At 37.8% G+C, this 557,169-nt stretch overlaps 23 protein-coding genes, 2 long non-coding RNA genes and 1 other non-coding gene across 75 annotated transcripts; 18 read left to right on the top strand and 8 right to left on the bottom strand.

Moving 5' to 3' along the window:
• The first annotated feature begins 5,245 nt into the window (after positions 1–5,245).
• On the top strand, positions 5,246–8,166 carry LOC114134915 (parapinopsin-like). The gene is made up of 4 exons (XM_028001781.1): positions 5,246–5,576; positions 5,654–5,982; positions 6,777–7,019; positions 8,047–8,166. Exons 1-4 carry the CDS (start codon positions 5,246–5,248, stop codon positions 8,164–8,166), a joined length of 1,023 nt encoding a protein of 340 aa, XP_027857582.1.
• Positions 8,167–8,678: 512 nt separating this feature from the next.
• Positions 8,679–83,969, bottom strand: cacna1da (calcium channel, voltage-dependent, L type, alpha 1D subunit, a). Of its 15 annotated transcripts, none has more exons than XM_028002860.1 (49): positions 83,606–83,969; positions 79,447–79,885; positions 77,853–77,958; positions 62,296–62,435; positions 59,123–59,298; positions 58,441–58,593; positions 56,890–57,086; positions 55,894–55,997; positions 52,998–53,167; positions 51,662–51,736; positions 49,175–49,262; positions 49,021–49,047; positions 48,519–48,679; positions 47,263–47,488; positions 46,963–47,170; positions 46,222–46,342; positions 45,998–46,085; positions 45,863–45,893; positions 45,606–45,766; positions 45,327–45,456; positions 42,240–42,299; positions 42,102–42,161; positions 40,706–40,812; positions 39,528–39,615; positions 39,335–39,442; positions 39,108–39,160; positions 38,874–39,020; positions 38,590–38,791; positions 38,021–38,179; positions 37,749–37,859; positions 35,858–35,941; positions 28,726–28,758; positions 27,764–27,892; positions 27,616–27,681; positions 26,467–26,558; positions 26,216–26,375; positions 25,721–25,848; positions 25,543–25,639; positions 25,349–25,451; positions 24,987–25,088; positions 22,783–22,916; positions 19,930–20,046; positions 18,356–18,744; positions 16,406–16,429; positions 14,630–14,758; positions 14,316–14,455; positions 13,467–13,573; positions 13,001–13,318; positions 8,679–12,445 (listed from the first exon to the last, which is right to left on the bottom strand). In XM_028002860.1, exons 2-49 carry the CDS (start codon positions 79,737–79,739, stop codon positions 12,140–12,142), a joined length of 6,408 nt encoding a protein of 2,135 aa, XP_027858661.1. In that variant the 5' UTR covers positions 79,740–79,885; positions 83,606–83,969; the 3' UTR covers positions 8,679–12,139. The 15 variants fall into 15 exon arrangements, with proteins under 15 accessions (XP_027858661.1, XP_027858660.1, XP_027858669.1 ...); XM_028002859.1 differs by having other exon boundaries at positions 16,406–16,432; positions 83,606–83,968; XM_028002868.1 differs by lacking the exon at positions 19,930–20,046 and having other exon boundaries at positions 16,406–16,432.
• A 10,297-nt stretch (positions 83,970–94,266) lies between these two features.
• On the top strand, positions 94,267–104,149 carry LOC114135603 (transketolase-like). Its single transcript, XM_028003025.1, has 14 exons — positions 94,267–94,594; positions 95,668–95,785; positions 95,873–95,986; positions 96,097–96,194; positions 97,387–97,578; positions 97,748–97,866; positions 98,001–98,197; positions 99,320–99,484; positions 100,329–100,485; positions 100,944–101,074; positions 101,188–101,271; positions 101,381–101,474; positions 101,911–102,033; positions 102,610–104,149. The coding sequence occupies exons 1-14, from the start codon at positions 94,488–94,490 to the stop codon at positions 102,795–102,797; spliced, it is 1,887 nt and encodes a 628-aa protein (XP_027858826.1). The 5' UTR covers positions 94,267–94,487; the 3' UTR covers positions 102,798–104,149.
• Positions 104,150–107,553: 3,404 nt separating this feature from the next.
• LOC114135602 (protein bicaudal D homolog 2-like) lies at positions 107,554–119,368 on the top strand. Its single transcript, XM_028003024.1, has 8 exons — positions 107,554–107,823; positions 110,854–111,066; positions 111,985–112,137; positions 113,059–113,523; positions 114,335–115,333; positions 115,435–115,586; positions 116,802–117,033; positions 118,119–119,368. Exons 1-8 carry the CDS (start codon positions 107,584–107,586, stop codon positions 118,119–118,121), a joined length of 2,457 nt encoding a protein of 818 aa, XP_027858825.1. The 5' UTR covers positions 107,554–107,583; the 3' UTR covers positions 118,122–119,368.
• A 1,307-nt stretch (positions 119,369–120,675) lies between these two features.
• On the top strand, positions 120,676–124,728 carry card19 (caspase recruitment domain family, member 19). The gene is made up of 6 exons (XM_028003644.1): positions 120,676–120,788; positions 121,194–121,333; positions 121,830–121,986; positions 122,090–122,152; positions 122,625–122,690; positions 122,790–124,728. Exons 1-6 carry the CDS (start codon positions 120,782–120,784, stop codon positions 122,897–122,899), a joined length of 543 nt encoding a protein of 180 aa, XP_027859445.1. The 5' UTR covers positions 120,676–120,781; the 3' UTR covers positions 122,900–124,728.
• LOC114136323 (U6atac minor spliceosomal RNA) lies at positions 124,604–124,731 on the top strand. Its single transcript, XR_003593777.1, has one exon. It is a non-coding gene; the product is annotated as a U6atac minor spliceosomal RNA (small nuclear RNA).
• A 268-nt stretch (positions 124,732–124,999) lies between these two features.
• On the bottom strand, positions 125,000–133,354 carry ninj1 (ninjurin 1). Its single transcript, XM_028003646.1, has 3 exons — positions 133,043–133,354; positions 128,473–128,713; positions 125,000–126,387 (listed from the first exon to the last, which is right to left on the bottom strand). Exons 1-3 carry the CDS (start codon positions 133,097–133,099, stop codon positions 126,233–126,235), a joined length of 453 nt encoding a protein of 150 aa, XP_027859447.1. The 5' UTR covers positions 133,100–133,354; the 3' UTR covers positions 125,000–126,232.
• A 1,833-nt stretch (positions 133,355–135,187) lies between these two features.
• On the top strand, positions 135,188–171,664 carry wnk2 (WNK lysine deficient protein kinase 2). Of its 11 annotated transcripts, none has more exons than XM_028002456.1 (30): positions 135,188–136,702; positions 149,317–149,489; positions 149,751–149,971; positions 151,423–151,580; positions 153,000–153,088; positions 153,267–153,486; positions 153,653–153,905; positions 154,327–154,637; positions 156,014–156,136; positions 156,709–156,741; positions 157,982–158,092; positions 158,295–158,705; positions 158,880–159,443; positions 160,040–160,089; positions 160,173–160,335; positions 160,427–160,543; positions 160,637–160,801; positions 160,888–160,930; positions 161,039–161,200; positions 162,937–163,796; positions 163,985–164,042; positions 164,157–164,221; positions 164,969–165,215; positions 165,289–165,547; positions 165,640–165,872; positions 165,958–166,188; positions 166,330–166,428; positions 167,795–167,839; positions 167,944–168,254; positions 168,349–171,664. In XM_028002456.1, exons 1-30 carry the CDS (start codon positions 136,046–136,048, stop codon positions 168,637–168,639), a joined length of 6,723 nt encoding a protein of 2,240 aa, XP_027858257.1. In that variant the 5' UTR covers positions 135,188–136,045; the 3' UTR covers positions 168,640–171,664. The 11 variants fall into 11 exon arrangements, with proteins under 11 accessions (XP_027858257.1, XP_027858258.1, XP_027858256.1 ...); XM_028002457.1 differs by having other exon boundaries at positions 162,934–163,796; positions 166,330–166,404; XM_028002455.1 differs by having other exon boundaries at positions 162,934–163,796.
• On the bottom strand, positions 146,343–146,978 carry LOC114135310 (uncharacterized). Its single transcript, XR_003593579.1, has 2 exons — positions 146,766–146,978; positions 146,343–146,693 (listed from the first exon to the last, which is right to left on the bottom strand). It is a non-coding gene; the product is annotated as an uncharacterized LOC114135310 (long non-coding RNA).
• An 806-nt stretch (positions 171,665–172,470) lies between the features above and the next one.
• On the top strand, positions 172,471–185,906 carry LOC114135307 (inter-alpha-trypsin inhibitor heavy chain H3-like). Its single transcript, XM_028002482.1, has 20 exons — positions 172,471–172,672; positions 173,290–173,450; positions 176,676–176,780; positions 176,912–177,074; positions 177,164–177,274; positions 177,365–177,493; positions 177,739–177,855; positions 178,024–178,192; positions 178,271–178,381; positions 178,610–178,791; positions 178,888–179,067; positions 179,148–179,263; positions 179,755–180,005; positions 181,607–181,648; positions 182,368–182,409; positions 183,637–183,744; positions 184,088–184,256; positions 184,681–184,829; positions 184,974–185,058; positions 185,138–185,906. The coding sequence occupies exons 1-20, from the start codon at positions 172,601–172,603 to the stop codon at positions 185,250–185,252; spliced, it is 2,577 nt and encodes an 858-aa protein (XP_027858283.1). The 5' UTR covers positions 172,471–172,600; the 3' UTR covers positions 185,253–185,906.
• Positions 185,907–186,075: 169 nt separating this feature from the next.
• LOC114135305 (inter-alpha-trypsin inhibitor heavy chain H3-like) lies at positions 186,076–235,998 on the top strand. 6 transcript variants are annotated; one of them, XM_028002476.1, is made up of 26 exons: positions 186,098–186,279; positions 186,882–187,042; positions 188,255–188,359; positions 188,491–188,653; positions 188,743–188,853; positions 188,944–189,072; positions 189,318–189,434; positions 189,603–189,771; positions 189,850–189,960; positions 220,504–220,685; positions 220,792–220,971; positions 221,050–221,174; positions 221,920–222,086; positions 223,970–223,993; positions 224,819–224,857; positions 226,103–226,126; positions 227,026–227,049; positions 227,614–227,667; positions 228,043–228,081; positions 229,092–229,121; positions 231,098–231,565; positions 232,764–232,871; positions 233,018–233,186; positions 234,592–234,740; positions 234,925–235,021; positions 235,105–235,998. In XM_028002476.1, exons 1-26 carry the CDS (start codon positions 186,208–186,210, stop codon positions 235,208–235,210), a joined length of 3,123 nt encoding a protein of 1,040 aa, XP_027858277.1. In that variant the 5' UTR covers positions 186,098–186,207; the 3' UTR covers positions 235,211–235,998. The 6 variants fall into 6 exon arrangements, with proteins under 6 accessions (XP_027858280.1, XP_027858277.1, XP_027858279.1 ...); XM_028002478.1 differs by lacking the exons at positions 188,743–188,853; positions 188,944–189,072; positions 189,318–189,434; positions 189,603–189,771; positions 189,850–189,960 and adding exons at positions 214,847–214,951; positions 215,734–215,862; positions 215,996–216,112; positions 216,226–216,394; positions 216,601–216,711 and having other exon boundaries at positions 186,106–186,279; XM_028002475.1 differs by lacking the exons at positions 186,098–186,279; positions 186,882–187,042; positions 188,255–188,359; ... (4 more) ...; positions 189,603–189,771; positions 189,850–189,960 and adding exons at positions 198,017–198,159; positions 214,059–214,219; positions 214,364–214,468; ... (4 more) ...; positions 216,226–216,394; positions 216,601–216,711.
• A 6,159-nt stretch (positions 235,999–242,157) lies between these two features.
• On the top strand, positions 242,158–251,462 carry il17rc (interleukin 17 receptor C). Of its 2 annotated transcripts, XR_003593578.1 has the most exons (16): positions 242,158–242,288; positions 242,586–242,918; positions 243,189–243,414; positions 244,818–244,924; positions 245,017–245,107; positions 245,320–245,364; positions 245,834–245,949; positions 246,696–246,752; positions 246,848–246,908; positions 247,000–247,214; positions 247,543–247,596; positions 247,697–247,748; positions 247,883–247,978; positions 248,392–248,430; positions 248,516–250,876; positions 251,180–251,462. XR_003593578.1 is itself a non-coding variant. In XM_028002483.1 (15 exons), exons 2-15 carry the CDS (start codon positions 242,811–242,813, stop codon positions 249,073–249,075), a joined length of 1,821 nt encoding a protein of 606 aa, XP_027858284.1. In that variant the 5' UTR covers positions 242,158–242,288; positions 242,586–242,810; the 3' UTR covers positions 249,076–250,496. The 2 variants fall into 2 exon arrangements, 1 of the variants encoding a protein (XP_027858284.1); XM_028002483.1 differs by lacking the exon at positions 251,180–251,462 and having other exon boundaries at positions 247,006–247,214; positions 248,516–250,496.
• On the top strand, positions 250,731–256,588 carry creld1a (CRELD disulfide isomerase 1a). The gene is made up of 7 exons (XM_028002484.1): positions 250,731–250,838; positions 251,142–251,179; positions 252,647–252,821; positions 252,926–253,009; positions 253,606–253,701; positions 254,548–254,688; positions 254,774–256,588. The coding sequence occupies exons 3-7, from the start codon at positions 252,647–252,649 to the stop codon at positions 254,992–254,994; spliced, it is 717 nt and encodes a 238-aa protein (XP_027858285.1). The 5' UTR covers positions 250,731–250,838; positions 251,142–251,179; the 3' UTR covers positions 254,995–256,588.
• On the bottom strand, positions 255,769–307,328 carry erc2 (ELKS/RAB6-interacting/CAST family member 2). 7 transcript variants are annotated; one of them, XM_028002467.1, is made up of 22 exons: positions 307,173–307,328; positions 299,797–300,610; positions 292,480–292,503; positions 289,118–289,552; positions 288,789–288,863; positions 284,294–284,449; positions 281,976–282,143; positions 280,250–280,417; positions 277,089–277,226; positions 276,023–276,163; positions 275,663–275,803; positions 274,155–274,190; positions 271,290–271,495; positions 269,514–269,636; positions 266,978–266,989; positions 266,565–266,688; positions 265,349–265,509; positions 264,620–264,767; positions 262,221–262,847; positions 261,823–261,884; positions 261,483–261,722; positions 255,769–260,284 (listed from the first exon to the last, which is right to left on the bottom strand). In XM_028002467.1, exons 2-20 carry the CDS (start codon positions 300,466–300,468, stop codon positions 261,858–261,860), a joined length of 3,582 nt encoding a protein of 1,193 aa, XP_027858268.1. In that variant the 5' UTR covers positions 300,469–300,610; positions 307,173–307,328; the 3' UTR covers positions 255,769–260,284; positions 261,483–261,722; positions 261,823–261,857. The 7 variants fall into 7 exon arrangements, with proteins under 7 accessions (XP_027858268.1, XP_027858275.1, XP_027858270.1 ...); XM_028002474.1 differs by having other exon boundaries at positions 299,797–300,109; positions 307,173–307,327; XM_028002469.1 differs by lacking the exon at positions 274,155–274,190.
• A 7,454-nt stretch (positions 307,329–314,782) lies between these two features.
• On the bottom strand, positions 314,783–409,221 carry bsnb (bassoon (presynaptic cytomatrix protein) b). Of its 3 annotated transcripts, none has more exons than XM_028002584.1 (13): positions 408,889–409,221; positions 395,579–395,969; positions 371,840–372,655; positions 337,943–338,728; positions 329,395–335,691; positions 325,485–327,561; positions 324,273–325,123; positions 323,045–323,156; positions 321,967–322,116; positions 321,782–321,837; positions 320,111–320,228; positions 319,595–319,730; positions 314,783–317,914 (listed from the first exon to the last, which is right to left on the bottom strand). In XM_028002584.1, the coding sequence occupies exons 1-10, from the start codon at positions 409,065–409,067 to the stop codon at positions 321,797–321,799; spliced, it is 11,700 nt and encodes a 3,899-aa protein (XP_027858385.1). In that variant the 5' UTR covers positions 409,068–409,221; the 3' UTR covers positions 314,783–317,914; positions 319,595–319,730; positions 320,111–320,228; positions 321,782–321,796. The 3 variants fall into 3 exon arrangements, with proteins under 3 accessions (XP_027858385.1, XP_027858384.1, XP_027858386.1); XM_028002583.1 differs by having other exon boundaries at positions 320,115–320,228; XM_028002585.1 differs by having other exon boundaries at positions 320,115–320,228; positions 338,522–338,728.
• A 1,865-nt stretch (positions 409,222–411,086) lies between these two features.
• Positions 411,087–420,938, bottom strand: bap1 (BRCA1 associated deubiquitinase 1). Its single transcript, XM_028003720.1, has 17 exons — positions 420,743–420,938; positions 420,504–420,533; positions 420,332–420,386; positions 420,063–420,195; positions 418,881–419,000; positions 417,887–417,948; positions 417,599–417,741; positions 416,553–416,631; positions 416,330–416,453; positions 416,055–416,151; positions 415,250–415,425; positions 414,745–414,878; positions 413,568–414,031; positions 413,241–413,467; positions 412,978–413,070; positions 412,810–412,882; positions 411,087–411,860 (listed from the first exon to the last, which is right to left on the bottom strand). Exons 1-17 carry the CDS (start codon positions 420,780–420,782, stop codon positions 411,727–411,729), a joined length of 2,184 nt encoding a protein of 727 aa, XP_027859521.1. The 5' UTR covers positions 420,783–420,938; the 3' UTR covers positions 411,087–411,726.
• A 1,762-nt stretch (positions 420,939–422,700) lies between these two features.
• Positions 422,701–439,661, top strand: rad54l2 (RAD54 like 2). Of its 3 annotated transcripts, none has more exons than XM_028002577.1 (22): positions 422,701–422,845; positions 424,875–425,077; positions 425,329–425,608; positions 425,702–425,838; positions 425,927–426,067; positions 426,580–426,812; positions 426,905–427,087; positions 427,180–427,313; positions 427,396–427,592; positions 428,477–428,819; positions 428,904–429,081; positions 429,164–429,388; positions 429,483–429,601; positions 430,613–430,731; positions 430,975–431,074; positions 431,144–431,349; positions 431,461–431,636; positions 432,773–432,969; positions 433,114–433,298; positions 433,434–433,523; positions 433,603–433,695; positions 434,627–439,661. In XM_028002577.1, the coding sequence occupies exons 2-22, from the start codon at positions 424,924–424,926 to the stop codon at positions 435,589–435,591; spliced, it is 4,455 nt and encodes a 1,484-aa protein (XP_027858378.1). In that variant the 5' UTR covers positions 422,701–422,845; positions 424,875–424,923; the 3' UTR covers positions 435,592–439,661. The 3 variants fall into 3 exon arrangements, with proteins under 3 accessions (XP_027858378.1, XP_027858376.1, XP_027858377.1); XM_028002575.1 differs by having other exon boundaries at positions 434,624–435,591; XM_028002576.1 differs by lacking the exon at positions 422,701–422,845 and having other exon boundaries at positions 424,924–425,077; positions 434,624–439,661.
• Positions 439,662–440,695: 1,034 nt separating this feature from the next.
• On the bottom strand, positions 440,696–442,708 carry cyb561d2 (cytochrome b561 family, member D2). Of its 2 annotated transcripts, XM_028002582.1 has the most exons (4): positions 442,357–442,708; positions 442,224–442,261; positions 441,200–441,368; positions 440,696–441,131 (listed from the first exon to the last, which is right to left on the bottom strand). In XM_028002582.1, the coding sequence occupies exons 1-4, from the start codon at positions 442,487–442,489 to the stop codon at positions 440,884–440,886; spliced, it is 588 nt and encodes a 195-aa protein (XP_027858383.1). In that variant the 5' UTR covers positions 442,490–442,708; the 3' UTR covers positions 440,696–440,883. The 2 variants fall into 2 exon arrangements, with proteins under 2 accessions (XP_027858383.1, XP_027858381.1); XM_028002580.1 differs by having other exon boundaries at positions 440,696–441,368; positions 442,357–442,701.
• A 171-nt stretch (positions 442,709–442,879) lies between these two features.
• Positions 442,880–456,324, top strand: rassf1 (Ras association domain family member 1). 2 transcript variants are annotated; one of them, XM_028002578.1, is made up of 8 exons: positions 442,880–445,097; positions 446,864–446,934; positions 447,023–447,333; positions 447,986–448,110; positions 454,873–454,977; positions 455,321–455,609; positions 455,686–455,801; positions 455,882–456,324. In XM_028002578.1, exons 2-8 carry the CDS (start codon positions 446,927–446,929, stop codon positions 456,029–456,031), a joined length of 1,104 nt encoding a protein of 367 aa, XP_027858379.1. In that variant the 5' UTR covers positions 442,880–445,097; positions 446,864–446,926; the 3' UTR covers positions 456,032–456,324. The 2 variants fall into 2 exon arrangements, with proteins under 2 accessions (XP_027858379.1, XP_027858380.1); XM_028002579.1 differs by having other exon boundaries at positions 446,864–447,333.
• A 1,066-nt stretch (positions 456,325–457,390) lies between these two features.
• tusc2b (tumor suppressor 2, mitochondrial calcium regulator b) lies at positions 457,391–460,981 on the top strand. Its single transcript, XM_028004035.1, has 4 exons — positions 457,391–457,571; positions 459,493–459,739; positions 460,069–460,189; positions 460,502–460,981. The coding sequence occupies exons 2-4, from the start codon at positions 459,591–459,593 to the stop codon at positions 460,565–460,567; spliced, it is 336 nt and encodes a 111-aa protein (XP_027859836.1). The 5' UTR covers positions 457,391–457,571; positions 459,493–459,590; the 3' UTR covers positions 460,568–460,981.
• Positions 460,982–465,997: 5,016 nt separating this feature from the next.
• On the top strand, positions 465,998–471,458 carry hyal2b (hyaluronidase 2b). The gene is made up of 4 exons (XM_028003543.1): positions 465,998–466,167; positions 466,513–467,489; positions 469,157–469,243; positions 469,331–471,458. Exons 2-4 carry the CDS (start codon positions 466,539–466,541, stop codon positions 469,718–469,720), a joined length of 1,428 nt encoding a protein of 475 aa, XP_027859344.1. The 5' UTR covers positions 465,998–466,167; positions 466,513–466,538; the 3' UTR covers positions 469,721–471,458.
• Positions 471,459–474,245: 2,787 nt separating this feature from the next.
• abhd14a (abhydrolase domain containing 14A) lies at positions 474,246–480,421 on the top strand. Of its 2 annotated transcripts, XM_028003244.1 has the most exons (6): positions 474,246–474,332; positions 474,450–474,584; positions 476,234–476,487; positions 476,652–476,767; positions 478,187–478,422; positions 479,184–479,375. In XM_028003244.1, the coding sequence occupies exons 3-6, from the start codon at positions 476,252–476,254 to the stop codon at positions 479,373–479,375; spliced, it is 780 nt and encodes a 259-aa protein (XP_027859045.1). In that variant the 5' UTR covers positions 474,246–474,332; positions 474,450–474,584; positions 476,234–476,251. The 2 variants fall into 2 exon arrangements, with proteins under 2 accessions (XP_027859045.1, XP_027859046.1); XM_028003245.1 differs by having other exon boundaries at positions 474,297–474,584; positions 479,184–480,421.
• A 1,866-nt stretch (positions 480,422–482,287) lies between these two features.
• Positions 482,288–492,955, top strand: LOC114135714 (aminoacylase-1A). 6 transcript variants are annotated; one of them, XM_028003239.1, is made up of 16 exons: positions 482,288–482,438; positions 482,527–482,654; positions 482,783–482,925; positions 484,356–484,420; positions 484,511–484,615; positions 484,709–484,803; positions 484,999–485,075; positions 485,736–485,825; positions 486,571–486,627; positions 486,727–486,800; positions 487,076–487,125; positions 487,922–488,066; positions 488,155–488,223; positions 488,358–488,437; positions 488,980–489,133; positions 489,230–489,731. In XM_028003239.1, exons 3-16 carry the CDS (start codon positions 482,799–482,801, stop codon positions 489,392–489,394), a joined length of 1,353 nt encoding a protein of 450 aa, XP_027859040.1. In that variant the 5' UTR covers positions 482,288–482,438; positions 482,527–482,654; positions 482,783–482,798; the 3' UTR covers positions 489,395–489,731. The 6 variants fall into 6 exon arrangements, 5 of the variants coding, with proteins under 5 accessions (XP_027859040.1, XP_027859044.1, XP_027859042.1 ...); XR_003593643.1 differs by lacking the exons at positions 488,980–489,133; positions 489,230–489,731 and adding exons at positions 492,066–492,214; positions 492,600–492,955 and having other exon boundaries at positions 482,399–482,654; XM_028003240.1 differs by having other exon boundaries at positions 482,400–482,654; positions 489,073–489,133.
• Positions 492,956–496,160: 3,205 nt separating this feature from the next.
• On the top strand, positions 496,161–535,200 carry cacna2d2b (calcium channel, voltage-dependent, alpha 2/delta subunit 2b). 2 transcript variants are annotated; one of them, XM_028003334.1, is made up of 39 exons: positions 496,161–496,605; positions 506,609–506,690; positions 513,419–513,535; positions 513,874–513,933; positions 516,463–516,507; positions 517,893–518,028; positions 518,765–518,896; positions 518,999–519,056; positions 519,155–519,205; positions 519,857–519,956; positions 520,057–520,218; positions 520,335–520,445; positions 520,548–520,626; positions 523,508–523,557; positions 523,714–523,803; positions 523,901–523,966; positions 524,078–524,152; positions 524,236–524,310; positions 524,394–524,465; positions 524,587–524,658; positions 525,730–525,791; positions 525,895–525,971; positions 526,065–526,125; positions 526,199–526,296; positions 526,378–526,468; positions 526,553–526,615; positions 526,709–526,812; positions 526,908–527,006; positions 527,119–527,210; positions 527,504–527,551; positions 528,484–528,555; positions 528,682–528,834; positions 528,908–528,960; positions 529,117–529,172; positions 529,546–529,669; positions 529,783–529,892; positions 529,998–530,080; positions 530,690–530,844; positions 533,782–535,200. In XM_028003334.1, the coding sequence occupies exons 1-38, from the start codon at positions 496,373–496,375 to the stop codon at positions 530,801–530,803; spliced, it is 3,426 nt and encodes a 1,141-aa protein (XP_027859135.1). In that variant the 5' UTR covers positions 496,161–496,372; the 3' UTR covers positions 530,804–530,844; positions 533,782–535,200. The 2 variants fall into 2 exon arrangements, with proteins under 2 accessions (XP_027859135.1, XP_027859134.1); XM_028003333.1 differs by having other exon boundaries at positions 530,690–535,200.
• A 4,814-nt stretch (positions 535,201–540,014) lies between these two features.
• Positions 540,015–551,338, bottom strand: LOC114134977 (myosin heavy chain, fast skeletal muscle-like). The gene is made up of 41 exons (XM_028001882.1): positions 551,292–551,338; positions 551,079–551,127; positions 549,618–549,825; positions 549,240–549,383; positions 548,998–549,154; positions 548,881–548,908; positions 548,689–548,800; positions 548,514–548,606; positions 548,360–548,423; positions 548,174–548,272; positions 547,942–548,045; positions 547,688–547,826; positions 547,490–547,608; positions 547,217–547,366; positions 546,970–547,140; positions 546,567–546,873; positions 546,400–546,470; positions 546,236–546,323; positions 546,041–546,158; positions 545,655–545,778; positions 545,448–545,584; positions 545,104–545,359; positions 544,770–545,012; positions 544,505–544,681; positions 544,278–544,423; positions 544,110–544,200; positions 543,648–544,037; positions 543,442–543,568; positions 543,033–543,151; positions 542,740–542,936; positions 542,473–542,656; positions 542,230–542,395; positions 542,024–542,148; positions 541,553–541,861; positions 541,264–541,467; positions 541,057–541,182; positions 540,793–540,963; positions 540,594–540,698; positions 540,416–540,511; positions 540,182–540,313; positions 540,015–540,035 (listed from the first exon to the last, which is right to left on the bottom strand). The coding sequence occupies exons 3-41, from the start codon at positions 549,816–549,818 to the stop codon at positions 540,015–540,017; spliced, it is 5,811 nt and encodes a 1,936-aa protein (XP_027857683.1). The 5' UTR covers positions 549,819–549,825; positions 551,079–551,127; positions 551,292–551,338.
• A 119-nt stretch (positions 551,339–551,457) lies between these two features.
• LOC114134979 (uncharacterized) lies at positions 551,458–553,295 on the top strand. Its single transcript, XR_003593499.1, has 2 exons — positions 551,458–551,619; positions 551,811–553,295. It is a non-coding gene; the product is annotated as an uncharacterized LOC114134979 (long non-coding RNA).
• Positions 553,296–557,169: the final 3,874 nt, after the last annotated feature.

Raw genomic sequence — 557,169 nt, 5'->3', positions numbered from 1 at the left:
AAAAAAGGATTTTACAAAGGGACCTCTTTAATCTGACCAGAAGTTATACTTCATTTTACTATTTTTGGTTGAAGAAACAGCCTATGGGCTATGAATGTTTCTGAACATAAAGTTAAAACTGGGAACCATATTGGACTCATGGGAATTTACTTTAGTATAATCGTCTCTGTGGGAGATAATGAGGCTGCAGATATCTGGTGAGGGCTACAGATCTGCTGCAAAAATGGGAGAGAGAAAGAAAGAGAGAGAGAGAAAAAAGAGGTTTAAACAGTGCCGTTATCAAGGGGGGGCTGCAGAGGGACAAAGTCAAGGCAGGAAAAGTTTCAAGGGCTGTATGATACTTCTTTATATAAATATGTTGCTTGCAATTTACTTTATAATTCCCCCTTTATGAATGTCTGTCACTCAGACTTAAACCCTTCCTCAAATATTACCCATTTTCTGTGTTTACAGCAGGTCAAAAATAGAAAAGTTACAATATTTAAATGTTTTTTACATTTTGTAGGGGATTAGGCCCCCCGCCCCCCCCCAAAAAAACTAAACTATAAACATTTTTTAATAAATAAATTCTGCTGACTTAGGTATATACTATAGGTACTTTAAAACTGTAGCCTTAGACTTTTAGGGTTTTTCCAAAATCAGAATTTAATTACAAGTTTCACCAGAAAAACAAACCTAAATAAAACTCCTGAAATTGTGTTTTGGCTTTGATTTGAAAACCCAAGATTACCAGTGTCCTGTGAACTCATGCACTATATACTTTCATTACTTACAGAGTATTTCAAGCATTAATTTTTGCTAATTTTGATAACTATGGTTCACAGGAGGATAACCTAAAAAAGTTGTAGTCTGCAGAATCGTCAGGAAATCTGTTGACTTGGTGGTTGTCCATCACACATGGTACCATCCACAAGACATAACTTATAAAGAAACTGACTGTTCACAGAGTCCAAGCACATTTAGGAAAAGTTAGGTGAAAGGAAAAAGTGTATAGAGAAATTGTGGACAAGTAACAGTGACAACAGAAAACTCACTATAGTGTTTAACGTGAGTGCTTCAAGACATACAGACACAGAAAGAAACAGAACTGACTGTTTCTTTTGTATTTTTATTAAGCTTTGGTTTTATGTAAATCCTTATTTCCATATTATCCATATTTATATTTATACACAATATCTATATCTCTTGCTATAACCCCTTATAGTCCATACATACATAGTCTTGTACATCTGTAAATAAATATTTATATCTCGTAGAGCACTTCTGGATAGATGCAAACTACATCTCATTGCTTGTACTTGTGACAGTGCAATGACAATAAAGTTGAATTCTATTCTATTCTATTCTAAAAATCAACAAAAATAAACTCGCATAAAATTATGAAGCTGTGCTTAATTATTCTTTGTATAATTTAACATTTTGAAATGACCTGCTGAAATTAATAAACTTTTCAATGATAGTCAGATTTACTGGGACGCGGCTGTAGCTACAAAGAAACAACTCGTACGAGAGAAGATAAGAGCCCTTGTGAAAAGGAAAAAGGAGATTTGCATTATCAATGTGCATTACCCATGATTGGTTGAAGTCTTAATTAATCACTTGGGCCAGCCTTGTCACCCAACAGCGAGTTTTCTATGCAGATCCCAACACTGCTGCTGGCACACTGCAGTGTCGCGACTCCTCATGTATGAAAACAGTTTCAGTGCCCCATTATTCAATCATACCGGAAGACGTCCCCATCGTCCTGCACTGTAAATGCTGATTATAAGGCGATAATCACGTCGGGGCATCAGACGGGTTGATGCAGCGCCTCCTTTTCCTCCTTCCGTACACAGCCCACCGCCTTCACCCTCCACAGGAACCTTGTTTCCACTTGAGGCTTTTATTAGACTCGTAATTGCATCGTACATCAAAGTTGTGAGGGGGCCCATTGCTGCCTGGGACGTGCCGATAAGCCACCTGAATGTTGGATGACGGACAATATCATCCAGTGTCTTCTCTGACCGGCGGCCTGAGCGTCACACCGACTCCTAAAATGTTTTAATTAACCAAAAGCCATCAAATAAAAACATCTCTCAGTCACAGAACTGAGGAGGGTCTGCTGGTTTTATTGGAGCCGCTGTAGATAAGACTGATTGGACAGTCATGCTGATGTGTCCTTGAGCAAACCAAACCGATGACTCACCAGGGTTGCTTTTTGCTTTTTTTTTTTGTCTAGAGGCTTTTAATCGACACTTACTCTCAGAAATGTGGTTTCAAATTAGCTTTCTTTCAGAGCAGTTGATCAAAATCTATTTTTTTAAAGCTGAGACACCTCTAAAATTGCATCTCGGATTAACTCACTTTTCAATGTGAGCTACATACATTCATTTGTTTAATTCATCTCTCTCTCAGGTTTTACATCAGTTGAGCTTTAGATGATCTTGGATCAAATCAAAGACTTCCTGAATGCATCATTTCCAGGAAAGTATAGGTGCTGTCCATGGTGCTGAACTCAGTGATGATTTCACTGCATTAATAATTCTCAACTAAGCACAGAGTTTAGTCACATAACATAGCAGAGGCCTGCGCATCATTTCTCTGTGTTAAGGTCTTCATAGTTGGTTTTACAGCATGTCTAGATTGGCTCAAACAGACCTGTGTTCATCACCCCCTTTGTTTTTCTTGGCTTTGGGATAAACCCATAATCTTGATTAATCCAACTCCATGACAAACAGTTAAACAACAAGGTTATTTTTCCTCATTAAAAACCCAATTCTTTCACATTCTGGTAAACAACACTTTTTACAAAAGAAAAGAACTTGAACCATCCATCCATCCATCCATCCATCCATCCATCCATCCATCCATCCATCCATCCATCCATCCATCCATCCATCCATCCATCCATCCATCCATCCATCTCTCAACATTAGCTTACTATATTTCAGATATTATCATTTATTGTTTTTACAACAGTTATTGCCATATTTTAAAATTAATTTTCATTGTTCAATAATTTAGTGCCTTCAGCTGTAAATAAGACAAATGTTTACATGAAAGTCTATCATTGTTTTACACAAAGATATTCAGGGTTTCTTTTCTAAATCCCAGTCTACTTGGCTGATCTCTTTCTGCTGACAGTAAAATAATATCAGTGAAATGAATTTTACAAGTCCTATAATTAGTGTGCACACTTTGATTTGGCTGGATCAGTAGCTTTAACTATTAAGCTCAATGCTTTGGACTGACTTGTAGATCATCTTCACAAAAATGCCAATGTTAACAGATGAACATAAAAGTAATCTCATGTGAGGCCTGTTATGCTTCGCTTTATAATTAGAGGCAGTCAGTCTTGAACCATTAGCCTGTATTGAGCCCTCGCAGTTATAATCTGCATCTTGACTTGATTGAACATAAACCTCTTAGAAGGTGAAACTTCGGACACCTCTTGTTAAATCTATGGGCTTAACCTCACCTCAGTTCTTCAGCGGCTGTGGATCACTCCACACAGACCACTTCCAGCATTCAACCCACTGTGGATTACATGATCAAGTCAAATGTGTCGACGGGTGTGATGGGGACGGATCATCAGAGCTTTAAAGGCTAAATATAATACAATGCAACGTGAGTTTGGTAACTGGTTCGGTAAGGGTTAGGGTTAATAGTACGACCATGTGGATCTAAAGCAGCACACCACTTTGTGTAAACAAACCCATAACTAGTTACTTCACAGGATGTTTACTGAGGAGCAGACAGGATCAACGTAAAATAAAAAGATATACAAGGAGTACAAGACAGATCCTGGATCAATAATTTGATGTAAATCCAAGGAATTTAATCACATTTATTATCTTAATGAGAAAAATGCAGCTACTTCTGTAGAAGCATTAGATTAGGCTGCTTCTGCTTTAATGCCAGATCATCACTTTCCAGCCAGTTCCTTTATCTTTGCTCTAATACTTCAAATACAATTCACTTCCTTCACCTGTTTTATGGTTAATCTGCTGAAATCACATGGAAGTGTGTGTCTTAAAAACACTGGTGTGATTTTACAGTAACTCTTTGACTCTAATGAAATCATGTGTATGATGAATATTTAGCATTACTTCTCATTAAATATTGAAATTATGTTCAGAATTTCCAATCACAAATTTTCCTTTTAGTGGCATTTTTATTTCTGCAGTCCTGCTAGTGTTAAACCTAAACAGATGATGTGAGAACTTTATCCAAAAGTAATAAACAAAAACCCAAACCTATTAAAACACCTGGTAGGTCTAGAGCTGTTTTTTCAATTATACAGTTTCAGTTATACAGCTACCCTGTATTTATATGAATAAGAGTTTTAATTTCTATATTTGTTCAATTATTATAGAGAACAAAAACTGAGCAGTCTTTTATGCCACTATATAAATGAAACATGTTTATGATTTCAATAGATTCAGTTAATAAGTATTTTTGCCAGATCCAGTTTCTCTTTTCTTTTCTAAGCTTCATGGATTCAGATTATTTTCTGAAATAAGTTTTCAAAAATTCACTTATTTTTTTATTTATGTATAAAAAATATATTATTATTATTTTTTGATAAAGCTGATTAGAGAGCTGCAAATATGATATGACACACAAGGCCATTTTTATCCACTCATCAAAGAGGAATAACAAAGTAACATGATATTCAAGTAAAGCAGAAGTGTGTTGATCTTCATGCGTCAGGAAACGGTTACTAAAAACAGTTATAGCTGAAAATGTAAATAATAAAAGAGGCTTGATAAAGACCAAACTGTGTCTTCCACTAAACCACAAAGAAACAAACCAGATATTAAACTTGAATAAACTCAAAATGAGCCTCAATTTGCATTAATGGATAAATCTTTGAAAGTTTCATGTGGCAAAGAGGCACAAAACGTAACAAAAATGATCAGAATCAGATGGAAGAGATTATAAGTCAAATGATTTATGAGATGAGCAGAAAGTAATTTCTGCAACACAACGTGAGGTTTGCCAGAGTGCTGGCTGTATGAGTTGTTTGCTGACTTTAATCCAGCCTGGAGCATCCTGTTTAAACCTCTCTGCAATCAAGCGAAAGGCGAGGGATCAAGGATGATCATTTGAAGGAATTACTCTTTCTTAACTCCAGATCCAAGGGATTTATTCCAGCCGTCTAATCTCAGCCGTCTCATTCAGTCAGAGAGTTATTGAAGATCTGGCAACTCTGACATAAGAAGGAAACATAGAGTCGGACCCCCTTTTTTCCTGCTTTGCAGCAATGCAGCCCCCTGCGCTTTTACCAAATGCTTCGTTCTACATGGATCCACCGGAGGAGCCCCCTCTGTCACGAGCGGGCTTCATCGTACTCTCCGTCATCATGGCCTTTTTTACTATTCCTGCCATTGTGCTGAACGGTACAGTGATCATCGTGTCCCTCATGCACAAGCAGCTGAGGCAGCCGCTCAACTACGCTCTGGTGAACATGGCCGCAGCCGACTTGGGCACAGCGATGACCGGGGGGGTGCTGTCGGTGGTCAACAACGCCCAGGGGTACTTCTCTCTGGGCAGGACAGGCTGTGTGATGGAGGGCTTCACTGTGTCCTTGTGTGGTGAGTCTGAAGAGTGGAGCAGTTCAGGAACCGCTCACCTTATTTGACTGGTTTTATCAGCTTTTCTGTCTCTGCAGGCATCACATCCCTGTGCACAGTGGCTCTGATTGCAGTGGAGAGGATGTTTGTGGTGTGCAAGCCTCTGGGACAAGTAACCTTCCAAAAGAAGCATGCCATCGGAGGTATAGTCTTGTCTTGGCTCTGGTCTCTTGCCTGGAACTTGCCCCCACTCTTCGGCTGGGGCAGGTACGATCTGGAGGGTGTCGGGACGTCCTGCGCACCAGACTGGCACAACACAGACCCCAACAATGTCTCCTACCTCATTGCTTACTTTGCTGTGTGTTTTGCCTTTCCTCTCACTCTGATCCTGGTCTCATATGCAAAACTTCTCTGGACGTTACACCAGGTGAGACATTTCTCATCCCGAAAGAACAATGTGGGTATATTTGAGATTCAAAATGTTTCTTCTATGGTTAAATGCCTCTCCTGCATCAGCACTTTAGAAGCCATATACTTTGTTCTTATAAAAATGTGATGGGGAACGACTTCAGATAATCATCTTGCTCAGTTAAGAGCATAATAAACAAAGAAACACAAAGCAACGCTGGATTTTAAGACACGAGTTACAAAATGGCAAGTGAGAAAATGCATAAAATTGATGTTGCGCGAACAAAGAGATATAGTCTACAAATAAATTTAATTATACTTTGAAAAATGTAAAATTGCCTCCAATCTAGACAGTACATTTTTCTCCATTTTAACTTTTGAATGATTATCATCATTTGTTGCCCTGAAATGTTACCAATTATTAATCGTCATGATGACATGTTTACCATTTTGTGTTTTTTTCTGCAGAGTTCTGAACCTTAGTGCAATTATTAATTCAAAATTAACCTGACAATTGATGGTCTTCTCAGTCTGCTTTTATCAGTTTCTTATTTTTTTTATATTTTATACAATTTCTTGGGAAGACAACATCATGTCTCTGTGTTGAAATGAATCATTAAATTACTAACAAATGCTAACTTGTAATAATAAAAAGCAAAAACAAAGATCGCAAATATATTTGTTTTTGCTTTTTATTATTACGAGGATCATAATAAGTTTTATGGGATTTTATTAAAATACAAACAACTGTTTTCACAGTCCATGGGCCTTCTCTTGTCAGTCACTAATCATTCCTGGTATTCTGTGTTACAGGTTTCAAAGATGGCCTGTGTGGAAGGTGGAGCAGTAGCTAAAGGGGAGATGAAGGTGGCGTCCATGGTGATTCTGATGGTGCTGTCCTTCCTGGCAGCCTGGCTGCCGTACGCCGGTCTGGCCATGTTTGTAGTCTGCAGACCTGATGCAAAGATTCATCCGCTGGTGGGCACGCTGCCGGTTTACCTGGCAAAAAGCAGCACTGCGTACAATCCCATCATCTATATCTTGCTCAACAAACAGGTAACTTAAAACCACACTTTAATTATTCTAACAGTTAAATCAGGGATCGTAAATCAGCTATAAATCCTTTGCTGCTTTTGTAATAGCACATCAGCCCCATCTAGTGGTGATAAGACACATAACACAGACATCTTGCTGGAGAAATTATGCTTCAGATCTACTTTAAGTTAAAAACATGCTTAGTGTTTTTAGTGCTGCGTCATAATTCTAACGTGTAACTGTATAAACTAAACTGTTGGGGTTGTTCTACTTTGGGAAAAACTGTTACATTTTTATTTATAATATATCCTGCTGCATAAATAAATACAAAGCAAGTACGCCCACACATACTTTCTATTGGGTAAGAAAAACACCACAAAAACAGAAACAAATACTCTGTTAGCGGCTTTCCCTAGGAAATAAACATAGCTAAACATTGAAGTACGGACCCAGGAAGATAGAAAAACCCAAGAATCTGCAAACAGGATATAAGCAGCAACAGCTATGGACACACAGCTAAAGACAAACAACATGAGTGAGGATTAATTTCTTTGGGGAAGAAAAACAGAAAGCCCAGATTTAATAGTAGTCCAACCTCCATCAGTGACTTTGTCCTTCAAAGAAATTTAGGTAAATAGTTAAAGAATAAAACAAAGTTATTTTCTGTAAAGAAAAAAAAAGAAATAGCTCCCAGAAGACATATTTTTCCCTCTAAATGAAGCCAGGAAAGAAGCAGAGTAGCGGTGAACCTGGAGGGCTTTCAATACGAAAGAAAAATAATGAGCATAGTTAATGCGTCTCTTTGGTTTTCTTTAAAGAGAGGATGAATTAAATCCATATTTTTTTATTCCAGGAAAGAGACGAGGCTATGCACTGAAGCACTGGGCTTCAGAGAGAGCATTAGCTTATAGGAGCTTCATGCTGCATGTTTAAAACTGTCCTACAGTCTGAAACCATCAGGAAACTGATGTCCTTATGGATCCATTGACTTAAATGTAAGATGTTAATAACTGCGTATGTTTGTTTTTCTTGTTTGCTTGTTTTATAGTTTCGTAAGTACGCGGTTCCCTTCCTGCTTTGCGGGAAGGAGTTGGTGGAGGAAGACGAGGCGTCAGAGGCAACAACCACCGTGGAGGCCATGTCTACAAATAAAGTGGCTCCCAGTTGAAATCTTATAACCAGATTTTTTTGCGTTAAGCACATCAATAAATCAGTGTCCTGTGGTTGTCTTTATTTTTTAATCTGCAATAAAGACAAAACAATAACTGAGTCACAAATAAACGAGAGCATTAAGTCAGCATAAATTTATTTATTGATGATAGAAAACAAAATATCAAATGAAGTCAAGGCCAAAATAAAATGAAAAAAAGAAAATACAAAAAATGCATTGATACAAAATCTAGAGGATTTAAATATGTATTAAAGCATTTGCTACAGAGAGAAATGATGTTTTACTGAATAAAAACATTGAGGAAATGTCAAGACTTTCAAGTAGAGAACATTATCGTGGGTCATCCCATATGTTTGTACATATTTTACATTAGCTTCTATTTTAATACAGATTTCTGAACATTAATAATCGTTATAATAAGAATAATAATCATAACAAGATGAAGAAAAACTAACAAAAATGTTTCAATGAATATGTGTTTCTCTGTAAACTGGTATGTTTTTCTGTTGTTTTTTTTCCATACCTGTGAAACAGAGGAACAGTGCACCTTGAAAATATTTTTATACTCTTTCATTCCCAGCATTTAGAGGTGAGGTGTAAATGACAGATACAGATTCCACTAAACCATATGCACGTTCACAAAAAGTACAAAAATCGTCTCACCTTAATACACAAATCTGTTTAGAAAAAGGAGAAACAGAAAGCACTATACATTTACTTGTGCAAAGACAAACAACTATGTGCTAATATTTAAATACCATTGGTATAGACTTAACCAAATCATTTTCTTTTCTCAGGAATTCCCTGACATGAGGTAAAAGTAAGTTCTCTTTATCTTTAGTTTCAAAACAACTTTTTAAAAGTCTTTACAAAATAATGCATATCTTCAGTTCATTAGTTCTGTAATTGCTACAAATAGTACAATGTGCCTTTTATGTGCATTGGTCCTTTTAGCCACCAACAAAAAGGACTAGAACACACTTTTTTTTGTTTGAAACTCACAAACAATTCAAAGAGCCCTTTCAATGTGCACACAAAGTGGAAAACCTCAACGTTCAAGACAGCATTCAGATTGAGAGTACACCCACCGACGAATCAAGTGCTCATGAGCAACACGTCATAGGAACCTTAAACATCATCTGTGGAAAGTTCAACTCTACGTTTTGATACTTGAAAGAAACACTATTGTTTATTTAGTCTAATATGTCACGGACTTGGGAATGATAACTGATGAAACACAGAAGAAGTTGAGCTGTTATGAGGGGGAAAAAAAGCACACCCCGCAGTAAAACTCATTTAAAGTCTCCACGCTGTGCGAACAGATATGTTGACACAATGATATGTCGTCAAAGTTGCCAACGAGGTATAAACTGTATGCAAGAAACCAGGTGAGGAAAGAGAAAAGGGTACAGACGGGGTTATTGCTTTGCACCTCCCAACCTTTCTGGCACCAGTTCGCCCCCTGCTGTTCCACCGTGAACACGAGCCTCACTGGCCTGCAGCCGCAAGCCCTCACAAACCGTAGAGCCTTGAAAAAGTATTCATGCCCACTGAAGTTATTCACACTTTTGTCACATCACAACAAGAAATGTGTATTTTTTTCCAACGGTGTGTGACAGACCAACACAAAGGAGCTCATGTGAAGAGGAAGGAATTGTTTATTTCCCCTCAGTAAATAATAACACTTTGTTATAAAAAAAAATGTTTTTTGGAAGTTGTCTATGGTTTTTCAACTGAATTAGGATTATTTTGTACCGCTGAATCCAAAAATTACATCAATTTTTCTCAATCAGGTGAGGATTTTATTCTAATTTGATTTAGAGAAATCTGATCTTCTGACTAAGTTGATTCCTGTTTTTGAATTTATTAGTTCATTTTTGTTAATATTTCTCATTCAAAAAAGGTTTGAGGAGAAAAAAACCCTTTTCTAAATTAAATGTTGCAAAGTTGTATTTCTGTAAATTGAATAATAATCACTGGTAAGGGCAAGTACATGTAAATTGAAATTCTCCGTCTCATCAATCATTGATCCCAGATTCTCAGGGAACCGATCCATTTGTTAGAACAAGTCATGGATTCTGATGCATTCATGTTGCATCCATAGTTCAGAAAGTTGACCTGATCGAGCAAAACCACCATGGTCTTTGGATTCAACACATCAAAATTACCCTAAAACGGTTGAAAAACCCCAGACAATTCTTTGGCCGTTGACCAGGTAAAATTTAGCCTCTCTTGCTCTGGTGTCCCGAAAACAAATCTAGTTCAACCGATAGCCTTCAGAAGTCACCTATTAATGGTAAATAGAGTTCATCTGTGCGTAATTTAATCTCTGTATTAATTCATCTGTTACCTAAACATCTCAGATGCTTTTTATTGAACATTAGTGAAAGTCAAATTCCAGACTGAAGTTCAATTGAGATGCTATTGCGACATTGCACTGTGAATTCAATTCTAATCTAATTGCTGCAAAAGGTTTTTCAATAAAGTATTGATTCATTGGGTCTGAATACAAATGCATTTTATACATTTCAGATTTTTATGTGAAGAAAAAATAAAACCACGTCTAATTTTCCTTCCACTTCACAACTATGTACCAAGCTGTTTTGGTCTATCGCATAAAAAAAAAAAAAAAATTAAAACATGGAGGTCAATGATTGAAATGTGTCCAAATGTGAAAACATTCAAAGGGCATAAAATGTTTTTGCAAAACACGGTACATAAAGGCAGAGAAGTCCCTGTGGAGTGTGGAGTTTTACACCAAGCCCAGCATGAGCTGCACAAATATCAATTTATCCAAGTTTTAGTTCTTTCAGCAGCAAAAAAAGGCATTTCATCAGGGGCTGACAAACTAAAGTTTGATTCGAAAACCAACAGAAAAAGCAGCAATGTTTATGCATGGATGCATTTAAATTCATGTACACACGACACAAAATATCCAAACAAAAGTACTCCTCAGACAGCCGCGTCACTTCGACTGCAGAAAATGCTCCGCTTTGCAAAAACCAACATATGTTCACCCCATTTTAGGAAGTCATTTGAATATATTGTGCAGGTGTGTAACCATAGTAGAGCGTCTAAAAAATGTTTTATAGGCAAAATAAAGTGTGCATATTAGCAAAAAACAAAAGGCGTTTAAATATCATAGTACCTCATTAAAATAATGCAAGTTTCCTTTTATAGAATAACAGGAGTCACAAGGGTTCATATTGCTGATCTTTTAAATGATACATAATTACAAAATATAGAGTTATCTCTTTACAAAGTTTCTCTTGTTATATTATACAATTTACAACATATCAACTAAGAAGTATTAACCAGGCTATTCTTAAATGTTTAAAATAACCTGCCTGCTAGTGCATTTACTCCAAATGCTTTTGTTTCTTTAAACACACACAACTAAAGCTGAATGATGCTAAAAGTAGGACAGTTAATTCCTGCATAATCTGTTACGACTCGACATTTTCCATTAGCTCCAGCGACCCTTAGACAACCCGCCTCAAACAACAAACGGATCAGGCTCTGATTTTCCCCTTAAGACTACATCTCTAGATATGACTCACTATGCTTGCATTGAAAACTTGCATGATATGCCGAACCTTAATAAAGTGACTGAGGTAATGACATCATACATCTGATTGTCATCACCCGTAGAGACCCGCCCTGCAGAGCGTCTCTCTCTCTCCCTGGCGTCAGTGGCCTGGCCTCCAGCCGGCTGCAGGCTGTGTTCCCTCCAGGTGAAGATCTTCCTCAGAGAGTTTCAGTCTCTCACCTCCTCTGCTGGCAGGAGGAGATTTAAACGTTCAGGACTTCTATGGCGCTTCTTCCTCCCGTATGCCTTTTTTTCTGCTCTGTGTAAAAGGCACTACTTTTGGTCGGAGCCAACAGATGCATTTCTTTTTTAAAATTTTAATTTTTTATTTAAATGTTCTAGATTGTACCCAGTCAGATCTGCAGATCCCTCCAGCTAATGCTATAAAGTCGTAATGCAGATCATCTCATCCGCCAGGTCCTCCTCGTAAGGAGCTCTGGGTTCGGTCTCTGGCTCCTCGTCACTGTAACTGGCTCCGGTGTCCGGCAGCTCATAATCCCTGGGGGCCAGAAGGGGGAACACGTTGACCCCGTTGATGCCGGGAGCAATCCCTTCGCTCAGCAGGTGGCTGGCTGCACTCTCCATCTCGTCTATTGTCATCTCACATGCATCTGCTATCTCGTGCTTTGTGGCAGCAACAAACTTGGGATCCTTGGCGTATCTCCCGAGACCCTCTGATATCAAAACCTGCAGTGCAGAAAAGGAAGGAAATTGATTTTTTTTTGTTTTGTTTTTTTTTGCAGTCTGAATAACAAAAGGTAATGATGTCATTTTTTCACAATTCTACTAAAACTAAAGTTTGTTAAAATTGTATTAGCGTTCCTTAAACTTTCTTACTTTCAACAAAAACAAAGCAGTGGAATCACAGGCGATCACTAGTGTTGATTTATTTTTCTTTCAATTGAATCAGATTGCAAAACGAGCATCTGTGAACGTCACTTTTTAAGTTTGCCACCTACTCTCAGTTAGATTTAGGTGTGGACTTTGACTAGGCCATGCTAACACATGAATATGCATTAACTTAAACCATCTCGTAATAGATAGTGGCTATGTTAACATTACAAGTTAACTTGATCTCCAGTTAACTTGTAATGCATTTTACACATTTCCGATTATTATCTAAATTAGAAAATCGTGTAAATTTCTAATTTTTGCTGCTTTTTGTTCATCCGTCACATGAAATCCTAATAAAATACATCCACGTTTGGATTTGAAACAAGATAAAACCGGCTTGAAACTGACCGCTTCTACAAGGCTGGTGGCGCTGCCTCTCTTCTGGTGGTACTGGTGGTGGTACTCCGGGGGAACCTGCAGGTGGATGGGCGAATACGTCCTTTGGGAATACTCTGGATCGTCTGTGTACCAGGAGCTCTTGCGCACAGACACGTGGCTGCCAGAGATGCTCTCCCTGTGTGGACCGTCCACGCGGATGAGGGGGGTGTAGTATGGCGACTGGTCTTTACTGGCTGGGGTGGCGGGAGGGGTGGCCCAGGAGCGAGTGGAGCGGGTGGGGGAGAGGCAGTGGACTCTGCTGGAGTCCAGGCCTGCTACAGCCATTACCTGAACGGTGAGGAGATTAGACATTTCAGCTCTACATGCATGCAGACAGGAAGCATGGCAGCTCTGGTCCCAGACCATCTAAAGAGATTATTTCTGTCAGAATTATGACTGAAATGTAGTATTTGTCTGAAACACAGACAATAATTACCTGATGCTGCATAAGGTGCAGTGGTAGAGCAGTACGCTGATGTGGAAGCTCATCCTGGCTACTTTGTCTGCGCAAACACTCAAAGTTAAAGGAAGGCCTTCTGTGACCTGAACGAATGAAACAAAAAGTGGAATTACATAAATCATTCAAAAAAGTGGAACTTTTATTCATCCAAAAGATGTTTTATTTCCTATTTTTTCGTTTGGGAATGAAAATTTGTTGCAGACATTCTAATATCTTTCTCCACAATGCATGAAAAATTTTATTAACTAAAAGATCAAGACTTTTACTGAAGGAGCAAACAATTACATCACTGTTTAAAACAAAGTAGTTAAAATTAATGCGGAAAAGTACGCTTTTTCACAACAAGAAAACAAAATTAGGAAAATGTCTGTTTTTAAATAAACAGACATTTTAGAAATATATTCAAAATTCTTATTAAAGCAAGTTATGTATTTCAAAATTAATTATTTCAGATCTAAAAACAAACATGCAATAAAAATATTAATATTTTATGTTAGACGTGTTTTTAAAATGTTGATAAGTATTTGGTTTGATTTTATATTTTTATTAATTAGTGACATATTTCCAAATACATTTCTAAATTGAAACATACATATTTTTAATTTACTACTTATTCTAGTTAGTTATTTTCTTTCATTTGCTGTTGTTTTTATTATGTAGATCTTATTATCATAGCATTATCAAGTTGTTGTAATTAATAAGAATATATAAAGACTTTACATGAGGACTTGTTGAAGCATTTTGCTTAATATTGGACATAAATTTGTTCGGAAATCCCAACAGTGCAAACTGTAAGTTTTGTGCATCGATAGGATCATGCAGTACCTTGAGGTGTGGCAGGAAGCAGTCTTCTCTTTGGTGACCTCCGTGAGTCCCGGTAGAGAGGCTGCTCATCATCGTCATAGTAACTGTCAGGGTGATGGTAACCTTTCGGAGTTTCATACTCCGTGTCACTGGTCTGATATCTGCAGGTTTAGATGAAAATGTTTCTCCTTAGAAAGCTGCACAAACAGCAGCCAAATATCGTTGGGACATGCGATTGGATGCTTGTGAAATAAAACAGAACTTAAAACCTCAGTGACCACATTGTCGCCCTGTAATCAACACCATAATAACGAGAAAGTAAGACAAAGTTGCACCTGTCCCCTGACAACATGCTGTCCTCCTCATAAAACTCCTCTCCGCTGTAATATTCCCCAGAGAAGCGATCCTCATCAATCTCCTCTTCCCTGCGGATGATGGGGTGATGGCCGTCTCCTCTCTGGGACCTGAGGGACAAAAGGGTTTTTGTGTTCACTCTGCTTTTACAACGGCCATGCGTTGTCACGCAGACAAAAGCCATTTAGGGGACACCAAAGCCAGAGGCAACCCTTCAAAATATTTACCACATAAAATCAAGACAACAAGACATTTCAAGATGCAGAACAAGCATCTGTTGTCTTACATTACGCTCACCATTAGATGAATTAAATTGTGTTTTTATAATAGTGTATATGAAAAGTTTTAGTGATTAATAAAATTTTGCTCAAAGTTATATCAATGTGCTGTGAAATAATGGACCCTGAGCTTTGCTCAAAGTCAGTCCATCTTTTTGCTTCCTGCAGATCACAGGATCAGCCTTATGGCCAATTTACATAACTCCAAAATTTGTAACCAATATTTAAAGGAGAACGTATGTTAAGTCACAAAACAAACCGTAAATAATTATACTGATTTCTCCTTGATATGTTTTTGCGAGCAATTTACAGAATAAGGAAAGTGCAAGTACATCATTTGTTCAAATCGAAGGATTTAGATATCGGGATATATTAAAATGATCTATTCTACAAGATTAATACATTTTTAAATCTAAATCTCTGTCAGTATCTACTAAAAAAATTTAAACCATCAAATAAATGCTGTGTGAGAAAAACTATGTTAACCTGATGACCTCTAACAGCAATAACTTGAAATAGGTGTTGCCTTTATGACCTTATTGTTTCCTTACAACTCTGTATGAAACCTTTGACACAATCTTCTTTAAAGCATTACTTCAGATTATTGAGGATTATAAACATTTGTTTAATAAGTAATGACAGCGTGAACTCTCTTGTATGTTTTTGAACAATTGAGATTAAAATAAAAATAAATTCAGAACCAGAAATACAAGAACAAAATAATTTCTATCATGTTTTGACCTGAATGGTTTAAAAAAAAAGACTGCTCTTTGACAGTAAACTCAATTTGATACTATTTTGCGTTTCTGCCCATGCTCACTATTAACTCATTTTTATTAAATTGGATTCATTTTTTACTAAGCATTAATTAATCATTTATAAATCTATAGGGAGACACTGTTGCCAAAAGTTTTCTGTAACACAGCAGACGCAATTTAATAGAAGAAATTTGCTCTTTAAGAATTGTGAAATGACTTATTTTAAAATAGCTGCACTCAGCAAAATATTATTATAAAATATCAATGGTTTTGTGAACGTTCAAAGTAAAATTTAATTAGACTGAATTATGACAATATTTCAATAGACTGATCATACTTGCAAAGTAATAATAAACTGACTAATTTTAGGGAAAAAACCACATCAACAAAGCAAAAAATAAAATAAAAAAGATCTTATGTCAAACTGAAATTTATTGCTAATCTTGTTATTGCTAATATTCTTGTAATAATCTGGGAGATATTGGCGTTTAGGAATAACATGACTCATATTTCAACCCCTGATGTTTATATTAAATCATAATTTATGTCTTTGACAGAACTGCTCTATAGCTGAAGTGGATTCAGACATAAAACTGGAAATATTCACCATATTTTACGGACTTAGCAAGAGTGCAGCCGTCCATGTCAAAATGAAAGAAAAATAGCCCATTTAATGCCTTTTAGACATAAAGCTGAAACCAAGCCTAATAAAACAACATACCTAACATACGTCTCATAGTAGCGCCTTCTGTCCAAGAGAGCAGAGGGATGATTGAGAGAAAGCAGTTTAGTTAGGAAGGAGAAAGGGAGAACAAAGAGAATAGGGTGGAGGAGGAGGACAGACACACACATAAATATATATATATCTATATACTGTATGAGATATATACAGTACAGACCAAAGGTTTGGACACACTTTCTCATTGAATTCAATGAGAAAGTGTGTCCAAACCTTTGGTCTGAACTGTATATATATATATATTTTATATATATATATATATATATATATATATATATATATATATATATATATCTCATACAGTATATGGAACATATACAGCATTCTCATATGTATGTATGAAGAGGACAGAGAATGATGCTGTAGGGCAGTTCAGCTTTTTCTGTTCATTAAATAATACGTATTCTTTATGCATAAAGACAAAGTAATTAAATTGCTCTTCAACCTTATTTAGGGTTAAGAGAAACTCTTCAAATGTTACAACAGTGAAGTAAACATAATATATGAATAATATGATGTTGGTCACTTAAATTCATTCTGAAAACAAAGGCTTGTGATTCATTATTTGGTCAACAGGCTGATAAAAATATTATAACACCGACTGAGCTCTTTGCATACAGAATATGATTTTTTTAAAAAAATCTTTGTTGTAATTCCCTTTAAGACCAGAGGAAGAGCAAAAAATATAAATATATATATATTTCTGATGTACAATGAAAACATTTAGATTTTCGTAAAAAGATGAACATGAAAGAAGAGATCAGCATTTCTGCTTCCCTGATGATAATTTTGATCCACTTTATTCTAGCATCCAAAAGGCTTCAGAATGACTTAATATAAAGATGTAAATTATGAGACAATTATTATGAATGAAGTGATAATTTGTGGCACTTCTAAAGTTTTTCTAATGCCTTAATAAAACTAAGGAATCTGTCATCAACCAGAGGTCAAAACTGTGAATTAGACAGCGATAACTAAAGACATGTTGCTGTTAAAAAGCTTTGCTGCCACACTGGATAGCTTGGGTACTCAACTATCAGAGTAATTAATATTGTACATTTAGTTGCAAATTTTGACTTGTAAAGACTGCATCAAGATGACAAAAAAAAAAACAATTACTTTCTATTATTGTGACAATTTTTAGGTTTTGACTGCAGTTGGTTACTCCACAGCAGTTTTGGCCTTTTATACCCAACGTTTTCATTCATGAAAGTAAAAAAAAAAAAAATAAAGCTATTAGAAAATTTGCAATTAAATTAAATGACATGAGCCCCATAAATTTGTGAAATTCTTAATACTTTAAAAGAGAGAATTACAGTTATATGCAATTAAAAACTTAAATACAAAATGGTTTGTCCATGGATTTTTTAAAGGGAACAGATTAGGATTAATTGGATGACAAATCAGAAAGCAACTGGAATTTTCATTTCTGAGAAATGTAGTTTGGGAGGCTTTAAATAAATTGAACTGGTCATTCTTCAAATAGACATGGTCAACGTAAAACTCAGTATTTGACCAGTTTTTGGTTGACAATAGAAACCTTTTGGTTATAATTGTCAATAATTGTGCTCACTTCAAAAATAAGAACGCTATCACACAAAGGCTGATATCTTTTGTTTCTAAACACGACATCAACCATAGTAACAGCTGAAATGCCAACCTCTTATTTGAATGTTCAACTGTTTTGCATCTAGTTTTTTCTAGCAGTTTCAGAGCAAAAGACACCAAGGAAGTGTCTGAAGAAGAAAACACAACAGCAATAGGCCTGATTTCTCCTCTTATTATTTTTTGTAATTCTATCCATACTTTTATATTAAAAATTGGTGTGAACAAAGGTTGAAAAAGACAGGGACAATGATGGGAACCCAACATGGGACAAGCTGTGCATTCCATGCTGTAATTTATCTCAGGGTTAAAAATCAATATGTCTACCTTTGACCCTGGGGCGTCCGTGGCTTGTTATAGTCATAGTAGGAGGTGCGTAAACCTGGGTATCCGTTTGGAGGAGCGCGTTCGTAGTAGATATGGTGTCCTCCGTTGGGCAGACTGGACATGTTGGCGTTGTTCAAGTTGATGTTGGTGGATTTAGGAGATTTGCCGTAGGAGTTGTGGTGGCGGTGATGATGGTGGTGATGGTGATGATGGTGGTTGGGGTGAGCCATTGCATTAGCTCGAGAAAGACGCCCCACTGGCTGCTCCATGTGAGCATAATGAGGCGGGGGCTGCACCTGCAGGGGGCGCTGTGTGGTGTTGGTTTGATGGCCGTTGGCTCGCCGATGGCCGCCGTTCATTAGGTGGTTACCGAAGAGGCCGCCGTTACGCTGCAGAATAACGTCCAAAGCAAAACCACAAGAGCTTCTTACTCCCATACAACAGCTGAGAAACAGACTGACATTGTTTAGCTGGAAAACTGGTGTCATTTCAAGAGTTATGTGTGCAAAAGTAGGCTTAAAAGCTGGTTCATGACATGATATGCGAGTAAAATGACAGCACTGTTGAGATTATTACAACTGATGGAAGCAAGAACCTAGGCATGGGCCAGATTGATGTTATGATTTAGAAAATACCAGAGTTTTAGTGTATTAGTATTTTAAATAAAAAAATATATACAATTTATGACACAACTGAACTCTGTTAAAATAAATACAACTATAATTTCTGCTTAAATATATCACAAAGTACAATAGTATATTACTGTTACATCACTGCAAACTTTAGGGTAATATTACCATATTTCTTAGGTATTTTGGCTTTGATGCACATACTTATGACTAAAATAATGCAGACAGGTACTGCATAAAATCAGTGGCAGCTATTAACTGATCAAAATCTAGATTCAACCTCATGTTTAAAGACCAGAGAACGAGACAACAAGTTTGAACTCATAAATTGTTATGAACTGTTTTCACTAAGAAATGGACTTTATTTTCTTTAAACTGGAAAAAATGCAAGAGACCCTCTTGGTTAATGTCTGAGACAAAATTTGCAATTTAAGCTCAGCAACAAAACACATTTGGACATTTAAAAATGGACAACAATCTAACTGTTTATGAGTTTAAGTTATAAAGCACATATAAACACAAAAATTCTGCTATTATTAAACTAGATAAATGATCTCTGTCTCATTTGAAAGTTTAATTCAGTCTATTATATAAAATAATTAGGTTTTACATAAACATTTGTCAATTTTTATGCTTCTGTGGAAACTAACAGTAGGGAAGTAGTGGTAAATGTTTGCCATGAGTTTAGCTTTTTAAAATCGTGACATAAGTTTTTACTGAAAACTGGCCCATGCCTAGAAAAAAGTAGAAAACACATCTAAAGCAAAGGAAAACAAACATTTACAGTTTGCAAAGGCTGTTAAACTTAGATTTTAAATATTTTGTATGTACATTTGCAGCTACATGTAAACTGTGCATTATCAGTAAAACACAAACCGACACATTACCAAAAACCTAAATTTTGCACCAAACATTTCCCCCCTCATGCAGGGTTAAATCATTTACCCTATATATTTCCTCGTCTTCCTCTGGAATAAAGTCAACTAGCTCGTCATCCTGCAGGTCACATGATATCGCTCGGCGAATTTCAGGCCCAATATCATGCAGCGTGCGAAGGCCAGCCTGTAATCATGACAACAACAGGCCTAAGCGCGAAGGCCGGGACGTTCATCTTACAGCTCAACTGTACAGTCACAGTCACCACACATACTAAGCATACACACACCTAGGCTGTGCAGCACCTGACATTTACAACTCTGACAGACTGAGGTGATGACAACACAGAGACAGAGACAAGTGTTTGTTTTTTGATACGTTGAGAAATATCTTCCGAACATGTCTCAAATAGAAACAAGATTTTTCAAAAAGTTTTTGAGTGAAATTTACAGCTTTAATGTTTAGCATAAAAGAGTAATTGCGTTAGGTTTCTGACATCCACATTCTGTTTGCTGGAAATTTAGCTTCAGAACAACGTAAAGCCTTTAGTTGTTTCTCTTATGCGACTTGTGTGATTCTTTCTTACATGATCTTGAAAGGATTACAGCTAATTTTAGCTATTATGTAAATATAAAAATCTTAGACTTGTTTGCCAATGCCAAATATAACTGGCTTAGCCAAATATAACTGGCTTTAAGTCAGATTCTATGAAAGCTCAAACAGAAACACATTAATATATCTCATTCTTGAAGCAGATATGTTGGAATGGATCTTCCCTAAAACAAAACTAAACTCCGACACATTTTTAAAACCTGAAATAATTGTTGAACTAAGCTTTGATCACAGCCCTTTAGACTGTGGTTCTGATTATCTGATCAGTCACATCCAAGCAAAAGAGAAAATTTAAAATATCCCGAGTGCTGCTGTTATTATAGGAAAAGTTTCAGTAAATTTCTTGGCAGTGCTGCATATGTGCGGTGTATATCTGTATTACCTGAAGATCAAGTCCAAGGGAAGTCAAACATTTTTGAAAGGTGTAGAATATGAATTAAAATCCTTAACTGCTTTTCCTCCACCTTCATTCAACACATGAACATTTGACAAATATTCTTTAGACTTTTAAAAATTAATTCAAACTTAAAACATTTGGGAGCCACATTAATTCAGTCTGGGAAAGCAACTGGCTATTAATTCAGGTGCACTCGTTCACAGAAATATGACATATGACACTTCATTGAATTGTGGAACAAATACCTCAACAGTTGTGTAAGTTATCATCCAATGTAATGGTCCAAAGGAGAATTTCATAAAACAGTGTTTGCATGAAATACTATTACGTAAATTTTACAGATTAAAGAATATTTAAGATGCCATAAATCTGCTTTGGAAGGATTGCTGGCCTGTCAACCCGATAGCTCCACTTTACAATTCAAAATGTCAGTTTCTCTAAAGGCATCTAAGAGAAAGGTAAGAACCCCAGCTTTAAAAGTATCATTTAGAACAGTGGTTCTCAAATGGGGGTACGCGTACCCCTAGGGGTACGTGAAGGTACTGCAGGGGGTACGTGAAGCTTTTCAAAATATCTTTAAAAAATCAGTAGGCTCCTCATAATAAGTCTTGGGAAAAATTATTTTGTAAAAAAGTTCGATAAAATATAAATGTGTGTTCATGCACTGAATTTTATATTCAGTATTTAGTTTCAATATCCTTTAAAATAAAACGGACCCCCCCACCAAGTTAGTTTGACCCACGGACCCAGGGCACTCGTCAACGACCTGTCGTTATCATGATTACACTGTAACTATGAAGACGTGGCTAAAGCATAGCAGCAATGCTGCTGAAAGTACAGATAAAGTGAAAAAGAAGGCAAAACCAGAGCCGACGAAGTACATAATGTACATGGAAAAGTATGTTTTAATGGGATTTACGTCCACGATCTCTGTACCTCTTTTTTATTCCAAAAATGTTTTGCCCGTGTCAGGGGGTACTTGACTAAAAATATATTTTTAAGGGGGTACATCACTGAAAAAAGTTTGAGAACCACTGATTTAGAAGACAGCTGACAAGTTAAGCTGAAGCTGAGGATGTCACCGATGGCATTCCAGATAAATTTGTACCGATTCCTGCTGATAAGGAGGGAAAGCTTGTGATTGAAGAATCTGTGGGTTTTCCCATTAAACTGAACTAAACATTGTTTGTTAGATCACATGTAATCAAACAGCCTTGTGCAGCTTACTCCAAAAGATATGAAAAAATAAAAAAATAAAAAAATAAAGATTTTAAAATCTAGTGTCCTTCCTGACATTTAGTGGCAAAGTGAGTGTTGTAGTTCCCCAGCAGTAACTTTCCCTCCAGACCTCTCCTCTGTATGATAAAATGACTTTCCACCTGTCAATACAAAGTGATAAAGAAACTATATGGTGTGTACGTCATGTTATACACTGTGCACTACAAGATATATGGAAATACCTAAGCCATATATCAACATAGTAAATTAAAATAAATAGCCAAAGCTTTGTGAACTATATGAGAAGTGAACTGTGATGCATAGAAAACCCATGAAGTGGTGCTCGAGACAATGATACATGCTTAACATGAACATGTATGATATGTAAAGACAAAGGAGGACCAAAGGCAGAAATTAGAGACACATAAACCACAGGAACAAATTCATACTGTACACCAAGATCATGAACGCCCTGCTGGATCATAAATCATAGACATTAGCATACTTGATGATATCTGAGTGAAATGCATAAAAAGACATGCTACAGACTTGATTGAATTTTTATTACATCCATTCTCACAGTTTTTATTGATCATTTCTTATTCCACACACACACACACACACACACCCACACACACACACCCGGACACGCACACACACAGATCATTCTCTCACAGAAACACATAAGCACTCACCTGCAGGGCAATGGCTGTGTTGTTCTGGGAAGGGTGCGCAGTCACCAGGCCTTCCTCTTTACGTTTCTTGAATTTCCTAAAGTAGTCCTGTATCAGGAAGGTGGCATAGAACTTCCCCACGGTTACCTCATCATCTGAGTGAACAGACCACACAAATGCTTCCTGTGTCAGCAGGTCACGACACACAGCAGCCTGGGAGGGAGAAGGAGAGGCCTTCCTCCCCCCACGTCCTTTGAGGTTTTAGCTAAGCATGGAAGAGGCGTTCTCGGTGTGTCAGACACATTTATACTGATAGTGTATAAACTGTGGACCACCCGAAATTGCCTGACAATTATAAAATGGGGAAAAACGTTTTTGAATATGTTTTTGCATGTGAATTGCTTTTATAGGTAAATTTAACATATTAATGCATAGTATTGGTCAAAAGTCTTAAATTGGCTGTATTTTTAAGTGAATATCAGCTCAAAGGTTATTGTCTTTTCTTTTACTTTCTGCTTAACTTTGAAGTATTAATCACTCAGACAATGAAAGGCGCCTTAACTGATGGGATGAATCTGTGTTTTATCTACAATTATTAACACAGAGACACAACCTGCTTCTATTCCTTTACATCACTGATTCCGAAAGTCTGAACTCCTATAAGGACTTTATGTGTCATCAATGCAGAAGCCATTGTAAAATGTTAAGTATTACTGGATTTAGCTGTTGATCCAACAAATCTGTTGCTTTTTTACAATTTAAAACTACTTTTAGATCTTAGTTTAGTAATTACAAGCAACAAAAATGTAAAACAAAAACGGTTACACTTTGTCCTTCCTCATAGTGTAAGCTAGAATAATAACAAGTCAACTTCTTAATAAATGATACTAAAGTTTTCTCAGAGCACGTTTAAGGTCAGCCAAGTTTATGAACCATTGCAGTAGGACCTTCCTGTTTTGTCATAATGTTACCTAGACTACAGATATTTTAGTAAATGTTTACATTTTTACAAAACTAAATACAATGCTATGAATTTATTTTGAATTTATTACATTTAAAATTAGGAATATCATTAAGTAAAACCTTATTAGTTCCAAACAACCTTAAACAACTTCTCTTGTCCTCCAATTTTTAAATTTCTAAATATTTTTCAGGTACATAAGGTTGATAGAAATGGAGTTAAAAGAAATCCTTCGACGAAAAACATTTTTTCAAGAGTCTTAAAGTCAGAATAATTCTTAATCACGACCATAAAATAAGCGGGGCTAGTGCCTTGGAGGAAGTTATAAAGATAGAAGTGGTTTAAATCTTCCATCATGGAAAATCTGCAGCATTTATTATAAATACTTTTACCCAATTTGTTTAAACTATATGCTATTTTCACTAGAAGGCAACAAGGTGTTCCAACCCACTGCAAATAAATGTTCTACTTTTGCACATGCAAACATGCAGATCTACTTTGAGCATCATACATGTCGACAGATCTCTTTTCAAGATGTATGCCTAATACTAAAAAGTACTAATGTTGCATACTACGTTGAAAGCTGTGCATGGATGTTTTCTTGCATTGTTTTTTTTTTTATGTCTTTACAGAACTAAAGTGTGTGTGTGAGAGAGCGTGAGAATCATTCTGAAGCAGGGGTCTGAGTCACTTTGAACAAGCACGCTGGGGACAAAGATTGGACAGAGAGGCAACACTAGTTCCATGCCACCACCCTAAAACAGAACTGCTTCAGAATATTCTGAAGTGCTACAGAGTTTTTGGATACAGAGATATGTGAGAGGAGAATAAAGCTGTAAAAGCTCTAGCGGTGAGTAAAAGACAAGAAATTCAGACAACGGAGCGAGTCAGAGAGCAAGAGACAGAGAGAGGGGACAGAGAGTAATAGTTAGAGAAAGAAAGCATGCATTTGCACATTGGTCTACAAGGCCATGCAGCCCAAAGCCCAGCAGATAGTCAGTGGTCTCCATCAGCATCCAGGGCAGGAGGAAGGAGTGTGGACAAAATACACATATAAAAGACGAACTGCTGAGAGGACAACCAGGAGAACATGAACAGAGCAGATACAAATTGGTTTGTCTTCATCAAACACACTTTCATATGAGAACATTTAGTAATAACATGTGAACAGCATGGCTGCAAATTGTGTTTATGTTTGTGTCCCTGTCTACATGCCGTTTATTAAGTACGAGTTTATTGACAAATAAGAGTCAGTTCCACTAACCACCAGCAGGAGGCACCACTTGGTCCAGCAGCTTCATGCTAGTTCTCTTCCAGATTTTCTTGATGACGGCCCGCAGCTCTTCATTGGCCTGTTCCAGGTTACCTGAATCACAGAAAATACTGAGAAACCAGCAATCCTGCCAAAAATTACAGCTTGACAACAAACTCTGTGTCAAGATGAATTATTGGAACAATAAAGTGCCTAGCAATGTGCAAACATCTATATGATAATGTATGGAAGATAAAATAAATGCCACAAATATTTTTCAGAGGGGGTTTATAAAATATTTGAAAACCTTTCATCCTTTTTCTTTCCCTTCATAGCTATAAAGTCATATAAAATTATTCATGTGAAGTTCGTACCTTCAGTTTTTATTTTCAGAGCTGTGCGCACCAGGGCAAACAGTGTAGCATTAAACATGACCGTCCCATCACTGTTGAGAGGCATGTTCATGGCCACCAACCGCTGAAAAAGTCAAGCAGATGCAGATTTTTAACATGAAAAACTTTTTTTTTTTCTCCGTGACATTAATGAATAGGAACAGAGAAAAAGAGACCTTGCATGCTACTCTGTGAGGACACAGTTTACCAAAACCAAGAGGGGGCTGGATACGACGAAGCAAAGTCACCACATCTAGATGTTTGATCCTTCCTCTGCACGACAAGAAACAGCACTTTAACAAGTTAAAGAGCCAAAGTTTGACAGAAAGCTGATATTTGGAACAATATACATACTTTGCCTCAGGATCATACTCTGACCAAATCCTCTTAAATTCATCAAGGTGGTGAGGACCAAGAATTGACCAATCACGTGTCAAATAGTCAAAGTTGTCCATAATGACGGCCACAAACAAATTGATGATCTGCATGAATTGGACAAAGTAGTTTGAAAAGTGTATCATAACCTTTACAACATATTGTTGTCATATTTTACGGTTGTAAAAAAATCACCCAAACTGTGAATGGCTGCCATTCATGTAAAACATGACTAACTTGTACTGAAAGTTGCTCACTATGGCATCATTAAATGCTTTGTTTAAGAGTGAACACATTGCAAATAAAGTTTTAAGGCAAACCTTTGCTATTTTATGCAGAAAAAACAAAATATTCCCCCTGTGTGTTTGTGCTTGTTCAGGACAAGCACAAACACTTGCTGTGCTTGTTGCCTGCTGTCAAGAAAAGAGTAATATAACTAACTGAAATTAAACACGGTAAAGAAGATGTATGTACCAAGAAAGCACAGAGCATGTAGAAGGTAATGAAATAAATTATTGCAAATCCACTGCCACAAGTCATCTCCTCCCCGGGGTTGTAGTCAGACTCTGGGTCACACAGTTTCCCGGGCATACAGGCCAACATTATCTCCTGCCATGCCTCACCTGTGGCACACCTGGAAAGCAGGAAGACAAAACGAATGCATATTAAACATCCAGAAAGTGTAAAAACCAAAGGTATTTTTCTATAGGCTGCAGATAACACACCTAAAAAGAAGGAGCACAGCCTGGGGGAAGGTCTGGAAGTTGTTGTTTCTGTTAATTTGTGTTCCATCGACCATGGCAATCTTTCCAAAAACCTAAAAACAGAAATGTCATTGGAAATTAAGTTAGACCAACTCTTTGTCACATTGAGTCACAGTGTTTTGCAAAATTATTCATCCCTGTTAAACTTTTCCACATTTTGTCACGTTATTGTGAATGCAGACAAGAGGACAACGGTAACATATGTTTGTCATTCTATTCATAAATCTGGCCTTTATGTCGAGTCCAGATCAAATATCTGTCAGTGACTCAAACCTTTGAACAAAAATCAAAACACTAGATCTGGTGCAAAACTAACTCTGCACATCACCCTGAACACAATCTCTATGGTGAATTGGCAGTGGGAACATTTTGCTGTGATGATTTTCTTCAGAGGGCTGCACAGTGGTGCAGTAGGCAGCACTGTTGCCTTGCAGCAAGAAGGTCCTGGGTTCGATTCTCTGGAGATAGACACCACCACCCCTTCCAATCCCAAGAGGGACAAGGGTTTAAAGAAAATGGATGGATGGATGGATGGATTTTCTTCAGAAAGGACATAGCAGCTAACAGATGGCCTGGGCAACAATATGGGACAATGTTGCAAAAAACTTGTTAAAAGCAGCAAAATATTTGAGGCTTTGGTTGAGATTAACCTTCCAACAGGATGAGAAAATGCCCAGTCAGAGCAACAATTTAATGGTTTACCCAAAAGCATTTATACACTAGAATTGGATTTAAGTTTGGACTTAAATCCAATGGAGAACTTGTGGAAAGAACTAAAAACTTTTACTCTGAAATTATGTCCATCCAATATGATTTAACAATTTTGCTAAAAAGAATGGGATGGACTTCACTTTCTAAATGTGAAAAGCTGATAGACATACAGAAAAAAAGATTTATATATATATATATAAACAAAATATTATCCTAAAAAGTAGTCATTCAAGATACGCTTAACGAATGCAAGCTTCTTTTGTATGATTTTTTTAAAGTTAGTGTATCCTTTTTATGAAACATCACAATTACACACTATTTTGTGTTGGTTTGTCACATAAAATACCAACTAAACACAGTTTTCAAAGGCAAAATAAGGGAAAGATCAACTATACCAACCTGCATGCCGATGACAGCATAGATGAAAAACAACATGGCTATCAATAGAGCAACATATGGCAAAGCCTGAAAAACAGAGACTAGGTAAAACAGGAGTAATGTCAACTTTTATTTTTTTTATTTTGTTTGAATATAAACACCACCTCACCTGGAAGGACTTAATGAAAGTCCACAGCAATGTGCGGATACCCTCTCCTCTGCTGAGGAGTTTGACCAACCGCATAACTCGAAACAGGCGAAAGAAAGTGATGGAGATGCGAGCACTGTCCTCCGTGTTCTGTAGATTAAAACGTATTTTCAATAATTATGACATTAGCACTGCATTGACTGAGTCAAGAGTGCCTGACTGTGCTTTGCTGGATGAGCGGAGACCTTCAAACCAGTTACATATGGGCTAACCAAGCAGCACTGCACTTTTATACATGAAATTAACTGAAATTGGAGCAAAGCCCTGGGAGGCAGTTTCTAAAACTGTAATAAGGTTTGTAATGCAGTGCAGCTGTAGCCGATATGTCTCTGCAGGTCTGTGTTCAAAGCACGGCCATGTTCTCTGTTCCTGTACAGACCTAAAAAGGGGAGTAAGCAAGGAGGCAGGCATGCTGGAAAAAAACCTTGCCATACTTGACAGGACATATCTATTCAAGCATGGCACCCTCAGTCCAGAGTCACTGCATGCGGAGTCACAGTGGGACCAACCCGAGCGGGTCGACCGGGAGGTTCACAGGTCACAGCTGGGTGACCTGATCCCAGAGGCTCATCCATGGGTTGCTACCCGCCGCCAGAACGGAGGCAGAGACCATGAAGCCGTGTCAACAGTACAAACGTGAAGAGGCACTCCCACTCGACAAGAGACAAGTGTCACGTTTGAGTGACACCCCTTCTTCCAAATAACTCCAAACATTTAGGAATAATAACAAGCCAATGTTCTGAGGATATATGTAAACAAACTAAGGAAATAGATGCGAGAAAAGTATAGTAAAGACGATGTAAATGACAAGATAAATGAAGCTGAAATCAGCAACCGATGAAAAAGGATGAGAAGACAGAATAACAAAAGAAATGCAAATCCAAACATGGCATGGCCCTGACATGGGGGGCAAAGCATCTTACCCCCATCTCATCCACCTGAGGAGTCTCCGTTGGCTTTAAAATCAAAGACCTGTATTAATGACTTAGACAGAGCCTGCAGGTCTCACATATATTTGGTCAAACATGTTACATGTGAAGTTATTGTCACAAAACGCCAGCAAATGTCAGTTAGAAGACGGAGACAGCACAAAGTCACTACTCTTCTCATCTGACAGGACAAACATGTCTCCTGCATTATCTTGGACAAAGACAGACAAGTATTTATCTATGGAAACTCTATTTACTGGCAGGCATTATCTTAACAGTAAATAATGGAGATACTAAACACTCCACAACACAAGATGTCAGCTTAACATTATGCAGGACTTAACAATTAGACATCAGAGTGACAAACAACAATAAAAGACTTATTAACACGTACGACTGGCACACAACTTTATCACAACCCCCCAGTGTAGCGGTCACTACTCATGGGACTAAATGGATACCATGGAGAGATGTCTTTGGTGAGATTTAACAATGTTAATGGTAAGTGTCCTAACTCACATAAATGTTGTGAAATGATGATGTGATAAAAGCTGCTCTTACACACCCTGGACTTGTGTGTTTTCATTATAAACCCCTGTTGGTTTTAAATTCTGACAAATGGACTTCAGAAAAATTATCTTCCTGGACACAAAAACCATGAAATATGAGCATAGTTCATTAATGCAGGCACAAATTAAACAGCTGAACATGTGCAAGTCTGTTTGGTAACTAAATTAACATGTTAAATCTATAACTATGTAACACACTCCGGATAGTTTCAAAGTAAATATTATTCAAAGGTTAGATTTTCTTGGAATATTTTGAAATGGTTCCCTGGGCTTTAAGAAAGTATTTCAGTTTTTCTTTAGACTCTTGCTACTTTTTTTCATTTTTCATTAATGACGGCACAGAATGAGCAATGTGGACTAGAGTATGACAAAAATAAAAACTTCTCTGCAAAAATGCTACAATCAATTATTCTTTCAAAGCAGCTTCACTCTACAGCTTATGCAAAGCCACATCTACTCTTCGCAAAGGTAACAATGTTATTGTTAATGTATTTCAAAAAGACAGACTTGGTTCCCAAACATGTGAGGATCTCACCAATTGCATTCTGAAACTAGAGGAATTGTGTGACATTAACACTTTGAAATATCCTAATGATGCACATCCTTGGAAGTTGTAGTTGTTGTTATTGTCCCTAAAAGATGAAGTCTTGAGTTTCAGACTCCAACTTGAGTCACAAAACCAAACTTTCCAGACTTATGGTTTGAGACTCAAAGTCTGGAAACAATCTTTATCTCCTTTAATCAGGAGTGAAGGAAACAGATTTTTAAACTACAGACTACTGCTCATTTACTGTGAGCTTTTAACACTTTATACTAACAATCTTCTCACATTAGCTGTACTTTCACAAAAATGAGTCTGAAATTAAATTATGAAATAGATTACTTTGACTCAGTAACTTGGGTTAAAGTTTAAATTGTATTATGGTGGAATAATTTATTGGCTGAAAAAATCCCTGAAAATAGTCAAGTTCTGGGCTAAGAAGGATTTAAAAATAAAACCCTGATAGACCTTCTGCGAGCCTGTAGAATAATCAATCAAGGATGTATAAAAAGACACCCAGAAATTTGGCATTTTGGCAGCAAAATCTTAAATTATTCAAGATATCTGCACAGCACTGCATATCCTTTTACACAACAAAATTCAATATTTTTCACACAGTTTTGCACCCATTCACACACTTTTTGATTCATGAGCAAGCATTTGTAAAGGGTCAAGGTTCAAGACAACACTGATTAATCAAGTGGTGTGGATGGACTGAACGATGTTTTAAAACTGAAGAAAGCTTTATTAAATACTGAAAAGGTGATTTTTTTTTAGAATGCTCAGCACTGAAAACAAAACAAACAAAAAAAAAACTCCAGACAGATGTGGCGTCATTCCAATTCCTCAGCATAACAAACCGTCAGCATGAGTTGCAGAAATAAACGGAGATGATTTAACTAAAAATAAAAGCAACTCAGAATTAGCTCGAGGAGGTTCTTTAGGTAATCCTGGCCACAGCGTTAATGGAGCATGCGTTCTGCGTCACCACATCGCTGGGGTAGCACTGCACACGCAAAACATTCAAATGATTTAGAGCCAGTGGTGACCTCAGAGCAAAGCAGCAAACCATGCATACCAGTAGTGCCCTGAAATGAAAGAGCCACAGCAGGGCGCTCTCACAGTCCGGTGCAGAGAGATACGGGTGAGCGACACAAAGGGAAGAGAGAAAACAAGAGAGGAAGAGGTAGAGGCCAGCAACTGAGAAAAATGCTGGGACAGAAGATAAAGCAAGATACAGGTGCCTCTCAGTAAATAAAAATTAATTAAACCCATTGAAGAAGTGAAACTTGGATATAAGAAAGATTGGGAGGGATACATGTCATCACTTCACTTGCGTTAGTTTTGGTGATTATGATGGACAGCTAACAAAATTTAGTTTCTCAGAAATTTAAGTATTATGATTTGCAAAAGTATCTGCCAAAATACATCCATGCTTCCAGGAATCATAGGTTCCTCTAAAGGCAGCATTTAGCTTTTCTGATTTACTTGTTTTGGTATTTCTGATCTTGATGACATTGCATCCTCAACAGCTTCTCTGTGGTTTTAAACATCTCTGCTTGTGGAAACGTCACTTTGAAGATAAAGCAAAATGGATCCTGTGCCTCTTCACTTTTCCTCCACCCTCTGGAACCTTGATTTCTATAAAAAAGTATCATTGTCCCACGTTAAATACTGTTAACTCTGGTCAGAAGTGCTCTAACACAAAGGATGTACCAGCATCATGTCCAGGATTTGAGTATCTGTGATGGCTCAGTTCTAAATTGATCCAAAATCTGCTCCTTGAATGGGCTTTGCTTTAAGATCCTCTTAATGCCTCAGTTACCCCTGCTGTTTGTGGACCTTTTTCTACACCCAAACATTTTCCTTTCACTCAACTTTCCATTATTATGATTGAATACAGTACCCTGTAAACAACTAGGTTGCCTAGGAATTACCTTTTTGGTTCACCCTCTTTATGAAGGGGATCAATGTCTGTCTGCTAACCATCTGTCAGGAATGTGTTTGCCATCACATAACATTTTCACACATTAAAAAAATATTTTACTTTGTTGCCCACATGTGATATATTGGACAAATGAATCTATCTAACAAAGGAGTTTCTCATTTTGAACTAAATTACTGAAATAAATGGTCATTTTGATGATTTTCTAATTTATTAAAATGCACCTTCAAATAATGAAGCAGGAAAGTGAAAAGGGAGAAAAGAGGAAAAAAAGGAGACAGTTACTGTGGCAGAGTTCATGCACCTGACTGGAGTTTACACACCTGCGCTACACATGTGCTCCATTCAGAGCTTTAAGAGCTCACTACAGAGAGACAGAACAAAACACAGAAACAGTCACTCAAAGAGACACAAACACAAGATCATCAAAGAACCTCAGACTCAGCTGGTGTCGTTCATATTCAATAGGAAAATGCTAAAAAAGATGCTTCTAATTAGCCAATCCTCTAATTGTGCATTTTTATAGCAACATATGCTAAGAACCTTCATTTGATTTGATTTGTCTATTCGGTTGAAATTGAATTACTTCCAGGTCACTACATGACTTGATCCATTCCCAAAAATATCAGCTGTAAGCAAAGCCACAGTTTCTCACACAACTTTAAGGTAAGAACATTATTAATGCTTTGAAGAAAATCCCAGCTTCAGTTTAAAAAAAATAATCATTTTGTTTATGTTATCCTTAATGTTGTGCAGAATTTCTTAGTTTTATCTCCAGGGCCATTCTGTCTGGAGAAAAAAAAGTAATGGGGACAGCAAGCAAACAAACAAACCAACAAAAAGCACAAACTTCACAAGGCTCTATGGAAAACACTGACCGGAAGGGTAGGGACTGTGTGGCCGACTGTCATCTGTGAGAGGCAGATGTGGAAAGGATGGTAGTTATGAGATGACTGTCTGACCCACCAACATGCAATTAGTGAGTTCAGGCCAGAATTTTAAAAAGCTGTTTAACTCATGCCTGGAAAAAAGCTGAAAATATGGGCGATGTACAAGGCAAACACACAACACATCAGCTGCTACGATTAAATGAAACATTCAGTTAAAGACAGGCGTGCAGGTTACACAGAAATAAATGTCATGAAAGGTGTTTGAAACATGAACGCCCTTGTGAAATTCACAACAACCTCAATCCTACACACACTCACAGCTGGATTAAACACTGAACACATGTTAAACACACATGCATAACACAGAGAACCTGAAAACTCACAATGATTTGTTCTTTTAAGCAAAGTTAGTGTTCATTAACACAGTCATGCAACACTCAAAAACACTGATTGTTACTCCAGAAAAACAGCACTGCAGCTCAGACATGAGAGCACTCGGGAAGGGAAGAAGAGGGTTAAAGTCATTGAAGTCTGAAAGTGATTATTTGGGAGGGACTGCTAAATTGGTCAGGTTTTGTGTAGTATTTATTGGCAGTCGGCATCTTACCTGCAGTTGTTTCATGGATTTTATTAGGTAAAGATAAGTTCTTATCTTTACCTAAAAGATTTACGTAACACCACAAAATGACTTCCCTTTAAGTGAATGTATTTGAATAGCTTTAATACTGCCTTACTTTTTTCTCAGTCAGAAAGTCTCCACTGTTGTGCCTAATGTGCTTTTTAATCAGGGAACTTGAAGATGCTGTTTCTTATCTTCTCATGTCTATATCCTGGCAATCCCAAATATTTATTTTGCGGGTTTAAAGTGTGGAAATCCAAGGTGATTGTAAAACCATTAGGGGAAGAAAGTATATAGGAGTCCCATCAAGTATTATTTTAGCTGAATTAATAAAAACAGCATAAGTTGTTGCCAGTTCAAGCATTCACTATTTTATTGTGAGTGTTTTTTATTAGTGTAGACAGAGCTTCTGTACGCCATAAAATAAGATTAAGTAATGTTTTTGCTGAGTCATAGAATATCTGAATAGTTTTTGCATTAACTTAATAGTAGGGTTACATAAATGATTTAGCCTCCTAGGCTGAGAGGATCATAATGTGTATTATTTTTTTTGCATGTCCAAAAAACTGATTTACTAGAAAATTAAATTATGTTTGCTACATTGTCATATTTGAAGAAGCGTTTGTTATCTTAACACTCCAACACATTTTTACATGTGTACAGACTGCAAAAACAACAGAACAAAATTATAATTAGCTAGTTTTTGAGTTTAGAGATGTTGGGCACCGGCCCCACTCCAGCAGGCAGTTGTTCTGCTTTTTACAGCAAATAAAAAATAATCCCAGTTTCTCCAATATTGGACAATTCATACTGCTGTGTGTACTGCAGGTAAGATAAAGACTGCTCATAACCACTCCACATAACCTGACTCAAAAAATCTTAGCTGTTTATGATGAGCTACATCTTATAGCTTTCAAAATCATACATATTTCACTAAAAGTATGTCTTAAAGTATTGCAAGGAACAGCTTGAGTTTCAAGTGCCTTAAGCTGAAATCCCAAACACCTTACATTTAGTCTTTGCAGAAAGAAAAATATTTTTTTTGTTCCAAAAGTCATTTATGCTCTTAATATAAATTTTAAAGGTAAGTAAAATATTTTTTGTGCTCTTAAGAAAACCCTAACCATCTTTCTTTCATCCTGTCAGTATTTTAATTTTAAGCCAACTGCAAAGGGGATCAAAAGATAAAGTTGTCATCAACAACCAGCTACACACAAGCAACATTTTTTTATTTCCATACTTGCCTCTACAAGTTTCTATGGGGGGAAAAAAGTGAATAAAAACAAGAATTAGATTACCACATCAGAAACGGATCTGATTCTGAACCGAACACAGACCTGAGATCACAGAAAAATGTGAATAGTTCCTGTGACACTCCAAGGTAAACAATTATGTACATAATATATGCAGTCATGATACGTAGCCGAAGTCACAATAAAACATGTAGAGAAAACCACAGTCTATTAAGGTTAATAAATTCTATGTAAATACCACACACAATAAATACACTGTCTTGCATAAGTGTTCCTACCACTTAAACTTGTTTTTACTATTTATTATGCTACAATCACATATTTCAATGCATTTTAGAGAGACACTATGTGATAGGCCAAAACAAAACTGAGTAAAAGTGAAGTGAAATTGAAACTTTCTTGAAAATAAATTTGCATTCTTCTAAACTTATTGAAGGTTGTATGTTTAGTGTTGCTGCCCTGCTGGAAGATAAAAAAAATCTTTCCCTCTTTAGCTGCTTTTCTTCCATTACTGTCATGCATTCAGCTCAATTCATCTTCACATTAACTTTAACCAGCTTCCCTGTCTCTGTTACCATACCATGATTCTGTCACCACCATGTTTCTCTGTGGAAATGGTGTGTTCAAGATGATGCCTAGTGTCAATTTTCCAGCATACCACGCATTTGTTATGCAAATCAGAAAGTTCAAATTTATTCAAGTTCATCTGACCAAAGCACCATCTTCCTCATGTTTGCTTGTGGAAAACTACAAACTTGTTCTTCACGTTGCTTTTTTTACTATTTGGATGACTTCTGAAAGTAAATGGTTGTAGTGAAATTTTATTTAGGGCTTTTAGGGTAAAGAGGTCTGAATGCAAATGCATGGTACATTTTTGAAAACATTTATCTGTAAACAAACAAACAAACAAAAAAACAGATAACCATATATCGTTTTTCTTTCACTTTACAAATTTTCACTACTTCATTTTGGTCAAATACACAAAATTAAAACAAAATACAGTAAGGTATGTGGCTGTAATGTAACAACATCTGACAAAATTCAAGGGGCACTAATACTTTTGCAAGGCATTGTAAAAGTTTACTTGAAAGTCAAACTGAAGCTTACAAAACAGCCAATGGCGCTTTATGATAATCTAACAGTGGTGCACCTTTTAATCATTTACACAAAGTCAATGGCATTTATATGTAAATGCCTACATGAGAAGGCTATTACAACTATTTATTTAACTTAAACACATTTAAATTGACTATCTGGCTTTCTGTAAGGGTTCAGTTTAACTTTAGAGTCAGAGAAAAGTAGTACTTACGTTCACTTCAGTGATAGCAATATCGACGACGCTACCAACAACAATTAAGGCATCAAAAGTGTTCCAAGCATCAGCAAAATAGTGCTGTTGGAGGCAACATTTAAGGGTAAAAAGGGCAATGAAAGACAGTGAACAGGGGAATATGGAAGCAGTCAGACGGATGAAATCAGAGAGGAATTTGAAATAAAAATGAAATTAAAAAAAGTTGAAATGGCAGGATCAGGAGAGGAGAAAGAGAAACAGAAATAAAGCATTAGGAAGGATCAGACTGAAAACAAAAAGTGGTAGCTCTGCTGCAGAAACCTGCCAGAAGCATTGCTGAACCAGAGGAGGAAGAGGACGAAAAAGCGGCGAGGCAAACGGTAGCTGACTTTACTTACATCGATTTCACTCAGAACAATGTCTACTATGCTGCCAATGACTACCAGGGCATCAAACACGTTCCAGGCGTCCCCAAAATATCCCTGAATGATGTGTGGGTCAAGTGTAAAGTCAGCAAAAATAAACAAAAAACGTTTTAACTCTTACACAGAAATTTAAATCTACTAATACTTCTAATTTAAAACACACAGGGAGCCCCCTGCTGACATCCTCAGCTGAAGGGCCCATAATTACACCGCATTGATTTACAGGGTGTTGTTAAGCTGAAGGGAACAAAATCCACACCGAAAGTCATGCTAACAATAAAATTACAAGCAAAACTGCTGCAAAGTCAGCGATTAAAGAAAAAAGATCTGAGCACTGCAAAACACATTTTTTCTTACTAGCATCCTGTCTTTCTTTGGAACACAGAGCTGTGAATCAAGCAATGAAAACAGATAAAAAAAACATTGAACATCTCACTATCATTCAGGTTCATTATACAGTATTCAAAGTCAAATTTTAGCATAAATTAATGGGATTTTTTATTGATGATTAAAAGTCCTTATGTGCCCTCTGCTGTTACCCTTTCATAATTCAAAGGCCAAATGACTCAATGACGCTAACCAGGCTGGACAGCAGCTGTGTTGGTTAAAGTGGCGTGTTGCACTCATTGGCACCGACTTTACACATGTCTGCCAATTCAGAGGCGCATCTGCTGTAGATCAGCGATGACCCAGAACTCAATTTCTCAGTAGAAATGCAGGTCTCCAACACTGAGGTGCAACAAAAGTGCATAATTTTCAGCATGGGAGATAATCTCCGTAAAAAGTGCTGCAGTAAGCGCATTGCTGCTTCTTTTATCTCCTGCTGACTGAGCAGAGCAGAAGCAAAGAGGTGTGTACTGGCTCAGGATAAAGGATTGCTTGCTCCAAACCTAGGTACTTCCATAATTTTGGGTAAACACAACATATTAGTCATATCCTTAGTAGATTGTAGCTCTAAATTACATTTTTATTTTACCAACTTTTTTCTGACTGGGAGCAATATTAATATATTGAATTAACCCAGCCAAAGTAACAGTTGAGGGAACTAAACAGGCACGTTTTCTTGTCACCAAAGAAAAGTTATGAAAGTACCAGTGGAAATATAAAAAAATGTTCCAAAGAGAAAGATTATTTCACATAAATCTGGACAAAGAAGCTGGACCTCCATTAGCGTAGTGGATTGGGTTTAAATTTCATCAGAAGTTTGATAAAGTCTTATTTTCTTATTTATTTCTTTTCTGAAGCAGCGATCCTTTTATTTTCAATTTCTCATTTTCAGATAAACATTGCGGTTGCACAACCTCAATTTATCAGCAAAATAAATAAAGTTTCTACTTTTTCCATCTCTAATTATACAGTAGCCTTTATTTGTGTTAAAAGATAATATATTTCTCAAAATGACAGCTTAATTAATTGCATAAATAGTCAGAATCTTACTTTTATTAATTAATGATGTTTCTGTTTATTTTGTATATAGTACTCACCCTTGGTTTGAATGCGATGAGCTTGAGAACCATTTCCACAGTGAAAACAGCAGTGAAAACCATATTGAGAATGTCCATTACATAATTAAAAAGTGCTGATTGGCCATAGTGCTGAAAAAGAAAATAAATAGGAAGGGTAAAGCAAAAATAAAGTTATTTTAAAATATGAAATCATCATTTGTAAACCTAACAAATGCAATTGAGGCAAACAAAGAAATCATGTGTACTGCACTCAAAATTGGTTTGAAGTAAACGTTTTCTTGATTTCTTACCTGGACAGCCAAGCAGAGCGTGTTGAGCATGATGAGCACAAACATGATGTACTCAAAGCCAGTGGAGTTCACCACATACCAAAACTTGTACTGGTATGGGTTCTTGGGAATATATCTCCTCAGGGGACGGGCCTTCAGAGCATACTCCACACACTGACGCTGCACAGACATAAAGACATGAAAGGTGAATTTTCAAACAATCTCTGCCTCCTTGATTAAAACCTTTGGGATCGATATTAGTGAAAGGTTTATCGATATTAGTGAACAGTTAGCTAGGATTTTAATAGATAAAGAGACATAGATGATGTATGTACAGCAGAAAGCATTTCTCTAGTGGTTTTTGTCATTTTTCTGCTTTAATGATACAAGTTACATTTAGATTGTGAAACAAGAAAACTGAAACCAGATGAAAAAATGGAAATAAATTGTTTATATAACTTGATGGTCATTTAGTTAGTGCTATGTATCTTGTGTGAGAGACTCTGAGATCCAGCTCACATTGGCAAAAGACAGAGCTGGTGAGTCAGAGCCAGAGTGTACTGATAAACTGAAGTTGTAGAGATTTTTACCTGGTTCTTGTCAAGTTCACAGTTTTTATACTCCTTCTCTCCTTGTTCTTGAAATGTGACGATGACAAAACCCACAAAGATGTTCATCATAAAGAAAGCAATGATAATGATGTAGATGATGAAGAAGATGGAAATTTCCACACGGTAGTTGTAAATGGGTCCCAGATTCTCCCTGTTGGAGTCGATGGCTTTGTACAGCAACCTAAGCAGACACATGTATGTCAATCGCTTTAATAAAAACTCTGGACTCTCGACACTTTGAGAGTAAAATGTTTGAGTCTTACGCCGGCCAGCCTTCAAACGTGGAAACAGTAAAGAGGGCCATCATGGCCATAAGGACATTGTCAAAGTTGAAGTCGCTGTTGTGCCACACCCGCCTGTGGATCGTCGGCTGGTTAACATCTCCATCCTTATACAGGATGTATGTGCCTCTAGAAGAAAATGAACAATTATGTGGAGGGTGAAAATCAATATTTAGTGATAAATGAAGGTCAAGAAACAAGAAATTTGAAACTTACTTGCATTCTACTGGACTGGACTTGGCCTCATCTGTGCAGCGGTAAAATTTTCCCTATAAAGCAAAAAAATAATTGTTATGCTTATACTAATTACTATTAATTTCAAAATGATCTGTCTTCATAATGTCTTAGTCAACGTGCCACCAAGGCACTTTGTATTGCCTTGTTGCTGAAAATGTGCTATATAAATAAAATTACCTTTACCTTTATAAATGAGTTGTGCTCACCTTAAATAGCTGGACACCTATACAAGCGAACATAAACTGAAGTAGAGTGGTAACAATCATGATGTTGCCAATAGTTCTGATTGCCACAAAGACACACTGAACAACATGCTGTGGAAAAAAGAGACCAAAATATTATCAACCTGAACCAAACGTTGTTGTAGTTTTAGTGTAGAAATATGTTTTCAGTTCCTACTTTAAGGCCCTTGGCTCTATTAATGGCCCTCAGGGGTCGAAGCACTCGAAGAACTCGGAGAATCTTCACCACAGAGATGGCCGAAGACCTGAGAAAACCAAATAAATAACCATTCCTCAGTGACACCAAACGAAAAGACTGTGATATCTTATTTTAATTTAAAACCTGAAACAAATGTGACGAATTAGGGATCCAAGCCCCAATAGGCAAAAGAATGTGGCAGTTACTCTAGTTTTAATGACGTTCTTGATTTAAGATAACACCTGCATCTTAAACTCAGTTGTGACTTCAATATATGACTGATGAGGAAACTTTAAAACACTTTTTGAAGGGTTATTTTTTTTATTAAGAACTGAAGTTGCTTTTATGTACCATTTGAAAATGTATCTATTTCTCAGCTAAATCAAATGCATAATTGACAATGGTCCATTTAGGCTGAACAAAAGAGGGCACTAATAATATAAACTTGTTAATTGGTTGTTAAATCAATTCAGAGATTTTTGTGTTTGGAAATGAGAAATATCTAAACACAGAAAACACTTCTTAAAGTATTTTATTTTTATCTTCCCTTTGCTCAACACATTTTGTTGTGAGATTTTGACAACAAAATTTATACCATCTGAGTTGCTGGAATGGGTTTTGGGCAACGACTATCAGTCAACTGGGAGGAGAGACAACATTTACTGGTAAAGGCTTGCACAAGTCGGATGCTGCATTCAATTTGTCACAGAAATTGGAGTTAGAAAGGCTTTGATATCAGAGTTGAGAACGTTTGAGCTATAAATAAAAACAGATTTGTTCTTTGTTTAGTGGAAACTATTATCAGATTACAGAACAAACAAATATACTCCTCTCTATTTTGTAGATTCAAACAATAAAAGGCACATATTCACAAACAGATATTTCATAGCACAATATTTGTCAGTGGTGTATTGAGATGAAAACCATCCAAAGTGCTAATAAATGGCTAATACTGGAAAAGTTCACTATATTCTGTGTGGTTGGGAATGTTGGGTAAGCTCTAATATTCCCAGTGGGGAATTCTGAAAATCTGATTCCAGAGATCTGAGAGAATGCAGAAGAAGTACGTCAGGAGAGATGCGTGCAGGAACAGACCTGCAAAAGAGGCTTAGATCCTATCATGACTGCTTGCAGATCAAATTTTCTTTTTTACTCACTGAATGCCGAAAGAGACAAGAGAAACCCCGACCACCAAGAGATCCAGGAGGTTAAAGTAATTCCTGCAGAATGCTCCCTTATGGAGAAAAGCTCCATATGTTGTCATCTGAGGAGAGGACAGATGGTATTAGAGGCGCAAAAAAATTACAGCTTTTTATACACAAACAGTGCTACATTTCATACTGCAGAGGACTCAAACACAGCCGATATAAACAGCTTAAACAGGAATATTCTCAGCACTCAGAATCCTGCAGTCAAACACACACACACACACGCCTCCACACTCTTTTAGATCACTCTGATTTGGGGTGGCGAGCTCACAGCTGTGAAGCAGGAAGGCTAACTCTACTATCGCCACCCCCACGACCCTTAAAAACATGAATGTAGTAGTAAGTCATTTATTTCGCAATCCACTATGGAATGAGGCAATCAAACATGCATTTTGTTGCCATGAAGTCAAACCTGTAACAGCTCTATTTATAGGGATTGGAAACTAGGAATGGCCTTACTGTCACATTCATGTTGGCCGTCCTCTTAAAGCACATTCTGATATGTTCTTTAAATGCTCAGATTAAACTGGAGGCAGCTCCCAGTTGAAACTTTGCAGTTCAGCAGGCAGAGAAGAAAAAACAGCCAAAATAACTCTTCTTCAAATAATGAAAGTAAAATGCTTGTTTTCCAAGCACATATAAATGTGAAGTCCTGCAGAGAGGCCAAGACACAAGACTGCTAACTAAGAGCGCTTGAGAATATAAAGGCCAAAAGCAGTAAAGTTATCAATTGTTTATTATTTTTGCCTGAACAGCTGCAGAAGCGACTTTACATTGATATGCAGCCAGTCAGGGAAAGCAGACTGAACCATGCTCGGCAGGAACATGGTTGGTTGTGCCCCCTCTTTTATGGTAATTCTGAAGAGCAGTCAGTATGATAAGCATGGAGCTTCGTAGCTTTGACTGGAGCTGGCTTTATGCTGCTACAACACAAACCCTAACCTCAACTTCAGCCAATGCCTTTGAAAATGTCAGAACACCCCATAAAATTTTGTTGCAAGGCAAACAGAGGTTGCATCTTGTTTTCCACATTTCCACCAAAAATCATTTCAGCGATGACTGCCCCAATGATGTGACACCCAAGTGAGAATAATGTCATGTTCATGTGATGTTTCCTTCCCCCATGAGAAGCTCTTTGATTAGGATAAGTTAACAAATCTCGTGTTAATGTTAGTGTGTGCAACCAAAAAGTCCAAAATAGTAATTTGTTGCTTTTTAAAAGAGGTGCCATGAAGAATAAAAGCAAATAAGAGAAAGGAAACAAACAAGCTAGGTTGCACTGAGTGGCAGGTGACACACAAGGAGAGAATGCAGCAAGGCTCTCGTTGTCACTCTATGGGGTTACCTTCAATACGATCTCAAATGTAAACATACTAGTGAAGACATAATCTGCATAGCCTAGGACCTGGAAGGCAACGAGATGTTTGGAGTGTTATTGGAATGAGGTTAGTGACAGCACAGACAGGGGACACAGGGCATTTACCTTCAACACGATCTCAACAGTAAAGATAGCGGTGAAAGCATAGTCAAAGTAACCAAGTATCTGCAAAAAGCAATGTAGATGTTTAACAAAGACAGTCATCATGCAGCTTTATACATCATAAACAAGATGAAAGAAAGGAGTAAATATTTAAGCATTTACAAAGGAGGATTACCAGAGTTACTTCACTCAGTTAACGAAGTCAAACATAGCGACTCTATTGCATTTAAAAGGGAAAATTAAACATCCTACCTGAGAATTTAAAATCGGGACCACACTAGTGTTTTTGCTGGATTTAGCTCATAAGAGATTTTGTTTACTTTTTGAGTTTGTTTTAAAAAGTTTCTGTCAGACCACTCCTACCTTGTCAGGAATACAGTTTTATCTAAAAAGACGTTTGACAAAAATCTCAAGATAACAAAATTATCTTGAGATAAATAGATTTACAAATCTATTTTGTAAAACATCAAGTCTTCCTTATGAAATATGGGTTTTGTTTATTAAGAACCCATATTTTGTATAATCTGTGTGTACTGGGAGAAAAAGAGTAATATGTACTGTTCTATTTCATAAGAACAAAGTGAATTAGATTATGGCATGGTGCCATATATATCTTTTTTTCAATACTTTGTAATCCCCAAACCATCTAAGTCTGAAGAGCTGTGAGAGCACATTGATGGTCAAATAACACTGGCTACTGCCATGTCAGCCTCTCCAAGCATTTGACATGTTGAGGTGAGTGAATCTTTACCAGGCTACACAAAGTATCTGCACACCATAGATTCAGTAATGTCATTACTAGGTCAAAGCAATAAAATTTATACAGCACTCATGCATAGTTTGCATTTGCTACAAAGCGTTTTGATACGCTGAAACAATCCACATGCCATGTCTACTGTATCAGATGCATTAAAAGGTAATGCCTCAGAGCCCCATATTTTCAGTTCATACACCATTGAAACACATGGAATATAGAGTACAGCTATAAAAAAACAAACTTAAACTTAGTTTGCAGAAAGTTGTTTTTAGTTAGAATAAAAGAAACTTTTATGTGGATACTCTTTTCAAGTAATTAAATCCAAACAAATATGTATAAAAGTTAATCCTAAATTCCAGGATTTAAAACAGATCAGAAACTGATCTGCAAATTCTCAATAATACGAATACATTCTATTTTTATGCTTACTTATGTATCCTATATTTTCTAGATTAACTCCACTGGGAAGATTGGCTCTTTTGTGTATTTCTGATGCTTAGTGTGAAACAGTTTGTCCACATTAAATGGAACACTGTTCATGCATTTAAGACGTTTTTGTTGAAGTCCATCTAAAAAGAAAAGTTACATGACCTTTTGAAAAAAGACAATTTATCATTTTGCTAAATATTTACAACAGAATATTTGTTGTCATTTTAAAATATAGCCATTTTATTTGTACATCTTTTCAATAAAGACAAAAACACTTTTTAATATAGGGGTTGGATATCTTTTAACTTGGATATATTTTCTTGACTAAGGAGTGTCAAGAAAAATATATCCAAACAATATTACCAGTACATTTAATGTTGTTTTGTTGTGGTCAGAAATGTCACAAATCTCACATGTTTTGTAGTGATGTCTGCTACATATTTTATGCCAATAGTTTGTGAATTTATGTACTTTGTGTAAAATGCATTAAAAGCAGATGCTTTGGTAAAAACAAACTTTATGAATGAGTGGAACTTCCCATCAGGCGCTTCAGTGCAGCAACTGCAGCGGGGAACGACAGTTTGGTGGGGGGTGTAGTTTTTTTTGCTGCTGCTCATAAAGATGAGGAATCTGTTAACAGGTCAGGACCAGGAGATCTCTTTCTTCTGTCTTGTTTCTAAATCACATCTGGATTGTTTTTTGTGATCTTTGTCATTTGCACCGACACAGAAATAGGTGCAAATGAATCCACCTGGTCGACTTCGTGCTCCTGCATGTGTTTAATGCAATTTACTTTGTGAATCCAGTAAAAATTAGGCTTACAGAGAAAAACAACTACAAACATTGGAGGGGATTGCCCAGCAAATATTTAGAAACTGATCTACAAGAGAGCTTAATCTAATGTGTGAGTTCTTAAACAGAAATGTTTAAAGTTGCTTAAGATACTTGCTTTTAACATAACTCTACTCAAACAGTGCAAAAGAAGCTCCACTATTTCCCATTTTCACAGTTGTATTATCTACATAAACGTATTAATCAGAGTAATTCTGGTCCTTAAAAACAACAATCACATTTTTTCTAAAAGAATATTATTTTTTATGAAGATTTTTACAGAATAACTTATCAACTTACCACCTTTATATAAGTTTATCAGTTCTTAGGTAATTATAAGTTATCTAATTTATTTTATTTTACTGTTAATCTTTTTGTAGCACACATTTGTACGCTGCTTAACACATTTTGTGCCTTTTTCATGTGATTCTGTCCTCAAATGCAGTTCTTTTTTCTTTTAAAGCAGTATCAATATTATGAATGCTGCTACAAAAAAGGTTTCCGCCATGACCTCCTCGCTGCGTCTTCAAGGACATGATGCCAGATAAATGCCAACTTTGCTTTAATAAATTACAGTTTTCATACAAAAATATGATTTTAAGTTAAATCTAATTGTTACAAAATATGATCAGTGGTTTGTGAGAGTAATCTGTAAAACTCGACTTTTTGTCTCTCACTGGATTAATACACACAAAAGGAATCATTTCTTTCCACAAAATTCCAACATCTATTCTTTCATATATTCAGCTATTATTTATCAAAAAAAAGAACATTTGTAATTTATCACATGTTAAAACAATTCAATAATTGGAAGGTTAAAAAAAAAATTGTCAGGTAAAAAATAAAGGCTTTGGAATCTCAAGGACTCAAGTATATATTTGCTTTACACTCAGAGAGCTAAAACATGCAAAAACCAAGAGTGGGGTCATTTGACGAGACTAAGGAGAGTCAAGTGTCAAACAACATTTATTACCTGACAAGTGATTAATCCAAAGAGCTACTTCTTCCCCTGGTCTGTGCTAAATGTGTATCAGTTGTGGATATAATTTTTTGTTTAAGCTTTGCAGACTTACAATGTTGCGGGCGGAGAAGTTCCGGATCGGGTCTTCGGCAGCGAGCGACACCGAGCTGAGCATGATGAACACCAGGATGAGGTTGGTGAATATGTGGTGGTTGATGAGTTGGTGACAAAACACTCGCACCCTGGAAGAAAGAAAAATAGCTAATCACATATCAGCAAGACACTATATGAAACTTTGTGATTTAATGTGTAATGAATCTTCAATGCTGTGTAAAATATTTATTTGTTTTATAGGGTGAGCATCGGTTCACTGATGATTTAAGTGTCTTACGGGTTTGTGTTACTGAAGATGAAGAAGGCACTTCCCTCTGGGATCGGAATGATCTTTTCCTTCTTTACCAGGTCAGCGATGGCCGGCCGAGGACCTGATGGAACCTCTGGGTCTTCTTCATCTCCTCCATTGTCATCATTGTCCTCTTCTTCTTCTTCTTCCTAATAATAAAAATATATCCAAAAATGTGGACAATTGTATTACAATAAATTAGTATATTAGTTTTTGTTTGGTGGCTGAACGAAATGTGATAATACCTTTTCATCTTTGTCATCATCCTTTTTGTCCCTGTAAGTTACAGGAAAATTTTGAAGGTACTTTTTCTATACATGTGGCAATAATAATAATAAACAAAAATATGGTAGAAAGAAATAGTAAGATCAGGTCCTCACTCTTTTTTGTCTCCTTCATCTGTGTTGAGTGATTCTGCATCTGCCAGGTTGTCCACAGCGATAGCCAAGAAGACATTCAGGAGGATATCTGAGCAAAAAGGTCAGTAAAGAATAACCACCTGATTTAAAAACAAAGAAAGACTCCACAAACCACATTGTTGCAGTGCTTAAATCCAAACAGTATTAAATAGTAGCAACATGAGTGTCAGAAAGAGTCAGGATACAGTTTCCGCATATGAAGAGAATGATGAAGTAAAAACACACGACCATCCCGCTGGAGGAGGGGCCTCCGTACGCCTGGATCCCATCATACATGACAGCGTTCCAGTCTTCTCCAGTCAGGATCTAAATGCATGATAGTACTTAGTGAGATTCAAAGAGGCTGAATGCATCTGCCTGCCACACTTTTCAGATTTCTATCCTACAAATCTATCCTATGAAATTCCACCAAAAGTTTTGTATTTGTACTTCCACCAAATGTGGAAACATTAAAAAACACTGAATACTTTTGCAACCCAGTATATAGCAACATATCCACAACAAAAAAGACTGACTCCAACTTTTGGTTTCAGAAATATTTCAAACCCTGTGTGACTTGAACATAAATTCTCTTTGGTTTTCCACTGCCTGAAGCACACAGTCAATATTTGTCAGTAATAAACTTCATATAAATTCTGTAAAAAAAAAAGAAAGATGCTTTTAAATGTGCTGCACCTAAAGTCAGGAACTTAAAAGACAGGAAAATGAAGGATATGGTCCAGAATAGATGCCAAAAATCTCCATAACTTGGAGGCTGAAACATATAATTGTAATTTCATTTGAATTAAAATGCCAACATTTTGTAGTTTGATTGTTGGAAGTTGTTGTGTCTTATTTATATTTGTGTTGTTCAGGGTAATATATTAAAAAAAAGACTCTAAACAAGCTTTTCTTTGGTTAGATAAAGTCTAATCATAAAAAAATACCTGAAACACAGTGAGGAGGGCTTGAGGAAAGTTGTCAAAGGTGCTTCTCTTCGTCTGGGTTTCGTCAAAGTTGAACTTTCCACCAAACACCTGCATGCCCAGCAGGGAGAAGATGATGATGAAGAGGAAGAGGAGCAGCAGCAGGGAAGCAATTGATTTCATCGAGTTGAGCAGAGATGCCACCAGGTTACTCAGAGACTGCCAGTGCCTGCGAGGGCCGATTGAAACAAGAGATTACTCGAATAGATAAACAGCACAGTGGGGAGACACCAACAAACACGAGTAACAAAATAAACTCACCGCGTGACCTTAAAGATCCTCAGGAGACGGACACAGCGAAACACAGAAATCCCAAGAGGAGACATGATTTCCAGCTCGACCAGAATGGTTTCGGTGATTCCTCCGCACACCACAAAGCAGTCAAAGCGGTTGAACAAGGACACAAAGTAGGCCTGGAGTCCCAGACTGTACATCTTCACTAGCATTTCACATGTGAAGAGGGCCAGCAGCACCTTGTTCGCCACATCTGAAAGAAATATAAACATAATTTCAACCTTCAGAAAGACATTGTCAATTTAATTTGATGGAATTAATCAATTTGTCAGTAATTTTCATTAATCAGAAAAAATACTTGCATCTTTTCATTGAAAACTCAGTGTTACTACATAACTACAGTGTGGATTTAAACTTGCTTGATTAAAAACAGAATAAACAATCAAATGAGGAAGTTTTCAACAAAAATTAGACAATCAGTGTTTGGAGTGTAAATATATGTATATTTCTTTGTTCTCTTACGCTAACCGATATTATTTTGTATCACATGGATGTCTCTTAAACATAAAACATGCTTTGTGCGAGATAAAAAAACAAACATTAAGGACTAAGAATTAAAAGACAAAAAGATCAAATCAAAAATGTACATAAACACAATTAGACTGAGTTCAGTGTAGGCCGGTGCACAGCTGAATGTATATCCATATGACAAATGAAATATCCACATCATTGTTACTCAAGCTGTTCTATCAGGTTAACCTGATTAGCAGCGATTATCACAATCTTTTGATCTCAACCTTTCTTTCTTCCACCCTTTCATTCTTTCTCTGTAACTCTGTCATCCTTCCTCCCTCTTTTCTTTTATCTCTCTCTTTCACACCTTCATCCTTATTTTATTCATCCCTTTTATCCCTTCTTGCTAGTTTTATTTGCTCTTGTTATCACTCTTCACTATCTCTTTTCATCCCTCTCATCCCACATCTGTACAAACTTCATTCCTCCCCTATTATCTCAGTTATTTCTAATCCCTATTTATCTCATCCTCCATCCATTATAATCTTTTCATGTCTCTCTGTTTTTCATGTTTCTCATCCTCTATTATATATTTCCCATCATCTCTACTTTGTATTATTTGCTCTGTTTTGCTCTAGGTAGCACTTGGAGAAAGCATTTAGAAAACGGTCACCCAGATTATCATAAAAAATCCTCAACCCCTCCCCCCCAACAATTTGTGATGATGGTTCTTGTTAGAAGACAGACATATTTGTGCATTCAGATCGTACCCTGAACTTGTGTTAACCACATAGGCTGGTTGTAATGCTCCGATGAGATGGTGAGTGTGTTGAGGAACACCAGGATGATGACCAGCCAGTAAAAAGGTACTGACTTCACAGCCAAACGGCACTTCCTGCGGCAGAACCTGTTCCAGCGACGCCAGCGCCGACTACAAGAGGAGAGGGTATGATAAATAAAACCTTAAGATAAGAAAATACACACAATGCAGTCTTGATACTACAGCACAATCCTCAAGGGGAAAGTGTGAGTAGAATTTTGCAAGTCATACTGAACAGCAAATGAGCTAAAAACACTGAGTAAGGCTTTTCTATAAAAATACTTTAAGGTACATGCTGACCTTATGAAAGCTGCTAATTTATCATCCCCGGGAAAAAAATTCATTATGTATAAAGTAAAGCAAAAGCCGCTAACAGGCTAATAGTCACATACGATCACAACTTATACCAGAAGCTTTTTGCACTAGAAGATGCACCTGAAAGATATACTTACCTGAACTTTGACTTTGAGATTTTCTGACTGAAAGAAAAAACAAAAATTAATTTACAAAGCTGTTAGGAGTACTGAGAGATAAAAGTTGTGAAAACCCATTATGAGTTAAAGGTTTAAAGCAATGTGGACTAGCTGCAAGTTGCTCTTTACTGACCACAAAGGTCCACAGCAGGGTGTCTTTTCTTCCTCTCCGTTCTGATTCTCGGTGTTCACAGACTCTGTTTCACTGGCTGGAACGCTCGCTGCAGCATCACACAGAACAACCATTAGCAACTATAAAATCACATGCTGCTTGTTTTTTGTTTTTTTTAATTATACAAACCAAAAAGTGCAAATAGAAATAAAATGCTTAATCCACATAATTCTTAAAGTTTAAAGAAAATCTTGAAAGCGTTAAATCACTGCTGAACAGTAAATAGAAGACAGTCAGAGATCTCTGATTGTACTGCAATGCAACAAGAGCATCCATAGAAACAAAAAGGAGCAGCTGTGTTTCTGTCACCATCAGTATCATCCTGAAGGTGATGCAAGGCAGTCATGTTACAGGCAAATACACAGCTGCTATACCAGGGACAACCAATACTAAAAAAATAAATGAATACAAATAACAAGGAAGACATTGGAGAGAGTAGCTCAGAGCTCCTATAACTTGTCTTTGAAATGCTGCTACACTTGGTTTACTACAATATAAAGACAGACTGTGGCGACACTTGATGAGTCGTATGAAATGTCTCAGTTCTTAAATTCAGGTGAGGAGTGTGCTTCTGCTGAGCTTATGTGGGGAAGTTGTCTTTGATTCCTGAGCTTTCAGACAGCTTTCAGCTCTGAAAACAGTGCTGACTGCTGGAGTCATGATCTGGGTTTAGCCCCGTTTCCCATATTCAGATTTCTGCTTTTAAACTAGGGCACACGGTGTTAAGTATGTTAAGTGGCTGCTACTGTGCACAGATCTATTATCACAAAAAAACAGTCTCATTTATTGGCTGACATGTAAGGTTAAGGGAAAGGATAAGGAAGTGAAGGTGTATTCTTTAGGCTGTCCAGTAGTAAACCATGCACAGTGACAAACATACAGTAAACCAGTCTGTGCTGATTTTATAAGTAATATAGTACTATTAGTAGTAAATACACAAGAGGAAATTTTCATCTTGAAAAGTTTTGATTGTGGATCACATTGCTGAAAACTCAAAAATACAATTTTATTCCCAATCAGTGAATGCATCGTGTCAAGTTGATAACTGCCTCTACAATCTTCAGTGATATTACTAATTAAAAGGGACCTAATTTAGCTATTTTTAGTCCCAGCGAGGAGTTTAAAGGAAGTCAGAGAAAGCAGAGATGAAAGAGGGTATTTTGTTCGACATGTCAACAAGCTGTGGTTCATTCAAGCTGTGTGAGAGAAAAACTTTCACACAGCTTGAAGGCCAACATTTTGCATATTCTCAGAATAACAAAGAAGGATGCTAGTTTTGTGATGCTAATCACATTAACAGCATAACTTACTGTTAGTGAAGACTGTTTGGAAGATTGAACTCTAATTATTTTGTCAATGTTTGAAAGTATTAGCAAAACTCTTTTTTTCAGTGACAAAGTTCTATGTAAACCATAGCCACTTAAATAAAAAGGGCTACACTTTTTATTTAAGTGACTATATACAATATCTTATTGTATATAGTCTTAAATAATAGTTCTTAAAAGGGAAAGGAATCAAAATCTGTCAGAATTGGTATCACAAGGTCAAAGCTTTTCAAAAACTGGAAACTGGAATCTGTATAAAAAATTATAATGATGCATTTAAATGATCCGTGTTGTCAGTATGTAAAATGAAGAGCTGTGCTTAAGGTTAGTGTTTATACAACTGGCTTTACAGCATCAGTAGCAAAAGGTTAGAGGTTTTAAAAGTTTTATCTATCTCAAAGACATCTGGCCACACCATGTCCCCTCAAGGTAAACTGAATAAAGTACCCTAATTATCTTGATATGCTTTGGTTAATAGGAACTGCATTTCGCCTGAGCCTGCAGCATATGGTGCAAAGTAATATCAGCCACTCATCTTTTCAAAGCTTTTGGGTTTTTACTATAATCATTTAGAAAATGTAATTCCAATGTGTGCCATCTGGCTATGAGATTGGATCTTAGCAGCTTGTGTTACAGCATGTATCTGTGTATAAATATCCCATTTAAGAAAGTTAATTTTAATGCATAAAAATAAGAGTCCCATCCAAAGGGGGAAAACTATCTCTCTCCCTTTCTAAAACATAAGGTCCAGAATATAAAATATGAGTTTTCAAGCATATTCTCTGACTTTAGTATACAATAAATGCTCTTTTTTAAGAAACTAAAGAAAGTTTATTTCACCAACAGATACAAAAAAACCCAAAAGGATAAGAATAAGTATTTATATATATTGTGAGGTAGCAGATCACCAGAGATAATTTGTTTTTCACTTGCTGTGTAGGGATAACATGATATTTTCAGTAATTCAGCATTTTCCTAGGACAATCCATACCTAAAACTGTTACTAAATATCAGCACGGGTTATTTATTTACATAATGTGATAAAAACAACAGACAAATACAGATTGGACATACACAGACACACTAAGCTTGAGAACACTGGAGGGAGAACCACAGGATTTACCATGAGTGTCGGACGACTGGCTGAACCACCCAAACCTTCCTTTCTTCTTCTCGGTGAGGTCAGCCAGAGTCACCCCTTCATGTGCAATGCATGCAAGCCCCCATGCATTCAGACACAACGGCACAGCAGAGGGACATGGGGAGGGCGGGGAAGAGGGCGAGAGTGGGGTGCTATCAAAATGGGTCAGAGCAGACAAGCACCACAGGACAACAACAGTATTCAAAATATCAATATCCAACAATGACAAAAGCAGCAGGAGTCACACTGGACTGCAGACACTGAGTTGGGCAGAAGAACAACAATGGAGAGCAGTTAGTCACAGGAAGCATCTGGAAGTGACGAGGACCTGGACCAACATGCGAACATGTTAGCTATAGGGACTCATGGAGACCCGACTGACACGTGAAGCAGGATGAAGATGGATTTTTGAGCGAAAAAGGTGTGGACCATTGGCCTTTTGGGAAAATATTCAGAGTAATGCTGCATGTGAAACTTAAAAAGTAATATAGAATGAGAAACTGAGCAATGGGTGTGGCAATAGCAGTTGGAGCTCATGTATGAATATGCAAATGATTCAATAAGCTATATTTACCATTATCAAATACAAGGTGAGGCCAAAGCATGTTGTCTCTTCTACGTCATGTTTTGGAACTTAAAGAAAGAAGATCTGGATTGAGAGTTTTTCTTCTGCTAAAGTCATTTGTTAGATTTTTTCCTCTTCAATGGAATTATATATTTTGTCAAGATTTAGTCGAAGCAAACCCCCTGGTCTAAAAAAGTCCTAAGATTAGCTGAGGAAATGTAAAAGGGCCTTAAAGCAAAACTCAAAGACAACATTATTTGCTTTAGTACTATCAATTAATTTCTATATTTAGTTAACTGCTCTGGAAAATACCTAAAATATTTACAGAATATTTTTGGACACTTTTCTTAAATAATTGTGATGATTATGAAACTGAGCTGACAGCAACACACTTTTTTTAAATTCCTGAAAATATTCAGGTGTGTGTAACCTTTAATTTAACTATATATTATTGGCAAATAAATTTAAAACAATGTGATTTATTTTATTCTACCTATACTACCTGGCAGTCATTTTCTAACATCCGGAGTTCAGTTTTTTTTTTGCACATCTTGTGTTTGAAGAGCCTCGTTTGCCTGTAGGTTGTAGTGCAACGAGTTCATTTGGTCACCAGGAAATGTGCAACTCAGTAAGTGATGCCCAAAGCTTTCATGCCAACAAAAAAATGAATGCTGCTGAATATTTTCCTTAATAATCCAAGTTCAGCAATGTTGGCTGCTTGTGAGAGAGAGGAAGCAGAGGATGGTTGCTTACGGTTTCGCTTGCTCCCCTCCTCAGCCTCGTCCTCGTTGTCAGGGTCAATATCTTCAGCCTGAGTGATCCAGTCCAGGTAGCCCTTCAGGTCCTCCTCCAGCTGCTGCTTCTCACGCAGCTTCTGGAAGTCTCCTCGAGCTTTAGCTTTTTCTCTCTCCTTAGAGAACTCTCTGCAATATGGAAGCAGCAATCATAGACAAAAACAAACATACACATACAAAGATCTGCATGAGTTAATGCAAACACAAACAAAAACAAGCGTTCACAGCAAACAAGAGGGGCTCTTTCACACACAAAAGAATATCTGTGTTTTCTAGCATTAAATTATCTGATTTATTGTTTTTGTGGCATGGCTTAATATTTCAGTTTGTGTTTTTCTTTACTCTTGCCACTGGAGGGAGGTGTGCACCTTACAGAGACGGCACAGTGCTATAAATAGAGTCCAGCAGTACAGTGGCGTATCCTTGAGGCGATCGTCTTAATCATACAGAAAAGGTAAATTTCTACAGACAGATAGTTTTATGAAAACACTCACATTAAATAATAGCTTATAGGAATTATGAAATAGTGAAACTATGAAAGAAGAAAAATTCTTATACTAAGACAAATACACATTTAGGCTGCTATAATGACTAAGTTAAATATCTGACTACATTTAGGTGACTAAAGCACAAGGCACAAAGAGAAATTTCCCAACCAATGAGAAATCTGCTCAGGACGTGAAAAACGTTAGATGTAAAGTAATAGAAAACTTAAGCAAACAGATAACATCAATTTAAAACCATCTACAGGAACTTCTCGTCCACCTGGTGTGACAGCTCTGGCAACCGTAATGGATTTCTAAAATAAGAAAAATAAACTCTCCTTCCAACTGGTCAACCAGCCAGAGTTAAATCTACTGTAACACCCCGCCCGGCGCTGTAGCGACGGGAAAGCAAACCGGGGTTTGAGAGAGCTTAGGAGCGCAGAGGGAGTGAAGGGCGAGGAACAAGATTAATTTTTCTCTCAGAAGATGACTTGGGACAGGCTGAAGGCAGAAATGTTCACAATGCAGTTGTCATAGACAGGATGTAATAGTTTAGAATCAAAACAGCTGAGAAATTTACAAGCACATTACAGGTGAATAATAATATTTCTGAAATGTTTAGTAATTAGATTACTGAAATGAAATACTATAGATTTAATACATGGTTGCATTTTGACATGCTTTTTTCTGTTTATGGTGAATATTATGGCTTATAGCTAATGTAAACAGACAAAAAACACCAATAAAGGGATTTCAACATAAAACTATCACCTTCCTGAAAAATATGTCCAATGAATAGACAAGATTGTTGATAATTCTCCAGGTGAAGTCACTGACATGCTACATGAGCAGCATTAGCCACAAAGTGTCACTGCTAAAGAAGCTTACAGAGTCTATCAATGTGAAGTTCAGTGGAAGGAAAACCTGTCGTATAAAAAGTTGTCCAAATAGCAATGATAACAATAGCACTAAAAAGACTGTGAAGCAAAGCCCATGCAAACGTTTGGTGTAGATTCACCAAGTGTGTGCTGTGGCTGGACTCAGTGCTTCAAGAGTCATGATCCAAGACACGGGCAACAACTGTTGGATTCCTTTTGTGCTTTATCCAAATAAATTTAACTTACAGTTAAGTGGAATTGAAAAATGTGATGGAAAAAGGTGGAAGTTAAAACAAAGGCTGACTAAGTGTGCTTCACTGCCCAGGAAAGTAGCCTGAACAAAATCCCATAGAGAAAATATAAGATGAGATCAGGAACACCAGATCCAACCATGTTGACTTGCTGAAGGTTTCTGCAAACTGGGCTCCACTAACACAACAGCAGAGCCACAGGGGGCTTCCCTCCATGTCATGCCACATTGATCCAGTAATTCATGCAAGAAGAGCCTCAACAAAGAGTGAATTTAATAGCAGGTAAACCTTTTTGTATAAAACATGTTTTATACTGAGTTACAGAACCTGAACATTGGTTTATATTAGCTATAATCTATAATGTTCAAAATTACCTTAAGGTTCTTAAAATATATCACTATATAACTAGACCTGTCACAATAAACAATAAATCAATTAATTGTATGATAAATGAAAAGAAACTCAATAATTTTCATTTTCTTGATTTATCGTTTTTCTCTTTTCTCTCTCTTTTTACCAAAAACTGAATGATAAAAGTTTTGGTCTCAACTATCCCTTATGAAAGATAATTTTGTTTACATAGACTTCATAATTAATTTTATTTGTTGTTTCTGTTGTTTTCTTTCTTTACTTTGGATATTTTATATGTCTTCCAATTCCACTGTTTAAATGTTTATTATAATTTACAGATTATTGATCTTAGAGAATGAGTTCTTGCATTATTATGCCATTATTATTAATATATGACTTGAAAATGGTCTCAAAACAATATTGTCATTTATCGCAATAAGTCCTGGGACAATCTATCGTCCAGCAAAATTTGTTATTGTGACAGGCCTATGTATAACAAATCCATATCATATGTTTATAAGTTTCACTTTTGGGATGCACCTTTATTCTGAAGGTCAGCTATTAGATTATCATAATTTTACCATAACAATGGTAAACTGATTTATTATCCCAAACAGAGAAACATGCTTTCCACACTGCAAACCAAATCCACCGCACACGCTGTGTCTTACCCACTTAGCACACCTAACACAAGGTTTAACACGAAAAAGGAGCCCAGTATAATCAGGCTGACAAAGTAAATCCACGGCGTTTCAAATCCGATGGCATCGTTGACCTACAGGAGCCGAGAGCAGCCAGTTAACAGACACAGAAACAAAGAAAAAAACAGAGAACCTCCAGCTCACAAAAGAGCAGAAAGCCCCTGTCTTCAAAGAGAAAAAGGCTCTTACCCGCTCAACACACCCAAAACCAGGTTAAGAACGAAAAAGGAGCCGAAGATCACAAGACTGACAAAGTAAACCCATGGAAGCTCAAAGCCCATAGCATCGTTCATCTGGAAAGGCAAACATGGAAGGAGAAGAAGAGAAGAGAGAAAACAGGAAAACGGAGTAAAATCAGCGGAAAAGACAGAATCAAGCTGAAAAAGTCATCTGTCTTAAAGGAGACATACTACAAAACTCATTTTAATTATTCTAGCTTTCTTTGTTGCATTGCTTCTACAAGCAAATTTAACATAGTATCTCACTTCATTTAGGTGATAATGAACATTGTGAAAAAGCTCTAAAAACCTCCTCTTACCCTTTTTCTGTGAAAAGATGTTGCATTAATCCAGTTTTGGTATAAACTATTCTTGTTTCAGCTTTTATTTAAAGATTGGTGATCGATTCTTAATTTTTACTCATTATTATGAGCTGTATTTTAATGCTTTTACTTTATAGTTGTTACATGACAAAATGTAAAAAAAAGGTATTAAAAGCCTGAGAAAAAACAACTGTGAAGTCTAGGATTTATAGGGATGATACCTCAATTACATTGTTTTAACTGCTAGATATCTATTAGGCAACTTAAATCTGTGTATCTACCTAAGATATTTTAGACACAACCTCCAGTAATCAGTATTTCACTATCTATGACATATTAGAGTCATCGACATAAATAAATTAAAAGAAATTATTATGCAAGATTGTAAAAATCCACCATAATATGTCTCTTTCAAAACAGATCTCATAAGAAAGATAGCGCAAGATCAGTACTAATAGGTTGATGAATGTGTTGAGTCATTTAGCCAATCAATCACATGTGAGTGATAAAAGATGCCTCAGGAAATGATCATCACCTTCATCATCACACTGTCAGTCACATTACTGTGTTTGAGGATGCATCAAAGCTGAAGGCATGTGTGTCAGTCGCAGGTTATCAAAATGTGAGGCCAGAGCAGTGCTCACCCAGTAGAGCACGTCTGTCCAGCCCTCCATGGTGATGCACTGAAACACCGTCAGCATGGCAAACAGAAAGTTGTCGAAGTTGGTGATGCCCCCGTTGGGGCCGTGCCAGCCTTCTCTGCACTGTGTGCCGTTGATGGGGCATTGGCGCCCGTGCCCTGAGATCGCACAGGGAGCTGGATCATCCTCTGCTACCAAATCTGCAGAAAGACACAGTCAGTCATCTTTAGATGAAGGTAAGTCATCTTCACTTTTGATTTCTAGCCTCAGTTTACATTTAGCATTAAGAAGGCCACATGCAGACTTGAAAACACAAGCATCATTCTGGTTTACAGAAAGATATTATGTCATATTGTTACTAAGCCATGTTATTTTACTTATAAATGAATGAGTTTCTGTGTTTTCCTGTCTGGTAATCCTGTAAACAGTTCCACGTGGGAACAAGGAAAGGTTAAAAAGTTGTGCTTTTAGGACTCCAGTGAATGAGAAGCATCATTAATAAATGTACAAAACATTAAACAGTACTTAAAATTGAATACATTCTTAAAACGTTTGGTAAGCCAGCATATTGACAAATCATCCAGGAGTTTAAATGAACCAAGAACAACATCTGAGACACTGACAGCCTAATTTGACTTGATTAGGGTTTTCTTCATGATTAAACATTGAGACAGAGATTCACCAAATTTGCATCCATGAGAGACATGCAAGGTCAAAACTACAGCTAACAAAAAGAACACAAACACATGCTAGATTTCCTAAAAGAAAAAAAATATACAAAAAATAAACTTCTTAAGGATCACTCAGATATTTTGAAAGCATTCTTTCAACTTTTTTTTAAAAGGTGTGCATTAAGTCTTATTTCGTATGATCAAAAAATAACAAACAATATCAGCAGCCAAAATGGTGGTGGTAGTGTGTAGGTAAGGACTAGCTGTGTTGTTCCAGGACTAAGACAACCATGAAACTTGTTCCCTAGCAGACAACTCTGGAGAATAGTTATCAGGAGGACACCACCAAGTCCACCTCTTGATAACTTAGGTTTTGGTGTGGCGTAGTCCAGGAGCAACTCTGATTCAGGTCTTATGCAACTTTAAAGCTTATTTTTCTTGGCATTTCAGGGAATCCATATGAAAAAGCTAGTTTTTAAAGGAATTTTTTATTTAAAAGTGGCTTTTTGTATTCACTCAGGCTCATTTTGTCTGATATTAAGACTTGTTTAATTATCAAAAAAAGAGGAATGGTCAAGGAATGTTAATGAACTCCCTTACACAGAAAATTAAATACATAAAATTTTATTAAAGCAAGCTGAATTGTCACAACTACAGTCTTTTGATTACTATAACATTAAACTGGAGACAACCTGAAGCATTTCACAAATGTTTAGCAAATCCTTTAACTTTGTCACTATGACATTATGATTTACTGAAATAAATGTAGAAAGAGCCTCAACGAGGTTTTTTGGTAAGGAAAGCAGAAAAAGCTGTTCATAACGCTGCATCGACTGAAAATTGCGTTTGCTTTTATGAGTAAAAGAAAACCAAGAGGTCTCACCTGTGCCGCCTATATAGCAGGTTGCATGCATTTTACCGATGAAAAGCTCCAGGCCAATAATGGCATAGATGATGATGACAAACAAGACAAGGAGGGCGATGTGCAGCAGAGGAACCATGGCTTTAATGATGGAGTTCAACACCACCTGTAAACCTAAGCAAAAATGAAAAACAAACATATGATAAAGATATGGCCAAAACGATGAGCTCTTGTGTTCCTGTTTCTTATTGCTAAATTTTTACACACGTAGCACCAGATGGTAAAGAGTTTCAACCCTGCAGGGGATATAAGAAAAACGTTTATGCAAATCCTGATGGCTTGGGTCATACAACTGAACCTTCAGCACCCTGTGATGTTTATTAGCTAAAAATATATATTTTTAGAGCAGTGCAACACTAGTTTAAGTGTAAACTTAAACTTATTAAATGCACTAAGTGCATTTAATACAACCCATGTACCTTTATTAAAAAACATTAATCTCGTTTTGCTTTAACATACTGAGCACCTGACCCTGAAGCGTTGATGAAGATACTGAATAAATGTTTTTGGTAAAAAGTCCGCAGGATTTGAACGTTTACAATCTGGACTTGCCATGAGGATTTATTCACCTTCTGTTTTTTTCTGAATAAGGAAATTAAATTGTTTCACACAAAAATATGCAAAGTATCTGTAGAAAACTTACTGGGTACTCCTGAGACCAGCCGCAGGGGTCGCAGCACACGGAAGGCTCGAAGGGCTTTAACGTCAAATCCACCGGGTTTACCCCCGTGGCCATGTGTCGACGACGGATGGCTACTCTCTCTGTCACCTTCTCCCTTATCTTCTTTGGTCAAAAATTCCAAAACAACACTGAAGAGTCTGCAACCAAAAACAAGTTTCCTCTATCAATTTCTTTAGGACAGTAAACGCAGCATTTTTGTATTTGAGCTTTGTTCAAACACTATTTGACGAGGCCAAAAAAAACGGACACCAGATATTATGATTCATCTATAATTCAGGTCACTTCTAAAGAAATGTTAAGATGAATATTTGGCCTCCTTAGCTCCACACTAGCCATTGAAATCATGTAACTATGGCTACATTAAACGGGAGATAATTGTTCTCAAAGAACCTATTGAGAATTACATCTGGGTAATAAAACAATATAAATATTTTATAAAGAAATAAAATTATTGTATAAATAATAAAGGTAGGTTTTAATATTCAATAAGACAATAAGCTTATCAGACAGTATGCGGACCACCATTTTTACAGCATTCTTACAAGATGAAAAAGTGATGCAAACTGTAAAAATGTCTGTATAAGGATATGTATGTTTACTACAACATATTTGCACTTTTATATAGTTTTGCTAATGGGATTTGTACACCATTGTTTTCCTGGCTGAGAACTTTGTTTCTTTCAAGACAAGACAGCATGTCTAAAATAGCATCTTAGACACTGGATTGATCATTTGAGTCTATATCATAATAAATATGAAAATTATTTAGATGTATCAGTTGTGTATCTTAAAAACAGCAAAAAAGCAAAGACATTCAACATAATAACTGCTTCCTACTGAGGACTCAGAGTAGAATCAGATTTCACAATGAAGGAGGACACTTTGTTGCACTCACTTAGAGTGTAACTTAGAGATTTCTCACCTAGCCAGGAGGGGGAAATCATTTTGACTTATCACATCCAAGCGGTGGAGTTAAAACAGTGAATGAAGCTGCTGATAGGAGCTGGAAGAAGTTCTGATGGCCTTTAAGCACAGTCTGCTCCAACTTATGCTCCACTGAGTCACAGCTGCTGGACTAAACACCCGCCAGTGGGGGTTTCACAAGACATCGGCTCAAGCTCACATATTGACAACTTTCTTTTATTGATGAAACCACAGAAGAACCAAGCTCTCAGCAGTTGAAGCATCTTATATGAAGGTTTTCAAACACCTAGTTGATAAATATATTTGAGCTTTTCTAGTAACATAAAGAGTACATGATACACAAATCAATTGGTTTAACAGATAAGTTTCCTTTGTTGAAATTAAAAGGTGGGAGACTTGTTGACACAAAGACTATCAATGTTGAGTTCCACAAATCTACCCTTAAGGGAAGAATAGCAAATAGAAAAAAAAAATACAAAAAAACATAAGAAGTTCCAGTTTGCAATTTGACATAAATCATCAGGAGACAGAAAACATATGGAAGAAAGTTTTCTGATCAGATGAGATCCAAACTGTGCAGAAAGATACACTACACATCATCCTGATGATAAAACAGATGTTTTCCATCTTTCCTGTTGTAATGAAAATTTTCAGTTTCATACCCCTAAATATGTACAGCAGGATGAGGTGATCCTGCACACAGAGGCCAAATACAAACACAAAACTATATAACATTTTGTGTTTTTTGTTGACAATTACACACAGCTGTGTTTTTGTCTATCACATAGAACCCTACTTTATGTATTGAGGAGTTTGTGTTTTAAAGTTACAATATACAAGAAGGAGTATTCATATTTTTACATTATGCCTTGATCAACCTTTGTAGAAAATTCCTTTTCTTATTTTTTGTTATGACATTTAAGATTTTACCAGTGACATTTCAGCATAAACAATTTTCACTTGAAAACATTGTTGTTTCAGTGGAAAGTTCTATTCATACCATTTGAAAAAGACCATTATCTATATTCCATCAAAAACATTTATCTGCTATAAACCATGAATCATCAAATGTTAAAGATGTTTCATCTGTACACGCATGCACTAAACCCTGTCAGAAAATGGACTGCACCTCTGACATCAGATACAAGCTGGATTATCTTGGTTTGTCATTTTGGTGGTTTATAGCAGCAAGAGTCACTCTTCATAGCAGAGGCAGCCTTCGTTGCATGTGACTGGATGGCAGATCAACACCGCATGCGGCACACAGACAGAGATCTGACCCAGCTACCCATCGGACTGTGCGTATTAGAGGAGAGATACAGGCAGGAGGAAAGGAAAGAAAGAGGAGGGTGGGGGTAAAAAGCTGTGATAAAGATGATAAGACGAGAGTGTGCAGGAGACAGGAATAAGGGTGGACAGGTTTGGGGAGCTAACAGCATGAACCATTGAAACTATGATATTAACAAGGAAGATGTATTGGTTACCATCAATTTATTTTGTAATTTAAGGATCTTGTTTACTTGCTTTGGAAGCAATGCAATAATTAAGGGCCAAGGTCACATTCTGCTGTGTTGCACCAATACATGGATAAAGATTCAAGCTTTAAAGGCATGCATCTGATGTTTCCATAACAGTGTGTACAAAGTGACAATTATTTGAGCAAACTGAAACAACCATTATTTCAGTTTGGGAAATTTGTATTTCATATTTTGTGCTGGCTATTTTCAAGACTTGCTAATATTTATTTCTTTTTGTCTTTCATTTATATACATTCTAAGAAAAAATAACAATTTGTGCTTCCCTGTGCTTTAAGAAACTATACCGTGTGGTATTAATGCCAACAAGCTGCAGACACAAAACAGAGCAGGATGGTAGAGAGTGAGTGAAGGAGAGGGAAAGATGTGAGGGAGAGTTGGAGAGGAGAATAAAAATGGAGAGATGGTGAGTCACTCCAATGGTGGTAAAGCTCTGATTTATTCTCTCTGTCTTTTCTGGGTCACATACTGTGGGTGTTTGAGGGGCTCTATTAGCAGTTGGCCACTCGGAGCAGAGGCTTAAGCAACTTTAACTTCTCCTCCTGCAAATACTGTAAACTGTCAAACTGAAGCAAGGAAAAACACCCAACTAAAAATAACAAAACCCTTAGGACCTGATACATAAATAAAAGGCACAAAATGTTAAAAGCAGCAATCAATGACACAAGGACTTACCCGATAACCACAATGACAAAATCCAGCATGTTCCAGCCATTTCTCACATATGCATTCTGGTGCATCACCAAACCATAAGCGATAATCTTCAGAAAGGTCTCAATAGTGAAAATGATGAGGAAGGCATATTCAACTGTTTCCTGCAAACAAAAAGAAATAAAGAAAAAATAAAAACAAAAGTAAATGAGCTGCCAGCAGCAACCTTAAGTCATATTCATGAAAACATGATCACATTATTTAAGAAACATCTTAATTTCTTTGGTGGCCATCAAACACAGAATAGAAACAAAGACAAACACATTTGATCACAAATAAATTTAATCTTAGTATTACTATAACATAATAATAAACAAAAATACTAAAGAATAAAACGAACGCCTTGCCATTTTGCTTGGCAGGGGTTCAGTCTGAAAACTTCAAATAAATATTTTCTGGCATCAAGAAAACAGGCATTTTTTCTTTTTCAAACGGACGCTATGGACTTCTTGCATGTTATTGTTTACATCCGGAAATTTCGCGCATGCGCAAAACGCTGGAGGGCAAAAACACTTCTTTTCCATGCCACCCAGAGCCGCGCTGCCGCGGTAGAACTACAGTATTTCGTTAACTAAATGAAACCTAGAGATGTAGGTATGATTCATTCAGTCCAGTACGCCACAGCAAAGGTAAAAATAACACCGAAAACCCGTTGAAGAACAAGGCAAAGCCACTTTTCTCTCGCTCTCAATGTCGGCTAGCTACACAAACATTGGTTTTCATTGCAACTGACACACACACACAAAACAACTCTCAAAAACATTTCCCACACAAAGAACAGGACATTCAGTCCATTACAGTATTATGATTTTAGGCTTGATTTTTATTTTGTAATAATTAAATGTTACTGTGGTGGATTAGCTACCGCTGCTATTAGCTTATCTGACACGGCGGTGGTCTATTAGCTAATTTAAACACCTGCGCTAGTGATAAGTCAGAGTTAGTGTTTTGGTCGGCTATTTCTATTTTTTAACTGAACCGAAACACATCACATCTACATGTTACGATTGTCAAAGTCAAGCCAGAATAACTAAGATACTTTCCTTTCCTAGCTATTGTCTTAATTAAAACTTTTTCCTGACCTTGTTAGCTAGTTGTGATAGTGATAGTTGACAATTAGTAGCAAAGCACCGCGTCCCTTTTTCCTTTTATATGTCAGGCGAACTTTTAATATTTAGTGCGTTATAGTGATAACTTAACAACTAAAGCCAATAATGGTAGTCATTGCCAGCAGCTTTTTGCCCTCTAGCAGGCAATGACGTGACGTCATCTTGCGCGCCTGACGTCACTCTACAACGTGTCCATACTTGATAAAAAAAAGAACATAGAATAAACACCAGTAATGTTAAATTGTAGCAATGAAATATAGAGCTTTGTTATTGCATGAATCATTTAATGCAATAAAATAAAAGAGAAATAATCTACATGTTGGTGGTGGAACATTCCAGTTCTTTTAAGCTGATCAATTAATATTTCATACAGTGACAACACATAAACACACAGCGTGTGAATATCATTGTACCAGTTTGAAGTGCTGATTTTCCTCACCTTTAAAGACTACAAAAATACAAAAAAGCTTATTAATACAAGGATGTTCAAAAGTGTTAAACTAAAACATTATCTTTGTTCTGACTTTATTCAATTCTGATGCATTTCTTTCTTTTTCCACCATAGTTTCTACCCGTAATCAAGCACTACACTGAGATAACCATGGCAACAAGAGTAAAGAAATGAATGAATGAACTCCATCTGGATGAAAAGGTAACCAATTCAGTGCTTTTTCTTTGTGATTTATGTTTCCTGTGAAAGATTTAAAAAGTGAACATGATTTTTCCTCAAGTAAACCTGTAAATCAGCACAGCTGATAACTAAGACAAAAATAAAACTCCATTCTGACTGTTGTTGCAATTATATATTCAGAGAAAAATTTTACAGAGGCAAGCATTGCAACATTCATACATTTCTTAGTATTTGGCTTCTGAATAAAATAATGTACAAAAAATTTAAGTGATCCTTATTTTTTCTATGATTTTTTTCACACATTATCTATCTATAATTATATTGTCACTCTGTCTAAATGATTTTTCATAGGAGGTGTAGGAAATCTGATTCCATGCAATATGCAAGGGTGTCCTGCAACAGCAGCATAAACATGAAAACAAAGAATATTACAATTGCCTACTTAAAAAAATCTTGAGCTTCTCAAATAGGGACATTTTTTAGAGAGTTGGATTTTCAGGAGTAATCTGGACTATGAATCTGGAACGGCTGTGATTAGCTGTTGACTGCATAGAAAATGAATTGCATATAATGTGGTTTAGAAAACCCAGTGTCGTTGCTGTTTTGTTATTGTGAAGAGGTTTTCTGAACACAGCAGATTTCTTTATGTGAGGTGATTAGTGGCTGAGAAGAAAACTTTGCCTTTGTCATGTTTTTCTGATGTTATCACCGATCAGAAGTGGATTTAAGGAGGGAAACCTGAGTCCCCAAAGTCATAACAGTGAAAGTGCTCTCCATGCTGGTGTCTTCAGACAGGATGACCTTCCAACAGGATATGAGGAACACATGCATCCTAACACAGACCATGTCGGAGTGGGACTTTGGAAGTGCTGAAGGGCAGTAGGAACTGAAAGCTGTGTCTTGTATCAGCAGGAAGAACTCTTCTGTGCATGCCCCAGAAAACTTGTATGACATTTTAGTCGGTGCAGTTCTGCACAATACTGTGCTGGACAGTCATTTATAATTTCATCCTCTACAGCTGCATAGACCGGAGTTTTTATGAGGGCTGCAGGTATCTCAGATTTTGTCTATAATGTTTTATTACTCTTGTATTGTGATGTTGTCATATTAAAATCTGAGATAATTATGTATTTTTAACAACAATGTCACACATTCTGTGTATTTTTTTTTTAATGAGGACCAGTGACACTGGAAGAAGTTTTAAAAAGCCAAAATACAAAATTATAAAATGATGAAGTTGGTTATTAAAGTATAGAGTCTTTAAAAAGGAGCAAATAGCTGGGCAAAAAACACACTGAATAGGATTGGCTTGGATAATTAGGGCTTTGCAGAGGGTACAATACGCAGAGAAACATGATGTAACTTTGCTGTGCTCCTTTCTCTGCTTGTTTCAAAGGCAGAGGGAACACAGGAACATTAAGCCATCAGGTTGAGGACAACTAGATGTGAGGCTGAAGGCAATACACACACATCCAGACAAAGGTGGTGTGTGTGTTTGGCTGTGGTAGAAATTGTAGGCGTATAAACTGAAGAGGGGACTCAGCTTGTTTAGAATAGTCCTGCAACTTCTTGTAGGCCAGAGAGAGACGCTTCTCATTATTTATTCATGAGTCAGGTCTCTATACACGGCTGGTATTCAATACATGCAGTGGCAAGCAAACATGTTCCCACCCTTTGACCTTTTGGGTACCATTAAAACCACAAAGTTTCTTGAATTTTTTGGGGGTGGTTTTAGGTGATGAACCAACAAAAAGTAGTGCATAATTGTAAGAGGAAGGGAAAAAAATCAATAGATATCTAATTTTTTACAAATATAACTCTGAAAAGGCCATATTTACAAATATATTCACTCCCCATTTACTCAAATACAACAAAATAAAATCAGAATCAAACAACTGCCATAGGAGGTCACCTAATCAGAAAATATAGTCCATCTGTGTTTAATTTAATATCAGTAAAAATAATCTGTTCTAAGACCTCAACAATCTCACATGTGTGAACAAGCAGCATCATGAAGAACAAGGAGCAGGTCAATCCATCATCTGAAATGGAAAACAGCATGGCACAACTGCAAACTCACTAAAACATGGCCGTCTACAACACTGACAGCTTCAGCAAGTTGAGCATTAATCAGAGAAGCAGCCAGCGAACCCATGGTAGATCTGTGCAACAAGAAGGAGGTGCAAGAGTAGCACAAAGAAAACTATTTGGAAAAAGCAAACAATTTTGAAAAAATTCTGGTTAGATAAAACAAAAGTTGAACTCTCAGGCCTACAAACCAAACAGTAATGCAGCACGTCAACTTCATGGTGAAGCATAGTGGTGGCAGCATCATGCTTAGGGGCAGATTTTCTTTTGCCAGAACAATGAAAATGGTTCTGGAGTTGAAGGGAAGACAGAGAAGCTAAATATGAGGCAATCTATTAGAAGCTGGAAAGGAATGGGGGAAGGAAAGGTTTATTTTCCAAGTGAAACTCGTCCACTTTGCAATTAAGCTCCACTCTGTGTTGGTCTATCTAATAAAATCCAATCAAATACATTAAAGTTTGTGGATGTAGTCTGGCAAAGCTTGAAGGTTAGAAAACCTTTTGCAAGCCACTGTATGACCATCACCAACCAGTTACATTGAGTACAATCAATATGAAAATTAACCTTTAACACTGAGTAAAAAGAGGTAAAAGCCTTCATATATATTATCATATAGATAATTACCTCTTCTCCCTGAGGGAGTCCTTAACTTTGTGATCTCTACGGACACTACAAACGCAGGAGCACTGCAGGCTGTCGGGCTCGTTTTCCCAACACTTAACAGCAGATTGTGAGAAGCACTTAGCCCAGAATAACTGACATGGGCCCCTTTGTTACTGCAATAAAAGGCTGAGTTAAGCTCAGGGCTGCTGCCTCTGTGCTGGAGCATTCTTAAGCTGCAGGGAGCAGAGAGAACACAGCGATTCATGTGGGGACGGAGAGAAAGTGACACAGAGACGAGTGAACAATTTTAGAGGCAACGACGAGCACAAAGAACGGACAGTAAACTGCTGGTGTGATTTGCTGCTGGTGGTAAACAAGAAAACACACACACACACAAAACGTTACTCAGCTTTTCATATCAGCCTAAGCAATGCCATGAGAAGGCCCACGCAGGCATGTGAATTTCAAATGATGCTGCAATAAATAGTTTATTATTTTTCTCCAGCTGTAATTGAGGAGCAGGTGCTAAAATGTAACGCACTGTCAGGACAATTTTAGCTTTTAAAGCTGAAGTTAATTTATGCACATTGCCAGCTAATGGATCAGGAAGGCATGTTAAATATAATTGCAAATGATAACCATTTCCCTTCCAATTAAACAGTAATCTACTCATTAATCAGCATGTTAGGCTGTCTGAGGAGCGACAGGACACAGCAAAGAAGATGACCATACCATACGCTCGACTCTTACGTTTGTATTTTGCTGCTGTAAAAAGACTCACTGTAACACTGTATCAGCAGTAAATATGTTCACTTCACTTGCTGCCAGCCTCGTGTTTGCAAAAAAACAACTTTCATCAGGCATCGGGACGTTTTCAAGTCCCAAGACAGATAACAACAGCCAAGTTTTAAGCTAAAAAAGTAACAGGAGACTCAGAAGTCTCTCCACCAACCCCCACAGCCACAACCCCAACTGGCCTTCCTTCGCCACAGGGTGAGTACTCACATCTACAGGCGCAGCTCAGCTCATCTCACAGCTGATCAGTTCACCACATGACATATGATGCTGCTCACCCACTGAACCGTGCTCGCTCCAACATAACTTGCCATATGACTTAGCTGAGCGGACAGCAGCAACGTGAGTAGATTAGCAGTTTGGAGTGGTGTGTCTGCAGAGCTCATGAGCTACAGTTTATCTCCTCCTCACCTCAGACAGAAAATAACAGCAACAATGCATCACCTCTTCCCTAGTAAACATTATGAGACTAACTTGCCTGGTTGTTTACAAATTAACACCTTACATTTGGGAAGCAAAACAAACAAAAAGAGGGAGTGAGGTGACTGATAACAACAGCTCTCAAACATATAAAATGTACTTCATAAAAAGAAATCTGAACAACCCCATTCAACTCAAACTCAAATATTGGTCACTCAAGAAAGAGTTTAAAGTGGAACATTCAAACACTAGCTTTACTTTTATTATAAGATATTCTGCAGGTTAATTGTCAAACATTTTTGTTACCCATCATACAAACATAAAGACACAGAGGGCTGGTGTCTATTTCCAGAAGTCATTGGGTGAGAGGTGGGGTGCACACAAAGAATGGCTCATTACTGGACCTCTGTAGAGCTGAATGACTGTGGTGAGGAGATTCAGCCATTTGTTTCAGGTGTGTTAGAGCAGGGATACATCTGAATATTGCAGGATAGAAGCTCTTTAAGACTGGGCTTGGCTTCTGCTAATTTATTTGATTGTAGCCTTAGCTGTATGTTCAGTTTCAGGTCTCTAGACTTTTCTTCCAGAATTGGCCTGCATTTAGCTCCAGCCACCTTCAACTCAAGCCTTACACCCCGTCCTACAAGAAAATGACACCACCAGAACACTGTGTTAGTTTCCAACACACTGAGGACTAATAAGTTCAATATTATGGTCTCACCTGATCCGAGCAACCTCTTTTATACATCTGTTGTGTCCCCTAAATGGCTTGCAAAACTGCAACTAGGAGTTTTTACTTTTATTATAAGATATTCTACAGGTTAATTCAAGTCAACAATCTCCCCTCTCTTCCATAAAAGCTAGGATTTGTGGAGTGCAAGACTACTTGTTCTATCCACAGACTCGTCCACCTAAGCTGTGGATCTTTGCTGCTTCTCTAGAGTCAAAATGATTGTCTCTCTGAAAAATGCTCTCCTTGCCTGGCCTGAAAAGATGGACACCTTGTCTTGGCAAGGTCGTAGTTGTGTTATTCTCCTATTTTTGGATGATGACTTCAAGTAGAAAACTTTGAGGAGAAAAGTTGATTGCTGTGTTCCTCGTGTTCACGATGCACTTTGATCTCTAATGTTCTCCAACAAACCTCTCAGGCTTTCACAGAACAGCTGGATTTATACTGAGATTAAATTACACACAGCGGCACTCTATTTGCTAACAATGTGATTTCGGAGGGCAGTTTATTGCACTGGAGTCGATTCATGACTGAAATGGGAAAGAGGTCAAACTCCAGCAGTGAAAAAATAACAGTGTGGTCTGTTTGAGTTAATTTGCTTCACTTGACATCACACATCCTTCAGCATGACTGTATGTCACATTTACACACATCAAGATGTAGGTGTTGAAGCTACATATTGCGCAGCCCTGCTTTCTACCCCCACAGACTCATAATTAATGTCACTGTCACTGGAACTGGCCTCATATATTGTTTTTGAACAATTTTGGGTTAGAAAATAGCTCAAACAGCTGCAGCTGTTAGTTCTCTGAGATTACTGAAAACAAACTCCTTAAAAGGGAGGAAACAAAACCGCAGCAACCTTGAAATTATGCAGTCACATTAATCACATCAATTGATTTTTAAATTGTATAACTACATTTTGAGGCATCCCAGACAAACACAAAAATGAAAAAATAAATAGTTGATTTAAATAATGCTAGATCTATATTAGGCATGAAGAAATGAAACCTCCATTTTCATTAACTTAATGTTTGTAAGGGACGTTTGATAATTACATTAGACAGTATTGTGTGAATACATGCAATTAGAAGTTATTTAAGGACAAAAATGGCTACAGATATGATAGAAAACATAAAAGGTTAATGGAAAATATTTCACTCAGAGATATTTGCCATTATTTAAGCAAGTGATTAGATTGTGGGATGGAAAACTGTGGAAAAATCTGCCTTATCCCTTGACAGAAAAACATGTTTTCTGTGTACAAACTAGTTATCCATGAAAATCTATTTTTATGGATAACTAAAGGAGAGGGTTTACGTTGTATTATTGCGCAACGGCTGCTATAGCATGCTTGCATGTCTTCACATCTGAGCGTGTGGCGATGAGCCCAGAGTAGCGTGAGTCAAGGTAACATCATGCATGCATGATATCTGTGTGTGACCAGACGCTTCCAAGCAGCAAAAACACGGTAAACTACAAGCTACAACATAACTGAGAGTGTAGGACATATGTGGTCCAGCGAGCGGTCTGCTCAAACCGGGTGTAAATCACATAAATAAGCCTTACTGTTATCAGCTATTTCAGCAGCAAAGATGCCCCCACATGTCTTTATATTATTTTTGATCTGATCAGATATTTGCCATCTCCTTTCTCAGTCCGTTCTCCATCTCTGCTTCGCTCCTCTGTTGGTAAAGATAAGTCAGGGCCGTGCAGCCAAGCCAGCAGGGTGAGGGCAGCCAGCATTTAGTGCTTCCCACTGCTTCCTCCGGCTGCCTGAGTGTGCAGTCTGTATTCGGAGGACTGAGAGCGTGGAGTCCATGTGGTCATTTCTGAAGAAAGATTTATCAATACCGTGTGATCATTTGCTCAAATGTCTCACATGCTTCTTACCATCTGATTATAAAGATTCATATGTGTTTTCTAGCAATATGCATGTCTATTTGTGCAAATATATTGTGTATTATGTACTGTGCCGTGCCGTAACTTACAAATGCATTCATACCACTCGGGGTTTGTTCATCTTTTGTCCAACCACAACCACAAACATTAATGTATTTTACTGGGATTTTATCTACAGAGAAGGATTTTTTTCACAAATTAAAATCCGCTCCTGAGGAACTTCTTGGAAATTTTGATTATTTGACCTTAAAGATTTTGTTCGAGTATGTAGGTGTAACAGATCAGAATAATTAGTTATAATAAAAAATAAACCTCTGCCAAAGATGAATCTTTTGCAGTATCTAGCAAGTTTTATTCCTGTATCCTCTTGTATTTAGCTGCATCAGAGTTTCCATTAATTCTGACAACCTTCAATTTCCGTGTTGGAAAAAAGGATTTCCCACAGTATGATCCTTCCACTGCCATGCAACGTCATGAGGATGGTGTGATCAGTGTTGGGCATAATTAGTTTACAATGAAATAGCATTTTGCATGAGAGCAAATTTTTAACTTTGCTCTGAATTGAGAATCCAGTTTTGTTAATGCTTTCCTCACATAGACAGTTCATTGAAGAGGATGATCATGTCTTAGTAGTCCAGCGGTAGTCTCATGCTTGTTTGCTTTTTTTTAACAATGATTTGAAACATCCGTGACACGTTCAAAGCTTGAGTTATTATTTTAGAAGCCAACACTGCTGTATTCTGTCTGTTGTGTTTGTTGATCTTCACAATACTGTTTGTTCACTAATTTAGAGTAAATTCCACACAGGTGCTTTATTTAGTAGTTAGGTAACTCTAAAGGTCAATTTGTTACGCTGGATTTTATGCATCGGTATCAGAATAAAGGGGTTGAATATATATACAAACCATGCTCTTCAGATTTTTAAATGCTAAAACATACAGAAAACTGCGTATTATATTATTTTCTCTTCTCTTCCCCCAAGAAAATGCATTCAAATTTGTGACTGAATCATGAGAAAATCATGGGAAATTCTGCTAAACGTCCAGGCAGGAATATTTTTCCAAGGCTCTGCTGCTTTACATTATTATGTACAATAACACATTCTCTATATACAACTAAAACAGCACTCGCTTTCTCTTTGCTCCTACGACTGTGTTGCTCCCCCTGTCACACGCCTGCATACAGATACACTCTCAATGTTGCACACACATGCAGAAACACGCATTCAAGATAACAAGCGGGGACAGTGCTAGTGTGAGCTGCAAATGAGCAGTTACGTTAAGTGACTAAACACATTCTTCTATCATCATCTCCACAGGAGTCCCCAATCCAGACATAGCTGCTTGTGCCAGCAACTACACGCACACACACGCACGCACACAGGCAGAGCCAACTGTTTCATTCACCCCACACGTGTACATATTTACACTCTAAGGCAGTATGAAGTGCAGCCAAAACACATAAACATAAAGCACCTCTCGTATATTATATTTATTTAGTTTGCTCCATTTGCACTGACTTTTAACGATGCTATTCAAATAAATAGGACCTGCTGGACCAATTCTGCTTTAAAACCCGTAAAACAGATTTTTATGTCTTAATAGTAAACAAAGTGCAATGTAAAACATGATACAAGGCTCGGTTTTGCTTTACTTAAATAAAAAAAGACAAATAAAGAAGATTGATATAGCCTACTATAAAGCAACAGGTCCTGCAGTGGGATACACACAAGCTTTGTTAGGAGGTTTACATTTATTATTGACATTAATTCATTATTATTTTGACTGGTTTTTCAAAAGGGAGTAATTATCAGTATACAACTACAGTTCTCCTGAAAGATGAGAAGGACTAATTGTTTTTTGCTCCGATATTTAGCATTCCTTGCAACAGCATTCATGTCCCTTAAGATTTTTTCATGTGTTATCATGTTCTAACCACAAAAGCCCAAGTATTTTCTTGTTTTTTTTTATACATTAGGCCAACAGAAACTAGTGTGTGTTTGCAAATTGTATACAAAATAATAGATAGTTTTCAAATAATTTCACAAATGAAAATCTGACAAGTTTTCTTTGCAAATAAAGACAGAACTTTTTAATAGAATTTTAGCACAATTGCATATAAATTGGGAGATGGGTGAAATAAAGAGCTTTAGGTATCCTTAGTATTCTCCCACTACAGAACTCCACCATCAGTCCACAAAGTCCTACCTCCCTACCAGGGCCATTTTTGAGGTAGGATCCACCTACATTTTTCTGATTTGGTTCTAGTTCCTGTGTGACACGAGAACCAGGACAGAACCGGAAAAGAAAGCTTTTAAATATGCTGTTCATTACTGCAAACGATTACGGGAGGATCTAAAGATTGATGAGATGGTTTAATTGAATTGTTTTAAAGGACTCTTCAAGAACAAGGAGATAGAAATCTCAGACTGTAGATGTTTTATGTGATTAGTTGTACCAGAGTCAAATGTTGTAAGGTTGAAATTGTCTTATTTTTTATCTTGTTTTGCTGCTGTCAAGTCCGGGACACTCTTGAAAATTACATTTTTAATCTTGGTTAGTTTTTCTTCCAGGTTAAATGAAGGTTAAAAAAATAAATGTCTACTGTCTAAATCTGTTATTTATAGGAAGCATATTCTGTGTTATGTAGCAAAAGAGCAGACAGAATCACCAAATGGATAATAATTTATATCTCATCATTGTACTCTGTTTAAAAAGAAACTGAACCTGAGGTGTCCTCTAAACTCAGCAGCCATGGACTAGTATAAACTCTACAGATATGTGTTTTTTTTCCATCTGTGTGTGTCCTTTTGTTGCCACCCATATAGCACGACTTATGCAACAACACTTATATGAGCACCGACAGTTCCTGGTATCAGACACAGCTGGCTGTATGTTAACGTACGCAGAATGAGATGTATGAATCACATTCCCCATGAAAAGGTCATTGCTCTGCTGAGCCACCTTCAGCAGGAGACTCCCACCTGCGGTGTTGATCCTCAGATAGATAAGACAGAAATGACCTGAAAGCAAAACCAGCAGTGCTACGGATTATCCGCATGTCTCTTTACAAATCTTAGACGAGACAGTTACATGCAACATGGGTTCTTATTATCCAATGAAATGTCTAAGCAAAGAAAGAGCAGAAACAGAACAAACTGACCTTGACTGGATTGAAAATATGACTTTCTGACTTGGTGTTTGTCTCATTGCACATGTACATGCAATTCCTTGTGCTTGCTGCATCCTGTTACTCACTTGTGCCTCCTGGTGGTAGTAAGACCCCAATCTTTTGCCCTCTGTGCTTCCTGGTGAGGAAATTGCTTTCTATTTATAATGAGCTGCTGCATTTAACCAAGCCTCACTAACAAGACGGGCAGACTCAGGCTATTAAAGCCTCCATGACTATACAGCAGTATAACACTGAGGCAGCTTTGCAGCACCTCAGCACTCTGAACATAGTGGACAGTAAGTCCATCAATGAACAACACACTAAATAAAAAGCCTATACTTCCAAAACTCTAGACATCAGCTCAATGCAGGGATTTGGTGTCTGTGCGGCTAAAAACTACATGATATTTTAATGTGTTACTGGCTAAAACTCTGCATACTTTAGTAGCAGCGTAATATACGTAATTTGATCCTTGCATTGCATAGTAGGCCAACCAAAATCTATAATTCAGGTTTCATATCAGCCTTGATCCACCTATACAGCTGCAGAGTAGTGCGTAACATAATCTTCACTACAGCCGTATATGTTGACTATATTGCAAAACAAAGTCAGCACTTTCTGCTCCCGATCTCTGTATACTAGTTTTGCAGGACAACTGCGGCCAGGCTGGCACTTCTGTGCTATAAATAATTACATTGTTCTGTCTCTTCTGGAAAGAAAAATATTCCATTATTCATCCTCTGGAAGGTGATTTAGATGTGACATGACATAACTACACCTAACTTTTTAAAAAATGTACAACTATCAGAGGAAAACAGTGTAACTATGAGAAAAAACATGTCTTTTAAATAAAATGAAAGCAAAGGTTTGTCCCCATGCATCTTACTCAAAGAGATCATAAATCATTTCATATCTACTCATCAGCTTGTCCTTTCATCTTTACTTAATGCCCTTGTTTATGAAGCATTCACGCTGCATCAATGATCAGCTCTGCACCCAGTCATGCACGTAGTTTGTCAGTTAATTCATAATGAGTGCATCCATAAATCCAATCTGACACTTCTATTTAGAGTAGGACTATACCTGCTCATTAGGAAGGAGTAACAAATACAACAAATGAGAGCCGTAACAGCTTCAGAGGACAGGCGTAACAGTGGGATGATTAACAGGTGAATGCTTGGGTGAGATTAAAAACGCAGCTTGCTTACTAACACACTTTTATGAATCTACCAAGGTCCCTACAATTATTGGCACTACAACTTATACATTTTAAAAGAAAATGCTTTAATGGTGTTTATTATTTGCATTATTACTGTAGTATTATCAGTTTTGTTATTATTATTACTTAACTGACCCAAAATGTGCTTACAAACAGCTGAAACATTTAGTTCCTTTTAATCAAGATTAAAAAATCCCTGTTGAGAATTGCTTTTGATCCATAATAATTGGAACATTGACCAACATATTTGATGTGTACTGATGATTTTAATGATGGAACTTGACAAAATGTAATGTTTGTTACTGTTTTATTCATTTGTTTTTATGTCGAATGAAGATTAAATACATTTCACTTTTTTTTTTTTTTACAATTTTGTAACTCTTTATTTTCCTATTTGAAGAAGGAAAATAAAGCAAGGAGTGTGGATTAATTGTAATCTTTATCATCATTGCTTTCAAACCGTTTAGGTTCAACTTCTTTCCACCATAGAATGGACATTTGAGTCCACATGAACTACAATACACATGGAGACAACTGTTTCAGCAATGTTCGCCACACTAGCTGTGCTAATTGTTAGTATAAGATAAACAGATTTATAATCAATTCATCTGAAATAATAATAAGAAATTTGTTTTACAGTGACCTTACTCTCCCACACGGCAGCGTGAAGTCACTTCTGTTCCCAATTTAAATAACGAGAGGCTAGGAGCAAACATTTTAACGCTGTTCTTATCTTTTAAGTTTTTATTTTTGGTTGTGGACCAGCTTAAAATTGTATCAGCAGATAAAAATAGACTGTTTTTATGTGTTGTATCTAGCAAAATGATGTCTTTTGGACTGAATTCACAACTAAACTTGACAGAAATCTGACTATCATTCTGTTACAGGCAATGTCCCAGATGGACCAGTATTCCCTGATGAACCAGTGATGTGTAAACAGACACCCAGATGTCACCCTCCAGGAGGTCACAGTGAGAAGCAATACTCCTTCCTTCATTAAAGGACTTAATGGACACACTTTTAACCAGAGCTGCACCTTTTTCAACACATCACATACATGTTTACATCTTCCTCTCAGCCATTTACAGCAAACTGGTAAGCTTTGTCTAAGATTTTTATGCCTCAAAATGTATCAATCAAAAACAATCGACTGTCTGCAGACATGTTGTACACACTTCTCATTAATCATTGAACAGTGAGCTTGGTTTTGCTCTTGTAAGCACCGCAGTCTGTGCATCTGTCTGCCTTCTGGAGATCACACTTATCCTCAGCAGTGGAAGAATGCTTACAACACTACATCACCCACAATTCATCATACAGACATAAATGCACAGGGTGCACAGAGTGGTGCAATGGTGAGCAGTTGCTAAAAATAGAAAGGGAAGTAAAGAAAAAAACTTCACAGGCGGACCGTGACATGATAAAGCATCGGTTCAAAGTGTTTCTCTGGGTAGGCAAAACAAATCTGCATATTAAAGCTACATACTGAAAACACAGATTGCATGCAAGGTCCTGTTGTTGCTTATAAAGCTCCAGCTACATAACAGCACACAATATAAGACTGCAATCAAAATACCACAGAGGAAAGCAGTAACTTGCAAAAGTACTCACACCTCTTCGTCTGGCCCCTAGTTTACCACTTGACAACCAAAAACGTCAATGAATTTGAATGTTTTTGATAGGATATACCAACACAAAGTAGAACATTATTATGAAGTGGAAGGAAATTGAGAATTAGTTTTTAGACCCTCTAAACAATGACATTAGGCTCTATACTCTGACAAACATAAATTAAAATCTAGGGCATTTTATTTTCTGCAGAAGTCATCGACTTAGCAAATTGTGTCCACTTGTGTGTAATTTAAGACCAGAATAAATCCAGCTGTTCGGTGAAGGCCTAAAAGGTTTGTTTAAGGACATTAGTGAACAAACAGCATCATAAAGACCAACAGATAACAGATATGGTTGTGGAGAAGTTGAAGGCAGTTATAAAGCTGAATCAAACTGGTTTTTTGAACATCACAAAACAAACGTTCAATTCTTCATTCAAAAATGTGAAGAGTCCGACTGAACTGCAAACCTACATGGCTAAAAAATAAAACTGACAGAGAGGGCAACGAGAACACCAATGAGAGAAAACCACAGCTCATATGGGAGAATCTGAGAGGGACACTATTAGTTGTTCACTACAGAAATATTTTCTTTTAGGAATAGTGGAAAAAAGAAACCTAAAATTGAAGTTCTGATCTACATGCAAAGGGCTTCATAAGATAAAAACTGATACTACAGATCATCTTGAATACACCATCTTGAACACACCATCTCCATAGCGACACATGATGTTGGCAGCATCATGCTGGGGAGTTGCTTTCCTTCAGCAATGACAGACAAGCTGATCAGAGTTGACAGGAAACTGAATGGAGCTAAGTCCAGAAATATAATGAAAGAAAACCTGCTAATTGTTTCTAAATTCTTCATCAAACCATATTTATGTTTTATAATTGTCAAGTCTAAACCCAAATGTAAATCTATGTCACAGCTTAAAAGCTGCTCACTATACATCTGCTGATATGACTGAGCTTGAGCAATTTAGCTAAAATAATGAGTTGAAGGGGTGTGAATACTTTTGTAGACAAAACTTTTTTTAGATCAAGTACTTCTCTCCTCATCATGTCACAACAAAAAGACTAGTCATATAGCTCACAAATACTGTACCACATTTAGTCAATTTATGGAAAACATAAAACTTCAGACCAAAATGAGGTTTTTAGAACTCCCTGGATGTAAGAGCAGCTCCGTAGCAGCAGACACTAAATAAATAAACTGCTTCTAAGACAGATACAGACTACTCACCAAATCGTGGTTTGTGGAGTTGGAATCGTCTTCAGGAAAAGGGACGTAGACAGCTAAGGCCATACAGTTGGCAAAAATGGCAATTAATATAAAGATGTCAAATGGCCTGAGAGTGAAAGTTAAGGAAATCACAGAAGAAAATTACATAAAGACAATATTTTAACAACATAATAAGAAAAAAAATTTCTCCTGTACTTATATTTTGCTAATAATGTGGTTTTAATCTTGAATTGCAGTGGCTAAGTTTGATCTGTTGACTCAATAAGTGGCTTTATTTGGTTTAGAAAATTAAACTGAAATTAGTCTTAGGTCGATAATATCCTGACCCAATGTAAAATATATAAGAACAAAAGTGTATATTTAGAAATATGAGTCATCTCATATCCCCCAAAATCAAATGATTAATGATTCAGAATGTAAAAAATGGGTCTATAAGTTGGTTAAAAAAAGAAAGAAAATGATTATAGAATGTGAGTTTAAAGCTAATGCAGTGGACCAAGAATGTAGTGTCGAATTAATTTCATCCTGAGTTGAAAGCATAGTTACAATATGAAGACAGCATGTAATTTATCAAAAGGCACAATATTCACCTCAAATAGTCAGCACTAAATGTCAACGTAGCATCACATTTTCAACATAAAACCATACAGCAGATAAATGTCATTAGAAAATATACATTAAAAAAATCTGTTAAGTACTGAACAAGCCCATGTGCTTCACTGATGTACTGTATGCTTTCTATCCAGGACGAATGAGGACACCTGATACAGCTACAGCTGCGTTTGTGTTGGTTGTAAATCCCCAGGAGACATCTATGTTATCAACAAAACAAAACATAAAACTGTAGTTGGATATGTACCTCAGCCATTCACGCATGGTAATCTCCTTTGTAACATTTTATGACATTTCCTGATGAAACCATCTGTTTACTAACAAACCCTCCACAATTGTGTCGAGACGCTTTAATCTACAGGATGTTACTGCAGCAGCAGTTCTAGATTAAGGACGCAGTGACTTTCACTTTGTCTTTATGGGGGATAAAATGGTACTCTTGTTGTTTAAAGCAGTTTCCTCACCAAAATGACCTAAAACTGAAAAATACACAGCACGGGTAAAGGAAGGCCTTAATCTCTTCTTCCGTTTTGAGGTGACATTGTGACCCCAAGATGCAAGAAGCAAAAATAATAAAATTAGCTGCAACAAATTAGAGTAATTTTTTAAAATTTGGTTTTAAACATTTTTTTAGTGTAGTCTCTATATTATTTCCCTAACTTTTTTCTAACTTAGAAAAGCCACAACAATTTAATGACTGTTTTACCTCTACAAAAAAAAAAAAATAAAGCTGAGAAGTGTTTAAGCTGTTTGTATGTCATAAGGTTAATAATGTTGCAAAAACTTAAAAAAGGTCCACCAGAGAGGCTTGTGTAGATGTTAATATCTTTCTTAATCTCCAGACGCTTTCTGTTTGAGAAACTGATCACCAAAGTGGTTTAAGTGTAAGATTAGTTTTTTTCATCCTGGCAGCTCACTAATTAAACTGGGAATTTTGAGCTTCAACCTCCACCAATCATCACAAGGCCATAGTAAAGGATACTTCCACTCGACCACACTGATGCAGGCCCTGCGTAAGGGGTTGTTGAGTTTGAGGCAGAAAAGAGCCCTCGGTGGCCTGCTGTTGGCGTTGCTGCCTTGCTTCTTGCTTTTGGCATACTGCTGTCGCTTCTTCTGAGCCAACGCACCTACCGGTATGGTAGAGGATGTTGGGGCAGGTGGGGCGGGTGGGGGTGGCGCCGGGGCTGGGGCCGGAGTAGGGGCTGATGCTGGAGCCGGGGTTGAGATGGGAGGGGCTTCTGGGGCTGGTTCTGGGGCAGGCCTGTTGGCGCTCATGGTGTGGGCGTGGCTCTTTGAGGAGCATCCAGTAGCATGGATCTGCCAGGGCAGACGAAGAGGCGAGTGAAGGGCAGAGTGGTCTGACCGATGAGCTGGCTCGTCACCAGGGTGAGCGACTCTGATGCTGCTGGCATAATTTGCCTCTGAAAGAAAATAGGTGAGAGAAATTTTTGATTTTTTTGTATAACAATAGAATAAAAATATTTCCACAAGCAGCCTGTGGAAATATTTAAACTTATGTGTCAATTAACTGCAAAAGTGTGTGATCCAATCAAAACACATGACATGCAGTAATAAGCAAAAAAAATATTTCATTGATAGTGATTAAAAAAACTGAATACTCTCTGATTGTAAGTTTGTAGAACCCCTTTCAGCAGCAATAACTTGAAGCAGCAATTTTTTGTATTTGTTTTTACACAATTTTCTTAAGATCTCACCACAGTATTACACTCAGGTTCACTGGGCCAGTACAACACCTCGAATGCTTTTGTTCAGTCATTCTGCCGCTGTGTTTGGAATCATTGTCTTGCTGCATGACCCAGTTTCAGCTAAACGTTGGCTGTTGGACACATGGTCTCAAATCCAAAGACTTTCACCACTGTCCTTGACAGCTAGTGAGAAGATTGTTTGCTGGTATGCTGGGACTGATCTTCTCCAAACATGGAACTGTGCCTTAACACTAGAATGGCTGGAGTTAGGCCATTTGGACATATACCTATTCAGGCTAGAGATAGTCCAACTGGCCTGAGGATTTTATCTAGCAGGTGCTTTTGTTCAGTAAATAGGGCCATTACCTAGGCCAAGTACCCTGGTAATGGCCTCAACGCATCTCACAGTTGCACAATTGTTCCTTAGACTTCGACTTCGACTTAGACTGACTTTGTTGTCATTTTCAATGCACAGGGTGTATACAGAACGAAATTTCGTTGCATACGGCTCAGGATAATGTTTGAGGTTCCAATGTTGTGAGTAAAATAAAATACAGTATAAAATATGAATATAAATCTAAATATAAAATATAAAGTGCAGGACTGACAGTAAAATAGAAGTTATTTAGCTCTGTACATGTGCAAGGTATAAAGTGGAGACCAGTTTATAACAAAGAAAACAACCATAACATCTGAACGATAAAAAGAATGTCTTGTAGACTGGTGAGACCAAGTGAAGATTTTCTGCCTTAAGCCATGCTGCCATAATATAAGGGAAGAAGTTTTCTTCTCACAACCCCTACAAACAGGCCTTCTTTACTTGCGGTGACATTCAACATGCTAACTGAGGCCAGCATAATCTGACATGGAGCTGTTCAGTTCTTTTGTAGTTCTATCATAACTGCTAGGTTTGACCTTGGAGTGAATTTGCCGGGATGTCGAACTGTATAAAATGTAAAAATAGTGGAAATATATACATCCATCCATCCATCCATTTTCTGTTCACCCTGTGTCCCTAATGGGGTCGGGAGGGTTGCTGGTGCCTATCTCCAGCTACGTTCCGGGCGAGAGGTGGGGTTCAACCTGGACAGGTCGCCAGTCTGTCGCAGAGCAACACAGAGACATACAGGACAAACAACCATGCACACACACACACACACCTAGGGAGAATTTTTAGAGAGACCAATTAACCTAACAGTCATGTTTTTGGACTGTGGGAAGCCGGAGAACCTGGAGAGAACCCACGCATGCACAGGGAGAACATGCAAACTCCATGCAGAAAGACCCCGGCCGGGAATCGAACCCAGGACCTTCTTGCTGCAAGGCAACAGTGCTACCAACTGCGCCACTGTGCAGCCCGAAATATATACATATTTATTGATATATTTTATTTGTTTGTTTTGATTTTGCTTTAATTATTGTGTTCCCATATTTGTTCCTTTAACAACTAATGTAGGGAAAATTGAATAGTGTCTTTAAATTCTGCTTTGATCTTCTATTGTTATTCCATCCTAACAATAGAAGGATCTACATTTGATCCTATTTTTAGGTCAGAACAGATCACTTCCACCTGGCCTGAATTAACACCAACTAAAATGTTTTCAGGTCCTTTGCCTTATGAAATGAATGGTCTTGCTCCACCACATCTAATAATTATCAGCTATCCTTATAACAAGAAGAGGACAACATGGATAATCTCAGAGATTCATGCTTCTGGTGCAAAATATGTTAATATTTATCTGAGTTTCTGAAATTTAATATTCCACCTTCCCCCTCAGTTTGCTTGCTAGGCAACTTAGAAAGGGTCATCATGATTTAAAAAAATACAAATAGTCTTAGTATTAGCCGGTACAGAAACCTTTTATTGGACCATACAGCCTCTGCTTCCACATCAAATCACTCTCTCTGGGCTCCTTCGATTGGCTCCATCGCCTAGTGAGATGGTTTCATCCTGTGGAGCATTGTTGCTGGTGTTAGGTGCTGTCTGGATTTAATGCATCTCAAGGATTCCTGGGGATTCATCCACCAGGGTGGAGCAACCTTTGGTGGCTTTGGAAAGTAACTCTTTGACTTTTGCATGCAAATCTTTAAGGGGGTCTGTGCCTGTGGAGATAAGTGTTATAATTTAATATTTTTGCCTATATTGAACAAAAAGACTGAGGCACAATCAAAAGATGTCTTTGTTTAACTTTGGTCCAAAATTGTTTTACATTTATTTTATCATTTTAGCTCAATTGACAGTAAATCTACTCAACATATCAACAAAATAAAACTGGTCCAAGTTCATAGCACAACATTGGCTTTATAATACTGACCTATACAGTTAATCAGAAATATCTGATATTTTGAAAGATATGATAGTTCATCAGACACAAGTGTCAGTGCAGAAAAAAAGGTCTTGTGTTGCTGATTCAAACTGTGATGGTGAGCTAAAAAAAATTACAAAAACAGCATATGTTTAGACAAAAAATTGCAAAGGGGAACGATTGCATAATCTCACCACATGTGAAATGCATCCCTCTGTCTTTTTTAATGTAAGCGGACAAACAGAGGTTCATCTTTCAGAACTACAACCAATATGGCAGATTGGTTTTGGCTTGACTCTCTCGGTCGAGCCGTGGTGAGGGAGAAAAGCCGAAGCAGATGCTTTAATGCAGCGACAACACAAACAAATAAACAAAGCGTGTAAAAATTAAGAGCTGCCACTCTCAGGCGTCACTCGGTCACGTCAGTTGTATAAGTCCTTGAACTGCGAGCAGGCCCCGCAGAGGAAGAAACCGAAAAGGTCACATTGCAGAGATGCTCCGAGAAGAATTAATCTTCTTATTGCCAACAAAAATGCAATATGAGTGTCGGACGGCTGCAGAGCAGGGCTGCAACTGCAACATCTCTGCTTAAGCACTTACGTGTCCTTTGTGTTGCGCTTTGCACGTAGCCTTGTCAACACAGCAATGTGAGTGTGAACAATGCATTTTTGCTGTTATTTTACGAGGATTTTCATTTCAATGCTGCACCGAGATCGGTGATGGAAATGAGCACTGACATTTCCATGAGCGATTCGTGACAAACTAACCCGTCACAAAGCGTCCTTATGTTTCTCCTTGGACCCCCACCAAGGTAAGACATGGTACAAATAACCCCCACCCCCGTCTTCAAAAACCGATGTGAAATGACAGGCTGACTTCAGGGCTGAAAAACTGAGCAACGCAGCCGTCAGATGGTCCTGCAAAACAGCTGGCAACCTCGTTACAACCAGCCTCAATCAGATCCACTCAGGGCTAATAGTGCGGCCAGAGACGCATATAGCTGTTTTCTGATAAAGCGACGCATCCGCTCCTGCGAGACAAACCTGTCCTCCGACTAAACCCCAACATATGGAAACCTGCAGATAAACGCAGCCATGCTAAAGGGGCTAACTTCAGTTCAGAGCCGTACCTTTTTAATTGAAGACTTCGCAAATCCGCCGCGGTCCTCTCCGCTCGGGCTTCAAACAGGGCGAGAAATGCTTGCAAATCCTAAAATAAAATAAAATAGATCATCGGCTCCCCCCATCCGGAGCAGCAGAGACACGCACACCGAGTCTGTGCATTTAATTAGGCTCCTCCATGGTGACTGTGGAGAGCTGGAGACAGAAGTGTGCGCACCAGACTACAGAGCATCCTTGTCCGCTGACTGTTTATCGTCACGGCGCCAGTGAACAGCCGATGCGATCGTTCATCAGAGAGTGAGCTCTCCACCTCTTCCTCCTCCTCTTCCTCCTCCTACACCTTCTTACTCTCCTGGATAGGCCAGATAGAGCTACCTGCGGGTCACCCATCAGGATACAGACTGAATTTATTAAATCATCATTCCATATTTGGGAGCTTATGTTCTGGAGTACAAGAGTTGAAAACTTTTTCTAATCTCCACAGCAGTTTTGAGTCTTTTGCAGCCTCTAATGGGTTTTCTTACAGGACTTACTTAGGTCCATCTACTATCAGCAACTTTGACGAGCTTTCCCACATCATGATTCTGTGACAACCATGCTTCATCATAGGGGGCAATTTGTTCTTCCACATGTTTGCTGTGTCCTCTATATCAGTTGAGGGGAACTGGAAACAGGATGTCTAGTGTTCAGATTCCAGACCTGATTCATTGCATGTCTCTCTGGTTTTGGATGCTGTGCACCTGAATCGAATTTTTGCTCTTACTTTTTTACTTTTGGACAATTCCTATGCCTATTATACATAATCACGATAACAAAGTATTGTTTTTACAACAGGGGGGCAGCTGAAAGGGATTTCAAAAACTCAAATAATACCTGAACTACTACTCCAAATCTACGAAGGGGTAGTAGAAAGAGAAGGAGGAGGTTCAAAATATCTCCTCCATAGATCACATTAGGTAAGGGTTATATCCTAGATTCCCTGCTCTGCTTTCTGACCATACAAACGGGAGCAGTAGAAACAAATGTAGCAGTGCTTGCCAACAAGTGATGGTGTCATCCAGGGCGTGTTGCTGTGGAATATCATCTCTGCTGTCAGGAAATCAAGTTGTCAGCATCTCAAGAAAAATCCTGACACTGTCAAAGTCAGAAGCGTCTTCAGATTTGTTGTAAGACTGATTGCTACCGGAGATCCTTCTTGCCCACAGCATCAACATCTACAATAACTCTTAAAAGACACTGTGACACAATTAGATATGACAACATCTATTTTCCCTATGGGATATATTAAGTATTCTTGAATTTAATTGAACAATGGCTTTCTTCTTGCCACTCTTCCATCAGCAGAATTGAAAAGAACCAACAGCATTCAAAGCACAGACCTCACTTGCAGTGGTCATTATTCGGCAACTGGAAAGAGAGCAAAAGTTGCATCCATTTCCCAAAAGGGGAAAACCAGTGCTGAGCAAAAGGAACAAAAATTCCAGTGTCACAAAAAAAAAACATAAAATTTGCTGATCCTCAAAACTTGCAGGGAAAGTTAAACTTTTTAAAAGGTCCCATTACATCTGACAGAAAACTACTACATCATTTCAGAAAGAAAAAAGAAAAGACACATCCAACAATCAAACATGGTGGTGGTTATATATATTTTTAATTTAGTAATTTTTTAATTTGTGTTAAGTCAAAACAACAAGTCTGTTGTTTTTGTTTGGAGTATATTTCTATTGGATCCTGTTATCGTTCAGATATGTGTAAGCCTTTACCTTTTACACTGTTTTCACCATGTAATTATTAATGACTAGCAAAGTCAGTGAATATATGCCCTATCCAGGGACTGTATGTCACATGTGTACATAATGAGAAAGTAAGTCTACACCACCTCATCCTGGTGACACACCTCTCTCCTGTTACAGCTGCTGCCTTTAGCTGCATAATGTCTGACTGAAAGCTTTTTTTTTAGTATTATTTCATAATAGAAACCCCAAAATATATTGTAGACTTCTTTCTCTGAGGTTTGAATAGAAACAATGATTTATTGATTGTTTCCTGTGACATAATTCGTTAGCAACATCGGTAATAGTAAAACAGAATAACAGCAGTCCACACTGACATAGAACCACAGGCTCCTTTTGTAATGTTAAAGAAACATAAATAACATCTTGTATGTGATGCAGTCAGAGAAATATCTGACGAGAGCAGAAGCCTCAGGGAGCGCTTTTACATCTGTCATACACAAGGTTTTATGCATAAATACTACCCTTATGAAAAAGTTATGACCAAGTGATAGCCTTCACCCATAGATGACCTTTTAACAACTATTGAAAGATTTTAATTATTCTGCTGTAGTCAAAACAACAACATAGAAAAAAACAATCGCCTAGGCAAGGCTGACTAAAACCATCAACAGTTTTATTTACATTATCCATAAGAGTAACAGGATTTCAGAGTCTGGCGTTATGATGTGTCTGAGGCATCGCTGCCAGTGTTGTGGAGAGCTTACCTGTTTAATTAGAACAGCTCTGTGGGGTTTCTTCTTCACCTACATCATGTCTCACTGACAGAAAGCTGAAAACATTCCTCTCCTGATCAGTGAATGAGTGAGCAGCAGCAGGTGAAGAGAGGCTGGACGACGAGGCTGGGATGAGGTCCTCTGTATCGGCTTACCTGTCTGCCCTGGATAATGGTTTCTTCTAGAACAAACGTGCATTATTCACCAATGGATATCCTGCTCTGCATCAGTGTGCATATGTTGGTCGTAACTGCTGTATGAGTTTGCATTTTTCGGAGACATAGCTGAATTGAAAAATATAAATGACTGAAAAGGTAATTTAACTCAGTAATTAAAATTAGATTTTGAAAAAATGTTTATTTCTATTCAATTTGATAATTAAGACCAAGACTGTCATGAAAAAGTTAGTTCCTCAGAATTAGAATAGAACATGTGCCATTAAAATTAGGATTTGTAACACATGACTGTTGGTCAACTAAAACATATCTTTAATCACTATATACATCTATGTTTGCACAAATTGCTGTATCAGTTTAGAATCCGCCAGAAGCAAGGACGTTGATTTCCAAGTTAATTGTAAAATTTACTTTAATCTGAAAAGTGAACTTTGGATCACTTTAGCATCTAGACATAAATAAATGCAGGAATTAAAAATATATATGCTTAGGGAACAATTATATTTGTCTTTCAAGCATTTTTTTTTCAAGTTTTGCTTCAAAAATACAAATCAGGAGACTGTCAACCATGCATGAGGGAAACAGTGATCTTTAGTTTTCATCTCTCCTGTGAAAGCTCTGTGTAAATAATGTGTAGTCCTTCTCTGATGGGATTGTGTAAATAAATATGCTTTTTTTCAATATATGTAGTTCACAGTGAACATCTGTTGTATTTTGCACTTCACCTTTGCTCCTCATCCTTTATCCCTAAGTTTCACCCTCACCACTTTTAAATCAGATTGTGATAAATCTACAGGAGTAATTTTACATGTGCATCCTCCTAAATTGTAAAAGTATCTGCAGCAGTCTAATTCAATATATATATTGTAATTTCTTTCAATCAATATACCAATCAATCAGTTCATAGATAGCTAAATATAGCACAGTGCTTTGCACAAAACTTTCTAGTGATGAGTTGTGCACATTTTCCCCTTAAAACTGCCTTCATTCTTCACAGCATAGATTTAAAATTTGTATCCAAAATATTTCTCACAGATTTTGATCTATATTTACATGAATGCAGCATCCAGTTGCAGCAGATTTGTCCGCTGCACATCCATGATGTTAATCTCCCCTGAATTTCCTGTCCCACTACATCAACCACTTTGACATGATCTTAGCTTTAGTTTGTGATGGACTATCCTGCTTGAAATAGCCATCAGTGTGGGAATGGTCGGCAAAAATACTCAGCTGCGGCATTTAAACAATGCTTGGTTAATACTAAAATGTGTTAAAAGAATTTCACCTAGAGCATTACTCCACCAGCAGCAACTTGAGGCATTGACACAAGGAAGGACGGATCCTGCGTTCGTGCTGTTTACACCACATTCTGACCTTACCATTTGAATGTTGAAACTCATTGGACCAGCCAACATTTTCTATGTTTTTGCCTAATTTCTGTGAGCCTGTGTGAATAGTAACCTGAATGTCCTGATCTTAGTTGACAGGAGTGGGACCCAGTGTAGTGTTCAGCTGCTATAACCTATCTGCTTCAAGGCTTGGTGTGATGTGCTCTCAGACATTCCTTGTTTGTAATATATGGTCAAAAGTCACCTATCACAGGTTAAATGGTGGACTCCATTTAAGCCATAGAAGCATCTCAAGGACGATCAGTGGAAACAATATTAAGAAAACACTGTGAATACTTGAGTTAATGTGATTATTTTTGTTGTTTTCTATTTTTAATATTAAAATCATAATGGGGCATTTGTGGGTAGAATTTTAAAGAGAGGTCATTTAAAACAATTTGGAACAAGGCTGTAACAAAACTAAATGTTTAAAGAATAAAACGCTGTTAATGTTTTCAGGATGCACCACATTGGCAAGAATGTAATAATAATCTTGTTTGGTTTTCCTGTCCAGGATCCTAAGTGTATTTTTGTAAAGCTTATCAAGTAGTTTAATAGTCACCTTTGTCTGTGACAGGTATGATTTATTGGTGAGAGTGTGATTCCATTTGTGATAATTCAATTCAGTTTATTTATATTGTATCAATTCACGACAAATATAGTCTCAAAGTACGTAGAAAAATTATTTCAGTCAGTTCATCCAAGTCAAGTAAATATATATTCAAAGTAAGTTAAAGGAAATAAATCAGTCTGCATCGAGTTACTGACCTGTTGCCTGCACTATGCTATTGACTCAAGAAGCAGATGACAAGATGTACCAATCACCAGTGACTGCATACAAAAATACATGCAACGCTATCTGACCAGCAGCAGAATAGTAGCTGCTGCTGGTAAAAACAAATTTGACTAAATGAAAAATATAAAACTTTAAGAACTAAAGGTAATTAAAAAACCTATGTAAGACAGCAAAGGATCTTAAAACTTGTTCTAAAAACATGAAAGTCAATGTTCTCTTTTTGGTTTGCATCAGGAAACACACAGCTAAGTATTTAATTAATCACTGCAGAGCTTCAGGTTGCAAGGGAGACTGGTGCCTGCGACCAGCAGACAGTGGGTGAGAAGAGGGGTACACCCTGAAAAGGTCGCCAAACTATCACAAGACAACAGTCATGCATTTACATACTTAGACCTAAGAGAAATTTAGAGTGCAAGTAAACTTAGCACACACGTTCTAAGACTGTAAGAGGAAGCCAGAGCTCCCAGGCATAACTCAAGCATTCACCAAAAGAACATCCAAACTCCATGGAGAACGACCCCAGATAATGATTCTTGCTGCAAGGCAGCATTGCTATCAACTACTCCACTATGAGGTCCATTTTCAGCTTGTCTTATGAAAATGTAGGTACTCTTGCAGTCCTCAGGCTATTGGGAGTCCCATGGCATCCTCATATACTTCTTGCACATTGGGCTTTGGATTCACAGTAAAGAGAATTGGTAAAATTGGTCAGACAGCATGAGATAAATTTCCACTGTTATGTTGATGATACTCAACTATATTTTTCCAATAATACTCCAATAATCCTGATGAATCCATTCTGTTTGGAAGATTACAGGCATGTCTTGAGGACATACTAACCTGGATGACACCAAACTTTCTGCTTTTCAATTCTGACAAAACAGAAGTTCTCATCTTTGCACCAAAACGTCTAAAAAGAAACAGCTTAGTCAGTTACTTGATCTGGATGGCATTAAATTGGCTTCTGGTGAAAAAGTACCTCTGTGTTATTTTTGACCAGGATATGTCATTTAAATCCCTTATTGAACAGATTTCTTGGATTTCCTTTCTTTCTGTAATATTGCCAGAATTAGAAATATCTTGTCCAGAAGTCCAGGACTAGAAAGGGGTCCCAAAGAGAAGAAAAAATATTTCTCCCTGCCTCTGCCTCTCTCATACTCATCGTATGAATGAATGAATTGAAATAACTTTTTGTAAATTACCTTAAAATGGCATGTGTTGTAAATTGGAACAATATAGATAAACTGAATTGAACTTGATTTGATCCCCTTGTCTGGATGTGTATGTGAAACCTGGTTCATACTGCAGAACATTTGTCTGTACTGAGCCTAATCAGTGCCTCTGCATGTTTATGATAGCATTATGTACATATATATATATGTGTGTTTGCGGGGGGGGTATGTGTATGTGTGGAGCTGGTTGAAGGAGAGCAGTAGTGATGGAGCCTGAAAGCCCTGCAGCGCAGCTGTTCTCCCAGTACATCGTCAACTTCGCCGCTGTGCCCAGAACGCATGCTTCAACCCCGCTCACACAATCTTCCTTTCCTTTCTCCTTTCCCTCTTCATCTACTTCCTCTGCTCCTCTTGAAGCTCTTCATCTGAATCTCCATATTAGCTCATTTTAATCTCCTTGGCTCTCATTTCCACACTTCATCAATAGCTCCACTTTTAGGCTATGAATGCATCTCCTTCTCCAACATGTTTCACCATTTCTCTTCCGAACCCGGGCCTTACTCCTGCTATGAAAACAATCTCCGAGTACATGTGTGAACATCTGTCTGGGGCTTTGCTGACAATTAAATGGTAGGTCCTAAAAGGTTTTGGTCTTATTTCCACTGTGAGTGAGTAAGATCTGTGGGTGATAGACACCTCTCAGGAGGAAGGGCAAGCACTGTGTCATTGTGGTGGCTGTGGAGCAGTTTAAGAAAATCAACTGATAAGAGCAAAGGGGAAGAGGCTCAACCTCAAGGGAGTGACTGACATTAAAGAAATGTGTTCTATCTATCTATCTATCTATCTATCTATCTATCTATCTATCTATCTATCTATCTATCTATCTATCTATCTATCTATCTATCTATCTATCTATCTATCTATCTATCTATCTATCTATCTATCTATCTATCTATCTATCTGCTTATTACAGTATTATTTTAATAGTGATGCTTCTGCTCCTCTTTTTCAGCCAAACAGATTTAAAAATAGAAACATTCATGCTTTCTGAATGTACTTTCCCTCCAGGAAGTGTGCAGCTGTGCAAGTCAGACATTGGCCAAGCTCCATCACGTGTCATCGTCTTCCCAGGCTTCCATTGGCTGGCACCTGTGGGGCTCTGTGAAGGAAAGCTTTTCTGACAGGACCCAGGAGCCCAGAGGAGTTGCTGCAAACTGAGAGAAGGACAATGTCGGTGGAACCAGGATGGAAGCAGAGGGAGGCCCTCAAAGGAGGTCATCGCCGTCCGACAGTCAACGCAGAGATGCTGGGCAATGACCTTCCAACTGTGGGAGAGGGCAGAAATGATAATATGGCAGAGGGGGATCCGGACTAATTATTTGGAGCAGTGACGGTCATAAAGCATGTGCCACAATTGCACAGATTTCACTCACACTTTATTTTTGCAGTTGTTCTATCACAATTAGTTTTTCTTTTTATACTTAAAGTTCATAACTAAAATAAATGCGAGGAACTTTTAGTCTTTTTTTCATCAGTTCTAGTACTAGTTATCAAATCCACCAGTCATGCTTTTTCATGTCAAACATCCAGTCAATATTTACTGGGAGACAGCGCCCTCTGGTGTTTAAACCTTGGTTAACACTTGGCTTGTGAGGAACGCCAATGACTTTCTATTCAAGAAATAGTGTCTGTCTGCATTAAGCATAAATGCATCTCTAAATGTTCAGTTCCTTCCAATTTTCAAACACAACATACAATTACAGTTAGATGTTTGCATACACACGAAACAGACATAAATCTCATACCATTTTGGAATTTTAATGAAACAAACAATTTGTTGAACTTTTTAATTTATTGTGGACTTTTCACATAAACACATGGTCACAGAAGGTTATGAAAGACTACTAATTAAGCATATCCTTTCTGGAGATCTAGCTAATGTCTTCCATATATTTCTGGCTGGATATTTGACCACTCCTATAGACAGAATGATTAAGTTGATTTAAATTTATTGGCTTCATGCCACAGAAAAGGGTTTTGAGCAAGTATCATATCTATATTTTAATAGAGTAGGTAAGAGTTTTTGGGAAGCCAAACAGGAAACTTGATGTAATATTTCCAAAACCAGTTTTGATGTGTCTTCAGAATCATTGTCAAGTTACAACAATCAATCGTGTCCAAATATTAACAATTTCTCTCAAGCTGCCACCTCAGATGACAGACACTAGGTTATGATTTTTATGAACAACCCAGCAATCACCAAGGCTTTAGGCTATTATGATCAAGACTATTCTGGAGCACCAGTATTACTGTCCACAGTGAGGTGAGTTTACCATCAAAAATGATTTTCTTGCTGCCTACATTAGCCAGATGCCTTCAGGAGAAATGTGCTGTGATCTAAGGAGACAAATACCATACCAAGCTATTTGGCTACAGTGACAAGAAATGTGTTAAAACCTAATACATGCAACCTAACACGGGGCGACTGTGGCTCTTTGGTAGAGTCATCTTGCGATCGGAAGGTTGTAGGTTCGATTCCAGCTTCCTCCTTCCTCAATGTGCCTCTGGGCAAGGTACTTAACCCTAAATTGCCTACCGATCTGCATATCGATGAGTGTGACTGGGTGAATGTGACTCTAGTGTAAAGCGCTTTGAGTGGTCAAAATGACTGGAAAAGCGCTATATAAGTTCAGTCCATTTAAAAGTCAAAGTGAGGCTGTTTTGAAAACTGTATGTACTGTTAAGCAAGGAGAGAGTAATATCATCAAGTCTCTTTCACTCTCAGTGGTACTGGTTAATTGATTTATTAATTGCAGCACGCCACAATTCAGGATGCTGAGTTGTAAATAGCAAAATTATACCTCGGTTTTTCCTTCCAATGTGGTTCTAAATATTATTATAGTAAGTATAGATTTGTATTAACTTTTTCATGTGATACCTTTACATACTACCCTAGACTTCACATATTAGCACTACAGTCAGTAAAGTAACAAACACAATCATTCATTTTAAGAATAATATCCTTCTTCCTCCTTTCAGTCACAAATGAAACAGTCACAAAACTAAGTTTTGACTTGCAGCAGCCAATTACATGCAAGATTTGACAGTATTTTTTTTATTTCTTTAAAATAATTCAATTCATAAACTATTCTGAAACAATATTTCTGAAAGGAAATGTTGTGAATTTGAGTAATACATGAAACATTATCATCATATGTCTAGTTCCTGAACCACACTGTCAGTGTAGTAAAGTCAAAATGGGAAGGACCAAATGTGCCTCACTCATGATGCTTACAAAGCAGTAATTGTATAAAATAATTTATATTTTATACTTTAGGTTTTTCACATTTCAGTTTGTCTTAGATTATACATCAGATGGCATAAAAATAGAAACAGGTCAAATGTACTGACAAAGATTATCCTGTAGATGGCAGAGTAATCTTCCTACAGGCTCAAAGGGGATTATCTTGAGATGAGACCAAGCACTAAAGCACTGTTGAATAACATACAAGAGTATCTCATTATTTATTGTTATTTTTGGAACACACCCTTATTGTACAATTTAAACAAAATAATAAGTTAAGAGCCTGGATTTGGTATTTTTCTTTACCGCATGCAGAAATCACATGAGGTGATAATGTTTAACAGTATAATGTGTTGCTTGATGGATAAATATGTGTGTATTATTTGTTCATATTTTAGAATAACCCAAAGGTCAAACCTAAACCAAGACTTCAAAATTACTGTTCACTGATGCTCTCCATCTGATCTGAATGAACTTGGGCTATTTTGCAGAAGAAAAGGCAAAACTTCCCAACTGTAAACATGCAAAAATGGTACAGCCATACTCTGAAGACTTAAAGGTTGATCTGCAAATTATTGGGTCATTAGTACTAAATATATTTTATTCCTGTACAAACAACACACATTTTTTAAATTAAAAATCATAATTTTCCTTCTGCTTCACAACTATTGAAGCAATAGTAGCTAATGAAGTGGCTAATGAATATCTTTTAATGGATTTTATGTTCTTCTATTGTATAAAATTCTGATAAAATACCTTGGGATTTGAGTTTGTAACATGAAAAATGTCAAAAATTCTGAAAGGCAGGAATACTATTGCAATGCACAGATTTATCTAATCAGCTGAGCTTTATATGGGTCCCTTTTCTTTTTCTTTGTAGATTTAGCATTTAAGCACATTATTCCCTGCTGTAATAATGTGCTGTAAAAGGTCATCAATGTCTTATATCTGATATATCTTTTATATGATTAATTTATTTTGGGCACCCCTTTTTTCTTGGTCTTGTAACTTCAAATGTGCATTTTTTGAGTAACTAGTTTTTAAGCCTTAGCAACAAAAATGTGTGGCTTATTGTCAGTACAAAACAAGGTGTAATCAGATGTTGTTTTTGATGTATTAGTTGAGACAGTAATGTCACATTTGATCAAGCAGAGATGCTTAAAACACCACACCTCACCCATCACCATAACCGTCACACTGCGGCCAATAGAAAGAGTGGAATATATGGCATTATATTTTTGCAGCAACACCCATCCCACAACCCTCCACCACCACCACCCTCCCCCCTCCACCACTACCACCCTGCCCCCTCCTCTGTGTCTGAATGTCCATGGGTGTGTATGTGCATCTGTCCTTGTGCATTTTGTCTGTAAACCCTGTAGGATAAAATCCAGCCTCTGCTCTCTGCTCACCCTCTTTCTCTCTGTCCCTCTCACACATACAAACACAAGTGCTGCTCTAGCAAAGCTCAGACCTACACAAAAACACAAACTCATCATTCATTTTCCACTTTTCTGGTGCTGTGGAACTTAACATTTTGACTTCATGGAGGATTACCACAAACCTGACCAGCAGACAGTGCAGGCGCTGAGGAACATCGCCAACCGCCTCCGAATCAACTCCATTAAGGCAACGACTGCAGCTGGAAGTGGGTGAGTTCAAGCCACAAACATCGCCTGCTCTTTAAATCTGGAAAAAAGGATATCTCGATGCTTGGATTAGGACTTTTCAGCAAAAACGTGCATACCTGGGAGAAACTTAAATAAGGCTTTTCAATTTGGAAAAACAATCGACTGAGCAAATCGACGGAGCTATACCCGCACCGATGCACACACAAAGACACAAACGCACACAAAGGTTCAAAGGAACAGTGTGTTCTGGCATCGTGCTCCTTTGGTCTATTGATATAAAAAATGGTTATATTCAAAGTTTTGTTTTGTTTTTTTAATTTGTATGGCCTGTGATCTGCATCTTATATATATAAATAAATAAATAAATAAATAAATAAATAAATAAATAAATAAAATAAAATAAAAATATATATATATATATAATTAAGCCCTTACACTATTTTAAATATGTAAAATATGTAGATTTGATTTTTAAAATTCTGACAATGGAAACATGGAGTGGCTCCGTTCATGCATTACTGTGAGCATTAATGCGTGAATTACATGTCACTACAGGCTGAGTATGTTGTTTTGAATAGTCAGTGCAGTTGGTTTATTTTTTTGTGAATGTTGTTTACTTTGAAACCAACAGTCAGATTTTTTAAAATTAGCAAGTCACTTAAATATTTTGGATTTTACAGAGCTCAAAAAATTTGTTTTGTGTATTCTTTGGGATATAATGATTACCTTTCAGATTTGACATTTACACGTTTATATTCCCGTTAAAAAAAATTAAACTGCAGTTTTTAGAAAGTCAAGTTTATTTTGAGATCAATGTCTGGATTTCCAACAGTTCCTCGTCTAAGCACTGTTCATTTAAAATTCATAAAGAGATTCCCCGATTTTACATTTTTAAATTTCTGCAAAAAAAAAGACATGAACATGTGTATGTATCAGTAGGACCTTGATCCAGAACTATTGCAGTATTTGTCTAAAGAAAACAGCTTACATAGAAATGGGTAATCTTTCTATTGGCCCTGAAATTAAAAATGTAAAGGCAAAGCACTAAGCTAAATCTGTGGGATTTTATGAGTCTTATCTCTTCTGTTGTACAGCCATCCCACATCATGCTGCAGTGTAGCAGAGATCATGTCTGTCCTTTTCTTCCATACCATGAAGTACCGCCCCGAAGATCCAAGAAATTTCAACAACGACCGCTTCATCCTTTCCAAGGTGAGCTGCAGTGTTCTCAGGAATGGTCAGGAATCTGCTTCATTTTTGTGTCTTGGCATTCTAAGCTGCTGCTGTGTCTGTTCTCAGGGTCACGCTGCTCCTGCCTTATACTCCATGTGGGTTGAGACTGGTTTCCTAAAGGAGAGTGATCTGCTCAGTTTGTGCCAGGTTGACTCGACCTTGGAGGGACACCCAACTCCGGTAAACGGTCACAAACTGCACTACACCTACAGGGATAATCCTTGATTAGTACATCCAATGAATCAACAGCCTCCACCTCCTGATGACATTCATAATTCATGTGTTTTCAGAGGCAACAATTTGTTGATGTAGCCACTGGATCACTGGGGCAGGGTCTTGGCGTGGCCTGTGGAATGGCTTACACCGGGAAATACTTTGATAAGTCCAGGTAATCCATCACAAACATTTATACGGGACAACAGGGAAGAATAAAAATTTCAGGGACTATTTCAAGGTACTTCAGCGCCTTATCATGTGTTGACTGGCAACTTAATGGAAATACCCTAGACTTTTCTGTAAACTCAATAAAGATATCTTTCGACATAACTTGTCACTTCTACTTCTTATTGTCACATTTTAGTTTGTTTTACAATTGTATTGTAAAATTTTATTTATTAAATATAAACTCTCCAAAAAACAAGCTTACAAACAAACATGCCTCTGTTGAATTCACCTGTGGAATTTTTTTTGCATTTTTATCTTTAAAACTGCATTTGTGATTTTAATGTTGTTTTCCCCTTCTCTTTCTTTGCATGCTTTTTCATCAAATTCTTCCATCAAAGGTGATTACTTATCCTCTGTTTTCTAATAACAGCCTTTCAGCTCAGAACTCATGCCTCAGTTGGTGTCATTGATCCAAATGTGCACAATGAATTATTAGCAGTTTCTTTCAACTTTTTATTTATTTATTTTGTAAACTTTTGCTGTGAACATCCATGTTTCATTACCCAGCTACATTATCATGATAAATGCATATGGTCACAGAAAAATACACCACAAGGTAGTATCCTTAAATTTTGAAAGGGTGTCATATGCTAATAAAGTAAGATTTTTATACTGAAGAATTCTGTAAATAAAATTTAGGTCTTAAGGAATGCACCTTTCTAATACATTTTCATGAGGATTTCCACATTCAGTGGGTGTGTGCTGCAGCTACATATCTGCACTCACGATTCTTTTGCTCTAATAATCACAGAGCACAGCAGTCACATCTCAATTATTTTAACCACCCAAGCACATTTAACTACAGAGTCAAATTCTGATTATATCTGGTTCTCGCTTCTCTTCATGAGAAAACCATTATTTAAAAGGGGGCTTAAAACCAGATATTCATATTTTTTGTTTGTTTATATCAGCCTATCTACGTAAGCAGAAATATTTTCTCAAAAAAAAAAATTCCTTTGTCTACTTGTACAGATTCATTTTATTTTAGAAATGGGTTTGATAATAAAGCCACAGCTCAGATTTTGAACAGAAATCCAGGCTGAGTGTAAAATGTTGATCAGAGAAACAAACAGAACCAAGTTTATACCACACACAAGGATGTTGACAAAAGAGCCTCATTTTGTTATCCACCTCAGTTACCGTGTGTACTGCCTGCTGGGGGATGGTGAGATGTCGGAGGGCTCTGTCTGGGAAGCCATGTCGTTTGCCTCCTACTATCAGCTTGACAACTTGGTGGCCATCATGGATGTCAACCGCTTGGGCCAAAGTGACCCTGCACCACTGCAGCATCATGTAGAGAAATATCAGAAGCGCTGTGAGGCTTTCGGGTATAGTGTACATTGATAATTCAACATGAGTAGAAATAGTCAGAGTAGAAATAAATATGATAGTAGAATTTGTTAAAATAATCACAACACTGACATTTTCATATTATCCATAATATAAATAATGATGTGCATTATTTTATTGTGAGCCCATCTGTGTGTTTGAGTTTAGCTGGCATGCCATTATTGTGGATGGTCACAGTGTTGAAGAGCTTTGCAAGGCTTTGAGCCAACCACGTCATCAACCTACTGCAATTATTGCTAAAACCATCAAAGGCAAAGGGATTCCAGGTAATAGTTTGACCTTCCTCATCTGCAAATGGACGGCTCACTTCTTTCATAAAATACAAAACATCACGCAGTCCATTATCAGCTTCAAGGGACATAACTAAAAATGTCTGTATGTGTTTTGTATGCTGTTTCAGCTGCAGAGGATAAACTGGGCTGGCATGCCAAAGCTTTGCCTAAAGACATGGCTGAGATGGTTATGAAGGATCTGCAGAGCCGGATTATGAACACCAGCAAGCACCTTTACCCCCCAGCTCCCATAGAGGACTCCCCTCCTGTTAGCCTGAGGAACATCCGCATGCCAAGTGCACCGAACTACAAGCCTGGAGAAAAGGTTTGTCAAATTTACACAAATGCATCAATTCACCTTTATATGTCTGTTAACAAAATTCTTGCTGTTAAATCTCAAATTAATCACCACATCTCACATCAATTCCAAGATGGCACATTGTGTTTCTTAAATTGTGCCTCATGCTAACACATTAGAGCATAAATATAAAGAATTAGCATTTTAGTTATGGTTTGCTAGCTATGCTAAAGCATAACAAATTAAATACATAATGTCTGTTTAAATTTGTACCATTGTTTATATACATGTAATGTGCAAACAGGTTTGTATGTTCATACTCTTTTTTAAGGCCATTTAGCTAATCTAACAACATTTACTGCAGCTTTAATGTTTTTTAAAAATGACAGTTTGAAAACAACCTTTCTAAGCCCAAGTCAGATTTTATGCACTACTGAGTGCAATAATTTTCATTTTAGTATTATTGTATGAAAATACATTTACATAATCCAAACGTAATGCAAAGTTAATCATTTCTGAAAGGTAAAATAATAAAAAAAAGAAAAAAAGAATAGGCAGCTGTTACACATTGGAAGTTAGGAAACAATTACATTTTCTGAGTAGGATTTTTTGTGAAATACAGAAAAATGTTGCTTTATCAATTATGTAATTACATAATTTATTATAATTGTTAACAAGTTTATTAAAAATAATATTCAACAAATGCCAAAAATACCTAAGCTTCAACAGAATATCTTACGTCCTGCTGCTGTTTATGTACACCATAGCATTAGCTAGTATTTCAGAATTTTACTGCTGAAAAATTAAAAGGTCTTATTATTTGTGATATATAAAATCCTTAAGGGTGCTCTGTGTATTATCAATTGTTTATGTATTTAGACCTGTCCACAATTATCTCTTTCTGTGAGGACAAATAATTGCTGAAAATATACATTGACTAAAAGTTATTCTCAGAAACAAACTTTCTTTTAAAATGACATGTATACAAGCATTAACTTTGTGACGAAAGCCTTTTTTTAATTCAAGTTGTGACTTAAGTCCTAGTTAGGTTGAATCCAGGTGAGACCTGCAAATTAATAACTGCAACACAATATTATACTGGTGTTCTTGATCAAAACTGATGGCTGGATTATGAATTTTGTCTTACAGATTGCCACTCGCAAGGCATATGGAATGGCACTGGCCAAGTTGGGTCGCTACAACGAACGTGTTGTAGTCCTCGATGGAGACACCAATAATCTCACCTGTTCTGAGATCTTCAAGAATGAACATCCAAACCGTTTTGTTGAGTGCTACATTGCTCAGCAGAACATGGTATGATCCCCAAATGAATACATATAAAAATGTTCACTAAACCAGAGAGCTGTTCTATTTTTTGATACTTTCAGTGTTGTGTTCTTAATACGGATTATCTGGTAGAATGTTTTATGAATGCAGAAGAGATTGCATTTAGCATTTCTTTTATTGTGACTCCTAAGTGGTTTTAGCCTCCCTTCTTATGCTGAATTCGACATATTCTAATCATCCTGGTTATTAAATACCTCTCTTTTTCTTCATTTAATTCTTTCATTAAATCGTAACATAGAGACAATCAGACTGACTCTATGGCTCCAGCAGTCATCTCTAATGTAGGTCATGCGTGCATGCATGTGAGGATAAACCGTCATGACAAGTGTATTCATAAGTAAAATATTAATCAGTACAGAGGACGGAACCATCTGGCTGAATACAGGAGAAACGTTAAAATGTAATGGTTTCCAAATAGGCTCTGTGAGAATGATAATCTGACGTAATTTTATATACTATAGCTTACAATAAAACAGTAAAAATCCTGATACCATATGTTACTTTTGACAAAACATATTTATGGTGCTATGATAAGAAGAAAGAACAAAGGAAATTATTCATAAAATGAGGTATGTCACTGATTCCCCCCATATGGCAAAATAAGCTGCAGAGATTTTTGGAAAGCTACTCTCACTAACTCTAAGCTGAACTGGTCTTTGGTTCAAAGAGACTTTTGGGGGAAGGTTTTTGTGAGAAATATTGAATTCTCAGAGATGTATTTTTTTGGTCAAGTTTGTTTGACCCACATCTGTCTCCCTTGACACAGGAATATTACACCTATATACATAATAAGAAGCCTTTTTTTTTGCAGGTCAGTGTTGCCATGGGATGTGCTGCCCGCGAGAGGAACGTTGTATTTGCCAGCACCCTTGCCTCCTTTTTTACGCGTGCCTATGATCAGATTCGCATGGCAGTGATTTCAGAAAGCAACATCAACTTGTGTGGCTCCCACTGTGGTCTGTCTACTGGTTAGTAGATTGCTACTAATAATAAGCCATGTTTACCACAGTCTTCTCAGATATCCCATCACAAAATCCACTTTTATACCTTCACACTGTGTCTGGCAACTTCACAGCCTTTGGCTTCTTAGATTATGTTTTGCACTCACTGTAATAATAGTAAATTTAGGAAAAATGTTTAAAAATTTAATGAATCTCCAGTTATTATTTTTCTTCCACTCTTATGTTGTGGCTTCCTTACGGTTTCCCCCCACTGGTCTTTCAGTCCTAACTCAATCCTACCCTCTTTCTCCTTTTGTGTCTGCACTGGAAGCTGTCAGCAGGGAACCAAGTATCCCTTTGTTAGTCCAGGTACCCTGCATCCAGAATGACCTCTTTTCTCCTGCATGCAACAACTCACCAAAAAAACTAATTTGCCTTGCTGTTGGATGCATTGTATAGATTATAATAATTTTACCCTCTGACAGGAGAGGAAGGCCCCTCTCTGATGGCTCTAGAAGACATGGCTATGTTCAGGGCCCTGCCTACTGCTACAATCTTCTACCCCAGTGATGGTGTCACCACAGAAAAGGCTGTGGAACTGGCTGCGACCACAAAGGTAGGAATGGTTTCTCCATAGGAGTATTAAAACCCTTGCATAAAGCAAAACTGTCCTTTAACATGATTATTATGAAAATAATCATGTTTTTTTTTATTATTCTCTTTAATAAGGGTGTTTGCTACATTCGAACCAGTCGCCAAGACAATGCCATCATCTACAACAGCAATGAGGATTTTCATGTTGGACAGGCAAAGGTGAGTGACTATTATCTCCTATTAGCAAAAATGAACTGCTCCATAGGTAAACATAAAAAGAACATAAAACACAGCAACTTAAAATAGAAAAATAAATTGTATTTGCCAGGTGGTGTTCCAAGGCAAAGAGGATCAAGTGACTGTGGTTGCAGCTGGAGTAATTGTGCATGAAGCCATTGCAGCTGCTGAGCATCTCAAGAAAGGTACAAAACAACAAGAAATACAGTACTGAGCACAATTTTACTGAAAAGACAGAAAATATTGTTTTTTTTCATCTGGACAACCTTAAAATGTGCCTGAAATGTGAAAGTTCACCACATCAAGACTTCCCTTGTTCTTTAAGGTGGTTGTGGTCAAAAGGGCTAACAAAACTCTACTTTGAACATCTTTTCTAAGGCTAAATACTGATGGGAAATTTGAAAATAGGTTTGAATTTCAACTGATTTATTTTCCTGGGCTACAAAAAGGACTGGCCATAATTTAATAGCCATAAAAAAATGTCCATGGCCATCTTGCGTGTGAAACATTACAGAAAAAGCTACAGAATTACGTATAATCTTCAGTTTTCCATATTAGTTATACTCGTCAAATAATTGATATGCTTACGGATTGTTTTGGTCCATTAAACTCATCTTCCAGAGAGGATCTCTGTAAGAGTGATTGATCCCTTCACAATCAAACCGCTGGATATTAAAACCATCATCGACCATGCACGCGTCACCAGGGGAAGGATCCTCACTGTTGAAGACCACTATTACGAAGGTAGGTTTCAGAAATCGTTACTCACGCCACATTGCTCCTGCATTTTATATGAGCACCACCAGCCTGGTAGCCAAAAGCATCTTAGCATAATGTGGCTTTAGAGCTCTGCCATTGGTTCATGTGTTACTGTGTCGTGGTGGCATGTTTCCATTGGCTCAGTGACACACGCATGCTGTGCTGGCATTGACCTATTGGCTGACGATGCTTTGTTGTGTGCTCCTATCGGAGGGAACGTAGTGGAGTCTATGTTTTGTAAATGTTAAAGAAAGAGAGGCAGAGTGCTGTCAGGTTTCCTTAACTGAGCATGTGCCTGTGGGGCAGAGCATGACCTACATAGCACAGTCTGCTTTGCACAGCTCTTCATAGGATAAAAGCGCCGGCTTATAGTGTATACTGTACTTGATGAAGAATGTTTAGCAGCTTTAGTCACTAATACTTTGAACTGCATTTTTTATGTTCTACATCAGGTGAAATTGTTGATTTCAACTGTTTTCTCTTGGCATAAAATAATTTTATTTCTTACTGAGAGAATGTGTAGAATTTTTTTCTCCAATGGACTAAACCGTTCTTTAACAGGTGGTCTGGGGGAGGCAGTATCCTCAGCAATGGTCAACGAGTCTGGGTTTACTCTGCACCGCTTGGCTGTGTCCCACGTTCCCAGAAGTGGCAAACCTCATGAGCTCCTGAAGATCTATGGGATAGACCGCGATGCCATCGCACAGGCCATCCGAAAGATGCTCAGCAGCTCTGCTAATGCCAAGTAATTTCCTCTGTGCCCCACCCACCTTTCTAACTAATCCCCTCCAGATGGAGATAGACAGTCATGTATGTTGTGGAAGCACAGAACCCATTTTTATCATTAAACCATTCACTTAAAAAATGTACTGAAGTGTTGTGATTTTGTGCAGTTCACATTTATGTAGATGTCTGCTTTAACTTCCCTTTTGTGCGTTCATCCTAACACACAGAGATAAAATAACCTCTAACACACATCTTTACTTTTAATCTCTACCTTCTTATGGACCAATCCGGAGAGAGGATTGGTTCCAATTGTTGCCATTGGTTATTTTGCCCTTGATGGATTATCACTGTGTGAAACAAGTTGTTGTTCTATTTTTAACACATTACTAGAGATGCACCAATCTGGGTTTTGTTGTTTTGTAAAGCTTTGACTTACCAAAACCAATTTTAGTTCCTTTCTGTTGAAGAAATATCAGCAGGTTTCTTGTCATTAGTTATATTCTCAGACAGAAATGTCTCTGTAAAGCAGTTTTTAATTTTACAGACAGATGAGAATTTAGATTTTAAGTTGTCTTTCATCTTATGTTAACAATTAGCATGATTAGCATTAGCAATTGTAAACACCCATCTCTGTTTGTATTCCCAAGAGTAGATTCTTACCTGAACTCTGAGATTTTCAAAAGGCTGTCAATATTTCTCAGTTCCTCCTTTTTCACGATAGAGGTTAAAACTTTAAAAGTCTAACCTGGTCTACCTCTGCTGTAATACATCCAGATTTTTGAGATATCTAAAAGTTTGTAAATCTGCCCCTTTCCTATTTCCTTTGCCAAGTCCCCAAACGAGTTGAAATATGCAGATGACAATATTTCATTCACGAGAAGCTTGGGTAAAAAAGAATGAAATGACAAAAAGCTGGCGAAGTCTATTTGTCATTTGTAAGCAGTCACAATGAGTGCATGGCATTTGTCACTGAAAAATGAAAATTCCATTGAAAACTGCTTTTTTTAACCTTGGGGATGTCCTATGGCTTAATTTCTATAACCCTAACTGAAACAGAAAGTAACTAGTCTTCCCTCAGTAACAGCCTCTGCACCAAAGACTGCTGTTGTAGGAGCAAATTGGTAGCACTCAACCAAGCTGAATTTTGATCACCAGCTGATTTCTTGGTGCATCTCTACATGTTAGTTACACTTTCATGTGGTTTTCAGTGCCCTTTTATTTACTTTGTTTCACAAGACATAGTTGTGAATTTCTCTAATGTTTTAATACTGGGTGGGGCCCAGTTTAATGTGTTTATTGTGTCAACAGTGTCAGAAAGATGGCATGTGGGTTCTTGTTTGTAGAAGGTAGTGGGGAAAAAAAAAAAATCAAAGAAATGTGAGGAAATCATAAACCATTAAATAAGGTTTCACTTCCTTATTCTTCTTTTTCAGCACTGTTTTTAATATTGATTTTTACAGCTGTTCAGACTAACACACCTCAGGGTTTCAGGTCCATCCAGTGTTGGTACAGTGTATGACTAAGAAAAGGCTGTAGCTGCAATTTTAGTTACATCTGACTTGTGAACATGAGAAAAAGCAAAACACCTTCTTGGTTACTTGAAATTTTGTATCTCCCATACTATCATGTAATAAAGCCCTCTGCATTTGACTTTGAAAACTTGTGTTCTGTTCTGTTTATTTAGACAAGTGTCTGCATAACTTAAATAAATTCAAAATATTAAACAAATTTTTTTTATACAAAAGAAAATTACATATTGGTATCATATTAACATTTCAATACTACACATTCCTGAGGAGTATTTTATTACATCTACAAAAAAATAGAAAATAAAAATAAAGCAAAGTCCAACGTTATCATTCTTTCATGGCATCATAGAGGACTTCCTGGCATATCTCACTCTTCACAGTTTATCAGAATATGTTTGCTCTTTGGCTTTTATGATTTCAAACCCGTTTTCTGTTTCCTAAGGTTATAAACGGACGCTACCTCCAGGCTCTCTGCTGTCTCCTTTTCCTGTCCAAAAAAAAAGAAAACATGTAATGTTTCACATCAGACCACAACTAACTTTCCAATGTATTGAGACATGTTGAACCTAAATTTTGAAGAAGTAAAAGCTACAAATTCTCAAGTACATAACTGTGGCTACTTTTCAAGCCTACGTACCTCAGAAAGCTATATTTTCGTTTGGCACCTCTTAGAGCAAACATTATGATTCCACATCCATATGAAAGAGTGTAGACTAAAAATGAAAGTAGAGTGTTTAAACACATGAAACAGCATATGCCCAAGGTAGCACTCTATCAAGCATCCACCAAGTATGTGTTACCTACCGTGGTAAGAGTGAAGGTTCAAGTAGGCCACAAAAACGGCAAGACCAAATCCCCAGTACACATCTGAAAAGAGGTGAAGGGTTAAATTAGCTTTTGTACTCCAAATTAATTAACAGTTTGCCATTACTTCTGCAGCACAGGTGTTGTACAGTGGAGCAACCTAGAGGCATCTACGAAACAGGCTTTTACAGTTCAACAAATAACATCAAGGATAATAAGTTTGTTTTAAAATGGCAACCTGATTTAGGTGATAATGTACCTCTCTTGGGGGCAAAAAATAAGAGAGGCATCTGACTGTGACAAAGGCTGGATAAGGATTAATTTTTGCCAAAAATATACCTTGAGTGGGAAGATAAAGGTGGCTCAAGGTGAGAGTACTACAATAAAATAGGTTACTGAATCTAAATGTTAATTCTTTTAAGGATTAGACGTCTTTACCAATAATGCCAATTAATTTAGAAGGAGCTGTGGCTTAGTAGGATTTTATTATAATGCAAAAACCTACCTCTTTTGTCATATGGAAGCCCTTTGCAGCTTTTAGTATGGGCTGGCAGGTCTAAGAAGAAAAATATTATTAGTGACACAATCAAGCAACACACTTATGCTTGTAAACCAATGAAGAAATGGGAACTGATAAATCAAAAAGATTAAGGAATGACAGCAGCCATATTTAAAGTTATAAAATGTCAGTGTATAATAATAAAACAAGAGTTAGCTTACCCAAAGTTATACCTAAAATCTCAAATGCTATGGTGAAAAACAGACCTAGAACTGAAGGCACCAAAACTGCTGAAAATGAAAGAGAAAGAAAAACTGAAGTGCAACATTTACAGAAGTAGCTGGATAATAGAACATAAGTAATTACTTTTTAAGAGCGTGGATACAGAACATACTTACAATGAAATGGCCTATAGAGTGCCATGGCAGATCCCAGACCAAAGCAGACCGAATAAAAATGGTAATATTTGTCTGAAAATAGTAAGAATAATTAGTCAGAGTCAAAATATATTTCAAATAAAAACACAATTTGACTCAGGAAACTGTATGCCACCACTACATAGTTATTGTGATTACAAATTACTAAAGTATACGTACAGTGTTTGTAAAAGTTGTTAATAGGATTTCCTTCATTTTCCTGAAAAGATTAAGCAAAAACACAATTTACTAATAAGAAAAAAAAATACTGAGGGAGCCAAGTATAAAGCAATATAATACTAAAATGTAGATAAAAACACTGAAAGTAGCTTAGCATTAACAAGGTTAAAGATCACAGCAAATACCTTTGAGAACAGGTGTACATACCATGTAAACTCAGCTGTAGCTGGGAGAGCTCTCCAAGCAGGTATAACAACAGCAAGACAATCAACATTTATTTGACAACTTCCTGAAGCCGGTTCAACCACTCAGATATGAGTTGGCACAAAAGGAAAGTCCCTCTCCTGGTGGTTTTGCATTCACAGTTTTAATTTTTTTTTATTAAAACTGTGACCTAAGACTTTGGAGGGAAATCAAATAGTAGAGAATACGTTTTTTTGTTCATGTTTTAGTACAACTGAATACATTCTGTTGAAAAAATAAATAATATATATACATTTGTTTAGTGTAAGAGACTGTTAGGTCTAAGCCACAACCAGTCAACTTAGTCCACTTATAACTATTGCTATTATTAAGCAATGCACACAGGGCTTCACGCTCTGCTGTAGCTCCTTTACGTTTTTTAAGTCTAACAGCAGATTTATAAGCCTCAAGGCAGTCTTGAAAGGTCAAAGTTTTCTTTGCATTTCTCACCTTATGGGGGCGCTCTGCAACATTCAAAGGCACACTGTATTGTTTCTACCTTTAAACCTCCCATTAAAATGTCTCTTAAAACTTAATTATGATTACGTTCAGAGGAAATAGTAAGGCAGCTCTGAGTTGAAAGTAGATATTTTGTTTTCGACCATTAAACTGTAGATAAAAATCAACGCATTACCCGTTTCGTGGACATACATGTAGTTTCATTGCAAGACCTCTAGATGGCAGCCTTGAATTAACTTATGTTGTCAGTACGTATTCTCTGGAAGTCACGCTATGCACTCTGGTAGTTGAAGTCAACGTCCCAGCTGTACCAGACAGTCAACGTGACATTAGCATTTCCTTCAAAACTACAATTCCCTCTACAGTCACGTAGATTTGAAAGCTGTGTGGAGAGCTTTTTCCAATCGATGATCTCAACTGAAGTTTCCTCTGGCTGCCTCATGAAGAGACTGAGGAAAGTCATCGAGGATGACAAAACTATTTAATTTAAACGCATTTCGACGTCTGTGACTGGGGGGAAAAAGCAGAAGGAGCAAGACGCCATTCAAACCGCGACAATGCGGTTCAAACAAAGAGGACTGTGATTTGCGGCGTTTTTTTGTGTTTTCCCCCCCCCCGGTCCGCTAAAGCCCAAGTCAGGGCTGGGTTCCGTCACGGTCTGAATCGGCGATTCGCCAAGATGTCTATGGAGGAGCAGGACTATCCCGAGGCGGTGCTGGTGACCGAAGCTGGGCCGCAGTGGCTCCGAGTCGAGGTGGACCGTCTGACCCGCGAGCTGCGAGAGACAACTCACGAAAAGATCCAGGCGGCGGAGTACGGGCTGGCCGTCCTGGAGGAGAAGCAGCAACTCAAGCAGCGATTCGATGAGATGGAGACGGAATACGAGACGGTCCGGCAGGAGTTAGATCAGCTGAAGGAGGTAAGCTGAGGTCTAAGCCACGCAGACGGATATGTTTAAAATGCTGACAGGCTGTCAGTGGTAACCCTGACTTTTGACCGGGAGGCACGTTAACCTGGTTAATATCGCACATAGTGGTTTAAATGTCCTGCGCATGTGTTAAATATGGTTATTAGCAGGTCAGCTGGGTTAGGATCCACTAAGTGTACAATAAACAGGGTTTTTCTTATGCTAGAAAACTAGGCAAAGAAGCAACATCTTGGTCACTTGCCCACACTTGCCCTGGGTATGTGAAAACTAAAGCCCTCTAGTCAAATAAACCTCAGTAACTTAAGAGAGACAATTGTATTTGTAAAGTTTGTTGTTCTGTTGTTGGGTGAGTTCTGAAGAAAAGTCTGATGGTGGTTGAAAACACAAACATGCTGCAGACATTTCCTTTTGAGCACTCAGAAGTAAATCTTTGGTGAGATAATATCTCCTAATCAGGTTTTATCCACTTCCCCTTTCTTGTCTCAAAGGGTTGTTTAGATGGACATTTCCAGCTCATAACTACAGCAAACTTCAGTGGTTTTCCTGCATGCACAACTCACTTCAAGGTTAAACTACAATAACAGTAAACAGCAGCTTCAGATACTAAAGTAAATATCATGATAGCAACATTTTCTTTAACTAGAAAAAAATATAATATAGGACAACTGGAAGTGTTTGAAAGCTGAAATTCTGTGCAAAATATATCCCTCAATTTACACTGAAACCTGTGACTTAAAATCAATAAAAATAATTCTGGATTACATTCACTAAACTAATCTTTAGTAAATGCTCTGCCTTGACAATGAAATTAGAATAAAACTCAGATTATTGAGTTTTAAAAGTTTTGATAGCTTAAAAATAGAAGCACTTATTAGAAGCAAAGACAATTTCAACTTGCATACAAATTCAATTTAAGCTCGAATGTTAAATTCTGACAATGATATATAAATGCTACATTTTGTTTTTTAAGAAATTCAACAGTATTTTTTGTAGCATAAATAATTATTTATATTTCCTATGGCATATACAACTTATTATTGTTGAAATGACAATAATAATAATTATTGTTATCATTATTTTACAGGTTTAAATGTTCTTAAAATATAAGTCATGTTTATGAATTAAATTAAATACAAACAGTGCATGCCTTGAATTGATAGCCTACAGGAAAGTGGTGTGATAGGTAAGGCTGCACAATATTTTCATTATTATCTAAATATCACTGCACATAATATGCATATACCAATGAATTACCTGGACAACAATTAGTGTTTGCTAATTATTTGAGTGATGTACATGGAGCCTCTCTATGGCAGTGATATAATTGGTGACATTTGTTTAAATCAACATAAGCTTTAGAAGGTATAAAGGTGGTAAAGTCATTAAAATATAATTTGTCTCAGTACCAAGACAGCAAATGTTGGCCAGAAGCAATCTAAATAAAACTTTTGTTCCTGAAATGGAAATAATCAATTTTACTTTGTTTCCATTATCTGGATAGATTAGTCATTTGTGTTTGTTATAAACCCAAAGCAAGAAGACTTTAACACCTCTTATGTTTTTGTTTATATGGCATCTAAAATCTCAACTTGTGGGAAAAAATCACACCATGTTTTAAAAAGAGAAGTTCGGTTTTCCCCTCTGAGTGTTCTTGGAGCTTCTAACCATGTTATCAGTAGAGGAACTGCTCCCTGAAGGACTTCCACTTTGGCTTTTTATAGCTGTTGTACTTGCTAGTTTCTGAATGTTGCTCACTCTGAATTATTCAGTGTAATGGCTCTGTTTTACTGTCCTCCAGCTCATCCAACGTACTCAGCTTCTCCACGTTGGGAATTGCTCATTGTGTGGCGTTTTACTTGCAGTGAGAAGCTTAAATGGTTTCTAGATCTTAGTCACAGTGGTCAGAGCAATTATTATTGATACCAAATATGTTTGATACATTCTTACTAAGTAGGCTAAATATCAAGTCAAAATGAGGAACTTAGTTTTTTCTCTTCTGAGTCTCTATGAGTGACGACTTCAGAAACTCTTGTTGGGTATCTCCACATTAGGTTATTCTATTGCTCATCACGCTCTAATAATTAAGCGGCTTATTGTTGTCGTCACTGGCATCGTGTCTTATGACTCTGACTGATGATCTGGAGTCATCTCCTCAGCAGCACCAATCATGACAGCAGACCGCTGCTTGTTCCTCAAATCGCAACATGTGGCAGAGATGTGGCTTGGTGGATCTGATCAACTTTTCTGCCTTTCATAATATTTCAAAATCCTGGGAAAGCTACTCAACAGCAGACTAGACAATTTTATTGATAAACATCAACTACTTGTGAATCATCAATATGGCTTCTGAAGTAAACGACCAGTATCACATGCACTAATTGAAGGACATTACTAACTCTATAGATAAAAATAAATTTGTGGGTGTGTTCACTGATCTCAGAAAAGTATTTGATTATAAATCACAGCATTTTAATCAGTAAATTGGAACAATGTGGGATTAAACAATGTGGCACTAAATTGGTTGAAACGTTACTTAAAGAACAGAAAACAATTTGTGAAGAGTACATGTACATCATGATTTTATGCCATTTTCGAAAGATAAAACATTTTCAACGGCTTCATTTAACTCAAACACATACTTACCAGCTCATTATATTCTTTTAAATAAAGTACATTTTTAGAAATGTATTTATTTGTCCAGTTAAATCTTGCGGTTTGTTTGTTTTTTTTTGTTTGTCCTTCAAAATAATTGAGGAAATTGTACCGTTAAAAATAAAGAAGCAGAAAGCATCGAAAGAAATGTTAGATTTTATAAATATGTTGTTTGATTTCAAATTTTAAGACAATAAAACTGAAAAGGTAGTTTTGCTTTACAATGAATGTAAACACTTTAGTTTTTCACTAATATATATATTTTTTTAATGTACAACTAAATCTGCAACTTAAAACAGCTTTTTCTTTTTTTTTAATCCTCGATGAAATTGGCTTGTTTTCATGTTTCCTGTGTTGGTCTGTCTTTAGGCATTTGGACAGGCTCATTCTACCCACAGGAAGGTGGCAGCAGATGGGGAAAGCAGGGAGGAGTCGCTGATAATGGAGTCTGCCAGTAAAGAAGCTCTGTACCAGCAGAAGGTCCTGGAATTGCAGAATGATCTCCGACAGGCCAAAGCATCTCTCTCAAGTGCTCAAGCAGAAAATGATCGCCTGTCTTCCATTGCTCTCGAAATGAGAGAGGTAAACCTCTGCCTTTTTTTTTAGTGCAGTTTAAAATGGAGTGTTTCAAGCATGGGTTTTTATTAAATCTCCTTTTGTCCATATGAACATTTTCTAAACGCACTGAAGTAAAAGCAGCAATTTAAGACTCTAAGAAAGCAAAGAGACAGGCTTAAGTTTGATTTTAACTGTGTTGATTTAATTCCCCGTAAAGGTGGAATCACAATCAGCTGCTGCATCTTATTGTCCATCTCAGTAAGAGAACAAAGAGCAACTCAATACATTAAAACTTTTCAATTAGCATGTGTTGTGTTGTGTTTTAGATTAGTCATTAAATAACTTCTCAGTTCTGTCTATTTGGGTTTGCTACAGTTCGTCCTATTTTAATTTTACTGCTTCACCATTGAAGAAAATCTCTTTCCCAGAACCTTTTTTCAGCTCCTGGTTCCTGTGAGAAAAAGGTACATTGTGAATGAAAAGTTATTTCTTCCCTAAGGAATAATTACTGGAAAATATTCTGGCAATCAAAATAAAAGTAGTTTGACAGAAAATGCATGCATTTTGAGTTCACAAAATAGGATCAAAATTGTCAAGATTAATTTATTTGTATTTAAGGTAGTAATTTTCCCTAGCGAGATAGTAGTGTTTGCAACAAGAAAGGGGTCAGTTCTGAATTTGTCCAGCAGGAAAGATGATGTAATGGTCCATAGTTAGTAAAACAGAGAATGTCCTCAAAAGTCTCTTTGTAGCCCGAGCTATTAAGTGGACAGTGTCCTCCTGCTGTCTTTTCCTCTCTAAATCTTGACCTGTGCTCTGTGTTACACGCTGATCCTAATTTGACCTGGAATGAGTTTATAATTCCTGCAATAACTAAAGTACATCCAGTGTTCAGCTGCAGAAAAATAAAGTTATTCCTGTTCTGTCACCTTTCCTGTCCAGAATTCAGATGTGGCAGAGCTGCAGCGGGCTCAGCTTCGAGACGACATCAGAGAGTATAAAGTTCGAGAAGCTCGACTTCTCCAGGACTACACTGAGCTGGAGGAGGAGAACATCTCCCTGCAGAAACAAGTATCTGTGCTGCGGCAGAACCAGGTGAGATGAGCAAAGTTCCAAAAATGGACGATAGTCATGAAGTTCTTGTACGTGAATCTGATTCTTTTGCTGTGTTACGATTAAGACAGGCCCACACACATCGGCTACTACAGAAATAAAGCAGATGCCTATAGTCTTATATTGTTAAATAAACTGGTTTCATCAAATGTTACGGGGTAAAATTTATGATATAAGAAAATATGTGCAGAGTTAGACAAATTTGTTCATGACCTGGTCAAAGAGGTTAAATGTAGAGACCTTTTAACTTGAGTGAATTTGTTCAGTGAAGGAAACAAATTCTGCATTAAGAGAGAACAGTTTTAGCTGAACCACATATTGCACATTTCTTGGTATCTCTAAATACCGTGCCTGACAACAAACCCACATTTCTGCCATGCCATCTCAGTCCCTAAACATAAATCCTATTGAAAACCTGTGGAGTGAGCTGAAGAGAGGAGAGCATAAACGGACGACCTGGTGGGATTTTACAGAATAAAACGGATGGGAATCTTCAAAGATGTTTTTTCTGTTTTCTCTATCCATGTGAGATGTTGGAGCAGGGATATTTGAAAGTGTTGATTGCAGGGTGCAAACTCTTCTGATGCTAATTTTGTTCACAATCACTTTTTGCTTTGAATTTATTTCCCCCATAGATAAATGTGGAGAAATTAACATATAATGTCTTTGTTCTCACTATGAAAAAGGTTGACACACAAATAATTTGACATATAAAACAAAGTTTAGAGACATTATTTACTTGGTGTGTTTTTTCTCCTCTACATGTATTCATCTAAAAATCTTTAATGCTGCTGCTGTTTTTGGAATGCTCTGAAGTTCTTTTTGACTATCAGCACAATTACAGAAAACCCCACTCAGCAAAGTGAAATTATTGCTTTATGTATAATTTGACAATGTGTACAGGTGGAGTTTGAAGGTCTTAAGCATGAGATCCGTCGGCTGGAGGAGGACTCCCAGTGTGTCCAAAGTCAGCTGGAGGATGCTATGCGTCTGAGAGAAATCGCAGAGCGACAGCTCACAGAAGCTTTAGAAACGATAAAAACCGAGCGTGAGCAGAAGGCCACGCTACGCAAAGAGCTCTCCCACTACATGACCATTGGGGGGTCCGTGTACAGCAGCTCTTTTAATATCTCCATCGATAACCCCAAACTCCACGAGGATCCCTCCACCATCCACGAACCTGACAACGACGATCTGATCAGAGGCTTCGAGAACGGCCTGGTGAAGATGGGCGACAGCGACGAGGACAACAGAACGCTGGTGAACAAGAGAGGAGAGGCCTTCAAGCCAGCTCCTAGCTTGGTGGACGATCTGCTGAGTGAGCTCAACATCTCTGAGATACAGAAGCTGAAGCAGCAGCTTGCTCAGGTATTAGATGCTGAGATGCACTTTGAATATTATTTTATTTTCTCTGAAAGGAGTATGCTATCTAAGCCCATGTGTTTTAGCTTTATTAATCAAAAATTAATGTTGTTTAGACTAGTTCTTTATCAAATTCTTGATTCTGACAGGCTAAACATGGATTCCTATTAAATATTTTCAGCTAAACTGTTTACTGCTCCTAACAACGTGGTGGTTTGATAGTGTGAATATAGCCAGGACTTTACTTTACCATTAATTTTAAGACGTTATGAAGATGAAATCGAATTATATAGAGTTTCAGTGTCTCATTCTTTCAACACTCCTGAATTGCCACTTCTAAACTTATCAAATTATATTTAGTGCTGCACTGATCTGTGATTGTAGTTTTGCCTTAATGATGGGCAACAGAACAGTTAGATAATGTATTGAGAAACTAAGTCACAGTACAAGCAATTAATTTAATGTGGAATTTTAAACAGTAAAACAAATGGGATTTGTACAGTAATGTATTACACAGGACAGCACATCTGAATAAGTAAAGAAATTCAAATGCATGTTTGAATTGCAGATTCAGATAACATTAAGTGTAATATCTCAGACTCCGCTTGTTTCTATTTATCAACCAGAGGACAGGCATTGTCCCTAGCATAAGTTATATATTATTGAAAAAGATCTTGACTGAATTAAGTTTTTATTATGAGACTGAGCGGATTCTAACCAGTGGTTAGTAACAAACTTCATATAGGATTGATTAGGTATTTATTAAGAGAAAAAGTGACCGACGTCATTTAAGAGGTTTATTTTGTTTGTGCGTCAGGTTGAGCGGGAGAAGATGGCCCTGATGAACTCGTTGCAGGAGAACCAGAAGCAGCTGGAGCAGGCCTACGGCACGGTGTCTGAGCAGAAGGAGACCGTCAACAGGCTGACTGAAAATCTAAGTGCCATGCGGAAACTCCAGGCCAGCAAGGAGCGCCAGTCTGCCCTCGACACAGAGAAAGACAGGGACAGCCATGACGACGGAGATTATTACGAGCTGGACATCAACGGGCCGGAGATCCTGCAGTGCAAGTACACTGTGGCCGTTTCTGAAGCCGGAGAACTGAGGCAGGAGCTGAAGACGCTGAGGGCTCAGTACGAGGAGTGTCGAACCAAGTACGAAGACGAGCGAGCGCGGTTGGAGAGTGACGTCCAAGACCTCAGGTCAAAGTTGTTCTCTTTGGAGAAGATTAACCAAGCGGATAAAGTAGAGGTGTCCCGCCTGGAGAAGGAGCTCCGTTTGGCCACGGCAGCTGCAGGAGAATCCCTGGGAAGCCTCAACGTCGCCCAGGATGAGCTCATAGCTTTCAGCGAAGAGCTGGCCAATCTCTACAACCACGTGTGCATGTGCAACAATGAGACTCCCAATCGGGTCATGCTTGATTACTACAAAGATGGCAAAGCCTTGATGAGACGAGGGCAGGAAGGGAAGGAGCAGCAGACTGTTCTTCTCACCAGTGGGCTGATGGGTGAGAACGACAATGGAAAGTCAGAGTCCTGCAGCATTGTGGTGACTGCTGCAGCTCCAGAGCATCGCCCCGAACCCATGAACATCTACAACCTGGTAGCCATCATCAGGGATCAGATCCGCCACCTGCAGCAGGCGGTGGACCGGACCACAGAGCTGTCCCATCAGAGGCTCGCTAACCTGGAGCTGAGCGCCGTGGCAGACAAAGACAAAGAGGCCTGCATGGAGGAGATTCTCAAACTCAAGTCGCTTCTCAGCACCAAAAGGGAACAAATTGCCACTCTCAGAGCTGTGCTCAAGGCCAACAAGCAGGTCAGAGGAGGATTTAAAATTTGCTATTTGTCTCATATGTATTGTCTGTTACACTTTTCAGAATCGCAAGAAATTAATACTAATGTAAAACATCCATTTAGACGGCAGAAGTTGCCCTGGCCAACCTCAAGAGCAAATACGACAGTGAGAAGGCCATGGTTACCGAGACGATGATGAAGCTCCGGAATGAACTCAAGGCTCTAAAGGAGGACGCAGCTACTTTCTCCTCTCTTCGGGCCATGTTTGCTACAAGGTAAAATGTGACTTCTGTTCTGGCTTTTATTCTGAGCAAACCGAAGACAATCGTATAAGATCCTTACAACTTCTTAGCAGAAGAAAGAATAAACATACTAAAACAAATTGGACAAACTTTTACTTTTGACCATAGCGTACCTCAGACAGATAGTAATATCACTGAAAGGTAAATTAGCTAATAAGTCACTAATTCATTGCAAAAGTAAAACTGTGACATTGGTTTATTACACTCAGTAGTATTTGGCAACAATTTTCTGTAGGTCTGCTAAGGTTAATAATTGTAGGTTTTGCGTGCATGAAAACCCCAAATTCACTTTCTCATCAAATTAGAATGAAAAATGAGAGGTATATTCTGGCCTATGCAGTTTTGGGATAGACTTCTGACTTGCTAGGAAGGAAAGTTGGCCACAAAAAGATTTGGCTAAAAAAAACATGGTGTCCTGAGAGCTCTATACATCTACATTAATGTGAAATTGAGTGGAAGAAAAAACTGGGGTGGCAAAAGGTGCACAAGGAACAGCAATAACAATACCTTTGAGATGATTGTGAATCAAAGCAGGACATGAGCTACAACTGTGGCATTCGTTGTTTTAATCCACTCCTGAACCAAAAACAATGTTAAGTCTGACTTGCGCTGAAGAGAAAAAGAAAGACTTGCTTTTTTAGATTAAAGTAAATGTTGCCTTTTATTTGGAGTGTAAGAGGCACCAGAATGATCAAACTTTTTTTGTCTACAGTTCTCTTTTTATAAATGAATAAACTTTTAGATATTCTAATTTGTTAAGTGGCACAGTAACTTTCTCTATTCAACCCAAACATGAAGGAAAATTATGAGACTTGCCAACAGCATGTATATTGTCAGCATTTTAATTTTAAAAGCAGGTGCAGATGACCTGTAGTAGTTCTTATTTAGTACCTCTGTATTTCCTGATGTTGCTTTTTTCAAACGACTTAAGAAAATCTGAATCTCTGTGCTTTTTCTTTATAATTATTTTGTCTTTCTAACTATAAAGACACAAAGCATTGTGGGAGCAGGCTGATGTAATACTGACTCAGCTTGCAGGAAATCCATCCTTCCATCTGGAAAAGTTGTCTTGGGAATAAAATTACAACTTCAGCCACATTGCTCCTCCTAGTGGCAGAAATGTGTATCCATGCCATCTTCCTTTTTTCCCCTCTCCTATGTTGTTCTAAACCTCTTCTTCTCTCTCAGATGTGATGAGTATGTGACCCAGCTGGATGACATGCAGAGGCAGCTGGCTGCAGCCGAGGACGAGAAGAAGACGCTGAACTCACTGTTACGGATGGCTATTCAGCAGAAACTGGCTTTAACTCAGCGCCTCGAGGATTTGGAGTTCGACCACGAGCAGGCACGCCGCAACAGTGCTACAGCGGCGGGAGGAAAGGGTAAAGCAAAGGGCAAGGGAGCTTCCTCCAGCCACCATGTAAGTCAGATGGTAAACTGCAGAACTCACAGCAAATGAGATGTTTTTTTATATTTCTAGAGCTTAAGTTGTTATTTATTTTGCTTGACCATCTTTGTTGTAGCTAAAACTTCTAACATCAGGTTCCTAATCTTTTTCTGCAATTATAAATCATCTGTTGGGTTAGAATATTTGTCTTTTTATTAGGAGAACGTACAGCATCTACTTACAGGGTGAAGGAACAACAATTGTTTTTAAATGTACATTTATATAGTTTAGAATACTTGAAACAACTTTTAAATAAGCACATTGTTAATTTTCTGACTAACATTTAGTCAATTTCAGATGATCTCTAAAATATAATCTGCTAGAAATGTAGTATGTAACTGGAAAGGATGGTCAAACCATTGTTGACCTCATGTATTTAAAGAGGGTTAAAAACAAAATTAAAGCTGAAAATAAGAGCCAGACGTACAGTGAGATCAAGTGAGAGTAAAACACAAAACTAAAAATCACTGAAATATGTACTATAATATACCTAGCAATTTTAGGTGCTTTTGAATTACAGATAGTTTACATTGCAAACTGTGTTTAGGATGTTATATCAACAGCTGAAATGATTAGTATGGTTAGCATTACTGTGTTTTTTCTTTCACAGTAAGTATACCATGACCATAGATTTCTAAAATATTGAAATTATTTTTTCGCCCAGCATGTTCTGTAACAAATTTGTGCTCTAAAAAGAAAAAGGTTAAAGTAGAGCAACTTTCCAGTAATACATTCAGCTCAGTAACACTGTGAACAGCCGAGCTATTTTAGCTCAGGTTCTGATCCACTTCAGTTTAAATGTTCAGACTAAGTCAGGCTAAACTAAACTGTTGTCTAAATGTTTGGGTAAAAGCCTTGTAATTCCACAGAAATCATTAGTTCTACAAAATGCAGTGATGCATTTCCTAAATCTTCTTGTAAATCTTGTTTTGTAATGAAATCAGTTATTTCCTCACGTTCCTATTTGTTTGCATCAGATATCTAGAGCGTCCATTTTATTCTTAAACTTCATGTCAGCAGAAGCTTGAACGCTGATCATTTTCTCTTTTCCATTGCAGTAAACCCGTCAAGACAAGTGACCTTAAAAAAAAAAAAGTCCGTCAGTGTGACTGTTGACACACTCCAGGTTATATCTGTGCAAAGACGCGAACTCAACCACCAGTATTTGCCAAGAACATTATAGAAGAGTGCCATAACACTTAATGTAGTTTTTATCACAGTGTGAGGGAGGAAAGTGACTCGATGCGCCAGCGTCCCTTTGGATTTCATCAGTCTTCCAAGTAAATGCGCCACTGACTGCTGAACCAGAGGAAGGACAGATATGGATTCCTCGCTGATTACTTTAGTCTGTTACCACAACTGAGCACTTTTTATTACTTATTCCTCCTAACAGATTCCTTCTTTAAATTATGCTTGAATTAGTCAGTATTTTTAACTGAGATGTATGCTTTCCCACCTGCTCCCTGGTCAAACATTGAGCTCTCTGAATATATTGTAACCTAATTTATTTTTAGCAGTACAGTAGGAGATTGTTAGTCTTTGAAAACAAAACTATTTGTCCTATTGGGTCAAATTCGAACGAGAGAGACGAAGGAGTTTCACAAGCTCTGCTTTCTTTCGCCTTGATCTGGTTTGTTTTAAATCAAAGCCAGTAACGGAGCAACCAATGTGCTGACCGGGTATATGTTTTCAGGAAATAATGTTACATATTGTTATAACCCTAATGTAGGGTGATGGAGTGGAGAGTAGATTTGGTTTTGTAATCAGCTTGGCAAAATTGTGGCAAAACTTCAGCGGTGCCAATTTTTGCCAGTCCATGAGTAAACTCATAATGACTGAGGAACAATATTTTCATGCAAATTTATTTAAAGATTTATAAGTTAATAAAACATACTAGTATTCATTCAGATTTTATTCATGAAGAGGTTTTTTTAGTACTTTTTTAATACATCTTTTTGTATTTGCATTTTGGTCATACAGTATCAAGTGCAGTGCCATTGTGTGTTTTGTTTGTACAAGTGCAATTTCCAATCCTGGCTGAATAAAAAAAAGAGTTTGTGCTTTTTAAAAGTATTAATTTTTACATGTTTTATTATGACTGCAATTGTATTTATTTGTGTCTGTTCAGATAACAGGATTCATTGTTCTTTTGGTAAATGAGGGAGTTCAGATATAGCTGCCTGGTTACAAAGTAATGATGAATGAGCTCTTGTTTAAAACAAAAATGTACTAGCAAAGTTTGTTTGTTGGCTTCTGTTACTACCTCCAGTTATAGCTGGTGAAGAAATAAACCTGACTTTCACAGCTCTGAGGAGTTTTGTGTTTATTTTAGTTACTGCCTTTCCAGTTTTTAGTACTGAATATTTTCTGCCACTTTTAAAGTTTATTCGTACATTGTGGACAAGCAGCCAAGCCAAGGTATTTATGTCCTTTGAAGTTTAATCATCTATTTTCCTTTTGTTACAACCAAAAGTGTTTGTTTTATTAGTGCTTTATATTATAAACCAACAAAAAAACGCACATAATTGTCGAGGGAAATAAAAAATATTTTATTTTCCCCACAAAGAAATTTTAAGTGTGTTATGTAAATTTGCATTAAGTCCCTTCTTATTCTGCCCCGGGTGTAATTTCTTCAAAGTTATGTTTTCCATGAAAGCTACCATGTATTTAGTTATTAAAAGAAATTGAAAATTCTGCATCATTTTCTCTTCACTTTATGATTTTGTACTGCTTTGTGTTGGTATATTGCTTTCAATCCATGTTAAATGCATTCACAGTTGTTTGTAGTGTGACAAAATGTGAAGTTCAAAGGGTATGAAATCCTTCTCAAGGCATTCTATGCCAAAGGTGAGAAATGGCAGTGGCAGTATTAGGCTGTGGGATCACTTTTTTGGCAGAGAAACTGTACAGAGCCAAATTAAGGGCAATTCAAGGAAAAAAAAAACCTGACAAAGGATGGTTTGGATCAAGCTATGTTCTAATGGCCTAAATCCAGTTTAGATTTAATGGAAAAACTTTGAAAATTACTGTTCACACATACTTTTGATCCAATTGTATAATACTTGAGCCTTTTTGAATGAAATAATGTGAACACCTTTCAGACTCTAGATGAGTAAAGCTGAAAGCTGATACAGCTCTTGTCCAAAAGATGTGGTTCCACAAACAGGATGTAAAAAATGTGCACTGCAATAAAAAACACATGCATTTGTTTTCTTCCACTTGACAAATGTCTGTTTTTCCCCATCATAAAATCATTCAATTCTAGAGGCCTTATAAATTTAAACTAACCCACATTATACTACACTCCAAGTGCTAAGAACTAACCTGCTGAAGTAGTTGAGTATTTCAAATGACTTTTCGCACTTTAATTGGTTTTCTTTAAAAGTCCTAGTGATAGAATTAGATAACGAACCAAAACTTACGTACAAATATTTACCGAATAACCATCCCAAGATGAAGGAAAGTCAAGTACTGCTAAATTAAAATGTATTTAAAATTTGGGGGGGAATTATGATTAGGTTTTTCTAAAAACAAATGAATATCCGCTTAATTTGAAAACTAAATGCCTATAGAAATGTACAGAACTGTTTTCCCCCTCTGGCTGTTGTGCTGAAAATGGTCTCCCTGTTTTGGAGAACGTTGACGTTCGGTCCAGCTTTAGCGACGCGATGACGTCAGAGGGTGTGTCCAAACAGAGGACAGAGAGGGGACTCATTCTACAATGGGAGGTTTGTGCCTTTCTTTGACTAATAAAACGAAATAAAAGTTAATTTTACCCCGAATCTTCCCGTTTGCAATGTTGTACCCTGTCCGTCACGTACATATGACGGCCATTACCGCACCAGTACCATCGTTGTCTCGCTTGGTCAAAGACAGTGAAATGTCAATGTTTTGGTTTCTGAAAAGTTCTCAAAACACCCATTTGACAAAAGTGGAGCCCGAGTCTGAACTTTTTATTAATAAAGGCTTAATTCGGTAGGTTTTCAGATACCCCACGAAACTTTTACGCGCTACAAAAACGCTTTCGAAAATGGTCAAATGTAATCTCTTTTAGCTTCTTTTTTTTTCCCATTGAAAGCTAGTTTACTATCTGACAGCTGAAGGATTATTTTATTTTTCTCTGCTACTGACAGACAGTTTTCGCGAGCAGCTGTTAGAGGACACTGCCTTCCTCAGAGCTGAGCAGAGGCTGGACACAGAGCTGGTGGACAAACTCATCCTGCAGCTCAACAGAATCTACCCGCAGATCCTCACCGACAGGGAGGCCACGAGAGTAAGTCCCACTGATGCATTCACTGTCTTCATCACATCAGGCTGTTTGCTCCATGACTGAAAATGTACACAAAATCTTTAAAATAATTGGTTGTATTGCACTGGGGGACTCCAAAATGCTAATCATGTCCTCACTTCTGTGGTTTATTTGACTTCTTTATCCTGCTCACTGTGCCTGGTGACAATAAAGTTGTTTCAAACTTTTTAAAAATATTGCTCTGACTGTAGGTATGGGCATGATAAGGCCTTTAGCTACATTAAGGCAGGCATTTCATGTTCTGCTTCACTTTATGGCATGTTGTGTTTTCCATTACGAAGAAGGGAGTAAAGAAATGTGTGTCTGTGCCATGTCTAATAATATACCTCTGTAAAACTGGTAATTAGGGATTATTTTAAGACCTTCTGCAGATATTTAAAACATTTGTATGCATGACACGAGAGCCCACAAACTACAGTTTGATTATGACTGAGAAAAAGTATGTACATTTGTTTATCAGTTCAGAAATTTGGACGTACCAACAAGCGTTCGCCTGGGTGAGCTCCTGACACATCTACAGGGGAAAGGTGATGAAGCCTGCAGGGAGTTTTACAGAGCGCTCCACCTCCATGTGGAGGAGGTATACTACAGCTTGCCAACACGGCTACGCCTCAGAGGTTTGTCAAAATTTTTTTATCTTGGTCATATGTCAGTTAGTTATTTAGATGTTTCAAAAATATGTTTGAGGCATTTTAATATTTTGTTCCATCCAAATCCCAGATTCTTTGAATCCACTCGCAAGTCCACAGATCTACTCACAGAGAAACGTTCTAAACGACAGAGGTAATGTGGCACCTATGCAGGTTTTCTTTCTGTGTTTGGGTTGTTATCATTTTCAGTTTGCGTCAGCACAAGGATTCCACTTTACGAGCATTTGCTGCAGCTACATTTTATAACCTCATATTTCATCACCCAAATTATTTCTATGCCTTTTGCCTTTATGCCTTGTGACGTTATGAGGACCTAGGATTCCACATACTGATGGCTTTCAGCCTTTTTTAAAATTTTCTGAAGAAGAATTTAATGTCTGAAGTTGTTTATGTTTCTGGAAAAGTTATTTTATAGACTTATAATCAATATTTTACATATTTATAATTATTTTTTTTTACATTGCCTTTGTTTTAAGATATCAAGAAACTTCAGAGTAAAACAACTCTTAATAATGTAATAAGTGTATTATTTATATAGTATGTTATCTAACATGGAAAGAACCTGACCAAATGCTGACCTCTGTATTCCTATGTACACTTTGCAGGTCCTCTCTTTTTCCTAGGCTGTTTCGGCTTTGCTGTGGGAATAGCTTTTCTCTATTACTATGGCGGTAATTTTATTTTCAGTTAAATTGTTTAATATGACCAATTACAACATATACCTAAATGAACTGATTTGATGTTAAGGAAGTTCCTTTTTCTGCTTGTAGATGCTAAAGTGTCGGGAGGCAGCCGGGCCCTTGGAATGGCCGCCCTCGGTTTGAAGAGAAAAGCGCAAGAGGTTCTTATTTGGTACACCGAAGAGGGCATAATGAAGTAATAAGGGTCATCTCCATACTTGGTGCGTCAGAATTTCTGACACTACAAAAAAAAGCCTTGTTTTTTTCTGATTTTGTACACATTACTAACTATGCAAAGTACGTATTATTTTTGCTACTGATCTGAATGACAAGGGGAGACACATTTGACACTTAGGTCACACTTTATATATTGCTAAGTGGTGTAGGGACGAATACACTTGAGGGTAATACTGTGCAATAAAATAATGTAAATGATTTTTATACATAAATTTACCTAATTTTATGCTAATTAAAAACTATCAAGGGATGATAAATTCTTAAATAAAAGCACCAACCTCTGCGTTTTTTTGTTGGTGTTTGAGCTGATAAATGTTAGGTTATTGGTTTTAGTCTGTACTCAATGTATTTCTCTATGTAATTTACAGTCCATTGAGACCACATTTTAATATTATGTTTCGGAACAACCACAAACTATAATATATTTTATTGGAATTCTGTATGACAGACCAAAACGATATAGTTTATAATTATATTTATAATGACTTTCAACTTTTTTCTACCAATAAAAATCTAATCTTTGTCAGCTTTGCACTCATAGACATTGAAATATTTCTCTAATTCTTCTTTGTCAAGTTTCTCAAGTTGTGTGAGATGGGATAGAAGTGTAAGACTTACTATAACTTGTCAAGTTTATGTTTATGTGTCTGCTGCAAGATGAACCTCTGATGAGTGTCTTTTGCAGCCCTTAGCAAGTTTTTATCCTCAATCTCCCAGACTTTTGTTCCATCTATCATCAACTCTACCCATCTGACATGTTTTTGCTGAAGAACAGTATCCCCACTGCATAATGATTCTCCGACCACCATGTTGGTTGTGACATTTTGCATGTTGGCCAAAAACTGTTTGTCTTTGTAGGTTTGCATTGCGACAAACATTTTCAATTTTCAGATATTATAGTGCTTTGCTATATGCGCGATGTTGATTTACACCCAACTCTTCTTGGCATTTCTAACCAAGTTTACTGTGGTTGTTCACTAATGTTCTCTAACAATCCCCTGAAGCCTTCACAGGACAGCTGTATTCATAGAAATTAAATTACAGACAGGTGGGAAAGAAAGAAGTGTATGGTCGTAGCATGAAAAAGATGTGGAATAGTTCAACTGAATAGTTCAGCATGGATACCTTTGCCAGGCACCATATGTAAAAATGCTAAAATTGGCGTAAAACTTTTATGAATAACATAAAGCCAAGTAAAAACAGATGGTCACAAACCTGTTTCCGTACCGCGATTACCATCTTGTGGACATGAAGGAAACTACATTACTAAACTTGTATTAATTTTCATAGGGTCTTTAAAAATTGTTTCTCATATTCAAGCAAACAAAAATTAAAGCGTGAAAATCTAAATACCTCCAGATATTGCTAGAAGTATTTACTAAACTAATAATGTGGTAAAAGCGTGAATAGTTATCACGTGATACTCTCCGCCAATAATATCTCGCTTTCGAACGCAGTGCATCATGGGTACAGTTGTTGCTAGAAAAAAGGGTAAAAAGAAACAAATAAAAATATGAAATTTGTTGTTAATTATCTTGATTTTGATTGATTTTTTCCGTAAAGTAATACAATTTTGTAGTCTTCATATCCCTGTAAGTGGAACCGTAAGTGAAACTAACGGTGAAGGTTGGTGTGTGTATATAGTGACGGGAAACCTTAAAATTTACGTGTTGTATGAAAGGAGAGAAGGTTAGCACTCCCCTTGACAAGGATGGAATTGGCCCTTGTGGCCAGCAACACATATACGGTTAAGGCATTGCCACCTACTTCGTGGCATCTCTAACCAAATTTTTTATTCATTTGTTATCGGATAGCATTTTCTCTGCTTATTTTAAACATCTACATTCAAAAGGGTAGAACCGTGTTTCCTGTATAAAATGTGTAACTGTAGACAGGAAGTGCCCTCTTCTGATCTCCCTTGACTTTGTTTCCTCTGACAGAGCGGAAATTTGTAACTTTTCCTGTTGGCCCGCTGTGATATAGTTCTCGAGGGAAACTGTAGTAGTGTTTATAATGAAGCTCCAAACCCTTCCTGTATTATTTAAGCCTGGCTTGAGAGGTGGATTACTGCTATTGAGGCAATATTTTCCTAACCTATGGCTATGTATGGTCTTGTTGTGGGTTTTTTGTGAAATAGGTCACACTGCAAAACATTAAGGATGCAGAAATGAATTACAATCATAATATTATGTATTTACGTTTTTTTTTCTTTTTTAAGAAATTAAAGCCAATGAGATGGTCTCCAAAAACTAATGCTCGAGTGGCCTCAATTTTGACATATTTTAAAATATTTTTTTAAAAGAAAAATGCTAAATTTGATCTTGTGTATTCACTGTCTTCTTTTGTCAAGATGTGTCTACTGGAGAAATGCCTTACTTTTGCAAGTACTGTCATTTGTACAGTACTGGTTTGTTTTGTAAATAAAAACAATGGAGAGAAAATAAAACATTTCTAGTTTTATTTAAAAATATAGTACATGAGCAGTCACAGTGTATAGAAGTATTTAAAGCTTTAAAATATTCTTGTTTTTTTGTTTGTTTAAAAAAAGTAGATAAAACATTTAATCAAAGCAACCGCACAATGAAGTAAATAAACTTAAATAATTTTTTTGCACAAGTTCCCAATCAGTAAGTGCAGGATCTTGAGATTCTCTTCAAAAACTAAATAACAAATACATAACTTTATGTCTGCAATACCCATTAAAAGAGATAAAAACAGTACTTAAAAACAAATAAAAGGCAGTACATTGTATGCTCAACCAGAGGTCGGGCTCACAAGCCTCTTCCACTGTTTGGTGGGTTAGACACTGAAAAGTTTGGGAAGCACTGACCTAATGTATGGAAGACAGTCAAAAATATTGCATTTTGCATAGCACTTGAAAAAGCACATAAAGACCACATCATTATTCAAAAAATTCAAACTGTAAACTAGACATCTCTCCTTCAGTAAAGCTATGGTACTGCATGAAGCCTTCTGGACTCTTGAATAATTTTACTTTAATTTTGCTCAGGTTATACAATCCGTCAATAAAAAGCAGCAGGCATGCATACATACAACAACAGATATGAAAAATATTTTAACATGACAGGAAATGGTCACAATGACTGTGTCTTATACAGTCTTTTGCACTTGCCGTTTTTCACTAATTTGCACCAGTAACTGATGAGAAAATAAGAACTAACCACTTATTTTTGTTCAAAACACACACAGTCAGACAATAGCAGCCAATTATACAAAATGGCCATTTAACTTGTAAATAATAAAAAATCATGATGTCTTGATGAGCAACGAACACGTCAAGAAGGCGGTGAATCTCGCGAGTGGGGCTGCTGGACGCCGAAGGCTGTGATGAAGACGTTGACCACCACTATGACAAAGATGAAGGCCATGACACAGCTTTCCAAGATGTCCAGCTTGTGATGCATTCTTTCATCGTTCAGATTCCACTTAACTGCAAAAAAAAAGAAAAGCATAACATTTTGCTTATACTGAGCTGGAGAAACTACATTTTCCCACTAGGGGGCAGCACCCAGTGACCGGCATTTTCCTTTCATATCTTTGAAGTAATCATTTATGAAGGATTTGATAAACATTAACACCAGCTGATCCCTGCCAATGGGGAATAATTATCCAACTCCTCCAGAGGGAGATGACATGCCTCACTAGTCTGGGAATCCAACATGTGGATCCGTTTTAAGCAGAGGATGAGCCTGTGCTTCCACTTCCCTTTTACTGCTCCAGGTCTCCTGTGATTACATGCAGCCAATACTATACAGAACTCTTTCAAATTAGAACTAGCTCACAGTAAAGGTGACCACTTCCTGTTAAGTTTCTATAAACACTTCCTCTCCCCCAACATAGTATTTTTTTTCCTGTTAGGATAAGATAAGGAAAGAGCAGGATGGGAGGCTGTGGTGGGTTTACAACCAGCCAGAGTCACTAAAACTAAAAGCAAGGAAATTTTTGTCAATTAATTTACACCCAGGTATTTGTGACTAACAGGTTAGCAAAGTAAGATCAGTCATAACATTAAATAAAATCACCTCTGTATATACTGCTCAAAAACCTATTGTGAAAATGTTTATTTTTTTGTCACTGACTTCAGAAAGCTAAACTTAGATTATTTTATAATCATAACAAATAAAGTGAAATATGTCATTGCTTAATTTCTTGTTATTTTGATGATTATGACTTGTAGTAAATTAAAATCTAAAATTCAGTGACACACAAACTTGAAAATATTACATAAGATCAATGCTCAGGAGCATGTTTATGAGGCTGTGTACAGGAGCAGATAGCCTTACCAATTAACCAGCTAATATCAACCTGTTCTCTGATTCATACTCTAAAGAATAAAAGAGCTGAAAGCTAAATTATGTATTAAGTTCTTGAAAACAACTGCAAAGTTCAGCAGGTGTCTCTTCTGTATATTTGGTTTAGTTTATGTATTCCAGTCAAAAATAGCAATAGATAAAAATGTTTTAACTTAACTGCTGTAGCGATTAATAAATGAAATTTCAGGATTGACCAACATTTAGAATTAAGAATAATTTTTATTTCTCTTTTTCAAATAAAAGCATTTACACACTTTTTGTGGGAATAATGTTAAACATTCAACTGTGATATTTTTAGTCCTGTTTGTCATAATGTGAGAATTTCTTACTGGCTCATGCCAGGTGGTAGACTGTATTTATTTAGCTTAATTCTCAGGACATAACCACTCTGGTTATCTCTATTTGAACCTAAATTCCTTATTAAGTTGTTAATAAAAAAGCATATGTTCCAAGCAATCTTTCATTTACTGATTAAATTTATTCAAATTTTTTTAATTTGTTGTTTATTAGATTTTTTTGTGTTTAGGTTTGAGAGTAAACCTCTGTGTGTTGCTACACATTTTTTTCTGTTTGTGCCTTTTCTTTTCTTCACCTACATGATTTAGTTCATAAAACAGTTTTTGATTTTAGATGTTAACTAGGATAAATGTAAAATTCAGTTTTTAAATCAGTTCACTTCAATAGTCAAACATGATGGTGGTGGTGTGATGGCTTGGGGCTGATTTGCTTTTTTTGAACCTGGAAGATTTGCTGTAATTGATAGAAACATGAATCCTGTTCTATTAGAATATCCTAAAGGACAGAGTCTGGGCTTTAGTTTGTGACCTTAAGCTTCAGCAGACTTGGGTTGTAAAGCATGATGGTTCTCCAAATCACATAGGCATGTCACCCTCTGAATTGCTTAAAAAAACACCATGAGGTGTTGGAGTGACCTAGTTAAAGTTCAGACTTGGATTCAATTGAGACTTTAAGCATTGTGTCCTCGGAAAACTGTCTTTTTAGCTTTAATCAAGCTAACTTTGGCTGACATTAAAATGTTTGTTGAAAGGAAAAGCAAGAAATTTATAGCTTCACATACATTTTCAGAGCCATGTATGTTAACATTAATTGCCTTCTTATAAACATCTTCAATTGATAAAGAGAAATATATCTAATGACAACTTGATTAAATGGAAACAAGGCAACAAAAATCCCCAGCTTACCTATAAAGATGAGCATAACTCCCACCACTATCTGCAAGATGAGAGAGATGCTGAGGAGAGTGATGAGGGGAACGTAGAAGGTGAAGCTCGGTCCGTGCTCGAGAACGGCCTTCAGCTGCGAGGCGTTTGCCATCAGCAGGGCCACATCCAGCATGCTCTCTGCTGCGCTCTTCTTGTTGGCATAATGGTTCATGTTAAGGGGTCCGCGCCGCCTCACGATGCGGTTTTCCCGATGAAAGACCTGAAAACGAACGCAATCCCTGACATCAGATTTAGGCTTCCGTAATTCTTTTTCCATTTTATTAACAAATGATTTTCAACAGGAATACAAACTGATTAGTTATCTGTGCAGATTTCAGTTCAACCTTGCTCTAGATGAGCCCTTAATAAATGTTGGAATTTACCCTCAGTGCATTGCTAAGATAGATAGATAGATAGCATTTATTGTCATTGAACAGAATTCAACGAAATTTCCATTGCAGCTCCCGTGCAAAAGGTCAAATATATACAGTAGAAATAAGCAAACACACAATAATAATAATAACAATATATACAACTAAATTAACTGAAGGCACTCAACCATCCAAAGAAGCTAAGGTTTCACTTTTACTCCTACTTGTGTAAAATCGATTCTTAAAAAGTTACTTCATCTGGAAAAATTATGACATTATACTGGAAATTTACTTTCATCAAAAACTTTCTGATCTTCTTTTTCATGACAAAACATAACTGGCCAGAGGAAGAAGTGTGTGCAAGCACAAAGTTAGTCAACTTCTCACAACACATAGAAATGTAGGTTGTTTCTATGAAGAGCACTCCTGATAAATATAGTAAGTGTAGATGCAAACATGTGATAGTCATTGCAGTAAATCATCAATACTTTCAGTTTTGATTTTTTGAAAATTAAATCAAACTCTTTAGGGAGAAAAGAAAATTAACAAGGTTGATGAGTGTAATTGTAAAAAAAAAAAAAAAAAAATCAGAATCAAACACTTCCTGAAGTTTTGTTTGCAGTGGGAAAACTTAACAGAAGTGAAACTTCTCTTTTGCTGAAAAGCAGCATTTAGAAGGTCATGAACATGGCTCAGTAATAGGTAAAACAAAGCTATGGGAGGTCACTGAAGAGGTCATAGATGTACTTTATTTGAAAGGCTTGATACCTCAGATACGGATGAATAAGCAAGTATCAAACACTTCGTAAACACCCCTGATATTATACTGTATTTCAGTAGAGTCAGTTTTTATTTGGGTCACTGTCCTTGTTCTACCCACATTGGCAACATCCCCCTCTGAACCTCTGAGGTTCACCTCTATTCCTCTTTCTGCAACTGTAGCGTCAGGCCACAGAAGAAGAAAAAAAGATGCCTCTGTGGTAAACCAACACAGGGTGTCATGAGGGCCACAACATGCCACAAGCTATAATCACTCTTTCCTTCTCAAACGTTGCTAGTACATATGCAGGCTTTTCCACTATCAAGCACAATGTTTTTATTAATACTTTAGAGATTCTGATAGGCTTCATTAGCCCAAATATTCTAAACAGCAGTAGCATATGAAGTTGAAGTTGAAATCCTGAAGTTAATCAGGATTTCAACTTCCAGCCTGCAGACTAACCGTTACAGAGACTTCTGATTCGGTCGCAGAGTACAAACATTCATTAAGTAAACACTGGCAGTGTGACTGCTCAATGTCCTTTCAACCATAATGTTATTATTGTACTGGGGGGACGCCACGTGTGTTTCAGGACCCACAGTGAGAGTCCAAACCTAGCAGTAGAGAACATAAGCAAATGATAATTGCTATTCATATCTAGGCTGACTTCTGTAATCATGTAAGAATCGTAAATGTTTGAGTTCTCAGTCCTTTATCTTCATTTTAAAACATAAAATACTGGGCGTGCCGTGGTGGCGTAGTGGTTAGCGCGACCCACATTTGGAGGCCTCAAGTCCTCGACGCGGCTGTCGCGGGTTCGACTCCCGGCGACGTTTACCGCATGTCTTCCCCCCTCTCCTTCCCCCTTTCCTGTCAGCCTACTTCATGAAAAGGGACTCTAGAGCCCACAAAAAGACTCCCTGGAGGGGTTAAAAAAAAACAAAGCATAAAATACTGAAGTTGACTTTATGGTAGATATACACAGTGGTCAGGCTTTAAATAAGGAACTTGAAAAAGAAAGTAGAAATGGAAAGCAAAGGCAAAGAAAGAAAGAAATAATGAAAAGAAGAAATACAGACAGAAATAAAGAAGAAGTTAGGAAAGGAACAAATAGGAAGAACAAAATAAACATTACAACAATAAGATGTGGAATAAAGGCTGAAAATACAATAACTTTCCAAGAAAGGAAAATAAAATTCCAGACTTTTCCAAATAGTGATAGAACATTATGAACATTATTACCTAAAAAATCTGTCATAAATATCAAGATGGTACAGAAAACCCCTAACTTCAGTGATGTTAGGCGGTAATTATGTTGTGTGTACATCACATGCATGCTATGATTTTGGCTCCAGCCTTGGCGGACCAGTAAGTATCCGAGAAGGATAGAAATGTAGGAGAAAATTCTTATTTAAACCTGTTTTCATTCTGCTATGGAAATTATTAACAAAAGGGTATGAAACTGTTAAGAAATTAGATAGATCGATCTTTGTCTTTAAATGTTTCATTTCAAAGGCCTAAAGCGTTCGAAAGGCTCTGTCACTTAAGAAAGACCAGCAGAGAAGAGCTGAGCCCCCAAGTACAGCTGCATACAAATCTTATACACTTCAGTTAAAACCACATCCTGTCCTGACACACATACACATATATATATGTATATATATAAGAAAAGAAAGCACAAGTGGGAAAACTTATGTCAGTAATAGAAAATAACAAAGCAACTTGATGCATAGACACTTTGAACCTTTCCTGCACTCTGTGCTTAACACCTACGTCATCAGACATTTCAAATACACGTGCCATTAGAAAACCGCTTACATGCGTACTGCCAAAGGACATAAAACAGACAGGTCTATAAAGATAAGATTTGAAAGAATTTTTCCGCTTCAATCCCAACTCAAACTTAAGTATTTTTTTCTTTTTTGTTTTACTTGATCGTCTTGAAAATGTGCTTTTTTGGCAAGTGCTGACCTACAATATGTAAACCTCATTATTTACTGCTGCTATCACTCCTGAAATTCACCACATTCAGGTATCAGTGAGAACCGTCTCCACTCTCTTTCCATCTGTACCTCCTCATCTGTCTAGAATTACTGTCAGATCGCACTTATCATTATTAGAAACTTATTTCTTCTCACGACCTCATCATGAGAAGAGAACATCCCTTTATAATGGAACACAAAAAACTTTTAGTCTTCTGTGACCTTACATTTTTTGCGCAGTATAAAAGGCCAAAATGCTATAAACAGATAATAATTCCCCTGTTGCAATTATGGTTACTTCAGTTTAGCACAATGGAGCTATTTGATTTGGATTTTATGTGGCATGTTTTATTTTATGTGAAAATACTCTGTGTTTAAATGTTGGCTACTTCCATTTCCAGAATTAATCCCACATTAATGTCTATCATATCCTTGTGGTCATTTGCCTTTCCTCTATACTGTATCTTAATTACACCCCCTTTTCAGGTTTTTCCTTCTAGTTTCTGTTTTTTTGATTCCTCCAATTAAATATTTAAAGTCAACTGTAGAGAACTTTGCTACAATTTTAAACAAACATTAACAAATGCTAATGTTTAAGCTCAGTGGACTGGGAAGTGGAAAAGTATAGAATACATACAAGAAGAAAATGTGCATAAAATTTGTTTCAGACAATTTGTAGAAGAAATGAAAAAAGGGAAGGAAGTGGAGCTTAAAAGAAACTATGAAGCAAAGTAAAGTTGCAAAGAAGTACAAATATATATATATATATATATATATATATATATATATATATATTAAAATGAATACAAATAAGCTTTTTGATCAAACTTACTTTATAAATAAAGACCATTTACAAAAGGTAACACCAAGTCCAAAGTTAGAATAAGTTTACACACTTTCAGAACAAAGATGTTTTGTTGAAAGTCACATTTTTCCAGATTTGGGTCAGTGGATGGGGGTTAAGTTGGTTAGGTCATTGTTTAACCACCTGATCCCTCTCAGAGTAGTGACTGCACACTGCAGGCACAATGCCCCGTCTCATCTGTCATTAAGTGTAATTTGATCCTCAACAGAGTAGAGAAAGAAAGTTAAATCACCCTGAAACGTGACTACGAAAAAAGTCGAAAGCGCTTAAAATTGCATGTTATGAAATTCTAAACGCTAAATTTTATTTTCTATACGTGGACTCAAAACACTTTAAATTAATCTTATTCTCATTTTTCTATAGTATCAAGCTTGACCGTGCGGACGAAGGATGAGGAAAAACCTCTCCCAAAGTTACATTTTTTTTATCTGTAAAACGACCAATATTCCGTTTTTTGTTGTTGTTTTTGTTTATTTTTTTCCCCCGGTGGGGATCAATGGTTCACTGAACAGAACATTGGCTGAATTGAACATGGAGAGATTTGTTGCCCTGTAATAACAGGATGTCTTACCCCCGTCTCGTCGCTTCGGTCAGCATCTCCGTTCATTGCTATAGTCTCAGTATCCATGTCGTATCTCTGTGTCCTGACAGAAAAGGTCGCTCATGTAGCTTCAACGTGGGCTTCACTCAGTGGATCGCCGTAGGTTCTGGCACAACGTCTCGGCTAGTCTACTTATAAAATGCCCCGCTGCTTTGAGGAAGATGGGAGGGGTGGTTTAATCAACTACCCCTAAACCAGCCCTACAACACAACGCGAGGCGGCGGTTCTCAGAAAGCCGTGTGCTGCTTTCAGAAGTGACAACTTCCTGATGGTATTTTTTTTATAGGATGGGATAATTTTAGGATACTTTCCGAAATGGTCCTCAAATAAGATGCTGATGTAATGTTTTAGAGGCCGGACAAAACGTGGATTACTCATTGGAAACTTTACTGGATAATTTCGGGCGGGGTTTTGCTGACATCTAGCGTTACATCTGCGGTATTACAAAAGTATACATACATTAAAATGAAGGGCGTGTTCCATTCAAATTATATACTGTATTACACATGCAAGTATATGTTTTAAGAATCTAATTCGTTTTCTTTTTTAAAAAAAAAGGGTTTTATTGCTTCTGCTACAGCCAATAGAAACAAAAATTTGGTTTATCAGAAACTAAAATGTAGAAATGCTATTGTTATTATGGCCTGTACAAGGAAGGGTTAGACTGAAGACTTGACCGTTGACCATCAAGCTGTCAGTTGTACCCTCTACAGGTGTGATTGCTAAAGAAGCTGATCCAAACGTATTCCTGGAAAGTTAGGTGGAAGGGGAAAAGTGCAACAGAGAAAAAGATGCACAAGCAACAGGAACATCCTCTGCCTTAAGGGATCAATGCAAACTCTGCAGCTGGTGTTAGATTTTCAAGAGCCACTGCATACAGATGTATCAGACCCCAGAGGCCTCTTACCTGGGTGGACATGAAATGCAGGTCTCTTTTCATACAAAGATTTTCACATGTAAAATTGGAATTTTTCACATTTAGAAATGTAAAATTTCAAAATGTAAATCTAAATGTAAAAAGTACAGCACAAAGTCGACCAGCACAAAGTCATGCAGAATTATGAAACAGAAGGAAAAGCATATATGATTTAAAATATCTTCTACAAATATGAATCTGAGAATATGCATATTCCACAGTTTTGCTGTAATAGCAGCTGCGACTCTTTGAGGTATTTCTCTACCAGCTTTGCACATCTATAGAATTACATTTTGCCCATTTTTCTTTGCATGAGCTGCAGCTCAGTCAGATTGGATCAAGAGTATCTGTGACAATCAATTTTCAAGCTTCTGCATAAATTCAAGGTTTGGGTCGGCACTTCGACTGGGCCACTCAAACATCTGAACATGTTTGTACTGAAATCAGTCTATAATTGTGGTTGTGTGCTTAGGGTCATTGTAAGAATGTGAAATTCCACCACAGTCTATTGTTTTTTTTTGCCATCAAAAAGCTTTCATCCAGTCCTGCATTCAGCTCCATCAGATGTATCCACCTTTCTTGTCCTTACCGATAAGACAGCCCCTCGGCATGATGCCACCACCTCCATGTTTCACTGTGGGAATGGTGCGATCAGTGGGATTGCTTTTCCTTCACACATCAAGAAGTTTGGCTCTTTTTTTTGTCTCATGACTAAATGTAATACTTTCCCATGTTTGTAGTATTCTCTAAAACTTGTTTTTTTTAAAATCAGTTCCTTTCTTGACATTCTTACATAAAGGTCATATTTTTTTAGAAAACTAAAAGTTGTCCTGTAGACAGATTCTCCCACCCGAGTTGTGAATTAGTGTGGCTCCTCCAGAGTCTGGGTTTTGGCTGCCTTGTTGATGAAGTCCCTCCTTGTCATGTCTTGACAGGTTTGCTTGACGCTGTTGGTCTGCAGTATCTTTTAAAGCTGCAAACTTTGCTTTTGTCTGTCACAAAGTTCCAAGAAAACACTTTGAGGTGTAGAGTGGCAAGGTGACAAAATATTTAAATCCAAGGAATTTGAATACTTTAAAGGCTTTCTAGAGACTATATTATTAGTCCATGTCATCCCTTTTGTTAGGCTTTTAATCATCCTCCCTTTGGAGGCTTATCGCGTCACGAAGAGGGCGGACAGTTGTGCGGTCCACTCAGACCCTCTCACAAGAGGAGGGTAAGGGTGCTGGCTAAAAGCGTGCCGAGTTATTGGATACGTGTTGTTGCTAGGGGCGTGGGTTGCGTCGTGCCACTGATTCCTCCCCAAACCTTCAAAGAAAGAAAGCGAGAGAATAGGAGGATGAACCCGGCAAGACAAGGGTGGCAACATCAGCTGGTCCAGAGATGCGCGGACGGCTGCCTGATCCGACCTGTGCCGCAGTGAGCATAATCTCATAAGCGCTTCTGTCCATCCGCTACTCTGCTGCAGGACGGCTCTGAAGGGACAGAAAACAAAAGTGCGTGCGGATTCTTTTCTTGAGAATTATGCTCAGCTCTCACTTGTCGGAGCAGAATCGCGTCAGCCGCTGATTTCAGTGAGTCAGAGTGCGGGATGGGGAGAGGGAGGACAGACCGCTGCGCACTTTCTCTGTCCCGTGATGTGTCTTCGCAGCGGCTGGTGCGTGGCACAGTTTCAACATCCTGGTCTATAGGCCGGGGAGGATTCGCTTGAGGAACGTTTTGTTGGAGCGGGAATCTGATGCAAGGTGGATGAAGGGGATTCAGTGAGTTCCGGTCGGCGATGACATCAGGCTGAAGTGTTGCAGTCAGGTGGTTTGGGAGGCGTGAGGTGGCGTGGAGCAATGCGTGCATCCTCCGACCTGCACGCCTTCAGGAGAACGAGCTACGTCCTGAACAAATTCAAGACATTAGGCCACTCATCCTGAGCTGAGCTGGCCAACTGCGTCACTGCAAGTGCAGGTAGGCTGCAAACTACCCTACGAAGTCGGGAGAGGAGCATGCTCCCCAGCCCTTCCTGCACCATGTCGCCGGTTAGTGTCTTGACAATCTAAGGGGGGATGAATTCAGCTGACATTTCCAGCAAAGATCCGCCGCTCGGATCCACGTTTTCCTCAACTCCTAACCTAGACTCGGACATTAACGCAAACGCGTGCAGGCATGTGTATGAGAATGGGATGGACCACAATGTCAACATCCAGAACGCAGCGCTCCGCGGGGCCAGCGACCCCAGCTCCTACCCCTCCACGGAGTACCAGGGGCTGGGCCGCCGCAGGTTCATCCGCCGGAGTCTGTGGGTGTCGGACCATGACGAGCAGCCGCTGGATACATCGGATCTCGTCAGCAGCAGCCCGGTGCCCAACATCGATCTCCGGACTATAGTGGATCGGAGTCGGACCCGGGCTCTGCTTTCAGAGACCTCCAGCACGGAGAGACAGGTGGGGCTGAAGGACAGCGTCACGGAAAGCGTGAGCGCCGATGAGGAGCGTGGGGACAGGTTGGAGACGGGGCCCAAGGCGGACCCGGGTCCATCAGATGTTACAGGTAAAGCAGGCAGCGACGAAAACGAAGAGGAGCCCGGGATGAAGGCTGTGTCCACCTCCCCCGGAGGACGCTTTCTGAAGTTTGACATTGAGTTGGGGAGAGGATCTTTCAAAACCGTCTACAAAGGTCTGGACACGGACACCTGGGTGGAGGTGGCCTGGTGTGAACTGCAGGTGAGTTCTGTGTCCACTCAAACTCTCAACCACTCAAGTAAATCTAGCTGTGGGGCTCTCTGGAATGGAGCACAAAAAGGTTTCAAACAAGCCATGCTTGGGCACAGGACCTGAAGAAGAGAAATATTTCCATATATCTACTTTATACTGTTCCCCCTCAAAGAGAATATTTCTCCTGAAGTTTCTCCTTAGATTCAAGGTCTCCTGAGGATCCAAAAATTTCTTTTTCAAATAAATCTTATTCCCATAGAGAAAATTGTAATTTCACAAATGTATGGCTCATCTGCAACAATTCTCAGCTATCAGTTCAGTAGCATTTATTTGTTCCTTTAAATTTCTCTGTAGTGTAAGTTGACTTTCTTTTGAAATCTTAGAATCATGCAATGGTAATCTAAAGGGGATGTTTTACCACTTTGTTGTTCAACGGTCACGCCTTTTATGTTGAAATTCGATCAGGAATTTCAACAAAATAGTTTTACTGGGGCACAGATGACGCAGCCTGGGGATGGTGAACTTAAAGAGGGTTAACAATGCCTATGGATTAAAATTCAGGTATTCTATAACAATAAGGGCTGCAAAAAGCAACATACTAGATGTTAAACAATTATACAAACAACAATTCCTGTGAGTATTCTAATAAGAAATTCCTCTGACAAATAATCTGTGTCTGTGATTGGTTCATGAGAGTAAAATATAATAACACTGAAGATGCACCAATCAGTCGAGCATCATTAACAACTGCACAGACCAAAAAATTTAATGTGCATATTTTTTAGGAAAAATAAATTTGATTTATAATATAAATAATTTTAGAAATTTATATTAAAGCTATGAATATTGTATTTAACATATTCATTTTACAAAGTGATAATTTTTCCAAATGATTTGATGTATTTATGATTTATGATTATTTTTATGAACTAACTGTGAAATTAAGAAGTGGCAGCACAACAGACGTCACAAAAACAACTGAGAACAGTTTCCACATTCTGCATTTTGACCTGTTATGTGACAACCAGCCTCTGGGAAAAATGAAACAAGACAACAGTTCCTCACAGAACTATTACACAGTTTTAATCTAAAATCAAAGCTAATCTTACTAACAACTTCTAAACAGATTTCTGTTTTTTAAAAAAAATCTAATTTTGTCTTTAGTTGTTATGCAAAAACAAAATGGAAAGTTATTTTTGTCCACAAAAAATTAGACAAATGCATTTGTGTGAGTGCAGCAAAAAAGGGACAGACTGTGATGTCCACTGTGAGAAATCGACAGAATTTAACTGGTGCTGATACTGTGGCAGTAACAAGTAATATGCAAATCAATCCCAATCTGGCCTGATATTAAAACTGACTTTTTAAAAATGTTTAAAACATCAAATTAAATGTTGAAATCAGCAATATTTTGTGTAAATGTCAACGACTACTTTGAGTATCAATTATGTTTTTCCAGATAAGTTCAAATGTTATTCTGCCTACCAAAAACAATATATATTTAATATCTCCCATGCTCAGTGCACTTGCATGAATAATATACCATGAGCATCTTGACTTACTCTTTGATGGGTTTTAAAAAAAAACTTTCTGGATAAAATATCACCTTGCTCTTACAAGTCCTGTCATGCGTCTTGCAGAGTTATTCTCAGATAATTCAACTCAGCTGCAGGAAAAAAACTGATTAACTGATGAACAATTACAGTCTTTTTGGAAAGACTCCCGGTGATGCCTGAATTTTTATTAGAAGACAATAAGCCAAGGAAGAAAAGACTTTAAATCACTTATACAGCTGCTTCAATGTCACTGTGCACATTACTGTTCAGCTTTGATTATATTGCAATTTTTATTCACAACCAGCATAAGCATAAGCCAAAAGCAAACAGTAAAACACCTTAGAGCCCCGTGCTGGAATGGATTCACCAAGGGAACTGGAATTCACACATATTGTCACATTTTTATTTATTTATTTTTGCTCACTTGACAACTGTAAAAGCTCTGCTAGAAGCATAATACAAAAATGATTCAGATAAAAACGGAGGACAATTGGACTGTATTGGTCTTAAGTGACCAACTCAAATTGTTGGATTCTATACTTCAAATGACTAACATTTACAAAACTAACATTTTAACCCATTTAATCCCACCGGCAACAATTGTTGCCAGACATTTTTTCTAACTTCTGGGAGCTCTCAAATAATAGTTTTGGCTTTTGGCAGCTAATTGAAGTTTTAAAATAAAGTAATAGTGTGTCTACTCTAAGCAATATCAATTTAATGTATCTAGTGTGAGAGGTCACACGACCAGACCTCTTTACTTCCCGCCTGTAACGCTGGAGGTAAACATCTGTCACAAACCTGTATAAGAGGAAGTCAGTAAAATACTTTAATAAAAAAATACAAATAAAATATTTTGTACATATGTTCTTTCAAGTGTCTTCTACTGATATACAAAGAAAATTGTATCACTTCATTCATTTTTTGATCATAAGAAGAGTGAATGTAAGCATGGCAACAATTGTTGCCACTAGTAGAATACATAGACAGCACTATGCTATGTGCCCATAGCTTTGCTGTTTATTCTGTATGCCTTGCTGTTCCCACACAGCTTAAAACCATCAGATATTTTAGATCTCCTAGACCTGAAGGAACCTCAAAATGATGTCATCTACATCACTGTCATTCACACAGTTGAACCCCTCCCTACCTTCACCCCCCAAAAGGCGATCCTTTACACACAGTGCGGCCTATGCACTGAATAACCACTACAAGATGACGATGCCACACCTGAAACTAGTTCAGGACAGAGCCAAGGTGTACTGCTTGATCTGGTGGAACAGGGAGAATTTCCTCCCTGATGAACATTTGTTCATACAAATCAGGTAAATCATTTTACCTGATTTTGTCTCTCTGATGAAATGTTCAAATGAGGTCAAAGGTCGCTTGGTACATTGAAACAATTACATCTGCAGGATGTAGTATTGAATCTTTATGTATCTAAAATATTTCTGAACACTCTTGTAACCATTCTTTGTTATAATAGGTTGTACATGTCATAATTTGTCTTCTTTTTTTATATGTATAAATAGACCATATTTATGTTATTTAGACTTTGCAGTTTCCCACCGGCAACAATTGTTGCCAAGTATAAAACCTACATTTTCACTAACATGACCAACATAAAATGCAATAATTCATAAATATAATGTGTTAGGAAGGTCCAAGGATTGAAATGCATGCACTTAATTTGCAGAAAAAAAATTGGGATTAAATGGGTTAAGCAAAATTTTGTAACACAATGTAATTGTTTTTAATCTGAAAACACGTTATTCCTAACACTGTCAATGCAATTCAGCACATTGACTAATATTACTAAAATGGGTTTATCTGTATCATTCTTTTATAGTTATTTAAATTTTGACACATATAGCCTGACAATATTTTATTCAATAGATTTTGTGGTAGTTTTATTGCACTGAATATATGTTCTGTATCAAATCTGTTGTGTATCAAAAACTGATTAGAGCAGGCAGTTGGTCTTATTTGTCGCTATAGCTTGCCTGCAGTTTTAAAACATTGTTACCTTATCAAGAGTGATAAGTGATGCTTCTTTAGTTTCTCTTCACTGCCCATGTTTTTGTGACTCTAAATATTTATAGACATATTTTTTCTCTTATAAACAGATGAAGGTGTAGGAGCGTTCTTTTAGCCAGCTGACTACCAGTGTGTAGCAACAGATGGAAGAGGATCTGTATTGCACTGCATTACTTAGGAACAGTGAGCAGCCGTCACTCCATGCTTTCTTCTAAGATAGTATTTTAAAGAAAAGGAAGGTTATGGTAGAAACAATGCTGCAACCTCAGTTTTCAATTAGCCATGCAGGTTATTTTATTACATACTAAACCTACAGTTCCCCTGCAATGACAGCTTGCTGCATCACTAATCTGTGTATGCAGTAATCTAATGATCAGTTTAGATGCAATCCATGTGATATGGAGATTAGTGTCTGCAGACAGACGTGCAGACAGAGGCTGGCCTTTCAGGACTTAAAGTATGCCAAATTAATTTTCTGCCTGTAAAGAGGAAGTGTTTTATGGCATTTTAAAATCTGCATGTCGTTGAATTATTTAGCAGGGGTGTGGCTGTTCAGAAACAATTTTTTTCACATTAGAGGAACAAAATGGTAAAAAAAAAAAATCCGGGCAATTGTTTTTATCCATTTAGTGCAATCGTCTGTGCAAAGTCCTCCCCCATCTTCTTGTTTTTGCAGAACCTAGGTTCACTGCATCAGGCCCCGGGGAATAATTACCAAAAATGGAAGGCCTACTCAATCAGTTTCAGACTGCCTCTGGAATTACATCTCTACTACACTGTGCTTATTTCACATTTTCTACTGGTAAGAGCAGAGGTCTAGTTTCCAGGGAGGGGAGAATCTTAGCAGGCTGATATACAGAAAAGTCAAGATGTTCTATTTATCATATCCTTGTATCCCATACTAAAATTGTTGCTTAATTCTTTTTAAAAAATTGTCACGGAGCCTTGTGCATTCTGAAATTGTCATGTTGAGTTTTACTTTACGAACCCACATGCAAGAACACAATCAGAGAGAACGATTAAGTGCACAATAATCAGTTTATTGAAGTCAGGGGAGGGGTCAGGACGCGACTCCTGGTGCTGATGACCGGGTCGTCTTGCTACCAACAGGAGAAGCAGGGTCAGAGCAGTGAGGAGAAAATCCTTCGGGAATATTCCAGAGTCTGTCTTACTTGGAATGAGGGGGGTTCCACCAGAGAGGGATTGACGAGAGGAAAGGGTGGACACACGAGGGGTGGCTTCTGACCGGTAGCACCGACAGCGTCGAGGGAGGACACAGGAGGTAGGGAATCCACAACGAGGGGAGCACAGGCGCACACTGAACTCGGGGAGGACTGCTCTTCGCCAGAACAGCAGGATATCTGACGAGGAAGACAACAAAGGGTTAGAGCGGAACAGATCACAGAGAGCCTAGTTCTGGAACGAGTTGTTACCGAAGTAAGCAAACACTCAGGCGATGAGACGGAGAGGAGCTGCTGCTTAAATCCATAATCCACGCCCTCCAAAACAAGCTGCAGGTGTGTAAACGGGTTGAACTCAGCAGCCTTCCAGGGGCTCTGTCTGTTGGCGACCTCTGGTGGATGTCATGAGGAATGCCAGTCCCAACGGCAGGAAAAAAAAACTCAAACCAAAAAAAACCCAAAATAAAACGGAAACAAAATGCAGACCCTGACAGTACCCCCCCCTCAACGGACGCCACCTGGCGGCCGAGCAGAGGATGAGGGCTGAGAGTCCCAATACTCCCTAATGAGGGTGTTATCCACAATGAACGATCCCGGGACCCAGGAACGTTCTTCAGGGCCGTAGCCCTCCCAGTCGACGAGGTACTGGTAGCCCCGACCCCGCCGCCGGGAGGCCACTAGCCGACGGACGGCAAAAATGGCGTCGCCCCGCCCGTCCAGGGAGGGAGGAGGGGGTTCGGCCGGAGGGCAAAGTTCACTGGAGAGAACAGGTTTAATGTGGGACACGTGGAAGGTCGGGTGGATACGCATGGATGAAGGGAGTCGGAGTCGCACAGCCGCGGGACCCACGAGCGCCAGTATCTCGAAAGGACCGATGAATCTAGGGGACAACTTCCTGGACATAGATTTAAGGGGAATGTCACGTGTTGACAACCATACCTTCTGCCCCACGGAGTATGTCGGGGCAGGGATCCTAAGTCGGTCAGAGAGTCGTTTATTACTGGCGGATGAGTTGTTGAGGGCGGAGACGGTGTCCTTCCAGATCTTGTGACTCCTGCGAATGTGGTGCTGGACCGATGTGACAGATGTTACTTTCGTCAGCCGGGAGGAGAGGAGGTTGGTATCCCAGGACTACTTCAAAGGGAGAGAGACCAGTAGCTGCAGACGTGTGGCAGTTATGTGCATACTCTACCCACGGAAGGTGTGGAGCCCAATCATCAGGGTTGGTAGAGGTGAGACATCGCAGGGCGGCCTCCAGCTCCTGGTTCATACGTTCAGTCTGCCCATTGGTTTGGGGATGATACCCGGAGCTGAGAGACACCCTGGCTCCCAGGGCGGAGCAGAACTGACGCCAGACCTGCGAGATAAACTGGGGCCCGCGGTCGGAGAGGATCTCCTGGGGTATCCCATGCAGCTTGAAAACATGCTTGATGAGTAGTTTAGCTGTCTGAGCAGCGGTGGGTAGTTTGCGTAGGGGGACAAGATGACAGGCTTTGGAAAAACGGTCGATGATTGTGAGAATAGTGGTCATACCTTTGGACCTTGGGAGTCCGGTGACGAAGTCGACAGCGATGTGGGACCATGGTCGTCCTGGTATGGGTAATGGCTGTAGGAGGCCAGCAGGGGGTCGGTTGGACGACTTGTTGCGTGCACAGACTGCGCAGGCGGAGACATACTCCTTAACGTCCTTGTGTATTGATCCCCACCAAAACCTGCGATTGACCAACCCTATGGTGCGACTGACTCCAGGGTGAGCGGCGAACTTGGAGGCATGAATCCATTGTAGGAAGCGGGCACGGACAGCGGAGGGAACGTACTGTTTACCTGGAGGACAGGCTTCAGGAGGAGGCTCGGTCTGGTGCGCTTGGCGGAGGATGTCCTCCATCTCCCACGTTACTCCTCCGACTGTGCAACTAGGCGGGAGAATGGGAGCCAGGCTTTCCTCCGAATCGTCAGGGGAGTGTATCCTGGACAGAGCATCTGGCTTTACATTCTTTGAACCTGGACGATAGGAAATGGAAAGGTTAAAGCGTGCGAAGAACAGAGACCAGCGAGACTGGCGTGGGTTGGATCGTTTAGCTGACTGGAGGTAGGACAGGTTCTTGTGATCGGTCCAGACTAGAACGGGGTGTTCTGCTCCCTCCAGCCAGTGACGCCACTCCTCCAAAGCCAGTTTTATAGCCAGCAATTCTCTGTCTCCCACATTGTAATTCCTTTCAGCTGGAGAGAGTCTGCGGGAAAAGAAAGCGCAGGGGTGTAACTTCTGATCCTGCGCAGTGATCTGGGACAGAACGGCCCCCACCCCAATATCGGATGCGTCAACCTCCACTACAAACTGCCTGCTTGGGTCGGGTTGAACCAGGACCGGGGCCTTGGAGAACCGCGACTTGAGTTCAGTGAAGGCGGCCTCGGCTTGTGGAGTCCAGCTAAACACCCTCTTTGTGGAGGTGAGAGCTGTGAGGGGGGAAGCGATCTGGCTATAGTTCCGGATGAACCTCCTGTAGAAGTTGGCAAAGCCTAGGAAACGTTGGAGTTGCTTACGCGTTTCAGGCTGAGGCCAGTCCAGAACTGCTGCGATCTTGTCCTCTGCTGCTCTGATCTGTCCGCTCTCAAGGACGTACCCCAGGAAAGTTACTGATGGGCGGTGGAACTCGCATTTTTCGGCTTTCACATACAATTTATTTTCTAGTAACCTCTGGAGAACTAGACGGACGTGTTCTTGGTGCTCCACCAGGGTCCTTGAGTAGATAAAGATGTCATCTAAGTAGACAAAGACAAACACATTAATGAAATCTCGGAGGACGTCGTTCACAAGGGCCTGGAAGAAGGAGGGGGCGTTAGACAAACCAAAAGGCATGACCAGATACTCGTAGTGCCCCATAGGGGTCTTAAAAGCGGTCTTCCATTCGTCGCCCTCCCTGATGCGTAGTAGATGGTAAGCGTTTCTAAGGTCCAGTTTCGAAAAGACGGTTGCCCCTTGAACAGGTTCGAAGGCAGAGGAGAGCAGGGGTAAAGGATACTTGTTTTTGATGGTGATTTGATTTAGGCCTCTATAGTCGATGCAGGGCCTCAGAGAACCATCCTTCTTCCCCACAAAGAAAAACCCAGCACCCAAAGGGGAAGACGAGGTACGGATAATACCTGCAGCGAGGGATTTATTTATGTAGTCCTCCATGGCCTGGCGTTCGGCCCTGGAGATGTTATACAGTCTACTGTTAGGTAGAGGGGCTCCAGGCAGGAGGTCGATTGCACAGTCATATGGTCTGTGAGGTGGTAGAGAGAGGGCTTTGTCCCTACTGAAAACAGTGATGAGTTCATGGTACTCACTAGGGACGGCGGTGACGTCGGATGGATCCACCTCATCCATCGTGGAACGTGTGGGCTGCGAAGGAACAGCGGAACGGAGACAGGTGGTGTGGCACTTGGAAGACCAGGAAGTAATCCGTCCCTCAACCCAATCTATCTGGGGGTTATGCTTGAATAGCCAGTTGAATCCTAGAACTATGGGGGAACTGATAGTGGGAAACACATAGAAAATTATCTCTTCAGTGTGGTTACCAGAAATTAGCAGGCGTAGTGGCTTGGTCCGGTGGGTTATCTGGGGTAGACCCTTCCCGTCCAGGGCAGCGACACGGAGAGGAACTGGTAACGGTTCAGTAGGCACGGAGAGCTGGTGAATTATGTCGGAACTGATGAGATTTTGTTCGCAACCGGAATCAATGAGAACTGACACAGAAAGTGAGTCATTGTTGGCGAATAGGTTGACAGGGAAGGTGAGACGGGGTTTAGGAGTGGACGGTGCCGGCAGTTTCCCCGCCTTCACTGCCGGACCTGCGGGTTTAAACGTACAGGACAATTAGCAATCACATGGTTCGGCTCACCGCAGTAAATACAGAGCTGGGAGCGTAACCTCCGTTGACGCTCCTCGGGTGTGAGCCTTGTGTTTCCTATTTGCATGGGTTCCATACATGGGGCTGAGGAAGGAGGTGAGTGCTGAGCAGAAAGATGACTACTGGTTAGAGAGGTGCATGGAGAAGAAACTCGACGGGTGCGTTCCCTGGCTCTAGTACGGATTCGGTTGTCCAATCTTATGGATAAGTTTATGAAATCGTTCAGGGATTCTGGCTCATCCAATGTGGCTAATTCGTCCTTTATCTGCTCGTTTAGCCCATGGAAAAAGGCGCTCTTGAGAGCTATCATGTTCCAGCCAGATGCGGCCGCCTTGATCCTAAAGTCTATGGCGAAATCAGAAACACTCTTCTGCCCCTGCTTTAACCCGTGCAAATCTCTGGAAGAGGATGTTCCTTCCGTCTCCTGGCAAAAGACCTGTTTTAACTCAGTTAGGAACTCGGGGTAGGTACATCCATAATTAACTGCGGTGGTAAACCGGGCTTCGGCCCACTCTAAGGCTCGGCCCGTCAACAAGGATAAGACATAAGAAATCTTACGGTCATCATTGGGAAAACTCTGTGGCGAATGGTTGAAGACAATGGTGCATTGGAGGATAAATCCTGTTACCTTCTTGATGTCACCAGAAAACTTATCTGGAGTTGCCGGGCGGACCTCAGAGAAGCCGGAGCGGACGAGCGGATCCGGGGCTAATGACGGCGCGGATGGGGAAACAGAAGGTTGATTTGTGTCCTGAGGTAATGAATTCTGTAGGAAATTTGAGAGTTCAGTTAATCGTCGGTTAGTTTCAGCTTGGCGATTTCCCAGCTCTCTCAGAGCTGAATCGTGGAGCTGAATGAGGGCTTGTTGGTCTGATAACGCTCCTCTGATCGCGTCTGCGGAGGTCGTAGCTTGGCCTGAGTGTTCTGTCATGTTGAGTTTTACTTTACGAACCCACATGCAAGAACACAATCAGAGAGAACGATTAAGTGCACAATAATCAGTTTATTGAAGTCAGGGGAGGGGTCAGGACGCGACTCCTGGTGCTGATGACCGGGTCGTCTTGCTACCAACAGGAGAAGCAGGGTCAGAGCAGTGAGGAGAAAATCCTTCGGGAATATTCCAGAGTCTGTCTTACTTGGAATGAGGGGGGTTCCACCAGAGAGGGATCAACGAGAGGAAAGGGTGGACACACGAGGGGTGGCTTCTGACCGGTAGCACCGACAGCGTCGAGGGAGGACACAGGAGGTAGGGAATCCACAACGAGGGGAGCACAGGCGCACACTGAACTCGGGGAGGACTGCTCTTCGCCAGAACCGCGAGAGAACAGCAGGATATCTGACGAGGAAGACAACAAAGGGTTAGAGCGGAACAGATCACAGAGAGCCTAGTTCTGGAACAAGTTGTTACCGAAGTAAGCAAACACTCAGGCGATGAGACGGAGAGGAGCTGCTGCTTAAATCCATAATCCACGCCCTCCAAAACAAGCTGCAGGTGTGTAAACGGGTTGAACTCAGCAGCCTTCCAGGGGCTCTGTCTGTTGGCGACCTCTGGTGGATGTCATGAGGAATGCCAGTCCCAACGGCAGGAAAAAAAAACTCAAACCAAAAAAAACCCAAAATAAAACGGAAACAAAATGCAGACCCTGACAGAAATCCTTCTTAGAGAGTAAATATGAGATGTTTGAACAGTTTTTCAGATTTTACAGTATTCCAAAAAAACATAAACCCATTTTCTGCATATATGTTTACATGATGCACAGCTATCCATATCATAGAGGTATATGTGGAAAGTGTGTGAGCTCTGTCTGATCAGGTTCTTAGGGGAGATCTAGCGATGATTCAACCATTCTGACCCTGGAGACGAGGCTGTGCCCTTTAGAGCATCTATGCCTTTGAAGCTTAGTCACAAAAACCTGCTGCTGTATAAATGCTTTTCTTTTACTGTCCGTACTCTGTGTACGTTTACCGAAGCTCTGAAAGTGAGTCAGCATTAGTCACAAATATATAACGATTTGTGAATCAAAACTAAAGAAGAGAAAAGCAACACAGGGAGCTTCTCTTGACATTCATTTGCTAAATAACTATCAAACATTTGCAGATGAAGTCATTTGTGCAAAATGATCAGATTGTCAATTTGTAAAATTCAACAGTATGGCTGAGTTAAGATCTTCATCTTATACTCGCACCGCACCCGGTTATTTGTTTTGTTGCTAAACTCTTGTTTAAACCCCCCTAGTATTGCCACAAAGATATATCTGGAGAGATTCTTGCTGATGCAGCTCTCTGCACCAACACACAGATGAGATAGGAAAGACTGGGTTCGGCTATGGGTAGCAGCAAATATGGACAATGTGACGCAGAGAGATAATTTTTCAATATATGTGCACATTTGGTCCTCATGTTTTGCATTTAAATATAAGTGTCTGTACTATATTTTCTGCAAAATTATCATTATGTAAAGTAGATCTGATGCCACACCTTGATTGACGTAGACCTTCTCCCTGTAAAGCATCTTTACTAAATTGTTTGCAAACTTCCTAAAAAGAAACAATAGGGACATAAGGACAGTGCAGGCTCTTCAGTAAGAACTTGAGTCACAAAGGCAGCTTCAGAAGCTGCATAATGTAGGATGCATTAGGCTGCACAGGTCACAGTGGGCGCTGAGTGAAATCCGATTCCTGTGTGTCAGTCAATAGCCAACACCATGAGTCAGTGTATGAACTTACTGCGCACCCCCCTCATTTGAAATGGGAACTGCAACCTATTTCCTCCAGTTATAGTGTCCTTATTGGAGCAGTAGCAGCGAAAATCCAGAAGGCGCCTAGAGACTTGTGGCCGCTGTAGCTGCTGCACTGCTGACTGGCGAGAAAAACGCGATGCAGAAGGTGTTTGCTGTCAGCTCTTTTACTATTTATACAACAGTTCAGGGAGGGCAGGGGTCAAGAATATCAATCCAGTCGAAACAGATTCGAACAGAAGCTCAGTACACACAAAATTAAAGTTTTAACATCTTTGAAGGTGGATGCACTTACTGCATCAAAGCCACGGGTTTGTGTTGACGCCTTTGAGCTTTGTGGTTATGAAAAAATCTCTTGTGTTTTAGTCTTGACAGACGTGACTTTGTCTGTTTTACCGCTTCAGACAAAACAACAAGGCTTTTACTCATCCGTCCTCTGATTATGTGTTGATCCCACTTGGTTTTTGAGATGTTTAGGATTTGTATGTTGACAAAGAGAGTAAATGGGTCAGACCCCCATGTTCAGCTAGATCAAAATGCCAAAGCTGTGTTCACTCCAAAGCTTCAGAGAATCCTAAGGGAGCCCCAGTCAAACTCACTGCTTCAATCATATTAAAAGTTATTATGGTGCTTTTGTTAAATCTGTCCAACAAAGTGAAAAGCTAACATAAAGCATAATGGAAAAGTTGCATTGTTGTGTCTGATGTTTCTCATCTTTCCCATCTCTATAAAGCTGGTCAGCAGAGGGACACTTAAAAAGCTCTAAACTGTCCAAGTGGTCATCTAGCCTGACTTTGGACTTGATACAACACAGGCAGACAGGGCCGGATTTACAAGGATGTTTGGGTTTGGTGTCCTCCTAATACAGAAAAAGTATTTTACTAATGCAAATTGGAATACAATAGGTAGTCCTATTTATAAGCAGAATTGATGCATGATAGGTTTATTACATCTGCTGATCAGTAACTTCATGTTGTTCCAAAACATAGCATATCTTCATAATTTTAAAATACTTCAGTATTGTTTGTATTTATAAAAATCCCAAAATATTAATACAGTTCACCTTATATGGGCCTGTGAGTTTGATATAAAGTACAATGCAAAACATGCATTCATTAAAAAGAGAAGAAAAAAAAAGAAAAGTCTTTTATTCATAGATTAGTGTGAGTGAGAGCTTTGGGAAAATGACATCAATTCACAGATTTCCCTTCCTTTTCCCCAGGAAAGGAAACTATCCAAAGCAGAGAGGCAGCGGTTCAAAGAGGAGGCAGAGATGCTGAAGGCCCTGCAGCATCCCAACATCGTGCGATTTTATGACTTCTGGGAGTCACCAGTAAAAGGGAAGAAGTGCATCGTCCTTGTGACAGAGCTAATGACATCAGGAACACTGAAAACGTAAGAAGAACAATAATTGATTATTGTCTTTTGAGACTTCATGTTTAAATGTGCATTACATGACTGCACATACAGTAAAGGTTAATGATCTATACTTTTCATTCATTTGTTTGGGAAGCTAAACAACTTTATAAATTAAAGATGTATTAGTCATATTCAGACCGCCTCAAAAAAAGATCAATCACTCTATATATATAAAAAACAAATGTCTTTATGTGTATGAGTTGGAACATTTGAGAGTGTATATTTGCCTTCTTGCAGGTATCTAAAGCGCTTCAAGGTTATGAAGCCCAAAGTCCTGAGAAGGTGGTGTCGGCAGATTCTCAAAGGCCTCCATTTCCTCCACACAAGGACGCCTCCCATCATCCACAGAGACCTCAAGTGTGACAACATTTTCATCACTGGTCCAACTGGCTCTGTCAAAATAGGAGACCTTGGATTAGCAACACTAAAGAGGGCCTCTTTTGCCAAAAGTGTTATTGGTTAGTTGCTGGCTTTTTAAAATTTTTTTAGCTAAAACAATTTTAATCCTGTTCTGTCAGTTTGGATCTATGTTGTCCTGGGAGCTTCAGGGCTGCAACAGAACTAACTTTGTGAAAGAATAGTTTCTTCACATGTCCAGATTGGTGACAAATTAAAAGAAAACAACCGGATGTTGCGACAAGTAATTCCTTCTTATCAGACGGAAATTGATTCAGTAACATCTTCCTTTAATATATACCTTTAATAAGTTAATATATGATTAATATCATTATGATATTAATATATTATTAATATATTAATTAATATTATTATAATATATATTTATATTATTAAATTAATATGTCTTAAGAACTTCAGCTTTAATTAAAAACTAATTATTATAAAAATTTATTATGTTTGTGTGACACAGTTCCTGGGGTGGATATGGCAATTAAAACTAAGGAATTCCCTTTGAATATAATTTTTTTGATTATTCAATATTGTTGACCTTGCTAATAAAATATCACTAAGTTATACTTTGTAATTTTTAGCTGATAGTATCTATACAGAAGTAAGTAAAATGCAATTGATAAATAATTACAATTTTATAAAGTCAACATAATAATATAACAAACTAAATATAGTCATTTTTAATGACTTGGCTCCTGGTATTTCTTTTGCAAATATTAATGTTGCCCAGTAAGATATTCACTGCACACTTTTGAGTGCAGTGAATATTTCAGGATAGGATCTGCACAGGATCCTATATCCTGATTTAAATCAGGACATAGGAGGGAAGGTTGGCTGTGACCATCCAGCTGGATCCAGATGTTCTCCAATGGAGCAGGTCAATAACACACCAGTCTGAGCCTGCAGGTGTACATTCATGCTGCATGTACACAAAACCCAGACCCCAGAGAGGAGAACATTTCTACTGTTTTATTGTCATTATTATGGTTAATACCAAATGCCTCTTAAATATGGAAGAGGCAGCAGAAAGCTGTTCAGACTAATTACTTCCTGGAAGAAGGTAAGCTTATCCTCTTGGGTCTTTTCCAGGAAGACGGTGCTTCCTTCTGAAATAAGAGATGACAGAACACCTTGTTAATGTTCCAAAGCTATAGTCCATAATATTCACAATTTCAAACTTTTTAAAATGATGAAATGTAATACAGTTCTCTCAATGATGTTAATGTAAATGAAAATATTTATAAACATTTGCATTATTATAAAAACAGATTTCAACAGAGGATTTTGTAACAAACACTCAACTAAAAAACTGCATGTTGAATTTTCTTTTAATTTGTCACTCGTTTATACATACATATAGAGTTTTGTTGTGATCCATTTAAAGCCAAAGCTTCAGCAAAATCATTAATTTTTGCTTTGCTGCAGCTAACATTTGAACACTGATAACATAATAAAAGTGTAAATATTTAACACACAGCTCTGTCATACCTAAATATTCCAGGTACTCCAGAGTTTATGGCTCCAGAGATGTATGAGGAGCACTATGACGAGGCTGTGGATGTCTATGCTTTTGGGATGTGTATGCTGGAGATGGCCACCTCAGAGTATCCTTACTCTGAGTGTCAGAATGCTGCTCAGATCTACCGCAAAGTCACAAGTGTAAGTTCATTTTCATGAGATGTGGTTACTAACTCTTTATATCATGGCAAAACATATCAATCTGAATACTTTTACTTTTTGCGATTTGAAATGAGTGATAGAATAGAATGAAACAGATTGAATAGATTGTCATTGTGCATGATACAATTGCATTGTGGATATTCCTCTTCTGCTATTTTTGAGCTTTGATGGCAAACAATTTCTCTATCTGTCACTGTTTTTGTAACTTTTATTAGTAGACGAAGAATAACAATGATAAATATAAAATTTAATCTACTGTCACAATAATCTATGTTGATATATTGGAATAGGAAATGTAACTGGAGCATTTGTAGTGGCAATATAAAATTAGGCAGCTATAACTCATATATAAGCTGATGAATGAGGACAGGGAATATATCAACACAGTGAGGCTGTTTCTGGCACAGACCTCTGAAGGTCTTTGTGTTTTCATCAGAACTGAACTGTAAACAGTAACCTAGCTTGATCCTAGCTTTTGTACTGAAGGTAGAAAAACCATAAAAACTCACAGCGAATAATAAAAATGCCAGCCGAATCTGCAGATGGATCAGGCCAACAATAGAATCTGCTGAGACAGAACTTCTTTGATGGTTCTGTGTTTTCCTCTGACAATCACTCTTTCTGACTCTTTTTTTTCTGAGTCAGCATTGAGAGCTCTCAGAAATCAGGTGCAAACCACAAACTGTGTTCGTGGCACATTGCACACCCATGGCTAAAGTGCAATCTAGTATTTTTCCAAGTTTTCAAAGACAAACAGTTCCAAAATACTGCTAGATGACTGACAGCATACCACAGGCCGAGGACAGAAGTCTAATTAAAGGTTTAGATGTTCAGAGCAGAAAACCCAAGAATGCATTGATTTCTTAAGTTAAATTCAAAACTAGCTAAGCAAGATGATTAGTTTTATAAATACTTCTACATGGATTGACAGACTCACTTTGATCTTAACAACATAACAAGGCCAGAATATCAATATCGTGCCGGTTTCACGAACATCATGTTTGTTATAAAAAATTATTATAGCTCATCAATGTCATGATGATGATCTCTTACAAAAGTCTTACTTAAACATGTAAATAGTCAGATTTCTAGGGGCCCGTAATACTAAACTTAAACTAACATTAACCCTCAATTTCCATCAAACCAAACCAAGTCAGCCCCTTAAGCCTCATTTAGATTGACATCCAGTCTCCACTTGTAAGCAAATCTTTTTTACCTCCTGCACTATGTATCTCTGTAATCCTTTATCTGTAGATATTGAGGGGAAGCTGTGTATTGAGGGAAATTAATGCGTTTTGACACTGCTTAATCAAATTGCTCCTAGTCATGATATATAGTAATTGCTCCTGATGAGAACTTGTTTCCTAGTGAGTTGGGACATGCTGGTTTGCTTTTCAGGGGGTGAAGCCTGCCAGCTACGGCAAAGTCAGTGACCCAGAAATAAAGGAAATTATTGGGGAGTGTATCTGCCACAGATGGGAGGAACGGTAAGTTGCCAAAGACATTTGAGTTGGTCTGAAACACATTCCTTATGCGAGTAGTGGAGCTGGACCTTTGTGTTCATGTTGCATTTTGTTTCTGCTCTGGCTGTATGACGTTAATGCCCATATTTGTGTTGCCACTATAAAGATCTGTTGTGCAGAAGTGTTTGTGTATTTTCTGCAGGTACTCCATCAAGGACCTCCTGAACCATGCATATTTTGCCGAAGACACAGGAGTTAGGGTTGAGCTAAATGAGGAGGACGATGGACAAAAATCAACCATTGCTTTAAAGTTGTGGGTTGAAGATCCTAAAAAGTTAAAGGGAAAATATAAGGACACTGGTGCTATTGAGTTTACCTTTGACTTGGAGAAAGAAGTTCCAGAAGTAGTTGCACAAGAAATGGTAAAGGAACTGATCTAGTCATTATTTTCTTGCAAATATATATAGAAAGGTCTAATTTTGAATGACTCATGACAGAAGCATATTTATATTTAGCATACAGTGTATTCAGTTTGACCTTTATGTACTTTGTTTTACCTTTAACAAGAGTCTTGCCCGTTTCTTGTAGGTGGAGTCAGGATTTTTCTTGGAATGTGATGTAAAGATAGTTGGTAAATCTATCAGAGACCGTGTGGCTTTAATAAAATGGAGGAGGGCAAGGACTGGCTCACCAAATGGAAACAGTGAAGTGAAGAAGATGCAGCAGAACCTTCTGCAGGTCCCTGGTACTGGTCCACCTGAGGAAACCATATTCACCACTGCAGATTGTGAGGACCAAGAAACTCTGATCTGCACTGTTCCTGTAATCACACCCGCCACATGTAAGAAACTCAATGAAAAAAGACATCTTTGGTGCACTGACTTTATCACCTCTGGCTCTTGTGCATATTGTATTACATTGTTATAACCACAAGCTACAATATATTTTCCATATGTTTGCTGTGTCTCCTACACGGCTTGCAAAAAACCTAAATCTGCACTCAATCTTAATCTGCACTAATAATTGTAAGAGATGTGAAAACTCAAATAGCCTCAAATTAAGCAGAATGCCTTTAAATCAACCTGAAGTAGAGATAGAAAAATAGGACTACAGCGCTATGAAATGAAATTAAAGCAATCAGACACCATGACCCCTAATTTAAATTCCAATTACAGCCTCATTCGACCCTTCATTACTATCTGATTTTCCTCCAGAGGCTTTTCATGGTGAATTATAGTGTTTCATTCTCTCTGTTGTTACAGCTGATAGCGGAGTGAACTCCAACGTGCAATTAGACGATCTGAGCAATCAGCAGAATGGTCCCTACCAGTCACTTCCAGAACCCATTTCTACTGCACAGATGCTCTACAGTCCTCCTTCACAAACTGACTCCCAGCTGCACCAAGGATCCTACCAGCAATCTGCAGGACAGGCCTCGCATGAAAACAACAAACAGCCAACCACACAGCCACACCAGGGAGCCTACCAGCAACCCACAGCAGATCAGCTGCATCCTGGGACCTTCCAACAGCCTGCAGCACAACTTCACCACGGGCCTTTTCAGTGTCAAACAGTGAGTACTTGCTGTTATGTTTTAATGATATGTCCTTTTAAATTCTATTTATTTTTTTTTTTTTGCGAAAACGTAATGTTTTATCTTCTTTTCTGAATGGATTCCTGATCAGCGCCACTACAGTGACCCTTTTGTATGTCACAAGAACCGGCTCGCCACTGAAAGCACAGCGTGTCTTAGGCGTGGCAGTGCCCCCACAGTAGAGATGTTACAGTGCAGGATGCACTCCCTCTCTCAGACAAAGAACCAAAGTCTGTTGCAAGATCTCTCCTCGTCTGACAGTTCACAGAGTTCACTGCATTCTGCAGTTTATCTATCCTCAAACGATGCCCACAATCCCTCTTTATTATCATCTCCTTTCTTGCCTCTGCATCAGCTTTCTCTCCATGACTCAGCAGGTTATTCAAATTCACCTCACCCTCCCCTGATTTTACAACCTCCCTCAGCACACCGTCTTAGTGTGCCACGCAGCCCACAGCGACATCACCTCCGACATCAGTGCAAAGCTTGCATGTCTCTCCTCTTTAAAGACAAGATGGAAGGAGGCGAGACGCACAGACGCACTTCTAGCACATCCAATTTAGACGCATCTACCTCTGTTCATTTGTTAAAGTCTTCACAGGCCACTTTACCTCACGTTTTGGGCTCACCTGCTGAACCATCACCAAACTGCAAGCCAAGCAAGACCTCCTCACCTTCACACCATTCCACATCCTCATCAGTCGTGTTTCCACGAGGTTTATATGAAGGTGGAGAACTCCACCTTCTCAACTACTGTCTCCAACACATTGTCAGTCGCAGAACCAGCTCTCCGACCCTTCCTGAAAGAGGAGGTGTAAATTACCCACTCCAGAGCCACATCGGGGACACCAAGTACTCTGTAACTGAACATAAAGGGAAAAGTCAGAGCCTGGAAGCCCCTCTCTCCCGAACCCCAAACTTTGATGAGAACTTGGTGCTGTCATCACTTTGCAGCAAAGGCAGAGCAGATCACATGGTATGTGAGAGAAGGAGGCAATATGTAGTTTGAATGCACCATAGCTGCACTGGTCAGTATCCCTCCTGATTCCACCAGCAGCTTTGGTCCTTTTAACAACCAGTTTTCGGCTTCTGCTTAATTCACAGCATAAACTCAGTTCCTTGGTTCGCTTACAGTGAAGTTAACCACTGTTGTAACTTCCCTCTCTTAATGAAACTTCCCATGACAAACACGCAACCTGTCCATCTGCTAAAAATCTCCCTTAGTTTCATGCCATTGACAGCTGATACTTAAATACGCTAAATCTCTTTAGGAATGTGCAGAACAAGATTTTTTAAAAAATCAAATGTCTGAAAAAGTTTAATTAAATGTGGTCTCTTGATTGTATTTGTGACAGACAGTTTCTGCTCCAGCTACCCCAGTGCCCCCTGTGCAGCAGAGCAGACAGACATCCCAGAGTTTCCCAGCTGCAGCCCCAACTCTGCAGATGCATCTTACTGTCCAGTCCACCCAGGAGCAGGTACTGCAAACTCTGAATGACTTCTGAACTCACCGGAAGAGAGAGCGAGAGAAAGAAAAATATGCCGTCCAATAGAGGCAATGTCAGATAGACTAATATTACCACTCACCCAGTATTGGGGACATTCTGTCTGTGCCTCCAGAACCGTTCAAATCAGTCAACGGATCCATGAAGAACATTTGGTAGTGTCCTAGAATGTGATTCATTCCTTTAATATTGTAATTTGCAGGGATAACATTAGATCTGGAACAGAGGAGTCTGGACATCAGATGATCTTTGTAAGCTCCTTTCATTCTGTGATCAACATGTGTTCTCTGTACACGTGTTTGCCTCTGTGACTACTTAACAATAACCTATTCATTGAATTTTGCTCTTATTAACAAAATAAATAGCACCAGAGGTTTTTGCTTTAAATAGTGCGTGCGTAGCATGGATAAAAATATAAAAATGTGTTTTCCCTTTTGCTGCACAGCTCTTTATTGTTGTGTATGTACTCCGTCTGCACCCGTTTGTATGAAAAACTCTATTTATGTGGTCTGTGTTTGTTTCCCATTTGTCTCCTCTCCCTGTAGTGTCATCTCCAACCAGCTGCCGTCCCGTCTCAGGTAGACTTGCCCACTGCAAAACACACACGGTTTTAAAATTAGCTGCTCCAGAAGCTCACCTGTTTCAGTGCTTCAGACCTTATAGCTTGTGGTTTAAAACAGCAGATAATACTCCTTAAAAATATATAACGATATAACTCTACAGTCTCAACAATAATTAAATCATGGGTATCCAAAGTGCAGCAGGTGGCCCTCGGTCTTCAATCCAGGAGCAGATTTGAGATGCGTTTGTCCTTCCAGCACAAGCAACTGATGCAGATGGACTATTTAAAAAGGTTTCAGGGTATAATACATGCTTTATAACTCTTATTTGATTTAATTTTAGAAGCAAAACCATCCAGTAATTTTTACTTACAGGCTGATGCATTTATTAACCTTGCCTAATTATAGCAAGCGTTTTCAAAGAAAGCGTGACTCAGATGCCGTTCTTGTTGCAAAGAAACAGATGGACAAAATCTTCCCAGGCCAAGAAAATAGAAGATTATTTACCTAAAAAATTTTGATGATGCAAACATGTGAGACCATTTTAGTATATTGGATCTCCATTTATTTACAGATTGTTTTTCCTCAAAAATCTAACTACCTTGTTTAACTTGACTCTTCTGGACAGCAGAGCAAAGACTTTGAATTAGATAGCTTGAAAGAAACCGGAACTGTGACAAGCAAAGTTGGCAAAAGATTGAAGCTTATCAGACATATTGCAGAGGGTGGAGAGGGATTTAAGAAGCTCTTTTTTTAGAGAACTAAAGCTCTAAAATATTACTTTATTTTAAGCCGTTCACACATTTCAAATCAGGGAAATGCATAACCTTATATATATACATATATATATATATATATATATATATATATATTATAGAGTTATAGAGTTACAGAGAGTTGGTACAGAGTTGGTTTAAATAGCAAAGCTCATTTAAACCAACCAATTAAATGAGCTTTGCTATTTCTTATAACAGAATTAGCCAAATATGCATATATATATATATATATATATATATATATATATATATATATATATATATATATTCTCTCTCTCGACACATTGTTTTAACTTTAATGCATTTGTGACAAGTAAATCATGCCAAGTCCCACAAAATTTCCTAAAATCTTGTCAGATTTCCACTGAGAAAAGCATTGTATTGTCAACAAACACTAATACTTTTAAAAATAAGTTTGAATTTCTAATTCAAAAAAGATTTTTTTTAATTAAAAGAAATCAATATTTGATTTCTTTCCTTAGTTGTTTTCTGCTGATCAGCCGTCGTCACAGCTGAGTCCTCCTGATTCCGCTGGCAGGTTTCCGCTCTGCAGTGCTCCTCCCCCTCTCCTGCCCCTGCCCATCAGTACACAGGTGTGTTGCGGTAGAGTGCTGCTGCGATAGAGAAATAAAACCACAAAAAAACAACAACAACAAAAAAAACAGAGGAAAACATATTGTAGCACATGGAACATTGCAGTGTTGCAGTAAAAACCCAAACGACCTGTGTGAATGTTAAATGTACCGACTCGCTGTCTTTGTTCATTTTATTTCGTTTTCCCTTTTTCTTTCCCAGTTTCCAACTCCATACCCTGTCGTTCACATGCCCGCTCCCTTTTCCCCAGCTTCTCTGCCGTCCACCTTCAGCAGCAGCGACGCTGCTATGTCTACCTCTTACTACTCACCTTCACCTCTCCTTCCCCCCCTCGCTCTCACTCCTCACACAGCTCTCACATCTATATCTTCTCTTGGGACTCCTCAGACTCCCATGTCCACACCACAAAATGTCCCCAGTTTGTCTCTCCCCTTTCCTCACCTGGGAATAGCCAAGTCCCATGTGGTGCCACAGCAGCAGGTTGGCCCACACACATCTCAGCAGCACACCAGTAGCCTCCATTTCACCCATCCCTTACCTTTCTCCCAGGTACAACCCACCTCATTCCCTGTCCCCCACCCTGAGCAGGAACTGGCTGACCAGCCTGTCCAGGTGAATATTTGACTCCGTTCTCACTGTAATGGCTCGGCCTTGACAAATCTGAGGTGGTGTCTGTATTGTTGGTCGTAATGCATGCAGGGCATGCCTTCGGAGATTCAGAAGAAAGTAAATTAAATTATTGCTCATTCCCATAAATATGATGGGTTTTTTTTGTTCACTTCTCAGGTGGCTGCTCCCCTTGGGACTCTGATAGATGTTCAGCATTTGGAAACAGCTCCCCCTGTCTTATCCACTGGACAGACTCCTATATGGGGAAGCAGAATGGACACAGAATCTCCTGCAGCTGCAGGGTCTCCAGTCCCTGCTCCAGCCTCAATTTCGGTCTCGACTACAGTTCAGTTTGAAGCCAAAGCCCCGGTGCGAACTCCACCTCCAGCTCCAGGGTCAGCAGCACCTCAGACTCCAACACAAGCTCAAAAAACACTGCAGCCTGTGGCCTTAGCTCAACTTCAGGCACCAATATCTGCATCGACTTTCACCGTCGAGCTCACAATGGTCTCCTCTGTGAGCTCAGCTGCATCGCAGATCTCCACCCCAAGTTTGGTCTCAGACTCAGCTCATGTCAGTCTGTCAGCGCCGAGTCAGGCTGCGGCTCCTGCTGGAGTTTCAGTTCTACAGCCCTCTGGCGTCCACACAACAGTCCCAGTGTCCGAGTCCGCCAGCCTGGCTCAGCACAACGTGGAGGCAACATCCGTCCCTGGGAGCTTTCAGCAGGAGATCTGCGCAGAGGTAGGATTCAATCCTTCCTTCCTCATATCCTTCCTTCCTTCCTTCTTTCCTTCTTTCCTTTCTTTCAGCTTTTGTTTTTCCAGGTTTCATATGTAAAGTCAGCTGACTGTAGATATTCTAACAATAATTTCATAATAAACTTTAGTATGTAATATTTGAAAGCTACTGTAAAGGAGTAAGAATGCTAGAAAGCTAAGTCTGGAATAGTTTTCACATAAAAATGTGAGAATTATGTGAGGTCCTATTCATTTTGTCTGTGCAAAAAACCAACCAAATAAATGAGCTTTACTATTTCTTATAACAGAAGTAGCCAAATATGCATCTGAAGTTACCTGAGAACTTTGAGTATATGTCTCTTCAACTTGCTACGAGATGTTTATCTACTTTGTATTTATGATTTTGCCCCTTTTTAGTTTTGAGAAAATACATAAACAATCTTGTCTACCAAATTTATGTTTTAAAAATGTATTTGTTGCATGTCATATAAAAGTAATAATCGTTAAAAGCTCAAGAAGACATTCAAGCAGTTGATTAATGTATATCATGTTGTGACTGATATTTTACAACTAATGAAGCAAATTGTGTTTTTTTTTCAGGATGTTCTTCGTGACAGAGCGATATCACTATCCAGTTACACCTACGACAGGTGTGCATCAAGTCTATTTAGTTAGTTGTGTTCGTCTCAAGCAGAAGGATAAGTCTTTTTTTCTTCATAATTTCTTTGTCTAGTGTTAACTCTGACGTAGCCTCGGGTCGGGAAACAAGCGATGGCTATGAAAGCTTAGCAAGTGGGAGCAAAGGTGACTCAAAACCCAGGAAACATCATCGGAAGTCTGCTCGCACACGTTCCAGGCAAGAGAGGACCAGCAAACCCAAGCTGAGCATGCTCAATGTGAGTCATATGGTGATTTATGACAGTAAAAATCATCAAATTAATAAAATCCAATGTCTTTAAAAGTAAGGTGTATTTGTGCTCCTTATAGGTTTGCAACACTGGTGACAAAATGGTTGAATGTCAGCTGGAGACTCACAACCACAAAATGGTAACATTCAAGTTTGACCTGGACGGAGACGCTCCGGAGGAAATTGCCACCTACATGGTCAGCTTACGTAATCATAATTGAATGTGTTAGCTTTTTTTTTTTTTTTTCTGTTTATGACACTGTACAATATTTAAAACTACATGTTTGTAGGTGGAGAATGGTTTTATTTTGCTGTTAGAGAAGGAGATCTTCATTGATCAGCTGAAAGACATTGTGGACAAAGCAGAAGACATGCTGCATGAAGACATGGGGGATGAAAAAGACACAACTTTGAGTTGCAGTCCTCTGCAGGGCCAGATGTCTGAGGCAGGAGAGGTAAGAGCGGGATCTACACAAATACATGGTGTATGCCAAAATGTAAATCTATCAGGCAAAACTCACGTCTGTAAATCTTTCTGCAGAGTCAGCAGTCAGGGGCACCGCAGCCTGTATATCAGCAGAATGGTAACACCACATGTTCTTAAAATTCAAATTCAAATCCTCAATGTATCCCTTTTGTTTTCCCTTAGACGTATGTGAGTATTTACTGTTCCTTTTTGCTTCGGACTGCAGTTCTTCACACAGGAAAGCGATGGTTCATCATCTGCCCAGTGGAGGAGACGCCTCCCTGCGTTCAGGACACTCCGTCTGAGGGGACAGCGACGCTGTCACCTGGGAGCTCAGCCAACACCCAGCCTGCTGACAGCACCACTGCAAAGCCGTCCACATCCAGAGGTGACCGCGTTCAGCATGCTGTCTGGTAGCCACATAGTACAGCAGCACTCCCTTGTGGCATCAGAATGAAATCCTTTAAGTAGGGATGTATAGAAATATTTACCTTCTTCTAGATGTCAGTAGTCTAGCAGGTTCTATTACAACTTCACTTGGTTCCAATGTGCACAGTGAGAAAACATAGAAACCCAAGATGAAAACAGTATTTGTACATCTTAACCAACATCTTAATTATTCAATCAAATCTTCAGTCAGGTGCATCCACACCCTAATAAATTGTTCTCCTCATTATGTCACATTTTAACCAGTAAATTCAATGTGTTTTATTGGGATTTTTATGACTGCCCAACACAATGTGAAGCATAATTGAGTTGGTGAATTCAACATGAACCCAAATTCATTGAATTTTTTTTTTTTTTTTTACAGAAGAGTTTTGTTATTTTTCTCAATGTATTTCCCTGTTCTTACCACCATATTGTAGGCTAAATAAATCTCAAAATATTGTGGCTATTGACACTTCAGTTTTATGTGGGTGACAAAATAAAGACCTCAACGTTGGTTATTTGTTGAATTAAACAAATTAAACTTTACTTGTTTTAGTTTTTTTTGGTCAAAATTTGTATTTGTATTTGTATTCAGCACCCCAGGGTAAATATTTTGTAAATCAATATGTAAATGCAGCTGCAGCTCCAAGACTTTTGGCACATGTGTCATCCATCGTTTCACTTTGACTGATATGTTGACTCTCCAGGATTGTGAAATAGCCCAACATTAGTCAGATTCAATTAAGAGCATTTGTAAACATCACTTTTTAAATTTCGCCAGAGATACTCTGTTGGATTTACTTTTATCACAATAATATGTTTCAGTCAGAAACTCTGGCTTCAGTCTCTGGTTATGTCCATCCATCTTCCCATCAGCTCTAAACAGCTGCATCGCCTAACTTGCTTATGACAAACTGCAAAAGAGGCTTCTGTTTTTTCAATGGTCTCTCGGCTGCAAGATTAATGCTCCCCTAGCCAAACCTGTCAATTTAACTGGATAGCCATACATTTTCCACTGTCTAATGATGGCTTGAAAACGAGGTTGTTGCATATTCAGACCTTATTTTACAACCTAATTCTGCTTTAATCTTTTCAACAACTTTATCCTTGAGCTACCTGCTGTGTTTCTTGGTCTTCATGTTTGTTTCTTCACTAATGTTCCCTAACAGCAAACCTAAGAAACCTCTAAGACCTTCAGAGAACACGTATATATATTCTGAGATTAAATTAAACAAAGTGGGCCTTATATACGAATTAGGTAACTTCAGAAGGAAATTGGGTTCTCTGGCTTTCATTTATGGGTATCAGGATTAAATCCACACCATCTTTTTCATATTTTTAACTGTAAACAACATGAAAACCACATGTACATGTTCTCCCACTTTACTGTTCTGCACTACATTGTGTTGGTCTATTCCATAAAATCCCAACAAAATGCATTAAGGTTAGTGTTAATAGAATTTAAGGCTTGTTTTTTTATGACAGGTTAAACCTATTTTACAGATTTAGACTGAACTCAAACAATAATTAGCTTCTCCAAAATTAAATCAAAAACAGAGAAGCCATGTCATATTAATTAGAAAAGTTTGCCAAGTTCTAAACAATAGAAACATTCCCATTATTATAAAAGAAGTCTACCAACATTTTCTAAGTTAATTTGCACATTTTGATCTTTTTTTGTCGTTTTTCTAGAAGAGGGGTCATCCTCCACAATGTCTGGTGCAAGTGGAGGGTTCGTTCATGAAGTTTATGGTTTCTACAGTCCTCCAATAACATCCAACACTGACCCCCTCCTCTTGGCCACCCTGTCGCCTCCCGTGTCTGCACCCGCCACTCTCCAGTCAGTGTCTGCAATGGAGCCTGCAGGCAGTTCTCTGCAGACTAGCTTGCATGGAGCCAAGGCTCAAACGTTTCCCCCATCGTTGCCCCACACTTCTTACCCAGTGGAGGATTCACAGGGGTCTCCTCTTGGGTCGCTCTCCCCTACCCATGGAGCTCAGAAGGCTCTCGATTTGACCCACTCAGCATCCATTGTTGATGAGGTGCCCTGCTGTCCACTCGTCATGCCCCTGTCCTTAGATGTGAACCCTCCCCAGGGCAGGTCACCTCTGGCCCCTCTCCCCCTCCAGGAGCTGGGTGCCACCAAAGAGTCGACATCTGTCTCCTACGCTCCTGCAGTGCGCAGCGAGTTGCCACAGCAGCCAGTCGTCCTCCACCAGCCTTTCTCCAACGTGGGAGGCTCCAAAGTGTCCTCGCTTCCCCAAAGCCCGGCACCATCCCAGCACGGCGCGGGGCCAAGCGAGTCTGATGGCGAAGGACGGGTCGGTCGGGGAGGTTTCGTCGATAGCACCATTAAAACTCTGGATGAAAAACTGAGGAACCTGCTCTACCAGGAATACGCTCCAATGTATCCATCAGGCAGCGCGGCAGAGACACCAGGATCTGGGACAGAGTATATCCAGTTTCCTCCGGGCCCGGACAGCGCCACTGGAGGGTCAGGAAACAGCACCCCGGGTCCGATAGGGGAGGGACGCTACCGGGCAGGAGAACAACTTGTAAGTACAGTAAAACACACTCTGAGATTTAAATAAGTGGAGAAAGTGTTTAGTTGCTGAGCCAGCTGAGAAGAACTGGACTGCTGAGGTGCAGTCATTTTATTTAATGCTACAAAAATGTTTCATGCTTCTATATCTAAATTTTCCTGCTTCATTCTCTTTACCTTTCATTCTAACTCTCCTGTAAGCCTCAAATTCCTGAGAGAATGGAAAGCCTGAGCACTCTGAGCGACTCTGCTGTTTGTGGTGCGTGAAACTAATCTGTCTAAAGACATGAACTGAATTTTAAGATTATTAATATTTCACTTAAATTTTACATGATGGTTTGTTGTACTCAATGATTTATTTACTGCCTTATAGCTTCTTTGTCAAGACGGCACGTTCCTCACTCTGTGTCCTGCTCTGGAACTAGAGGTCGATTTAAGGTATCAAAGTTTTGCTTTTTGTTTTTATCAACATTTGTTTGTTTTAATCTCTGTGCAAAATACAGTATTGTCACATTTAAACATCATGTTTTAGAGCTTGCACAATGCTTAAAACGTTGATTCTAATACTCAGATATAAATATTTTGAGGTGACAGACTTTCTGACTCAAATTTTTTTCTGTTATGTAGTTTTTCCTGATAGTTAATAAAATATATATTGAGAATTAAAAGAGACTATAATTTTCTCTAAAGGAGGGAAATGGTCAGATTTGTTTGAGTTGAGAAGTAGGGAGAGCACTTCCTACTTTGTTCAGGTTCCTGCTACTGCATGTACTGCCTACTTTCATTATCTTATAAAAATAGACCAGATATGTAATTTTTGTTCTGCAGCCATTTTACGAACAATATTCTCAGAGCTTGGCCAGCTCAAAACTTTGAAAGTGTTCACATGTCAACAAATTTTATATATAGAGATGACAAATATCAAATGAATAGATGTAAAAATTTTTGCCACTTGTTATTAAGTTTTTGTTCCTTTTTTCTAAAAACCAAGAGTATATATCCCTGTGAACAAATGACAAATGTGATACATTTTCCATTATCTTCATGTATTTATTTGAAAACAATCAATCTCATCATTCTCTACTTATTTATAAGTTTTTCAAGACAAAAAGATATCAGAATTGATAATATAAAATCCATACTTTGTCACAGTGTTTCTTGAATGTTCCTCCTTTGTTCTGCCAGATCATCTCTCTTCCTCCTGAAGTGGCAAACAGAAGAGATGTGAAGCAGAGGAGCTGGAGCAGCGCCGCCTCCCCTGCACACCCCGGTGGATACAACGGGGACCCGATTCCACCTGAAGCCTTGGCTACCTCCACCACCATCGGACGTTTCTCTGTGGTGAGCACTGAAGATGACATCACTCAGAGGACGCGCTGCAGCCGCTACTCTGCCCCGCCCGACTTCTACCTGGACACTCCACCTCCCATGGGTAAGAGCTCAGGTCCGTACCTCGGACTCCATCCCTATGGATGTCACAGTCCATGTCTCCTTCCTTCCTGCAGACTCAGGAGCAGAGAGCAGCCCTGCTAAGCTGGCTCCTGCCACTCCGTCCCAGTACGCTCGCTCTGAGCGCAGAGGAAGTGACCTCATGAAAAGAGCAGTGGCTTTTCTCCGTCGCACTGGCCGCAGCAGCAGCGTGCAGAGCTCTGATTCCCCAAGCAGACATGGAGGCTTGCCTGGCTCGGCCTACGCCAGCAGCGACAATGACTCCGAGATGGAGGACTCAGACATAAAGAGGGAACTGCAGAGACTCAGAGAGAAGTAAGATTTTCCTTTTCCTCATGTGAAATGACTTGGTATTAATACCCTTTGGACATTTTCACACAGTTTAATCCCTTCCTCCATTTATTCAGACATCTGAAGGAAATCTCAGAGCTGCAAGCACATCAACGTGGAGAGGTGGAGCTGCTCTATCGCAGACTTGGTAAGGTTCCTCCTCCTGGCCTCGGCCTCTTACATGTTGCACCGCATACAAGCCGCAGGAAGAAGTCCAGCAAACACAGACTGAAGCCCGGGAAACTTCTCAGCCCGCTAGTTCAGCAATTTAGAAATGTCAAAACCAAAAGCAGCGACTCCACTAAACCAGGCGAGTTACTCTTTATGACCTAAGCTGCTATTAACATTTTAATTTCAGATAAGGATAAATGTTGCTCTTATGGTGGTGTGTCCAGGTGCTGCTCCAGGTCCCAGTGAGCCAGCAGTGAGTTTAAATGGTTCTCCAGGCAGAACTTCCTTCCCGACCCACGGCAGGCCACGGTCGTGTACCAGCCACCTTCCCAGCTCGGCTTCAGAGCCGGTGCAGACTCAGCAACCCTGCTCCCTGAAAGGCTCCATGTCCTCCGATAACATCTATGCTGGACTACAAGGAGACGTCGCCGGCACACAAGCTCTGCCTGAACAGGGTAACACTCAAAACCATGCAGCAAAAAAAAAAAGAGAAGATGTTAATGGTATAAATATGATGGTGTTTTTTACAAAGTGATAAGTATATTAGAGCTTATGCTTTCCTGTCATCTTCTTCCCTTCATTATGCTCCTCTACAGGCTGGTCTAATTACCCTCAACCGTCTGAGAGAGTGACCTATAAGTCCAGTAGCAAACCACGAGCTAGATTTCTCAGTGGGCCTGTGTCTTTGTCTATCTGTTTGTATCTCTTTTATTCCTGCATAATTTCACTGTTTGATTTTACTTTAAATTCTCTTTATTTACCTTGATTTCACTATTTATTTTCTAGCAAAACTATCTTGGAACTGTGTATGATTTGCTTTTGCTTTGCATTATTTACAAGTTTTCTTACTCCCCATCTTCTTTGACAGACATACAGTACATTGTTTATTCAAAGCTGTCAGATAAACTTTTAGGATTTTAAAAAAAGTTGCTCCAAATGTCATCAATGACTTTATCAAACATTTCACTGATCACATACAGTGTCTATCATTTTGTGGAGATTACTAATAATCAGTTATTGTCGCTCATTTTTGGAACAGTTGTATTGTTTCTGACATCTAAGGTTTCGATAATCAAAATTTAGTATGCTTGTAATAATTGTTACAGCACATTTCAAATTACATATATAAAACTTTTCAAAAGTATTCCTACACCTTAAACTTGTTCACATTTTCCTAAGTTACAATCACAGTCTTAAATTTAGGTGGTTTATGTTCTTTGCTCGTGAAAAAGAAGATGTTGCTCTGGTCAGCCACATTTTCTCCTTGATGATAATATTTATTACCAAATTATTTCAATTTGATTCAAAAGATAATTCATGTTTTACAAATGTCTGTGAAATTTCAAAACTAAATCTATTTAAGAACCAGTGGCAAGAAATTGATGTTCAAAGGTGCTTTCAGTCTGTCTGAGCTTGAGATACTTTTCGAAGGCCAACATTTTGTTCTCTAATTCGAAGAGCAGATAGAGACATAACCTAAAGGACTTTTTATATTGTAGTTGCAGCAAAATATGGTACTAAAACAACTGATTCATGCAGGCTGAAAATAATGTAGTTGCAAGCAAAAATGTCCAGATTTTAAGACTTTCTTCTTCACTTACCTCCCATGTTTTGTTGATCTGCTACATAAAACGTCCGTAAAATAAATTAGGGTTTGTGGATGTAAAGACAAAATTATTTAATAATTGTTAAGGGATATATGTACTTTTCCAACAATTCTGTTTTGTTTACATCACATATTCAGTTCTGTGATTTATGCATGTTACGATATCTAATTATATTTAGGCCTGTGCAAAACATGCTGGCAAAGTAATTTTTTTTCAGAGCTGTGGCTCTGCTGCTTCCTATCTGTGTTCTGCTTATGCTCTAGAAATGCATTTTGACATGGTTCTCACATGCATGTGTTCGTCGATTGTCATGTTTGAGAGGTTTTTTTTTGCTTTTGTACTATATTATTTTCTCTTTTGTTTATATAAAACCATTATTTTGCACTGCATTTGATTTGTAAGACAACTGTAAGACAACTGCTTAGTTTACCTAAAGCTTTTTTCTATTTTACAGGGTCAACACTCAAAAGGTTGTGTCTCGGTAAAGAGCGAGGCAGCAGTATGTCAAATTAAAACCTCTTGCACTACATCAATCAAAATCCGATTGCCTTTATCAATCAGGCCTTCCTAATAACTATATCTAATATATTTCTGTGTTGTCAGGGTCTGGGGCCTCCGCATCTGGAGCCTTCAATCAGTCACAGCAAATGCACAGTGCTACGCCTCCGCCCCAGCAGCCTGTTGTTGGCCTGGCCCAAGCTCAGGCCAACAACAGCAATAACAAGACAGGCACATCTATGAGTCCCAGTGAAAACAACCTGCCTGAAGACCTACAAGCTCTGATGGACGACTGGGCCCAGGAGGTGCTGATTGTGACCCACCGACCTCGTACCGACTCTCTGAGTATCCGTGGGCAGCAGCTGTGCCCCCAGGTTGTGCCTCAAACACTTGAACAGCCGCATCAGGCTTTAAATGTGGGTTTAAAAAAAATAGCTTGTATGTATTTACAAAATGAACACAGAGAATTTCTATTATTTTTACTATTATTTATTTTTCCATCCTTTTCAGACATCACCGTGGACTCCACCCGGTCCACAGGCTTGTGCTTTATCCTGGCCTGAAAGCCCTGGGCCTGCAGTGATGGCCGGCCCCTTGACCGGCCCCTTTCACACGTATCAGCTACATTCTCCTGCTGCGTTCACAGCTTTACCCTCCCCTCTTTCCTTCAATCAGTGGCCTGGGTATTTCTTTCCAGTTTCTGCCGGGGTCTTTGCCTTTCCTGCTGTGCCCTCCACCCTCTCCAGCCCTACTTCATCTTCATCTCATCAGCTGACTGACCCCAAGGCAAAGACTCTTTAATCTGGGTAGCATTGTGTCTTCCCACTCTGTTACCAAAACCTTAACTTATATTACAGCCGCTGTAGTCAATATAATGTGCATAGAGTGTACATATTTAACCAGCATGTGTTTAATAATATGTATATATCCATCTCCACTCTTGAATTTTATGTTGTTTTATTTCAGTCAACAAATGTCATGTTCATAATATAGTAAATATTATTTTACATGCAGTACATTGTAAGGAGAACTAAAATTAGCCAGATCAGCCTTGAAGTGCAGACGTCTGTCTGTGTTTATTGATGCACATTAATACTCACAGAATGTACATAATGTACTGTTCAGTCATTTTGTACTTAGAAGTAGAAGTTGTGTTGCTCATTTCACCCCCATATATTTATACATACAAGCTGCCATGTGTATATATGAATTTTTGTTTGTCTGTACAAAGCCTATGTGTTTGTACAATTAACAGAGGGTAATCCATAGTTTGGTGCTGCAGCTGTGGATTTCAATGCAGCACCTTATTAGGAACCATTATGCCATCACTGTGAAGACTTGACCTTGTGGTCACTAGGACCTGTTGCTTTACTCTGCTTTCTCAGCTCTTTATGTAGACATGTTTCATTCTTCATCAGTGAAACACTTCCAGCACAAGCGCTTGCAATATCCTTAAGAGATTTGAATGAGCTTGAACTTTATCCTCAGGTGCAAACACACCTGTGAGAGTGCCTTCAACTGCAATTTCAGTTTTCAAAAGAAAAGCATTTAGATATAAAGCAGAAACTAGACTTAATTAATCCATTCGCTGCTGTGTATCTGTTAAAAGGTTGCAAAAGTAAGGAATCTGAGCGATATCTCCAAATATTTCCGAATCTCACCTCCTTCAGCTCTCCCAACACCAAAGCATTCAACAAGCATTGAAGGTAGACCATTGAGCCACATATCTTCCTTGCAGGCTTCTAGAGCATCTGTACTCAATCTATCCATCCATCCATCCATGTATTTGGGACCTTATTCAGTTGGTCACTTCTTCTCCAAATAAGGAAGCAACTCTTAGTCTCAAAAAATGTTGTCCAAATGACACTGTGGTATCAAATCTTGGAGTCCTACTTTTTATTTTATTGTGTTTTTTTGTTTGCTTTTTGAGGTATAATCACATCATCAGCAAAACTGTCAGAAATTCAGGAAATATTTGGAAATGCTCCTTTATTTTTTTTAATAGTACATATCTTTATAATTCCAACCGCAGTCTATGGACCCACAGTTCTAAACCCTTTCTGGTTAATACATGACGCTATGTCAGATTGGTTTATGTGCAAAGAAAAACCTCTATAAGTTTTCTACTACTCTGCACATGGAAGTAAAAATGCATAAAAAATGCACATGATGTTAGTTTAGTTAGTATGTAAGGATAGGCTGGGGATTAAGGTTATGCTTAGTTGTATAGATAGAGAGCAAAGAAGAACCAGAAACAGACTGGGAGTAGCAGGGCTAGAGAATGTCAGCACCTAAAATCTACATTTGCAGCTGGAAATATTTTTAAGATTTAGTTAATAAAGATTCTGAACATGAGCAAGTCCTGCATCCATTAGAACTGTCCTGGTTTCTTCTGTGAACAATATCAATCAAACCTCCACCACTAGATATGGAGGTTGAAAGACTCATAGCAAAACCCTGGTGAAGAAGCACCATGTACAGTACATTACTCAGGACACTTGAAGTATCAAAACTAGGTGAGTAAAGGTAGGTGCTTGTTCAAGCATTCCAGAGCTTTTATAGTGTTCATCATCCAGTACTTTAGTCACGCTGTTCTTCCTCAACCAATGTGCCACTTTGGCCATTCAAAATGTTTATATTCATGCTTGGACAAACTACAACCAAAACAGTGAAACAAAGGACACAACCTGCTAAACTCCTCTATGCAGATCTACCACTCCAGAGATTTTCAGCTGCTTCAGCCAAAAATTTGGTCAGCCCTGAAAAAGTCACAACCCTGAGATTATTAACAGAATGCATTTTAGGCAAACTGAGGAGATTATCTCTGTACATGTCCAACAGCAAGAACAGCCTTTTTAAAGTCATGCTGAAACATCTCTGTTTTAGTCCATGTTTTGGTAGCTGGACTCCATTTGGTCTGAGAACTGATGACACGTGTATGAAGCAGATAAAATAAACCTTGAACACAAAAAGGTTTTTCTCAGCAAACATGTTTTTAATATTTATTTTGACATGAAATTCACACTACATGTCAGTCAACCTGAGTAAAACCTACACGTGTTTGTACTCTTTTGCTTTTGGGCAAGAATTATTTTAATCAGTCAGAAATCTTCCTAGAGGAAAATGGCTGTTGAGGGTTTATGGTGAAGTTATTTTCTTTTCACTTCTGTATTATGGCTGCAAATGCCATCACTGTATCATTCAGGAAGTTTGAAATGCAGCATTCTTTTTTGATTTGATACATATTTTACCCACTATAAGTAATCATTACTCTGCAATCTAATAGGATTGGTTTCCATGGAGATCACGTGAGTTTACGTTGGGTCTTTTTAAACTCCAAGTGTTTAACTAGATAAGTACAAACGCCCGTCATTTGATTAGATTACGAAGAGAAGCCACCTGGTGAAATTACAAGAAGCAAGCCACTACTTGTTGCCTTTCACATAATTTGCCCCAACAAATCAACTTCACACTTACTGAAGTACTGGTGTTGTATGTTAATTTGAGTCCAACTATATCAAGCTGAAATCTCTGAACCTTTAACTTTGAGCTGCCACATCTCCACAGTCTGCTTGAATTTACTGAAATGCCAAATGTTAGTGACTAAACCACATTACAAGGAGGACACAAGGACTTAATACACAAATAAAAACCATCATCGTCATCATCATCATATACCTCTTCTCTTGCAATCTGTAGCTTTACATACTGTTGCCTTCCTGAACTTGGAGAGATTTTTGCGTGGATATTATATGATTATTTCTATTATTTTCTTTAAAATGCTGGCAGTAGAAAAACAGAATAAAGAATGTGAAGACTAAGATTACTTCAAAGTCACCAGTTCTTGAACATGTAAGTTATAAAAATATTTAGGAATAACGATTATTAGTTTCTTGTTATTCTTCAGACCTTTGCTCACAATTTCAGTCTTCTAGTTTATGACCTTAAAAATATTTTTCCGTTTCTGTGGCTTTCACTGAAATGTTTGACATAACTGTTCAATCTGCTCTTTGATCAGTTTCCATTTTGGTTTGGTGAGGATAGAAACTATTTAATGTTCCTTACATTGATTAAACACAGACCGCAGACACACTCTACGTGGTTCAATTGTAATTTCATCAGTGTTTATGCTTTCCAATAAAATAAATGACACAATTCCTGGTGAGCGGCATAACAGTATTTCTTAGCTTTTGGTCTCCAAAGCAGAGATTCCTGAATGTTTATTTTTTATTTGTTGGGGGGTGGGTGGGTCTTCTATGCAGTCTTTCTTTTGTGCTTTACACTGACTCTTGTGTCTTTAATCTCTTTAATGCTTGCATTTAAATCTAAGTGTATTATTGCTTTTGCCTGCTGTCACCACTTGTCCCAACTCCCTGCCAACCTTGTTTGTCAAATTAGTATTCTAAAAAGAAGCTGTACATACTTGAAAGAGTCAACAGTAAATTTTTCCTTGACAGCACAATATCTTTTCCGAAATCTGTTATTTTTTAAAATGCCGTTTTCTTTCTGATGCAAAAATTGACGTGAGAAAACTGTGACAAAGTGCAAAAACTGGACATTCTTGTCAATAGCAAAGGCCATATTTGCCACTGAGTAACACTAAAGTTCGGTTTCCGTGCAGAGGGAGTGGATTGGTGTGTGGGAGTGTTTGATTTTGCAATGTATGCAAGACAGTGGGCTCAAAACAACCCACAAACAATGACTTTGCTGTAGCTTGAAAAACCGTTTTAGGTTCATAGAATCAAACCTGCTCCGAGTCGTCATGGGGAGAGCCTCGGTGCTGCTTACTGTCTTTGGGCTTCTGCTGGCTTTGACTGCGTCACTACCAAACAAGGTACTGTCTTACAACAACAGGAAAACAGAATAAACATCTTTATTTAAATATCTTTAATAGTTACTTTATTCTGTATTGAGACTATAAAGGATCTTCCTTTCATCTGGAACACACTAAGTGTGTAAAAACATGTTAAATGATTTGCAGTCTGCAATCTAAAGGATGTTTTAAATTTATCTCTTTTTTTGTGCATGATCTGTCTAGGGATCTAATTTCTCATGAGGTCAAAGTCTTCTTGCAATACGAATAAATCCAGCCTGAAGGCCTAGTGTGAGGCTTAATTATTAGTTTGATTCGGACTTAGTTTTGGGTTAGTTCTTCAGAAATATGAAGCTTAAACGAAAATGTAAAAGGGAAACTGAATGAAATATCTAATAAGAAAATAAACATGTACGACAATCGCGTTGTTTTAAATGTTGACATCTAATTCGAGTGTGATATAGAAAATAGATCTGCTGACTTCATGCTTGATAAATTATCTATAGCAACAGAGTGAATAATTAATCATGTGCCCATTGAGACAGTTATTTCCTAAAACACATTGTTTTTCTGATCTTTGGTTCTGTCAACCACTGGGGTCAACGTCTCAACTTGTTTCAAAATCTGTGTTTGCACAGGATGACTGGGACATTTACAGCTTTCACATCAACTCCACTGTGACCAGCCGATATGCCACCACCGTCATCACAAGCCGTGTGGCCAACCGTATGAACGAACCAAAAGAAATTGAATTCCATGTTCAGATTCCCAAGAATGCCTTCATCAGTAGGTTCAGAATGTGAGTGTGGAAAAACACCAAATGCTCAAATCAAACCTTAAAGACACATTAGAAGAAGCAAAATAACCTTTTTTCACCTCATAGTCTGAAACTAAATCTGACAAAACGTAAGTGTTGAATCAGTGAGGATTGCCAAAGTAATGTCTGTTCACTAATATTTATTCACAGAATTTCCTGCTTTCTTCAAAGATTGCAAGATTTGAATCATTTTGAACATCTAGCCCAGATGATTTTATATGTTTGAGATAATCAAAGGCACACATGGACGAGGCAACTCCTCAAACACACGGCTTCCTTGTGCGACTGTTAGAAACATTTATCGCCAAAAAGAATCACCATGGCAAAAATCCCAAGAATTAGTCTATTTAGATTTATTGCTTGCTTGCTGTCAAGCAGCACTCTCTGACAGACACACAAAACTTTTCTATATTGTATACTTGCTGTTATGTATGTGATAAAACAATACATTATTCAATAGCACTATTTTGTGTACTATGTGGAAGAATACCAAATGTGGTATCAGCGCATTGATCTCACTATGTTCTTGGGAAAAATGTTTAATAAACTAAGTCACGTTCCACTGAGGTTCTGTTGAGTTCATATAGTTAAGCTATGAGAAGCTAGCTAACGACCTACAGAGAGAAAGTGAGTAACAAACACCACACGAAAATGTCGGGAGGCGTTGGACAAATGAACATTTTTGAAAACGGCACAGAGGACTGGACAACATATGTGGAGCGAGTTGAACAGTACTGGCTGGCTAACAAAGTAGAGGATGACTTCAGAAAACCATTGACATTCAGTTCTCTGCGTACTCCAGCCGCAAAGAACAGCTATCGGTTTGCCAAGGATGTGTAATGTGGGGAACCTGTGTCATAATACCACCCCTACTACGTAAAAGGGTACTGAATTCACTACATAATGGACATTTGGGTGTGGTTAAGATGAAAAGCCTTGCTAGGAGCTATGTTTGGTGGCCAGGCATAGACTGTGAAATAGCTAAGTCTTGCACTGGTTGCCAGCAGACACTGCACCAGCCCCAGCCAGCACCTGTACACATGTGAGAGTGGCCATCCACCCCCTGGCACTGCATCCATATAGACTATGCTGAACCATTTATGGACCAAATGTTCCTGATTGTGGTTGATGCTCACTCAAAGTGGCCAGAAATTTTTCCTGTAAAGCATGCAACAACAGCCAGCACAATCAACACCCTTAGATCACTTTTTGCCCGCACAGGTCTGCCTCAACAGCTTGTCAGTGACAATGGCCGTCAGTTTACTGGAGAGGAGTTCCAGTGTTTTCTTAAGAACAACGGTGTATGACATATCACTTCAGCTCCTTATCACAGTTCAACGAACGGACAAGCTGAACGGTTCATCCAATCATTCAAGAGGTCCATGAAAGCCAGCCGGACAGAGGGGAGACCTCTGGAATTGAAAATCGACAACTTCTTACTGGCTTACAGAAACACCGTTCATGCAACAACTGGGCAAACACCTGCAATGCTCTTCATGGGACGAAATTTGAGATCTCGTTTGGATCTGTTGAAACCGGACATTCGGAAGAATGTTGAGGACAAACAGCCTTCCTTGGTGGAAACAAGAAGGAACAAAACCAGATCTTTTGACATTGGACAAAAACTACTCGCCAGGGACTATAGATGCCCAAGTCAGAAATGGCAGTCTGGCACAATTCTGTCAAAGACAGGACCTTTGACATACAACATAAATGTTGGAGACAACTCTGTCTGGCGTAGACATGTTGATCAGATTCTAGATGTGGAGATCCACAAAAGTCTAGAGCAACCTGAGGACACATCTACATCTCGAGATTCAGAAGAGTTCACTTTTGCTACATCTTCTGGGGTTCAGAGTTCATGTGAAACCACCAGTGTGCCAACAGCTGAACCTTCCACACAGAGCACCATAGACTCTGGTCAAACAGGTAGACGTTATCCTGAGAGAAATCGCAGAGCACCTCAGAGACTGAATTTGTAGATTACCTGTTTATGTATATAGGAGCAGTTTAAATGTTAAGAGTAACTAACCTGTTTTTGTGTTGCAGATATCTAAATAGTTGTCATGTTTCTGTTTGAGCAAGTTTATTGGATTATAACATTTAGCTAAATGTATTTTTGGTTCGTCAAAGCTGGATGGGAGGAATTGTTATGTATGTGATAAAACAATACATTATTCAATGGCACTATTTTGTGTACTACAGTACAGACCAAATGTTTGGACACACCTTCTCATTGAATTTAATGAGAAAGTGTGTCCAAACGTTTGGTCTGTACTGTATGTGGAAGAATACCAAATGTGGTATCAGCGCATTGATCTCACTATGTTCTTGGGAAAAATGTTTATTAAACTAAGTCACGTTCCACTGAGGTTCTGTTGAGTTCATATAGTTAAGTTATGAGAAGAAATATAACACTTGCAGAACAAATGTGGGGCAGAGGCTGAGTGAATTCAAACTCTGTGAAACCCCCTGGAACAATGTTTCCTTATCTTTGAGACCAGTCTTTGTCTCATAGCCGAACATGACCATAGACCACAAAGGCTGCTATATGTATATAACTAGAAATTTGACAATAACACTGCAGTAATTGCATATGGATAATGGATAAAAGAAACACCTGTAATCCTCTAAGGTTTCAATCCTCAACGTGTTGATATGATGTGGTCCAAGAAATTGGTCTTTATCTCAGCTATAAATTGGGTTTACACTTTCATGATCATCCAAAGAATGGCAACAAATTAGGTACAAAGTGGCTTCAGGACCACCAGTTTTCTATTTTAGGCCATCATGAAGCCCTGATGTGAGTCCTATCGATAATTTTGAGTTACTGCTGAAAAATGTGTGTGAACAAGGCAGGCTACACATCTGACTCAGTTTCACCTGGTCTTCCAAGATGAATGGGCCTAAATTACAGTAAACTATTGTGAAACTTGTGTTGGAATACCCAAATTGTTTGACCAAAGTCATACACGTTCAAAGGCAATTACACCAATTACTGGGGGCATTTATATAGTTTTCAATTTAAAGAAAGTAAAAACCTCTACCAAAAATGCATTTTTATGTAAATTTTCTGTGCTTCTAACAATAATAATGCTTTTAATTCTCATTGACCTTAGTAAGAAATTTGTGTTCTCAACTATGAATATTTACAATCATAGTAAAATGAGTATTCAAGCTACTTTTCAACAATGGTTTGTGTTGTAGGATGATGGATGGTCAAGTGTATGATGGAGTTGTGAAAACTAAGGAGCAAGCTCAGGAGCAGTACACTAGAGCTGTGTCCCGTGGCGAAAGCGCTGGGATTGTCCGGTAAAAGTGTTTATTTATTTACTTGCAGGTCCTACATAAGATGTGCTGGAATTTATATTGTATTTTATAGTTCAGTACAGCATGAATAACTTAACGTGATGATAAATCGAATGGTAATGTCTCTGTTTCAGCTCTGTTGGAAGAACCATGGAGGAATTTAAAACCTCTGTAACTGTGGCGGCCCACCAAAAGGTCACCTTTGAACTCACCTATGAGGAGCTGCTGAAGCGAACCCACGGCAAATACGAGCTGCAGATCTATGCTCGACCCATGAAGCCTGTCGAAGACTTCAAGGTTTGTTGAGCGACCATTAAGAGGATGCTAGCTGACAGGTTTCTACATTAAATGTTTCTAACCACTTTGTTTTGTTTTCTAACTACAAGGCTGATGTGCACATTCACGAGAAAGCCGGCGTCAGTTTTGTTGATGTGAAAGGAGGGCTGAGCACCAAAGCCTTGGCTAATGCTATCACTAAAACACATGCAGATAAACAGGTACAGCTGGTTCTAATGGTTATATAAAAGTCATCTCACAAAGTAACCTCTCCCAAACACTACATGGTATAATCTGGCTTGCTTTTGCAGGCATGGGTACATTTCTATCCAACAGTGGACCAACAAAAAAATTGTGACAGCTGTGGAGAAGAAGGGATGAATGGAGATCTGGTTATAACTTACGATGTCAACAGAGACAATGGATTTGGAGACATTAAGGTACATATTGATTTGTTGGGAACATGTTTTTGGAAATTATTTCTTGAATGAGAGAGGAAGTCATGGTACTTGAATCAGTGCATAATCTCTCTAGCTAGTTGCAGTCTATCCAAGGTCTTGAAGGATTTTCCCCAATAGTGAGATGCTGTCTTACCATGACTGTGTAACCTAAAATACAGGACTTTAAGATATTTTATCCCTTTCACTGGTGCATTTTTATTAATCCTGGGTCTTACTTTCCCCAGACTTCTGATGGGTACTTTATCCATCACTTTGCTCCATCAAGTCTTCCACGAATACCAAAGAATGTTGTCTTTGTTATCGATCGAAGTGGCTCAATGCGTGGCAGAAAAATTACACAGGTGATGTATTTATAATTCAGAGCAGGTAAAGTGTTTTGTATTAATCTTTATTTTGCATTACCACTTCCACTCAACTTGAAAACTGACATGAAGCACAGTTAGCATAATGTCTCTGTCAAGGTGTCTTACTAAACCTGAATGTAAACCTGAAGCTTTGTATCTTCACAGACGCGAACTGCTTTACTCCGTATTTTGAATGACCTGGCAGAAGATGACTTCTTTGGTCTCATCAGTTTTGACAGGGAAATAATTCACTTTAAACCGGAACTCGTTCAAGCCACTGCTCTAAATCTGGAGGGAGCGAGAGAGTTTGTGAGGAATATTGAAGACAGAGGAAGTGAGATGAATTTATTCACTAAACTGAAAACATTGCAGCAGGATGGAAGTGAAATACTTCACTGCGTTTCTTTTTTAGGTACAGACATCAACGCAGCAGTGTTGGAAGGAGCCCGTATCCTGAATGAACATCCCAGAGAAGGCTCAGCTTCCATCCTTATACTTCTCACAGATGGAGACCCAACATCAGGTTAAGGACATTTCCTGCCATAGCATCCATTCTTTAAAGCTGCTTTAAGCAACTGATTAAATAATCAAAATGACAGTAAACTATGAAAATATGGGCCTCAAAAAAGTTTCCGAGAAAATAAAAGTGTTTCCTGTTTTTTTCCACTATTTTTGTTATAAAGGAATTTCATTGCACTGTTTGTCTCTTTATGTTGTCTGTTGTGTATCAAATTGTGGTGTGTTGTTGCAGGAGTGACAAATTTTGACACAATACAGTCCAACGTAAAACAGGCGATTGCAGGAAAGTTTCCTCTCTACTGTCTTGGTTTTGGATTTGACGTTAAGTTTGAGTTCTTGGAGAAAATGTCGCTGCAGAACAACGGTGTAGCAAGACGGATTTATGAAGACTCTGATGCTGACTTGCAGCTTAAGGTAGATTGAACTGTGTTTCTTGTTTCATTAACTTTTTCTAAACTTTTCTGCCAAAACAAACAGTTGCCTGTATTAAGCCTTCATATGTATTGACAGGGTTTCTATGATGAAGTGGCCACTCCTCTCCTAACAGATATCACAATGATCTATGTCGGTGGAACCAATCTAACCAAGACTAACTTCAGTCAGTATTATAACGGCTCTGAGATCGTGGTGGCCGGTGAGATCATTGACAACAATGTAGAAATCTTCACTCCTCAAGTTGTGGCCATTTCAGTAAGATTTATTTGTGCAACTTAAAACAATAAAATTTAAGTAAGAAAATGATGATCTTACATTTTTTCTGGTTTTGACAGAGCAAACAAAAAGTAACATTTTCTAACACAAACGGCTCTGTGGATTCTTCGGTCAGTGATGGATTTCTTCAGAGAGTTTGGGCCTACCTCACAGTTAAACAGCTTTTAGAGAAAGAGTAAGTGCTATATGTGATACCTTCTCTTCATTATGCTTTGAAGTTTAATATTCATTATTGTATCAGTATAGAGAATTTAACAATTTTGCATCCCATACAAAATTGTCAGGACTAGCCGTGTTTCCAAATCTTGAATTCTTTAATGTAACTGAAAGCAAATTAATGATATACTTTGATGCACTTAAAGGTAAATGTGAGACGGATGTCTTTGAGGGTTAATTCTTGATATTGTTACATTTGTAAATTATTCTAGGACAAGTAGAAGATGATGGATGATTGAATGATTACCCATCATCCAGTTATGATAATGGATAATGGGTGGATAAGGAAGATGGACGCAGCTGTTTTTACAGCTGATCACAGTTAATTTTTTGGATCTTTTAGAAACTTTGGTCATGTTTTTTATTATTATTATGGTCACTATCCATGGATAGCATGTTTATTGGCCCACTTGTAAGCACTGCACATTAATAAATTATTGTTATGCACAGGCTTTTATTATCTGGACCTGAGAAAGAAAAAGTGAATAAAGAGGCTTTGGAGTTGTCCCTGACGTACGGCTTTGTGACACCACTCACATCCATGGTGGTCACCAAGCCTGAGGGGGAGAGCTCAGAAATTCATCACAAACCGAAGGAGAGGGAAGAACCACTGCCTCAGAGTTATCACAGGTCTCCGATGATTAGCTATGATCAGCGTCGGAGATTTATCAAGTCGTTTTCGGGACGATCTGCCTCATTAAGTAAGCAGCAAAAATATCAGACCCAAATCAATAATTTTAAAATCAAATCAGTAGAGCTCATCATCTCTTTTGCATTGATTTTATACCTAAAACATTTGAAACATATCTAAAATACTTTTGCTGTCATTAAATCTGACATTTTGCAATTGCTAATAATTTGTGGTAATCTGGACGGAGTTAAGATGTAGTATGATTTACTGTCAGATAACGATGAAGGACGTAGGAGTTTGTCTTGCAATCGGTGGGTTGCCGGTTTGACCCTCACCCTGTCTGTCTCTGTCATTGTGTCCTTGGGCAAGACACTTCAACCAACTTGCCTGCTGGTGGTGGACAGAAGGACCAATGGTGGCACTGTAATGTAATTTTTTAGGCCCGAGCAGCAAGGCGCTGCGAAGGCCTATTGTTTCCATACTGTTTCTTCTTATTTTTACGATTCTCTCTCCGAAAGAAGGGGCTTTTTGGGGGCTTTATCATATTCAAAAAATCACCAAACTTGGCGGACGCATACAACATGTTTAAAATTAATGTATTTTAAGGTCGTCGCAAAAATTGCAAAAGATAAGGCTCAACGGCGCCACCTGTCAACTTTCAAAAGACCCTCTGCTATTCCCTTACTTCATTGTAGAGACATGAAATTTGGTACACTTGCAGATCTCACCAAGACGCTCAGAAATTACAATTATTGTCATAGCGCAAGTATCACAGGAAGTTGGCCATTTTGGATCAAATCCGTAATTTTCTTTTTTTTATAGACGTCGTATCTGATCGAACTCCTCCTACAGTTTTTCACATACACACTTGAGAATCACTCAGCAGACACTTGAGGGATCAAAGGTCAAAATTTATCAGAGGATTTCTCGTACATCAAAGCATGTGGGCGTGGCTTAGTGTCAAGCTTTGACTATTCGCCAGGAAACATCAAGGTTCAATAACTTATACATACAAGATCACAGCTGCATCAGACTTCATATGTCTCACTGCAGACTAGTCCTGATCACATTGTCATGTTCAATTGATGACATCACCTTAGCCACGCCCATTTCAAACAGGAAGTCACCTGGTTTTCCTGCAGTATGTCTGACATTTTCTCTGTTATTTATATGGGTTTAATCATGTGTAAACTGACTTAAAATGATAAGATGATTAACTCTGCCAATGCTCGCTGCTGGCTGAACCGTGTGGGTGTGGCCAAATGGCGAATATCAGTCCCTCGCCATATTCATGCCATTGTCTTTAAATCACACATGGGTGATCCGATTGGCACCAAACTCGATATGTAAGACCTTTGTTCACCTCTAAAGAGCCCAACAGCATTGAAATGTAATTTGACTCCACTGAGCCCCCTAAGTTAATATATCCGCTGCATCTCCTTGCTACATCGAACGATCTGCACCAGAGTTTTTGTGAGTCGTCGGGGAGCGTTGACGAACACATTCATGTGTATCGCCTGATGGACTGGTGGGAAAATTTGTGACAGCTTCTGCGGTGGCGAGCGGGTGGCGGTACTGGAAACCCCGCGGTGGCCATTAGGCCGGAGCGGCGCTGAACTGCGAGGGCAGTATGAGGCTGCTCGCAGCTTTAATTTTCTTTCTTCTTCTTAGGGCCTCGGACATGGACACCGTTTGAATGGAAACCGTTTGTATGTAAGCTCCTCCTCTTTTTTTTTACCCTTATAGTATCATCAGTATGACTTTGCTGATTTAATTAATTTATAATTACAAATTGAAAGTATGTCCCCACATTATAGAAAATATTGTTTTAAGTATGTGATATGTTATTAAACATAGGTTTTCATTGAGTTACTGTTACTTTAAACAGAAAGTTTTACAAAGCAAAACTAAACCACTGAGTTACAGTTTAAAAGAGCATTTCTCCTTAACTTATACCAATTCCCCTGAAATGATTTAAAAATTTGACAGCCTGATATCATTTGAGGAAAAAAATATACATTTATATATTCTGCGTTTTAATAGTTTTGGAAATCCTAACTAACCTAAAACATTAGATGTTTTATCTGATTTAAAACATCAGTGAGTTTACCCATTTGATTTTGACAATTTTTATCATTAAGTCAATGATATGTACTCTTACGCTGCTTACGAAACCTGGCCCTCTCAATATAATTCTCCTCATTAATCACTAAGAAGTGTGTAAGATTTTTTCTTTTTTTCTCACTGAGACTATTCATTTGTGAAGTGAACAGAGATTTTATTTCTACAGAGTCAACAGAGGTTCATATTACTGTTATTTTCTTTGCTGTATCTTCAGTGCTCATAAAATATGAAAATATTCTAGTTCTCTTTACACTGAAGCTTTATTAGACCAGAACAGCTGAATAACTTTATGAACATTTGGTTCACAGATGATGGTTTTCCTACAAGACGTTACAGTTACCCTCCACTTGGTAAAGTACATCTACTCTTTTTACAATTATTTTTGACATTATTTTGTTTTTCTTACTTTGGTTTTTAAAAGAAAACATTTTATAACAATGCACAGTAACAATTTAGCAAGTTAATATATATTTTTTTTACTGCTGGCTTTCTGCAGCAGAAATATAATCTAGAAACTGTTTTAAGCTGTAAAACTTAAACTAAAAACAATGTAAATAAAGAGCAGAGAAGAAGGAGAAAAAGTAAGGGGGTGAAAATATTCAAACACTGAAAGGACTAGAATACAGCATCAATCCTGTCTTGAAAAGATGGACATTAATTAATCTGCTGCTATTTACAGAATGTCAGGTGTGTGTGTGTGGGGTGTGTGTGTGTGTGTGTGTGTCTGAGGGGGAAGGAGGATCTTAGATTACACTGACAGAAAATTCACATGTAAAAACCAAGTATCAGACCGGAAGTGAGACGCCACATGTATGCATGTGGATTTGGAATGTTTCGTGGCAAGAAATTGATAAATAAAAAATAAACCTGCCATTCCCACGTTTCACATGGGAATGGAATAGATGAACAATAATACCTTATCACATAATAGATCATCACCGGATCTAAAACTATGATCTACAGCAGTCCAATGTAAATACAGCTGCATGTTTAAGGGTACTGTCGTGCTGGTTTTCTACCAGGATTCCTTTTGTTTTAGTCCTGTAGTCTTTCCTCCCTGATAAATAATTTAGAGACATGTCTTAGCTGCTGTATACAAATTTTTGTGCACGTCATTGTGTGCTTGCAGCAGTTTGTATGTATGTATATTCTAAGTTATCTTTCACATCATAAACACTGAATTAAGCAAAAATAAAACGGAACAATAGGCTTAAAAGTTAAAAGTTTACTAATAATAAAATAATTTTTTTGATGATGTTCAGATGTTGCAGGTTGTCACTTACTGTTTCTGAACACCTAGATATTTATTCATACTAAGGAGAAATGTTGTGTTTTTGTGTTGCTGTGCTATTTTATAATATTTTAGTTTATTTTAAATATTATTTAATGATATGCTGTGTTCTAGACAAGTCTGTGATTATTTTTTGTTGTAAATTGTGTGTTGTGTGACTAAACTAAATATGGATTGAATAGTGAATAGGAAATTTGCAAACATGAATCTTTTGATATTTAGGATGTTTCTGGAAATAATAATAAATGTTTTTTTAATATCTCACCACCTGCCATTTTCTTGTTAGCTCCTGTTTCTCACAGATTTTTGATGAAAACTGCGAATGACACTCATCCACTCTGCTTTGACATTGTTGGAGCTGTAATTGTTAAACTTCTTCATCATCCTGGCACAGGTCCGTATCAATACTTATTCATCTCTTCCAACTGGGAGATAGAAAAAGAAATGTTTGATAAAACCAGATGTTTTTTTACCTGGATAGACCAAACCAAAAAGCTTTACTTTAGGATTTATAAATGCTAAAGTAGTTAGGAAGGTATTGTGTTAGTTAGGTTTTCCAACCTTTACAAGAAAATGGCATTTAAGGTATCATTTGGTGCTTCTTTAAAACAAAATAAAAATCAGAATTTTCATGAAGAACTGCAGTGTGAATGTAGCTAAACAGATACTGAGTTTCCTCTGTCTCATGTTTTAATTTAAGTAATACTATAGAGATGAGCTGCCTCTTTTCTCTTCAGAGCTTTACATAAATGGTGTGTTGGACTCAATAAAAAATGGTGGCTTCAATGAGATCGTCATCCACGTCGGCGCTGACTTCCATATCAAGGTGGAACCAGAGAGAATCAGCCTTCAGCAGGGACAAAATATAACTCACTACACAAGAGCGGAAAACGTCACAGCTGGAAGGTGACTTTGCATTTAAAAATTCAATATTGTTACTGATCCCCAAAATACATTCTTATGTGAAGAGGCTTTTATCAAGCAGATTCAAAGATGCAGAATATATATGTGATTAGTAGAGAAAACATAGTAAATAAATACCGTATGTCAAATGTAATCTGAAAGTTGCTCTTGAGGCTGGTCTAAAGTTTCACAATTTGACACATTAGAGCCGTCAAACAAACGTTAAAGCATTTTATACGAATTTTATGTGAAAGTCCAACACAAAGTACCAAATAACAGTAAAAGTGGACATAAAATGCTACAAGTTGTTTTTTTTCAAATAAATGAAGATCTAATTAGGCAATCAGTCCCTTATTCACCTTCACACTTACGTATATTTTAGTGCAACCAATTGCCTTCAAAAGCCATTTCTTGCCTGTTTTTCTAGATTTACAGTGAACAGGATTAAAAAGCACACAGAAGTTACAGATGGCGACATGCGTTTGGTCATCTTAGTCCATGAGAAGCATGGGAGGAAATTCCTTTGGCCTGTATTAAGACAGCTGCCATCTGCTGGCGACACTGAAGGACTTTTAGGTGAGAGACATTTCTGTTGTAGTTTATCCATTTGTCTTACTTGAAGCTTTTTTTGAATTTGCTTAAGTACCATTTAGGCAGTGCACACTGTTGGCTGTGGACGTTTTGTTTTGTAAATGTTTTCTTGTTGGATTTTGTGTACAGCTTTAAATCGTGTGCAGTATGAAGAGGTTCATCAAGATGCTCACACTAAAGTGAAGACAGCAAAAGGAGAGACTGATGCTCAGCGGTACTTTTTGCCTTTTGATTAACACATTTTTGCAAGAGAAAAATACAGCAGTTTAAAGATCTTTTTCCTCTTTTTTCAGTTCCACAGCTGTTGACCTCAGAATTAGGAGACCCGTAGAAGTCGGCTGTTGGCTTATTCCTGCTGACTTTGTCCTGCCAAGACCTTTGACTGATTTTCTTGTTGCCCATGTTTAACTGAAAGTCCTGATAATTAAATCAGAAAAATTGCAAGTTACAACTTAATCCAAAAAAACAAGTCAAGGTAGGTTTAATTTACCATGTTAAAATGCACAGAACATAGCAGAATTGATACAAAATTACAATTAACAATTAGTCTGAAAAATGATTTATTTTGTAATTAAGAAGTTATCACATATTTCAAATACATATTTTGCAACGATCAAAAATAGGATTCATTTGCAGTCGAATAGAAACTAATTAATGTTCCTTACATTGATTAAACACAGACCCCAGACACACTCTACGTAGTTCAATTGTAATTTCATCAGTGTTTATGCTTTCCAATAAAATAAATGACACAATTCCTGGTGAGCGGCATAACAGTGTTTCTTAGCTTTTGGTCTCCAAAGCAGAGATTCCTGAATGTTTATTTTTTATTTGTTGGGGGGTGGGTGGGTCTTCTATGCAGTCTTTCTTTTGTGCTTTACCCTGACCCTTGTGTCTTTAATCTCTTTAATGCTTGCATTTAAATCTAAGTGTATTATTGCTTTTGCCTGCTGTCACCACTTGTCCCATCTCCCTGCCAACCTTGTTTGTCAAATTAGTATTCTAAAAAAAAGCTGTACATACTTGAAAAAGTCAACAGTAAATTTTTCCTTGACAGCACAATATCTTTTCCGAAATCTGTTATTTTTTAAAATGCCGTTTTCCTTTTTGATGCAAAAATTGACGTGAGAAAACTGTGACAAAGTGCAAAAACTGGACATTCTTGTCAATAGCAAAGGCCATATTTGCCACTGAGTAACACTAAAGTTCGGTTTCCGTGCAGAGGGAGTGGATTGGTGTGTGGGAGTGTTTGATTTTGCAATGTATGCAAGACAGTGGGCTCAAAACAACCCACAAACAATGACTTTGCTGTAGCTTGAAAAACCGTTTTAGGTTCATAGAATCAAACCTGCTCCGAGTCGTCATGGGGAGAGCCTCGGTGCTGCTTACTGTCTTTGGGCTTCTGCTGGCTTTGACTGCGTCACTACCAAACAAGGTACTGTCTTACAACAACAGGAAAACAGAATAAACATCTTTATTTAAATATCTTTAATAGTTACTTTATTCTGTATTGAGACTATAAAGGATCTTCCTTTCATCTGGAACACACTAAGTGTGTAAAAACATGTTAAATGATTTGCAGTCTGCAATCTAAAGGATGTTTTAAATGTATCTTTTTTTGTGCATGATCTGTCTAGGGATCTAATTTCTCATGAGGTCAAAGTCTTCTTGCAATATGAATAAATCCAGCCTGAAGGCCTAGTGTGAGGCTTAATTATTAGTTTGATTCGGACTTAGTTTTGGGTTAGTTCTTCAGAAATATGAAGCTAAAACAAAAATATAAAAGGGAAACTGAAGGGAATATCTAATAATAAAATAAACATGTACAACAATCGTGTTGTTTTAAATGTTGACATCTAATTTGAGTGTGATATAGAAAATAGATCTGTTGACTTCATGCTTGATAAATTATCTATAATCTTAATCATATGCCCATTGAGACAGTTATTTCCTAAAACACATTGTTTTTCTGATCTTTGGTTCTGTCAACCACTGGGGTCAACGTCTCAACTTGTTTCAAAATCTGTGTTTGCACAGGATGACTGGGACATTTACAGCTTTCACATCAACTCCACTGTGACCAGCCGATATGCCACCACCGTCATCACAAGCCGTGTGGCCAACCGTATGAACGAACCAAAAGAAATTGAATTCCATGTTCAGATTCCCAAGAATGCCTTCATCAGTAGGTTCAGAATGTGAGTGTGGAAAAACACCAAATGCTCAAATCAAACCTTAAAGACACATTAGAAGAAGCAAAATAACCTTTTTTCACCTCATAGTCTGAAACTAAATCTGACAAAACTTAAGTGTTGAATCAGTGAGGATTGCCAAAGTAATGTCTGTTCACTAATATTTATTCATATAATGTCCTGCTCTCTTCAAAGATTGCAAGATTTGAATCATTTTGAACATCTAGCCCAGATGATTTTATATGTTTTAGATAATCAAAGGCACAACTTCTCAAAAACACGGCTTCCTTGTGCGACTGTTAGAAACATTAATCGCCAAAAAGAATCACCATGGCAAAAATCCCAAGAATTAGTCTATTTAGATTTATTGCTTGCTTGCTGTCAAGCAGCACTCTCTGACAGACACAGAAACTGTTCTTTATTGTATACATGCAAAACGAATGTAGGGCAGAGGCTGAGTGAATTCAAACTCTGTGAAACCCCCTGGAACAATGTTTCCTTAACTTTGGGACCAGTCTTTGTCTCATAGCAGAACATGATCATAGACCACCAAGGCTGCTATATGTATATAACTAGAAATTTGACAATAACACTGCAGTAATTGCATATGGATAATGGATAAAAGAAACACCTATAATCCTCTAAGGTTTCAATCCTCAATGTGTTGATATGATGTGGCCCAAGAAATTGGTCTTTATCTAAGCTATAAATTGGGTTTACACTTTTATAGTCATCCAAAGAATGGCAACAAATTAGGTACAAAGTGGCTTCAGGACCACCAGTTTTCTATTTTAGGCCATCATGAAGCCCTGATGTGAGTCCTATCGATAATTTTGAGTTACTGCTGAAAAATGTGTGTGAACAAGGCAGGCTACACATCTGACTCAGATTCACCTGGTCTTCCAAGATGAATGGGCCTAAATTACAGTAAACTATTGTGAAACTTGTGTTGGAATACCCAAATTGTTTGACCAAAGTCATACACGTTCAAAGGCAATTACACCAAATACTGGGGGCATTTATATAATTTTAAATTTAAAGAAAGTAAAAACCTCTACCAAAAATGCATTTTTATGTAAATTTTCTGTGCTTCTAACAATAATAATGCTTTTAATTCTCATTGACCTTAGTAAGAAATTTGTGTCCTCAACTATGAATATTTACAATCATAGTAAAATGAGTATTCAAGCTACTTTTCAACAATGGTTTGTGTTGTAGGATGATGGATGGTCAAGTGTATGATGGAGTTGTGAAAACTAAGGAGCAAGCTCAGGAGCAGTACACTAGAGCTGTGTCCCGTGGCGAAAGCGCTGGGATTGTCCGGTAAAAGTGTTTATTTATTTACTTGCAGGTCCTACATAAGATGTGCTGGAATTTATATTGTATTTTATAGTTCAGTACAGCATGAATAACTTAACGTGATGATAAATCGAATGGTAATGTCTCTGTTTCAGCTCTGTTGGAAGAACCATGGAGGAATTTAAAACCTCTGTAACTGTGGCGGCCCACAAAAAGGTCACCTTTGAACTCACCTATGAGGAGCTGCTGAAGCGAACCCACGGCAAATACGAGCTGCAGATCTATGCTCGACCCATGAAGCCTGTCGAAGACTTCAAGGTTTGTTGAGCGACCATTAAGAGGATGCTAGCTGACAGGTTTCTACATTAAATGTTTCTAACCACTTTGTTTTGTTTTCTAACTACAAGGCTGATGTGCACATTCACGAGAAAGCCGGCGTCAGTTTTGTTGATGTGAAAGGAGGGCTGAGCACCAAAGCCTTGGCTAATGCTATCACTAAAACACATGCAGATAAACAGGTACAGCTGGTTCTAATGGTTATATAAAAGTCATCTCACAAAGTAACCTCTCCCAAACACTACATGGTATAATCTGGCTTGCTTTTGCAGGCATGGGTACATTTCTATCCAACAGTGGACCAACAAAAAAATTGTGACAGCTGTGGAGAAGAAGGGATGAATGGAGATCTGGTTATAACTTACGATGTCAACAGAGACAATGGATTTGGAGACATTAAGGTACATATTGATTTGTTGGCAACATGTTTTTGGAAATTATTTCTTGAATGAGAGAGGAAGTCATGGTACTTGAATCAGTGCATAATCTCTCTAGCTAGTTGCAGTCTATCCAAGGTCTTGAAGGATTTTCCCCAATAGTGAGATGCTGTCTTACCATGACTGTGTAACCTAAAATACAGGACTTTAAGATATTTTATCCCTTTCACTGGTGCATTTTTATTAATCCTGGGTCTTACTTTCCCCAGACTTCTGATGGGTACTTTATCCATCACTTTGCTCCATCAAGTCTTCCACGAATACCAAAGAATGTTGTCTTTGTTATCGATCGAAGTGGCTCAATGCGTGGCAGAAAAATTACACAGGTGATGTATTTATAATTCAGAGCAGGTAAAGTGTTTTGTATTAATCTTTATTTTGCATTACCACTTCCACTCAACTTGAAAACTGACATGAAGCACAGTTAGCATGATGTCTCTGTCAAGGTGTCTTACTAAATCTAAATGTAAACCTGAAGCTTTGTATCTTCACAGACGCGAACTGCTTTACTTCGTATTTTGAATGACCTGGCAGAAGATGACTTCTTTGGTCTCATCAGTTTTGACAGGGAAATAATTCACTTTAAACCGGAACTCGTTCAAGCCACTGCTCTAAATCTGGAGGGAGCGAGAGAGTTTGTGAGGAATATTGAAGACAGAGGAAGTGAGATGAATTTATTCACTAAACTGAAAACATTGCAGCAGGATGGAAGTGAAATACTTCACTGCGTTTTTCTTTCAGGTACAGACATCAACGCAGCAGTGTTGGAAGGAGCCCGTATCCTGAATGAACATCCCAGAGAAGGCTCAGCTTCCATCCTTATACTTCTCACAGATGGAGACCCAACATCAGGTTAAGGACATTTCCTGCCATAGCATCCATTCTTTAGAGCTGCTTTAAGCAACTGATTAAATAATCAAAATGACAGTAAACTATGAAAATATGGGCCTCAAAAAAGTTTCCGAGAAAATAAAAGTGTTTCCTGTTTTTTTCCACTATTTTTGTTATAAAGGAATTTCATTGCACTGTTTGTCTCTTTATGTTGTCTGTTGTGTATCAAATTGTGGTGTGTTGTTGCAGGAGTGACAAATTTTGACACAATACAGTCCAACGTAAAACAGGCGATTGCAGGAAAGTTTCCTCTCTACTGTCTTGGTTTTGGATTTGACGTTAAGTTTGAGTTCTTGGAGAAAATGTCGCTGCAGAACAACGGTGTAGCAAGACGGATTTATGAAGACTCTGATGCTGACTTGCAGCTTAAGGTAGATTGAACTGTGTTTCTTGTTTTGTTAACTTTTCTAAACTTTTCTGCCAAAACAAACAGTTGCCTGTACTAAGCATTCATATTGTTTCTATAATATGTATTGACAGGGTTTCTATGATGAAGTGGCCACTCCTCTCCTAACAGATATCACAATGATCTATGTCGGTGGAACCAATCTAACCAAGACTAACTTCAGTCAGTATTATAACGGCTCTGAGATCGTGGTGGCCGGTGAGATCATTGACAACAATGTAGAAATCTTCACTCCTCAAGTTGTGGCCATTTCAGTAAGATTTATTTGTGCAACTTAAAACAATAAAATTTAAGTAAGAAAATGATGATCTTACATTTTTTTCTGGTTTTGACAGAGCAAACAAAAAGTAACATTTTCTAACACAAACGGCTCTGTGGATTCTTCGGTCAGTGATGGATTTCTTCAGAGAGTTTGGGCCTACCTCACAGTTAAACAGCTTTTAGAGAAAGAGTAAGTGCTATATGTGATACCTTCTCTTCATTATGCTTTGCAGTTTAATATTCATTATTGTATCAGTATAGAGAATTTAACAATTTTGCATCCCATACAAAATTGTCAGGACTAGCCGTGTTTCCAAATCTTGAATTCTTTAATGTAACTGAAAGCAAATTAATGATATACTTTGATGCACTTAAAGGTAAATGTGAGACGGATGTCTTTGAGGGTTAATTCTTGATATTGTTACATTTGTAAATTATTCTAGGACAAGTAGAAGATGATGGATGATTGAATGATTACCCATCATCCAGTTATGATAATGGATAATGGGTGGATAAGGAAGATGGATGCACCTGTTATTACAGCTAATCACAGTTAATTTTTTGGATCTTTTAGAAACTTTGGTCATGTTTTTTATTATTATTATGGTCACTATCCATGGATAGCATGTTTATTGGCCCACTTGTAAGCACTGCACATTAATAAATTATTGTTATACACAGGCTTTTATTATCTGGACCTGAGAAAGAAAAGGTGAATAAAGAGGCTTTGGAGTTGTCCCTGACGTACGGCTTTGTGACACCACTCACATCCATGGTGGTCACCAAGCCTGAGGGGGAGAGCTCAGAAATCCATCACAAACCGAAGGAGAGGGAAGAAGCACTGCCTCAGAGTTATCACAGGTCTCCGATGAGGAGCTATGATCTGCATCAGAAAGTTTTCAAGTTACGTACAAGAGGACCTGTCTTTTTAAGTAAGCAGCAAAAATATCAGAACCAAATCAATAATTTTAATATCAAATCAGTAGAGCTCATCATCTATTTTGCATTGATTTTATACCTAAAACATTTGAAACATATCTAAAATACTTTTGCTGTCATTAAATCTGACATTTTGCAATTGCTAATAATTTATGGTAATCTGGACGGAGTTAAGATGTAGTATGATTTACTGTCAGATAACAATGAAGGACGTAGGAGTTTGTCTTGCAATAGGTGGGTTGCCGGTTTGACCCTCACCCTGTCTGTCTCTGTCATTGTGTCCTTGGGCAAGACACTTCAACCAACTTGCCTGCTGGTGGTGGACAGAAGGACCGATGGTGGCTGTATAGCAGCCTCTCCTCTGTCCGACTGCCCCAGGCCAGCTGTGGCTACAATCCAGTAGCTTGCCACCACCAGCTCATGAATGTGAATGACTGATTTCATGGTATAGCGTCTTTGACTGTCCTAATACAGCACTCTGTAAGTCTAATGGAATTTTTTTTCTTCCTTCTTTTTAGATCGTATCCTGCGGAAAGATGCAGTTATTCCAGGGCCACCGTATGGATGTAAGCTCCTCCACCATTCTTTTACCCTTATAGTATCATTAATAAGACTTTGTCGATTTAAATAATTTATAATTACAAATTGAAAGTATGTCCCCACATTATAGAAAACATTGTTTTAAGTATGTGATATGTTATTAAACATAGGTTTTCATTGAGTTACTGTTACTTTAAACAGAAAGTTTTTAATAGCAAAACTAAACCACTGAGTTACAGTTTAAAAGAGCATTTCTCCTTAACCTTTACCAATTCACCTGAACTGATTTATAAATTTAACAGCCTGACATCATTTGAGGAAAAAAATATACATTTATATATTCTGTGAATTAACAATTTATTCCAAATCCACATGTATACATGTGGATTTGGAATGTTTCGTGGCAAGAAATTGATAAATAAAAAATAAACCTGTCATTCCCACGTTTCACATGTGAATGGAATAGATGAACAATAATACCTTATCACATAATAGATCATCACCGGATCTAAAACTATGATCTACAGCAGTCCAATGTAAATACAGCTGCATGTTTAAGGGTACTGTCGTGCTGGTTTTCTACCAGGATTCCTTTTGTTTTAGTCCTGTAGTCTTTCCTCCCTGATAAATAATTTAGAGACATGTCTTAGCTGCTGTATACAAATTTTTGTGCACGTCATTGTGTGCTTGCAACAGTTTGTATGTATGTATATTCTAAGTTATCTTTCACATCATAAACACTGAATTAAGCAAAAATAAAACGGAACAAAAGGCTTAAAAGTTAAAAGTTTACTAATAATAAAATAATTTTTTTTGATGATATTCAGACGTTGCAGGTTGTCACTTACTGTTTCTAAACACCTAGATATTTATTCATACTAAGGAGAAATGTTGTGTTTTTGTGTTGCTGTGCTATTTTATAATATTTTAGTTTATTTTAAATATTATTTAATGATATGCTGTGTTCTAGACAAGTCTGTGATTATTTTTTGTTGTAAATTGTGTGTTGTGTGACTAAACTAAATATGGATTGAATAGTGAATAGGAAATTTGCAAACATGAATCTTTTGATATTTAGGATGTTTCTGGAAATAATAATAAATGTTTTTTTAATATCTCACCACCTGCCATTTTCTTGTTAGCTCCTGTTTCTCACAGATTTTTGATGAAAACTGCGAATGACACTCATCCACTCTGCTTTGACATTGTTGGAGCTGTAATTGTTAAACTTCTTCATCATCCTGGCACAGGTCCGTATCAATACTTATTCATCTCTTCCAACTGGGAGATAGAAAAAGAAATGTTTGATAAAACCAGATGTTTTTTTTACCTGGATAGACCAAACCAAAAAGCTTTACTTTAGGATTTATAAATGCTAAAGTAGTTAGGAAGGTATTTCGTTAGTTAGGTTTTCCAACCTTTACAAGAAAATGGCATTTAAGGTATCATTTGGTGCTTCTTTAAAACAAAATAAAAATCAGAATTTTCATGAAGAACTGCAGTGTGAATGTAGCTAAACAGATACTGAGTTTCCTCTGTCTCATGTTTTAATTTAAGTAATACTATAGAGATGAGCTGCCTCTTTTCTCTTCAGAGCTTTACATAAATGGTGTGTTGGACTCAATAAAAAATGGTGGCTTCAATGAGATCGTCATCCACGTCGGCGCTGACTTCCATATCAAGGTGGAACCAGAGAGAATCAGCCTTCAGCAGGGACAAAATATAACTCACTACACAAGAGCGGAAAACGTCACAGCTGGAAGGTGACTTTGCATTTAAAAATTCAATATTGTTACTGATCCCCAAAATACATTCTTATGTGAAGAGGCTTTTATCAAGCAGATTCAAAGATGCAGAATATATATGTGATTAGTAGAGAAAACATAGTAAATAAATACCGTATGTCAAATGTAATCTGAAAGTTGCTCTTGAGGCTGGTCTAAAGTTTCACAATTTGACACATTAGAGCCGTCAAACAAACGTTAAAGCATTTTATACGAATTTTATGTGAAAGTCCAACACAAAGTACCAAATAACAGTAAAAGTGGACATAAAATGCTACAAGTTGTTTTCTTTTTAATAAATGAAGATCTAATTAGGCAATCAGTCCCTTACTCACCTTCACACTTACGTATATTTTAGTGCAACCAATTGCCTTCAAAAGCCATTTCTTGCCTGCTTTTCTAGATTTACAGTGAACAGGAGTAAAAACGAAGCAGAAGTTACAGATGGCGACATGCGTTTGGTCATCTTAGTCCATGAGAAGCATGGGAGGAAATTCCTTTGGCCTGTATTAAGACAGCTGCCATCTGCTGGCGACACTGAAGGACTTTTAGGTGAGAGACATTTCTGTTGTAGTTTATCCATTTGTCTTACTTGAAGCTTTTTTTGCATTTGCTTAAGTACCATTTAGGCAGTGCACACTGTTGGCTGTGGACGTTTTGTTTTGTAAATATTTTCTTGTTGGTTTTTGTGTACAGCTTTAAATCGTGTGCAGTATGAAGAGGTTCATCAAGATGCTCACACTAAAGTGAAGACAGCAAAAGGAGAGACTGATGCTCAGCGGTACTTTTTGCCTTTTGATTAACACATTTTTGCAAGAGAAAAATACAGCAGTTTAAAGATCTTTTTCCTCTTTTTTCAGTTCCACAGCTGTTGACCTCAGGATTAGGAGACCCGTAGAAGTCGGCTGTTGGCTTATTCCTGCTGACTTTGTCCTGCCAAGACCTTTGACTGATTTTCTTGTTGCCCATGTTTAACTGAAAGTCATGATAATTAAATCAGAAAAACTGCAAGCTACAACTTAATCCAAAAAAACAAGTCAAGGTAGGTTTAATTTACCATGTTAAAATGCACAGAACATAGCAGAATTGATACAAAATTACAATTAACAATTAGTCTGAAAAATGATTTATTTTGTAATTAAGAAGTTATCACATATTTCAAATACATATTTTGTAACGATCAAAAATAGGATTCATTTGCAGTCGAATAAATTCTTAAGGATCATATTTTTTCAACATTGCACCATGGTTTAGTGATCAACGATTACTTAGAGAAAGAAATGATGGCCAAAATACAACAAAAACACTACTTGAGCAAATATTTTATGGCTACAGATGAACATACAAAATATTAATTAAGCTTCTGACAGGGTGAGCTTTAATTAATAACTTACGGTCTCTGTAAAGTTTAGAGACAGCATAATTTTGAGGTATAATGTCTAAGGCAAACATCCGCCAAGTTTGGAAGAACAAGGACAGTTCAGGAGGGATAATAAAAGGAAAACTTTGTTATGTCCTCAATTTCTTACAACAAAAAACTGCTTTGTCATAAGAATCAAAACTACTTTGATCTAGAACTTGTATGTGTCATGTTTTTTTAACCTATTATTCTTATAGTTCTACAGTTCAATGGTTTGCTCAGCTGACAGAGAATCTAAACACAGATGTTGTCTGTCCTGAATACTGTTCTGTGAATAAGGGAAAGCATTTATTAGTTTTTATAGCTCTAGTCATTAAATGGTTTCCCATGTTTGAGAGCATCAGAATCAAACTGGACATTAGGCTCCAAAATGAAATCCTTGAGTGATGCTGAGCACATCAAGGCATGGGAGAGAAACAAGTCAAAGGTTGGCAGGAGCAAAAGCTAGACCACAAAACATCTGGAGCACAAATATAAAAACACAACCATACTGAACTGGTTGTTTTCAGTATGGTTGATTCACTGATTGGATCAGTGCCATTCAATCTGCCACTGACTGGATGAGGAGAATGTCTTCATAGATTAATTTTCAGGTCTTTTACTTGCTTCTGAGTTTAAGAGGCCAGCTGTGCTCCCTGAGGTTGCACTTCCTGGAGAGAAAAATGTCATCCAACCTGATGAGCCAATCACAGATGGACTTTTGTAAGAATGTGGCTGTATGTGTGCATTAGACTACCAATAAAAGAACAGAATCAATAAATTAATTTTCAGGTCTTTTACTTGCTTCTGAGTTTAAGAGGTCAAACATAGTTTTTTTTATGTCAAAAAAAACATAACTTTCAAAATCAGTTTGAATCAGTTCATTGTCAAAAGCAGAGAATTACTGGATAACTGCTTCGTACTAAAAATTGAAGTTGTCTTTAAAAACAGGATCACAGAAATTCATTGCACATTGCCTTTTGACGATTGCACAGTTAGAAAAGGATTAATAGGTCATGCTGACTTTATCAAATTCTGCTCTTGTGAGCTGCTACACAATAAAAATATGATTAATCATATCTGAAGGACACGTTGGCTAAAACAAAAGAGCTTCTCATTGAAACACTTCAGGGCAATAAAGACTGATATTTGAATGACTTATGGAAGCAGCAAAATGTCCAAGATTCCTGCATTGTTGGGGTAACAAAAAAACAGTGCAAAGTAGGTGTTAGGTCATATCTAGTGTCTGCATGCACTACAAAAACAAAACACACACATAAAAAATAATAAATAGTGTTAATATTCTGAAAGATTACTTATTGGTAAATTATGATGTAAAGATATAAGTCTTTAAGACTCAAATTAAAGACTTTACTAATAAATGGATCCTTAAAAGAAGTCAGACTAACAAAACTAAACCGAGACAATCTATTAAGGTAAATAATTGAAATAATTGTTAAAGTGTGCTGAGATGTCGAAAAATCACCTTATGGTTTTTGTTGTTTGACAAATGCTGATAATATGAAAAATAGTTCTAGTCAGAGGGTTAGGCTCAGGTGGATTTTGGGCCTAATCAAAACAGATGTATTTCACAAAACTGGTCAAACTTTTTTGCATCACACAAGTCACACGATCAACAGCAGAATGTTACTACTGGTGAAAACGACAAAGAAGACGACGGGAAGTAGTAAGCAGATAATGTTGTTTTTTTGGACAATGAGCAATGTTATTGCATCACACAGTTCATAAAAGGTTGTGTGTTATTTGAAAATTTTGAATTCATAACTCTTGTGTAAAATCACCGACTACAGAATCTCCTAAATGCTGCATTGATAGCCACTCCAGAGTATAAGAGGCTTTTAACTCCAACACCTGAATAAGACGCCAACGTCTTCTCTGGCGCTAGAGCCATGGCTGAATTATGAACATATTTCATTTAACTGTTTACATCTGTTGCTACAATAATGATGATATAATAATATCGCGTGAACAAGTTTTTTCACATATGATTTTAAGCTAATTTCTTTAATGGAGACATTGCAGTTGCAAAATGTTATTTTTTCAACATCAGCAGAAAGTAGACAAAAATACTGTACATTTGTTTAGTGTACAAATAGTGAGCTTAACAGGAAGAATCTCAAACAGTTGTAGATTAAAGCAAATATTGAGACTGAGGGAAGGTAAATAAATAACATAGGCAGAGCCGAGCTATACACAAACGGATCTACAGAACAAAATGTGAAAATCCCTAACACTGACATAAGAGAAAGATCTAAAATACACAGAGGGAATAACTAGAAAGTCAAACACAGACAAATAAACTTATGGCAAGACCCTAATTACAATAGTGAGCAAAGATAAACGAACAGAACATGACGAGTGCCTGTAATAAAGGACTAAATGACAGAACCTCTAAACCATAATAAAGAAATCAGAACACAAACAAATGAAAATCGAAGCCCAGTCATTAAAGGTAAATTTTCAGACAGTTGCCTTACTTTCTCGATAGCATAGATTACACCCACACAAAACATTTACTATTGGATTTTACTTTGGGGGAGGGAAAAGGTGGAACTGATATGGTGGGTGGATTTATCCATGTGACTGTTTTTTTTAATATAATTTCAAACAAAGAGGAGCAGGAGGGAGGAGACTAAGGAAAAATGTTCTATAAAATGTTTTCAAATAAAGTGTGTACTGTGCATTTTGACTCTGTTGGAGTTCAGAAGACGGCTGCTTCTGTTTGAATGCGGTCCATCATGAGGAGAGGAGTGGTGCAACTCACCCTTTTTGGGGTTCTGGTGACTCTAGCTGCTGCACAACCAAAAAAGGTACAGTCCTAGGGAAGGATAACCACAAGAAAGGCAACAGAATAAATAAATGTATATATTTTATTACTGGATACTTATTTTTTTTTACAAATTAATGAAACAGACTTATTGTTTGTTCAATTACCTCTTTTGTTCTAAGAGTTTGAATTCTGCTTCAGACAGGTAGAAAAAACCGAGTGAAGAGCCTTGTCTCTTTGAACCCTTAAGGTTGTTTTGGACTGATTGATCATCCACTGTGTGCATTGTTTGTTTATGTGAAATGAAACCATTGTACTGTAGTAGAGAACAATTAAATAGTTTAAATAGTTATGAGGTAGAAGGATAATAATGTGCATTATGATATGATTAAAATGAAAATTCATTGCAGATTTTACTAAAACAAAATCATAAAACTATTACAAAATGAACTGTTGTTGTGGAAAAATCAAGACAACAGTAGATTCATTTTCATGCCTCCACTGCAAATCTTTTACTTGTTTATTGAAACAACAAAAAGAGCAGGAATAAATTCACAAGTGAAGCCAACTCTTTATATGTGACAGAAAGAAACAAAAACATAACATATAAATGTCCCAATGACGAGTCACGTCTACGTTTATCACTATGATTCTTTTATTTCCAAGCTTCTTTAAGCTGTGAATATGTTCCACTGTCTTTGAATATAAACTCATAAATGTATATAAATAAAATATGAAAAGCCTTAACATAAAATGAGATACAATTTGCTAGTGTTACATTAAATAAAACATTTAGCACAAGGACAAATGTGCTTGTGCTAAATGCTATTATTTTCTTGTTAAATCCCACATGTTCAATATAAATATTCACGAAAATGTATTTCAATAAATAGTGAGAATTTACTATGTGATTATTAGAACTTAATATGGGGGACATTATTCAGTGAAGAATAAAAAAACGTCATCATTTTGATTGTATGTTTTAAGCTTCTATCTCTAGGCTTCCTTTCTAAACAGATGTTCAAAGAGCAGATCAGAGTTCGAATGTGTTTTTAACTTCACCATAAAGAAGAATTTTTATCTGTTTTTAACTTCACCAACAAATGTGGAGCATTTATACTTGTATGTCTGAGATTTTGTGGACAAAAAAGTTTTTTAAGTAACATGCCGTCTATGTCTGCAATTATTGAGGCTGAGACAATGAGAAAAATAGATTTGGATGATACTATTTAAAATGACAAATGTCATGTTTAAATTTAAATTGAATTAAATTGTGTTTTTTGTCACAAGCAACTATTTATTTGCACTAGTTGCTAGTTGTGACTTTATAAAATGAAACTGCCCAGTTTATTCACATTAAAATGAGTCATTATGCATGCATTTATGGACAACTTGCCCATATTTATTTATGTTTGTGTGAATATGTAGATTGTGAAGAAAAAAGTAACATTTGCTGAAGGATGTACATCATTTTGTCAAAGAAGAAGAAATGAGTTTAGAAAACTAGCTTGGCTTTACAAAAAGAAAAAAAGGATTAGGGATGTTACAAAAATGTAGAATTTGTTCTCTTTTCCAGATTGTTTTGCCTCTTTAGTTGTGCAAATATGTTACTTCTAAGTCAATTTGTATTGAATTACTCATTAATTTTAGGTCAACCTCATTTTGAACACAAAGTACAGAGTAGCGTATCAAGTGACAAAGGTCTGTAAAACACTATTTGTATGTTTGCCATTAGGACTTGTGTATGTAGAAAATATGAACTATTAGATAATAAAGTCATAAAAATAGAGTTTGTCCACAGTCTATAATCAATGCAGAAACAATGAATAGTTTCTCAGTTGGGTGTCTGCTCCTGAGCTGCTGTCTGTGTTTAACAGGACGACTGGGACATTTACAGCTTTCACATCAACTCCACTGTGACCAGCCGATATGCCACCACCATCATCACAAGCCGTGTTGTGAATCGCATGAATGAATCGAAAGAAATTGAATTCCACGTTCAGATTCCCAAAAATGCCTTCATCAGTAAATTCAGGATGTGAGTGGAAGGAAAGCTTGTGACAGCGCCTGATATTTTTACATAATTATTATTTTGTGATAAATTCTTGTTAATTCTAGTTTCAGCTATTTGTTTCTTACCTCTTTAGGCTTATTGATGGTCAAATGTACGATGGAGTTGTGAAAACTAAGGAGCAGGCTCAGCAACAGTACACTCAGGCTGTGTCTCGTGGTCAGAGTGCTGGGATTGTCAGGTAACTCAATCCCAATTCCCTCAGATAAATGTTTTTCTGGTGTCCCATACTTTCTCCACGCATGTTTTTGTATATCTGCAGCCAGAAATATTTAAGATCGATACTTCTAACATTTTTCAATAATTACAGTTTCTGCTTTTGTTTTCAGCTCTGTTGGGAGAACCATGGAGGAATTTAAAACCTCTGTAACTGTGGCGGCCCACAAAAAGGTCACCTTTGAACTCACCTATGAGGAGCTGCTGAAGCGAACCCACGGCAAATACGAGCTGCAGATCCATGCTCGACCCATGCAGCCCGTCAAAGACTTCAAGGTTTTTCAATTATGGTGAAAATAACATCAGTTGTGGTGATAAATGCTTCTAATTGCGTTTTTGTTCCCACAATAAGGCTGATGTGCACATTCGCGAGAAAGCCGGCATCAGTTTCATTGATGTGAAAGGAGGGCTGAGCACCAACGCCTTGGCTAATGCTATCACTAAAACACATGCAGATAAACAGGTACTGTTGGTTCTAAGGCTATTTTCTCTTTTATCTTCAGCATAGCAGTTAGCTTGAAATCATAAGTAGTGAATTATGTTTTGTTTTTCTTCATTACATACATGTTACTCATGATGTGCACAATTATTTATCTTAAATTTGTGAAATTGTTAATGTATGCTATGGCGCAGGAAATGAATGCCATTTTGTTTCCAGTTCTTAAAACAATTTATTATACTGAACTCACTGGACTGACACTTTGAAAAGAAACACTACATTTCACTGTTAGATATTATTCTGTCCTTACACGGATGTGTGCTAACCCGCCTTAGACAGATAGCGAACACAAGAAAAAAAAACTTCATAAAACTCCAAGCGTTGAGCCGTCTGAGCTTTAATTATTTTTTCCTCCTTTTTTTTTTTAAACTGAAAAACAAGCATAAAGAAAACATACATGAACAGTTTGCACGTCTCAAGTACACTACACTGATATATGAAAGACAAACTTTTAACATGTAGTGCCACGACACGAAGGCTGGACACGTTTACCAAAGTTAAAGATTAAGCAAAACTTAAATGGCTGACAAACTTATATAAACAACATTTGAACAATACAACACTTATGGACAAAGATACATAAGGCTTGAAGCAGATTGTCGCTCTACCGCACCGGGTTGTAAGCCGGAAACTTTGGACAGTCTGAATTTTATTGAAAACAAAACCTAACTCAAATCCTGCCACAAGGGGGTAGTAAAACAACAAAAACTAGAAGACTAAGAAATACTCTTAAGAATTACAATACAGATATACTGTCTTCAAGATTTTATCCTTTACCTGATAAAGTTTTGTTCTGATTATGTCCTAATCTTATTTTGAAGGAAGAACTTTTCAGTATTTCAAGGACTTTGATTTATCGGGTTTTCTTTCTCTGCTGACTGGCTCTGAAAATAAGCAAATTATGTAGTTAATTAATGAATACAAAGTCTATCATTGCAGTAATTTAAATGATTTCCCTTTATATTGTCACTTAACTATACAAAGCACTTCAAATAAATACACACATTTAAACACAGTAGCACCAAGCTTCCTGTGTGACACAAGAAACATAATTCTTTTATATTGTTTCAGGCATGGGTGTATTTTTATCCTACGGTGGACCAACAGAAAACTTGTGACAGCTGTGGAGAGTGGGGTCTGAGTGGAGATTTGATTGTTGTTTATGATGTAAATCGAGTCAATGGACTGGGCGACTTCAAGGTAAAACACTCCTGAAAACAATTACTAATACAGATGTAGATAGGAAGATGTGTGTAGTTTAAAACATGACCAAAAAGTTGAAATATCTTTCACTCTTTCACTCATTTACATGTTCTTACTTCTTCTAAGACTTCGGACGGATACTTTGTCCATCACTTTGCTCCATCAAACCTTCTCCGAATACCAAAGAACGTTGTCTTTGTTATAGATCGAAGTGGCTCAATGCACGGCAGAAAAATACAACAGGTAAATTATTTCAAAGGTTTGTTACAATTAAACAAACAGTGTGTGATTCACCCAAAAACAAATGTTGATTAATTGTTTCTTACCTTATTTCTTATGTGTGTCTCTTCCACAGACCAGAACTGCTTTAATCCATATATTGAATGACCTGGCAGAAGATGACTACTTAGGTCTTGTCAGTTTTGATAGCGAAATATCTCACTGGAGAAGAGAACTTGTTCAGGCCACTAGAGCAAATCTAGAGGGTGCCAAGAGATTTGCGTATGGTATTACTGACAGAGGAAGTGAGATTTCTCAGTACACAGGAATTCAAACATCTTGCAGCAGGATGGCAATTAATTAATTTTATTTTTACTTCTTTCAGCTACAGACATCAATGCAGCAGTGTTGGAAGGGACACGCATGCTGAATGCACATCCTAGAAAAAGTTCAGCTTCCATTCTAATACTTCTCACAGATGGAGACCCAACATCAGGTTAATTTAAAACACACTCACATGCACTAGAGCAAACACCTTCAAAATGTTAATTTAATAATGAGATATTTACTCTGTTGGTACTCAAGTCATTTTTTTCATAGAATCACAGTGCATAATAAAAAAAAATCCCTCTGGTAGTTCTATAGTTTTGTAAGATTACATAATTTAGTCAACAAAAAGTTCTAAAAGGATCTATGTCTAAATTACATCATGAAAAACCACATTACATGTTGCACCGTGTCATTATATTTAATTTTAGCAAACTACAAAGTAAAACAGAAACTTAAGTGAGCCCAAAAAACCAGATAAGTGGTTTTGGTTAAACTGGTGAAATTGAAGTCATGAATGTGCAGCAGTTCATCAGAAATAGAATCAGTAGATGAGTTAAAAACCACAGAGCCGTGTTGTGACGCATCAAGCTTTCATAAATTTGTAACTAATCTACACTGTTGACAGATAAGTCAACCACAAACAAATCTCCATTGGGTTTCAATACAGTTTAGCTTTTTTAAAACTACACTTTACATTCACAGTATATCACCATTCTGTTAAAATTAGGAATATGTTAAAAGTTTTAATCATATATTTCTGTATGTAGTCTTTTGACAGCTGATAGCTGTCTGGTTTTATTTTTGTTGGAAATATTTCTAGCAGTTTCTTGTGTCGTTCTAGGAGTGACAAATCTCGAACAAATACAATCAAATGTAAAACAGGCGATTGCAGGAAAGTTTCCTCTCTACTGTCTTGGTTTTGGATTTGATGTCAATTTTGAGTTTTTGGAGAAGATGTCTTTGGGGAACAGCGGTGCAGCAAGACGGATCTATGAAGACTCTGACGCTGATTTGCAGCTCAAGGTATCCTTGTCCATTTCACCAATACTCTTCTTATCTATTTCCAACACTTTTATGCAGAAAACTGTCATCATCACTGCATAAATCTATACATCAACAGGGCTTTTATGAAGAAGTGGCCACTCCGCTGTTAACAGATATCGCAATGACCTATGTCGGTGGAACCAATCTAACCCAGACTAATTTCAGTCATTATTATGACGGCTCTGAGATTGTGGTGGCCGGTGAGATCATCGACAACAACATTGAAAACTTTGTGCCAGAAGTTGTTGCCATTTCAGTAAGGATCAATCTACAATGTCTAAGTATTAAGACTTTTTTCTAGATTATTTTTAAAAGTTTTTGTGTACTGACTTTAAAATTGTTTTTGCATTATGACAGAGTAAACAAAAAGTGACATTTTCTAAAACAAATGAGTTTGTGGATTCTTCTACTGGAATTGCTGATGGACTTCTTCAAAGGGTTTGGGCCTACCTCACTGTGAAACAACTTCTGGAGAAAGAGTAAGTGGTACAATATGTCACAGTTCATTTTTTGTTTCTATTTTATTTAGGATTCAGTTTGCAGTTTTCCACTACAATTTCAATCGATGGACACAAATGGATTTTCAGTGTGAACTTGTATTTTACACCAGAGTTAGACTGTAAACATCAATGAACAATTTGAGACTTTGTTCTTCTGCATCACAATGTTGACCCAAAACAAGATAAAACAAATCCAATGCAGTCATTTCTGATTTCATTGGACACTTGCAGTAGTCAGACAATGGCTTTCATTACTGTGCATATATTGATTCTCATAAAATGACTTTACAGCAACCTGTATTGTTTGTTCTTTGTTACATCATTGCACTAAAGATTACAGTACAGTTAAGCCCAACATTATTCACAGCCCTGGTAGATTTGGGCTTAAAATAATCTTTTAATGAAACACAAATGCTTCTTTACTGGAAATAATATTTTTAAATGGCTCAGTCACACTCTTAAATTGAATCTGGCTTGAATCGAAGACTTGGAGCCCATAGCCAAAGACAATTTGTCAAAAAACCACAGAAAACATTTTAAAGGCTGACATGTAATTATTATTAGGTTTTCTGGCTATAATACCAAGATTTTTCCATTGATTATGAAGGTGGATATAAATAATTTTCTACATACAATTTTTAGTACAATGCAAACAAGAAAAGACAACTTTGTTTTTTTTCTTTCAAAATTGACATCATTTTCTTGTTGAATTACCTTTTAAGTAATGCCTGTCTCATTTGACGTCAGAAATAAACTTCTTGGTTGAAAATAAATCTAAATCTACCAGGACTAAAACAAACTCGGATTAGCAGTCCATCATAAACATAATTTTAGCAAAGTTGAGTTGCTCGAGTAAAATGATTGATTAGGCCCACTTCACACACACTTTTGGAATATTAGTCATGTAAACAACATCTGCTTATTAATGGTTAAAGCTTTCCCTAATGATCCACATTTCACATGAATCTGAAATGTCAAGTCAGGATTTAAAGAGCAGCCATAGATCATCATAATGAATGTACTAAAACTGCACAGCAGCAGTAAAAATCAACCAAATCATAGAAACTGTTTGCATAGTTTTACAAAGGTCATCAAAGGTCTTTATATTGGACACTACGGATCTCAGTTGTTGTATCAAACACAATTCATAGCACAATTCCTATGTCTTTTTCTGAGTTTTTGTTAAAAAAAAGATAACTCGGATTATATTGTGTGAAAAATTATTTGATATACAGTTACATTTTTTAGCAGCACTAGAAACAGACTACTGTATGGTCACCAGTGAAGAGGAGAACTCCTATGTCTGTTGCAGACACTGGTCCAGTGTGAGCAGCCACCTGCTAACCAACAGGGGGTTTATAAACTCTAGAGTTTTACATTTTAAGAGAAGCTTTCAGACAGTAATATAACATCTGAATGATAATGTTCACAATGTTGTATGAAAAGCACAAACATTCAAAGTGTAAAAGTGCCCAATGTTTTGCTGCTGTTTATCTCAGTTGTCACATTGTAGTTGTCACAATGCAGGCTGCTGGTATCTGGACCTGAGAAAGAGAAAGTGAAGAACGATACTTTGAAGTTGTCCCTGAAGTACAGCTTTGTGACCCCACTCACCTCCATGGTGGTCACCAAGCCGCAGGGGGAGGACATGGATATCCTTCACAAACCCAAAGAGGGGGGAGTAGTTCGGTCCGACAGTCATGCCACACCAGCCAACAGTAAATATCTCCTTCCCTGCCTTCTTTTTTATGGATTCAATGACAGTAAGATGCATCATAATGAAATGATGATAAAGCATTATTTTTATTTTTTAAATAATCATTGAGCTTAGATGTCCATTTGTGAATAATTGTACACACAACAGGGTAAACGTGTACCCTTTCATTTGCAAGATTAGCCAAATGTAAAACAAACATTTTTTCTGAGTCTTTGTCCAAAAAAAGATAACTCAGATTATATTGTGTGAGAAATAACTGGATATACAGTTCAATTTAACAAAATTAATCAAAAGCAAACTTCCATGATTGAACAAAGTTAAAATTTTCTTGCAGAATTTTGGAGGAATTGTATTTATGTATATTTCTACAGCAACGCAAGTAGCAGGAAATGAAATATTAAAAGTGTTAAACCCATATCACTTTGGAATAATTTGCATATCCTTGTCTACAGTTTATGTGTGTGCAGAATAAAACCATCCATTTCTGTTCACCCTTTGTCCCTAATGGGGTCGGGAGGGTTGCTGGTGCCCATCTCCAGCTACGTTCCAGGCGGGAGGCGGGGTACACCCTGGACAGGTCGCCAGTCTGTCGCAGGGCAACACAGAGACATACAGGACAAACAACCATTCACACACACACACACCCCTAGGGAGAATTTTAGATATACCAATTAACCTAACAGTCATGTTTTTGGACTGTGGGAGGAAGCCGGAGTACCCGGAGAGAACCCACGCATGCACAGGGAGAACATGCAAACTCCATGCAGAAAGACCCCGGCCGGGAATCGAACCCAGGACCTTCTTGCTGCAAGGCAACAGTGCTACCAACTGCGCCACTGTGCAGCCCCAGAATAAAACCTTCTCAATATAATTTTTAAATGAACATTATCTTCTCTTTGTTTTGAATAGGAATCGTTGGGCTCGCTGGTCTTCCTGGTCTTTCTGGTCTTCCTGGACAACCTGGTTCACATGGTATAGTAGGCCACACACTGTCATGAGAAGCATTGCATAAAATCAGCGCTCTTGAGAAAGATCAGTTTGGTCGCACATGACACCTAATTTCTCAAAAGTCTGCCTAAGCAAATCAATCACTCGAGGAAAGAAAAAAAAGTTTCTGTGGCAGGTTAGGATTATCAGATAAAAGCAGTGAACGTAGCACACATTTTGAGATTATTAGAAATTATATCAATATAATTTTGAAATTAACGGATGCATGTGATTTAACGTTATCACCTCTTTGTTTTGAATAGGACCCTTTGGACCTCCTGGTATTCCTTCTTCACCTGGTATAAAGGCCACACACAGATTTTATGTAACGCATGAGAGCTAATTTCTCAATAAAGTGTCTAAATAAACCTTATGTGGCACCAGTGCAACTAATCACTCAAGGAAAGAAAGGAGAAAGTCTTTGCGACATGTTATGTTAATCAGAGTGAATGCAGCACAGATAAGGAGGGGAGAAATGTAGAAAAGTTGAAGCCTGAACCATTTGAAAATCATTATAATGTTCTGACATGGAGCTTTCGACCACTGAGGTTACGGCTACTTTCACACAGCAGGGCTTGATGCTTAATTCGGATTTTTGCCGAGATCTGATTCTTTGTTTTGTACAGTCACTTATACTGCTAGTAATTGTAATTAGGGCAAACCATTCACTTCTGTGTGAATAGTTAACAATCTCAAAGCGACAGAGAAGAAGAAAGTAGATGTCACACAGCAGCACACTGTTTACGTAAGTAATAGTGGATGCCACCATTGATTGATTTTAAAGTTGATGAGTAATGGAGTCCAACGATATTGTCACGAGATCATAACAAGATGAAGTAATGAAAGGAAAGCACTATCGTAATCGCAATGGCTTTTTGAGCATTGACAGTAACCTTATATAGAAATCTGTTTGGATGCATAGTCGGAACTAGGAGTTGTGAGTTTGTGATGTGATTCCTCACTGGAACAGACTTCTTTCATGATTTGTCTCGATTTAGGATCTAGATGCGTATCTCACATGAGTGAGATAAAGTCAGATAAAATGCGACACTGCCATTCAGACGGCAGAGAAAGCTCTCAAATACAATTTAGTATCACATTTTTGGGGGGTGAAAGATCAGAATTGGGCCATTCAGACCATCATGAAAATTTTGGAAAAAGTCACCAGCTGGCAAAAAAAATTTATTTGGGTTGTATCTCCTGCTGTGTTTGAACTGGAGACATGTTGTGCCAAAACGTGATGGTCTACCAAATATAGATAATTGTTTTTATCTTAAATTGTGTTGCACACCATATCTCACAGTGGTTCCATGTTGTTTTTAGAATTAGCAAGGTTACAGCATAAACACAATCAGCTCTTACCACAAAAAAAAAACATTTCTAAAGGTAGTATTTTGTACATATAGCAGTTTTTGTTAAACTCTATACACTTCCAACAAGCTTTCTGGGAATGGCTGTATCAATTAAGGGAGACAAACCTCTGCCTAAGTCTCTGATAGACAAATGTGTGTTGTAGCAATAATATAGTTTGCCCCAATTTTTAACTGCAACCCCTTCAAGTTATTTGAAACAACACAGTTATCAAGCTGTTTGCATTCCCACAGCACGCAATCCATTTATGGCAGATTATCACATTTTGGCACAACACCAGCAAATTTCGTTAAATCACTTAAAGCACTTCTTCAGTGTCTGGTACAATTCTTCTTCAAAAAAGAGCCGTGTTTACTGAATTGATTAATTATTTACAAATCCATATTGCTTTCATTGACAGTTAATTTAAAAAAGTGAAAAGCTAAAATATTTTTATAATTATCTACTACTTATTGTTCTAATGGTTATTGTTACTTTTGAAAATCTGATAAATGACTGTGCATAATTTCAATATTATTATCTCTTTCTTTTCAGGCTTTTCCTTTGATTCAAGTGATTTCGTTTCTTACGACTACTCTGGTATGACACATCTCACAAAGTTCTGCTATAAGCAGCATTGCAAAAAACATTTCTTGATATCGTCAATGATAAAATCAAGGTTTTCCAATTTATTAGACGAAATGTCTTTATTTTTTAAATTTCATTTGGCACCTTTAGATATTTTCTGTACATGAATTGCATGCAAAATAATACAACATGTTACATGGGCGACTCGTTTAGGGTCATGCCCCAGCAGTTTAATCAAATTCAAGTCAAAATTTTAACAAGGTCACTCCAAAACCTTGATTTTGTACTTTTTAGCAAGACAGAGGGGGTTTTGCTGGTGTGCTGTGAATGAACTAAACTAAATTAATAGATAATAAATAATAAATGAGGTAATAAGTTTTTAGAGGGATTTTTTTTAGTTCACTTATGTTATATTTCACTGATAGTAGAATTTGTTTGTTCTGAAACCTAATTGTGACAAAAGATGAAGAAGAAAATGTATTAACCGGCAAATACTTTTTCATATACTAAATACGTAACTGGTAAAAGCATCTCCTCTTCTCTGAGATTAAGCTTTCAATAGATCAAACTTTCTTTACAGATTACACCAGTAGTGGAAGGAGTGCTCAACCGACGGCCACAGGGATACTGAGACGTAAATAATTAATATATATTTTTACAGCCTACATAACTTGAGAAAAGTGATTATTTTTTCCAGCTGACTGGTAGAGCAATTGGTAACCCTGTTGAAGAAATACTTTTAGACAGCTCTGTTTTATTTCATAATATTTAGCAAGCCCAAATTCAGATCCAATTCACAGTTAAAATGTCAGGTTACAGCACCTTTAATAATTATGTCTCCTCATAATTCATCAAAACTAATATTCAAGGATTAGTGCATAAGTACAGAATGGTGTGTTAACAGTTAAAGAATAGAAATAGTAATAGAATAAAATGGGAAGAAGTTTATTAAATAGGGGGAGAAATTAGCATAAGGACAAATTGATGTGAAACTGATCATTTACTGCTGGTGAAAACAGATCAGGCAAAAACCTGGAAGGCAACACTAAAAGGAAAACACAGCACCTTCGCTTACCTCATGTTGTCAGGCAGGTTCTAGTTACATGATGATTTGATTCTAGAAATCTGCCTGTAATCAGACTTGAGCACAATCAGTGAAATTAAATACAAAAGCTATAAATTGGTTAATACGTATTATTTAATGTCTAAACTAAATTAATGAATAATAAATGAGGTAATAAGTTTTTGAAGGATTTTCTTTTAGTTCACTTATGTTATATTTCACCGATAGTAGAATTTGTTTGTTCTGAAACCTGATTGTGACAGAAAATGGAGAAAAAACGTGTTAACCGGCAAATACTTTTTCATATACTAAATAATGAACTGGTTAAAGCATCTCCTCTTCTCTGAGATTAAGCTTTCAATACATCAATCTTTGTTTACAGATGATTTCATAAGTATGATCGTTGAACCACCGGCCCCAGAGATGATAACACTTGGTAATGAATGAAGAAATATTTTTACAGCCTACATAACTTGAGAAAAGTGATTATTTTTTCCAGCTGACTGGTAGAGCAATTGGCAACCCTGTTGAAGAAATACTTTTAGACAGCTCTGTTTTATTTCATAATATTTAGCAAGCCCAAATTCAGATCCAATTCACAGTTAAAATGTCAGGTTACAGCACCTTTAATAATTATGTCTCCTCATAATTCATCAAAACTAATATTCAAGGATTAGTGCATAAGTACAGAATGGTGTGTTAACAGCTAAAGAATAGAAATAGTAATAGAATAAAATGGCAAGAAGTTTATTAAATAGAGGGAGAAATTAGCATAAGGACAAATTGATGTGAAACTGATCATTTACTGCTGGTGAAAACAGATCCGGCAAAAACCTGGAATGCAACACTAAAAGGAAAACACACAATAAATTATACAGTAAGTCATACTGTATTGAGTTTTTCCTTTTCAGTATTGAAAAAATAGAATAGCTGATCTGTCTTAACTAAACAGTTTAGAAGTAATTTAAGGAAGTTTGTCCAATTTAAGTTAAATAAACAAATCTATGTAACTCAGTTACTTGTGATCAGTTGAAGCTATTTATTTAAGTTAGAGCTGCATTCTTTTTTATAGGAATTATAATAATAATCATCAAATTTCCATAAATGAAACTCAGATTATTTCATCTGTAGCTGAAATGAATGACCGTGTCGGTTTATGACATCTGTTTTTTACACAAACCCTTTCTCTCCATCCAGCTCCTCCTGTTTCTCACAGATTTTTGCGGAAAGCTGAAAATCAACTTGTTCCTCTTTGCTTTGATGTCAGTAAAGCTGCCATTTTCAAACTGCTTCACCATCCAAGCAAGGGTTCGTAATATTTCTCTTTGCGCCATTTCAAGCTGAGATGTTTCATTTCAAAACTTCTGAGTAAAAGTCTGAGATATTTCCATGTTAAAATGGTCTCCTCCTTTATTTGATATTCTTGGTATCAGCGGTGTTTGTAAATGGTGAGCTGGATTCACTAACAAATGGAGGCTTCGCTAAGATCGTTATTCACATCAGCACTGACCAGCACATTGAGGTTGATCCAGAGGGAATCAGTCTTCGACAGGGACAGTCCACGACACGGCACACTGGACAGGATCTCATCACAGCTGGACGGTGACCTTCTTTCATTTACAACTTATAACTTCCTTCTACTGAAGAAACAATTATCTTCAAATTTAATACTGGGCTTTTTGCAATAGATTTTTAAATTATAATTAGTTTCCGAATTAGAGTATGCAAAGGAACTTGATTAAAATACTACTTATTGGTACTTCTGGTGTACTTGTCATGATAAAATGACACAATAAAATGATACCATTTCCAGTCCATGAATACTCCTAAATACTCCTGTGTGCATTTTTCTAGTCATACAGTGATCATTCGTGCCAATGAAATAGATGTTGCGGTGGAGGATGTGCGTTTGGTTATCTTAGTGCATGAGAAGAACAGGAACAAATTCCTTTGGCCTGTTTTGCGGCAGACGCATCTGCCAACGACATTGAAGGATTTTTAGGTGAGTAAAAAGTCAACTCTTTTTTTTTCCAACTGTGAACGTTTGGAAAAGATGCATTAACTGTAGCTTGCAGCGCATCCAAACACAGTATCTCAAGATTATTCTGTGCCACCTTTTTAACACTAAGTCCTGCATTTTTGAGTGCAGCTTTAAAACCAGCAGACTATCAGGCGCTTCTGCAACAATCTGATGCGAAACTGAAGCTCAAAGACAGAGAGACTCCTGCTTCCAGGTATATTTTGTATTCTGTTGTTTATTATAATTTTTTGTTGGCAACAAAAACAGAGTTGTTTAATTTTTTTTTTTTCAGCTCCACTGCAACTGACTACAGCAATGCCAATCCTGTGCTAATGACCTGTTGGCTTGTGGGAGCTGACTTTGCCCTGGAGAGGACTTTGAATGATTACTTTGTTGCACAACTTTAACTGGAAGCTGTAATGAGTAACCAAATGCACATTTAAAACAAAATTACACAGCTTGATATCAGCATTCAAATGAATATTAGTCAAGATCGGTGAAAAAATTATACATTTTTAAAGTATGTTTAAAGAAAATTAAATATAAATAAAAAAACATTCAAACCTCTAAAGGAGATGAAAGGGGTAAAAACTAAACCCATTAATGTTCAGTAACCTTACCAAACACTGTTTTAATGCATATAGATCCTGAAAGATTTTTTCTGTTGTTATTGATTGCTGTTTATATAATTCTGATTGTGTATTAATAAAGAAATGCAGATATTTTTGGCTCATACATCCTTTCTTCTTCTGTCTTGCAAAGCTACACTTCAAAGTGATTTATCTATGTTTGATTTTATGAAATAGTATTTTGCCCATATCTTGTCTTATCAACATCGTCAAAAAGCCTTGCTTTTGCTCTTGCTTTTTTTAACAAAAAGAAAACGTAGAAAAATACAGCTTTACGTCGACTTCTTCAGTAGTGTTCAAGTATTAGCAGGATTAAAGTAGCGCTGGAAAGTAGTCTGCTAGGTTCAAGCGAAGAAAGAAGTTCCGTTCAAACACTGTTGAAGCAAGAACTCCTTGAGGCTTTGTTCCCCGTTGAAAATATTTTAAAGTCATTAATAAATTTTAACTTTAAAACAGTTTATCTCAGTGCCATACCTGTTTGCTTAATAAAGCTTGTGTCCTGAGTAAAGTCAAACTGTCTCAGTTATATAATTTTTGTATGTTTTCAAATGAGTGGGATGGTGTTCACCAAACATACATGAACAAAGTCCAGAAGATGGACATTCAGAATCAATCGTAAAGGTTATGCACATAACAGGATTACGTCAAATTTCTGTTGACTGAGTGGAGGAGGAGGGGTAGAGTTTTTATGTGTGGGTATGCTTCATTTATTTTTTTCTTTCTAGATGATTTGGCTTTTAAAATGTGCACAAACAAAAACTCACTTTGAGTTTATCGGAAAGATCCAGCTGGTTGTGTTTGAATCTGCTCCGAGATACTATGGGGAGCGCTGTGGAGCGGCTCGTCCTCTTTGGGTTTCTGCTGGCTTTGGCTGCTGCACAACCAGCGAAGGTATAGTAACCACAGGACAGAGAAACACACCGCAAAATAGCAGAATGTATGGATTACCTGTTTAAATACTATTTGTTTTTGTAGAAATTAACTGTGGGTCATGATCTCTTCCTTAGCCAAACAACAACAACAGATCAACTTAGGGAATGTTTTCTCTGTGGTTAATGTTATTGTGATTTGTATTTTTGCTTTGTTCTGTGTATATGTTTGTTCATAATTTATTTAGTTATCATTGCACTGAAATGTGTTATTGCTCATGAAACCTTAAGTATTAGAGGATATCTGAAAACCTTTTGAAATTGTCTGGTTAATTGTATCAGTAAATGAGAAAAAATGCAAATATATGGTACTTTATTTTGCAGTTAAGTATTAGTTCAGTAATTCAATACACAAAGTGATTACACACAGACTGTGATGAAAACTCAGCATAAAATTATTTTGTATTTAGCTTAGTATCTGTTAAGCAGGTAATTTGTTTAAACAATTATATTTGACCTATTAATGCTCTGATTTATGATCAGTGCTTGACTGACAATAAGCCACAGAAATCTGAATTGTATTATTATTATTATTATTATTATTATTATTATTATTACGCTCTCTGGGTTCATGCAGGATGACTGGGACATTTACAGCTTTCACATCAACTCCACCGTTAGCAGTCGATATGCCACCACCGTCATCACCAGCCGTGTGGCCAACCGTATGGATCAGTCAAAAGAAATTGCCTTCCATGTTCAGATTCCCAAGAATGCCTTCATCAGTAAATTCAGAATGTAAGTTAATGGAATCTTAATACGTCAACATCTAATAATGTATTTTACTATAGCTTCAATGTTAGATAAAGCATTTTATGCAGGATTTAAGACAGAAGTGTGCAGAACTTAAGCAAAGTAAGCAAAGCTTTTTGGTGTCTGCAGGATGATGGACGGGGAAGTGTTTGATGGAGTTGTGAAAACTAAGGAACGAGCTCAGCAGCAGTACACTCAGGCTGTGCTTCTCGGACAAAGTGCTGGAATTGTCAGGTATAAGCTAGTTGATTGATTTACTTGCAGGTCTAAATTAGATGCCATTTTTGTCTTTTCCAGCTTCCACAACTGAAAACGTTAAATTGAAATTTTCGAAACTTCATGTGCTGATTATTTTTTTATTAGCTCTGTTGGAAGAACCATGGAGGAATTTAAAACCTCTGTAACTGTGGCGGCCCACAAAAAGGTCACCTTTGAACTCACCTATGAGGAGCTGCTGAAGCGAACCCACGGCAAATATGAGCTGCAGATCCATGCTCGACCCATGCAGCCCGTCAAAGACTTCAAGGTTTGTTCATTATCCATTATAACTTTCCCTGGTAACTACAGTTTCCTTTGTATGGTCTTCTGTATTCTTATTTTTCTGACATCTAGGTGGATGTGCACATTCATGAGAAAGCTGGGATCAGATTCATTGATGTGAAGGGAGGACTGAGCACCCTGGCTAATGCTGTCACCAAAACACATGCAGACAAACAGGTACAGCTGGTTCTGATGGTATGTGTAAATGTATCCACAGTCTAGAAGTTCGGGAAAGTAAAAACATAAATACAAAGTGTTCCCTAAAATGCTTATTGCAGAAGTACAACGTGACTTTTATGTCAACCCTACACACATCAACAAAAGTACAATAATGTATGCAAGCATGGCTTCAAGAAAATTGGTAATATTTCATTTAGAAACTACCATCAATCAAAGCAAACAACAAAACCCAGAGACCATGAAATTCAGTGTAAATCTAAAAATTTCCAATATTCATAAGAATACATTTGACTTCTCTTTGACTAGGAATACATATTTTCAAACCGGAAAGAACAACTTTATTTCATTGCTTGAACTAATTGAACTCCAGACAGGGTTGGAGTCCTTCAACTGTTAGACGGTTCTCTGTTTAATCATACCATATCCTGAATTAGGTCACAAGCTCTGTTGAACTTGATTTAAAGCTGACGAGGCGTTTCTACACTCTAACTGGAGGTGATTTGGACGAGGGCCTCACCTAAAAGTTGCAGGACGCTGGCCTTCAAGTACTGAAGTGTGACACACTTTTAGCTGCTATCAAACCTCTGACAAAAAGATTTCACCTTTCATAGTAAAAGAAAATTAACTTTTGTGTGATTGTGGTTTAGTAATTATGATGCTTATTTTAAATGAACTGATAAATCAACAATTTAAATAAAACAGAAGTAGAAATATAATTAAATTAAAATCATAATGTTTAGAGTGTGCAACATCAGATTTATCAGGTTTTTTTTTTCCAGGCGTCGGTTTACTTCTATCCGACTGTGGACCAACAGAAAACTTGTGAGAGGTGTGGAGAGCAAGGTTTGAATGGAGATCTGGTCATTGTTTATGATGTCAACCAAGACAACGGACTGGGAGACATCAGGGTAAAATTTTATCCACAAAATTATTTTTTATTGCATTTTACATCCGACGCTATTCGGTATATGAGTCAGCTTCTTATTCTTTTTTTTTCATCAAACATACTGTTTTGCTTTTCCAAACTTTACTTACTATTAGATTTCAGACGGTTACTTTGTCCATCACTTTGCTCCATCTAATCTTCCCCGAATACCGAAGAATGTCGTCTTTGTTATCGATAGAAGTGGCTCAATGCACGGCAGAAAAATAGAGCAGGTAAAGTATTTATACATCTCTTTTTTATGTGATTTATCTCTTTCCTCCCACTTGAAGAAAAGGCTTAAGAAGACCCCAAAGTAAATAATATTTTGAATGCGCCTTTGTCACAGACTCGAGCGGCTTTAATCCACATTTTAAATGACCTGACAGAAGACGACTTCTTTGGTATCATCTGTTTTGATCAAGACATATTTCACTGGAAAAGAGAACTTGTTCCAGCCACTGCTTCAAATGTGGAGAGGGCTAAAGAGTTTGCACAGAGTATTTTTGAAAGAGGAGGTATGACCTTTCAGTAAATATGAATAATGCAAGGCTGTACAGTTGTGCAGTTGGTAGCACAGCTGCTTTTCTGCAAAAAATGTCCTGGGAAAAACCCCAGCCTGAGGTGGGTGAGTGGATAGATGGATCCACTTAATGAGGTCATGGATGGATAATGTGACATTTTGCTTGATAATGGCAGAGAAACATCATTTCTTCTTTCTCAGCTACAAACATCAATGGAGCGGTGTTGGAAGGAGCTTCGATGCTGAATGCACAAAGCAGGGAAGGCTCGGCTTCCATCCTGATATTTCTCACAGATGGAGACCCAACAGCAGGTTAGACAAAAATAACACAAAGTAAAACAATTAGTTCTTCAAAAAAAGAATCCAAAGCAAAGCATTTCCAATGACCCCTTTTGAAAACAGAGTTTGGCCATTTTTATTGAAAGATTTGAATGATATTTTGAGTTTTTTGTGAATGACTTATGAGTTATAGACAATATGTTAAGTATTAATGTTTGTGTATAGCTACTTTGTATTAATAATAATAATAATTTCTTAGTGCAGCAGCTGGGACTTAAAACAATAATTAGGAATAATTTCATTAGTGACCTGTATCTGCACAGGCATGATAAATCAAAGACAGATTAGAAAAAGTTTAAGTTTTGAACCAGCAGCTTTCAGTGTGTTAATGCTAATGATGACAAACCAACTCCCTCAAAGAGAATAATAGTTTTAATTATTGTTCTAATAAAGTTAGAATAATAGTTTTAATTATTGTTCTAAAAAAGTTAGAACAATAATTAAAATCAGTTATCTTAACAGAACAATTATGTCCTAACTACTGTGAACATTGTGTCATGATCTGTGTCTTTCTGTGTTTATTTAGAGTTTTCTGTCCCCTTAAGTCTCTTCGTTGTCCTGTCCTCCCCTTGATTGTTCCCAGGTGTGTCTCGTTTCTATGATTACCCCCAGTGTATTTAGTGTCACCTGTGTGTCTGTTCTTTGTCGGGTCCTCGTCGTTACTTGCCGCCCTTGTCGTTTGTCGTTCCGTTCCTGAGTGCCCAGTCTATTTTTCATCCCTGGTTTACCGGTTGCTACCGGCGTCGAGCCCTGGCTTTAGCTCGGCCGTGCTGCCCGGCATTGGGACTGTTTTGGACTGTGTGTTGCATTATTAAATTCATTATTCATCTTACCTGGGTCCACTGCATCTGCCTCACCACTCTCACCACCCGCACTCGCTGACAGAAGGACCCGACCAAAAGTACGGTGAGGCACGCTAATTACATCATGGACCCAGGGGGCTTGCGGAAAACCATAAAGGACTATGTCGAAGAGGTGGCAAGGCCATACTCTGCCCGTCACCGCCTGAATATAGCCACACGCTTGGTGATTATGCTGGACGAATGGATCCCGCGACTTCCGCATCTGGGGCTAGCGGAGTTGCAACAGGAGGCAGAGAGGGAGTGCCTGACGGCGGCTGCCGTGCTGAGAGGTAACCCTCTGCCTCCCAATCCGCACAGTTTCTCCGCCAGCCCAGATCCAGCTCCAGCTCCGGGACCAGCACCCCCAACCGGCGCAGCCGGCGCACCCGAGGCCGTTTCAGCCGGCGTTCCAGCCGGCGCACCCGAGGCCGAATCAGCCGGCGTTCCTGCCGGCGCACCGGAGACCGTTCCAGCCAGCGTTCCTGCCGGCGCACCGGAGACCGTTCCAGCCGGCGTTCCTGCCGGCGCACCGGAGACCGTTCCAGCCGGCGTTCCTGCCGGCGCACCGGAGACCGTTCCAGCCGGCGTTCCAGCCGGCGCACCGGAGACCGTTCCAGCCGGCGTTCCAGCCGGCGCACCGGAGACCGTTCCAGCCGGCGTTCCTGCCGGCGCACCGGAGGCCGTTCCAGCCGGCGTTCCTGCCGGCGCACCGGAGGCCGTTCCAGCCGGCGTTCCTGCCGGCGCACCGGAGGCCGTTCCAGCCGGCGTTCCTGCCGGCGCACCGGAGGCCGTTCCAGCCGGCGTTCCTGCCGGCGCACCGGAGGCCGTTCCAGCCGGCGTTCCTGCCGGCGCACCGGAGGCCGTTCCAGCCGGCGCACCCGCCGGCGCACCGGAGGCCGTTCCAGCCGGCGCACCGGAGGCCGTTCCAGCCGGCGCACCGGAGGCCGTTCCAGCCGGCGCACCCGCCGGCGCACCGGAGGCCGTTCCAGCCGGCGCACCCGCCGGCGCACCGGAGGCCGTTCCAGCCGGCGTTCCACCCGAGACCCTGACCTCCGGCGTTCCACCCGAGACCCTGACCTCCAGCGTTCCACCCGAGACCCTGACCTCCAGCGTTCCACCCGAGACCCTCTGCGTTCCTCCCGAGACCCTCTGCGTTCCTCCCGAGACCCCGACTCCCGAGACCCTCTGCGTTCCTCCAGAGACCCAGACCCCCTACGATCCTCCTGAGACCCCGACCTTTTGCGTTCCCTCCGAGACCCCGACCTTTTGCGTTCCCTCCGAGACCCCGACCTTCTGTGTTCCCACTGAGACCCCCTGTGCTCCACCAGAGACCCTGCCTCGGGGGGCTCGTCGTCGCCGTCTGTGGGCGGCCCCCGGGACTCTCCGTTGCCACCTCCGGCGCCGCGGACGGCCGCTAGACCGCCTCCGGGGTTCCCGCCTCCAGCGCCGCGGGCGACCGCCGGACCGCCTCCGTGGTTCCCGCCTCCAGCGCCGCGGACGACCGCCGGACCGCCTCCGTGGTTCCCGCCTCCAGCGCCGCGGACGACCGCCGGACCACCTCCGTAGTTCCCGCTGCCGCGGACGACCGCCAGACCACCTCAGTGGTTCCCGCCTCCTTTGCCTCCGCCCACCCTGTGGGTAGTTTTTTTTTTTTTGTTGTTTATGGACTCTTGGCCCTTCTTGTTTTTCCGCCCACGACTGTGGGTTGTTTTTTTTTGTTAGTTTGGACTCTGGCCCGCCGTCCGGCACCCCTCCACCCACCCTTGTTGGGGTTTTGGGTTTTTTTTTTTTTTTCTTGGGCGTCTGGTAGCCGCCCTTGAGGGGGGGGTACTGTCATGATCTGTGTCTTTCTGTGTTTATTTAGAGTTTTCTGTCCCCTTAAGTCTCTTTGTTGTCCTGTCCTCCCCTTGATTGTTCCCAGGTGTGTCTCGTTTCTATGATTACCCCCAGTGTATTTAGTGTCACCTGTGTGTCTGTTCTTTGTCGGGTCCTCGTCGTTACTTGCCGCCCTTGTCGTTTGTCGTTCCGTTCCTGTGTGCCCAGTCTATTTTTCATCCCTCGTTTACCGGTTGCTACCGGCGTCGAGCCCTGGCTTTAGCTCGGCCGTGCTGCCCGGCATTGGGACTGTTTTGGACTGTGTGTTGCATTATTAAATTCATTATTCATCTTACCTGGGTCCACTGCGTCTGCCTCACCACAATCTACACCGCATATCATGACACATTGTAGTGTAAGAGTGTGTGTGTGATCTCTACATCAGGGCAGTAGGTGGTGGTGATTTATAGATCAGTGTCATAATTAGATGACTACAAACAGGGTCTTTGGTTATTTTAACAATCAGGAATAAGAACAGCTGCAGTATTTATTCCTACATCATTCTCTTTTCATAGGTTAAAAGTGAAAGTATATGAACATTTCTCTGGAAAGAACTAAATAATTTTAGGGGTGTCCTCATTTTTTACTATATTATATCATATTTTGTTATTTATACAATTTATTTGTCTTTCCTAAAACAATTAAAACTCAGTTCTAAAGTGATCCCAGACTTAGATTTCCCATTTCTTTTACATATTTTACTGCATCTTGCATTTTCACCTTGCAGCTTGATCTGTCATAACATTCTTTAACGTAAATGCAAACAGTTTATAACATTATTCATGTCTAATCTTTGTCAAATAATAAAATAGTAATTATTTCTTACAATCATTTCCTTGTTGATGTTTGTGTGAGTTCAGTCTCCCTGTAATTATTATTACAATGTTGTTTACAATGTTTTACATAACTATTTATTTAAAACCTATATATATATATTTGTATTATAGGTATATTACGTATACCCATATATTTATACCCTACCTTCAGATGCTAACTCTGCTGGTTCAGAAAATTTGAGCATAACTTGCCCTGATTTCTGTCCTTTCAGGAGAAATTAACTTAGAAAAAATACAGTCAAATGTCAGAGAAGCTATTGCAGAAAAATTTCCTCTCTACTGTCTTGGCTTCGGCTCTGATGTCAATTTTGAGTTTTTGGAGAAAATGTCGCTGCAGAACAATGGTGTGGCAAGACGGATTTATGAAGACTCTGATGCCGATTTACAGCTCAAGGTATCCTCCTCCATTTCACCCGTTATCCTTACACCAACTCATTTACTAGGTTTTTACATTTAAAATTCATTCTGTATTAATTCCACACCACACTGTGTATCAACAGGGTTTCTATGAAGAAGTGGCCACTCCTTTGTTAACAGATGTGACAATGATCTATGTGGGTGGATCCAATCTAACCCAGACTAATTTCAGTCAGTACTACAACGGTTCTGAGATTGTTGTGGCCGGTGAGATCACTGACAACAACATTGAAACCTTCACTCCCCAAGTCGTGGCTTACTCAGTAAGGATCAGTCCACAGTACACAATTACACTGTCCTACAAAGCTAAGACGACCATTAATAATTAATATTTTTGACAGGTCAACAGAACAGTGACATTTTCTAACACAAGTGGTTCTACGGACCATCCCAGTGAAACAGTGACCGAAAACCTTCTGCAGAGGGTTTGGGCCTACCTCACAGTGAAACAGCTTCTGGAGAGAGAGTAAGTGAGACATGGCTTCTCTTCTGTCCTTATTTTGGTTATTTGTTCTAATATTGGAATCAGGATTTAGTTTCAGTTTACTTAAGGGTTTACTGCCAAGACTGTTAAAGAGGTGAATGATAAAAATAACTAAATGAGAAAATAAATAAATGACGGTGAAATAGTAATTGACTGAAATTGTGTAAAATAATCTATTTTTTTTAATATAACACAGTTGCTTTAAGTATTGTCTATGAGACTAAGAAACCAGTATGAGATACAAATGGATTGACAGATGCTTTACAGTAGATGAATAGTATTTATTGCTGATTGATGCTACAAATACATGAAGAACAGAAAATCAGTGGTTTTATTTCATGGGAAGGCAATATGTCATTTAACTTGTAATTCAAAATTAACTGATAAGTGGTAAGATATTTATTTTTACATTACACACACAAAGAATAAACATTAGCTCCTATTAGACTAATGTGTGAAAGTCAATAAGCTCTGAAATTTTTATCATTGTCATCTCTTAAGCACAAATCAAAAATATTTTGAAAGGGAAAACATTTTTATTTCAGTGCAAGGAAATGTACTGTATATATTGTTTAAAAAAAAAAAAAAAACATGAAAAAATTTGTTGTGAGGACCTTTACTCTTTGTTACTCTGTTCAACCTTTAATTTAATTTCATAAAAGTGGCCTCTGATTTTTTTGCTGGACTTTATAATGTTGTCTAATTATGACAAGATGCTGTGATACAGGCTGCTGTTATCTGGACCTGAGAAAGAGAAAGTGAATAAAGAGGCGTTGGAGCTGTCCCTAAAGTACAGCTTCGTTACCCCGCTCACATCCATGGTGGTCACCAAGCCTCAGGGGGAGAAATCCGTCCTCCACAAACCCAAAGAGGGGGTAACACCACTGTCCCAAGGTCGTGCATTGTGTCAGAATCTAAACGAGTATAGTTCTTTTTCTGTTATCTTTTAGTAATCTTTTTTATGTTTTTGCCAGATATGGCAAGGGAGAGCTTGCAATGTTTGACACAGTCATTGACTAACAGTGAGCTGATAATCTGGAGTCCAAACCAATTCAGTAGATTCATCTGAATGCAGTGAAGCAGCATCTTTGCTCCAAACTCACCTTAGATATGGCTGTGCTTTTATATTGTGCAAATATCAGGAATATTGTTATTTTGGACATTAACAGGTTTGGGTTAAAGCCACAAGGAGTTTAATATTTAAAGTCTTCTTGGATACAAAAAACAGTAGCTACACAAACATTATTGCAGGTAACACCCCAATCTGTTTAGGTATCTCCCAGGATCTCATTCTATGTTGCATGAACAAGCCATCAAAAATGAAGTAAAATCTTTTATTATTTTTTTTTTTTACTTGAAACAGGTAAAAATATTTAGAAAAATCCAAATTGAAAGCCAGCAATAATGCTGCTGTAAAACAGCAACAGCTGCTAGTGAATCTTTTAATTAAAAACATTATTTGTGTCTATACAACATTATGAACATAAACATAAAACATCACCTAAATAATTACAATCATGTGATAAAAGCAAACTGCTGAAATAAACCAAAGAAATTACATTTCAAACATGAATGTAAAAGGGCCTAATTTAGTGAGTAAAAACTAAAAGGTTTCACAGGTGGAATAAAACTATTTATTGTGGAGTCCTCATGCGTATTTGCGCAATATAGTCCAGACATTTTTTGATTTTCAGGTCAGCCTAACCGGGGTCTGGGACAAGATTAGACAGACGCCAATTCATGGCACTTTGTAACTAGTGGAAAATTAATTAACATATTTACCTTGTAAAACTGAGTATTGCTGCATTCTGTCTCCTTTTTTCTCATTCCAGTTTCTCTCTTCCTTTCCTTTTCTCATTTTCTCTTCCTGTTGGCTTCTTACTTTTGATTTTTGTTTTCCTCTTTAGAATAGGTTTTCAATTATATTTCTGACACTGGTTTTCCAAATCAAAAAATTATTAAATACTAATTATCTCTAAGAACGTCGTTAACAGAAAAGGCTGGGGTTCTGTTTAGGTTTGTGGTTAAACACCACAAATATTTAAGAATTGTTACAAGCAAAGCTACAATGTTGTTACTGTTATAAGGGTTGGGGTTATAAATGTGATAAAAACAAACTATGTTGAAATAAACCAAACAAATTACATATCAAACATAAATGTAAAAGGACCTAATTTAAGTAAATAAGTAAATATGTGTGTCTAAGATGTTTTACAGTTAGAATAAAACTATGTATCATGAATTCTTCATGTGTATTTGCTCAACACAGTCCAAATATCATATTACTGGCTTTCAGGTCAGCTGATAGCCTATCTGGGGCCTGGGGCAAGATCCTCTTAAATGGACCCCCATTCAAGGCACTTTGTACCCAGTGGAAAATTAGTTAATGTTTACCTTGTAAAACGGATTATTGCTGCATTCTGTCTCAGTTCTTCTCATTCCAGTTTCTCTCGTACTTTCATCTTCTCCTGTCGGCTCTTTACTTTTGAATTTTTTTTGTTTTCCTCCTTAGAACAGGTTTTCGATTGTATTTCTAACACCCATCCATCCATCCATCCATTGTCTGTTCACCCTTGTCCCCAATGGGGTCGGGAGGGTTGCTGGTGCCCACCTCCAGCTACATTCCAGGCGGGAGGCGGGGTACGCCCTGGACAGGTCGCCAGTCTGTCGCAGGGCAATATTTCTAACACTGGTTTTCCAAATGCAAAAATTATTAAATAGTAATTATTTCTAAGAACTTTGCTTTATTCTAAAATCATCTTCATTTTCTTTAACAGGAATTGCTGGGTCCTTACCTGCAGGTTTGTGGCTAAACACGACACACATTTAAGAATTGTTATAAGCAAAACCACAATGTTGTTACTGTTTACAAATGAAAACAATGTTCAAACCACTGAGAAATATCAAGATTGATCTTTTCTGTTAACTCAAACAATGGAGAAGATTTTACTCAAATTATCATGAGGTGTTTATTGTCCTGTGTTGAAATAACAGACGTACAAGTTAAAATCATCTAGGAATCTAGATTTTATACAATATACTTTCAGACGTCGTATTGCAGAAGCTTTAAGGATGCACACAACCAGAACTACCATGAGCAGGTGTTGGCAACCTAGAACTATTGTTTTTTTTTGCCTGAGATCAGTCTAGTCTACAGAAAGTCTGTTCAGGCTAAACCGATTTCTGATTTGATTCAAATAACAAATTCATTCCTCTCATCTGTGAGAGGAACAAATTTATGAGAGATAATGACTGCTTTAAAATCAGTCATTCTATAACCTCCCCTGAAACAGAACAATCTGGAAAAGTTGCTACTGGAGAAATTTAAGCCAATCTCCGACTTTCCATTCATCAGCAAAGTTATTGAATAAGCTGATTAGCTTCTGAACAACGACCAATCACTTTGACATCTTTCAGTCCAGTGCTGTCCTCTCACTGTACTGGAAGACCCACAGTGCTGCTGCTGTTGGACCTCAGCGCAGACACTGCTGACCGTGACATGTTATTGAAGATCTGTTGCTCTCAGTCTTCATTCTTTTCCAGTTCTTTTTGGTCACTATGGTACGATGGTTCCTAATAGACATAAATGAAAATCATTTTAATAGTCTTATCCATTTCTTTCACAGGAGCTATAGGATCTTATCCCAGATTTTCTCCTAATCCTGGTAGGTTAAGTACAGTATGTGAATGTTGTTTTGGAATTAAAACACAGAACTTTATTATCAGCTAAAAGATCAAATTTAGATTTAAATCAGTCGAACTGTGATAAAGAGTTTAAACTTTATTTGAACAACTAGAAATGATCCAATTTACTTTTATTTAAATTTATATAGTCAGCTTCCCTGTTTTGTATTTTTTTCATTTGTATTTTGATTTTATGTCCCCATTACCAGATAAAATGTTTAAGTTTTTGATTCTGAAAATATGTTTCAATGTTAAGTAAAGGGGTATCAATTATCAAAAGTATTTATATTTCTTACTTCAATTATAAAAGCAAATTTTCATAAACATTAGGAGAAAAGATCATCTTTTGCTTTTTCACTCTTCTAAAGAAATGTTGTGTACGAAATGATGCAATAGCAAAAATATACACTACCTCTCAAACGTTTGGAGTCACTTTTTAACCGCCTTATTATTTGTGGCATATTTGTAAATATACTATATTTTCAATAAATGTAAATGAATTGTGACCAATAAGATCAATGGGCTAGTTTTCACAGAAGGTAAGTGCGACTCATGAAGGAGCAGACAGACTAGAAGGTTGCAGTTGTGAGTGCCTTGTTATTATAGTGTGAAAAAAAATTATATACATATTAACAGTGGAAACATCCAAATATCTTCATGGGTGTGCAATATGGGCGCAATATAAGGGTTGGGGTTATAAATGTGATAAAAACAAACTATGTTGAAATAAACCAAACAAATTACATATCAAACATAAATGTAAAAGGACCTAATTTAAGTAAATAAGTAAATATTTTTGACTAAGATGTTTACAGTTAGAATAAAACTATGTATCATGAATTCTTCATGTGTATTTGCTCAACACAGTCCAAATATCATATTACTGGCTTTCAGGTCAGCTGATAGCCTATCTGGGGCCTGGGGCAAGATCCTCTTAAATGGACCCCCATTCAAGGCACTTTGTACCCAGTGGAAAATTAGTTAATGTTTACCTTGTAAAACGGATTATTGCTGCATTCTGTCTCAGTTCTTCTCATTCCAGTTTCTCTCGTACTTTCATCTTCTCCTGTCGGCTCTTTACTTTTGATTTTTTTTTTGTTTTCCTCCTTAGAACAGGTTTTTGATTGTATTTCTAAAACTGATTTTCCAAATGCAAAAATTATTAAATAGTAATTATTTCTAAGAACTTTGCTTTATTCTAAAATCATCTTCATTTTCTTTAACAGGAATTGCTGGGTCCTTACCTGCAGGTTTGTGGCTAAACACGACACACATTTAAGAATTGTTATAAGCAAAACCACAATGTTGTTACTGTTTACAAATGAAAACAATGTTCAAACCACTGAGAAATATCAAGATTGATCTTTTCTGTTAACTCAAACAATGGAGAAGATTTTACTCAAATTATCATGAGGTGTTTATTGTCCTGTGTTGAAATAACAGACGTACAAGTTAAAATCATCTAGGAATCTAGATTTTATACAATATACTTTCAGACGTCGTATTGCAGAAGCTTAAAGGATGCACACGACCAGAACTACCATGAGCAGGTGTTGGCAACCTAGAACTATTGTTTTTTTTTGCCTGAGATCAGTCTAGTCTACAGAAAGTCTGTTCAGGCTAAACCGATTTCTGATTTGATTCAAATAACAAATTCATTCCTCTCATCTGTGAGAGGAACAAATTTATGAGAGATAATGACTGCTTTAAAATCAGTCATTCTATAACCTCCCCTGAAACAGAACAATCTGGAAAAGTTGCTACTGGAGAAATTTAAGCCAATCTCCAGCTTTCAGGAACAGATAATGGCTTTCAGGTCAGCTGATAGCCTATCTGGGGCCTGGGGCAAGATCCTCTTAAATGGACCCCCATTCAAGGCACTTTGTACCCAGGGGAAAATTAGTTAATGTTTACCTTGTAAAACGGATTATTGCTGCATTCTGTCTCAGTTCTTCTCATTCCAGTTTCTCTCGTACTTTCATCTTCTCCTGTCGGCTCTTTACTTTTGATTTTTTTTTTTGTTTTCTTCCTTAGAACAGGTTTTCGATTGTATTTCTAACACTGGTTTTCCAAATGCAAAAATTATTAAATAGTAATTATTTCTAAGAACTTTGCTTTATTCTAATATCATCTTCATTTTCTTTAACAGGAAGGGCTAGGTCCATTTCTGCAGGTTTGTGGCTTAACACGACACATATTTAAGAATTGTTATAAGCAAAACCACAATGTTGTTACTGTTTACAAACAAAATCAATGTTGAAACCAATGAGAAATATCAAGATTGATCTTTTCTGTTAACCTAGACAACAAAGGCGATTTTACTCAAATTATCATCAGCTGTTTATTGTCCTGTTCTGAAATGACTGTTGGAAAATAATTATAATAATGTATAATAATATAATAATAATTATACTATATTAAATTCTATTATATTATTGTATAATAATAATATAATAATGTCTATAATTAGATTTTGTACAAGGTACTTTCAGAAGTCATACTGTAGAAGCTTAAAGTATGTACACAACTCGAACTAACTTGAGCAAGTATTGATAACCTAGAACTACTTTTTGTTTTTGTCTGAGACCAGTCTAGTCTATAGAAAGTCTGAAAGAACAATCTGAAAACGTAGTTACTGGAGAATTACAGCCAATCTCCAACCTTAAATTCATCATTAAAGTGATTGCATAAGCTATTCAACAGTCAACTTACTGACCTCTGCTATTATTTGGAGTAGGTTCGATATCAGGATATCCAATTTTGGTTGACCACCAGACGACAAGCATAGTAGGTACGATTTTGATAAATGTCTTCAACTGAATTGGACATTTGGATCAAAGTTCAAGTATTTTTTCAAATATGTTTTACCACAACAAAAAGCATATTAGTCCACTGAAAAAATATGCTACTGATGTTTGAAAGAAATGGTAGAAATTAAAGCAACACAGTTACTGTGTATAGTGTAAATACTTTGCTGTACTGCAACCTTTCTTTTTTAGCTGCTCCATTATTTTAAACATGGTCTTTTCTGTTAATGCTAAGAACGTTTTGTAAAGAAACTGCCAACTTTCACATTTTCTTGAAATTGAGGTGTGTAACCTTTATTTTAAAAATGGTGATTTTTACATATATTTTTCAAAATTGTCTCTTTCTTGTAACCCACCAGCAGTATCAAGAGATCAAGGAAGACAATTGTCAGGAGATGGTAAGAGTCTGAGAAGATGTGTGACCTTAAATACAGGGAAATTCAGACTTATGGCATGAGACAGATAATCTGTGAAAATGTCAGGCCTCTTCCCTTCCCTCCCAGTGATTCTATTGCCATCTGCAGAAATTCACCTCTCCTAGTCAAAAACAACTGATCAGAGCCATGAGGAAGGTCTAGCATTGTCAATCACTCACTATTCAATGCGGTCATAGCGGAGGAAAATCTCACCGTTACAGGAAAACTGTTTATCTGCCATCTGCTGTCTGAAAGAAAACATTTAAGATTCAACTTAAACATTTTCTTTAACATTAAAGTTAACTGTTAAAGACAATGTTTCACTTAAACATTTTCTCATTTTACCATTGCAAAACTCCTATGCTTCTTCCAAGTCCATCCAAACAGCACCAACTTCTTATCAGGATGGTTTTTAGTGGTAGTTTTCTTCCCACTTTGCGTAATTTGGCCATGGTTCCTGCAGTGCAAATGTAAGGAAGAGAAAAAAAACTACCCTGGTGTCTATTATCAGTGAAAATTGTACCTTTATTACAGTCAAATCAATGTTAAAACTATACAATGTCAATTTAACATTAATCTTTTCTGTTAACTCAACAATAGATAAGATTTTACTCAAATTATCACCAGGTTTTTAATATTCTGCCTTGAAAAAAAGTAAAACCATCAAGGAAGCTAAGATTTTTAGAAATGTCAAGATCAAAATATCTTGATGGTAATGGAAAAATAATTGATGTTAGTTAATTTCTATGTAGCATTGTCTTTTAAATGCAATAGGATATCAACAACAAACAGAAAAACACAGTCGCATAAACATTTAAAATACATCTGCATGACATGGTAAAGACCGGATGTATTCTTTTATTATGTCCAGATAAGTAGGCTCTAGATCAAGTGATTTCCCTCTACCGAGAGCATATTTTGTAACATGCAAAAAAATGTTGTCTTTCTCTGTAAGTTCTCTTTTAACACTGTTTTTCTTTCTTTAATGTAAGTTCCTGCTGTTGTTGCCCTTCCTGGCTCTGGTATGACCCTATCAAACACACAAGCACTAAGCTAAACACAAATAAATGTTTTTAATTGTTTGGACATAAAATCAATATTAGACCCAAAGATTATTCTGAGGTCCCTTCTATTCATTCCAACTCTTAAAGCTACAGTATGTACCTTTTATTAAAAAAAATATATGCTTTTCCATATGTGTTAAAGCTGTCACTATGACAGTATGGTATGAGGCAAATAATCAGTGAAAAAAAAATTAAACTTTTCTGCCTTCTCCCAGTGTTCCCAGTACTAACTGCAGTAATACATAGCTCGGTCAGAAACAACCAGTCATATCCAGGAGGAGGGTCTTAGCGCTGTCAATCAGTCTCCTGTGCGCACCACTCACAGCCTTTGCCTGGATCTCTGCTATGCTACAACATCCAACCAAAAATCTTGTTTTAGGTCAGTTAGAATTAAGCAGTGTATTTCTATTTGTTGAATGCCAGAATTATTGGAGCTGTACATCAGTTTAATTTTCCAAGTATTTTATGAAGCATGCACAAAATTAGTTAGAACGTGGCTAAATGGCAGCAAAGTCAATAATGCTTTGCTTGTAGTACCAGAGAAAATCTGTGAGTAGAGCTAAAGGAGTGTGAATGCAAGGCAATCTACAAACCTGATTGAGCCACACCAATATCTCAACCCCAATGGGCCAAAATCTCACCAAACTATTGTAAGAGCTTCTTGATGGATTCCCAAAACAATTGTCCCAAGTCATATAGTTTGAAAGACAACTGTACCAAATGCTAAGAAAATGTATTCAATCTTCTGAATTTGAAGAAAGTCATGGAAATTTCTCCCAAAGAATATTATTATTTTGGCTTTCAACAAATAGAAATCTTTTTCCTTTTGGATTTTTCCTTTAGGGTTAGCCACAGAAAGTCATCTGTCTCCATCTAACCCTGTCTTCATTGACTTCTCTCATACCACTTTCCTTAATGTCTTACATCCATAACTCTCCTCTTAGGTCTACCTCTTGACCACCTGCTTGGCATTTCCCTCCTCAGCATCTTTCTACTGTTAAATTCACCACTTTCTGTGCATGTCCAAGCCATCTGAGGCTGGGTTCTCTGACTTTATCTCCTACACATCTGACATGAACTGTTCCTCTGTTGTATTCATTCCTGATCTTATCCAGCCTTGTCATTCCCAAAGAAGTCTTCAACATCTTCCTCTGTGCTACCTGCCTCCGTTTCCTGTCTCTTTGTCATTGCCACTGTCTCTAAACCAAAGAACATTGCTGGTCTCACCACCATCTTGTACACCTTTTCTTTCATTCTCAACTCTTTTTATCACACATCACATCTATCACTTTTCTCTATCCGCTGTAACCTGCTTGGATACGTTTCATCACTTTTCCACACTTGCCATTGCTCTGGACTATTGACCATAAGTGCTGCTTTCTCTAGATCTATAAAAACACAATGCAGCTCCTCCCTCTTACATTATCTGTTCCTCTCTATCAAAGCAGACTGCATCTGTAGAGCATTTTAATGGCATGAAACCAGATGCTCACTTCTAGCCTCAGTCTGCTTCAACATCTCTTCCACAACTTCATTGAATGACCCATTAACTTTATTCCTCTGTAGTTGCCACAACTTTGTTCATCTCTATTCTTCAAAATTTGCATCAGCACACCTCTCCTCCACTCTTCTGGCATTTTCTATCAAGAAATATACATAATTTTGGTAATCCTAACTGACTTAAAATAGGAAGGGTGAAGTGTGGTTTAACATACAACTGGTTTCTATTATTATTATTATTATTATTATTACAGGCAAATATTATTCATTTGACTGTATAATGTACCTTTTAATACTTTATAACGGTTTTAATTTCATTTGTGTCTGTGTACAACAGTACACTTCATAAACATTTATTTTAGATTTTGTTTTACAAAACTTTATAGATCCACAAGGACTGTGCTTTATTTTTGATGCATTTATTTGTATGATAGGTTTTGGAGGTTTAGGAGTTTCCGCAATTTCCGATCATGCTGGTCCTCCAAGTCCTGCTGGTTTTGGTCCTCCAAGTCCTGCTGGTTTTGGTCCTCCAAGTCCTGCTGGTTATGGTCCTCCAGATCCTGCTGGTTATGGTCCTCCAAGTCCTGCTGGTTTTGGTCCTCCAGATCCTGCTGGTTATGGTCCTCCAGGTTCTGCTGGTTATGGTCCTCCAGGTTCTGCTGGTTATGGTCCTCCAGGTTCTGCTGGTTATGGTCCTCCAAGTCCTGCTGGTTATGGTCCTCCAGGTCTTCCTGGTTTTGGTCCTCCAAGTCCTGCTGGTTTTGGTCCTCCAGATCCTGCTGGTTATGGTCCTCCAAGTCCTGCTGGTTTTGGTCCTCCAGATCCTGCTGGTTTTGGTCCTCCAAGTCATGCTGGTTATACTCCTTCAGGTCCTGCTGCTTTTGGTCATCCAGGTTCTCGTGGTGGGTATGGTATGAATGCCATGAAGTTAACATTTTTTTGTTATGATCGACATTATTTAGAATGTCTTCAATAGTTTCCAGCTAAAACAACAATAAAATCATGACAGAAAATACAAACAAACCAAATCCCAACATGTGGAAAAAAAACAGTTGGCTTCCAACTTTTTGTTTTGATCATCACCAAGTCATTAGGTTCCTTGGAAAAGAAAATCATCAATTGTTGATGATTGTACTGCCAAAAGTTGAATTTTCTGGTTTTCCTAGTGGTATGCATGTCACATACAGTATATTAGCTCTGTTTTAAACACCAAACAAAATGTTCTACTGTTTACTGATAAACTTAATTTTAGCATCTGTAGTTGTATATTCTGAACAGAAAAGTGCACCAACCAGACCAACAAAAGGCAAATGATACTTTTCTTGTGTAGCAAGTTTTTTGCATTTTTACAGAATTTCACTTTGTAAGAACTTGATCAATGTACTGTCCACAAAATGACATTTACATTATGACATTTAGGAACATTCCTGTCATTATTTCCACAGAACATATTGCTCCAAAAGACCTTATCAATGTGTATTACATTATGATGTAGATAATGACATTCAGTATAGAGAAACGGTTAAAAAATATACTTATAGTCAGTTGTCCAAAAATAAGAAAGCATGTAGAAATAGTTTATGTGTAAGCTTGAGTGTGAATACGCTGAAATTACCTTTCAGCTTTTTGTTAAACTTCCACTACTTGTAAGATGCCATAAACCTACGTGAGGATGTGGTAGAGCCACAGAAATGCAACACGAGTATGAAGTGAAAAAAAATTTAAAAATAAATTGGGCAGGAAGAAGGTTGTGGAGATGCTTAAAGAAGTGTTAGGTTATAACACAATGTCTAAAGTTTGAGCTATTGAGCCAAGTGGAATTGGCAAAAAATTCACTCTACATGTGCAATTCTAGTAGAAACATTTACTCAGATATCCTGGAAAAACTTAGACAGAGCATCACGATTTCAGATTTGCAAAATAAATAAATAGAAAGTCATTTATGAATTTTCTTTCACCTCACAGTCATGTATGAAGCTGTGAGAAAATATCACTTCAGATCACAAAGCACCTTGAGGAATGTGGCTGTAATGTGACAAAATGTGGAAAAGTTTGGGAAGCCCACAGTTTTGTTTAACGTTGTCTCTGTCTCCCTATCAGCCCATATCAGTCACCGATTTCTGGTTAAAACTGAGAACCACTCTGCTTCCCTTTGCTTTGATGTGCCTGGATCTCATGTTCTTAAACTTCTTCATCATCCCAGCAAGGGTGAGTGTCATTTATTTTTGCCATCATGCAGTTGAATCGGTACTCAAACTGTTTTTAATCTTTAACTGTCTCTGAGATTTGATTTTTCATTTTGTTGCTGGTCTTGTGATTTAGTGTTAACTTTCAGGTTATTTCTTTCAAATCAGGGATGTACATGAATGGCGAGCTTAATCCAGTGACAAATGGGGGCTTCAAAAAAATTTTCATCCAAGTTCAAGGTGACCATTATGTTGACATCGACCCAGAGGGAATCAGGGTCCTGCAGGGAACGTCTGTGACCCGGCTCACTGGACAGAATCCCATCCAAGCTGGAAGGTGACCATGAATTGTGATTATTGTAAAAATGTACAAGTTTAAATGTTTTTAGAACCACAACTTGTGGTGTCCTTGAAATTAGCACAGCATTGTTTATGACTGATCCGGATCTTATTAAAGGCATATCTGGTTTTTGCCCAAAACTCAACAATTGAATACTGTGTTTCAGATAATTATGTATATATTTTTATCACATAGCTGCAGACTGATGAGTTTATTGTTGTTAGCCCAGATTGGTCCAACTTACTGGTTATTAGCTGAAGCATCAGAACTTAATTTGGTAACTAAGATCCTAAGATAACATGTTTATTATAATACAGGATGTAGCTGGAAATGTCTCAGTCAAAGGGGAATCTTTTAATATGAGGTGAGAAAAAGGACAAGTAGTGAGCAGGGCAAATAATAAGAATAAAACTGCAGGATGAGATCAGTGAAGGATGTCGCTGGTTTTTGAAGATGATTTGTTAGGAGCCAGGGATGAGAGAGCAGTCCGAGTGTTGGACTATGTAGTACAGGGTAAACAGTCTAGCATCATAGGGTGGAGGACTAGAGGAAATGAGAAGCCTTATAGTCTGGGAGACTTTTGCATGAGGAGGCTTTCATTGACAAACATAAGGAGAAAGAGCCAGGAAGTTACTCAAGACGTAACGTAGAGCCAGATTACAAGGTTAATATAAGGCTAGGAGGAACACTAGGACACTCTACAAAGAGACACAGCTGACTAAACGCCACTTCAGTTGCATTCAGGTGCTGAATGACTGGCAACCAGCTCCTCTTAAGCTCCTGTTGAAGGACTGATTAGAAGCAGCTGTGTGAGCGATCACTGCTCAGCCCTGCCACAGAAACACAACACATGCAACCAGATCCCTGACATACAGCTAATAAATAATTCTTCTACAGAATTATTTGATACATATAAAGATATTAAGACCCCAGGAGTCAAAATGCAATAAAAACTATTGTACATTTTATGTCTCTCTGAATGAGCTCTCTGTTGTTTTGTGTTTTTGTCATGGATATGAATCATGCTTGTAGCTTTATCAGATAATCTTAATTCATTTATCTATATTGTTCTCAACTACAAATTTAAAGCAATAAAGTTTTTATTGGTAATTCTGATTTAAAAATAAAATAAAGTATAAGAGATTAAGATCCCTGATCAAACTAAACTATGAATGAACTTTTGTTGGTATACATAAAACTTACATAACCACATAAACATACCAGACAATATAAAAACCTTATTTCATTGGTTGTTATATTTCATATCGGATATATGGGAAACATGCATGCCTTGGGTTTCATCCCCACTGTTACTGAGGCAGAACTGTCTTGGGATTAAAGGTGTAGGAAGGAAAAGCACCCAAATGTAAGAGCTGGTTGTGATTTTCTTTTTGTCTTCTAGTCTTACAGTGACTGCTCGAGGTCAAGAAACAGATGTTACAGCAGAAGACTTGCACATCGTCATCTTAGTTCATCAGAGGGATGGCAACAAATTCCTTTGGCCTGTTTTAAAAAAGAGACCGACTGCCAGCAACATTGATGGGATTCTAGGTGAGTATGTTCACCCTTCTGTGTAAAATACAGATTTTTCTTTTGTTTAATAATATTTTTTTTTCAGCAGTGTTATTTTATAAATGTTCCCTGCCATTTGGCTCTTTGAAATTACACCCATGTAAAATTTTCATGATGCTTAAAGTGCCAAAGTTTTGACAAGCTTGTGTTGTTTTTGTTCTAGTTTTTATAGCTTCAACACCAGCTAATTTTACTGTGGCACCACAACCATACCTCACATTACTGAAGATCCCAGGCATACCTGATAGTGTAGTGTTCAGGTAAGGTTTTTTTTTTGTATTTTTTAAATTTGTCTATTAGAGTAACAGTCAGACTGTGTTTAAACTCCTGTTTTGTTTTTCAGTTCATTTGCAACCGACTACAGTGTGACCTCTCCTGTGACTGTGCAGTGCTGGCTCACAATGAATCCCTTTGTCCTAGGAAAACCTCTGTATTTTTATGTTGTATAACTGTTCAATAATTCAATTCAAATCAGCTTATTTTATGAAATAATGTTGAAAATTATTTTAGAAATAACTAAGGCGTGAAGTAAAAAGTACCAAAAAGATTACAATCTTCTTTTTTATTGGTCAGACAGTGCAATTAAGAATAGTGAATACATTTGTGTTTTTATCTACCCCATAAACGACGAAAAGAAATGTAAACATGAACAACTTTCTAACAAACGACTTAAATGTAAAGGTTGATCGGGTCTGGTGGTGTGAGGTCTGGTGACAATCCAACAGCGTGAGTTATTCTTTGATAGTTTGATATCCTGTAATTATGTTTCAGCCTCTTATTTTGAAGTACGAAAGGAAGTAGTCCTTAATTTGCTGTTTAATGTTGAAAGAATCCACTAAGTAAGACTTCTTACTAATTGTCAGTAAACAGGTTTCATTCATTTATTTGAAATGATCTGTAAAGAAAAACTAAACACAGAGAGAAAAGATAGAATGATTTGTTGGCACTGTGAGATAATGTGCCTGGCTAACCAATAAAGATGCTAAAATTAGCTTATGTTTCAAAGGTTCTTGAAGTTCTTAAAGACTGTTTTTTACAAGTTATCATCATCATGATAATCAGTTCAAAATCTGTAATTCTTACACATAAAAAATAAGACCTTGATAAGTCAGAACATAAAAACAGTTCACAATTTTGTTCTGTGATCTACTGTATGTTTATGTTGATTTTTTTTGGCATCACAACCACTTGATAATTTGATGAGCATGACATCTGCCTTATTAAATCTGAAAAATAATTTTATTGTGTGAGTCTAAGTCATTTTTAACACACTTTGTTCATATTTGGTGAAACAAAACAAATATGGTTATACTTAGTTTTCAGTCTCGTCTTGTTTCAACTATCCATTCACGCCTACTCAAAGAGGTGAGTAAAACAGACACTCAACTAAACTATTGACAAATCAAAACCACTGACCCGACAACACGAAATGGAGAAACTTAAATATTGGCTGATTAGGGCTTTCATCCACATTTCTTTCTCTGGAACAGAGGATACAATCTCATGTATAAAATAAAATATGAGATTGATAGAATTATTTGGGCAGAAAAAAATTGTTATATAAGAAAAATGCCAAATTGTGAAGTCAGTGTGAAACCAAAGCATATTCATTTTTTAAAATTGATTTCTTCTGTCTCGTCTTTACCTACTCCTCCTGTAGGTGGCATCATGGCTCTGTCTATATATCACAGTATATAATGCCTTTATAGAAGAATTAAATAATTTTGTAAAAGTATGTATAGTGGAGAGAAAATGAATAGATATTACTATATGCAATATATATTACGATATTATTATTGTAATAACCTTTTTTTATATTTATGTAAATTAAATAAATTAAATATAAATTAAATAAAAATAAACCTTTTTCCTCTACAGTCAACAGAGTTCCATCATTTTGCCTCTTGATGCCCATGTTTGAGTTTTGCATATTCATGCCCAGATTTGTGAATTTGAATTTTGACTTTTATTTGGTCCTTTGGTGCTAGAGTTTTTAATCAGCCGTGAACTGGATTTAGTGACAATCAGTGGTTTAAAAGGATTGCAATGCAGAACAAACTAACAGGTTTAGATTGTCACACAGAGGACAGATTATCATGGATTTACAGCATCCATTCACTGCCTGGAGGCAACCAGTTTGACTTTGTTAATTACTGTGCAGGATCCTCATGTGAAGCTTTGTTTAGTCATTCAGTCAGGGCACTCAGATGACACTTGAACAACAAACATTCCTTAACACGAAAACAACCCTCAGCAGTAGCTCTAACTACACAACATGACAGATAAGCAACACGTGTAATGCCTGAAAGGTCTTAATTTAAAATATCTATTGATTCAATTTTAACTCTTCTGAAATTCCAAAATCTTGCAAACGTTTCCACTGAATCTTGCACAACAAAGAAACGCTCGTAGACTGAAAGGAGGCTTCTTACGTAAAATCTGACTGCACAGGTCTGAGCTGTAATTCAGTCTGGGAGAATGTGAAACACCCATTTCAGTTACTGACATCAGTCACCACAGAGATTATTCCTGTGAAAGAGGATTGACTCAGAAAACTTTGTTCTCCCATTACACCAGCTAATAAAGCTTTTATTATGCTGAGTTACCGTAAAGTTGAGGTGGTTCTGGCACCTGGTCAGGCTAATAGAACATTTGGACCCTGTGGATTATAATAGGTGGCCATTGTCCTATTTAAATTGAAATCAAAAAAAGTAATTAATGTTTTTTTTGGCACTTTCTGGTAATTTCTGTTTGGTACAGGCTTATTATTTCATTTTTATGCGAGAGTGTAAATGATTATTAAAGAACTATTTCAACAATATCAACCTTGTGCATTTCATAATATTTGTTACCAACTCCATGCTGCAGGAGATCTTGTTTCTGTTTATAGCTTAAAAGCAATTGAATAACCTAATAACATAATTTGATTGTGTCACCTCTTGCAGAAGGCGTAACTGCTTTTCCATGTTTTTTATTGTTCACTGTAAGCAGCTATATATTAATTTCAAATTTTGTGTTGTTGTTGTACTGAATCCAGATTCCAGATTTAAAGTGGACAGATAATGAGGAAAATCAGTACCAAACTAAAGATTATACTGTAGAAAGAATTTGTTTTGATATATTGAACTTTGGTTTACTTTTGTCACTTTGGGTTTTAGATAATCTAACGGCTTGTTGTTGTTTTTTCAAAGATGTGTAACTTCTGTTTACTTTTGTGCTCAGTCAGGTTCTGCTTTGTCATTGTGTCCCTTCTGTTTTACTATTGTGTTTCTTCTGTCTTGCTAGTAGGGCCTCCACAACTGTGTCCTACCTCCTCAGGTTATGAGTCTATCCTGTTTCTTCTTTTAGCAATCAATCTATCTTTATGAATACATGTGTTATAGAAATTTTGTTGAAGAAATGCCAAGTCAGAAAGGAATTATTTGATGAGGAGAATTACTTTTGCATCTTTCAGGAATTGTGCTTATGCCCTCAGTTTCAACAAAAGTATTACAGTATTACTGTATATGTTTTAATCAAGTAGCTGTTTTCCCTTCAATTGTTGAAAAACTTAAAAAAATTTTACTTCCTGATTTACCACCTTAGGTTGGGCCTTTGCCTCTTTTAAAACTCCTGCTCTTTGTGAAACTGCACCTTGAGGAAGTCATTACGACATCTATTAACTTGTTAACAACATTTTTACCAGATTTACACTGAGAAGTAGCTTATGCCATAAGCTCAGCAGATACACAGGTCCACCAGTTGTTTGCCATTTGCTGCCTGCTAGTCTGAAGGAGCTAGCCAGCAGCTCCTTCAGGAGGCTTGGAAACTGCAGCTCAGATGAGGAGCTGCACCTCAAAAACGGTGCAGGATCCACCCAGATATTTTACACACAGCTAAATGGTTGCTATGGGAAATTAAAGGATTTCTCAAACATGTATGAAAGAATCAAGGCAACACTCCATGTATGTTTTTTGATGAGGGGATAACATTATAGCATGATGTAAAGCTCAAAAAAGTCAATTTTACACTTCAGCATAACAAGACATTTCATGCTCCCAACCAAATGGGAGCATGAAATTTGGGTGGAAAAATTTAACTGGCCTGTATATTGTTGAATTTCAATCAGAGTGAAGCCATGGCCTCTCATCCAACATCACTGTCTGACCTCACAAATTGGTTTCAGGAAGAACGGTCAGAAATTCCCATTCATAAACTACAACAGAAGAGTTGATTCTACTGCAGCTAAAAGGTGGGCCAACAACATTTAAACACTTTTGATAAATAAGATTATTTCTGAAGTCCACATGTGCTTTGTTTCAATTTTCTTGTGTCCTCTGCAGTCTTGGTTCATCATTAAATCAACCAGATGCAAGAGCACAAACATTCAGAGTTCAGTAAAGTTTTACTGAACTTTACAAGAGATAAAGTTCAGTAAAACTTTACCTCTTGTTCATGCTTGAGTTCTCCACAGCAATTTACATTTATATTTTGTACATTTTAAAAGTATTTTGCATGTTGATTGAAAGTAAATGTACCCTTTCCTCATTCTCTTGTGACTCACCCGTCACTGACTACAGTGTTGCCACTTGGAAGGACATCCCTGAATGATTTCCCCATTGTTCTGTTTGTTCTGTTTGCATAGGTCAAAATAAACAGGAAATGTCAAAATAACATGTGGCAAAGTATTTTTTTGCAAATTACCTGAAGAACCTGTAGAAATTTAAAGCCATAGAAGAATAAACAGCGTAACAAACAGCTTAAACAAGACTATTACTGCAGAAAGCCTTGACAAAGTCATACATACAGTACAAGTAGCATTGAGGCTTTTGTGTAATTTAGACTGATTATCGACCAGGTGCTGAGCTTCGCAATCTTTAAAGAATGCAGGAAATGCAACCTTGAACTACAAGCAGCAAACAAGTTGTCAATCCACTATCAAAAGTGAAAGCAAAGGCAAGTTTCTGAGAATAATATGATGTTTGTTCTGAATTGCAATGCCTTCAGGCACATCTCTTTATGTCTAACAGAAATTTAAACAATATAATGTTTGAACAGTGCCTCATGCAGCTTCTCAATAGTGTTTTAGTTTGTTCTCCACTGTTAGCTCTACGGTAATAAAACATCCTAAATGTACAGAGTACGGAGTACTTGGAAAAGTACTCATACCTCCCAAACCAGTTTTTACAATTTCTTTCAGTCACAAACTTAAACTCTTATTAATCTGAGATTTTAAGCAAAAGAACAACAGATACATTTATTTTGTATGATGTATGCTACATGTAAGTGTAGTTTTGTACGTGAAGGAAAACAACACATGATTTTTAAGGGGTTTTTTTACAAAATAAACTGAAATGTGTGTTGTATTTTTCCACTTTAGTTTGACACTGAAATAAAAAGCAGTATAGGATTTAATCTTGGTATTAGTACAAATGTTCTATGAAGGTGTTAGACGTTTGTTATAAATATCAATAAACAAACAGCATCATGAAGACCAAAGAGCACAGCAGACAGATTAAGGGATTAGGTTATAAAACAAAATTTCAAGCTTGGAACATATGAAGTAGCACCATTGAATCCATCATCTGTAGGTGGAATAAGTCTGATCCTTATGGAGAAGTTGCACAAAAAAATCACATCTATTGAAAAAAGGGCAAAGGAGATCATGTTTGCAGGTGGACATAAACCAGCTATGTGATGGAGTAAACCTGTGGAGAAAAGGGCTTTGGTGTAAGACCAAAATCTGAATTTCTGACAAACAACATGTAATATGTTGCTGAAAACTAACACATCAGCCTGAAATGCTACAATGGCCTGAACTTATAAATCTCTAAATCAAGTCTGAGGTCTCCAAAACACTTCACACTACATTCAGACATTCATCTATTCATGCACACATCCATACACTGATGGCAGTAATCTACAATGTATCCACAGATTCCCTGGTTTAGAATGGTTGGCTGCCATGCGCCGGAGCCACCAGGCCCTCTGACCATCAGCAGGTTGGGGAAGTGTCTTTCCCAAGGACACAATGGTGACTGAGACGAATGGAACAAAGGTTCAAACCAGCAACCTACTGACTACAGGACGGATCCCTACTGTCTGGGTCTCTGCCAACTGGTTGGGTCTTTTCTTTAGCAAGGGACTGTGAAGTTGGACACTGGTTCTTTTAGAAGCTGCAAAAGATTTCACACTGAGGGAGAGGTTCACCTTGCAGGAAGACAACAACCACAAACATTCAGTCAGAGCTACAAGGGAATTGTGTAGGTCAAATATGTATTCATAAGAAAGGGCCGACCAAAATCTAACTGGGCTCTGAGTCATCTTTGTTTGATCATTTAAATTATTAGCAAGTGGTGCAAATGATTTAAGTGGACAGAAATTCAAATAAACCAGCAACGACATCTAGTTGAACTAGGAATGAAAACTAGGTAATCATGGGAGAATGCACAATAGGAATAAGCAAAACATGCAACACAGCAACCTCAGAAGAATAAAAAATAAATATAACATAGCAAAATTAAATTTAAAAATATCACAGCAAGCTTAATTAAAACCAAATAAACAAAGCAAATGTAAAATTAAAACATGCAAATTACTCACAAAATAACCCACACATATCAGTTTTTATATGTACATCTATATATATGTATATACTATATATATATAGATGTGAAAATTGAAGTGGCTTGAACAAACTATTATGCAAATAAAGGAATAAAGAGGAATAAAGGGCCTTTTGTTAAGATCTCTCAAACTGTAGGAGGAGCTTGTTATGCTACATTTCATATTTTGTCAGGGTTGACTAAACAAAGTAAATATCTAATCTATAAGTTAGAAATTACAGTAGTCATTTAAAAATCTGTAACCCCCGGCACCCTGGCTGCACTGTATTAAAAAATCTCCATCTCCTAAAAGTGACATATCCAGACACCATCAAAACTAAACATTAAGTATTTACATGGTCATTTCCATAGAGGAGAATATTATTTTGCATTTGATTCAAAGTGGTCAGACCAGTTGAGCTCCTACAGAAGGCAGGTGCTCCTGAGCAACCTCTGGCACACTCCCCAGTCAACAAACCGCCTCATAGTTAGGCTCAAAGGTATGTGCTTTCTTAAGAATGAGGACGATAAACTTGTTTGTCAGGAGACAGATTACCAAGTAAGGAGGAAACAGACTACCCACTGTTCACAAACCCCATATGAGACGCCGATTACTAGAACACACACAAAAAAACAGACAAATTAACCCATTTTTGTACTTGTGGACTTTAACCCTTATGACTCTGTAAGAATAAAGACAGACAAACAGGAAGTTCCAGGATAAGGTGACGCTTCATCAGAAACAGGATCATGAAAAGAGAGTGAAGGGAGAAAGAGAGGTGAGAGAGAAAAGAGGTGGGGCATATTCTGAGTCAGAAGAGCAACATGTTCCGTGGCGCACATTTCTTATGAGTCATTAACTCGCTAGTTTCTTGTTGGAGCTGCAAGGAGTTTGACAGACTGTGGAAATATTAATCTCATTTATCATGGATTTCTAAACAAAGTAAGTAAGAGATATTTAAACAAGATAACTTTCCTGATTTGATTTCAAGTGTTAAACTCACATTGACTCGTTACCTATTTCTTTTTTTGTTTTTCCCAATCACATAGATTATTTGCTGGAATTTTCTATATGAGTTTTAAGTGGATAAATGGCCTTAGATGGATAACGTGTAAACTTAATAAGTGACAAAGTTTTAGTCGTAGAACACATAGGTTTTCTGTTCAATATATTGCTGTGTGTGTTCAAGAAAAATAAACAAAGTAGCATAATATGTGTCTCTTCTTTATTCTTTCTCAGGTTGTAAACAGAGTTGAAACCCAGGACACGGCCTCAGTCTGTTTGTCTCGGTTCACTGCTTCCATAGCAACTTCTGCCAGGACTATTGCAAGTTAATTTATTACAATCCCCCCCCCCCCAAAAACATCACAAGGAGAGCAACAGTGCACCTGCCAGACTAGGCTGCTGGAAAACAGTCTGTACAGAAATATGCTGTAGGCCTCATATATGGAGCTTTGATGCAAAATGTTTCTTTTCAAATCTTCCCTCTGGTGCATCGTCTTCAGCCTGTGTTCGTCAGCCTGCGGCTTGGAGTTCATAAAATATGACAGGGATGCAGTTATTTGCCAACAGGTATTTTGTGAAGTAGCGCTTGGATGACAGTCAAGATGACACTTTTTAATTTCCTTTTACTGTCGGCATAGCTGCCTTCGACTTTTAATTTCCCTTGTCACAGATAAACTGTTTCATTAAAAAAAGTAATCAAAAACTGATAGCAAGATATAACCATCTGCTAGCATGTTGCCCTACAGCAGTGTTATTAACAGAACAAACAAAATTTGCTGTCTGTTTAGTTTTATTGACTAAACATACATCTCTTCCTCTCAATTGTCTCTTTTCAAGGCATTTTCTGACTGCACCATCAGAAACGGTCTTTATGAACAAAACGACAACCATGTTCAGTTTGAAGCATCTTTCAAGCTCTGCTGTAAGGCCGAAAGAAACTGTACACTTTGTCTTGTGCTAGAGACAGAAATCAGCAACATCCCTATGGATAAAGATGTGGAAAACGACAACCACTCTGGCACTGATGAGGAAGATGACAATGAGGACACAACACTTGAGAGATGTAAGGTTTTATTTAACCCCTTTGCTATGATCTGCAACATCTGCAAACATGTTGCAGATCATGCAACATGTTTGCATGATTTGCAAACATGTTCAATTTGTCCTTGAGTAACAATAATATACCAATCTCTATTCTTGGATTAAAATAACAATAATAATAATTGCTGCTTTTTATTTCACAACAACTCGACAAAAAAAGGGTTAACTTAGATTGCAATGTGCCAAATGCTTTTAAGGTTGGCTACAAGTTTTAAACACATCAAAAGAACCTTTTTCAGTAACATTTTATTTGACGGGCTGTGAATAAGACATGTCAAGACAGTCATAAACATGGCATAACAACCTGTCATGAACATGAGTAAGTCTTCATGAATATTTATGACTGTTGTCATAAAGTGTCATTCGGTAAATCATGACACTTTTAATACAAAGTTGACATTATTCAAAATGTTTTTGTTATGACAACTTGTCATTAATCAAGAAATCATGATCTGACATAAATTTGTTATAAATGTCTTACTGATTAAACTTTAAGCAGATCAACATAAAATACAGGCAGTACAGTACAACAATACAACAGTACAACAATGTTAAAAATGGATAAACAGGTAAATTAAAAACATAAAAATTATTTAAAACCAAGATGGTCTCGGTCTGGGACTGTGGTGGTTTGAGAATGAGACTACTACGAAATTATTAACAGGCCTACATGGCATTTTGAGGACGTAATATAATAATTTCAATCAGGTGAACTGGAACAGAGACAAATCTGAACATGAGGGACATCATGGGGAACCACTGACACGTCTTGTAAAAGTTAATTAGTAATATCTTCCACTTTTATTGTAAGAGATCTGCAACGACAAGCAGTAGGTAAATCATTAAAAGAAACTGGTAATTGTCATTTCCAGTGAGGCAATTTTCAGCTAATTGTCAAAGACAACACCTAAGGTGTAAGATGACTATTTCTGAGATCAGTTCTGGAGTCAAGTGGCATGCAAAACATTTGTTGATTGCAAACTGGATTTTTCAAATCCAGGTGGCAACCAGTCAAATAATCAAGTATAATTATAATATCTACATTTGGATAGAGACAAAGTTGATGACTCTCAGAGAGTTTAAATCTGGTTTTCAAAGAGAAATTACATAAAATGGGCCCTCTCTATGTGTCAACTCTGAAACTGAGTAAATTGATGTTTGAAAATGATAGATCAGAATGATTGAGTTACAGCATGTCAGCAAATAAAAAAAAGATAACTTTACTTTTGTTCTTAATATTCATTTCCCACATATTAGACAAACAAAAGAAAAAAGCAGAAGTTGTTTTTTGAGATATCAGTTGTTTCACTGCTGTCTCAGTCCTTTCATTGCCTCACCTTCGCTGTGGTTTTTCTGTTGCAATAGCTTCTGTGATGGCATGTTACCATGATCCAGCCAGCACCATGCCCGGATGCAAGAAGGTGGAGTTTACAGTTAATTACACCACTCTTGCTCACCAGAACAGTAGCAAGGTACTGTAAATTTCCACGCAGTTTGTACGGCTGAAGAGTTTAAACTTAAGCACCTCGTTCACAGATTTTTTGTACATGTGTGATCTTGACAGATAACCATTGTGATCACAGACAAGTTTCATTTTGGAAGCCAAATAACCGTTTACCCCAACATACGACTTGATGCACCTTCGGAACTGAATGGTACAGTGTTAGACACTTAATACTTTATTTTATTATTATTTCAGTTTATGTCAAAATGTAAGCTGAAATAAACAGTTAGTATGTAGCAATACTTGTGAGGGCATTGTTTCACCACCAAGTTTCAATTGCATAACAAGGAACCGGATGATTTCCTTTGAGCAACAGGTCAAAACATGTTCAGCAATATGATACACGTTTCTCTTTGTCCACAGTGTGTTCCCAGGAATCCTTCCAGCAACGCATACCCATGTGTCCAGGTAAACAAAACAGAAAAATCAAACATTAACTGAAATTAAGTTTTTATTTTTTGTACAACATATACAGCTTTGGAGAAAAATGAAGAGACCATGTACTGAACCCCATTGAAAACCTCATGGTTGTTCCCCCAAATATTGATTTCTGAACTCTTCCTGAGTTAAAACATTAGTATTGTTGTTTCTAAATTAATATGAATTGGTTTTCTTTGCATTATTTAAGGTCTGAAAGCTCTGCATCTTTTTCGTTATTTTGACCATTTCTCATATTCTGTAAATGAATCCAAAATCTTTTGCTTGTAATTTCAGACATGTTGTCAGTAGTTCATAGAATTAAATAATAATGTTAATTTTACTCAAACATTTACCTATAAAGAGTGAATTCAGAGAAACTGATCATTTTAAGAGGCCTCTTAAATTTTTTCCAGAGCATGTTTGAAAACATGACAATATTTTATTTTCAATGTTTCAGTGCCAAAGTTCCGCATCGATCCAGTTTTCAAGGAAAATTATGTTGAGCTGCTGATTGAGGGCAACAATTCCCGTCCCTCACTCTGCATCAAATACGAGGAGAACGGACGCTGTCTGGTTAGTGTTACCTTTATGAATGGGTTCAGTTACAGGATGGGATTGGGACTATATGTGTAAAGTCTTAAGGAAAAATTGTCAAAGTAATGTTTAGGAAATATTAGTAGTAATATATCCAAAAAATAAAAATAATCAGATTTATTCATTCATAATTCATTCAGGCTTGTTGAACAAAAAGCAGAATAACAAAGCTGAAGTACATTTTAGACATTTTAACCAAAGCAATTAGAAAAAATAATTACTTTGGTTATTATTTGGTTTTCAGTTTTGTGCTTAGTGTCAATTCTGATAAACATGTTGTTTTTGAAGACTAAACTTTTCAACCTTTTCACATTTTGTCATTTTGTTCAATTTTTTGATATTAGACCAAAACAAAGTAGGACATGACTATGACATGAAAGAATAAACAGAATATATATATATATATATATATATATATATATATATATATATATATATATATATATATATATATATATATATATATATATATATTTTACAAATATCCTCTAAAAGACTCTAGAGCATCTGTCTACTACCAGGGTGTAATCTAGACTTGAAAGCTCAGGTACTGTCAAACTGGATGGACAGCTTCTGTGTTGATTTGTTTTAAGTCCCCCAAATGCTGTGTGAATAATATGAATAGTTGCAAAACTGAATCAGCAAATTCAACGTTTGGTGTAGCCCAGACTACAATACCGGCTCTCATTAACACTGTGATGTTGTTTATTTCTGTTCCTGAATAGAGTTTGGCCCAGACCACCATCCCCATTCATTCTGTGGCACCTTGCATGTGCATACAGGTTCTCTTATTATTTTGCCTAAACCATGAGATATCAATAGTTACTCTTGTTTTTACTAATTTAATGACATGCTTTGGTGTATTTGTGATCTTTAGGTATGGGATAAAGATGATGAGGGAGCTGTGCGTTCTCAATTATGCCACTTTGACAAAATAGGTAACATTGTCTTTTTGAAATGTTTCTCATCCTTTTCACAACATTAAGCAGAGGAGGGTAAATCATTTGTAACAATGTCTTTTTTTGTCAGTTAAAGGATCGCCACCTCCTTTACAACACTTAATGTCGAAAAACGTCTCGGTGAATGTGCGCCTGAGCAAAATGGGTGACAGAAACACAGTGCTTTTATGGAACCTCACTGCCCCCTGCAGGCTGGATGGTGAAGTGTCGCTTTGTCTCAAACCGAGCAGCAGCGAAAATCTTGCTGGTGTGAGCAACTGGAAACAAAACAGTATGGGACTTTGGGTAAGAACAGCATTAAGTACATCAACAGTGTTGTATTTCTTTGTCTTTCTTTAAAAAGCAAAATATATCATCACCAGTTTTTGGCCTAATTAAATTATTTTTTTCCCCTGTATCGTTCTTGCTCATTTCTTATTTGAATTCATTAAATACTTTTAGTGCTTAAATTTGTACAAAATTCTAACAATAACATTGCAAACATCATGAGCGCCATTAGTTGCATACCTCCTGGAAATTCAAATCTGAAATAACTAGTGATATTGTAAACAAAGCTCTGGAACATTGTCAAATGCAAAGTATGACTAATACTTTACTTTTGTGTACCCTGCAGGTAAAACAAGGAGCATTTGAAAACGTTGATGAAAGCATTTCCCAGTGTGTTATGGTAAATATTTACACAAGCCCTCCAGTCAAATATCTGCATAAAGCAAACATGCTCAGTTAGCAGTGTTTAATAACTCAACTATTTTTAATTATTTGTGAAGGTGAAAATAAACAGAACACATCAGGAATTTGGTCCATTTTGCACGTCTGACAGTAAGTTTGAAAAGTTTAGCTGCTAATTCTGGTAGCAGGATGGTGTTTCTTTCCTTTCTTTTACAATTCAGCCACAACGTTTTTTATTTGAAAATTTTGTAAAAACTTTATTTTTGAACCTGTTTCTATTGCAGCTAGCAGATGGCGCTGGACTCTCCTGATTGTCGGTGTTTTGCTGGTTGGTTGTCTGACAGCATTAATGATTCATTTCCTGCGTGATTATGTGAAGAGTAAGTTTTATTTTTTATATTTTATTTAAACCTTCCAGGATTTCTCTTTAGAAGCTTGAATTACCAAAACAAATTAACTTCTTGAGGTCATTCTTTTTTTTTTTTTTAAATGCACATGCTTAAAAATCAATTTGAAGAAATACACACAAAAAAGAAAGTGCATAGTCCAACTTACCCACAGTATAATTTATAACTTTATGATAAAGCATTGAGTGTTTGTGTTGGAATTTGCCCCCAGCACATCTGTCAAAAGCTCCTTTCATTTGCCCTATAAACCACGCCATGTTTATTAGATTTTAAAACCTCTTTGCGTCATACTTTTTGAAGCATCAAATATAAGAAATATAGATATTCAATCAGCAGCTCTGCTAAATCTTCAAGTATATTTATCTTATTTACTCTGACTTTTGCAGAATGGGTGTGGAGCTGGCAGCACGGTGGATTCGTAAGGAGTAAGTGTTTTTTTTTTCTATGTAAAATCCTTTTGTTAATAATCATGCAGCACATCTCTGAATTTAGTTTTCTTTTTCTCTCTAGTTGGCAGGAAGGGCCATGTGGTTCTGCTGAGCCCCCCAGATTTGGATGACACTGTTTCAGAGTCAGTTTGTCTGCTGGGTTCCCAGCTCTGTAGCCAGGGCTTCAGTGTGTCTGTGGATCAGTGGTGCAGGAAGGATCAATGCACAATGGGACCTCTGCCATGGCTCTACTCCCAACTCCAGAAGCTGGACAACATGGGTGGTCGGGTTTTGCTGGTTCTCACCCAGAAAGCCTTAGAAAAAACTGAAGAGTGGACCCTCTTGAACAACAACGGAGAAGGAAGGGATCAGCAACAGATGAAGTCACCTTATTCTGATCTATTTACGGCCTCATTGTTCATCATTCAGGCCCACAAGAGGCTGGGCAGGGTGGCCGAGCGCTTTGTTCTGGTGAAAATCGACTCCCACCAAACACAGAGTCACAGCAGCGACGGGAGACTTCCAGAGCTGCTTCAAGGGCTTCCTCTGTTTCTGCTTCCCTCTCAGAGCCAGTCGCTCACAGCTGAACTGATTGTAGAAGAGGCAGAAACGACAAGGATAAGCTGGAGGAGGAATATCTGAAGCAAGTGGAGGTTATCAAAACCATTTTGTTAAAACACCGTGGATGAATTTACAAAAAGACGTCATATAAAAAATACTGCTGCAGAATCAACATGAAGGATATGCTTATCTGGACTGAACAGTCTTTGGTTTGTAAAGAAGTAGTCCTGAATTGTGAAAGTGAGGTTCTGGTGCCAGATTTTAGGCAGTTATCTTAGATATCTTAGAGTTGCATCAGACAACTATTTTGGGTTCTTTATTTAGTATAAAGCCAGGTTAGTTTGTTCTATTGACCAAATCTAAAGACTTGATTGACAGAGACCAAATCCATAACAGAATTTGGCCATCTTAAAAGAACTTAAATCTTTAAACCTCTAGGTCAATTTAGATTATTTCTGTTTCATGAATCTTTTAAATTGTCCTCATTTTGTACTGGCCTGTTATTTATAGAGAAGGTGATGGTTATCTAACCAGGAAGTGAAGGTTGTAGGTAGTGTGCCTTAAATGATGTTCCTGTGTGAAGTTAGTACAGAGAAAAAAGCTAAACACATTTTTTTCAGTCAAAGTAGTTTCTTAATTGTGTAAAAAGTGAAATGTGTAAACATTTAAGTACTTAAACAGCTATAGTACTATTACTTTTAGTCTACTTGTATAGATGACAGCTACTCTGACTGAAAATGCTTTCATGCTCCAGTTTTTGTACTTTTCACACAGGATGGTCATTGGTGGCACACTGTCTCTTACCTTCACGTTCTGTGTAATTAAAAACCAGCTTTTGTGTAAATAACCCACCAATGCAAACATAATGATGGTCTAAGCCTAACAAATTAGCGTTCCCTCAAAATGTTATGACACTTTGAGATTAAATTTGTTGCAGGATGGTGTGCTTTGCTACTGGCCCTTCTTTAAGGGGCTTGCTTCATCCTCCAGGACCAACTATTTTGGATTTATACTAAATTAACTACTACGATTTTCTACAAGTATAATAACTGCTTACAACCTCTTCACAGAACCTCATTTCAGTTACACAACCAGTGCTACAATAATGTTATAATGTAATATTCTTTCTTTAAAGAAAGACTGTGTTTTGGTCTTCTCTCAATCCTTTGCTGAAAATCTGAAATATGTTCCTGAAGCAGGTGACGTGCAGCGTCATGAATAAATCTGAAGGGCAATAAGCACATAAATATGTAGACAGGTAAATTGTAATTTATGGCTTCTATTTTTATTGTAAATAAATTGTAAATAGGGATATTTTTTTTACTCATCTATGAATACTAGCTTCAAAGCTATAACATAACCTAATCGTAAATTTTTCAAATTGTAAATAATAATCAAATTATTATTATGTAATATAATAGAAACAGTCTTTATTGTCCTGCAAAGGGGAAATTGAAGTGTTTACACAAAAAGTTCTTAAAGTGTTTAAAACGATATATAAAGATTGATAATAATAATAATAATAATGATACACTGTACAAGACTATAACAGAAAGCTTCACGTCTTTTAACTTAAACAAAATAAAACTACTGGTCATGGCGCAGTATATGAGCCAGTCACACTTAGCTAAAAATAAACTTGCGACCTAAAAGCGCTTAACCAGTTGCAGAGGATCTTATTGGTTCAGAGCAGTGTCAGTTTCAGAGATGCGTTTGTGAAGAGTTTTTATGACGATCCGGGAGGGCGGTGTTAGGAGATATAAGTGATAACAACGAGCCCCGCTCCCTTCGGTGGTTTGGATGTGATTCGCAGTCAAATAGTCAGAGTAGCAAGTCAAAAGCGTCTCGTTTGGATTGTGTGCTTGACTTGTGTAAGGAGGAGGTAAAAAGACGCTCTGTTGTGCTTAAAGTGTTTTCTTAAATTCACTTTCTGTTGACTGTGTGTGTTGTTTAGCTATCAGTTTTATTTTTTATATTTTATTTAAACCTTCCAGGATTTCTCTTTAGAAGCTTGAATTACCAAAACAAATTAACTTCTTGAGGTCATTCTTTTTTTTTTTTTTAAATGCACATGCTTAAAAATCAATTTGAAGAAATACGCACAAAAAAGAAAGTGCATAGTCCAACTTACCCACAGTATAATTTATCTCGTTTGGATTGTGTGCTTGACTTGTGTAAGGAGGAGGTAAAAAGACGCTCTGTTGTGCTTAAAGTGTTTTCTTAAATTCACTTTCTGTTGACTGTGTGTGTTGTTTAGCTATCAGTTTGGCAGAAAGTTAATATTTGTCTTTATTTTGAGATTTTAATTGTAGGCACTGGTTTTTTATTTATATATTTCATGCAATTTCTGATAAGCCAAAGGCAATTGTGTTATATTGCGCAACTCTATTGTTTACAAGTACTGTTATAAATACTATTGCTGTATTGAAGATCTATTTCTTAAATAAAAAAGGGGAGCCCAGAATGTCTAGAAGTATTTAAATGTCTTACTCCGTGTTGGTGCTGATGGAAGTCATGTATTTTAAAATCTACAATCAAAAAGACAGTACAACTTCTGGCCAGACATTACAGTAGTATTCAATAAATTAAAATATTATTGGAAATTGAACTTTTTTTCAAGAACTCAAATTGCTAATACATGTAGCTAATGACAGACTCATATTTTCAAGCCTTTGTTTCTGTTTTGTTATGATGATTTTTCTGATTAAATCTAATATAAACATGACACTTAGGATTTGAATAATTACACCAGACCAATAAAATAAAGAGTGAAGGTTATTTTAAGAAAGTACTTTTAACCTGACAAACAGCGTGTCACATAGAAAGGGCTGAAAATGGGTGACAGTTGTATTTACAGTAATGGTTATTTACTTATGCACATCTCAGGGTAAAAGCAGGACATCAAACATAAACACATTTTTGTTTCTATGTCACTCAATTTAAAAAAAAAATTCTACCTTCATAAATTGTCCAATTAGTCTTGTTGATATGTGTTATATATTATCACCCTACATAGTCTAAAAACAAAGAAGCCCATTGTGAGCTAGGCTACTTTGTACCCAAAATGTACTCGGTGGCTGGGTGGTAAGTTTGAGGGTTTTATGCTGAAATTGCCTAGACATGTACTTTATTTTTACATGACTGGATACACAACTTTGAAATGGAAAAATAACTACAGATGGAAAAAAATGCAGGAAAATGTTAACATTACTTTCCTCTAGAACACGGGTGTCAAACTCCAGTCCTCGAGGGCCACTGTCCTACAGTTTTTAGATGTGCCACAGGTACAAAACACTGGAATGAAATGGCTTAATGACCTCCTCCTTGTGTAGATCAGTTCTCCAGAGCCTTGCTAATGACCTAATTATTCTATTCAGGTGTGGTGCAGCAGAGGCACATCTAAAAGTTGCAGGACAGCGGCCCTTGAGGACTGGAGTTTGACACCCCTGCTCTAGAATAAATGTAAACATCAAGTATAATGCAAAAATTGCCACATGATCCTACATGAACCTTGACATTTTGACAGGCGTTTGCTTACTTTTGACATTGTTTGTGTTCTGCTGTCCACTTGATGGAGATGTGATCAGTCCAGGATGTCAAGGCCTTTCTCCTAATAACAGATGTTACACTGACAGGTTTATCTCTTGCTCAGATGGAAGAGAAGTGGCTACAGAGAACGCTGCTGCCAGCTGTGTGGCTGTGCAGCGTGCTGGCAGCTCATCAGGTCAACAGCTGCCCGCATGCTTGTAGCAAATGTTTAGGACAAGAAAATGACCTTTGCAAAGAGTGCAAGCCTGGATGGGCTCTCTATAATTTCACATGTGTAGGTAATACATACCAAGCTTTTTGTATAAATATGAGCATCATTTCTTGTACAGTATCTGTCAACACCTCAGGTGGTTAAGCGTCTTTCTGTTTTGGTCGGTTTCAGACATCGATGAGTGTGGCACTGAGCTGGGTTCCTGCTCTCCAAACAGTTACTGCTTCAATATAGAAGGCTCCTTTCAGTGCAGAGGTCAGTTCTTTATCAGGATTTATTTTATTTACTGAATGGGTGCAAGTATCCATTCAGCAAATTAGAATATGAAACATATTGTATACAGGGTGGGCCATAAGTTTCCATACATAGAAAAAAAAAATGTATATTGGACAACGGTTTTTTTAATATAATGTGCTCTATGTGATTACCATTGTTTTGAATACACATATTAATATGTGGACCACTTCGTGGTTGATCTGCAACATTTCCAGTTTTCTGAAACTTGCAAGTATGTTTTGCCACAGTGTTGTGTGTGACGCTCGTTCCATGTTTTCTGTTAAAGTTTTGTGAGAGCGCAGCATGTTAGTAATTATTTTCAAAAACAAATGTTTTGTATATCTGCTAAAGGTTACTTTCGAAGGTAATTTCATTCTGACAAGAGAGGTTAAATTACTCTAATTTACTGAAAATGAATATATGCCAAGATTTGCCAACACATTTTTTTTTTACTGCTTCTAAAGTCTTTACCTCAAAACCCATCCTATTAATTTATGTTTTAGAATGTCGTCACTCATTTACTGTGTTTGTAACCTCTCAGAATGCAGTGGGATGAAAAGTTTTTGTATTTCCAGGCTGTGATGTGGCCTGTGTTGGCTGTATGGGTGGTGGAGCAGCTCGCTGCAGAAAATGTGCTCCTGGGTACAAACTGATGGGCTCCAAGTGTTTAGGTCAGTGCGAATAACAGAAGTAACTGCCTCTGATAAATATGCAAAAATGCTCTTTAATCATACCTTCAATTCAAGTAGATTTATTCTTTGACAAAAAAAAAAGTTAATGAAAAGTCTGGTTCTAGTTGAAGGGGCAGTATTATTATTTGCCAGGCACAGCATGCCATTCGATAGCACAATCAAATAACTATGTTAACTTCAGTTGTTAAACTATGCTATATGTATTAAATATGACTTAAAGAAATTTGACTTTGTAATTGAGTTTCTGTCACTTTAAAAGCTCTTGCTCTTTCTGTAACTCCTCCTTCAGGAAGTTATCACAACATCACATCTATATTAACCTTTTAACAGCATTTCACTGAGAAGTGTCTCACATATGAGCTCAGCAGATGCACAGTTCCACCTAGTGTTTGCAAATGTTGCTGGCTAGTCTGAAGGAGCTGAGAGGGGGATGTCTAGGGAGGGCTGCTCTGAGAGGCACACGCTTGGAAACTGAAGCTCCAAAAAGGAGCGGCACTAGGTCCACCCAGGCATTTTGCACAGCTGAATATTTGCCACGGGGGATTAAAGGATCTCTCAAACATGCATGAAATAATGATAGCAGCACTCCAGGTATGTTTTTGATGAGGGAATCACATTGTAACATGACATAAAGCTAAAAAAATGGTGATTTTACTGCCCCTTTAAAGTAGCATTTCACAAACTCCACAGTGTATGATTTTACTGAGTATTTTCCTGAGCTTTAAAAGTGTATTTACCTCCTTTTCCAGCATCCTCACATAGAGTTTTAGCAAGATTAACACAAAACCATGCAAATAAATGAGCAAAATGTTTTTGTTTGCTCAGATATAGACGAATGTGGTGACAGAGTACTTGCCTGTCATGGTTTGGACGAGATCTGTGTCAACACAGAAGGCTCTTTCCGCTGTCAGTGTGCTGAAGGCTTCTTCAGGAAGGACAGTGTTTGTTTGAGAAAGCAGCTGCCCAGTGAGTCTAATGTTGATTTTTTTACGCTCAAACACTTGGGTTGACAACAGAAAATGAAGCTTACAACTCTCTTTCTCTCCTGCAGATGCTCAAGAGAAAGGCCTCTTTGAGGATCTTCAAGACGATGAAGTGGAGGTGCTGCAGCAGATGTTTTTGGGGGTGTTGCTTTGTGCTTTGGCCACGCTGGCAGCCAAAGGAGATCTGGTCTACACATCGATATTCATGGGAGCCGCAGCAGCCATGGCAGGTTACTGGCTCTCAGACAGGGGTGGTAGTGTCTTAAACAACATCCTAAAAGGGCGCTAATGCGCCAAATCGTAATGAAAAGGACACATTCAGCCTCAGATATGAAAATAAATCCATTTGGTTGAAACAACTGCTATATATTCTGGAAAACAAGCCACAGAAACACTTCAATGTTCTGATGAACCTCATTAATCCGATTAAAAACACCTTTTGTAAACAAGCTTTAAAAAAACAGCTTTTAATTATTTCTGGATTAATAATTTCATTGGACTAATGTAATATTGTATGTACTTGATTTATATAATGTGTTTCAGTTAGAGAATTTAGTGAAATAAATGAAGTTTACAATAATATTGTTTATTTGAGATATACCCCTACATTATTGTACATAACTATTTACATTAAACATTTTTTATTTTGTATTCAAATCATCCTGAAGGCAGCCTTCAGCTTCATGGTGTGTACATTTTTCAGAGATACATTCTTAAAATATACATTAGGTCTTTCACATCGATGAGATACTTTATGCGTTTTTAAATAGACTCTGTGATGTGGTGTACTTGTCATTCACTAACTCACCCAGCGCAATGACGCTTATGCCAGTGTTTGCAGGGTGACAGTGGTTTGAAAACATACTGTAGAAAATGGCTACTGGGCCAGTGATGTAAATGCACTATTCTGTTATTGCTGTATTTATAGAAATGTAAATCTTTTTTAACTCCATGGTTTGTAAAATAGTCTCTATGCAGCCATTGCTTTTGTGGGCAGCAATGGCTGCATACAAAATGAGGCACGCTGATTTTAAATCAGAGTATTAAATCACCAACAAAGACAGAAAGAAAGTCACCTTTATTTGATGGATATAAACAAGCTGGCCAACACTCAATAGTATTATTCTGATACAGCACAGACAATAGCAAACTGGGGCACTATGGACAGCCTCCTATTGTTAAAAAAAGCAAACAAACAAAACATTACATAGTATCCATGCGTCATTCGAAACTTGCCCACTTCTTTTCTTTAACGACTGGCTGATAAAGTTCTCTTTTTTTTAAATAAATTAGTCTCTTTTGCATTGATAACACTTACACACATTCTGTTATCTGCACTCACACACGCACGTTGCTCTCTTTTTCTGAATACATTTATACCAGCAACACCCCCACACCTGGAAAAAAAAAAAAAAAACATGCTGCGCTCTCACAAAACTGCACAGGCTGTCTACTAAGGGGACACAGTAAGTGAGACACACATCACTCTCCAACACAATATCACACAGTCACAATGCACAATGCAGATGCAAGAAATGGATGAGAACTGATGCTGCATCAGCTCACGTTCACACCAGTGATCATTCAGCATGCTGGACACACATGGAGTTTTGTTCCTAGGTCTGTTACTGTACAGCTCAAAATATTTACCATTACAAATAGTACTGTCTCGAACTGGTATTCTTAAGTAAGCATAAATGATAAAAAAAAATAAAACTCAACTTAAATACAAAACTGAATGAATAAAAAAGTAAAAACTCAACATTTGCTTTATTAAATAATAATTAAAAAAAATCTGCCATTGGTCACAGTGATTTGTTCAATCAAACAGTTTCATCAACGAAATAATAAAATAAAGACTATTGCAGCAAAGAAAGAAAAAATATGGTTGGCTTTTTGTAGTTCTTTTAAAGGCCTTAAAAAATGACTGGTGAATCTACGCAGCTGCTTCTAGGCACGGATAAAGAATCGCCTGTTAGTCTTTAGTCTGAGCACAGGAAACAATCTCCCAATCTCCGGCTTCTCCTCAGCTTTCAATGATTATATTTTTAGATAATTTTTTTTTTTGACACGACAATAGAGCAATCACTGCATAGAGTACAGTAGATTATCCATACACCATCACCTTCAATTGGCACGTAATGTAAAAATCAGCATGCATGGGCACAATTAAAATGTTCCATGTTGTCTATCGTTTAAATAATGTATGCTATATCATGGTAGGAAAACTCCCTACTTCAAGTATTCAGTAGATAAGGACCTGAAAATAGAGGATTAGTACCCCCTGATGGTGAAGTGAGGATTTATGCTCCTCTGTCTGTTTGCGCTGTCTCTCTAACAATAAAAAAGGCCTTTATATCAAGATTTGTAAACAAAAACGAACAAACAACGTCTTGTACAACCTGTTGGTTTTTGTTCAATGGTGGGAGCTGCTTTAGTGGGAATGACACATGTAAAAAAAATGAAGATTGGATCACCTTGGTTTGAGAAGATTTGGGTGAAATGGAGAGACATTTGTTTACAATAACCAACACTTGACACACAGACACCGGGAGGGTCGAGGAAGGAGGAGGGCATTAGTAACAGTCAGCTTCATTTTCTCATAATACTGTAACAACGTGATGGTTCTTCTACCTAAATCAGCTGTCACGGTCACACACACATCACCACTTCAGTTCACATGACGACAACAACAAATACACATAGGAGAAATGCATCCAGACAGAGTCACTGAAACCTCTCCTTGGAGGATATTGTGATAGTCTTCATTTACAAGTGCAAGCTTCTGCTTGCAGCAGAAGGAATCTCACTGCTACCTGTGAGAGCTACAAAACAAAATAAAAAATACTTTTCTCTGTTTAAAGTTGTCACCACAGGCTAAGTGGTCTTCAACTGAGTTGATTAAGTGTTAAAGACATAGTTAGGGATTTTTAAAAGTGGAATTCTGGGCGTTTGTTATCAGCAGTCGGAAGTTGCTTATATCCTTTTACAAATTACCGTTGTTTTTGTTTTCTATCATGTTAATGTTTTAGATCATTAATAAATCTCAATAACAAATAAAGGCAACTTTAATTTATACAAAATGCAGTTTTCAAATGATGATTTCATATACAAAGGCAAAAAAAGCTGTCCAAACAAATTAATAGGTATTGACAGACAAGTGAAAAAAAGACAACATACTTAAAATAAATAAAAGTGGCATCTCTATTTGAAAAACATTAGTACTGGTTCATGAAAACACCGTTTTAAAGACATCACATTCCCTGACGTGATGTGAAAACTATTTAGTACTGAAGTTGTGAATATCCTTTTCCAAATGCCTCTTGCACAGGTATATTATCCTAATCTTTATTGTGTGTAACATTAATTTCAGTTTTACATAGAACATCCATAGAAAACTCATCTTATATCACATATAAAATAATGCAGCATAAAAAGATTAATAAAATAGCATTCACTTGAGCCACTTATTGGTTTTGCCTAAATTTCTTAAACAGTTTTTTTGTTTGTTTGCATTTTAACAAACATAATTGCAATGTCATCATTAATGAACCTCAGGGAAACAGAGCTCGCTGCATATATACCAAAAAACGTTCATGTAAGCTATTGTCCCATATCTACTATAAAAGCAATGTTAATGCAAAGATTGATAAGAAAGTGCACAGATTGATAAGAAAGTGCACATACTGCTGAAAGTTAATTTGAGAGAGCAGAACAGTTCTATGGAACTGGATCCAATCTGACCTGTTGTCATCTTGACTCTACAGTGGGAAATAATTTCCTTTCATCTAAACTGAAATTGTTCAGTAAACTACATTTGAAGCAAAATGTCCAACTGCTGATATAAATCCCACAGAACCCCTCCTCAAAAACTCTCAACTATCCCCTTAAAGGAATGTAATATTGGCATCTTTTCTAGACAGCTAGATAATTTTGGACACACTTTCCCATAAACTGCCGCTCTGAACCTTATTTAATATATTTTATGTTTTTTCTTTTTCTGGATTGGTCTGTATTTTCAGACAGGGAATGTTAAGTTGCTGAAGGGTTTTATCACAGCGTACAAATCTGAGGAAAATTTCATCCATCAGCACTTTTAAATAAAGTATCTCTGACCTCGAGCCAGTTAGAAAAATAACCATAAAGGAAAAAAAAACAAACCCATATACTATATCTTATTAGTTTTAAACATTTTTGATCACATATAGACACACTCTATAGATTTCTCTCTATATGTATAATATATGCATATCTATTTTTTGTGTACAGATTTTACGAGGCACAGGCCACCTTGTTGAGTAGGAGAAAACAAGTCACTATGTGTGGGGAGGTCACACAGGCTACTGCTGGAAGATTATGAAGGAGAGGGGAGAGGACTCATTGAGAAACTGGGGTGTCACTGGAACCACTTAGATCTGCAGAGAAAACGTCTACTTAGCGTCACAGTCTCTTCTGAGGCTAATGGCAGCCATAGATTTGGAGAAAATGTTTAATTGTTGTTCACAAAGGCTCCCCACCCCCAAATTTTAACCAGTATATATACAAAGCAGTCTTGTACTGTTGCTTATGAAGCCCATTGTGGGACCAAGTCCCTCTACTGTAAAAGGACTAAAAGATGCTCTGATTAGCTCTTCTGACACCATTTAGTTTGAGCACCAGCAGAAGCACCATTAGTGAAAGTTCCTGCCAACACAGAGGAGGTGCATAGTCGCAGAAAATCAAAAGAATCTAATGAATATCTTCTGACCACTCTCTTGGCAGCTCTGATTGGTCAAATACTATTAGAATTAATTCAAACATACATGGAAAAATAAAAATGCATTATCTCTATGTTGATATCTGCATAGACTGATTTTTCTTTTACTATCTCTGACTAAAATGAGGTAATGCGAAGAAAAAAAAATGCTGAGGAGAGCCACTACTTTGAGGCAAAAATGAGACCCCAAAACCAAAGGTTTGTGCAGCAAAGGAAACACTGCAGGAAAGTCACTCAAGGCGCTCCATAGGTGAACAAAAAGTGCTTCCTTGTGCCAACAAAAAATGGCAACAGAAAACCTAAAGTGACTTAAATGTGTTGATGACATGCTAGTCAAGATAGACATCATAATAGGAAGAAATGCCTAACACGAGACCTCGAAGATAAATACAACTTGTCTGGATGTAAAAGATACCAGAAGACGCTCCGAGGGTTGTTAGAGATACGTGGAGGGGTCAGATGTCACTAGGTGAGTCAGGAGGGCAGTGAGGATGAGCGTCAGGCCTAGAAGCCAGTCAGAGCTTGACTTTAACAGTCAACAAGATAACCATTTTAAAACAAATGATGTGGTTTGATGAAAAAAAGAACTTTACTGGCAGAATCATAAATTCTCTGTTATGAGGATGAAGAGGGGTTATTCAGCAGGTGATAGACAGGTGAGGTGACTTCTGTGACACCTCTGCTGCAGGGTAACTGTGGTAGTCATGTCCGTTAAAGCAGCAATTTGTCTTCTGTGTCTCCCATCAGCGCATCATTTTAGATGATTTGTGAACACTGTGGAGGATGGTCTTCCTATTCACGCAAAGCGAAGCCCTCACCTCACCTTGTGAGGAACATAAAAACAAAGTATGGTTGGAAATGTGATATTTATGCTTACACAGCAAGAGAAATAAGTACTGAACATGCCAATGTTCAAAGAAAATAAGATTTAGTCACTAAATTAAGTTGTGTGGGTTGAACACTGGGGAGTCGCATGAAAGAAATGATTGCAAAGAAAGTCAAGAAATGGCTGAAAATGTACAATAACCGTTCAATATCAGTGTAAATAATTCACAGCTGGTTTAGTCCTGCAAAAAGGTTTCTCATTACAAAGGTAACACAGCAGAAACATTTCATACAGAGAAAAAGCAAGAAGATATCTTTAAACCTTTACAGCCACATTGTTACAAAATGCACTGATGCCGTTAGAATTGGCCATATTTCTAAACTTCTGAATGTTTCAGCAAATACAATTATGATCATAATCCAGAAGTGGAAAAAACATAAGACACTGTCACAACATTTCTGACAAGGAGTCACTACAATAAACAGAACTGGAATTAGCAGAATAATTTGACTACAAGAAAACAAAAGGCAATGCACTAAGACTAATGGTCTCTAAACACACTCACTGCACAACGCTCCACTGCTGAAAAAAAGCATAATGAGGCTTGTTTGAGGCTTGCTGCAGAGCATTTAGATTAGCTTGTAAAATACTTGGGTCTTCTGGTCAGATGAGACCAAAATGTCTCATCTGACATTTTGTGTATGTCAAAATGTAACTCCTTGTGTATAGTAGCACAGGTTAAATTTGACTGTCAGCACAGTCAGACATAGTTCAGAAGTCTATGTCTGAACTTAGTCTATGCCTAAGTTCAGACATAGACTTCATATAACTAATGAAAGGATAGATTGACTAGAACATTCTTGATGAGAATCTAAATATTTTCAACAAGAAAATGATGCCAACCACACTGCCAAAAAACTATCAGATGATTTAGAGAAATAAAGTCTGCAGACGATGGCTAAGACCTACTGCATGTATGATTGAAACTGAAGATCAGAGTTTATAGAAGACGACTCCTTGAATGGTCAGGGTTTATAGAGAGGTCGTGAGAAAGAATGTGTCACCATCACATCTAACTGGGATGTGATGGTGTTTCATCGTCATATTTTTGAGCAAAACATTGACATGTTCAGTACTTATTGTCTCCTCTTTATGTGTTTTTATTTTCAAATGTGCAGAAGCACATTTTAATTACCTGCTCAGCTGCCAGTCTTCATGCAGGACCTGAAAACCTGAGTACCGCCTCCTGTTCCTCAGAAAGAAATGTGCAAAACTTAACAAAACAAAAGACAAAAGTAAAAAACAAACAAAAAAAACAAACAAATAAAGGTCCCACTGCTCAGAAGTACTGATTCACTGAAGGTGATAAATGTTTATTTGGGTGGTGTTTCAACATCTTGGGATGGCCATGCTCCTCCAGTAGTGACTGAATCTCCTACATGAGAGGAAATAATCAGGTATGACAGTAAAAAACACATCATTGTTCAGTTTTTGCTATATACAATGTAAACAGCTTCAGAAAGGTCTTAACTTACCCCTCAAAACAACATTAGAGCTTTGGTTGTCTCAGCTATGCCCAAATGCCCTCCTCGTCATCCTGTTGTGCAAGAGAAAATACTTAGAGACCAGATTTAGTTCCTACATTGTTAGTTCTGCTGACTGATTTTACTCTACCACAAATTACACCATCACTTATGTCTTATATGATAACCTCAGTGAAAGAGCAGCATGTTTTTGCTTTAAATGCTGTTTTGCCCCACATTAACTTTAGTCGTGTACAGTGTCTTCCAGAATGACTGTTTTTTGATGGGATGTCCGTTGGTCCTGTGTTTCACTCTGGAAAACACTTTTGATCTAAAAAGTGTTGCACATCATTGTATGAAAGATGTGCAATTTTGTTATTTTGTCATTTGCACAGTATGTGTTCACTGACCTGGTCTGGAGAGGGACGGTGACCTGCATGTGGCGGTCCACGGGCCGGCCCTCCACGATGGTGAGGTGAGGGGTGACGAGGATGCTGGGCATGGTGTGGATGTTGGGGATGCTGAGGGTGCTGAGGATGCTGCGGGTGGGAATGCTGTGGGTGAGGTCCTTGGGGGGGAGGGCCATGTGGGTGTTGGGGGTAAGGGTGCTGTGGAGCCGGATGTCCATGTGGGTGCTGCTGCACATGCTGTGGGTGCTGTTGGTGCGGGTGCTGTGGCTGTGGGGGACGTGGATGCTGTTGGTGCTGAGGAAGCGGTTGAGAGTGCTGAGGATGCTGAGAGTGCTGAGGATGCTGAGGGTGTTGTGGGTGCTGCGGGTGTTGTGCGTGTTGAGGATACTGGGGCTGCGGTTGCTGTGGATGCGGGTGCTGTGCCGGGGCTTGTGGGTGTTGCAGGTGCTGTGGGTGTTGGGGGTGTGTGGCGTGTGGATAAGGAGACTGCTGAGCATGGGGAGGATGGGGGTATTGGGGCTGAGGCTGAGTCTGGGCATGTGGAGGCTGCGGCTGGTGGTGAGGAGCATGTGGATGATACTGCTCATCCTCATAGTTGTCAGCTATCAGCTTCATTCTGCTTTGTGTCTGCAAGAAGAAAATTATTACATCGTGATTTGTTGTTTCAAGCTACCATCTCGTTACACTAACCAATGGACAACAAGCACAAAACCTTAGAATATACTGAGGTTTTTAACATCTATCCAACTAATTAAAATTTACACTCATTTTAAGTTTTTCTTTAGCAAAATGTTCTATAATCTATTATCAATCCAGCAAACACTGTCATATGTTTTTCTTATTGCTTTCTACTTATGAGGATATTACACATTTTATGATAAACATAAAATAACTTAGAGGAGCTAAGTATTTTCTTCAAAAATATAAAGCACATCTCTTTTTGATGATAAAAAACCCCAAAAGATCTGAATGTACTGTGATGATCCGAAAGCGCCTTACAAAATTCAAACCAATTAAACCTTTTTACTTTTTCTCACATTACAGCCACACATTTTTCTGAAATTTTATGTGACACACCAATGTCACTCAAAGAAGTGAAAGGAAAATGGTACAGATTTCCGATTTAAAAAAATAAATAAATAAAAAAAAACAGGATGTACATTCGTATTTAGTTTTCCCAAAGTTGGTTAGTAGATTTATCTTTCACTGTACTTAAACTGCAATTCTTTTAGGGCATCTCTCTACCAACTTTGCAGATATAGACACTGACAATTTTGTCCATTATTCACAATGATTTACAGTAAAAAAAATAATGAAGAATGCAATATGTAATTTGTTGATTGAATATAATTTCCAGGCAGAGCAGGTCAACTTGTATTATTGACAATCAGAAAACATACAGACATTAAATTTGTTTTTCTATGTTCAGACAATAACAATATGTCATAAATGATTAAAAACATGATTAATTTTGTGTTAATAATTCAAGTGAATTGATCAAAAAGCATTTACACTTTACATATAATTTTGTCGACTAAACTCGCAGCTTTAATCAACTAAAATTTTAGCATAGTTAGTGAACTAAAACTAGACTAAAACTATTTTGATGACTAAATTATGACTGAAACTAGTCAATAGATTAAAGTTATAACTAAATAAAAGTTTACTCTCAATATTAAGACTGATTCACAGGGAAGTAGCTCAGACTTAGTTAAATAAAAAAATACTGCACTGAATTTTTTTCTAAAATATACTTAAAAGTATGTAACCTTGTTGTTTCACCTAACAATTATGTGATACTTTGTGTTGGTTTCAATTGCAATCCATATGTAATTGAAACGTAAAAGGCCAAAATTTATGGTGCAAGTGCTTACATCAGTTTAGGTCAGTGTCACTAGAGCAGACGCAAATTGAACTGAGCAACTTTTCTGTTTATTTGGACTCAGAAATCCTACATTTTCTCCAGAAAATGGACAAGCTAGAAGTTAGAAATCCTTGCAGAAATCTCTTGTATTGAAAGACAAAATAAATACACATTTAAATGATCCAAGTAGTCATCAGCACACATTAGGCAGAGTTAAAACACTGTAATCACAGGCCTGGATAATAACAAATGAAACACAAAAGAAAGAATAAGGTTTGCTCTTAACCTTCTCCTGGTCTTTAGAGACGGTGTCATTTAGACCCCATGAGTTTTTTTTACTCTGTGCGCACGTTGTCACATTGACCCCATGTGCACTTTCATGATTTTTAACGGTCTAACGGGACAACCACACTCGTCCCTACTGTCCGACCGTGACATTTGCTGCACTCCACCTGAGCTGCAGGAGGGTCAAAAGAACTTGCGTGGCAATTTACTTCTTTTTTTTTTTTTTTACAATGCTTGAAATGGCACTAACGTGTTGTTTGAGTTGGTGCATCAGTTTGTCCCGCTCTCTTTTCAGGGCCAGCACCTCCTCCTGGGTCTTCTTTTTATTGGAGGCAGATAGTTCGAGTAATGCTATGTTAGCGTCTTTTTCACTGATGGCTGCCAGCAGAGCTTGTTGTCTGAAAACAAATCAAGACAAAAAAAAATGTATCATCCACACATATAAAAATTGTAGAACCTTTATCAATTCTAAAACTGCACTGAATCTCTGCCAAATACAGTTCATATTCAACTCTACTTCACAACTACCTGTGGGCAGAATATAATCCTGTAGCAGTTCTTTAAAATTAGAAGGGATGAAGTCTATTTAAAGCACTGCTTAGTAAATTTGTAGCTTAAGTATTTGTAGCCAAGGTGTTTAACTTAACACACTTATACAAAGAGTTGGAGGGTGAATTCAGCAAAGTTTGGTAAACCTCTAAAGATTTGACATAAATCAAGTAGTTTATGTATATTAATGTGCACATGGCAATGCATAGTGTCTTTGTATGTAGTATTAACCCTAATTTAAACCCTATAGAGAGGACAACATACACAATAAACATCCTTATTAATGAAGCTTTGGGACTTCTGCTTTTTGATACAAATGCTGTTTTAGAGGCATATTCTGCAATGTCTTGTCAAATAACAATATAAAATTGATACTACATATGAAATTAATTGGACAAAGTGAAACTGTCAAGTTTGCAGCAATACTGACTTCATTTCAAGGATCTCCTCCAGCTGCTTCCTGCGCTCTTGTCTCATGTTAGTAAGATGGGTGTCCCTCTCCTGTAAAGACTGCTGTGTGGAGGAGAGACGTTGCTTGGTGGCATCCAGCTCCTGTCTCGTCCTTTCCAACGTGCTCATCAGTTCCTCCAGCTGACAGACAGCACAATGGACAAAGCAGAAAACACACAGTGACTCAGTGCGTACATATGAAATGCTGCTCAGAAGTTCAAATACGCTTATCATGGGCGTGAATGTCATCTGAATTTTGAGCTTCTACAACTAGAAGTTGGTGCACGGTTTTGAATTTAATGTGAAAGTCCTATGATTCTCACAGGGTCACAATTACACATACTGTCCCTGATGTGTATACACACACTCCTATTTATATGGGAGTATACATATAAATATACTTTTATATGTATACTTTGTTTTTTAGAGAAAAAAACACAAAAAATGATCTTATTTCTCAACTAGTTCCTGGCACCATTTATTTAAATTGGTTTGTTAACTGGTGTTGACCGCACTTTTAAGCCTGGTTCATTAATGTTCAAGGTTCTCAATATCAATGTAATTTCAGAAGCTTAATGTTAGTGTGGTTCATCATTCAAAAATACTTTTAATGGATATGTTTGGGGTCATTGTCTTGTTGGAACACCCACCATATTCAGTCATTAAAACATTTGGAGAAATGTTTTAACATACCTTTTTAACACAAATATGTTCATATTGTACATGATCTTAATTTTAAAACTTTAAAGTTTGAACGGTGGGATTTTTTTAAAGAATAATGACCTTTAAGTGTGCTCAGTTAATCATGATGCAATTTAAACCACTTAGAGGAAACTGGATGCAAGATGTATGATGGGTTTTTCTAAAAAAGAAAAAAAACGTTGGCATTTTCTGCAAAAACTTGTGCTAAAAAAATATAACTTCTCTGAAGTTTCTTCAGGGTATTTTTCCCAAATATTAGTAGGGTGCATGTATATATATGAACTTCAATTGATGAGAATAATTTCACAATAGATTCAAACTTGTGCACATTCATTTTACTATTTAAAATCATCAAGTTGTTTATTACATCATCAATGCACCTTAAAAGATGGATATTGTTTACTGAGTGTATTTAAATTTATAAATGGCACTTCAGGTATTTAAACATGCATAATCAGAGCTTATTATTTATGAAAGATAAGTTAAATCCTCACCTTTAAGTGGTGACCACTTTCTAAAGAGCCTTCCTTGCGAGGATCTTGCCCTAAGCCTTTCTTGTCCCCTTGTAGTCCCAGTTTGATGTTGGAACCCTTCTTGATCTGATCTTTACCTCCTTGCCTGTAAAATTACACACTTCTAAAACTTGTTCATACCACAACAGTAATTAAGTCAAATCTAAAGGAGCTAAGGTGTGAGAAGGGCACAATGCAAACCCATAAAAAGACAAGGAACCATAATGAGTACAAATGGAAGAAACTGTGTCAGTCATGATCTCAGTAACAAAGCATGAGCATCCCATCTGAACTGACCCTCATGTCATTGTTGGGAGGGCTGAAAGGTTTCAGTGCAGGAGTTTGGATCAACCTCAGTAGAGTTGGACTACGAGAGTTGCAGGGAAATGTCTTACCTTGGAGCTAAACTGCAGACAGGTAGATTTAAAGGTAGAAGACAATAGGATGAAGGACACGTGAAGAAAACATTGGAAGCAGGAAAAAACACACAGAAGAAAAGCAAAAATAAAAATGTAAAGAAAGTTTTCGAACCAAAATGTAAAACAAATTTAAAAAAACACCTTGGGGATATCACACTGTGCTATAATCTTCCAACAACACTTGAGATTACAGACAAGCCTGTGACAATCTGACACAGCTTTTGCAGGATGCACTTTCTCTGAACAACATGGAGCGCTGTGCATCTGCTGCCAAGCCTGGGAGTGGCAGACATGCAGTCAGACAGGCAAAACATTAGCCGGGCAATAGATGAGGACGCGGAACAGGGGCAAGGAAGGAAGGAAGGAAGGGAAACTAACAGTATTTTAATTGAGTGGGAGACAAAGGGAGAAGGGCATTAGTTGAAAATGCAGGGGATTCATTAATAGAGCAGACTCGATAGGACTCCATCCAGATCCGACAAAATACAGCATCCCCACCCTGATGGTGCACAGACTAGGAGCACAGCAGCTTTAGTCATGCAGATAATTTTTTCTCAGTATTTCCTTCAGTGTCTGTTAGGGTTAGCTAAGAAGACATCTGGAGCAGACTGGGAGGTAGAGACTGGGAAAGAGAGAAGATGCGAAGTGAGGATGTAGAAAGGAAAATGTCAATCAGAAATGCAAGTGTCACTGACAGACAAAAATGAGGCGGATAGATGGGTGGAATGAAAAGGAGTGAAATGTGCCCATAGTGGAGGTCTAACAGCTGGGGACTGATACTTTTTACAAAAGCTTTAACAAACAGCCCATAAAACAACATATAATCAGAAATGCCCTGTGTGCGGGTGGGCGTGTGTGTAATGAGTGAAAATATGCTGCTGTCCACGCTGTTTCAATTTGGTAGGAACAACGTGTGCAGTAAAATCAACTCAAACAAATAAAAAAGGAGCAGAAAGAATCACACCAAGGTCTCACAGAAAATTATTCACTTTCAAATGTATTCAGACCCCATAACTTTTTCTGATTTTGTCAAATTACCACCACAAACTTTAATACATTCTCATTTGGGTTTCATGTGATTGAACATAGGCAAAAAATACTATGGAGAGGCACCAGAATGTACCTCTCTATGCGCTAAGCTTTTAGAGACGAAATCCAAAGGAATCAAACTCAGAGCGCTGAATTCAAGTATATATTCATGGATGTTTCACAATCATGTACAACTTAGTGTTGGTTTAGCAGATAAAATGTCCATACAATCCGTTCAAGTTTGTGGTTTCTAAGTGACAAAATGTGAAAAAGTTCAAGGCGTATCAATATTTTTTCAAGGCACAACAATAATGGGCTCAAATTGAACAGCAGCATTTTTGATAAACACCTGAATAATTGCTTGTGCCATAAATTGTAAAATGTGGTATCCTTGATGTGAATCATTGCACTTTACACTTCATCATTCCATATGCAAGCAAAAAAGAAACAGAAATATTAAGTACTTGTTGTTACTCAGTAAAGAAAATGAACCCCACAACATGTGCAATATTTAAAATGTCACAGTCCTGTGCAAAGGTTTTCAGTCATCCATCTTTTTTAGCTGTTTCACAAGGAGACAGACTTTCTGTATTTGATAAAATTAAGTTCAACAGCTCTTCAGGCTTTCTGAAGGTCTATAATTTTCTGTCCAATAACAGATAACAAAAGTACATTTTTAGTGAAGGTGTGTTTGTTGCTCCATTTGTTAAATTAAAGAGCCCTTTAATTCTTCCTCTTTCATGTTTTTGTATTCAGGCGTAAAAAGGGTCTAAAGCTCAAGGCAAAAACTAATGTTGTGTTCAAAGATAGCAGACAACTATGTAAAGACACCAAACTCAAATTGGATCCTTATGCACTTTGCTAGAAGCAGCCAGTCACAATGCTTTCATTTGTTATCATTTCATAGTTTGAGAAGCAGAACTGAAACTGATAAAAAGTAGCCAGACTCTATGAAAAACGTTGATAGACCACCTAAAGCTTGAAGAACATTGGCTGGGGATCTCACTTACAAAAATAAAAATAAAATAAATTAAAAAATACAAGAAATTCTGGTCCTTGAGAAGAAAATATGAATAAATAAGAAACTGTTTAAAACCTTTGCACAGATAAATGTATGTTTAGTCATTATTTTTTAGAAAACTAACATGCAACAGTTTATATGTCATGCATACGTCAAACACACACATGCTCTCCAACTAATGCCCAAGCTGAAAGAGATGCATTCATGGAGCACATGCAGACAGTCACTGAGAAAGAAGCAAAAAGAAAAACTGAATCCAGGAGTCTTTGCATCATGTGTAATAGTAAGTAATGAAAACACAAACAAACAAAAACTGCCACTGCAATGCAAAGATCTGTGCGTTCTACAGAGAGCGGGCAGACCAGGCACACAGGTGAAACCAGATGCAGTTGCAGCAGTTGCGGTCCAAGATTTAAAATCAGGAAGCCGAGCTGAGCTGAAGTGCCAGGGCAGAGCACTCACTTTCCCAGGAAATCCCAGACCATGCCCCCTATCTGCTGAGGGGCGGCAGACACAGAAGGGAGTGGGTCAGGGGGAGCTCTGCCTCCAGAACGAGGAGTATGGCGAGGGGCAGTAGATGGGGGGCTTTTTAAAATTTAGTGCAGAAGGAAGGGCGTTTCAAAAAAGATGAAGGACAGATTGAAGATTCAGAATCCAATTTGAGAAAGAAAAAGGAGCAAATGAACAGAGGTCAAGGTTGACCAATGGTTGGGGTTAAAGAAGGGGACAAAAGACAGAAGGGATACAGGATGAAAAAAGTGGATAAGGATGGCAAAAAAAGGACAAGAAAACTCAATTAATCACATTTGGTGAAAGACTTAACAAATAACTCAACTGAGTGGGCACTATCACTGACATCTAACTTGTATCTGTGCTGAATGGAGAGTGTGTGACAGGAGAGACGAAGAAGTCGCAGCAAATCTATATTGGGCTCAGACAATTCGACCAATGCTTAGGTCAGTTTAGCGATCCACTTCATCAGCTGAACCAAAACTAAACAACAATTTCAGAGTCGAGTATCTGGATTAAATGTCACATAAATACAAGAATGAAAGAAGCACATTTACAGAAATCAATTGCTCTATTCTAACATCCTTCAGGATGAAGATTTCTGTTTTTTCCAAAGAATGACTTCGAGAAATCCACAACAAATCAGCTTGTGAGGAAAATCAATTCATTTTACACTTGACACTTAATGCTGACTGGTGAATCATCAGTTGAAGCCTAAAAAACCTTCTTATTTCTGGACCAATAAATGCAGGCAGGTCGTGGTATCATCTCTCTTCGGTGTGGAAGTTGTTAAGGAGGAAAATGTCCATGTAAACTGTTTTCAGACTTTGTGAAGGATTTAATGATACGGTTAAAGTGTGGCTCTATTTACGGAAATGAACAGAGACACTAACGTTTTGGTTAGTAATGTTTATCACAGCAACTGTAATGTAAAAATATAGATTTCAAAATCAGTTCATCAGAACTTGACAGAATCTCAATCGGTCCCAAAAGTGGGGTATCTCAAATTTAAGACAAAGTATTAAAATTCCTGGCAGATGAAACATCTATAATTCAGACATTGATGAGTTTTAATAAGAATTTCCCAGTACAGCGATGAAGTCAACTAAATACACAAACCATGGTGGTCAAGTCACTGACCAGCAAATAAAAGAAACTGTCCTGAACATCAAGTATAGAAAGCAAGAGCCCATAGGCTTTATCAGGCCTTCAAACAAACTGACTCCACACAGACTCCATCCAAGAAATAAATAGTTACGCTTGAGCAAAAGGCTGGAAGTTAAGCATAGACAAGTAGAAACAAGTAATTTATAACTTGATATCGAAACCACATCCAACATCAACAGAAACAAACTCGTCTGTGTCACGGAAACCAATGTGTTGCAAAAAATAGCTGTAACCATAATGTCTAACTCAGCCGGATTAGAATAATAAACAAGAGCATTGAGAAAGAATGGGTAACAAACAGAAACTAAGATATTAAAACACAAGCAGAAAAACATAAAACTGGAAAAGAGGACAAAACGTAACTGAAACCGAAGGCATACTTTGTTTTCTTTAAATAAGTTGACATAAAACTAAAACCATCTTTGATGACAGCTTGCTTTTCTTAGTATAAGACATTTATTTAGAGGTACAGATAAGAGTATTTATATATTATTTTTTACAAAATCCTGAATAACTGGTAGAAGAGATTAGCCAGCGTCTTCAGTCGGAAGTTTCACTCACCTTTCCAGCTCAGCAATCTTCTTGTCCTTGTCATTCTTCTCGGTCTCCACCTCTCTCAGGATGTCCAGAAGCCTCTCCACTTCCGACTGAGACTTGCTTGCCTCGTCTTTGTAATAGCTCACTTCCTTTTCCAGAAGCTTTACTCGGTCCACGTACTCTGGGTTTCCTCGGGGGCCCGAGTGCTGCTGCTCCACCTCATGAGCTTTCTGCATCCATGTACCAAGGAAAGATGCACAGAGTCAGTTCACATTGATGAGCCAAAAGAGCCATGGAGAGCAGCTCACAATATTTTACTGTGCTTTAAGGTTTTGTGGTAGATTTGTCTCTGTCTCTCTGTCTCTGTGAATGCAATATAGTGAAGAGTAGAGTAAACATTGTGAACCAGGCCATCATTACTGGTGCTGGTTCATTAGCTTTAACAGAGCTATTATTTAGCTCAATTTAAATGTCCCTCTGAGTCTCACAGTCATCTGTCACTTGGTTAGTATGCAGAGTTCATTACAGTGTGCATGTTTGTCCTACGTGGACAGAAAAAAACCTGGTAAAATCTATTAAATATTCAGAAAAACAAGATGATCACAAATAACCAAAACCAAGACTCAATTTTGGTCACGTTCGACAAATCTCATCACCACTATGATTGAATTTTCAATTAAATTTACTACAAAGGTACACATCACCCTTGGGAAGCAAACAAACCCACGTATGGTGCAAAGTTTTACAGAGCCATCCGCCAAAACACAGCAGCAATCTCCACCCACGGCTCGTACAAACGCTACCAGCACCACACTGAGATAAACGAGAAGCGCTGCAACAATAACAACATGCAACGAATCATGCAAACCCAACAGAGCTGAAACAGTGTTTGCATCTATAAACTGACTGTGTGCAGACAAAGAAGTTGGAGCAATTTATAGTTAATATTTTTAGCATGTGGAACAACATTACAGGGGGATAAAAACATAATTATGTCATTGCTCACCTGATACAATCTTTAAGTAAATTGAGATTATGCAAAAGTATTTATTGTTAATGTTTAACCCCGTTTTGTCTCATTATAATGACAAACTTTAGTTCATTTTTGTGTGATTTTATGTAATAAACCAACACAAAGCAGTGGAGAATTATGTGTCTCCTGGAGGGTCTCAGGTCTCAGTTGTTTGGGGCGTCTTAACAAGTTGTCCCTCCAGGATTGGTCTGTATTTACATCCACCCATCTTCTACTTTCATCAGCTTCCTAGTCCCTTCTAAAGATAAACCCTACAGCATGATGCTGCCACTACCATGCTGCTACTATTGGGATGTTGTAGTTTTCCAGAAAGTTCAAGTCTCATGTGGGATGTATCAACAAGAAGTTTTAAAAACCCATCCAAAACACCCTTACAAAGTTTAACATTAGTTAAGAGTTTATGTGCAGGTGGATTGTATTAGAAGCAGATGGAAAATCTGAACATAGTAAGAGTTCTTGAAAGCTGAGGTCATAGGTGTGTTTACAAAGGCATTGTAAACACAAAGATAGCAAAGATAGCAAAGTTTACAAATGCATTGTAAACTTTGCTATCTTTATGCAAACTGTTAAGGATCTGACTTGTCCTTGAATGCTCAAATTAATTGTGATCTTTTTTTTTTTTAAATTTACAACCAGGAAAATTACAGCCATAGGTCTCACATTTGTTGTTGCTGAACCTAATTTTTTAGGCACAACATCATTAAGACCAACTAAAAATGTGCTTAAAAAAAAACATCTTTAAAATGTTTGCTGTGCCTCCCATGTGGCTTGTGGCAAGTTGCAAACTTATGAAGAATTATTTTTGAACAAGATAATTTTTGCCACTCTTACATAAACACATTCTCCCACCTGATCTGTAAATCTCTGCAGCGCCCCCAGAGCTGAAGCCATCATGGTGTAGCTAGTTTAATACTAAAATTAACTTACATGGACTCTGTTTAGTGTAGGTGAACTCTGAAGGCAGTAGTTTGCACTACGTTTTTGTTTATGGGTTATCGCATGATGATGGTGTTATTTGTACAAAAAAACCTAAATTGTATCAGTTTGCCTCCCCTTTGAAATTATTTTCTACTTTATGTTGGTTCGTCACATAAAGTCACAACAAATATTTTGTTGTGGTTGCAATGTGACAAAAAAATAAAAAAATTCAATGGTGTGGATAATTTTCTGATGCAGCGTGTGACACTTAAAGCTACAGGAAGCCAGACAGTCGGAGAAAGAACTCATAAATAGCTGATATACTGTACATCCCTCTTAAAAACTTTAGTATATTGAACCTGTTTTTTTCATTATTTTGCATACATGTAACACAAAGGATTAAATGTGTTTTTTCCCCTCTGACTTAAAATTGCATATTTTAATGGTTATCTGGATAATTTAAGCATCCGTTTTGACTTGTACTGAAAACTTTACAAGTACAAATAGAATTCTGTAATGTTGTTGGAATAATGAAAGATTAAAATATTAGCGTTACCTTAAACAATACCTGAGTTTGAATAAAAACTAAAGAAATAAATCCTTAGAAATGTTATTGAGTAATGTGGGAATTGCGCTAATTTCAGGTGACAATAAATACAACAGAACAAAAAGAAAACAACTTTGACTGTGTAACACTATTTTCACACACACACACCCCCACAGACATCAATCACTGTAAGAGGACATTGCACAGGACTCTCTGTTCAGTTTGAAGCTTGTAATACCTGCACAGTGCAATGGGCAACATGCATGTCGATGGGGGAAAGCAGTGCCTGTGCTGGGACTCGCCATGATCACCATCTAGCATATTTCAAATAACTTCTCAGTGTCCTCATGCTTTCAATGTGCGCCTCACAGACCTCAAGAGAGGGACTTACAGGATTGTTCATGTGACTGAATAGCTGCTCAGCTTGCTACATTGCCAACAGAGGGGGGTCGAGGAAGGGACATTAGAGAGGAGGGGTGGGAGGGTTCAGGGAAAGTTAAGTGTTAGGGCTTAGTTTGAGCCAGAGGAGATAACAGTAGGATCAGACATAATACACGTTGATTGCAAAGTAACACAGTTTCAGCACTGAACGTGTTGTTAAAGGTTAACAGCAGTAAAACACTGATGACGACAGAAGGACAGACGCTGGGACGGTCTGTGGATTATGGAGACAAAGAAGATGGAGGGACTCCTTGTTCTGCGTAGCATTGTGACAAAGTACAGCAGCTTGCAGCAGAGGAGAGAAAGTGATGGCAGCCAGGATCCTAAAGAGCTGTGATTTATGTAACGCTGGATCAAGATTCTTGTTCAGACAAGCTTTCAGTGACATCTTCCTACTCCCAAAACAGAATTAACAAATCAAACAATAGTGTTTTAAAATGTTCAACAGTTTGTAAAACAACAGTGAAAACAAAATCAAAGTACAATTTCCTGGTTTATTTAAATTTTGTTCATTTAGGGTTCTCCAAAAATTTAACAAACCTTTTTCACACTTTCTCTAATTCCATTCATTGTATAATAAATTCAGGTCAGATGCAAAACGAGCGTTATCACCAGCCCATGTGGCACAGTAGGGATGGCATGTTCATTATAATGTGCAATGTTAGTTTTCCTATAAAATGTAAACGAGACTTCTTGATACTATCTTATAACAATGGTTTTCTTCTTGCCTAGTTTGTCTGTTTAGGTAAGGATACTGAACAGTTTTTTATTAAGTGTTCAAAGTAGGAGTCCACCAACAAATCAGCTCCACTTTCCTTAACTTTGGGAGATCAGCGATTAGTCAATACTGACATATGAAACTGATCCTGTCCACCAATCTTATCTACATTTAGATTTTATTTGTAAAAATCATGTGTCATTACTTAGCTTCACTATTATACACTACTTTGTGGTGATCTATCACACAAAGTAGAATAAAACACATTGAAGTTTGTGACAAAATGAAGGAGTAAATTTTTTGAAATGTTCATTTTATTAAGCTAACTGTACATATCTGTTTGATTATACTTAATCCTTCCATGTTCTGGCACTAGAGGACTTCACTGAACAGTTTGAAAGGAAAGAGGGTGAAGACAGAAGGAAAAGACATGCGCCAAATATTCAGACACCCCTAATTGAAGACTCCAGCTTCTGCACACGGTGCGCCCTTTCTACCAACTGAGCCACCAAGCACTCAAATCCTTTCTTTGCAAGTTTTCAAAATAGCATGTGCCAGAGGATGGTAGAGCTTCAGTTAGTGCATCTGGTGGCTTTTTCTTCCAAAAATGAGATATTTTGCACCTCAGGAAACATATGACATATGAACTGGTACTTACTGTTTTCATTAATCAGATCAACATTATCACCTAAAAACATGTTGATGAGTGAGCTTTCACTAAGATAAGGACAAACACCTACCTTTTGCAACTGCGTCTCCAACTTACTACACTCCTCTTTTTTCTGCTCGATGGCGATTTCCAGGGACTTGAGCTTTGAGTCCTTCTTGAGGCCAGAAGATGCCAGGGATGATGCATGTTCTTTGAGATCGATGAGACTAGACTGAAGGTAGAGACGTTGAAAGCACGTTTAAATCCAGCAGCCTTGCCTTGTCAGCAGGTGTGAAAGGTCACAGAATCAGAGGAGACAGCTGCTGAAAGAGACACTTAGTAGGTGCACTACAGTGCTTACACAGAGGAGAGCTGGATGTTCTACAAAGAAGCACAGAGAGAGGCATGTGGATTCACCCTGACACCCTCGCACAGACGATCTCACACCTACCTCCTTCTCTGTTAACTCTATCTGCAGGTTGTTGACCTTCTCCTTCAGGTCTTTGTTCTCCTTCTTATAGGAATCCACTTCTTCCAGACGTTCTCTGTCTTCTCTCTCTCTTTGGTCCTTTAATCGCTCAATAATTCTCTCCTAACAAAATGAAACAAAACCATAAATGCACACTAGTTAATATGATTCTAAAATAATCAGTAAAGGCAACTTTTCAACCACTAAGGTTTGCAGTCGATCTTGTAACGATATAAAAAAAATATATCAAAATTATGTTTTAAAATTGCTCTGAAAAGATGACAAGATAATTACATGTTTGTTTTAAATTAAATGACTGAAGCACAATCTGTCATATCTCAAAGGCCATAAATATATCATTATAAAATGATTGTGTCTTGAAATGTTCCTAACATTTTTTATTTTATTTTACTTTGACAAAGAAAATCAATGAAAGCCTGAAGCTTCGCAATTAAAGTTCTTCTATGCAAGGAAAATTTTGAATGATTATCCAACACAGTTCACAATTTTAAGCCACTTGATTCATCAGTAATTCAGTTATACAGCTCTGAAAAAAGACAACATAAGATCATCAGTTTCTCTGATTTTACTCTTTATAGGTAAATGTTTGTGTAAAATGAACATTGTTCTTTTATTCTATGAACTACTGACAACATGTCTCTGAAATTCCAAGCAAAAATGTTATATTTATTAACAAAAATGAAAAATGGTCAAAATAATGGAAAAAAATGCTTTCAGACCTCAAGTAATGCAAAGAAAACAAGATCATATTGATTTATAGATAGCAATGCTAATGTTTTAACTCAGGAAGAGTTCAGAAATCAATATTTGGTGGAAAAACCAGGATGTTTTCAATGTGGTTCATTTTTCCAGAGTTGAAGCTTCTGAATGTTGAACCTCAAACCAGAAAGTTTCATTTTTCCCAATATTTGCATTTCTTGTCATAATTTCTGTGTTTACATTATGTGATCATACTGATGTGCAAGACTGTAACACAAAGAGATGTAAAAAAACACAATAAAAAAAAAATCAGATCTCAATGTTGCACCTTCTCTGAGAGCGCCTCCTCCAGGGTGGCCAGGGCAGTGTCTGTGTTACTGGAGTCGGTCTGCAGAGACTTGATTCTGTCCTTCAGGTTTCCCAGCTGCTTCTCTTTGTCTCTCAGCTGCTCCTGCAGGTTCTCAATCTGTTTCATTCAAATAGAACAAAACTGCATTAAGTATAATATCACAATTGCACAAAGCATTATTTAAGATTGAAGTAGCTATATGTATTCAAAAAGACAATAAAAAAGCCAGGACTTTTACAATCTTTTACAATATGGCTTTTTTGGTATATATAAGCATGCTGCAAACAGGCACTTGCTACATGAATAAAACAGTACTAACAAGTATATATCAGACTTATGCTTCTGATAATGCTTTTAATAACCCTAAAGGTTTGTGAAATTATGTCAAATTCAACTGGGAATAAAACTGTTGTGGTCAGTGGGTTTTAATTTTGGCCTTTGCTTTCGTATCTAGCGTGCAGGTTAGTTTATTTCCAGGTTGTTTTTATAGAATTATAAACTTTTTGTTCTTTTTTTTCTTCCTTTCAGTTTCTAGTTTTTATTTGAACCAAATGTCCAAATGAATCATTGCTGCTGGTCTGGTCTTAGTCCTAAATCACGACTATTACTGCAACTTCCAATATGCTGATTGATCCCTTTCTGGTTATGTTACTAAATATGCTAACATCCTTTTACGTTTTTAGTCAAGGTCATTGTTTGTGTTTGAGCTTTCTGCTTATATTTGAGAATATGTTTGATATTAATCTTATGTTTGATGTTTTGGATTCCACATTCAACATTTATTAGGCCTCCATTCTTATACTGTCTCTTGACATGCAAAGAAAACATTTTCCAGCAAATGATGTTGGAAAGAGAGAGTCTGTGAATTTGATACTTGCAACGTCTTTCCAAAAAGCAGGGACAGAATTTCTTTTTTCTCTTGTGCAAACAAAGTTATCACTATGTTACATCAGGTTATGTTAAACAATCCTGGCCACATCCAGGATGTGAGGAGACAAACCAGTTTGAATAAAGAAAGCTTTAATTTTCTTGCTAATATAGGCAAGGCAGGTTTATTCATATACTGTAGCTCCATTCGTAAGTGAGGTTATCCAAAGTGCTTTGCAGGATAACAACAACAAAAGACGGAAGCAAAAACAATTAGTTTTTTTCTTCAAACAGAGCTCAGTATGCCAGCACTGAAAAGCATTTTAAAATGTAGATTTAACAGGCTAATTTAAATCTAAATCTATTTGCTAATATAACAGTTCAATCAATAATCAGTGATCCAGCAAACAGTTCATTAGTCAGAATCTTTGGCCATGGCCTTTGAAAACAGGAAGCCAGTGCTGTGATTTAAAAACTTGTCTAATATGAGTGAGTTTGCTTGTGGCAGAAAAACTCTGGCTGTGAAATTTTGGATGAGCTGCAGCTGTCAGACCAGCAAAGATATTGTTTCTGTAATCTAACCTACTGAAAATAAAGGAATCACAACGTTTTCCTGTCGTGTTTTCACAGGAAATTATTTATTGTTGTTTTGTGAAAATTCACATCTGGATCCTTTATTGGCATATTTTTAAAGTAGTTAAAACATTTGGGATGTTGTTATGTTAAAGCAAATTTCAGTTTGATTTTTTTTTTTTATTTGATTTGTTAAATTTCAGTTTAATTGACATATTTTTTTATTTAATCTGAATCTCTAAGATAACATACGTAGGTAACAGGAGACACTCAGACAGGCACATAAGTGGCTGCATTTGCTTAAGGAGGGAGAAACAAATTGTGCATACGAATTTGATTCCTAAAACTCAAGCAAAGACAGTTATACTGTTTAAACAATACTGCCAACCACAATGAAGGTCTTTGTGATAACACAGTTAGCCTGATAATTTAAATGACAAATTACAGGAATTGTGCAAGATCGTTGGTGATACACAGACAGTGAAAAATTATTGTTGAAATGAAGTATTTTGTGGAAGCTGGGGGTAATTCACATAGATCCAGAAAAAGAGAAACAAAAACAAAAAAACATACAATTGCCCTTGTGGCTTTACTTCCTTTTCTGTTCCAGTGTGTATAGAGGGATTTGCAAATGTAAAACAATGCCCTGAAATTGTATTATTGGTAAGGTTTTCTCTATACAGATGCTGCTTGCCTTGCAAATTTCAACAAACATAACTCAAATGAATTATTGAGCAGTACAAAATCATTTTTATGTCTCTATTAGCAAAAAAATGTAACAGGATGTAATAATGGACTAGAAAGCACCACACGTTTTTCTTTTTTGTTTGATATTATGTAACAATGGCATTACATTAACTCTGGATGCCATAGCTGTGAATACATGAAATTTTTTCAGAGTCAGTCACTTCAAAATCTGATAAATTTCAGTCAGTTCTCTTTATATTCACCAGTTAAAACAAAATATCATTTTCTTTTAAATTTTTTACACTCAGTAGTTGCACTTTTAAACCGTCTTCAACATCTAACAATTTAAAAATACCTTCTTAAAAGTTATAGTGTAATGTTCCTAAAGATTTAATGCCTCAATCTTTTTAGGGTTTTGGGCTGGTTATAAAAATGATTTCCTGTTTCTTCTTCACACTTTTGTACTTGTTGTGGTAGAAAGACATTGAAAATAGTACAGCAAAGAAGTAAGAGGAGGGAGCAAATAGTGGAAGAAAAGTTTATCTAAAACCCCGGCTTTGTGAACTCTCAGAACTTATAATAAGTTAGATAATAATAATAAGTTAAATAAGAAGCTAACATTTTAGACACAACTAGATAATAAAAAAGTCAATTGGTGATCACGTTATCACAATTAGACACATCTTAAAGGTAAGCAGTTGAAGTAAATTTCTTGTTTTTTTCTGGATACTAAGACCTCTCAGATAAACTCCCACTCATCTCGGAGAGAGTAAACACTGCTTTGTGTTTTCAGTGAGTGACTGCAGTCCAGGAAACAGTAATCTGATAAAACATCCCATTGCATCACTGTTTTTGTTTGAAATTTCAGATGACTCCTAGAGTAATACTACATGTTACACCCACACGCCTCAGTGTGGTCAGAGTTTTCTATAGCAAAATAATATAATAGATTCAGCTATTTTTCCTCAACTTCAACTTTTAAACAGGGTGACTTTTTTCTTTGCTCCTCTCACCTTTTTCTGCAGGACATTAATCTTCCTTTCTTTAACCTCCAGCATGTCCTTCATGTCCCTGATCTCTCCAGCGAGAGTTCCCTTCTCCTCTGTCAGGTCCTGCAGCTGCTTAGTTTTCTTGTTCAGAAAGGACTCTTTTTCCTCCAGACGCAGACGTAGAGCATCGACCTAAAGAATGGCACACACTCAAATAGCTTAGAAAAAGTTACAGTGATTACTGTATTGTTTTTATCAAATGTGCTTTTCAGTGCCGTTAATATTTTAGAAGAATGTTCCAATACATCCAGCTTTTAAATGATACTGTAAATAGAGAGTTTCTAGGGGAGATATTTCACCTTGAAGTCAGAAAACAACTCCTGGGTTATTTCTTTAAATCAATGTTGAGGTTGTGGTGCTAGTAAAGATGTTCAGTCAAACATTTGGTCAAAAATTATTTCCCAACAACGTTTATCTAGCAAACTGTGATCCACTGCATATTTCGACATCCTTTTTATCAGGATCAGCAATAACGTCTCCAGCAAATTGAGTTTCTATTTGTTGTATCAGACCACGCAGGCCAACATTTGTCTCTGGTCAATTATACCATTTGTCTCAGGGATAATTATACCCACAACAAAGCAGCAGATGATGTCTTTTCTACGTAAGAAACTGGACATTTCAGATTAAAAGTTAATGTTTTTAATACAATAATAAAGGGCCTAAATTCACTGCATATTATTTGTGTTTTATTTGGGTTTTTTTTAGTATAAAACTGTAAAATGCATCAGTTACAGATATTTGTTTGTGAATTTAGAAACACAAATACAAAACAAATTTAAGGTACTTAAACAAATGTAAATACTTTACCCTTGTAAGATATTTACAAATGTAAGGTATTTACAGATAGTAAAAAGTTGCCTAATTATGGTTCAATCCACCAAAAATTGTTCCTTCTCACTGTTGCCGTATGCATGCTCAGTTTTGGGGAAAAGCTCCGAACTCAATGGCTCAATGCAAAATGGGCTGAGTTTCCTTAAATTATAAACTTTTTACCGATCAAATTGGAATCTATATGCTTGAATATGTATCTGCCTGTAGATAAGGGGTAGGATTGAATTGGTGTTCTCTTCTAACTACTTCTTTTCAAACAGAAAAGTAGTAGTAAACAATTTATTTTGTTCTTGGTTATGTATACACTTGTTTGTCTTTGTCTTACTGATTTCTTGTTCTCTTGTTTGAAACAAATAAATCAAATCAAGAAAATAATGGATTGATTTGATTTGATATTAGTGTATATAAATTGCATTTGCATTTCTTGTATAGTGCCTTGAGGCAAGATTTACTTGGAATAGGAAAATAAACTAATTTAAATGTTTTTTGTGAGCTTGTAAAACACTTGAGTCTATTTAGGGTAAACAGCTTTTTATCTGATTACTCAAGTTACTTGTTTGCAAAAAAAGGTTGTACTAAAGCATCAGCAGAAAAAAAACACCATTCATTCAAACTGCTTATTCGACTTTTCCTCATTGACCTGAATCTTTACAACACGTATAAGCAACACAGTCTTAATACAGCCACCGTTATTTAGCTTATTTTTTTGTATAGCATGTCCTGACATGGTACAAGGTGCAACGACCATCACCTGCATGAAGTGTTTCATGTTTCATTTTAAAATTTCCCGAGGAGGAAATGGGAATGTTTGTGTTTTGTTTAGTTGGCAAACAAGTGAGGGATTTTTTTGTACTACCTCTGTTTGGAGAATGGCAGCACGTTGCTCTTTGGCAGTGAGAGACTCTTTGAGCACTTCGATATGCTGTTTGCAGTCCGAGTTCTGGTTGTTGAGGGTCTCCAGCTTTGTTTGCAGAGCCAGCAGCTCCGACTCTTTCTTTGACAGCTCCTGCTTCAGTTGGTCAATCTGTTCAACACACAATAAAAATCCTTTTAGCTTTCTGACTGAACCAAGACATCAGCAATGTGACGTTTTTACCAATGACCACGTGTGTGTGTACGTCTGAGAAAAAAACTTCTGGTTGAGCAGTGAGCTATACATTGCAGTTGGACTACTATCTTCATCAACACAGTTTTCTCTCATTAAAAATGCATTTTGGGCTGACTCCCCACCATTTGTCATATATTATACATTGTCCCTATTCATGATTGATGAAAAGAGGTTTAAAAATAGACCAACAAAACTGTGGCTGCTCCGTGACTAGTTCTGTTTTATGGGGTGCTCTTTGTAAACACAATCTGAAACCTCTAAACCAGCACAGTGCTGGTCATTTAACTCCATCATTTTTAAGCTGTATATTTTTGAAAACATTGAAATGGGTCCTTCTATCTAACTAACAAGTTGTCTATAATAGAATTTATTATGCTTCACCTGTTATGTAAATGTGGTTTTAAAACTTGAAAAATAGTAATCACCACCTGGAGGTTGATTGGAGTTATTTTGGTTTGATCAGTGGGTCATATTTAATAAAAGTCAGAAATTTTATAAATGGTTAATAACAAACATGGATTAAAGAAAATAATATAGTGGAAAAATAAAATTTTCAGTTAATACTATACAATTAAATATCAGGATTTGAGCAGTTCTGGGTTGTATGGTGGTCTTGCAGCAAGAAAGTCAAGAATTAAAGTCACAACTTTTTTTTTTGCCAGAAGTTTCCATGTTGTCCTTGTGCATGTATGGGCTCTCTTTGAGTACTCCACCCTCTTCCTACAGTGCAAGAACATGACATAAAGCATGACATAAAAAATTTTAAAAGATAAAGCAAAGCAAAAAACAAAAGGAAAAACAAAAGAAAAACATGACTGGTGGGCTTAGTGGGCTCTTTAAGTTACCTTACAGGTGAGTGTGTTCACATTTGTTTGTCCTGTGTGTTTCTGTGTTGCCCTCTGATGAACTGGCGATCTATCATGGGTGATCCCCATTTCTTGCGCAAAGACTGCTGGAAAATAAGCACTAACAGATGGATTTAAGCAATTTAAGACTAACTTCATAATTGATGAAAAACACCAGAGAAAAATAAGTTCATGCTCAATGATTTCATTATATTAGTACAATGTTTTCTGTTCAGAGGTATGAAGTGCAAGTAGAAAGGAATGTTACTGTAATTATGCGGTAATGAAACGAGGACATGAATTGGCAGGAAGATAAATTGACTTGGAGCAATCATCAATTCCTGCAACTGCTTCTTATATTGCACAACTGATATATAAACACTTGCAAGATTTGACAATACAGTATAGAGTGGCTTCAAAAGTGTACATACCATCTTATAATCTTGTGTCAATACTTTTGAACAAAAAGATAAAAAAGGTCCAGATCAGGATGGTGTCAACATCCTCTTTCACTCCAGGTGTGATTTTCTTTTAGTGAAATGTTGTTGTTGTTTTTTTCTCTGTGTGAAAAATATTTGGAATCATTGCAGAGAAGCTTTCGTTTTCTTCATCATACCATAACACATTTTATCAAAAGTGTTTGGATGTTTTCCTCAAAAGAAATTAATTGTGAACTGAATCAAAACCAACACTTCAACAAAGTGTTAGTTTGAGGCTGCCCACATTTTTTCTGTCATTGTAATTTTTCTATTTCTTACATGTTTCCTCCAAAAGAAAATACTTTTCAACTAAATCATGCAGAACATGTCTTATCTTTAGAAAAAGTTTAGAAAACATGAAAGATTTCTTTGTAAATGTCATAGAAATCTTGCATTGTAACTGGGATGTGTGCAGATTTAAAGATAACCTGTATTAATTTAAGCATGTGTTTTGAAGTTAGGTGACAGTCATAATCAGCTCTTTAAGGGGTTTTCACACCTTTTGTCTGTTTCCTCTTGGATTTGTTGTGATCAGTTATTGATTTAAATTGTGCAAATAAAAAGAACAAAATGATGTGTACAAAAGTTTCCATCATAAAAAGTAAAGAGTTTGTGTTCCTCTCCAAACCTCCAACAATAGATAAGCAAAGTTTGTGAGCAAATGAGGATCATCATCTCAGCTGAAAAAAACTGAGATTAAAGAGCAATCTTGTTTCTGAACCCGCATGCACATGGCCTCTACCTTAGTCTTCATAAACTTGGAGTGGTTCTTGTAGACCTCCATCTGTTTGATTTCCTCCTCTCGATCCTCTGTGTTTAGTAAGCTGTTCGCCTTCAGCATCTGGATCTCATCCTCCAGATCTCGAATGTTGCGCTCCAGAGAGGCAATTTTGGTATCCTGCACACAAACACGCGAAAGAGACACACCTCAAAACCGAGACCAGCATTTCCACTAGCCGAGTACTGCAAAAATAATCAGAACTACAGACAAGAGTCCACGAATAAATGTAAAGACTGAAAGCAACCGCAACGATTTGGACAGACAGAGAGACAGAAGAGAGGTAAAAGGGGGAGATGCAGAGAGATAAAGAGTGAATGGAAGAAGCTCTCTGGTTTGGCTCAGAACAACTGCAGTATCTGTCGGGGAAATCAAAAGCTTTCTACCCAGCTCTTTGCAGCGGCTCAAAGGATTAATCACCATTGGGAAATATTGAGTGCACATCCAGCACAACCTGATCCTTCAGGAACAGAGAGAGGCGTACAAAAATAAAAAGGAAAAAGTAACAAGCTCTAGCTTCCGTTGTGGAGGCTTGCAGATAAATGCAGAATCAAGTCTCTGGACTGCAACTGAGAGACCAGCTTTAGCTTCACGGCTTTTTAAATAAATAATACTATGTCTTTAAGATTAGCCATGGTTCATCTCCCTCTCCAGCAGAGCATAGAGCAACCTTGCTTCTTCCTGCCTTTCTCTCTTTTTTAATGTCGTCCTTCCTTCCTCTTTGTGAACTTGTGAACTTATAGCCATTAGCAGGGTCAGCCACAGCCTGCTGAACAACATGGGTGATGAGTTGCAATGAGAAATTAATGATTGGGAGTTTAATGTCAATGCGTAGAGCGCCGCTCGTGTGCATGCACTTCGCCCAGCTGCTGCATCTCACCTTACAAGAAGAACATCAATGAAGTGACAATTCTGCAACAGACATGAGGCGCCGTACCTTCAGAGAAGAGTGATTTTATCCCACGGACCTGGTCAGTGAATTGTGCTCGTTATCTGTCCCTGCATCTGTACATCCCTCAGTCTCTCCATATCCCTGCATACTGGCCTCTCACTGTCATAAACAACCACACCTGTTTCCATGGCAGCAGCAGGCAGGCTATATACGGTGCACCGTCTCTGGTGAGTGAGGAAGAAGAGAAGGCGGGAGGGAGGGATGGAGATGAGGGGGAAGGAGGGAAGGAGGTAGGGTTATTTGTGCTTCCATCAGCATCAACAGAGAACAGGAGAGAGGAGAGAAGCAGGGTCTTCCTCCACAGCAAAAGGAGAAGGAGGAGGGGGCGGGACTTCCCTCGCCCGGTATGATAATCAACAGGGTACAGAGCGCCCTGAAGTCACATGACCAGGCTGTGGGAGGCTGGGCCGGTGCAGCCAAGCGAGAGGGGCTGTGTCAGCTCGGCGATGATGTCATGATTTATTTTGAGGAAGTGATGTCAGGCCTCTGCAGTGAGGCAGGGGGTGTCTACAGCAGCTCAGTAGCTGGATGTTCCTGATATTCTCCACTGTCACAGTGATATTGAATGCCCTTTTTATTAGCTACATCCTTTTCTCCATCTGTGTTTAGGAGTCTAAAACAGATTAACGAAATAGTATGAACATGAGCTTAAATATAAGATTTGTTGTGGGTAGACTCCTGAAACTCTGATGTTTTCCTATGTTGAATAACATGTTTAGATTCACTCCTATAATTAGTTTAAAAGCTTTACTACAGTGTGTTGAGCTTTTTCATATTTTGTTTTGCTGCAAACAAAAAGTTCCATTTCTTTTTAATAAGATTTTATTTGAATGAAACAATGTGGTACATAACTGTAAAGTGAAAGGAAAGTGATCTATATTTTCAAATTTTAAAAAAAATAAAATTCTAAAGGTGTGGCATACTTCTGCATTCAGCTCTCCTGAGTCAATATTTTCACATCAGTCTTTTGCTGCAATTAAGGCTAAATTTTTTGAGAAATATGACTCTTCCAGCTTTGCAGATCTACAGACTGAAGTATTTGCTCATTCTGGTTTGATAACTCAGGCTATGCCAGGTTGGATGGAATGCACTGGTGAACATGAATTTTCATATCAGGTTCTCATTTTGATAAGGGTCAGGATCTTGTATTCAGCACATTGTGACTGTGTTGAACGTATATTTGTTGTATCTTTATTTTTTGAATAGGTTTCTCTTTGCCACTTTGAAGCTCATCTGCCAAATATGGCTCCTAGATAAGGAGCAGTCAGGTCTCACAACAGCCTGTTGCCAGCTCTCACAGCCAGTCTCATAGCTTTTTTGTTGCTTGTCTTGTCCTTGGGTAAAGAAACACGACACTCTGAGAGTCTGAACTCGAGTGCAGATGGTCCATGTTCAGTTTTTGTTCTGCTTTTGAACAAGATATTTTAATATGTAATTTTCACTTGGATAATCTTATTTTTTCATCACAATCTAAACCATGCCTTGTAGCTCTGCTAGCATGGCCATTGCTTTTCTATGCTATTCCACTTGATTCAAAACTCACTTCACTTCACAGTCTGGGCTTTCTGGGCTTGGATTCATCCATCCATCTATCCATTTTCTGTACACCCTTGTCCCTAGTGGGGTCAGGAGGGCTGCTGGTGTCTATCTCCAGCTAATCGGGCGAGAGGCAGGGTCACCCTGGACAGGTCGCCAGTCTGTCGCAGGGCAACACAGAGACAGACAGGACAAACAACTATGCACACTCACACTCACACATAGGGAGGATTTTGAGAGACCAATTAACCTGACAGTCATGTTTTTGGACTGCAGGAGGAAGCCACAGTCCAAAAACCAGAAGCCAGAGTGCCCGGAGAGAACCCACGCATGCACAGGGATAACATGCAAACTCCATGCAGAAAGACCCCGGGCCAGGAATCGAACCCAGAACCGTCTTGCTGCAAGGCAACAGTGTGCCACTGTGCAGCTTTCACTTGGATTCCTCTGGTAAAATTTCAACTGGGCCAATAAGAGAACTGAAGGAGAAGTTATTATTCATGTCGGTTTTCTGCTCCATTTTAGTCTGCCTGTAGTTTTGGTAATGGCAGCAGAGGAAGTGAACGAGGACATCCAGTCCACATTGGTCATGCTTCCAAACACTGAATTAACAGCCACCTGGTTCAGCTTAGCACTTCTCTCTTTAAAGTGGAGGATGTTTACAGTGCAGTTAATTTCTGGTAAGCTTCATAGCTTCAGACTGCCACATTAAATACAACACGGACAAGTGTTAGGGACTGGGTAAAATTTTAAACTTTAATAGAGTTCGCACCTCCAGGAAGCAATCATCATTTCTCAATAGCTAAGAACCCAGACCCTCTGTACAAAGCAAAGTGTAAAACAAGAGGATACCAGGTTATAACTTTGTCCGTGTGTCAACTTTTTTGTAGCCTTTGAAAACCTTTCATAACATGAAAGGTTTCACTGTCTAAAGTGTGCTTTAGACAGTGAAACCTTCTAAAGCACACTTTAGAAGGTTTCGCAGCATGACATTAAATTGAACTAATTTATACTTTCTTTCATCAATAACCTTTGTTTTGCCACTGTTTTATGAAGGCAATACTCATTAAGAGAACAACTAAAATTTTCCCAATTTGGTAATTTTTTTCTAAATAGGCAAAAGTTCTTGTTCTTCATCATCATATTTGGTCTTTAATGTCCTTTACAAACCCTCTACTATTACAAAACAGCTGTACTTGGTGGACTCCATTCATGAAGTGGGCTACTTCTGCAGGCAATTGGTAGTTAACTGTTATTAGTAAAAACTTTTGAAAATCATTTGTCCTTCTTGCTTTACTTCACAAATTACCTTGTGTTGATCTGTCCCAATAAAATACTTTTTTCTGACTGTAAGCTTACAAAAAGTGAAATAGTTCACCAGATATTACTAGGTTTGCAAGCTCTTTAATTCTAGTGATTCACCGAGTCCTTCTAGAGCAACATTACTTCCAAACTGCTCATTCCTGAGCTTTAATTTCAGATATGCATGATCAGAAAACGCACTAAAGAAGCTCTATGCATCCTCCAAAAAAAATCTTGATGGAAAATTTTATATAAACCTCCAGAGCTCTTGCAGAATCAAAGTCTGCTCAGTGTTTGCAGTCAGCGATGTGAGGAGTTGACTGTAAAAGAATCACATTGGCTGTCACACACCTTTTCTTGTTTCAGTTTGACGCAAACCTCTTCAACAAACCAAACAAGATGAAATGTTGACTCTCGTTCAAGTTAGCACAAAAGCCCTGAAAGCTGATACAGCACCGTTCCATGTGTGAGAATGAGAGAGAGAGAGATGTCATGCCAGGCTGGTGATTGACTCAGCTGCAGCAAATTGCAGTGACAACAATAGATTCAGCAGAACATACATCAGCCTCTGTGGGAAACGCAATGAAAGGCTTGAGAATGGGAGCATATGAACACACAAGATTTGCTTTCACACAAATGCGGAGCTGCTGTGTGTAGTCAAGTTCTTACTTTCATCTCTATGATGGTCTGCAAGGCCTTGGTTTTGCTTGGATCCTGATGAAGCTGATTTCTTCTGTGCAGTTCCTTTGGAAAACAAAAATAATTTCTAACTTTTTCTACACAAGAGCAAAGGATAAATAAAAATACAATGCAAACCATATGAGTCTGTTCTGTTCACGTTGCCACATTTACAAAAGTGCTCCACAGTTTTTGTACATATTACATCATCAGCGTATCACAAGGAGCAGACAGGAGAGCACTGAATTTATGATGCTGAGCACTGCCATCTAGTGACAAAGACACATACTAAATTTCAAATACTGTTTGTTACATTGTACCTCTCGCAGATGGATGTTTTCCTTCTCCTTCTGATCCAGAATTACTTCCAGGTGTCCGAGTTGGGCCTCGGCCTCAGCAATGCGCCTGGCTCTTTCCTGCTCTTCCTCTTCGGTCACCCTGCCCGGCCCAGGAGGCAGCCCTTTACTCTGCAGCATCTCCAGCAGCTTCTTAATGGACTCGTCCCTGGCACCGAGTGTTTGTTTCTGGGTCTCTATTCTTAGCTCCATCTCCTCCAGGGTTTTTCTAAGCAGGAAGAGCTCCTTGGCCTGCCTGTCGTGCTCGGCTTGCAGCCGGCGGAAGTTCTCCTCTGTCAGCTCGATGGTGGTGAAATGCTCCGAGCCAGATCGGTTTCCACTCTCCTGCTGAAGCAGGTGGTTGAGGTCTCGCTGTGTGCGTAGCTCATCCTGCAGAGCCTGGATGGTCATTTGGAGATGCTGCAGGAGACGTGGACAGACATGGACGTGTACACACACACAAAGACCCGACGTGTTTAGGAATAAAACAGAATCCAATTTCATTTGTTTTAATCAAAACTAACATCAATGACGAAATGTATAATACTGGGAAGGTCTAACCTATGACACACTAGCACTTACATTACAGCATCTTCAAAAACTAATTCCAGAGAATAAGCACTGTTTGACACAACAATTAAGCATTTCTTTGAATGCCAGGAAGGGGGAGAATTTCTTGCTTTACCATTAGACACTAAGGGACAGAAATGATGTGATTCTAACCTCTAAAAGCAGGTCTCAGTTCTCAGTTCAAAACATTCTGCTAGACATGTCTGTCTAGTCTGGATATGGAAGGACTAAAAACTAAATATAAACTCCCATAAGTTACAACGTCTTGAAAATGTCTTGAATGTTAATTTTAGTGAAAATGTCTCTTCAGGACTAAAGATAACAAAAATACCTAAACACAGGTGACAAAATAAAGAAAGGAATGAATATAATAAGAGCAAATGCAGGACTAAAATTTATCCATTAAGTTTCAGTCATGATTTTAGTTGGAGCTGCTGTTTTGATATGAACTGCATTCCACCTTCAGATCTTCTGTTTGAGGAAACTCCAAAGGTTCTCAATAGGGTTGAGGTCAGAGGAGGATGGTGACCACACCATGAGTTTCTCCCCTTTCATGCCGATAGCAGCCAATGACACAGTGGTATTCCTTGCAGCATGAGATGGTGCATTGTCATGCATGAAGGTGATTTTGCTACTGAAGGTGCAGCTCTTCTTTTTGAACTATGAAAGAAAGTGATCAGTCAGAAAGTCCATATACTTTGCTGAGGTCATTTTCACACCTTCGGGGACTCTGAAGGGGCCGACCAATGATTCTCTCCCCATGATTTCGGCCCAAAGCATGACTCCACCATCTCCTTGCTGACGTCACAGCCGTGTTGGGATGTGGTGGCCATCCACCACCAATCCACTACTGCGTCCATCTGGACCATCCAGGGTTGCACAGCAGTCATCAGTGAGCAAGTCTGAATTAATCTTCATGTACGGCTGGGCCCACTGCGGCCGCTTCTGCTTGTGAGCTCTGGTTAGGGGCGGGCGAATAGTTCATGCACCGCAAACCTCTGGATGATCCTCCAGCTTGAGGTTCCAGAGGCATCAGCAGCTTCAAATAACTGTTTGCTGCTTTGTAAGGGCATTTTAACAGCTGCTCTCTTAATCCGATGAATTTGTCTAACAGAAACCTTCCTCATTATGCTATTATCTGTACAAACCCGTCTTTGTTCTGAATCAGGCACAAATCTCTTCACAGTACAATAACGCTTCCGTTTTTGTTAAATATCTAATGTTTTCATACCTTGTCATAAAGCACTACACTATCTGATGATTTTCGTCAGCAGAGATCCTTTCTCTTTCCCATATTGCTTGAAACCTGTGGCCTGATTAATAATGTGGAACATCCTTCTTAAGTAGATTTCCTTTAATTGAGCTCATTAGACAAACTAATCAACCCAATATAGTGATTCAAAGAGCCCTGACACACAATATCATCTATAAATTTAATAGCACAACAACAAATTTTAGCTTTATGACACTCAAATCCAATTCATAATAATTTGGAACACGGTGTAATTAATGGTTAATATATTAACTAGATTAAACTCAGCACCAGTTCCCCTAAGAGTGAGATTTGAAAAATATGTTTTATATTGTCCTGTAGCCACTGTCTGAAAAATCAAAACACGTTCTTAATTCAGAAGATGTTCATTTGTTTTTTCTATTTGGAAATAGGGCTGGACAATAAATCAATAACAATATATATTGTGGTAGACACATGATTCATATCAATAGATAATATCTCGGAGAGAATATTCAATAATTTCTAATAACTCCAATCCAGAACCACACGGCATTCTGGGGGATGTAGGTAGAGGAAGAGATTAGTCGCTCAACCTCTCACGGTCTGCTAACCAAGATTGGTGGCATCAACTAATTCACTCACTATTCGGTTACCTAGCAACTCACTCACTCTTTGGTTACCTAGCAACTACCTGTTGAGTAACTTAGCAGCAGTTTAAGGTTTTGCCACCATGCCTCATACGTGCTTAAAAATAAACAACGGTGTGGAGTGAAAGGATCAAATGAGGACAACAAATCGAGGGGATATCGTGGATAAAAGAGGAAATGTCACACCACCAGTTTGGTAATACTTCAGATATCTAAAACAAAAAACTAATTGATATTTATCAATATCACCTGATGTGAAACATATATCATGATACAATTTTCAGCCATGTCGTCCAGCCCTATTTTGATGGGTGGAAAATGTCACCAGTGACTTTGTTACAACATTTATTTCCTTATGTGGATTTGTACTCTACCAAACTAATGTTATAGGATTGACATTGTAACTTTGACACTTCATGTTGTTACCATTTTCATGACATTTTTCACCCATGTGTATAATATTGTCTGTAAGGATATTTGTACCATGTTTCTGACAAAAGGTTTAGTTTTGCTAGAAGTATAACTTTCCTCCAACAAATAAGTAGAGAAACAAAGATCCATCCATGTACTGAAAATGGTCCAGTTAGGTCCTTAGAGAACAGAAACAGCTTTTTCTCCTGAAATCATTCACCTTACAAATGCATGGTTTGAATTCTTGCAGTGGCATGGGGCAATAACATGACTTTCTGTTTTCCAGGTCTTTGTGTTGAAACATCAGGATTCAAGGGGCAAGGAGGACAGCAGAACTGAGGGAATGAGGGGATATCATTCAGTTCTTCACGGAGGTTAAAGGGTTAGGAGAAAAAGGGATTATCAGGTATCTGGAAAAAAATACACGGCACACGAAAGGTGACTCTATGTTGTGCACACGACACGGTGCAAACATAGGGACAAACCTTGGTTCTCCTGGCATCCAGCAGCTGCAGAGCATGAACAGAATGAACAGAAAAACAGATGTGTGGTGAAAACAGAGCGTCAGAGCTTGATGCAATAGAAACGGATGATCAACATAAAGCAGAAAAGTCTTAAATGAGAGCTGTTGGTTTATCACTCATGCAGTCAGTAAAGCAAATTTACAACAAAACGTTTTGATAGCAAACTTTTTATCTTGTTATAAGAAAAAGGACAGAATATTATGCTTTTTTAAACTATTAGCCCAATTAGTTTCAAGAAAGCCAGATTAAAGGATGTGCATAGTTTTAATAGAGCTGAACATATAATTTTTTTTCTTCATAACAAGTAAAAATATCTGCCAGAAAATAGATTTTTCATTTACAAACCAAATTTTACTCAGACTGGATTACCTTTCTGGAAAGACATTTTAAAAATGGGTTGAAGTGGGTTTAGCATTTTTTCCAATAAACTGTTAAAATATATTTACTAATGATAAAATTTGTAATGAGAAGCATTAATAGTCAAGTTAAAAGTAAAAGGAACAACTGAGAACTTCTTTTTTTTTTTGCTGTACGATTCTAAAATCTAGCAAATACATTAATAGAAAATTAACATGGTCTATTCACATTTGCTCTACAGATTTACGGTATGCAAAAGGGTCCTATAAGTCCTACAGGGTCCTATAAGTATACAACCAACAGGAAAATTAGCAGGAGAAAAATAAAGACTAGTAAAATTCTGACCTAAAGACACATTTCCCAAGTGTTTGTTTAACCACCAGGGGACAGTGTTTGCATTTCCAGTAAAAGCTGCTGAATTTTTTGCTGACTGCTGCCATGACAGGTTGTTTCAGTCAAACACCCTCTCTCTGAGTCATTGGCCTTTGGTAGAGCAACAGAAATAATGCAGTATGAAGATGCTAAAGTATAATTTTAACATTGAGCATATTCTGCTCTTACTCTCATCTTAGAGTAATACATGAGAGTGGAAAGGAAGGATTCCTGGACAAAAACCTTAAAGTAAAAAAAACCATATACATATATATATATATATATATATATATATATATATACATAATTCCAAAATTTACAGAAAATATTTTGCAGGTGCATAAAAATACAAGAATATACGGGGTTTTTTACGGCAAACAAATGATGCTACTGTAGTTAGATTTGGAGTAAAGCGTGCCCACACTGAGAAGAAACCCCAAATGTTTTCATCTTTTTTCAGAACTATCCTTCTCATTTCTGATCGTTCCTCCTCACCAATCAATAAACGTCTGCCTTGGAAACCAAAATGCAGAAAACAATCCAGTGACTGCATCTGCATAATTGAACTGTGACTTAAAATCGGTATACAGCCTTCTGTCCGGTTTCTCCACGTCAGCCACAGCTGAGGTGTAGCTGTTTGGGTGAACTTGTCAAGACTCAGGTTATACTGGTGCTGTGGTCACGAGGGTTTTTCTTTCTGTTAGTGAACACCTTGACGGTGAGATCCCAGAGAGTTTCCCAGCACTAAACAAAGACGCTGAGCTGCTGTGCCTCCTTATCGTACTGACACCTGGGCCAGCAGGGGGTAACTGGCTGTCATAAATCTTGTGATGCAGAAACAGAGAATCCTTTTGAGGACAACATCACACACTGACTTAGGTTCTGGCTTCTGCCATATAAATGCCTTAACAAAGCGTTGTGGTAATTTAGCAGAGGGGTTACTCTGTCTGACTTGTAGGGGGCAGTTTTACCTTTGCCAGTGTTGAGCTTCTGAGTTCCCCCAAGTCAATTGCCACTGAAGATTGAAGAGGGAAAATAAAACTAAGTTAAAAACAAAAAGAATGAATGGGCACTGAAATATTGAAATTATAAATTGAGCACCAGGGCAGCATTTGACACCAGTTTTGGTGGCTTTGGTGTTTCTCATACCATCTTTACAGTGTAACATGGTGGTGGTTGCATAATACTGTGGGATGCTTTAATTAATAGTTGCCTTTACAGCGTTTATGACAAGATAGATGGGGCTAAAAGAAAGTAAATAAAAAAAACAACAACAACAGTGAAAATAGGTAAAAGTGCGAATACTGAAGCACCAAAAGCCAGAGGTCCACCGTACAGCCAGAAAGACAGTGGATTATTTTAGATCAAAGCATCAAAAATAATCCATTAGAATGATCTAGTCAAAGCCCATACCTAAATGAAATTAGAATATGTGACAAGACTTGATAATTGATGCTCACAGGCACTCTCCATTCTAAGTTTGAACTATTTAGCAAATAAAAAGCTGGTAAAGATATCCTCAAAGACTTGCAGATGTAATGCAATGAGACATCTTTCTACAAAGTATTGATTCAGGGAGGCTGAAAATAAATATGCAGCACAATCTTTGTATTCGTAGTTGTAAAAGAAAATAAACCATGTCTTACTATCTTTCTAATTAATACTGATGTGCTTCTTTCTTGTTGGTTTACCACAATAACTTACTCAATTCAGTAAATTATATTCCAGTTTGTGAAAAACTGGAATATAATGTGAAAAAATGTGACAAAAGCTTGAGAGAAATTAACTTTTGGATTGCACTATACGGTGAGCAGCATTTCATGGCATTAATGCTGCCTAATTTCAAAATCTCGTCAGGTTTTTAAAAAAAATTCTTTTCTTATCTTATTTTGCATTCATCATAATTTTAGCCATTTCTGCTTTTATTCACAGATAAACGATATTCACTAAAATTAAAGAAAAAGTGTAATTTTCTTTAACAAATATAAACTGTTAGATGTCACAGAACATCCCATCTACTTACTTCAGCCATAATTTAAATGCTTCACACAAACAGGCCATTGATACAAACATGCCTAATAAAAGGCTGGCTCCCACACTGTGTGCCTTAAAATATTATTTTGGCCCCTTAAGCAATTAGAAGATGACCCCTGCTCCAGAATGAACCATCTGGTGACACAGGAACCAGCTGCTCTGCATGTAATGCTCTATATACATGGGAGGTTGTGTTTTTGTCAGAGTAAATGAGCAACTCCAAAGCTCTTGAGCTGCAGCAGCCTACTGTTCACACCGTTCCTAATCTCTGTGTAGTGTGTCGTGATAGCTGACAATACACAATTACACCCACATCACACAAGCAAATGCTGCATTTCATCACCTCCCCTCAGTTAGCACAAAGTTACAAGAGGGGTGCCTGCAGAAATCTGACAGTCTGAGACGTTAAAAAAAATGCCACACTGTGCACAGAAATAAACCATCTTTAAAGACGTCTTTTATATTTTTTGTCTTAAACAAATCTTATTAAAATGCTTGAACTTGAGGAAGCTGTTTATTGTGTAATTAAGCAGCTTTAGCAGCACTTGATAGGCGTTACTTTGTAGGTTAGCATGAGGCCAGATGGTTCGTGCAACCGCTTGGCAGTCACAAGAGCCATACTGGAACCAGTTTGTATTCGATACCACCCACACACTTTGCTAGGGTTCTGCTTGTCATGAAAGACCACACCAAGAGAAGACTGTCATAATGTGAAACAATCAATAAAGAACTCTGTGATTCTACACAAGTATTGATCCTGATACAACTCCCTGTGTCCTCCCATACAGTGTCTCGACTAGTGGCATCTCCAAAACTCTGGGTCCACAGTCCCATTATAGGCGGCTGCTCAAGTGGCAACATGTAGACACTGGCTGATGAAACTAGGTTCTGCATGACCACAGGTAACCACTGTGAGTGCTGGTGGCACAAAACATATCAATAGTGCTACTTTTATTTCCTTAAGTTGTGGGTACAGATAAACTATGACTTCAGGTTTTTTCTAGTGGCCAGGTTTCCTTTGCATGATCTTAACCATCTCTGTTGTTTCCCCAACACATGTGTAGATGTGTCCCCGTCTTTGATTGTGGCAACCTGCACGGGGGCTTTTTTGGGGCGAGATCATCAACTCAACAATTTTGGTACTCTTGGCAGCCAGATATTTGAAGTGCTTGACTAACAGTTGTCCTGTCAACAGATTCACAACCTTGATCTCTTCAGTTTGTCCTGAATTACCATGGGCCTCTTACTGTTTGTCTGATTAATGACCCTCTTGCCTACTTGTCAGGAATTATAAACTGCCATGTTTTGGAAGAATTATACCTGTGCCTTATCCATTTTTTGTTTGTTTTTTCTTGCATGTTCACTAGATGCAAATGATATTATTTGGGGATAAAACAGTAAGAAATGAATGGAAATAAATGCAAGACCCTTTTCAGGTTATTAGTTGCAAGACACCATATATTGTTTTTCTTCTGCTTCACCATTATTCACAATTTAGTTTTTATCTATTGCATACAATCTCAATAAAGTACATGAAGGTTTCAACTGTTACATTACAAATGTGAACTATTTTTGTTCTAAGGGCTGTAAGAGACACCAAAAGCTTAGAGTTGTTACATGACAAAGCGTCATCATGTGACTGCTGTAGCTTAGAAGTTAAGTTAAGTCAACTACCTGCACTGATATGCAGTACCTGGTTGGCACAGCTGAATTGTAAAACATGCATGTAAACAAATAATTGTGAGTTCACCTCTCACACATGAGCGGTGCACTGCTCTATTTGATTACAGGGCTACACCAGGGGAATTACCTCTAATTAAATTTTCACTCGTCACACACCATGTGTTATATAACACTCAAATGGACACAAGCGTAAATGCTTATTCGTGTTGATGATGTTACGTTATGTCTATAAATCTAGAATTTGGGTGGATACAGAATGATTTACTTTAAGTCTTGCATGCATGTGCAGAAGGCGCAAAGCGGGATCTATTTTTGTGAGAACCGTTGATCAGGGCTGACTGGGCAGCTGAGCAGCAGTGGTCATGACTCAGTCAGATATGGTATGCTCTAGCTCACACACTCGCCTCCAGCAGCTCTCATGCAGCTTCGGCATGACAACAAAAATTCTGCTCAATTCAATGAAAACAAAACCAGTTGCTCTTCACAATGAAAATCTACCACACAAAACGGTCTCACGCTAATCATCACTGCTAGTCATTACCTTCACTGTTTCTGATTGAGGCTCTGCAGGCTGTGGGTGGTATTTAAACAGAAAAAAACGTCCATGCTTCAGAAAGTGAATGTTATTTCAGGAGATTTTGCAAACAGAAGCCCATACACCCTGATTCTGATTATCTCATGATAAATGATGCATGGTATTTGCTGAAACTAACTGGGGCCTAAGGCACCTAATGCAATTGTAAAAAGTGGTTCTAGAAGACAGATGCAATGACTGGCTTGAAATTTTTCCATTATTAATGAGGCAATTTGCTCCTCAGTCAGCCTCTCAGTAAGCCCAGTGGGTGTGACCAAACCATCCCACCGTAAATATACACTTATGTAAGCACGCGTCGGAGCCCAGAAATCAAGTTAGAATAGACCAATTATAGAAACAAGGCACATCTGCCTTTTATTAGCTGCCACACTACATTAATGAATCCTATCAGGAGGAATATAAATATCACTTGACATAAGGGGAGAGCAACACTGAGTCCTCTCTTTGATTCAAGGATGATGCCATGGAAACCCGTCAGTGAACAGCTTTCGTAATCTGCAGGACACATTCAGCTCCTAAACTCTATGAGTTCCAACTAAAAATATCACAATGAGGATTTAACAATGCTTTATAAAGAAATGTGAAAAGTTTCTTTATAACTTGCATTGGTTCTGTCGGTGACACAGCTGATTCAGCTTTAACACAGACTCAGATTTTTGCAAATCATAATGATGTAAAATACTTCTGGTCTTGCATAATTGACTGGTAGTTGGTCTAAAGTGCCTTGCAAAAGTATTCATACCTTTGAAAAGCTTTTTTGAGACTAACACAAAGCAGCACAAATTTGGAATGAGGAGGAAGAATTATATAAATAAAGAAAATCTCCATGCGTTTATAATTCAACAATTTTACTGCATTTTCATATATAGATATGGGTGGATTGATACTGAGATTATATTGATTAAAAATGCGCATCACACATTTCATATATTCATCTATATAAGACGTTGAATTATTTTTCTTTCACTTCACAATTATCCATAGCTTTGTGTTGTTGCATCACATAAAATATCCTCAAAATCCACAAAAGGTACAAAAATACTATTACGGTAGGTTAATGAAATATTGAAATGTTCAAAGGGTATGAACACTTTAGCAATGTGCAGAGACAAAACCCCATCTTTTATCAGAAGATCAACAAGTCCTGTGTGGAAAAACCCACTGATGGTATTACACAAGGACCTTTCAGGGTAGAGTAATGACTAATCGTGTCTCTTCAGTGTACGAAAACAGAGCTGGAGCAGAAACAAAGCCCTGCACAAAGAGCGAGCCAAACTCAGCCTCTAAACTGCTCAAAGCATTGCTTAGAATGCTGCATCATGAACTCAGCCTTTTCTTTCTGAAAATGCATTTATACTGAAAATCTCAATCTGTATTCACAATTTACACAATATCAGAGTGTCATACATTTCCACTTGCAGCTGACAGAACCCACTAACCCACTGGCTATGCTATCCAACTGCTAGCCAACTACTAATAATCCTGCAGGTGAGGTCTGACATTAAAGAAAGTGATCCAGCTATTTTTTTATGCCAAGATAATCACTTAAAATATACAGAAAGATGATCAATCTTTTGTAGAAACAACTATATGAACCAAAGTAAACACTGTGAGATGATACAGGTCAGAGCATATGAAGAGAAGGCAAAGGAAGACAGACGGGGAGTGTTTAAGTGTCCTTGACATTTGTCTCTGGGCCCTGTGCCTACTCCTGTCAGTAAGTGATTTAACTGGGCCATGACTACACCCCCACACTGAGGTAAGCAGAAAAAAAACCTTTTGACATCTCTTCCCCTGGGGCCAATCTGCTGAACCTGTGAAAATAAACCAAAATTAAGCGATATCGGGACCAGACTGCATTCAATACACCTGTCGGCAGTGTCATCATACTTTTCACTGAGCCACAAATAACTGAACTTTCAGATTTCTGCTCTACTCCTTTTTAGTTGAAGTGCCTGCATTTTCTGTGGTCTTATAGATTTTTCACTGGATGAAGAGATATTTATGTCAATAAAAGAACATCTTTCCAGAAAGGTTTTACAAATCTGTAAAGAACAGAATTGACTGCTTTAATTTTCTACAGTATATATAAGAGAGGATGGCTGTGATTATTTGCAAAAGACAGCATGGTGAAAGCAGAGATCAAAGCAGAGCAAAATGGGCAGACAAATAGGCAGCGAGTGAAATTCACTGCAGCAATAAGTGGATTATGACAGCTCAGAGAGGAGTGGTCTCACCTGATTCTCCTCATGAGTGACTCTCATCTGCTCTTTCAGAATGGACGTTCGAGCAGCCTCCTCTTTCCTCATGATCCTCTCCTTCTTCAGCTCTGGGCTCCAGAAGCTCTTGATGCTGTTGGTGGAAGATCCCAACTTACTCTCCTTCAGGTCAAGCTCTCGCCGCAGAATCTCATTCTCCCTCTGCATCTCCCTGAGCTGGGCCTGCATCTCCAGCAGCTCGCCACCACTGCCCCGCACGGCCTGCCTGAGCAGAGCCGAGGGCACCCCCTGGTGGTGGTGGGCGTGCAGCATGGAGAGAGAGCCCAGGTCACTGTAAGACAGAAGGTCAGCATGAGGCAGCCCCACTGAAGCAATATTGGGGCTGCTGCCCATGGCTGTGACGCGACCCCCGTACATGGCCCGGCTGGTGGCGCGACCCAGAGTCATGGTTCCCTTTGGGTAGGTGGCAGTGGAGCCCACGCCCTCGTGGTCACTCAGGTACATGGGCCCTGAAGTAGCATAGGCAGCGTTGAGTGATTGAATGTTCTCCATGGAGAGGGTCTTGCCCCCTGCACTACCCCCGCTCCCACTGTGTGCCCTTCGATGGCCCAGTCTGGGGGACCTCGGAAGGCGCGGGGACCGTACAGGGCTGCTCTCTACATGACCTACAGCTCTGGCACTGCCGTACATGTCCCGTGATTCAGAGGAGTAGCCACCAGAGGGTCCTTTAACAGGGGCGTGCTCAAATGAGACTGCTCTGACTTTTTTCAACCAAACATGGATGACTTATTTCATGTCTGAATGGGTGGGTTAGGTCACATCAATGTCAGATCTGAGGAAACAGGGGAGAAGCATTTGTCAGACATATAGCATTTCAGAAAAAAAAAAAAAACAGTACATTCCAGTCAAAAATCTAAGCTCTAGACGGAAAAGGAAATTTTATATTAGCTCTAAGATTTGTATTAGTCAGCGTAGGTGACAAGCTGTCCCAATTTACGAGGCTCTATTTTCAAATGGCCTGCAGGAATTTCACAACATCATCCCAGATGTCTCACAGGCTAACATTTATCTATAGTAGATCTCAGTACTGATTAAAATATAACCTTACAGTCTCACATTTCTCTGACCTGAATCATGATAGGCATCATTTCATCAGAGTAAACAAACATAACCATAGAGAGCATTTTAGATGTTGAGGAACATGTTCTACAAAACATCAGTACATTTTTAATCACTTAGAATCCATCTGATTATTAATTATTTTGTTTTCAAGCACAGATTTAGTACAACCATGCCGTACATTACAGATCCAATTAGAAGTTTAGTGTGTGATATCAAGCTCATCATCATCTCCTGAGAAGTGTTGTTTCTTAAGGCACTTTGTTAATTAGCTATCATATAAATGATCAAGCAAATTTATTAGCACCCCCGGTAAAGACGTGGAGAAAGCTTTAAAACAATTCAGCTTTTGTTGCAGTAGCATAATCTAAAAAACTGGGAGATGAGTGGAAACTTTTTAATAAGTCACTCATAACTTAATTTTTTCCTTGGTTATAAATATGACACAGTTCCTATTAGCCAACCCTCAAAATTGCAAAGATAATCGAACATGCAATTAAAGAAAGGCAGATTGTTGTTGATCTTTAAGGAAATGGCTACAAAGAAACAAATTCTTGTCTAAAAATTTATTGCATGTATAATCCAGGCAATAATATAAAACTTTAACAGTGTGATTAAATCTTATTGCTATCATGCACAGTCAGAATGGAAGCAAGGATGATGAAGTCTAAAATGAATAGTAAAAATAAAATAGTGTATTTCCCCCACTGAGAGAATGTGTTCAAACTAAAGTTTCAGTATGAGATTATGCCACTGTAATAAACACATTTATTTTAAGCCTTTAAATAGTCCCCAGAGGTGCTGGTGCTCTGTGTGTGTGTGTCTGCACATAGAAATACAAGAAAGAAAAGTAGGGAAGAAAGACCAATAATTCTGACAAATAAAGACATACTGGACAAGAAATAAAGCAACATTTCTGCAGCACTGTCTTGCCTCATAAGCTAACTGATAAATATTTACTGACAGAGTGCAGCTCGTCACAGTATGACTGTAAGAACTAGACCCAACATGTCTTTTATCTGAGACTTATACTAGAAAGAAAAATATCAGAAACCACCACATATGTCACGCAGACATTCTTTTAATGATAAAGGCCTATTCATCTTGTTATGTTCAAAAGATTAATAAAATGGCAAAAATGTACAAGTTTTAAAATAAAGCTCTTCCTCCTGAGTAACAAGAAAAATAATATGATACAGGAGACTTAATTTTTAATCATGTAATAATAGCTGGGCTATTTAATGCTGTCCTTTGGCTTTAATACATTTCTAGATTCATCACGGGCTGCGATTTATTTAATCTGAAGGCATCATTATTTTACTGTGGTCGATATTTTTAGGGTAAAAACTGAATGCCATTAAACACAAATGTCAAGACAAAGACACTAACCAGGGTTTTTAATTTCCCCAGCTGTCAAAGAATGAAAGATACCGATATGTCTAAGCGGTTGAAAAAGGTGGTTAATCATACACGTGTAGACTTTTTCATCTTTCTCTCCTCCTGGTGACACTTCTCAGATTCGGTTGCCATGGTGTTTCTGTCTGGGCTAGCGCAGACAAATCACCTGTCGTCATCACATGAAGGTGGAAGAAATCTTCAAAATATCAATCAAAGAAACTGTGGCTGAATACAGCAATAGTGGTGAGGGGAAGGTTTGTTTTTTTTCTGCTTTTTAAGTAATTCCTGTATATCTTTAATTTAAAGGACAGATGAAGAGATTATTCATAAAAAGAGGAATCCATGTGTCAACAGGTTCCTCCGATAAACAAAAGTCACTACAATTTCCCATGACAGGTGCTTTACATGAAATTCATAAAGTCATTCCCATCTGTAAGATAAAGTTATGCGAGCGTAGATGTAGAAATGCTAAATATAAGTCAGTTGAACAACAAATTTTAATTTGCAATGAGAAAATTTTCTGATTTTTATGTTCAGAAAATTTGCATCAGAGATGCATCAGAAAAGGCCCACAGACTGGAATTTACATTGATCTGTACTCGTCTGTGATCGGTTTGTGAAAAATCTGATAATTTCTCCACTAAATGCATCAAAATTAAGAACTATTGGTATTTTAATACAAAAAATATTCTCCAATGCGTTTATTTATTTATTTATTTTTTTATCATGTAAAGGCTGGCAATATTTGCTTTGATGCAAGGGGATAATATTCCCTTCCTGTTAGATTCATAATTACTAGAATTTACAAAGAATTTGCAGAACATTTCTTTTTGTTCTCCTTTAAAATATATATCACAAACAGTAGACCAGAGTTCAAAAATGCAGCCAGATCAGATCAGTGACGTCTGGTGGGTAAATATATCAGTGGGAAAAACAGGATATACAGTAGCAGGGGTTCAGACAAAACGGCATCCAGCATAAGTTCCAGCCAGCTTGCTGCACACTTCTGAGGAAGATGAACACGTGTTTGCTTCTTTGATCCACTGGTAGTGTAGATAAATCAGTTCATGTGTTGGGCTGCATCTCCTGTGACGCATCTTTGAGTCAGTGTTTGTCAGCTTTTGTGTACCTCACCACTGATGGGGCATTGATTAAGGGAGTCACTCCGCCATTGTTGTTGTTTTTTTTTTTCTTTTTGCCTTTCAACCGTTCCTTTCCTTATCACAAACAATGTCAATTCCAGACTGCGCAATATATCCAACATTTTTAATGCTGTCTTGGCTATTAGTTACATAAGTGGAACAGGATTTCCAGGAAAACTGTAACTATATGGGGAAATTATGTGAGCAGAGCAGGGCTCCTGAGCTAATAATCTGGGATGTGATGACGACACTTTGACTTATACTCCACTGCATGTCTTTCTCCTATTGATATTAATTTTACACTGCTGTCAGTTTGCCTGAAACATGCAGCAACCTCCACATTTATTGACACTAATTTGATAATTCCTTAAAGTAAATTAATTTAAAGGGTTTATTGTCGATTTCCACAAGAAATCTAGAAAAATGTTGCAGTATGAAAATCGTGGGTTTTGTGAAGTAAACAAAAGACTTCTCTTCAGGGCCTGGCCTATATCTGACTTTAACAAATTAAATATTTAGTCCTAATTCAACCTTATTTCAGTTGAATTGTGTCAGAAGTTTAATTGCACATGTACTCTAACTTTGTGTTGATTTAAAATTCTTTCATTTACTCTACTTTTTTTTTTTGCTATAATGTTATAATTAAGTTATGTTTATAACAGCTGCTTGAACTAAGATTAGATTTTAATTACCGTAATTAATTATTTGTTCCTCTTTCCGTTTTAAAATTTTATTCATCATCCTCCTCACTGTGTTTTGCAACCAGATAAACTTCCTTTCAACTAAATTTCTGATACCTTTTGATTTATGAAATCTGCCTAACTTTAAATGCAATATTTTTCTGTATTCCCCATGAAGGAGTGTGGAACAGAAATGTGCCTCCATGTCAAATCTGCTTATTTCCCCCTACTATTACTTATGAAAATGCACACAAAATTATGATCTACCTCACAGGCGTCAATCTCAAGGCCCGGGGGCCAAATGTGGCCCGCCACAGCTTTTTATGTGGCCCTCTAGACTCTAAATTACATCAATAAGTCCTTCCAGTTTTTCACAAATCTGCAAAATTCACACAAAATCAACAAATTTCCATACTTTTTCCGATTTTACTGCAAATTTTCTTAAAATTGGTCAAAAACATTGAATCCGTAACTGATATGGCAGGTGATAAAGAGTATCATTTAATATCATACATTACCACAAATATTGTAAAAATTCCTTAAAAACATTTCTAAATGTTCACCACAAATCTGTCATTTTGATTGTAAAAAAAACCCTAAAATGATCACAAAATCCCAGAGGAACAGCTATTTATTGATATTTTCACAGTTTCATTGGTTTTATCAATATATTCTGGCACAACCAGCCCTTTAAGAACATTCCGATTTTTGATACGGCCCAAAATGAAAGTGAGTTTGACGCCCCTGATCTACCTAAAAAAAATATATTTAAAAAAATGCTTCAGTTACATTTGTTTAATAGGAATTGCTATGGGTGATGCTTTTGTGAGAAAATATTATTTCTTATGCAGGATTTCTTCCCCACTGAATGAATGAATTCAAATTAAAGCTTATGATTTTTTTTTTTTGTTATTTTTTGGGTGTTTTTTCATAAAATGAATGAGAATCTGTTTCTGCAATAGATTAAACTATTTCAAGGCTTTTTATATATTGTCACTTCAATTGATGTGGAGAGTGCTGTAGTCCACAAGTGGTTTACTTTTGGTTCTTTTCATAAAACAACTTCATGATGATAACCTCTATAGCAACCAAAGCCTCACTTTACAAAGCCAAGATGAAGATAGACTTCCTTTTATGATCCCTTTTCAACTTTAGCGATTAGAATATTGAGGGTTTTTTCAATTGTTCACAGTGTTACACACTCCTATCAATTTCCCACTTAAGAGTAAGGGGATTTTTATATAAATAATCAGCCAATGTGGTTATTACTGCTAACAGAGCAGAGGAGCGGGCATCTATTGTAAAATAATGTTTTAATTCTCTAATTTACAGCTTTGATTTGAAATAGGTAGCAATATTGTGTTTTACTTTGACTTCTCAGCATTTCATTCTGTTGTTTTTCTACTTTACTCCAAGCAATAGAACTGCACAAGGAAATTTAATTATCTTTGCAAGCAGTAACTAGACATTGTGGCTGAATTTGCTGTAAACCTATTTGTCAAATATTTGTCTAATGCAATTTATCATTTTCAAAATCTATCAATATAATAGTATAAAATGCAGAGCTATAAAATGGCTGGTTACCAAATCTACAAATGCTTGTCAAAACACCAGTGAAATAAGTTGGGGATTGAATGATTTGGTTTAGGCGTCCACTTGCTGATAAGACAACAAATATTCGATGACTCTATTAACACGGCTCTGAAAATGTGAAAATATATCAGCTATTGCAATTGAACATATTAAAAACACAGCCAATTCTGAAACAAGGCCTCTGTCAAACTTGTATGGGATGCCCAAAAGTGCTACCCTGGGTTAGGGGCCACATTGACTTTAAAACTTTCTAACAAACCCACAAGACAGTGCTGCCCTGCATAGTGATTTAAATTGTCCTGTAAATTGCTATGAAATACACACAAGACTGCGGCAACCAGGGCAATGAGCTATATTGTCTTGTAACCTTGCATGCTGCACCCACAAGACTCTGCCGCCCAGAGTAATGGGCCATATCACCCATTTGTTGACTCATTTCTTCAGTTTTATGAATCTTTGAAAGCACAGTTTTGAGCGTGACTAGTTTTTTGACCTGGATCACAATGTTCTTTTTTTTTTTTTTTTTGCACCCCACTTTCTGTATTGGAGGTGGGAGATCTGCAGTACATACATGTACATGTGATCAGCAAATGCCAGAGTGAAGGCAACGTGGAAATGAATCTGGCTGTGCGGTGGTGCAGAAACAGCAGAGAGGATACAGATGTCCTGAAACAAAGATTTTTCCACAGGCACTGCCTTTGGAGAAAGAAGCCGGTTGTTCAATGAGGCAGTCATGACATTTAAAAAGCCATCATACAAATAACGCCTTGTGTGGAGTTATATGGCATTGGGGAATATATAACATGTAGGGGAATCTTGTTGATATTTCAATGAAAGAGCAGATGCAACACATCCAGCCTCCTCATCAGGCATTCTACTACAGAGCCTGACGCCTCCATGCCTCCTCCAGACTCAAACGCTTGGATGAGATGTTAATGCCTCCAAATTGGCCCGTGCACTCACGTCACCAAATGACAGCGTTAGCAGACTTTGCTGCTCAGAAATAGCTCCTATAAATTAAAATATGTTGCCAGCTTTGATCTGAAGGTGGAATTAATGGAGACTAGCAGGGCACGACCGAGCAATTGACAGCACACCGGGCCTACATGCTCGCCTGAAATATAACACTCTAACCTGTCTGTGGGGGAAATCTTTATTTTTAGGAACATCGCCGCTCTGTCATCGCCTTTTCGCGACTATAACGTAATATTAATCTCCAGGAACCAGCTGGCTTATATTGTCTCGTTTAATTAAGCGAGTAGAAACGATTTGGTTAAATGGACACAGCCTTTTCTCTCTTTTTTTTGCTTTTTTTTTTTTTTTTTAGCCCGGTGTGTCGCTCATAAAAACGCGCACAAAAAACGCGAGCGAACACGTTACGTATGTCAGGCGTCATTGTTTCTAACATTAAAATAGTACATATTAGTTTTTAGTGGTAAAATATCAACAGATACAGGCATACCTTTTCAGTTGTCAATTGGTCTCCTTGGTCGCTCTGGACGGCATCTTGTCGCCTCCATTCAAGCCGAACAGCCTCTCTCAGCATCCTGCGCTGTCATTGGGCAGCGGGCAGCCTCTCTCTCTCCACCTCCACACGGCCGCGAGCAGCATCACTGCGATACGGCAAGTGGCAGCTGGCAGGAAGGGATGGGCGGATCACATGCAGGGGGAGGAGAGAGAAAGAGCACGGGAGAGCGGCCTGCAACTCGGCTTCACGTAGGTGCTGCCGATGATAATATTCAGAGTTAGGCTGCTCATCTTTCACAGATGTTTCCTAGTCTAGGATCAACTCATACAGGTGACCCGAATTATTCGGCTTCAAAACCTGTTTTATTTAATTACAATGCTCCGCAGGAGTGTTAATACCCCTTGAACTTTATTCCCAATTTTTCACTTTATCTGTTTTTTTTATGTAATATATGATCTCAATCTAGAGGATAACCGAACTGAAGGAGAAAGGACGGTTGTTTTTTTTACTGACAAAACTCTGAAAAGTGTGGTGTGTATTTATTTACAAGCCCTCTGACTCTATGGCTTGTGGAAACTCATTTCTCTGCAATTACAGCTGTAACTCTTCTGACATTTATGCCTACATATGGAAAATGTTGCCAGTACTTTGCAAAAACTCTCAAACTGAATCAGAGCTGATGGAAAACATTTGTGAAAATGTTTCCGTATTTGTCCAAGATTCCTATGTGAGTTTATGTTTTGATTTGAATGAACTGTAATTTATTTTCCCTTCGGGAACAATATATTTTTGAACTGAATTGTTCTGTTGTAGTTTGGTCAGTATGTCAGGACGTCCATCCCATTTTCAAGTTTCTTCCCTCCTTACACATGTTTTCTACCAGGATTACCCTGCATTGAACTATCTCCATTTTCCCATCCGATTCTGTTCCTGTTGAACAAAAGGATCCACAAAGAATGATGCTGCCACTACCATGTTGTACAGTAGGGATGTACACAGTGTTACTTTTCATTCTGCTTACTCTAATGGTTTGGAAAAGTGCAACTGAAGCTTCTTGTGACTTTATTTCAATGGTAGATTTCATAAAGCCAGTCTCCTGAAATGTCAGAATTATGGGATTGTTTTCCGATCCATTTCACACTTATGTGCTACTTTGTGTAATCTATCACAAAAAATCCTAACTGAAAAAAAGAGAAAAAAATGTCATTTTGTGGTTGTAGCATAAAATATGTGAAGGTTCAAGGGCTATGAATACTTTTGCAAACCACTGTAAAACAAGTAAATGAGTACATATTTGTAATTGTGTTTTTTAACAATGAGTGCAACTGCATTTCAATGTTCTTTGAGAATACTGTGTTCTTTTTTCTAACAAATGAAAAAAAACCTACCGTCAGATACTGTGATTGAAACCAAGAGTTTTGGTTTCAGAAATAGCGAAAGATGATATGAGATGTTGGGGAGCAGCAAAGATATTTAAAACAAAGTTAAGGGACCTTTAGGTTTTGTCACTCCCTTTGCCTGACACTTGGCAAAAAGAAAACAGTACAGCACAGTATGAAGAGGATATAGGACATTAAACTTTTTTTATTCAGATGTACCATAGCCTATAATTTATTTTGAATTATTATTATTTGAATTGTTTCATTTTAAGGTAAAATCACAGTAGTACACTACCAGTGTACTACCCAGTGGGTACTCAGTAAGTCAGTACTCAGTCCTGGTTGAGCAATGAAATGTATGAGCACAAATTTAGACAAATCTAAAGACTAAAGAGGCAAAGTAGTAAAATGTATCATGATAATGTATAAAATATCGTTCTTTCCAATGTTTCATGAGAATTAAAAAAATATTTTTTAATATTTCTTCTTCTTCATGTAACAGATTAGTTTGGTTTTCAGTTCAGTTGAGTAGGATTTTAGTACAATGAAGTTGGAAAAAGCTCAGAAATGATTTATTGTGGTCTCACTTTTCTGTATCCCACAAACAAGGATTTTTCTCAGGGGTGGCAAAGTTTTGAGAGCCACTGAATGAAGGTGTGATTCAACCCAGAACGCCTAGAAACTGATGAATATTTACAGATTTTCCAACATTTCATGACTTTGACATTGTAGACTAATTTTCTCTTTTGACAGTCGTGGCAAAGATGCTATGAAAAATATCATCAACCAAGTATCTAAGCCTTGAAATGTGAGAACAAGGCTTTGCGTTTTAAAATGAAACAACTGTCGTGATATCCTATCTGCTAAAGCTCCGGCATATTCCTGTAGTATTCAGGCTGCCCTGAGGATACAATAACTGTCTGCAAATCCCCTGAGCACTTTTCTGTTGTAACATAAATCTGTCTGATCTCATGACATCATAACTGCCATCATGAGAGGTGAGAGTGTCCTCTATAAATGTGTGAAGAGACAGCCCGGTACGCATTTTCAAAGCAGAACAATCCTCCTGGCTGCAGCGCGGGCTGCGATCTTCCTCCTTCCTTCAGGCAAAATGAAATTATAGGTACTCTGTGCTGTTTTATAAACACTGACTGTAAGTACAGCTGACAGGACCTAAAGGACAGACATCAGCATTTCTGAACAAACACCAGCTCTCTGCTTTTCTCTGTCAAACTCTTGTGTCATGGACACAAGCAGTGAAGGTGTGAAAGGAGTACGCTATGAACAAATGTATTCACAGTTTGACAAAGAAACTCTCTGGCCTTTGTTACTCTTGGCTTTCAATTAATACAGAGTCAGGTTAGGTTTTATATATCGTCAGCCTAATAGCATAATTGCTTAAGTCATATTTTAACATTTTCGGAAAACAAGAAAAAAATATTTTTTTAGCAAACACATTGGAATTTTGTATTAATATTCTGATAGAAATTTCAACCAGATGTGTGAACAAGTTTCCAAAGAAAGTAAGACACAACATTGATTGCATAACAAATAAAAGTAACTTAAGCAAACATTGCATTGACTTAGGTAATTCTACTCTTACAGATAAACACAACAATAACCTAACAAGTGTTGTTTTACTCTCCTAAACATAACCAAGTTACTTTCCTTCATATTGTGGTGTATTTGCTGTCTGCGCTATTAAAATTGGCAATGAGAGTTTTTAAAAGGATCTAAAGTATTTAAAGATTTCATCATATATACACTGCTCAAAAAAATAAAGGGAACACTCAAATAACACATCCTAGATCTGAATGAAAGAAATATTCTCATTGAATACTTTGCTCTGTACAAAGTTCCATTTGCACAACAGCAGGTGAAATTGTCAATCAGTGTTGCTTCCTAAGTGGACAGTTTGATTTCACAGAAGTTTGATTTACTTGGAGTTATATTGTGTTGTTTAAGTGTTCCCTTTATTTTTTTGAGCAGTATATATATACTGTATATATGTATAAAGTTAAGCTATTAGGGAAGTTTTAAGTTGTGAAAAATAGCTGGCTTGTTTACAGAAATATATAAAAGAGGAGAGACTCGGTGAAACAAATTACCATTAAACACCATTTTTCAATTCAGCCTTACTTACTGCCATCACATCACTCAGCATGTGTGCCCGTTATTTTCTCTCCCAACAAAATCTTTACTCACTTTACCTATCCATGTCCTGCAGTTATTTTTCTTGCCCTGGTTGTTTGTGATGGTTGTCAGTAAACACATGGATGAGTGACAGGTGAGACTGGAAAACCTGAGCTGGCAGCTCTCCTTCAGCCACATTAGCTCCATCATCCACTCCACAGCCTGCAGGATTCAGGGCTGATTGGGTTATGGATCTGCTTACTGTGGCATGCTTAAGCCTTTTTAAGTGGATTCTTAATCACTTGTGTGATTTATTAGTTTATCCCTTAGATTTTAAGGAGCAAAAAAGCTTAAAAATGTTGTAGTTACATCATAAAATAATGGTACAAGCTGGTGCTCGTCATCCAATGAATCCAATTCATTTTGATCCCCAATTCCAGTTATCCATGTTAGTACTTTGACTGTAACAATGACAAATATCTCATTTGCAGGATAACTATTCAGCCTCAAGTTCCTGTACTTCCATCACTTACCCATGAGTCATGAAGTTCTTCTCGGAGGTCACCACCGATGTTAATAAGTGGTTAATCTTCAGAGGCACAGGCTCTTGTCACGGCTTTCAAGAAATGGATGAATGCAGGCACCCCAATTACAGCTTAATGACTTTACATTTATGCCTTTGATCTGAGGACACTGAGGTCAAGCAATCTAGATGATAACTGGAGACTGCTAATATATACAATTGGCTGTATATAAGCAGAGGTTCTACCCATACAGAAATGTCTAAGAAAACTATCCTTCATGTTTTATGTTAAAGGGTCACACATTTCTCAGTGGTTTGAGATTAAATGCAAAATACAAATGTGCATTATGAATTTGGCAAATATTTAAACAATGCCAGCTTTTTAAATGTGGGACCTGAAGAGAAATCAAGGAAAGAAAGAAGGAAATGAAGGACAGAAAATAGAACAAAACTAACAGAGGAAGAAAGGACACAAGGAAGGAAAACGAAAGGAGAGAAACAAAAACAATAAAAAGAGGGACAGAAGGTAAAAACGGATTTGCATTGTAAAGGTTTAAAATTACACATACAGTCACAAATATACAAACACCCTTAATAAGTGGTAAAATAGGCCTTGGCAAATTATACCGCAAACATTTTCATGACCAACAACAAGTTCCTGGCATGGCTGCTTCTGCATGTTTGATCACTGTTTTCAGTAGAAGAGGTGGATCCTGTTTAAATTGGGTGGATCCTGTTTAAATTGGTTGGGTTCTTGTCAGAGAGCTGATGTTAAAGCATAGTCTATACATTTTCAATAAAGTTCAGCTTTATCCCAGCTAAAAGCAGAATGATTAAGTGTTCAGGATCATAGTCATGTTAGGAAACACAATTATGCCCAAATTTGAACCATTTGCCCAAAGAGTAAAGGACATTGATCATGTTGTTCAGGAACAATCCAGGAATCACAAAGATTCGAGTTTCATTATATTTTGGGAGATACTACACCAGTGTCATCGTCCACACTAGTTTAGCATCACCATGAACAGAGTGGGTGGTGACCAATAATCCGATCTTTCACATCTCCACCAGGACGATAATCCCAAACAACAGTTTGTAGAATAGATAAATCAAACTAGTATAAAACATCTGGAACAACCTTTCTAAAGGCCCCTTCCAATCATTTAAATCACAAATCAGCACAACCAAAATACAACACAATTTAAATGCAGAACTCAAGGTGCATAGAACAAAACAAAACAGTGAAAACAGCAATTACTAAAATATTCAACACTCAGGAATCCAATCAATACACTATATAGTTGCTACATAGTTCACACAGAGCTTTGTGCACTTATGGCTCTGGGGTAGAAACATTCTTTAGTATCTTTGTTTTGGTTTTATGTGTTTTGTACCATCTGAAAAAAGCTCAAACAGATGATGTCCAGGGTGGGAGGGGTCTCTGGCCATGTTTACTGCCTTCCTCAGGAAGTGACAGGCGTACAGTTCTTCTAGTGAAATCTACTGGGCTGTGGTGATGACCTGCTGGAGGGTTTTGCTGTTGGCAGCCGTGCAGCTGGAAGGTCAGAATGCTCTGTGGGTCAAAGCTGCTGATATAACGCTATCAACAGTTTCGATTTCTCCTTATCTTATTATGTGTACCATCAGCACATAATAATTATTTTAGAAATATTTTTAATTATCCTACATTTGGAAACCGCACAATATTTTTTTTGACTTTGTGCCTTTAGTGCTGTTCTAGTCCAGTAGAGGGCAGTCTTCTTCTGCAGATGGGATTGCTGGCCACACAAGGCATCTCAAAAGTCCTGTTATTACAGTCAAGTCAATTTGTTTTTCTACCAAAAGTGTAATGATATATTTAAACCTTGCTAGAGTAGGTACAATATCAGCACTGGAACATGTTTAGTGTGGAGCAGAGTGGACGTACATCAGGTAAGGAACAACAAACAGAAAACATCAGTGAAAATAATCCTAATATGAATCCTTTATGCATAAAGTCTTCTGACTGACAGATTATATGGCTGGATTTTATGTAGGCAGATAAACTCATGTATGAAGGTAATTGTGCCCAAAAACTGAGAAATAAAAAACTGAGAAATATTTTAAAGACAAAGAACAAAGAAAAAAAAAAAGGAAATAAATGCAGTAAAAATTTTATGTACGCCCATAGCATGACTACTGAAGATCAGATATACACCAGAAGCTGAAATACTGCAAACAGAAAATGAACCCAGCTTAATCAGGTTTTGCATTAATTTCTCATCAATGAAACATGAATGGAACATCAAACATGGCAGCAGCAAAGATTTGACAGAAATAATGGCAATAATCCAAGTAGGGGACCGGGAGGGTTAACAGTTGTGTGTTTGCTTTCTGATGGGGGTTTGCTAGATCTCCTACACTTTAAAAACTTTTATCTAAAGGTTTCAGGTATTCTTTAAGGTTGTTGTCCTGAAGGTGAAGCTCCACCCAGCTCTTTGTTGCTCCTAACTGGTTTCTTTAAACCTTTAAGTCAGTGTTTGACTCCCTCCATCTTCCCCATCTCTGCTGGGAAAAAAGGCATCTTCCTGTCATGATGCTGTCACCACCATGTTTCACCACAGGGTGGGTTGGCATTCAGATGCAAAATGGGTTTTGTACTTTGGTCGAAGAGTTCACTCTTTGTTTCATTTGACCAGAGCACTTTCTTGCAAAGATGATCTGATGTCAAAGTCTCTGCTCTCATATTGTCTGTCTGCATTCTCACAATCCCAAAGGCCTGGACTGATGATAGAAAGCGGCATTCTTTAATTTGCAGCTCCATCCTCCTGGAATTAGCTGCAGAATGTGTTTTGAGGATATGGAAATATGCAGATGTTTTTATAGTTTACCCAACCTTGATTGTATTTGACAATATTAAAAATGATGTATTAAACCTTTTCCTTGACCCTTTTCCACGACCCTACTGAAAAGGGATTTTAAATCTCAACGTAGTATTTCCTGAAATGATAAAAGTGAACTAAAACTTACTAATTAGGTGACTTATGGAGGCTTATAACTCAGAGAAAAGGGGGGTGAATACATCAGCATGCCAAACATTTCTGATTTAAAGTATTGAGTGGCTACATTTTCATTAAGCAATTGCCCACACCAAAGTTCGCAGTGGCAATGTTATAAAATGTGAACAACTTCAAATACGTAGTTTTGTACCCTGTTGTTGCATTTTTACACAACAAAAACAACATAGTAATAGCACTCTCCTGAATTTTGCATTTACAAATCCACAAGCAACAGATGGAAGAGTTTGATTTCTCTTTCTTGAACAGAATCATCCTCACACCTCCATCTCTCCCAGCACATTGCCAAGCATGGCTCTTCACACTTCTCACTTTCTCTACCACCCACACTAGGATAAATCATCACCACCTCTGCAAGCAAAGCCCTCTCTTATCCGAACAGTCTCATAACTGTCGAGGTCTTATTCTTGATCTCTCTTCTGCATCAGCAGTAAGCCTTGAACAAAACTTACCTTGCTACAACCAAGCGCGAACCACACACGCCCACCTTGACATAGAGTCTGCACACAATAGTCACAATAAACTTTTTTCTTTTTATTTGTTTCTCCATTTGGAAATTGCAGGGTCAATATTTTCACATTACTTGACATGATGCACCAAAATGTACTCTATCTGTTTACAGGAATACACTGAATAGAACACAAGGGTTTCACAATGGATACACGACTGACATTTTGCCCATTGCACTTACAACAGTGAATGACATTTTCCAGATTTCTTTTTTTTCCCCCCTCGTCTCACCTCGGAGATCATATCCATCAAAACTGATAACCTTCTGTTAGCCTGACAAAGGCTTCTTGATATGATACGTAGAGAAACTCTACACACACTGGATGGGTGGATATGTTAACGAGTTTTGTTCCACTGTTGTAAAGACTCAGTACAAGTCAGTCACATACACTAGGCTTATGCAATAATAATAATAATCATCATCATTATTATTAGTTTCATCATCATTATCGTGGTCATAATAAATATTTTTTATACATAAAAGTTGGCAGCAAATACGGCATGGGGATGCACATGACAGCCGTACTCCAAACTGAAAAGCTGTACAGAGGAATGAGGTTGTATTTACAGTAAGGAATGTGAGAATGTGTCCGTCTGTCTCCCTGCTTATCCGCGTGGCTGCACTGAAGGCTGTTTTCATCGCGTATCGACCGCACTGCACCTCCGCTTTGTTCTGCCGCACATCTTAACAGAGGCGCTGTTACGCAACCTCTGTTTCTGCACTCTGCCGAGCTCCACCAGTCAGGCTTGTGCTTTCCAAATGACATGCCCTCATTTGTGAATGACTGGCTGAACATTTCAACTCACTGATATTATCATCATTGGCCAGTTAGAGTCAAGGTTTGTGAGGCAAACCTTCTTAAAATCATGCTTGACTTCTCTTTTTTTAATTATTTCGACTATGACGTTCAAGAATAATCTAATCATGCACTTTTCAAATGGCTTGGCTGCTGTGTGGGTTGAGTCAACAATGACGTGTATCCAATATAAACATTCCATTCACCCCACAGATTATACTGACACCCAATATGTACACTGACACGAATTGATGAGAAGTGCTCGACCATCTGCAGTACAGGTTCATAGCAGCACAGACAGTCACTGCAAGCCAAACAGGTCAGCCAAAATGCACGACGACTGAATGAGGGATTACAAAAACAAAAAAACAAAAAAAAACCATAAACAACAACCAGATGAAGCCAAGCAAAATCCCATGCTTCAAAAGCAACATGATGGTGGACATTCATAAAACTGACAGTCTACACAAGTTTACCCTTTGGCAACAAGTCCCCACCATTCCCCATTTTTAGGGAGAGTGAGGAGGGTTAAGAACATGCCACGAAAATAAAAACAAGTCTAGATCAATACTCAGTATTCAAATTCATACAGACAAGATTCCAGGTAAAAACATTTTCATTTCACTTATTTATTTTTTTTTATACCTTTTTTTGTTCATGATTCTAATATTTTGTTGTGAGTACAGCGACGGTGCTAAACTGCTTTAGAGTGAGTCACTTCCACGTTTCAAAATGAGTCATTGCATAGAACGTTTGACTTTGATAATTGCTTTTTGTCCTCTCCTGTGTCTGTGTTGTTCGGTGTGTGTCTTGCAGAAACAGAGGCAGTGGGCCCAGCTTGTTAGTAGATTGGTAACCTCATTAATCATCAAGAGGTTAACAAGTCTATTTGGTGAAAACTCAATTAGCCTTGGCTCTGAAGTGGAACTGGGATTGCAAAGTGTTGGGTGTGTGTATGAGCTTGTAACAGACATATATAGAGAGAGTGTGTTGGCCTTTCTGCATGCTCTTACGCATCCAAACATTATCATGCATGTCTGTACATGTGGTGCTGTGGCTGTAAACCCTCTGACAGATTTTTATTACTGATTTTTGTTTGATATTCCCCCATCACTGATTGAGAAAAAAACCCCAAAAAAAACATTTATACCATTGTGCTATATACCATTTGCTGCATGCTATTGCTTTTAAAAACCAAGAAGCAAATTATTTGATGCAATAACAGAATCAAACAAATACAAAGTGAAAATATAAACTTTTACAAAAAAAGAAAACACATAGCAACAACAAAAAAAAGAAATTCACTGGAGAGTGACTCATTAAATACACAAATGACAATTTACATCATAGATCTCTGATTTGTTTTATATACATACAATAGTATACAGTGTAAAAAGAAATTCATAATGATATGGACATCTTAAAACATGAGGTATACAAGTAAAAACATAAGTGAATAAGGCTCTTCCATTCATTATCAGGCAAAAGAACAAGAAAACAAAATAAATAATAAAAGATGAGACAAATCAATAAAAAAGGATGTCCATAACGATGGCTTAGCAATGGCTGATAAAGAGCCGTGGCCACTCTTTCATTTGGTCCTCTCATCTGTGTGATTCTCACACGTATGGGCACGCTGGTAGTAAGTCCCTTCCTTTAAAAAACCAACACCTAATGAGTAGCGGCATCTTATATAAGTGGTGAAAAAAAGAACTGATATGGGCTTATTTTTTCCAGATTTTTTTTTCTTTTTTTTTCCATTTGTGCGTGCATTCTTGTGTCCACATTTACACAATGCATTCTGTAGACACAGTAACGAAGAGACAATAAATTAAAAACACATTCAGAGAACGGGTCAAGCTCTCTATACTGGAATGTACTGTGGAGAAGCCAGGGTTCCAGGGTTTTGAAGGAATCTCCAAGTTGGTTTGTTGTTGCTGTCAAAAGCTTTGTCGTTTCCAGGTACATGTTGTCATTGTAAGACTGGTTCCTTTGAGACAAGGAAAACCTACGCAATACAATCATTTTTTATTTTTTAGAATGCTCCCAAAGCATCAATTTAGAATCTGGAGTCCTTGTGCAGCCTACATTCCTCAGAGGCGAGTGGTGTTACCATTAAAACTCTGCAGAGGGCGCTGTGAGGCTCCTTTTAGCTGAGCTGAATCAGAGGCGACATGCATGGACAGTTTGTCCAATATACCCCTACCCTTGCTTCTGTTAGTGAAGATTGTACTGCTTTCTCACAGAGTCCATGCTGGAGCATTCCTCTGCAGGATGAAAGAAATGAAAAAAGAAGCGCTGCTTTCTCCCAGAACTTCACCACTTCCTTATTACTCACCTGGAAATAAAAAACAAAATCAAATCAAAAACAACTGGAATGTGAATGTTGGCTGTATTAAATAAACTGCTAGCACAGAAGAAACATAAGTTACAGTTTTCTTATATTGAAATGTGGTTAAACTAATATTTATATGATTAAAATTATTTCTAGATGAATTTGGGCAGTGAACCTCATCTTCACCCAACGCACTATTGAATTATTAATGGTGCATGCACAGTTCAATAAAGAATTCAGCTTGATCAAATGAAAACAAGTTGATATAAGCCAGCAGCTAATTCTGGTGCAGGAAAAAGAAAACAAACAAAAAGCTTCTTTCTAAAAAAATATATGGCAATTTCAAATTTAAGAAAAATTCAGTCTGGTTAAAATTTCAGAATGTGCTATAAACAATTTTGGCTACTCAAATTATAAGAGAAAATCCTCAAAGAAATTAGCAGACAGTCACAGGAAGGTTTTGAACTTTTGTCATTAAAATGAGATTAACCTTGGTACACATGTTGCTAAATAAGACAACTCAAATCAGAACGATTGATAAAGGAAGTCCATTGCGAAGCTCATCCATAGCACCTGATCTGGTTTACACAAATTTCAATTAATTAATTTATTACAACTATGTTTTTTTTCCATTTGATAGACTAAGAAGGACATACTTGTAATGTGGCAGCAAAAAGACTCATGGTTTTCATAATTTTTACAAAAACATTCTGAACAGTGCATCGATTTTTATTCATACCACTTTGCTCTGATACCAGATAAAATCCAGCAAGATGCACTTCTTTCAGAAGTCAGCTATAAATAATTACTTGGGTTATGTAATTTTCACCTAAATTCAGCTGTGAAAATCTAGCAGCATGGTGGTGGCATCATGCTATGGGATGCCTTTATTCAGAAGGGGCAACAAACCCAGAGTTGCCCCACATTTTTTAACTAAAGTGAATAAAACAGAAGGGCAAAATTTTGGCCCAAAACCTTGTCCCAAATTTTGTAAATGACCCGTTTTGGGCCTTGGGAAAGCCATCACCATGCTTGGACTCAAACATGGTTCTCCACACAATACACTACTTGTGTAAACTATGATTGTTGATTTTAATCTTAATCAACAAAACTGAAGCCAAATAAGATTCTCAACTGACTCAGCCTTGGCTTCATATATAAAATGCACGAGACGTGTTTTGATAAAAGCTAAATACAGAGAATTTAAATTAGCTTAATCTGCACGTCTGCTGCTCTGCTCAGCAGAGCAGAAATTGTTCAATCTACTATGTAATGAATGATGCGTACCATGTGTCATGATTCAAAGAAGCCACGCATTCTGTAGATTGTGCCTTTGCGTGTGTTGACATTAAAGCCAAGACGTGTTTAGCTTTCTGAGGCTGATTCCAGCACGCTTTGCTTGGTCCAGATTATTGCAGGTGTGCAGAGTGAGATGCTGTTGACTCACTCTCTTCAGGCTTTGGCCTTTCCCCTCTGCAGCCATAGTTCCAAGCAGAGTGTAACTTTATTTTCCGGGGTTAATATAACTCTAAACTCCATAGAAACCATAAAAAAATCTAAGTAAATCTGTGTTGGGGAATGCAGATGCACACTCAGAAACATCTGCAGGTATCTTTTAGCAACTTAACATTGTTCTAATGATGCCTCAGACATCTCCACAGCTCTTTCAAAGCCTCCACTTACTTTCAGGCCTCTTCAGTCCTCCTCTCATGTCTTGCAACAGCCTGCTGACAAAGCGATCCCCCTTATTTAATTCACTTCAATCGGGAGCCCGTGTCTGGGGAATTCAGTGCTGACAAGGCATCCTTTGATTCCAGCTCTGTTTGGTAATTTGGGGTAAGGGAAAGGTGCAGAGAGTCACAGCTTTAATGAGTCATCACTTCACCTGAGTCTTCTCATTATGCAGACATAAACTATGCTAATCTATGTAAATACACATACGATAAAGCGCTAAGCTATTAATCCAAATGTAATATGTTTTTTTTTTTTTTTTTGGGAGAACCAGATTAAACAACTTAATCTTGATTAAAGGAAAAAATATATAAAAGTACCAATATTCACCATTTTTTTTTCAGTCGATTTTTAAATTTTGCATAAATTAAATACAATTTTAAATTTGTAAAGTATTTTCTGTATCATCATGTTTTCACCTGCTTAATGGTATAAGGAACAAAAAAAGAATAATAAAAACATCCATACTGACTGATGCATTAAGGATCATTCTTCTTTTTCATGGTGGATTTAAATATATATTTAAGATGGTGTCGTAGGTTTTCCAGCACAAAGAAACCAGTCCATCTCATTGTATTTGTGTTCTCTAAAAGAAAAAAAAAACACAGTGAAGCAAGAAACCATTGTATCATTATTCCACATGCATATCATACATTATGTTCACTGTGATGTTTGGCATCTCAAATTTATGCTTCACCCAATTCTTTCATTCCAGTCACTTGCACATTTTGTCATGATACAATAAGAAACATCAATGTACTTTTTTGAGATTTTATGTGTTGTAGCAACAAAGTACCACATGATTGTAAAATTGGAAGGAAAAGATGGTTTTCAGCATTTTTTACAAAAATAAAAATTTTATGAAAGTGTCGTGCATTTAAATTCAGAGCATTCTTTGTTGTGAGTCTGCTGGGATATGTCTCTATTAGCTGTGCACATCTAAAGAATGACATTTTTACCCTTTTTCTTGCTCCAGCCCAGTAGGATTAAATGGAAATTATATGTGAACATCAATTTGCAAATCTTGCCCCAAACACTCAATTGGATTTAGGTCTGATTTTGTATTGGGTGATTCTAATACATTTGGAGTGACTAGATGATCATGACTAGAAAAGGACTATATACATTCAGTCCATTTACCAATTGATGTAAACCATTCCATCTTAGCTCCATGTCCATGTTTAGACTCAGTTTCTTGCTAGAAGGTGAACCTCAGCCCCAGTCTTAAGTCCACTGCAACCTCAAACAGATTTTCATCCAGGATTGCTCCAGAGGAAATCAAGTCTTACAGTCATAACTTTGCTGTCCCTGCTGGGATGTTGAGTTTGGGCTGAAGTTCAGTTGCATTTTTCCACATGTAGCATTTTGGAACTAGGCCAAAAAGTTACATTTTGGTCTCATCTGACCAAAACACCTTCTGCCACGTTAGTTGCATCTCCTATGTGGTTTTGGGCAAAGCACAAACAAGATCTTCTATTATTGTGTTTCAATAATGGCATTCAACTTGCCTTTCTTCCATAAATCACATATCGGTGGAATTCATGATTAACATTTTGCCGTTTTCCAATCAACAGATTATATAATCTGATCTCCTCAAGAGTTACAGTGTGTTAATATTTTAGATTAAGGCTGGACCCAAATGCAAGTAGATTGAGGCAAGAAATAGTTGGTGAAAGTTTTACTGAAAAAATAATAATACAAGAACTAACAAGGAGATAACGGGGAACAAAAGCTTGCTATTATTGTTTTATCTCAACTATGCTATCGACAAACCTCTGAGGCTTCACTGAACAGATGAATTTATACTGAGATGAAATCAGACACAAATGGACTCAAGTTACCATTGAAATTAGATCAATTTCAGTGGTAGGTCGCACTTTTATTTAGGGGGTTCAGAGTCAAATGCCACTCACACTTTTTAAATACTCATCTATGACAAAAATAAAAATTACAGTATGTATAAAAGTTTTAACCTTTTCTCTAAATAAAATACATTCAAGTTTGTGGTTATAACATGAGAACATGTTAAGAAGATCAAGAGGTCTAGAATCTTTTCCAAGGCACTGAAAGGAGTCTAAAGGAATTTAAGGCGTACATTGTGATCAATTTGTGTGAGAACAAAAGCTGCAATGTACTTACTCAACTCCTAGTATTTCACCAGAATGAGGTGAACTTTTTCCCAAGGCCAGACAGAGCTGCCAGATTGACAAAAGAGATTTAGAAGTACATACTTTACAGAACTACGTGCAAAAAAAGTTGAGTTTTTTGCCCTAGTAATATTAAAAGACTAGTTCTAAAACAAAAGTTAAAAGAAATAATCATACCATCTCCCAGTTTTCCTGCCTGCTCGGCTGCTCCTCCCTGCAGGATTTTGGTTAGAACATTTTCCCCTTCAGGACCTGGGGGCTGACCAGCTGCAGCGCTTCCTATGCCTACAGGCTTGCTACCGATTCCAACAGGAGCTGCCTTGGAGCCTGGAAATATAACAAAATGATTTCCAACCCTACACTGTGGCTTTAAGTTATGTTAATTTGCTGACACATTAAAGAAAAGTAACAATGAAAAACTGGTGAGCGTTGGTAAAAGCGAAGTGTTGAAAGCTACATGTAGGATTTAGTATGCTTTGAAGATGATGAAGCCTTTTTCGCAGCAAAATCATATTTATTATTGAGAAGTGAAGTGTGTTTTTCTTTTTTCAAAATGTGGTACTGTTCATTATTGCCAGAAATCTTTCCTTTGGAGTCCAAAGTTTGGCGTCATATAATGCAAGAAGTTCTGGAGGTCCTGCGGTTCGTTAAAATGCAACATTGCAAAAGCAAGTTTGCTGCCGTATTATTTTCAGTAAGGAGTCTTTCTTTCAGTACAACTTCTAAGCAAGCCATATTGACGTGAACTGTAACATTTAAAATGCTAATTGAGGCATATTTAGTCTGAGATGGAGTTCATACATTTTTTTTGTAATTTCTCTGAGCACTGGATGGTCTGAGCTTGAGGGAAATCTGCTCGGACTACCACTTTTCGATAGATTTACAACTGCCTTAAATGTACTTCACTCAAATAATGTTCCAATAACCCTTCTGAGATGGATAAACAGCAGAGCAATGACTATTTTTATGATAGTTGTTGATCTCTTTCCTCCTTGCAATCATGACCTTTCTCTGTAAAAGGAATCATGGCAGAAAATATAAAAGGATTTTTTTCAAAAATAACTTTTCTTCTATACATCACCTCAAATCACCGCTATTTAATAACACACATGAAAAGGTTGCATATAAATAAATATCTTATAAAATTTGAAAGGTAATTTAGAGAGTAGAATAACTAATGATTAATTATCAAGTGAAAAAGCACGCACAACAAGTGAAATATCTTTGGAAAAAAAAAAGAAGGATTTAACCTTACCGATGCCAGTTAGCGGTGGTGTGGCTATTTTGGTAGGCTGAGGTGGTGCTGCGATTCCTGCTGCAGGTTTCATTCCCGGACTAGCAGCAGTAGGGGGAGCATCCATTTTTCCCTGCACAATGTTAAGTAGACATAAAAATGTTTACGTGTTTTTCTTGTTCTTCTTTAAAATTTGGGATTAGTGAATAATAATATAACAAAGTAATTTCTTAAAACATAAATTAATGTTTTAAGAAATTACTCATGTTTATGTTTTAATAACACAAAACAAAAACATGAGTTAGAGTAGAACAAACCCACCCAAATTAAATTCCAATAAATATTTTTTTACTTGTATAACAACAGTATAAAAAAGTGTACAGAAATAAAGATTGTATTCACTTCTGTTTGTCACAGTAACTGAGATTTATTTTTTTAAAGTTGTGCACTTCCAGATTTCCATGTTGTTATAAAGTTCTAAGGCGGTTTTACATTGCAACATGGTACTTTTTTACACTTCCTATATTAAATACACTCTTTGTGGCATTAAAATATGTTGAGTAACACACAGGCTTAATTTCTAATGGATGGTTTTAATAAATATTATAATGATGAATTACTAATAACTAAAGCCAAAAAACAAAACAAGCAATTTTTTTTTCGGAAATCAGAATCTCTAAATGGCCGCTGTTGTAATCCAGATTCTGTTGAATTCCAAAATAAGCCAGCATTCATAATGAGTAAGTTTTCAGTAAGTTGTAACCTTAACCCCTTAGCAATGTGAAAGATTGTCAAAGACCATACAAAAAACATAAAAGCTGTCACTTAAGTATATGAGCTACTCTACCAAATACTGACCTACTGTGCTCTTGCTATGCTAAATCTGAATAGTTTTAGCATAGCAAGAGCACAGTAGGTGCTACTGTATGTTAACATAGCAAAATAGCAATAGATGGTAACAATCATTGTTCTTTACATTCAGTTCTTTGCATTATTTGAGGTCTGAAAACAATATTTTTGTTATTGTTACGACTTGCCATTTTCTGCAACTAAAGTCTCGAACTAAATATTGTCAGTAAACTAGAATAAAATGAAAGTGTTAATTTTTAAAAAACACATACTGCTAAATCTAAAACTACATACATATGTTTTCTGCAATGGTCTTAATGTTTTACAAAGCTGGTCCTGAAAAAATATCACAACAAAGAAAATTAATCGATGCAGGTATAGTAAAACCAGATCTACTTACCACTGTTACTGGCTGCCCTGTTGCAGACCCCACTCCTGGTTGGCGTCCCTGTGATGCAATTTGTCCAGGTTTGGCTTGCTGCTGCTGCTGCTGGTGCTGCTGTTCTGGTCCACTTCCAGTGTTTGTTACTGGATGGCTACTCTGTGGAGTTTGACTGTGCTGTGGCGGCTGCTGCTGTTGTTGCACACTCTGTTGTTGCACACTTTGTTGTTGATGCTGCTGCTGCTGCTGCTGAGCCTGTTGGCTACCATCAAGTTGTTCAGAACCTGAATGTCTTCCAGTCTGCCCCTGACCCCCTGATCGCTGCTGCCCTGGGTGGCCCTGGGGTGGCTGCTGGTTCTGTGGCTTAGAAGGGTCTTGTCTCCTGCCCATTGTGCGGTCACCTTGAGATCTCTGACTCCGTCCCCCAGTGCCATGGTGATGACCAGAGACTGGCTCACGAGAGAAGTCTCCTGAGTTGCGAGGGCTATCGTGGGCAGACCGAGAGTCTGTACCGCTCCTTCTTTGTGTGGATGAGGAGGTCCTGCTATCAGTGCGACCAGATGGGTCTTTGGGGTGTGTCCTGGAAGAGCGTGAAGACTTGGGGTCCTCTGAGGAGTGACGAGAGGAACTGTGTCTGCCAGAGCTGGTGCCATGATGGCGGTGGTCCCGTGACGAAGAGGAAGGGTGACGCTGGTTGTACTCATCCTGTTGACTGTATTCCTCCGGAGGCTCATCATAGTCATGGTAAGTATGTTTATTACGTCTTCCTGTAGAAGAGTGACCTCCACTCCCATGATGTCTTGAGCGATCAGAGCGGGCCTCCCGTGGTTTCTCAAACCAATCAGTCTCCTCTTGACCCAAATGATAGGCTTTTTGAAAAGCAATACACATATTATCAATTAATTGCTTTAATATGGGGATTGGAGTAGCATGCAGATTCATGTGGAAGTGAGAAAACATGCTCCACAGTCCAGAGCCATGCAGATTCCAACAAAAAAATTAAATATAAAAACAGAAAAAAAAGCAAAGACCACAACTCACCAAAAACTTAAAAGCCATGCACGCAAAACTTATGTTGAAAATATTTTTGGCTTTTCATATGAATAAGACAAGAGACAAGAGAACAAAAATAATGGAGTTCTCCTTCAGAGTTCACATGCAGTTTTTTCATCACACCTGAAGGGTGGTAAAAAAAATATATCACAGAAGAATTAATTCAGCACCAGTTACCTTCGCTATCAGAAACAGCACAATGCATGTCGTCTACGAGATAAGGATCATCTGGTTTATAGACGTGACTTCTGGGAAGGTCCTTCTTGTGGTGATCTTGCACATCTGGCAGCGAATGACTGGAACCATACTGGTTTCTCACATCGTGGGCCTCTGACATGGCAGAACTTCTTCCCATACCTACAGGCTTCCCTACAGGACTAAGTGGGCTCTCCTCTTCTGAATTCTGAGTTCGCATTGGAGGACGTCCACTGCGGCTACTTCGGTGAGATCGCTCCATAGCATCTCTCTCGTAGGATTTGCTGCGGTGGCCTGTAGTGTCTCTGGAGGAAATCTTATCCATACCATATCCTGTAGATCTGGACCTTCCGGAGCTGTACATGCGGTCATCCTCTTCAAGACCCTCATGATTCGTGCCATAATATTTCTGTTGATCATATGCATTTTTCTTCATGCCGTAGGTGACATCATCTTGAAGCTTCTTAGATCTTGACCCTACTGGACAGGTGCCTGCAGTTGATGTTGTCATTGTGTAAGAAGCAAGGTCTGACTCCACATCCCTAGCTTCCTCAATAGGTGAGAATTTAGAAATCTTCTGCTCCATTCCCTGTTTTCTATGCTTACTTCGTTTAGAGGAGACTACAGCAGGAGCAAGATTTTTGGAGGAAATTTTGTGGCCACCAGAGCGAGAAGAATGCTTATAATCATCATAGTAGTAAGATGAGCCTCCGCTCACTGTGGTGCTGGTTCGACTGTCAACTGTGCTTTGGTAACCAGCTGATCCTGTAGGTCTTCCATAAGCATCAACAGGCTCCTCATATCCAGTTACTCGCGCAGAGCCATTCTCACTGCGATACCGCCCTCCCACAGGATGACCAAGAGCATCAGTGGGCTGTCCAGTGTTGTCTTTTGTCAACTCACTGATGTCATCAATCATCACATAATTTCTTGGAATATTCTGCTCCAGGTTGGATGTGTAAAGACCATCTGAAGTGTATGCAGAGGTGGGACTGTCCACAGAGTGAGTTAGCCCAGGCTCAGGGGGGCGGTATTGTCCATATGCATTACTGTAAGCTGGTCCAAAGTTGGTATCTGGAGCAGAAGTGGCCACTGAGACTGTTGGGTTGCTAATGACTTCATAATTTGTAGGGAGTTTCTGTTCAAGTTCAGCCAAAGATGTTTGCCTCGGTCTTTGATGGACAGTAAGAATTTCGGCTTGTGGCTGGTAGGTGAGGCCAGGCTGGTAGGAACTGTGACTAGGATAAGGAAGGTTCTGTCCTGGCATAGGCTGACCAGGTGAATGAAAGCCCTGGTGACCATGCTGCTGCATGGTGAAGTCAGTTTGATAGGACGACTGGCCATACATGCGGGAGGAATAAGTTCCCTGGTTCTGGTACCCAGGGACTGTTGGAGGATGAGGCTGGAATGTTCCAGGCTGAGGTGCAGAAGACGAAGGGTATTGAGGAGTTTGGAAACCTATTGGCTGGTAAGTAGAACCAGGCTGATGTGTAGATGGTTGAGTTTGAGGGTATGGATAGGGCATATAAGATGAGGTTGAGGGATACTGGGATGTTGCATTGAGGTCATTAGTAAACTGACTCAGTGGAGCAGTACTAGGTCTTGTCAGTAAACTATTAGCATCATATGTTCCAGCTCCTGCACCCATTCTTAGGTTATTGAGCTCACTGTCTGACATGTAGTCTCGAGGATCACCCATACATCGCAGATAGGCTAACTCTCTCCTCTCCCTCTCCTTCACCATGGTCTCCTTACGCTGAGTGATGCCCAATTCCAAATACCGCAGCTTGGCATCAATCTCTTTTTCTTCTTCCTCCAGCTCAGCCTGCTGTTTGCGTAGCTTTGATGACTCTTGCTCCACTGCTTTTAATTCGCTTAACAGACCTGCCTTGGTGACTCCTTGGGCTGGTCTTGGGAGCACCCTCTGAGGCATGCCAGGGGAGCTGTACATTTGTGCTGGAGTAACAATGGGGAGCGGAGCTTCCTCTGGAGGGGGGCTGGGAAGAGTCCTCTTTACTTTCCTCATCAGAGAGTTCTGCTGCTGCTGCAGGGAGGCCATCTGCCATGAGAGCCAGACACACAACAGCAAACACTCAGCTACAAACAATAATGCATTTATGTAAATTAAATTTCTTACTATTTAACTGATATTTGGAGAGGCCAGCACACTTGGTATCTCAAAAACAAATAAAAATCAGTCTGCAGTGTTGTCAAAAATACTTGCTGTTAAATGTCCAATGCATCAATATTTCTAATACAGTTTATTATTGTTCAAGATAAGATGAAATTGCTCTGTAATGCTTTAATTTATATCCGTTGCATTTAGGTCTATTGTAAATGTAAATCAGTTGAACTCCACATTTAAAAGTAAAAATAAATTCAATCACAATAATGTAATATATTCTATAAAGATAATTGTCCTATAAATACAAGCTATTTTTATAATACTACATCTGAGTAGTTTGGAAAGTGTTAACTGAAGCCCAAGAAATCTGACAAATTAACAGGTATATGACAACAAGAAAAAAATTATTCTCCTAAGATTTAATTCTATCGGTTAATTTCCCCTCTGGTCTTGTGATTAAATATCCTTAGTATTTAGTCTGCTACATAAATATTTGAAAACTGCATGCAGGCAAGAATTAATCAAACAATCAATATGAAAATATAATAATCCAAAAGAAATATATGGTATTGTATTACTTACAAAATATCAATGTTAGGTAGATCCATGATGATTTTATCAAGCATTCTCCATATGAGCCTTGTATTAAATACTAAGAGTCCAGATTGTAAGTACAAATGTGAAGACTAATTTCGGTCTAAGTGCAAAGCAGTATTAATTGACTTTGCCCAGCTGCTAACAATCACACAGAGAGCAAAGCAGCACCAGAATTTCTTCACATTGTGTGTCCTCTTGGCAGCACTTTAGGGGTTTTCCAGATATAGAAGGCACTGCATGAACACAGTGTGTGAGAGAGAAACAGACTGAGAAAGTATAGGGGGAAGATGAGGGAGGAGATACAGCAGAGAGGCTTTAACGGCATGGCCAGATGCTCATGTGAGAACATTCTGTTTCCTCCTTTCTTATATGCCAGATCTGGTATGATCATCAATATACATCAATGAATCTACAGTATATGAATGCCGTTTAAGCTGTATGTTTGCCCATTTATCTTTACACAGTTAAATTGTAAAGATAAATTTACAGAGTACTGTACCCCATGGGAAGATGGGTTCCCATAATCCCATTTCTTAATGCTACTTTTACAAACTAGAATGTCTCTTAAAGCAATTTTATAGGACAGAACATCACAAAGCGGGGGGAAATTTGAAAGTGGAAGAAAAGTTACATTTGCTGTTTATTGTGTTGCAAATGAAATGCACTGTATTTAGCTTAATTTACCAAATTTGTTTAGCTTACTGGCCTTTTCTAATCAAATACATTAAAGTTTTGGGTCATAATGGGACAGAATGTGAAAGGAGTGAGTTCTTGAGGTATACCTACAGCTATTTATGTATTAGGGCCTTCTTTCTGTTTCTGCTATAAATCTGAATATAAGTCTTAATGTAACTCAACCAAAAAAAGAAAAACATTTGTATATACATTATTCTAAAACAGGAATCCTCAAATCCAGGCCTTGCTGGCCAGTGTCCTGCAACTTTTAGATGCATCCTTGATTCAACAGACCTCAGTCAAATGACTGAATTACCTACTCAGTATGCAGTCAATCTGTCCAGGATCCTGCTAATGACCTGAGTATTTGACTCTGGTGTATTGAAGCAGAGACACATCTAAAACCTTCAGGATACTGGCCCTCCAGGCCTGGATTTGAGGATCCTTGTCCTGGAATATATGCTTCTTATCAGACAAAAAAATGTTATACTGTACCTGGCTATTGGACAGCACTTGATGATAGGGAGAAAACCGATTCTTTGTAGGATCCTCTGATGTTGGGCTGAGAGGTTTAGGATCCGACATAGAGCGTTGCACACTTTTAATGGGCCTTGGCAGCGTCTGATGGCGTTGTGGAGATTCAGCAGTGAAGGATTTCTGCTGGGGTGTAACATGGGCCTTGTTAAGCTTCTCCTGAGAGGCAAAGGTTGTCTCCAACATCCGATGAGGAGACAATGGAGAAACTGGGGAGTACAGTACTTGGGGAGATTTTGGGGGTTGGCGAGATGAAGACTCATTTTGTTGATGATGATAGCCTATTTCCAGAGGATCTGGTTTTCTCCTTTCAAACTTAGCTACTCCTTGGAGTCTGGGAGAGGCTGTGTCAGATGTATTTCCACCTACTATATGGAGACTTGTAGAGTATGGGCTAATAGTTGTAGGGACACTCAGCTGAGGGGCGACTATTCCCTGAGAATGTGATTCTGGTTCTGTCTGGCATGCTAAACTCTCACCTTTGTGAGTTCTTTCTGGAGCTGCTATGTAATGCAATAGGTCAACTTTTGAGGTCTCGGCCATAGTAATGTGGATTGCAGGTGAAACTCTGCCAAGTAGGTCTGACTCTGTTTGACATGATGAGTCATTAGTGGTCTGAATAGCTATACTTGCTGAAATTACCTTGGAAGAACCATCAGATTTAGCCTCACCACTAGATTCAGAGTGCTTGGACACACGAGATCGTCTGCGCCTTACTGGCTGTTGGTCCCATTCTCCCTGGTCTTCCTCATCAGTCTGTACACTGCAGTCTGCAATTCGTCTTGTTCTCCTACGCCTATTCATGTACCTTTCTTCACCATCCTCATCATCTGTTTGCACACAGCTGTCTGTAATTCTTTTGACAGAGTCCTCCTCTGAACCATCCCTCAACCGAGGCATGGAATTCTGCTTTTTCATCATCTTAGAATCACCCTGTTTGTCACTGCTTCTCAAAGACATTTCAGAGGTGGAGCTATGAATGGGTCGAGCAGCCACTACTGCTTGAACAACTTGTCCATCCTGCCAAAATTGCACACTCTGCCCATCTTGCTGAAGGACTCTACCAGTCTGATCACAGATTATAAATCCTTGAGGGGCCCCTGCTCCAACAACTACTCCTTGGATGGCACTCTGGGCTGATGTTGCTGCAGCCACTGCTGCAGCTGATGCAGCAGCCGCCTCAGCAGCTGCAGCTGCTGCTGCTGCTTCAACTGCTGCTGTCTTTTGCCTTTTCTGCTCCTCCAATTGCTGCTGAAGCTGCTGCTGCAGGGTCTGAATTTGCTCAAGCTGCATTCTTTGCTGGGCCAACTGCTCTCTTTGCATTATAAGTTGTGTCTCTCTCTCGGCTTGCTGTTGTTGTAGGACTTGCTGTTTTATTGTCTGCAGTTCGTGGATCTCACGTTGTACAAGAAGTTGTTCTTTTTCTCTGTGACGCTGAAGCTCCATACGATCTCTCTCTAGCTCCTCTTGCAGGCGCAACTGCCTCAGTTTTTCTAATTCAACCCGTTCTCTCTCTAGCTGCAGCAGTTGTTCTTGTTGCTGATTGAGTTTCTCATCTTCCTTGTTCTTTTGTGCATCAATGGGAGGGGACAGTTTAGAACTTGATGCCTGGGTAATTTCAGCTTGTGTCTGTCCCTGAGAGAGAACTACTGGTTGAGGCTGACTGGCGGGTTGTGTTTGAGGTTGGGTTTGAGTCAAAGATAAGGGTTCTGTCTGTGCAGGTAATTGTTGCGGCTGCATTTGAGCCTGGACTTGAGCCTGCACTTGTTGGGCAGATGAAGATTGGCCTTGAACTTGAGAGAAAGATGCAATACTTTGTGAAGTAAATTGAGATCTGTCTATTTGTTGTTCTGAGGTGATTTGTATACCAGCTCCAGGTACGTTTTGTGTTCCTGAGTGCGCTGCAGGTGGTGTCGGGGGAATGGTGGAAGCTGTTGGTCCAGATATTGTTGTTGACAGCTTCCCGAGGTATACTGGAATTTCTTGGTGAGAGCTGCTTATTACAACACTACTTCCTGTTGGTGTGACAGACAAAGGATACTGGTTTGGAGAAGGATAGGAATATGCTCCTTGTGTGGAAAGAGGCATTCTGGGAGTCATTTGAGGCAATCTGGTAAGACTAGCCAAAGGTACAGCAGTTACACCTGTAGGGTAGGGTCTGTAAATTCCTCGGGGCATGGGACGAATTACTGGGGCAGGCTGTGTAGTAATTGGTAAGGTGGAAGCTATGGGAGTGTTTATGGTGGAATATATCATGCCATCCCCACCTCTCATAGCAGTAGGGTATAAGGCTCGTATACTTGCTTGCCTCGCATTGATTAAATTTGTTAAGGCTTGGCCATTCACAGCTTGTCTACTGTCTGGACCATAAAGCAAATTTGCCCTTATTGATGCTAGGCTTTGTTGAAGATTTAATCTGGCTAAAGGCCCACCTCTTCCAGCACCATATGCTGCCAATTCAGGGTTATTTCCAAAACGGCTTCCTAACTGGTCGACAGTGTTAAGGGCTGCACACATGCGACTTATCTCCCTAGCAGTAGTTGCACTGTACTGAGCCAAATTGGAATCTTGTGAGCCCGTAAGATCACGTGAAGCACTGGTGTAATCAGAGTTGATATTTGACATGGAGCCATACCGACGAAGGGGTAATGAAGGGCCTGTAAAATCTCCCTGATGTCGCAAATCTGTGTAAGATCCATACTGTGCTCCCATGCCAAGGTATCCACCATCATAACCTTGATTCATACTGCTGAGATCTACAGCCAGTCCTCCCTGGAGAGGATTCTGATAGGACCCAGCATCACTCATCGAAGGCAGATTAGTGTCAGACATAGAAGGCTGTAATCTCCCTGCAGAAGCTATAGCTGGTGGATATAGTTTGTGTTCATCAGGTAGTCCTTGTGTAATTTGAGGCTGGAGTTGTGGCTGTTGTTGCTGGAATTGGGGTGGCTGAGGAGGGTGGGCTGCTTGAGACATTTCGGTGGTGGGACTTTTATCTGAGGACACTGTAGCCGGCTTCTGAGAGAATGTCCCTGAACAGGTACCAGCAAAGGGCAATTTGTAAACAACATCACAACAAGCCACTTGGTTTTCTTGTTTAAGCTGTCCAGTTAGATCCAAAACCTGAGGAGGAGGTGGTGGTGCAGGGGGATGCTCTTCTCGTTTTACCAGCTGAGTAACTGTGCCACTTTTGGATGTGTTATTCTCATCAAGTTGTACCATCATAACATGGGGTTTTCCTGTTGACAAGTTTATAACAGTTGGCTTGTTTTTTAGCTCTAAGGCAACTCCGCCATACATTTCACGGGGTACATTAGAAGTAAGGGCCACAGATGCTGATGGTGGAGCGAGAGGAGACACTCTAGGAATGGCATTAGCAATCACCGCAGCATTGGTCAGGTGCTGCTGACCAGTGCTTGTCTGACTTACTACAAGGTCTTTTTTTATCAGCAGTGGTTGTACCTGATTGGCTAAATTATACCGAGCAAAAGAAGACTGCTGCTGATGCTGCTGAAGCTGCTGTTCTAGAAGCTGTTGCTGCTGCAGGAGCTTCTGCTGTTGTAACTGCAGTTGCTGTTGTTGTATGCCAAGATTTTCCAGACAGGCATCAATTTTGGGTATAGTTGGATCATTAATTGGGACTTTGCTTTGTGTTAAACAAACAGCTGATCCAACTCCCTGACCCAGATCCACACGGTTCTGCAATGGGTCTCCATATATGACAGGTTGTTTGGGTTGAGACATGAAGGTTGACACAGCAGCTGTGACACTTACTGTTGTTGGAGTTGAAACAGAAATATGTGGCTGCTCTTGTGCATTGAGGTTCATAATAAGAGGCTGCACTGCTGTGTGTCTACTCGATGACTGCTCTGCTCCTAATGAATATCTTCTTGTGTCAGAAGCAAGTGATGTTAGATCCATTCCTTGATCTGTCATAATAATTGGAGCTGGTCTCATTGGAGCTCTCAGATCTACAACATTTGTGCTTTGCTGTATTTGACTTTGTCCCACAACCTTTGAAGCACGAGTTTGCGTACTTGTGGCCCCTGCATTGATACCAACATTTACTTTTTCAATATTGTGCCCCATTTGTGAAGAATGTTTAAGCTGCTGAGAGGAATGCATTTGAGGTGATGTTGGCGAACTTGTTGAAGGGGGCTGTGAGCTATATAAGGTTTTACAACTGCCCTGTGTTGGTGATGATAAGGGGGAAGTGGATGAGTTTACAGTAATTGGCTTGGCAGGGCTTGACTTTTCAGAGCCTAGTGTTATGACCATCACAGGTGAATCTTGGGATGACTGCTGTCGTACAAGACGAGGTGACATTGTCCTTTGAGGTGCTCCAGTATGGGATACTGGAGCTGTTGTTACTTCAGAAGGCAAAGATGGTAGCTGCCTGCCACTACCACTAGTGGGTCGAACAGATGGTGAATGTGCTGGACTTTTTGTTGGAGAAGTAGTGGGTGAGACTGGAGGACTAGGTCCTTTGAACATTGAAAAGACTTTGGAGGTCAAAGATGATGATCCAGGGTCAGGTGTTGCTTGTGTTGACCTCTGGGACGCTGCTCTGTTGCCAACAGGCACTGCATTTCCTGCCTGCCGAGCTGAGGCTGCCTGACTAAGTTGAGCTTTGGTAGTGGCAACTCCAACAACTCCTTCAATTTTGGCACTCTGTGTCATCATTCTGTTTTGTGTTTCTTTTGATAAATGCTGTGCAGCATGCATGCTGCCTGATGTGGAGAAGGACATGGGTGCAGTTACTTGAGTTGGGCTAGAGCCAGGGGTTAGGGAGGTTCCAGCATCAAGATGATGGCCACTGTCTGGCTGAGAGGCACCTTTTTGGCCCTGCTTCTGCATGAGTTGTGCTTTCCTCATCATCTCTTCATATACCTCTTCTGCACTTTTTAAGGTTTTATCAGATGGCAACATTGCTGATGTCTTCTCTGTTGGTGAATAGAGTGATGTGTAGGTTGGAAGATTAAATTCATTTCCTGATTTGTAAAGCTTTCCACCTATCATCTCAAAACCTTCTGCTTCTGAGTCCATAGAAGGTGAGTATTCAGAACATGATGATCTATGAAGCTCCTCCATCTCTGCAGCCTGTCTTAGCTCCTCTGTTGGTGATGCATCCTCAATAGGGGAAAGATTACTGGGGGGAGTTTTGGATCGTTCTCTGCGCCTTTGTGCCCGAAGTTCTTCTTTATCTCTTTTTGTTTTCCGAGCAGTACTTCGAATCCTCTGTTGCTCCAGATCTCTCATCTGCTCCTGTTCTCTTAGTAGTTCTTCTTCTTCTCTGAGCTCATCCTCCTCAGAGGAGTCTTCAATTGTAGGGAGGAGAGGCCCATGAGACCGATGTCGAGCTTTCCTTTGCTGCTTTGCCTCTTCAAGTCGTGCTCTTCTACTAGGACTGCTGTCACTGTCATCCTCCATAGATGATACTGATGTGGGTGATGTTCCAGAAGTGTAGCTGGGAGTGGTGGCCGGTAGGGTGGATGAATAATCGCCCTTAGAGCGCTCCTCTGGTGAACCAGTCAGACTTTCCATTTCGAGTTCTGGCTCTCGAAGGTCATGTTCATTACTGAGCTCAATGTCTCGGTTGTAGCTGTTGGTATTATTCAACTCAATCGTTTTAAAACGCCGAAGTCCTCCAGCCATAACAACATCTTCCTCTTCATTTGCCTTGTAAGCACCCTCAGATACTTTTTTGTCTTCTTCAAAACTATTTGACTGATGAGAGAGTCGTCTTCTCTCTTTGCCCGACTCTCCACTGGTTTTATGAGTCTTCTTGGTTTTCTGGTTTCCATATTCTTCTAATTCTTCTTCATCAGCACTCATCTCCATAATCTGCCTCCTCATGTATTCTTCGTCTGTTAAGTCTTTATGGGACTTCTTTTGTCTTATTGGCAATGGCGAGAGGCCACTTTCACTGCTGTCTTCCACATAATCATGGCGAAGTTTACAACTGAGTTCATCTTCTGATTCATCCCTTCCTGCTTCTTCATCAGGATTGTAGTCTCGTTCTTGCCCCACAGAAAGTGAATGCGGTCTATGCTTTGGGTCTGAGGCAGTCTTTGATTCGAGCAGAGGTTTCATAGAGCTCTCTAATTTGTTGATGTCTGAAGGGATGGAAGCACCTCTTTCATTAAGCTTGATTCCCTCTTCCCGGATCTGACCTGTAATCTCCCCTTGTGAACTGGAGATCCCATCTGAAGAGTATCCAGTGTCACTTAAGCTCTGCGTACTTGATTTATTGGAGTCCTAAAGAAAGAAAGAAAAAAGGGATGTTAGAATCTAGAAAAGGCCTTCATAATTACTCATTCAAGGTACATTACAAGTTTCACTGCATATTTCATGTCGCACTATTTCATCCAGTTCATCAGTATTGACATTTTTATGCATATTGTCAGGTGGTTGTAGGTAACACAATTTATTTGCAATTATTACAGATGAAATAGTCTCTAATAGTAAGATATTAGAGAATAATTACATTGGAAATATCTAACAAGGTACTTTAACACTTTAGGATAAAATCAACCCAAATATTTACTTTTGTAACATTTAAATTTTCAAATAATTAAAAAAACACAAACAAATGATATTAAATTACCTGGATATGAATAACTTTCACTACACAATTAGGATAATATTCCATTAATTCAAATTGATTTTATCCTTCAGTGTGTTGTGCACACAGATGGAAAATTTGACACTGACAGAGAGTGAATATAACAAACAGTTGGACATACAAACATCTACAGACAAATGTCATTTGGTTACATGCTTGTTTGCCATCTTTGTCGCATTCTCCATTGCATTCTTCGACCCATTGAAGAATAAAGAACATGCTCGGAATGCTTAAAATGTCATCACAAAGTGTCACATTACACAAAAGCTTGTGATTTGTTTAACAAATAAAAGAACAAAAAGCTTTTCAAAAACAAAACGAAGAAATGGTTAAGTGGACAAGAAATGAAAATTAGCCTTAAGGCAATGATAAAAAAACTAAAAGTACAGAAAAGCAGATGGTTTTGATGTTGATTGTGATGATGACTGTTTAAAAAAAAGATTGTAATAATGAGAAAGTTAGAATATCAAAGACATCTGCATTAGTGGGATTATGTTTGGATAAAAGTTTGGTTTATGTTATGATAAACTAAAACATTTGATTATTATTTATGGATATGGCCAATATTAAAAGTAATTAAACAATTGGCCATTAAAGTAAAAATTGATACACTTTGGCTACTATAAATCTAAAGACCATAAACATATTGAACGTTCCTTTTTGGTCAGGATTTGAAGTCTTACAGCATTTTTTACCATATGTATGCATACTCAGGTCTTTCGTTTTCACCATGTGACTGCAATCCATTAGTTATTGAATCAATGTATCAATAATGATGTAAAGCACTTTGAAATGCCTTGCTGCTGAAATGTGCTATACAAATAAAATTTGTATAAAACTTAACAGAGAATGCCTTTATTCGGATCTCAAAATTCATGATTAGAAATTGACATAATGAGAACAAAACCAAAGAGCAAGATACTTTTGAATTGTTGTGGACTCAGACCTCCATTTTAACAGTTGTGAGAAATACTAATGATTCATCATACTACCATTTCAAAAACATTGCCAGAATAAAGCGTTTCATACACACAGATAAATTGGTGCATGATTTCTTTTCTGAAGGTTATTGTAATTGTGTCTTTACTGGTCTTCATAAAATTCAATAAGGTAGCAACAGTTCATAAAAAAATCGACTACATGAGTTTTGCAAAATACAGTCCGTTCCTGTTTGTGTCACTATAAAATTTCAAGTCTTGTTATTGGTCTTTAAGGTGCTGAATGATTTTAGGCAGACACAAGTCAAAGTTAGTGTCAGGTATGAACTATCTACACTCCGCTGAACATTAGACACTCTTCCACACAGTGTTTTGGGGACCCAAACTAAACAAGGCAGAGTGTCTATGTTCCTCAGCTCTGGAGTCACTTTACTGAATAGTTAAGAAGTATATAAACTGTTCTTTTAAATTATCTCTGAAATCATTATTGATTACTTCATAAAGGTCAACCATTATTTCATCCTTTTAGTTTTATATTTTTTACTAGCTTTTCATTTGTCCTAAATGTACCGTTTAACATTTTTTCTTCTTTATGTGATGCATGCATTTCACCATTATACTTTGGATGTATTGCAATAGCTTTTTTATCTCTCTTCCTTCATTTTTACACTGATGACTTAATTGTCTTGCATATAAATATTGCAATTTGAATAAATTTTCCTCGGCCAAAAATGATGATGGTACAGTAGGAAGAATGGTTGTGATAAAAAGTGTTTAAAATAAAAAAGAATAGTTTTGATGAGCTCAAAAAATATATAGATAAAAAAATAAACATTATGATTTTAAAAAAATGTTTCCAGTTATTTAAATGGAGCAAAGCAAAATAAAATGGTGAATCAAGTAACAGGAGTAACAGGTGAAGGCGAAGAGGTTGCACGTAGCTCACTTCATGGTGTCTTGACTTCTTTTCTTCCTCAGTTATCTTGATCTCGTGTGGGGAAGTCACAGTCTCTGACAAAGCCTTCTTGGGTAAGACTTTGGCATCTTCTTTTAGAGATTTAGATGCTACTTTCATCTTCTCCTGGCTTTGTGGGGTCTGTTGTTTGCGGGTCTGGTTGTTACCTGTGGGTTTAGACTGAGTAGGAACTGGTTTTGCAGGTGTGGAAACCTTGTTATGGTTAGGAGCAGCTTTACTAGAGCTAGATGAAGCCTTGGCACCAGAAGGATGAGAAGGACCCTTAGTCTGAGCAGAGGGCTGAACAGATCCTTTTGTCTGAGTCGGCCCTTTTGCCTGACTTGGGCCCTTCACTTGGTTAGCAGGCTGTGCAGGGGCCTTATTTTGAGCATGTGACTGGGCAGGACCTTTAATTTGAGCAGGTCCTTTACTTTGAGAAGAAGGCTGTGTTTGACCCTTAGCTTGGAAGGGTGGCTGAGCAGAACCCTTTGTTTGAGGGGAGGTTTGGCTGAGCCCTTTCGATTGAGGAGCAGGCATAGCCTGTTTCACATTAGAGGGAGGGCCACTTACTTGAGGACCCGCAGATTTCTGTTGTGGAGGACCTGTAATCCTAGGCCCTGAACCTTGACTGGGTGCTTTCTGCTGAGGTGTTTGCTGTTTGAATGGAGCAGGTGCCCGAGGAGATCCCATGGAAGGGGCTACAGGAGGTGGAATATCTCCCAAACTTCCTGACAGAGCCCTCTGTGTTTGGCAGTTTAAGCAGAGCCATTCTTTCTTCTGAAAAAACAAGAACAACAGAAGGCAGGAATCAGCAAAATCACAATAAAAAAACAAAAGTTTAAGTTATAAACTTAAATTATAAAAATCTATGTCCTATGGGGACTTCAAGGACAGTGAATACACAGAATGGAATCCGTTTTAAAGTGCAGCTGTAAAATGGCAAATGGCCTGCATTTGTGTAACCCTTTATGAACTTTAAACTTTTGGGCAACTCCTGTTTAGCTCAACAGGACAAACAGGATGAACCCCTACCTTTTGAACCACTGCTGCACTAGTTTAAACAATTCTCACATAGATATTTGCACTCTCTGACACAGTACTTGACTGGTGCAACTGTTACCTAAAGAACAGAGACTTATTCAAGCCAGTAGGTAACTTCTCAGCAGAGCATACATAATTGGGGTACCTCAAAGTTCAATCCTGAACCCCTCCTACTACAATAGTAGTTACCATACCTATGTAGATGTTACACTGCTCTACCATTCAGGGTCCTTTCAAGCACTGAGCAGACGCTTATGACAAATGGTTGAAGACTGCTCGGCATCTCCAGAACCAGAACCAAAGACGGAGAATCAGAATTCAGTTTGTATGCTCCACAAATCTTAAAGAAACTTCCAGAAAACTGCAAAACAATTGAAACGTTGAGTTTCTTCAAAATGAGGCTAAAAACCCACCTGCTTTGAGTTGAATTTTTATGGAGACTGGTTGGTACAAGAGCACAGAATTGCTAGTTTGGTAAATTAAATGTTAATGTTTTTGCTTTATAGGTGATTATGCAGTGCCAAGGACTCAGTAGGACCCACTCTGAACAACTGCGTACCGGAAAGCCTGTCCAAACAAGACCTTTCATCTCTTGAAGAAGAGTTAATCTTTTGACAACATTAAGCACTCTCAAACAGGGTACACAGTAAAAGAGCGCAGTGTGAATACAGATGATTGTGTCTGTAGAGAGGTGCAACAATCACTAGACCTTTGATTGGGCTCATATCAAAGTCTCCTGCTTCTTGAAGCAGGGATTTGCCCTTTACATTCATCCTCACAGTCTTACATTGGACCATGGTTATAGATTCTGACACTGCTAAAAATCCAGAACAAAACCCATCAACAGTGGGATATTAACATAAGCAGATTCAATTTCAGGTCAATGCAACAGATCGATGAAACTGTTCGTTGGAATAAAACGGTTCTATTGCGAGCAATGGTGCCATGTTAGTAACACAGCCCTTCGTTAATGATAATCATCTGTGCCTGAGGCTTGAAGACGGAGTGTTTTCGTGTCACAGACTCGTTCAACAAAACAAATAACCTCATAAACACCTCGACTGCTGATTACCATCTGCCTAATAAATCATGTATTTTATTGCTGTCACATTTCAAAGGCATAAAAATGGAAGATTTACCAACAGGCTCTGTCAAATCTATTAAATAAAAACAATTCAGGTGTTCGAGGACTGAATCGGAGGACATTTACTGCAGTGCAAAGATCCAAAGCACCAAAAAAAGCAGAACATAAATTACTAGTTTTAAAACACCTTAAAGTTACATTCATTCAACCAAAGAGTGACAATCACTTAGTAAGCATGAACAATCCTAACATCACAACAGAAATCTTAGTGTCGAGATTCAGCCCCTACAAAGAGTTTATAGTAGGACAGTCTGCTTTGATTATCACCACATTCTGAACATACAGTAACTATTAACATAAGTCAGAGGGCGTTTCCTTCTTTTTCTGAAATCTTTGTCCAACATAAATTTCTCTCTTTGTCCATGAGGAACGGTGAATGTGACAGTACATTTTGACTAAGTCTTCAGATACAAGATGATGTGAGAGGTGGGAGATAAACCTCCAGGGTTTAGAAGTAAGGATGTAGGACAAAGACAAAGTCAACTCACCCCTCTTAAAATGTCAGATTGTTGTGATGTAAAAATGTACACCATTGTGAATTATTTCAGAACCACCTCAACCTTAAAAGCTGCACTATAAAAATATGTTTTTTATATACATATAATTGTTAAAACTATCACTAGGTAGACCAAGGAGGAAAGGGAGAGTGTTATTTACTGAGTGTGACATACACGGATTGACATAAAATAAATATGATTTTATTACCAACAATACAATTTCAAACAATTTTCTTTTGTTGTGACACCATTTGGTTATGATTTGTGTTTTGTCTTTATCCTAAATGCATCCATTTTAATGTGTACCTCCTTTTCTGTTTGTTTATTTTAGCTGTTGTTGTTATTTGTTCTCATATCTAATTGGTTATTTATTCTTTTATAGATTAATATTTGTTAGTCTGAATTGTTTGTTTTACATGCATTAACTGGTGAATAAATTTAAAATAAAAAAAATAAAAAGACATTGCACAATATGCTGCCTTAGTTTGATAAAAGAAGTAAATGGTTGAAAAAGCAGCTCAAGTTCAAAATATTTTTTGAAATACCTTTATAAAGTCTAGAGAAATATCAATCAAAACTACCCTTAGCTTTTTGGAGTTTAAGTAAGAAGAAATTCATTTGGATTTTAGCATTTGTAAATCCCAATTTACAAATGCTAAATTTACAAATGCCAGGCAAATAGCATTAGCCTAGCCAGATAGCAGCTTTTATTCAGATATTCACTGGCAATTCTCTCAGCAGCTGGATGTTGTACAGACTATCAGCGATGGAAGGGACTTCCTTCAGGCAAATATCCTCCAGCTTCATGCCATCAGGGCAGTGGTATTAAATATTAGAAGATATTTATGAACAGCATCAAATCTTAAGATGAGGGTAGTGGATATATAGATAGCTTTTTATATGTTTATTTTTCTCTACAGGTCACAGATATTAATGTCTGCAGATAAAAAAAATGTTGTACCTGGTGACACACTTTGGTATTGGTGACAATAGGCAGACTCTGCTCTGACTATTGTCAGAGCAGAGTCTCTTAAAACATGTTAAGAGTTCATAAGAAGGAAATTATTATACAAACTGAACCACAAGTAGGATGCGATTGATAGAACACCATACCACTCTTTGCAGAGGCACTGACACAGCAAATATAGCACCTCATAAAAACTCAATTAGGCCTATTATGCAATGTCAGTGATAAATTATGCAGCACATTCCTTTAGTAATGATGTCATTTAAATATTGTATATTATGAAAATATGCATTTCACATTTGATGGTGCAGCAAAACAAAGAATGAACCAATCCATCATATTTTTAATTTCAAACAAAGATTAAATGTAAGAATCTTGAAGACTTGTTAAAGCTGAGAGTGACAGTGAGGGAGTGCTTTACTTATAATTTTGGTTTCTTAGTTTGGCAAGATAATGAGTTCAAGTTCAGTAACTTTTCAAAACAAGATTACATTCAAAACCTTGATACATCAGTATCTTGTATGTATTCAGTCGTATCCTGAAACATTGCAGTGAAGACAATGCCCCTACACTGAAACCTTTAAATATAAATGCTATTTTTACTGACGATTTTTTGTACAAGATAAAATCTTTCTAATTGTGTCCAGAAATCTGTTGTCTCAAGTGAGACCATGAGGCGTGGATGCAGCCATTGGTTTGCCAAAGTGACAGCTTTGCTTTGTTTTCATATCTCTCAAGTGCTCTACTGAGAAGCTAAATATAAACAGGTGCAGCTCTCTCAGAAGTAGCCATCTGTTCTGGTTCTTTCATGACCAGCAACTGTGTTTGTGGACAGCTAGTTCACTATGGGACCAGCAGACATTTACTGAAGATGCATGCCAAAATTTACCATGTATTCTCACTTTATGGCCATCACAAACCAGGTTTGAACTTTCTATGAAGAATAAATTAAAATTCCCATTGTTGAATCAGTGTCTAATTAAAATACCACTTTGCGATCCTAACTTCCTTTCCGATAGAACAGCTTTTTTCCTGCCATGTTGGCTTATGCCAAAATTCCCTATTTGCTCCTGAATCAGCACAACACGATTGCGTGGGTAAAAGAGAGAGAGAACCAAGGCCAAAACGAAGCTGCAAGTAGCAAATTATTCATGTAGAGTGCTTTAGCTTGTACAGCAGTAAGCTATGTGGGCAGTGCTTCCCACCTCAACCCACACAGTGAAGAGAAAATCGTGTCTGCATAAGATGAAGCCTCTGATGCTTCCGAGATGGTCTTTCAGTGTTCTCTGAAAACAGAGCAAATACTGTAATTTTCAATATTTCACTTGGCCTAAGCCAAACGTTTGAAACAAATAATAAAATGTCCTGAATGATATAGAAATACTTCTTTGAACTGCATGTTTATTTTATGTCCTCTACTGGGAACCTGAATTAACTCTATTTTCGCTATGTGTTAGTCACATAAAAATTGTCCAAAATTGTTTGTTTTGAAGTGAGGCATCATTTAAAAACAGGTATACCAGGGTTAGCGATCCCAATGTAATGGTTCCTCTAACTTGTCTCTTATTCCGTAAAAGCAGAAAGGAAAGAAGCAATAATATTTTGCAAAATAAGTATGTTTATTTAAATGCTTCTACTAAACTCAGCTTGTGTTTATTCCATATTTTGCTTTAGTCTTCCATTACTGTGTACATCTGTAAAAAAATACATCTTTTAAGATGAACTACTGTTTTTGAATGACAATAAAAAATTTTATCTAACTACTTTTGACAGACGTAACATTTAATTATAGACTTTTCTGGAAATCTTTAATAGAAAGAAGTTATTTAATTCATCATCATTAGTATATACTGTAAATGTATGTGGCTGTGCTCTCCATAACATTATATACATTTTACAGACAACATCATTATACAGCACTAATCATAGCAGCAGCTATATATTATTATATCTAAAAATTTAATAAATATGTAATACTTGATGCTTCTTTGGTGTTTTTAATCAAGATTATCATACCTTGAAATCAGTCTCTTGTATGTATTCAGTCGTATCCCAGTAGATTAGTAATTAAAATGATTTATTCTTAATTTTATTTAACAATAATTTACATTTAAATTTTTTATTGTTGTGATCTTTTATTTTTTTATAAAAGTATTAACATATAAGTTTAAATACACTGCTTGTTTATGTATTTATTTACTTAAACAATATCTGTTATATGTTATATTATATTCATTCATTTTTAATTTCAATTGTTATATTATTTCTATATATTTATCCTAATTTTATGTTATTTCATTTTTAGCACTCCTCTTCGTCAACTCAACATCACTTTTAGCAACATATTTACTGTATGTGCATTATTTATGGTTTGGCTTTGTAAGCTCAATATTTATTTTTTTTGTTAGTTTGACTTGTTATTTTTTACTGCCTTCTGTTTTTATGTTCTATCTGTTGTCTAAGCCATTTATGGAAAGTGCTCTATAAATGCGGACTGATTGAGTGATTGATAAAGCGCTGCCACTGAAAGCACAATCTCTGGGATGAAGAAGATGTCGCAGGTACTTGCACATACAGCATGCCTTCATTAATTCTCTTTAGAAAAGTGGTGATTACAACATGTAGGAGTGGATGCTTGTTCAAGCAACTAATATGTGGCCATAGATTCCATTTTTGAGTCCACTTTGCTTATCAAAAGTCCATTACAGACATTGGCTGGGAAACGCATCATAACAGTCTGATGTGCTGTGTTATAAAAAAAATTACTACTGGTGAATTCCTTAACAGTCAGCTGATGGATAACGCAGAAAGAAGTGATGACAAAATGCAGTAGGTTTTTTGTGTTTGTTTTTGTTTTTTTGGTGGGTGTGCCAGGAGGATGTTAAACACGACTTGTCAGGTGCACTAAACTGCAGTATTGAACTTTTATTTAGAAAAATATTTTACATATTTGTTGAAACTATCACTATGTTATGACAGTATGGTATGAAACAGATAATCTGTGAAAACGTCAAGCCCCTCTGCCTACTCCCAATGCTAAATAGAAACAACCAATCAGAGCCAGGAGGTGGGTTTTAGCACTGTAAATCACAATCTTGTAAGATGCTGCTCATTCCCTCCCTTTCCCCATTGCTTTCTGCTAACAGAGCCTGTTGAGAATGCTCAGGCTATGTATCATGGCCCCCCCAACACAGCAGATAAATAATTTTCCTGTAACTGAAACTTATTTCTCCGCCATTAGCACATTTAGTAGCGAGAACATGAGATTGATTGGCAGCACTAAGACCGTCTACCTGGCTATGATTGGTTGTTTTTGGTCGGGAGCGGTGGACAGCAATAGCAGAACTGGGAGGAGGTGCAGGAGATTGATTTTTTTCTAAAAAATAAATGCCGTCATGACATGGTGGCAGTTTTAACAAATATGTAAAAAAAAAAATACATATTCTTTATAATCATTACATAGCTACTGCAGATTTAAGAGTTTATGTCATTGACAGCTGGGAATGTAAGAAAGTAATGACTAAATTTATTACACCATGGATCACCTGTAGAATAACAAATACATAACATAAGCATACTATAAATTCACACTTTTTTGTTAGTTAGGACAATATTTTTATCTTGTCAACCAAACAAATCTTACTTTTACAATGCATCCTATGCATATTAATGAGAATAAACAGTCTAAATGTGTTTTTTTATTTTATAGTGAACAGTGTGATTTTTGTCAAATGCAAGGTTGCTCCTATTCATTTTCTGTTTGTTTAAACCTTGTTTCAAAAAACAGGTTTTGCCAATCATTCTATCAGGTTGCAAATGTTTTAGCTTAATCCAAAGGCAAATCCTACAAAACACATGCACTTACAAATCTGAGTGCACACAGACTGAGATGCAGGTTTACAACCCTTAAAATGCATTTACAAATTACCTCTTCCTACAATAAGACACCCAGGGGTTGTTTTCTTTGATAGGGCTTTATCTGTTTGTTTTTCTTAGATGCAGTCTGTGGAGCTTACATAGCCCTGTGTGTAATTCCTGAGAAAACCAGCAGGAATTGGCTTGTACCCTTTCTCCAGGAGAAAACACATCAATAACACAGAAAATAACCCCCAGCAACATCAAGGTACTGGCAGAGTTTCAGTCTCAGAGAACAAAGCAGCTGAGGAGAAAGCCTTTTGTTGCATTCGATGTAATGTAAAATATCAATTCAGCTCCATGACTGAAGTTGGAAGAGCAATCAGAGTGTGATACTGGCTTGATCATGATATAAGGTGAATATCCTGGACATTTTTGTAGTAATGCTCCATCCAGATGGCTCGCAGCCCGAGACGCTGCCCTTTCACTTTTAAAATAAGGAGAGATTGAACACTGTGAATGACTAGCGGGTAAAGGTCGGAGAGATTGACCCCATTTCACAGATTGATCTCACTCTAAAAGGAGCCTGCTGAGATATTACAGCGCTGCTCACACATACAATGTCTGTTGGCCTGCTGAGTGTGCTGATTTGAGCTTGAGTGCACATCTGACTTAAACATGTGTCTGTGGAGGTGATCGGCAAGTAAAGTATGGATCCCATATGCCTACACTGAGTTTTATAGCTTGCACTGTTCAGTTGCCTCACGTTACAACTACAAAGAAGAGATTTTAAAGGGATTTAAAGCCATAGACCATAATCACGCAACTGTAAAGTGAAAGGACGCATGGTTTTATAATATTTTCTAAACATTTGAATCTAAAAATTGTGACATGTATGATGTATGATCTGTGAAGTGTGCGACTGATAGGTGTCCCATCAGCAGATTTTCCACCTGAGCACAAGTACCGTAGACCTTTCTGATTAATGCTCTCTGCACCCAGCCTGCCAGGTTTAGAAGATGGACAAGTTTGCAGTTGTACCATATTCTTTCATTTAGATTAGATTGAATATGTGATATGTTCAAACCTTGAGATATTCTTTTATAACGTAATCCTGCTTTAAACATCCCTGACCTATACTGTAATCCTTGGTCTTCATGATGCTGCTTGGTCATTAATTTTTTTGTAATAAATCAGGCTCTGAGGGCTTCATAAAACACTTCAAAATCATGCGCCAATGTCTTTATTGGTCTATGACAATAAAATAAATTAACATCTGCAGTAAGGTATCAAAGTGAGGGGAAAGTAAGAGGGCTATAAATCAATTTTTAAAACATTGCATCAAAAGATCAAAAGAAACTACCTGTTCAAAAATGTTGACTTCTTGGCAGCTTTATTAATGTTGAATAAAACAAAAACAAGTAAACATATTAAGAGCTAAATGAAAGGAAAATAAGGAGAAGCTAAACTTCAGTTTGAGTGCTATTTAGCTTTCTGTAAGTGATCAACCCCAAAAGAGCATAGATGCTTCAAACAGTAGATATAAAAAAAGTTAATACAGTTTTACAAAAACAGACATCAAGTCTCACATGAGTGTGTCTGACTGCTAGCAAGATTGGGGCACATTACAGAGAGGATTTAATTACATTTACAGCTCAAGTTCCTGAATTTCAAACCAGCAGAGGAAAATGCTTCATTAGCAAGTTGTTAAACTCTAAAATTTTGCATGACACCATTTTTTTAGCTTCTTGCTTTTTCTTGAGATGAATAGGTGTATGTGTTCTACCCGTATAAGAGAAAATGTGCAAGGAAACAACTCTTTTGTCAGGAGATAGAGCAGAGACAGAGAAGAAGAAACTCCAAAGAGAAAACAATCCTGGTCCTGCAGATGTGCTCAGTGTACTTGATTGCCAATAAGCTTTTGCTGCCATCAGTAGAACTTGGCAAGGGCACAACTTCAGGATCTATCCAGCAGGAATCTTTAGTAAGTTTATATCCCCAGACCTTGAACCCAAGACCTTCTTGCTGCAAGGCAACAGTGCTATCAACTGTGTCACTGTGCTTCGATTTTATGTCCTTTACAGGGAAAGTGATTTAATTCCACTTTTGCTATGTGATGAAGTCACATAAACAATTGTTCAATACATGATAGACATCTGCATCCCTATGATGTGTTGCATCATAGGGATGCAATACATCACTTAGATGGACAATTGCAGTTGAATGGACTCTAATTTTCCGTCACACCCAGACCTGGTGCAGATGTTTGGTAGCTGAGAGGCCAAAGCTCAGGAAGATTGAGGGACATAGTGATCATTCAGAAGTCCAGAAAATGCACCTTAACTGTAAGTAATATTATCGTCACAGTTTTCAGCAATAGTATTACAACATAGTCATTATTCTAAAAACCCTACCAAATACCTATTATTTTCTGATGCAAATTCCTTTAAAATGCCTCAGTCATTTTAATGAGATTTTCAATATAGGTAAATCAATTTCAGTTTTGACTGATGCAAGGTTTAAAGGCTGTTTTTTCTCTTTCTTCTCTCTCTCGCTCTAAACCAAAAGAAGAAACAATGAAAAATTGTATAGAATAAAAAATGATGGCCTCCTACCCCCTGAAAATACTGACAAAGCAGTAAAAGCAAAACAAAACTGCAAAGTCATGGGTCATAAAATCAAATCTTGCAAGGACTATGGAGACAAGCTAAGCCAGATAACCCTTCAAAAAGTTATTTTAAACCGGGAACCACATTAACCAGTTTAAAATTCTCTCTGATTCTAATTGTAAAAGCTTTCTTTTATACAGTTTCTCTTGTATAGTCAATATTTTAAAAAGTAGAAAAAATGAGAAATTACTTCTAAAGTAAATCATTTTAGATTTGCATTTTGTTTCAATTTATTTAGTCGTGATATTATGCACATATTTGTTTCCATGTCTTGTTTCAGAACTATTTTATTTTTACACACATTGTTAACTGTCAGCAAGAAATGCAGGTTTACCAGTTTATCTTTATGAAAGCAGGTTTCTAGTATGATATGGCAACTAGAAAAAGCCTATACTAGGATGGTTTCCACTAAGATGTTGTGATATCATTTGGTGGGATAGGTCGTGTTACGTTGCCCAAAAACGTAATTAGCTATAACATAAAAGATCATTGACATACCTCTATTATGTTAAGTTGTGATACATCTTAGATTGCATATTCATGTGTGAAATTACATATGTATGTCACACATAACTAATCAGACCAATATATTAAAACACTAAATAATTGTTTAATTTTTACAACTTTAGTCTGAAATATCTGGAACACAGGTATATCTCAGCAAATCTGAGAAATATTGAAAAGTACATTTATTCAGTAATTTGGTTTTAAAAGTGAAACTTGTGTTCAGACAGAGTATGTATATCATGCAATTATTTTTGTTAATTTTGAAAACTTTAATGTCTCAGAAAATAAGAGTATTAAATAAGAAAAATAAAGAAGGTATTTACCAAGAGCCCCCTTATTTAGGGGCAACAGCATTGATCCAAAAGACTTTGGGAATCAAAGGTTTAAAACAGAATTCAAATGGCCTATGCAGTCATGGGAATGACCGCTGACTACCACAAGGTTAGATGGACAACAAAAAGCTAAAGAAGCTGTCTGTTTACAGAATGCTGTGTCCAAGCATATTAATGAAAGATTGAGAGGAAGGAAAAAGTGTGGTAGAGAAAGGTACAGAAATTATGGGAGTAACTGGAGCCTTGAGAGAATTGTGATGCAAAGTTCATCTAAAAGTTTAGGAAAGATTCACAAAGTGTGCTGCAGTTGGCCACAGGGAGGGTGTCCTGCAAGTTTTAGATGTTACCCTGGTCCAACACACCAGAATCAAATGGCTGAATGCAATCAAGTTCTAGACAGTCCTTCCAATAAACTGATTTCTCGACTAATGTGTGATGAAGCAGAGACACATATAAAAGTTGCAGGACACCAGACCTCCAGGCCTAGATCTGAAGACCTCGGGACTGTTGCTCCGTGATCCGTAGTCCTCTTTTAGATGAAAGTGAAGTTTGCATTTAATTTAAAAATCAAGATCCCAGAGTCCATAGGAAAAGTTCAGAGGTACAGAAGCCAAGCAGCTTGAGGTTTAATGTGAGGTTTTCACAATGAATTTGCCGCTGTGTTTTATCAAATCCAAAATCAGTGCAGTTATCAGTTACCTGCCAGAAGATTATCTGGACCTTCATGCTTCCTTCTGCTGACAAACGTTTTGCACTTTTCATCTGCCAACACTGCCACAAACCAATACCTGTTTTGATAACCATTGTATCAAGCTGACTTCTTGATACAATGGACACACCAGGCTTCAGGTCGCTTTTAAATCAACCTCATCTTATTTAACACATCAGCAGAGCCACAGGCTGATCACCTCCATATCTTGCAGCATTGATCCAGTAAATTATGCAAAAGGAGCCTCAACCAAGTATTGATTGCATACACTATGTAGTACAAGGACATATTTCTACCACTGGCCAACATTTCTGTATTAAAAAAAACATATTTTATTGATCTTACACAATGTTCTTTTTTTTCTAGAATATTTGGTTTTCATTAGCTGAAAGCTTAAATTGTTAAAATTTATTGAAATAAACACTTGAAATAATTATACATAAAGTATCTGCAAAATATGAGTTACAGCTTTTGAATTTATTTACTGAAAAAAATTCTTGTTCAAATTTCAGATCTAAATCTACCCTTTGCTATCCAATTACAGAAGTGAAAATTATTCTGTCATTTTTAGTGTTTCATTAAAACTTCCAACTTAAAATGCTGGCTATTAACTAAAATTGAGAACCATTTTCTTCAACTTCAAGGAACAAAGACAAAAATATCTACAAAAAAGTGCACAGATTGTTGTTCTTCAGAGCCAAAGTAAGAGAATTAAACAGGCTTTACCACTTCCTGCCCATGGAGGGAGTCAGAGAGTTCACTCACAAAGAGACTTTGGAAGTGTACACACATGCTCACACACGAACACACATCAACGTGAACCCCAAGACCTATAGACCAAACACTATATTCTTAAAGTCAAACTTTTATATACACATTTAACAGCAGACTTTCAAAATCAATTTTAGTTTGCATTCTTCATACCACTGCCCAATTGTACTTTTAACACATACAAACATATTTATATTTTCTAGCCCAAAAAGTCAAAGAACTCATGTACAAGCAGCGCTGTGAGCAAGCTTCACAGCCTCAGTTTTTGCCCTCTTACTGTCAGTCAGCTCACAGCGAGAGTCAGTCCTCCACATGGTGCCTTTGCCAGGACCTGACAACAAGCTGTGAGCAAGAAATGTCAGCCATCATTAAAAGCAGTCACAGATCTCATTGAGATATTGTATTTTAGGTGCAGGGAAGAGGGAGGCCCTTTCAGTTTGAGGTACCCAATCATTGACACTACAGTGCATTTAAATGTTATAATGCTGAATGTCTAAGAATAAAATGTTGGTTGGAATAAGGTGCAACATTTTCTGTACACACATAAGTTATAGCTGGGGTTGTCATATTAAAAATAAAATAAGAGATGTGGGACTCTGACAGTTACAGTATGCACAGTCGTAATAAATCATGTGCAGCAGCACAGTCATACATCACATGTCATCCTCTAGAGCCAAATTTATTTTGTCTGTTCTCCTTACACTACTTAGCTGCAAAAATACAACAACAGCCCAGTTATCTATCCCATCAACACAGCTTTGGTCATCCTGTTGCCTGAATATAAATCATTTTGGACACGGCAAAAACAAAATCTGATGCCACGTCCACATCCTTTAAAGGAGCAACAAAGCATAATTCAAAGGAGCGCAACGGTCCTTTGTAACACCAAAGGCAGAAATTATAATTTTAATCCTCCGAGTTGTCCCTCACAGAGATTAATGAGGCATACAACGAAGGAGGTCATAATTAATTTGTAATAAGTGAAGGTCAGGGGAGCAGAGGGTCAGTGTGAATTATTAACTAACACTTGCACATGGGTGTGACACCAAACAGGTAGGAGTTTTGGTGAGGAGGAAAATATCCCAATGTGTTTTTGGCCCAGAAAGGCATCACTGCGGGAAAGAAAAATATGATTCCACACCACATGGGTGTATATACACACATACGTAAAAATAAAAAGTAGAGAAGTTGCATTCAGTGTTTTAAAAATTTACAATCAATAAAAACATGGTGAATATTTCAAAATGAAGCCTAGGCGCAAATTCAAACTGGAAGATTATTTTATCCCCACCGGGACCCGTTAATTGAAGCGACCTGCCCACAATCGTCGACCTATCAACGCCGGACCAAGCCACGTCACGTCCAATCATCGACCAAGTCCCAGCTGATAAGGACCTTCATTCATGGCGTCCTTCGCTCTCCAGCCGAGCCCAACCCACCACCACCCCTTCTCCTCCATTCGCCCGGTCCTGAGGCCCGCACCCTTCTTCAACCTCCACCACCAGTGCCGGGCCCTGGGGGATGACGTTCCTAACAGCATCATGGATGCTCATCTGAAGCCTATCGCTAACGCTGCGATAACCGTTATCCCCAGCCGGGGCCCGAGCGCCAAAGACTTTAAATTCTGTTTGTCAATAAACTCTTCTAATTGTCTTCTCATCTCCGAGTCTCTCCAGATTGAAATATAGTGTGTTGGAAAAATATTCACCCCTTTGATCTTTTCCACATTTTGTCTTGCTAAAACTACAAACCTCAATGCCGTTTAGTGGGATTTTATTGAGGTATTGCAAAACAAGTCAGGAGATAATTATAAAAACAAAGAAAATAAAGGGCATAAGGCCGCAAAAGATGTTTGTCTAAAAATATGCTTCCATAATTTCCTATCAAACACAGACTGGCAGAATCTGATAGGCGGCCAACGCCCCAAGGTGTGGCAGCCAATGTTTTTTTAACCTTTTCTAATAAGAAGCAAATACTGCTGATAAAACTGCACAATGATGAACTCCAATGATGTGTCTTGTTCTGGCACACTTTAGAACAATGCATGTAATGTGTGTAAAAGGTGTCAATTTATGCAATTTTTGATTAAGTTCTGCTAGCAGTTTCCCACAAGCCATTGGCCCCTGAACTATACAATAATACATAGATACAAAATTATAGTTATGACAGTAAGCAAACACTGCACACCACCTTGAAAACACAGCAATGGTAGCATCATACTGTGGGGATGTTTTTTTTTTTGTCTTCATCTAGAACTATTAGGGCTAATAGTTACTTATGAAAACCATGTGTCATTTTTCTTCCATTTCACATGTTCATTTCTATGAGTATAGCACTTAAAATATAATAAGTTACACTGAAGATTATAGTTGTAATATGACAAAATATAGAAATGTTCAGGTATACTAAGTGGTTTTCAAGGTACTGTAAATCAAAATGGATCACTACATATTTTTTGTCAAAGCCCTGTGATAAACTATTAAACCACTGCATCAATTTCTATTATGCAAGGCTTGAATGAGCAGTGGTTTAACACAGCTAAGTGCACAGCAGGAAGCATGACCGAGCACATGTCTCAGCAGTGTGCCAGGCTGAACCACGGCATAGTTGTGACAGGTTAGTAAGAGTCAGCAGGTATATAGGTCAATCCCCCGGTACTCCTTCAATGGGGACACGTGGTAAGGACTCTGGATTAGAGAGGAAATGAAGGATCATCCACTGAGCAAGCAGGACTGGGATATGGTCACAGACACTCATGTACAGTCTGATGAACAATTCAAGGAGTGATTACACAATAGATTTAGAAGACAATGACAAGTCAATGACACAAAGTGAAGCAGAGATAAAACTGTCAGTATCTTTTATGGGATGTTCTTCCCAACCACCAACGTCAAGGTCACAGGCTAGGTTATTTATAGGCTATTGAGTCAGTTTTATTTATAGGCACTGAGACAATGTTTATTAAAGTAATATTTTCAAACTAGTATCAGGGTAAATGCAAAAATATGGTTTCATTCTTGATGTTAACAGAATTAATTGAAAACAAAAAGTTTTATATAGATAGGTGTTAGAATTTTCCCTTTCCCTTGTTCTAAAATGGCAATTACAGTGTACTAATAATAAGTCCTGTCCAAAGGTGTGTGCAGTCGCAGATTAGATTAGAGGTTTCCAAAACAGTGGCACTCTGCACGTGATATATGTGTGTGTGTGTGGGTGTGTTGGGGTGACTCCACCAGTGTGTTCCTGCAGGTCAACAATATGTCATGGGCGATTAAGTGTGCGGGTCTCTGCTGTCCCTTCAGGGTCAGAGTAACAGAGGCTCAGGTCATGTTCTCTGCGCTTTATTTACATATTGTGTCTGCTTCTGTTTGTTTCAACGTGGGCTACAGGTGCCCTCTTTTTGTCCAGTAAACACATGTGGCCTGTCCACACTGGGGGGTAAATGTCTTGTCTGTATAAAAGGAATCTCAGAGTATAATTAGAAACCATCTGGAGAGCGCTGAGATATTTTAAACCTTAACAGAAGAAAAGAATCTATTTTTAGTCACATGTGAAGATATAAATTAGATTTTACTGGTCCTGTTTTATATTTGGGCATTGTTTGTATATTGAAAAATACTGATATTGTCCTTATTAACTTTTTACAGACCAGTGACTGCTTCTCTTCTATAATGAATCAACAATATTTAGCATACCTTGCAAAGTTGTAAATTAAAAATGTATTTGGTTAAATATAAAAGTTGAGAGGTAACACTGCATCAGAGCTGAACATAGTAAAATATTTTCTTGACAGGCATCACTTCAAACTAAACGTAACATTTATATATACAGCAACCAGTAAACAGTATTGGGGATTATTAGTCGCTATTGCAAAATTTAATATATCACAGTGATGTGAAAAAGGATTTGTCCCTGAACAGATTCTGTATTTACTTTTCTGTAGGACCTGCATGTTTCAGGTCATCAAACCAATTTAACATCTGACACAGATAACCCAAATAAATTCAAAATCTAGTTTTCAAATAATGGTTTCAATTATTAGGGGGGGAAAAATCTATATACACATATTGTCCTATTTAAATAAGCCTTCACCCTCTGGTAAATCAAAACTTAACTTTGAAAAAACATTTTTTTATGTTGAAATTTACAATCTACATCAGGCTTTTTGAATCAATATACAGTATTATTTCAATAGAAATTGTCGACATCAAGCAGGATGAAAGGTATAAAAATGAAAATATGTTGAATTTAAGGAAGTTTGTGAAAATATGAGAAAGTCACAGACACCTTTCAATATAAAAAGGATTGCACAATTCTTAAGGCTTCTGGATTCCAGTGAAGTATAATGACAACCATTTTACATCATAACAAAAAACATGGAACTGTGGTGAACCATCTCAGAGGTGTCTGGTCTAACAAATTTACCGTAGGACTGCATCAATGTCTCATCCAGGAGGTCACAGCAAAGGTCACAGCACTGTATATGCTCAGTTAAGGTCAGACATGGCGAAGGCCAGTGTTCATCATTCAACATGAAGAACGGGACTAAGTAAAAATGGCATCTAAAATCAATGGTGAATGTTACATGTATGTTAAAAATATATTGATGGTGCTAAAGACTACTGGGAAAATATTCCCAACTGAAGAGAAGAGCGGTCATTTTAGGAAGGTGTATGTTGTGTTTAAGCTGATGCAACAATAACACAAAAATAAATAAAACTTTATCGTTACAGTCAAATGTTATGGGTGTAGAGCTACCATGAAGATACCATGACGGAGAGATCTAGTCAAAGTCCAGACATACATTTAATTGGGATGTTGTGTCATGGCTTTAAACAGGCTATTTATACTTGAAAACTCACCAGAGTGTCTTAAATAAAACAATTCTGCAAAGAAGTTTCCTCATGGCAATTTAAATGCCCTGTTCATTTTTTTTCTTTTTAATCCAAAGAAATCATTTAAAAGGGTCTGTAATGAACTCAAGCCAAATCTATTTAAATAAGTACCACTCACAAAATGACACAATTCATTTTCCTCAAAAATTGGAAGTTGAGGAGGATCATAAAGCTCTAATAAGGTTGTCTTGACTATGATGGGTTTCAGTGCAAAACTTCAAATATTTTTCTTTCACTATTCTGTTGTAGATATGGAGCAGGGTTAAGTATATTTGTTTTGATGATCACCCTGGTTTAGTTCTCGGACTTATGATCTCACATTTGATCTTAAAATAAAGATACAGAATGTCGGATCAACCCTGTGACTGCAAGGCATCTTGGGACTTTGGCTGTAAAACAAGGCCAAATCATAACCCATCTACCACCAGAGTAGACAGTTGTTATGACGTGTTTTAGTGGATATGCTGTTTTTGGTTTTTGTGAAATGTGGTGCTATGCATTGAGGCCAAACAACAAGAAGTCTTTTCTTTTTGAAAGAATTGCAAATAATCCATAGTTGTTGCTCACTGAAGCTGAGGCTGATATGAAGCTGTTGGGTTTTTACAAAACTCTCCAAGTAATTAGACTTCGGGTTGAATTTGTGGAAACTCTGTTTCTTGAAAGATGAGCTACTATTTAAAATGTATTAAATTTTTGAAAAAAATTTCTCAGTGTAGAATACCAAGTCAAATTGTATGATATGGACTTATAAACTGTTTTGAACAGGTTGGTAGCATCAATTACCTTCTAATGTCACTGCTGATGTCTTAGCAATTTCACATCATGTTAACACACACATACTTAATACAACCTTGATGTGTCCCCTAACAGCACCTACAGTCTATGCTGGCAAGACTATTTTGACTAAAAAAAGTTTATACATGATCTTTTGACTCCCTGATACAAACACCATGGCTTAAAATTACAGGTCAACATCACAAAAAGTGTATAGTGCCCAATCCTAATTTCATAATAGGAACATTCAAATGTAAACCTACATTTTTTCTGTGGTACCTTTTCAAACTGCAGGTAAGATTTGCCCTTGTGTTTGTATCTTCTGGCAGATCAAAGTTATACTCTTCTTTCTTGCTGAGAAAAAAAAACAGAGAAGAATGTGGCGATCTCAATGTTCTTTTAAAAATGCAAATGATATCCTGCTCTCTCTCAAAACTATTGCTCTTCAGTTTCAAATAACCTATTCTACCTTTTGGGTAGAATAGGTTATTTGGATTTTGGCAAACCAGATTCTCTTTGTATCCATCATTTAGCAGCCAAGGCTCTACATACGCAAACATGTCTAAATTAAACCTGAGACTTGGCACATTATTTTAAGTATCCATTATGTAACTCAAACTGAATGTGCTGAAGCTCAAACTATGAATAATCTAAACTGCCAATATCAGAATATCTGTTGTATAAACTATAACAAAAGGTAGGAGGTACTTCTATGAAAGCCCTTATAGAAACTCATCCCCTCTTTTACTGTTGGCAAAGATGCAACATTTTTTATCATAGGAACAGCATATCTCAAATTCTCTGTTCAGACACTTAATGGACTTCAAGGATTTTGACATTGACAGATGCTACTTAATGCTGACTGCTTTCAGGGTTTTTTATATTATTACTCATCTCTGCTAGATTGGCCAGGAAAAATTTAAAAAGTTAAAATTATTTCTCCGAAACATCTCCATAAAAATTTAAAAGCTCTTTTGAGCTTTTAAGTAACAGCAGTAACAGTAACAGCATAAAATGTCAGAGAATACACCTTTTTGTGTTTTGCTTGACTGCATAGTTTTATTGCCCATTTTATCCACTGATCCCCAGATTTGCAGGCTGTAATTTACCCACTGACCTAATGCCAGTGAAATAAATGAATACAGAAATGCAGCTTAAATGAGATTAAATCAGATACAGAACATGAACAGGTTGATAACAGTGCATCTTATTTGGAAAGTCCAATAGTAGATTAGTAATCCCATGCCGAGTGCTTTGAACAATAGCTCCCCTCCAGTAGATTTCTTCAGTTTTTTTTGTTTGTTTTTGCTTTAATTGTCACACCAATAAGTTATAGGTCATTAACAACATGTTTAAACCAGACTATGATAACCCAGGTATATAAAAATGCACTTAACAGATGATGATTTAATTTAATAATGAAAAAGCTATGCAAACCAACCTGACCTGTATGAAACATGAAACATACTTGTGCCATCCTGTGTGGCAACAGCTGCCATCCAGTGTTAATGAAAACAGACTATTATTCTTTTATACACAGATGAGAAGGGATTGGCACAAATTGTATCACCCCCCCAACATCTGCAGAATCATATAGATAATAATAAGTAAATAGCATGTGTAATGAAGACTGTGATTTGCATCTTGCAAAAGTTGTCCAAGCCAAAATCATAATATGGACAATGTCCCTAATAAAAGGTATGCCTGTTTTGTACGTCTGTCATGCAGGAGGACAATGAAACTGCAATAAACACAGCTAAACAAGTACACTTTACACTGCAAGCAAAGTCTTGTCAACCCATACATCTCATCTTGTCACATATGTCAGTCTCAAGGACAAGTTAATCAGCCTTTCTCCTTTGCTCTGAATTATTTTAAAGTTCTGCCAAGAAAAAGCTACAACCATGAGCCAACAAAATACAATCCACAGACTGCACTGCAGAAAACAAGACAAGTTACACAAGCTGTAACCTATCACCAGAATGTGGTAAAATGACAACTTTAATCCAAGTCTGGGAGTTTCACAGAAATGTTTCTTATTACCCCCACTCTATGCACACATGCATATTTAAACTGGAGAGCTTAATCCAACTAACCAGAACAAACAGCAAATCTACAGGCTGGATACTCAGTTCTGGTCTAATCTGAACAGAACACCTTTTTCCATTATATTTCATGATTCCATTACAAGGCATGTGGGAAACTGCAAACTGAGCTTCATATGGCTTTCTTGCAACAGGGACAAATTTGTGGAGTATGTTAATAATTATGCTACTTCAATTCAGCTGTGGATGTGTGCAGTTCTTCTAAAGTTGAATACATTGGATAATGCTCTTCTTGTCCAAGGTTACAGTTCAGATTGATGGTAATATCATGGTAGTTTTGAAGTTGTGCCAAGGTTTTGTGTTTATAAATTATAGATTAAAAAGATCTCTATGAGATGTCTAAAGCTTAGCAAAGTGTTTTATAACAAACCTGCTTTAAACTTTTCCACAATTTTATCCCTGACACATCTACTCTGTGCATTGGTCTTCATATCTGAATAAAGGGATAATAGGAATGTCAGATTTTTGTTTGTAAAACAATTTGAAACTATTTAACTTTTTTCATGTATGTGTCACTTTGGATTACTTTATCAAATGCAATTTCAGTAAAATACATTAAAGTTTGAGGTTCTAATGTAATAAAAATAGAAAATGTTCAAGAGGATAAATACTTCGCAATGCGGGGAATATTTACAGTAAGACTGCTGGAGGTGGAGCTGCAGTGCCTTCACTAATGGAGGAATGGGAACACAATCTTCCTGGTTTCATATAAAACGTATGCAGCCATACTTTTTATAGTGATGCTACAGTTGTGAGGCCACTTCTAAGGTCAGGAGCTCAGACCTTCACCAACTGATGTGATCCTCTTTATTCCTGAATGACAGCTGCAGCAGTGTGAAGATTACAAGGAGTTAAATGTAATATCAGAGCAATCTGTGAGCTTCATCTCTTTCATTTTGTCTCTCAATCTCCTACGTGTTTTTGTATTTCTCGGTATACAACTGCTCGTCAATAATCTCGCATTTGTCTCACTAGACTTGTAGTACTTGCAGAGCGCTTTCTCCTAACTCTCAGCCCCAATACCAGCCTTAAGGAAAAGCTGCATGCCTGAGGTGCTGCACGGCCAAGAGGAGAGCCGGAGCACCAATGAGGCGGGTGAAGTGATGTGCTAAGACAGAAAGGCACCGTTTTAGTAGTGGGTAGACTGCACCAGCCCACCTCTGTGATTCTGTCAGGGAGGATAGACATTACACTGGCGGGAGCCCCTGGAGCATAGCTAAAGCTCGTTAGCGTCGCCACCAGGCCTTGAAGATGATGAGTTCTGAAGAGGTGATTAAGCCAACGCTAAGGTCACTTGCAGGCCTCGAAGCACATCTACTCAAAAGGTGAGAGAGACAGGGTATTTGCAGAAAAACAGGAAAGAACTAGAGGGGTAATTCAATTTCAGTCTGGTCTCTGTCTTTTTCAGGTAGTCATTCATCAAGAGCACTATCGGTGCTGCTTGTGCACCAACAGGGTCAGGGAGGATCTCATAAACATCTTATTCTACATAACAGAACCAAAGTTCTAATTTACCTTTTTCATTGTTTGGCTGGTCCTACGACTAATAGTCATTTATATATATTTTCCCTCTTCATGATGTAGTTTTAGACTGATGCGTTAAATGTTAATTCATACTGATGAATATGAATCCAGGAGCTAATTGTGGGCTCAAAGCAAGATGGCTAAAGTTGGAGGTACGAGTCCACATATGGGTACTTATTAAAGAACATGGTGCCAGGAAAGGCTTACAGTTCAGTTACATCTCCATGTACTGGTAGTTACCAAGAAGATAAACAAAAATGGCACTGCAGGTGGATCTATTTTTTATTACTGCTTCATCCAATGAAACTGCTTCTCTATTACCACGGTTTAACACTGCATGTGTCTCCACTCTGCTGAACCCTTTACTAGTGGTGCAGAGTCGTTACTGACTACCTTGATTTAGAACATAGTGTGTCAGAAACTCCCGGCTGACTTAAAAGCCAAAGTTAGGGGTTTGTTGAAAAGCAGGTAACTGAACATGTGTCACCGGATCATATATGGAAGAAGTCCCACTCATGTTTGACAATTCCTCAGTAATTGCAACTTATTTATCATTTTCCCCTCTTCATGATGCATTCCTTGACTAATGTGACTAGTGCAACTTATTTTCCGGAGCGACTTATTGTCTGGAAAATCCGGATTTATAATTTGAAAAGGAAACAAAATATCTGAAAAACTTAAATGCAAAAGAGAAGATGCTTTGTATTTCATCTGAACAGAGAAGTTAAGTCCAAGAGCATGCAACTTAGTCTGAGCCAAGAGCTCAATGCCAAAACGAAGGTCCCACAGAGGAGAGTGAGTGGCATTTAAGCCTCCAAACCAGCATGCCATCTGTGCTGGGTGCCACATAATCTCAACAGGAAGCAGTCATTGCTGCACGTCGTCTTCCTGTCACAAGGCAGCACAATAACACACTAAATGTTATTAATTGCACTGAATAAAATTCAAACGCTTATCAGAAATAAAAGGACTCATGATATTTCCATGTTTCAATTTCTCCCAAGCTGATGTGGTTATCAGCTGAAGCCAAAATGCCATTGTCTCAGTTTAATTATCTGACGTGTCTTGCTATTCTCCGATGACATTTATTTGTGTGGGTGAGTCCTCACGATGATGTAGTGGGGTTAAGCCCTGTACTCAAGGGGATCACTACGCTTACTGAACATGGATTAGTAACACTCAACTATTAGCTTTTTTGTCAAGATCACCCCTCCCCCATCCTCTCTAACACACAAGTGCAATGTCCTCATGTGGACTGTCCCTTGACATTATACTATATGTTCCCGAGCTTCTTGCTCTAACAGTAAGATTTAACAGTTACAAATAAATGTCAGATTTTAACCTCTAATGTACTCAGAACCAATCTATTATTTCTAAAAAAAAGTTCTTAGAAATCTAATTTCATTTGACTGGACTGCCAATTGGATGCCTACATTTACAAGATGTATTTAGCTAACAAGTAAAACTTTATTTATATAGCACCTTTAACGATAAAAATCACAAAGTTCCTTACAAACAAAAAAAAACATCAAGACACATGAGCAGATTGAAAAGAATAAGTGTTTAGCTGGTTTTAATTTCTTATCTCTTTTTATTGTTTGAGTAATATCAAATTATGAAAATAAACTTTCACAAATACATAGATGTTCACAAGTCTTTTGTTAAGTCCAGGTTTCAAGTCTTTGAGGAGCAAGACCAATTAAAGCCAAAACTTTAAACCTCCAGTTCAGATTTGACTTGGCAAGTCCAAGTCCATACTCAAGACTTTTTGGGGAACAAGCAAGTACAGTAAATCTCAAATAGACAAGGGGAAACTCCAAGTCAAGTCGGGTGTTTAAGATAGCTTTAAGCACCGCTCAGGCTTTTGAGGAGTATTTAAAGCTACCGTAACAGTGACAGGATATGATGTCAGAGATAATTTGAGGTTTTAAAATGGATTCTAAAATTATCCATATCATTTAATACATAGTTCAGTTTAATATCCACATGGTCATTATCAGAAAGCTATCACTAACACGAATTGTTATGAATTAGTAATAGCCCACGATTTATGAAGGTCCCTGACTAATAAATGAAACGTCCTTTCACAGAGTATGGACATCACCTGTCAGAGCTGTGGCATCAGTCTGACATGATGGCTTGCTTTCAACCATGATTACATGAAATAAAAATATTTAATGGAACGTGAGTCCCAGACGTCTAAGTCCAGTCTCAACAAGTCAAGTGTGAAGTCTTTCGTTTTCCAATTAAAGTGGAACTCTTGCCTCAAGTCTGTGACTCTGGTCTCTATCTTTGACACACAAAGAAACGCTTCCCTTGTGTCACTTGTGAACACTCTGCCTTCTTACCTGCAAAGCCTAAATCAACACAAATCAAAATTGCTCATAATTAGCACATAAATCAAGATATTCCCAAAAGTGCTAAGTTGTACTCTGATGGCTTAAACCGTAAATACTTGCATTATCTATAAACACAGAAACCAGCTTTAAGTCATTTTCAACAAACTCGCCACACAGATGACCAGAAAGCCTGTCTGCATTATTATGTTCTGGGCAGGACTGACATATATTGGAACAATTTTATCATCTTTACCAAAACCTAATAATGACGTTTTACTGTTGTAAACTATCCTAGATGACTGAACCTCTGTCTGATCATTCGTCGATGGAGACTTAAAGCCTGATGCAAACAGAAACTCTTTTCAAAGTGTTATCAAGACCCAGTCTCAAGTTGATAACCGTCTTTTTCTCCAACAGCCTTCTAGCCATCTTAGAAATAATTTTGGTTTCTTTTATTTTGATTGACATGTTTTTGTATGTGTTATACTTTCTGTGAATACTTCATTTTGGTTTTGTTTTTGAGCTATAATGACACTCTATGAACACGTTTTAAACTAAGAACAAAATATAATATCGGTACAAATTACTTTTTGTGCAAATAACTATAATAATGTTCATGTTTCCAGGCCCTCTTGAGAGGAAAAATGAATCTACTATTGGATACTTATTCATTAAGTTGTATGTGTTGTTTCAGTGTGGTAAACAGACTTCTTAAAGATATATTAAAGTAATAGAAGGAAGTACCCTGCTGATTGGGAGCGAATACGGGATTGAATTATGTGACGGGGCACTATCGTCACTTTGGGAGCAACCAGCATGAACACGGCAGTCTTGGATGCCTGATGCCACCAGCCATCTGGCTTTCTATAAGGCTCCTAAGGGAGACAAAGGCTGGTGCCAACATTCAGAAAGCATTCCCAGGACATTTGAGAATAAGAGTGACATGTTCATCCAAACTGAGTCTCCATCTAAGAAATCTGCGCACATTCTACATATGTTCTATAAATACCTGCTTTATCTGCAAGGGCATTCAGCCCAGGTAGAAGAATACAAATTAAAAATTAGAAATCCTGAATATATGACACCTAGATAGGATATACCTCTCTCAGTGACATATAAATGAACACCACGCTACTTTGCACAAAAAAATGTTTTCACGGTTGAACGCTTTAAGTGGAATTTTTTGACAACTTGTGAAAAAAGCAAAACGTCTCTCACAGCACATATAAAAATGAGTCGATATAGCACTAAGTTACTGCAGACAGTGTGACTGAAGTTATAAATATACATTCCTAAGCATAGTAATTGCTGCCGCTCTGCCAAAGATGACACAATGAGCCCGCTTTTGTGTGCCACTATATAGATATTTTCCTCTGAGTACTAATGGCTAGATCTTACAGTAGGAAAGTGAAAGAATGAGTCACTGACTAGTTAGTGAGTTGAACTCAGATTATTTTCAGTGAGTTTACTGTGTAGATGCTCAGCATAAAGTGCATCTATTCATAACCCATGAATCTTTTCTCATTTTCTCACCATACAACTCCATACTTCGATGTGTTTTACTGGGATTTTATGTCATAGAGTAACACAAAGTACAAGATAAATGAACTGAACTCATAAATCACTTTAGAGCCACATTCACACAATGGAACTTACAAACATGCATACATGTATACTAATGCACAAATTGGTAGGCAACTTGGAGTGAAGTGTCTTGCTCACGCACACATTAACATGTCACAGGAGGAAGCTGGAATCAAACCCCCAACTTTGGGATTGCAAGTCAGCTAGACTGAGTCTCTAACTGAGCCACAGCCTGTACACAACTGCAAAGTAGAAAAATACAGCTCTGGAAAAAATTGAGAGACCACTTAAAATTATCAGTTTCCCTGATTTAACTTTTTATAGGTATTTGCTTGAGTAAAATGGACACTGTTCTTTTATTCTATGAACTACTCCGAAATTCCAAGCTAAAGTTTTGTATTTATTTACAGAGAATGAGAAATGGTCAAAATAACAAAAAAGATACAGTGTTTTCAGACCTCAAATAAAGCAAAGAAAACAAGTTAATATTTATTTAGAAACAGCAATACAAATGTTTTAACCCAGGAAGAGTTCGGAAATTAATATCTGGTGGAATAGCCAGGAGGTTTTCAATGGGATTCAGTGCAGTGGTCTCTTTTTTTTCCAGGCCTAAATATAAATATTTTTGACAGTTTTAACCAGTGTGTCTATTTCTTCATCTGATGACCCTAAATAAACCCCAGTGCATTCAAAGTAAATAACTCAGTAAAAAAAAAATGCCTGTGCTCAAATATTTATTTATTAGAGAAATTTTATGATTGCATTGTGACAAAATGTGAAAAATATCAAGGGGACTTACAACTCTGTTATAACTTAAATTAGTCTGATAAATCTTAATGTCTCCAAGCCATAGAAGTGTCCAAAGTCACTCCTCAAGCCATCCTGCATGTTTTAGTTTTCTCCCTTTTGGTAGTTACATCTCCTCAGCATGTCAGTGTTAAGCAGAGGCCTGCTAACAAGCCATCATTTGTTCCAGGTGTGTGGAACCAGGGAGAGAACTAAAACATGCATGATGCCAACCCTTGTGAGGATTTGACTTTGGACACCCCTGCTTGGATCTGCACAGATCCAAGTAGAAAAACAATAATTGTATGCATGGTGTTAAATGCTCCCATAAATCTTATGCAACAGTTAAATTAACAGCTTTCCACGGACTCATGCAAGTACACGTGTGCATTTCTCTTCAGAGATATATGCATGGATATGTACAGATATATACAGCTCACTCAGACATCAACGCATACTGACCATGTCTGACATGTGGAATCAAACAGTTCTCTTACTGTTCCACACCCCATGAACTATTTACAATGACCGTCTGAAATATTGATGAGCTATGTTTTCTGTTTCTCTACACCTTTTCTAGAGTTCTGTGAAAAGCTCACTGATTTATTTATGACCCACTCAGGGCTTCCACCTCATTATAAACAGACGGCAGGCTTCTAAATCATAATAATAGACACACAGAGTCAAAGCACACTGCCTGCCAAACCATAGGGACGAAAAATTTAGCCACATAGGAAAACTGACAAGGAAAGAAATACTGCTATACAGTTTGCCACTGCTGGGCTCTGAGGGATGATGAATTACAACATTCCTCAGTCTATCTGTATGTACTGTTGAGGAAAAGCTAATGTAGAGCACCAACCCAGTAACTCTGTATTTAGGCTCCAGTATAAAGGGAAATGACAGAATAATAAAGAAATTTAGGAATGAGGTTTGACTTTAGAGTGCTGGAAATCAGACTGAGCAGCAGACACATCAGTAAAAATACCGTATGTCATATTTACAGCCAAATCCAAGGGGAAAAGCAATGACACTCTTTGGGTTTTAATCTACTTGAGAAGCATAATATGAGAGTAGAAGTCCCAAAACAAGGACATCTTATTTTCTCAGAGCCAAACATGAGTTGCAGCTCTAATTGATGTGAAATATTCTGCAATGTGACAAACATTTGGTTTCCATTCACTCATTATCTCTGATTCTCACTTTCTCCACAATCTTTCACCTCATCCCTTCCTGCCCCCACCTTCTCTGTTTCTTCCACTCGTTCTCGCACAGACGCCGCCACTCGTCAACTCAACCGAGATCAAAAAGGAGCTGACTGTATTTTTATACGGCTCAGCCTGATTCTCTTCAAATTAATTATGCATTGTGTCACCAGTAACATGACAGAAAACAAAGTTTTATACATATTTCTAGTATAATCTGATTCTCATATGCAACAAAACATCACAAGAAATGATGTGCTAATCAATTCTCAAATTATGTGGGCGGGCTAGACACTGAAAAAGAGCATAAAAGCTCATTAAATCAATGTTTTTAGAAGTTATTATACACTGATTTATTTCACACACAAAATAACAAAGTTATGGGCCTTTTAATTCAGCCCACGCTCTTGCTGTTTTCTTTCAGTTAGCAGTGGCATTCTCGAACAAAACCATTTTCTTAGCTGTCTGCTCTCAAAGGGAACCTTTTCTTTTGCTATAAATCCATTTTTGTGAAAGGAAAGAAAAACATTCAGTAGCATAAATATTAGTTGTTATTTTAACTAGATGTTAGAAATGTGTGTTGCATAAATACATTCTTAAAAAATAAGTCATTTTGAATGATAATGAGTTTTATTTGTTTTAGCGTCAAGAAGTTGACAAAATAAAATAAACATTTCTTGCCCAAATCGGCTACTAAATGCAAAACTAACATACCAACACACTTCCCACACCAACAGCTTGTCAGGAAAATAATGTAAAAAGTTGATAAATGTCATCATTATATGATGCCAAAATTTTGTGTAACAATAAACCAAACAAATGTCTGTTAGTGCAGTCTTTAATTTAAGCACTTTTTCTGAACAAATTATTCATTCTGCATTTGGTTTCACACTAAGAGTGCTGTGAAAAACTATTTACTCCCTCACCAATATATCTGAGATATACAGTATATCAGACAGATATACCGTGAAATGCACAGAAAGTAGTAAAATTGGGGAAAAAAGCTACCTAAACAGCTTGACCGTGTGAAACACTATAGCCTCTCCTTAATTGATTAATCATGAATTAATTGTGATAACATAATTTTTTGGAGAGCCGAGGTAAGTTTCACCACACCCATGCCTGATTCCTTTTAAACCTGCACAATCAAGAAATTAATCAAACTGAATATTTCAAAAAGATCCCAAAAAGCAACAGATCATGTCCAAATCTAAAGAAACTTAAGATCAGATGAGAAACAAAGTTAATGACGTCTATAACTTTGGAAGGGTTTATAACGCCACTTCAAAGTCATTGCTGACAAATAGAGAAAACAGAGAACAGTGAAGAACCTTCCTAAGAATTTTAATGGTGGTTTGGATCTTTTTTTTTCCTTTAAAAATTGCACTTTTGTATTTGCTCAGGTTTTAAAATTTGTTAGATATGCTAAAACGTTGCATTTCAAAATAAAAAGCTGAAATCTGTAAGCTGGCAATTACTTTGTGTCAGTATATTTTTAGACTGGACTACCAAAATCAATCCACTTTTTGATGATAATCTAGTTTATTGAGATGCATTATTTACAACCACATTTTTTAGATATTCACAGCTACTTTTTGTTGCCTTTTAGTGCCTTGAATAAAAGACCAGAGGCTGATGGTGTTAAAGTGCAGAAGGCAAACCTCTGCTTGTACAATGACTTGCACAGAAGTGAAATCAACATCGATCCAGTGCTCAGTGAAGCAGATGAGAAACAAGGTGCAAACATTGATGGCATGATTGATATCACAGGAGCTGAAAACAAAAATATTGACAACTCACATCATCAGCATCAGTGTTGACGGTGGTATTCTGTCACTGATATTTTTCATCTCTTACTGAAACAAGCATGAAGCGCTACCTTTACTTTTTCCTTAATACCTTAACAGAAGCAACATTGAGTTTCACATTCAGAGACAAATGTGGCAAATTGGCTTTATACAAATAAACTGAAGTGACCCGAATTTAATCGAACTGAACTGAATATTTTTCAGCAGTTAAAACAGATAAACACAGTTTGGGTGTGTTTCTCTGAGAGAAACATCGCTCTTTAAGCAGCTCTTAAATAAAAGGGCTGCTACAGCTAGCAGCTTCTACATTGAGGCATAATGAAACAATACTGTTATGATGTTTATGCCAAATTCCGATCTTACCATCTGAATGTTGCAGCTGAAACTAAGAGTCATTGGACCAGGAAACATTTTTCCACTTGTGGACCAATTTTTCTGAGCATGTGCAATTTGGAGCCTGAACTTCCTATTGCTGATTGAAATGGAACCTATTGTCATTTTGTGGTTCTGCAGCCCATGTGATTCAGGGTTTGATGTGTTGTAGGTTTAAAGATGGTTCTGGTATGAACTGCCGCTCACTGGATATTTTCTCTTTTTCACACCATTTTATGTAAACCTGAGAAATGAGTCCTAGCAGATCAGCAGCTCCTGAAATATTAAAACCAGCTAACACGTATCTACATGCTATGCTCAGACTCATTTAAAAACCCTTTTATTCTCCATTGTGGCACGAGGCTTAACTTGCTTCCATGTAATTGGATGATTGGATATCTTTGTTAATTGCTGCTATGACTCAATACCTTGTGCAGCTTTAAAAATAAATGATATTGTTTTACCAGTAGTGGTAGTACTGCTTGCAATTATGTTTTTTAAAAGAAGGCAGTTTACGTGTTAATACATTTATTTAATGTTATTCTGCAATTCTTCAATACTGGTGGTATTTTTGCTTGAGGTTATCATATCAACAGACTTTCATACCAGCCCGAGTCTGAATGTGACAAATATTCTTTAAACCCAAGAGAAAAAGCAGAAAAAGTATCAAACACAGCAGTAGATCTGGTGCATCTTTTTCTGCTACAGCTACATCACCACTCCCACATTAAAACTAACGAAACACTGCCGAGAAAACGAGGTGAGAAACAGAAATGAAAAAAATTATGAACGAATGGATGAGGAATACAGTATGTCAAACTGACAGTCAAAATATCACTAACCAGCAAAGATAAAAAATAAAAAGTCTTAGAAATGTTCAACATTTTATTTCACACTCTTGAGCAACCCACCTGAAGTTTGCAGGAGAAAAAACAACAAAAAAATGCACCTTATGTTGAAGCAAGTAGCCAACCGTATAGCTCAAGGAGCAGAAACGCAACACACCCAACAAATGCATCTGTCTTGAATACAGAACAGTGCAGTGTGAAAGTTTTTGGAGACATTCTGCATCTCAGCAGCCAAGCATGAAAGGGGATGGCTGACAGACAAATTATCTCTCTGTTTCCATAGCGATCTATGAATGGCCTCTGCTAGTGCCTGTGACAACCAGATGCCTGGAAAGACAAGACATTCCCATAAAAAGCCAGCGCTCTGCAGCAACCCTGTTATTACTGCTATCATTCAATTGGACTTGATTTGCATAATTAAAATCTGTTATTGCCTGGCTCTGGAAGGTATTGCAAGACCCTGTTTTTACCAACTAGACCCCCCCCCCCCCCACCCACCCACCATGAAGCACAATAAGAAAGCCCTTACAAGAGCAATATAGCCCCTTTGTGTCTAATAAATACAAAGATAATCTATTTAATTGACCTTAATAAGGCTCTTTTTTCTGCAGACTGGTCATATATTTTGTGTTGCCCCAGGCCAAAATCACTGATGAGGTGAGTCAGAGCTTGGACTTCACTCTGTTACCTAGATGAAAGACTCTGACAGCGCACAACTCAGCAGGTGCTGACTAAGACACACTGAAAGAGGATGGAGAAAGTTTTTGGGTTTTTTTTCATGAAAACCTGTTGTGATTCTACAGTAATCAGCATAACTGATATGGTGCTCACACCTCAAATAGCAGTTAATTTTCTGTGGAAACATCCATTGCAATATTTTTAAATGATCAGTTCTAATCAAACACAGTGCAACACATCAATACACACAAATATGAGGAAGACTGCTGACATGACAATTGTACAGTAGAGTCACTGATTCCCTCTGCAAGGGCATTGCTAAGAAGTTAGCAGTTCATAAGGTGTTGTATCCAAGAATGTTAATGGTCAGATGAGAGAAAGAAAAAGTTTAGTAGAAAAAGGAACACAGGTAGCACAGATAATAACAGCCTTGTGAAGATTTCCTTAAAAATTAAGAATAAAGAGGAAGAGAGAAGAGGCACAAAATCGAGGTTTGTGGAGATCCTGCATCAAGTTTCCCCTCTAAGCAATGATTTGGGAAGCATCGGCAACTGCTGTGAATAGTTTGAGCGGGCCTGACCTAAAACCTGTGGAGCATTTGTGAGATAGGGAATCATTGTGAGGAGCTTGGCAGGAAATTTGGCAAGTGTAGGAAGACCAGCAACCAATCAAAGCTCTTCAAAGCAGTGCTTAAAACGCATCACAAGCACCACTTGTTCAAACATCATTACTACGCCAAGTTCAATTGATGATATCAGTGCAACTGTTGGTAGGGATACTGGATAAATAATACAATTTTGTAATTAAAGTGTCATCCTTCAAGAAAACTACTAAAGCAACCTTCTCAACACCTCAGCTGATCACTTCAGTGTTACACCACATGGACCTTACCAGAGGAGCCGCTTTTCATTGGCTGATGCCCATTCTACGTGGTCACGTGCGTGGCCGTCTCACAAACACACTTAGCTTCCCGTTAGCTAAGTACAGCATAATGGCAGAACTGATACAACTTCTACACCTTGAAGCCTGTCTGCTACACAGTCTTACGTTAGCTTAACAGATCAATATGCAATGTGTACTGTATCTGACATACACTAAAGATTTTATTTTAGCAGAAAAGGCTTTGGACTAAACTGTTACTCGTGTTAGCCACGTTAGCACCAAGTACAGCTAGTCAATCAACCATCGCTGTGTTCAGGGAAGCGCTGATTAATAATCGAGAAATAAATATCAAGCCTGGAAACTTGATGTCCTAACGGACTGAATGTTATGTTTTTAACTTAATCTTTGCTCGACTTGCTGGGCGCAGGCGGTTGCCACGGTAACAGGTGTGCTTAAACTACAAAGAGAGAGTATAAAGGTAAGAGTGGTTTTGAGTTGATCACCTGTTCGGGTTATTTTACCTTTGTTTACCTTTGCTGTGGCGCGTTACAGCGGCTGTAGTTTCTAAACGTTGGACTAATTACCTCGTTCATTTGTGAGTTTACGTCATTCACAACAAACATCAAATAGAACAAATATATTTCATAAAATTTTAACAAACAAATGGCTTCTACCGAGGTAATTATGTGAAATTAAATTAATTATATCACAACTTCAGAAGATTTGCCTTTACCTTTACAGAGCTCTTTGGTTTCTCCTATCAGTCTGTAGCTTCTCATATTGACGTCATCAAACCAAATTTCAGATCTACCATAACTGACTGACACCTGCTGGCCTCAGGTTTGCAACCAGCTTGTGACTGAGAAACCAGTAACCTCCTCCCAGATGATGACATGAACTTGTTAGTTCCTCTGTCCATTGTAGTAGCTGATATATTGTGAAAATCCGGTAGAAATGATGCACTAATCCAGTCATGTTTACATAGAAACAAGGCGCAGCGAGACTTTGCTTGTGAGACTTGCGGTCACGTGGGTCGGTTGTGGGCGGAGCTTGGTAAGGTCCAGGAGTCCTGACCAAGTATTGAGTGGGCCAACTTTTCTGTTGTAAAATTCCTTTTTCATTGGTCTTAGACTGAATTTAAGGTTTTTAGTAGCTGTAAGCTATAATCATCCCAAATTATTGCTTAGAAAATATCCCTTTGTGAGTAATGAAGTTGAACAATGTGAGTTTCACTTTCTGATTTGAATTACTAAACTAAATAAGGACCTCAGCACAATTTGAAGTAAAATTAAATTTGTTAAGATTTGCCTGTGAATGCAAAGGTATGAAACAGGATAATGATAAAGAATCTTAAAGAGCTTTTAAAAAAATATATTTTCTGACCCTTTAACAGCATTTGGAGTAAACATGAACAGGAAGAGGATGCAAACTCAAGACAGAAAGGCTTCGGCTGGGATTTACACCTTTTTGCTGTGAGCTAACAACAACTGGCTCCACCGACAAAAACAAAACAATAAATAATTTAATGAAGCCTAACTTTTGCCTGTGGAGTAGTTGAAAAACAAGAAGCAAAGAAAAATTGACTCAGAGCCTTACCTCAACTAGGTGTGGAGTGGGATTGAATCCACACATGTTGCACACCTGGGAGTGGCACTGTGTGCAGGTGTTGTAGTTGGGTTCCTCAGTGGCGTTGCCGATATTAAGGTTAGTTTTGCAGAGGGGACAGGAGGCTCTGGGTTTAGTAGACTCAGGGGGAGCATGTCGTTGTTGCTGCTGAAGTGGGGGTTGTGGCCCTTGTTGTGCAGGAGGTCCCGGAGATTTACCTGCTCCGGGTCCTGGACCAGGAGGCCCCCCAGGTTTGGGAGCCGGTTTTGGGGGCTGCTGTTGTTGCTGGGGTTGAGTGGTCTCAGATATGAGAGTGCTGGCCTGGTTTAGAAGGGAAGCGCCAAAGCCAAACAGCTTCCCAAATGTCTGCTCTGGGGGAGGGGGCTGTCGTGATGGGGAGCTTCCAGCACTGCGAGTCTGATCCTGGCGGGGTTGCTGGGGATGGTGGGCAGGCGAGCCTCGAGAGAGATCTGGCTGGGATGGGGCCTTGGCCATTCCAGGGAGAGGGACCGCCCCTGGAGGCAGTTTGGGTTGTTGATGACCAGGACCACCTGCAACAGGCTGTTTGGTAGGGCCAGGCGTTGGATGTGGCTGAGCTGGAGGCTGTTTCTGAGGAGTGGGTTGAGGTTGAGGTTGAGGCTGAGGCTGAGGTTGAGGCGCGGGCTGATTGGTAGCTTCAGGTTTGGGCTCAGGTTGGGTTGGATGAGAAGGAGAGTGAATCTGCTGCTGACTCTTGGAACGTGGTGTGGTCATATCCATCCCCAGCGCTCTCTGCATCTGACAGTTCAAACATAGCCATTCTTGTACCTGAAAGAGGAATAAATTCAACATTAAGCCACAAAGCTTTCCAACAATTTAGAGCATCTGTTTAGGTCTGCAATTTCAATAACACATAAGACATTAAACCATATTATCTTATATTTGTGAGTACAGTCAAATCCAGCTGAAAAACATAAACACCTTTTCACTTTAGAATTTCTGTTTTTTACATATACTTGTATTCATTTTTATGTATAAAAGTATTGCTCTACTAGTCACATAATGTAACATTTTGAGAAATAGGGCAATTCATTTGAATGAACTTTGTAGCACAAAAAGAAAAAACGTCTGACTTGAGGACTCTGCGTTCAAGCATAAGTTCAGCACTCAAGTGAAATGCAATAAAATCAGCAACTAAACAGTAGTATACCTTGCTGTTCCTAACTTAGAACCTCTAGGTACTTACTTTTTTAATTGCACTAGTTGTTTTATTGCAAATAACATGTCAATTTCTGCAATTTGTATGCTGGCATTATAGATTATTTGAATTATTTTTGCAATATTTTCCACTGAACATTTGCAAATTGTGTTGCACAAATACCCTTACTTTTAAGCTTGTTTTCCCCTAAAATGGATCTGAATATTTGAAACTCAGCAAAAGAGACCTCAAACAGCAGGTTTTCTGAAGTGTTAAATTAGTCCTCTCATTGTGAGAGTTATTAGAAAAGCTAAACTAGCGGAAATACTGCAGAAAACAAAAAATGCAGGAGATTATGAGAACAAAAAAACAAGACTTACTTAAACAGACACAGTAAATTATCCTCAGTGCTGTTTGAATGCTCTCCTACTTTCCCTTGGGTATTAAGAAAACACCCCACTTTCTCCTTGCTGTCTAAAAATATCCAAGAAAGTTAAACTACAAAGTAAACTACAGTCAATGTGTGGTTTTTCTTTGCTGTAATGCAGTATGCACGTTTAATTGTTTGTCTGACTGACTGCCTGTTTACCACTCATCCAGTGCAGCTGAAAAAAAACCCTTCAGTCTAAATGAATAGGGGGAAATTTGTATGTGGAAAATGATTGAAGTGATTCATAATTGGGAATGATGTGAAATGTCTCATTGAGGAGGGATTTAAGCATCCATAAAGCTCAGCATCACCATTAATTGGTAAACACTGTTTACCCATTTACAACAGCATGGCAAATAAATGTGACAGATGGTGACAACTTTGGACATCTTTAATAATGCAATACTGACCCTCATTATACAATTCCCCCAAATGTATTATTTGCACCTCTTGCCTTTCTCCTTTTTTCCATCCTTATCAAAATCCTCTAAACAATCTAATCTACTTTTTTGCAACCAGAATCATTTCTTCTTTGTTTCAGACTCTTTTGCTTTTTCTGCTGCCTTTTTTCTTTTTTTGCACCATCGAGGTGTATGCTGAAGAGAAGGCCAGTGAAAGGTGTTAGTGATGGCACATGGCCATAAGAGGTAATTGGCATCCTGGTGCTTTGACAGCTGCCACACTATTGTAGATGTTGTGGATTCATGGTCATTGCATAATGTCTTCATGCATTATAAATGCAGTCAGAGAAAGGCTGTGAGAGAGCAGGGGATCCCTTAGAGATATTGGGCACAAAGAGTGATGCTACAAGCCTGTTGTTTGCATTTTCTTGAATAGTATTAGGTCAAAATGCATCTTAAGCCAATTTTGGGTCATTTATAGATTAAAGTTTAACGTTTGCTCTAAAAAAGGTAATTAAAGACTTTTTTATAAGTGTGAAATTTAGCACCAATCTTTACATAGTGGTGATTAAATGTTAGTAACCTGCAAGTCCCAATTACAAAAGAGTTCAAAACTGGGACATCATGGGCAGCAATGTATCAAGCAAAAGTAAAAACAGTAGAAGAAGAATAGAAATGTGATTCTGCATTCCAGGTATAAAGTGGTTGGCAAAGCCAGCAAACTCATTTAAGAGTAGACAAGAAATGAACTCAAAGCTAAATAGTTTTTTTTAAATGACAACTGCAGCCAGAATGTTCTGGATTTTAATTGTGCCCTGGGATCTTTCCACGTATAGGGAGTTTGAAAGTTTTTTTTCTCATGTAAGAATGCCTTTTCTCTGGAGATATGGTGGCAGCCAATAACCAGGCAGTGTTTTAGTCCCAGTGAGGAGTGGGGAATGGTCATATGACCCTCCTTTCATTCCCTATTTTTGTAGTTTTGATCTTTTCATACCAAAGACTCCTAGATGTTTCATACCCATACATCCAGGGACTCAACCCTTTTACCTATAGTAGTTACTAAAGTGCAAGGCCTTTAAAAGTCCCACCTTTTTGTATGTGTGTTGGAGTTGATGGTACACTTGCATAAAAGTCACATTTTTGGACTTTTGTTTGCCCCTACATTCAGGGCTACCTACGTCAATCAGTGTAAGTTCACAAACCCATTCTTCAAACATTCTTCAAATGGGAGGCACTAAGACAGAAAGGCTAAACACCTGACAAATATCTTGTCAGTCCTAGAATAAGATTCTTCCAGGTAAAAAATATTTGTACCATCAATAAATAATATGACCAAAGAGCTGAATGAGGGATGTAGAGGACAGGAGCATGTTGCAGTAGTGTAGCCAATATAATAGATTAGAAATAATGTAACATAACAGACAATGTAACATTAGTTACAATATCTTACATCCAATATGTTGTATTATTTATTTGTCATGTACCGATACATATTTATAATATAAATTCTTGTTTTCACCTGAGACCTCAAAACTCTTTGAAAAGTGCATGGTTAAAAAAAGCTACATTTTCCATTTGATTTTATTATAACAGCTGATCCAATACATTTAGGGACAAAAGTACTGAATGAGGTTTTAAGTCATGCATGAAGGAGTAAAAGTAATTTTCTAAATCTATCCGTCCCTACTGTAAGGATTATCAGACTACAGTAAATAATATCTATCAGCAGGAGGTCGCTCAGAGTAATTTTGTGTTGATCGGGGGTCGTCATCTGTTGTCTTACACTAGTCAGTCAGCCTAAATTTGAAACAGAATTAGAATTAATAGAAATATTAAGTAATATAAAGACTTCCGAAGAAAACTCATGCACAATTAAGTGAAATAAGTGAGATTTTGCTTCTGTTATAATTAACTACTATTCAAAAATACTTAACTAAAAGATAAATAAATTGAAATGCAATTGAGGAAGGAAGGGATGAAATAGGGTGACACAGCAGTGAAGAGATGATCCACCTCTCATGCACAGTATTGTTACACTTCTTTTGTAGTACAGAATTAAAAATACACATTTTCAGAAAATACATGTTTTTGTGTGTTTTGTAATCAACAAAAATAGGACCCAAACAATGCAATTGAATATGTGCCCTATTACCTTAAGTTCCAATATATGATAATGACTTCATTGAACTATATCAACATTTGCCAATTACAAGACCTTTTATCATACCCTCTAAGCTTATTTGTGTGGTGATTTGAGTTTTTTTGTGTGTTTATTTTAGGTTTCTGTGTCTATTGAGTCTCCATGTTGTCCTGTCTACCCCTTGATTGTCCCCAGCTGTGTTTGGTTCCTTGATTACCCTCTGTGCATTTAATCCCACCTGTGTTCCTTGTTTCTCTTCGGGTCCTTGTCGAATCTGTTTCATTTTGTCACGTCAACTCTGTATTTTTGATTGTTACCAGTTGCTATCCGTTGTGAGCCTTAGCTTTCTGCTCATTCTGTGCTGCCTGGACTTTTGGATTATTTGTGCTTTTTCACCATTAAATCATCATTTATTCACTCCAACCTGGGTTCTCTGCGTCTGCCTCACCATCTCTTCACCGCAATTCATGACAATTTGGCTCTCTGTGTAATGAGCTGTGCCCTGCGACAGACTGGCGACCTGTCCAGGGTGTACCCCGCCTCTCGCCCGGAACGTAGCTGGAGATGGGCACCAGCAACCCTCCCGACCCCATTAGGGACAAGGGTGAACAGACAATGGATGGATGGATGGATGTAATGAGCTGCTGAAGAAAGCTGATAATTGTACAATAAACTTAATATTGTACATTATCATAATACAATTACAGATCAAAACAATTATTATAACCTTGCAGGCATATTATCACTTCACAGCTTAGCTACAACAGCATGAACCTGGACCTTTTGAATTCTTGAATTACTGCACAGGGCAGGGAACAAACTATCCACTGTGCTGGGATCTTGTAGCGACACGAGAGGCTCAGAAACTCCAACCTGAGCTGATAACATCTAATTTACACTGTAGCATAATAATCAGATTGCACACTTATTTCTTTTCACTTAGTTATTCTTTCCTAACTGCTCAATGTTTGGATCAATGTGAGAAAAGAGACATAGACAATGAGTCACCGGTATCAAAGTAGGATGGCTCTGCCTTTAGGGCATCAAATTCATAATTTAAGTGACGTAAAAAGCTCGTTGTTGTATGTTTTAAACAAAATGGGTGACATGACCCAATTCCTAGTATTCAAAATGGAAAGCAGCACTATTAAAGCTATAATAATATGATTAGTCAATTATTACAAACACAAAAATGTCTGAAATGTTTGTGTTTCAAAATCAAAAATCAAATCAAAGCAAATAGTTGCTTTGATTTAGATGCAGAGAAACAAACAAACACATGTTGGAGTGTTGACAATTGACGTATAAGGATTTGCAAATCAGTTTGATTCAGGAATACAGATATATTTTAAAATATTTATTTTAATTTTCTTAAACAGATTTATGTAGTGGTGGAAGACCAAAGCAAAATGTAACATGAATCCCCACTAGATTGTGTATCAGTTCTTCATTAAATCTACTTATTATATGTAATATTTCCTGTAATTAATGTCTGTATGCTGTCAGAGCAAAAATCATATGAAGCTGAAGTTACATTTCTTGCTTGTGGACACAGTGATGGTCAATAAAGTTCTTTCTGATATTAGTTCTTCTTCTCCTGTTTATAGAGTAACGATGCAAATCTAGCAAGTCAACACTAGCTGGTTAATTAGCTGAAACATGGGATCTTATAGCTAGCCTGCTGTCTGCTGCTTACCACAACTTATGCTCTAGCATAAAATTACTGTTTGAATTCCCATTCAAACAGTAATTGGTGTGGCTCATTTTATGTCCACACAATGATGCAACAAATAACATATCTTCTAATCAGGACAAACCAGTGTGTTCAGCATAAGGAAACCCAGTCTTTGGGTTTTGGTCTTCTTTGCAATGTTTTAATATTCAGTACTGAAGCTGATTTAGTATTGAATCAGCTTCAAATTCAAATCACAGGAACTGTGTGTCAACAAGCAGTCAATCAGAAAGTAAACAAGTAAAACTTTATGTATTTTCAAGACAAAATGCACAAAATGCTTTAACAAACAAAATAAAAGCCCAAGATACACTAAACAAAAGCAGATTTAAAAACATAAGTTTTAGCTGACTTTTAAAGGAAGCCACTGAATTCACTTTTCTCGTTGACAGAGGAAGAGAGGTCCTGAGAAGAAAATCATGTTTCCTTCAGTTTTCCGATTTTTATTGGGGATTATAAGCAGCCTATGATCACAGGAACTCAAGGACCTGATGGAGATGTAAGGATCCAGCAGTCCACTGATGTGAACTGGTGACTGTCCATGCAGAACTCTCCAAGTCAAAACCATCTGAATCTGGAATAGCACTCAAAAACCTAGCAAGCGCCAGTGTAGCTGCATTAGAGGGGAATGGGGGAGTGCAGACGCATACTGATCAGATTTCTCATATTTTAAGAGATGTACAGCAATGGGTAGTGAGAACTGCAAATATTGCCAATACTGCTCTGACACACATCATCGACTTGTGTTGTCAGAGTCCAAGTATAACTCTTCAAGAAAATGATATTTATTGATTGCAGTGACTGCCTTAGCAGGGATAATGTGACCTGAAGCACAGCAAGAATCCTCTGAGAATGTAAAGAGCACAACATCTTGGCTTAACTCCCAAAAATTAAATACAATTAGGGGATTGTGGAAAATTCTGGAAAATGACATCTGATCAATGCACATCCCTGCTCAACAAAACTTAGAACTTGAAGGATTAATGATGACTTGGTGCCAGATATTGTGGAAAAAGCTGAGTTGAGTCCTTGTCTTTAGAGGTCAGCACAGTTTTAGGAACCAAAGGAGGAACTACGCTGTAGCATGTCGTTGCTACGATGTCACAGCTTTTTAGTGCATGTGGGCATCAAATACACCCACATATACCATGTACATGTACAAATGTGACGCCAATTTGTTCCAATTGCTGTTCTTTAAACCCTCACACCCACATGCTGTCACTGTCTGATGTCCACACACCCTCTGTCCAGAGACTACAGCTGAAAACTATAAAGGGCAGGGAAAATTAGAGAAAAGAAGCCAGAACAACAAACTCACATTTCCAGTGAGCTTTATTCGTTACTTTTGTACCACAGTATTGTACTTATGGTTTTGTATTTGTTGTACTTTGCAAAACAAGTTATACTTGCTGAAGTTTCTAACATCACAATGACAATTATTATTGTATTTCATATAGATTTGTGTGATGTAATCACATAGAGCAGTGTGTTACTGTGAAATACCTGGTATTCAAAATTTAAATTCATATGAAATATATGAAAAGTGTAGTAGGCATTCGCATGCAGTTCCCTACACTGTGAAACTCCTATAAACAAAATACATTTCTACCAAAGTCACTTGGAAGTAATGCAATTACTAATCAGAGTCCAAATATGTGGAATTTAATCTCAATATAAATACGGAGGTTCTTTACAGATTTCAGAAGTTTGTTAGAGTACATTAAGGAACAAATAGTATCAAGGACAAAGTTGCAGAGATGTTTAAATTGGGTTAAAAACAAATCTTAAGCTCAGAGTATTAAACACCATCTTTCCGTACAATACCAAAGCTACAAAGACATGCTAGCAACGCTGGCAAGGAGAACATTAATCAGAGGAGAAGCAACTGGTAACTCTAGGAGAAGATGCAAAGCTTTGAAATCTGAAATAATAGATATATTAAAAACTATTAAAATGAGATGTGAATACTTTTGCAAGGCATTGTAAATCTGATCTAACAAGAGTTTTCAAACTATAGTGACAGCATTGAAGGCTTCAGCACCTGCTCCACCTGTTATATGGTAAATATTATTAAGCTCTCAGTCAATCATTAGGTCAGTCTGTCATTCAGTAACTTAGACAGAGCATGTCATAGGCTCAACAGGACCTTAGCCTGGCCTCCTGCCAGTCTGTACAATAAAGAGTGATGACGCCCACATGGTTGTCACTGTACGTCAGACAACCAGAGATGGCAAACGTCAAAGTAATATGAATGGTGAACAAATCAGGGCAACTCCTAACTTACACCACACTTCATCCAATCGCTGATTCAATTAAAATTTTATTTATAATGTTATAATGTTTCCTTTATATCGTTTTCCAATCCTCTTTCTTTCCAAATTACAGTTTGGATAATCATATAAAGCTCAACAGGAAAAACACAAGCCGGAAAAACAAAGAGAGCAGCTGCAGGGAGGGCAAGCAGCTATTTATCAATTTCTTCATGTCTCTGTTTGCCTCTGCCTCATATCTCCATCTCATTCCTCTCTCCATCCCCTTGTTATGAGGCAGTCATGTGGATCTTTATGAAATCTGATCTGTATCAGCAGAAAACAAGCACACTGCACACTCCATCTCCTGTTCTGCTCCTCTATCAGCTCACTGAAACACCAATCATGCGCTCCTTTTGATGCCTTTATTTCTTCTTATCGGATTTTTTGTTCTATCTATCCCCCCTTCCTCTAGCTTCAATTTTTAAGCTTATAATCATATTCAGTTCTTTTTTACCAGCTCTCATTCAAACATAGACTCCATTCAAACTCTATCTTAGTAGACAAGCGTGTTCTCTGGAGAGTACAATGTTGATGCATGTCAAAGGTTATGAGTCAGGACATGGAGCCAAAAAGATGCTTGGGACCTTCATGAGGAACTCGCTGTTAGTACAGGGCACCCACTAACAGTTGGTTATTAAATAATAAAAACAAAAAAAAGATATCAAATAATAAAAACAAAACAATTATTGGCGATATGTGCAGGTATTTCCAATATATATTAAGTCTGACCTTGTATATTGTTTTTATTTGAAATATTTTAATTATTTAGTCTATTACATCTCTAAATAGTGACGTAATAATATATTTATTATTGCAAACACAGTATGTATAACTATAATCTTCTAGTTCTTCTTAAGTCTTGACCAACATAAGAAGTTCAATGGCAACAGATTGTAGGTTTATTGCCACCTAGTAGCACTGATTTGAATTAATGGAGGGTAATTTTAATAAAGCACGGTAATACGTAAACGAAAGCAGAGTTTAAGTAATTTTTTTTCTCCCCTAAATATTTTAACCATTATATAAAACATTTGAATCAACACAATATGAGTTATTACATGAGATTGAGAACTAAAATGCATCAAATCTTTACAAATCAGCGTTGTCCAGTTTCTATTTTTCAGGTTTAACACAGTTTTAAAGAAAATATTTAAAAGCTACTGCACTTTTATGTGCATTTTAAATGGCATGGTAAGGATACTGCAGGTTTTCTCTGGTCATGAGCCAACAGACATCGTCAAGTCAAGTCTCAGGTCACTAGTCCCTCAACTTGGTACTGACCCTATGTGTGCTTTTTCAAGGTTTCTTTGTGTAGTTTCGGAAATAGAAGATCTAATTTGACAATCTGATCTTCTGTCTGAATGTGACTTTGTCCTCGATCCTCCTGAGCATCGCGATAAGGTCGCAGGAGGGTTAAAAACATACAAATTTAAAATTTTTATCCTTTTCAATAAATTTAATCCAGTGTGAAAAATACTGTTAAATGCTCTGAGTTACTTTAAAAGGAGGGATATAATTGAAATGCACATTCACTGCACTAAAATATAAACAGTTAAGTTTAAAAACCAGTAAAAATTGGTTAACTCCAATTAATTTAAAATTTCTGAATGAATGAATCACTAAGTGTTTTAATTTTTGAAAAAGCATCATTGCATTAAAACTAGTGTACTAGAAAGTGACATGTGGAAGGTAAATTAAGATATCACTTTGTTCTGAATCGATGAGAGTAATCCATGTGATCATCATTATGATAATACAGCAAATATTTAATGTTGAGCCAATAATAGCATGATCTGCAATGGTTCTGGTTATTAAATCAAATCCAGGAGGAAAAGTAATATCTGTCAGAGATGTGGTCTGTGTCTCACTCACTGTAAATACACATCCAATAGCATTATTAAACACAGACGAACCTGGAAGCTGCCATTAAGTCTTTTTACTGCCACATGCTGTCAGGGAACATTACAGATGTAAAGTGACCTGACAACCTGTCATTTCTACACAGTGGTAACTCAGAGGTACAACATTAGTAATTTACTCAAATGATCTACACATACCAAGTCCCATTTACCCTTGATTACATGGGATAAAGATTGTTCATGAGTTAAAACCTAAAGTCTCAGTCGAGTCGTGAGGCAGTGTTGACATATAGATGAAGGTAACTGATACTCAAGTCAGCCGTCTGGGATTCGACTCTCAAATCTCAAACCGTTGCTGCATGTCGTCCCTCCTTCTCTCACTACCCTTTTTCTATCTGATCTGCTGCAAATGAAGATCACTAGAGCTCAAAAAATTTTGACAAAAGAGTGTTTAGAGCACGAGTCTGATGTCTGAACACTGTAAGCCCGTCCTAAGTTTCAGACTGTGATCGCTATCTCAGTGTGAAAGACAAATAGAAACTCCTCCTCCCCATTTGGTTCCAGCAAACTGTCAGTCAGCTGTATTTGAAGAACAGGAAGTTACATCATTATATCAAATAATTTATATCTCATGATATGCAACACTGATGTTTTGCTCAAAATTGTGGCTCCATCAGAACCTCATTTGAGCCTATAGCTATTTTAGATTCACAGCCATACAACGTTCTCTAAGATGAAGTTAGTTTCCCACCTGCTATTATTTGCTGACTGATGTTAAATGCAATGCAGTACATTCCCTAAAAAACATTCCAATCATCAAACTATATGTGATCACGATGAAGGAAGAAGCTCTGCTTAGATACCAAGGTGGGGTATCTCCCTGAAGTGCTTATGGTAGCTCAGTTGACTGCAGTTTCATAATCAGGATGATTGAGATGCAGTGGTTTAAGAATTTTTTGCAAATTGGGCCACAGACATTGAAATTCCTTTCATTGCTTCTCTCTTGGTCTATTTCTCTTACTCCCTCCTTGTCTTTCGCTCTGAGTTTGTCTATCTCTGCTTGATTCAAATCCGGCCAGCACTACAAACAACTACTCAATAAATGCTGTGGCTTTACTCCTGAATGTGGTCGAAGCAGCTAATGGAGTCCATTTAAACAAACTCAGATGAGTGAGAATGTTTTAGTGGAGTGTGGAAACGGCTGATGAATTTCTTTTCATTCTGCTTATTGAGAGCCTCTCACCAGGTGAGCTAGTGCAGTGTTAGCCGCAGCAGGGAGCCAAATTGTTAATAGGATGCGGGAAAGTAGTGCGTACTGACTAACATTAAATCCTGAAACACACTGCAGAATCTCAAAGTTAAAACATGTGCATTGCAATGATTTTTGCTATGATCTGTTATGCTTGTGCAGCTTTTATAATTCAAGTGTTATTGAGTTCATGGCACCAAAATCTGGGCGTTATTTAATGTAATAATAATTATTTACATCAAAGCTGCAAAGCTGAAAGAGATTGATTAACTATTTTCTATTACCTTAATTTTAGGTACACGTTATTGTGGAGTTGCAAACAGGATAACCTGCGAAATAAATCTAGTTGTGATGAAATTACACTGCTCAAAAATAACAAAAGTAGTAGCCAAACATTTTAAAAGCAGGAATGTGTCATAGAAAGTGTTGGAATTGAAATGATCACGTTAGAGTAAATGTAGTAATGAAATTAGGTGTCGTTTTTAGCAGTAATCAAGGAGCTTGTCAAGCAAAATCGATCTAATAAGCATGTATTATTTTCCTCTATGTGATGACAGTCTGCTCATTTCTGTTGTTCCTTATTGTAGAGAGAAGCTAAAGTGGTAATAACAAGCTGGGACTTTAAATGAGGTGAACTATGGAGTAATAATTAAATCAGTGTCCCAGATTTAGTTTCTGGCAGCTCTTATTGCAAAATATTTTGGTGTATGCAAATATCAGCTTGTATGTGCCTCGGCAGGATTCCTAACCCAGTTCCCACCGTTTGTCAACCTAAAGTTCCGGTTAATTACTGCACCCAGAAGCGTTGTGCTGAAAAGCATTGTGAAATGATTAGATAGGAATATTTCAGATAGAAAGGAAAATACAGCCTGCCACTATTGTGTGAGACTGCAATACAAGCAAATGTTTACAAGTTTTCCCAACAGAAAGCACATCATTAACATGCACAGGAGGAAATGGTGGAGTTTTACAAATAAATGGCATTTAAGACACTTTAGTTCAGCCTCCATCCACACTCTGTATATTTTGAAACATATTTTTTCTGGCTGTGTAGTTTTTATATATAGCAGAAACAGATGTAGACAGACATTAGAAAAATATCAGTTCAGTTTTTTCCTGATTGGGTCCTACAGTAGCGCTCAAAAGTGTAGGAGTCTATCAACAAGCCACATCTTGACTTATCAAAGTTGCCCACTCTAACTACTGAAAGCTTTCCCAAACTCTGTGATTAGAGGGAGCTCTCTTATCTACAGCCCTCTTCAAATAAACCCACAGATTTTCCATCAGATTTAGTTAGGGCTGAAAAGATTAACTAGATTAATCATGAGTAAGTGATTATTGAAATTTTCATCAACTAATTTAGTAATCAATTAATTGTTAACTCTATAATACAGATTCAAAAAAAGTGAAATTTGCTGAAAGAACATACTGCAGTAATTAAGCCACAACTGTACAAAATATACACATACTTTTTACATTTAAGATAAAAAAACACCTTTGACTGTAAATATGTTCTGCCAATAACTCCTCAAGTGGCATAGTTTTAGTTTCACCCAGTTCAAATTCTATAAAATCTCTCCAATTAAGCACCTTTTGCAATCCAATTATTAATCAGTTAATCAAAAAAAATAATCAACAGATTAGCCCTCGACTGATGTTAAGGAAAGCAGAAAGTGCTGAGCTTTTCACATGTTGATGTTTGACAAATTTTCTTAACAGCAGATGAATTCTTTGCCACAAGTGATCACGTGTACAGAAAAAGGAGAAGTCTGTTATTGCACTTTTGGCAATAAAATATTTACATTCTTATTTAAAAAAGCAATCAAATTATCTGTTTATTTGCTTACACTTGAAACATTGTATAAAAGGTTAAATAAAAAAAATTGTTAATACTTTTTATCTGATTAGTCAATAAATCATCAGAATAATTGATAAACTAATTTATTACTGGAATAATTGTTAGTTGTTAGATTTAGTTCAGAAATCTTAGTCTACCTGTCCAAAACCTTATTTTTTATCTGGTAAGGAGATATAATTTTTTGATTTGGAAGAATTCTTGGACTAGCTGTGTAGGAGGAAAATAAAATTTACCTTCATCTTTCTGGACACTGGAGGTTTCGGATAAAAACTGACTGACCATCGTTTCATTCATTTCCATTTTTTTTTTTTTTCGTAATGCACATTGTTATATTTCTGTCAAGCATACATTTTGGAATTGTAACGCAATATTGTCATTTTTTTAGATCATAACTCAAAATAACACATCCTACAAAGTTTGGGTGGATTTTAGCAAGGCGGGAGTTTTATTTTACTTTATCTTTCATGTAGTCTTGATCCTTCATGCAGACATATGGAGAAGACAACCAGTACTTGGCAGAAATCCTTTTTTTCCTGGCAGAAAATCTTGCAGCTCCTTCAGTGTTGCTACTGGCCTCTTGGCAGCTTCCTTGACCAGCTTCCATATTGTCTTTTCATTAATTTTGGAGAAGCATCCTGTGTCACTGCTGTCATCATTTTTTCTCAACTTATTGAGGCCCAATGTATAATTAATTCTATGAACTTTTGCTATTTTTTCCTAACTGATAACTTTGTCCTTTTGTCTGCAAAATTCAGCTTTCATGGCCAAAAACATTCCTCTAGAACATCTGAACTTATTGTAAGTTTATCAAGTTCAAATCTGTGTTTGAAGAGAGATGTTAAGTCAAATAGATTAAATGCCAAAGTTTTATCAAAAATGTTTCAAGAGGATATTTATATCAAGGGTGTGTGAACACTTCCACAATCAAAGTATTGTGCATATTAGATTTTTGTTTCCGTTGTGTATTCCTGATAGCCCTCATCTGTCTATGATCACTGAGTAACAACAGAAATTTCTTCCAGGTGTTTAACATGTTTCAAATTTTCCACCCCTAAAACATTTATTTGCTTTTCATCTGAATTTTATAAGTAACAGACAAACAGAGAAGCTGTAAGGCATACAGCACTCTTGAAAAGTTTAGAAATAATCACAAGTTGAAGTTGCAACCGAGATCAATACCATACCCAGGACGCTCACTGCCTATAAAGTTTACTTCAAGTGCCCTTACTAAAAAATTACAGATTGTTTATTCATGACACTGTGGACAACTTGCTCTCCCAAGTTAATGCTGCTGTGGAAACTTGAGAAAATCAATTTTGAGCCTCTGGATTACAACCTCGGCAGCATTGAAATCAGTTAAAACAGCCCTATCTTTTACTGGGGAAACTTACTACATACTGTATGTCCTTATGTCACAGTTTTGGCATTAGGTCCAGAATTTAAAAAATGCAAAAAAAACAAAAAAAAAAACACTTTAAGACTGACTGTGACTCATTTCCAGAAATTGAAGTTACTTGTGAAACCTCCAGAGAGGTCACATCCACAACTTTAAATTTATGTTTCTGCTGTGCATTTGCCATAGGCTGCAGTCAAAGGCAAGAATCAAAAATTACAAAAAAAAAAGAAATTTATAAAACTCACACTGACACTGGTCTTAGCACCAACTGTGCCTAACAGCCAGAGTAGAAGCCACACAGTTAGAAAGTCATGGGTTGAACCTCATACTGGCTACTGATCTGTTCATCAGCTTATGATCATGAGTGTCTCTGGTATAAAATGTTTGAAGTGGTCATTAGTGGTCATTATGTCACTCTAAATGATGGTGGGAACAACCCATGAGCACCGAGGATCAAGCCAATTAACTGGCAAAAACCTGAACACCAGTGTTACTGTTCACTATAAAGTGAGTTAAGAAAAGAAAAAATAAACAATGAGAAGATGTCAATCAAGAAAAAAAGCCCTTGCTCTAAAATTGACTAGAATCATCAGCTGCCCACATCGACAAAGCAATTACTTTCAGGAGACAAAGACTGAGTTGTTTCACTACAATGACTAAAAATATGTTTAGATGAATCAAAATGAAGCTTTAAGACCTAAAGACTTTTTTTTTTTTACACCCCTCCTTGGGGTCTTTTTGTGGGCTCTAGAGTCCCTTTTCATGAAGTAGGCTGACAGGAAAGGGGGAAGACATGCGGTACACGCGGGTCCAGGAGTTGAACCCACGACAGCCGCGTCGAGGACCTGAAGCCTCCAAATGTGGGTCACGCTAACCCCTACGCCACCACGGCACGCCCCGACCTAAAGACTTTTTAATACGTACCAGGTATGATGGTGTTAGCATGATAATGAGGGCGTGCTTTGGTGTCAGTTACCGTTGTATTACATAAAGCAGGTGGAATAATTTATTTGGAAGTAGGCCTCCAAATTGTTAAGTATTATGTTAAATCTACAGCCTGAAAATAATCCCAAACCCATATCAAAACTGGTTTTATGTTGGTTTTAACTGGCTAACAGCTTCTTGACTGTCAAACCAACACGGGGGACAGGTAGGTAGGGGTCCAGAACTGGGCCCTCCAACCATCAAATTATGGTCAAGATTATTATTATAACTATTATTTTATTTCAAAATAGGCCTGTAGGATTATTTTTTAATTTACCATAATACTTGAGTAAAAAAAAAAAAAAAATCTTTTATTAGGCTTCTCCTTGCCTCTATATTAAGATTCAGGAAACTTTTTATCCCAAGCATAAAAATGGCTTAGCTGCTGACACAACTTCTGACTTTGAGTTTATTAAGTCCACACCGTAAAATTATATAAAATACTTGGTGCACCACAGCTCCAATCTGTTTTTCCGCTTTGGCTCAGGGAACTGGCCCATCGCTTTGATATAAAGAAACAGCTCCGCTACAGTCACCGGAGGAACATGCCTTGGTTCGCTCTCCAATTCTCTGTCACCTGCAGCTGGACCTCTCTCATCTCTGGGTCTTCTGCTCTACTGGTGCTGACAAGCTCAGCAGCTTCTGTCAGAGACCAGTGTATTTTTACCAGGGGAAGTTATAATTATAGCAGGTCCGATTGGCTACGTTTGAACGCTGGCAAACATTAGTTCTGCTGTTTTGTAACTTGCGCTAGAGTGACGTTTCTACCAGGTGCGTCATCACTGCTGCAGACAGGATTTGGCTAGAGGTGAGAAGCTGTGGAAGAAATGAAGACACACATGTGAACCTTTAGCTGCTAAAGCAAGGTTTGGTCCATGGTTTTTAGGTTTTAAATCTAAATATCTAACACAGGAGACTAAAATATTAATAACTTAGACCACACAACCTGTATGGAAATCAAAGAGTGCCACAGTTCTACACATAAAAAGGCTTAAAGTAACTTTTTACAAATGTGAAAATTGGAATGTAACGGGAGCTGTATGCATCAAATAAATTTATCTGTCTTTATCTTAAATATTCCCTTATTTTTCTTCACAAATTACAAAGCACAATTACTCAGCAAGTCAAGCACTATTATAGAAAAGGTTGTAATAGTAGTTTAAATTGGTTCATGATGAACTGTAGTATAAGAATCAAAAAACTAAATTAAAACAGTAACATTTTTATGTATGATTTTATATAAAATTTTAATTTAATTTAATTTAAATAAAGTGAAATATTTAAGATATAGTGAAAATAATTACTATATCTGTCCTGTAAATTTTATATGTGTTGCTGATCCAACACACAAATGGCTGAATCACCTCCTCAGGATAAAGTCAAGTCATTATTTGATTATATTTCATTTTCCACTAGTATTAGATACTGCAAGTATGAACTCTTGTAAAACAAATACAAGTAATATAATTCAGACTAGAGTGCAAACTGTTAGTTAGAGGCACAGAAATCCTGGCACCCCGTGTTGAACAGTGGTATGAAAGTTGCTTTGTTGAGCAGAAAGTTAAAAGGTTAAATACCTCCATGTGCAAATATAATATAAAAAACTTAAATGTCAATTAAAAGTTATTGTCTTCAAAAAGAAGGCTGGCATTCAGTTCTTGAATCTGACCCAATATTTATAGAGGTTATCTTGAATCTGCATTTGAAAAGAGACTACTATGACTGCTGTCTGCTGCAAGTTAAACACTGACAACTAATTACTCTCCATGACCACTTTCAAAAACAAAACCTTTTATGGAGACATTATGATATGTCTTTGCCTTTTCTATGTCTGCTCCCCTTATTCTGCATGTGTGTATTTAGAACGCCCTTTAATGTGAAAAAAGTCAGGCCTTTTAACAATAGAAATAACTGGAAAAGGTGTTAAAATGTTGTGGAAATCTACAGGAAATTGCAATGATACATTTGTCAGTTCATCAATGAGTCATCCAGTGTAAGTAAGGCGATATGCTTTAGCAATTTTTACTAGTCTGACATGTCTTCACCATGCCTGCGCAACATCAGTTTCAACCTTGCTTCAGACAAACTATTCTGACATCTGCAGCTTTAAATCCAAGCAATGTGCTGCTGCCCGCTTTTATCACAAGATGACTTTATCTGCCTCCGTTCTCTATAATACGTGGCAAAAAAGACCTTGCCTGGAAGCTATACATAAATGGGTGAGTGTAAGTGGAATAAAAGACATTCTTTGCCCTCTAACTTCATCACTGATCATTTTAAACATTGATAAAGCTGAGCTCACAGTGTAATGGTTAAGCTTAACTTTTATAGTTTATACTTTTCATGATCATATCGGAGCACCTCAAAGTTATAAAATAAGACTTTTAGCTCTTCTAAGACAAGAGATAAAAAAATGTCTTGAAGGTTGCAATCAGTAAAAACAAGGGGTAACATAAATACTTAAGTGCCCACCATAATTACTGGCACCCAAAGTGAAAAATGAATAAAGAGCCTTTACAATGAAATATTCATTTCTTGCAGTAGCATAAGCTGAGTAAAATATTGCCTGCAATTCCTGACCAGTCAACTTTAGAGATTTTTATCCCTGTGATTCTCATTGCTTATGATGGCATGTTTGATTCTCATCCCGCTGGATTTTAACTTATTGCCCTGAATATAGATATGTTCAAGTTCAGACAACTAGCTATTTTTGTAGGTTGATTCCATCATGCGGTTTCTTGTACAAAAAAAAGAAAGAAAAAAAGGATGAAGAGAAGACATGGATAAGTTTAACTCATATTTTGTGTCACATTGCAGGGTTGGTATTTATGCAGGACATTCCAGGAGGTATAAAAGAAATAATTATTTTTGCTTTGTTTGCTGAATGTGATATGTATCAATACTCCTGCCACCTGAATTATTGTGTGCAGAAAAGTAGAACCAGTGGGCATATGTGTGGGGGTGTTTGTTAAAAACAAGCCTTGGCTTGTTTCATTGTTGGGTAAAAAAAAAAGGATTAAAAGACCTCCAAGCTCTTCTTCAGATTTTGAAATTGAACTATTGAAATTTTGTCAGTCTATGTTTTAAACTTCCTGTGGTTTATGGGTGTGACCAGCTCCTTTACGGAGAAGCAGTTGGCTCTGTGCAAAAATTATTTGTTTTATTTATTTGCACATTTTGTATTTTCTATTCTTCCCAGGTGCTGAATCGTTGTACAGTTGCTCTGCCTTGTTATAAACACTGCAGCTATTATGGTTAATTTATGATGATGGTTTTCTCTCCTGTTCCATCTCCTCCTGCTGCTACACAGCTTTTTCACACTGCTCTCTCCTTTCAGCTGTGGCTTCTCAGGACCAGGCCGTTGCTGCAGACAGAAGGAGGGTAGGCTCTATAAATAGAAATTGGACCAATTATAAAGCAGATGTTCTCCTGTATGGTGGTGGGAGAACGGTGTCTGGGGAGTGTCTGTGGTATTTTCACTATCTCTCACTGTGTGTTCATGTTCTCTGTTGTTTGAAGGCTGTCTTCAGACGACCTCGTCTTTCTGAACCTCTAGCTCCACTTCCACAACATCACTGGTTTCTCAACTTCTTCGTAACTAAGCACGGAGCATATTGATTTCTATTCACAGTTATCTCCTGCAGAAGATTATCACATGTGAACAGAAGTCAACAGCATGATTGCTTGCAGGTCTCAATTGTCAGACTAAATCTGTAAATAACAGTTCCTTTCAGCCTGACTGACAGCCCCGTAACACACTGTGGCACATGACATCCATTTGTTGCTTGCTGTTTACATCTGAACTGCATTCTCGCCATTAAGTTGCTTGATACAACACTGACTTATATTTCGAGAATAGTCTCCCAAGTCACTCTGCGTAAACAAGGCTAGCCCTTAATATTTTAAATGAAAATGACATATTGTACTAAGTGTTTTAAATAAATCATTAAAATCTTTATGCTTAATACAGAGACAGGTGGGAAAATCTTGTGTTTGTGGTTAAAATATCCACTTTATCTCAGCAGTTACTAGGTAAAGTTGTAAGAAATGCAACAGAAAGGATTACCCGGCAGTGATTCAAACCAGGGAAATAGTTTTTACAGTAATTCTATTGTTCTATCATCCCATCAAATACTAGTCATTTTTATGAAATCTTTTTTAATGTACATATTTGACTGCTTTTACTTTTTTTATTTTTATGTACAGAGAAGAAAAAAATTTCAACTGATTTTTGAGATGTGTATAAATAATTTTTGTAATGTCATTTTCTAATCCAATTTAAATAATGAAGGAAAAGCTTTGATTACTTGGTACTCCTCTTAGAATTGTATAATCTTTTGAGAGATCATTTTCATTTGCTATCAAAAACAAACGTTTTGACTGAGTGATATGAATAATTTGACCTTAACTCTAGCTTTTAATTGTCATGTTTTTTATCTATTTTTGAATATCTCTAGATCTGAAGTTGATATGTTGCTTTTTAAGATCTGTTAACCTTGTTTTTAAGTAATTTTTTATTTACAGGTCTTGCAGTGAACAGGATTTGATTTGGGTTGGAAAGTGAATTTGGTTTCCAAAAATATAGTTAATGAAATGTTTTATGCATGTTAGATCATTACTGTTTTCCAACATTGCTTTCAATATTTTTTTTACTTAGTATTTAAAACCATAAAAACAAAATTACATTCTGTTGATATCAGTAGTACAAAAATGAAAGCAAGAAATCTATAATCAGTCTATAACAGATTCTACTCTTATTGCTGTGATCTGGAAGAGGTAATTTAGCTTCAGCAAAGCATTTGTTAACAAACAGACCTCTTACAAACAAGACATGATCTCTGACTAAACATGTCAACAAGTGAGTAATCCTGGCATGAGTAAATGCTGCAAATGTCCTTGAAAGTCCAGAGAGAATGTGCATTTTATTATGATAAGGACAAATTATGCTCAAGACCTTTATGACCTTGAACAAGTAAATTGTAAGTATTTGGAATCAAAAATATGTTAGTTTAGTTCATTTTAGCTTAGTTTGCCCAATTGAAATATAGATCAAATATTTATATATTAAAAAAAATTAGAATGCATTCATCCAAATAGCATAGAAAAACATATAACGTAATCTAAGAGGACATTCCTTCATCAGTTTATCATAAATTTATGAAATACAACCATATAGAAAGAAAATCTGTCTGCTCCAGATGACCTTTTCAGCTTGACTATCCAAGCCAGCCACCATCACTATTATCGCAGTTCGACTCATCATCATCCTCGATAACACCATCACGTTGATCTGCCCGTAATCAATTTCCTTCTAAGCGATAAGGCGTATTTTAGATAGGCTGCAGTAAAGCCGAGGCTCAGTCCATGTTAACTAGGTTATGGGGGTAAATCTTCAGGTCTCCGGAGGCCGAGCGCTTTCCCTCAACGTCTCTCTTCCTGTCAGCATCTGTCCAGCTCACTGAGGCTGAGCTGAAAAGTACCCACCTCCGCTGTTCTCTTTACTCCCTCGCTCTCCTTCACTCCCTGCCACGATCCATTCTCCGCTCTCTGTCTCCGCTTTGGTCCACGAGGTTTTTTTTTTCTTGTCCTTCCGATTCCTACGCCTTTCTTTTCTTTTCCTCTAACATGGAAGCCTCCAGAGTTATACTACCCTCATGCATGGAGGCACCCAAGCCTAAACACAGCCATTACCCAGTGTATGTACATCAACGCTCCATTTGTACAAAAAATAAGCATTTACTCTCGATAACCCAGAACATAATAAGCCTGCGGATCCTCTTGTAGCCTGTAGGCCAGCTTAACTAATGTTGCATTGTTGCAGTTCTGCCACATGACTCATTGAAGTTGATATGAAACTTTATGACAGATGACACAGCCACACTTGATTCACAGTAACACTGTGGAATGGCCTAATTCATATTAGCATTGTGATTTATTTTAGGATCAACGCAAAAGGCTTTCTCAGCTACCTGTTCATTAAAATAAATGCTTAGATGGACTTAAATGATTGTTAATGGCAGGGAAAATATATTGAGCTGTCTTCACAGGAGTAGCATCAAGTATTCCTAAAATCCTATCAAGCTTTTATGGAAGATGGACATACAGCTCCATCATTTTCACTGGCAGCCCTAGTAAAAATTAATAAAGTCTTAAAATAAATTCAGGCCCAGTATTTATAATCTTCGTCAAGATGTCCTTAGGATACTTCAGTCAGAGTGGAGGGTGTCTCTTCTGAAGAGATGGAGTTTTTTTTTTTCTTGATTTACGACATTTTAGTCTATTTAAGTGTGGAAATGAACAATGCAAATTAATTTGATTGATTGATAGATTGAGTGATTCATTCATTCATTCATGTGCTGATCTCTGGTAATTGTCTCCTTTCAGTCTACAGTTTCTGACTTGGCTAGGTCATCTACAAGCATCATAGCATCTCTTCTGGGTTATCAGCTCTTGATAGTTTTTTTCAGGATCTTTTGCTTGGTGCTTCTACCAGGCCTATTTTAATTGCTAAAGCAGGAATGGTTTCTGGTATGGGCAACGTGCAAAAACTTGGGGCATTAGACTTCCCCCTAAATACCAGCCTAAGATGACCTGGAAATCAAGCCCTTAACTCTAAAAGTTACATTCTAGATTTTATGTTCCTTAGCACAATTCACATTAAATATACAAAATGGAAGTTTCCATTATGCTTAATTCATATACTTTCACTCTATGACAAATTGTTTTCCACAAAGCACACTTCCTTTTTTCACATGTACAACAACATACATGGCAAGATAAAAAAGTACAGTCAAAGTTTGGAAATAGCTACCAAAATCATCTTCTTCTCTAAATGCATTGATATCTACAATAACAGTATCAATTAAAAGTTTAATATTGACTAAAATTGTGACAATTAAGGCTGAGGTTGGATGAAGTTTATCTTGCCACCCCACGAAGTGAAGAGGATAATGAGCGAGGTAGAAAAATATATTTGAATGTCACTTTGCAGCAATGTTTTGTGTCTGAGATTCTGCTACTGTAACAAAAAATGAATTTAATTTGAGGCTTTCTACCTATTTTTTAATGTTTACAGTGCTTTACGTCACTAAACATGTACTGTCAAGATTAAATTACAAGAATATCTTATATTGTTTTAATTAATTATACAACCTGATTAATTAAGCTTGTGGTTGTTTCCCTCAAATTCTGTTATTCGCTGGTTTCTGTTCACAAACACATTTTATGACTTGCAAATTATATCCAACAGATTAAAAAAATCAAGACAAATTGTTGTTGGAACAAAAGGTTCACAGCTCTCAGTCAGCATGTAACTGATCTCTCATGTTCCCTCCTGTTCAGCTGTTGCATTACAGGCTGTGAAGCAGTCAAAGCCAACTCAGCAACAATAGTCATCATCAAAGCTGCTCTTCATCAGCGATTAGAAAAATCTTTCCACAGAATGAAAATTTAATTAAAATGTTTAAAAAAAATAAAAACGTCATTCATTTAATATGATACTGATATAATACTGTACTTTTACTGTATAATAAAAAAACACACCAAGATGCAAGAGGATGTTTCTACCAAACAGAAATAATTGTTGTCAGATTGTTAAACAATCTCTGATCCCTTTTTTAAAAGCATTTCAAGCATTCAACAGTTCCAAGAATGTCCTGTAATTCAATTAATCAAGGACAGGCTTTTATTTTACATTTTTATACCTGAAAATTACAAGCCAAGCAATAAAAAGTCAACTTGGTTCTCCTCTTCATTCAGGCAGTCTCTAATTCTGTATGCCTCAAGCAGTTGAGCTGTCAATTACACTATTCTTTATAACAATATTTCCCATGTGATTGCACAATGACACACAGTCAGCATTTTTTGTTGCTCATAACTAAGTTACATCATATACTACCACATACAGTATATTAAAATTCCTATTAAAGACATTTTAATAGAAGACATTTATATCAATGTTATGATTTTTACAAATATCTTATGGGGTTTTTGTTAACTTTTTTTATGTATTAAACTGTAATTAATATATTCCAGTAGTATGTTTTTGATGAAATAGTATTTTGACTCTTTTCTGTTGTTTGCAACCCTTATCTACCACTATGTGCACCATATGAATAAACTTTGTCAAACAAACAACAATAAAACAAGCTTAAAAAATAGTAAAAGAAATCCCATAACTGAGCACTGCCTACCTCTGTGAGGTGAGGGTTTGGGTTGAAGCCACACTGGTTGCACACCATGGAGCGGCACTGTGTGCAGGTGTTGAAGTTGGGCTTGTCGTCCCCAATGCCCATCAGGTCGGTGGTTTTGCAGACAGGACACAGCTTGCTGCTGGGCATCGGAGCAATTTGAGGCACAGAATAAGGAGAGGTGGGGACGCTCCCACGGTCCGGGGACACAGAAGGGGACCTTCCGGTTCTGCCGCCCCCCAAGTCAACCTGCAGATTCTTCCTGGATGCATGTCCCTGACCCTGGCCTCCTGGAGGCGCAGCATGCTGACTGGCATCATGGGAGGCCAACCTGTCGCCGGGCCCATGGGTGCTCTGCGCTCCTGCTTTAGGCCCGGGGTCTGATAGAGGTGGTCTGGAAGTGAGGGAGGAAAAGAAGGCATAAAATAAGTTAGATAATTAATTTGAGTCGTGATTTTAATGTTTTATTCCTGCAAAACTGGAAATACTTCTCTCAGGGGGCAAAATAATTTCTTTACACTTAATATTACAATTTCAGCTAAAGGGAGACATTTCTACTTTTTCAACCTGAATATTTCATTAACAAACTCATATTGATTAAAATTCTCTAAAGATTATTTCAGAGCTGTTCTGTCAAATGAATTTTTCCAAGCACTGATAATTAATCTTCATCTCATTTGCACTGTAGTATGCTGTTGTGTAGCTGACTAACAATCAGTATTGGGGTCATTTATTTTATTAGCAGCAAATGTAACACAGTCCAAGTACAATGCATGCAGCCACCTTATATCTGACAAACAATACCCAATTTAATTTACAGGAGTATTAGATCTTTAAATATAGAAAAACATATCAAAGTCAAACTGAAAGCTCTCCAGAACCACGGAAGACAGTAACTAGCATTTTCTTATTGATTTGTCCTTATAGAATAATGATCAGCAGTATGTTTTTAATCCACCACTAAGCAATAGATTTGATTTTATTATTGAGTCCACACAAAAAAGGTTTATATGCAGTATAGTTAAATAATTTTAAGAATCTGAAAGTCAGTAAATCATACAAAAATCACTGAAAGCTAAAACTGAAATGTGACATCTGCTTCATATAATTCAGAATAATTTAACGAAAGTCAGTAAAAAAAACATGACTGGAGCACATGGAAAGTGACTCATGAGTAATTGTGAATTTTAAGTCACGCTGCAGTGTGGCATGCTTGCAACAAAGCAGATCCTTACGTCAGTTCCTGACAAGAAGTAGAGTCTTTTTTAAAATTTGCCACTCACTGCTAAAACTGTCGACGTGTAGGCTTAAAAAAAACTTACTAACCCATTTTATTTTACTAAACATCCAATTTTGGACCACATATTTCCAAATTTTAGCTGAGACACTTCTGGACAGGTTGGACATATCTTCAAACCAAAATGATCGCTTGTTAATTAGGCTTGTGTCACCATGCAGTAGCAATCACTGTGCACCATAACCACGCAAATCTTTCTACAGTGAGTGAGGGACAGATTGAGGAGGCCGCTGAGAGAAGAATGAAGGAATGGTGACAGTTATTATGGGAAAGAAGAAGTTAGTGATTGAGGGGGATGATGGGCATAATTACATAATGAATAAGTGAAGAAATACTATTTCTGTTCTATACTTTTAAAATATGTACAGTAATACAAGGAAGATAGCTTAAAAACATTGAAGTGCTTTATTATTTGAATAGCCAGGATTTTATATTTGTATTTAAATCCTTCTGTAAGTATATTAAAGCATGCATTAAGATTTTATTATGCCTATTTTAACATGTTTCACTAGACAGTAACTGTTGTTAACCAATACATCCAGTGATACACAGTGCTGGGTTAGCATGAAGAACAAGAGACAAGATTTTAGAAATATTTTCTGGAAAAGGAAGAATCACCACTTATTGTTTTCACAAATAGAGTCAACAGGATTTTAATTTATCCTTAATCAGTGTAGAATAATTCAATTGAGGTTTCAGTCGTCAATTTTCTGCAGTTTCTGAGCTTGTCTGAAACTAAAGAAATATCCCTTTAGTTCAAACAGGAAGCCCCGAAGCAGATGCCAACATCAATGTCAGAAGAAGCAAACATTTAACATTTAACCTGTTGATGTGTTGTCAAAAAGCTTATAAATGATTCATGTCTTGTCACAAGTCTCCCCGAAATGCTGACAAATTGTTTAGAAGTGGTCAAGGCTTCTTACGCGTTTATTAAGCCAAGAGTTTAAAGGCAGCCTGATGAAGAGTCTTTGTTAGCTGACTCTTATTAACACATAAAAAATTATCTCCATGGTCGAAGATCTGTAGTTTCAGATCAGTTGACCAAAGAACATGCTTCCAGTATGAATAATCTTTTGAGAATGCAAAAGGATGTCTCCTTGGAAGACATGTTTGTTCATGGTTTGTTCTAATGATTGTAATCATGCCAAGTCATTTGCTAACATCTTGGCAGTAGTTCTGGGATAATTAGAGACATCTCGCATTAGTTTTCTTGAAGGGTCTTTGAAATCTTTCACTTGGTAGCTCCAGCAGTCTGGTTCTGTGCTGTGTGGTGCTCTGTAAATTTCAGTCCAGCTCTTAATACTTAGAAATATTTTTTAATCATTCTCCTGCTTTGTGAGAATCCGCAGTTATTTTTCTCGTTTGTACACTAAATTATTTGTTTTTTGTCAGAGAGTTTTCCCAACTAACACCTGGAATTTAACTGTATATTTTATACTGTGTGTAAATTGAGAGAAAAACATGTTTACTGACCAAGGGCTAATACTTCTGATACTGTTTTTTGGATTTTGTGGAATCATTTCAAACAACAATTAGAAACAGGACATTTGAAAAAGCTAAATCCTTTATTTGTTATAGGTGTTTCTAAGCTGAGACAAAAAACAGTGTAACAGTATTTTAAACTTCTGTTTTCACACCCACTCAGACCTTTAGGCGTTAGAGCAGACACTGAAATATGAGCAGCGAATTTCCACTGTCATAACAACTTATACCTTGCTTTGTCAAGCCTGTCGTCTTCAAAGACGGTCCCAGCAGCAGCTCGGCATCCAAAGCAAAGAGAGAGTGAAACTAAAGGGAGGACTAAAAGAGCTGAAGTACATCAAATGTTAACCATTGTGAGTCGTTTCGAAATGGGCTGAGCTGCTGCATATCTCCAACCTTGGTCAACTCACCACTGGAGTCCAGATTTCACTGCAGTGAGCTCATCTGCACTATTAGTCTGTTACACCTGAAAATCAACACAATTGTTCACAGTCCAGGGCCAACCTCTCTCTGCAGTCTCATCAGTTATGCACTCTGTACTTAAGGTGTAAGTATAAATATTATGCTCCTGCTGTTCTCACAAAGCATCAGGTAGTTTCACTTAAAAAACCTCCACTTGAACAGCTCAGACATCAAGTCTCCAATGATTTATGCAAAGCCTGAGGCTTTACTTAATGAGAGCAACAAAGAAAAAGTGAAAGTGGAAGACACCTTTTCATAAGATTCCTTTAGATACAGGCAAACAAGAATCTACTGAGAACAACTTGTAGACACTTGTCGAAGACACAACAAATTGTTCACATTATCACAAAACGAGTAGAGTCATTTACACAACAACAGCTCATCGTAACAGCCTTTCACTGTGGCAGCACTACATTTAACAAGATCACGTTGTCATCTAAATTAAACTCATTAGCATCACACCTGCAGGGCAACATGAATCTTTAAAAGGAGTTCAACATTTTGGGGGAATACGTTCCATCAGTCCCAGGAGTTGGAGTCACACCACTCTCCTATTTGAACAGCAATAAGGGAAACTAGTCATGCATAACTGAATGTGTCAACTGTGGAGAATGGTCCCACTGCACCGATCAACTATTGAGTTTTAGAGTATCTTGCAAAAGTAATTTAACAAGTCTGACACTGATACCTCTAAATAAAATCTGAAACTCATTAGAATTCATCTAATTAGTAAAAAGAGTCCATCTGTGTGTAATTTATTCTCAGTGTATACACAGCTGTTTTACTGTTCCCTCAAGAGCTTTTTAGAGAGGGTTAGTGTACAGAGTACACCAATTCAATATAGTCCATTATCCAAAAATATGCATTCCACAAATCTGGCAAGAAAAAAAAGTCACCCAGAAGGAATTACATTTAAAGTTTACCATAAGTCAAGCTGGGGATACAGCAGGCTCTGGTCAGATGACACTGAAATCTTACTTCCTGGCTTGCAAAACAGAATATGAAAAGGAAAACTCATACTGCACCCTGAACACATCAACCCCATGGTAAAGGTGGCAGTGGGAGCATCATGCTCTGGGGTCAGAGTACCAGTGTGGTGACTTACATTTCCAGCAGAACATCCACAAATAAGCATACAGCCAGAGCTACAAAAACCTTTTTTGTCATTTGTGTCAAATGCACACCACACCTTTCAGATAATTACATTTTAAAAACAATGCATCCTTTTTCTTCCAGTTCACAATTAAGCATTAAACTTTATGTTGCTCTGTCACATGAAATCCCATGTTCAGTTCTGTTGTGACAAAATATGAAAAGATTCAAAAGATATGAGTAGATACTGCAGGGGAGAGACAGCTCTTGCTAACTAATGCTTAGACCAGAATGCAATGATGCCCTTGCTAATTAGTTAACGAGGTGTTGGTGTCAACAGCTGGGAAAACAAGAAAGGTGTCACAGTCAATGTTTATAACATTTTCTCCTACAGCTCCTGCAACCATTTACTGAACAATCCAAGCAACTGAGTACATACTTTCAGTACGAATGTTGCCATCATCAGAGGAATGCTTACATTACTTATTTTTCTTAAGCACGTTGACTCTCATATATGTGACATGTTGTAAGAATTAAGGATTAAAAATCAACTATTGTATCTAAAACAGAGAGTCCAGCAAAGATCCAATTTTAAATTGGATTTTTACGCGCTTTGTGTCCTGCAAACAGTCACAGGAACACTTCCTTCATTGGCCGAATTGAAGGCAGCTTTTATTACGCAGGAAAATGTTTTGTCATGAACATTGGTTGTTTGAGTTTTTAGGGTGTTTCGTCCATTTTTTATACATGTCCTCCTCAGTTTCCTTTGTCTCTTGTGTTGTTTCTGAGTTCTTGTAAGTCTGTGAATTTTATTAAATATATCTCACTGCATGAAGATCTCCGTGCCTCAGTCTTTTTATTTCCTCAAACCGTGACCTGTTCTGTTACTTTTATTATTTTAATTAAATATGATTACTTATTGAAGTTCCTAAGACAGTGAATTAATTGCTCCTAAAGAACAAAATAAAATAATTTTTTGCTGAGTAGAATCTGGCCGAATATTAGCTGCAGAGGCCCAGCCCAATCCATGACTTTGACACCTATAAAATTGTATTTTAGGACCAACACAGTGATTCCTAAAGGGCAAATATCTGAAAATATGACACAGTGTAAATGGTTTAAGTAAAACACAATGTCTCTCTCAGGTCCTTGCTGTCCAGCTGCAGTAGGCAGCTTTTTAGGTCTGGCACTTATTTTGTTCTCCACTTGTTAAATTTATACATTTGAAATTATACATTGTGCAATATGCTTTTATGATTGGCTCTAAGAACCAGACAGTAATTTTGTGAAAAAGCAGCCAAAGTCCAGAAAAATGCAACTTCAAAAAACTTGAAGCAGTTTGTAACAGAAGAGTCTGTTTTTCCTTCCAAGCAAAGTAAGCAATTACCAGATGTGCCAACTTTTACCCTGCATAATAAATATTTACACAGATATTTCACAGGCAAACAATTATACTAATAATCATACTTCGACCTTTGTTAACTGCTATGATAGGTTTGTAGTGTACTGTTTTGTTTTTTTAAATATAATGTATAATAGATTAAAGATGATGCTTCAGAGAAATGTTTTCCAATTTAATTTAGTCTTTCACTGGTCACCGGCCTTATATTTTCCTTGGCAGAGTTTCCAGGTGGTTTTGTTTTTGCTTTACTGTGTATCCTCAAACTGCACATTAACAAGCAAGCAATGGACATGATGAGAAACAGACAGTAGTGCTGGAAGCTTCAAACAAGAAAAGTGAGACCAAACAAAGTTATGAAACCCAGAAAATACATTTTGTAGCAAAGAAGGAAGAGTGTCTCCTGCCAACGCAACTGTTGTTTGCACAGGTATTAATCACGGTGCAGAAGTATTCCCATTGCCTAAACTATATCACATTTTGTCAAGCTACAAACACAAACATGCATGTATTTTATTGGGGATTTACGTAATAGACGAAGTCAAAAGTTCAACATAACTGTTAAGTGGATGGAAAAAACATTTGGTTTTCTAAACTATGTAACTCTGCAAACCTTGAAAGTGAGCCGTCCATTAGTTTCCACTCTTCTACGTTTTATAACATGAAATAAAATCTGTGTAAATTCATCTCAGTACAAATCCCACCGAGGGTGAAGGTCTCGCAGGTTTGCAAGAGAACATTAGAGCACAAACAACATCATGAAGACAAAGGAACACAGTCAAGGGTAAAAGTTGTGAAGTTTAAAGCACAATTAAGGTATTAAATAATAGAATAATGGATTAAAACTGATTAGATGCTTATTTTTGTGTCAGAATGTCCCAGTCAAAAGTCCATTTGAGAATCTGTGGAAATAAAATTCATGTTCACTGATGTTCTCCATATAGTCAGACTGATGCTGAACTCTTCTACAAGAAGATATTTTATTCTCTAGTTTCGACTTACAGTTGTACAAAAGGTGCAAAATTTGGAAATTTTTGAAAACTGCGCATACTTTTTGATCCACTTCACAATCATAGATTATGTTGTGTTTGTCTATCACATAAAATCCCAATAACATAAACTGAATTTGGTGGTTGTAGCAAAATGGCAATGTATTGAAGGAATATGCATACTTTTTAAAGGATGCAATAAATGTTCAATTCAAAAGCCGCTGTTGCTTTGAAGACTTTCATAAAAGGCTCCTGAGCAACGTAATCCAAACACATAATAACAGAAGATTTTTCGAATAACAAAAATTATTTGTTTCACTAAAATCTAATTAGCTAAATGCATAGTGTTACTCTTTCATCCTCCAAATTGTGTTGCAGACTCTTTTCATTGAAAATATTAATTATGTTAACAAAAACATAAATCCAGGCTTTCTAAAGCTTTGCCACATTGAGAGTCCAGACAATAAACTGGCTCATCTGCTTTATAAACGAGGTAAATCTTTCCTTTCAAAATATAAAAAATGTATTCTGCAGCGGTAATCATAATCTGATATGTGTGCTAAACCTTAGCTGGATACTGTATATCTGCATCAATGTCTTTTATGTGCAAGGCTACATGTTTCTTATTGATTTGTACATCTTTCACTGTAAGCGAAACAGGCAGATTGAGGCTTTGGATTGAAAAGCTATCCTGTGCACTCCATTTAGTAATATTTAAAGGTCAAAGCAGAAACGTATCTCAGTTGCATGCGGCAGCGGCATTCATTGTGAGTTTTAAAATAAATACAAGAGATATAGTCGACACCCTAAATCTGCTCAGCAAACATAACATCAGCAGCAGGATATATTTGTTGTTTGCACATTCATTAAATGTCACATCAGATGAAAGCATTTTTTTACCCAGAGGAAAATACTTTCAGCTTCGTAATTAACCAGCAGGACTGATTTAATTTTGTCCTCGAAGTAATTGTGGAGAGTTAGACATTAGGGAAAAAAAAACACCCCGAGAACATTTTAGTTACAGCAAAACAGAAAACACGAATGTGCCTTCTGTCTAACAAATAAATGTGATTGAAGAGTGAAGGCTGAGCAGCCGGCATCTATTGATGTCAAAATGTAGGAGAAAACAAACGTTTGATTTCATTTCCTCACCAAGACTGAGTTTTAATTTGATTGTGCAGTTCATTTAACAAATATTTAAACTAAAAAAAAGTCATTTTTTAAAAAGTATTTTATAAGTCAAATATAAACAAACACCAAAAACAGCATCAAATTACAGTCTTTAGCTATTTCTGTCAAAAATAATGTTTATGTGTTGCTATATATATCATAAGTTATGCACTATTACTTTCATTGACACAAGACGGTAAGAAATTAAACACATAAAGTTAAGTTGTACACAACTGAAATTCATGCCAATAATGCACTCATGTGTTTTGCATTATATATGCATTATACACATCTCACCTGCAGTTGAACACTAGCTATATTTTTTGCTATTAGTCTTAAGTGTTAAAAAGTCTATATTAAAATGGCACAAGGGAAATTAAACTAATCATTATGTGTTTTAGAAAGTGGATAGAAGTGCTTCAATCATCACCAAAACATTTTTAGTTACAGCTTACCACACTTTTTATATTTATATAAAGACTGTTTTAAATCAGAGAAGGTAAGTTTGTTTTAAAAAAAACTTACATTACAGGGAGTGTAGTGGCTGCTTTCTGAATCAGTGGCAAGGTATATATCATCTGTGCACATCAAAATAAATTCACCACTCTAATTATGCAGACGAAATACTCAATGTGCTGCATGAAAGATGACCAGAGTTCAGATTAAGCCACAGCATTTTGGAGCCACTTAAAATGCATAAAATATATGAAAATAAAACTCCAGGAAAAAACATAGAGATTATAATAAAGACTCCACAATCTTTTGTGTATTTTAGATTTTTTTTTTTATTCCAACAAGGGATCAGTGTCAGTATGCTGCCAGTCTCTCCCAGGTATTGTAGGTATTGATTTTTTGCACATAAAAGCATCGTAAATAATGAGAAAGAATTGCTTTTCAAATCATTTATGTGAGGACACCATAAACATTCCGCATGTCAAGTCTATGCAGGCTGCAGTCCTCTCACTGCTGAAGGTAAATTAATCATGAGGACGTACTGCCTGAGCATTACGTCCTACAACATGAAGGCATCTATTATTAACACAGACTTGTACTTTTGTATCAGTTTAAAAAGGTATAAATGCTCCCAACATAAGTATGACAAACAAATTTATCCTCGTAAGACTCCACTCTTGCAACATTGTGACAAAAGCACCATCACTTGCTAATTTAGCTTAAAGTCTAGACAATTAAAACAACTGACGTGTGTAAAGCATTGATAATTATCTGTTTTTAAGACAATTTTCTGCAAAAATAACCTTAGAGTTAAGTGTCATAAAAACTCGTCCATGTATCACTCATGTTAACGTAGCTGCAGATCATCCACAACTCCTCATGGAAACCACACTCAAGGGAAATGCACATGAGGAGAGTTATGGTGTCCTGAAGCAGCTAATGCCCATCAAATGTCACCTCTAAAACACTGGATGTGTTGTGCTGAAGTGCACCAAGACAGAGCAAATTACTGAGCTCTAGCTGTGGCTAGTTTTATTATAAGTACCGATGCTTCTGAGTAGGACAGATTCCAAAAGGATCCTCTGTAGACCAGATGTCACGGGTGGCTGATTTGTTTTTAAAATAAAAACATAATAGTGGCATATTTTTTATTCACATCATGATGCTAATGTCTGTTGCTCTTTAGTTTCAGCTCTAGTGTTAAACCAGAGCTGATGTTGCAGCCAAAATGTTCACTGGCTGTATTAAAACGCATCAAGAAAGCTAGAGATGTTTCAAGTTGTAAATTCACTAAAACATCTCTTCTGGTAAAATGGTTATTCCCTCCTCAGTTGTATCCTGAACACAAACAGATTTCCTAATATCACTATCTCAACCTATAAACACGTTTTTAAGAAACAAAGTCAATGTTTGCAAACACTGTTTAAAATCCTCTCTTGCTGCAGTACTAAAAATGGAAGGCAAACAAATTTCAAACGTGATTTATAAACATGATACAGCAATATAAAGTCTGACAGAATTTATAAATTCAGTTAAAAAATCCTGGATGAGTGCAGTGTAAGGGTTTGAGAGGATAGAGATGCACCAATCAACCAGCCAGACATCATGATCAGCCCTTTTTCCCTTGATCACCTCAGCCTGGTGATTCACCAGATTTCTTAATCAGATTTTTTTTTACAAATTATTTAAGGAATTCAACCTATTTTTAGGCTAATAAGATCTGCCTACAGCATGTGCTTGATTCCCTGTTTTGAGTAAAAATCAGGTACAACTTAGGAACATATGCTAATGAGAATCTCAAAACTACTACTTGCTTCAGGGAGCCTTTTTGAGTGCTATAGTGCTTAGAAATGTTGTGGCAGATCGGTGCAGCAGTACCACACTGAGTATGTTGTTGTAAACAGGAAATATGTGGAGCTTGTGTCAGAATGCTCTTCAGTAATGGTCAACGTTGGGATGACTGTGCACTTAGAGAAAGCTGTTATGATAAGAGTAGAAAACAATTATTGTGGTGCTCACTGGAGCAGACGGGTAGGCCAGATATGCCAGAAGAAGACTACTGGAAAGGCTCGGATTTAGCTCTCTTACTGTGACTGAATGTAATATAATTTGGTCTAACACACAGCAAAAAAGTCCTGTGGATCTCACTTTTGAGTAAGGTAATATAAAAGATATAATATCCCCATTCGCATTACCAGGCAACTCATTTCAATTAAAATGAAAGTCGTCTATCAAGTCTAGATCACTGTCTTAATGCTGCTGAAATTCTTACGGGTTCTTCACAAAGGAATATGTTAAAGCCAGATTCATGATCTCAAGAAAACCATTTAAATCAGCCATGTGCTTCGATGTTACTCTCTTTCCTTCTACTCATTTCTCATTCTGCCTCTCTGTTTGTTAGCGCGCTCAGTCTCTGCACTCTCTTTATGAGGATCCTAAGGGGGGACACTAGAAATCAAGATATAAAAAAATCATGAGATAACAAGCAAGCTATGAGCATTTAAATCTACCCCACACAATACACAGGCAAGACACAGAGATCTTTTCTACAAAGATACAGTACAGATACTTGCAAAAGTATTCATTCCACGGATTTTATGTGACTGACCACCATGAAGAGGTGCACAATTCATGCAGAGGATGGAACATGATCTTTAATTTTTTTTTTTTTTCACAATTACAAATCATAACATTTTCATGAAGATCAATGAACACAGCAGACAGATCAAGGATGAAAGAAGGGAATAAATTGAAGCAGGGTTTGGTCATAAAAACATGACGCATTCAAAGCTTTGAACATCTCACACAGCTCTGTTCAATCCATCCTCTGGAAAATGTAAAGAGTATAGCACAACTACAAACCTATAAAGACATGTCAATTTGCATTAATTGACAGGCCAGAAAAGAGGAGCAGTAATCAAAGAGGCAAACAAAAAGGCAACTCTGAAGGAGCTGCAGAGAACCCCAGCTCAGGTGGAAGATGCAACTGACAGGCAACTATTAGACATGAAATTCACAGATCTGGACTTAAGGGGAAAGTGTCAAGGAGAAAAAAATGTTTTTCCTAAGCAAAGACAGGGGAGTTTAAAGGAAGATAGACATTACAAAATATGGAGCAACAATGAAAGAAAGCCTGCTATAGCTACAAAAAACTTGAGCCTCGGGAGGAGGCTCATCTTTGAGTACAACAAAGAAAATAAACGTTTAGTTCAAACCATTTTCATGAGCTGAAAATTGTTCATTTCCTTCTGATCACAGATTCCAGTTGAGAATTTGTGACCAGACTTGAAAATTGATATATGCAGAAGTCTAACTGAATTAGAGCTATTTTGAAAAAAAAAAAATTAAATGAATAAAATAAATATCAGTCCTTAGATGTGCAAAGCAGGTAGAGCTGGTTTACCCCAAAATGTCTGCAGTTGTAATTACAGCAAAAGGTCGTTCTACAAAGTATTGATTCGGGGAGGCTGTAATGCATATCCACACCACACTTTTCAGATTTGTAATTCTGAAAAAGGCAAGGCCTTTGTTTCATTTCCTTCTGCTTCACAGTTGTGCACTACAGTATTTTATGGTGGTATGTTAGATACAATGCCATAATATATTAAACTTTGCAATCCTAATGCAACGATGTGAACAATTTCAAGAGGCATTGCAAGACACTACACATAAAGGCAGAAGGCTTTCATAAAATGTTGCACCTCAGAATTTCTCCCTCCCATAAGTCATAGTCTCAAACAAAGCATCCACTCTTCACCTTGTAATTTAACCATACGAAGGAACGCTTGCAGCAAATCTATAAATCTATTTGCACGCCAGCCTCAGAAACTGTTGCACAGAGACTGCAAGCAGGTGTGGCAAATCCACGATGCAGCAACGTCTGTGTGTGTTAAGGTTTACAACTGTTGAACTGTGTAATTAGGCAATATCAGATCTTGTTAGAAGGGTAATCCCTAACACACCCACACCGAAAATACTGACATCCAAGCTGCCACATGCGACCACAGACATGTTCCCTGTTAGTATTTGATCATTTTACGCTGCATTATCTTAAGCCATCAATGTGGGTTTAAATATGAGAATGCTAGCAGGAGGGCAGTGTTGTTACAAATATTGAAATGACACAAGATTTCTTTTAGGGAGGAGATACAACAGCACTTTCTCTAGACTAAATGACCCATTTCGGACCAGCTGCAATTTTAATCTCGCAGCATATTAATTTGAGAATGAGATCTGGTAACTAAGACGGCAATGGCATATGTTTTGGTCCTGCACGCTCAATGACGTTGGTGATATCTGATGGGAGCAGTGACATCCTACACAACGCTGTCATCAGGGAGACAGACGTCTACTGCTGGCAAGGAGGAAGGTGTGTTTTTCAGAATGACCCTGTATTTACTGGAAATCACGTCAAAGAAGCCTGTAGTAGAACCGACCCACCCCTCTAATACGAATTGGAGACACTTTGCATTTTTTTTCTCCGCCTCATTTTATTTTTATTATTAAATTCTGAAATTCATCACCTTGAATATGAGGTGAAAATTATGCTTCTGAGATTCAAGCTGTAACACTCGGTCCTGCCTGAAATTGTCGCTTTCATTCATGTTACTGAATCCTCTGGGCAGACATCGTAGAAAAAAGGGCGTAGAAATTCCTGTTGAAATTGCTTAAAACTACATTTACGTACGATTGCTTCCGTTTACTTTATCGATTTAAAGCAAATCGACAATGACAGACTTGATGCCCAAATTAAAGAGGTTTCAAGAAGAGGTTGTTAATAGTGTTGACAAGGGTATTGAAATAAATAATTAAGCGCCCATTCATGTCTATCTACACGCAGTCGGTTGAGCCTATATCTACGCTGCTGGTTGAAGTAATGTACGCTACAGCACGCTGCCACGAATCCTCCCTGATTTCGCTTCATTGCCCACACTTTGGATAGTGAAGCCTCCCAAGCTATCTCGGCTACCTGTTAATCCCCGGCCCGGACGCAGTCCCACTTCCTCCGGCTGGCGCTCCATTGCTGGGCTTGATGAGCTGTCCAGAGTCCGGTGGTGCTGAAATGGAAGTCGGAGCCCCCGCTGCAGGGACGGCGGCGCCGGGCTGTCCCGCCTGTCCCTCCCCCTCCATGCTGGCCTCGTTCCCCATTGCTTCGGGATAGGTCTCGACGGAGAGAAACGGTGGTTGTGGGTGGTTTTTACAGCTGGGGTAAAAACTCGGATGGAACTCAGCGTCGCTCCCCTTCCGCCATCATCACCTACAATCCAGCATCCCGCACGGAGCACGCGCGCTGACGGCGAGGCCGAAGGAGCGCGCTGACGCAATGGGTGGTGACTTGCAAGGCTCATACGTGCGCGTTCACAGCGATCAACTATCTTAAACAGCACGCAACCACCCTTCTGAACCCCCTACATCCGGATTGAGTGCCATTTCATTATTAAAATTTAGTAAATATTATAGTTATGAATGATATGCTAAGTTTTCACAATAATAAAAGAACTTACAAAGTCGGTCTATAAGCAGAATTTAATTTATTGTACCATTATCAGTAAATCACCACCAATCACAGCATCAATTGTATCTCTTTGAAATAGTCCAAGCTTGATTCTTTGCGTATTGTGAATTTAACACCTCTTAATCATCTTAAGAGGTGTTCAGGCATTCCTAATAATAAGCAGTAGAAATTGTGTTCTGGGAGCAAACAGAATGATCATGATTTTATTTAGTTTTTTTGTCCCACCATGGAGGTAGAAGTTCAGTCCTCAAGAGCTAGCATCTTGCAACCCTTAGATCAGTGGTCTCAAACTGCATTCTTCGGGGGCCAGAATCCTGCAACTTTTAGTTGTGTCCCTTCTTCTCCACGCTTGAATCAAATGGCAAAGCTGAGTCATTAATATACAGTACAGTCAAGCTTTGCAGAGTTCTAAGATGGAGATTAACACTGTCAAGGACTGGATTTGGCCACCCCTGTCTTAAGGCATCGCATGCTGACCAAGTCAAAGACTACCACTAAGACTGGCAGGTGTGTCTTGACTACAGTATTAATAGATTAGACTCAGGAGCGTCTGGAAGGAGGGACCAATATAATTGGTTGTGCTTACAAGCACACATGGAAAATTGCCATTCATGATTAGCAAATTTACAGTTATGGCATGCATAAATCTGACTCCAGCACAGACACAAGTGGTAGAAATAAATTACTAATGATGAATTACCAGCACTAAATAGAAAGTAAATGTCAAACTACAAATATTGTCCTCTGTATGATTACAAGGACATTGTTCAGTTATAACATATTTTGAATAATTCATTACTCTTTTACATGTGCTGCTCACATATCTATAGAGTTAACAAATTCAGGTTCATTCTACATACACATAGCTCCAGATTTGAAGTTTTGACATCTGTAATTCCTGAGAGCTAGCCTGGAGGACCAAGGCAGCATCCCAGACCAGATCTGACAGTACAGCAAGAAGACAAACACTTCCTCTCCTGTGTGTTAAAGTTTGTTAAGTTTTGGGTTACACTGCACTACAAATTTCTTGTGTCAGTGATCTTTTTTCGGCTTACTAAACAATCTGTCTATAATTTAACACTATGCTAGATTAAAATGTTGGATTAAAACATTTAAAACATATGCTAGATTAAAACCAAACATCAGCCGATGTTTGGTTTAAACTTTGCATTTGCACAAAACTAAAGCTTTCTACCTTTAATAATTGTAAATTAATATCAGCACAAAAAAATATACAGCTTAGTATTGATACTAATTTAAATAGCATAGTTGAAAAAAACACCGCTGTGTTGCATAAACTGACAAACTAAAAATCACTCAGAAAATTAAAAATAGAGGAAAATTAATGACAAAGGGAGCCGCTATTTACATGTAATCGGAACAAAAACTAAATTGGAAGTTTTAAAAATCTGCCCAAGTGATCAATATTTTTAAAAAATATGAATAGCTTTAAAGCAAATAGATCTGAAATGGTCCCACTTGGTCTGAATGATTACTCTCCCTAGTGTATGGCTACTGTCACTACAACCGATTCACAAAATCACCCAGTGTACAAACCTATAAAAACTCTTCTGATTTTTTTTTTTTAATCAGCCACTGCTGGGATGACACTTTCAAAACTCCAAAAGTCAAAGAAATTTGGCTTAGACTAATGTGCTTTAATAACTAACTTTATTTCAGAATAAACTGGCAAGCACAGAGAATTACCAAATTTAGTCTACGGGCCAAATAACATGTAAATATATACAAAAATATAAAGCAGCACAAATTCAACTTAACTCACTCTGAGATCCAAAACAGGTACAAACACAAAACCTGTGTGTGTGTATATCTGCAGAATCCCCTAAAGACACATAAACAAGTAAAGACCTTTAAAATAAGAAAGGCATTTCAAACCCTTACAGAGTCATATTGTCAGTTTTAAATAACATGATAAATTCCTCCACTGAATGTGTTGACGCAGAAATTTACTGAAAGAGTAAAAAAACAAAAACTGTATTTGACTAAAAACAACATTCAATACTTCATTGGCACTGAGAAAATATTGACTTTTAGTTAACAGTTCAGTTGAAGAGGTTTTACATAAGCTCAACCTGCTTGAAAGTACTGACGATAAAAACAACGCAAGCATCACACGAACAAAAATTTACGAGAGCACGACCAAAAACAGATTTCATGAAGCACAAAAAAAATACAGCACAATACTGTCGAAAGGAATGATGTTCAGAAGTGAAGCAATATAATTTTATTCCTTGCAGTGATTGGTTGGTGTTCATTTGACTTTGACTGTGATTACTGGCGTTTGGCTTTGTAAGGTCGGGAGCGTTTCCTTCGATCAGGCTTCCTCTGCTTGTGCAGCCGGCCGATGCTCACTCCCTGCCGGCGGCGCACAGAGATGTTTTGCTCCACGAGGCTGGCCAGCATGCCTGTAGGATATGCACCGAAATATCAGGGAAGGTAAGAGGACAATATTAGCATAAGTGGAAGGTAGTTTTTTTTGTTGTTAATCTTAGGTCAAACAGATAGGGAGAGATAAAGGTTTATCTAGTGTGTGACAGATTTTTTTTTTTGTCCAATTGGTGAGATTCTTCACAGCTCAAAAGCTTAGGGCAGACATCCAGACATCACATAACAGGTTTCAGTGTGGAAACGTCCAAGAGTTTGACAATAATGGTTTAACACAGACCTACAGAAAATACACTTGGTCCTGGGCTTGTGGTCAATCTGCATAGCTAAGCAATAAAAACATTAACTGCCTAAGAAGCACAATGTTAAAGATCAACACTTGTAAAATATATTAACCACCCACCCATCCAATTCCATCTTTGTCACTTTTTTGAATATCTTTTTATTATTTCTGACATGGAAATAAATACAGTTATCCTGACCTAAAAGGTCAAATAGAACTGTTTGTAAAACATTGTAAAAAAAATAATACATGTCCTGTGAAGCCTTTCTGGGGGCATGAGATATGTGAATTTTCTATATGGTAGGTTAAATGAGCCTGAGGCAGCTAATTTTTTAAGGATTTTTATAAGAGTGAAGGTCCTTACAAGCAAATTAAGCCCAAGACCAACACATTATTACAATTTAACATTAAATATCCTGAAGATTGGGGAAAGTGGGGCTTCTTTGATCTTTTTTAATACACCAAATCTCATAGAATAAAAATAACCACCCGATCTTGTTTAAATATTGAAAATGTTTTGTTTTTAACCTTGAGCCAACAGCCTAGAAGCAAGAAGCTGTGCAAAACTTTTACTAACTTTCATTATTTAGACCACAAGAGGGTTTTTAATGACATATTTTAATAAGAGGGGGAAGAAAGATTAAAAAAACACCAACAAGTGTCAAAAACAACATTTTTTTCTTTACCTTCTTGGGCCAACATTGATATAAATGTGCAGATAAACTCGTCGTAATTGTGAGTCCTCCTCTGATCATCTATCTGCACAAATAAAATAAACATTTAGACTCAAAGTCAATTAAAACAAATTTTGACCAAAAACAGTGAATTCAAGGTGAATTAATAAATGCACTTACTTTGAATTTCTTTCTCTTTTCTACTTCCTCCTTTAGAAACACCTCATAATTGGCAATGTCAGCTTCTACACACTTGAGTAGTGCAAGCAGCTCCTGCAAAAGGCAATGAGGTGACTCCCTGCTTGTGTTTACGTGTTTCTACCCATCACAGGCATCAGCTTTCTTACCAGCAGCACAAGCAAAAAAAAGATCTAAGGGTGCTATGCAGTCCAAATATGCCCTGTAAGGATATGTAGTGCAGCACTTTACAACAAAGGACTTACTTTTGGAGAGTACTTATCCCCTGGTGGCTTGCTGTCTGCTCCAGACTCTGTAACATTGAGCTTTTCCTTGCCAGGTTTCAACTCCGCACCATCTTCGTTCTCGTCTTCTTTCTTCACCGCTACAGATGGTCCCTCATCTCCTTCTTTTATGGCGTCTTTTTCATCTTCCTTCACTTTGAGTTTTACCTTCTCAAGGGTGCAGAGCTTCGTGCCTTCAGCAAAATCTCCTGTACAGGTAATGAAGACAGATGCAGCATGTGGTTTACAAATTAGGAACTCAAGTTTTACTTGAGAAAACTAGACTGCGTTCACTTCCTGTTCTCTCACCAGATGGAGGGAGAGCATAAATGACTCCGTCGTCTTGTAAGTGCAACAGCGATGCACTGACTGAAGGTCCCAGTTCTCTTACGGCGCGGTTATGTCTGGAGTCCAGCCTCAACATTTCATCCTCTCCGAACAGCACACGGGACAGATGGGAAGCGACTGGGCTCGAGGGACGCGTGGCCGCCTGAGAGCGAGCCGGCGAGCGCAGTGGGGAGTTGAAGGCGCTGCCAATTTCAGAGGCCGTGTCTGTGCTTTCGTTGCTGGGTGTGGGGGAAGGCTGCGAGGCGGACGTGATGCAGATCCCCCCGGTGCGACCTTCAGTGCGCACAGACAGCGGGGTGTTTACACCATCTTTTCTTTGAGCTTCCTTCTTCAGTTTCTCTGCCAAAACATTGAGGGCAATCTGGCTCTCCATCCCAGTTCCAACCCGTCCCTTTCTGGACCGCAGGCTCGCCTTTCGTCTGAATCTAAAAAATAAATAGAAAAGAAAAATATATTTTAAAGATCTTATCAAAACAAACGTATTCATTATTCAAATATTTAGAATTCTCATTTAACTTTAACACTTTTTATTTCCCCACATCGCAACCACAAACCTCTGTGATTTTTGGAAGGATTTGTCTCATTTAAAGGAAAATCTTGTAAAAAAATATAACAAAGTTAAATTTAAAAACTCTGGTTAACTCTGATTTTGAATGCTTCACTTTCTCATTCAGACAACTTGGTGGTAACCTTGATGTGGTTACCAGAATGTTTCACAGTGGGAGTAATTTCTTCAGAATTGCATCTATTCTTATCAGGGCCAAAAAGTTACATTTTGTCTCCTCTAACCACAGAATCTTGTTTCACGTTGATTGCCATTTCCCCAACATGACATGTGGCAAAGGGCCATGAAGATTTCCCAAGGTTGTCTTTGACTTTCTTCCTGCTGCTCTTCTATGGAGACAATTTTTGTGAAGCGCATGACTAACAGTTGCTCCACAGACAGATTTTCCGCCCAGCTATGGATCTTTGCCGCTAATTACCAACTTTTCTCTGACCTGGCTGCTGTCGTCCTTCCACTTGAGGGTACCGATTGTTCAGTTATGTTCTCTAACCAACCTCGACCTCTGAGACCTTCACTGAACAGCTGGATTTATATTGAGAACAAATCAAAGCTTGTAGAAACTAAAACTCTTGCCTGCTGGAAGCACTGGCAGAACCTGCTGCTTCTTCCTCGTCTTCATCAAAGTCGTCTTCATCATCTGAGAACGGAGGCTGAGGAGGGCCAGCTGTCCGAGAGCGTCCAACACCAGCTGCTAGATCTTCCTCCTCCTATGAATCAGAGCAAAAACGCTTACAGTCAGGGAAGTTTTAGTTCCGCATCACACCAAAATACAAAAGGAAGGACTTTGAAGGGTAATTGTTCAGAGTTAAGTTTAAATAAAACTTTCACTGAAGGTATTGAGTTTAAAAGTTACTGTGTTTTCAATTGAAGATAAGAGGTTTGCAGGGTTTTAAAAAAAAAAGCAATACTGTGATATATTTCGGTATATTTTTTCGAGACAGCTCAACATTTGATGGCATTTTCCTCACAAAACTCCAAACCCAACAACCCCCTGTTTAATCCATGATTGATGACAGAAAGCTGTAATTTAATTTCATTACAATTGAAGCGCCTGGAATATCTTCACGCTCGTTCTCACCTGCATCGGGGACTTGGCGTAGTTGTGGTTGTCGAGGAAGGCAGGCAGGCGCTGAACGATGGGGTTGACTTGCTGGGCTCCTCCTCCTGTGGGGGCAGTGGGTTTTCCCATGACCTTTGAGCTTCCAGAGGGGCCAGCTCCATCCTTGGACTGAACCCCCGACTCGTCCACTGAATCTAGAATTAGAACTGATTGAGTTTCACGTTTCTGAAAAACCCAGACATGGATTATACGATGTGAGACGAAGACAGATGGCACGGAAGATGGAGAGGGTTTATGAACAGTAAAGTCTTGTCAAAGATTCTCAATTAAATTTAAGTCTGGTATGAATCTTCAGAGTGAGCCAGATGCAGTCTGGCTCACTCTGAAGAAAGATTATGCTTTAATCTAAACTCGTTCCCTGTAGGTCAGGCGGCATGTTTAAGGTCATCATCCTGCTGGAAGAGGAACGTCCACCAGTCTCCTGTCCTATGCAGACTTTACAGGTTTTCTACAAAGACTGGCCTGTATTTAGCTCCAACCAGCAACGATGACCAGCTTCTTTTTCCCCTTCTACAGACAGGCCTCCTCACAGCATCATTACCAGGTTTCATTGTAAAGGTGTAGCTTTCCATTACAAAGAGTGTTGGATCAAGACCAAAAAGTTAAATTATAGTCTCATCTGATTAGAGCACATCCTCCTGTTTAGCTTGTTGAACACTTCAAACAAGATGTCCTATGACTTTCTTTGAACATTGGCTTTCTTCTTGCCACTGTTCCATAAAGACAAGATGGGTGAATTGAAAGAGTGGAGTCAGCAAAGTACCTGCATCTGCTTCTTTCTTGATGGTGTTTTCATCTGGAGATGAAGTGTTCTGCTGCTTCTTGTCGTGGACAACCTCAGGCTGAGTGAGCCGGATCATCTGAAGACGGGACATCATATTTTATTAAATTATTATTAGATTTTCATTAAGACAAGGACCTGAATCTATAGGAATGCTCAGGAAGATTTTGCTTGGGTAAAGTTTGACGTGACAAATGCATTTCCACTGAGTCAAGAAGCGATTTAGTATTGAAACTCAGTTCGGCTCAGTTCCTGACCTTCTGCAGACCCTCCAGAATGATCTGTCGGTTCCTCTTTAGAATTTCCAGCTTGGACTCATACTTCATTCTGCGGTCAGGCACCACTGCCATCAGGTTGAAGCGGATATCATGGTACGGCTCACTGGAAAAAGGAAGAGGAGCAGCAGTATGAGATTTAAGCCCAGAGGGCTGGCATAGAAGGTAAAGCACTACTGCTTTTGCTAAATGGTGCATGACTCACCCAGCAGTGGCCAGGCCAATTCTCTCCATAATAACACGGCGAGCCTTGTCGGTCCAATCCTCATCCTCTCCCCAGGGCCCTAAAGGATTGTGTTATAAATCTACATCATTTAAGAGCAAAACAACTCCAACAGCTCACAGAACAACTCTAGATGTGATGAAAAAGTTCAACTAAAAACATAATTTATAAGGTGAATAAATGCCTTAAGTTAAAATAAAGGTCTACTATATTTCCAGACAGACTGGTCTTTTATTTTGTATTTACCTTCGACACCGAAATTCCTAATGAGACTACACATGACTTCAGTTAAAATTGCTCATAAATAGTTTTGTTTTAGTTTTACTTTGAATTTGGTATTGCCAGTATTAATGTAGATAACAGAGTGAATGATAAATGAAATCATAAATTTTGAACTACATTACTTAAGACAAAAGAGCTATTCAAACCAATTTGGACCTAATGAAAATGTTATTTCTCTCCAAACTTAGAAACCAGCAAGTCTTTGTTATTACTACCTTCTAAGCGTTAACAGTTTTTTAACTGTGACATCTTCATTTCATTCAATTCTGGACTTTGACTAGGCCACTCCGAAGCCTTAATTTTGGTTTCAGGTTTTGTTGAGTCCAGAGTTATATAACCCTGGTACACTCGAGCTTTACTTCATAAACTGTTACTTGGACTTTCTTAATCAGGCTTCATCGTCCATTCAATTATGACAATTCACCCGGAAGAAGTAAAACAGTCCTAGACCGTCTTATTAACACCTGCTTATGCCAGATGCAACAGGAAGCTCACTTTCCAAAGCATTTTGTCTTGTGAGTCCATAGAATGTTTCATCAAAAGTCTTGAGAATCATCGTGATGTTTTTTTAGGAAACTGTGAGTTCAGCTTTTATGGGGTTTTATTTTGTTCTGCAATGTTTTTCACCTTAGAGTCAGACCTCAAAGTCAGTGTGTAAAAGGAGTGGAGCACTATGTATATAATGCATATATATATATATATATATATATATATATATATATATATATATATATATAAAGTCTCACCATGATCAATGGGGTAAGCCTTGAGCCCATCAAGCTCAAAGAGGCGGTCTTTGATTGGCACATAGCTGACAAAGTGGAAGGCCTCCATCGTCCGCACCGCACTGATCCCGTTCTGTTTCTCCGGAAGGTGCCTGGGTTCCGGTCTCCATGGAAACATCAAAACAGGGAGTTTGAGAAAGTGATAACAAAAGCATGTTATGTTACACAACATGTCAGATCAGAAAAGGATTGTTTTTCCCCTCTTCAGACCAAGGCCATCTGAGAGTTTCTAAAGTAAGTGTAACCTACCTGGCGTGGCTGTTGTGTGCCCTGGCGAGCTCTGGAGCATTTCCTATCGCATAGCCTTTGCTCTGGAAGCAAAAAAATATATACAATGTGAAAATTTTGTTGAAAAAATACAGAATGTGCTGAAAGAAAAGGGAACACTAAACAGAACAAATGTAGCTAAAAGAGTTTCACACAAAACATTTACTTAAGTATCATTTAAAACAAATAGGACTAGTATTAATGCATTGTATTTTATTAACTTCTACTTCAGAAATATTTTGCAGAAGTGCTATGCTTACTTGAGTACAATTTCTGGCTATTCTAACAACCTCAGGTTACTCCACAGAAAGATGAACAAACACATTTTAACCAAAAGTACACGTGTCTGGTGAGACACCAGTTTTATTGTTCTACTTTTTTCCATCTTCTGAGGCTGTTGTGCCACTTGTAGGTCAGGTGAACATACAGTAGATATAGTCACTGGAAGTACTTAGCACAGTTCTAGCATTTATATTTTACCCACTGTAAGTAAGAGTTTAAAAAGTTCTTTATCGTGGAAAATTATTTTTGTAATTATGTAATTTATTTTATTTTTTATTATTACTCTAAATGCCAGAAAATTTACAGAAGTTTCTATCTTGTCTATGAAAATTTTGTTTTCAGAAATTAAATCAGATTAAGCAGAACTACTTAAGCTGCCTTTTACCAAATACTTAGGGTAATGTTTTACATGATCACTTTTTACTTGTACTTCAGTAAACATATAGTGAAGTAGCGTTACTCTTACTTGGGTACAATTTCTCACCTCTGGTTATGCTACAAAATAATAGAATACCATAATTAATATTGTGTATTGTTTTAATGTATATTTTAGTAACATTCATATGAAAAGCCATGCTGTTTTATCTAGCTGTAAGAATTACAATATTTAACAGCTTTTTAAAAAAAAAAAAAACATGTGGAAAACAAATCCTTTGAAAGCAGAAGTTAATGGTTGAGTGGAGGAATAACTTACCTCAGGACTGAAGCCTTTAGTAAAAGCCTTTATGCGACTGAGGGTGGTGCCGAGTTCGACTCCACTGCAGTTCAGGAGAACACTCAGCAAGGCATGAGTGGCACATGAGTTTGGTATCAGCTAGAAAAAGGCAAACGGATGAAAATGTTGAATGACTTCATTATTATTTTGGGCAGGGGGTGGTTTGTATCTACATGTAGAAAGGAGCTTTTACAGTGGATTTCTTTTTACATGTTACAACCCCAAACGTCAGTGTGCAGCTGTGATCTATATAGGTAAATTGCTTGCTTATAAATCACAAGGATGTATAAATCTCATGTTTGTTTGTTTTTTTTACGTACACCATTTTTGCCTTTTGATCGTACCTACACATTTTAGTATGAATCTTACGCACATTGACTTTGGTGCTATAAAGCCACTTTGTAAATAATTTGATGGTTTAAATATAGTAATTAACCAAGAATCACTAGGACACAATCTTTAACATCCTACCTGACATTGGAAGGTGTTGCTTAGATATTTCAACATAATAATACAATCTTTTTTGTGAAGTGCACTGGCCCATATCGCCCCGTCAACGCTTCTCCCTTTTTCCTCCAAATGTAACAGCAACTGTTGTTGGTAAACACTTTAATTATGCCTGTTTTATTATTCTGACATTTATCAAGTAGAAGTTATCCATAGTAGGAAAAGCTTAATTTGGATTAATGTCAGACAGTTAGAAAAAAAAGTTGCCTTTTTAAATATTCTGTATAATCTTCTAACTCTAACAAAAATCAACCTATATGAGCATCTACTTTTTTAAACCAAAGAAATTTTACGTCCATTGTTTCAAAATACAGTAACTGTTCTGATTTTTTAACATGGATGCATGACTTCAGCATTATTTCAAAGTATCAACTATTTTATTGAATGGTTTACTTAAACTCCAAAACGTCTTTAACTTCTTTTGCTGACAATGAGTACCAAATTTTGACATTAAACATCTTCAATTTACAACTAATTTAACTATTATTGTTCTACTCAGACATACGTACTTTCCATTTAAATATGTATATATAGATGTGTCATTTTCATTCATAGTAATCTGCACAAAAATTCAAGAATTACTTATTGAAAGAAACACATAAAACAATGCTACAATGATAAACATAGTGTTATATCCATGTATAGAACAGTTACCTGATGAGCAAAGAACATGTCATTTACAATTTCCTCATCTATAACTGAGGTCTCATCCACCAAGGTGTTGACTTTTCTCCTGGACCGACGCTCTTCAATCCACTTAAAAAGGAAGATGAAGCCATAAACAGGACTGAAAAGGAAAATGACACACGCTTTCACTGCTGTCAAAAAAAATGCATGAACATTTCTATGTTTTTATATGTATATATCAAATGTGTATTCTAGAAAGGTTGTTGTTTTGCAACCTAACTGACCAAGCTACACACCTGTGACATTTACTTTGTAGATCATAGATTTCCTCAACTTGGACGCCTTTGACACCTACAGAAACGTCCCAAAGAGAAACGTTAAAAAGCTAGGATTTGTTTTTTATATTTGTAAAGAGTTAGTGTTTGTAGCAGCTCTGGGAAAATTTTAGTCTATAAACTAAAGGCTTACCAAAATCTTCCACCAGCAAAGTAAACAGCCCTGCAAAAACAAAACAAGTCAGTTGAAACTGCAAATAAATACACTGAAAAGCTATAAAAACAAATTATTAAACGTTATTTTACATGATAGTTGTTTGTTGTTCCACATTAAGGCTAATTTCTAAACGTTTATATTATAGCTGCACTGCCCAGCTGGCTACATGTGGAAGCTAATGTTTGTTAGCCTAAATATCTACCGATATTTCTCACCTGGATCACTCTCCAACTCCAGCCAGCCTTTGTTGTTCATTTTGAGCGTGTGGAGAGGAGTCTAATATTTAAGATACATTCCAGTCCATGTCCAGAGGCGGCTGAAGATGTTTTACAGCTGAACTCAGCTTCCTCTCGCGTAACAAACGAAAACAGATCAACATAAACACAATAGGCAAAACTGGTCGCTGACTAACTACGTCATCAGAAGGCGACAGATGATTGTCACAAAAAAAACAGTCCGACCTAACCGGGATTCGGATCACCTCATCAAAAAGAGCTGAATTTTTCTTCTCCCAAACGACTATTACAGAACAAGTCAGGAAACAACTTGCAGCACATGTTGTGCTTTGGCATTGGAACATTTCTGGTGGAAAAACCCTACAAGCTTCAATGCAAAAATTTATTTCCAATCCAACATGGCTTCCTCAAGCATAAAAGGCAGCTGTAACACCAATAGTAAAGTTTTGTTTGCCACCATATAGAATAATTATTAGTGTATAAATAGTTAGTTTAATGCAAAACAATGATTCACAAAGAATGCTTCATGCAGCATTTCTATGAGTAAATTCCCACATACTAACTGAATATCCACATTTGATCATAAATATCTCTTTCTGTGTAAATACATTCTATTAACCGGTAGCTATTTCTGCTTCAATTCAAATGTTTACAGATTGTATGTATATGTCTGATTCACAAAATGAGATTTTGTGAAACTTGACAAGACAAAAGTCTTGTCAAAACCATTACCAAGAATCTTAACAGCCATTGTTAAAAAAAAATACATAAATAAAAAGTGTCGGTCTAAGAAGCCAGCATTATTCTATAAAATTTATTTTTCCACCTGTCTGTTTTCTGAGTAAATATCTGACAATAGCAAAACATTTATTGCATTGAATAGGCAGATGTGAAACAGTCCCTCATGCTGAACAAGCTTGTGGCGACAGTGTAAATGAAGGAATCACTTTCAACTGTAAGAACCTCCAGCAGAACCTGGCTCAGTGTGGACAGCTTTCTGTCATGACCAACTACAAATCTGAACTAAGTACATGCAAAAAGGTCGGAAACATTGGTCCAGAAGCAATTTCTACATGTTGAAGAAAAAGAAAACCGAGTTAAGGGCAGCAGTAGAACTATATCTCCCTGACTTTTCTAGCTTGAGCATGGCTCACACTATGTATTTTCTTATTTATGTACTTTTTAATCTATGTAGAGATTCTGTATTTCATGTTTTTCTCTCATTTGTTCAATTTTTCCCTATATTTGTCTATTTATTAAACACTGTTGACTAGTACTTTGGTTACTTTTGGTTATTTTTAAAGTAAAAATAATAAAATAAAATAAATGTTGGCTTAAATATTCTGGAAAAAACTGCAACTTATGCCCAGCTAGGACAAAAAAAGAAAAACAGGATGAAGAAAAAACTGCTTGTACCCTGCAAGCAGTTTGAGGTAAAAGGCTGTCTTTACATTGTGCAGTTAGGCATTTAAATATTTTTTAAAATATCCTTATGTGTCTTCAGGCTGGAAGTACCATTTTGGGGTGGCAAAAGATTCTTTTGAGGGCAGAAAAAGATTTTCATCAAAAAGCCTCCAACCAAAGAGCTCTGCACTAATGCCAAATCTTCAAAAATATCAATGGAGACATTTATAAATCTGATTGGCAATAATAAAAAGGTTTGATTACAGCAAATAAATATTTTTTTTTATTAAGCATTAACAGTAATTTTTTTTCACTGTCCTCTTATTTGTTCCTAAATAAAGTTTTCAAAACGTGCCTTCTTTTACGACCTTAGAAAATGTAAGAACGTATAAACACACTCGTCAGCTTGATTACGTCTGTTGATATTTACAAGCGTTGTCGGAAGTGTAATTTGCGATACAAATGTAAAAATCTGCACCTTTCTCCATCTTCACTGAAAGTAGGGCCCAGGAACCTTCGTTGGAGTTCCGTTTTCGGGGGCAGTATTTATATTCACACTGGTAAAAATGGAAATTAGCAACGTTTATCGTTTCATTCACACAATCACTGTACGTTTCTACTGAATGTTGGTTGCATCTACTAGCAGGCTGACTACCCGAATGGCAGAGCGCACAGAAGGTGAGCTCTAACCACACCTGGATATTTGAGGGCAGCTGATGCGCATCAATTAGCCGAGCGTGTTAGCCTCGCTGTGTTTTAGCTTAGCTTTAGCTACGTTACACCCACACATTTATCAGATTATTGTCTAGCAGGGACGTCCAACTGGACATCAATATTAGTGGGATAATGTATCTCTTCTTGTAGCTCAGTGTGCAGGAAAACATCGCTTCTCCAGCACACGAAGAGCTTAGCTGTTCTCGAGCGGCTGAAAATACCTTTGTTGTTTAGTAATTAGCGAGCATAGAGATTTAATTCAGCTTGAGAAAGCGCCATATGTCTGGACGCAGCGGTGTTCCTCGTTGAATAGCGAATCAATTACCGATAGTTTGCTTTTTTTGCACAACAATAACAGCCATACAACACAGCAGAAGTGGTTTAATGCTAACTGGTAGGTTTCTCATTTATCTCTGAGGCAGTGGGTCTTAGTGTAGTGACCCCACTGAGAGAAAGGGCCAGAATTGTGTCTTATTTGTGTTAGCATATGTTTTAAAAAGTTAATTTACAATAACATAACGAGACATTTGAAACAATGCCAAAATTAAGGATGTTAGCTAAAAATTCAGACATGCAGCATTTAAACACACAGTTTAAGCATAATGTACGTCCATCAAAAATCAAATGGAAATTATGTTTTGGTTTTTTTGGGGGGAAATATTTCTAATCATACCAGTTATCTTTTGTTAGTCTATAAAGACCAGAATGGCAAATATATTTAAAGCAATAAGAATGTGAAAAATAAATGCTCAATGTTGCAGTTATTTAATGAAACATTTGACTGAAGTCCATGTATCAAAATTACAGCTGAAACAGTTATAAAGCTACATTGTTTTGACTTGAGTAGGAACAGTTGTTGTCCTTCTGTTTTAAACAAAACTGATAAAATCATGTTATTTTTATTTTATTTATTTTGTGCTAATCCTGTTATATCATAAAACTGTGGTATTTTTACTGAAGGAGATCATAGAATCTCATATCAAGCCATGCCTACTTGTAGTATTCAGCCAAGATGTTTTATTTGGATAAATAAATAAATAAATAGTTTTTTATTATTGCTAAACCTGTTCAAACAGCAAGATAAAATAAAATGAGGATGCATCAGAATGACTAATCGGTGGAAATGACAATAAAGTAACACAATATTTATTAAGCCATTTTTTTACACTTATGTTTCACTCATCCATTTCTGGATTTCTTCTGTTTAGTGTTTTGTTTGTTCATGCAAAACAAACTCTCCGTATCAGTTGATTGGACAGTAACAGTTTGCATTTAATGGCATGAAATAAGAATTCAATAACAATGACTTGTTTTGATGAATAGTTTCCAGAACAAAAGTAGTGTAGTTTCAGACTTTGCTCATTTGAAATTAAGATAATATTTTCAAATCCTGTGTACCTTTGATAGGAATCCTACATACTGAATTGACATGTGTAGATGACATGAATTAGGGGAAAAAAAGTTGCTTTCTGGAACAATGAATAAGTGAATGAGTTTAGAAAAAGCTTCAGGTTATTTATTGGAGAAACCTAATCTGATATTTACACCGCAAAACGTCTTTAATTGTGCAAACGTCTCTAACTGTAGTAAATAGTTCATAAAAATAAACCCACCACATGTCTTACAGCTTGGCCTTCATTTTACAGTAAAATTGTCAGAAATCTTATTTTGAATCTATTTTAACATAATTGTAAATGTTACTTTAAATATTCTTATCAGACTTCGAAAGTGTTCCGTTTTCTTCCTGTTAGGCTGGAAAATAGTTGCACAACTTAAAATGTTTGTGACCAAGGTTTGTTCATGTTCAACAATTTGTAAAGTATGTCATCTTCAAGCTCTGAAAAGATAAAGGTTTTAGCTCCTTATTGGTCAGTCACTTACTTTGAATGTTTTCAGATGCTAGCTTAATATTCACAGAGGCCACTGATATAAATGAAATTTCTTTTTGATGCATATTACTGGGACAGAAGGGTAAGACTTTTTTTCTCTTAAGTTCCTGATGAAGGCGTGTAGGTAATACTTTGACAGCCCTGGAAGACAACATGTCTGAAGAGGCAATTTCGGAAAGTGACCTGGAGGGCAGCATTGACAGCGAAGAGGAGTGTATGGAAAATGAGGAGGAGGAGGAGGAGGATGATGAAGACTTGGAGGAAGACGAGGAGGAAAATGATGGAGACGACGAAGATGATGGACTTGGTGAGTGGCAATATTTTGTATTCATCCATAACTCCTTAAAATAGCTCTTAATCAAACCGTATTTTAAAAGGACTTTGTGTTGCAATGGTCTAATCAAAGTCATACCCTCAAAATGACTAAAATTGTGTAACACAAATTCCCTTGAAACAATGGAATGTGTTTTAATTTAACTGTCTTTTGCTCTGAATATATATCATGTAGACTTGGATAGTTGGGAGTTATTAACTGTAATAAATCTTTTCTCGTTAAAGAGCGACCTGCAAGTGCCCAGAGTCGAGCCGATGGGGATGGCAGGGACTCCAACTCAACTACCTCTGGAGAGCCTTCCTCAGAGCCTCCATCCCGGCCGTCCTCCAGACCCGCCTCTCGATCTCAGCCTCCTGCCAGCGCAGGGAACTCGAGTGAGAGCAAAATCGCATCTAGAAAAACAAAGAAGGACAAAGCTTCTAAATTAACAAAATCACTCAAATCTTCAAAAAGCTCCAAACCTCCAAAACCAGCCAAGCCAGCTCACATGAGGAAGAACATCAGGTATGTCTGTATGAGTGTTTTATGTTGAGGTGAGCTGTGCAATGTCTTTTTCAGTGCATGAACAGGTTTGTTTCTTTTTATTTCTGCTCACAGAAAGCTGCTGCAAGAGGACCAGCTTGAGGCTGGAACTAAAGCAGCTCAGCTGGAGGAGATGGAGAGGCGGAAACGACTGGAGCAGCAGAGGAAAGACTTTCCTACTCCGGCCCCATCTCTAGCGGACGCTCAACTGGGTGACTGTTTGTAATCAAGAAATTGTTAATGACTGTCTTGTAATATTTTAATTGTAAATCTCCTGTTTTCTTCCGATTTTTGCAACAGTGGAGACGGCAGCTTTATTAGCAGAAGTATCTCAGTTGGTTCCTGCTCTCCAGGGTAAACAGGATGTGATCTGTCTGGATAGTAGTGGCGAGGAAGATGAAAAAGCGGATATAAATTTGCCCGCCCTCGCCATTGGGGATGGTGAGTACATACTGCAGCTCTAACCAGTTTCAAGCAGTATGACTAGGGGTGTGCATTTAAAAATGTGTAATCATGATAAGAATTTTGATTTATCGTTGTCTCAATAAACATCAATTAATGATGTTAAATGAGAATTCAAATGAACTGTATTATCAGAAATGTTATTACTATTTTCTCCATCGTTTCATGAGAGCATCAATAAACATCACTAAATTTGTAACTATAATTAAATGCAGTCACTGTGTAAAGCTCAGTGACATAAATCACACTTCTTTAACTAAGTGGCGTCTTGAAGAAGCCTGTTTTTTAAATTGGAATGTTTTTCAAGAACAATATGTGTGTTTGTGGTGCCATGCATTCATAGTCATATGGTTACCTGAAAAAGAAGTAATAACTAGATTGCGTCATCATTTCTGTCATTATCACAACGAAATTCTAAGTCCATATCGCCCACCCTTCAAGTGGGTTTTGATGACGCACCAACGGTGTTTATTTCCTTAATGATGTTGCAGATATAATTGAGCTCAGTTCGGGGGACGAAGACACCCTGCAGATAAGCAGCGAGTCGGCTGACGAGGAAGCCGATGCCGCCCACGGCTCGGAGGAGAGCAGCGGCGCTCACATAAACGACGCGCTGAACTTGCCTGACGCCCAGGGTCGAGTCCTGGTGAACATCAACCACCCTCCAGAGGAGAAAGATGTTTACCTCACCCCACAGCTGGCCCGAGCTGTTAAACCTCACCAAGTATGACTGTGACCTCTTTCTACTCTTCTTCATGTAAAGCTTAATGTGTAACTCGCAGGAAGTGTGTGGTAAGCCTCATTTTTCCTTTTAAGATTGGGGGAATCCGGTTTCTCTACGATAACCTGATCGAGTCTTTGGACCGGTACAAGACCAGCAGTGGCTTTGGCTGCATCCTCGCTCACAGCATGGGCTTGGGCAAAACTCTGCAGGTCATTTCCTTCATCGACATTCTTCTGAGGAACACAGAGGCCCACACTGTTCTGGCTATCGTCCCTGTAAGTAATGAACATATTTTAAAACATTACGTTCTTGTTTTTTCTGTCTTCTGAGTTTCACCTCTCAATGTTTTTATTTCTCCGCACACAAGGTGAACACGCTCCAGAACTGGCTGACAGAGTTTAACCTCTGGCTCCCACCCCAGGAAGCACTTCCTCCTGACACCGACCCTACGTTCGTCACTGGCCGCACGTTCAAAGTTCACATTCTCAATGATGAACACAAGTACGTAACGTGGCGACCGATGTACCGGTGTGATCGTTTCCGTTGAAATATTTTATCCATTAATTGTCTGTGTGACCCTCAGAACCACGATGGCCAGGGCCAAGGTTGTGGAGGAGTGGTCCAGAGACGGAGGTGTGTTGTTGATGGGCTATGAGATGTACCGCCTGCTGTCCATGAAGAAGAGCTTTGTAATGGGGAAGAAGAGGAAAACAAAAAAACCAGCTGGGCCGGTTATTATTGACCTGGATGAAGAGGACAGGCAACAAGAGCTCATGAAAGGTAACCATGACGATAAGTAATGTGTGTAAATATACAGTGCCTTGCAAAAGTAGTAATATCACTTTAACATTTTCACACTAGAAGGATAAACATTGATGTAGATAAGAGATTCTGCCTGATAGACCAACAGAGTCGTGCACAACTAGCACCATTTGTAGACGTCAGAAGACTGAAAATTATACCCAGAGGAAAGACTTCAGCTGCTCAAGCTAACCCAGCTAAGCAAGATTGGTGGCATCAACTATCTCGCTCATTCTTTGGTTACCTAGCAACGACCTGTTGAGCAACTTGAGCAGCATCAATTTCCGGATTCCATGCCTCATGACAGTGTTAAAAAAAACGGCTTGGATAAAACGGTAAAAATCACATCACCAATTGGCAGTATTTAACATATTTAAAACAAAAAAATAAACAATCATTATCGATATTGACTGATAGCAGTTGATGCTGCCAAGCATTACCCAAGCACTTATTATTAAGTGTTTAAATTAAGAATAATTTAAACACTGATTTTTTGTTTTTACTTTTGTTACTTTGACTAATATTACAATTGGTTTGATGTTCTGAAACTCTTAGACATACCAAAAAAGAAAATCAGGAAGGATTCAAACGCTTTTCACAGGTGAATTTTGGGGTCAGTTTGTTGAACAGGATTTTATTTAAGAGAATCACAGTAAAGGGCACTGAATGCACATGCTTCACTTTTCAGATTTTTAATTGTAAATGTTCCTCAGAACATGTGCTACTTCTTGTTGTTTTATCACATAAAATTCAAATGAAATGGTTGAAGGTTGTGGTTGCAACGTAACAAAATACAGAGAAGTTCAAAGAGGACGAATGAATTAGACAGCGATTGTTAATAATTGTACCGCCTCATCCACCAGGGATTGAAAAGTCAATATCACGGCCCGGTCCTGACGTGGTGATCTGCGACGAGGGCCACCGCATTAAGAATTACCACGCCAGCACGTCGCAGGCCTTGAAGAACATCCGCTCCAGGCGCAGGGTGGTTCTGACGGGCTACCCGCTGCAGAACAACCTCACAGAGTACTGGTGCATGGTGGACTTCGTCAGACCAGACTTTCTAGGCACGCGCCAGGAGTTCAGCAACATGTTTGAGCGTCCCATCTTGAACGGTCAGTGCGTGGACAGCACACCCCAAGATGTCCGCTTGATGCGCTATCGTAGTCACGTGCTGCACAGCTTGTTGGAGGGCTTCGTTCAGAGGTAAGCCTTTCTCACTTGGAAATGCTTCCCTGAAGGGTATTTATTATTACATCTGTGTGTCTGTGTCGCTTTTGTCTTTGACAGGCGAGGTCATGACGTGCTGAGACACCACCTCCCAAATAAGGAGGAGTTTGTGATCCTGGTGCGGCTCTCTCCCATTCAGAAGGCGCTGTACACCGAGTTCATGAAGCGCTTTCGAGAGGCAGGGAACAGCGGCTGGCTCGGCCTCAACCCACTTAAAGCTTTTTGCGTCTGCTGCAAGGTCAGACTGTTTTTGTCTCGTTTTGAGAGCTACCTCCATGTCGTATTCCTTGATAAAGCTTTAACTTGTGTTTTCTGGACAGATCTGGAATCACCCTGACGTCCTCTATGAAGCCCTGGAGAAGGAGAACCAGGCCAATGAGCAGGATCTGGACCTGGATGACATTACCTCGGCCAGTAACCCACGCTGCCCTGCTCCCAGTGCCAGCCTGAAGACCAAAGTGGCCGACTCAAGCAAAGGCAACAACAGCCTGCCGCCGCTCAATCCGTCTCAAGATAGAGCCAATCAGGTCATCACATATGAATGGGTAGGTCAGGGCCAGACCAGGCATTTAGATGCAGATAAAGAAATGCAAATACAAAGGAAATCCAGACAAATTTCTGCACTTAATTCTTCCTTAGGCAAAAGACATCATGTCAAACTACCGGACGGGAGTTTTAGAAAACTCAGCTAAGATTGTTCTGCTCTTCCACTTGATTGAAGAAAGTGTCAGGAGAAGAGACAAGATTTTGGTCTTTAGGTAAGTCTTCTGTCCTGCATAAGTGAGAAAAAAAACATTCATGTATCTATACATAAATCTATTTTCTTGGACAGTAAGTGGAGTGTAACATGGTTACTGTGCAGAAAAAGTAAGGATTTGGTTTTTAATCAATTTCAGATCTGAAAAAGTGTGAAAAAGCATTTCTGTTACTCCTGTTTTACATCTAAAAAAATAAAATATGATATTCTCTTAAAACATTTTGCATATAAATAGTTCTCACTACCCCCTTTACTCTCATACCCCGAATGAAAATCAGCCAGTCTAGCCAGTTGCCTTCAGAAATCATATAAAGAGTCCATCTGTGTGTTACATAATCTGTGTATAAGTACATATATCCTTTGAAGACGTTAGTTAACAAACAACATCAAGAGAAACAAAAAAGTACAGATCTAAATTAATCAAGAATTTGTAGAGAAACTTACAAATCAATCACACACACCGTCTCCTTCCAGCCTGACCGGCTCTTGAGCTGTTCTGCTAAGAAAAATAGGCAAAATATTTAGTATTTTAATGTGAAAAGCTGTTAAAGACGTATTCTAAAAGACTTGAAGTATTTTTTCACAATTATCCACTTTTTTGTGTCAGTTTATCACATTAAAATTTCCCTAAAATACACTGAAGTTTTTGATTGTAATGTGACAAAACGTGGAAACGTTTAGATTATAAAAAGAATACTTGAGCAAGATGCCCAAATCACCGTCTTACATGCCAGATGCATTTTAAGAGGAAAGCAATAAAAAAGCCAAAAAGTAAATCCTGCCTCATAATAAATTGGAAAATGTTTAGAAGATGATTGCTCAGGATTTTAACTTTTAAAATATGTAATTCAACATTCCTTCAGTACAGCCCAGTTTTTGGAACATACAGATATTAAAAGTCCTCACAGTCCAGTCATTCATTGCATACGACTTAAATAATATGATGCCTGTTTTGTTGGCTGCACCTCTGAGCTTAGTAAGTGTTCTGATGGATTTTTAATGTGTCCAACAGCCAAAGTTTAAACACTCTGACAGTCATCGAGGATTTCCTTTCAAAGAGACCCATGCCCCCCGGCATCGTCCCCAGCGACAGCCAAAACCAAAACTGGGTTCGCAACCTCAACTACTACAGTAAGCTGTCCAACTTTTGCTTCTTGTTTTTCCAGACCAGTCGCTAAGCATGGAGCGTTTTGCACTAAAATCTGCTATTTTTCTCACATTTTTGCTTCACTCACTTTTGCTCATCTCTGATCACTTTTTATTTACGGTACATAGCAAGTGATTATTTTTTTCTTTTTCAATATTTCATCTCTGTTAATGTTTTCTGAGTTATGTAGCTTGTTCAGTTGTTTCAGCGCTGATGTGTGTCTGCAGGACTGGACGGGAGTACATCTGCAACAGAGAGAGAACGTCTCATCAATCAGTTTAATGACCCAGAGAACAAATCAGCGTGGCTGTTCCTGCTTTCTACACGGTAGGCCGCTTCGTCTTGTAGCTGGAGCTCGTGCTTCTTCTCCATGCTAAATGTTGTTGTCTTCCGCAGAGCGGGCTGTTTGGGGGTGAATCTGATCGGGGCCAGCCGTGTTGTCGTCTTTGACGCATCGTGGAACCCGTGTCATGACGCCCAGGCGGTGTGTCGCGTGTACCGCTACGGTCAGAGGAAGCCTTGCTACATCTACCGCCTGGTCTGTGACTTCACCCTGGAGAAGAAGATCTATGACAGACAGGTCTCCAAACAGGGCATGTCGGGTAAGAGCTTCACATCTTTTGATTTATATTAACTCTTTCACAGCTTTCATCCTTCTTCGAAAGTTGCCATTGTTTTCTGAAACAGAACTCTCTTATCTTTCTTTTTTAAAGACCGGGTGGTTGATGACTTGAACCCAGTGCTGAACTTTACCCGTAAGGAAGTTGAGTCGCTGCTGCACTTTGTAGAAGAGGAGCCTGAGGCTGAGAAGAGCTCACTGGAATCGCAGAGAGAGTTGGAGTCGGTGATATATCGAGCTTGTGAGCTTTACCCAAACCTCATCACCAAGGTAGAGTTACTTGAAAGGCGTTACTCTGGGTAACAACTTCAGAAGCTTCAGGCATTTTCCAAGATTTGTTGCTCTTCAAACATAACGGGAGGTTTGGGTGTTTTGCTGCAGAATGAGCCAAGAGGTTCAAGTCCTGATAGGCTGAGTTGATGCATCTCTTTGTTTGAGGAGCGCAAAAACACACAGATATCTAAAACATCTCCAAACTGAATAAACAAGGAGGACATTTTCAGGTCTGCAAAATTTACTGGAATGTTGAAGTCGACGCTGCAGAAACAAAGTCGGTCAGCTCTTGTTTTCTTTCAGGAAACAAATCATCTTTTTTTTGATGTCCTCATTAAATAAAAGTCTTCACTTCGACAAAATGTCCAAACCTGAAGTAGAGGGTACGTTAGTCTGTGACCTTTTGTTACTTTTGGGACTAAGGTAACAAACACCAACTGTTCTTATAATTAATTAAATCCAGAAATTTAATAGTTTTCAGTTACAGATTTAAAATATTTGAGCTCATCAATAACAACAATACAGCAATTGTCCAACCCCGAATCTGTCTGTGCTGAAATATCGCTGGCAGAATTATGTTGCTGTTCTGTCAAAACAAGTCAGTCTCTAGATGTATGGTAGAAACTCAGAGAGCTGTGAAAGTATTGAATACTTTTCAGATTTTGTTAAGACAAATTTGTTCTTCTTCACAACACTGCACTGCTTTGTAATTATCACATCAAATTCAAATAAAACACATTAATTTTAATAATACATCGTTTAAAAATAACATTATTTTTTGTGTTTTTCCTATTTTTATGGAGAGAAAATTTACTTCTAACATTTATTTGTAAGTTCTGATAATGCTTTTATTTTGCTTCACTGTATGTTTTATGTGAAGCACCTTGCGTCTTTAGTCACATTTTTTAGTTTAATTTGGCTTCAAAATAAGAAATGGGTTGTAAGAGCACGCAACATTAAAAAACACACATTTCTCCAGTATATCCAGTAAAATCTAACATGAAAAGATTTTAGGTTTTGTGGTGGTGAATAAGTAAGTAATCTGAAGTCTCCAAACATCAGTAACTTTAAATCCCTGATGTCTTTCCTGTGGAGCTGAAGTCCATCTTATTCGGTCTGATGTGTCCCTTTAGCCACCTTTCCACCACGAGTCGCTGCTCATGGACCGTAAAGAGTCGAAACTGACCAAAGCAGAGAAGAGAGCTGCAAAAAAGAGCTACGAGGACGAGAAGCGAGCCTCTGTACCGTACTCCCGCCCGTCGTATGCGCCCTACTACCCAACAAGTGAACACTCGCTGGCGAGCATCGCAGCGTTTAACCAACGCGGCTGGTAGGCTTCACCGTTTTCAGTTGATTATGTTATTTTTAGATAGTTAGATCTGTAATCCATTCATCTTTACACTTCTTATCACATAATCATTTATTAGTCATTTACTGTTGGAAGTGCAGCTCAAGTTTGTGTTTGTATTTCCAGGCGCCATATAACACGGCCAGACGACAAGCCAGTTGCGAGTGTCAGGCCCATCCAGTCGACCCCGATCCCGATGATGCCTCGGCAGGTCGGCATGGGAATGGCCGGCTCCAGCTCTGCCGGCAGCCTTCCTCTCAACTTCCTGCAGAAAGCAGGAGTTTACGTGCAAAGGATTGTCACCACAACGGGTATTTAACAAATAACTATTGCAAATGAAAGATTTATAGCAATTCGAGTGTTTAAGACGTTACCAGCAGTAAAATGTTTAACACACTTTGAAGTTTAATCGCATTATAACGTGCAACTTTCACCTGGATCCACAGACATTGTAATCCCAGGAGCAAACAGCTCCACAGACGTTCAGGCTCACATCAGCGCAGGAGAGAGCATCCACGTCATTAGAGGATCGAAAGGTAACATCTTCATCAAGAAACCTCTTCAAACAGAACATTTTACTGGACCTTTTCAGTCGTTTAATTTTCCCTAATACAGGTACTTACATCAGGACGAATGATGGAAGGATTTTTGCTATTCGATCTGGAAAGATCAGCAGACCGGCAGCTGGAGCGTCTGCTCCATCTAGAGGTGCAAAACATTTTCCTGTTTCATCGACTTCTTCCACATCACTTCGCTTTTTAATTGTCAAAAGGGATTATACTGCACACATTGCTGTAATCTTAAAGCTCTTTCCTTGCCATGTACATCAAGTAAAGCTTGTATTAAAGTTTTAATCACGCAGCGTGGAGGTAATGAGGAATGATCCTTTGCTCAAGTTTACTCACCTGGAAAGAAAAATTAATCCTTAATTCAATGCAAATCTTTTTAGAGTGATTTTATTTGCTGTACAGAGGCAGAATATCATCAAAACTCTAGAACAAATACTTTACATAAAAGGGAAAAAATAAGGTCATGTGTTCCTGTAAAATAGTAATAATTAAATCCCCTTCAGACAACCAGGGTTCTGAATTGATCTGGTGCTCAAGTGGAGCACAAATACTACTGATTACAAGTTGCGTGTGTAAAACACACTCCTCCATGGTAGTACTTTCTCCACCTTTTTCTTTAACATCAGTTGTGGAAGATGCTGCTAATGTTCCTACAAGACAGTAAACACCTTACTGCTCTGCAGATAAACAAAGCAAAGTTATAAGTGGTGTTTTGTTTGGAAGTGATCTTTGTTTCACTAAGCGATTTCTTTATTATTTTCATGGATTTTTGGGGGGGATTTTTTCTAACAGATATTCTGTTTCTCCATGTAAAAATAAAAGCTAACTCAGAAGTTAGAGATTGTTTATATCGCAGGGGAACAAACAACGCAGTAGCTAATCAGATGTCTCTGTTTCTGCTTTGAAGAAGGTTCTTGTGATACACACTATCAAGTTATGCTTTCTATATGGGCGTATTCTACATTACTTATATTAATATGTAATTTCCTGCCATTATCTGACTTTTTTTTTCAAAGTAAACTGGGGTTACTACCACATCTTCTTCAATATCATCTCTATCTCTTCAGCAGACACCCAAGGCTCCCTGATCCACCCAGTGAGCAACGGTTGCTCGTCTCCAGTGGACCAGTCGCAGCGCTCCCCCGACCAGCGGCCCCCGTCTCCTCTGAGCTCTGATTTCCTTCGAGAGCTCAGCCATTATACGTCGTCTACAGGCAACGTCACTGTCGGCAGGGCGAATGAATCGTCGTCACTTCTGGATTTGCAGTCTGCAACAGCGGGGGACGAGGGAGGCTCTCAGACCAGCGATCAGTGCCGACAACTCGGCAACGACCTGCTGAGTTCAGCCGCAGAGGCGCAGCGCGGCAGCAAACGGAAGCGTGATGGTGGCCAGGACAACACGCAGACGGGAGGAAAACACACCTCGGTCACAGCTCATTTCCCTGGATTGTCGGTGAACTCTGGTGGGCTCAGTTTCCCACCGGTAGGTCTGAACCTGGGGAACCTGGGTCATGTGAGTCAGCCGCTTCTAATGCCTGGGGGAGGATCTTCATTCCTCCAATCTCCGGGACAAACGCTGGCCGACCTGCAGTCCATGTTCCCCTCGGTGAGCTCGGACCTCCTGAGGCAGCCGGCTGCGGGGAACGGACACCTCCCTCCCTCGTCCTCGGCGTTCTCTGCCGCCTCCTCCACCATTCCCATGTCATCGACAGCAACCTCCTCCTCCCTTTCTTCTGGCACTTTGCCTCCGTACTTGATGAACCCCAACATGGCCGGCCTGCTTTCTTCAGGTTTTCCTCTCAGCTACAGTCAGCCACTGCTCTCCTCACCAAGAATGTTCCCCAGCCCTTTGCTCTCAGGGTCGGGGGGCTTCTCCGTGCCCAACTCCAACTCTGCGACGCCCAGTTTCCTCTCTCATTTTACCAACACCTCCAGCCTCCTGGGGGCCGCGCTGACGCAGCCGGACAGACACCCGAGCGCGGTGAACGGCGGGGACAGCTCTGATGATGACGTCATAGAGGTGACGGGACAGTAGGACTTCAGAAAGTCCCACTACAGGTTTTTTTGTTTGTTTGTTTCTAAACAATTTTACAGTCAGAAAATAATCAAAATACATTAAAAATGGGAATTATTATACAAAAACGATAAAACTGAGAGGCGAAAGGCCTGGAATAATTTTATCCATCATGGTTTGAAAGTGTTTTCAGAATCCAAATGTGACCAAGAAGAGGAAATGTGAAACTCAGCTCTGAGTTTACATCTAAAATGGATTAAATGTGAATAAGTTATTCCTCAAACATAAAGTTGGCTACTTCTGAGCCAGTTCTTTGTAATAAGGAGGTCACACAGGTTCTGTTTTACCCGGTGCCTTGCAGAAGTTTTCATACCTCTTACAGCCTTTCACATTTTGTCATTTAACAGTTACACACCTCAATGTATTTCATTGCGATTCTGTACAGTAGAGACACCCGTTTGCATAATTGTGAAGTCGAAGGAAACTAAAACGTGAATTTGTTTTTACAAATAAAAATCTTTTGAAGTGTGGTATGCATTTCTGTCCAGCTCCCTCAGAGTTAATACTTAGTATTTCCACCCTTATGAGCGATTACAGCTTCAGTTTCTTTGACTGTTTTTCATATCAAATACTTAAGTTTTTGCCCATTTTTCTATCTTTCAAAATAGCTCAAGTTTCATCAGAATGGATGGACAGTGAACATTCCCAATTGGATTTATGTCTGGACTTTGACTAGGCCTAGACCTACATGATTTGATTTAAACCATTCCATTATAACTTTTGGTCTGTATTTATCTCCATCCATCTTCAAATCAGCTTGGATCAACTTCAACTTCCCTTGGATCAACTTTTCAGATTGTCATTAGGAAAACTTTTAAACCTGCATTATTTTCCTTCCACTTCTCAATCATTCACTATATTATGCTGGTGCGAAACACAAGATCCCAATAAAATGCATCAAATGTGTGGTTGTAAAGTGACAAAATGTGAAGAAGTTCACTAGGGATGAGTAATTCCCATTTCTAATGCTCTTCGTCAGTCAAACACACACACTGATCATTGTCCCGAAATACGAGAATCAAACCGTAAACCCTACAAAGTGCAACAAAATCCTTATGCTGAATGTCTGCGTCTTGGTCAGCGGGAGCGTCGGGAACAGATGTGTCAAACAAGTACCAGTCGAATCTTTCTGGGGTTGGCTCTCACAGCCTCTGCTACATTTTTACACAAAGTGTCGGCGCTCAGTTTTTGTTCCTAACATTTTAAATATGTGACGAAAGCTGCTTCCTGTTGGCTTTTCTCACGATGAATTGTTGTAAAACAGTTGAGTGTGGACAAGTTTAACACTCTGCTGCTGAACACTAGTGTTCTCCATTATCTCTGTAGATAAAGGGATCTTAGCGTTTGTCACAAAGTACACAATCCAGTGTGTATACACTATAAAGATTACCTTGAAAAGCAGGAATTTTAGGCACATTTTAGTCTTTAGCAGTTTGATAGACATTGTAGCAACCCCCTGTTTAAAAGATACTTGTGACACTGTTATTGGAAATGTGGATACTTTGTAAATAACAGTCTTTATCATTGTTTATATTGCAAGTCGATACCGTGCAGTGTGTAGATTTCGGTCGTAGAGCGATTGTTTATTACAACAGTGACCATAATGAAAACCTCATCCCGGCTTTGATAAGTGAGGATAAAAATTAAATATTTAGGATTTTCTTTGTTTCCCTCCAAACTGAAACGAATGTACTTTCATGTTGTCAACAACACAGGGGCTGGGACATGGATTTGTACCGTGTAAACTCTTTCTGTGTTATTTTTATTTTTTATTTTTTTCCTTTATCAGCCCAAAACGGTAATGAGTTTTGAAATGAATAGTTAGCTAATTGTTTTTATGTACGCAACAGCTGGCGTTGTGAGAACAAGCAGCAAATTTGAAAGCCAAATGAAGCTCAAACCAAGGAGTAACGTTATTAACTCATTCACCTTTACCTTTTAGTTGTGGATTGGTCAGAAGTTCACCTGCACTCCTCATCAAGATGGACATAATACATACTTAAGACTTTTTTTTTTTTTGGTTTACTTGTACTGTTTTTTCAGCGAGCGCTGATAATGAAATTATGAACTCTAAGGTTTCACCTTGACCTCATGCTTTTTGCAGCCATAAGCAAGATTCAGTCATAACTCTGTCTGGATATTTGACCACACTTCTTATTAAAAGTTGTAAAAGTTAATTAAATGATTTGGTTAGCATCAAAGTCATCCCAAATGTTTAATGTTGGCCTTCTTTATTTATTCCGAAACCAGTTTTGATTTGTGCTTGCGATCATTATCCTACTGTAAAATGCGAAGCGTATAAAATTTTAGCTTTTCATTTCAGGTGATGTTAAAAAAATATTGAAATTGCCACCCATGTACTTACAGCAAAGCATCCATACAGCATGATGCTGCCGCCACCAGTTTATGGTGTTCTTTGTTTTGAAAAGTCTCACCTCTGCTCCTCTAGATAAACCTCTTCTCAACAATGGTTGGCAGTTTTAAACAGGGTACAGTGTTGACGGTAACACTGGTGTTCCAGCAACTTTCAGTTCATGAGAGAACTGAGCTTTGGTGGTTCCAGTGTTGTTTTTCAACATCTGAACCAATTTTACTTCATCTGAGCAACTCAGTTTTAGTCAGACGGTTGAAATTTGGGTATTCCAGCAGGAAAATGATCATAGACGACAAATAAAAATGTATACGAGAACTGATGAAACAGACTGACATTAAGTGAGTACAATGGAATATGCTTAAAAGTCAAGTCGAACCCTGTTAACCAAATAATTTTACTCTTATTGGAAATGTGGTCAAAAATCCATTTTGAAGTTTCTTGATGGTTACAAAAATGTGCGTGTTTCTCTGGGTGTATGCATAATTTTGACCTTGTGTGGATTTGAGATAATCCATAATATACTTATTTTTATTAACTCATTAGAGGTATCTATCATCAGTCTGACCAAAACATAAGCAGCTTCAAATCATTATTAAAGCCCATTCCTTTCACACCACAGAGTGTACATTTCTGACCAGTTCTAGTCATTTAACCTAAACCCGACATTGCAAACCGAGGCTTTTATTTACAGGAGGTCTGTTGGAACAAATATTACCTTATCTTAGAGGAAGCATTGAATCGGCACAGCTTGAGTGAACGAAACCTTCAGTCAGTGTCGCCCCCTTCATTTGAACCTGATGACTTTTCTATATCAGTAAAACTGCCGGTGAGAGTGGCTGAGCCAGGTGAGTTGATGCGGTGGCCTTACAAACTGACAGTGCCGTTATGTGATGATCGCCGTTAGATTCTGTGTGCGTAGCTTCTGTCAGGAGTGTCACTAAGTGTCGGTTGCTTTATGGCTGTTTAGGTCCCGTTTTCTGTATCTGTTTCTGTGTCGCCTTCGAGGTGTTTAGATGTAGGAAATGTCACTTTCCTCTGCTGGTAAACTAGGTTAGACTCAGTGATTATTGGCCTTTAGGAAACACTGGATAAGCTGAGACAACAGATCATTCCCCATTGGAGTTGCATATTTCAGTTTTCAAGTATGGGAACCTGCGTCCCTGCAGTTTCAGTACTGTTTGATTTCTGTCGGCTGCTGGCTCCTCTGTCTCCTCCCGGCTGCTTTATTTCAAGTCTGTCAGAAAGATTATGTGGATTTTTTTTTCCTGCGTGTCACGAGAACCTGTGATTTCTGATTTAAAAAGTGGAGCTACCACTTTGCATAAGGAACATTTCTTCATATTAACTGTGCGAGGTACATTATACTGACCCCTCTCTTTTCTTTTTATAGTTTATAGAATATTTTATTACAGAATAGTTTTTTTTCATGACGTCTAATTCTGATTAATCCACTTGACGATCGAGTTTTTCATTTTGATGTCTGAAATGTTCTTATTTATAATGTAAAATATGGTTTTGTAACTGCATTTTTTTGTTACCTTTTGTTCACTTTGACCCATTAATGGCTGATCCAGTAAAAATTTCATACATGCAGCCTAAATCAAATAAAAACTATGTGATATCAATGTTATTTCAAAAATAAAATAATCTTCTAATAGTCTGAATTATTTCTAAACAGTTTTATTCTAAGGCTTACATCCTGGTATAGCAACCTGCCACCAATTAGTCATTTCAGTATAGTTGTCTTCACATTGTTGGGACGAAAATACACAAAAATTAAAATGAAAATATATTCAAAATGTAGGGGGGAAAAAACAACTCTCAAATGTGACACACTTAACACGCCAGGAGCCAAATGTAATTGAAAAGCAAGATTTTGCTAAAAAACAGAATCTGTAGTAGGAAAGCTAACAATTTATTTAGGATAAAACTGGGTTTAAAAAAATTATTTATGAACATAGGTTTGGCATATTATGTTCAAAATGGAAATGATTGTCCAACCATATTGAAAGTCCCTCTGTTGTAAGTTGAGGGAAAAGACACCTGACAAAACATTTCCTGAACCTGAGACCTTTCAGAGAGCAAAATAGGTTTTCTAAATTCAAATATTAAATAGACTTCATTTTCATTGTTTATTTAAAATAAATATAAAAGAATCACACTTGACAATAAAATGTACATACATTTTATTGTCATACGTAACATGACATGCTATAAAAGGTCTCAACTAAAAGGGACAACGTTCTAAGATTAATTTATTTCATTTAAATTAAAAGTTTTCTATATGAAGTGCAGTCAGCAGGACCAGTGTTGTATTTTGTGTATATATGTAGAAGTGTTAGAATGTGCAAGAAAAATAAACAAAGCAAAAAAGTGAAGTATATCTGTGTGAGATCAGATTAGTCAGTATTCCACCTTTAAATAACTATCTCACCAATTCCCAAGTAGATTCAGCAATAATCAGTTACAGAAATACTTGCAGTTATTACAAATGTTTTTATTTTTTTCCACTTTGACCACCAAAATTGTATTTTTGCACTTGAAAATGATGTATATATTTCTGTTTTTTCATTTTTTATTTGAATTATTTGTTCTGCTTGCAGAGCATAACTTGCAGTGCATAACACTAAAAAAAATGCATGTTGCTTTAAAAGAGCATGTACTAGTATGCAAGTATAAAAAGGACTCTTGTTTCTCTTCTTCATATTTTGACTTTTTATTCATTCAAGCATGGAAAGATCACCAACAAAAAATTGCATCAAAAATCAAAAAAGGCAGGAAAGTTTGTGAACTGAGAAGTAATATTTCAGTCTTTAAAGGAGCACAGTGAGCTTAGCTCTGTTCATCCAACGCGCCTCCGTCAGGACTGCAGCCGCTTTTTAGCAACGTAAGCACTGGAGACCTGATTCATAATGATCAGAGCGCTGAGAGCGGGGCAGATTGCTGCCAGGTACCAGGCGTACCCCCCTACTGACGCCGTGAACCAGGAGGAGCAGAGCCCGAGCAGCAGGCTGGTGCAGCCCAGCAGGAAGGTGACGAGTCCTGACGCGGCGTGGTAGCGCTTCAGCTTGGCGAGGGACCAGTCTTTGGCCAGAGAGTGGTAAATGAGAGGCATGGCTGCCAAGGACTGCACACACACAACACACACTGTGATTAGTCCCAGCAGGCCGTGCCACGAAGTGAAGTGGGCTTTACCATTCAGATTTTTGTTGTAGTAGACGGCAGCCAGGCCCAGAACGGCACAGGAGCCACAGAGGCTCTGCAGGATCCAGTGAACACGGCCTTTGGTCTTGTGTGGAAACCTCTTGATGAAGGAGCCGTGGGGCGAAAAGAGCAGGATGGCTTCCGTCATAAAGAAGCCAAACTAAAACAAAAAGAAGAAAAATCATTATTGACCCGTTGTAAGTTAGAAAAGAGGCGGTATACAAATCAATTAAAATCTAAATAACTGTACCGATAAAAATTTGAAACATTTGTGCAGAGCAAGTTTTGCCAAGAACTTAAACTGTCCAGTGATTCATCTAGTTCACGGGTCTGCAACCTGCGGTTCAAGGGCCACGTGTGGCTCTTTGGCTCCTCCACTGTGGCTCTTACAAAGCCAAAAAGGAAATGTATTTCAGAGTTTTTCTGTAAGTTTCTTTGCTAAATCTGAACATAATAATAATACCTACAAGTCTTCATTTTCAATATTTATAGAAAAGGCTCACCTCATTCTATAATGTTTAATTTTGTTCTAAAATCTGAAAATAGAAGTATATTTTAGTTTAATTTGCTAGCTTTCATAATGATACAGTTTATGCACAATGTTTTGCCGCTCTAGAAGAGTTTTATTTTTTAGCGGCTAAACTTGAGTGGAAAAGGTCGCTGACCTCTGATCTATTTGGTGCCTTACATTAACCGTCCTACATACTGTAATGTCAGAACTTCAACTGTTGTGTATTCAATTAGGTTTTTGTTTGTAGTAGTGCACAATTAATGACATTCAAAATGTTTGATGAACGTGCATCAAAAAGTAACTGATCCCCCATTACTCTAAAACTCCCAAATAAAACCCACTGCAGTCAGCTTCCTTTGAGTCAGTTTATAATTATGCGAAGCAGGTAGAAAAATACCCTCCAACTTTGTTTCTACTTCACAATCATGCAACCAGTCATGTCCCAATAAACAAAGTAAAGTTCGTATTGAGGCTTTTTGAGTTTATAAATTAGGTTCAACTTACAGCTACTGTCATCAGGAAAGGATGCCATGAAAACACACCTGAAAGAAAACATGCGGGGTTAAAGATCAACTAAATGATATGCAAACTGACGTAAAAAAAAAAAAAAAAAGACGTCAACTTTAACCACACTCACTTGTTCCAGGTAGGGAGAGAAATGCAATAAAAACAGGAAAGGCTATGGAGATTATGTGAGTCAGTCCTACAGAGACTGCTCTAATAAAACCGTAAAACCGAGTTTCAGATTCAGCCTCCTTGTTGTGGATCATGTTATAAATTATCACGTCAGATCGTCTCCAACTCAATGAAAGCGGAAGTGACGATAATTAAAAGTCCTTCCCTGACTGTAGCTCAGCTCTGCTTAAGATCATCAGATGACCATCGTTATTAAATCACAGTCAAATAACTTTAACTTGACAAAACGTCCAGTGTCTCGTACTCTTCGTACACGTCGCCCTGATGTCCCGTTGCAGGAATGGGAAAACGCAGCTTCCGTTTAATCTTTTCAAAATAAAGGTCGTTTGTGTCTTCACTTCCTTTCCTTACAATTATTTCTGTAAGGAATTACTCGCCTACATTTTTTTAAATAAAAAAATATATATATATATGTTGATTTTTCTTTTAGACACAAATGAGTCCATTTTATTTCATTTATTTCGCACAGATTCTCAGAAAATTCCAATCTAATGAAACCAGTAAGATTCAAATCCAATTGCAACTGTTCTGCTGATTACTCCGGTCAAATATGTCCTTCATATTAACAGTCCACAGTTACTCTGAATGGCTAAAACTCCTCCTAGACCTAGAGCAATCCAGGTTTTAGATGTGGCTTTGCTCCACCACACCTGAGTCAAATAATCAGGTCATTAGCAGCACTGTGGAGAACCTGACAGCACTGAGGAGGTAATTCAGCTTTGTGATTAAGGTGTGTTGAATCAAGTACACATCCAGACGTTGCTGGACATCGACCCTCAAGGCCTGAATTTGAGGATTCCTGATCTAGATTATATTCTAGAACATGGTGCCCACGGGCAACATGGTGTTTTTGAAGACTGTATAAGTTTGTGGTCCTCTAAATACAATGATTCATATTGAAAGCAAGCTTGGGTTCTTTTTGCCGAGTGGCTTTAGATTCATTTACATCCATTCAACCGAAGTGTGTACAATCTTAGAATACCATCATGAACAGTTTCTCATATTTGGACCATCAAATCCACCAGACACAAAGTTCAGTGCACTGGTTATTGTGCTCCAATTACTCTCTAATAAGCTTGTGACTCTGCAGGGCCTCCACACAGACACACACATGCACCCCTACACACACATGTACACACACACATACACACTGGGGCTCATTCATTCAGCAGTTTTTTCTCCTTTCTCCTTTTTTTTGCATCTTAATGTGAATAAAATGATTTTAAAAAATGTATGTGTTGTTTTTTTTGTTTTTACAAATACACTTCTGTCTCATTTCAGAAGTAATTTATGGGGTTTGGAATTTTGCATTTTGTTAATAAATAAAAAGTCTTATTTAATCATTTGAAACTATTTTTATGTTTCTCTCATTAACATGAGCTGAAGACACATGGACACATTGCACACTGGCCTCCAGTGTACAAACTCTGTAATAAAACCTGCTGAATGAACACAATCATTTTCTGCAGGAATAAAAAAAAGGGCTCCCAAACCTTCCAACGGACTTTCTGGGAATTAATAACCATATGGATCAGGTAATTTGTCTATAATGCTTAGAAGAGAATTTTGTTAGTTTTTCATGTTCCAAACCAACTCGAACTGATGAAAAATAATTTTTTCTATAATTATAACCCGATCTAAGAAAATATATCCTCTTAACCTTTGTCTTGCAGTCTTGTCTGAAGCAGGAGTTCAATTCTGAATCAAAATTCTGTCACAGCCAAAGACTTTTCTAAGGTCTTAGAAAAGCTTACTCTCACACAATAAATACTTTCTTCTTCTACTACTGCTGCTGCTGCTGTGTTAAAACACTAATTTGGTTTAAGTGATGGAGGTAAATATGGACGCTGATGAAAGTCTGATATGAATGTAGAAAATAGGAAGACCACATTTTATTTTTCATTAGCCATATTTTAGCCTGAGGGCTTTTTCCTCATTGAATGATTTCCACATATCCTTAATCAAAGATTTAACAGCCTTCTCGCATAAAAGTGGGCGATTTGGAAACAAAAATGTCTCCTCCTGTTTTACTTACATGCAAAATGAACTGTGTATGATCTGTAAATACTAGATTACGTGAAATTTAATTCGTAAATACTGCATTTATTTATTTTTTCTTCATTTAAAATAAATTACATGAACCCTAAATTAATAATAACAATAATATACTTTATTTATAACGCCCTTTATAGTTGTAGATCTCAAAGCGCAGAATAAATAAGTGAACAATAAATTAATAAAATAAACTTGAAAGACAAGTCTAACCATGAAACAAAACATAATCTACAATTTAATCAAGTAAATTTATTTACTCATCATTGAAGTCCCGAATTATCTATAACCACAGTGAATGGTTTTAATTTAATCTAATTTTTTATAAAGTGGTATAAAACATCAGAAACCTGTCTCCTCAGCCCCATCTATTTAAATCATGTCTCTGTGTACATCATGTGATGCGTGCAGCAGAGATGATTCCTCCAGCAGCGCCTTCTCTTCTCTCCGTCCACTTCTATGCCACATTTTGGCTTAAGGGATAATCCCAGTCTCACAATGTGCATGCGCAAACCCAAAGTGCGCGCAGGGAGATGAGGTGGGGGACGCTTCGCTGATAACTCCAGGACAAAAAGTGCGTCTATTATGCAGATATCGCCATCGAACAGCTGCGTGGATGGAGTGATCGAGGTAAGGGGGTTTCTGTGAACAGTTGGTCAGGGTATCTGTCCGTGGAGTTTTTCCCTGTCCCGTTCCCAGACTCTGAGCTGCAGGATTAGTCCGCGTTGTCTCGGCTGCTTTTAACGATTGAATGTTCAATTAGTGAATAATTTATCACGTGAAAATATTGCAGGCACAAGTCTGAGCTGAGAAGGTAATAAACAAGTATGACACCATATAGGCTTAAATGATGTCGCTTACAATGAGTTGTTGTTGCCCTGCGTGGATAATTGCACCGTGTGGTGACCCACTTGGCAAACACAGCCCCGGGTTGTTCTTATTCTAGTCACAATAAGTTTGCTCCAAAGAGAAAACACGTTCACTACAGTTTTAGAGGCTGCTGTATTCTCCATCTTAATAAAAGAATGCTGTGGCAGCAGAGAAATAATGAATTTATTCTTCCTTGAGAAACTGAGTGGAATTTGCTGCATTAATTAAGAAATATTTTTTGGCTTTTTACTCATTTTCTAGAGGAAATCACATCCCTCCTCACCCAGACTCTTAAATCCTCTCTACACCTGCTGCAGAGAGAAAAGAAAATCAGGTTTTCAAAACCTTCAGAATTTGCTTTGTCATTCAGTTTTTTATCATTTATATTATTATGACTTAAAAAATTATGTGCTGTTCCATAAATGATAAAGTCCGCCTTACAAAAGTATCCGCATCCCTTGAACTGTTTTATTTTTTGTAACCTCATGGTTTATTGCATTTTATTGGGTATTTATTTGAGAGACAAACATATAGGGTTGTTGTTAAGGAGAAAGAAAAATAATCCTTGATCTTAAAAATGTGTTTCTTTCAGACCTTTAGACTTTTTAGACAGAAAAAAAGTCTAAAAGACCTTCTTTTCTTTAGTCAGAAAAGAAGGTCTTTACCTTCTTTTGGGGTATGCATCTGCTTTACGCGTTTAGAGATTCAAATTTTGCACATTCCTTTTTGCAAAATAGCTCAAACTCAACCAAATTGGCTTTGCAGCATCTGTGAATATAAACTTTCGAATACACATAAGTTTATTGCCGGCTGCTTCAATACATCATTATGTTTAATCTAAAGCATTTTATTGTAGCTCTGGCTGTATGTTATGGATGTCCTTCTGGAGGGTGAACTTCCACAACATTCTCAAGTCTTTTCCAGGTTTCCAGGACTGGACTCTGTTTCACAATATCTATATTACCATCAACTGTTCAGTTTTCTGCCTGAGTTGGACTGACTCAGTTTTTGTTGCTCCTGTTTGCTACATTTTGTAAAGAACAGTGTAAATACTGCCTGAGGGATAGATCTGGATTATGCCCATCATCTTGTCCCACATTTTATGTAACTGTGTGATTCCTGCATCGGATGACAAATGTTAATCCTTTGTTTTTCTGTTTTTAAAGATAGAGTCAGAAACAGATTTACGTTTGTTCTTTATGTTAACTGTAGGTGCAGTGACAGTCCATTTCATGTTTAATTGTTATAGACATGAATATAAATTATTTTGAACTTTTAAATCAAATAAAGACACAAAAACAGTTCATAACAGATATAGAATTTGACTGCAGACAAGCCGAAGCTTCATAGTAGCAAATGTTGTGATTGAGATACAGCCTTACAAGTTAATTTGACCGAATATTTGTGAGGGTGTCTTAGAGTAATAAATATGTGATGCTGTATGTAAATTTCTGACACTGTATATTAGAGAAAAGTTGCTTTATCAAAATCCATTACAGTTTTTTTTGTTATTTAATGTCTTGTAGCTTCAAACGGTGACGCTCCCTGACTCTGGCAGGGGACTGAATCCAAAATGATGCTTCAGTCTGATGGAAAGGTGTAAATCCAACTCTGCTGCTTCCTCATTTGGCTCCACACACACCTGCACGCCCTCATGGACACCCAGTGTTTGCATGATATTTCAGTTTCTGCATCAAAGACAGGATGACTAACTGTGAGCTGATTGAGCTGAAGGACCTCAGTGTGAACGATTCCATCGAGCTAGCCGCTCCATCCTCACACATCGCCTGTGCCCCTGTCAATCCGAGCCAGCCTGGCGCTGGCCGCGTTGTCCGTCTGGTTGGAGACAGCGTCAGCATCGAGGGACCGGTCCGTCACTTGGGAGAGAGGGCAGTGGGCCATGACTTCCAGCCCTATAGCTACACACACCTCAGCTGGTGTGACCTGTGTGGAGAATTCATCTGGGGTCTCTATAAGCAGAGCTTACGCTGTGCCAGTGAGTACTTCTTCTAATTTTGATCTATTTTAAACTTAAATCTATTTTAAATCTGACCAGCAAAAGTGTCCGATTTTCAGGCTTCAAGCAAATTGAAAGCCTGATGCTTTACATCCTGTTCCTATGTTGTTTCAAAGCTTTGGAGTTATTCTGCTGGACCAGATCTAAACAAATGTATAATTGATGTCTGCAAGTAATGGTTGCTGAATACTGCAGTGTCTGTCTATTTATACAGACTAAACTTGGCTTTTTGCTGGTTCTGTTCTATTTTAAGCAGTTTTGAAGAAGAATTATTGCCAAAGTCACATTGGAAATGGATGTTTATTGTCATTTTGGGCTGTTTCTGTTTTATTCCTCAGGATGTTAGATTTCCTCTCCAAGCCATTTAGCTTATCAGTTGGAAGTTCTGGCCTGTTTCATCTTTCAGCTCAGTGTTTTTTTGTACATATAGGGCCTAGGATTGTCTTTGCTTCTCTGTTTTCTTTTACTTCTGGCGTTTCTGTTGTACTGTCAGTCACATGTAGTCTCACTCACAGTGGCGACAGCTCAGTGGGACAGTACAGGAACAGATACACAGATTGGCAACACCCAAAGTTAAAGGAAAACAGAGGAACCAAAACCACACCTTTTGTTATCTGTTTCTCTCCTTCAGACTGCAGCTACACTTGTCACTACCGCTGCCGACCGTTTATCCAGCTGGACTGCAGCACACAGGGGAGTGTGTTAACGGAGAACACAGACTACAGTGAGGACTCCATCGAGACGGACACAAACGTGGTAAAAAGCGACACAACTCATAAAACAGAACATAATAATGAACATTCCAGAATAACATTCACCCATTAAGTGTTTACGTTTTGCCAGCTAAAACCTTTCCATGTATTTCATTTTGATGTTAGATCAAAAATTAAAAAATGGTAGTGCATCACGGTGAAGTGGAAAGAACCTTAAACGTAGTTTTCTATTTTTTCTTTGTAATATAATTTTGAAATGTTTAATTTCTATTCAACACTAATCACCTTTCACTGCTCTCACAGTGCCAGTATTGTTATTATTTTTAATTCCTTAATGAGCTGGATTTTTCATTTACTTTTGAGGAATCTAACGGAGAAAAACAAAAAAATTGATTATGCTTGAATGACCATTTGCGATGTTAATATGGCAAAGCAGATGGACACCACCATGTCTGCTTGCTGCTCACCTCTTGTCATTAATGTTTGATATATTAGTTTTATTAGTGTTTTATAATATAATATTATATATTATTTAACAAATATGATATTACATCATTAACATTTAATAAATCCTCTATCAGCTATAAGGCATGTATAAGAAAGTTGCACAATCACTAATGCTAAGACATTTGTCACTTTCTCCCTCTCTGACCTTTACTACATCTTACCTCCCTTGGTTGCTGCTTAATAATTGACCAGTTTATTTACTGTTTATTTGTCATTGATAAAAAGACATATTGTCGTAAAGTGGTGTTATATTTTTAAATATATATTTTTACTTTGTAACTATCTGCTTTTAGTGTCGTCTGTGACTATTGTTGTTGCGCAACACCCCCCCCTCCTTTCTGTCTCTACTCTCTCACTCTCGTACTTCCTCTTCTGAGAGGGGAGATGTGCTACCAGCTCTCCTTCTAACGGGTTAATTGAGTTTCCTAAATCTGCTGGGATTTACCCTGTCCAGAACTGAAGTAAACTCTGTTTAAGCTGGTTTCGAGAAACGATTCGCCTGGTTATCTGACGGCCTACATCCAGGTGTCCCACCCTTCTTCCCCCTGTGAATTAGCCAGACTGAGCAGCCTACAGCCAACTAGTTTCACAGAGCACACCTGTTAACGGTCGCTCGTTCTCTATTTTGCAACTTGCATTTGTTATTGAACCAGGTAGGTTTTAGTAACTCCGGCGAGTCCCAAGGATGATGTTTTAAATATGGGCTACCAGCAACCTAAAAACATTTTCCACTTTTTCCTCTCCAGAATCAAACATCATAGCTATTTTACAACCATCAAAGAACTTTAAGGTGACTCATTAACTGAATGTCCACAACATCTTTAGATTTTCTTTATGCTAAATATTTTATTAGTAAGGCATTTTTGCAAGGGTCAGTACAGCTTAATTCAGTAGCAGAAATAATCAAATAAGTAAAATCAATCATCTAGTCTATCTTTCCCTACTGCTGATACTGAGTACTAAAAAAGGAACCTTAGAGAGAGACGGACGGAGCCTGGCGCCTTGAACCCCAGACCTGGCACGACGACGAAGAAGGTGTTGCAGCAGGAGGAAGATGTTGATCGGCGAAGGCAGGGATCTCTGTAGGTCTGATGAGCTTCTTCTCCGCATGGATGGTGAGGTCACACAGGACTTGGTGCTGGCAGGAAAAAAGGCACCAGTTCTTCTTCCTTGTCTTTGTCTTCATCTTTGTCTTTGGGGTCAGAACCCAGCCGATGAGAGAAGTGCGATTCGAAGCCACAGATTGTGGGCCTGACGGGTTGGTCTCCATGTGCAGGACAGTCTTCGGCTCTGTGGCCCCGGCTCTTCTTCAGCTGCAGAGTTCTTTGTCCATCTCGATCTTGGCTCGAAGCTGCCCGGAGGATCCAACGAACGGTTCCTCTTTTGCACCCACCTTATATAGGGTTTATCCACCTTTTGGTGCGTTTTCATTGGCTAGCACTGTTGCTGTGCTTGTTTAATTGGCTGACTGCTTAGACAGATGATCTCATATCCATCACTGTCTTACAGACATTATGTCCTGATGTCTGTGCTAATGTCTCAGGGTTGCTCAACCACCTGTTCCCCTTGCCTGCACAACCTTTCACCTACTATCTACCTCCAACATATCAGTGATGTTTAATTGCAGTTACACCTTTTTACACCATTTCAAGTTCAATGTCAAAATCACATTTATATCACATTTATTTTCTTTAGCTTCTCTGATTTATCATTCATTTATAATTTTATAACCATAACTTATATCACATTTATTTTCTTCAGCTTCTCTGATCTATCATTCATTTATGATTTTATAACCATAACTTATTAGTTACTCTTATTATGATCTTAATGTGAGTTATTACAGATGTTTTTCTGAAAAGAAACCAAGAATAATACATGATTCTAATTATTTACTACTAAAGTTACAGTTACTTGTTTTTCTTGTAAGTGTTCCCACAAATATAAGTGTAAGTATTATTACAAGTAAACCAATATTAATATAAGTATTTTACTTTGAATCTTATCAAATTACTAATAATGTTTAGATTTCATTCTTTAAAACTTTCATGCTTTAAACTAAGGAATAGTCTCAGCTATTTTTATAAATCTGCAGGCTGGAAACTTCCTCTTTTTCCAGGAAACCTGCTTTTCCTGTTTAATGACTCTCTCTGACTGACTATGATTTCTTATGATTAGATAGAAAAAAGTAGAATTAAAGCAAAGTTTGCATGAGACAAAAACAACACACACAACCAGATTTATTTTATTGACACTTAAGTCTACTGTTGGGCCTAGATGTCACTTGAGTGATTCATTTTAAAGATAACTTTATTTATTATTACTGTTAAACTAACTTTATTGACACTTAAGTCTACTGTTGGGCCCTGATGTCACTTGAGTGATTCATTTTAAAGATAACTTTATTTATTATTACTGTTAAACTAAAATCTCCAGCATGGGGAAGTGGGATGAGCTCGGATTTTCTTGACACCCCCTCCACGAGGTCAGACCTTTCACATGCTGGGAGTCCATCACCCTCCTGCAGTTTGCCGTCCTCATCCCCTGGAAAGAGAAGAGGTTCGTCTGGGATGTGAAGATGCAGATTCTTCATCCTCAGTTTTCACAGAGGGCTCAGTGTAGTCATCAAAACTCCACTTCTCTTGACACTATGTATACAAGCTCAACGTCAGCTCTTTAGTTTTGAGAAACAACCCCAGCATTTGGTTTGTTGAAATCCATCCAGATACTTAAAACGTGGACTTTAATCAAATTAGGTCACTTTCTACAGTTGTGATTAGCCTTTTATTCCCCTGCTGGGATTAGAACGGGGGTCTTTTTGAGAAGCTGAGGATACTCTGGAACAAGTAAAACCGGGAATTAAAGTTCAGTTAAGAAAGAAACTAGAACCATAGACTTCCGTATGAAAGAAAAGTCTTTCTTGTTGCTATTTTTTCCTCTTTTATTGGAAATTATAAGGAAATTCTATGATACATCAGGTTTTAAATAAAAATACAAAATTTTCAGAAAATAATATCCTAATTTAATAAACTATAAATGACATTTGAGCATTTTAATGAATGTTTTTTGGTTGTAGAGCAGACGTCCCAGGGATATTTGCTTCATTTCTTTCTCCCTTTACTCTCCTGTGTAATTACTGTCAGCGAAGGCCACTGAAGCCACATCTTAAAAGAAATCTAATCTTTAGATTTGAGATCATAGTTAATAAATGCCTTACTGCTAGGGTGAATTAGGTATGCAAAGGGTTTCTGAGCTGGTGACTTTGAATTTAAAATACATTTAGGATTCAATTTTGATGTCCTGAGGTTTTAGATTTATTATATTTAATTCTTGATAAACACTTCATCAAAAAGGCAATGAATTAAAAAATGAATCCTTGAAGTTTTCTGTGCAGATTAAAAAAATAACCTCAAGTGAAACTTTGGCTTACTGGCTGATTGAAGCAAATCTGACTGGAGGATCAGGGTGGAGCTGATGGAGACACTGAACGGGAACAGAGCAAAGAGAAGATAGATTAGTGAGCATCTAGAGAAAATCCTTGCAAAATAGTGGTGACAATATTAAAAAACATACTTTTCCAAATATGTCACAGGAAGAAATAAATCAAGCACTTCATTTTACTTTCAGGGACCAAACTATTATTTACAGGCTTACATCTTTCTGTCATGATCTGTGTCTTTCTGTGTTTATTTAGAGTTTTCTGTCCCCTTAAGTCTCTTTGTTGTCCTGTCCTCCCCTTGATTGTTCCCAGGTGTGTCTCGTTTCTATGATTACCCCCAGTGTATTTAGTGTCACCTGTGTGTCTGTTCTTTGTCGGGTCCTCGTCGTTACTTGCCGCCCTTGTCGTTTGTCGTTCCGTTCCTGAGTGCCCAGTCTATTTTTCATCCCTGGTTTACCGGTTGCTACCGGCGTCGAGCCCTGGCTTTAGCTCGGCCGTGCTGCCCGGCATTGGGACTGTTTTGGACTGTGTGTTGCATTATTAAATTCATTATTCATCATACCTGGGTCTACAGCGTCTGCCTCACCACCATCCACACCACTTTCATGACAGAAGGACCCGACCAAAAGTACGGTGAGGCACGCTAATTACATCATGGACCCAGGGGGCTTGCGGAAAACCATAAAGGACTATGTCGAAGAGGTGGCAAGGCCATACTCTGCCCGTCACCGCCTGAATATAGCCACACGCTTGGTGATTATGCTGGACGAATGGATCCCGCGACTTCCGCATCTGGGGCTAGCGGAGTTGCAACAGGAGGCAGAGAGGGAGTGCCTGACGGCGGCTGCCGTGCTGAGAGGTAACCCTCTGCCTCCCAATCCGCACAGTTTCTCCGCCAGCCCAGATCCAGCTCCAGCTCCGGGACCAGCACCCCCAACCGGCGCAGCCGGCGCACCCGAGGCCGTTTCAGCCGGCGTTCCAGCCGGCGCACCCGAGGCCGTTCCAGCCGGCGTTCCTGCCGGCGCACCGGAGGCCGTTCCAGCCGGCGTTCCTGCCGGCGCACCGGAGGCCGTTCCAGCCGGCGTTCCTGCCGGCGCACCGGAGGCCGTTCCAGCCGGCGTTCCAGCCGGCGCACCGGAGACCGTTCCAGCCGGCGTTCCTGCCGGCGCACCGGAGGCCGTTCCAGCCGGCGTTCCTGCCGGCGCACCGGAGGCCGTTCCAGCCGGCGTTCCTGCCGGCGCACCGGAGGCCGTTCCAGCCGGCGTTCCTGCCGGCGCACCGGAGGCCGTTCCAGCCGGCGTTCCTGCCGGCGCACCGGAGGCCGTTCCAGCCGGCGCACCCGCCGGCGCACCGGAGGCCGTTCCAGCCGGCGCACCGGAGGCCGTTCCAGCCGGCGCACCGGAGGCCGTTCCAGCCGGCGCACCGGAGGCCGTTCCAGCCGGCGTTCCACCCGAGACCCTGACCTCCGGCGTTCCACCCGAGACCCTGACCTCCAGCGTTCCACCCGAGACCCTCTGCGTTCCTCCCGAGACCCTCTGCGTTCCTCCCGAGACCCCGACTCCCGAGACCCTCTGCGTTCCTCCAGAGACCCAGACCCCCTACGATCCTCCTGAGACCCCGACCTTTTGCGTTCCCTCCGAGACCCCGACCTTTTGCGTTCCCTCCGAGACCCCGACCTTTTGCGTTCCCTCCGAGACCCCGACCTTCTGTGTTCCCACTGAGACCCCCTGTGCTCCACCAGAGACCCTGCCTCGGGGGGCTCGTCGTCGCCGTCTGTGGGCGGCCCCCGGGACTCTCCGTTGCCACCTCCGGCGCCGCGGACGGCCGCTAGACCGCCTCCGGGGTTCCCGCCTCCAGCGCCGCGGGCGACCGCCGGACCGCCTCCGTGGTTCCCGCCTCCAGCGCCGCGGACGACCGCCGGACCGCCTCCGTGGTTCCCGCCTCCAGCGCCGCGGACGACCGCCGGACCACCTCCGTAGTTGCCGCGGACGACCGCCAGACCACCTCAGTGGTTCCCGCCTCCTTTGCCTCCGCCCACCCTGTGGGTAGTTTTTTTTTTGTTGTTGTTTATGGACTCTTGGCCCTTCTTGTTTTTCCGCCCACGACTGTGGGTTGTTTTTTTTTGTTAGTTTGGACTCTGGCCCGCCGTCCGGCACCCCTCCACCCACCCTTGTTGGGGTTTTGGGTTTTTTTTTTTTTTTCTTGGGCGTCTGGTAGCCGCCCTTGAGGGGGGGGTACTGTCATGATCTGTGTCTTTCTGTGTTTATTTAGAGTTTTCTGTCCCCTTAAGTCTCTTTGTTGTCCTGTCCTCCCCTTGATTGTTCCCAGGTGTGTCTCGTTTCTATGATTACCCCCAGTGTATTTAGTGTCACCTGTGTGTCTGTTCTTTGTCGGGTCCTCGTCGTTACTTGCCGCCCTTGTCGTTTGTCGTTCCGTTCCTGAGTGCCCAGTCTATTTTTCATCCCTGGTTTACCGGTTGCTACCGGCGTCGAGCCCTGGCTTTAGCTCGGCCGTGCTGCCCGGCATTGGGACTGTTTTGGACTGTGTGTTGCATTATTAAATTCATTATTCATCTTACCTGGGTCCACTGCATCTGCCTCACCACTCTCACCACCCGCACTCGCTGACACTTTCTTTCACAGATGTGCAACCATGAGCCTTCGAAATATACTGCTCAAAAAAATAAAGGGAACACTTTAAGTGTTAAACACCTGTTTAAGTGTTCCCTTTATTTTTTTGAGCAGTGTAGTTATCTGTCTTTTCCATTTTCCATTCTTTTCTGTTGCATCCCTCCATCCTTGATTCCTCTCAACCGATTTCCTTTGGCGTAACTGGTTCCAACATTTTCGCCCTTTTCAGGATGACCAGACTGAACCGGGTAAACAAGAGTTAAGTGTTGGTAAGATTCAGCAGAAGGTGAAGGAGTACAACGCTCAGATCAACAACAATCTCTACATGGTGGATGTGAGTCACAGCAAACTTGATTCTGGCTTATGCTAAGCTTGTCCTGGTCCTCTTAGAAACATGAATGTTGTATAATTATGGGTTCTTAATGATAGCATCTGAATGTTTTTGATGCCATCAACAAGCTTCTGGAATAATTGTGGCTGGATTTTTGACTACATTTCTTTGCAAAGTTGGTAGAGGTTCTTTAACTCAGCTGCATTTATGCATAGTTATGTTTTTATTATGCTGAGGATGTGTTTTTGTGAACTTCTGAACAGTTTTTACATAATATTTTTCTAACTTGCAGGTTTGTCTCCAGAAATGATGCCCTCTAACTCTAGTGAATCTGTATTTCTAACAGAATAAAGATGGGACGTACACTGGTTTCATAAAGGTCCACTTTCAGTTACTCCGCCCCATCTCCCTCCCACCTTCTCGGAACCAGAGCTGGACAGAGGAGGACGATCAGCAAGAAAGACTGACAAGGCGGCGGACGTCTTTCTACCTCCCCAAAGATGCAGCAAAGCACCTCCATGTGAGCTCAGAAACCCGAGTGCGAGAAGTCATCGAGGCGTTGCTGAACAAGTTCACTGTGGTCGACAATCCGGCAAAGTTTGCCTTGTTTGAACGTGCTGAAAAGCAAAGTCAAGGTTGGATTCCTCACATCAGGATTTTGTTAAAGCAGAGAAGAAAACCATTGATTATATTTTTTGTGCTTTCTTGTAGTGTTCATGCGTAAGCTGTCTGATGACGAGCGCCCTTTGTATTTGCGCTTATGTGCTGGACCCAGTGAATCAGTCTTGAGTCTGGTTTTGAAGGAGAATGAAACAGGGGATGTAAATGTGAGTTTTCTGATCAGAGTAAACTCTTTTTTTTATGGGTGGTTTGTGTGATCTTAAAACAAAATGTCTTTCCTTTGCAGTGGGATGCCTTCAGCTTTCCTGAGCTGAACAACTTCTTGCGAATCTTACAGCGCGAGGAAGAAGAGCATGTGCGGCAGATTGTGAATCGCTATGCTCATGCTAGAGACATGATAAGGCACGCAATGGCCCGCGTAACTACCCCTGGTTGACAAAGAGTCAACCTTGGCGTTCAACATTAGGAATAATCTTTTCATGCCACGGAAATGGGAACCTTTACGGGTGACGCAAAAGGGAAGGAGAGAGCTCAAGCAATGACAATGTTTCAGATTATAGTTTGTTAATGAAGCAGAAATACATGTGTTTACATTTAATGTGAGCTACTGAAAGCACCAGACCATGCTGTCTTTTATCACATACTGGCACTTTAATAAAGCTGTGATTTGGAGTTGAGTATGTGTATTTATATGCAAATGATCTAATAAACTGATCACAATAAATTACAGGTCATGTGATGTTAAGTTTATGATCCTTTCAAAGTGTATGCTTTGCTGCAAACTTTTCCCTCTCATATTTCTTCTGTTTTTTTTTTAATTACAACAGTATTTTATATCATTAATTAAACTTTAGTAAACATAACTCGAGTAAATAAATCCAGATTGTAATTGAGTTCATGTTCTGTAATTAGGGGAAAATCTATCCAAATCAACCTGATGTTGAGCGGAAGAGTATTTCACCTGTAAACCTAATAAGCGGATGTGCCACGACAGCTACCAGCGTCTGATGTATCAAAATTTTGTTTTTTTTTTGTCATCCTGGCAATGTAAAAAAATCAAGAGGCAACACATGTTCTAATATTTTTTTATTTTGATTACCCCCACCCCAACCAACCCCACATGATGTGCAAATATGTAGATTTACAATATATGAAAAATATGCTTACATATAGTGGAAAACAAATTAAACATGATGTTTTGCGACATTTGTAACATCAAGGAATGAATACAAAAATCAGGAATAAAAACTAATTGCATTAATGGTATGTTCAAAACATACAATTTAAATGTCATGTAGGCACTGTTTGCTCTACATTACATTTCAATTTTAAGTTATATTTTTTTCTTGAAAAAGTATTTACAATATGCATCAATAGAGTCAAAGTTACTTGGAAATAAAATAAACATGCCCAGAAACCTAGAAGGAAAACTTGGGACTATCTTCCCCACAAAGTACCACAACAAGGAGATTGTGGTACTGAATTAAAAGACGAACTTGTTGTCCTGCTTTTATGAACACGGGAATTGCCAAAAAATATCCCTCCACATCTATAATGAAAAAAACATTCATTTAAGTTTTTATAATTGATAATTAGTATGATTTCTCTGATTTTATTGATCCAAGCACTCAGGTAGAGAATATGACCAATATAAAACCTATAATTTCATGAAGCAATTATCTGTGTGACCATCTTTCCACACCAAGACATCTGTCCTTGTTATAAGAAGAGAACATCTGGATGGAGCTGGTAAAAAGAAGACGACCTCCATTTATCCCTCCAATCCACGTGGTGGCGGTAACGCACAGAACAATACGGCGAAGGGCAGCTGAAGAAGCAGTACCGTTAGCACAAATAGCTAATGTAATAGCTGTTGATGTTACGAGCTCTTTGGTCGTTGGTGATATTGACAACTCATCCGGACAAATTCATCAGAGGAATATTTGCCTCTGTGAACACAACGCTCTTCGGTTTAGGTAGGTTTACAGCTACCCTGAAACTACCAACAATAGCTAAGAAATCCGCTAACGTTAGCTTTCGTCAACGTGGGTGAACGTTATGTTGTTTAGAAGCGTGTTGACCCAGTAAATGCTAGAAAGAGCGCTGGTTGTCTTTAGGTAACAGCGATGGGAGCTCTCAGGTCATAAAACGACATTGAAGCTGGTCTACTTTAAGTTTATAGAACAGGGTCAGTCTCTTAACTGTTTTGATAAAGCCGCTAAATAAGTTAGCTACTTCTTTGCCAATGTTAAAGACATTTATTTATGTTGTTCATCTTTCTTCGAAGCACGTAGCTTGTATTTTATAACCACATCTTTGCTACATTGCGTGGCATTACACAGACAGTTGTCAGTGCTTTGCTTTCTCAACATATTGTGGCTTTAATAGGTTGCATTGTCACGCTTCTTGGCCCGTGTGTGGTTTCTTGGCATATTTACAGCAACCCTAATGACGTCCTCTTGTGCCTTTTGTCTTATCCATAAGGAAAATAAATCAGAGGCAGTTCTAGGCGATTAGAGTTTTATTACTATGTGCTCTCTATTTTGTATATTGCTTTTTATTACTATATATTATGATATATTGACTGGATGCAAAGAGAAAAATATAGAAATATATGCCTATCATGTTATTTTTTTTCTTTTCTTTTTTGTTTTATCTTAAAGAGATCGACATTTGAAGTATGATACCTAAGAAATGAAACACTAAAGTATATGATATAAAAATGTTGCACAATATATCATTTATATATTGTCATTGCAATATTGGTGTCTGCAATATCCATGTCGCAAAGGACTATTTGAAGAGCAATAATTGTTGATTAATGTATTCCAAGTATCATGAACTTGCGTTTCACATGCTAATGTATTAGTTAACCAGTTGGATAGAATCTCACAGCAGCAGGTGTTCACACCACACACAAACCACATTGACATCTCATCTGAGATGAGAAAGAGAGGAAAGAAAATAGCCAAATATCACACTGAATATTTTAATCAGAATATTTATTGTTATTATTGTCATTGCAAGAACTAATGTTAGCTTTTCTAGAATACCTTTAAAAAATAAGAGTATTTTTTATTATTTGTGAACTTGTTAACAGTAACATAAAAAATATCAGAAAGATAAAAGAGGCACCCTACCAGGGGAAAAAACTGTGGAAGTACAAAAAGTGAGATAATCTGCCAACATATGTTTGCTTCCAAATTTTAAAATCAGTGCAAAAAGCAATAAATCAGTACAAATGTCTTACCAGGTAGTGTGTAAAACAGAAAATCAAAAAATGCTTTTTGGGAAAGGAAAGGAGTAGCAGAAACTAAAATGTTAGGATGGGCAATTTTCCTTTTTGTCATTATCAGAGACAGGAATGTTGATGAGAAATGTGTCTCTAATTTATGTTTCAGACCCTAAATATTCACAATATAGTTGAATTTGTTACTTTTGCTGTTGTAATTTATTTTTCCTCTGCTGGTTTTATGAGACTTGTAGTTAATATTAATATTCAGTTATTTTGTGTTGGAAATTTGGGTGTGAGCAGTGTTTGTGTTTATAGGCCTCCGACAAGTATGCAAACTCCCAAAACTGCACAATTTTAATATTCTTTTCTTTTTCTTAATTCCCAGCTAAATATTGACAGTGGTGTCTCTGTGGACTTTTGAGATTTGCTTCATTTGCACTCTTGATGGAAGCAGCATCTGTTTTGCTTCTGTAACTTGGTGGCCATATTGTTTTGAATGAACATTCAGTGGCTTACCTTATTGTGTTTTTATGACCAAACCACCCACTTTCACTGATCTTTATCTAAACCTTTAATCTTTAATGGTTCTGTTTTTACAGAATAATTGTCCTTGGTGTGCTTTCTGCTTCAAGTGAAACATTTCAATCTCTTTTTTTCTTTAGCTATTCCACTCTGAAGACCCAATTTACTCCCGTACGAGAACAGTAAATCACCACTGGCTGCCCTGTGAATCAGGGAAAATAATGTGCTGCAGCTGAAGATGGGGGGTAGTGGCTCCAAATCCAAAGGATTTTGGCCTTTCTCTGGCTCAGGCAACGGGGATGATGCAGCCAAAGATGGAAACGAGCAGTCACTGGCTAGAGTACGAAGTTTCCCTGGAGCGACTCCCTTCGTATTTACCAGACGGAGGTAAATATATGCTTAGTGTCCATAAATGTGAGGAATCATAATGGAGTCATAAACTGAGTTGGATTGTATAATCAAATTAAAGTGAGTTCAAATTTTGAGAGTAAATATTTCTTTATTAAAGAGTTCAGTAAGTTGATTTTTTTAATGACCTGGTATAAATAAGTTAAGCTAATATTTCCTTTTCTTGCTCTAAGAAAAACTGATTATGTTTTCATTGCAGTCACGTGTTTGAGACGGAGAAAAAAACTATGTTGATCTCAAGAGATCGATTAGAAGGCCAATTTATGTATGTATATATATTGCCATGTTTTTTTTTTTTTTTGCTGCAGCTCTATGTACTTTGATGAGGACGGTGACTTGGCTCACGAGTTCTACGAGGAGACAATTGTGACAAAAAATGGACGTAAAAGAGCCAAACTGAAAAGGGTTCAGAAAAACTTAACACCTCAGGTGAGAGAATGTATTATAATCAAATGTGAATTCACTTGTATGCACTTTAAATGCAAGATTCAGACTTTCCCTGACTGCTGGAGACTAGTTTTATTTTCTTTGAAGTCTTTGACCTGCCTAATTTGTTTCTTATTTTTTATTCTAGGGACTGTAAATTTAGTCAATAGAGGAGGAGGAAAATACTGTTTTTGCCTTGCTGACCTTTGATCAGAGCTTATCAAGAGAAAATTGGCCAATTGATTTGTGCATATTTAGTAGACACTAGTTCAGTTGTTGTTGCAAATCATTTAAATTCCCTCTGTGTCCTTTCAGGGAATTGTAAAGCTGGACTTCCCGTGCATCCATGTAGATTTCCCCGTTATCCTCTGTGAAGCCTGACGGTCCTTGAGGGACTCGAATGAGCCGCTGAGTCAGCTCCGTCCCGGCTTTCTTGTCTTTCTTTCCCCCTGCAGATGGAAGCCGGAAACATCTCTCAATAACGTGATCTCCTAAATTATCTGAAGCCCCTGTGTGGAGCGGCTGATGCATTGTGTGCCGAGCCTCTGCATGTGACCTGTTTGTGGCTTGTGTGCAGTTAGACACGGGATGGACCGCCAACTGGGATGGAGAGGAAAAGCTGAATCCTCTCATTTCATGGAGTTCTTGGCTTGTGTGCATGTCAGTGTGAATGCGTGCAGACAAAGGATGAAACCTTTTAAGAGTTCTAAATATTTTTTTGCTGCAGGTTGTTTTCTTGTATGATTCATTGAACTCAATGAGTTTAGAATAAAAGCAGTACTCGTTATGGTCTTATCAAAAGTGGGGAAACCTGTCTGTGCACATTTAAATTTTTTTTTTGACACTATTTTGTCTTGCTTTGTTTTGCATGGAGCAGGAGGTTTGGGCTGCGGCCTTTGTGAGTTGGCAATCAGTAGCCACCCAAACTAATCTAAGGAAGGATTAATATCATGTTGTAACATTTGAAGGACTTGTTTCAGTGACTTCATACTACACATGTACACAACAGCATTGAGTCAAATAGAAGATCCTGTTTTTTTTTTTTTCTTTGCTGGTTTGGCAGGATGTATTTCACATTTAATTTATTAAAACAATTTTTTTAATTACAAATTCAGGTGTTGGTCTGTTATGTTTCTGTTCTTAAACTACTGAATCTCAAAAGGTTATAATAATATTGAGAAATCTATTTATTTAATTCATTCATTTTATTTTATCACGAGAGTCTTGTGTACTAATTTATTACACAGCCATATAGCCCAAGTATTTATTTTTCCACTAATTCTGTTGATTATGACTTACAGCTCATGAAAACAAATTTTTCAGTATTTCAGAAATTAGAGTATTACACAAATACTGCAGTTCACTTTTAATTTGAAAGTAGGATATTGAATCTCTGAGCAGAAGTCCAGTCCTTTTTCTCTTTAGTCCACGTAAGAATTTAATGTTTTTCTGGTTAACTAGTGTTTTCATGTGCTTTTCTTCACAATCCTATTACGGCTGTGGTTATCCCTGTTGCTGGTGCAGCTTTTCCTACCCCATGTTTTCCTTCCACTGACCTTTCCGTGAATATGCTGCAGCACTCTGTCACTCTGTCGACAGCCAGCCAGCTTACTAAGGCATTATGTTTTTGTGACTCATCTTCCCTAAAAATGTCATAACAGCTGTTTCCTAAAGGTTGTGGAGGCAATGATATATTTGTATTTCAAAATTCTTTCTTTGATCTGGCCCATGCAATACTCAGATTTTCAGAGGAACTGAATTTTTGATTTTCATAAATTTTAAGTCATTATCGTCAATGTCGTGACTTTCATATATATATATATCGAGATAGAGAGATAAAGAGATCTTTTCTGAATTTAATTACTGAAATAAGCTTCCCAATGATGTTCTAATTTTTTGAAATGCATATCCAAATTCATGTTCAAAGGATTAAACATTATGACATATTTACTTAACAGTCATTTCCACTGGGAGCAGACAAATATCTTTTTACACTAAAAATCTTTAATGCACTTTTTCAAAAAAGTTCAAATAAACATCATTATGCATAGCATAATCCATGTGGTTAGTTTTTTTTTTTTTTGGCCCAGTAGTAAATTTGGCAAACTTTGCAGCAGTTGTCAAGAACTCAGCATTTTTGGAAATGCGTTTAAAACAATCAACAAGCTGGACTTGCAGTGAAAACAACACTTTTGACCTCCAGCTGAAGGGGGAAATTGCTGAGGTAAACCACTGTGTGCATAAGCTTCTGCTAACAAGGTCTGGATGAATTTAAGAGGGAACTTTGGGCCTCCTGTGCTCGGTATGAGAAAGAGACTTCTACAAAGCTGGCTGATATTGCTCTCCCTAAAAGACAAGAAGAGATCTTTGCCAAGATACACTTCACATAATTAATTCTTTGAACCGATCTTATTTTGCGTGAGCCTTTTGCTTTATTCACTGATATTGGGTGATTGTAACTTTATGACTTGGGGAAGATGTGAGTGTGCAATTAAGCTTCCTTGTTTATTTTCTGACAGCTGAAATAACAGAGTTTTCTTTTCGTTAAAAATGGCTTGGGAAACCACCCATCCTGGCTTTGCTGACCAACGTATGGACATCTGAGGAATGGGATCTGGTTTTATTTGAAAGCATCCCCTCATAGAGAGGTTCTGAGCTCATGTACCTGAAAAAGAATAAAAATCAGCTGTGAGTCTTGTCCATGTTTTCTTCAAGTTGGACTCAAATGAAGACGTGGAACAGAATCAAGCCATTCTCAACCTATTTAATATTGCTCCAATAAATAAAAAAAAACTAAAATGGCCTTGCAGAAGTATTCATAGCTCCTGAACTTTTCCTCACTTTGTTGCTTTACAGTCACAAACCTATATGTTTTTTATTGGGATTTTCTGTGCTAGACCAACACAAATCAGTGCATACTCAAAAATTATACAGTGTTACTTATTTTTTTTCACAAATTTAAATTCTAAAAAAGTGTGATATACATTTGTTTTCATGGCCTACTTACCCCTAAGAGGTTAGTTAGAGAATATTAGAGAACAAAAACAGCCTCATCCAGATCAAGGAATATGACAGGTATACAAAGGTGTAGAAACACACAAGCAGAGTTACAATTCAATGGTTTTAATAAAAGTCTAGTCTTATTTTATCAAAGCCAAATCAAAACCAATTGAGAATCTGTAAAAGGACTTTGATTTCAGTTTCTCTCCATCCTTTGTAACTAAGCTGGTATATTTAAGACTGTTCCTTGACAACAAAAAATACCCAAGGGGTACAAAATACAGATGGACATTAAATATCACTTATACCTGATCAAATGTAATTGAAAAGCATGTCTCTCTAGATGATTCAGATAGAGGCTCTCTCACAGGAAGTAAAGTGCAACTTTTATTGATGGTATAACAAAAGCTTAACCTCTTCTAAATTAAGCGCCATACATCTCCTGGAAAACAGTCTAAAATAATGCTCTGGGGTTTTTTTCTCTAAAATTAAGCCAACTTGATCTCAGATAACAAAAACAAAACTCACTGTACTGATATTGATTTAACAAATACTAAACCAAAATACAAAGGGAGGGCATGAAAAATGTTAAACACCCAATGATTCATTGGTATGATATGGCATGAGGTAATCATCTTTATAAATGTCCCTCCAATTTAAGACTAAAGATTGCTTTTCTAGAATGTCATCATATGTAAAGTACGACTCAAGGGTGGACTTACTTTCCCCTATGGCTAAAAGTGAAATGTTAGTAATTATGTTATATTTTTCTTTTGCATGTGCTTGTAGGGGTCAAAGAGAGGAGGAGTTTCCTGAGTATTTAAACGGCATGGTGAAGAGTTTCAGGGCAGAAGGAGTTGCTTTTTGACAGAGCACCTTCAACTGTATTTATTTGCTGTAGATAGTAAACAACTATTCATCGTGACTGAGTTTCTTCAGAGGCTTAAAGAGGAACGTGTGGCTGGTAAGACACATGATCATGACTTCACTTCAAATTATCTATCAGTGTTTCCCAACCCTGATCCTCAAGGCACACTGTCCTACATGTTTTAGAGGTTTCCCTGCTTTAATGTGCCTGATTCAACTGACTGCAGTTCAACAAACGGCTGTTAATCAGTCATCAATTGAAATCAGCTGGACTGAAGCAAGGAAATACCCAAAACATGCAGGACAGTGTGCCTTGAGGACTGGGGTTTTGAAACACTAATTAAATCTACAGTCAGGGTTTGTAGGCAGTCATACAAACTAATTTTATTGTCAGTCCTCTGTGCGCAGCTGGCAACTTTAGCAATGACCTTATATGACTTGAGCTCTCCACGTGAAGGGAGTCAATGACTTTCTGTTGGACAACTGTCAAATCAGCAGTCTTCCCCGTAATTCTTTGGTCAATAACGTAGCATTTTTCTACTAAAACTACTTTTTGTAAATATTTTAATATTTTTGATAAACTGTTTTATAAGTTGCAAACCCTCATAATACAAATGAACAAATATAACTACTGGAAATATATAAGTCTCTGTATAATGCATCTATACAATCAACACAATTTCATCTTATTAATTAAATACCTGAAGTACATGAACTTTATTTTAAATTTGTGAGATGCACCTGTGTCAATACATTTGTCCCATAAGATTTTGGAATTGCCAAAGATAATTGAGAAAAAAAACTAGACAGTCTTGTAAAAAGAAAAATTACTTCTGTCTTTGCTTTTTAATTTCACACTGAAATGTGTTAAAAGGTTAAGGGGGGCATTATTATGTAAAATCAACTTTTAAACAAATATTATCAAAGGAAGATAACCTGATCAAAAACAAATATGCTGTACAACAATGATGTTTGCAGCTATTAATTGGAATGTAAGTCAACTAGATCTAATATAGGAATAGTAAACCTTCTTAAACCTAAAACCTGGTGCCATCAAGTATATGTAATAACTGGCAATCAGTCTTTTTTTCTGTGAGTTTTGACCCCTTTCTTCTCTGCAAAAGTGTTTTTATTCAGTCACAAAGGCAACCTGTTTAAGGTTATACCACAGCCAAAAACACTTCAAAGACATCTGGATGCTTGCTAGTGGAGTTGAAATGTGTCTTTGTGTTCTTTTAGTCACCTGTGGATTTGGTCTTGGAACTTTCCTATGGTTCCCATTTGTTCCCAATCTCTGTATATTGTTTGATGTTGCAGCAATTTTGTTTGGCAGATCAACAGTGGTGGAAAGGTTCACCGCTGTTCCATGTTTTCTCCATTTGTGGATAATGGCTCAAACTGTGGTTTAGTGAAAAACTAAGGCCTAAGAAATCCCTTTTTAACCCCTTAGATATCAATTACTGCATACGACCCGCAGCGTAAGACTATAGAGAGTCATAGGCGCAGACTCTTGTTTCAGGAGAAGGGGAAATAAAATAAAATGAACGTCAACATGTTCTGTAGCGTATACATATGATTTGTTTTAAAAAATAAAATCAACAAGCAGAAACTAGTTTTGGTGATGTGTTAAAAAATAAAGACAACAAGCAAAAAACACTTTTTGTTGAAACTGGCCTGGGAATGTACCAGGGAAACCTGTTTCTGAGGTAACAAATGGAACAAACCAAATATTTTGATTCTGGGGGTGGGGGGTTGCTGTGCTCGCACTAGAACCCAGTTTCATCCGTATATTAATAATTATTAAAAAATGTATTATCATTTCATTAGATAAAGCTTAAAACATATATTTAATATATATATTTTGTACTTAATTTAAAAAAAAAACTTTAAATGAAATCCAAACCCCCCCACCGTCAGCAGCTACATATGCGGGTCTGTTGTTGCTCAACGTTTACCGTCTCTCCCCATCCCTCTTGTCCTCATTCCTTTGGCTGACTTTTCTGTGTTTCCTTCAAATGGCTTAAACGGACTATGCCTGCTGCTTCTCACATGGCTGGGAGGTGGAAAACTAACTTAACAGACGGTTTCATGATTGGACTACATGAACAGAGCAGGTCAGTGTGAAGTAAGGAGGAAGAAACCCGTTAGCTAAGTTAGCATCGCAGCTATTAGTTTCAATGAAACTTTGAGCTAATGTGGCTAAGTGAGCTGTTAGCGGTCTGCTAACTCTGCCAACAACGTAGAGGAAGTTCAACATTTATAAGGAAGGCGAATAAATGGTGGAAATTTGGTCGACTTTTAACATTTTAGAATAATTCTAGTAGATTTGGTTGGCTTAGTACAATAACACCCGATTTTATGCATTATATAGTTGAGTTAATGTTCAGAACAAAGATTTTTCTGTATAAATGTTGTTTTATACTAATTTTCCAGCTTTTCTTTGTGTCTTTTGGAAACAGAGAACTGAAGGTGAGCAGGGACCACCATGGAGACTGTATCCCCCTCTTTCCTCTCTGCAGTTGACCGACTGTCCTGGTTTCTCCTTGCTCTGTTTACATCATGGATAGTCCTGGGTTCAGCAGACACAAAGCAGACAAGATGGCCATTATACTCCCAGAAGCCAGTTCTCCTTGTATGGAATGCTCCCACTCAAGAGTGTGGGACACGGCGAGGTGTTACGTTATCATTAGACCAGTTTGACATAGTGGCAACCCCCAATGAGGGCTTTGTCCGACAGAATCTCACAATGTTCTATAAGGAACGCCTCGGGCTTTATCCCTACTATGACGCTGAAGACACACCAGTGAATGGGGGCATTCCACAACGTGTCAGTCTCTCTCAGCACTATGAAAGGATGCCTCAGGGTCTTGACAAATACATACCAGACCACCAGGCTAAAGGACTGTCTGTCATTGACTGGGAGGAATGGCGGCCCTTGTGGATCCGAAACTGGGATGCCAAAGATGTCTATAGAAGGAAATCACGTGAACTGGTGGCTGAAAAGAACCTTAAGTGGACTCCAGAGCAAGTGGGGACTGTTGCAAAACAAGAATTTGAACTTGCAGCTCGCAAGTTCATGCTGGAGACCCTGAGACAGGCTAAAAATTTGAGACCGAATCAGCTGTGGGGCTTCTACCTGTTTCCTGATTGTTACAACCATGACTACAAAGGGGGGCTGAAAAACTACACAGGACGTTGTCCTGCTGTTGAGATTGAGCGCAATGATCAACTGAACTGGCTGTGGATTGAATGCACCGCCCTTTTTCCCTCCATATACATGGGTTCTGTACTGCGCTCAACTAATCATGGACGCCTGTTTGTCCAGAACAGGCTGAAGGAGGCAATGCGCCTTGCATCTGTTGGGGATGGGTTGGCACGTCCTGTTTTTGTTTATACCCGACCCACTTACAATAGTGAGATGACCCTTTTAACTGAGGTTGGTTGATTGCAGGAAATAGTGCTGTTGTAAACTGTTATTTTAGTAATCTTTAAATTATTCTTACAATTAATCAAGTAATTTAGAAAAAATTATTGGTAAATACTGTTGTACTAGCAGTAATGATATCGGACATTCACATCGTTCCAAATTTTCATATTTGTGCACTCTTAACAATTAGTTTTCTGTAGCCTAGAAAATTAGCCTGTAACAGTAATACCTCACTTTTCAAGTTAACCTGGATAACAATTATACAACAATTTTAAATTATTTTCAGTGTAATAATAAAGGAGCAAGTTCATAAAGAAACATAAAAATAGTTTGTACTCCAGTTTTTAGTTTATATATTGATATTCAGTCAGTTTAATAGATTAACTCTCACTTTTCCCAGCCATTTATAGCTTTTGTGGCAATTTCTCTGTGTGGCACCTTCGTCACAAACATTGAGAAACTTCCGCCAGCCATCTGTTGTGACTGGGATGGTAGGAAATTTATTTTCCAGTTCATCCATAAACCTACACTAAGCATCAGTTAAAGCAACCCGATGTGTTCCGTCTACATGTCTCTGCTCCACCCGTATAAATACACCTGCCGCGCTCTGCACCAGCCACTAGGCAGCAGCTCCACAAGAAGAGTTACACTTTTTGTAAAACTGTGACCTACCAGATACAGATTTTGTTGTTTTTTATAATTACCAAAGTTCAAAAATACTTTATTTTTACTTTTCTGTCATGAGTAATCATTTATAATTTGAACAAAGACTGTGTGTGAGGGAGAGAGGGCAATCACTGAAATATTTTTATTTAAAAACGACAAATAGTTTGGAGCTGATGTTTAAAGTTGCCTGTAACATTTTATATTTGCAATTAGCTCATTAAGGTTGGACTTTACTATAAAAAAATCTAAATTTGGTGTGTATTTCTAGAGAATGTGGCTCCTTACCTAAACTGAGATTCCCAAAAGTTTGCTTGGTTGTCTAAATCCAGCATGCTACATGACAAACTGAGGCTGAAAGTTCAAAAAGATAAAACAAAGCAGCGGCAATACGCTTGACCTCCTTGGTATCTGCAGAGTTCAGCTCTGAGCCAATTTTACCCCCCATGGGGGTTATAAATTGATGTTATAAGGGAGAATGTGAAAAAATATAAAATGGTAAAGAAGTAACTGTCACCTGGTGAAGTCCAGCGGTCTGTCGTTTAAAAATAAACAAGAAACATATAGTTTAGCTCAGATCCCATTGAAGAGTTAAATAGTTCTTTAGTTTACTTACACCTGCTGAATCAGGTTTACTGGTCAGGTTTGTGCACATCAAAGAATTTGGCTTCTGTTCCACTCTGACATTTTACATGCAATTATGTTAGTTTGGTGGGAACTCAAGGTAACATATTGATTGTGATAAGTTAGCCAAAAATGTTTAACAAGATACCTCCACCAGATTATTATTTTTCTGACGCATCCATCTAAACCATGATAATAACTCATGTTTTATTTTTTTTTCTTGTTTTTGGCCATAAAATAGCTATTATTGCCTATACGGCTTTAAACCATCATATATTTAACTGTGGGCTATAGTTACATATGGAACCCACAGCTCTATATGTAACTAGAACTCAGATTCTCTATAATACATCTTATACAACTAAAGTATTTATATACATCCTTTGCAGAGAGATTTGGTCTCCACCATTGGCGAGAGCGTTGCATTGGGAGCTGCAGGAGTGATCTTCTGGGGGGACACCTCCTACGCAAGCAGTGTAAGAAAAATACTTTCCCTAGTCCTTTCATGTTGGATAGGCTGCTGTAATGTATTTTTAAGTTAATATCTATCCTCTGTGCTGCAGACCAGCTGCTCTAACTTGAATAACTATCTGCTGGGACCGCTGGGCCTGTACCTCCTCAATGTGACCACAGCAGCAGAGCAGTGCAGCCAGAAATTGTGCAAATTTCACGGTCGCTGTCTTCGCCGAGCACCAGACAGCGACGTGTATCTGCACCTCAGCCCCTCCACTCACAAGATCACAAGTCAGGGCGGAAAGCTGAAGGTCTCTGGATCCCCAGGCCAAGCAGAGCTGAAGACCTTCCGTCAGCACTTCAAGTGCCAGTGCTACAGCGGGTACAGGGGTGAAGGCTGTGAGCAGAGAGCAAGAGGGCAGAATAGAGCCGCCTCTGTTTTAGGGATGTGGCCTCTCTGCTTTCTGCTCCCACTTGGACTTCTCTCTCTGCTTCATTGAGGAAACCAGGAAACCAAACTATTCTCTGGTTCTGCCAGCACCGAAAGGGAAAGTTTTGGTTTTCTGGCCTGAAAACAAAAATTAACTGTGTTGTGGAAGCATTGCTTAGGGAGCAGCGGGTGCTCAGTGCATAAATTCAGAGGTTTATATGGTAACAGGTTTGTATTTCATTACACATTGAACTAAAACTACAGTGTGTGTTTTCTGGAAAGTATTCTTTTTGTATTTATTTTATAGTAAACATAATGGGTCAATTAAAATCTTAAAAACTGGAAAGATGGATTTATATTTCACTGCGTATAGTGTTACATATGATACAACTTTAGATGTATCATAAAATCTTAATTGGAGGGAAGGACTTGATGTAGCCTTTATCTGTCATGTTTAAGAATCAACCTTTAAGTTGTAATGGAGCCTTAAACAACATATAAAATATTACACCAGTTTTGACATCTTAAACCTCTTCTATCCTTAAAGAAACAGAGTAGCTGGACCTTCCTGTTTCATTCCAGATTTGTGCCTTAACATGGCTAGAAAATGCTCTTCTTATGGCTGCATTTTGTGTTAAATTTCATGGTTTTTTTCAGCTCGATACCGTATATTGTACAGTTTATGAATTACACTAATGTCTTAATGTTGTTTACGGTCAATGAATGAATTGGAATAATATCCAAACATTGGGATATTTATAATTTAATACACTATATAGCAATATTTAATATTAGGATATTACATCATACCAAAACAAAAAACATTTTAAAAGAGAAATGTTGACTTTATAAAAAGAATTGTCCAATATCTGTTTTCGTTGTTTTCACAAAATAATTTTAATCAGAAAAAAGCCTAATTGGAATGCAGATTCAAATGTATTTAATTTGAACAATGTTCAATGAAAAGATTATTTTGAATTATTACAATGAATTATTTTACACTTATATTAACTGACAAGTTATGCCAGAAATGTGGGACCATGGCATTCAACTAATATCACTTCTGATTTTTATCATTTTTAGTTTCTTCATAAAAGGTTTTAGCTTTTAGAATGAAAACATATCAATATTTAGGACAATTTTTTATTTATTTTCTTTGAAACAAATTCAAAGGTCACTTGGTTTTACAGTCATTCTTTTTTTATCTCAGTTGATTTTTCGTTTTTAAACCAATTTAAAGAGGAAAAAGTTTTTGTTTTCTAATTAAAGGAGATTGGCTGACTGAACAGTTTCAGATTTCAATTAACCAAAACAATTGTGTTTTGTTTATGTAGCCATTTTTAAAACCTGCACTTTAAATACTTATTTTCTTGGTACATTAGGCTTCCGTCGTGTATTTCCACTTGTGAAAGGTTGTGTCTTAGTGTGTGGCAGTCTGTTAGCCTTCCGTCAGTAGAGAACAGTACTAGGTGTTTTCTCCATGATTGTTCCATGTTTGAATTGTTTTCCACTGTGAATGTTGTCCAAAAACAAATGGGTAAACAATTGTTGTACATTTCTTAAGCATTTCTGTTTTATCATTTTAAGAGGCATGAGTACGATTTTGAACACTCTGTGCCACTCTGTTTTATTAGCGGCTTTGCCTCAGTATTTATAAGACTTACTAGAAATATAAAATATATTTTGTGAAGATTTACTGCTGGGTTTTTTTATATTGCATCTGCCAAAATCAAGAAGCTATCTTAAACCTTTCGTGTTCACATTTTATGCTGGAGAATTTCATTATTAAAATTATGATTTCATTATAAGCTATCTGTCCCTTGTTTCCTAAATACAATATATCTAGAACTTTAGAAACAATTAAACGTGGCAGATGGATCCTTAAAAACCTGATTTATCAGAGTCAGGATTTCTTTGTTTTTCTCTTGCTAAGATAAAGTTGTGCGTGCTCTTATAACTAAGTAACATTACATGGAATATACAGTAGATGCACAGTTATCAGTCCCAAAGAGCTTTATTAAAAAATCTGTCCAGTATCATATTGTGTGTTCAGAAAACCAGGTGGAAAGTTAGGCTCAAAGCCTCGGAGCAGGGTTCAATCTTTGTATGAGAAGAGAAATAATGTGGATTATCTTAAATGAGGAGTTTGTTAGGAATGTTCTTCAGGTAAAAAGAGTGTCAGGTAGGTCGATGAATCTTAATAAGTTAGAAATTGAAGATCTGATGTTTAATGTTATTGGTGGCTATGCACCACAGGCAGGATGTGAGTTAGAAGGAAAAATTCTGGAGTGAGTTATATGGAGTGATGCAGAATATCCAGAGTGGTGATGGGGGCAGATTTCAATGGACCTGTTGGAGCAGGGAACAGAGGTGATGAGGAAGTGATGGGCAGGTGTGGCACCCAGAACAAGAACACAGAAGGACAGATGGTGCTAGACTTTGCAAAGAGGATAGGAATGGCTGTAGTGAATACTTTCTTCCAAAAGGGAAAGGAGCACAGTGACTTACATGAGTGGAGGTAGGAGCACACAGGTGAATCACATCTTGTGCAGACAATGTAATCTGAAAGAATTCAATGACTGCAAGGTCGTGGTAGGTCGTTGGTAATGTGTAGAATGCTGTGGAGCATGGCACGAAATTAACTATCTACATGTCCAAGTTTGATTGAGTTAACGAAATTATTCTACCGCGGCAGCGCGGCTATGGATGAGATGTAAAAGAATAGTCTATTTGCCCTCCAGCGTTGTTCACATGCTCGAAATTTCCTTATGTAAACAACATGCAGAGGGTATATATTTGTAAATATGATTATGATTAAGTCAGTACCTCACCAGCTGTGCACCTCACCGCACGTCACTGGTAGAATGATTCTGAGGGTGAGAAGGAAAAAGGCAGAACAGAGGACAAAGAGGTGGCAGTGAAGAGGAAGTGGTCCAAACTGAGGACTGAAGACAGTCACCAGGAGTGCAGGGAGATACAGAGTGATGTGAAGACAAAGTTAGCTAAGACCAAACAAAAGGGCATACGGTAACAGAGATAAAGATGGGAAGGATGTCCAACAGGTTAGGGGGACTAGGGATCAAGATGGAACTGTACTGACAGGTGCAAAAATGTGACAGGAAGATGCAAGGAGTACTTTGAAAAGTTACTGAACTTTTCAAAGTACTCTGCAACAAGAGTATTTCCATGAAGTCTGCCACAACTGAAGCTTATGGGAGCTCTAATTGGAGCAAGCCAGGGAAATAACCTTCTCAAGCCATTGAAAGGTCACCTCAAAATGATTCTATGATTGCTCTGCACTGGATATGCAGCCCAGCTCAGAAGTAGAAGCCATTTATTGCAAACAGAGTGGCTGAGGTACAAGAAATTACCATCCTTAAACTTTGGTTTCACTGGAGCAGAAAAACAACCCAGCTGACTTACCCTCCAGAGGTCAGAGTGTCAAGAACTTCATCCATAATCGTCTATGGTGGAATGGACCCACCTTTCTGACTTTATCTATTAAAGAAAGTGCATAGATTCAGAGATTTACATGGTAACAGTGTTAGGATCCTGGGTTGTTTAGTTATTTTGTAGTTTGATTTATTTATTCTTGTTTGTTTATTCTGTGTTAGTCTGATTAGATCAGTCTTATTTCTGTTTTACTTTTGTTGAGTCCTTAGTGATTTTGTTTGGGCTTATTTATTTTTTATAGCTATTCTTAGTTACTCTAATTTAATTGTTTCTTTAGTTATTCTTTAGCATTACATTTTTCTCCTAGTCCCCAGTGTACTCTGTCTCACCCTCTGTGCTATTTTCTCTCTCTCTTCTCAGTCTGCCATCTGCTCTCTCTCCTCAGCCTGGTTCTTTGTTTCAGCATTCAACCTCCCAGTATTTAACCTCCTCATTCACAGTCACTCCTCCTGTCATTTCTCCACATTCTCCCCATGGTCTCCTCATTGGTTGTTTCTTAGTATGAATGCTTTTGTTCTGCTCTTGCTCTCTGTGAATTTTTATAATTTTTTTTAAAATATATTTTTTTCATTAAAGCCTCTTTACTTACAAACTGCCTTCTGCATTTGGGCACACATACAAACACTACAACATGACAAACAAATTTTTGTTTCAGCACACATATAAAGTAGCATTCTTTCTCCCAAAAGACAAATAAATGTGTTTAATCTAGTGAAATAGAAGAGATGGTTAAGAATCAGGAAAATGAATAAACAATGTGCAGGCAAATATGTCCAAAAGAGTCTTAATAAAGAAACTATATGGTAAACCGCTACTCAAGCACTGAATAACATCTCATTAACTGGTGCAGGTATTATAAAAATAACAATGTTGAACATGTTTTCTTTTTATTTATTGAGGCCTATATTTTGTGTTGTTTTTAATTAATGTAACTAAAGTTGGCACACACATTTTGAAATGGATTGAATATTATGAATAAAACATTTCGAAGTTTTGTAATAATTCAAACATTTTCTTGTACATTACTTTGTACATTTTGTAATAGTGTAAGCTTTGTAATCAGGTGACAGTTTTCGTAAAATTTGGATCATTTCTTACATAAATGTCTGCGTTCGTCTGCAGGAAATTGCGTAAAGGGTTGAAATAGTTGTTTTGTGCACCTCGTAAAAAGTTCCGACGAGCAACAGACGGTCGACAGCTTTGTAAATATATAACAGCACATCTTAGATGTACGAGTCTTGACTTTTATGTGTTGCTTATAATATTTGCTCCCGACTCATTTGAGTAAAGATCTGACATTACATTTAATGTATGTTTTTTCTCTCTATAATAATAATAATAAAAAGCTTTAAGCAGTGGTAGCCTTCAACCTCAAGTCTGTCAGATACAATTCCCGCATCAGCCAGACATGGAGAAGACGTGATGAGAGCCAGGTGCTTTTATTTCTGAGCGCATAAGGATTAATTATCTCCAGTTTGTTGGTATGTATCTTTTCTTCAAAAGGCCTCATTCAAGCATATTGACAACAAAAGAGCTACTGTTAGCTTCTGTGTGCAATTTGGCTAATTAACTGCGACTGATTATGTGGACTGCGGTCAAACAGACTAAATCCTTTGTCCCGGAGGATTAGTTGTAATCTATCGCTGGTGTTTCATTCATCTGTTTAACATAGAAAGCCACCTCTACATTAGAGACTCAGCTGATATAATGAAGTGTAGACTGATGTGCAAGGAGAACAGATCAGCTCTATGATTGAAGTGAAGGTATAATCAGAGGTGGATAGAATAGCCCAAAAAATTGTGCTCAAGAGTAGCATAACTTCAGTAGAAGTAAAAAGTAGCTGTTCAAGCAAATGACTCGGTGAGGGTTTTCAAAAAGAAAATATGGCAAAACAACTACTCAAGCATTGAATCATAACATCTCATTTAATTTATGAAAAATTAGCTAACCTAAAAACAAATAAAGTTATGGGGAAATTCTGGTATTTTAAAGAATAACATAAGAACTAAATTGAAATTAATAACTTCATGAAAAGGTAACCAATTCAGGTAGAAGAAAACAAGTTAAAATTATATTTTTTATGATATAAAGCTGTTAGACTCATTATTCACAGTGAATAATGACTAGAACAGTGCCTTGTACTTCCATTGACAAAATTTTGTGTATATTTGTTGACCTCCAAAAGGCTCAGAGTAGCGTACTGAATTTGTTATACACACACTACTTTAGCTCATCTTTTCACCTCTATGCAATGTTCAAAATCTGTGCTCTAGTTGTCACATTTGTATTGAGATGTTGCCAATCATCAATATTTGACATTTTTAAGTGTCCAGGCAGTTTATGTTACTCTTCTGTATATTATTTTTTAAAATGCTACAAAATATTTCTGTGTGATCATAAAGGGGAAAAAAACAGCACTTGAAGTTACAGTGCTGTGTATTTAGTCATGACCTGAACAGGTACAGTATGTTACTAACTTCACCCTATTAGTCAGAGGGTGAACTAAGTAATATAGCAATAATTGAAAGTAGTTGTTTCCTGTCTGACTCTATTGCTCCTCACATCACTTTGAAGATATTTTTACCCCAGAAAATCTATAACACCTCTTCTGCTCTTTGATGTTTCTGGATATTAATTTCTGTACATAGTTTTTGCAGTTGTCTCACACAGTTTAGCTCATGTTGATGTCTAAATTTTGACTAGTTCACTTTGATTCTTTTGCAGCCATTCACTTGTAGATTTCAGGTTGTGTTTGGCATCACAGTCCGGTTGAATAATCCAGTTATAGCTGTTGGGACAGATGGCCACACATTTGACCACAGCTGCTCAGTATATCAAATTGCATTTGTCATCACATTAGCCATGCTTGCAACATTGTGGTTGCAAGTAACTGCTTGGATGTATCAGAATTATGCCTTTCAACAATTTATCTGCTGCTCTATATGTTATATTATTTTCATGTAACACTTCATTTGGTAGGAACATATTTTGTTTACAACTACTATACACCATAAGTTTAAAGCAGAATTTGATTTACTTGTTTTATTATTTTGTGTATAATAAGAAAGAAAACCCCGAAATTTTGTACAAAGGGTTTCAGACTCAGTGCATCGTGTGCAACTTTCTCCAGGTCATTCATCATATCGAGATGAATTTCCTGCGTAATCGTCTCGTTATGCTGGGCCTGATGTTGTTGGCCACATTACTGCTGTACCTGCTGCTGCCATCCATTCGCCAGGACAACATGGAGCCATCCAACGAAGCTCGAATCGGGCCCCCGATCCTCAATGTGTCCATTCGCACTGGACAGCTTCCCGGAGACCCCCCACTGTTCTTCCGAGAAGCTTTACCTGTGGATCGGGAGGGGCAGCAAATACTGCCAAAGTGAGCAGACTTTTGGAAAACCAGTTTAACGCTTTTTAACTGCAAACTGTTCTTTAGCATTTATTTCTTGATCAGATTGTCGTCCATATGATTGTCTTCCTTATGTTTGAGTTTGGTACTCAAACGTAAGTTTGTGTGAGTAACAAACGTATCTCTCTGTTCAGGCTGCAGATGGTCCTTCTGCACGGCCAGGCTTTTACATCCAAAACCTGGGAAGAACTGGGAACCATGGCCGTGCTAGCAGCTAATGGATATCAGGCCTTAGCTATGGACCTGCCAGGTACACCTTGAAGCTTACTTTAATATATTAGTAGTAACTGGGAATGGAAACAATTAATATACATAAGATTAATTGTCTAATATTGTTTTATTAGACTGAAATTAGAATCGTTTAGTGTCCGCTTTAGACCTTCTTTCAGTGTGCTAGTGTGGCTGCCATCCTGAAGAGGGCGCCGCTGGTCATCTTGTAGTGATTCGAAATTAAAGATGGCGGAGCCATTTCATTCCGTGTGACGCATAGATGGTGTAACGGTCCAAATGGAGTCCGGTGTGGGACGCGAGATTTACTTTATACAGTTCTTTTGTGAAATATAAACACTCGACAAACTCCTCCAATTTCTCCTTCATAGCGCTCACTCAGCTGTGCTACATGGCGGAGCGGCTGTCAACTTCTCAACCGAAGGTTGAAGGTGGTGCTAGGCCATCCAGGTGTTTTGCACAGCTGAATATTTCCCATGGGAAAGTAAAGGATTTCTCAGACAATGCATGAAAGAGTCATGGTAACACGCCAGGTATATTTTTAATGAGGGAATAACATTATCACAGGATGTAAAGATCAAAAAAGTCAATTTTACATAATACTGCCCTTGAAAATTTTATGTGCTTCTTTTTCAAAATTCAGCATATTCTGAAAAATTTTGCCTTTCATGTTACGGAAAGACAGTCGACCTTGAAATGAAATGAGAAAAGTCCGTTTTTTTTTCTTTTTTAAAGGTTTCTTATCAGTTAGTTAGTCGATCGATAAGCTCGTTCAATTTTGGATTAACTCAATCGATAATTTGCATTCCTTCCTGGTAGTAACATAGGTATCAATGGTAAAGATATGATGAGAAAAAATAAATTTATAGTTGAAATATATGATATTTAAATATATTCAATGCTGTAAAGTCTGTTTTTAAGCTAATCTAAAAATTTTGCCATCCCTATTAACTCTGTTTTCAGGGGTTTTATTGAAAACTGCTGAAGATATTTTAAGTGAGTGAATAGTATTGGCACAACAAAAGAAAAAAAGGACCCATACAAACATTTCATTTCATGTAATATTCTGATAATGTATTAAAACTTAATTTAGGTGATATATTAGTTTCACGTTTTGAATTAAATTCATGTTGGTTTGAAATGCATGTTTTTCCTCTGGTAACAGTGCCCTCTTGTAGTTGAAAGTATTTCTTTTCACTTCAGTTGTCATAAACGTTCTTTCAGTGCACATTAACAATTTACTAACATTTTAAAATACTTTTTTGTAACTTGTTTGGAAAAAAATTATAACATTGCTTATTTATGAAGTGTGCCATGCTACCAATACATACAGGCTGTATCAGAAAGAATATATTTCTTACACAGTTTTTACAGATTACACACATTTCCCAGTTACATTTTCTAAAATATAAATATTATCTTCCATAAACTTTTCATCAAGGTTATGGGAAATCGCCAGACTCGGAGGCGCTAAAGACAGAGCAGAATCGGGTAGACCTCATCTCGCGGTTCATGGAGTCACTGGGTGTCAGGGCTGCTGTCCTTCTGAGTCCCTCGATGAGCGGACATTACTCCATCCCTTTCCTCATGAAGAACAGTGCTCAGCTGCGTGGCTACATCCCTATAGCACCAGTTGGTACCCGGAGCTATTCTGCTCAGCATTACAAAAAAATCCAGGTGAGTGGACAACTTGTTGTGACTGTAGTGATCATTGTACATCACATAAACAAGTATAATTTAATATAAACATCGTTCCATCAGTTATTTGTCAAGATATTAAAAAATACTTAAAAATGCTTTTCAAGTTTTTTAGGCAGATTATCATTATCAAAGTTACCATGCATTCAGTGAATGGAATATAACAAAACATGACTCCAAAAGGGTCGAAATAAACAAAATAAATCTTTTGTATTCTTGTTATGATTAGTCTTCTTTCTTATTACATTCTGACCATAATGGGCCCCATCATGCAGAAATATCTACAGAAGATACTATTTATCTAGTAGCTTCTGTGTTACCCACAGTATTATTATATTAGGTGACATAATAACATGGTTTTTGTTGCCATATGTTCTTACAATTGTTAAAATTTTATTCTGTACCAAAATTAAGATTAAACCTCTTGATGACAAGAAGGGGTTTAATTTGAAAACTGCACACAAAGCTAAAACTACATCAACTATTTTTTCTCCCTATATAACATTAAACAAGTCTAACAGTTTTTCTTTAAGGTAAGTCAGACATCTTCGCCGTTGTTGGCCACTGAGGGAAGGTCATTTTTAAATTCCTGTTTTTGTCTAAATGCTCATGCCTCCCCCACAAAAGATTAGCACCCTTCATATGAACCACGTTGGTTTCATAAAACACTGCCTCTTCTACAAACACTAGCATTTACATTGTCTAATCTGTTTGATTTCTTTTACCTTTTTTCTTTGCAGACTCCCACTCTAATCGTTTTTGGCGCCTTGGACACAAATCTGGGTGCCCAGTCTCACAAGAACCTCATCCAGCTTCCCAATCATGAGGTGCTGAAATTAGAAGGAGCTCGGCATGCTTGTTACATGGACAAACCCCATGAATTTCATCGAGGTTTGATCAAATTCCTTGACAAACTCAAGCAAGATATATAGCAGAGGAGGAGAAGGTGTTTAAAAATGTGAACAAAAGATGAGCAAGGAATAGGAAATCTGATGCTTTGGAGATGACATAAGGTTTTAAGATCTTTTTTTTTCCTATCAACCCTTAGAAAGAGAAAAGGGACATCGCGGGGGATTTTGGGAGATTATATGTTATGAATGTAATGGGTTGCAAGTTAAATGGCCCTGGAAATATGAGACCGGCTTAGCACAGCTTGTCAGTTTACTCTTGAAAATAATAAAACTAGCAACGTACGTAGTTGGGTGTTTTACATGTGTGTCTTGTCTCTGGTTGCTTTTAAAGACATTTCATGTGTTTGCTTATATGTTACTATTTTAGCAGTTGGATAACTGTATATATGTAAATGCTGCTCTTGCCTATATTTAAAAGATTTTATTGTACTTTGACATACAGTACATTAGAAATTAACACTACTCTCAGCTAACTAATATAATCAAATTGGTTAAAGAAAGCCGAAATGATCGAAATTAACAAATTAAAATAGTTTTAACAAAAAAAAAAAAACGACTAGAGAATTTAGATAGACATTTAGATATTGTTGATAAAATTCTAACAAATGTGGACAATCAAGCAAAACAAAAAAATATTTAAAAATGTATATTGAAGCTTCTTGAAATAAAAAGTAACGGCATTGTTGTTCTTTATGCAAAATATTAAGAAACACTAAAGTTTTTTGAAAGCCTTCATACTGTTTGTGTTTTATATTGTGTGAACTCAGCTGGAAGGAAGATGTTTGTTGGATCTCTACACTCTTAGCACTGTTGTTGTTTACACAAAAGAGAGAACTAAATTAGAATGTTTATTTTTTGTTACTGCTAATTTGTTATTCCCATTAATATGTGTATTAATATGTGCACTTTAGCTTTGATCTGTGAAATCCACTCAGCAGCTTCATATTTTATTAATAAAGTAGGAGGGTCATTTTCTATTTATTTTCAACAGTTTTGACCGGTATGTTTAATGCTGTGAACAAGTTTAAATAAATGTCAAAACATTAAAACAATTTAAAAAAAAAAACTATTGCAATATTCAGATGTGTTTTTTTCAGTTTGGGTCTTTGAATGTCGCTAGTTTATAAAAATAGAAAATGTCAATACAAAACCTAATGGTAAACACAGAAGTATTGTAAAATACAGAAAAAAGTTTTATAACTTGTTGATGTGTGAGATTTACAGTATATAAGACAGAAAAACATAGGATTAGGACTGGTATATGATGAACTGGAAAGGTTGTATGTTCATTAAAACAGAAAGATATCTGCCTTTTGAAACTCAAGTTATGTGCATAAAGTGAAAAAACAGAACAAAACTCTGTCATTAAAACCCTTTTTAAAGATAAACAAATTGTTCTGAAAAAGCAGACTCATATTAAGGTGTGAGTGAAAGCTTTTCTAGTCTGTTTTCTATTGTTTTTGCAGAGAAATGATTGGACAGGACTTGTGCTATGAAAAGTATTTCACCTGATTTGTTTTTGGACAGGTGAACAAAGAGAAACTAGTCACACACGCATTCCTGATTACTGCCAGACCTCTGTCAAGAAACCACTTAAAAAGAACTTGTCTGATATCATGAAGTAGGCTAAAAGATTTGAAATAGCAACAAATTATGACTCCTTAAAGAAATTTGGAACAGATGAAAAAAATCATTGACATTTATTAGTCCAGAAAGGGCGGCAAAGCCATTTTCAAGGCATTCGGGGCTGAAGAATCAAAGTGAGTCATTATCCACAAACGGAGAAAACATGGAACGGTGGGAAACATTTCCAGGAGTGACATCTAATTATCAATATGTGATGTTAGAGTTAAAGTCCAGTTCTTATCTACATCAGTTACACATTATGTGGTCACAGTTTGGAGCAAAGCTGAAATTTTCACCTGAAGTGAAAACGTATGTCCCTGAAATGGTTTCAAACACTAGAAGCCTGAAAATAGTAGCTAGGAATAGGTATCGGCTGGTCTCTGGTCAAATACACTGGGGTTTTATGCTGACATTTTTGCAAGGACAAATGTCACCTTTCCTATTTATTTGAGCTTTTCCCCATTTAGCTAAAAAAAATGTATCAAGGGAAATACAGAGATTCATTACACATAGATGAACCATTTTTTTTGTTGGTATTTCTGATAACATAGTGGTGTACAGCAAATGAAAACCAAAACTGAACTTACTCTGAACTCTAGAATATTACCATCAATGAAATTTATTTTTATTTGAAAAAATGCCAGCCTACTAAAAAAGTTTAATCATATACTACATGATTTTTTAACTCAATACTTAGTTTGGATTCCTTCGCAATAATAATTGCATCCATATAGCAGGGATGCAGTTATTATTGCAGCTGGTAAGGTGATCAGCCTGTAGGTCTGCTAAGGTGTAACTCTTCCTTCACACACTGTGACCTTTATTTCCAAATGAAATGCAAAGTCATTTAAGAGACATTTGGGCCACTGAACAACAGTAAATCCTTTTTCTCAGTGGTAAGAAACTTGTCAAGTTGTGTATGGTTCAGGAGTTTCTACATACAGAACTCTGTCAATAACCAGTTGTATGGCAATGACTTGCGATTACCAACAGTCTTCTCTGTGGTTGCGTTTTCATCTTTATTTCATTTCATGTAATATTCTGATAATGTAATAAAACTCAATTTAGGTGATATCTTAGTTTCACTCTTTTAATTAAATACATCACCTCTCTGATATTAGGAGATGTATGCAAGTGCTGAATAAGGACGCGTTACAACTATTAAATGATAAATGGGCTTGCCACACTGGCCGAAGCGTGTTTGATTGCGTCACAGTTGAGAAATGGTATAGCCCAAATTAGGGGTGTTTTACGTTTCTTTTTTGAAAATATTATGTTTGAAGAATTACTTTAAATTATTTATGAATATTAGAGTCAAGGAGTGTAAATGAGTGTAAACTCCAAAACTTTAGTTTTTTTTTTTTTTTTTTTTTGGCTTTTTAAGAGAACAAAGTGTTGTTTAAGAAGAGGTGAAATCCCCCTACAGGCTGTTTACTGTTTGTGGGTTGACTGCCTCTGGTGAGTACAGGCAGTGAGTAATCTTAACTAATCCTTAAAAGTAAAATAAATATGCACATATATTCTATTTGACCTCTTGCGCCGACAGTTTGGCTTAAGCTGGTTAATGAGCAGCTCGGAGGAAGCTGCCACTGCTGCTGGAGCTCAGGTTACCTTTCACAAGGCTAGCCGATTCTTAGCGTGACATTTACCAGCAGACCTGAGAGCGGAAAACAGGTATGGTATCTGCTCCGACAGCCTCCACATATAACCGAGTTCAGTGTCTAGATATGAAATATAATTGGACCCTTCTTGTCTTGTATACTGGCACAGTTTACCGTAAAATGCGGTTTCGTGTTTTTAAGGGAGTAAAATCACACCATGCTACCTGACAAGGACGGTCCAGTCATTGGAGGGGGTCAGGGCTCCCCCGAAGGAGAGGACCCCTCTGTGGCTCTGTTCAGGGAATACCTTCGTCTTAAAACCGTCCACCCTGCCCCTGACTATGGTGAGACTCCTTTTGTCACAAGCAGAGTAAAATCATATGTTTAAATATCCCTCCAACAAGCTTTGTTTATTTTCACTACTTTCTAATGTTGCTAATATTTGACCAATACAAATATTTATGTGCTACATATTGCACAGTGAAACTTTGTTGAAAATGTCTTTAAAGCTTATTCTGTTGTTGAAGCAGGTTGTTGTATTACCTGTTCCTTTATCAAAGTCCACTTCTTATCTACATGAGTTACACATTATATGCCCACAGTTTGGCACAAAGCTGAAATTTTCACCTGAAGCAAAAACGTAGTATGTCCCTGAAATGGGTTCAAACACAAGAGAACTGGCAATAGCAGCTAGGAATAGGCATGGACACCAGTATTGATGTAAACAAAGATTGTAAACACCTATGAATTCAGTTCCTCAATTTTTGTACCATGTCTGCAGTTTAAAGTTCTTTAAATGAAATGAAATAAAAAGTACCTAAATCTCTGTCTGTATGGAGCTTAAGGACAGACAGAGATTTGTACTTAAGCTCTGTCTGTGCAAATCTCTGTACAACATATTGCTTTTTCTGGTACAAATACATTATTAGTTCATACCTGCTTCCAAAGTGGGATGTTCTCATCTGCATCTAGTAATGAAAAAACAAAAAGCAAGTTTCTAAAATATTTAAATTTTAAGTAAAAAAAATTAAACAGTTTTTTCTATATTAAAATGATAAGCAGAAATTTAAGCTTAAATATAAAACGCTTTTTTAAGGTAATAATAAAAAAGTCAAAGACAAAGTGAAACAAAACATTTGTCTGTTTATATCTTTTGTTGTGACTCTAGGAGGCGCTCTTTCTTTAGTGCTATTTCACACCCAAAAAAGTTATTCATACAGACAAGCAAGAACACAAAAATGTGCATAAAATAAATAAATGTATAAAGTTTAGAAAAATAGTTAGTTTTTGGTGCTGGAGTAAAGCGACGGCCCCAGATACGGAAGAGGTTTGTTTTCAACCAGCTGTCTGGATTTCAGTTCTTGACCTCTGTACATTATTTCCATGCTGTTTCCCTTTTGCTGTCTCAGTTTTGTGAACAAAAACCGCAGCAACACAAAACCTTAAAAAAAATTAACTTCTCTGTCTCAAAAACACAATGTCAAGAAACTCAACCATACCAATTTTGCTATTTTTATTTTTAAAACAGGAAAATCAGCTTGAGAAACTGTGTTTCAGCGTATTTCTTCTGGACTCTCTCATTTCGTCGTATTGGGATTTAGAAGTCTCTAAAACATGCAGAAGTGTTACAACATAGCTGGTTTATAAATTTGTATTTTTTATTATTATACTAACCTTCCACAGCAGTAAATAACCAACAAGAAAAAGATTAGTGCCAGAGAATTTGAACATATCTATTAATGTTAAAACTAGCTGTGTGTTTTTTCATTTGTAGATTCTGCTCTCAGGTTCTTGGACAGAATAGCCGAGGAGCTGGAGCTTCCCATGAAAAAGATTGAGGTGATTTACTTCATGATATGATGATCAGATGCAAGATATCTGTAAGCTTGTGACAGATGTTTCTTAATTCACCCGTCCATCTGCTCTCAGGTCTGTCCAGGCAGAGTTGTATCTATCATGACATGGGAAGGGACGAAACCCACCCTAAAATCCGTCTTACTGAACTCCCACACAGATGTTGTACCTGTTTACCAGGTACGAGCTTGACCTCAGTTCTGTGAGTTACTGTCCTGTTATTACCTGAAACAGATGAGTAAAGAATAGACTTGGTATCAATCTCTTCTCCAGGAGCACTGGAAATACGATGCTTTCAGTGCTATGAAAGATGCTGAGGGTAACATTTTTGCCCGTGGATCTCAGGACATGAAATGTGTGACTATACAGTGGGTATAAAAATAAAAACTGCCTCAATAGCTTCTCTTATTAAACAGAATTTTTACTCTAGTGTTGTTGTGATCTTCACTTGTGTTCATGTGCAGTGAGAACAACTTGTTTAATCACTGAACCTGCTCTCTTGTCTATTCAGATGGTTTCTTTGTCATAATACGTGCTGAGTTGGGTATTTGTTGTCTGTATAGATACATTCAGGCGGTCAGAAGACTGAAGGCGCAGGGATGGAAACCGACACGCACTGTGCATTTAATGTTTGTTCCTGGTAAGTTATTTGACTGGGTCCACACTTCATACATCATCTATTCAGGACTTTAGAAGGATGTCATAAAGTGTCTTTCACTGGAAAGCATGATGGCGTGCAAGAAGACAAAAAGGCTAAAAAATGACACCTTGAGGCCTCTAAGTCTACACAACAACAATTAGGAAAATCTAGGTTTAGGAATAATGTCAGAACAAATCTTTTTGCTCATCATAAACTTCCAGACTATGCTAATTTGTGCTGGAACTTTATCTGGAAACCTGCAGGTGGACTTGACATGAAACAAAGGATGAATATATGGCAAATCACCTTTTGTCCACTGTTATGTATGTGTAGTAGAGGATGTGTGTTGCTGTGGGCTTGTTTTACTTCTTAAGAGTTCAAGGCTTTATGAACACTTTGAAGTACCAGGGCATTTTACAAAAAAATAAAATAAAGTAGAACACTCTCTCTGTATCTGTAAAGGGTAAGTGTTTTTCTGTAATGTTATAAAATACATTATAAAATTTATGGAGCAAATTTACCAGGGAAAACTATACATGTGGCCAGAGTTGAAACTGACTGAAAAATTCAATGCAACTGTTAAAACTAGATTATCTTTCAGTAAAAAAAAAAATGTGTTTAAAACTTTCACAACTCTGACTATGAGATTTTTTTTTTCAGATGAAGAAGTTGGAGGCCATAAGGGAATGGAAACATTTGTGACGCATCCAGAGTTTCAAAAGTTAAACATCGGCTTTTCTCTGGATGAAGGTATCTTTACTATTTTTTTATGCATTCGCATGGGCTTATATATTATTCTTTAAAAAAAAGACATGTCTTTGGATTAAATTAAATTGAGCCCACAGAACAGTAGTTACGAGAAGCATCTGGACCGTAAACGAAGCATACTTAACAACTATTATGCAATAAACAGGATTACATTTTAAGGAGGAATTAACGCAGAGTTACGTTACTATTTGATCATGTAAGAGATCAAAGGTCTCTAATACATATCTTCCTTGAAGCCTGCTTGATAATCTAAATTGTAAAGCAGGAATTTAAAAAATCTTTGAAGAATTTGTAATGAGACGATAGGGGTTCCTTCAGAGTCTAAAATTTTGTCCAGGTATTTTTCTATCCTGGATACAAATGGAATATGAAAATATAGCATGGATTTTCTTATTGTTTAGATTTCCACTCTTTATTCTCCATCCCATAGTGTAAAGAGATCTGTCAGTCTATCTGGTGGATCTTATGAGTTTTGTAGAAATACTTGCCATAAATTCATAGTGAACTTATTTAAAACCCTTTTCAGAGATGGTATGTGTTCAGTTAAATCTCATCGTCACAGTAAAATGTTTGTGCCTGAATTTTCCTCTAAGCTGTTTTAAATTAACATATTTTATCTTTCTTTATGTACCACTAGCGTTGCTGCTGCTAGTCTGTGCTCTGTAATCTATTTTCTTTGATTTGCTCTCTTCATGCTGATCTTATGTTTTTTGTTTGTATTCTGGAGGTCTGGCCAATCCTGGTGAGGCTTTCACTGTGTTTTATGGAGAAAGGAACCCCTGGTGTGAGTATGCAACACAAATGAGGATGTAAGGCTCCTGCACGGCTTTCACTCTTTCTGCCCAAGAATGAAAAGGAAACCTGACCACTGTCTCCTTTTCAGGGATTACTGTCCGCTGCCCGGGAAGTCCTGGTCATGGCTCTAGGTTTGTGGAAAACACAGCTGCAGAAAAACTTGTAAGATCCTTTCATTTTTCTCCAACATGTTTTAAAAAAACATGGCCATTCTTTTGCTTCAAATATTTTTTGCACTGAGGTGTTTTTTTTTGTGTTTTTTGTTTTAGCAGAACTGATCATTTTTAATAGTACAAATCACAAACCTTAGCGTAAATCAATTGTATAAAAGTAAATCTTCTGCCAAGCTTACAATCAATAAAATCATTGAATCACAAATTTTCTCATTACAAAGACTAGCTTAGACAAAACGGATCAGTTTCTTTTCTTTGTTGCAGCGACAAGTCATCAACTCTTTTCTGGACTTCAGAGAGAAGGAGAAACACCGGTGAGATAGTTTCGATTTCCCTGCTTTAAATTGTCTTTTTTGTGAAAGTCTGAATTTTTTTATATTACACATTATTCATTTCCCAGCTTGCTTTAGTTTAAAAAGAGTAAGAAGGTGTGATGTACTAGTATTATTAATTATGTTAAGAAATGTAAAAGAAATATCTTTTTTTTTCAGTGATATTGAGCTTTGAAATTTCAATAACAACTTTCAAAAACCGATCTTGTCCGTGTAAACTGTAAGCAGAGTTTTCAGAGGTGCACAAGCAGGCATCATAATTTGTAAATAATGGCGTGAGAGGCCAGCTGAATACTTTCATTTCAACTGTAGCAGTTTGGGTTTTTGGAGACTTCGTCCAGCATCTTGCGGTCTACTCTCAGGGTGAACTTGAACGTCCAAGTATTTTTCATGGCAAATTTGTTCATTTGAATTTTCTTTGAGACCTCTTTTACTCTCTTACCAGAAGCTAAACAAATTTCTTCCTGAAGGTCTCTGGCAGGTTCATAAACAGCTGCTTTGATGGTTATTTTAACAATTTTGTGTGAATAAATGTGGGAACATCCTATTTTTCTTCTTCACCGTGAATTGCATCATTCTTTATTACATTTTACAGAAAGTTTTACATTTGTTTTAATCATTTTACTTCTATTTCCTATTATTATGCATAATTTTTATTAAATATCCATGTTTGTCCTGATTTTATATATTTTTTAATGGTTGTAGTTGCCCTCCTGTGGCAGTCATAGTTTTCCTTTTTGAATATGGCGTTTCTCACTGCCCTTGTTATGTCTGCCAGGTTAAACACCAGTGAGTGTTTCACACTGGGAGACGTCACCACTGTGAATATGACCATGGTTAAAGGCGGTGTGGCCTACAATGTCATTCCAGCTGAAATGGATGTCAGCTTCGACTTAAGAATCCCACCCACAGTAAACCTCCAGGTGCGTAATGTTGCAGTATTGACATGTAACTCCACGGTGACCAACCCTCATATTTAATGCAAACTCTAAACATTAAACTCCCCATCAGGAGTTTGAAAAGCAGATCAAGCAGTGGTGTAAAGATGCAGGAGATGATGTCACGTATGAGTTTGCTCAGGTCAGTGAATTTCCTCCAGATTAGACAAACAATCTACTGAACTATGTGATCTACTGTTGGCTGCTTCTCTCAGTGATTCATTCCTTGCTGGTCTGTTTGGTTTTGTTGAATGAAACTAAATAGTTTCTTTGCAGAAACACATGAACCAGAACCTCACATCCACTGCTGAGAACGATCCCTGGTGGAGCGCATTCAGTGCCGCCTGCAAGTCATTGTGAGTACTGTGCAGGTCAGATGTTTAATTGTAAATCCTCCATTCGAATGTCAGATTATTTTTGGTAGTTTTTAACTGTTTAATCGATCAGTTCTTTTTTTTGGGATGGACTCAATGCAAAAACCAACTGGAACTATATGTGGAAACAGGGTGCACAACTTTGAATTTAGGATAAGAACTTGGAGTACTGCATTTTATTTCATCTATTCCACACACAAAATTATACATATTGGCCTAAATATAGACGTACTCATGGAACCCTGTGTTAATGAGAGAAAATGACCAATAAATGCATTCTTATACAAATGAATTTAACTCTCCTCAAAGTTATTTCAAAAATGCTGAGCTATTGGAACATTTGCCTCCATTTATTGCATCTTCTTTAAGTTTACTGTAAATCAGTTCTGCTGGTGTAGAGTAAATGTGCGACTTTTACCTGCATGCAGTACTCAAGCATAACATTTAGATATTTTCTTCAGTATTTTAGTTTGGACAACCCTTCTAACATTTTTCCTTCATAAGTTTTCTCAAATTTGCTGCAGTTGCGAGTTGGCGAGGAACAGTTTTATTTATTCATCACAGTGCCTGGAAATGCTTTGCATTTGTTATGCATCATACCATCATCTCTACTGCAGGAATATGACTTTGGAAAAGGAGATATTCCCAGCTGCCACCGACAGCCGTTTCATCAGAGCAGTGAGTATAAAAAAAACCCTGCAGCCTTTTTGTTACCATTTAAAATTACACAATTGAATCAGTCCCTGCCTCTGACCTGTTTTTTAATTACTCCAGGTGGGTATCCCTGCCATTGGCTTTTCTCCAATGAACAGGACCCCCATTCTGCTGCACGATCATAACGAACACCTGAATGAGCTAGTCTTCCTGAACGGCATCGGCGTGTACGAGAGGCTCATCCCAGCTCTGACTGCCGTTCCTGTCTCACCTGACGAGGCTTAGTCGATCTTTAATCCTCACTGAAACACTTTTCACTGGCTATATGAATATTTAACTTGAGGAATTTGCAGAGATTACCAAAGAATAACAACATGTATATGATTAAGCCAAACTGAGCACTTAAACTTTGACATTTCTTAATTTTGGATTATTCTCAGGTAGTTTTGAATTACATCAAATTCTATCAGATCCATATCATCCTAAAGAAAAAATCACCTATTGTGCTAAAGATTGTTTTCACTTGTATAACCGTTATGTGATGAAGATCACACATTTATTTAATTGTAAATGATTGTTCAACAAATACAATCTTGTTTAATAAACAATAGAATAATGAAGACATTTGTTTGTTTTGTCTTTTACCCAAGACTTACTTGCTTGTTTTCCACAAATGTCAAATTTGACAAGGGCATGGATTTTCTAACCAAAGCTCTGGATCTCTGAAGCTTCTTGCTGAATTACGATGAGTCTCATAGTTGCTTTTCAGATCATATTATATGCTTTTCAGCTGAAATCACTTATTGCCCAAAAAATTAACTCTAAAACATCTTAACGGGATGAAGAAAACAAGTTGACGTAATTTGTCTGTGGCTGGCACTGTTGCTTAGGAATGTCAAGATTTAAATCTGGTGTTTCTTTTATGCTGGCATTATTTGTCTTTTGTGAAAGTTTTGAAGTAATCCTTGGCAATTTATGGCCTACAATTGTATATTGTTGTGTGTAATGTGGATTTTGTCAGGGACATGCTTTCAACTTGTACCTTAAATTCAATATTGGTCATGTGTCTAATCAGAGGCCACATAAATGAGAGGTTTAATTACATCGTCTGTTTATTGCAAGCAATTAACCTCCACCTGAGGTGCTAATCTGCCTCTGGGACGAAACAGATTTGCAACTACATCAATAAATGATTAAAGCCATCAGTGCTGCCTATAGTTTGAACACCTCAAAATTAGAGTCCAGTTGGGAGAAAAAAAGAAGAGTTCACTCAACACTGTCTTGATAAATTACAGCTACGAACACTAGAGATGGTTAATTTAGTTGACAACACAGAAAAGAGAGATTAATCTGGGGTTTCACAGTGTGGGCACTTTCTGAAGATGTTCAGTACAATAAAATACAATCAGGGAGGCCTAATTTCAAACTGTAGTATCAGATTCACAGGGTGAAGTGAGCACAAAGAATTAATTCACTTGAATTTGGTCAAATAAATTGACTGAAATGATAAGTTTCTCAGCCACTGCTTTCTTGTTACTGTGTTGTCTGTTAATGGATGTTTAATTTGTTAGCAACTAGAAGGAAGGCAGTGAAAACAGGGAGGCAGAAACATGTTCACATTGTCCTTTGGCAGATGTTTCCACTCATTTAGCTGAAAATACTCCAGGGGGTAAGAAGATATTCATGAGACGAGAAGATGAGTTTTACACTCAAGTTCCTTTGTTGCTGCAATCCTAAAGACCCAGGGACCTGGCACTGCAGCTTCACTTGTTGTGGTGACATGCCGTTAGTGCAGGGTGGTTAAAATCACTGCCTTACAAAATTAATTAAATACCTTTTAAATCATTTGTCATATTAGAGTAAAAGCTTCAATATATGTACTGGGATTGTCTGTAATAAAACAACACAAAGTATTACATTACTGTGATGTGGAAGGAAAATGATAAAATATATATAAAAGTGTGAGGTCCTACTTTTACTCAACTCTGAAATCCATAAGTAAAATTCAGTACAACAAACTGGCTTCAGAAGGTAACCAAGACGTGGCTGTCCACCTAAACTAACAGAACAGGGGAGGAACGCTTTAATCTGTATATCTATCTGTATGTCTTAAGATATATTTAGTGCTCCCCCTTAAATTTTTCCTTGGCCTGTCCTAGCCATTCTGATAAAAATTTTCTGGAGGTGACACTACATCCAGGGCAACTAACAGGCCCAGAGATCTTGAGTTTATGGCACATCGGCAAAAAGAAACCCATTATCAGAAGAAGTCATCTTTGCAGTTTGCCACAATCCATTCAAATGACGTGGAAGTAGGTGTTCTGCTCATATATCTCTAAATTAAACTCTTTACATTGAAAATATTGTTTGTGGAGTAAAGCTAAAAGTCCACCCTAACCACACTACCCTTTTGCAAAACATGATGTTGGCAGATCATGTTGTTGGATAACAAACTTAAACCTAGTGCATAACCAGAGCTAAAAAGGAACTGGTCACCGCATTTCAGAATGGCCCAGTCAAAGTTCAGACCTCAATCTGTTTGAGAATCTGTGGTATTGCTTGAGAATTGATGTGCACAGATGCTGTTTCTGAGCTTCAGCTATTATGTAATAAAGAATGGGGAAACATTTTCAGCTTTTGGATGCATGAAGCTGGTAGAGACATACCCAGACTTGCAGCACTAATTGCAAGGCGCTTCTATAGCATGTCACAAAGTTAAAAGGCATTACATTCCTACATTTATAATGATGATAATGCTTATGAGGTTATTTATAGGTTCATTATTTTACATCTTCATGCTTCCCTACTAAAATTTCCTTTGAATGGGTCCTGAACACATATGTAGATGCAGTAAAAAGGTTTCATATGGCCTTTGCTTAAGGTTTTTACTGTCCTGAAATGAAGTTGTGATGTTTGTAGTAGGACTCTGAATATGCTGCATAATGTTTCCCTATAGCAGACATTTCCTTGCAAAATGGGTCAGATTTATCCAGACACAATGAGAATCCTGGCGGATGTGAACAGCATATTGAGAAGGAGAGTTTAGCGCTGTGGGAACCCTGAGCTCCTGAGCCTTACTGCTGCAGCTCAGATCTGACTATACAGGTATAGAGCTTTTTTCTAGTTGTAAAGTTTAACATCCAAGTCAAATATCTACTATTCATCAGGGTTATTAGTGTTACATTGTTAAGATGTGGAAGCACGAATGTTTTTATGAAAACTGACAAATTGGCCCACAGTTTTAATTTGTGTGCTCAAAATAGCTTATAAAGAGGGAATACCTTTTTGAACTGGAAGAATAACAACAGAAAGAGGTGAGAAATAAACAACATATTTGATGTATTATGTTGTTTACATTAGGTTAAGGTCAGTCTTATCTTCAGCACAGCCCTCTGTGGATTTGTTCTCCAATTAACTGAGCATGTCTCTCAAAGGGGGGGCCACCGACACGAAGACTGAGCAGCCAGTAATTAGTCTTCTCTCTCCCCAGGACATGACAGCAGCCTTAACACATGGGGCCGTCAGGGAGACGAATAAAAGCAGAAGCCACATCCTTCCTCCCAGAGGGGGCAGGTGCAGTCATCCTGCCGGCTGTCGAGCATGAGAACGCCGTGCTGTGCATCGCATTGCTGCTGCTTAGCAGTTTGCAGAGGACATGTTGCTTTTGCTGTTAATTTGGGAAAATTTTGGCAAATATGGAAAAGCAGAAATGTGTACACTTAAGCACCCTCCACGATGACAGTCCTAGCTATTTAAAATGTGTAAACGTTTCTAAAATGAAATGTTGTTGTTCTGCATTAACATATTCTAATGCTGGAAACATTAAACAATCCATTGTTTAATTTATTCTAAAGTGAAGAGAATATCCAACATTAATTTTTAAAGTAACCTTGTGTGTTTTTTAGCCACATAGTGCTACTATATAGCACAAATAAATAACTATGTTTCCTTCAGGTGTTATTAAAAGGCTGCATATATCAAATATGATTTAAAATACTGTAAGTTATGCCTAGTACTGGCTAGTCTGAAGGAGTTGAGTGGAGGAACTGCTCTGTGAGGGAGAAGCTTGGGTACTTGGAAAGTGCTCAAAGTGGAGCTGTGCCTTGAAGGTGGTGCTAGAGCCACCCATGCATTTTGCATGGCTCAGTCCTTTTCTCCAATACTCCACAATGTTGAATATACACTACCTCACAGGTTTTAGGCCTAGAGACCTTGATAGACATTGGAAGATGGTTGATTTTGTGTCTAATGGAGCATTTCTGTCTTGATTCAACCACATGTCTGTTTTATGACAGAGTATAGATTTTTATTTTAAATTTCCTGGTGTTTCAAAGAGTTGATTATACCATGGCTTCAGGTATAGTTATTTTATGGGACTTGTAAGTGATGCCACTGAATAATTTTGCTTGAATGAAGGTTGATTCTTTCTAAATATTTTAATAGAAGAATATGCATTACAGGTCCATTACTTACATATTTCTCCCAAACATATTGCAAAAAAGACAGTGACTTATGCCTTTAGAGCACACGAGCAACAGAAAAAACCTCACCTTATAAGTATGTAAAAAGAAAGAATGAAATCAATTTGCAAATCTATTAAAGAGGTTACCGTTCATCCTAAAAAGCATCTCGTTTGTACATCTGCAGCATCTCAGGGTTTAGTTTCATGCTTGAGGGGAGAGCTGCTAACCCTCACAGATGCTGCAGTTAATAAAAGAACGTAAAGAAATTAAATCCTACAGCTGAGTGGCGACTCATTCTGCCGTGTTGCGCTGCAGTGTAGCTACAACTGTCCTCTGGCAGTAATTGCAGCTGAAACCTTCTGTGATGGAAACAAGATTCCCCCTTAAACAAGGGATTAATTGTAGTCTGCCAGGCACTGCGGTTTTGCTGGCACCGTACCGTACTACACTGGCCAACACATTCTCTTGCACTTGTCTATGCACTCATACCCCCATCCTCCAAGTCTTAGCAAATTAATAATAATCAGGTTGAACAAAGAGAGAATTGTTAAACGCTAAAATAAATCTCTTACACAGCTTATGAATCATCATTACTGCCTTATTTTTCTTATTTACATTTTGTGTCATCTGTATGTGTTTTTTTTTTAGCATTTTTATGTTATGTACGCTGAAACAGACGTTCTGAACGTTTAACAAAAATATGCAAGGGTAAATGTAAGGTAAAAACCCTCATGTGAACCCTCTGCTCTTAAAAGTGCAGGCTTTACAAATGGTTCATGAACTTGGCTTTGATTTTTTTCATAAATGAAGACAGTGTGAAACGTGTCGTGTGTGATTTTGTCCACTTGAGGTGATATGATTTTTGAACACAGAATATGTTTACATGGATGAGTCTGTACTTTCTTTTTATCGTGACTAACTATTAATTTAATATAAACACAAGATACCCAGCAACACTTAAAAAGTGCAAATCTAGAAAAACTGACTGGAATGACTAATTTAAAATATTTTAAGACAAAAACCAAATACTGCATGAAACATTTTGAGAGGAGAGAAGTTGGCTGGCGTTTGTTGACTGCCTTTGTCCACTGTCCCATCTTTTAGCCGAAGACAATAAATGCAGATGACAGTTTGTGTCCAAACGAACAAGCAAGCAAAAACCAAACAAGAAATAAATGAGTCTGTGGATCGGATCATACATAATGAAAATGAAAAGGCAGGTGAGTTCATCAACTGGATTCACCTGCGTTTTTAAACCAGAGAATGAAAGGAAATGAAAAGGCAAACAGACACATTTCCTTCCTTACCCAGGAAGGAAAAAGTGGATCTTTTATCTCAACACTGAGTTGAGATAAGAGAAGTTAATATACACTGTATGTTTCATACCATTGGCCAAAAACTTGAAAATGAATTAAAATTAAATAATTAATGTAAAAATTAATGTAAACCACCTACAAATATAAATATTTGTTGTTCATGTTTAAAACGGGACACTGTAGGTGAAAGAAATTAACATTAAATGTATTCCTTGTGCCCTGCGACAGACTGGCGACCTGTCCAGGGTGTACCCCGCCTCTCGCCCGGAACGTAGCTGGAGATGGGCACCAGCACCTCCCGACCCCATTAGGGACAAGGGTGAACAGAAAATGGATGGATGGATGGATGTATTCCTTGTATCACAAGAAGACATTTTCAGAGTACATGGGGTGTATTCAGTACCACCAAAGAGCCACGTCTATTAATATAAACAATTGAGAGTTAATTGTTCATTTAATGGGAAACCAGTGAAGAAACTTTAGAACTGCAGCTAAGTTACACTCAGTGTAAATGTAAACCAAAAGACCAAAAGAGATTAAATTGTAGCTACAATCTTCTTGCAAAATAAATGTTGAAATCTGTCTTTTGGACAGCCAGGATCTGAGATCAATGAAGCAATGACACATTGGATTTTTTTTTGTCATTGTGTTTCGGAAGCAAAGTGTGAAACTGTGAACAATTTTCAAAAGGCTTCCATCCATCCATCCATCCATCCATCCATCCATCCATCCATCCATCCATACATACATCCATACATCCATCCATACATCCATCCATCCACTTGATCATAGTCCATTCATCCCGGGGAGAGAAAGGCCAAAAATTGAGTATAAACAAATATTGTGAAATTGCTCTGAGCCGGCATTAATCTTTATTCAGCATGTTTTAAAAAACCCATTTGATTATTTTATTTTCTTCCACAACACAACAATTTCACGTCCTAAAAAATGATCTGTAATTTATATGCAGATTTATAGGTTTCTCTGGTTTGCACGTTTGTATTCAAACAGTTGCTATTGATTTGCTCATTCATCTCTTTTCATTGTTTAGTGGAAGAAGCGCTGGTGGTCATAGATCCAAAAATATAGCAATGACAAATCCCACGTGGCTCTGCGGAGATAAATAAAGCCAAACTAGATGCTGCTGCTGCTCTGTTGCCTGGTGAGCGTGAGCGCGCACGGGTGAGGGAGAAACAGAGAGGAGAGCGAGCTGTCGTGAACGCGCCAGCCTGTGTGTTGGTTGGCGTGTGTGTGTGTGTGTTTGTGAGAGAGAGAGAGAGAGAGAGAGAAGGAGAGCGTGTGTGTGAGTGGGAGCAGAAGCAGAGACTCTGCAGTGTCTTGGCAGCTGCAGCAGTGCATCTCCCACCGCCGTCCACGATGCCTCCACGGATGATACCCGCCTCCTCCGCCTTCACCTGACCGCAGAAACCGATATGAAGTCGTCGGGAAACTGATCCGGACGTTCACACCTGCTCGCTGTCTGTATGCCCCACACCTCCTTCCCTTCCGACACCCCCAGGAGTCAGTCAGGAGAGCTTCATCCGCGCACCCAAAGCCATTTGGCGAGAATTTTATTTTATTGTATTTTTTTTAATGTTAAAATGGCGATAGGAAAAAAATCTCGCAGCATCGTCTGCTTTGTATCAGTCCAAGTCCTCCTGATTTTCAGCGCGTCGTGGCCTGGAGCAGAGGGTCTTACATTCCCACAGCAATACACGTAAGTAAACCTGACTGAGAAAGGCAGCGTCTGATATGAGACAACTTTGAGCTTCACCACTCAAGAGATGTAACTCTGTCACTCTTCTTCGTTTTCTGCTGTTACATAATTGTATGGTGTGCTGTTGGTGACTTCCACTAATGTACACGCAGTGCTCTGAAAGGTGTTGTCCACACTGTGGCTCAGCATACAGCAGAGATCTTTAAGCACCATTGGCAGGAATGTGTGAGCAACAAGATGCCAGACATGCAGACAAACCTCATAAAGTCGGTTTATTAAGTTTGATCTAGTTTAGTTTAATCTTTCCCATGATTTATTTTCCTTATTACCATTTGATGAGAGATAGCTTTGATTATTGGCTGATCTGAAGCCCTTCTGGCATTTAACCTTCTGCTAGAGTTTAAAATATCCCTGATAAATCCATTTTAGTTCAGTCTGGGAGATGTTTTGATCGATTTAGATTCCGAGACAAAACTTAGATTTTGTGCAGCTGTAAAACTTAAAAAGAAATATGGAAAACAAATTTTTCATTATATTGCTTGATCTAAAAGCTTTTCGATGCTCAAGAACGATGTAATTTTCCTCCTCTCTTCCTGCTGAAAACTGCTCCCAGAAGACCATTCCTCTGTTTTCTTCCCTTTTTTTTGTGCCAAAAGTCAACCTCGGCTCTTCGTTCCCAACCTTTATCTCATCACCGTTGAGTACAGCTGGGGGCTCGCTTTGGACCGCAGTTCTCTGTCGGCCCTCCTCCAGGCTCAACAATCGGGCAGCTCTGGGGAGAGGAAATGAGCAGATGGTCAACTCATCTTCAGGGTTCATGGTGAAGGATTTCTGGCCAATCACAACTGGAGATCCAAAGTGTATTTACCAATTAGAACAGGGGGCTGTAAATCCTGGGGTTGTTGGCGACTGACAGTGTGTGTGAGAGAGTTTTATGATGAATTAGGGTGTTGGAAATAGTGTGTAGTCACGGCTTTCTCTTCCTCCTCCACTTGCTTGTGATGGTTTTTCTGCTGAGTGCTCTAAAACAGCTACATTGCCCTGCACCCAGGGTGTCCTCATGCAAGCTAAATGAAGCAGAGCTGCTTCTCTGAAGATCCACTACTGAGTATATCTTTGCAGATAGATAGATAGATAGATAGATAGATAGATAGATAGATAGATAGATAGATAGATAGATAGACAGACAGACAGACAGACAGACAGACAGACAGACAGACGGAGCAAGCTGTGACTTTATTTTTAGGGTTGTGCTGTGGAAGGTGAACCTCTGCCCCAATTTACAATATGCTGACTACTCCCAAGACTGCCTTGTAGAGCATCTGTCTTCCCAGTAGCTCTGACCAGATTCTGCTAGTCAGAGACCAGTGGACTTCTTCACTCACTCTTTCAGAAGCCAGAGTTGCTGAGTGCAATAATATTTCTGAACAACTTTCTATTAAACCGGCTGCTGTGCTTCTTGGTCTTCATGATGCTGTTTGTTCATTAATGTTCTCTGGTAAACCAGTAAGGAATTCAGTTTGATACTGGGATTAAATAACACACAGGTGGACACTGAATAGTTATATGACTTCTGAGGGGCTATAGTTTATTTGAGGGCATTAGTGGACACCACTTTCTTCATGTTTTTGTTTGCTAAAAAATGTTAAAAGGAAGCCATCTCTTCCTTCTTCATAATTATGCACTTTGTGTTGGTCTATTATATAAATTCCCTATAAAATACTTTTAGGTTGGAAGGTGTAGCATAAAGTGTGAAAAAAGTTCAAGGCATATGAATATTTTTGAATTAATGTGGTGATAATTAGATTTAGAAATTGTTTATGTGTAACCTATTTTTCAATATTATATTTAATACTGTAAAATGAAAATGACAGACAATATACTCATTTGCATTAATTAAAAAAATATTTCATAATATTGTAAAAACTATACATAGTAATGTACAAATCTGCTAAGCCTCATTAGGAGTTGTTGTGACTCAGGTATTGAGTGGTTGTTCCAATAATTGCAAGGCAGGAGCTTTTTGTTGAAATCAGATGCTTTAATTAGAATTAATTAGTCGGGATACCAGGATTTAATACATTTTCTTAATCTGGTGGAAATGTAACACTTAGTTCCTATGTCCCTCAAGCCCGAGGTAAGCAGCACATTAGAAATAAAAAGTGACTGTTTTTTTTAGAGTGGGCCACTTCTAAAAAAGTCATTGCAACAAACACTATGAACAATACAAACAAGATTCAAAACTCCTATCTTTTGTGTTCTGGAGTGGAGAATTAGTGTGTGAAGTTGAAGGATTTTAATTATTGAAAGTGGATGAGTTCAAGTACTTGAGGTCGACCATCCAAAACAAAAGGTACTTCACAAAAAAGGTAGAAGAGAAGAATCCAAACAGGCTAAAATAATTAATGGTTCCATGTCAGAGATAATTTATTAAAGAAAGATAGGCGCATCAGTGGAAGAATAAGTTCACAAAATGATAGTCATATTTGCTATGACATATGACAAACCTGGAGTGAGGATGCACCCGTCCACTTTTTTCACTTTCGATACTGATACAGATACCTGAGGTTTAGTATCGTCTGATATCGATCAAATACAGAGAAACAGTGCAGTGAAGCAAAATGCACAGGATGAAAAACACAGAGAGAGATCTTATGATATGCTGGATAAAGGAATAGGTTTCTGCTAGAGTCAGAAAAGAGAAAGACCATCTGCAGGGGTTGGTATGAAAAAGCATTATGCTCATCTAATAACTTATAATAATAATAATTTCCCAAAATATTAGAAACCCAAATGCCAGACATAGCTGGAGGTAGGGCTTCTTCTGTCTGATTATTAAAATGCATTTACAATATGAACTAAAATTATGTTACATTTACAAATGAACCTGTTTTAGATGCTGAGTTTTTACACATATTGCATGCCTGCTAAAATAACCCACTTGTGGGTTTTATGATGATATTACTTAAGTACAAAATGTGCCATGAAGGTGTGATATTCAACACTGAAATGTTTGGAATTTTATTGATAACTTACATAAAGATTTTTTCATTAAATTAAGTAAGATCTCCACTTTAGTTTTATCCCTATATATGCTTTCAAGGTTTTAACTGTGCGGTTCATTCATGTATTATTCATAACCAGATCTCTATCGCATTTTATTCCTAGAAAATAGGCAAAAAAAGAAAAAAAAGAGATTATTTTTATCTTTTGACTATATACCTAGCCTCGGTGATCTGTCTCTATTGTAAAAAGCTATATTTAAAATGTTAAGAAGAAATGACCAGAGTATTTTGAGAGTAGAATTGTGCTTTGTACAGTTTTACAGTCATGTTCAGATGAAAAATGCCAGTGTACAAACTGGCATAAATAAAATATAGGTGACATTTTAACAGATAAAAACATTTACATAAAGTAATTATTTTTTATAGAAGTTAATTGGCCACAAGATGTTGTCATAAGGCACAAAGTGGAGAACTCTTATGCAAGACTCAACACAGTGGGATAAATTCACAAAGACAGAGACAAGTTCAAAAATACAAGCTGGGTCACAATGACTTGAGCACAGCGTTAGGATTACAACAAAGAATTTGAGATGAAGATGAACTACTAAGTGTGAGTTGGCAGATTAAGGAATAAATATCTGTTTATTCTGGTTTCTATAACTGGTTTCTATCTATCTAATATCTATAAATATTTTATCTTGTAACCAGGTTGCTATGTATCGCAAATATTTTGCTCAGGTCCCTCTTGAAAATGAGATCTAGATCTCAACGGTGTTTACCTGGTTAAATAAAGGAATATATAAATAGACAAACAAAGAAAGACAATGAGACACTGGTGGGTATCATTAGGGTATGGAAGAGCCTGATAACAAGTGGAAATTACAGGAGGTGAAGAACAAGACAGCAAATTAGTGCCAAAATCAAACAGGAAGTTCCAAAAGAAAACAAAACCAGACACAACTGCAAAACACGTCAGCAACACAGCTTGACATGACAGATGTGTATTACTGATTCAGTTTTACTTGAGTATAGGATTTACCTCCATTCTCAAAGTTATGGTATTGGAAGAAAATATAGATTAAAATAAAATTTAAAACTGTAACTTTCATTTATTGATGTTATTGTTGAATAAGACCAAATAAAAGCCAATAAAGCTAAAAGTACCAGAGGATCTGTCACTAACAGTAAGCAACAACAGTTCATGTTGTATTTCATTAACACGTTGCCTTGTGGTGGATGTGGCAATTTGCAAGTTTTCAGAAAGAAAAATCAAATATTACAAACATTCCTGTTGTACATTTTTAACAGGTAGCACCTGCCTTCAATCATTTCAATGAAATACATTATGAAAAAAAAAAAATCAGCTCCAGCTATGGTGCTTTTGCTCAAAAGAGCCACACATGAGGTCCAGTAACATGTTCTGCCTCAGTCAACTCCATAAAGATTTTCTCTGATTCTCCTCACCAGAGAAAATGTTCAGGGACCAACATCTGTGCGGACAGATGCCTTTTTAATGTCCGAAGTCGGAGGAGAGCACGCAAACAGGTTGGACATGCTAATAAGACAACAGTAGCTTAAAACAAACTCCACAACCAAGCAGAGTTGGGCAAAGAAACAAAAACGTTATACTCATGTGAAAGTCGCATTACTACAAAATGTTTTTTTTTCTTTTTGTTAAGTAGAAATAAAATGTATGCAATAAGAGTAAAAATATCGTGATCTGTGTTTTTCTGTGTTTATTTCTGAGTTTTCGGTGTCCTTGAGTCTCTTCGTTGTCCTGTCTCCCCTCAATTACTCCCAGGTGTTTCTTGTGTATTTAGTGTCACCTGTGTGTCTGTGTCTTTGTCGGGTCCTCGTCTCATTTGGCTTGTTCGTATGTGTCGTCTCCGTCAGCTGTCCATTCGTTTCCTCCAGTTGCTACCGGCGTTGAGCCCTGGATTCTGCTCAGCCGTGCCGCCTGGTTGTTGGACTATTGTTGGACTTGTTTCTTCATTAAACCTTCATTTCTCATTTATACCTGGGGGTACCGCGTCTGCCTCACCACCTACACCGCACGGTTCATGACAAAAAAAGTGTTTGGTGAAAAGTATGCATAAGCTAGGATGTTATTACATAATCCTGTAGATAATATATGCATGTGTGAACTGTGCAAACTACTTCTAGGCTTAAGATGCACTGTATTATCTCGCCCTCCAAAGGTCATAGCAGACTCAGCAGCTGCAATGTAACATTAAAATAAGCTTGTGTTTAAGCAAGAAATCACTTTATCAGAGTGGATAGGTTTGTCTCCATGCCTGGTGCATCGTCTTCTTCTTGCTCGGCTTTTCCCTTCAGAGATCGCCACAGCAAATCATCTGTTTTCATTTAGCCCTGTCCTCTGCATCCTCTGCCCTCACACCAACTAACTTCATGTCCTCTATGCCTGGTGCATGTTTGGCTAAAATGTAGCCATTGAAGTAGCCAAAAAACTGCAACTTAGTAAGATTTAATATCACTTAACAAGAAGTAAAAGTGTTCTGCAGTAAAACTGTTCTTAGCAGTATTTTTAAATTTCCCAAATAGTTACTCAAGTAAATGTAATAGAGTAAATTTTTCTCATTACTTTGTACCTCTTTAACTAAGGTATGCAGAGTACTATCTTTAAACGTATAACATATTGACACAGATGGGCCACAGCAGCAGGAGACCAAACCAGACGTCACAGGAGTCTGAGGTTAAAATGCACACAAGCTAAAGAAAAAGACTGAGAACAGATTGGAAAAATGTTGACTTATCTGATTAGTCTCAGTTTGAGCAATGACATTCAGAGGGTACAGTTAAAATGTTGTTTAACAACATGAACACATGAAGCAATCTGGCTCTCTATCAACATTTCAAGCTTCTTCTGGTGGTGCAATTGTATTGGAAATATTTTATTTGCAGACTTCGGGCCCTGTAGTACCAACTCTATAGCATATAAACTTCATAGCCTACCTGAGTTTTGTCCACCCCTTTAAGACTGCAGTGCACCCATTTTCTTATGGCTGTTTCACAAAGCTCAAATCATCTTTAACTGGTTTCTTGAACATAATAAGCTCACTTTACTCTCAGTCTGTTATAGTACCTTTGAGATGCAGTGGAGTGGGAGATTTATACCATGGACATGCAGCTGACAAATTATTCTCACACCTTTCAGTCTATGCCATCTAGAATTAATGCAGTTCTGAAGGGAAAATGAGGTCCAACCCAGTACTAACCTGCACAGTTAATAAATTAAATAATAGCATACATAATAAAGTGGCTGATGAGGGTACATGTTCACACTGTATGACTGCAAAACAACGTTGGTATGAGATCTTGTGTTAATATGAGTTCTCTATGTGACTCACATGTATTCTGTAATTCACATTTTGCATGTTGAGAGGCATATCAAAAGTGTAGCCCAGGGGCAATTGCAGCTTTAAAGTCTGGCTTCTTTCTTAAATCTATTATTTATTACCCATCATTGAACTGTTCATTTTTATGTAACTCTTGTAGTTCAAAATATTGTCAGGAGCCACTGTTGGCCCCTGGGCTTTTATGCATTTTAAGTCAAGCTCTCACTCCATAATGTGAACACCTCTTTGCAGTGTGACATGGAGTAGACCTACAGTTCTGCTCGCATGTCTTTTAATGAGCATCGCAACTAAAAATAACAGCATTATCATAAAATGTTTAAAAGCTGATCAGAGAGGTTTCACAGATGTCTGGATGTGGATTAGAAAACAGTCACTCATTTATTATTTATTGAATGTTTTGATTTGATAAGCTAGTGTGGGCTGCACTTTCTTTGATCAACACTTAACAACTAAACCTCATTATGACTGGGATGTATTTTTTAAGTGTTATCCAGAAAATATTCAGAGTTTTGCTTCAGATTGTGTTGCGAGGTGAAGGGAATGGTTTCCGCTGCAGATCTTTTTAGAGCATTTCTTGTTATTTTTCTCCTGCTGCCTCAATCGCCTCAAGCTGAAGATCATTTCACTTTTAAATCGTGCACTGCACAGACATTCAGCTGCATTTTCACAATGAGCATTGAGCGAGATAGAGTTAAAAAATCCTAGCTTGAGTTTCACGTTGCTCTCCTATTTTTGTCCTTTTTCACAAAGAATGTAACAAAAAATGTACACTGTAATAGAGCAAGTCTATTCATGATCAGATCTGAACTTTGTATTGCTGTTCAGCTAGAATAGAAAATGAGAGGAGGAATGATTTGTAACATTCAAAAGGCCGTCTCTTTCTATGGAGTTAGGAAGCAGAGAGAAGATTTGTGCCTCGTCTGACAGTAGGAACAAGTCCAGCAAGGCATTAATCCGTTATGTTGTCTTGTAACTCTGCTCCAAGCTGTCTGATTGATAATGAATCCACTCTCTGGGCACTTAAAGCAGCCAGCGTGATGACCGAACTATCATAAAGTAAAAAGCTCAACTATGTTCAATTCTTAGTTAGGAAATAAAGGTCAAAACCGTGGAAGAGACCAAAATTAGAAGGGGTTCTTCACCTGTACTGATGGAGGATCCAACATTCTCCATAATTGTGTTTTGTTGAGGACAGAATGACAGAGCCTGTCTTTTAAAATGTCTTTTAATGTTCTTGGCTCACACCTCAAGTTGATGTTAATTATAAAAGACGTGATTTCTTACACGGCAGGATTGTTCTGATTTGATGTGTAAAATATGTGGGTTGCATTGAAATGGCAGACCACTGTAAGAAGTGCTTGTGTTCCTGCCTTATATATTAAGACAGCACAAATGAGCTGTGTATATAAACTAAATGAGAGAGAATTTACTAAGTATTTTATGACTTTTATGTGTTACGTGTTTACAGATCCATGTTTGAAAAGTTTGAAATGGAATTTCTTTCATACCCTTGCCCAAACCTTAGCTACCTTTTGCTGCAGATGCAGTTGCAAATATTTTGATTCTTGTCTTTTAAAGCTTTGCTCCCAGAGAGTGAAATTTTTTCTTGGTTCGTTTGCAATCTTTCCACAGATATTTAGTAGGATTTAGTTTAATACTTTGACTAGACCATTCTAACACAAATACATTTTGTTCTATGTCATTCCAGGTTGGCTCTAGCTATACTCTCTTTCATATGGTCTACCAGTTGTGCTTATATTGCTTACAGCTTGTCCAAAATACAATGCCGGTCTATCAACAAACATCATAAGATGTGCGACCTGTTTTACAATTTTTATACTGGCTTCCTGTTATATACCAAATTAAAGAAGTGTTTGTTCCGAGAGGCTTGTAATGTATTATTATTATTATAATTATTATTATTTTTATTTTTGTTAGAAAATTTCAATTTCTTTTATCATTTTGTTTTCTGTGAACCGTTTCAGTGCTATGATTTTTACTGGTCTAATTTGGATATTTTAAAGCACTTTATAAATCAATAAATTATTGAAGATGCTCAGTGTTGTTGCAAATGTACTGAATTTAGACAGTACTTTTGTAGTCCTACTGACTAATTAAAGCACTTTACACTAGAGCCACATTTACCCAGTCATAATTGCTAACACATGCCCACGCCCGCACATACACATTCATACAGTAGACAACTTAGCATTAGGGACACATAAACATGCTACAGAGTCAAGCAGCATTTCAATGGCAAGACGTCTACACTGCCTACCGAACCACAGTCGTCCCAGTTGCAAGCTCAACATTTGTGTTACTTTTGTCCATAGAAAAATAAATTGGCCTTCCACAACTATAGATTACCGAAATAGCACTCTAGGAATGGATGTCACATTGCCAGGGTGAGTCACAGGTTGGGCTTCACTTTTTCTGATAGGTTGGCAGACTATATGTATGGTGCTGCCAGTATTTTCAGACTTGTGGGGTGCCATGTGGCATTTAATGAGAAATATTTTCCATCTGGACGCCATAGAGGTATAACTGGGTGGGTGTTGCGGTGTATGTTGTGCTTGTGAGATGTTCATGAGTCTTTACAAGACCCTAGTGCAACCAATCACTGGTTGGTGACCTGAGTCAGTTGAGCTTTTTTCAACATGGGTTTGTATAGTGTGCTGATGAGTAGCCAATTTATGAGTAAACTACTCAAACCTCAACAATTTCAGAGTATATTTTGCATGCAAACATTCACAAGGTTTGATTTAGAGTGGTCAATGAAACTAATATGCTTGCTTTACTACTCTGAGAAAACATACATGCAAACTCCTCAAATCCATGACTTCCTACCAAATACTTCACTGTAATTTTTTACACCAATGAATTTGTGTTTTAGATCATGTTCTGCCTGCAAATTCGTAAAGGAGTAAAGACAGTGTTATGAAGTTTATATCTGTTTCATATTAAGGTGAATCTGTAGGGCATGTTAAGTTTTGAGTTGCTGTGTATGTCAGAAATCCTCTCTGATTTGCCAAACTGAAATCTCTGTCTTTACGTTTTTAACAAAAATCCTACTACTCACTGGTAATTCACTCTACCCCTATTTAGTGGGGTTTTACAGAATAAAGGTGTAAAAATTCCTTTAAGTTTCTGCTGTTTTCTGACTTGTAATATGGCTTATAAATCAATAATTAATTTTGCTCTCGTAAATATTAATTGCTTGTTAATTGTTTCATCAGCAGCAGCTTTATTTATAAAGCACTTTAACACAAGCCACATCTAAAAAGGTTCTCAACATCAGAGATGCTTTAGATAAAAGAAAACATCAGACACAATGACAAAGCAACACATTTATTTATTACAGCTGCATATTTTTAGTCAATATACCTAATTTGAGACTCTGAAATGGGCTAAAGCATTAAAATCTACTTCCCTGAATGCATTTGCATAGTTTAGATTTGGGTAAATGAAGCACATTTAAAAAATGTGTCTGTACATCAGTCATCATGTGTAACTGCTTCTTCTGATCCATCTCTTGTCATTCCTGAGAGCCACCAACACACATGTATCCAGTTAATCGGTTTTTTTGCAGTGTGAAAGTCAGCGTCTGATGTTTATCCACAGGATAATGCACTGGGCCAGGCGGATCCAGCAGGAGATTGACAGAGCCTTTCAGCACATCACTGGAGTTCAGCAGCTGAAAGGGGTGAGTGTGTGTGGTTTGGATTCTTACTCATTACTGAGCAGCATAAACTCAGCACAACCGTGAATCCATTAAGCTCCAGAGCTGCATCTAAATAGCTGCATTAAATACAAAAAAACAATTACATTCTTACTTATTTATTTATGGTTTTCTTGAGTGTATTTCTAGCCCATCTTACAGAGCCACTATCGGCCAGTTGCAACAACTTTCTTTTAAATCTATGGTAGTCTTACATTTCTCGTCAATAGCTTGAATATTTTAGCCACATCTTGGCTATACCACCAAGATGTGGTGGTATAGCCAAATCTTGCTGATATGTTGTTTATTGTTTTCAGTAATTACCACTCTTGAACACATTTATGCAACGCTATAGTGATGCCTGGACACACGCCTACAGTGGTTAGATTTAGAATATTCGGCACTATCCTTCATGATGTTTTGAGCTTATTAACTCCTACAGTCAAGCTTAGCAATTCAGACATTTTTCTTCTGCAAGCCCCCATCAGAAGTATCTATTTAACATCTGCATGTAATGCATGTTGACATTGCATTATAGTAACCCGATTTCTAAACCTTCTTACCCTCTAAATTTATTTCCATATCAGCTTTTAATGGTGTTAACTACGAGCCATTTCCTGGAAATTAGACAGCTTTAATAGCTTATAAAATGACCACAACCCAGAATATGATTGTTATGGATCTTTCCAGCTATTTTGGGACATCAGTGACTTTTTGCTTCAAGACCAGTTTAAATTTAGGGTTTGGAAAATACTCCCGTGTCCATTGTAGAATAAAAAAAAGACAAAGAATGGGTTAAAACATTCTAATGCTTTAATTTAACACCACCACAACATCACATAGATCCTGGATGAACCTGCAGGACTTTTGAGAGTTCGCCATGTAGCATCATCTTGTTTGTAGTAATAGTTTCACAACTGATTTTAATATGCATACAACTCCTGTGATTATATTGTGGTGGTTCAATAAGATGGGAGCATATTTGGGAATACATAACAGTAGTTTTGGCTTTTCCATGGTATATGTCCAACCAAGTTGGTTTAGTCATCACAGAATAAGAAACAGTAGTTGCCCCATTGGCCTCATGCCAGGTTTACAGTCTCTTCATGTTCGTACTGGGGTAGCAACACTCAGCCACCAAATTTACTGTAATGTTTTTGGCACTTCAACTTCTAGGAACACCAATTCCTGCCACTACTCTGGCTGCAACAAAGACAGTCTCTTCAAGCAGCTGAAGCATACAATAGATCCTCTCATACAAAGGAAGCAAATATTCCATATGCATGTCTCTTGAATATAGGGATCTTTGCATCAGTATCTGTAGCCAGTGGGATAAGAAGTAATAAGCACTGTAATATTTTATGGTTGTAGAAGGGCTCATAAAGCTATGGTAAACTTGTTGTTGACCATAGCTGATTTTATATGTGTAGGAAACGTTGTATCCTCTAAATTATAAGCTTTCAAAGTGTAGTCTGAATTTTATCTAGATATTAAGTTAATCTTTGGAGGAATAATAACATATCTGTCCTCAAATCTGTGTTTCCTCTCCAAAGGATAATAAAATAACACAAATCCTGTCTATTTTTGTAGTTAAAGCATTATTTAAAAATAATAGTCGGGAAAATGGTCCAAGCTGTGCGGGAAATACATTTCCTATTTTTATTTTTTATTTTTTACTATAAAACTGCAGCTGAAGTCCCAGCTGGTGCTTACTCAGTTATTTAACATTTGCTGTATTTCACCTGATGGCGATGGTGGGGGTAGTTAAGAAGAAATGCAAACAAACAGAATCAGAGATCATATGCAGGAGGCCAGAGAGCCGTGCTCTGGAGAGATGTGTGGGGGCGTTGCCTCAGCGGAGAGCATCGCCACGAGTCCTTTCTGTTTGTGTCACTGGAGAGCAGATGGTCAGCCTGCAGTAAGGCCTTGATGTGACACTCGCTTCTTCATTAAGTCCTGATTAATCTCTGCTTGCGTCTGAAATACGCGGAATATTTTGAAGAAAATCCTTATCCTGGCTTAAGCAGTGTTTCAAATAAAACACACACACACACACATCCACACACGGAACACCAGGAATAAAACATTGAATCCTGTGTTTGAGCCACCCACTCCCTCTATATTTATATATAATATATTTAGCTGCCAATATCCATCTCAGCTAAAAGTAGCTAGTAAATTCTTAAAAAGATGTAATGAAACTATATTTAATACAAGTGTCCTTTATAATCTAAAAACTTCAGTGAGAAAATTGTCATCATGAAGTACTCTATGCTATGTAGTATGCTAACCATGCAAATTTTTTTTTGCCACTGGCTGATGTCACTTTGCAAAATTCCTACATCCTACAAGATTAGTGGCTTACTGAGGTAACTTCATGTATAGTTTGGGATTTTCATTATCAGAAAGCTGGTTGATAATTTACATAGGTCTGTCACCATAGTAACTGATGCTGGAGACATAACTGGCTCTGTGGCAGGGACTGTTTCCTCAAAAATATGTTTCTGTTAGAAGCTTGTAGATCAGAAACTACTGTGAAATATTTGGTTTATGGACTACAAGATGCAACAGACTGGCGACCTGTCCAGGGTGACCCCGCCTCTCGTTAGCTGGAGATAGGAACCAGCATCTCCCGACCCCACTAGGGACAAGGGTGTTAGAAAATGGATGGATGGACTACAAGATTTACAAGTTATTTATCCAGCAGCAGAGATGCAGAGAGAATCATAAATTACAAAGCAAATGACCTCATACAGAAAATGTTTACATCCACCTTGATATTTTAATAGTTGTGTACAATCACTAGCCAACCATTACATGTTTAATATTATGTTTTACAGTATACATTACAGTAGAGATATTTCTTCTGTTTTTTTGTTCAGAACGTGTCTTTGCAGCAGAAAAATCTTTATTTGGCTCAGTATCAAGACGAGATGCCTTCTCAAACCTTTTGTTGTCTATATCAAATATCTTAAAGAGTAAAGACTTTTTAATGTCATAGTAAAAAAAAGCACAACCCCTTTATATTCTCAGATTTCTATGTATTTCATAGATATGTTGAGTTTTAGGGAGTGTAACTTATTTGTCTTCGTTCAGTAAGTGAGATGTATAATCTATGTTGTGTGGTTTTGCACATTTGAGGCACATTTATTTATATTTATATAGAGAGTACACTTTTATATAAATATATATTTTTTTGTGTACTTCGGTGTAGAAGTGATTGCAACATTTGGTGCTTACTGTTGCAGCACCCTCTTTGCAAAGTCTCATAAAATACTCAAAGCAAAAATTTCAAACTGCTGAGAAATTAGTGTATGTTAGAATCAGGATTGGTGCTTTTAAATTTTTTCTGATTCCATGAGTATACCAAGTATTCATTCTTCTGCAACCATTATTTTTATCATCTTATGACGAGAATCTGTTATGGAACTGCAGATATGTCATGATAACATCATCGTAGGTTTTCTTTCTGTCACAGCCGTCCTCGGCCTCGCTCGTTAATATATGCTCCACAGAACCGAGTTCTCCACAGATGGCACACAGTTCACAGAGACTTCCTGTTCATTACTGCATGTTCCCATCTTTGTTTCATGGGCCAGTAAAGCATCTGGTCAGCACAGAAACTTGAGGAATGTCTTGCAGTCGGTATTGGGAATTGAATCATTGTAAAAAAAAAAAAAAAACTAAAAAAAAACTTTCACAATCTGGCAATTCCATCCATAAGCTCCTCTCGTCCCACTCTCTTTCTGCGTGACACGTTGTCATCTTCCCTCTGACAGTTTTCCTCGTGAGGTTGAGAGACTGATGACCTCAAACCAACAACCTATTCAGGGAGATGCTGGAAATATCCCGTAATTTTTACAAATATGTCACAAGCTCCCTCTTACTGCAAACACTGTGTGAACATTTATTTAGAATACTGTCGAATATTCAGGACAAAGAGTAGATCTTTGTCAGGGTTTTTTTTTTAAGAGCATTGTTACTACTGTTTTTTACTATTGGTAAAATGATTAATGCTGATAATTAATGCAAAAAAGAGAACCAGCATAATACATTCATGATATATAACTTCACCTAAAAATCTATGCATCAGGAATTATTACTGATTAAAAGTATACTGCAAATATACTTTTAAATTGAGATAATTAAAAAAAACTCTCATCTGTGTTCATGGATTACTGGAGTTATTCAATTATTAATCCTAAATTGATTTGGAGTTTAATGGATGGAGTTTAATTTCAACCAAAGCCAAAGGTGGAAGATATATCTGTAATTCCTGCATGTCTTCTGGTCACTCATAAAATCCTCTCTGCGGAAAGTAATCATGATTAGTACTTTGTGGAGATAGCTGGGATGTAATTACAGTAATATAAATTTAACTGATGTATTTCATAGTGCGGTTTAAGAACAGCGTTAAAACAAGATATCTTTGCAATGGATGGATTAGATATTTATAGTACATTGCAAAACTATTCATACCCACTAAGAGTTTAATGTATTGTATTGATATTTTATAAATAAACATAAACTAGCACATAATTATGAAGAGGAAGAAAAATGAGAGACGGTTTTAAAAATTAAAAGGTATTTGCATTCAGCTGCATTACTCTGATACTCTTAAAAAGAATCATGCATAAGTAGTTGTTGACAAATTAGTACATAGAGTGCATCTGTGTGTAATTTGATATCAGTATAAATATATCTGCTTTGTGAAGGCCTCTGAGGTTTGCTAGAGAACATTAGTGAACTAAAGAAACATGCATTCACAAGCAGTTTAAAAAACATATATTTGTGTTTTTTCTAGCAATAAAATGATGTCCAGATGGATAAGATCTTAGTATATGAGGCTTTTTTGGACTTTAGAGTTGAAATATTTTTTCACTCAAATCTATTTCACAACATAACACAGATAGTGTGTAAAAAGGAGTGTCACACTTTTAAAAGTGTGTAAAAAAGAGTAAATATTCATAAATAAAAAAAACATATTAAAATTTGAACTGAGCAACAAAGCTGTTTCTCCATGTGCTCTGCACTCTGTCATAAAAAGAGCTTTGCTTCTGCTAATTAATGAGAAATGCAACTTAGGCTACTGTCAAAATTATTCTCACTTTGGTGTTTGGATAAATATCTATATTGGTCATCCCTCTATCTCAGCAAAACACATACACAGGACATAACACTTTTGGAAGGTGCTGCTAAACTTTCACCATATAATTACTGCATTCAAAACAATCTAAGTTAAGGTTTGTGACACAAACTATAAGCTCATGGTAATTTAGAAGAAGATACAGAATATTGCATCATTGTAAACCAGCTTTAAAAACGGATTAGGGTTTGTTATAAAGGTGCATGTATTGATGTTGGCCTTTGCACTTTTTTTCCCTTCAAACACTTTCAACTGTACTTAGAAAACCAGGTCTGCCACCTTTTTTACCATACAGATTCATCAAAAGAAAATCCTGCAGCTTGTGGAAGGACTCGTCTTGCTAGAGTTCACCTGGTACTTTCATTGTTTAGATCTCTGATGATGAGATGTCTGCTATGATGCAGTTTTTTTGTGTTTGTTGTGACCATCAAAAGCTGAGGTCTTTGACAAAGTACTGCTTGTGAGTGTAAAACTGCATGTTTGGTCAGTCAGCTTATTGCTTAGCTGTTCAAAGCTTTCTTTTCTGCACGTCCTTGGATTTTGAAGAGGAGAAGGAACATCCTCAGATCCTGTGATTGAAAACGGTTAAGGCCAAGTTGTTTATAAAGAGGCTACTCATCAGTATTACCACTCTGACATTGAATTAGCATGCTGCAAATGGCCTCATAAAGATCCACACATAAAACCACTAAGCTGAAACATCTGCTCAGTTGACTTGCTTTTATCACAAAAATGTATTTCAGTTTAGTCATAATGTATAATATTAATTTTAAATAAAATTATGAAAAAACGTTACGATATCTAACACTATTTAATTCAAAAGCCAAAGGGACGTTATGGGGGTTTGAAAGCATCTAAAAATGTTGAGATAATGAGCAACTCTTACATTTATATGTAAAATATTCTACAAAACCCCAGTGGACAATGTGTGACACCACCAAGGTCTAATAAGAAGACTGCATTAGCAACCATCAGGTTTGGCCAGAAGCTGTCATCCAGTATGAAAAGCTGAACTGCAAAAGTCTGTAAAAAGAAAGGTCAGTGCTATAAATATTGATGCTTTGGTTAAGCTTGATATATTTTTCACCTTTATTTAATTATTTAACTTTAATCTTCCACAGAAGCGTCAGACAAAAAGATTTAATGACACAGAAGCATTTATGTTGGTTTTCTTCTGTTTCTGCATCTGTTTTTTGGTGCTTTAATACTTAATGTTGTTTTTGGTAATCCACCAAGTCTTTCATACATCAAAAAGCCCAAGTTTACCAATGTTGCGGGGAAATCCGTGCACACTCCCTTCCTCCCCTCCGGGGAAATAGTGCTCTTCTTTCAAAACCACTAATCTAATGCATTATAGACTAATCCATCGTGGAAAATAAAACCGGTGTTTGTTTCTGTTGCTCAGAAAATACAGATGGGAAATAAGAATTTTCAAAAATAACTTCATGAATTCTGTAGAGAATTATGAAAAAGCTGTTGTCTACAGAAAATACATTACTTTTGCAGAAATAGACTCCACAGAATAACTCTGACTGGCTGCTGTTGTGTTTGATATTATTATCCATAGATATACAATGAAGAAAGGCGACACTTCAAGCTGGCGAAGAATGAGCCGCGCAGGATTGTGGAAAAGGTGGCTTTGGATATAGAAAAACTCCTGGCAAAGAAGCGTAAAGCACTTGATGTAAGTATACTGTATTGTTCAAACATATGGTTTATGTATTTGTTTTGTTCATGGGTGGTATAATCTCATACAGGACAAGATTATGCAAGTTTGAACACAAATATGTAACAGTTTTGTGAGAATGTTTTTCTTTCTTGTTTTTTCCCTCTAATTCAATTAATTTGTAGATTATTTTATTTTTTCTCATAAGACTATTTGTAACTAAGGTAGATTGCAAATCAACTCTAGAACAAGAGCACTAAATGAACATAAATGTGGTTTCATTGTCAGATTTTTAAGTCAAACATGTTGTTTTACGTACGGCTGTGATGTGACGTTTCTTTGTCTGAAATGTGTAGCGCTTAGCGAGTGAAGCAGAGCGGCTCCAACGGGAACATCTATGGCAAGACGGACTTAAGGTAAGAACAGAGTTACAGTTTATGAATGTAAGGTTCCTAAATATTGGTCTTTCTGCTGCATTTTCTGATCTCCTCATAAGAAACATATTTTTGCTCAATAAAGAAGATTGTGTATTGAGGTAGCTGGGCTTGACCTTAGAGATAGGACATAGAGCTGCTTACAGATGGATGAATGGATGGATCAACCAAACTATTCTAGGTTTTTAATGTATTGTTATCACATTAACATTGTATGTTGCAAGGAACTGATTGGACTTCAGTAAATGACAGCTAATTATTAGAAATTATCACAAGTAAGTGACAGCTAAGTGTCATGCTTGGGCTCTCTTTGCCTGTAGTTTATTTTGTGACACTTCAATGCTGTAAAATGATTTAAAAGGTGGAAAAGTCATTAAGAAAATACAATTAAGTTGTTTTAAAGTCAAAACATGAGCCGTAGGTAAGAAGCAAATTTTATTTAAAAACCTTTTTGTAAAACTGAAAATGATGAATTCATTCCTTTCCCCAGTAGTTGAGCAGAATACTCATTAAATGGTTGAAATGAACCAAAAGCAGAAAGGCATTAAAACTGCTTACTTATTTGCTTCAGTCAAATAGTCATTGAAAATTCATGAACACCATCGTATATCACATGTTTTCCTAATACTGTGGAAGACTAACTCGTGGTTTTTGCTAGTCTTGAAAAGCCATGGGCTGGAGTGAAGCTCTGATGGTGTAACCTGGAGTAAAACTAACTTTGCTTCAGGTTACATTGCAAACAAAAATACTTAGAAAAATGTCATTCTTTTCATTTTAACTATTTTATTTATTTCTATCTTGGCTTTGATTAAGAATATGACCAAACACCTGAATTTGTCTTTCTTGTGACCGAGGGAGTAGCGTAGCAACCTTCCTTCAGCTAGGTGGGCAGCAGGATTGTGGGGCAGCAGCCGGTATTTCCTACACTTTGTCTGGCACCTCATTAAAAGGATTTTAAATGGCAAAGTGCTATGAGATTTTGTTTGAGGGGCCGAAAGGGGCAACTTTAAAATTTAATTGTTTGATACATTGACACATGTAAATGATCCATCTGAAAATCTACAATTAGCCTTTATGACTTGATTTGATTTCAACTTTTATTACTAAAAACATACAATAAAAACATAAGAGTACAATGTCAGTTCTATAAATGTACATTGTATTTTTTTTACCTAAGTGAATTTGCAAGCTTCAAGATTTGTTGTCACTGCACTTAAAACAGAAATTTAAGTTTTAAATACAAACATAATGCATCTGAAGGCAACAATTACTTCTCTGTTGAATGATCAAAATTATATAAAAGGAGGCTTTATAGATCATTAAGATTCAGTTTTCTAGTAACCTTTGGGTAGAAATAATGATGGAGTTATTGTAATGCATGAAGAGATCCACAGTAATGTCTAAAAACCAGCAAATGTCTCTGGGGAGATGTTCGATACTCTTGTTCCTCTTGTTTTTGTCTTTGCATGAAGATAGCAGACTGCGAGAGCTGCTGAGTTTGGGTTTGGACCAGACAGTTTGGTAATCAGAAAAAAGCTAAAAATAGGAACACCTCTCAGTAGATGCTGAAGCATGTCGTGCATTTTCAGAAACTCAGACTAACAGATGGTGATGGTCCACACAGCCGGTCCACTGAATCATAACGTGACAGTTCTGAGCAAAAAACAGTTCTGGACAATAAGAGACATTTGGTAGTTACAGCTTTGCAAGCAGAAATAATTATTTCTAATGCCGTCTTTTGTAATCCTACTAATCCTGTTAATTTTAGTTTTTTTAACAACGAGAACATTGCAAGTTCAAAGCTTAATTTTGGCATTAAACAACTTTTTATTTGTACTTGTTAACATTCTTTGATTTGAGTTGTGAGAAGAACGGAGAAGGTTTGTGGATGGACTGACTGGTTCATGGTATCTTGTGGAAAATTAATAAATACATTTGGTTTAGTAAGAAAAGGGTCAACTGAGATCAAATAGATCAATAATTTAAGAAAGGATTTAAAGCCAGTGTTAGGTATTTGTTATTACACATTTGTAAATAATTTACATAGCGTTGTGAGTCTGGTACTCACGGACACGGGAATCTCTCCGCTGTATGTAACTATGCTAGTAGAGTTACATATGGCTATATATGTAATTGTACAACTTTATGTAACCATAGTTACATATAGTATTTCAAGAATCAAATATATCTTATGATATTGTATTATGTAGCATGTAGTCATAACTATATTATAAGTCTGGGGTAAAAGAACCTCATCCAAGCTGTGATTTTCCTTTCACTAAGTTCCCTCAATCCACCTGAATAACTCAAGATCAGAAAGGAAAGAGAGGAAAAGTGTTGGAAATATAATTTTCTTGTTCCTATTGTTTGAGTAAAATGTAAGTTAATAATCATTTTTAACCTTTTTTTTTGGTGAATCCAGACTCTCATTTGACAAGTGCATTCATGTGACTGCTCATCCTCATTGCGTTTCACGGGCTTCATCATCTTTCTCCATCTGCTTTCCTGCAGGAGCTTGACATGGCCTACTATGACTCCAAAGCTGATTTGGAATATGTAAGTGCTGGATAAACAAATTCAGTCAAACTGACAAGGATTAAAGGGCTTTCCTTTTCTGTTGTGTTCAAGCTGGTAGTTTACTACTAATTTGCTTTCATGTCTGAAGTTGAGAAATATGTTAAAAAGTTCAAGAGGGGAAAAAATGGAGCACAAGGCAGCTGGGAAAACACCAAAAGCTGGTGACGTCACATTCAAAACACCAAACTTGGCGACCAGAAAAAAAAGTAACGATAACATGACCTCAAGCTCAAATTTGGTGTCATAGAATAAATATTTAGATTTTGATTTAAGTAGAAGGAAGTCTGGATCGGTATTCCTTGTTAACAGTAGATTGAACACCTAACAAACCAGCACCGTACCCAGGGATTTAAAACTGTAATTCAAAAATATAAAAGTCTGTCAGCTTTCCGCTAGCCTTGCAAGTTCTGCTCCGGTTCCAGCAACATTACCCTGTTGTGTACAGATATAAACATATTCCTTTTAAAAATGCATCTCACCGGAATGGTCTGCATTTTACTCCTGCAGATTTACCTGCTCTCCAGTAATTTAGCTGCCAATACATTTGCCTTAGGAAACCATCACATCACTCAGTTGAAATGTCTATCATTTAAAAAAAATCTGTTCAAGCTAATGGAACAATTGGTGGACTGAAGGGAAGTTACTAACATTCAGTCAGACTGCAGCTACAGTCAAACGCTCTCCTTTCCTTTCCTCAGGCACAGAAGAAAAAAGTCACAACTGAAACACATTGTCATGCTTAAACACAAATTTCTGTATTGAGTGAGTTATTTATTGAAGTGGAATAGGACAAAGCTGTTGAAAAATGATGCCTTTTCTTATCTGATCTATTTTATGCTCACAATCTACATCCGACATAACTCTTTGGTCTGCCTGTTGGCTCCCTGCTCGAGTTTCCTCCCTGAACCATGGCATGAAGCGTTCCCTTGGGTTTGGGTTGTTCCTTCCCATAAGTCCCAAATTCCAGTTGTTTCATTATCTTTGGCCACAGCATGTTTCCTGCATAGATGATCTATGTAGCAAATGTCCTCGCACCTTTTTTCTGAGCGGCAAAAAAGTGGCCACACACCCATTCTATACATTGCTGTTAAAATTGCCTTTTTTCAGGAAAAGGATCCATTCTGTTATTAGTGTGAGATATTTCCAGTCATAGATATTATAGATGCAAAATGCATCATTCATTTTTCCTTGTTTTAAAAAATTGGCTTTTAAAGCCAGTGGCGTGCTTTGTTTTTAGGTTGTCTTGATCCAAAACCTTATTATTTAACCTACATTGTATTTTGAACTGTCACAGGAGAAGTTAGAAGTTATCACACTGAAAAGATAAAGTTTATACTTCAGTTTTTACACTCTTGCTTTGACAGTACTCCATGGATGGAGAGGCAGAGGTGGAAAACCCCTCCCAACTCAAGCTGGAGTTTGTGTACGATCCAAACTTCAAAAATAATGTCAACTTCTCACACACTGCAGTTCAGATCCCGACAGATATTTACAAAGGAGGTGAGTGGTGCCCCCATTATGTCACTTTTAGACCAGGATTCTGCAAACTTGCTTCTCATTTAATATTCTTGTGCAGCATATTTACAGTAAACATAATTTTACTTAACAAAGCTGAGATGTCAAGAGATTTAGCAAGTCTTTGTTAGTGAAGATTTATAATTAATTTACTATGTTTTCTTTAAGAGTTGCTTTAATTCAAACTCCACAAGTTAAATCAGAACTTTAATAAGCTTCTCTAAATTGTTGCTTGGTGCCTGGTGACTTGAACAAAAAAGCAGCATCAAATTTTTGATTTCTAGAAAATGTTTTGTAATACTGTACTTATAACTGTTTTATTTGTGGATGTAATTTGTCTCTCTTTTAAAAGTCTGCTTTTCTTTTATAATCACTAGTAATGAAAAATGTTCTTTTTTCTGTCTTCCTTTCTATCCTTCCTTCAGTCTTTTCTTCCCTTTTTCTTCATTTATGAAATATGAAAACCGATACAGACAGTACATGGTTCATACATATGGCACACAAATCTAGGAGTATTGTTTTCATATTAAAATTTTATGTTTAATGTTTATTACAAATAAAAAGACAACGAAGACACATCTCATATTTCAAGATGTGCTAAATCGTGTTTTCATGTTTTTGCACATTTTCTTTATGTATTAGAAATATCAACAAAAAGACATATATGATTTACTCGCGTCTGTGGAGTATTTTACGAGCAGCTTTTCTCTTCTGTCCTCAGCTCCAGACATCCTGAATGAGCTGAACTGGACGCAGGCGCTGGAGAGAGTGTTTATGGAGAACAGCAGGGAGGATCCGTCGCTGCTGTGGCAGGCGTTTGGGAGCGCGACAGGAGTCACTCGCTACTATCCAGGTGGGGCTTTAGCAGCTGACTCTGCCGTTACTGTGAACTAATTCGTTTGAATTCATCAGCCACAAAGTTGTATAAAGACACTGAGTTATTTATGCCTTGCAGCATCTCCGTGGAAAGCGCCTGACAAAATCGACCTGTACGATGTCCGGAGGAGGCCTTGGTACATTACGCTTCTTAAAAAACTCTGGATATGTTGACGTATTATAAATATAAAGTTAAGATAGATTTAGATTTTTCCTACGTCTTTCTTTGTCTCAGGTACATCCAAGGGGCTTCATCTCCCAAAGACATGGTCATCCTTGTTGATGTGTAAGTACACAGTCATGTTTTGGAGGTTTTTCTGGTAAATTGAAGAAGTGCATTAGGTAGTGCTTCAGGGGAAGGTAACCTACAGATAATCTAAGTTTTAATATGATCGTATGTTGAAATTTTTAAATTTGGGATTGGAAACCTGTTTTCTGGATTCTCTAGATTAATTTTCCATTCAGGAAATCACTGTATATATGTCATTTCTAAATGTGGTTGCGTTGGACGCTTTTGATCAATGTTCTGTTTAAGCATCATTTATATATTATTGCCAACCATCTAACTGCAGATTTGAAGGGAGGCAGGTCTCCATTTTCATTATTTAATCCACTTTGTGCAAAGCACCTGAACCGCCGACAGCAAAACCGACTCATACATGACGCATTCACAGCTATGCTTCATTTATTAGGTGACTCCTACAATCATTTCTCTAGTCAACGTTTTAAAAACGTTAAACTTTTGCCTTGTAGTAAATTCTAGGGTTTTGCCTCATTATCCAAAATTAACTGTACTAATTCCATGTAATTACAAAGCTACCAAAATCTTATTTACCATATCATTTAACCAAGTTCTGCCTAATTCAACAATACGTTCAAAAGACTGACATCTCTTCTGCCACTGCTCATGTTTATGTTGTCTTCTCTGTTTGATCAGGAGCGGCAGCGTCAGCGGACTCACGCTCAAGCTGATCAAGGCGTCTGTCATGGAAATGCTGGACACTTTATCTGACGACGACTACGTCAACGTGGCCAGAGTTGGTATCTGCATGAATTCTTGCCTCTTGATTAGTCACCAATCATTATTCCTCTTCACCTTTTATACTTTAAAGCAGACTGTCTCCTGCTGTGTTACAGTTCAATGAGAAGGCTGAGGCAGTGGTCCCTTGCTTCAAGCATCTAGTCCAGGCTAACGTGCGAAACAAAAAGATTTTCAAGGAGGCCGTGCAGCAAATGCAAGCTAAAGGCACCACTGACTACAAGTCTGGGTTTCATTTTGCCTTTAACCAGCTTCTTAACGTGAGTTACTCTGTGACTTATTGTACCAGGAAGAAAATGAGCTCCAAACATACTATGTTTTGTCTCTGTATCAACCTGCATATTTGCATATGCATATTTATTACTGTATTTTACAGAAGACAAATGTCCCGCGGGCTAACTGCAATAAAATAATTATGCTGTTTACTGATGGAGGGGAGGATAGGGCTCAGGATGTCTTCCTACAATATAACTGGCCCAACAAAACGGTCAGTGTTATCATGATATATTCCAAGCAATCGTCTGTGCATGAAATTGATGCATTTTATTGCTTGAATCCCATTTATTTTCTCTCTGCCTCCTCCACCAAGGTCCGTGTGTTTACCTTTTCCGTGGGTCAACATAACTACGACGTGACGCCTTTACAGTGGATTGCTTGTACTAATAAAGGTGAGCCGACATTTTTCTTTCACCATGTTTTATAACCATTTACTTTGCAAAACGCCACCATAAAGAGTGACTGTTTCATTGGTTTAGAGACAGCAGCTCCAAAACCAAGTCAGTAGTGTGAAAGCATAATTAACAGCATTTTGTTACATAAGAGACTTTAGCTATACATCATCCTTTATACAACCACTGTTTCCCATAAGACCTGAATAATTTTGTTTGCAGACATATACCTTCTTTTAAAATGATTAATATGTTCCCCTTTTGCGTTTGGGTAAAAAATTATAAAGTTTTGTGTAGACATACTTTTTAACTATAAAAAACAAAACACTTAGAAATAATCCTTTTATGTTAAAGGATAAAAGATATTTTATTTCAGCATCATGACCTACTGTTTGATCTTTAAAACAGGTTTTAAGCACTTCCTTCTACTGTATACCTTTTTCGTCCAGTCCTTTATGTTAGCTTAGCTACAAAAATAATCACTAAAATAAACAGTATTAGAATATATTTTTATTTATTTGACCGATTTTCAGTAAACTATTAAAGATAACAGTTTAAAGACATACCGGTATTTCAAATTTATGTATTGCTGAACATTTGGTGTAATTGGTAGAATATGCTGCATTTTCCCAGATTTAAAGAAACCAAAAAAAGTTAAAACAGCAAACCTAAAATGTCATGATTGAGTTGAATGGTAAGAAAAAACCCCCAACAACAAATAGCTCAGATCTGATATCAGGAATGAAGAAAAGCTCACAAGGATCAGGAAATAAACAAAGAGACCTAAGGGGTATACTGTACAGTATACATATTTTGTGAATGTGGAAACTCTGATCCACAAAATAAAAAAGAAGCTTATGTTTTTTATTTCTCTTTATTATGCTAGGAGTAATCCGGATTACTCCTAGCATAATGGGGATGCTAGGAGTACCAACTCTGCCACCAGAGTTCCTGCTGTGTCTTCCTTCAGTCAGTTATTCTTATGTGGACTGATGATTTTAACCGTGAGAGTTTCAAAAAAACTCATTAGAAAAGGCCTTATATGAAACATGGCAGTGAAGATGCAATTCTTCACAGCCAGGAAAAAAATGTAGCCCGTCTTAAATTATTCAGAATGGGACCTACAAACCCAGTTTGACTTAAATTCACATCTAAAAACTTTAGATGCACTTAAATAGAATATTTTATGGTTAAAACAATACCATCTAACAAAATCAATGTGAATAATTAACCAAGTCTTGGGAAATTGAAACAGCAGAATAAAACATTACAAACCTAAATGCTATCCTGGGAGAACTCAAACTTCTTGAAGGAGATTTTATAGTTCTAGTTATAAACGCTCAGTTTTACTATTTTACATAAACCTTTTGTTTTACTTGTTCATTTTTAACTTTTGTGTGTAGGTGCATTGCTTTTCTGGACATCATACTGAATATAAACTGACTGTGAGATGTTTGCATATTAGCTGAAACATAAAAACATTTTGATAGTTTGCAGAATGACATTCTACACAAATGTACGTGTTGAATATAAGAAAAAATAAGCAATGTCAGCTTCATGTTGGTGCCTCAGTCCTGGTTTTGGAACTGATATCTTATAAAACTGAGCTGATCTCAATATTCTTTACTCTAGTTTGTTACATTATGAAAGAGCTAACTAGACTGGATCTACAGGAGGTTCTGCTGTAACTGGTTCCTATTTAGATTTTTTGTAAAAAATGTACCTCGTGGAAAATCATAATTTTTCTAGATGGATTTTGCACATCATTATTTGCTCAACAAGTAATGATGATGTGCACATCAATATGCACATCATTATGATGTGCAAAATCATCATTATGATGACGAATACAGAAGATGTCTGTATTTTTTTGCAGAAAAATTGACTAAAAAGGCTGTGGTGTTAACCAATTAAGCAAGTATCATTTCTAAGTACACCATCTTTCAAAAGTATTTATACATCTTTACGTTGTCCACATTTTGCCACAAACGTGAATGTATTTAAATAATGCAAAATTATCAACACACACAGTTATTCATATTTGTAAAGTGGAAAGTTTTTCTTTTAAAATATTTATTAATTGACAATGCATCAGAATACAGTTGCCATTTTTTGTATAATGTGTAAGACGTAATTTGTTTGTATTTAAGTTTTTGTAATAAAAAAAATAATTAAAAAGGGTGTAGAGGAGCTGTGGAAGTTTACAGCTTAGGTGAGACAACTCTCAGTTGTGATGGTGAAGCTGCAAAAAGTAGCAAAAATATGAAGGTTTATCTTTGAGTTGGAAAGCAAGACCCAAAACTTACAGCCAGAGCTACAAATTAATGGTTTATATAGAACCATACAGATGTATTGGAATGACCCAATAAAAGTCCAGAGGAAAGTTTAATTGAGTCTGACCTCTTTTGTGAAGGAAAATGCAAAAAAGAAATGTCAGTTTCTACATGTACAAATCATGTTTATAACTTCAGGGTACAGATATGAAATCTGTGGTTGATTTAGGAGCTATTTCCCAGAATCTTAAATGTAAATAAAAGGAAAAATAAAATCTGAATCGAATTTAATTTGATTGGACTGGATTGGATTGGACTGGATTAGCACCAGTTCAGAGTTTTAATCACATAATCTTTGTTCTTTGGGAGCTTTTATGGTTATGATTTCTTGCCTAATCTGAATAAATACACTGACATTTATTGCTGGGTAATATTCCTCTCTAAGCTCCCTGTCTGTGCGATTTAGGTGTTTAAGTCACAGTTTTAAGTAACATCTACTCAAATCTGGAATATTCATAAGCCCCACAATGTGTTTCCTCTGATCTCACTCATGCGGTCTCTTTTCTTTCTCTCTGTCTGTCTGTTTTCCCCCCTCTGTGGCCTGCCAGGTTACTATTTTGAGATCCGTTCCATCTGTGCCATACGGATTAATACCCAGGTGGGTTTGCTTGGTTCCTCTGATGCAGCTGATCCCTCAATCACTGTTTTACTTCAAGCACCCATCCTCGTTTTGCAGTGTTCCCAATCTGCGGCTTGATGTTGTATTTTTGTTTTGGGGCTGGCTGTGGCATCGGCTATGTCTGTGTTTCATCAGGAGTACCTGGACGTGCTGGGGCGCCCTATGGTTCTGGCAGGCGGCGTGGCCAAGCAGGTTCAGTGGACCAATGTGTATCAGGACGCTCTGGTGAGTTTCTGAGTCTGCTGTTCTCCAGCAAATAAATCTTGGAGAAAAAGTGAATTGTTTGAATATGCATAAGTGGTTCTAAACCTCTTCTTTGAAGGGTCTCGGCCTGGTAGTGACGGGGACTCTGCCTGTGTTCAATCTTACTATGAATGGAAACTCACAGGTAGCAAAACTTTTATTTTCCCCACAGTTTAGTTTGATTGTCAGAAGCTTAAAAGTTCAGATATTTCAGATTTAACATTTTTATGTGTTTTCTTCTTTATGATTTTTCCAGAATCAGTTAATATTAGGCGTCATGGGAGTGGATGTACATTTAGATGAGATAAAGCGACTCACACCACGCTATAACGTATGTACATCTTAATTTTTGTTTTTAACTTGCTACACAGAGCAACAGAGGAGTTTAACTCTCTGTTTTTTTCTCTGGTACAGCTTGGAGCCAACGGATACATATTTGCCATCGATCCAAATGGATATCTGCTCCTCCATCCTAATCTCCAGCCGAAGGTGACCTATATCTGAACACTGAGAGGTCGCTATGTTTCGGGTTTTTGGAAAGACTTATGTGATTTCTGTTTGACTCGTCCCAGCCTGTGAACCTCCCCGAACCCGTGACCTTGGACTTCCTGGATGCAGAAGTAGAGGACAGTAATAAGGAGGAGGCGAGTAGTGCATAAATGCAAAATATTATTAGTTAGTTGGTCTCTCACCAGTCCTCTGTTTGTACTGGTAACTAAAGGACAGCGCAAACAAACAAAAAAAATTTACTTTTCTTTTACTCAGATTCGACGACAGATGATTGATGGAAAACCAGGGGAAATGCAGATAAAAACTCTCATTAATTCTGTTGATGATGTAAGTAAAATGAAAGAATATTTATATTTCCAGACTTCTTTGTTGCCTCAGTGCTGAAATATATTCCTCCAGCTAGTTTTATTCTACTTCTGTTTTATATAAAAACTCCCACTCTAATGCCATCCTTCTGTCCATCCCTCTGTTCTCCATGCAACTATCCATTGATGAAAAAATTATACAAATCGACAACACAAAAAATTTGACTTTTGACAAGTATGAAAAATGTGTAGACCACTCTATGTCTACCTTTTACTGTAACTACCTTTATCAGAGTTATCTACGGATTTCTTTTGACTGTGTGCAAATTTTCTGTTGGTTTTAAGTAATAAATTGGTAACATATAAAAAGAATTTATTTAATAATCTAGTTTTTTATGGTTTTAAAGATTTCATTATAGTATGGCCACCACTTGGTGTCACTGTGCACCATATTACATACAGTGCTCTGCAGTAGTCTTATGAAACAATGTAAAAGAGCCCACTTCGATGTCTTACACGTTAAGAAATGACATCCCTAAGAATGTATATTTAATATAGTCTCTCAAATCAGATCAACTTTTACCCAAACTGAATGTCGGAGAAGTGGTTGGATACAGAGTAAACTTTGCACACATAACCAGTAAGAGGTTTATGCTGTCAAGTCTGCAGAATAGAATACAAAGTAGTTTTGCTGTGAAATAAGTATATGATGAGGTTTATATAGGTGAGACATGTGAACATCTGGAAACAGACAAAGAAAGCATCAAAATCTGAAAATGCAGCTCTTATTTTACCTCATATTGTTTACAATTTCAGCATTATTGGAGGATTTAGTACCTATTAATCGTTAAACACCAAAATTAAGAAATAATGCTAGGGATACACTGCAGCTTGAATAGTAGTGAATGGGAGATGAAGTTAAATTTGTCGTAATTTGTCATTAATCTGTGGCAGGGGTAAATTAGGAAGGAAGAATTTTACCTTATCAAGTTTCACATGGAAAAAATCATAAAATGATAGAGATTCTGAAAATATTTTTCAAAACTTTTGCAACAATGACATATGTACATTGACAAACACATCTGTATGGCAGCAATACATCGATGAGGCATACAGACGTTACACCTGGACTCCAATCAATGACACTGATTACAGGTAAACTCAAAAAAAGAAACAAAAAATTACATTATGTAGCTTTTCCTCTCCTGCTGTCTCTGCTCAATAATTTGTCTATGTGTTGGGCTGCTGCCACCTGCAGTCTTGGTCTGGTATTACCTCCCTACAGTGAGAACTTCATCCAGGCAGACCTGAGCGATGTGATGGTGCAGCTCCAGTGTGAGTACAGGAAGGAGTTTGTCTGTGTGACATAGCATCATGATAACCAGCAGAAGTGAGAGCTCAAAGAAGCGACTCTGTTTTGTGCTTTAGATATGCAGTCATTGTTGCCGAGCTCCTTTGAGTCCTCGGGGCATGTTTTTCTGGCTCCCAGGTGACCATCCTTACTTTCTTTGATTCTTTTTTTAAAGACAGAATTAGTTTCATTTATTCTTTTGTATTTGCAGAGAATACTGCAAGAACCTGCAGCTTTCTGATAACAACACACAGTTCCTGCAGAACTTTCTCTCTCTCATGCTGGATATCTCCCCAGAGTCCGATGAATGTGCGTTCACACACACAGAGTTCATACTTTAGAGTTCAGGATACACACAGATGGACAATCTGGCTCTTTTTCATTTTACAGGTGACCAAGGTCTCATCCACAATCTTATCCTGGATTCCAGGATTATTGGTCAGCTTGCGTCTCGTGTTTGGAAGAAACAGGATCTGAATGCGTGAGTCAGCTACACAGTGAACAAAAAAGCAGAACCTACTCACAGTCACCAAACAGACTAATGCTGACTGAATAATAATTACAGATACGGCTTCCTTGCTGTTTTTGGATCCACTCATGGAGGAATAACACGAGTTTTTCCCAACATGTGCGTAAAATCAGCAACAGAGGCAGAAATGTTTTAAATGAACACAGACTTTTTTGCTTTAGATGCTGTGTTGTGTGTGTTTCTGGCCCTTAGAGCTGCTGAGTTGTGGGACGAGGATCCAGAACCGTTTAATTCGGATTACTACAGAAGAAGCCTGGACAACAAAGGCTACATGTTCAGACCTTCTCTGAGACCCTGTGAGAACACAGCAAAATGCAGAATATAAATCATATAAAATCCTAACAGCTAAAGTGCAAATACAGTAATTCTCTCATGTGTTTGTCCTGAGCAGCAGATGATGACCCTTATGGGGCTGAAAACGGCACCACAGGAATCCTGGTTAGTTCAGCTGTCGAGGTCGATTTAGGAGGAAAACTGCTCAAGCCTTCAGGTGAGAAACCCCTTCACTCTGATATTCAGGAAACCACTTTACCTTTTAATTTAAACACTCACATATTTTTGCTTCCCCTGGTGTTTACTTGGTTTGTTCTCCTGTCACACAGTGATTGGAGTGAAGCTAGACCTGGAGGCGTGGGTGGACAAGTTTAAAATCCTGGCCAGCAACGTGTCAGATAACCGACAGGGGTCACACAAGGTACACCACAGGCTTTCAGTCCTTAATCACAGTGTTAGAACAATCCAGATTTCAGCCTGGTTATTTTCTTCTCTTTTCACTTCACCTTAATTTTTCGGTGTAATCTTACTGGTGTGTGCTGTTTTAAATCTCTATGTAGTTCCTTTATAAGTCCTTGTTTTGTTGTTGTCCATTTCTGTTTTTTGAGTTTAAATTATGTTTTAAACAGAGTTTTTAATTAATGTATGAAATGTGCTCTGTACATATGAATAAAGTTGTCCATAACTCTTTTGATTTTGTTTTTTCCTGAATAGTGTGGACCATCCAGAAGCTGTGAGATGGACTGTGAAGTAAACACAGATGTAAGAACTTTTCCTCTTTTCAGTTATGACACCAGAGCTCATTGAGTAAATGTAAATATTAATCTACTGCTGATCAAAGCAGAGTAGTTGGCTTTTATTTAGATCATAGCACATTCGACAGTTCTGGCTGTGTTTAATTCAGTTTACAAAAGGATGGAGAAACAAGTAGTGGCATAGTTTGAATTTTAAATCCTAGTCAGTGATTTGAATAGTTTTTTTCCCCACATTTATACCTAAACCAAGACTGTTCTATTTTTCTGTTCTTTTTTTAACACCTAATTGGGTTTGCTTTAATTTTTTATTTAAAGACATCAAAAAAAATTTCATAGCAAACTTTTACCTTATAATTCTGTCACCAATTTGGTGATTCATAGATAAGTATGTACACAACACCCTCCAAGTTTATCAGCAATCCTGGAAAGATTAGTAACAAAAAATCTAAGGAGAATATTTGACCATCAGTTTGTCACGTTATGAAACAACACAACTATAGTGAACCAGAATACTGATATTCTGCAAAGAAAAGTGGGTTTACAAAGTAATTACTTTTACTTTTAGGACCAGGTTAGATTGGATAGTTTCTTTACCTTAATATATTTCATTATCATTTAAAACTGCCTTTGGTATTATTATTTTTGTCTATAGTTGAAATCTTTGCAACATTTAAGTGTGACAAAAAAAGACAAGCTGACAAATACTTTTTCACAGTGCTAGAGTTGCCAAAGCTCATTGTGGTCTATATCAGACAGCAAGTGAAAAAAAGTGCAAAACAGTTAGGACATTCAGTTGAAGAACTTTTTAAGTGTCTTCAATGGAGGGAGAAAAGACAGAGTCTGCAGTGTCTGATGCTGTTACATCACAAAATGAAGAAATGAAAACGTCTGAGCACAGTTCAGCTAACTGGTGCTACTGGGTTTTTTTTTTTTTTGCAGGACTTGCAGTGCTATCTCATCGATGATGGCGGCTTCCTCGTCATGTCCAATCAGAGAGATCACTGGAAACAGGTGGCTATTTGTTTCTGCAACGATGGAATAAATCTGACATTATGTTTAATCGTTTTCTGCTGCTTAAAATGACACAAAAACCTTAAATACAAAATAATTGAATCATGTTTTCACATTTGTCCTCAGATTGGCCTCTTCTTCGGTGATGTGGACCCATTCCTGATGTATGCGCTCTACAACAACTCCATCTTCGCTCGTCGACAGTCCTTCCAGTACCAGTCTGCGTGCGAAATGGTCAGCAGAAGCCATACTGGAGCAGCGCCGAGAGGCATCTATGTGGTGAGTCACTCAGACAGGGTTTAAATGATGGAAGGCAGCTGCACTGTTGTCTTACTGTTCACTGTTTCTGCAGCCATCCATAGGTGATGTCTTGAGCTTGGCGTGGTGGACGTCCACACTGGCATGGTGAGAGGTTTGCATATTGACTGACACTGGAAGTAGCTTGTATATCAGTCCAGATGTGCACATGAACCTGTTTCATTGTTGATTTACAGTCATACATTTACCATTTTGCTGATGTTTATAGAATAAGCATATTTTTTTTATGTGCTCCTGTTCTAGGTCTGTGATTCAGCAGCTTCTCTATGGACTTGTTTACAGCAGCTGGCTCCACCAAGGTGACTCAGTCTGAATGAAATCCATCAACATAAAGATTTTACAAATGTAGTCTCAGTTTTTACTGGATTTCATTCATGATGTAGCCAATGCCGTAACCACACCTTGGTCTATTTATTTCCAGAAGTAGGATTGTTAAGATAAAGCAGATCTTTTTTTACTCGAACTGACCTTTGAAAGTGCTTCACAGTAGCACCACATTTAACCATTTAACACAAAAAAATAAGCTGAAGTTGAACTCAACATGTTGACTCCAAGACTAGTACTCTCCACATTGAGCCACAGAGTCTTGAAAATAGTGTTCAGACCCATTCAGTGTTCAATGTTTAATGATTTAAATGCAAGAACAGAGCGTCTGTTGATTTTGTCTTTTAGATGACATCTTTATTGATGCCTTTGAGACAAAACAAAGCAGTTGTGTGACCATCCAAAGCCAGTTCTACTTCACAAACACCACCAACTCCTACAACGTCCTGCAGGACTGTGGAAACTGCTCACGGTCAGCGCTTTCTCCAGCATCATCAAAATATGTTTGAGTGCACTTTCTATCTGTGCTCTTAGGCCAATTCTGTCGATACAGGTGGGCTAACTATCCATCAATGTCTCCCACAGGCTGTTCCACTCAAAGCGGATTGAAAACACCAATTTGCTCTTTGTGGTGGCTGAGACATTGCCCTGCAGCTCCTGTGAGATTGAGAAACTGTCCCAGATCAAGAGGGAGTGTATCCTTTCTGCCCTCTCACACTTTCTGTGCCGTTTTCATCTCATCTGAAAGTGGAAATTTCAAATGTGTTTCCAGTTGGCTTTCTTTAACTCGGTGCAAAAAGTTCAGGAGGAAAATCCATGTGAACTGCTGAGCAATGCGCGATATCGTAGAGGTCCAACTCCCTGCTTTGACTACAGTGCCTTAGTAAGTAGGAAGTGTTATATTTGTGCTTTAAGTTCTCACCTTAACATTAAGCAGAAAATGTTTTATTATTTTGGTCTGAGAAGGACATGGAATTGTTTCCTGTATGTGTAACAAATTAGTCTTTTACATTATTAAAGACATTTTAATCACAATAATTCTTATGGCACTTGGATTAAGAGGCCTTAAGTTCTTTAACCTTTTTTAAATTATTTTTTAACAGTTGATAAAGCTTAAAAGTTTGCTAAATGTTTGCATGTTAATAAACTGAATAGTAGCAAACATAACACTGAATGGGCTGCATCAGGACAGAAGATACAAGATATTCTGCTGTTCATTCTCTCCATAATTCTCCATGTGCAGATGTGCATAACAGCATATGGCTAAAAAAAATGCTCCTCTCAGCATATGTGAGTTAACTCAAACCCAAAATGGAAATGTATGCTACCTAGTTTTAAAGTACTCATCCTTTTTTTAACTGCATATGCATCAAAAACAGGATTTGCAAGCTTGCAAACATCAGCAAAATTTTACTGTTTGTTTATTCTGTTTGTAAGATGAAAACACATTCAGAAGGATTTTCTTTTGATGTTTTTCTCTTTCTTTACTCAGGAAAACACGTCAGAGTGTGGTCGAGGTTCTTCATTTCAGGCCTCTATAGGAACCCTTCTCTTCATTCAGCTCATTCTGCCTCTGTTTCATCTCTCATACATCCAAACACTCTGACATGTTCCCTCTCCTCGGATTTAGGCTCGGATCTACGGAAGGTCAGATCAAACTGTGATGAATTTATTTATTTATTTTTTCTTTTTGCTGACTACTCACAGTGTGTTGTGCTTTGATTGGAAAGCCCTGTAACTGCCCCTGATGTTTTTTTCCTGCCTTATTGCTTATTCATTTCTTGGCTTTTTGAGGGCTCAAATGCAAAATCCTGGAGGGAAATGCATCAAATGCATGCAGCTTAACCTCGTTGAGAACATTAGCTTTTATTTCTGTTTTCCACATTTAAATAAAACAATAAAAAAAGGTCACAGAGGCAGTCAAGGTTTACCTTAAAGAGGAGTGAGTAACAATGAATTATAAACCTGCTTGTTTTAATATGCTTTCAATTAACTGAGATCACAAAAGGTGTCAGAAGCACATTATGGAAATGTACCATTACAGGGGAAGTTTCTGTATTCCAACATTGTACTGTATTTTAAAAGCGTTGCAGCATTTGTCTTACGGTTGTTTGTACAGAAACTGATCTGAGGCATTTATCATCCCTGAAGCCTGTAAGTGTAAATATAACAGTCAGGTGCTGAGTGAGCTTCAGACAAAAAGATGTTGTTTTCTGACACGTTGCTTGTGCTTTCCAGAAAGGACTCCTTTGGCATTTAGTCAGTTTCAATACCCAATCAGCTCTATTACTGATCACATGCATGGAAAACGGTGTGTAAAGCTTTGAAATTTATTTGAGCAAAGAACAAATCTGATTTAGAAACTTGATTTCATGTTGTGGAAGTTTGCTGAACTTTTACTGGTGAAAAAGTATTAAACATAAAAGTCTGCAAGCAGATTTTCTGCAAGCAGAGAAAAAAAACAAAAGAAAAAAACTAAACAGATACAATAATGTTAATTTTATCTTGAATGATTATTTTAAATAATTTCAGTATGAACAGGACCAAAAATACATTACATTCATCCATCCAGCCACAGTTTAACCATTTGGTTTTTGCAGGGTTGCAGGGGCCGGTGGCTATTTCTGGTGGCCAGTGCACAAGACAGCACCCTAAAATCACACCAAAGATTAAGTTAGTTTGGCAAATGAACCAAACATTCATCATCTTTAACTGTGGGAGTAAGACAGTATAACTGCATGCATGGATGCAGTTATACTGAGACATGCAAACTTGAAACAGATTCCAGAATTTAAACCCAAGGTCATCCTGCTGTGAAACAACAGCACTAACAACTGCTTCACTGTATAGCTGCTGATTGAATCTAGCTAAAGAATAAAATGGTAACATGCCCTTAATGTAGGCTGGAACTCCTGGAAATTACTGTACCCATTAAAATAAGTGTTAAGGAAAGGTTTATCCAATCAAAAAAGAGAGAAAATCAGCTGCTACTATGAACTTATCTCTAAAGTTTTAGGAAGTCTGCGTGAATTTAAAGCTAATGAAGATGCACCCCACTTTTCTACTTAATTGTTATTCTAAGCTGTTACTACCACGGTTTTCACATCCATGGGTTTGAAACTAACTACGCACCATATTTCCTTTGTGCCTGTTTCTGTTTACATGTTCAGTCCTTGTCAGTGTTGTCTCACTTCAGCACAGGAAGCTCAGTTATTGCAGCTGCAGCTGTTTTTACATGATGGTAGATCTGAGCCTTAACCTCACATTCACTGCAGTGTCTTTGACTCCAACTCTGAGGTTTGCTAAGACAGTTTGAGAAATGTTTTCTGGGTCAAACATGACAGGATCCTCAACGACTTCCCTCTAGTCTCCAGGGCACGTTTTCGTCTTGTATGTCTTTAAATTGAGCCAGATTTGACCACCCAAAGTTATTGATCCCAATGCTTGACAGTTGTAACATGGGAAAAGCCGATATAATGAAAAAAATGACATATGTTTCATGATACATATCAGTAAAAAATATCTTTGCATTTTGTTTTGTCATAAGGTTAACAATAGGATTTATGGGAAAGCTTTACAGCTGCTCAGTGGGTTTTTAATGAGCTCTCAGTTAGATGTTGTCCAAGGAAATAGAATCAAACATTGATGGTTTAATAAACTATCAATGCATCAGCATAAATTACAACATTGATTGACATAATGGTATTATTCCTACTCTCTGCATTCATACAATGTTAGAAATGAATAATTCTCAATGTGTTTCACTTATAAAATTAATGATAGTGTGTGACTAACATGTTTTATGCATTTGAGACACCTTTATGTAACTTGCATTGCCAAAATGTTGTCAATTTTGAATTTATGCACTTGTGTATGCTTCTGTATGGAGAATGTAGCTTATAGACAGCTTTGGTGTTGTCGATATGATGTGCTTGTTGAAACCACATCTTGATTTTATTTGGCATGATTCACTGTGGCAGAACATTTGTGTTTTATTATGTGTACCCTAAGAGAGACTTCAGTCAGGAGTCCGATTTTATTCTGAACTGAGTTTAGACCAATACAAGCTTTTTGATTTGTGCTTGGTCACGTTTATGCCTTACTATCCTCAAACCACCTCAGAACAAGGGTATACTACAATACTTTGACACAGCTTCACATCTCACACAAACCCTATAATGCAACATCAGCCAATAAACCCAGCATAACTGGGTAGTACTTAGGCAAAGGTTAGTAAATATGTGGGTTGGATTTTCTGTGATTAAACAAAAACATTATTTTAATAGTTACATCAAGTGCACGTCAACCTGCACTCTAGTTATTACACTACAAAGTTATAACATTTTAGATACAAACTCTTTTTTTTTGCTGATGAATCTAAAAAACATTCCCCAATGTGAAGAGGAAAATCACATATCAGAGATTAGAGTACACATGGTGAAATCCAGAATGAATCTCCTGCAGTGATTCATGCTCTCTTGTCTTTTAAAGTTGTTGTTTTTTTTCTGGCTGCTGACTTACCTGAGGTGTATTTTAAAAGACTTTTCAAAAAAGTACTTGTAAACCAATGTTTTTCTTTGTCAGCCTGGTGTTCAACCCTGCAGTGCCTTGCTGCACTCGTCATTTTGGATTACAGCATTGAATCTCAGCTGTGGACATTCAGCGTGAAAGACACCCTGAAGAATTGAAGCAGTCCAGCTTTAAAAGGTCCTAGGAATATTAAAAGATGCTCATCGTGGACATTGACATTTTTAAAAGGAGCACAGTTGTGAAAAAGCACAGCAAGCGGACGCTCTGCAGAAAACCCCTGAAATTCTCTGATGGACAGAACCTTTTTGCCGTCCTGCTTTGTCTCATTGATTTCTACACTGTGGTTCTGTCTTAAATTAAAGAATAGACTCTAGATTTCTACTTAATCCCATCAACACACACTCAGTTTGTATGTTAAACACCTACTGGAAAGATTTGCATATCAGTTAGGAGTGACTGAATTAAATGAACAAATATCTACTTAAACAAAACAGACTGTTTTGCATCTCTTCTGGATCATAGCATGACGGGAACTTGGAGAACAAAGATCTTCTGTGGGTCTGCTGTAACTTACGGGAAACTGAGTTTGAGGAACTTTGCAGCCTACAGCACAATGTTGACTGAGGCATTGATTTACTTTAAATGATCTGTATTTACTTGCATGATATTTTGGACACTTTACAGATATGTGTACATAGGTACTGATGAGTATTTTACATTCATGTCTGCATCCAGCTCTGCAGGTCTGTGGCTGCACCCTTTTTAGATAAGCTGCACGTGAAGAGGAGGCTGCAGATGAAACTGAAAGTTTGACTTCAGTGAAGCCTACAGGGATTGACGGCATATTGGGGATTTGGGTCTTTTGCAGCAAATGAAAGCACAGAGAAGTTTAAATTTATGAGCAACAAACTGCCCAATGAAAATCTCTTTTATGTAGAAAAAAAATCTATGAAAATTCCGTTTGAAACACTGAATGTTAATTATGCATATATAAGTTGTATATGAAAATAAGACAAAGGCACACTTTCAGACATCCACCTACTTGCTTTGTTAATGAGAAATAAGATGTCAGTATTGTTTTTTTTATTTATGCAATATTTTATGTTTATTTATTTTGAACTTTTTAACAACAGATAGAAACTGAATGTATTTGAAGTTTGTGAGGGCACAGGGAGTCTAAATTGATATATAGTAAATTACCCTGTGTGTTTACGTCCTCAGAGGTTTTGGAAAACAAACACGATTGTTTTTGCTGTGACTTTGCTTTTCATTTTGCTGATGTCGTTGTTTACTCTGGAACATGTCCTCTCTTTGTGCCAGTCTCCAATACCACCTCATTTTGTACAGACAGTGTGACTCAGTCAGCAGAATATAAAGGATGAATTTGTAAAGATTTTGTCAGTCTCATTAAGGAATAGAAATTTAAATGTTTATATCTTTGGTGATTAAATGCTGTTGATATTTTTCACTTCAGCCCCGAATGATTATTTATTAGACCTTCATTTTACTGTTATATTACAGTATATGCTATATTTTACCAAAATTGATCAATTAATTTTAAACACTTTATAATTTACCCAGCTAATCTATTTGTCACTTTTTCAGCTTGCACTCATAGTGACCTTTAAAGTCATAATAATTTCAAGCTATTTAAGATGAGTTTGTACAGTTTTAAAATATAACATAGTTTTATATATATACATACTGTATGTTTCCACAATTATTTGGTGAAAAGTTCCTTATCAAGGAACTGCACCTCGACCACTCCCTTTTTGTATTTATTAATAAGATCAGACATCGCTCTTGCCGGATATTTGACCACTTTCTTAAGCTGGTTGTTTCCTGCCACAGACTTGGTTTTAAGGAAAGTTAACAATTTTTCAGTGTAGCTGAAAGGTCAGGATTTTTCAACGACATGTTAGCTTGCTTTCATCATTTCTAAACCAGTTTTAATTTCTGCTTGGAAACATTGTCCTGAGGAATCATTTAGTATTTGAAGCTTTTCCTCTTCCTTTATTATTCTTTTCGCTTTGTCCAATGCACCAGTATGACAAAACATCCCCACAGCATGATGCTGCCACCATGCCTGACAATTGCCTGCACTTTCAGGCTTGAAACCCTAATCTTAACTCCTACAAACCTCCTACTTTTAATTTTGGCCAAAAATGTCAGTCTGTCACATCTGACAAGAAACAGATGTGAGCACATTTCTGTTCAATTTCAATGTGCTGAATTTCAAGTAAGGACTTACTGGGGTTGGCTGTCTCCCAGACAATGGCAATGCTGGATGCTAACCACTTAAAATGAATTCAGAACTGGTCAAGAAAAGAAATATTTAAGATTCACTGTGGTTTATTTTATAAACATTAGAAAGTTTACCAGTCATTTGTTTTACAATCCACCTAAGAAAAATAGTTCAAATGCATCATTGCAAGTCAAAGTAAATTAGATATACTGTACATTCATACCCATAATAACTGAATGTAAACTTCTGATTGGTTAATTATTTTTACTTCAGTAACAAGCACCAATGGAAGAGTTAGATATTAAAAAACAAACAAACAAACACAATCTCATATTAAGTCATCAGATCCTCCCTAGATGCTGTATTTTTCAACAATTTAATGCCTTTTTAGTTAGTAACTATCACCATCAACATGATAAAATTAGCTGATAAAAAAAAAGTCCAAAAGAACTTCATGTGAAAACCTGTTCAACACTTGCATTTCTTACTCGCTAATCCTGGGCTGTAGATGTCACTTGAGCCTCACAACTCCTCCACAGAATCATTCCTTCCCAGCTTAACATTGTACACATTTGTCTCCTGGCCCTAGAGAAGCCTTCCAGATAAAAATAGGGACTCAACAATACAATCATCCAACAGGCATAACTGTGAGCCGTCCTCTGGGTTCTTATGATCTCTTTGTAATGAAAAAAGACATAGCTAATTTCAGTCCTCTGGGAAGTCTCTCCAAGACTAAATTTGAATTTAAAATATCTTAGCAGAGAGCACATGATGCTAAAAATAGAGAAAACTAAGAAGTACTGCAAAAAATAAAACAGAAAGGGATAAAACTATTTAATATATCTTATGTAACATTGAATAAAGATGATTTTTCAAAACCAGCAGGAAAATAGGAAAGAAATAGACAGTTTTACAGAATAAAGTAAGACATGTTCCATTGAACAACAATACAACCCTGAATGTAGACAATGGTTTGTATAAATTATTTTAACTAGAATCAAAACCATCCAGTCATCATTTTTGTAAGCCTCTTTGCTCAAATTGCAATTAGCTGCCTTTACTTTCTCATTTCTGCCGACCTAACTTGTGCTCATTAGGTCTGTCACGGTACAGGCACAACAAAAGAAAAACATTATAAAACAAATTGTTCTGCCTATGCATAGTAAAAAGCATAGGTTAAAGTGTAGGGTTATGTGAATTGTTTTTGATTTATGCTATATTTTTCAAATACATTTTTATTTTACCCCATTTTTGTGCAAGAGGTCTTCACAACCTTGAGTTAAGATTTTAATAATAAAGAAAGAGCAAATTATGTGCATGTTAAACTTATACAATTCAGAGTATGTGCCTATTTCCCACTCAGGAAATGTACTTCACGGTGTGTTAGTGGATGAACCTCAGGCAGATTTTACACTCAAGCCTTTAGGCTTATCAACAAGGGCTCTTAATGCAGAGCATCTAGATTGTTTAATGGCTATTTTTGTCCTTGCCTGTGGCGAAGGACTTAAAAAATATTCCAGGTCATGGGTTTTGGTTACACTAAAGTACTGTTTTCTTGTTTATAATAACGTATCATTGTAATATTTACAGTAAAATAATTATTATTTTTACTGACTGAGGGACAAGGCAAAATGCATCTAATAACATTAGCTGTAGGCTGCTCTTAATAAGATAAAATGAATTTGAACTGTGCACAGTATGTACACGCAATAAGTGAGCTCTGAAAACCTTCAACATCCTGATGCTAAGTTTGTTATTCACTCAATGAAAGAAAAAGATCTTCTTCAAATTTTATCCTATCGGTACATTTTATAGAGCAGCACTTCCTTTATTTTTGACAAAGAGACCATCAGCCTGTGAGGATTAAACTTTGAATTTACAGCAGATGATAAATCAAAATCATCTGCAATCAAAAAGGCAGTTTTTATTGTCAGAATGGGAATATGCTTTGTCTTTATCTTCATCTTGGGTATCAAGATGGATGAAAAACGATAGGCAACCGACCTTTAAAGCTTTGAAATGGATGGGATGTTTGGCTTCAAAGGCTCCATAAACCACCCATCCTGGCAGCTATCTGCTTTCTGTTGTGACATTTGAATGAGTTACACCTTCCATCCATCAGGCATTGTGTTTCCTAACATGGCTTCAGTAGGCATTAGCCAACTTATTTAGCAATGATATCAGAGCATCAGTGTTTGGCAAAGCAAGTTGAATCTTATTGTCATTTTAATACATCATGCTGACCCCATTTAGCCACACAAACACTACATCCCGCATGAGAAAGACAACAGATGGAGAATTCAGGGGAGATGAAGACTTCTTTCTTGGTAAAATGTATATCTCTCTATCACTTTATCTGTCTAAAGTCAAATTAAATTTACCTTTAAATATTAGTTTTACATTTAGTCATTATAAAATATGTCTTTAACATCAATTACCTTTTAAAGTATATGTGTGTGAAACTGAAAAAAGAGTAAATTTATGTGCATTAAGTCCTTTAAAATGTGTTTCTTCGTGACAAAGTTTTAAAAACTCAGACTAAAATTAAGAAGGGGCATAGTTGGATAAACAAATAGAGACTTTTTAGTTAATGCAAATGTTGTACATATGTAAATTTGATACAGAGTACATCAAGTCCTCTACATAGAAGAAAAGTGACTGTAGTTTTTAACCGCTATTTGGGAGTCTCTCTATATTTAGAGGAAAATAAGCATACCATGTTTAACTGTGTTTATGAGTGAGAAATGAAAAGATCCGTAATGGGATTCACAAACTGCTGAATTCCTCATGTGTGTTTGGTGAAAAGAAACTTTAATCATAACACATAACTCAGCAGACAGAGTGTCACAAATGTTGACTTAACGTGTTGGGAGGAGGCAGCTGTCAGGAAAACAGGCTCTAATCTGTATGCCAAACTTAGACTCTAAAAGATTGGAAAAATGTCTGGTCTGATGATTCTCGATTTCAGTTGCGACATTCAGATTGGTGGGGTTCAGAGTTTGGGTCTTGTATCAGTAGGTATGGCTGCTGCTGGTGATATAATGGTTTGGGAAACATTTTCTTGGCACATGTTGAGCCCCTAAGTATCAGATGATCGTTGTTTAAATGCCACACCTATCTGGATATGATTGGTGACCATGTTCACCAATCAGTGTACTGGTCTGTTGTTGGATAACTCAGGCTGTCTTTCTTTGTTGTATAGTGCTTGCAGTTTCAAGCTATCAGATCATCCTTATTGTGCGGTGGAACTAGAGATTCATATCACAAATGTGCAAGTCTGCAGCAGCTGAATGATGATGTCATGTCAATCAGGACCAAAATCACTGAGGACTTAAACTACCTGAAGCTATAGTTCAACAAAGAATTAAAGCAGTTTGAAATACTAGCAAAGTGTATTTAACAAACCTGTTAATGGGTGAATGTAATTCATGATTTTTAATATGTCAACTAAATTTAAGATTTAGATTTAAGATTTTTGTTTTTATAAACAAAAACCTGACAAGACATGGTGGTCCTTGTTTTGGGGGACTTTTTGCATAGAACTCACAATCACATAAGGGCAGGATGGTGTGTGTGTGTGTGTGTGTTTGTTTATAATAGCTAAACAGGACTGCGCCACAACATTTACCAACAAAATGAGGTCGTTTGTGGAAAGTTAAGACCTTTCCCCTGTCTTCTTTTTTTCAGTTCTACTGAACTCTGCTAGTTAGTTTTAGACGTAAGGTAGGAATTAAGTTTGGGTTAGTTAGGGTTAGGAATAGACTAGTAATGGTTAAGTTTTGGTAAAAAATTTCTGGGTTAGGCATAAATGCAGATGCTAAAATGATTCGAAGTTAATAGAAAGTCCTCTATTTGTATAGGCGTGTGTGTGTGCATGTGTGTGTGTGTGTCAGCTGGTGGCATTAACCATTTGTTGTTCAAAGAATATTCAGAGGCAACAAATGTGTTGAATAACTTATTTATTCATGAACATTTAATGAGAGCAAATCAATGAAAAATCATATTTTACGATTCTCATTTGTTCTCCCATCAGGGTTCCAGCTTATTCTTCAGACTCTTTTGCCTAAAGGTACATAAAAAACAATGAATAACACTTAAACTCTGACTGAAAAGTTGCAGCAACCTTTTAAAAGGAAACCTACAGCAATCGCTTCTGTTGACAAAAGTGTTTTGTACTATGTTAGCTCAATGACAGTAAATTTTACTTACTTTTCCAATCTCCCGACTCTTGGCCCTCAGCTTGTTGACCTGGGACTCTGCGATGTCAGCACGCTCCTGAGCCTCCTCCATCTCATGCTGCACCTTCCTGTATCTGGTGAGGTGAGCGTTGGCCTGCTCCTCCTGGGAACAAATTAAACGAGCAATGTGATGTAAAATAATACTGAAAAATTTATTTTTGAATGGTGCATGCTATAGGATATGTGAACTGAGCCATTGACTTACAGCCTCCTCAGCCTGTCTCTTATATGCTTTCACTTTCAGCTGCAGTTTGTCCACCAGATCTTGTAGTCTTACAATATTCTTCTTGTCCTCCTCCGTCTGCGGGTAGTAAGTGATGAATTTATTGTGTTGCATGCATAAGGAAAATCTGTAAAATGATCAAATGTGAAAAGCTTCCAACCTGGTAGGTGAGCTCCTTCACTCTTCTTTCATATTTGCGAACACCTTTGATGGCCTCGGTTCCCCGTCGCTGCTCGCTTTCAACTTCCCCCTCAAGCTCACGCACCTGATATATAAATAAGAATTGGGTTAAAAAACAAAGAGCATAACAAATAGGGATACAGTTATGTTAAAAACAAAACAAGAAAACAAAGGAATACCCTGGCCTCCAGTTTCTGGAGCTGCTTCTTGCCTCCCTTCATGGCCAGATTTTCAGCTTCATCCAGACGGTGCTGCAGGTCCTTCACTGTGACCTCCAGGTTCTTCTTCATCCTCTCCAAATGAGCACTGGTGTCCTGCTCCTTCTTCAGCTCTTCAGCCATCATAGCAGCCTGAAGTTTTCAGGAATTTGTTGCTTTTCAGCTTCCAGAGTTTCCCTTTATAGACAGACACCTCTTGCACAGACAAGAATTAAGATGACTTACATCAGTGATGGCCTTCTTCGCCTTCTCTTCAGCATTTCTTGCCTCCTGAACAGAATCCTCCACCTCACCTTGGATTTGTACAAAGTCAGACTCCAGCTTCTTCTTGGTATTGATGAGGCTGGTATTCTGTAATAAAGAGACATACATGAGAAATAAATATCAAATACTGATTTACTGAAGTAGTATCTGCACTTTTTAGATAAAAACCTGAGAGTGCAGCAGGGTAACACGCTCACTAGCATCCACCAGCTCCTGTTCAGCCACTTTGCGGCTTCTCTCTGTTTGCTCCAGAGCAGCTCTGAGCTCCTCAATCTCAGCAACCATCAGGGTGTTTCTGCGCTCCACCATCGCAACCTGCTCTTTCATGTCATCCTGGCCTCTGAGGGCTTCGTCAAGATGAAGCTGTGCATCCTGAATTAAAAATGTTAGATATTAAGAAAAGTTTTAGACACTTTTAAAAATGGGTTCTGTATCATAACTTTCTGACTGGCTGTACCTTAAGCTGTCCCTGAACATTTCTCAGCTGCTTCTGGGCTTCTGCCGCCTGCCGGTTGGCGTGGCTCAGTTGTATCTCCATCTCATTGAGATCTCCCTCCATCTTCTTCTTGATTCTCAGGGCATCGTTCCTGCTCCTGACCTCAGCATCCAGAGTACTCTGCATGGACTCCATCACCCTCTGGCTGTTCCTCTTGATCTGCTCGATCTCTTCATCCTTTTCTGCAATTTTTCTGTCAACTTCACTCTTGACTTGGGTAAGCTCCAGCTGGACACGGAGAATCTTGGATTCCTCGTGTTCCAGGGTGGCCTGTATATTTGTGAAACAGCCTTTAATGCCAACAGAAAAGTATTCAGATACATATGTTTTAATAGTAAAAAGTATGGTCTTGAGTTGATGATTTTCCTCTACTTAAAAAGACATGAAGTAGACAAAACATAATTAACAATTTAAAGAACAAAATAATTTTACCTCTGCCTCCTCTAAAGCTGTCTGGATTTCAGACTTCTCATTTTCCACAGTCTTTTTTCCTTTTTCCAGCTCATGAATTGTCTTCCCTGTCTCACCAAGTTGTTCAGTCAAGTCTGAGATCTCCTCTGTTAAATCAGAGACAAAACTTAGTGTTTTAGCAAGCTAAAGGAAATCTTGTATTGTGGAAACTCAGTCATTTGTCGTACGTTGCAGGTTCTTGTTCTCCCTCTTCAGAGTCTCCAGATGGTCCAGAGCTTCTTCATAGGAGTTTTTCATTTTGAACAGCTCTGTACTCATCGAGCGGGCCTCTTTTTGAGCTCCCTCCAGCTCAGCCTGGCTCTCCTCATATTTCTGCTTCCACTCTGCAAGGACCTGAGGGTATGACAAACAATATTTTTCTCACTTCTTTGTTGCATCACTTATTCTTGATGAAACAAAAGATTTTGTACCTTGTCAAAGTTCCTCTGCTTCTTGTCAAGATTTGCAGCCAGAGCATTAGCTCTCTCCACGTCGATCATCAGGTCCTCCACCTCACCCTGCAGCCTCTGCTTGGTCTTTTCCAGTGAGGCGCATTTTGCATTCACAGCCTCAATGGACTCTTCTGCATCCTGAAGACGCTGGGCGAGCTTCTTCCTGCAGAGAGAATGTTTGATTTAAAAAACTTTAAATCCTTTGCAATTTCAGATCATCATCATAAGAGTAAAAGTTAGACTTACTTGGCCTCTTCCAGCTCCTCAGTGCGCTGAATGGCATCAGTCTCATACTTGGTTCTCCACTGAGCCACCTCGCTGTTAGCCTTGGACATAGCACGCTGCAGCTCAGCTTTGGCCTCCTGCTCCTCTTCATACTGCTCTCTGAGCAGATCACAGTCATGACGAGATGACTGAACTGCATGAGCCAGAGCATTCTTGGCCTGTCATCCAAAAAGGAACAGGATTAATAGATAATACTACTCATCTCTTGCCAATTTAAGATATTTTTGTTCAGCTTTTTTCTCAGTAATTGTTACCTTGACTTCCTCCTCTATGTGCCTTTTCAGCTCTTCAATCTGCTGTGTGTACGCTTGTTTGCCTCTGGTCAGCTGGGATACAAGAGCTTCTTTCTCGTCCAGTTGACGAGCAAATTCCCCTGTTCAAGAAAATTAATCAGCACAAGACAGACAATTAGTTAACACATCACACTTGTGTAAAAGTGAAATGTTTAAGTTAGAGAAAGAACAGAGATGTAAGAAGCTATTTAAAAGTAAATGACATCTCTGAAAATGACTGTGGTTCACTCAGGTTGCCAGAGAGTGAGAGAGAGCAAAACTTTCAGGATACGAAAAGATTTTTAAAAATTTATACAAATGAGTTTGTACGACCGAGAGGCATATACTTGAAGGTTTACAGTCTGGACTTGAACAAAACTAAGGTTCATACCATTTTCAGTTTGGAGTCGAGCTCTCTGTGCACCAATATCATTCAGTTGACGAACATTCTCATCATTCTTGGCTTTGAGTTCACCTAGCTGATCTTCCAAGGTCCTGCACATCTTCTCCAGGTTTCCCTAATGAAAGGAAGCTGCTTTGGTTAAACCAAATTGGTTATGATGTGATTGTGTCCATGGACATGTCCAGAATCCTCACCTTTGCTTTTGCAATGGACTCCATGTTGCTTGAGAGGTCATCGATCTCCATCTTGTATTCACTTTTCTCTTTCTCCAGCTTCTGTTTGACTCTCTGGAGGTTATCAATCTGCTCTCCCAGCTCCGCCACGCTGTCGGCCTGCTTCTTACGGAGAGATGCGGCCGTGGCCTCATGCTGCAGGGTGGCCTCTTCAAGGTCACGGCGCAGCTTCTGGAACTCAGCCTCGCGCTTCTTGTTCATCTCAATCTGAGCTGCAGTGGCTCCTCCAGCTTCCTCAAGCCTCTCACTGATCTCCTCGAGTTCCCTGGAGAGATCGGCCCTCTGCTTCTCCACTTTGGCCCGAGCAGCTCGCTCAGCCTCAATCTCCTCTTCCAGCTCTTCAATACGAGCCTGTAACAAACAAGGTTATGAGAAAAAAAAATTGAAGGATATTCAAATGATCTCTCAAGTATGGAGTCACACCTGCAGCTCCTTTATCTTTTTCTGTAACTGGACTCCAAGTGACTGCTCGTCCTCAATCTTGTTGAGGAGTTGGCTTATCTCAAAGTCCTTCCTGCAGGTGGGGAAGAAATGTTAGATATTGTCTCAGCAGAATGTTTATGAATGTTTTTTTTTCCTGTAAATTCGTACTTCTTAATCTTCTCCTCAGACTGCTGCTTGTCATTCTCCAGATCCATTATGGACTCCTGGGCCAATTTCAGATCTCCTTCCAGCTTTCTTTTAGCTCGCTCAAGATCCATGCGGAGTTTCTTTTCTTGCTCTAGAGAGCCTTCAAGCTGATGATTGGATGGTTTTATTTTTCATGACACATATTTTATAGTACTAGGTTAGTAGTCAAAGACACCTTTAACACTTACATCATCCACTTGCTGCTCCAGTTTTGTCTTGGCTTTGGTCAGAGTGTTGACTTTATCTTCCTCTGCTTGCAGATCATCCAGGGTCTGCTGATGGGCCTCTTGGAGGGCTTTTTTCTCCTTTGTCAGCTTAGCAATGGCCTCATCTTGGGAGGCCATTTCCTCTGTGAGGTTTTTGACCTGTAAAGTGTTCCATAAATCTTAATGACCTCGAATGTTTAAATGTCCATAGGAAAGATTAACACCTTAATAAAGACCACAGTTTAACCTTGTTTTCAGTGGCATGTTTCTCTTTTTCCACTTTAGCCAGAGTCAGCTCCAAGTCATCAATGTCCTTCTTCAACTCAGAGCATTCGTCCTCAAGTTTTCTCTTCTTTGCTGTCAGCTCAGCATTGATCTCTTCCTCATCCTCCAGTCTCTCGTTGGTCTCTTTGAGTTTGGCCTCAAGCTGGATTTTTGCTTTGATGAGCCCCTCACACCTTTCCTCTGAATCAGCCAGGTTTTCACCTTCCTAAAAGCCAACAAGAGTCCTTTAGTTAATCAAATCAGTGGATGAATATGTGATAATTATTAGGCAAACCTAGGGAAATAATGACACTTACAGACTGTACTTGTAATAATAAATCATTCTTCTCTTGAAGGAGAGAAACCATCTTCTCCTCCAGTTCTTTCTTCTTAGCCAAAGCCTTTGTCAGATCATCTTTGGTCTTGGCAAAGTCTTCTTTCATTTGGGCCATCTCCTTCTCTGTCTCTGCACTCTTCAGCAGAGGTTTGATCTTGAAGTACAGCTTCATCCATGGCCATGTCTTGACGTTCATGAATGCGCGGATGTTGTACTGGATGGTGAAAATGGCGTCTCTGAAGAAATAAAACAGAAATTTAGCTCAAGTCTTGAATGAGCCCATTTAAAAATCTTGAAACTCTCTGCAAAGAAATAGATAATTACCGCCTCTCCATCATCTTGACAAATTCACGCCTCATGAGGAATCCTCTGCAGACAGCCTGAGTCATTGTGACCAGCTCTGCCAGCTTTTCATCTCGCATCTCCTCCAGAACTCCCAGCAGTCCAGCCTTGAAGAACACCTGAACACCAAAAATATTTTTAGGAATTTTAGTTATAAAGTAGTGTCTTTAAAAGTGTTGATAACTTTACCTTAGTGTGCCCAAACTTGTACTGAGAATGGTCAACATCAATAGAGCCCAAAAGTTTCTCAGAGGCCTTCTTGTTGTCAATGAACTGTCCTTCAGGGATGACACTGGCATTCAATACTTTGTATCTAAAAGCAAAAATTCCACACATCCAGTCAGTCAATCAACTTCAAAACCTATCATCCACCTAGCCACATATCATCATGTAGCATCTTCACTCTTCGACAACGTTAATATACTTTTTTTGTTGTTCTAAATTCAGTCATGGAAATGACAAAGCATCCGTAGCCACAAGCTTGAAAAAATCTTAAAGGAAAACCTGTTAAAATAATGAGAAATTCCTTTTAAGTTAAACACTTTCAGAATCTGTAAAGGTAACAATTCATCCACCTCTGCTTGAAGTCACCATAGAGGATCCTGCTGGGGAAACCTTTCCTGCAGATCCTGATACCCTCCAGCACACCGTTACACCTTAGCTGGTGGATGACTAAGAAATTCTCCATCAGACCTGTGTCACAAAGATTGAATAAAATCACTTTTCTGAATACAAGTAGAGCTCACAGAATATATTAAACACTGACATACCTGGAGTCTTAGACTCATTGGGAATCAAGCAGCGCACAAAATGTGGATGTGTGCTCCTCAGATTGGTCATCAGCTTGCCCAGATTTTCCTAAAGATAAATAACAAGTTTCAGTTAACTAAATGCAATAAATAAAAATGCAAAAAGAGACAATCCTAAAGCTCACCCTGAACAATGCAGACACCGTCTGGAAGGAACCTCCCTTCTTCTTGCCACCTTTCTTGCCACCACCCTCTCCTTTCAATAAAAAATACAATAGTAGCAAAACGTTTTGTATTTCATCACATCTTGAGAAATGTGACTGCAATGCAAATGAAAACAAAGAATGTATACCTTCTCCTGAGGAATGGGATGCATATAGGAAAGCCAGAAGCTTGGTAGAGGACTTCTGGTAAAGCTGGACCACTGTGTCATTCAGGGGGTCCTTGTTCTTTTCCAGCCAGCCAAGAACATTGTAGTCCACAGTGCCAGCATAGTGCACCAGAGAAAAATGAGCCTCGGCTTTGCCTTTGGCAGGTTTGGGTTTCTGGAAGGGAGCACTTTTTCCCACATGTTGGTCATACAGTTTGCTCTTGAAGGTCATGTCTGTTGCCTTGGGAACAATACACTCTTCTTCAAGGATGGAGAAGATGCCCATTGGCTGTCAAGATAGCAAATAAAATAACTACAGTCAAGAAATGTCAAGGCATCTAAATGATTCTCTGTGTTGGTCAGTATGTCTGAGCTTGTTGCTGACCTTCTCAATGAGCTCAATGCACGCAGCCAAGTCCATGCCAAAGTCAATGAACTCCCATTCAATTCCCTCCTTCTTGTACTCTTCTTGCTCCAGGACGAACATGTGATGGTTGAAGAACTGTTGCAGTTTTTCATTGGTGAAGTTGATGCACAGCTGTTCCAAGCTGTTGAACTGTTGGAAGACAGACTCTGTTAGATATTTACTGTGCTGGTTCACTGATTTAAAGGTTAATCCCAATATTACTGACATCAAAGATTTCAAAACCAGCGATGTCCAAGACACCGATAAAGTAGCTCCTTGACTGCTTGGTGTCCAACATCTCATTGATTCTGACGACCATCCATAAGAACATCTTCTCATAGACAGACTTGCAGAGAGCACTCACTGCATTGTTGACCTGAATTTAGGCATAATATGCATCACATTAACTTAGATGTTGACTTGAAATGAACGTACCTGAATAAAATAAACTTATCAAACTTTGGCAATCATTAATTTGTATATCATCTGAATTGATCACCTGGGGAACAGTTTGACCTTTGGTCACAAACTCATTCCCGACCTTCACTCGGGGGTAACACAAAGCTTTGAGCAAATCAGCAGAGTTCAGACCCATGAGGTAGGCGATTTTATCAGCCACTGAAAGAAAAAAAAACAACTCAGACGTTCTTCGAGACAAAATCTGGAAAACATTGAAACTTCATTGTTTGTTTTATACCCTCAGTGCCATCAGGTTCAGCCTGCTCTTCCCGCTGCTTCTGCTTGAACTTCATGTTTCCATGATGCATCACAGCTCCTGTTAGCTTGTAAATGTTAGCTTTTTCTTCTGCAGTGAAACCCAGGATGTCGATGGCAGTCTGTGTTTAATCCACAAAAAGTCATTTATCAGTTTATAAAGTATTTAAAAATGTTCTAGGAGACTTTTGAATAATATATGTATTTAAAGATGATTTTAAATTGAATAATTCTTACATCAGTAGCAATGAACTCTTCAATGTCATTGATGCTTTTGACAGTGATTTCACCCTGACTGATCATGGGATAGTCATAGGGATTTGTGGTAATCAGGAGAGCCTCTAAAGAAAACACAAAGCAAATCTTTGTAAATATCAATAAACTAATTATGAAACTTATTCTATATAAATAGCCTGTGGTAAGACATTGTTAACTTGTGGAGTAACTGCAGAATTCATTTGTTTCTAACCTATTAGCTCGGGTTTGTGGCCTGTTGTGAGCTGATAGAAGATGTGGTAGCTCCTCTCAGCAGACAGCTGGAATGTCACTCGAGATTTCTCCAGCAGATCTGTGTAGATTTACATTATCAATTTAAAAAAATCTCTTTTTAACTATAAATAAAACTGCATAAGAAGACTTAAACAGAAAGTTTTACATGTTTCAATATCAGCTGAAGCCAGCTTTCCAGTTGACCCAAAGTGGATTCTGATGAATTTTCCCTGTGTGGAAACAGGAAAGTGTTTTATTTAAAATGCTGATATTGATTGCTTTCACCAAAGTAACAAGAGACAGTTTCAAGTTGAACTCACAAAACGGGAAGAGTTGTCATTCCTCACAGTTTTGGCATTTCCATAAGCCTCCAACAGTGGGTTGGCTGCAATGATCTGATCTTCCAGTGAACCCTGGAGGTGACATTCATCTCATTAGTTGAACAGTTCCAGTTTGTGTGTTTGTATCATTTTATTGCTTAGCAATGTCATTGACCTGCATTTTTCCAGCAACTGGCTCAGATTTCTTTCCACCAGCTACTGCGATTGTCGCAAAGTACTGGATGACACGTTTGGTGTTCACAGTCTTTCCTGCACCAGATTCTCCACTGGTTTGAAGATATAAAGTTTAATTTAAAAAATAGCGATGCATTTAATGATGAAATGCCTCAAAATATTTGGCACTTACGTAATCAGGATAGATTGGTTTTCTCTGTCTGTAAGATGAAAAATGATGCACAAATGTCAGATGGATGTTTGAGGTGAAACTGTTGTATTTATGTATTGATTATAGAAAGTGTGTTACCTTGGAGCATGAACTGATAGGCGTTATCAGAGATGGAGAAGATGTGGGGAGGAGCCTCAATTCTCTTCTTCCCTCTGTATCCTGCAACAACCACTGAATCGTACACTGGTAGCCACTTATAGGGGTTCACAGTGACGCAGAACAACCCAGAGTAGGTCTGCAGGGTCACAGAGGATCATTCATGATGCATGTTTTCTTGCAGTCATCATCTGCTTCCACATTATATATTTAGGAAAACTTACGTAGATCATCCATGCTGCATATCGCTCTTTGAGGTTATACAGCACAGTGGGCTCATTGAGGTGGGTCATCATGGCCATGTCCTCAATCTTGTCGAATTTTGGAGGGTTCATGGGGAAGATTTCATCTTCCTTCACGGTGATAGTCTGGTGAAGACAGAAAAGTGTTAGAGGCAGAGGATGAATGGGGTTCTCACAACTTTTTCTGGAGAACGCAAATAAAATGTCAGCTGTTCAATAGAGGACTTATCAAGAGAAACAGAGCAGTATCATCAAAATCATTCAAAATGCTTAAGATTGTTGTCAACCTGACTGCAGATGCACAGTGTAATGAAATATCTGCAACTGTTAGTATTTAGAAATGGAAAGCGTGATACCCACCTTCCCACACAAAGTCTCCACAGTGGCTTTGCCGCCCTCCTTCTTGACGAGTTTCCCCTTTAGGTACATCTCCTTGGGCTCGGTCACATAGTAAGCTGTTTTAGCATCAAAGGGAGCATTCTGGGCTTCGATTCGCTCTTTTTCTGGCTTGCGAAGGAATACGGCCGCAGGGCCAAAACACTCCATCTCCGAATCCCCCATGGTTACACTGTAAAAACACGTATTCCCAAAATCATGTTCAAGGAAATACATTTAATACATTTCTGCGTCCCCACCCATGATGACGGTTTACTGGAAGATCAAGATGCAGTCAAATACTTCAATCAATATGTGACAAAAATTCAAGAACAACTGGAGCTTGAGCGGTACCACACAGACACTATTACATGAACAAATAAGTAATTCTAAGCTTTTTCAAGCAAAACAGACACATTTTGCTAATAAAAACAAGATTAAATATGGCAGCATTTAATAGCATACATAATTGATCTCATTACCCACACTCTGTTAGTGAAATGATGCTTAGATGTAGGATTTCTGTTAGGAGTTACTGTTAGTCAGACTCATTGCACCACTTAAATGAACTATAAATTTCATTCCCTGTGCATATCCATTGTGAACTATGGAAACTAAAGGGATTGATATACATTAGTAGAAAAAACTAATTCACTAAATTATTGAAAAATGTAAGTAGAATTAATATTTTTAAAGTTTCAGTTGTTCAAAAAGCAGAGGACCGATGCTTACTGCATTAACTATACAATATAGAGTTTGAGACAGTTGCATGCATAAGGACACTTGAAGTTTGAGGAAATCAAACCTGCAGATTTCCTTCTTCTAGCGTTTGGACACAATATTGAGTTAATTTCAATGATCCAGTTTGTACTTCTTGGTAAATGTATTAAGGATTTCACATTGGGTTTTAAGGCAAAAGAGAATGACACTTTCTTTATTCCAAGGGTAATAGATGAAATTACACAAGAAACTGTTATCTGAAAGTCACAATATACAAATGTTGCTATATTTTAATTGGGAAATTGTCAATATAATTTCAAATGTGGGATAGTAAGAAAGATTTTACTGCTAAGCAGCATAGAGGATGAAGTCACTGCCTTTAAATCAGAAAAGGCAGCATTTGATCAAACACAGTGTTTATGAAACAGTTAAAGATATTAAAAAATGTATTATTAATTAAAAGTCATCTGCATTGTGACCTGCTTTAAGTTTTAATTATATTTCTTGCTGAAAATGAAGGGATGTAGTTGCCATTCAAAGAGACAAATACCAAGTTATCCAAAGTCATGCCGCACATTCACTGGATGAGATGAATGTTGTACAAGTTAAATACTTGAAACACCACAAAGATGCAGGTTGAGTTAGTGACCAAAGAATCGCAACAGGAGTAATGTCTAAAAAAAAATTCCCTGACAATGTAGAGCTGTGATACCAGAAATAGTTTACCTTCTCCTCTCGACCCAGAAGAACAGCTGGAGGTGGTCTTTAAGGGATTCTGAAGAAAGAAATATCTCACTCAGCAGACTGTTTACAAACCTTCCTGTTGCAAAGACACTAATCTAGAGTAAATTGCTGGCAAACACCCTGGCAGTAAATGCCCATGGCCTGCATTATTTTTTAAGCTATCCTCCTCCTAATAAAAGCCTACAACTCACTCACCTTGTCTGGTTGCCTGACAGTCCTTGGAGGCGTCCCTGCCTTCCTTCTTATATAGGCAGATAAGTGTTCACTCAGCACAGATCACCTTCTCTATTTGGTCATGTTGATTTGTCCTCTGATTGAGTATTTTTATGTCTTCAACTTGGCTTTGTCTGTTGTTTTTTTTCCCTCCACAGACCAACACAGCAGTTTAACCACGACTTGGACTCCTGGTACTTTAACGTCAAAAAACATCTGATGCCAATGGCAAGATTTTAAAATGCAACTAAGACTGGTATTAAACAAAAGAATGTGGTTTATTTCTTTTTATAAATGATATTTGATGTTTGTATAGAATAGAATAGAATAGAATAGAAGTACTTTATTCATCCCAGCAGGGAAATTACTTCGCAGTTTCAGCATAGAGACAAGACACAATAACAACTACCACTGAGTAGTAGTTGTAGATAAAATAAAAATAAAATATAAAATGCTATAAATTGTAAAAATATGAATGCTGTTAATATAAAAGCTAAATAGAGATAAATAGAGTAGTTATTTGTTTTCTGTTATCAACTTCTAACATACTATCAAATGTAATTTATGTTTTTACATGAGTTATCATATGAGCTTCAGTAAATGATGAAAAGAGGTATTTGTCCTGCTTTGAACTATTTTAGAGCTACCATTACAGCTTGACAGAAACTGCTTCATTGGAAGCTGGTTCTTAAACAATACTCACACAAGAAAGCGTTTGTCAAACTTGTGCACACCCCATTCTTACAAATTCTTTTAATTTTAGCAATTCGGTCATTGTTTTGGTCTTCAGTATAATCTCCTTAATGCGTCCCGACACTGCAGAAGATCAGCACTCAGCTGTGGAGAAGCTCTCATGTGTCACTGGTATTCTGTGGCAGGAGCCTTGCAAGTCTTTCCCGTGACAAAGGAGCAGAGTTGGACCTAACAGTTGCTAATCTAAGAACTTGTGGAAATGATGATACCTCTTGATAGAGAGAAACAAAGACAGAGGTCCATGTTTCATGGTATCCTGAACTTAATTGAATTTGTGCAGGGATGAAGGACAATAGGAAGTGGAACAATATTTTTATTTATAGCCATCCAATTTAATTTCTTCTAAGAATACATGGAGTGGATCGAATATCAAACACACAAAAGTGGTATTAATTGAAATATATTTGAAATAGTTTTTGCACAAAAATCTATTATATAATTGAAACAATAAAACTCAATAAATTGTTAACTAACGGTTTGATTAAATTGATACATTTTAAAATCAGTTTCTCCATCCCTCTAACATTGCAGAATAACCTGCTAAAGCCTTTAATTATCTAATTATAACCAGCATTTGGTGACTTGGCAAAGGCTGTATAACAAAGGCAGTGGGATAAGATTACACTTAGAGGCGGGGTATGTCTATTTAAGTGTTTCATTGAAAACTATGTCACAATGTAACACAAAATGTATGTTTTTACTTCATTAGAACAGCAACCGTGGTGGAGTTATAGTTTAACTTTTCTTCAGTTGAAAGTTGCAAAGACTTTCAAACCTCTACACACAAAAAATGGTTTCCATGATGTAAATTATTGAGACCATGATTAAAATAGTTTTTAGCCCTTTCCAGGGAACAATGTGTTTATCTTGCACAATTTATATGAAAAAACAAACACAAACAACAAATGCTAATTAAAATGATGATTAAAATTCTCACAGGAGAAAACTTACAATTTTACTTTAACTTGAAAATATAATTTAACAGCTTATCCTGCTAAAGAGAAATGTTTTGATAAATATCAAATATTTTCATCAGTAATTTAAGAAATAAGGCAAATCTTGAACTAAATGAAAGGAAGCATTTATATTATGTCAGTCATGTTTTATTACGTTTACTGTTTCATAAAATGTTTACAATTGAGTCATTGTTGAAATTGTTGTAATATACTGTAGTAATTTTGACTATTATTGTACAATGGAAATAAAGTTGAGATTGAACTACAAAAAGTAAAAGTTGCCACTGTGTTGCTTGTTGTAACAGAAGTGAGGTGATGTGCTGTTTGATTATCTCACAAATTGAATAATGGGCCCATAATTCAAATGATAAATCATAATGCTGTGGTTTAATAGGATTTATGCTCTGCAGATACACAAAAACATAACTGATAGATAAGATGGAGCTTTGCTTGTTCTGGTTGGTCAGCTACAGTCACCTGATCTCCAAACTTCGCCCACCATTCTGCATCAACTTTATTGAAATTCACAATGTAAGTATTTTACTGAGAAAAGTAATTTTTTCTGCATTTTCTCTAAATTACCTTTCAAAAATCCAGCATCAGAAGCATATTTTTAAAAATTGTACAATAAAATGTTTTTTATAAACCTTCTTTCTGTCGTTATTGGGTTATAATTGCACCCATTAACCCATTAATTGCACCCATTAACCAGAAACATGTGAAGAGTGCACTTCATTTATTGGGGATGTTAGGATATAAAGAAAAATAAATCAATATTGACAATATTGAAGAGGATTCTTACTGACAACTTGAGCAGGTCTTTCTGCTCTGTTTTTAAGAAAATCAAACCTTTCTTAAGAAAACCAATGAGAACCAATAAGAAAACTATTTAAGTCTGACATCCTGTTTACAAAACAAATAATAGATCCCACCATGCCATGATTTAATAGATGTAGAAACATTATAGGAACAATATGGTTTTCAAGAAGGAACTTTGGATATTTGCTGCAATGCCTCAGTTCAAGGTGGTTTTGTTTGCACTTGGCAAACTTAGAAGTGCATCACTGAACCAATGACACCAAGGTAACTAAATCTTGCTAAACTAAACCAGCTACAATCATCACTCCTCTACTACCATGCTTGATAGATGGCAAGTGCTCTCTGTTATTAGCTGCATCCTTGTGGATTTCTTCAAAGATGGTGCAGTGCATTGTAGTGAAACATTGCACTGCACTTTTGTGATTCATTCAGATGCAACTTTGAAAAACACATAAGCCAGATTTCCATATTCTTTATGGTGAGAAGAAACATTATTATAGTAAACCTTCAACAACAAAGTTGGACCTTCATTATTGTTATTAAACTTTAAAACTCACCCTGCTAACTGAGACCAAGTCTGAGATGTAACTCTTGACGTGAAGGTGTGTTCTTTGGTTATATATCCTGGGGCAATTGTCATTTCTCTAAAATGTTTCCTATTTTTTAATAATTCTTCTCAGTGTAGAAAGATCGATTTTATTGTGTAAAAGAGGAATTACTGTTTCTTTAATCAGTAATTCAGCGGCAACTGGTTGCTGCTTTCACTGTAAAAGCCAATGTCAGCAGCAAAGGTATACTTAGTTTTTCACATATCTTCTTGATTTTGATTTTATTTTAATGACTGAATTAAGCTTGTTAGATCGTATGTTATTTTTAAAACCTGGTCAAGAGCAGAGTACGTTTGATCAATTTTGGATATTGAATTGCAATCAGAATCAGCTTTATTCACAAAGTTTGTGCACAAAGACAAAGAATTTCACTTTGGTTCCAGTGTGCTTTCAATAAAGAAATTTGAAATATAAATATATAAAAAAGGATGGTGTACTGTCTTTTAAAGATGATGGGCAAATTTCTAAAACAAGACAAAAACATTAAAAAGAGGGAAATAGTAATTAGTGCTCTTCATATAACTGGTTAATGTGTGAAATAGAGAAGGGAAAGACACTAACAAAACCTCTTTTGACACCAATAAATGTTTAAACTAAATTTTTATTAAAATCTTCATCTTTGCTTCTTTTTGAACTCTTTTACTTTTTTCCATACATATATTTACATCTTTGCACTTATTAATCAGTGGACAGGATCCTAACTCAATGCTTCAAAAAGTCAAAGATCACAAACTACAAAGCTCCTTCGTCCTTCATCTCTTCAAGGATGGTTTGGACATTTTTGAAGTTATTGACCACAGAGTGGCACCTATTCGTGTGCTGCTCCTGACACAGCTGCTGGCTCCTCAGGAGGCTCTGGTTATATTTGAGAGGCAGTAAAATGTAATGTCCAATGTGGAGTCTTTGGGGCAACAGGTGATTTACATTTGTTTCTCAAGACATGTTGTCTCGTGGGTGTGGATATATTTTTAAACCCTTTCTTTAAATGGTCACACAGATGATCTGAAGACAAGGCCAGGCATGCAGCTCGACCTTTCCTTAAGTCAAGTGTTTGTTCCCTGTGCCAGACAAGGAGGGGATCATGTTATACTATGGGTGATAGTTTGCATTCTTTCCCCTCTGTAAGATGACACTGAAATGGCAAAGAAGGGTCGAGGGCATTAGAAGCTAAATGCTAGGGATTTCACACCTGACAAAATAGCCCATATATTCAATAAAAATGTGATACTTGATCTCATATATTTCCTGGCTGCACTTATTTGGAAGAAACACAAATATAGCCATCTCCTCAGCAATGCACACAGGCCTCAGCTATTTGTTTGTGACTGAAGGCTTTTTGTGGAACAGCCTTTGATATAAAACACAAGCATCTTCAGTTGTCTCAGTCTTATAAATGTTGGGAGAATAATTTGACACCCATACTGCACATATGCTTTTATTTACTGAAAGCATAAAATATTCTGAATTAAAAATTAATTTTTGGGCTTAAAAACTTTCGCAGCCTTAAAATTAGGGCTAGGGTTAGACCCAAGGTCCTTCAGTCTATTGAGGGATATTTTACAACTATTAACTGTATAATCAAGCACAAAATTATTCATACCCCTGGCCGATTTAAATTTAAGGTGAACATGTTGAAATGGCTCAGTCAAAGTCCCAGCTGGTAGAGAATCAGATTAGGTTGATGGTAATGAGGTCTTCCAACCCTAAAGGAGGTCATTGTTACAAAAGAGTAAGTGGCAAAATACAACATGGAAACCTGCAAAAAGTGGTTTAGCAACAGTCAGGTTTTGCTGTATTTCCAAAAGATTACACTTATTGATATTTCAGAAGGGATTAATAATCTTTTTACATGCTGCAATGAAGTAAAATGTGAATAAAAATACAATCATCTACTGTGATTTCTCATATAGTAGATGAATCTCACTATTTCAAATTTGTATATACGTTCAATAGGGAATAGCCCACTTATAAACTTGCTCTAAAAGTTTAAGAATAATACATTTAAAAATCAACTTAAGCTCCTTTAAAGTTAAAATATTCATTTGTTTGGAATTAAAAACTTTACTACTTTGTAGTAATAGAGGGGGAAGTCTTTATAGTTTGATGTGTATGTGTCTACTATTTGTGTGTGTGCTGAAGTCCTGCTATATGAACAGCATAAGAGCAACATTTTTAATTTTCTGTGATTTCTGCTAAGCTCCAATAATGAAGTTTAACCCTTCCAGTCTTAAGGTGTTTGTTCTGAGTCTGGGCTGCCAGCTGAGAAAATCAGCAATGATAACCTGCACTCGAATCAAATCGATAATTTGAATAAATAAATTTTGGTCTATTTAATTGTTTTCTTATTAAAATACCATGAAACTACAGATGTGTCAGTGGCTGGGAGAGTAGCCCCACAATACTGTTGAAACCAATCGTGTCTGAGCTGTGAAACTCAGCTGCTTAATCTGAGTTACAAGTATTACAAAATTGTCTCTCCCAACATAAACTCTCATTGATTGTATTTGTTAGCAGTGATTATCTCTCATATTTGCATGGTTGGTTTTAAATGAAGAATAAACCATTATCTGCACTAATGCACACTTTCTTAACCTCTGTCTTCAAGGACATCAAAGCGTCAGCCTAGGCATCCACACAGGCTTCAGGGAGTCTTGGGTGTCTAATGGGTCTATTTTTAGACTGGGAACTTGACAGAGTGCAACATATGCTTTGAAGCACATATAC

Source organism: Xiphophorus couchianus, chromosome 20, assembly GCF_001444195.1.
Source record: "Xiphophorus couchianus chromosome 20, X_couchianus-1.0, whole genome shotgun sequence".
Classification (NCBI taxonomy): domain Eukaryota; kingdom Metazoa; phylum Chordata; class Actinopteri; order Cyprinodontiformes; family Poeciliidae; genus Xiphophorus; species Xiphophorus couchianus.
Note: the sequence above shows the minus strand (reverse complement) of the source record. Positions and strands in the feature narration are given on the sequence as shown.

Coding starts and splice junctions, on each gene's coding strand:
- LOC114135602 (XM_028003024.1), top strand. CDS start 107,584: ATGTCTATGGAGGAGCAGGACTATCCCGAGGCGGTGCTGGTGACCGAA. Junction 107,824..110,853: donor AGTTAGATCAGCTGAAGGAG/GTAAGCTGAGGT, acceptor GTCTGTCTTTAG/GCATTTGGACAGGCTCATTC. Junction 115,334..115,434: donor TGCTCAAGGCCAACAAGCAG/GTCAGAGGAGGA, acceptor ACATCCATTTAG/ACGGCAGAAGTTGCCCTGGC.
- tusc2b (XM_028004035.1), top strand. CDS start 459,591: ATGGGGGGTAGTGGCTCCAAATCCAAAGGATTTTGGCCTTTCTCTGGC. Junction 459,740..460,068: donor TTCGTATTTACCAGACGGAG/GTAAATATATGC, acceptor TTTTTGCTGCAG/CTCTATGTACTTTGATGAGG. Junction 460,190..460,501: donor AGAAAAACTTAACACCTCAG/GTGAGAGAATGT, acceptor GTGTCCTTTCAG/GGAATTGTAAAGCTGGACTT.
- LOC114135714 (XM_028003239.1), top strand. CDS start 482,799: ATGCTACCTGACAAGGACGGTCCAGTCATTGGAGGGGGTCAGGGCTCC. Junction 484,616..484,708: donor ATGTTGTACCTGTTTACCAG/GTACGAGCTTGA, acceptor TCTCTTCTCCAG/GAGCACTGGAAATACGATGC. Junction 486,801..487,075: donor ACACAGCTGCAGAAAAACTT/GTAAGATCCTTT, acceptor TCTTTGTTGCAG/CGACAAGTCATCAACTCTTT.
- cacna2d2b (XM_028003334.1), top strand. CDS start 496,373: ATGCCCCACACCTCCTTCCCTTCCGACACCCCCAGGAGTCAGTCAGGA. Junction 513,536..513,873: donor AGAAGCGTAAAGCACTTGAT/GTAAGTATACTG, acceptor TGAAATGTGTAG/CGCTTAGCGAGTGAAGCAGA. Junction 530,081..530,689: donor GCTTTGACTACAGTGCCTTA/GTAAGTAGGAAG, acceptor TTCTTTACTCAG/GAAAACACGTCAGAGTGTGG.
- hyal2b (XM_028003543.1), top strand. CDS start 466,539: ATGGAGACTGTATCCCCCTCTTTCCTCTCTGCAGTTGACCGACTGTCC. Junction 467,490..469,156: donor AGATGACCCTTTTAACTGAG/GTTGGTTGATTG, acceptor CATCCTTTGCAG/AGAGATTTGGTCTCCACCAT. Junction 469,244..469,330: donor ACACCTCCTACGCAAGCAGT/GTAAGAAAAATA, acceptor TCTGTGCTGCAG/ACCAGCTGCTCTAACTTGAA.
- abhd14a (XM_028003245.1), top strand. CDS start 476,252: ATGAATTTCCTGCGTAATCGTCTCGTTATGCTGGGCCTGATGTTGTTG. Junction 476,488..476,651: donor GGGCAGCAAATACTGCCAAA/GTGAGCAGACTT, acceptor CTCTCTGTTCAG/GCTGCAGATGGTCCTTCTGC. Junction 478,423..479,183: donor AGCATTACAAAAAAATCCAG/GTGAGTGGACAA, acceptor TTTTCTTTGCAG/ACTCCCACTCTAATCGTTTT.
- rassf1 (XM_028002578.1), top strand. Junction 448,111..454,872: donor TCGAGACGGACACAAACGTG/GTAAAAAGCGAC, acceptor CGCCCTTTTCAG/GATGACCAGACTGAACCGGG. Junction 455,610..455,685: donor TGCTGAAAAGCAAAGTCAAG/GTTGGATTCCTC, acceptor GCTTTCTTGTAG/TGTTCATGCGTAAGCTGTCT.
- bsnb (XM_028002584.1), bottom strand. CDS start 409,067: ATGGGGAACGAGGCCAGCATGGAGGGGGAGGGACAGGCGGGACAGCCC. Junction 325,124..325,484: donor TGCTGTTTCTGATAGCGAAG/GTAACTGGTGCT, acceptor CTTTTCAAAAAG/CCTATCATTTGGGTCAAGAG. Junction 323,157..324,272: donor CAGGGCAGCCAGTAACAGTG/GTAAGTAGATCT, acceptor AACATTGTGCAG/GGAAAAATGGATGCTCCCCC.
- LOC114135603 (XM_028003025.1), top strand. CDS start 94,488: ATGGAGGATTACCACAAACCTGACCAGCAGACAGTGCAGGCGCTGAGG. Junction 94,595..95,667: donor ACGACTGCAGCTGGAAGTGG/GTGAGTTCAAGC, acceptor TCTGTTGTACAG/CCATCCCACATCATGCTGCA. Junction 102,034..102,609: donor TGAAGACCACTATTACGAAG/GTAGGTTTCAGA, acceptor GTTCTTTAACAG/GTGGTCTGGGGGAGGCAGTA.
- LOC114135305 (XM_028002475.1), top strand. CDS start 198,076: ATGCGGTCCATCATGAGGAGAGGAGTGGTGCAACTCACCCTTTTTGGG. Junction 214,220..214,363: donor TTCATCAGTAAATTCAGAAT/GTAAGTTAATGG, acceptor TGGTGTCTGCAG/GATGATGGACGGGGAAGTGT. Junction 216,395..216,600: donor GAGTATTTTTGAAAGAGGAG/GTATGACCTTTC, acceptor CTTCTTTCTCAG/CTACAAACATCAATGGAGCG.
- LOC114134915 (XM_028001781.1), top strand. CDS start 5,246: ATGCAGCCCCCTGCGCTTTTACCAAATGCTTCGTTCTACATGGATCCA. Junction 5,577..5,653: donor CTTCACTGTGTCCTTGTGTG/GTGAGTCTGAAG, acceptor CTGTCTCTGCAG/GCATCACATCCCTGTGCACA. Junction 5,983..6,776: donor TTCTCTGGACGTTACACCAG/GTGAGACATTTC, acceptor TCTGTGTTACAG/GTTTCAAAGATGGCCTGTGT.
- bap1 (XM_028003720.1), bottom strand. CDS start 420,782: ATGAACAACAAAGGCTGGCTGGAGTTGGAGAGTGATCCAG. Junction 420,387..420,503: donor TTTGCTGGTGGAAGATTTTG/GTAAGCCTTTAG, acceptor ACGTTTCTGTAG/GTGTCAAAGGCGTCCAAGTT. Junction 413,071..413,240: donor GGGATAAGTACTCTCCAAAA/GTAAGTCCTTTG, acceptor TGCCTTTTGCAG/GAGCTGCTTGCACTACTCAA.
- il17rc (XM_028002483.1), top strand. CDS start 242,811: ATGTTTCTTTTCAAATCTTCCCTCTGGTGCATCGTCTTCAGCCTGTGT. Junction 246,753..246,847: donor CACCTTGCATGTGCATACAG/GTTCTCTTATTA, acceptor TGTGATCTTTAG/GTATGGGATAAAGATGATGA. Junction 248,431..248,515: donor GCACGGTGGATTCGTAAGGA/GTAAGTGTTTTT, acceptor TTTTCTCTCTAG/TTGGCAGGAAGGGCCATGTG.
- creld1a (XM_028002484.1), top strand. CDS start 252,647: ATGGAAGAGAAGTGGCTACAGAGAACGCTGCTGCCAGCTGTGTGGCTG. Junction 252,822..252,925: donor CTATAATTTCACATGTGTAG/GTAATACATACC, acceptor GGTCGGTTTCAG/ACATCGATGAGTGTGGCACT. Junction 253,010..253,605: donor AGGCTCCTTTCAGTGCAGAG/GTCAGTTCTTTA, acceptor TTGTATTTCCAG/GCTGTGATGTGGCCTGTGTT.
- ninj1 (XM_028003646.1), bottom strand. CDS start 133,099: ATGGATACTGAGACTATAGCAATGAACGGAGATGCTGACCGAAGCGAC. Junction 128,714..133,042: donor ACCGAAGCGACGAGACGGGG/GTAAGACATCCT, acceptor GTTCGTTTTCAG/GTCTTTCATCGGGAAAACCG. Junction 126,388..128,472: donor AGTTATGCTCATCTTTATAG/GTAAGCTGGGGA, acceptor TTTTTTTTGCAG/TTAAGTGGAATCTGAACGAT.
- erc2 (XM_028002467.1), bottom strand. CDS start 300,468: ATGTACGGCAGTGCCAGAGCTGTAGGTCATGTAGAGAGCAGCCCTGTA. Junction 280,418..281,975: donor CTGCCATTCTCCAAACAGAG/GTAGTACAAAAA, acceptor GCCATTCTTTAG/GTCGATGCTCTACGTCTGCG. Junction 276,164..277,088: donor AGGAGGCGCTCTCAGAGAAG/GTGCAACATTGA, acceptor TCATTTTGTTAG/GAGAGAATTATTGAGCGATT.
- cyb561d2 (XM_028002580.1), bottom strand. CDS start 442,489: ATGATCCACAACAAGGAGGCTGAATCTGAAACTCGGTTTTACGGTTTT. Junction 442,262..442,356: donor TCTCTCCCTACCTGGAACAA/GTGAGTGTGGTT, acceptor GTTTTCTTTCAG/GTGTGTTTTCATGGCATCCT. Junction 441,369..442,223: donor CTTTCCTGATGACAGTAGCT/GTAAGTTGAACC, acceptor TTTTTGTTTTAG/TTTGGCTTCTTTATGACGGA.
- cacna1da (XM_028002859.1), bottom strand. CDS start 79,739: ATGAGCGCCAACAGGCCTGCCCCAGAACCAGCCCCAGAAGCCCCTCCC. Junction 38,792..38,873: donor ACGTTTGAAGGCTGGCCGGC/GTAAGACTCAAA, acceptor GTGTCTGCTTAG/GTTGCTGTACAAAGCCATCG. Junction 18,745..19,929: donor AAGACGAGGAAATATATAGG/GTAAATGATTTA, acceptor GTTATTCTGCAG/CGTAACGGCGGCCTCTTCGG.
- card19 (XM_028003644.1), top strand. Junction 121,987..122,089: donor AACACGGCTACGCCTCAGAG/GTTTGTCAAAAT, acceptor TCCAAATCCCAG/ATTCTTTGAATCCACTCGCA. Junction 122,691..122,789: donor TTTTCTCTATTACTATGGCG/GTAATTTTATTT, acceptor TTCTGCTTGTAG/ATGCTAAAGTGTCGGGAGGC.
- LOC114135307 (XM_028002482.1), top strand. CDS start 172,601: ATGGGGAGAGCCTCGGTGCTGCTTACTGTCTTTGGGCTTCTGCTGGCT. Junction 172,673..173,289: donor CTGCGTCACTACCAAACAAG/GTACTGTCTTAC, acceptor GTGTTTGCACAG/GATGACTGGGACATTTACAG. Junction 179,068..179,147: donor CTCAAGTTGTGGCCATTTCA/GTAAGATTTATT, acceptor TGGTTTTGACAG/AGCAAACAAAAAGTAACATT.
- wnk2 (XM_028002455.1), top strand. CDS start 136,046: ATGAATTCAGCTGACATTTCCAGCAAAGATCCGCCGCTCGGATCCACG. Junction 160,336..160,426: donor CCAAGCTGAGCATGCTCAAT/GTGAGTCATATG, acceptor TGCTCCTTATAG/GTTTGCAACACTGGTGACAA. Junction 161,201..162,933: donor AAAGCCGTCCACATCCAGAG/GTGACCGCGTTC, acceptor TCGTTTTTCTAG/AAGAGGGGTCATCCTCCACA.
- rad54l2 (XM_028002576.1), top strand. CDS start 424,924: ATGTCTGAAGAGGCAATTTCGGAAAGTGACCTGGAGGGCAGCATTGAC. Junction 428,820..428,903: donor TTGGAGGGCTTCGTTCAGAG/GTAAGCCTTTCT, acceptor TGTCTTTGACAG/GCGAGGTCATGACGTGCTGA. Junction 433,299..433,433: donor AAGGATTGTCACCACAACGG/GTATTTAACAAA, acceptor CTGGATCCACAG/ACATTGTAATCCCAGGAGCA.
- LOC114134977 (XM_028001882.1), bottom strand. CDS start 549,818: ATGGGGGATTCGGAGATGGAGTGTTTTGGCCCTGCGGCCGTATTCCTT. Junction 548,801..548,880: donor AACCAATCTATCCTGATTAC/GTAAGTGCCAAA, acceptor TCTTCAAACCAG/TGGAGAATCTGGTGCAGGAA. Junction 540,699..540,792: donor TCCAGAAACTGGAGGCCAGG/GTATTCCTTTGT, acceptor TTTATATATCAG/GTGCGTGAGCTTGAGGGGGA.